Source organism: Symphodus melops (genome assembly GCF_947650265.1).
Source record: "Symphodus melops genome assembly, chromosome: 7".
Classification (NCBI taxonomy): domain Eukaryota; kingdom Metazoa; phylum Chordata; class Actinopteri; order Labriformes; family Labridae; genus Symphodus; species Symphodus melops.
Genome location: NC_136697.1, coordinates 12,030,982 through 12,547,608, shown reverse-complemented (window position 1 = coordinate 12,547,608; position 516,627 = coordinate 12,030,982). Strand labels below are relative to the sequence as shown.

General features: G+C 39.8%; 44 protein-coding genes and 2 long non-coding RNA genes across 64 annotated transcripts in view; 24 read left to right on the top strand and 22 right to left on the bottom strand.

Annotated features, from left to right (window-relative positions):
* The window catches only part of hs2st1a (heparan sulfate 2-O-sulfotransferase 1a), a 22,081-nt gene extending 8,750 nt beyond the window's left edge, over positions 1-13,331 (bottom strand). The window contains exons 1-2 of one of the 2 annotated variants that reach the window (XM_079348015.1): positions 13,201-13,331; positions 12,567-12,740 (exon numbers count right to left, since the gene is read on the bottom strand). In XM_079348015.1, coding sequence (XP_079204141.1) covers positions 12,567-12,690 — 124 coding nt within the window. In that variant the 5' untranslated portion in view covers positions 12,691-12,740; positions 13,201-13,331. The other variant, XM_079348014.1, reaches the window with a different exon arrangement.
* A 98-nt stretch (positions 13,332-13,429) lies between these two features.
* selenof (selenoprotein F) lies at positions 13,430-19,201 on the top strand. Its single transcript, XM_079348026.1, has 5 exons — positions 13,430-13,555; positions 14,545-14,712; positions 16,967-17,030; positions 17,794-17,843; positions 18,123-19,201. The coding sequence occupies exons 1-5, from the start codon at positions 13,508-13,510 to the stop codon at positions 18,252-18,254; spliced, it is 462 nt and encodes a 153-aa protein (XP_079204152.1). The 5' UTR covers positions 13,430-13,507; the 3' UTR covers positions 18,255-19,201.
* A 4,334-nt stretch (positions 19,202-23,535) lies between these two features.
* LOC306827120 (transcription factor Sox-14) lies at positions 23,536-24,543 on the bottom strand. The gene has a single exon (XM_079348791.1). The coding sequence runs from the start codon at positions 24,370-24,372 to the stop codon at positions 23,653-23,655; it is 720 nt and encodes a 239-aa protein (XP_079204917.1). The 5' UTR covers positions 24,373-24,543; the 3' UTR covers positions 23,536-23,652.
* Positions 24,544-33,959: 9,416 nt separating this feature from the next.
* septin2 (septin 2) lies at positions 33,960-47,090 on the top strand. Of its 5 annotated transcripts, none has more exons than XM_079348011.1 (13): positions 33,960-34,124; positions 35,407-35,446; positions 36,377-36,491; positions 37,741-37,827; positions 37,939-38,062; positions 40,510-40,644; positions 42,360-42,477; positions 42,778-42,879; positions 43,020-43,165; positions 43,928-44,011; positions 45,046-45,109; positions 45,651-45,752; positions 45,908-47,090. In XM_079348011.1, exons 2-12 carry the CDS (start codon positions 35,423-35,425, stop codon positions 45,735-45,737), a joined length of 1,086 nt encoding a protein of 361 aa, XP_079204137.1. In that variant the 5' UTR covers positions 33,960-34,124; positions 35,407-35,422; the 3' UTR covers positions 45,738-45,752; positions 45,908-47,090. The 5 variants fall into 5 exon arrangements, with proteins under 5 accessions (XP_079204137.1, XP_079204136.1, XP_079204135.1 ...); XM_079348010.1 differs by having other exon boundaries at positions 43,928-44,050; positions 45,049-45,109; XM_079348009.1 differs by having other exon boundaries at positions 43,928-44,050.
* Positions 47,091-47,964: 874 nt separating this feature from the next.
* stk25b (serine/threonine kinase 25b) lies at positions 47,965-54,497 on the bottom strand. Its single transcript, XM_079347654.1, has 11 exons — positions 54,057-54,497; positions 53,158-53,388; positions 52,995-53,051; positions 52,744-52,852; positions 52,010-52,167; positions 51,485-51,670; positions 51,009-51,154; positions 49,832-49,937; positions 49,676-49,747; positions 48,383-48,519; positions 47,965-48,293 (listed from the first exon to the last, which is right to left on the bottom strand). The coding sequence occupies exons 1-11, from the start codon at positions 54,084-54,086 to the stop codon at positions 48,254-48,256; spliced, it is 1,272 nt and encodes a 423-aa protein (XP_079203780.1). The 5' UTR covers positions 54,087-54,497; the 3' UTR covers positions 47,965-48,253.
* Positions 54,498-56,895: 2,398 nt separating this feature from the next.
* Positions 56,896-62,397, top strand: LOC306826602 (mitochondrial fission factor homolog A-like). The gene is made up of 7 exons (XM_079348020.1): positions 56,896-57,044; positions 57,747-57,968; positions 58,139-58,317; positions 58,953-59,032; positions 59,166-59,336; positions 60,210-60,285; positions 60,956-62,397. The coding sequence occupies exons 2-7, from the start codon at positions 57,752-57,754 to the stop codon at positions 61,085-61,087; spliced, it is 855 nt and encodes a 284-aa protein (XP_079204146.1). The 5' UTR covers positions 56,896-57,044; positions 57,747-57,751; the 3' UTR covers positions 61,088-62,397.
* Positions 62,398-62,460: 63 nt separating this feature from the next.
* On the top strand, positions 62,461-67,714 carry LOC306826599 (putative flap endonuclease 1 homolog). Its single transcript, XM_079348016.1, has 11 exons — positions 62,461-62,733; positions 63,815-63,881; positions 64,109-64,211; positions 64,420-64,471; positions 64,601-64,662; positions 64,749-64,885; positions 65,923-65,983; positions 66,083-66,214; positions 66,300-66,439; positions 66,527-66,671; positions 66,774-67,714. Exons 1-11 carry the CDS (start codon positions 62,652-62,654, stop codon positions 66,828-66,830), a joined length of 1,038 nt encoding a protein of 345 aa, XP_079204142.1. The 5' UTR covers positions 62,461-62,651; the 3' UTR covers positions 66,831-67,714.
* Positions 67,715-67,793: 79 nt separating this feature from the next.
* Positions 67,794-77,244, top strand: agfg1b (ArfGAP with FG repeats 1b). Of its 3 annotated transcripts, none has more exons than XM_079348007.1 (12): positions 67,794-68,137; positions 70,405-70,498; positions 70,777-70,892; positions 71,493-71,625; positions 71,728-71,884; positions 72,054-72,161; positions 72,703-72,847; positions 73,716-73,783; positions 73,903-73,995; positions 74,850-75,008; positions 75,450-75,544; positions 75,701-77,244. In XM_079348007.1, exons 1-12 carry the CDS (start codon positions 67,971-67,973, stop codon positions 75,758-75,760), a joined length of 1,395 nt encoding a protein of 464 aa, XP_079204133.1. In that variant the 5' UTR covers positions 67,794-67,970; the 3' UTR covers positions 75,761-77,244. The 3 variants fall into 3 exon arrangements, with proteins under 3 accessions (XP_079204133.1, XP_079204132.1, XP_079204134.1); XM_079348006.1 differs by having other exon boundaries at positions 72,051-72,161; XM_079348008.1 differs by lacking the exon at positions 72,054-72,161.
* A 447-nt stretch (positions 77,245-77,691) lies between these two features.
* Positions 77,692-80,287, top strand: fbxo36b (F-box protein 36b). 2 transcript variants are annotated; one of them, XM_079348018.1, is made up of 4 exons: positions 77,692-77,825; positions 78,267-78,375; positions 79,097-79,269; positions 79,462-80,287. In XM_079348018.1, the coding sequence occupies exons 1-4, from the start codon at positions 77,730-77,732 to the stop codon at positions 79,966-79,968; spliced, it is 885 nt and encodes a 294-aa protein (XP_079204144.1). In that variant the 5' UTR covers positions 77,692-77,729; the 3' UTR covers positions 79,969-80,287. The 2 variants fall into 2 exon arrangements, with proteins under 2 accessions (XP_079204144.1, XP_079204143.1); XM_079348017.1 differs by having other exon boundaries at positions 77,692-77,852.
* Positions 80,288-80,388: 101 nt separating this feature from the next.
* LOC306826610 lies at positions 80,389-84,087 on the top strand. Its single transcript, XR_013779456.1, has 2 exons — positions 80,389-80,890; positions 82,263-84,087. It is a non-coding gene; the product is annotated as an uncharacterized lncRNA (long non-coding RNA).
* Positions 84,088-85,036: 949 nt separating this feature from the next.
* grk7a (G protein-coupled receptor kinase 7a) lies at positions 85,037-91,702 on the top strand. Its single transcript, XM_079348005.1, has 4 exons — positions 85,037-86,394; positions 87,824-88,279; positions 90,717-90,997; positions 91,182-91,702. The coding sequence occupies exons 1-4, from the start codon at positions 85,798-85,800 to the stop codon at positions 91,519-91,521; spliced, it is 1,674 nt and encodes a 557-aa protein (XP_079204131.1). The 5' UTR covers positions 85,037-85,797; the 3' UTR covers positions 91,522-91,702.
* Positions 91,703-96,515: 4,813 nt separating this feature from the next.
* Positions 96,516-101,030, bottom strand: atp1b3a (ATPase Na+/K+ transporting subunit beta 3a). The gene is made up of 7 exons (XM_079348520.1): positions 100,705-101,030; positions 99,375-99,503; positions 98,962-99,060; positions 98,658-98,851; positions 98,381-98,431; positions 97,743-97,829; positions 96,516-97,658 (listed from the first exon to the last, which is right to left on the bottom strand). Exons 1-7 carry the CDS (start codon positions 100,814-100,816, stop codon positions 97,491-97,493), a joined length of 840 nt encoding a protein of 279 aa, XP_079204646.1. The 5' UTR covers positions 100,817-101,030; the 3' UTR covers positions 96,516-97,490.
* A 2,373-nt stretch (positions 101,031-103,403) lies between these two features.
* On the bottom strand, positions 103,404-112,715 carry gk5 (glycerol kinase 5; the record flags this gene model as incomplete). 2 transcript variants are annotated; one of them, XM_079348517.1, is made up of 16 exons in its annotated part: positions 103,404-104,622; positions 105,271-105,404; positions 105,689-105,748; positions 105,843-105,946; positions 106,600-106,694; positions 107,348-107,452; positions 107,629-107,755; positions 108,041-108,101; positions 108,652-108,725; positions 108,808-108,869; positions 109,139-109,214; positions 110,081-110,212; positions 110,376-110,469; positions 110,632-110,707; positions 111,795-111,888; positions 112,499-112,715. In XM_079348517.1, 15 exons carry the CDS (start codon positions 111,850-111,852, stop codon positions 104,447-104,449), a joined length of 1,434 nt encoding a protein of 477 aa, XP_079204643.1. In that variant the 3' UTR covers positions 103,404-104,446. The 2 variants fall into 2 exon arrangements, with proteins under 2 accessions (XP_079204643.1, XP_079204642.1); XM_079348516.1 differs by lacking the exon at positions 112,499-112,715 and adding an exon at positions 112,016-112,141.
* A 463-nt stretch (positions 112,716-113,178) lies between these two features.
* Positions 113,179-120,146, top strand: LOC306826347 (nucleolin-like). 2 transcript variants are annotated; one of them, XM_079347597.1, is made up of 15 exons: positions 113,179-113,317; positions 113,702-113,774; positions 113,879-113,977; positions 114,738-114,869; positions 115,407-115,535; positions 116,224-116,286; positions 116,381-116,504; positions 116,640-116,797; positions 117,033-117,159; positions 117,350-117,510; positions 117,671-117,800; positions 117,877-118,010; positions 118,192-118,318; positions 119,068-119,267; positions 119,867-120,146. In XM_079347597.1, the coding sequence occupies exons 1-15, from the start codon at positions 113,315-113,317 to the stop codon at positions 119,938-119,940; spliced, it is 1,734 nt and encodes a 577-aa protein (XP_079203723.1). In that variant the 5' UTR covers positions 113,179-113,314; the 3' UTR covers positions 119,941-120,146. The 2 variants fall into 2 exon arrangements, with proteins under 2 accessions (XP_079203723.1, XP_079203722.1); XM_079347596.1 differs by having other exon boundaries at positions 113,181-113,317; positions 117,030-117,159.
* A 92-nt stretch (positions 120,147-120,238) lies between these two features.
* Positions 120,239-140,582, top strand: LOC306826348 (polyamine-transporting ATPase 13A3-like). The gene is made up of 32 exons (XM_079347598.1): positions 120,239-120,659; positions 122,981-123,050; positions 123,351-123,524; positions 123,828-124,001; positions 124,559-124,629; positions 124,767-124,850; positions 124,954-125,023; positions 125,125-125,259; positions 125,905-125,977; positions 126,087-126,218; positions 127,087-127,254; positions 127,392-127,549; positions 128,128-128,316; positions 129,206-129,267; positions 129,622-129,772; positions 130,010-130,132; positions 130,766-130,916; positions 131,311-131,431; positions 132,204-132,328; positions 132,505-132,665; positions 133,516-133,653; positions 133,795-133,874; positions 133,956-133,998; positions 134,659-134,768; positions 134,952-135,048; positions 135,703-135,775; positions 135,904-136,081; positions 136,623-136,798; positions 137,189-137,277; positions 138,053-138,133; positions 138,362-138,457; positions 139,018-140,582. Exons 2-32 carry the CDS (start codon positions 123,000-123,002, stop codon positions 139,198-139,200), a joined length of 3,717 nt encoding a protein of 1,238 aa, XP_079203724.1. The 5' UTR covers positions 120,239-120,659; positions 122,981-122,999; the 3' UTR covers positions 139,201-140,582.
* An 8,794-nt stretch (positions 140,583-149,376) lies between these two features.
* LOC306827403 (transcription factor HES-1-like) lies at positions 149,377-150,992 on the top strand. The gene is made up of 4 exons (XM_079349192.1): positions 149,377-149,659; positions 149,749-149,844; positions 149,946-150,033; positions 150,364-150,992. Exons 1-4 carry the CDS (start codon positions 149,573-149,575, stop codon positions 150,792-150,794), a joined length of 702 nt encoding a protein of 233 aa, XP_079205318.1. The 5' UTR covers positions 149,377-149,572; the 3' UTR covers positions 150,795-150,992.
* Positions 150,993-161,738: 10,746 nt separating this feature from the next.
* LOC306827395 (uncharacterized protein) lies at positions 161,739-163,920 on the bottom strand. Its single transcript, XM_079349180.1, has 2 exons — positions 163,877-163,920; positions 161,739-163,723 (listed from the first exon to the last, which is right to left on the bottom strand). The coding sequence occupies exon 2, from the start codon at positions 163,713-163,715 to the stop codon at positions 162,144-162,146; it is 1,572 nt and encodes a 523-aa protein (XP_079205306.1). The 5' UTR covers positions 163,716-163,723; positions 163,877-163,920; the 3' UTR covers positions 161,739-162,143.
* A 736-nt stretch (positions 163,921-164,656) lies between these two features.
* On the top strand, positions 164,657-167,286 carry cldn1 (claudin 1). Of its 2 annotated transcripts, none has more exons than XM_079348689.1 (4): positions 164,657-164,996; positions 166,017-166,106; positions 166,283-166,367; positions 166,566-167,286. In XM_079348689.1, the coding sequence occupies exons 1-4, from the start codon at positions 164,774-164,776 to the stop codon at positions 166,726-166,728; spliced, it is 561 nt and encodes a 186-aa protein (XP_079204815.1). In that variant the 5' UTR covers positions 164,657-164,773; the 3' UTR covers positions 166,729-167,286. The 2 variants fall into 2 exon arrangements, with proteins under 2 accessions (XP_079204815.1, XP_079204814.1); XM_079348688.1 differs by having other exon boundaries at positions 165,942-166,106.
* Positions 167,287-197,160: 29,874 nt separating this feature from the next.
* bcl6ab (BCL6A transcription repressor b) lies at positions 197,161-202,899 on the top strand. The gene is made up of 9 exons (XM_079347889.1): positions 197,161-197,261; positions 199,145-199,316; positions 199,527-199,748; positions 199,836-200,669; positions 200,758-200,885; positions 200,997-201,164; positions 201,268-201,398; positions 201,493-201,630; positions 201,751-202,899. The coding sequence occupies exons 2-9, from the start codon at positions 199,156-199,158 to the stop codon at positions 201,892-201,894; spliced, it is 1,926 nt and encodes a 641-aa protein (XP_079204015.1). The 5' UTR covers positions 197,161-197,261; positions 199,145-199,155; the 3' UTR covers positions 201,895-202,899.
* Positions 202,900-203,667: 768 nt separating this feature from the next.
* Positions 203,668-208,410, bottom strand: cmpk (cytidylate kinase). The gene is made up of 6 exons (XM_079348021.1): positions 208,175-208,410; positions 207,156-207,302; positions 206,224-206,376; positions 206,027-206,103; positions 205,651-205,747; positions 203,668-204,387 (listed from the first exon to the last, which is right to left on the bottom strand). Exons 1-6 carry the CDS (start codon positions 208,316-208,318, stop codon positions 204,346-204,348), a joined length of 660 nt encoding a protein of 219 aa, XP_079204147.1. The 5' UTR covers positions 208,319-208,410; the 3' UTR covers positions 203,668-204,345.
* A 105-nt stretch (positions 208,411-208,515) lies between these two features.
* On the top strand, positions 208,516-212,578 carry fam78ba (family with sequence similarity 78 member Ba). The gene is made up of 3 exons (XM_079348019.1): positions 208,516-209,746; positions 209,935-210,214; positions 211,372-212,578. Exons 1-3 carry the CDS (start codon positions 209,412-209,414, stop codon positions 211,612-211,614), a joined length of 858 nt encoding a protein of 285 aa, XP_079204145.1. The 5' UTR covers positions 208,516-209,411; the 3' UTR covers positions 211,615-212,578.
* A 1,878-nt stretch (positions 212,579-214,456) lies between these two features.
* Positions 214,457-222,383, bottom strand: slc35a3b (solute carrier family 35 member A3b). The gene is made up of 9 exons (XM_079348901.1): positions 222,357-222,383; positions 220,307-220,517; positions 219,027-219,267; positions 218,704-218,858; positions 217,218-217,340; positions 216,636-216,810; positions 215,328-215,446; positions 215,050-215,183; positions 214,457-214,599 (listed from the first exon to the last, which is right to left on the bottom strand). The coding sequence occupies exons 2-9, from the start codon at positions 220,406-220,408 to the stop codon at positions 214,476-214,478; spliced, it is 1,173 nt and encodes a 390-aa protein (XP_079205027.1). The 5' UTR covers positions 220,409-220,517; positions 222,357-222,383; the 3' UTR covers positions 214,457-214,475.
* A 1,554-nt stretch (positions 222,384-223,937) lies between these two features.
* Positions 223,938-227,501, top strand: imp3 (IMP U3 small nucleolar ribonucleoprotein 3). Its single transcript, XM_079348025.1, has 7 exons — positions 223,938-224,208; positions 224,428-224,535; positions 226,039-226,113; positions 226,206-226,285; positions 226,417-226,468; positions 226,580-226,652; positions 226,884-227,501. Exons 1-7 carry the CDS (start codon positions 224,072-224,074, stop codon positions 226,908-226,910), a joined length of 552 nt encoding a protein of 183 aa, XP_079204151.1. The 5' UTR covers positions 223,938-224,071; the 3' UTR covers positions 226,911-227,501.
* On the bottom strand, positions 227,419-229,601 carry sec22ba (SEC22 homolog B, vesicle trafficking protein a). The gene is made up of 5 exons (XM_079348022.1): positions 229,391-229,601; positions 228,850-228,959; positions 228,512-228,672; positions 228,283-228,429; positions 227,419-228,017 (listed from the first exon to the last, which is right to left on the bottom strand). The coding sequence occupies exons 1-5, from the start codon at positions 229,463-229,465 to the stop codon at positions 227,863-227,865; spliced, it is 648 nt and encodes a 215-aa protein (XP_079204148.1). The 5' UTR covers positions 229,466-229,601; the 3' UTR covers positions 227,419-227,862.
* Positions 229,602-229,610: 9 nt separating this feature from the next.
* On the top strand, positions 229,611-236,000 carry LOC306826609 (uncharacterized protein C1orf21 homolog). Its single transcript, XM_079348028.1, has 7 exons — positions 229,611-229,686; positions 229,808-229,970; positions 231,087-231,228; positions 232,552-232,631; positions 233,198-233,268; positions 233,359-233,422; positions 235,009-236,000. Exons 3-7 carry the CDS (start codon positions 231,138-231,140, stop codon positions 235,045-235,047), a joined length of 345 nt encoding a protein of 114 aa, XP_079204154.1. The 5' UTR covers positions 229,611-229,686; positions 229,808-229,970; positions 231,087-231,137; the 3' UTR covers positions 235,048-236,000.
* A 690-nt stretch (positions 236,001-236,690) lies between these two features.
* On the bottom strand, positions 236,691-238,429 carry tsen15 (TSEN15 tRNA splicing endonuclease subunit). Its single transcript, XM_079348027.1, has 4 exons — positions 238,223-238,429; positions 238,027-238,108; positions 237,580-237,715; positions 236,691-237,490 (listed from the first exon to the last, which is right to left on the bottom strand). Exons 1-4 carry the CDS (start codon positions 238,265-238,267, stop codon positions 237,319-237,321), a joined length of 435 nt encoding a protein of 144 aa, XP_079204153.1. The 5' UTR covers positions 238,268-238,429; the 3' UTR covers positions 236,691-237,318.
* A 2,914-nt stretch (positions 238,430-241,343) lies between these two features.
* On the bottom strand, positions 241,344-248,390 carry LOC306827243 (Krueppel-like factor 9). Its single transcript, XM_079348923.1, has 2 exons — positions 247,549-248,390; positions 241,344-245,549 (listed from the first exon to the last, which is right to left on the bottom strand). The coding sequence occupies exons 1-2, from the start codon at positions 248,042-248,044 to the stop codon at positions 245,311-245,313; spliced, it is 735 nt and encodes a 244-aa protein (XP_079205049.1). The 5' UTR covers positions 248,045-248,390; the 3' UTR covers positions 241,344-245,310.
* Positions 248,391-249,476: 1,086 nt separating this feature from the next.
* Positions 249,477-289,305, top strand: LOC306827241 (uncharacterized protein). 2 transcript variants are annotated; one of them, XM_079348919.1, is made up of 74 exons: positions 249,477-249,718; positions 249,835-249,897; positions 250,029-250,195; positions 250,309-250,379; positions 250,631-250,796; positions 251,019-251,156; positions 251,981-252,158; positions 252,243-252,385; positions 252,831-252,934; positions 253,859-254,024; positions 254,129-254,311; positions 255,382-255,534; positions 255,877-256,021; positions 256,799-256,957; positions 257,098-257,216; positions 257,304-257,507; positions 257,933-258,091; positions 258,191-258,375; positions 258,453-258,635; positions 259,192-259,283; positions 259,490-259,659; positions 259,781-259,934; positions 260,009-260,085; positions 260,173-260,353; positions 260,453-260,608; positions 261,201-261,334; positions 261,482-261,640; positions 262,166-262,349; positions 262,451-262,662; positions 263,131-263,319; positions 264,282-264,424; positions 264,519-264,678; positions 264,784-264,867; positions 265,266-265,403; positions 265,634-265,750; positions 265,830-265,922; positions 266,052-266,272; positions 266,495-266,688; positions 266,813-267,067; positions 267,163-267,392; positions 267,522-267,686; positions 268,624-268,701; positions 270,819-271,184; positions 272,518-272,871; positions 274,457-274,792; positions 274,879-275,010; positions 275,098-275,250; positions 275,663-275,779; positions 275,886-276,059; positions 276,162-276,366; positions 277,911-278,065; positions 278,135-278,247; positions 278,424-278,505; positions 278,960-279,097; positions 279,191-279,353; positions 279,491-279,606; positions 279,865-280,011; positions 280,875-280,988; positions 281,076-281,192; positions 281,276-281,434; positions 282,112-282,273; positions 282,503-282,665; positions 282,746-282,933; positions 283,007-283,099; positions 283,235-283,433; positions 284,278-284,465; positions 284,981-285,078; positions 285,422-285,597; positions 285,684-285,883; positions 286,007-286,175; positions 286,283-286,392; positions 287,986-288,111; positions 288,654-288,780; positions 288,880-289,305. In XM_079348919.1, exons 1-74 carry the CDS (start codon positions 249,655-249,657, stop codon positions 288,888-288,890), a joined length of 11,487 nt encoding a protein of 3,828 aa, XP_079205045.1. In that variant the 5' UTR covers positions 249,477-249,654; the 3' UTR covers positions 288,891-289,305. The 2 variants fall into 2 exon arrangements, with proteins under 2 accessions (XP_079205045.1, XP_079205044.1); XM_079348918.1 differs by lacking the exon at positions 288,880-289,305 and having other exon boundaries at positions 288,654-288,872.
* On the bottom strand, positions 288,823-295,399 carry LOC306827242 (V-type proton ATPase subunit d 1-like). Of its 3 annotated transcripts, none has more exons than XM_079348920.1 (8): positions 295,280-295,399; positions 291,938-292,109; positions 291,524-291,702; positions 290,424-290,503; positions 290,194-290,271; positions 289,943-290,119; positions 289,761-289,838; positions 288,823-289,489 (listed from the first exon to the last, which is right to left on the bottom strand). In XM_079348920.1, exons 2-8 carry the CDS (start codon positions 292,105-292,107, stop codon positions 289,316-289,318), a joined length of 936 nt encoding a protein of 311 aa, XP_079205046.1. In that variant the 5' UTR covers positions 292,108-292,109; positions 295,280-295,399; the 3' UTR covers positions 288,823-289,315. The 3 variants fall into 3 exon arrangements, with proteins under 3 accessions (XP_079205046.1, XP_079205048.1, XP_079205047.1); XM_079348922.1 differs by lacking the exon at positions 295,280-295,399 and adding an exon at positions 292,643-292,882; XM_079348921.1 differs by lacking the exon at positions 290,194-290,271.
* On the bottom strand, positions 294,265-302,497 carry asip2b (agouti signaling protein, nonagouti homolog (mouse) 2b). Its single transcript, XM_079348924.1, has 3 exons — positions 302,011-302,497; positions 296,279-296,352; positions 294,265-295,446 (listed from the first exon to the last, which is right to left on the bottom strand). Exons 1-3 carry the CDS (start codon positions 302,117-302,119, stop codon positions 295,276-295,278), a joined length of 354 nt encoding a protein of 117 aa, XP_079205050.1. The 5' UTR covers positions 302,120-302,497; the 3' UTR covers positions 294,265-295,275.
* Positions 302,498-308,212: 5,715 nt separating this feature from the next.
* Positions 308,213-311,287, bottom strand: LOC306827506 (sorting nexin-16). Of its 2 annotated transcripts, none has more exons than XM_079349363.1 (7): positions 311,142-311,287; positions 310,300-310,593; positions 309,642-309,728; positions 309,032-309,180; positions 308,868-308,937; positions 308,639-308,775; positions 308,213-308,560 (listed from the first exon to the last, which is right to left on the bottom strand). In XM_079349363.1, the coding sequence occupies exons 2-7, from the start codon at positions 310,591-310,593 to the stop codon at positions 308,344-308,346; spliced, it is 954 nt and encodes a 317-aa protein (XP_079205489.1). In that variant the 5' UTR covers positions 311,142-311,287; the 3' UTR covers positions 308,213-308,343. The 2 variants fall into 2 exon arrangements, with proteins under 2 accessions (XP_079205489.1, XP_079205490.1); XM_079349364.1 differs by having other exon boundaries at positions 308,404-308,560; positions 308,653-308,775.
* Positions 311,288-311,423: 136 nt separating this feature from the next.
* ripk2 (receptor-interacting serine-threonine kinase 2) lies at positions 311,424-322,113 on the top strand. Of its 2 annotated transcripts, none has more exons than XM_079349356.1 (11): positions 311,424-311,973; positions 313,742-313,895; positions 314,445-314,600; positions 315,331-315,488; positions 315,868-315,917; positions 316,228-316,389; positions 317,417-317,502; positions 318,446-318,547; positions 318,674-318,770; positions 318,883-319,080; positions 319,625-322,113. In XM_079349356.1, the coding sequence occupies exons 1-11, from the start codon at positions 311,774-311,776 to the stop codon at positions 320,011-320,013; spliced, it is 1,752 nt and encodes a 583-aa protein (XP_079205482.1). In that variant the 5' UTR covers positions 311,424-311,773; the 3' UTR covers positions 320,014-322,113. The 2 variants fall into 2 exon arrangements, with proteins under 2 accessions (XP_079205482.1, XP_079205481.1); XM_079349355.1 differs by having other exon boundaries at positions 318,880-319,080.
* Positions 322,114-324,146: 2,033 nt separating this feature from the next.
* On the top strand, positions 324,147-331,006 carry LOC306826224 (Y+L amino acid transporter 2). The gene is made up of 10 exons (XM_079347413.1): positions 324,147-324,274; positions 324,611-325,138; positions 326,679-326,804; positions 326,899-327,043; positions 327,320-327,443; positions 327,674-327,777; positions 327,853-327,949; positions 328,032-328,181; positions 328,921-329,104; positions 329,601-331,006. Exons 2-10 carry the CDS (start codon positions 324,625-324,627, stop codon positions 329,693-329,695), a joined length of 1,539 nt encoding a protein of 512 aa, XP_079203539.1. The 5' UTR covers positions 324,147-324,274; positions 324,611-324,624; the 3' UTR covers positions 329,696-331,006.
* A 133-nt stretch (positions 331,007-331,139) lies between these two features.
* Positions 331,140-332,998, bottom strand: LOC306826225 (uncharacterized protein). Its single transcript, XM_079347414.1, has 5 exons — positions 332,687-332,998; positions 332,088-332,196; positions 331,734-331,844; positions 331,471-331,549; positions 331,140-331,372 (listed from the first exon to the last, which is right to left on the bottom strand). Exons 1-5 carry the CDS (start codon positions 332,782-332,784, stop codon positions 331,281-331,283), a joined length of 489 nt encoding a protein of 162 aa, XP_079203540.1. The 5' UTR covers positions 332,785-332,998; the 3' UTR covers positions 331,140-331,280.
* Positions 332,999-337,047: 4,049 nt separating this feature from the next.
* On the bottom strand, positions 337,048-346,122 carry ccdc39 (coiled-coil domain 39 molecular ruler complex subunit). The gene is made up of 20 exons (XM_079349353.1): positions 345,878-346,122; positions 345,241-345,360; positions 344,967-345,113; positions 344,714-344,872; positions 344,498-344,590; positions 343,987-344,115; positions 343,635-343,826; positions 343,365-343,468; positions 343,147-343,279; positions 341,641-341,835; positions 341,383-341,547; positions 341,137-341,274; positions 340,161-340,369; positions 339,886-340,009; positions 339,624-339,783; positions 339,425-339,531; positions 338,418-338,558; positions 338,062-338,241; positions 337,825-337,913; positions 337,048-337,612 (listed from the first exon to the last, which is right to left on the bottom strand). The coding sequence occupies exons 1-20, from the start codon at positions 345,974-345,976 to the stop codon at positions 337,438-337,440; spliced, it is 2,859 nt and encodes a 952-aa protein (XP_079205479.1). The 5' UTR covers positions 345,977-346,122; the 3' UTR covers positions 337,048-337,437.
* A 784-nt stretch (positions 346,123-346,906) lies between these two features.
* dcun1d1 (DCN1, defective in cullin neddylation 1, domain containing 1) lies at positions 346,907-349,728 on the bottom strand. The gene is made up of 7 exons (XM_079349366.1): positions 349,639-349,728; positions 348,835-349,048; positions 348,486-348,654; positions 348,117-348,247; positions 347,948-348,030; positions 347,764-347,860; positions 346,907-347,548 (listed from the first exon to the last, which is right to left on the bottom strand). Exons 1-7 carry the CDS (start codon positions 349,639-349,641, stop codon positions 347,472-347,474), a joined length of 774 nt encoding a protein of 257 aa, XP_079205492.1. The 5' UTR covers positions 349,642-349,728; the 3' UTR covers positions 346,907-347,471.
* A 279-nt stretch (positions 349,729-350,007) lies between these two features.
* Positions 350,008-350,955, top strand: setd9 (SET domain containing 9; the record flags this gene model as incomplete). The annotated part of the gene is made up of 1 exon (XM_079349365.1): positions 350,008-350,955. The coding sequence occupies one exon, from the start codon at positions 350,008-350,010 to the stop codon at positions 350,866-350,868; it is 861 nt and encodes a 286-aa protein (XP_079205491.1). The 3' UTR covers positions 350,869-350,955.
* A 1,912-nt stretch (positions 350,956-352,867) lies between these two features.
* Positions 352,868-357,945, top strand: eif4a2 (eukaryotic translation initiation factor 4A2). The gene is made up of 11 exons (XM_079349361.1): positions 352,868-352,977; positions 353,800-353,857; positions 353,957-354,089; positions 354,349-354,488; positions 355,233-355,401; positions 355,503-355,612; positions 355,897-356,040; positions 356,425-356,562; positions 356,681-356,770; positions 356,990-357,069; positions 357,147-357,945. Exons 1-11 carry the CDS (start codon positions 352,946-352,948, stop codon positions 357,289-357,291), a joined length of 1,239 nt encoding a protein of 412 aa, XP_079205487.1. The 5' UTR covers positions 352,868-352,945; the 3' UTR covers positions 357,292-357,945.
* Positions 357,946-365,596: 7,651 nt separating this feature from the next.
* On the bottom strand, positions 365,597-369,627 carry b3gnt5b (UDP-GlcNAc:betaGal beta-1,3-N-acetylglucosaminyltransferase 5b). Its single transcript, XM_079349362.1, has 2 exons — positions 369,361-369,627; positions 365,597-367,396 (listed from the first exon to the last, which is right to left on the bottom strand). The coding sequence occupies exon 2, from the start codon at positions 367,145-367,147 to the stop codon at positions 365,984-365,986; it is 1,164 nt and encodes a 387-aa protein (XP_079205488.1). The 5' UTR covers positions 367,148-367,396; positions 369,361-369,627; the 3' UTR covers positions 365,597-365,983.
* A 1,312-nt stretch (positions 369,628-370,939) lies between these two features.
* On the bottom strand, positions 370,940-371,355 carry LOC306827511. Its single transcript, XR_013779642.1, has 2 exons — positions 371,188-371,355; positions 370,940-370,974 (listed from the first exon to the last, which is right to left on the bottom strand). It is a non-coding gene; the product is annotated as an uncharacterized lncRNA (long non-coding RNA).
* Positions 371,356-377,005: 5,650 nt separating this feature from the next.
* On the bottom strand, positions 377,006-398,202 carry tbl1xr1b (TBL1X/Y related 1b; the record flags this gene model as incomplete). 3 transcript variants are annotated; one of them, XM_079349358.1, is made up of 16 exons in its annotated part: positions 398,008-398,202; positions 396,837-396,903; positions 391,980-392,083; positions 390,790-390,935; positions 390,418-390,637; positions 389,201-389,333; positions 388,301-388,442; positions 387,874-387,937; positions 387,672-387,769; positions 386,426-386,486; positions 385,958-386,079; positions 385,671-385,745; positions 384,524-384,651; positions 383,504-383,669; positions 381,918-382,019; positions 377,006-379,835 (listed from the first exon to the last, which is right to left on the bottom strand). In XM_079349358.1, exons 3-16 carry the CDS (start codon positions 392,035-392,037, stop codon positions 379,809-379,811), a joined length of 1,542 nt encoding a protein of 513 aa, XP_079205484.1. In that variant the 5' UTR covers positions 392,038-392,083; positions 396,837-396,903; positions 398,008-398,202. The 3 variants fall into 3 exon arrangements, with proteins under 3 accessions (XP_079205484.1, XP_079205483.1, XP_079205485.1); XM_079349357.1 differs by lacking the exon at positions 398,008-398,202 and adding an exon at positions 397,581-397,792; XM_079349359.1 differs by lacking the exons at positions 377,006-379,835; positions 381,918-382,019; positions 383,504-383,669; positions 398,008-398,202 and adding an exon at positions 397,581-397,792 and having other exon boundaries at positions 384,520-384,651.
* A 7,167-nt stretch (positions 398,203-405,369) lies between these two features.
* kcnmb2a (potassium large conductance calcium-activated channel, subfamily M, beta member 2a) lies at positions 405,370-408,782 on the top strand. The gene is made up of 4 exons (XM_079349368.1): positions 405,370-405,603; positions 406,337-406,507; positions 406,737-406,932; positions 408,291-408,782. Exons 1-4 carry the CDS (start codon positions 405,545-405,547, stop codon positions 408,573-408,575), a joined length of 711 nt encoding a protein of 236 aa, XP_079205494.1. The 5' UTR covers positions 405,370-405,544; the 3' UTR covers positions 408,576-408,782.
* A 2,067-nt stretch (positions 408,783-410,849) lies between these two features.
* On the top strand, positions 410,850-425,169 carry LOC306827498 (phosphatidylinositol 4,5-bisphosphate 3-kinase catalytic subunit alpha isoform). Its single transcript, XM_079349352.1, has 21 exons — positions 410,850-411,509; positions 412,387-412,802; positions 412,969-413,178; positions 413,322-413,572; positions 413,885-414,130; positions 414,708-414,793; positions 414,879-414,984; positions 416,147-416,299; positions 416,750-416,884; positions 416,968-417,092; positions 417,189-417,270; positions 417,453-417,617; positions 417,759-417,862; positions 417,968-418,139; positions 419,862-419,968; positions 420,251-420,372; positions 420,770-420,848; positions 421,032-421,202; positions 421,676-421,793; positions 421,892-422,043; positions 422,414-425,169. The coding sequence occupies exons 2-21, from the start codon at positions 412,451-412,453 to the stop codon at positions 422,682-422,684; spliced, it is 3,207 nt and encodes a 1,068-aa protein (XP_079205478.1). The 5' UTR covers positions 410,850-411,509; positions 412,387-412,450; the 3' UTR covers positions 422,685-425,169.
* Positions 425,170-426,381: 1,212 nt separating this feature from the next.
* Positions 426,382-429,030, bottom strand: kcnmb3 (potassium calcium-activated channel subfamily M regulatory beta subunit 3; the record flags this gene model as incomplete). Its single annotated transcript, XM_079349367.1, has 4 exons — positions 426,382-426,750; positions 427,233-427,404; positions 428,007-428,210; positions 428,945-429,030. The coding sequence occupies 4 exons, from the start codon at positions 429,028-429,030 to the stop codon at positions 426,382-426,384; spliced, it is 831 nt and encodes a 276-aa protein (XP_079205493.1).
* A 2,195-nt stretch (positions 429,031-431,225) lies between these two features.
* Positions 431,226-440,270, top strand: mfsd8l2 (major facilitator superfamily domain containing 8-like 2; the record flags this gene model as incomplete). The annotated part of the gene is made up of 11 exons (XM_079349360.1): positions 431,226-431,301; positions 431,527-431,712; positions 432,671-432,733; positions 432,847-432,966; positions 433,216-433,295; positions 433,770-434,019; positions 437,076-437,149; positions 437,595-437,808; positions 438,685-438,807; positions 438,984-439,114; positions 440,128-440,270. The coding sequence occupies 11 exons, from the start codon at positions 431,226-431,228 to the stop codon at positions 440,206-440,208; spliced, it is 1,398 nt and encodes a 465-aa protein (XP_079205486.1). The 3' UTR covers positions 440,209-440,270.
* Positions 440,271-468,009: 27,739 nt separating this feature from the next.
* Positions 468,010-499,302, bottom strand: ephb3a (eph receptor B3a). Its single transcript, XM_079349354.1, has 15 exons — positions 498,754-499,302; positions 491,462-491,526; positions 488,107-488,779; positions 485,896-486,051; positions 483,036-483,371; positions 481,855-481,979; positions 480,696-480,852; positions 480,390-480,498; positions 480,060-480,112; positions 478,913-479,035; positions 477,997-478,244; positions 474,100-474,315; positions 473,683-473,832; positions 471,664-471,857; positions 468,010-469,658 (listed from the first exon to the last, which is right to left on the bottom strand). The coding sequence occupies exons 1-15, from the start codon at positions 498,815-498,817 to the stop codon at positions 469,547-469,549; spliced, it is 2,781 nt and encodes a 926-aa protein (XP_079205480.1). The 5' UTR covers positions 498,818-499,302; the 3' UTR covers positions 468,010-469,546.
* Positions 499,303-516,627: the final 17,325 nt, after the last annotated feature.

Genomic DNA, 516,627 nt, shown 5'->3' with positions numbered 1-516,627 from the left:
GACAACAATCTGGGATAGATGGAGATTATTATCATTGTGGTGCAACCTGCCAGTTCCCCCCCCCCCCCCCCCTTATACATCTTATGTGGAATCGAGGCTCTCAGTGCCGTCTGACAGGTGAGCCGATAATGTCTGGAAAACAGAAAGTGGGGCCACAAGCTGTCTCATCAGAAACATCAAGTCAGATGAGATTATGGAGCAATTTACACAGATGGCAGATCCCATCATTCCCGTCTTGTTAAGTAAAGGTGGGTCTGACAGGTTGTGGAAGAAGAGGGGAGCTGATCTGAACAGATCTCATCTTGGCACAGATTTTCGATGACGAAGCATGGGGAATTAGCCAAGATTTAAGAGGTATTTGCGTTCAAACAGAGTCAAAATTATCTATGTAAGTCTTGTAAAAAAAAAAAAAAAAAAAAAAGAAAGAAGAAAGATATGAAATGTATTTGCTGGAAGACAGAAACCACCCTGCAGCCAAAACTGTGACACATAAAACAAGAGAAGTGGAAATACAGAAATTTCAGTGGCTGAAAATGTATATAATCATCCTGAAGGCCAGCACTTTGTTTCTAAGGTTCCTTAACTGTTTACAGGTCTCTTTTAACCAACACATGTTTTTCTCTCCTCACAGGTTATGTACATTATGCTATATAAGTTTTAAGTCTAATTGCTAATTCTAACTGCACAGGTTCAACACATAATTATGTTTATTCTTAGTCACATAGGGGCTGCTAAATCTTGTGGGGGGGGGGGGGGGGGGGGGGGGACAGCGGGTGTGTATTGTAACTACCGTAAATTCCGTACTATTGAGCGCACCTGGATATAAGCCGCAGCGGCTAAAAATAAGTAAATAAATGTATTTGTACATATATAAGCCGCACTTGATTATAAGCCGCAGGTGTCCACGCTATAACAAGAGCTATTTACACAGACGTAGGCTACCGGTAACATCCGCAAATACTGTAGCGTCCGTACGGACGTTAAAGGACGACGAGAGCGTTCAAATAATAACTTTTAATAACCCGATCACTGTCGGCCGTGACCACGCCGTTTACAGCAGAGAGCAACACATAACTTGCCGTAACAATCCAACTCTCTCCCCCAGCGTTCTCTCATACAGCCACTCAACACGTTCTCGCTGGTGCATTCACTGACTCTCCACATAATCGGAATTATGAACACATTATCAACTACTGACTTTACAACATGAACCGTTACAATACGAAGCCTAGCCGACGGTGTCTGTAACACGGCTGATGAAAAAGATGACCGTAATATATTTCACAAGAAAAAGTCCATCCATTCACTGCCTCAGAATGACTTCATTACTCACTTCCTCAGTCTCTGTTGTCGCTGTCAGTGTCATCTTAACGTGCAGCAGCTCTGTTAGCTTCTTTGACAGCCAGGTCGATCGCCTTTAACTTGAAAGCTGCATCATATGTATTTCTCCGTGTGTTTTCCATCATGAGGGTGCGTGCATGAAGCGCAAAATGACTGATATTAAGATCCGACGTGACGAAGTCAAATGTTTTTGCGGCAGAAGCTCATTGTCCCCCATAAAAAATCCATAAATAAGCCGCACCGGAGTAGAAGCCGCAGTGCTCGAAGTGTGAGAAAAAAGTAGCGGCTTATAGTCCGGAATTTACGGTAATGTCTTGTGTCCTGCCTGTCTGTATACTGCTACTGGATGCCTTGAATTTCCCTCGGGATCAATAAAGTATCTATCTATCTATCTATCTATCTGAAATATAAACTATTATGCCCAGTCATCATTCACGAATAAAACAACGAGCAATGTTTGCATGGTAATGCAGATACGGTTGCAAGAACAACCCAGATTTTTGATGTTCTTTCTCTGTCTCTCAGCCCTGTAGCACATAATTAATAATGCATATATAGGAGTCCAGGGAAAACTCAACACTCTATTACACAGAGCAGACGACAGCTATTCATAGGTTTAATGATGAGTGGGAGGACCAGGTGAACACCGCTGAGAATCAGTGCCACAAAAAGAATTTGCTACAGTGTAAGAGCTGCAGGAACGAAACTTCAACTTGTTATCACTTCATCTCTGCAGGCTTATCTGGGTTGTCTTTTATCTTTTAAGTTCTTTTCAGCTCTGCATTCATCAGAATATAGCCAGAATCTTGACATCTGTCATCGGTGCCCATTTCTTGATCTGAGGTGGAGCTAGTACCTGTCTGCAGCTACACTTCTGGGAGTCTTTTACAAGAAACATTATAATGCCACACTAAATGTTTGTTTACAACTCAACCCTCTGCTCGTGGCACCTTTGAGAAAAACAGCAGTTGTAAAACACAATGTCTTCTCCTGACTTTGTTGATGATTTCATGTTATCTGAGAAAGTTCTAATTTTATGAACATAAAACCCTGATTAGCCTGTCTGTCATCTTTTTTGGATTTTGGTACCCTAACCCAATACCTGATGACTGAATCTGAACCAATGGCAATTTTTTCCAATTTTTGACATTAACTTTGTGGATTTAATTGAGATCATACTCCGTCCCTGTTTATGTCACAGGTTGTGTAAAAAAGCATCAGTTTGATTTGCATACCAAACCTCTTCCACTGTTTACTGGCCATTATCCAGATGAGAGAGATTCTCTTTGGGAGCACTAAAGCATATTTGTGAGAAGCTATGCAAAGCCTTTTGTGAATACAGAAGGCAGCTGCAAGAAACTTGATGGCTATTCCACTATTCCCAATGAGGCATCATCAGATGATCTGCAGATATTAAGATAGATCGAAGGGCGATTTGCAGAACTCAGAAGTCACTTGTTCTACTCCGTCGGGCCAAATTGGCTTCGACAAGCATTGAACACCTCGAACCAATCTCCATCCAATCTGACATTAGTTGAATTGCATAGTTTAAAATGGACAAACGGATTAATTCTGTTGTTAAATCTAGTTTCTTCAGGCTGAAGCAACTGTCGAAGATCAAGCCTTTTCTTTCTTTAATAACTTTGAGAAAGTTAAACATGCTTTTATCTCATCTCGCCTTGACTATAGAAATGCTCTTTATGTTGGTGTTAGCCAGGCCTTATTGTCTTGTCTGCAGCTTGTGCTTGTATTCGCTGACCTTTTACAACCAAATCCCCCATCGTGGTCATTGAGGTCTTCCAATCAGTCACTTCTGGTTGCACCTAACACTAGGATGAAATATAGGGCAGACCAGGCCTTAGCAGTTGTAGCCCCCTGTCTATTGTTATTTTTTTTTTCTCTTTTATGCTATTTTCTTGTAAAGCACTTTGGTCGACTCTGTTGTTTTTAAATGTGCTCTATAAATAAAGTTGGATTGGATTTTGGGTTATGATGGCACCAGAGGCAGACCTCATTACCAGACCTACTGTAAGTCCTGTTTACACTAAACTGTCCGGTTCAGTCCGGTTCAGTTCGGTTCGGCATGGTACTCATTTATTGGCGTTTCCACCATCAAAAGTTGTGAATGGTACCAAAATAAGGAATCCACACCATCCTACTTTATTAGTAAACTTCTGTTGGGGTGCCAAGAGTACCAGAACAACCCAAAAGGGTCCCTTTGTTTACTTTGTCCCTGTTCTTCTCTTCTTACTTATTATAATAGCAGGCTACAATGTGTTGATTGCTATGATGTCACACTATCACACAGCTGACTCTCTCTCGCTTAAATAAAAGGTACAGTTGGCCAAACTGTACTGAACCAACCAGGACTGCTTGGTGGAAACAGCATTTATATCATGCTAATAAAACGCTGCTCCAACATAAACAAAAATAAGTCAGAAAAACACTGTTTCTGGAAAATTAATAGAATTTTAAGTTCTTTTTAATTAGGTTACAGTCTTGCAGGCTCTTTACATGCATTTGGGTTAACAAGCTGTGAATCCCAAACCACCTTCAACACATCATCTTATATGCTAATATGGGTTTATTTAAAAAAAAAAAAAAAAAACATCAATCAGTTGCACATAAACAAGCATGGAGAAGGAATATTTGCTGTTTTTTTGAAAATTAAGTTTGAACAATTTTCTGTCATTTTAAATACCAAGTAAAGCTAATGGATTATTTGAAATGCAGCTGGTTGACTCATTTAAAAGGGAAAAATGTGAGTTGCAATCCTAATACAGTCTGTAAGTTTGGACATTGAGATGATTTTCATGCACGAGCAATTTTCAATTAAACTTTTTTTTAAAGAGTCAACAAAATGTTTGTGTTTGCAGTCACAGGGACAAAGACACCATATCATTCAGTTCTGTTCGGCGATACCCAACCCTTTTAATAAGGTCAGAATAAACAGACACATCAATCCACTGTGTTGGAGTGGTGCATTGTAAAGGTAGAGCAGGATGGATATACAGGCAGTGGTCTAATAAAATGATCAGCCGTGTGTTTCATTACTGTGTTTGAGGGAAATAATGAACACGTCATGAAAAAAGAGAAAGAGATGCAGAGACATGAATCAACTGATCGTGGCTCAGCAGGGAGCCACACACACACACACACACACACACACACACACACACACACACACACACACACACACACACACACACACACACACACACACACACACACACACACACACACACACACACACACACACACACACACACACACACACACACACACACACACACACACACACACACACACACACAGCTGTTTACCATGTACCTATTTGTAGACTGTCTAATGGACTTAAGGCGATTTTCAGGCAATTTGGCAAAGCTGCTGAGAACATTCAGAGCAGTGGAAGAAGAGTCACATACAAAGAGGAGGAGTAAACAACACAAAATAGACAAAAAGATCCATTTGGCAGGAGAAAAGACGAAGAAGAAGAGCAGCGATGACACATAACAGTCTGTCCCTGAGGTGAAGGTGTAAGACATTATACAGGTAAGCATATTAACAGCAGCTTAAAGCGAAACCCTAAAGCTCAGGAGCAAAGTTTAATCAGAGGATGAGGAAGAAGAACAACACTGCTCATCCATGTTCCTTCCTCCTTTATACCGCTGTGCTCTGATGAAATTGGTTGTAAAACCCTGAAGGCGTCCTTTATACATTCCCCTTCCTTCCCCACTGAGGCTTATGATTCTCACAAGCTGGGTCTTTTAATAGTTCTATCTCAAAATGAAAATGAAATCATCTTTTCATTTTCATCCCCCACCAATCCCTCTCCCTCCTCACTTCTTCCTCCTCCTTTGATAGCACCTCGTTTCCAAAGCCAGGAGCAGATATTCTTCTACCAGGCACCAATCCAGTGGGGTTAGAGAAACACAGGAGGGATCTGAATATCACAGAGACTGCAAATAAAAAAACGTGTGTACAGTACAACTATTGCTACAGGAAAGAGCTGGATTAGAGGACTGTAAGAAGTTATAATGGTGACAGGGGGTTTGAAAAAATGAAAACTTCGAGGAAACAAGGGGGTTGGGGGGGCATGACTGACACCTGCTTTTTATGACCAAACACATGTGTTGTTCCAATACATGCATCAACCTAAGATTCCCGTACAGGTATGGGAGGTCGATGGAACCCCAATATTTAAATGGTTTTCAGTCAAGTGATCATGCAATGATAGTAAGGTGTTTTTTTTAATCCAGCTCAATCCAATCACTTAAAAGCCTCCACAGAAATTAACTTGTTGAGGGTGTTATGCTGCTTGAATGGATACTTGGTATCTGACAGTATTTAAGGTATGGCATTAACAAAAAACAAAAAAATGGTATCAGAACCTCTTTGACAAAAACTCCATTACTTGTAGAGCTGAAACGATTCCTCGAATAACTCGAATAATTCGATTACAAAAATTCATCGAGGAATTTTCGCTGCCTCGAAGCTTCGTTAAAAAATTTTTTTTGCGTCATCAAAACTTTGGTATGAGTATAAAACACGTTTAATGTAGCTGCAGCTACCTGCTCCTCTCTCTGACACACAGCGCTAACACGCACACGCGCACACGGACACACACGCGCACACACGCGAGCGCGGCGTGCCCCTTTTAATTTTTAGTCAGCACACAGTTGATCCGCGATCCATACGACCAAGTCGAGAACACGTGATCCGGTCAAACAGTCGGCTTTTCTCCGTTCACTCTCTCCGTGTTTGCAGCTAACATAATGATAGCAACGTCCTCTCACAGTCTCTGTCATAGACACGTCTATAGTCTCTGTAGTCTGTGAGCGCGCTGAATGCACGCGCTGCAGGAGCAGACAGAGATACACTTTTAACAATATACAGGCTGATTATATGAAATGTCTGATGTCTTCAAAGCTAAATCAAGACAGAACTTGTTTGTGGAATAATAATTTAGCAAATATATATTTAAAGTTTCTCAATTTCCTTATCTGACATAATGATTGATTCTGTGATTGATTCAACAGAACATAATGCTTTCTCTATTAAATACTGTAACAGATGTGTAGGCTACACAAAACACTATTTGCTATTTCAGCCATTAAAACATGTTTGGCCTGTATTTTTCATCTACCTGCCGCCTTGACCAGTGAATCAGAAAGTGAATTTGGGACCCTGTCAGTAATATGGTGAGCATCATCAGCAGCTGTAGAGCAGAGGTGGTTGGCTGTAACAAGCAGGCGTTTCCATGGTAACTGCAAAGAAGCAGGTTTGTAGGGACAACCCAAGACGAGTTAAACCTTAATTAAGCAAAAGTAGGATTTATTCGATTACTCGATTAATCTACGGGATATTCGATAGAATACTCGATTACTAAAATATTCGATAGCTGCAGCTCTAATTACTTGTCAAAAATGTCAAGGTGTGAGCCGAAAATGGTACCGAGAGAGGTTAAATTGGACCTTGTAGTTTCTGGCATCATTTAAACAGATCGCGGAGGCTGAAAACCCGATCATTTCTGAGACATCATATTAAACGTCACCTCAGCACAGCACTCAGGACCAATGTTCACTCTGAGAGTCTCTGCAGGATGATTTGCTGACCGACGTCTGATTTATCACTTCAACTAAATGCTATCTCTTCAGCCATCAGTCAGAGCTTTACTTGTCCCTGCAAATTCACTCTGGCCGGCAGGGTTGCTGTGCCACATGATATTTGAAGCCCCTGCCTCGAGGTTGAGTGAGCTGACACCTCTGAAGAAACAGTGACACAGGAAGAAATGAAGACGGAGAGGAGCCTGCGAGGAGGAGAAAGTGTGTCCGCGTGGAGAGGAGGGAGGGGAGTATTGGGTAGGGGCCAGCTGAGGCCAAGTGACGGGTGGGTTTGGAGCGAGGTATTCTTCTAGAACAGCCTCCAATTACACCCAGAGTGTGAAACCGTCCATAACAGCCCGATTAGCCTGTCTGTCATCCTGCTACAGCAGCAAACCCGGCAGTCGGCTCTGGTTGCTGCCGCGTGCCACTTTGCAGGAACGCGTTCCCTGTCGGGCAAAAGTGCACGCCAGGAGCCATAAATACTCTGTACTAATCAAAGTCTGCTTCCAACAATATAACCAAAGCCCAGGATTGCCATTACGCCCTTCTTCCCAACCTCCAGAAACAGATCCATCCATGACACCTATGCTCATCTCAGCTGAGGGCTAGCCTCCATTAGTCGCTCACTTGGCATGTAACAGAAAGTGTGAGCAGCACGGTCCAGGTGTCGGACGCTTCCAGATTCTTACGGTAGCAGATGCCAACGTGCAGGGAAGCAAATGACTCATGCACCCGTTATACACCTCAGAGAAGCTAAAAACAGAGATGTGGGGCATCAGAAAGAATTCAGAGGGAATCTTGTTGCCTTGTCCTCAGCCAGGAAAATAAACAGCATGAGGAAGAAATACTGGGTGGGTACAGATTTAGAGGGGGGGGGGGGTTGATGTTTGGGTTCAACCTCACCGAAGGTCATCAATTAGCTTCAAAAGGAAGCCAATGTTTTGGGGTATCAGCTATGTGAGTGAGTTACAAAGATTATAGTTTGTACACACTCAGCAAATGTGTCAGAGTAAAAGGAACCGGGTAGCTGCTTGGGTAATCAATAAAGTAAAATTTAGAGCACAACAGCAGCTGAAAGTCTTATCAGCGACAGGGTGTAAGAGAGTGTTAACTGCACCAGGATATAAACTTCTTCAATCAAAGGCGACGATGGTGTACTTGACAAGCAATGCCTGACAAATGTCCTCTCAAGAGCAAATTCCTGACCAGTTGCCCCAGGTCCCGAGGGAGCGAGGGGGGGGGCCTGTAGCAGTGAGTGCTTTCCATGATGATCAAAGTCAGATTCGAAACCACAGCCCTGGAGCAAGTGGTTTCAAATTCAGATCAGGACAATTGAATGCTTTGAAGAGTTACGTCAGCTTGGCAAACCCTTTGACAATGGATGCATGCATCTCTATCCTTTTTCTGCATTCAATAGCATCTTTGGTCTCTCAGCTCATCACAGAGCCGTTTGTGTCTGGAGCTCAATATCACCCAGCAACAGATAGAAATTGAATTCCTTTAATCAGGCTGAGTAATGGCCAGCACGATTAAAACGGCAATGATTCAATGGGGGAAAAAAGTCTCTTAGTATTTCTGCTGCTCGGTGACACACAGCCCTCACATGGCCTGCAGAGCACAGAGGTGAAGAGGTCGTTTGGCCCAGTTACAGGGGCCACAGAGTGACAGTTTTATAGCAATGTGTCTATTCACACAGCTCTTAATATACCATCGATGTCCTCTTTTAATAACCTCCAACCCCTGACGACAAGCGCTACAACTTACACAATTCAAAAAGGGTGGAAACGCTGCTTAAAAAGCTTGGATTTCAAGCTCAGCTTTTCTTTGTGTTTATGAAAATTCTCCCTGAGGAAATAACTCTGGCAGGGCTTGAATCTATAAAAGCAGATAGCAAGACAGATGTTACGCAAATAATGATGCACTCAACTGTGTAATGAACATACTTTCAGCCAGAAAAGAGAGAGAGATCTTTAAAATGATGTGGCTTCAGAGCCACCACTGAAAATGATTGCCATGGGTTTCGTGTATTTCCCACAACACATCCTACTGGTTTGCAGTATCATCGTTTCTAATCTTATTGCAAAGGGATAAGAGAACTCACCCTTCAGTCTTGACTTCTTCACATGAGCCAGCTTTACACTAAATAAACATAATCAGTGCAACGTAGTATAAAAACATTCAAATGGGAATCATTATTAATCTTTACAGAAGAGTTGTGCGGATGTCGACATAATCCTGTGTACTATGAAGATATTCAATTTATCATTAATCCTGATTGATTTAATCCTAATTGTAAGACTATTCACTTACTTTCACTACAATGACACTATTTCTTTTTTTTTTATCCCCCCAAAAAAACGTTGTTCGTTGCCTTTAAGTTCAATATAGTCCACACTTAGGGAAATCCCCAGGGTTTTCTTCACTTTTAAGCATCTAATCACATTTTCTCAACCGGTTGAGAAAATCTAATCAGAGGTTAATCAAATTCAGGCATCTGTTTCCTATCTGACGTCAGTGAGACAAAGGATGCTCGGCCTCAGACTGCAGATGGTGAAATTCTTCAAGATGAGCACAGGAAATAATGTGAACTGAGGTGAAGTTAATAACTAGTGTCCGTAAATCCCTGTTTGTTGCTTCTTATTAAAGAAACTTGATATCCATTCTTCTCTGCATCCATCTCTGCACAGTCAGCCTGCGTTACCGTCGACCAAGCCGGCAGCAGCAGCGAACAGCCGGAGAGCAATCCTGTCAGAATAATGGATTAGGCCCACAGCAGGACACACAGCTGCACGGCGGCGTGATTGTAATGCAGGAGACTCTCAGAGGAACCTGGGGACGACGAAGCAAATCACAGCTGTCTCCCTGCGAGGAAAGTCTAAGAGGAATTGATTCAAACGTGTTTCAGGCGACAGCATCCCTCTCTGTTTGGAGAGGATGCAGGTCAGTGACATCTGTGAACACATGAAACAGGTGACACTTCGAGCTTATTTTGTTTTCGGAGCAGGATTTGGGTCCGTCTTTGTTGTGGTAGTGAGTGACACAGGTTTTTCAGAATTGCACAGACAGACCTGCAGCAGGCGAACCTGTTAATGTGTCCGCCTCCCGAAGCAGTCTGTCAGCGCTGTGCCCCTGAAAGCCTCACTCACAACTATTTCCCCATGCAGCACATAATTCAAAGCTCCAGTATACAGACGTCTGCTGGGTCCAGTCATCCATCAGAAAGCTTTGTGCCAAGTCAACAGATTCTGGGGGTGTTGGGCAGTCGGGGCGGGGGGGGGTCTCTGAGGTTACGTTTCAGCTTTGGGAGAGGGTATGTGTATTTGTGTGTCTCCGAGGGTGTAAAGAATAGCTCTTTACAGCAGCAGTAAACCATGTCACAGGCCAATTTAGCCATCTATACCACCAGCCCTCATGTTGTTACAACATGAAAACTCAGCTGGGACACTCAAAGATAAAGTATTTTCACAATCTGGCCTCAAAACTTGCTGAAAATTCACCTGACAAAAATCGGACTCAGATTACTTAGATGCTTGTAATTCCCGGGATTACAGGATTTAGACTTGTAATGGTGACAGTCATAGCTGATTCAAAGTCTGAATGTGGTTGGGGTTTTTTTTCACAAAGCCTTTCACACATACATGATTCCAACATTCAAAAACCCAAAAGATGGTCATTTCATTTCCATGATGAACCCCTACCCTAAACAGCTGCCGTTTTATTTTTGTCTAATTGAATGATTTTTCACCAGCTGATCAGAAAATGGTTCACCTCTCACCCCAGTAAGGGTGATAAGATGTTATCTATATCAGGTCCTCTGTGCTGCATTGTTGGAAAGACAAACTGATTTCTGTCAACATTTACCTAAAAATAATCAATAATCATAATCAATTTATTCACAAATATATGACAAACATCTAGGCCTTTCGACCGACAAAAAAAATTAATCAACAGAAATTTTGATCCCAGAATATTAAAGGTAAACTTGATCAAGGCTACAACTCTTTATTTTTTAAATTCCAGATTAATCCACCAATTATTTCACGAGTGATGTAAATATCCCCAAATTGTAAAAAGAAAAACTCTGCAACACCCAAGATGACGACGTTAGCGATGATAAATCAAAAGATTTTATAGTTGATCTTGTTAAGATCCAGGAAGAGAGAGTGTGGAATAATAAACAGCATAAGGATAGGGTTGTATAGTCGAACCTAAGCTGTGGCTTAGCGGACCTCAACCTCTGTGGGCGATAACAGCGCACGTAACTTAACCACAGAGCTAAACAGGCCCCCCATAAAATGTACAATTAACTAACTCCAGTATGTTTTACAGCCATTTTATTTAGAGTCATATACTCTGACGACCATCTGGAGGATAATAAAATAAATTGCAAATATTTTAATCGTCTACTTTAACACTATATTTAAGATAAGGAAAAGCAGATTATTCCAACCTTTGCCATAACCAGTATCTAATACTAATTGGATCAATGTTGCATCTGTCCCATTAAGTGTCACTGTACGCCTTTTAAATGAGCCAGCATTCACAGACACACGTAGCACAAAACAAATGTCACCTATAAAAGGAGCTCTCACTGCAGCCTTTGTTAAAGTGACTGCACCTGTGAATTCCCTGCTATAACCGTCCGATTTCACCAGACAACACTAGAGGTGCTGTTTGAACCCCTGAGGTACACGGGCTGGACCGCTCTGCTGTTACTACACAATCCCCACAGCAGAGGCACTGGAGAGATAATCCTGCAATGTCCCAGATCTTAACTGGGATCGAGCCCCTGATGGGAGCCCGAAATGAGATTTGAACGCTGTGCCGGTCACATTTCAATCACAGGGAAGAGTTTGGTGAAGGGGCAGGAGAGGATTTGCAGCACTGGAGCGTCCTAATGCATGCAGAGTATTACTCCAAAAAAAAAAAAAAAAAACCTCAGTGAGCTTTCTGCTAGTTCTAGAGTACTGAATACACTTGTTATTCATGAATGACCGCACAATCATGTCAAGTGAAAGTAAAAAAGGTGAAAAATGTGTCTATTAGTCAGGGTTTAAATCCTCTAAATAAGTCAATGATTTGGCAGCTTATTTGTTTAATAGCTGATCATTCGAGGCTTTTTTTTTTTCAAGAGAAAACATGAATCTCTGCAGCACCAGCTTCTCAAATGTTTTTTTAAACAATCATTTTATGCAGAATACTAGGCTGCTGAACAGAGACAAAGACCAGAGACTATGAACCACTTTAATCTAGAAAACTGCACCGTAAGTCCACTGTTGCTGACTGTATCAAAGAGTAACACACTGAAGACAACAGCAGCTCCTCAGTCTCACACTGCACTGCACAGCTCAGGATGACATGTTGACACCATCTGTAAAACTCTCCTCGGAATAGTTAAAGATTTTTAGTGTCACGGTCATGCAAGGTTCAGTGGGACAGATGCTTTAACATTTCATGACTCAGACTGAAGCAAATCCTGCAGTATGAGTTCAATGAAAAAGGATTGCCTCTATTGACCACAATGCACAACAAAGGTGATGCACAGCCCGCACAAGAGGAGCGTCCTCCTTAGGCTCTCCTGGAGAGTTGTGCAGGGATTGAATCAGGCTTTAAACTTACCAAGCTTTCCCCTGGACTCCTCCAGCTTCTGGATCTGGTTCTCGAGGAAGAACATGGCCACTGCAAACGCCAGCAGCGCCAGAAGCTGCAACTTGGGCGGCATCATGACTCTGAGCAGCCCCATCAAATCATCCAGAGAAGGATTTGGTCAGTCCATGCTCAGAGGAGGAGACACTGAAAACACACAGAGACAAACGAGGTGTGATTACAAAGCGGCGGAGTGTGTGTGCATGGCCCTCTGTCTCTGTGTGTGTGTGTGTGTGTGTGTGTGTGTGTGTAGATATCTCCCAGTGTTCAGATCCTTTGGTTACCTCGATGTATTCATGCTCGGCTCATTGATTTCAATTAATTCAATTCCCAATAACTGAGCGCCGTAGAGCCGGAGGGATTTCTCACACAGAAAGAAATAGTTCCTCTGGGATGTAGTGATCGCTGGTACCCGCTGCTGTCTGCCTGCGTCCCCCATGTAGCACCGTCCTGTCCCGAGCAGTGTGCGCACCGACGAACCACGGACACACTACTACCACCACCCAGACCATTGGATGTATCAACAGTCCACCACACACTCACGGATTTCTATTCGTCGACTGTGACTGTCTGTTCAATCCGGATTGGACCGTTTTCATAAACTGACCTGAATTTGGACGCCAGGTGTCGCAGTTCATGTTTGAGCCAATAATGCCGCCGCGGAGGCGAGGAAGAGTGTGTTTTAGTCGACTGTTGAAAACGCCTTAAGTGTATTATTAAAACACCAACATATTTGTGTAAATGTTAACGAAACATTCCTTTCACCCCCAGATGTTATCTTTGCAGACATTGACTGTGTTTGAAGCCATATATGCCCAGTCATGACACTTAAAAGTCAGGCGCGATGTGGGCAGCCTCTTCTTTAGCGACAGCGGGGTCCTTCGAGTAGTTTCCGCTAACAAAGCTCCTCTAAAATGTCGGGAGAGGTTTACCTACTGTGGCTCCTCTCTTTATTACAGACGGTGAGTTATTTAGACACTAATACAACAAGCATTTATTGTCGCTTTGAGTCGTAATAGTAACTAGCTGAAACACATGTGAAAACAGATGTTTAATGTGATGTTCAGTATAGTGATCCGCAGCTTGTCTAAACGTGACGTGGCTTATCGTCAAAACCTTAAAAAAACACGAGAGCCTCGTTTATAAAGTCAGGCTTTCTTATTGTTTATTTACACATTTGTTTACAATATGTTTTAACCAGTTAGTTAGAAGGTAAAAGAAAAACCAAGACAAACATTTCTAATGTAAGACTTGTGTTCAAAATGTGCAAATCTGTGAGGGAGACGCATGTAGTCTTTTATTGAATTAAAAATGCGCTTAAAGTTACTGACAAGAGGTAATCTGATAGTTGTTCCTGAAACATGATTATATGGGGTTATCATATTTTAGAGTAATCTGGTTTCCTGAATCTTGAAACTGAAACTAGTTTGAACTACATGGATTAGCTTTATTGAGCTTCTTTCGTTTTTAACAGTACATTTAACAGGCCTGTTATTAACAGAAAGTCATTTAATGACAACCATACACCTAAAAGACTGAATCATCCTGTTAATGAGTTCATTACCTGTTTGACCACATTACCAGATAATCTACCCAAGAACAGAGCTGAACTTATTTATTAACAGGTTGAGTTTAGGTTTTTGAAAATCTAGTTTTGTTTTTTGATTTTGTTTTTTGAAGTGCTTTAAGTTAGTCATCGTTGCAAAACACCATCCGTTAACAACACAGTAGTTGCTAAATATATTACTGTTTTCTATCTCACAGATTAATTTAAAAGTACACCAAACTTGATGTTGAAAAAAATCTATTATAGATAGATAGATGGGTAAATACTTTATTGATCCCAAGGGAAACTCAAGCCTCCATACATATGACACAGTCAGTAATGGTGTCATATCCCACTCACTGCTGTCTGTTGTGTCCTCTCTCTTTCTCCGTTATTTTTTTCCAGCTGTCGGCGTACGGTGCCGACCTGTCCTCTGAAGCATGCAGAGAGCTGGGCTTCTCAAGCAACCTGCTGTGCAGCTCCTGTGACCTACTCGGGGAGTTCAGCCTGACCAAGCTGCAGCCTGACTGCGGACAGTGCTGTCAGCAGGAGGCCCAGATGGAAGCGCGCAAGGTACGAGTAACAGCTGTGCTCAGAGATGTGCTGAACAGGAAGTGATAACCTTCAGTCACAGTGACGGGTGTCGTTTACGAACCTGGAGACGCAAGGTCAACGAAAGTGCGTGCTGTCATATGATTAATAGAAAAGCTTGTTGTACTTGGCTGCGTGACTGAAACATGACAGTTTTGATGGCACCTAAAATATATTTTATTTACTGTGGGCTCCTTTGCTGTCATTGTTGCTGAATTTAAACAGACGGCACGCTCCTATGTGGATTTTAGTAGCACCCACTGGACCTCCCTGTCAGAGTGTGTCACTTTTATTGCCAGGATTACACCCACAAGTCTTTGAACTGTGACTGAGACAACCTGGTTGAAGACGCACGTTGCAGCTGTGCATCAGATCCGAGCTGCCACACACGAACTCTGTCACCGCCTGTCTCAATCTCTCTCACTAAACTTCAGAGGCGTCGCCCCTTAACCGCAGCCCAACACTCCCCGTGGGGAGCCGAGTTACACCGGAACAACCCCGCTATAACCAGTTTGGAGATGTTAGCGAGGGCTCAGTGCTCTGGTGATTACAGCAGGTTCAAAATGGAGTCCCTGCTGAGCTTTGTCAGATAAACACTGAGTCAACCGATGGCAGAAAAACAAAGTCGTTTTTTTCTTTGATTAAGCAATGGCCCCAGAGCGTGTGGTATCCTAGCAACATCACCTTGGATAAAGGCGAGCATACACCTCATTACACCTGCTGATGATAACTCTGTCTAAGATGGGCACTTAGAGGAGCGATTGCTCTGCTTCCTCCTCACGATTTGGAGGAAAATGTCAGTTAGACGAGCAATTGGCTGTCTCCAGCTGCACTCTAAGGAGAGCAGCACAAACGACAATGTCACTAAGCACACTTTCTCCTCTGACAGCAACAATTATCTGCCTTGAGAATTCTTTCACTCTCACAATTGGCATCAGTGCCGTGCCATTAAACCCTCTGAGAAATGGTTTATTTCGCAGCCTGGCCGATTAGAGGGTTTCACTGAGCACGGAGGGTTTTTCTGTGACATTTTTCAAAGTGTGCTTCTCTGCAGAGCACCCTGTGCACACAGCAGCACCTCAGCTTTCCAAGGTGCCACTGTACAGCATCATCCTGTAGAGCAGGACAACCTGTCTGAGAGTTTTGAAGACAGTGTACAGTTAAAGATAACAGCTTTTTTTAACCTTTTCAGTCTGACCAGTTAGGTTTGATGATTGTCTTTTGTTTTTTTTGTTTTTTGTGTTAATAAATCCCATGAAGAGACAGCCAAACGTCGATCAGGCCAACTTGGTTTTGCCTGTGTTACCTGAAACCAGAGAGATCTAGTGTCACACAGCAAGGATGGAATTATTATGGTGAACACTTTAAGCAATGAATGAAGATTAAAAAAACAAAAACAAGTTAAAATAACTAAACTATTGGTGGTTATGTACTCTTGGGGATAAAATGTACCAAATGCTTTGAAACATTTGCCACACATGACAAAACAGTCACAAGTGGACATGCCACCTGCTGCTCGTGCAACACGCTAATTGTTTGATATCGATGATCTTGTTTTGATGACCGTGGGAAGCCAAACTCGTAATAAATTTTCTCTAAAAACTACAATGCCCAGCTGCTGTTTTTGCCTGAGTAGGAAGCAGGGAGCTCTGGGCTGAAGGCCACAGTCTTTTTCTAAACCTAGTTTACCTGTCAGCTTGATTTGTAGTTACAACACTATCAGCTTCTGCCAACAAGGTTTTAGGAGTTTACAAAATAACAAAGAGATGAAAGAAAGTAAAAAAAGTTCATGTTTCATTTCAGTTTTAAAATCACTGATAAACAGGAGGTCTAGCTCATCAGTAGTGTTTTGAAATGGAGTCATTTATTTGCTGCTCTCAGGGGAGTCGTGATAGTACAGAGGGTCGAGGAATTGGGGGGGGGGGACATCTCCGCTGTGTGAACCTGACGCACCAAGCTGTTAACCGCTCTCCTCTCTGTCAAGTCCAGCAGAACGCCGTCCAATTTCCTCTCACTTATTGTATATTGGTGCTCGACTTTGATTACAAGTGAGCTCCATAAAACCGCCATCCATCAGCTCTGCTCCATATGTACAGGCACACGGTTTAATGAGCCCGAGCAGTCGCCTGGACACGTTTATGAATCAGTCCGTCTGAATCCAATTACTCCTCCAGGACGGGAGTCCTGCCTCGGTGTCCTCATGGGCTTCCTCACATTGCGCTTCTTTTTCACACAGCTCTACGCCGGGGCCATCCTCGAGGTGTGTGGATGAAAATTGGGGAGGTTCCCTCAAGTCCAAGGTGAGTTCTCCCCATGGAACATTTTCAGAAATACTGTAGTAACAGCTTTGTCCTGAATCTGAACTATGTGAGATTCTCCTGCTCAATTTTTAAACGGGAGCGTGTCCCTCCTTCAGCGACCAACCTGTGTGCACTAAACAGGACTGGAGATCTTTAGCGCTCACACATGGCAGAGGATGATGCACATCTGTTGCGAGCTATAAACCCGACGTGTCATCCCACTGCAAGGTTTCTGCTTTTTGAAACAATTGGCTCAGACGGGGGGAATCAGTGGCAGGATTTCTCTTGAAGTAGTTTTCAGGTGATGTAAGGTAAATAAATGAGTAGAGTATATAATAGATCCGGTCATGTAAAGTGCTTTGAACTATCATGAGCACAACTCGTATAAACGGGTTTGGTGTCAAAAAAGTTCCCATTTAAGAACAAATGGGTTTTTTTCTTCTCAGGCTGAGGGCAGAAGAGCTTCTGAAGTGATTCTATCATGTGTTTCTGTGGAGCCGACCTCCCACCTCAGCTCAGTGGAACATTTGGTTAATTCAGTGTCAGGTTACGTCTGCCTGCGCCATATGGCTGTTTGTTTGTTTCAGCTGGAGCCGTCCTGTGCTCTCAACTGTCTGCGCCGCTGTTAACGCTGCATTCTCAGGAGGGCTCAGAGCTGTCACTAATTACAAAACTCAGTGCTAAAAAAGAAAGGCTAATTGAGTGATCGATGAACCATTCTTTGTCTCACCGGTGTGTGTGTTTTTTTTAATAATCTGCACAGCTTTTGTCAGGAGCGACAAGCCGAAGACGTTCAAAGGTCTTCAGATCAAGGTAAGGGTGACGACTGATGTTCTGATAGATAGATAGATAGATAGATAGATAGATAGATAGATAGATAGATAGATAGTTTATTGATCCCGAGGGAAATTCAAGATTTGATTTCAAGATGAAAGAAATTCTGTCATAATTAGACGCATCAAGCTCCAAACAGAGCAATCACATGATCTCTGAGATGATGCCTTGCCAACATTTCTCTGAGTATTCTTCAGTTGTATTGAGGGCAAACTTGCCGTCCTAACACATCCCTCCTCTTTCCCCCCCACGCTGCAGTACGTGAGAGGCTCCGATCCTGTGCTAAAGCTTTTGGACGATAACGGGAACATGGCTGAGGAGCTCAGCATCCTCAAGTGGAACACAGACAGCGTGGAGGAGTTCCTGAGTGAGAAATTAGAACGGATATAGAAATAAGAGACCTTTTGTTTTGTTTTTTTGTTTTTTAAATCTCGCCATGCAGATACTTTCTGGTTATAGTTCTAAGGTTCACAGATTTGTCTTTGATATTTCTGTGTCAATCTTCCGGGAAATTAAAATACAGTTTGTGGTTTTTGCAGCGCAGAAAAAGGATCATCCAACTATTCTGCAGCTTGTTTTTGAATATTTTCATTGAGTACTGCACAAGAGAGACGCTCGTTCTCGAAATATTTGTCGCTGAAGATCAAATTTTAAGTTTTTTGGCCCCTAAGAAAAGTACAATTGTCTCGGGGCAGAAATCTTGCGAGAGAATTCTTAACCGTGGGCATGTTGAACTATTAATATCTGCATGGCTGCGGACTAAAGGCATATTAGAAAATGTTTACTTGTAATCAGAACGAAGAAACGCTTACGTTGTTTACCAGTTTGTAAACAACTCTGCCTTGAAGGATGGTTGTTAAATTTCTGCTGTAATGACTGTTTTTGTATCAGAAAACGTGAATCTCTTGTCTAAATTTGACCAAATAAGATACGCAAGTGTGAAAAGACATACTCGCAGAGTAATGATCCAACATCAAGAGATGAATCATGGCTCAGTGAAAGTTTCAAATAAGACTATTCAGCACATCATTGATTTTTATTTTTTTTGTCCTGTCTGATATTCTTGTTTGTGTTTTTTTTATAACGCTCATGATGGTGACTGATGGGATTTGTGGTGGAAATGAGTCGTAGTTGCTCTCCACATGCAGGAGTCTACTGAAGCACACGTTAGTGATGACCTCACAGTAAACCAGAGCTGGAATGTGACGTCTGATGTATGTTTGTGTTTATCTGAGCCTCCTGCTCTGGAGAGAAACTGGATTCATTTAGGATGCTTGGGTTTTGAGCGAGTGAGGTGACAGTTTAAATATGCAACAATAAACTGAGTCTGAAGGTAATTCTCTGAGCAGGTTGGTTTATTTATTTATTTTTTGTCTTTGTAGCATATTAAAGTCTTTATTGTCCTACAGCTGACTGCAGTGGCGTAATGTTGATCTGACACTGAGATGGATTTACTGACATCTAGTGGTCAAACAAGATTACAGCAGGGTGCTGCAACAGGTTTTGAAGTAGACAAAAAGAGTGAGAGGAAACACCCTAGGAAAGTAGTGAAAAAATAATAACGGCACGAGTTCATCAACACATGAACACAGAACTCCTCAATGACAACAATGTGTATGTATATTTAAAAACATTTACTGTGTTCTTCTTAAACTGTCTTTTTAAAATGTAAAGAAATATATTTACTCTATTTATTATATACCTCATGATGGTTTATTGAACAATAGATTAGTTTGGCTTTTACCACATGCGCCTTTTTGAGTATAATGCTGAAAATGCTGGATTTGATTGGATGGATCTGGAAGCAAAGTAAACTTCATCTTGTGAATGTGAAGCCTAACCCTGCAACAAAGAGCCCAGAAGTTTTACCTCTGAAACTATTTAGCTGCATGTAAGCTACAGATAGTTGTTAAAACGTTTGAATCCGTTTTTAGCTAAATGCCTTCACCTGTCAGTCCTGTAGGTAAAGTACCCTGACGCTTTGTTTATATTCTTCAGTTATTTAAACAGCTTGATTAAATGATGTTACAAAACACATTCTAGCATAAAAGTCAAATTACTAACAACAGCATCTATAAATATGAACTATTCACTGATGTGATCTTTTTTTAATTATTATTATTATTAAACTCCTGAGTAATTCAACTGCATCTGGGATGTGAGATATTGACTCCCATTGTAAGAACAGAGATTTAGTGTACACTGCCTTTATACAATAAGAAAACGCGTCAAAAGCTGAAGGCAGACAAATACTGACAGTGTTTCGAAATAGTCACACTTGCTCGTAATGATTGTCTGTCGCCGCTGGGTGATCCCCGTGCAGGCTTGCTTTAGTGTTTCATGGATTTGTAAGAAACCTTCTGCTTACAGAAACGCAAAACAACTTAAAAAGCCGTCAGAACCACGTTTAAAAAGCTTTACTGGATTCTTTTAGAACTTGTTTTAAAAAACATCAGTAGATGAGCAGAAAGGGAGTGATTATGTAGGCTTTAAGTTATTTACAATAAGTTGGTTCTTCCTCTTTTGTTCCCAAAAACTGAATTCCCCTGAAATAGCTTAAATACAGGCAGCCCACTAAAAACAAGTCGAGGTAACACTCTGTGCAGGGCTGGATGTGTATCTATCAAAACACAACACATTACTCAGCAAAAGCAATGTAGGCCCAGCACCAGAATCAAACGTAAAGCTCCCTGCCCTTTGCTTATCTAAGTTCTGTTTGTTAAATGTTTGGACTACGTCTCAGCCTAGCTGTCGGCTACATGGGACACGAAGCACCACTGATAAGAACAAACTCATCAACACCAAGACTTTTGGAGGATGACACAAACGACATGGAGTAAAGAGTGTCGTTGTTAAACAATCTTATTTATTCTAAAGCAAAGAGTTGTTACTGTCCTTCTTCCCCTGAATGTGTTGCCTTTACTGTTGACCATTAGATTGACTTTTGAGTTAAAGTGCTGCTACCTCTCAATAAAACTATACAAATATTTATTTTACCAAGCTAATCGATGCCTTTACACAAACACTTGCTCATATGTTTTCTGTTTTTACAATAAAAATGGTTCTTATTCATGGCTTCAATGTGTAAAACCAACCGGCTGCTCTCATCATCCTTCTAATTTAAAAAAGGGAAAGGTCTGCACACTGTTGAGCTTCTAGATGGTAATTATATTTAACCAGGGCAATGGTTGGCTCTTCAAAATCTTTCTCATACGATGCACCAAAGCTATTCAGAGAGATCAATTACATATGTTGTGTACACATTTATAATAGACCCAATGTCAGACCAGATAAACGGAACAAATAAGACAAATCATGGCACCATAATTACAAGTCGTGACTAACTCCTAAACTTCCCAATCTACCTGCTGTATCATCATCTCTTTGATCAGAGAAAATACAACAAAATCTGTTTTGAGAGCAGAAACAAGAACACAAACAAACCCTAACAGCATAACAGCTGACTTCTCTCTGATCACAGTTTGTATGTCTGCACTTATAACAGCTGAACTTAAAGGGATACTTCACCCATTTGCATGAAGCTGTGTATCATTAGAAACATGGTAGTAGTGTTGAATGGTTGTGAATCCAGCCCTCATTTTGCCCTGAGACGAGAAGAATATGTTTTTCTTTGCCTAGAAGTTTTCTTCATGTGATGCAATATGACGCTTTTTGCATCACATGAAGAAAACTTCCAGGCAAAGAAAAACACATTTTTCTCGTCTCAGGGCAAAATGAGGGCTGGATTCACGACCATTCAACACTACTACCATGTTTCTAATGATAACCCGCTTCATGTAAATGGGTGAAGTATCCCTTTAAACTACAGCTGCTTTGCTTGTAAGTCAGAGGAAAGGCTTTTCTGCGAGTAGACAAAGAGAGTCTTGTCCTACCTGAGGAGTCCAGGGTGAGTTTAGGGCTGCAGCACCAACTAAACCCAGAAGGAATCTGTTATCTGTATCCATTCAAAATACAAATAAAAGCTAACTAATACTTGAAGTGTGTGCCTTCATAAGCATATAAGACTCAAACCGAAAGGTGAGCAGTAAATGAAACGTGGCCCCTTGTACTGATGGAAGTGCTCAGAGGAGGTGGCGGGGTGCAATGCACAGGTTGGACTATAATGTGCAGAGAGTTGTGATGGTGAAGGACACATTTCGTAGCAGTTTGAATGAAAACAAAGGAAACAGAATCGATGGACATTTGGGAAAAACCGTCACAGCAAGTCAGTTATTTTACAGTTGTCTGACGTGAATGAAAACGCTCTGCAGCACTGCACAAAGACATGAAACAATGCGAGCAATGAAGAGATGATGTGAAAATGTGAAGGAAGTAAAACAAACAAAAAAAAGAACTAATGGAGACTCTCAGGTTTGACAGGACTTTGAACAAAATGTTGAATTACATAAAAAGACTCAAGGGGTCGCTTTAATTGTGTCTGACAAGTTGTACCGTCAAATCTTTTTCACATTAACAGTGAGGAGAAATCTCAGGGTCATGAACACAACTGCCTAAACGGACCCTTAGATTAATGAAGAGTTGGTGTTAGGACACTTCAGCAGCAGATCTTAAGGGAAAACTCTTTCTACTGTTCTCAGTTAAAATCTGAAAAAGAAAATATATCCTGGCAATGCCCCAAATCAGTTTATCCCCAATTTCAGTGAGATACTGGACATGCTGTAAGAGATGTCAAACACTGGGATTTAATCAAATTTAATAACAGATCTAACTTCCTCACTGTGAAACAAACAGAACATCATACGATCTCGTCCAACTTTTACCGTCTTTGTAGATTCCTGGGAGGAGAGAACATTTCTTCTTCTCTTATCGTGCCTCTAGGGTTCCCTTGCACTGACACATACAGACACAAACAAAACTCACACAGGGTCAACATTTTAATATAGTTTCAGTTGAATAAAATGGGTTACATGACGGATATAATTGTAATAGCTGCCAGCTTGTTTGAATAACCTCTTCAAAGGGACACACTGCTTTGACTGTGATTGTCCTCCAGATAATAATACAGGTGATGCTGAAATAAAAAGACAATAAGAAAAACCTTTTCAAAATATAGGCTGATCATTTTTTTTTAAACTGAAGTTGCTGGTTGTGTAAGAAACAATTGAATATTGAAAACAGGCCTACACATTGAGACAGACACACTTAAAAACAGGTTGAAAAGTATGATTGCCTATGTTTAATAATGAAAGAGTAAAAAGGAAAATATTTGACTTCATTATGTGTTTACTGATAGTGATGTCATGAACAGCAACGGGCATCTTGTTGGCCTCCTATTTTCTTTAATATCCAATCCTTTATAAAAAGTTACGTGTGAGCCTCATTTATTTAATTTTTAACAGTTTGAAATGTTTTTTTCCCCTCAAAACATTTAGAAGAAGAAGAAGAAGAAGAAGAAGAAGAAGAAGAAGAAGAAGAAGAAGAAGAAGAAGAAGAAGAAGAAGAAGAAGAAGAAGAAGAAGAAGAAGAAGAAGAAGAAGAAGAAGAAGAAGAAGAAGAAGAAGAAGAAGAAGAAGAAGAAGAAGAAGAAGAAGAAAGAAAGAATCTTCACAAATTTTCCAAAATCATTCAGACTGAATAAAGAGAGTGCGTATGAACTTGTTTCTTTGGGGCTCAGCAGTAGGGTAACGAATAACATACCCTCTGATATTCAGTTCTGTTGTGATTTCTGTAGGACGAAAACACTTTATTTAGCCCAGGTCTTTGGTATTTTATATTTCGAAGGTCTGTATGCAAACTTCTCAACGCCTTTCCAAGTGTGTCCCACCTGTCACACGCTGGAGCCGGCTGAGGAGTACGACTCCATGCCGCTCTTAGTCATCCCTCCGGGGAAGAGAATATAAGCTACCTGAGGCTGTAAGCTGGTGGCAGACCAGGCACTACAGTTACACGGAACCACATATCCCGGGCCGGAGGGGGGCGGGTGGGTATGAGAGTGGGTGTGCTGTCCGGGGCAAACCAGACCCCCAATACCCCCAGTCTGGTATCCAAACGTTTGCGCGCTGAAGGGCAGAGCGCCGGCAGCCAGAGTGTGCGGGACAGCTCCGCTGCTGAACTGCGCCACCGGTTCCAACAAGGAGAATGATGAAGAGGAGGATGAAGAGGAGGGAACCAGTAGAGCTCTGGCTTTATCCCCGGGGAGAAGAAAGGAGTCCATGGAAAATCCCTTGAACTGCTCTGCTGCGTCTCCAAGCAAAGAGGGCAGAGGGAAAAGAAAGCGGTCCCTTTTCAGGAGGCTCTTGGGTTTCCTACGGGGTCGATACTTGTAGTCCGGGTGTTCCTTCATGTGCTGAGCCCGCAGCCTCTTAGCCTCGTCGATATACGGACGTTTCTCTGAGTCCGAAAGCAGCTTCCACTCCGCGCCGAGCCTCTTGCTGATCTCAGAGTTGTGCATCTTTGGGTTTTCCTGGGCCATCTTCCTCCTCTGGCCTCTGGACCAAACCATGAAGGCGTTCATCGGTCTTTTAATGTGATCTAAGGGTTTTGCCATTTCAGAAAATGTCACACAAATCGACGTAAACACTGATCCTACTTTAAAGAAGCCACCTCTCCATAAAAGCACATGGTCCACTCGTGCGTAAAAGGAAAATTGGCGAAGGATTCCAAATTTCAGAAAAAACTTTTAGTCTCTTTGGTAAGAAAATTTAAATAGGAACTGTTTTCCCATTTACTGAAGCATTTGTTCAAAGTGGAACTGAAAAGCACATAAAGTGCAAAGCTCGGATGCATGAATGGAAGTCACAGGGGCAGGTTGGAAGCCTGTTATGGATGATGCTCGGCATGTCAGCCACTCATCTCCACACCGCTGTCACGGCGGGCAAAGCCAATGGGAATGAGAGAGAGCACTAATCCCTTCACAAAAAGTGACTGTACAACATTTCTGAGGGACTCCCTCCTTCAACCCTTTCACTGACAGCTCAGTCTCCAAAGATGCAAGTGCAGGCAGAAAACCGAGGAAGAAAGTCTATGACGCCATACACATGATTAATTGACTGATTGATTGTGTTTTATTTACATGTCATGAACACAAAGCGCCCAATCCTCATGGGTTTATAAGAAACCAGAAAATCAGTTCCAGTGGTTCAACAGTTCATAACATTACAAAGTTTCTGCTCCTTTTACAGCTCAGTCTTAAATCGTGTATTCTGTTTTCTGTGAGATAGTAGCTTTGAGTCTGTAAAGACTTGAGTTGCGGTTCAAGGGCCGTTGCGGACCAAGTCTGGAACCTAGTAGCTGAAGAAGTAGCAGTTTACTTCCTGAGCACTGCTGAGGTGACCTTGAGTAAGGCACAAAACCCCCCTCCAGCTGTGGGCAGCACCCTCACCCTGGCATCTCATTCCAGCCTATGTGTACAGCATGTCTGGAAAAAGTGAATTTCACCATACAGGACTAATAAATCTTAATCTTGAACAAGAAGAAATTATCATAAATGGAAGTAAGTTTCCTAAAAAGAACATCTTTATTGTCATCACAGATGGGATAGTAAAACAGATCATAAATCACACATTTAATTTCACCTAACTCAACGACACGACTGAAAAGATGAATTTAATACACTAATACAAGCGGAACATAGAACATAGAAGATTTTAAAAGAGTCGTGGAAGATGCCCTGCAGCTCCTTACATGCCTCATCTACTCTATAACAAATTACACAAGTCCTCTTAACTTGGTAAGAAGTTGCTTGAACAGCTGTCCCCATAAAAAACAAGGTTAGCACGAGTCAGGAGACCCCATAAACCAAAGATGGTCTTAATTAAATGACTCTTTTGATTTCACATGCTATATGTTAACTGAACACTGAGCAAGGAAAACCCTAAACAAAAAAAAGGTACACTATTGGCCAAAGTGGTTGTTGACATTTCAACTTAAACTCCAAAACACAAATTAATTATGATTTATTATCTAACGTAAGGTTCTGACTCTGGAGCTTATTCAATTAATATTCTGCTTTTTTGATAACTGATTCAAATGTTCTTCGCATTTCACCCTCCTAAATGTGAAAACATTTAATGTGAAAACATTGAGGTTTCTATATATTTACTGCATAAAGATGGTTTCTAGAATGTTTGTCCTATAAACCTGCAAAAATGGTAAATCCCCTCTTAAATACACAATATATCACCATCACATCATTAGACGGAGACTCCAGGCTCAACTTTACCCTAACCCTTTGTTTGCAAAATCCCTTTTTAAAGCTCGTCCTCAGTCCAACCTGACACAATCCCTCTTTAAAATGCCTCGTGTGTTTTCAAGCGTCTGTACAAAATCAATATGATTTTCTTTCCCTGGCTGGTTGTTAAGGTTTGGTAAAAATAAGGTGTTTTATCAGATTTAATCTGTGATTCAGCCAACTCTTGGTTATTGGAATGACATAGACTGAGAACTGTCGAAGTATAACTCACAGTAAATGATATTGTTTTTTACACAGCTTTTCTGAGGAAGAACATTGAACGAAGTGTCCTCATTCAAGGCCATTGGTCGTCTGAGAAGAAGCTCCCAAGTGTCTCAAAGGCACCGAAATGTCTTCAACTAAAAGAATTATTACCGTGACAGAAACGTGATGTGTTTCTGAATCCACAGACCTGTGCTGTTTAGATGATGCTCTGGGTTTAGGTTGTGGTCGCAGAGATAAACTTAGATATCAGTGCACCAGCGAGGAGGAGGCCTTTCTTTCATTTACCTCCCACTACCAGAGGCACGGTGGGCCGCTTCCAGGGGAAAATAAATGAGCATAAAAGATCCGGAGGTGCACGCTGCGTCAGTGCTCGAGGTGATAAGACGTTTCCAGAGACATTTCTCCAGACGGGCCAGAGGGATAAAGTGATTGGCAGCGGGGGTCAGGCAGTTGATCTGTGTCCTCAGCTGTGCCGTTATCTGCTGCTGTGTAGGTTCAGGCCTGGCACGCAGGAGGAACTCACCTCCACACAGAGACAATGATGAGTTCAATAGAGGAGAGCCTGCACACTTAATCCATGCTACAAAATATTCCAATAATCACAACATTGTTCACTATTCATGGATCTTCTAGGCTAAGAAGCTGCGCGATGGCAGACCCAACTTCACCCCCCAAAAACATAAACATCCAATTATTCAGATTGAAAAATAAATATAAAATTATACAATCATTTACAAAAACCATTTATCCAAAATCCCTAAATCTCATGGAATTATACAGAAAGACATGCAGCAGCAGTCCATACTGCCGCCATTTACAAAAATGGTGAAGCTATAGGGACCAGAAAAGACTTGTATTTAAAGCAGATCACATCTGTACATTCATCTCAGACAACGTTAATAATAAACAGCATCAGTAAGTTATTTTCTTCTTCTACAGTTGTATACAGATGTGAGTCCAGGTTTTCAAAAATATGACATTTAGATGGAAAAACCCATGTGATGTGCAGTTTAACAGAGTGAGAGGAAAAACAGTGAGACCATCAAAGAACCCTGAAGAGCAGCATGGAGAAATCTGTTTATCACAAACAAGAACTCTCGTTTGTTTTTATCCCACTCACGCATTTCAGCTGTTTTAGGTGAGGAAAACGGAGTCTGTTTTTGTGTGTACTTTTTATTGTTTGGTGTGACTTCTAAGAAAGGGCAGCATTTCAGCTCCAGATAGATGGGGAGGGTGAGTGGCTGGGGGGGGGGGACCGAGTAATAAGAAAAACTGCCAGCAGCACAAAATGGCCGTCGTAATCCGGTTATCCCCAGGGCTCTAAAGATACTGGTCCTCTCCTTAGGAGTCTATCTTTTCTTCTTATGTCAAAACTGTCCTCCATGCACTCAGGTGGATTAAGGAGTCACACTGTAGAAAGAAATTGACAGGTACAGAAAGACCTGGGGGTGAAAAGGAAATGAAAGAGGACACAGAGGCAGGCTGGGCGCTCAGGCCTGGAGAGTGTGCCAACATCCAACAAGAAAAGAATCTATCAAGTCAATGACGGAGAAAAAAAAAAATGCTGATGTTTTTCCTTCTAATTTACTAGACTGATTACCCAAGTCATTATTGGCAGAGCTGTTTATGTTTCCTAAATGAACTTGTGTTCTCTGGAGATGTTGCATTGTCTGCTTAGATCAAATGTGCACAGACGTCAATAGATGACCCTAACAAAACAAACTGTGCTTCACATCGCTGCAGACCTTGATCTTTGTTCGGCTGAGGTCATTTCAAGCAGACAAGAAAGCAAACAAGGTTGACCAGGTGTATTTAACGTTTTCTTTTTTTTTTTTTTTTCCCAGAAAAGTCTTCAGATTCAAATTCTTTATTGTCCCACAAGGAGAAAGTGTCATTTCTACAGGAGGAGTACGCAGAAGACGAGGAACACAAGGAAAACCTCAGCGTAAAAACAGATACAGAAAAACACATCAAAAATCAGACAACACAACAAAATATAAACCAAATTAAACAACGCAAGAAGATCAGTCAAGAGCACAAACCAATTCCTGCCAAGTTATTAACGTGCAAAGTGGAAGTGTGCAAATGTGCAATTTAAGTGCAAAAAGAGCAACAAATGGTGAACTGTTGCCCAACATGTTAATTGCAGTCGGTTTCAACGAGAGCTGAAGTTTTCCTCACTGGAGCTCTAAAACGAAGACCTGAGGGTAAAAGGTCGAACTCAATGTGAAGTTGGTGATCTGGGATCACAAGTATGGTCTTAACTTTCCTCAGGACCTGCTGGCTGTACGAGGTCAAAAGCCCAACCTGACACCTCTATGAAATCCTGCGACTTGTTTTCACAAGTCTCCCAAGTCTGTTCTTGTTGGTCAAATTCAGGCTTCCAAATCATCCAGCGATACACAAATTAAAAACAGATTCAATAAAACGTTTACAAAAGAGAGTCATCATCTCAGAACAGAAATGAAAAGATTTCACCTTCCTCCAAAAAAACAAACAAAAGACATATTTGCTGAACCTTCTTGGAGGTAGCATCGACATGATTCTGGAAACACAACCTACTGTCAAGAACAACACCCAGATATTTAGAGCTGTCCACAATTCAATGTAGTGTTTGGCTTGCATATTAGTATAGTATTGGTATGTATATCAGAGCCAGCACTCTGTTTATGATGAACACAGTCAGAGACACCTCAGTAACTGATTAAGTAGGAGTTGGCCTAAATGAAAGCCGGGGTCGTTTTCTGGGTATGCTCAGTCTCAGTCTGGTTTGTTTTGCTCTCCTGCACATCATCATGGACTCTTTCATTCCTATACACTTTGTATACACGTGAATTCCTATTACTTCACTGTATGCTGCTGAACTGATGAATGGGTCTCCATCTTATTATGTGAAAAGTTCAGATGCACTCATACTTTAAATTTTGTCATTTCAGCTCCATATAAATACAGCCCCCTCAAAAAAAAAAGCTGCATTCAAGTCCCAAAAGAGTTTCTGACATTTCTGAGCGGTCCATTAGGAAACATTTCTGGGAGAAAATCCTGGAGATTTTCAGAGCTCTGTGGAGGGATTTCACTAAATCTTGTGCTTATTCTCGTGATACTTAGGAAAAGTAAAGCGGTTTTAATATCTTTCCTCTGACACATTGATGCTGGAATTTGCTTTGGCTGTGGTGCAGATAGCTTCAATCCCCGGAGGTTGTGAGTCTTCCGCCTGCCACTACGCTTTCATACAGCCCCATCTAAACTAAATTAATACACTTCCCAAACATCTGAGGATAAACCTGAGGGCCACATTACTGCACCAGACCCCTATCAGCAGGCTTGTAATACAACCGAGTCAGCAGTCAATGAGATACATTTGCAACCAGGCATTTGTCAGCGACTCAGTGCCACAGAGATTTAAAATGTCCTGCAGTAAATTAAGTGCTGCTTGAGAAGTGAAAGGTGCCGGCTAAGCAAGTGGCTGCTTACTCTGAATGACATCCTGGTTAAGGAGGTGATGATGGGGTGAAGATGGAAGCATATGAAAACTGAGCCAGGGGCTACAAGTTGGGTCTCGCTTTTTTTTTTTTAAATCATGACTCCCAGGCATGTAACATATTTTGAAGCTAAATTTGATCTCTGAATACTTGACTCTGATGTTAAAAATGGAGATCATCTGAACACATGCACACATTACAAACTGTTTAAACTGTACTGTGGTTGACTGTTCGTGTTTTAATGCCTGAGTTAAACACTTGAATGATCTGACTCAGAATCTGTGACGTCTCTGAAGGACACAAGTAAAGTGTGAGAACCATTTTTGATTAAGCACTTGGACTAATGATTTTGTAGAAATGAGCTTTATGAGGTTCATATCATGGATCGCAGGGTGATCTGCTGTGGAGGGAAAGGATAACATGAGTTTGATTAAACTGAGGAATGACTTTTTGTTTGGTTTAGATTCTCTGTTAGCGTTTTGTTTTGTTATCACAATTATACTGGAGTTATACTGAATTGACAACACATGATGCTCGGCTTACATTTATACCATACGTAGTCATTTGAAAAAGACTTTCAGCCAAAATCACCAGAGGGCGAATATATAGTATTGTAATATATAATTCTAATATCACTATTATTACTAACTCATCTAAAACACAAAAATACACGATTTATTATGTCTCGCTTAAAACATTTGAAGAATATGTTTCCCTATTTATGTCATTGATTTATTTTAGTTTTCTCTTCATGCAAAAAGAAGACAACTGAGTGTTGAGTGTTTGAGTGTTTTTGTTAATCTTATTAAAAATGTTTTTACTCTCTGTGACCTTCACTCTCAGTCTTATTTTTCAGTTTCAGCAGCTCCGATTTTTAATGATGTCTGTAGAACTACATATTTTTCCTGATACTTACCTATCACATTTTTTTTTTTAAATCACGAAGTCTTAAGACAAAGGGAGAAGTGGGAACCCTTTTTATTTCAATTCTAGGCCATTTAGTTCATCTAAAGGATGAGCTATAAAGAAGGTATTGATAATTAAACTTAAAGCAGCACTCCACTATACATTAAAGTTTATTTCAATGTGATAAAACTAAACTAAACTGAAATGAGATTAATGTTTTGTTGATCCATATGCCACTGTCAGATCAAATTAAATGTGTTTTCAAGAAAGTGGAAAAAGCATAAAAGGTACAACAAGGTGCAAGAACACTGGTGTGGTTCATTAACCACATATATACACATAACAATATACATAAACCAGCCACAGTCTTCATAGTATGAACCTCTCTACAAATCACAGCATGGCGACATAAGAGGCTTATGGAAGTAATGGACTAAATGTGGCTTCTGTGGCGATGATATGGTCGCTGTATCAGAATGGAAAAGAGATTGGTATATACAGATATCTTGTTGACTCCAGCGCCATATGGTGCTGGTTGACTCATGTTTAGCAGAGCAGTGGCTGTCTTAAATCAGACTGGAGGGAGGGGGGGACAAGATGCTGTCACAACAGCAAGTTTAGATAATCTCCTACCAAGACAGAAAAGAAAGGCAAGAACATACATATAACATACATTTTAAATAATGTGATGCTTCTTGTACTCCACTGAAAAGACCCTGTGCAAAACAGTAAATGTAAGACCAGAAGATTTCAACAAAGAAAATATGAATGTGCTCAGATGTTATAAAGTTTATTTAACATGTGGAAATCAAAAAAAAATTTACCCAAACATCCTTTGCTGTCCATAAAAGAATATGTAAAATAAGCCTTATTGAACCTTTGTGGAGATGAAAACATCAACATGACAATATGAAAGCATTTAGTAAAGTGTAACTGCAGATATAACAACAATACAGTCAGGAAAAACAGTAAACTTAACCCCCAAATAATAAAACTGCAGTTACACCAACATCCACATGATTGCAGTATAAGTCAAATAGACCAAGTTCAGCCTTAATTTTTTTTCTCCTGTTTTTCGCAACAAAACATAACAAATGCCTTATGAAGGGACAATTATGTCTAGCCTACTATTCTATCAATAAAGCTAACAAAAAGAGAGGGCTCGTCCGGGATTTGAACCCGGGACCTCTCGCACCCAAAGCGAGAATCATACCCCTAGACCAACGAGCCACGCATGTTACCCTGAAATACATCGCAATAAAACATAGACTGTGAAAAATAAAGGAACGGGATTAACACTGACATAATAGATAACATGCTAACCTAGCCGTTTACCTTTTAGCCTGTTCATTAGAGATAGGATTATAACTAACCTAATTATAGAGACAACCACGTTTTAGGAGATGTTATTAACTATCCTCTGATGTAAATAACCTTACACAAAGAAGTTAACCTCACTTACTTTTGGGTACTCACGACAGGGTATTTATTAAGAAGACATTTAATTGGCACACGTTTAATGGGTATTTTACTTATAAATCACCTTCATCAGTTTAGAGTACACATTAGCTCCCTCTTTTGGCTGCCTTGAATTAAACCAGGGTGAAGTTACTCTGATATTTGGCATTCTCGTCGATTACCTTCATCGCTCCATGTTAAAGCCTTTTAATTCCCACAGTTTACGAACATTTTGGATAGCAGACTACCGACGTTACAATTTACAAAGATCTGACTGTGTGTCCAACACGGTGACTACAGGCGGAGTTATGGACCGTCGAAAAAGTGCAATAATTCAGTATTCAGTCATTTATTTGTTTTTTAACATAGACATCTCAATCCTCTGGTATTATACAAGGTGTCAACCCTTAACATGTCACCCCTTTTTAATACAAAATAAAAATGAATCAAAACAAAACCTACTCTGAAAATCATCATTATCATTGAAGCATTGCCTTTAATAAGCATTATAATCGTATACAAGCTATACAGAGCTATTGAAGGTAATCAACGCCAAAAAAGGCAACAGTCAAATATCAAACTAACCCGGAAGTTGGAAAAAGTGAATGAAAAATCCTTAGCTTGGCTTTTATTTTGAAAACTTAAGTATTTTATTCGTAAAACTGTTATCAATAAAATAAAAGCCCACATCACAATGTTCCTATAGATATGAGTTTCGTGTTTAAATCCATATCTTCATGGTTGGGTAGAAGGAGAGTCGATGAGCCTTTTTCAACATTTGTCTTTATGACTGTCATAAAAAATCACAGGTACTTTTATCCTTAATAATTAAGTTCTATGTTTGTAAGTGTCTCCAGCACCATGACAGACACCCAGCATGCACATCCATGGACCCTTAAAGATGTGGTTAAATGAAGATGTGCCCTCATTCATTTAATTATTTACTCCTTTACTTTTGTCATTGAAACCCCTCAAAATATTGCTATCTCACCGACTATGTGACTAGACTTCAATTATATACAACTGAGTTGTTGAGAGTAAATAGGAGACTTCGGCAGAAGTATCACATTCTCACATTGGATCAGTTAGTCATAAGAAATAAAACATTTCTAAGTTTTATTTTACTGTATTTTCTTATTACAGCCTTGTCAGTTAAATAATGATTGTTATATTGTAATTATTATGGTTTAACAATTTGTGGTAATTTAATTGAAGTTTCTTGCTTCCTACAGTTGCAGCTATCCAGGTTGTTGAGTATTGAGTATGAGAAATAAAAGACCATTACTTTTTACCTCAGTATCTTATGAATATACATGCTGTTCAATATTATGTACTATGTAAGTAGCACAAGTGAAATGCAATACAATAATTGTAGGGTAATGGTAGAGTTTCAAATAATAAAGAAATAAAGTATTTCATTATAATTTAAAATGTATCTATTGTAATTTCTAAATACATTGCATTATAAGCTATTGAACTTAACTGGTACTAGGTTGAAACTAAGCTCATGAAAATAATAGAAGGTCAAACATAAAGATGATCCACTGATGATCCAGTCAGACTTTATGATAGGCTTAGTGGGGGTAACTGGGGCTGGAGGACTGTTCTTGAGATGTTCCCAGATAGTCCCAAAATCCTCAAAGTCACACAAACTCATCCTGTTTCTTGTTAAGTTTAAATTTTAACCATTTACAGTCTATGATTTCAACTGCATGTATCTATCAAATCTTTATTTAGCTTAACCCCCCCCCCCCCCCCCCCCCATGATACATCTACAGTCTTAATAAGAGTAATGATAAGTGTATTAAGTTATAAGTGTATAGATGAGTCTCCATGAGCAGTGTTGGCCCTGCTGCAGTGCATTGTGGTCTGTGTGCTAAAGGAAGCTGCTGCACCGGAATCTGAAGAATTTGAGGCGTCCGCCAAGTCTGCTGTTCACCGTCGACTCGTCTATCTGTGCCTCTGTCTCAGCTCAACTTTCTGCCGACAATATAAAAGGTAGATCAACCTATTTATCGATCTCCGTCATCACCAAGTTGTGTTAGTGCTTTGTCAAAGCGGAGACACACCGACGACGCTAACATGAGCTGTTTAAGTTCACATCCTGCAGGAGAAGCTACTCGGCTAGTTAATGCTAAGCTAAGCTTGTCTGTAGCAGTTACAGAGCCGTTAGTTAGCTGTGGTGAATAACCCAGACAGGCTTTGTTTTGTTAAAGAACAAGAATAATTGTGGACTACATGATGTTTGTTTAAAGGAAGATGTCAGCATCAGCTCTTGTCACACCCACTGAGACGTTTCCGTTATAAAAATAGACGATGATAGGCTAATCAACCAGCTAATTTAGATACAAGTAAGTTTATAATATGAAAGGAGAGTTAGCTAGTGTAGTTCAACTTATCTTTCCCCTCGTTATCTTGGTGGATAATAATCTTTTAAAAGCTTTCAAACTAGCTTTGTATATCACATTTAGCTTTGTATATCACATTTGAGCCATTTTCATCCTTAAAGTCTGAGGCGGTTTTTTTTCTCACAGTTTCACTTCATGCACTAAAACACATCCTCTTATCTAAATACACCACAACAGCTTAGTATCAAACTCAAGATGAAATATCAGTACAGCTGTCTTTTTCATCTTCGCATCACTGCAGCTGTAGTGTAACTATTTTAGCAGAAAAGGTGTTTTTTTTCCTGTGGTGAGACTCTCACAAAACAGACTTCCTGTCTGTGACAGTTTGAGGCCTGTCAGTGTGAGAACAAATACTTTCCTTTCAGATAAGGTCAACAGAGGTCTGAATTATATACTACTAAAGCCTTGTCCACTCTGCACCTCCAAATCTAATTTTTAGCTCATCCAGATTGTTTGTGGTTTGATTTTTTCCGCCAGTCTGAACACAAAATGCCAAATGAGATTAGATTTTTCCAAATGTGATTCAAACAACACACGGATGTAGTTTCAAATCTGATTCCTACAGTTATTTCCGTTTGCATCAGAAATAATCACTCTTCTCTGTCACCCATTTTGCTGTTGTTTTTGCTGGGAGCGTTACCTGTTAGAAATCAATGTGGATCAGACCATGTCAATGTGGACGGGCAGATTAGATCTGATCACTTGCAGTTTGTAATGTGGACAGTCAGTCAGTCAGTCAGTCAGTTAGATCAGATTCTGATCAGATTTGGGCGGCAGTCTGAAAAAAGCCATAGAGTTTCAGTAGCAGAAGTTTCACAGCTTCTCGATACGTGATGCACTCTTTTCTTTTCTTTTTTTTTTTCCTTCTCCAGGGCTACAAGGAGAAAAATGTCTCAGGCTGACAAAATGAAGGTGAGACAGACATTACATCTGAACAACACATCTTCACTCGTAAAACCAGATTCCTTCTTCTGCTTCAGGAACTGTAGAAAGAAGAGCTGTAATGATCACGAGAACCTGTGTGTTATACAGTATGCACTTATTCTTCCAGTCAAGTGTTGGCTGTGTCCTCTGTCGTCTTTTTATTCAGTCCAGATTTTTTTTTTAAAGTGATAAGATCCCACCCATTAAAAGCAGGATAAGTTGTACATCCCTGCTTCCTGCATTTTGATGCGTTTTCCTAACACAGATATTACTGAGTCACTCAATGCTCAGCGGGCTTCTCAGCTCCCTCGTGACCTTCTGATGTGGCGTATCATGCAGATACAAACCCCCACAGGCAGAGCAAGAACACAACACATAGCAGGCTCATCAGTCCTCCTGATCTCTGCTGCAAAGGGAATTATGATGTCTTAAAACTTGGGAGGCCAAATGGGAAGACTTATTGAGGAGCATACATTTTCAGTAAATGGCTTTGAAGTTGCTTTTGACAAGTGTTGCTACATGGGCAGTTAAATGCTGTCCTGTTTGCATGTATGTCCTTGGTCTGTCTGGCTGTGTAGGACAGGGCTATAAACATTGTAATGATGGGGTGGAAGGTATTTTGCAAATAGACAGCAGAGAAATCACTATTGCCCTCTTTAATAACCTGACTGTCTGTGAACAGATGTCTTCTGAATTGTTACAATACAAGCTCTAATACTTGGCTATATTATCTTTTGCTATAAATCCAGACCCTGTTTCACTTTTTTCCCTGATTGGAGATGACGTCTTGGTCAAAGATGTGTTCTTTTCAACTTCAGTTTTGATGTCACCAAACATGTTTTTCTTGAATCTCATGCCCCTTGTGTCTTCTCACGTTGCCTTCTTTTTTTTTTTTTTTTTTTTTTTTTTTTTTTACAGCAGGGACAGTTCAACAACCCGGAGACTCCGGGGTATGTTGGATTTGCCAACCTGCCAAATCAGGTTCATCGCAAGTCGGTCAAGAAAGGATTTGAGTTTACGTTGATGGTGGTAGGTGAGTGTCTCTTCACCGCCTTTTTTGTTCCCTTGCATTTCTTTTTCATGTAACATACACTGAATTTATTTAGTTTGAAAATAATTTGATGAATGTTTCTGTGACATTAACACAACAGTTTGACATTTGACATTTCTCAACCTGTGTAGTTCCCTTCCAGTTAATTAATTACTAGTAATAAAGTTACTTCAGCTCTTTCCCTGGACGTCGGTAAATTAAATATTTCAGTGAACATGACGTCAGCAGAAAATGGCAGATGTCACATCAGTATAGAAGCTCAGCTGGCGCAGCAGCATAAACTCTTGATGTGAAAGCTGGGACTCTGTGAACCTCCCTGCTCGTCTGTGAGGGGGAGGGGAGACGCTCCACCTCACAGACGAGCTGTGTGCTCATCCTTTTTTTTTTTTTTTTTTTTTTTTGGCTTTAAAATAAACCAGGGAGGAATGCGGCCGGCAGGCCTCGAGGGACTGATGCACACAGTGGACGAGGGCCTGTGAGCCCCTCTTCTTCAAGAACACTGACTGAGTTCTTACTTAGCCTTCTCCATGAAATCAGTGTTGTACTACACACATTTCCCCCACACATGGACATAGTATGCATGCTATGAAAAACAACTTGCATACTGTTTGTAGTACCTTACTGAATACACTGGTTTATATCTCTCATACCCCATTTCCACATGCTCCTAAAACTGTTGCATTGATGACATTTTGACTTTCAGTACATGCTTCTCCTGGTTTGTTGTCAGATCTGATTTAGTAAAGCTTTGCATTCTAGGATAAATCATTTGGTTGTCAAGGCAGCGATTTTACATACTGGGAAACAATACTCGATGGGTCCGTGTCTTCATCTCAAGCTTCATCCTTCGAAGTGTCAGTGTTCTTCGCTGTAGGTCTGAAGAAACAGTTACATTTATTCCTACTCAAACAATATCAGCAAAGACCTGACAGACAGTTCAATGTGTTCTTATGAAGGAGTCTGGTGGAGGAGGAGGATTTTTGTGTGGTAAAACTTTCCCAGCAGATGGAGGAACATCAGCAGATGTTTTCTCAGGTTACAGCTGGGCCTGTTTAATGAACCGTCTGACAACAATCTGAGGAAGATGAAGAGTCGTCATGTTTTGTATCAGTCGTTATGTAACAGGAAGCTTCCTGCAGCTCTTTTTCTAAAAACACCCCCGACAATACGTCTGCGTTTTGAAGCAGTTGTCTCATATTGATCTGATCGTTTCATTGTCGTTTCTTAAAAGGTGAATCTGGACTTGGAAAATCGACCCTTATCAACAGCCTCTTCCTCACTGACCTTTACCCTGAACGAGTCATCCCAGGAGCAGCAGGTAAAACACACATGCACTTTCTATTTATTTTACACACACACGCACACACACAAACAAATACAATTTTTGCACTGCCACTCACTCTGTCCCGTTTTCTACTTCTTCTCGTAGAAAAGATCGAAAGGACGGTTCAGATCGAGGCGTCAACAGTAGAAATCGAGGAGCGAGGAGTGAAGCTGCGTCTCACTGTGGTCGACACACCGGGATACGGAGACGCAATTAACAGCCAAGACTGGTATGAAATCTCTCCAAGGTGTACGCTGATACAAAAATGAGCTTTTTTTTTTTTTTTTTTTTTTTTTTTTTGTCAGATCTGTGATCTGAAACGGTGATGAGCTAGAACGTCCTGATCTTATGATTTAAATCTGAAGAACAGTGCTGGGATAGTTTCCATTAACATGTGCTTTGTTTGAAGTGTGATCTTATGTGATGTTCAGGAGACTAATGAGACCTGATAACAACATCAACAAGGCCTTTCTTTTATTTTAGTGACAGGACAGTGAATAGAGTCAGAGAGATAGTGGAGAATGACATGCAGGAGCCACAGGCCTGATTTGAACCCGGGCCGCCCGCTTGTAGGACTATAGCCTCCATATATGGGGCGCGCACACTAACACAGCAAAGCCTTTTCATCTCCATAGCCATGTATGATGAACAAAAACACGTAAAGGTATGTTTCAAATTCTCCAACTGCATTAACTGAAACATGCCAGCTATTGAACATTATATGATGGTTTCTTTATTGAACCCTTGTAGAAGTTTAGTGTTTGTGTGTCGTGACTTTATATGCAGGAGTGTGTGTTTGGGCTCTTTCCTTTCTACTTGTTTTATTTTTAATATATATATATATATATATTTTTTTTTTTAAATGATTATAACAACCTACTTATGGGTGAAAAACAAACCATACAGTGTTCTCACATTTTCTTAAAGAGCATATTGCAGGTTAAAGACAAAACTTAACTAATCATAGGAAAATACGTTAACAATACTGTCTTTAACGAAATTCTGAAATTAATAACCCACAGGGTCTCCTGGAGACGTTTTAGTACGTTTTCGCACGTCTTTGCTCTTTACTTCCGCATTCGGCTGTGACGTAACGTAAGGGAGTCCCGCTGAATCCCCGTCTGTTTAACGTTGAAAATCATGGATCCGAGTGTCACTCCCGTCAATAAATAGGAAGAAAATATGTATTCCTTTACATATAATGGTCCACTGGCTTATTATTCTGAACCTGTTAGATGTGATAGAGAGCAGAAACAGGCAGGATTAGAGGAATAACGGCCTCAGGAGAGAAGTGAAGCTGTGGTGTGAGGAGAGACCCGGAGCAGGCGTCCTGCTGAGTGACAGGTGTCAGCTCGCCATATATGGGCGAGTGCTGTGTTCACATCAGCATATGTAAACTTTGTAATCACATTCAATCAATTAAAAAACAATTTGTAGAAGGTGCAAGTGCCGATCATTCACCTTTACATTGTATGGGAGCTGCTCGTAAAAACGGCAAATCTGTACAACGTATTACGGTGCCGCGCTGTGCGCGCGCGAGAGAGAGAGAGAGACATAGAACCCGATTACACGGCCTGTGCAAATGCAGCACTTTGTCTTTATTGTTTATTCCTGATGCAGCCCAGTGCTCACGTTGTTATAGAAAATACAGAGTATGATGCAGGATTCTCCTGACGTGAGTTCACAGCGCACGTAATCCACACAAACATGCACATCAGCGCACACACTCCACAGTTTAATGTGTGCTTTTGCACATATATTAGGCTACTACAAAAAGTTTAACATTTTAATGGCATAAAGGACCGACAGAAGTAAAGCTTGTGTTTCATTTTGTTTCCAAACTGTGCGTTCCGTCTTTCCCCACTGCGCGCACACACACACACGCTCTCTTGCAACAGAGTTGGATTTATAATAAATCGTATGACTACATATATTAATACAGACTGTCCGGTGTCTATTACGCGCAAACTAGAGAATATAACAGAGGATTCCAGCAGATCAAATCATAAAATGCTGCGTATATAATATTTTATGTTAAACACCCAGAGATTTAAATCATTAATAAGGAAACACTTTTGTGTCTGATGCCGAAATATTCAACGTGTCTGTTCGATCGTTTCTGAGGGTGTGGGAATAATTCACCAAAACACACTATGAATAATCAAGCCACTTACACTGTGCACCTGAATGTGCACCGCGCAAATTACAAACTATTGCAGGGAGGCCTCCTGTCTATTCTCACTCACTACCACGTATCATTACACCTCTTTAATCATGTTTTAGCCTGTTTTTTGTGCTTTAATTCTTTTGTGCTGCCTTCTAAATGTTTGTTTATAAAGTGTTTGATGCTCTCGGTGCAAGACAAGTTCCCCCAGGGGCAAAAAAGGCTTCATTCATTCATTCATACACAAAGCCGATCAAAGCAGAGTGACAGAACACGACTCCCTTACGTTACGTCATATGACGCGTTGTTGAAAAAAAGCGAGTTCTAAACAGCTACACTAAAAACAGCCACTTTCTCCTCTAAATTAGAGCACTTATGTGTTGAAGAATATACAGAAAATTGATGTACTTATTCTACAGCCCTTATCTGACAACATGAAGAGTTAATCTCAACTTTTTTTTTACCTGCAATATGCTCTTTAAGTGTTCTCTCTCTCTCTCTCTCTCTTTCAGTTTCAGCACCATCATCAGTTACATTGATGACCAGTTTGAGCGTTACCTCCATGACGAGAGCGGCCTCAATCGTAGACACATTGTGGACAATAGAGTACACTGCTGCTTCTATTTCATCTCGCCGCTCGGCCATGGGTGAGTCCATCAAATCCAGCTCTGAAAAAAAAGGAAGAGACCACTGCTTAGATGTGTTTCTCAGGTTCTACTGTTTATAGCTTTTTGTTTGAATAACATGAACATTTTGTAATCAGCTTCTCTCCAGACTGCCCCTCCTTCCTTCAAATGAAATATTCTCATTAAGGGAATTTAAGCTGCATGATTTGTCTGGCTGCAAAAAAAAAAAAGTGAGATGAAAACAAATTTCTGTTTTCAAATAACAGAATACCGTAAATTCCGGACTATAAGCCGCTACTTTTTTCTCACACTTCGAGCACTGCGGCTTCTACTCCGGTGCGGCTAATGCATGGATTTTTTATGGGGGACAATGAGCTTCTGCCGCAAAAACATTTGACTTCGTCACGTCGGATCTTAATATCAGTCATTTTGCGCTTCATGCACGCACCCTCATGATGGAAAACACACGGAGAAATACATATGATGCAGCTTTCAAGTTAAAGGCGATCGAGCTGGCTGTCAAAGAAGCTAACAGAGCTGCTGCACGTTAAGATGACACTGACAGCGACAACAGAGACTGAGGAAGTGAGTAATGAAGTCATTCTGAGGCAGTGAATGGATGGACTTTTTCTTGTGAAATATATTACGGTCATCTTTTTCATCAGCCGTGTTACAGACACCGTCGGCTAGGCTTCGTATTGTAACGGTTCATGTTGTAAAGTCAGTAGTTGATAATGTGTTCATAATTCCGATTATGTGGAGAGTCAGTGAATGCACCAGCGAGAACGTGTTGAGTGGCTGTATGAGAGAACGCTGGGGGAGAGAGTTGGATTGTTACGGCAAGTTATGTGTTGCTCTCTGCTGTAAACGGCGTGGTCACGGCCGACAGTGATCGGGTTATTAAAAGTTATTATTTGAACGCTCTCGTCGTCCTTTAACGTCCGTACGGACGCTACAGTATTTGCGGATGTTACCGGTAGCCTACGTCTGTGTAAATAGCTCTTGTTATAACGTGGACACCTGCGGCTTATAATCAAGTGCGGCTTATATATGTACAAATACATTTATTTACTTATTTTTAGCCGGTGCGGCTTATATCCAGGTGCGCTCAATAGTACGGAATTTACGGTACTAAGGATTGAACTTGGGAAGAGTTCAGGAATTAGAGCTTGTGTTGACAGGAATGTTGTCAAACACAGAACCAGAGGAGGCATACTGTGCAGTGGTTTATGTTCTTCTGAGCTGTTTCTGTGCATTTTAGACTTTCGGACGCATGAAAACACAGTAAAATCCTTTCAGGGTGAAGATTTTCGTTTCTCGTTTGGCGTCATTGTCATTTTTTTTTTTTTTACGTGAGATTAGTGCGATGGCCGATGTAACCAAACAAGTGCTGGTGTTAACTGGATTTTTTACATGATTAAACGTTCACACAGAGCTGCTCTCCCTCAATGTTGACGAGCAGAGTCGCCTGAATGGACATACTGAAATGGTCACAGCAGAGAAATGGCGAGAACGTTTTAGCATGTCAAGCATCCTCTTTGAAAGCCGTAACAGTGTCTTATATTTTCACGTGGAATAAGATGAATGGAAGGGATTCCTTTTTTTAAACAGAGGAGGAAAACCTCCGTTAAAAATGTTAAACTAAAAGTTAAGTACATTTAATGGGCTGTCTCTTCCCTTCTGAATTTCTCGTGCTTCTCTTTCCCTCTGTGCCTGTCTGTTTCCTGTCCGAGCAGCCTGAAACCCCTGGATGTTCAGTTCATGAAGGCCATTCACAATAAGGTCAACGTGGTTCCTGTCATCGCAAAGGCAGACACGCTCACCCTCAAAGAGAGGGAGAGGCTCAAGCGGAGGGTGAGGACAACAGAGTCGACCATTGTTCAAGATTTTTCTCTTTTTTTTTTTTTTTCTCCAGTTCCTGAAATAAACTGTAGCTATCATGTGTTCCTGCTCACTGCTTGAGCCATCCACTGTGAACATAGTGTAATATACAGTGTTCAAACAGTTTGAAAGCTAGAGAAACAATAGCAGGACAACAAGTCTTGGCTCATGAGAGGCTCCTGAGACCAAAAGCTTTTGATTATTAGGATTATTGTCTTTACATCCTGACTTGATACAACAGGTCATTGTTTTAACCTGCATTTCGTTGGTCAGATTCTGGATGAGATCGATGAGCACGGTATCAAGATTTACCACCTTCCTGATGCTGAGTCGGATGAGGATGAGGACTTCAAAGAGCAAACCAGAATCCTCAAGGTATGCTCGCCATTCCCAGAGAAAGCCTCCTGATACTCTAGGTCTTGTTTTTTTAATTTTTTTTTTAGCGTCGTCATTTCTTGTGTGCGCAGATAAAAACTGAATTACTGAAGACGCATGAACGTCTCTTTCTCTTCCAGGCTAGTATCCCATTTGCAGTTGTGGGATCCAACCAGCAGATTGAAGCCAAGGGGAAGAAGGTGAGGGGCCGCCTGTACCCCTGGGGAGTCGTCGAGGTGGAGAATCCCGAACACAACGATTTCCTCAAGCTGCGAATCATGCTGATGTGAGTGACGGAGGAGGCTGACAAACCCGCTGTTCTCGTCTCTCTTTTAGCGTGACAAAGAGGAGCTTTCGACCTCTGAAACTGTGCACATCCTGTCTGATCTCCAGCAAGTGCTGTGAGAGGAAACTGCAGCCAGCTTGCTAGTTTGCCAGGATGCTTTTAAACACAGTAAGAGCAAGTCCACCCACTGCCAAGAGCTTCTTTTGTTAAGGTGTAACTCATTAGAAAAGGGATGGAGCCAAGGCAGGAAAAAAGAGAAAACATTAACTGTGTCCCAAATTGGTAAGAAGTCGCAGCAACGCTGACAGTGCAAAGTGGTTTGAGAGAGACAGTGGAGTAGAGATGTTTTATTGTTCTTCTTGATGATTCTGAGACCTGACCTCAAGTCAATACACAGTAGTATCTTAAAGCTTTAGAGCTTCTATCAGTGTATGGTTAGACTAATTCTGTCCCCGTAAACTGGATCCTGGTGTACTGTGCACATTGTTTGACTGAAGGGATTTTGTTGTCCCTGTTCAATAAATCAATAATAGATAGATATGTAGGCTCACTTTGGTAATAACTTCTCACAATTTCAGCTTTGAAGAGATCCTCCTTACTCTTTGATTCTGATCATATGAAGAACCTCGTCCCAGATAGTAACAGTGGTAATGGTATCGTGAGAACCCATCAATGGAGCGAACATCTGTAGTTTGTAAATGTCTGCCAGAGTGACTCATATTGTGACTTTTACCCCCCCCCCCCCCCCCCCCCCCCCCCCAGAACCCACATGCAGGATCTCCAGGAAGTGACCCAGGACCTTCACTACGAGAACTTCCGCTCGGACCGCCTCAAGCGGGGTGGCAGGTTGTCCTCCCATGGTTACGTTCTGCCTCTGTCTCCTGCGTACGTCAGCTTGCTTCTCTGCACTTCCTCCCCCCCCCCAAACACCTCAAACAGCAAACCCCTGATTAGACCAGTGTTCAATATCAAAGACAGCAGCAGAAAACACAACACAGTGGACACACGGGGCATTTAAAAGTAATAAAACACCCTGAAGTGTTCAAGGAAGCTCAAGAAGTAGAATAACCGTGGTGTGAAAATGGATCATAATGTTGTTGAACCTGTTTCATTCTGTAGTCCAGTAGATCTAACTCATCATTCTGCATGGTAGACAGTGCCACCAGGCAGATTTTTAAATATATGCTGTGGGCCTCGTTGTTTTCTGGTTTTTCATGGTTATGTAGTTTAAGTGTCAGTCGAGGTTTTCGACAGGATTACTGTGTGATTTAACATAGTGTGGCTATCTCATCATTTAACCCCTTAAAGTAGACCATAAAGATCCTTTTAAACTGCCTTCTAAACCAACCCAGGATAAGGGAGAGATTTTTACCTTCTCATTGGCTCGCCATCGTCCAATGATGGCAGCGTGGTCTTGATTTGTCCATTCCCATGTGCAGACTGTTGGAGGTACAGTTTTTTTTTAATATTCCATTTTAGGGGAGGTACTGCTGTTCCCCCGACTCTCCTGCTCCTGCTCCTCTCTGGAGTCTTACTGCTTTCATCTCTTTGTAGTCATCTGTTTTAGACGCCCACTTTTCTATCACCACTAACTCACTAACTTCTTCACTTTCTCAATGTGGCTTTTTGTCATTTTTGCCTAATGCCTCCACAGATGGTACAATGTGCACTGTCAGGCTCGCACACACAAACACACAAAGTTCACACAAACTTGTCCGCATAACCAGTTATTGTGCTTTGTAAATAACCGCACATGCCTAACCGAATGTGCATTTGAACTTGATTACTTTGTTGATTGGCATACGTTCTGCAGACATATTGGAGGTTGATTCTATAGCCTCTCACTACTGTCAAAAGTAACTTTATCTTTGTCATTACAGCAGGAAGGGGCCGGAGCCGGAGGAAATGGACAAAGATATGATCCTGCAGGAGAAGGAGGCTGAGGTAGGATATATTAGACACTACATATTATCCGTTGGTTCTTTAAATGACTTCCTTATCCAGGGATCCTCCTGCTCCACTGTCGAGGCTTGATCAAGGAGTAATAGCAGAAAGTATTTTCGTTCTTGCAAGAACTTCGATGGGTGATTTCTCACCTGTACACAAACCTCAGTACATACGTAGTATATTGATTCCACAATGGTATAATGTTGTTGTTGTTGTATTCAAATTTGAGTTTTGAATTCTGCGCCTTGTAAAATCCCGGCACAGCAGGCGCTCCACAGACGCACACAGACACTTAGACTGTAGGCGAAGCGTCACATCTTGTCTTGAATCAGCAGTCTGCGTAGGGCTCATGCGGAAGCAGTTGTTTGATACAACTTGATCAAAGGAGTTCATGACAAAACATTCAGTAAGGCTTAAGAATCATCTGTAAGTAATCCGATCCGAAAAAGTATGTGATTTCAAAGTCTCAGCTCCTGAGTGAACTTTGTGAGTGCAGTTGTTGTTTAGATGCCAAACGTTGACGTTCTTTGTCGTTCAGTTGAGACGGATGCAGGAGATGATCGCAAAGATGCAGGCCCAGATGCAAAAGCAGGGAGATGGAGAAGGAGACAACCCAAATGTTTAAAAAAACCCAACAAAGGTAGGAGCCACACTGTCAATAACACTGCACCATATTTTCTATTTCTGTAACTGAAACACTGAAACATCATTATCAGTTGATACGGGCCTTTGTAAGGCCAGACTTGACTCTAAGTTTACATAATGTGTAACTTTTCCTGTCCTTTCCCGCTGCAGGTTTTTGAGCCACTGCCAGAGTTTGACTCTAGAAGGACGACTGATACAAGAGGAGGGGAGAAATCCTTCTGGTTATCGACTCATATGGCTTGCCACTATTATTATTTTTTGTTCCAATCCTTCATTGGATCTAGATTCCTTTTATTTTCTTTTTCCATGAGAACATACAGTAAAGTATATTCAATCAGTGTTATGTTTATATATTCACACACACTTTTTTTTTTTTCTTAAACTTTTGCCAGTTACTTAAATGAAGTCACAAGAACCATTTATATAAAAATGGCGACATATAAGTCATTGGGATGTTATTTTATTTTTTTAGTTTTCTTACGGTTTTTTTTTGGTCTTGTTATGTTGCTATTGAGGAAACCAAAGTTTTTTTCTGCTTGTATTAAGTGCTATTAGTTCAAAAACCTCTTTTCAATCATGCTCTCCCCTTTACTGGGAGAGTCAGCTTTGAGAACAACGTGTAGCACAAGTAGCTTTTTATGCCATTGTGATGCCATAACCTCAATATTCTTTCTCTCAATTTTATATTCCCTCAGACCAGAAGTGACCAGGAAAACTACCCATAAATATTTACTCAAAGTTCATTTATACCCTCCTCTTCTGCATGATCCCTCGACTCTGTCTGGTTAAACTTGAGGTGAACTTTCCCTATCGTGCTGGTTTGGGATCAACTCCTCCCTCTCGTGTCCAAATCTCATCCATTATTGCAGTACTCGGTTAGTGTCTTTGCATACAATGGAATTCAAGTGTTATTAAGCTCCTCTTGAGAAGGATATGTTTTAAAATCAACTGTGACTCCCCCAGACCTCTAACAGTTTTCCCCATACATGTCAAATGAAGGACAGACGGATGAGGTGTCGCACCTCTCTTTGGTGCTTTCAGATATCACCATGTAACTTCCTCACTCTGTAAAGTGAAGTCATGTGCCAGGGAGCGTTTACTGTTTTTTTTATATTGTCATTGATGCTGCCAGTACAAACCGCTGAGCGCTTTGTGGTTTTCATGACTACAGAGATTACAGGTGACCCAATGAAGTCAGTGTAGCCAACGTTTCCCTCACCAGCCAAGATGTGAGTTCTTGACATTCCTCTTTGTGCTGTTTTTACCCAATATTAATAAAGAGCAAAATATTGTTTTTGATGCATATATTGTAATAAAAGTTTTATCAAACTTAGATACCATCATCTGTGATGTATTCCTTTTTTATCTACCTTCAAATAACTGAATAGAAAAAAAACAAAAAAAAACAGCTTTGGTTCAGATGAGTGTTGAGCTTATCCATGCTTAGCCTGTGCTTCCTCCTCTGTGTGTGTATTTCTCATACGTGTGATTAGTTTACTCTGACGGACGCAGCTATAATGAACCTGCCCTCACTAATGGGGTATATGTAATGACAGGACAGCACATGAACAGGTCAGTAACACAAGACCCCTCAGCGTGCATTCTTTTATACAAAGAGGAGAACATAAAGATTGTGAGAAATGTTAATTTAGCAGTGAACACTAATTTCACATTACTTGACATTCTGAACATGCACATCTTAAAAAATCAACGTATATTTTTAACCCCCCCACTTTTCTTGAAATGGTGTAATGCTTTGTTTCTTAAGACAAACACATCTTCACATCAGTTTGTATGATGCAAAAAGATTGACTTAGCCTTTTACATGTGTAAATCAGAAAAGAAAGAGATCACCTGAAGTTCTTCATAAAGATTCAAAGTAGGGATGTGTTGGTTTAATGCTTGCATTCCACCAAACATGTTTTTTGTTTTGCATTTAATAATGCAGTTTCGATTTTGTTTGAAACATGGTGACGTCCTGTAGTTTCATGATGTGACGGTAGATATATACGTTATAGATCAGTCTTCAGTGTCATGAGTTCAGAGCAGGTCTGTGTCATGAGGCTGACAAAGAAGAACGCTAACACAAAACATATTTAACTGTGAGCTAACCGTTCACATCATTGTAACTGCATAGAAAATAGTTTTATCATTGTGTCATGTGACAATCATTTTTATAAGAACCAGAGGAACAACAGTAAACGGGACATTTTCCATAGACTTTATTATAGTTTTTTTCTTCAGTCTAACAGGTATAGACAACGCTCTAAGTAACATGGCTTTTTTTGTCTTAAATACTCTCCGCTCTTAAAGAAAAACTGTAAAAATATTTAATTATAACTAATTAAAAGATCTCTTGGGGACAGGACTGGGTAGGATGCAAAGATACAAGGGGTGTTGGGGGGGGGGGTTGTCTGTGGTCCTTGTCTGAGGGGCTGGGTGGGTCTGGGAGACAAATAAACATGGATCAGGGTTCAGTTACATCCAGCTGGAGTTTCACCGCGAAGACTGGGTGGTGTTACCATTTAAAGAAAACCTGAAAGGAGGACATGAAATCTATTAATTCAGATGTTTTCCGCAGTACTCTGGACACACAGCTGTGAGTGACAGTGCTTGCTTTTTCACCTGCACACTCTCTCCATCATGTGCGTGACGAGGCGGTCGGAGATCCCCGGACAGGACTCCTCTGCCAGGTTAAAGGCATTTTCCAGCTCCTCGATTGCTCCTACGCCAGCGCCGCTCGCCCGCCGCTTCTCCTTCAACTATTGGAGGTGAAAAGAGGACCAGTATGACTGCCAAGACCTTCATGCTCTCTGGCCCCCTTTTTTTGCCAAAGCACTTAGTTAAATCTTGTAAATACATTATTATTTTATTATCATGTGCACATTCTGTGACCAATAACAACATCAACAGGACCTGTCCTTAATAGTCGAGGAGTAACTGGGTCATCTTACCACCGACTCCGTAATTCAAACTTCTGTAATGGAATATTTTCTGGTTTATTTTCTCCTCTCAGAGGCTTTTAAATTTACATGCTCATTGTATCAATTTTAAGCTTTTTGCTCTGTATACACTTCAAGTTATTATCAAAGTATCCAGGTTCCTGATCATCTGTGCGCAGTTCTGTCTTAATTTCTCACCAGCCCAGTTACTATGTTTTCTAACTACAGGGTGTATTCAAAAGCCTGGTCAAAGCCTAAACCAGCCACAGTACCCTGATTTCTCACCTAGTAGTCCAGGTTGTACATCCAGGTATGTGAAAACCAGGATAAGGGCTAATAAGGGCTTATGCACAACACATAACCAGGACACTTTTTTTAGACTGGATTAACTGCTCAAGATAAAGACCTGCTACAGGTTTCAGGAAACTGTCCACTGTTACACAAATGTATCATTTCTGTTGTTGTTAATCGTAACTATACTCTTATTTGATTCCAGTACTTCAACAATGTTTTGTAGTACTGCAAATAAAAATGTTAGTGCACTGTAATCTCTCTTACAGTAGGAGAGTCGGTAATTTCCGTTTACAGATTTTACATAGAAGTGTAGAATCTGTCACTTCATAACTTAGTTAAACTAACCTGGGACTTAACAGAAGAACGGGCCCTACACTGGGATTTTATGGACGAAGAATTTAAGGCGTTAACAATGCAGACGTAAATGCTGCATGGAAAACAAGTCTTGTCTGGAAGTCACTTAACACAAAACGCAAGCTTCACTGAAATCACAGAGAATTTAACATCTGATTTCAGAGGCATAGATCGTCTTTCAGACTGTGACAGAAGATGACTGCTGAAGGGTTCAGAGATCGGATGAGCCTGTAAATAGCTTTTCAGTTCATCTACAAAAAAATATGAAAGTACAATGAATCGTTTGAATCAGAGTTGTGTAATCCCCATCAGAAACCCATTGGCCTACCTCTCTGAAAATAGGGGTTACCAAAGCAGACAGGCATTGTGACTTGGGTTGTCTTTTCACCGAATCCCCTGACTGGTAAAAGGAACAATGAAGAAGATTAAAAGGATAAATAAAAACATTTGACCTGTGTGTTTAGTGCTGTTGTGTGAGTCTTACCTCTGAATCTGTGTGTGTGTAGCCCTTCTGTAGCTTGTTCAGGGAGGAGGGTCTAACTGTGGGGAAGGTCCACATCGGACATGTGTCCACGTCACCGTCAGCATCCCTTCAGCAAGGATGGAAAGATAAGAGGAGAGATAAGAGCACAGATTCTTTACAGGATGAGGGGAAACAAAAATCGACTGATGACCTGATTCTAATTTATTAAAAAAAAGTTTCTATTAAAGGACTTTTTTTTGTCTATGTGGGTTAATTAAGCAACAACTTCCAGGACTGAGAAATGAAACCAAATCAAATGCTTAAAACGGCAGTTCTTCCAGTGGCCACTAGAGGCTGGCTCTAAAAGTGAGTCAGTCCTCATTAGGCCCTATTTTAAAACATCTATTACAACATGCTTTCAGTTGGTAAATTCAATAACTGAACTGAACTTCTCCACTGTGTCTTTGCTGTTGCTGCCTTGTGCTTATCATTCATCATATTGTAAACATAATACCGCTTGCTGTGCACTTGACAACACTTAGTGGCCGTCCAAGAAGTTGATTTCTGTGGAATTTCATGGCCACAGCCAAAATATTAATCTCAAAGCCTCAAAAGGAAGCCAACACATTAACCTCCAATTTTCACCTACTCAGTGCGTGCTGCAGTCTGTCAGCGCTGCACTGCCCCTCTAGTCGATCATTTTGTTTCCACAGCGAGCACCGCTGTCCGTCTCTGTGAATCGTGAAATAAGCTGAATATGTAGGTGAGCTCTGTCTCTTTCCTGTTAATCTCTGTACTTTTAGAAAAATGTGCTGAGTTTGAAGCACGTCTGGTGAAGCTGCAGCTTCTCCTCTGCTGCTCTGCATGGCGTCGCACTGACACACAGAACGCCATCACACACACACACACACACACACCTATTTACTGTCAGTGCAACGGTACACAGTTCATGAGCCGAACAGGCCTTCTGGGTCTTTATGGTCGGGAACACACTTGATTCTGTAAAACTATGTTTGCATTTATAAACAATCAGTTACTGAATGATTGTAACGTTATCACACCCGGCTGCTCACTAGTTATTATGCACAGTTTGTCATGTTGTAATACAGGGATGGTTCCAGAGGGCTGGTAAACTCTGGGCTGATTCAATAAAACACATTGTAAATCACAGAATTCCTAAAGCTGTCTCCAGACTCACATATCCGAGTCATCAGAGCTGGATTCCTCCCCGTGCCCCTCAGACTTCCAGCGGCGGTAACGGTCAATAAGCTCTGTCAAATAGGCCGTCTTCTTTGTGTAACGTGTAATGAACTTGTGTTTCAGGAGCTCTTTAGCTGTTGGCCTCTGTGCAGAAACATTAAGAAGACAGAAGCAGCCAAAAGGTTAACCTTCAGTTACGGCTTCATCTGTAGCTGGATGAAGAATAACAAAGCCGACAATAGTTGTCGAGATATAACAGGACTCCACCCTCACATTGTTTAGATTCTACAAGTATGTGATGTGGATTTCTATGAAGGACAAGGCACACTAATCCACTCACAATGACCCAAGTCTTACACAGTGCCAATCTGGAATTATTCTCCAATTTTCTGACCTGAATTACAGGCAACCAAAAGCATGTCTGAGCCCCTTTTAGCTCCACTACAATGTCTGCACAATGGACGAATTACTTACAAAACGAGGGTCTTTATTTAGACAAGCCTCCACAAACTCTTTGAAGGGCTTGCTGTAAGGTCCCTCCAGTGTGGGTGGAGTATTTTTCGGGATGAGGAAAAGGACCCTCATGGGATGAAGGTCAGAGTTTGGAGGTTCTCCTTTAGCCAACTCAATGGCTGTGATTCCTAGGGACCAAATATCAGCCTGAGGGGGAGAGACATGTAAGAAGAATGGGTTTACTGTACATCAAATACAGACCCCAGAGACCGTGTAAGGAATAACATATAGGTTCATGACTGAAGTGATATGCATCCAATTACTACTATTATTACCAAGCAGAAACATTCATTTAGCACCTCTTTGTCACAACTTTCACCATTACATTATATTTTCACAACTGAGAAAAACATTCTGCAAAACTAAGGAATACTTTCATCCAAAAGTAAGAAAAACTTACAATTAAAGAAAAATAAAAAAATAGCTAAACCCTCGTCCACTGAAAGCAGAAACACATGGTTCCTCTTGTTTGACCCACAGACGCACCTTAAAGTCGTAGGCCGACTGTTTGATAACCTCTGGAGCCATCCAGAATGGCGTGCCGACGAATGTGTTCCTCTTTATCTGGGTATCTGTGAGCTGTCCTGCCACCCCGAAATCTGCCAGCTTCACGTCGCCCTGCTCCGACAAGAGCACGTTGGCCGCTGACAGAGGGAGAAATAACATCACAATAAAAGGCTCGTAGGCATTTAGAAGGAATTATTGACTCATTTTGAGCTCATAGTAAGTCATGAAATACTGAAACTAATTATATACATTCACCAAGAGCATATGAAATGCCAGAAGAATAATTACTTGGGTTTTGGGCCTAACAGATGGGTGGAATAAAGGTCAAGGGATGTCTTACAGTCTCTTCCCCAGTTTTATTTTGGAGAGCAAAAACATCAACATCAGGAGCCGTACCGCAGAAAACACCTCCATGTAAAGATTTAAATTAAACTCCTGCAGCGTTCTGTGATTCCATGCGCTCAGATGGTGTTAATTCATTAATGTATGCAGCGATACGCAAACTGCATGGACATATTCCGCCCAGCATCTGGTGAAGACTTGCTCACCATGTCGCTCATGACTGCTCAACATTAAGGGTCTGCTATGGAGCTTAAATCAAAGCGTTATAAAGTGACAGTCAACACACAAAGAATGTGATATCTGGCTTTTTTTTTTTTTTTAAATTGGAAAAAAGTGACTTTTAAAAAAAATGTTTTTAATGTGCTTATTACCTTTGATATCTCTATGAATCTTCCTTTCAGAGTGCAGATACTCCAGGCCCTTCAGTATTTCCCTCAGTATAGTTGCAATGTAAGTCTCTTCAAGAGGCCCAGGACGGAGCTAGGAGGGGCAGCAGATTCACCAGAACATGTGGAAGTTTGGGGAGAGGGAAAGAGTCAAAAACAAGTTAGGCTTCGCAAGCATGAATAGTAGCACCTTGCACAACACTCTGTAAGCTGTATAAAAACATAAATCTGATTACCAAATCCAGAGCAGATCCTCCACCTAAATACTCCATGATAATCCACAGCTTGGTCCCCTGAAAGGACAACATGCTTGATGAAAAGTTCAAAATGCTCTCTTTGCCTTTCCCTCTCCGACATAACTTCTGCGTCTGCATTCCTTCATGAATGCGTGAACCTCACCTTCAGGTATGAGCCAAAATACTTGGTAACAAAAGGGCTATCGCACTGGCTCAGCACTGTGATCTCCTGTTGGATGTCTTCTATCTCATCCTCCGCCTCCTCCAGATCTATTATTTTAATCGCCACCACCTCCTTTGTGCGGTTGTTGATGCCTTTGTAGACCTCCCCGAACGACCCCTTCCCAATCCGCTCCTGCTTGGTGAAGTACTCCTCGGGGTCCAACCGGGTGTTCTGGTCAAGTCACAGCAGCAAAAGAAATTAATCTGACAATGTAAGATGTGATGACTGTGTTTAGTGCGTGTGTTTATAAACACTACAACTTTTTTCCACCTCTATATGTGTTTATCATAAAGTTTAATAAGATGTGACAGTGGCCTATTGGCCTGTAAAATAATGTTCTACCTCAATCCTCAAATATATCAATCAAGATGATGATTAAGCTTTTTAATGTGTGCCATCATCAGTCTTGTATTCTGTCACAGCTGACTGCACATCAAACTTTGTTACCAGGATGAAATTCAAGAAGCATGACACTTCAGTTGTTTTCTCCTCCATAACAGCAGGAAATGAGGGACGATTTTTGACTGAACGAGAGTCACATAAAGAAGCATTTCCCTCTTGATAGTTTATTTGTATTTCCAGTATAGTCATAAAAGAATGGAGACTTTGATCATGATGGAGTATTGTTGAATTCTTACATGTAGCTTAATTAGAGTTCCTAATTATACATTTTTGTCAGCAGAGTTACCTCTAACATTTAGACTGTTTTATCACTTGGTTTGAGGGCTCAGACCCCCACCCATCTATTCACAAAGAGTACCTGACAGTCACGGGGGGGTTCGCCTGGTCTCAGACAAGAAGCAGGGAGGTGACAGTTAGTGAAAAGAGGATTTCTGTACCTGGTTTTGCATGTTTTTAAGGTGTGCCATCCCCGCTGTAGGTTGGACAGAACAGGGGCAGCCACAGTTCTCTCTTTTCCGAAGTTATTAAAAGGTGCTTGCGGGTTTTTCTTCCCTTCTTCGCTCTCTAGGAAGCTAGCTGGGTCGCTAGCCAACCAGATAAACACCCAATCTGCTGTCGTTAACGGGGCTGTCACTCCGCGCGCTGTTCTCGGCCTCCCGAGTCCACCGGAGGACCGACGAGCCCGGCGACACAACCACCTACTGACCGAGAGACTCCATTAATGTCGGCGCCGGTGAACAAGACGAGAAATATCCTCCTTCCGTGTATAAATATTTAATTCATTTCAAGCAACGTTCAGCCTGTTGTTCATTTGAAGCTTGAGGAGGACAAAATAATGGCCCAGATGGACGACGCATGCGCATCGGCTTTGAGCAAGATTGAATTCTGGGAGTTGTATTCCTGAAATATCAAGTTTTTCTGTAAAGTGTTTATTCTCTGTTCATATGTCTTCTATGAAGACGCCTCCACATGAATGAAATGCTTGATATTATTAAAATAATTAATGCTGATAACATCAAATTCTTGGTTTGAAAGTCCATTTTTGCAGGTCCTTTCAATTTCCTTTAACACTGTCATAGTATATGTAAATTATTTGTTTTGTGTGATGTATTGTGTCTCCACAGGGATAACAACCTTTATTTCAAGGACAACATGGTTTGATGTATCTGTGTGAGTGTCATCCAATGATTTACAGAAAAACAACCTAACGTGGATAACACATGCTTGGCAATGTGCATGCTGTCATTCAATCTGCTGGTAGTAGCCTACATGTACTGTAAGCTCATGGGTCTATTATAGCTGAAACCTGTTTTGATTTTCACTTCTTCATTTTCACTCAGCCAAAAAAGCCAACACTGAAGTGAAAATGTATTCTAAATATATTTCTAGCTATTTACTATAACTTTAGCCCACAACAGCTGCTTGCAGGCCAAACATCAACCACAAACAGTTTATTTGACTGTTTTTACAAAGTCTTTAATAACTATGGTTGGAAAAATATATACAATTTAAATCAGATGCAATGTTGTTCACTTGTTAACTAAAGTCGTCACCCAAAATGTAAAATATTATCACAAGTTTGGAAGTAGATATCCTTTGCTTTGGGTTGAAATCTGAAACAAAGACCAGTATTGTATTACCAAGCATAAAGAAAATGAAAGATATGAGTAAGTCATTGTGTTTTTGCTCTGACTTTTTTCCTCAAAATTCTGAGATCAAACTATGGTGTAACACTTTCAGATAAGAATTCTGATTCAGAAAAAAAGCAGATTTTTAGTTTAAAGTCAGAGCACTTTTCAGTGTCCCTAATCCATCTGCACTAAAACGTGTTTCTCTTCTAACAAAATCATATAATCCATCATATGCTTTAGATTGTTATGTATTTGTTTTCTTTGGTAACCATTAGCCAAAAACACTGATGATTGTAAAATGTTTTTTTGACTGTTATTGTTATTAAAGCAACCACTTCACCTTCAACCTCATTTACTTGGTGACAGTTTTCTTAAAGGTGTACTATAGATTTGGTATTGAAACTTGAAAGTTGGAGAAGTTAAACCATTCTATGCTATATTTTCTTAGCTAAATACACGAACTTTATAAAAGGAAAAAGATGTGTCCCTGGAAGACTGAGCTAAAAGACTACCAGGAGAGTTACAGTTTCACTGTTGCCTATAAATTCTTGCGTCACATTTTTACCTTCACACAGTGTTTCAGGGACCACGTGTTCCTCTGAGGATAGTTTGTGTATAGACTAATGGACATATACCACAAAATCTGAACATTTGTCCAACTTTCATATTTCTCTACCAAAACTACATACTGTACATTTAACCAAGTTAAATATAAGTATTTGTTTGAAGAAATAGAACCAAAATTGTTTTCATTAATTTTCCTGGGATTTGTACAATATGTAGGTCTACATTTCCTAGAAATGAATATAATTCTTGAAGTAATCGATTAACATCTGCGCTAATGTAAAGCACATTTTCAGCACATTGTCATAAGAATAAATAACATGGTTTAACCATAGACTGTCATAATAATAAATAACATGGTTTAACCATAGACTGTCATAATCATAAATAACATGGTTTAACCATAGACTGTCATAATCATAAATAACATGGTTTAACCATAGACTGTCATAATCATAAATAACATGGTTTAACCATAGACTGTCATAATCATAAATAACATGGTTTAACCATAGACTGTCATAATAATAAATAACATGGTTTAACCATAGACTGTCATAATAATAAATAACATGGTTTAACCATAGACTGTCATAATCATAAATAACATGGTTTAACCATAGACTGTCATAATAATAAATAACATGGTTTAACCATAGACTGTCATAATCATAAATAACATGGTTTAACCATAGACTGTCATAATCATAAATAACATGGTTTAACCATAGACTGTCATAATCATAAATAACATGGTTTAACCATAGACTGTCATAATAATAAATAACATGGTTTAACCATAGACTGTCATAATAATAAATAACATGGTTTAACCATAGACTGTCATAATAATAAATAACATGGTTTAACCATAGACTGTCATAATAATAACTGAGTTAAGTATGATCATGTTGTGTGCTCGTTTTCTATCCTTCGTGGTACCTGCCGCTGCAGTCCGCGTGGACTGACGGTCGGTTGCACACACACTCCGCCCCGGCGGCCATACAAGGTTTATATAGCAAGCCTCTACACACGCACACACGCACACGCGCACACACACGCACACACGCGCACACGCACGCACACACACACACACACACACGCACACACGCACGCACACTTACTCGTGTGTATTAGCTTGAAGCGGGGTGTGTTTCAGTTTCACTTTAGCCTGAACAGAAAACCTGTGAGGACTACTGAACGGACATCAACCACATGACATTTTAAGCGGTAAGCAACCAAGAAGCTTCAGTAGAGAGGGGTCTGGTTAGCTTGTTTCTGCAGACTGTGCACTCGCTGCTAAGCTAGCGTGTTGTGATAAAGATAACATCAGTTATCACAGACTGTAAGGCTAACACCTGTCTAACACGATGACATAATAGTGAAGTAGCATTAGCTACCAGCTAACCTTAGTGTTAGACATGGCGTCTAATGTGGATTTTCATTCAGTGACATTGAAGCCATGTGTCAACAACAGTTACACTGCATGTTAACGTTACATAACTGCATGCAACACAACGACTCTCATTTCTAACATGTTCATATTGTGCCTACTGTCCACCTTGTTGTGGAGGCTTGTTTAGTTTCTTTACAGGACACAGCATGTTCTGGGCATTACTTTAACCCACTGAGCCAAATAACGAGCACTATTTGTTTTATTATGCATAATGACACTGCTTGAAGTTTCTTTTAGGTTAAATATGATGACATTGAAGATTCATCCTCTTACAAGGATTCAAGGACTTTGTTATATTAGCTTTGACATGATCATTTTTGACATGCTTAACTCTGTTTTGGGGTCACCGAAATATAGCCTGAATGTCTAAAAATAAACCTAAAATCACGTCTAATGTCTAAAATCAAACCTTTAAATTAAACATTTCTATATGTTTGAAGTGTTTTACAATGTCCTTTCATTTGATGTGTATGCAGGCTTGATGAGTGAGCCAACCTTCTCCTCCCCCTCGGCTGAGGTGGCTGAGATGAACCGTATCCATTATGAACTGGAGTACACAGAGGACATAAGCCAGCGCATGCGAATCCCTGAGACCCTCATGGTGTCATCAGAGAAGCAAAAGGGGTCTCTGTTACTTCAGCAATCCCTACCTACTCACACGACTATGATGCAAGTACCTGAGAGGATTGTAGTAGCAGGTAAGGGTCACTGAGGACTTCATAGAAAGAGCTCATGGCAGAAAATAACCTTACACACATGGTTTAAGATGAAATTGAGGCAGATGCACTCGGGCCGCTACACTCTTAAATTTCAATGATTCTTGTGACTGCTATAGTCGGTGTCAATCCCCTCCTCGCTTACTCAACAGGTGATGATGGGGATACTCTGTTTTCTCGAACCCGAGACCTGGACCTGATTCAATCTGTCCCGTCTGTGGATCTCTTGAACATGAAAGCTCCACCACGTGTCCTCACCCTCTCAGAACAGCCACTGGACTCTCTTGAAACTGAACAAACTCCCACTTCACAGAGCAATCCAGGCCCGGTTGTAAGCATCAATCATTCATTACATTAATGCTCTACCAATAGAAAATCCTGACTGGCCAATTACTCACAGCCATGGCTCACAGACTCTGGAGGAATAACTGTAATTATATCGACCTGCGGAAAGAAGTCAGGTTTATTTGACATGACAGTGTTTACTGTGGGAGAGAAGAGTAAGGAGAGGATAGTAGAGAAGGACAGAGGTTAAACTATACAAGAACTGCAGGCTATGACAGAGGAACAAAACTGAAGGTGACACAAAAAGTAAACGGAGAACGTTACATGTTATGATGTACAGAAGCCAGAATCAGAATTGTTTTTATTGCCAAGTACATTTACAGATACAAGGAATTTGTCTTGGTGTAGTCGTGCAAAAACGGTTAATAAGGACAATACAGAAAGGCAAAATAGCAAGAACTGCGATAAAATATTAGAAGCAATTAGCAATATATATAATAGTTTAAAAAATGTCAAAAAATACAAAATTTACAAATAGTGCAATGGATTGCATGTATGAAAATATATCCTTAAAGATGAGAAATGTCAAGAGTCAGACAGTGAAGAAACAGAAAAGGTTTTGACCTTTTCAACCTTATCCATTGAGCCTCACACAATGTAAAATCTTTGTGTCCTTCATAGGCCCACTTTCATTCTCGGTCTCGAAGGGAGCGCAGTGCAAGTGAGAACATGTCTGGTCGCACCAGCAGATTGGACGTAAGGTAAGAGCACATCCACATTCAAGAAACCTGCCTCACCAATGATGGTTTCACTGTCATTCTTTTATTGCTCTTCATTCCAAAACGAATTTATTTAATTTATTTTTCTATTTCTTCTCCCTCTGGTCTCCTCCAGTGTAACTCCTTCCCCTCCTGCCCCTCCCGTCCGCCTGTGTCCCCCTCTCTGCTCCCCAGAGGATGCAAATATCGACCTGTTCACAGCTGCAGGGTTCCTGTCCTACGTCCAGTCAACCACACGCCGGGCATACCAGCAAGTCCTGGAAGTGCTCGATGACAGTCAGCGCAGGTGAGTTTTCATCGGAAGTTTGGACACGTATAAGAGGAGAAACACGATCCGTAAGAGACAACAATACGGGGAATATCACCGCCTTGTCCAGGGGTTGCTGCTGGATGAAGCCCGGTTCTAGTCATATTTCAGACTTACTAAAATTAAATAAATATGAAGCTGAAACGGCCAAGACCAACTTCTCCTCCATTGTTTTTGGTTGCCAAGGTGACAACTACCGGCCTTTCAACTTTGTGATTGGTTCGTTGAAAAAAAGCGCTGGTGACTTCAGCAACGCCTTTTTGAAAAGTTGAAAGACTTTTAACTTGAGCGCACGGAGCGGCCGCACAAAAACGGTGGAGCGCTTTTTAAAAAGACGCTGGGCGCTGCGCTTTTCACCCAGGCGGCCGCTTCCTGCTGAAAAACGCTCTCTAGCCATTGAAAACAACAAGATGCTGGCGCTGAGAAAAAAATCCAAAGTTGACACGGGGCTTAAGAGATCCAAGCATGATGTAGTAAGGGGTAAAGATAGTTTAGGATGATAGTTTGTCAGTCTCAGCCGGGCAACAGGACACAAGACCCTTCATGTTTTTAACCTTAACTTGCATCATTCCTCCTGTAATCTCTGCAAAGTAAGAACACTATTTAATGGAATTACAGGAAGGTGTCTGCGTCAATATTTGGACACAAGTTTGTATCACCTGCAGTGTGTTCTTTTGAGCCGACTTAATTTCAATCAGTTATACAATGTTAATACAGTCACTTTTTGTTCCCATAATGTCTTCAGTGGAAATGTGTGTTCAAAAAAAGATTGTCTCTGTGCATTCAATCTCTGATTGAACTGATATTGCAGTGTTATAAGTAACCTAAGCTGAGAAATGTGGATCTCCACAGGACACACCTGGACCTGGCCCTGGACATGAACCATGATGAATCTGGTTTAGTGGACGCATCCTCTCTGCGACGACAGGTAAAGCCTCTCACATGGCCTAAGTGTTTGTGACTGTCATGAGTTTACTGTCCAATAACAGACGTCTTTAGATAAATCTTAGTCTAATACTTGGCCAGTAAGAGCGGACACACACTTGGCCCAATTGTCCCGTACCATGCTGAAGCTTAATTGTCCCCCCTGGCCCATTGCACCCCTGGCCTTCACTGATACTGCTCATTGACTAACCGGGGCCTAAGCATGGTTACCTCTTGTAGCCTACATAACATTGCAATAATACACATACATGAAGCCTGCTTAGTTTCTCAAACACTCTGGGATTTCTTGATAATGGAAGGCTGTCCACGTTTTGTGTCCGTGCTTGTGCATGAACCGAACTGTGCTGAAGCACACCTCTTTCAACTGTGCAGAGCCAAGGAAGTGTACTGTGCTTAAACACGGATCGCAGCATTCACACTGGTCACATGAACTGCACCTTGAGGGTGAAGCGTGCTCGGGCACGGTATGGTTTGCCTCGTGTGAACGGCCTTCGGAGTACTCAAACTTTGTCTTTGAAGCTAACAGTATAGTTGAAATGTGCTGCAGTGCTAGACTTGGGTAATCCTATAGTAATCATACGCATGGCACAAGTAGTGTTATAAAAAGTGTAGAAGATCGATTGAAATTGTATTGTTTTCATGTTGTCTTCCAGATAGTCAAGCTGAACCGGCGTCTGCAGCTGCTGGAAGAAGAAAACAAAGAACGCTCCAAACGGGAGGTGATCCTGTATTCTGCCACTGTGGCATTCTGGCTTATTAACACCTGGATCTGGTTCAGACGCTAAAATGGGACAAGACTGAGAAGACCAAAACACTGGAAGCCAAAGCAAGTCCTTTTTCAAAGAAATACAGAATTTGTCATTACTATATCTAAATATGAAAAATCAACGACTGGAAACTAAAGGACATTTGTTAATCTCCCCACTTTCCATCACATTTAATTTAAGTTTAAAATGATTGGTGCTGTCCAGTTAAGACCAGAAGCAGTGAAACAACCATTGTTTACAAAACCAGCTGTGTTATTATAGCATACAGAACAACAGGCTAAGACGTAATGTTAAAGTTAACATGTCTCACTGTTAACTATACGTCTGTTTACCTGGCAAGACAAAGCATAATGAGACCACTGCTGTTGCTACAGATGTTCACTTAAGGAAAAACTAAATGTGCAGATGAGTTAGAATATGGGGACCACTTTAAAGAAGGACCTTGCACACCTGGCATTAGTCAGTATGCGCCGTAAAACTTTACTTCAGAATGATTTTACGTCAAAATAACAATAAGAAAATGTATAAATGATTGCAATGGTAAACAAGGATTTACTTAAGGCCAAAGTGTTTTGGGAACCAAGTTTGTCTTGAAATTGAGGTTTGTAAGTTCTTTAAAAAAAAAATTACCAATGTTAAAGTGTCAAAATAACATGAATTACTCTAGAGATGCCATACAAGTTACCCTTGAGGTCCTTTGAGTTCTGCAATACCAAAACATGTATATACAGTACTTAAATAACAAAGGGTTCAAATGTTTGGAGTCTGTCTTTTTTAAATGCATTATTATTTTTATTTTTTTGTCTCTCTGGCAGCCACAGCCACTAAGATTTCCATTATAAGCTAGATGAGTCTCTGTCATACAAAGGTTAGGCTGTTTGGAGTATTTTGTGTAAAGTGATATTGTTCTCCTCTGCTGTTTGTACATTTAGAGCTTGTTCTTTATCTTCCAGAAAACTGACCACTTGTGTTTTTTTTCACAAGTCACCTACGCATCTACAGGCATGGACTGTGTGGTTTCATCGTCATATCATCGTCATATAATAATGTGATATAAAAATCTAAGAGCTACTGTGTTTATGGTTATATGTAAAACATGACTACATATGAAATGTGGATGTCATTATTTTTCAGTGATGAAATCAGTATGTATTTAATGGGTTTAATTTATTGCTATAACAACAAAGTGTTACTGTGACCATTAGTTCCTGTTAAGCACTGTACCTATCACTTTGGAGTTTGAAGGTATGAATTTTACTTCCTATGTCAAATGTGAATACACTCATAGTATGTTTATATTTTTGCTGTAATAAATAATGGACGTTGAATTCCTTTAGTCCTCTCTGTGTACAATGCTGACCCCTGCTGCTTCATCGGCCTGTGTGCAAAACCAGGAAGATGTTGCTGCCTCTGCTTGCGTCTCGACAACGATCAAAACAACAGCTAGTTCACGTGTGTTCACCCTGAGATCTTCAACAACAGACAGTGAAGTTTTAATTGTGCAAACCTTAGCTTTTCTTTTCATTCAGTTATTGACAGCAGGTAAAGCTGTGAACATAGAAATCAGTGTGCGAACAGTATAATGGGGATCACCAAACTGGCAGATCTGATCCGTCTGGATGCTCCAGATGCTGTTTCTCACAAAGATATACGAGACTACACCGGTAACTATTATGCTCTTCCACCTGTGTCATTGCTTTGTGTCCCATTATTAAACTGCTATTGCTAAATGCTAATGTTAGCTTACTAGCTAGTCTAACAAGAAAACAATAACATATTGTTAATTTTTTTTTAAAACTACTGTTAAAAGTATTAACATATGACACCATCCGGTCAGTTTCGTATTACCGGTAGTTTTATTTATACAAATAATGCTCTAAACGTTCTGTTGTTTTCATACTGTTTCTGACAGTCGTGACTAAATGTTATAAATGTATTTAACCCTATATTAACCCTGTTTCTTCTGCTATAGTTTCTTAATGTTTTCTCAAGAATTACAACTATGCAAAAATAAAGTGTGCATGTAACATTGTGTAACCTATTAAAGATTTAATGGTAGGCCTCTGCTGTTCTTCCAGATTGTGATGATATAAAGATAAATAAAGTCCCTTTGATTGGTCTTTCAAACTGAACCTCATAATGATTTGATGGGGTTTTATTACTGCAATTCATGAAGAGTTAAAACCTTCTGGAGCCAAGTAATTTGAACAGAGTAGGATTAAATTGTTCAATTATTCCACTACTAAAAGCATTATCAGAAGAAAGAAGATTTACTTTCTTGAATTTATCCCATAAAAATAGGAAATTGGGTGTTTACACTCGGTGAATCATGCTTCACACACAGGCTGATATCACTCATGCACACACAGGATCCTATGGGCTGGTTGGAGGGAGGGGTTTCGGAGGCTTGCTCAAGGGCACCTTGGCGATGTCCAGAAATTTCCAGATTTTATGGTTTTTATGGGACTCGAGTCATTGACCTTCTGGTTCCTAACCCAAGTCCCTACGGCCTGAGCTACTGCCGCCCCAAATCAGACAAATCTGTACAGTTTATGTCACTGTTAAATGGAAACAAACAGTACCTCATACATACTTTATTTAAGTACTCTAATTATGTAATCTGTTTTTATTTATTTTTAATCTGTTCTCTGACTGGCTGTGACACACTACCATTTATGTTCTACAGTGAATTGACTTTTCTAGATAATTTAGATAAATGAGATAACAGAGTGTTACTCTCCACAGGGAAAGTGATTGCACTGGATACTTCTATTGTGATAAACCAGTTCCGTTCAGCGACACCTTTCCAAAGGTAAGCTCTTTAGGACAGACTGGTCTTCAGATTGATGAGGAAAGGAAAGCAACAGTAGAATTTTTCACTATAATTGTTTAAATCACTACTAACTATAGTTATCTAGTAGAATGAAACAATTGAAGACAGTCCTTAAACAAGTTGAAGATTTATGTTTTTTCTGATGCACAGGGTTGTATGTTTGGTCAATACATTTCTGTGAAATATCCTTTATTTGTTCTTCGTAGCCCTCTGAGAGGTATCTTTTTTCGCACGCTCACCTTCCTGGAACATGACATAAAGCCTGTCTTTGTGTTTGATGGAAAGCCTCCTGGAGAAAAGAAAGCTGTTGTAAGTGACACCTTTGATCCTAAATCGTTTGACTCAGTTTGACATTAAATATCTGAGGTCGGCAGGACAGTCACAGGTCAGATAGAGATAATGGGTGGTGTAATCGGTCCTTTATATTTGTCACTCAAAACTAATCAGCTTGATCTGAACTTAGCAGAACACATTTGTAGTGTGGTACAAATTGAAAACCTTGTGTTTCTTTCTGCAGCTTGAGAAGCGAGCTGAAGTAACTGGTTGGAGGCCCAACTTCACGGGCACAGGTAGATCTATACAGATAGCAGAGGTTTTCACATCATGGAACTACCGTACTTAAATTCTTGAGATATTCAATGGGGACTTAACCTGTCTGTCAAGTCTTCTAAAGTGAACCTCCTTTGTGCTCCATGCAGCATCGTCTCAGACAAAAGATTGTGTCCAGCTCCTGAAGTTTCTGGGTATACCTGTCATCCAGGTATGACATAAAATGGACCAAACTGTTTAAAGTATTTCTCTTAATTCATTTCAATGACATATTTTCCTCTCTTTCCTGTCCATTAGGCTCCAAGGGATGCTGAAGCACTGTGTGCCCAGCTGGTAAGACAGGGAATTGTGGATGCTGTTGCATCAGAGGACATGGACACGCTGCCATTTGGGGCAAAAACTCTCATCCGCGAGCTAAACGCTAAGAAAGACAGGTAAGAGCTGTGCATTTCATGTATTACTGAAATAATTCTACCAGTGTCTTCTTATATTTTGAAGTCTGTGTGTAGTTTTCCAAAGTATACTTGAGAATTAAAGTTGTTTAATTCGTTTGAGGTTTGTTTAGTTCGCCTTTGAGGTTTATCGGTTCACTCATGCCAGTGCATTGAATGACATTACACTTTTGTGCTTTACAGATATAAAAACAGAAATACAAAGCTTAAGGAAAGAGTGCAATAGAAATTAAGAAAACAAGTTTCTATTTCTATTCTATTAAAAAACAGAAGAATGTAAAAGTACTCGATAAGGTTACACCTTTTTTAAAAACTATTAATTTGTTGGTGTGAGGCAGAAAGTATATTTCTCATTGAAAGCCTGAGTGAATAATATAGTTTTAAGGCCTGATTTAAAGGAGCTGAGTGTGGCAGCAGTCCTCAGGTTTGTTCCACAGTACATGTACATGTTATACATTTACTCTGTGCAGCACATCCGTTTTTACCCTCTGTATTGAAACTATGGTAAATTGCTTTGTCTCTATTAAATTATTTATTTATTTATATATTAACATTTAAATTGTTCTTGTTGGCTTGTCAGGGAGTAAAATTTAAATCTGCTGCCTTTTAAATGTAGACTAAAGTTCTGCTTTTTCCAGCAAAAAATGTCATTAGCCACTGTGCCAAAAGGGTTTTACTTTCAATAATAATAATAAATATAATAATAATAAATAATAATTTGTTTAGTGGAGGCATGATATATTCCATATTTGTACGGTTAGATAAGCAGTGACTCAATATTTACATTTGTAAAGTTCAACATTTATTCCGAAAGTGGCACACAAAGAGTAGAAACTACTCTGCTATCTGCAAAGATGGAAGCTAAGGAAAGCACTCAGACCTCAGACAGCTGCTATTACAAAACACACCTGGAAACCTTAAAAGTCACTTTTTTTTCCCCATTCAGATGCAACCAATTGTGACTTTAACGGTTTCTTCACTTATCTAATATTGATCTTTGTTCTTCCTCTCCCTCACAGTAAAGTCATTGAATATTCTTTAACGAAGCTGTTAGAGAAACTCCAAATTAGTCACAAAGAGGTAAAACTAAAACTTGCTTTAAGATGCCTTTAAAATTATACATACAGAAACACTGTGCAAATAAGAAGTCTGAATTCCCTCGTGATTTTTCTCCACCAGTTTGTCGACCTGTGTATCTTGTTGGGCTGTGACTACTGTGAGAAGATCGCAGGTTTAGGTCCTAAGAGAGCTCTGACACTGATCCAGAAGCATCGCACCATTGAGGAAGTGGTTTTGCACGTCAACAAAAAGGTACTTTATGTACAACCAGTCTTTGTTGGTTTTTTTGTGTAACGCTAAGAATGCAAATCTTTTATGACATTTCCAATTGTTGCAGACCCATCCTGTGCCACCTTCCTGGAAGTACAAAGAAGCACGTAAAATTTTCTTGGAAGAATCTCAAACCATGGCTCCTGAACTCACCTGGACTGAGCCAGATGAAGAGGCCCTGGTTGGGTTCCTTGAAACACATGTTAAGTATGTACACTTTGCTTTTAAATTCTCAAGCCTGATTTCATTGCTCTCAGATCAAATCTGTATTGATGTTGGTGTTTGTTTATTAAGGGAGGAAAGTGTCCGTCACAGAATGGAGAATTTTCGTCAGATGCGTGAAAGTAAACGACAGGAGAGGAAGAAGGAGGAGAAAGCAGGACGCAGCAGGCAGACCAACATGGAGGATTTCTTCAGAGTGACCAGAAAAAGGAGTCAGGTGAGCATTTATGATTCGATGGAACCTTTTGAGAAAAAATATTCTTTAAAATATGGCTGAAATGTGAGCGTCAATTTGTCTGCTCTTTCATTTCCTCCCCAGGTCTTGGAAGCTGCAGACTCTCGAAGCAGCAACATAAAGAGACCAAAGACAAAATAAATCCACCCACACCTGCCACACACTGCCTTCACAGTCAGAGTCGGAAAAGAGTGATTCAACTCTGTCCTCCTGTCAAAATATCTACCAAAAATTATGAAAACATTTTTTTTTTGCAAGCTATGCTGCTTCAAGTCCACATGAAAGTGAAAGTGAAAGTCTAGACTGCTTTGTCATCCATGTCAGGAAATAAGCGGTATTCCACTCAATTAGATTTAATTTTATGACATGCTGATAATGTACAAAAGTTCAGAGGCAGCAACTTAACATGTTGAGTCATGTTTTTTTTTTTGAATCGGCAGAGGACTGCGCTTTTCAAACTGCTTTTTTGCAACCACTTCTGGAACAAGCCAAACCAGGCATCCTGTAATATGCTGACCTTTCTTGTCTTTTTTTTGTTGTCTCTGCAAGGGTGCACTTCCCTCCACTGACAGTACAATAACCTGATCTTGTCTTAAAAAAACAAAACAATGCAGTTCACAGAGCAGTTCTCCAATGTATCCAGCAGTGTCCTTTTTAGCCACCAAGAAAAGCAGAGCAGGCGTTGAAATGCAATGAATGAGAACAGTGTGGTCACTGTCATGGAGGCGTCTCCTCCCCCCCCGCCCCCCCAGCCAGAACTGGGGACAGGGGATGTCTCATCACTAGATATTCAATGAGCACCTGTTGTGTTAGGGGTGCCAAAGAGTGGACATAAGACTTGCATTTTAAAACATTTACTGGAATGGGATCATGTCTAAAAGAAGTATTGAGATGTTTATATTTCAAACTTTTCAGACTTTTTCTAATTAATCATAAATACATTTTTTAAATTGACATTGTGTGTTTTATATTTTGATTGTACATGTAAAGCTTTGAGCTCTTCAATAAATATTTAAGTTTTTGCATATACAGTGTTTCAAACGCACAGACTTTATGCTGTGAATACGGGGCATCATTCCAAGCCGACAGATGGCGCCTGTTCTTGTGAAAGCCGGTCTGTTTTTCTCACTTTCTCCATGTAGAAGAAGTTATTTGTCAGTCGCCCAGTCTACCAGCCAGACCTCTCAACAAGGTGTCTGCCCCTGAGTCACCCGCCCTGTAACCCGGGTCCCCTTTCCAAACTATTTCCCCCCCAGTGAAACCATCCCGCTGCTCTCCGCCATGGCGACGAGTGCCAAGCGAAAGCAAGAGGAGACTCATCTGAAGATGCTCCGGGAAATGACTAGCTTGCCCGCGAATAGGAAATGCTTTGACTGCGACCAGCGCGGCCCGACCTATGTCAACATGACAGTGGGCTCCTTCGTCTGTACCACCTGCTCCGGCATCTTGTGAGTTCACTCTTGGGATGAAGTATTATCTGTGTTGAGCTCAGTGTCCGCAGCATTGGCCGAGGACGATGCACCGCTGTCGGCCTCAGGTCTGTGCGGTGCACCGCTGACTTCGGCGGTACCGTTAGCTTCTCAGCTAGCCGTCAAAGTAAGGACAGGTAATGCCAAACTTTGGTGTTGCCTTCACTGATAGGTTGGGTAGGACGGTGTCGCCAGTTTGTTTTGTTTACAGCAATAACAACCTGTAATAAAGTTGTATGAAGTGTACATTCAGACAGCGTGAGGAGGGGGGGGGGCTTGCTGCTTGTGTGGTCATCATGGTTAGCACATTAACAAAGGTAAACATATTCGAGCAACTTGTTTCAAACAGTCACAGACAGGAAACCTTCCCTTTAGTTGAACTTTAGCGAGACCAACAAGGCATGTCGCAAACACACACACACACACACACCTTAATACACACAGCTGTAGATAAGCAGGAACAGGGCGGGTCTCAGCCTGGGAGGTCGATGAAAGACCAAGTGGGGCAGTGGGTCCCCCTTAGCTGCTGTCTGATGAAACCCCCCTCTTATAACTTAGAAACCTGAGGAAATCACAATACATTCTTTATGTCAACAAAGAGCTCTGTTATTATTGGATTATGCTCATGCTTCATCTGCTATTTATTTACCCTCAAAAGTAGAGCAACACATATTGAGTCCACTGTACTCAGTACAGTGTTTCTGTGCTCCAGACCGTCACATGTTAAATACTGCTTAGTTTAAACAGACGCCACCTCCTTTAAACACTGAAGTATGGATGAGCTCATGTCTTTATAATTAAATAATTGTTCTCCCAGGTGTGTCTGTGAAGCTGTTTTGTCTTTATGATTCAGTGTTGTTTAACTGGTGTACAGGTGTATTTACCTCTACACCTATGATTTCAATTATGTTACTGACACTGCACATAGTCACTCTTCCTAATGTATCTTGATCAAGTTGTACAGATGTGTATTTTCTGTGATTTCACGTCTAATAATTTTAAGCACATTCACCCTGATAACAAAGGCATGATATGTAACATTTCCATCTTAAAATGCATCATGTCTTTATTTTTGAGGTGTTTTCTCACAGTACCCAAAATGTAAAAACAAAAACAAACAAACTTCAGAGGGAACTTAGAGGAAAGCACAAGATGAGCCATCAGAGAGTAAGAAATAAAGTTGGTCACCTGTTTGCTACTTATCATAGTATCTGTTTGTGATGAAGTATGAGTATATATTGCTATATTGTTTAGCTATTGGCTAATGCCAGCCAACAAGCTAATGCCTACAGTTACATTATTAAATGGCAAGATAAACACACTGATAAAAATGATTTGGACCTCTGAAGAAAAGAGTGTTGAGCTCTCCCACTAATGAATTTTTGCATATCATCATCAGATGTTTAGTTGGCAAGCTAACGTTACGTTAGCTTATGTTACCTGCTGTTTTAGTTGAATAGTTGAATGAATTTGTGATCGGTCTCAATATGAGTAAAACGCCTGAATTTGTCTGCATTGAACTCTTTTCTACACAGATTTTGATTTGCAAATGTCTTTATTACAGAAAGTCGTCCCATGGTCTCACGTTAACCTTTTGATTATTGCTCATGATGGATTAACATCGGGTCTTTGTAGATAATATCGCAAAGAGAAAGGTCATTTATCTGCTCTTTTGTGAAGTGTCTTGAGACATTTGTTATGAATTAGTCAATACAAATAAAGGTTAATTGATTAAGAGAACTTTGTTGGCAAACATTAGTGTGCTTTAATGTTTTCATTAGTGTGCTTCAATGAGCAATGCTACGTGACTTCAGAATTGTTGCTAACTATAAATATCCTATCATTGTTGAAGAGCGTCTGTGCCAAACAATGTTTGCTCCTTTTTTATATAAATAAATCACACTTATAGTCAATTTGTTTTATCATTTTAATGTTAGAGATTTGAAGAAATTATCGTAACATTTCTTAAGAGTTTGGCCAAACAGTTAAGTCAATATCAGCAGTGAACACTTACATCTGCGGTTGTATGGGCTTTGTGTCATGTATGTGTCTGTCAAATATTCAAATTGTTCTCTGTTAACATTTTCATGACCCAAACATGAAATCGTCATGCAGCTGATGGGTCTGAGATTGAGTGTATCTCTGCATCTGTGATTGGGGTTTTTGTTTGCATGTCACATGGACAGCACTGGGTTGCATCCTGCTTCTCTTGTTCTTAAGCTAACGTATACCTTCTCCACCCACAGACGAGGACTGAATCCCCCGCACAGAGTGAAGTCCATCTCTATGACCACATTCACACATCAGGAAATCGAGTTCTTACAGAAACACAGCAATGAGGTATGATGCACTCTTTGACTCCGTGCAATATTTAACATTCTTTTAATAGTCAACAGTATCTGTTTTCAATTCAGAAGTAGCATCTTGGCATTTTTCTGAACCCTGCTTAGTCAACTTTATTGGCATTCCTTTCTCCCCACTTTTTTTCTCCCTTTTCTCATCATCCCCTCCCCCCTTCCCTTTACTTTTCTCTCACCTCTCTGGCTTTGCAACACAACACCCCCCCACCTAAACCCCCAACTTACCTCCCACTCTCCTCATTCCTCTGCCCCCCGTAGGTCTGTAAACACATCTGGTTGGGCCTCTATGACGACAGGACATCAGTTGTTCCAGATTTCCGAGAACCACAGAAAGTAAAAGAGTTCCTTCAAGAAAAATATGAAAAGAAAAGATGGTAACATAAACACATGATTATTTTTTGTGCTACCGTTCAGTGCTATTGACATTTCAGTTGTTCAGTTTTCACTCTGCTGGTACACATTTATAAATGTATAAAGGAATGAATGATTTATGTCAAACTTCCATGCATATTGCCTTAAAAAACTGGATTTGTGACATCAAGAAAATAATTATTCAAAGAAGTAAACGTCTGCAGTTCGTTCGGCAATGCTGGCTTGTTTCTATTAAGTGTGATGCAATGGAGAAGAGTTCTTACAATGAAGTGACACATCTGCCAGAAAGCCTTTGCAGTCAGGGATTTGGTTAACCACATGTTTGAGTTTGATAGCACCCTCTCGATTGTTTTCGGACTTCATTGTCTAGGATGTCTACGTGTCACTTTCTGCTTTTACTGCAGTGTAAGTAGAAGGAAGAGCAAAACTGTGAAACTATCATTTAAGAAGGGAGGTCATATTTAATAAGATCAGCTCAATAATGATTACCCATTTGAATTAATATGTTTAAACAGTGTCCTGATCAAATTATATATAGGCTACTGTTGCTTTTCCTTAGTTGGCATCTATATTTATGTTAATGTTATTTCCTGAAATCCTAGGTATGTTCCTCCAGACCAGGCAAGGGTAAATGTTCAGGCCTCTGTGTCTGGCTCCTCGGCCAGCAGCACCGGTAGTACCCCTGAAGTCCAACCCCTCAAGACCCTGCATCTCAACAAGACCCCACTGCGCCAGGTATCAAACACTGAACTTTCTTTTGCCCATTAAAGAGCAATCTGTGTTGTCTTTTTGATTCTGGATCGCAAACAATCCCTCACCCTCTTTGTTTTTACCCAGTCTCCAGGGCTCGGTCGTTCCCAAGCTCACTCAGCTGCTCTGGAGAAGAAGTTTGACTTGCTTTCTGACCTGGGTGGAGACATCTTTGCTGCTCCGCCCACTCAAACCTCCAACTCTACCAACTTTGCCAATTTTGCACATTTTCCAAGCCAGTCGGGTAAAAAAAGCTCCTTCTTAAGGGCCATTCATTAAAATTTGGACTAATACAGACTTATGAGGATGTTTAGATGTATGTAGTGTTTATTTTGTCATCATCTCATTTCCCTGCCATTGTTAATTTTTCCATTTTCATTGTCTGTAATGATTTTCCTTGTCTATGGCAGCAGCACCTCAGGGTAATTCAGAAACCAACTTTGCCAATTTTGAGGCATTTGGAAACACCACAATTCCATCCCATCTGAGCACGTCACCCCCCTCAAAGTCTTTTTCATCAGGTACACCCCCCCCCCCCCCCCCACACCACCATCACCACCACCATTGTCTGTTTCCACCCTATCCACAAACACTCCCCCTCACCTCATTATATTAAGTATATATTTCATGCCCTATGTGTCCACTGGGGAAGCTCATTATAAGTAAAACGCTGAAATGATAAGCTGATCATCAATACTGTTGATGCAAAGCACATCAATTCTTAAACTTTGCTCTGTGCAGTGAACTGTTAAAGGGATACTTCACCCATTTACATGAAGCTGTGTATCATTAGAAACATGGTAGTAGTGTTGAATGGTCGTGAATCCAGCCCTCATTTTGCCCTGAGACGAGAAAAATGTGTTTTTCTTTGCTTGAAAGTTTTCTTCATGTGATGCAAAAAGCGTCTTATTGCATCAGGGAGACCCCCAGTGGACATTCAGTCTTCAAACTCACACTATGAATAAATCTTACCACATACTAAGTTTTGAATAGACTCATTTAAATGTTTTTTTTTTAATGCCAATAGTGTCACTTTTTTTTTTTTTTTAAACATTTCCAAAGGTGGAGGTGTGCCAATCCCGTCAATCTCTAACGCCATCCCAACCCAAACCCACTCAGGAAGCTGCGCAGAGGATCGCTATGCTGCTCTGGCTGAACTGGACAATGAACTCAGCTCGACTGTTTCCTCAAGTGGCAATGTGCAAGGGTGAGGCACTGGCAGACACACACGCACGCATGAAGTTGGTGTACAAATGAAGCTGTACTGATGGTGACTATATAACTTTGTGGTTAAAATGAAGCTGTCACGTGTTAACCGTATCAGTAAATGTCTTAATGAAACAGCATTATGTGTAGCCTGAAACAATTACGGTAGTCTGAGAAATAATCTTGGTTTCATGATTTTTATTGTTTATAACTTTAATGATGTCCTCTAAATAAAATCACACAAACATTCTTCAGAAATGTTAATGTTATTTGTTGCTGACTTTTGAAACAGAAATTACACAGGGATCAATTATAAAGTACAAAATATTAAACAAATTAATGTGAATAAATAACAAAGTTGATTTTTACTATTTAATATATTGTATTAAAAGTGATTTTTTTAGAAATATAACTGTTAAATTGACTTCATCTATCCTCTAGGGAAGTTTTCCTAATGGAGGTAATCGACCAAAGCCATAAAGTCATGTGCCATGAGAAAATCCAGTTTGTTATTGTTTTAGTTTGAAGTACAAATGAAATAGAATTGACTATGCAATTCAATGAATAAATGATTAAAGTCATGGTATGATGCTGGAAGTCTACAAACTCCTGATTTATTTCTGGTATATTATCTTACAAAGTGTTTACTCAACACCTGGTAGGTGTACCTGAAATGCCCCCACACTGCCTACTTCACTCATTTCTTACTTGGACTACAAAGCTTTGCTGCAGTGTCTATTGACAACAGAAACTTTGTGAAGCAGAGCAGTGATTATTAACTAACCATGACGTTTTGAACTGTGGTAATAGTGTCAATGACAGGTTAACTGTCTACAGTAGCAGTGTTAAAAATATGTTTTTGTTCACAGGAATATATTTGGTTCATCACCAGCCCAGAATCCTCCTGTGTTACCCAGCATACAGCCTGCTTTTGGAGGTGGTATAAGTGATCACTATTTCATGAATGCATACAGATCCAAATGAGATTTTCAGCATGGTACATTTTTTACACCACACTTGAAGACTCGTTTTGTAACTTACTCCTTTGTCATCCAGCTGTCCCATCTACAAACCCCTTCGTTGCTGCAGCTGTTGCCTCGGAGATGGCTACCAACCCTTTCCAGACCAATGGCAGAGCTCCAGCTGCAGGTGTGTGCATTACACCAGGCGTACACTTTACGATTTAAAAATTTTTTGCGGAATGTCAGCTCCCACTGTATGACTGATCTGTTTACAATGCCGGGCCAAGCTCACTACTTACACGCTTACACTGTATGACCCAACAGCTGGACACGACCCGAGAGCTCGCGCTGTACTAGTTAAAACCCAGAATAAACAATTGTCAACAGAAAAACTCCCACAGATGATGGTTGAATTCAGTAATCTCATATGCATGGCTCAAATAGCCGACAGTCAACAGCAAAAAGGCTCTCACTCTCTTTCACCAACATGATGTGCATCACAGATAAACACTGCTGCTCATGTAGCTGCTTACTAGCAGCTACACCATGACAAACCTGCTCTGTCAGATGGAGGTCTGCAGATATTACTTGTATAGTTTATTTTATGATTGTAGGGGGAAGACAACTTTAACTGGCATGCCTGCGGTTTCCATGGTGATTTCTGGAGCTAGTTAGTTTGTGCCGGTATCATCAGGGGGAAACAGTGCAGTTTTACGACCAAAATATCAGACATACCAGAAATTCATCCGACTGGTTGGGAGCAACTGATCAGGCTGTGATCAGCTTGTGCCTCAGTGTACACTGCACATCTGACGATGATGTGTTCAGGCTGAAATTCGGCCAGACTTCATAATAAGTCGTACGACTCAAAATTCCTGTCTATGTTGGCCTGAAATCCCACAGTGTACACCCAGCTTTAGATTACACCTTTTCTTTTACACAGGCGTCTGATGTGACCCAGTTACATTGCACAAAGCTTTTTGATTTGCCATGTAGTATGTAGAATTACTCCTCCTTGTGTTGCGTGTGTGTGTCTTGTAGCTTCATTTGGTACAGGCTCTATGAGCATGCCTGCTGGCTTTGGGAATGCATCTTCTTACTGCCTCCCGACCAGTTTCAGTGGAAACTTCCAGCAACAATTCCCCGGCCAGGCTCCCATCCCTTACTCTCAACCTGCGGCCTACAACCCTCAGTCCAATGGTTAGTGGCATCCTACATCCCTCTCTCCTCTCACCCTGCTCCACCTGTGTGTTACCTGTTCATGTCATGATGTAGGAAACAATCATCCCTCAGCACGAGTGGTAAAATAGTAGTGATCCACATATAATATCTGCAGAAGTTGGCAGCTACTGAACAGTGATGACAGGTTGCATATGCGATACAAAAATGTAGGGTCTGTTTGGACAAAAAACAAGTCACTAAAAAAAACTGTGTTCATACCTGACTGTAATCTGAGACTCTGGGGCTTGGCTCTTTTTTAATCTTAATTTCCTAGATGTCTTTAAAAATGAACTCTCACTATGTAGTTCAGTGCAAAATGAGTGTTTGTTTACTGCTCTTGATATCTTTATTGCCTGCTTGAAATAACAGTTTCAAACGAAACCAAATAATTGCACAATGCCTTTCACTGTATCACACTAGGCCCTGCTTTTTCAGTCTACGGCCAGAACAAGCCCTCCATGACACCCTTTGGGCCACCCATGACGGGCCATGGCATGTCCAATAACCCCTTCATGGTGAGCATACATTGTGTTTTTTTAATACAAATCAGCTTTACCAACTTTAGAAACCACTTGAATTTATTGATTTCGCAGAAAAATATTTTGCTTTTTCATATTGTTAATTAAGTAAGGGAAACTTCTTGATACCAACCTCCTTTTATTTTTCTGCAGGCGGGAGCCCCAGCAGGGTCATTCCCTTCGGGGGGTTCATCCACTAACCCATTCCTGTAGCACAGCTACCAGTCATCGCCACAAGAGGACAGCATGCAGCACATATTCAACACCCATCATGCAATTAGAGGCAGAACATTTTTTTTAAAAGACTTACGATTTTTATTTTATTTTTTTCATAAAAAGAGTTTACAACACTATGAACGAGTGCAAAAGACTACATGGACGAATAAGGGACTGTTATGGTGGATAATATACTTTTTGGACTATATACAATGTATGCTTTATACTTTTTGTTTGTGGCTGTAAGCTCTGTGCATATCATAATTTGTAATCACAATTAAGTATATGTTATGTATAACAAGGACTGAGTTAACAAGGGTGAGTATATACACACCTTGTGGGGAATAACCCACTGCAAAGTATCCATATAAGTAAGGGTACAAAATTCCATCCCAATCCCAGTGTTCCTTCCCAATCCATGATCAATGGTGGAAAGCAGCCATGATGATGCAGATATTTCATTTTTAAAAGGGATCCCTTTTTTTTTTTTTTTTTTTTCTACTTAAGCACAATTGCTTCTATACTGGCTCGAAAGTGAAATATTTCCATATTACTCTGTAATCCAGATTCTATTTGCCATATTCAGAAGACAACTAACATCTATTTTTTTATTTTAAGAGTAACATCCCAGACAGATTAATGAGACACAAACAATTGAACTATTGGCCATTCATAAAGGTATTGCAAATATCCAGGAGTACAGGCTGAATGTGGGTTTGGAATCAAGTCCAGCTCTTTCAATGTGAATCCAGTGGTAAATTCCAATGTTTGAGGTCACAAGGAAAATGTAAAGACATGTCTTTAAGAGCACAACTGGAGGAAAGGGAAAGAAATGGCAGGCTTAAAAAGGATTGTTTTTTACATCCTTTTTACCTGCTTTACCTGAAAAAAGAAACATTGGAATTGTTATATATTTTCTGTAACCTTTTTTCTTCTGGTCAAAGATTTCATATTTAATAATATTCTCTGATAATGTAATGAAAAAAGAAAAGACTAATAGAAAGCGTCAAGGTAAATGCTGTGACTCAGATTGAATTTTAATAACCCGAGGTATTTCTTCACATGGTTGTTGCTGTTCTCTTCACAGGGAATGTCAGGTGGTGCAGACCATGTCCAGGCAAAAATATACTACTTATGAAAACAATATTTAACACGTTGGTTACACTCCATTAGTATCTGTTTCTTCCCTGCCTTCTGAATACAAAACATTTAGAGTGAAGAATTTTAGATATGGCACAGTTATGATTGTCCTTCAGTTTACTTTATGTAAGGCCAGATAAAATAACAGGTTACTATATGAACCTGTTATTTTACCTGGTACGCCTGCTAAACTAGTCATGAGTAATTTGGCTGTTATAACTTTAAGAGACTCCACAATGTGCCACCATTGACTAACATGTTATTGTCTTTACAAGAATAGGTAAGTAAATGTGTACATATATAAATACATGTATAAATAAATTAAAAGATTTTTAACTACACTCAAGGTTTTTATTTCATGAAGTGTGCCACTTTAGTTGTCTCTGTTGATATATTTTAAATGTATTTGATGTAAACAGGTGTCAGTTAAATATTAGAAATAAAACCTCATAGATCACTAAACATTTTAAGTAAACAAGTGCAAAGCTAATTTACGGATTCAACACCAATAGCCTACGAATCAAGTGCCCCATATTCATCTGTAAATAGAGCTGCAGGATTAAGATTACACTGCATTATTTTCAACTAGCCTTATAGTGTATTACAAAGCAAATGACAGTTTACTGTGCACCTGTAAGCCTGTTGTAAGTGTATAAATCAAATTTCACAGCCTACTCGACATTTACTTTCGGTTCAATGTTGCGTTTCTCAAACCTTCCTATACGTAATTTTCCTTTGGTTAAAATAGGCTGAATCTCATTATTTGACCTTAACGGCTTCTCTAAATAAGAGAGCGTTGTTGCCATGACAACACCGAAACTTTGACATGGCGTCCCTGTTAACACACCCGCTGTTTGAAATCTCTGGACGCGGTCCACCACCAAACAAAACTTTTTACTATTTTGCTGTCACGAACAACGTTGTAAGTACCGATAATTTAATAAGAATTGTAAGTACTTGTTTTTTTGTGTGACATTTCATAAACAAGGCGTTGCTGATGAGCGGTTACGTCTCTCGTCGTTACAAACTACCCTTTGAGTATCGGTTGCTAGTAGTAACTTAAAAAATTAAAATTAAATAATAATAATAATAATAATTGGCCCATGCAATAATAACTTCAACACCCACAGAACTTGTAATGGTAGATAGTTTCAGAACTTCATTGCTGTATCTATCCTACATGATGAAGACGGGGATGTTTTGTGAGGTCATTTCGATCATTTTAGAAATCTAATCTGACGGGTTTGTTGTTTGTACGTAACCACATCTTTCTCTCATAAGAAGTTGAACTCATTGGCCTGCAGTGGAAGTTATAGACGTTATAAAAGTGGTGAAAATATAATAATTTCATGCCAATTTTCAGGTGATCTGGAGATGGTGGAAGATATCTCTGAGAACTGCAGACAGGCACTCCAGACCCGGGGAGCTGAAGCAGCCTCACCAGGACTTCTTGGATGACATTCAGCTACAGAGTAAGGACTTCATTCAAACTTTATCTTGACCTGAAAACATCGTACACCTCTTGGCAAGTTTATCATCTTTAAAAAAAAAAAATGTTTACATTAGATTTTCCAGATTTGTCCACCTAGCCAACAATATATGCTTTTCACTCCACTTTTAACTGGGGAGTTTAATTTTACATTTAACATGTCTGGTTAATAATAATTTAAAAAAAACCCATTATTTATGAAATAACTATTTCATAAAGAAATTCATAACTAGAGTGTTTCATCAAAATAAAAGAATGTCTACTATATTAGGTCTACTTCTTTGAACACAAATGAATGTTTGTGTGGCTTTTGGTTGGTATGTGAGTCAAAGGTCTGCACAAAATAAGGCTCAGAAAACCTCTAATCTTAAGTGGTGCCTACATAGTGGCTTTGCACTTTTTTATAGAGAGCATTTCAGAGGTGAGTGTCTATTTTTGCAAAGTGTTGTTCACGAGGAAAAACAGTCTGATCTGTTTTGCTCAAAAATGTCTTGGAAAGGCTTCAAATTACCGTTTATTTCTATTAGTTTTGATAAGGTTTATCAATATAACTTTTTATAATTTCCATTTCTAGCAACACTAGACCTCTACAGAAATGTGTTTTTTAATCACACAGTGCTTTAGATGTTTATTGTTCTATGTTCAGGTCAAAGCATGTTTATATTTTATGTGAGAACATACTGAGTGATCCGCTTTTTCCCCAGGTGAAGTCAGTATGGTTTTTGGACGTCAAATTTTGCAGTACTCCAAAGCTCTGTGCCAAGGCCACTATGATTATCTGGAGCGTCTGCCTGATCCTTTACTTATGTGTATAATAAATTATCTACAACTAGAGGATGTGGGTCAACTTGGACAAACGTCACATAGGTTCAGACAGGTAAGTTCCAGAAACACATGAAAAGCTAATGATTTAGTTTACAGCATTGCACAATATGCCTTCTGTTAATATGTTATGTGAATGCATCATAAGAAATAAAACGTTTTTAAATCTAAATGATTTTTGTTTTGGAAAGCAAATGATTTCAATGTGTCAAATCAGCTCTTATGTTTACATTGGTCTGCCCTTCAGTTATGCAGGTCAGAAGGGTTTTGGGAGCAAGCAGTGCGTCAACACTGCAACACCGTTTCAGATGAGGTAATGTCTCTGGCAGCTGAAGTGGGTTGGTGTAAAATCTTCTTCACCAGCAAGCTACAGCTGCAGAAATTGCTTAGCCGCAGGAGGCTGAAGTCTTATGAGGACCATGAGGAAGAGCTCCCTGACCCCAATGAAAAGGTGGAGAAATCAATTGATGAAAGCTCAGGGGAAGAACAGATACCCGGTTCTGAGCTAGACTCTCAAACTGGTATTATCCCAGATCCATGCCTTGGCACTGAGACTGGCACTGGCTTCGGCACCAGCTTTTGCTGTGATGCTCACCCTTACCCTGACCCTTGCCCTGAAACTGAGGCTGACTCTGAATTCAGCTTTTCCTTGTCTGACCAATTGCTGCAGGACACCAAGAAGAGTGTGGAGGAAATGCAGGGCCCAAACGATGCACTCAGTAGTGGAGGAGGAGACTGCAGTGCAGAGCCATAAAAGACACTGAGTCAATAACTGTTGTACATTCCTTAATCTTAGATGAGCTATTTAATGACCATCAGAATAATTGCACCTTTAATTTACAATATTTTTCTTAATATATGACATATTGTTTCTGAGATGTTGATTCTCCACAGTATCTGGATTTTATTCTGTTCTCATTTTACTGTGCCATTCATTTTGTAACTAAGTGTAAATAATACACAAACTGAAAATGCAAGAGGGCCTTATATATATTGTTATAATTGGTTATGTGTATACAAGTTTAAAGTTTTATATCTGATGTACATAACACAAAATAAATATACAAAATATATTTATGCTTGTTATTCTCAAACTTATATCAAACTGCTGTGCCACTTTATGAGATTTAAGAGGGGCAAGGGAACATTGTACGTCATGTCAGATAGGTGTTAATGTATGCTGCAGGGTATTTTACTTTTTCTGATGGCCTTCAATAAACTGTTTAAGTATTTTACTGTGGGGATAATTTCAAGTTATTGTTTTGTTACATTTAGCGAGTGATTTGTTATTAATCAGGTCGTATAGAAAAAGTAGTCAAGATTAAGATCTGGCATTTATATCTATAAGTGAAAAAATCAATGTTTCATACTGGGCCATTTGTAACCTTGTTCTTGATGCCGATTTATTTGGAAACGGTGGTTCATTGTTGAGAAATTCTGATCTGTAAATCTTAGACAGGATTTTGTGTGCGTTATTGTGGGTGACCTCTTTTAACAACTTTCCATTCAATCATCTTAACATTTTTTTTAACCAGGTCATGGTTCTTAGAAAAAATTACACCCACCCCCTCCAAGTGGTTTCATCATTTTATCAGCTTAGCCAGGAAACGCAGTTCCTGGTTTCCCCAATCGCCTGTGACCAAATGAAGAACGAAGGTCCCTTTCATGCTTACCAGGTACAGAAACTTTTTCATCCGACTGCTTTAATTGAAAGACCTTTAATCATATTACAATTTCACAGATGGTGATGATTGTATTTGATTTTTAATCTTGTTCTCTTAGAAATATTACTAGCTATTTAAATACTGAATGCTTTTTCAAAGGTGTGGTTCACCTGTTTGACAGCAAGTGGGTTAAATCATTACCGTACTTGGATTGCTTTAAATCACAGATAACGTGCTCGAGTGATGATTGGATTGTGAGTGTAGTGCAAATAGAAAACAGTTCCCTATAGGGGGCACAATCTGCTGGTAGCTGTTAGTCTACTCTGTGTTCAACTCATTCTGAAGTTCTTACTTTGGTTTCCTGTGTGTCTTGCTGTGCTTTATAATGGAATACATAACAGTAAGCAAAAAAGTTGCAAGTTTTCAAAAACATCTACCTCGTCCAGATACCTCGTCAAGCAAACTTTGCAGAGGGCTAAATCAGAGTCTGATGGGTTTGTTGTGAGGGTCCAACAAAATTAAAGTGTGTGTGTATATATATGTATATATGTGTATATATATGTATATATGTGCATATATATATATGTGTGTGTGTATATAGGTATATGTATATAAACAACCAGGAAGTTCCCCTGGAGATATACCAGATTTAGCAACTGAAATGGACTTGTAACTGAGTTGTTTCCCTTGCCAGAAAACTGAGCTTGAGGCAGTTTGAGCAGGGATTAGCAAGAAGTGAGTCGCAGCCACCTGTGCTACTGGCCTGCACTATGAGAATTTAAAGTGGTAGCTCACCTCTGATTCTAATAGTATGTCATCCGTGGTTAAGTCTCTACAAGTTATCCTAAGTCTTTCTTGTATCTAAAGATCGTATGACTATTGCTGAGTCCAACGATATTCAGAAGTAATTTTCAATTGCCTCTTGCTATACCAAAACTTTAAAATGTACAACTATAAATTACTTTGGTTACTGACTATTCTGGCCTGTGGGGCCCACCCCCTGCTCAAACTGGACTTCTGGATACCAATCAGATATGGACAACATCCTTACTTAGCTTAAAAACTAACTTCTGCAACATATGGTATGCAAACTAGTACCATGGATAGCACAGATCTCTCTGGGTTTTGGGTCACAATTGAAATAATTATTGAAGGGGCAATAAATGAGATATTCTTGGAAAACCCTCACAACATGTTTGGGTATTATGCTGGAGCCTTATCCGATATCTGATCCAACTCACAGCCAAATGGTAATCTGATGATGAGCTCCTGTCCTCAATTCACGTGAGCGTCTCGAGCATATGACCTCAGATCTGATCAAACATCTACTAAATAAATCACTGACCTTTTTTCCACTAATAACCTCCTCACCATCCAATATCAGATCAGGATGGCCAATTGCTGCAATCACAGCCCTCAGGATGTATCAACTCTTTACAGACTTCCTGTGAGGTCACCATGTTGAGCCCTCTTCAGCACCTGACCTGCTTTGCTCTAAAGGTGCAAACAACTGCCAATATCCATTTTAATGAAAATAAGCAACCAAAGGAACTTTTCATCTGACCAAGAACTCCTCACTTGGCTGCTACGTTTGTATAACTCTGCTGAACAGCTGCCAAGTCCACTGAAGCCTGGTGGACTGGGCCAGGCTTTGCTTTTCAGCAGTATTCACGTTGATTAGATGTAACAGGTAAAGATTCCTCAAGGGCTGGAGCTGATTCAAGCTAATATTGAAAGATAGACAAGATACTCACTTGATCAATGGTCAATTACAGGCCTTACAAACAGCTATTCACACCTCCTGTCAGCTACTTGTATAGGTTTGCACTGTGGGAGGAATCAACTGAACCCTTAGAAAATCAGTGCAGTTGATAAATGTTTGAAGGCCCAAGCCTTCTGGCATGTTGGAACACAGAACTGTGTTGCATTAAGGCAACCATTATGCTGTCCTATTTTGTATGGTCATTTCTATTTCCCCTTTCTTGCTTTTACATTCACATGCCAATTATACTTCTTTTGATTCTTTCTGAGAAAGAACAAACCCTGTTGGACACAGTGCAGTTAACAAACAGACTGGATTTTATGTTTTAGTTACTTTGCTTTTATTTGTTGGTGTTCCCTTAAAAGTCCCTGTTTAGTGTCCTCCTGTTTAATCCTCACTGTTCCATTGGGAATGTTTTCAACCTCTGCAACTTTAGAGCTTGAGAGAGCCCATAGATAGAGTTAGTCCATGTAAAGACCACAAAGCAGACCATGCGGGAATTAGGATGAAAATGCAAACCTTAACCTTTCCTTCCTCTTGAGGCATGGCTAATCTTCTCAAGGGTAAAGCAACATGGTGCTCAAAGAGCAAACATCTTATTTAGGAAAATATCAAACATCTTAAACAGAGTGGAAAAGAGAAGTAGGAATTTCACTTATATCCTCTCTCTTTCTGTCTCACTCTTGCATGTCTGCTATTTATCTCAATAACTTGATCTCCTTTTCTCCAAATTTGTGGTTTTGACATCATTTAATTTAGGCTTTTATGTACAATTTAAAAAAAAATATGCATGTTTGTAAACTGCACGTGATGACAGTTAACTGTCTTTGCAGGAATGCACCATGGAGTAGACCCATACACTTGGCTTTCAGCTTACCTCTCTCTGCCTTCCCTGACCTACTGAAAGATGAAACCTGTAGTCTCTTTTCATCCACTCAGGAGGCTTAACTTCTTACTGACACTATGATCTATTTACAACAGCACTGACGTCTGATATATTTGATATATACAGCAGCTATTTTTAACAGGGAGATACAGCTGTCTTAAACATTTCTATCACTGTTCACAAAATCAGTTAAAAAAAAAAAATCTCATCAAACCATAATCTCTTGTTTTAACACCTTTGGGACAAATCCAACCACTGGTAACTCAGTGTGATTAATTCTCTGGCTTTATAAGTTAGAAGGCCTCGGTCTCTCTGAGCAAGCAAAGCTCTTGATCTTTTGCGGGGCACTGAGCGCTTGAGACCATTTAAGAAAGGATTAACTAATATTATCTGAGGTTTATCATAGCCTACATCACCATGGTTGTATTGAAGGTCAGTGCAAAAAGCAATAAATGTAATGAAATGTGATTTATCATATATCATGGGTAAAAATACTGTTTAACAATGAAACACAAATGTACTCTAAACGTAATCTGAAAAAAGACCTGTGCGTATCTAAAACCTTGTTGCTTTCTTCTTGAGTGTAGTGTCATTGTAAGGTATGAAGTATACCCTCAGAGTGACCACCGTCCTGTCACATGATAGAGGTCATATGCTTCAGGCTTTTTATAACCCACCTGATGAAAAGAAGCTCGAGAACTACATTGATCTGATCCTCTGAGTCTTTGCTCTTTTGACTCCTGATTTTAACAAGCACTGCTCCACTTTTACCTAGTGATTGCCTTCTGTAATATGGACCATTATCTCATTGTGTTTTTAAGATCATACTAGACAACTGTAAATTCTAACCTATAATTATTATTATTATTATTACATGTCTTATTAATAATTACATTTTCTTCTCAATTGCTTATTGGTTAAAAGAACAGTTTAGCATATTCTACTGACTTCTTGTAATCTTAGATGTTGAATAGCATGATTCACATTACATGTGAATAAAATAAATACAATTTATAATTATGACAAAGCTGTGAACACAAGATGGACTAAACAAGCCAAGCGCCTACAATTCGTTTGATTACATTTTCTTTCATTTTAATAATAGCTAAATATTTCTCATTACTCTGATTATTTCACTGTTTTACTCCTGACACTGAAATACCCATCTTCTTAAATATAGTAAATTAGTTTCAAAAAGACATAGCTCAACTTGAAATGAATGCACTGTTTTTCAAAATCAATTTCATATTAAACAAATACCTCCACCTACCCAGATTTAGTTAGGAGTGCTCTTCATATGTCCTTTAGAAAACAACACAAATTAACATGTTTTATTTGAAAACATTTTGATAACACTGACAACATTGTACTATATAAGTAAGCTAAATTTTATGCAGGCTGTCTCTTTGTATCCAACTGATTATTTACTTGTTTAATCCGTAGTTATAGCTTTAACAAGGCATATACATGTAACCAAAAAAAGAAAAAGAAAAAGAAAAGTTTGAACATTTGATATTTTACCTTGTTGGTCACTGGTGAGAGTAAATTATGAAAAAGCCGAGGCCAAAAATGAAGCAGACAGATTAGGAGTAAGCTCTCTAAAGTTCCTGCTACTTTGAGACTGGGAGGAGGAAAGAGAAGTAGACGAGGATGTGAAGATATTCTGCTTTATTGCACAGTCATGGTTAGCAACCAAATATATTTTACAAACCTTCTGCTCAAAACTCCAAATATAACTTCTTTTCATCTACATGCTCTGAAATGAATTGTCGATAAAGATTTCTCCAACTTTCATAAAAAAAGATTCAAAATTACAATATAGTTCTGGCAAGTGTATCCTATTTTTCAGTGTTTTTCCCCATTTCTTTCTATATGTCTGGCTGTGTCTCACCATTAAATGCATGGTCAACAGAACCCATAGAACCACACTTGGAGACTACTGAACATCAAGAGCAAATATAGAGGGTTACAAAGCCTCTTAGGACAGAGCCCGCTTACGATTCCCTTTCCGTGCACAGCATCCTCGAATAGACCACACAAAGATCCTTAAGCCAAAATCCCTCCCTGGTATTTAATTCTAAATGAGTAATTACTGGGTGTGTCAGTGTGTCTTCGGATTCCAGGTAGGCTGGGTGAAGGAGCTCATTTACTGGCTGGCTTTGGAGGGAATTGCACTCACACTGATACATTCTGAAAGACACTGCACTGTTGTAAAAGGGCAACTGAAGAACCCAGTCACTTAGGGGGGACAGACAACATACAGCCGCCAAGATGTGTGACATGGGGGGATTGGATAACCTGGTGGCCAATACGGCCTACCTAAAAGCCCAGGGTGGTGATGACAAGGAGATGAAAAGGCGCCGTCGAAGCTTGTCTCTCCCAAAACCTGAGCAATGTGCTTCAGCACGAGCTACCATCGACAAGGACTTTACATCACTTTGTGAAAGGCAGCCTATTGGCAAAAAGTTTTTCCGTGATTTCCTGGCAAACAACAAAGATTTCAAGCTGGCTGTTGATTTCCTGGATGAGCTCTATGATTGGGATCTGGCTGAAGGTGCAGCAAAAGACAAGGCCCGCCAAAATATCATCAACAAGTTTTGCAAGGCTGACTCCAAAAATTTCCTGTCCTTTCTCACCGGGGAGCCTGCTGAAAAATGCAAGTCAGTGACAGATGCCAACTTTGATGAGGTGATGAAAACCAAGGTCCAGGAAGGTGTAAGAAGTTACCTCAAAGACAAACCCTTTACAGACTACCAGGCCAGTCCCTTCTTTGATAAATTCCTCCAATGGAAAGAATACGAGAAACAGCCCATCAGTGACAAATACTTCTATGAGTTTAGGACTCTGGGGAAAGGTGGCTTTGGAGAGGTAAGCATGAAAACCCATCTTCAATTTTTAACTTCAGTTGAAATGTGTGTTAGGCTTGACAACTTAACTCTTAATATTATTGAAATAGAAAAACTCTTAAATAAGGTATGGAAGTGTTTCCAATTTCTAAAATATGACTTATCTTCATACTTTTTTTGCATTGTATTCCACAGCTTTTGTGATTGTTGCTACAGGACAAAATTACAGTGTCAGTTTCATTCTATTTTTCAAAGCTACAGGGATGAATTTACTTCAAAAAGTAAGAGAAGATTTTCTAGGACAAGAGTCATTCCTTACATAATCACGAGGATTTAACTTGTCTCAAGGTCACCATGAAGTTATGTGGCATATAGGTGTACCAGTTGAAGTTAAGGAAATCATGTCTTATTGTCTTGAAATTAAACATCTACAAAGCAACGATCTTTAAGAAGTAGTCTTTGTTTGGTATCTCAAGCAAAGTTATGTAATTTTTTAAAATTGCTTCTTAATGTTCATTGCCTTATCAATCTCGGTGTTCCAGTACACACCTGAATATGACTGTACAACATGTCCAAAAATACAGTAGATGGTTATAGAAGGTGCCTGTAAGACAGTGTTTTGCAAACAATGATAACATGAATTGCAGGATAAGAAAAGAGCAATATACATTGTTATAATGATAATTTTAACATTGTAATATTGATGATTATCGCTGCTGTATTAAGATTAATGATCTTGTCATTGGTTTTGTTAAGAGCATAAAAAGCAACAAGGACCCACACATAGTCCTTGATGAACCTCATAAGAGTGTTGTAGCTTTTAGCAGCATGCTACAACTCCATTTCAGGGAACCAAAAAACTCATAATAATGTTTTAATTTAAATTAAGTTAAATAAAACAGAGCCCTTCATGTTAAATTAAATGCAGGAATATGATTTTCTTTATGAAATAAAGAAATAAAGAAACTGGACCAACATTCACTGCTCGTAACTTGCTCAGCAGTTTAATCCCTGGAAAAACCTGACCGTAGACTCAACTGTATAATATCACTATCATGTATGAGGGCAGTTATTGAGTTGGACAATATCTCCTCTGGTATATATATTTTTTAAAAATATTTAAATATTGCAAACATGGTTAATGCCCTACTTCGATGATTACATTAATGTGATCATATATTATGCAATAATACTGTGCTGGTATTTTTTAAATAAAGAATTTGCCTGGAACATACTCGGGTTTAAGCTTCACTTTTAAACAAAAGGGGAGCTAAAAAAGATTTCAGTCATTTGGACAATGATGTTTAATCATTGATCTGCTGCCTGGAGGCCTGCATGTTGGCTAGAATCCAGCAGTTCATGTATTGAGACTTTGGGAAATGGGTTCTGAAAAATGAAATAACATTGGCACTAGAAACAAGTTTCTTTTTAACACACATGTCTTTCCACAGGTATGTGCTGTCCAAGTGAAGAACACAGGCCAGATGTATGCTTGCAAGAAGTTGTGTAAAAAACGACTGAAAAAGAAGGGTGGTGAGAAGATGGCCCTATTGGAGAAGAAGATCTTGGAAAAAGTTAATAGCCTGTTTCTGGTCAACTTGGGATACGCTTATGACACCAAGACCCACCTGTGCCTTGTCATGACCCTGATGAATGGAGGAGATCTCAAATATCACATTTACAACATTGGTTATGATGGAAAAGGTGTGGACAAGGGTATTGAAATGAAACGTGTCATCCACTACACAGCGCAGATCACGACTGGCATTCTGCATCTGCATGAAATGGATATCATATACCGTGATATGAAGCCAGAGAATGTGCTGCTGGATAGTCAAGGCCAATGCCGACTTTCAGATTTGGGTTTGGCCATAGAGATTGTTCCAGAGAAGACTGTCACCCAGATGGTGAGTGTTATTCTGGTTAAAATTGCAAATGCCTTTTCACTACTTTTGAAGTACAATAGGATGTGCACTCTCGTAGCATAAATAATTCTATTTATTCATACATTAGGGGGCATCATGGTGAGATGACAGCAATGACAAAAAATGTAATCACAGTATGATTTTACATCATGATGACAGATGTCACTTCATCAATTATTGAAAGTTTATGCAATCGCACAGAGCAGAGGGAAGGCAAGAATTCACAACTGATTCATTACAGAGTTTCTGATCTTTGAAACATCAAGATGATAGTCAGGTGCTCCTCCACATACTTAGACATAAAGTGTGACGCAGAAAAGTAATACAAAACAGAGCAAATCGCTGTGTGATACCTGATGTACACTTTCACCCTCTCAGCGTTCACTTATCTAAAGAGGAGAACCTGAGTTCAGGCTTCTGGACAAGCTGTCAATCTTGGTGGGGTTTGTACTTTAAATCCGGACAGGGATTACTACTTTAAGATCTTTGCAATGAGAGACTCTGAAGCCATTATATAACTAAATTGATCCTTTGGTGACAGATTATAGCGTGAACATTTATAGGCCTACATTTTGTAAGGGGCTATGTCTGAAGTCCACAGAAAAATTAGCAGTCAAATATATGACAAAACATCTTTCAGCAACATGGTTGCAAAGATGTAGTAATAGCTGTTGAGTTTTTACCTCTACATAAAAGATTTTTTCTTAGTTTTCTTATCTGTGCTGACGTTACTTCCCACAACACATTACAAATCCTGTTAGCTGCTTTTTTTCCCCTCTTAACTTGAGCAGCCATGTCATTTATAAGTTCAGTCTTTTTTTATTTCAAATGGCTGCACAGAGGGAGTTATGGACATGATTGCAGGTCTTATCAATCACTAAGTTTTTAAATGTACCAGGTGCCCACAAAAATGTGAGCTTAACCTCATGAATTACATATAGAATAAAGATTCAGGACTAATAGAATAATTCAAATGTCTTAATCTTATTTTTATCACTCAGAGGATATTACATCCATCCAGAATGGTTTCCTTTTCAGTTTCTTTGAGACTTACTTGCAGTAGCAAAGAGTAAGCTCTCAGTTCCATGAAAGTCCAGTAAGCTCATTATCCAGTACTCTGATGCCCCTCAGCCAGCCAAAATGACTGGGCTAACCTCCTACAGGCAAGGCTGGCTTTGGTCCCCTAATCCTCTTAGTGGCATTACACAAGTCTGTCCCTGATTAGATTGACAGATCCAGGTAAAAACCTATGATGAATATATTCAGACATGTTAGCTTGCAAACAAGGTGACTTAAACTGTGTTGACAAATGAGATGTGTTCCTTGTTTGAACCAAGATCAGATTAATTTAGGTGATAATTTTGTAATCTTTGTGATTCTACATAAAAGAGTTTGGCCTCTTTGGCTCACTAGATTGTACAGGTTCTGTACATGCACGGTTAAACAGCTTACTTACAGATACACACAATGCTCAACATATAGTTTTAAGATGCCACCTGAAGAAGTAAAAATCATAACAGAAAGTTGATAGACTTGCATGTGAGGTGACAAAGGAGCAAGTAATAGGACATATTTTGAGCTGTTAAAACATTTTTCCAATAATCAGCTTGAGGGGTCGAGCCAGGGTCATAGTCTTGGCAAAGAAGCTGAAGGCTAGATCTTAAGGTACCAAAGGTGTTTAAAGATCAATTTTTGACTTGCAAAAAAGAACAATTAATTGATTTAATGTATTTCAATATGAATTAAAAGTTATAGAAATAGCCTTAAAAATGATGCAGCCTCCTGCAAAAGACTAAATTATGTAAAAACATGTTGCTCCAGGACATTGGCTCAAAGCTAGCTTCCAGAGTGTGCGCACTTATAATAAATTAGATGCATGGCCATGTGTAGTCCGGATGTTATGTACTTTTGATGGTGAAACTAGCTTCCAGAAATGGCCAGCCTTTATATAAGAGCCTGGACAACTCTGTCAGTGTGTAGACATACATGACTCTTGACAGGTAGTAAGCTTAGCATTAGGATTAAGCTGCTGGTCAAAGAGGGTTGCGAGGGAAGGAGAGGGGTGAGAGTGAGCAAGAGAGGGAAAGGTGAAAGTAACACAGACAGGGGTTAGGGTTAGAGAACATGATGAAGGCTGGAGTAAATCTGTAACCTGGGCTACTGACCTTCAGGTTGCTTTTTACCTTCCACGAGAACGTCTTCAGAAACTAATTGTTAACATCAACCACTCACTGTTCTATGACATAAGCCTTTTCATTTCCCAATGATTTACAATCCATGTTTTTATCTGGAGAAGTTGCTACACATCGAAAAAATATCATGAAGTTTCTAATCATATGAAGCAGAGAATCATTTCATCAATGCCTTGTATACAAAGCTCATACTCACTCTGTTTTGTCCACTTATCTCTCTCCTCCAGGCTGGTACTGGAGCATACATGGCCCCAGAGCTTCTTACCAAAACTCCCTACAGGACATCAGTGGACTGGTGGGCCCTTGGCTGCAGTATTTATGAGATGGTTGCTGGCTACACACCTTTCAAAGGCCCTGAAAGCAAGAAAGAGAAGGTGGAGAAGGAGGAAGTACAGCGTCGTATTCAAAATGAGGAACCAAAGTGGGAGCACAAGTGCTTTGATGCTCCCACCAAAGACATCATCCAGCAGTTCCTCAAGAAGAAAATTGAAGAGCGTCTGGGCATGAAGTAAAAGCTTTTTCTACACTTCTAAGCTGTAAAAGCCACTTCTATTAAGAGGAATGATTGCCTTTATTAAAGAGTTAGTTTGGGAGACACATAGCTAAAACAAATCTTTACCATAATTTCCACCTGTGCTGTCTTTATTTCTGACATTGTAATTTTGAAACACTGACACTATCCTTATCTTTAGGAACAACATGGAAGATCCCAGGAAGCACGAGTGGTTCAAATCCATCAACTTCCCCCGTCTGGAAGCAGGCCTGGTCCCTCCTCCCTGGGTGCCCAAGCCCAATGTCGTCTACGCCAAGGACACCGGCGACATCGCTGAGTTCTCCGAGATCAAAGGCATCGAGTTTGACGCAAAGGACGACAAATTCTTCAAGGAGTTTAGCACAGGTGCTGTGGCCATTCAGTGGCAGCAAGAGATGGTTGACACTGGACTGTTTGATGAGCTCAATGATCCCAACAGGAAAGAGGGCGGAGGAGATCCTGATGACGAAAAGAAGTCCGGCACGTGTATATTGCTGTGAGAGGCCATATGTTTGTATCTACCATTTATAACACTCAATAAGTTGTTTCTTTTCTTGGTCAGATGCACATTATCACTGATGTATAAGACGAACAGAGAAAGGTGAGCATGAGAATCTATGTTGGGATAGATGTACTATCCCTCTCTTTTAAAGATGCTCATGGTTTAGGGATCTGCTGTTTTCAAGGACGTGACAATGTTTTTTAAACATCATCTCTTTGCATTACAACTTCTCTTGTAAATACATGTATGTAATGATTTAGACTTGCAAACATGTTGACCAAAAACTACTGCTAGGGAAAATATAACAATCTTTGGATGAGTGTTAGATTAGGAAGATAAAGGCCTTTGTGCCAGAAATACTGATTACCTTTTGATGAAAATACTCAATGTAAACTGTCTAGAAAAAGCACTAACCCACCATCTTGTTTCTTTTATTGATGCCATCACAGGTTTCACTCTTTCAGCAATACAAAGTGCTATTTAGGCTCAAAGATAATTCGAGTATTAAACATTTTAAGCTGTGGTCCTAAACCTGATGACTGCATGTGCATCCAGGCGGTTTTCTCTCCACCTGACATTTTAGTTTTACAAAAAGCTAGAAAAGGCAATTGTTGCTATTGTATTTATTGTATATAAAGAAATCTATCTATGCACAGAAAGGAAGGCAAAGATGTAAGTTATTCAAAATGTAGTATCTATTGATCTATTTAAAAATAAAATGAAGAATACTGAACAGCTTTTCACTGAGTCCCTCTACTGTTGGTGCTATGAGGCTCAACTTAGTGAGAACTGTGTAGCCCTGGGAAGCTGGGAGAGAGATGATTGCAGAAATAGCAGTTACTTGCTGCATATGAAGGAGAAACATTTTAGAGGAGTTGGGCAATAAATTCCTGTACCAGGAACACGTAGGTTGCCCTGTTCACAACTTTGAAACACTGTGAAACATCAGGGCTCTTTTCTTAGTTTGAGATGAATATGAGTAACTCGGCCTGATCCCAGAAAAAAATGAAAGAAAACCACACTGCTGTGGTTGTTAAGTGTAGAGACTTGGGTTAGTTCAAAGAAAGTCCTCATAATTTTTATTTAACTTGTCTCAGGGTAATTATGTGCTTAAGTTTTTGAATTTCCAGATGTTGGGCAGAGTTGAGTTTTTATAGTAAATGTTAATACGATATACTGTAAATACCAATGACCGTACTTGTAAATATTACATGAAAGGAAAGCTACTTTAGAACTGACAATTGTAAAGCAGAAATTTCCTTGACTGTTGAATCATTTGAATAAATCAAAACATGTCTTTTGAAAACAGTGTCCTTTTTTTAATGAACATTGAAGTTAATGTCTTTGTCTCAATACCTTTGTTGAGCTCTGGAGGCTTTAAGAGCTCAACTACCACCAGCGTCAGAGAATTGTGCAACGTTACGGACGTTGTTTCACTATATATAACCACAGAGAAAGTGCTGCTGAGGACTTTGGAGTAAAACCTAAAAATATCAGCTGCATTAATCCCTTCCAGGATGCTGACTACAGCCAGGCTGTGCTCCAGCCTGCCGTAAATTGGCATGTTCAACTCTTAGCTGATAAGGCGATAACCAGTATTATCCTTGCGCCTTCTTTGCTTAAATCAGCTTCAAATCCCCCTCCAGGTTTTGAGGCATCTCAATGTTACAGCGAAGTGACAGTTTAACACCAGAGGTGGCAGTATTGCTCAGCTGAAAAACACATTTTGACCTTGTCTTTTGGAAACCATGCTGCATGAATGAAATTCAAGTGTAGAACAAGAAAATCAAATGCAATGAGCCCTTTACCTTTTCTTGCAGAGAAGGGAAACTCCTCTGATGCTTTATCTGTGTAAAATTATCCTAGAATGAAGTTTCCTTCATCTAAGTTTGAATGATATCTTCACATTTTGAAAAAACCCTAAGGATGAACATATCTGTTCGTTTTTGTGTGTACATCTCCCAACGGCACTTGTTTACGGTCCTGTAACTCAAGGACAGTAAGAGTTTAGAAGACACTAAGGTGGATTCAGTCTCCAGCTAAACCCTGAGAGATTATGTGACCTACAGTGGGACTTGGGGACAAGCAGTCAAAGACAGAGCTGCGGCTGTTGCCTCAGGGCATGCGGGTGCTGGTACATGAATATGAGGTGACATTAGAGCAGACAGGTATGATCCAACAACTTTTCACACTGATCTGATTTTTTTTTTTTTAAATTTTAACTTCTGTGCATAATTACGGGTGAATTCATGCACACAAAAATGGATATACAAAACTCAAATATCAACATTGTAACACTTTATAAGAAAGTAGACAAATTTGACATCACTACAGTGGAACAAATGAGTAACTAATTACTACTTAACAATTAGTTAAAGGGGACAAAGTGAGTAACGCCTCTTAAAAAGAGTAACTCATTACTTAATATAAAACAAAGTGGGTCATCACAACGAGCAGTAACTGAATCATTACGTAATCAGTAGTTAATCATTACTTATTTATTGTACCCTATAGTAAAATAGGTAAAACATCTCTTTAATCACATGGGCCTTATAATGTTTGTGTTTTGAAATGCATTTTTTATTTATTAGAGAAACATCACTTTTTACATGTTGTTATTAAAAGTGTTTAAATGTACAATAAAGTCCTTCAGTTCATTTTCTTGTTATAGAATCGTCACAAATGTTGCATGCACTTTGGATTGATGGAAGCATGAAGTTATGATGGATTATGGGTAAATACAGTTTCATCAAGGGTAAAATGGTAACTGATGAAGAGGGGAGGGAAGAGAGACTTTGTAATGTAATAAGCAGGCTATCATGAATCAGTTTAGTTTGTTGAGGTAAGTAATGGTTCAGTACTGATTCAGTACCTTATTTCATTCTCTCGTGAGTAATCATTAGATGCTCTTTGTTAGTTGGAAGTTAGTTCCTCATTTGTACCCCAGTAACTATGAAAAATGTGTGTAACTTGTTGTAAAGTGTTACCATCAAAATAATTGCGTATAGCTAGAACCAGACTTGCCGACATACCTGATGCACCACACAACACTTGACACAAATCCAAATGATCTTTTAGCTTGGTCCTAGGGGGAGCCAAGAGCTTCGCTTTAGACTTAAACGGGTGGTTTTAAACGATTAGAAATAGAATAAGGATCTATTTACCCTCTAAGCTTGTTTCCCAGCAGCTACTGACTGATGTTATGTAAAATGTTTGCACATTTAATCATGTGGAGTTGTTAACATCGATTTGTCTGGTTAGAAAAAACCTCAAAATGAAGACATTGGGAATGGTAAATGCCACACTGACCTCCTCAGGCCTGATGGAGGCATTGTGTCTGAAATACACTGTTAATACCAGCTCACTCTGTCTTGTTTCTGGCTCCCTCATGTGGCTGCAGATTTGTGCTGAAATATGGCAAGGATGAGACTGAGATTTAACCATGACACAATCCCAAGATGACAAAGACTCTCTCTACTGTCAGGTAAGAGAACACATTTAATGTCTAATTTATAATTTCAATCAACAGATATGTATTTATTCCAAAACAATTGTTGCATTTTGTTAACCAAATGAACTTCTCTCCCAGCGTTTCTGGTGTTTTAGCCTCAGAGCATTATAGGATAGTTTTTTGAACTTGGTACAATTAGCTGTTGTTCCTCTTGAACGCTGAACTTCATTAAATATAGTTATTATCATTAGGTGGCAAGGAGATGCTATGTAGTACTTCTATATTTCTTTACATCATATTATGGAAATCTATAAATGTTTTCTACTCTGATTACATTCAAGAAAACATTTTTCACATCGAACACACAAATTCAAACAGAGAGAGCATTTTCAAGATTAAAAGAAGATTTTCCTCTGCTGCTCTCAAGCTCATGACCCCTCACAAAAAGCAATGTTGTTCAGTCCCTTTGATACATTTCGGGGGATCTATTGGAGTGACTTCCATTTAAACATCACAGAAACAGATGTTAAGGTATGCATTTTACACAGTAGGCCAGATTAGAGAAATCAAATAAAAATAATTATGAATAAATGTTCAGTAAAACTTGTTTTGTGTTTTCATTCTCACCTCATTTATATCTTACCTCTCAGATAACCTCTGAAGAAGAGCTGTGCTCGAAACGTTACTCACGGGATGTGCTTACAATAAAATGCAGGAAAGGGGAGCAAGTGTGCGGTCTCCTTTTAACTCCTCTCTCAGATAACCTCAAAATAACTCCATCCGACCATTACAATGTTTGTATTAATACATGTGATGGCTTATCACATAATAAAACATCCTGAATAACCATACTCTAACTTTTGACACTAAATGATTATTTTGCAGCTGTATTGGAACTGGCCTTCAATTTTAAATCACTAACACATTTAGGCATTTTTACAAAAGGGTTAATAACATAATAGAAGGACTGAGAACATCTTCCACAATACACTCAGTTAAATAATAATTATAAAACAGACACTGGAAAATCTTTTCTTTTTTTTCTTCAAAATCACTTTTATTTCACAATTTATTTCATCAGGTCTTAAGGCACCCTGAAGAGATGTTACAAGTTGTTCTTTCAAATGCGGGTTCCTTTTAAGACTGTGTAAACATAGCTTTGAATAAGATAATTTCCTGTAAATCTTTGCTTAAATTATTTCTTTACAGTGCACAGACATTGTGTTTTGTGACAAAAATACAGTGTGAATAAAGTTAATATGGTAGATAGTGTATATATATACATTAAAGAGTAATAGGTTGGTAGACAATCAGATCAACAGGCTGAAGAAGAGAGAAAACTAACAAACAATCTTTGAGACCCAGATAGATATACAGATCACGTTTAAGATATACAGTACATAGTTACAGTAAACTTTTTCTTCTAGCAACGCTTCTCAGTATCTCTCAGTTTAAGAGTAATTTATACACTGTATCTTCTGTGTGTGTATGTTTGTGTGTGTGTGTGTGTGTGTGTGTGTGTGTGTGTGTGTGTTTGTTTGTTTGTTTGTGCGTGTGTTTGTGCGTGTGTGTGTCTCCTCAGCCACCATAGATTCGCAGCACCCTGCAAAGTGGAGCGAGACAATGTATCTAGTCCTGGACAGCTCACCCGCATGTTGGCTATTGCAGTGGAGGTGAGTAAGAACAGGAAGACGGGCAGACAGACGGACATACGGACATGCAGACAGACGGACAGACGGCACAAGACTGTTGTTGTGGCTACGCAGGCCACAACACAAAGATCTATCTATAATTCCCTAAATATGATAAGGATCACAATGTATTTATATGTAGAAAGGGACTTTGTAGTTGGCATTTCATATACAAGGATAGAGTGACTATAATTGATTATCAAGGTACGTTCCTATGAAATCTTTGTGATAATGTGACTACTCAGAAGATGTGTGCTGGAAATGTTCTACCTTCTTACTTGTACTATACAGCAAGATAAAAATCCTCTCAGCAATGGTGATAATACAGTCGTTCTTTCAAGAGATGAAAAACAACACTCACTTCCTGACAGCAGGAAGATCTAAAAACCATAAAAAAGACATATCTGCAATTACACAACAGCTCCAAATGGCTTAGTTGCGATGGCTATAAGTTATCTAATCACACCTATGCTGAAAACAAAGATTGAGGAATGAGGAGTGCAACCGGGAGAATGAAAGGATGGACGGATAGATAGATGGAGGAGCAGAGCCTGTTTGATGTTCTGGGGATGTTTGCGGAGGTCATCAAGGAATCATGAAGGAAAGAAAGGTCAGAAATGTCATCAAAGCAACATTCAGCATCTGTATCTAACTGGCTCTCGACTCATCTCTATCAAACTGTTGGGCCCATCCCCCCAAAAAATGCCACCTTTGTGACATATTTGACAATTCCTTCCCTTTTATTGGAATTTTTAAACACAAATCCTTAGCAAACGTTGGCAGCCTCTGCATTGGGTTTCTCCCTTTTACCGTCTAAGTTCTCTTTTACTCGTCAACCTTGATCCTGAAGGTGATGCGCCCCAGGAACTTGTCCCTTTCATCGTTGTTGCGGAGGTCAGAGCCCTCTACCCTGCACTCCACCGCCAGCTCCTTGTTGTAGTCCTCCTTGGTAAGCAGCAGCTTCACTGCCACCAGGGGCTGCACGTAATTCTCCTACATGAAGATAACAGACATTTGTCAATAATATCCATGTGAGGATGTTAGTGAACGTGATCTGAGCGAAGGAAAGATACTCACATGGATTCTCTTGCCGTAGTACGGGAAATACATCTTGTCAATACGCCCCTCACTAGGAAAATACTGCATTAGAATTGGGTTCTCTCTCTGCAAAAAGGAAAATATGTTAGTCAGTGTAAATGTGATCAATGGATGTTCATTTTATTTGTTAAGTTAACAGCAAATTCCAAAATTACATGAGACAGGATGCAAAAACAGAAAATGAATGACCCTAAGTTTGTCAGCGAAGTGATTTAATGAAGTGAAAAACATTAAGTGTTCTACTTTAAATGTGCTTAAGGACATTTGTTACTGAAAAATACGCTTGTTGGATTAAAAAAAAAAACTCCAATATGACACTATGATGGATAAAGGCATCTGCATAATGATCTGTTACGTAATATAAAAAGTATTAACACTTCTACTGGCCTTATTATCTTTGTAATTTACACATTATCTTACCCTAAAGCCATCAGTGACAGCATGCAGAAAGAAATCAGACACACAAAAAAAGGAAAAGAAGGAAGAAATGAAATCAACAAAAAAAGAAAATATTGAGACAGTTATGATCACCAGTGCTATTTTTATGAAAGAAATGAAAAGAAAACACACTACACATACAAGCATGTCGCACATGAATTATATCACAGAGTGTTTACTTTGACTGTGCAGTTGATGTAAGGGTCTCCGCGGGGCTTCAGGCCAATAATCTGTGAGGTGAGGGAAACAGTAGAGAGTGAGACGGCTGCATGTGACAAACCAAAGCTGAAACTTTACCAACGTAATGTTTTATTTCGGGAACTGTCAGCAAGAGATTAAATGAGTGCAAATTAGATGCTGTCATGGAAGGAAGAAAGGGTTGAAAAGATAAATGAAATTGTACATCTTTAAAGCCGTTTTATTGATTCTAAAAGTAGGTCTGTCGATGTTTGTTACCCTGTTCATTTTGAGCAGAATGCATGGTTGTCCCTCAGAATATCCAAAGTTGGTGTCGGAGAGGCCGGAACAGAGACTTAAGAAGCCCCTCTTGAAGCGACAAGCTTTCTTGGTCATCTCCTCAGTTTCTTCCTGCTCAAAATACTGTCCTCGAGGGCAGTCAAGGTTCTTCTCCTGCTCAGTGTCATTGTAGCCTGAGAAAAAGCGAGTTTGTTTTCAGATTAAAGGCATGAGTCATTGAAAAAAGGTCCAGGAAAGTGTTTTAATATTCATTTATCTTTGTAGCAGGGAGGGGTGCACTTACTCTGCAGGAAGGACTCCAGGTGTTGTACGTACTGAGCATACTTCAGAGGGTCAGATTTGCTGAAAGCGATGTCCAGTGAGTGTGGCCGTATCACCAACCCTGCCAGAAACACATAAAACCATGTAAACATTGAGTAGCAAACAATCACAACAAGAGAAACTAATGCACATCCAGCATTGGAATTTGTCTCAAATTACAGCCGGACTAAAAACATTCTGGGCCTCTCAGCTGATATCACCCAGGAAGAGACTTTCAAAATAGATCGATGCAAAAAGCAGCTGTAATGTTGCACATTATTGTGACAGCAGCTCATCTGTGCTAGTATGAATAATGAATGCTTAAAAGAGAAGTTACTGCAACTAAAAAGCCCCTGTTTTCCTCCCACTGTTTGGAGAGTGTGGAGAGATACTAACCTGGACTGGGAACGCGGTCTCGGTACCTTGGCACATTGTCATCCAGTGTGAGCAGCATCACCCACATGGTCAGGGTGAACATACCGGCCAGGAAACAGTAGAAAACCAGGTAGAATAGCAGGATAAGGGCTGAACAAAGTTAGAAGAAATGAAGGAGAAGGGAGACATAATGAAGAAAAGAGATGTACAAACAGGTCATATATAATTCACACAAGCTTTTTCTATAAATGCTTCCTTGTTATCTCTGAAGAAAACTGATATTTGAATGCAAAATCCCTTTAAGAGAAACCATTTTGGTTGGGGGGGATGCTAACGTGCTAACACATTTGAACCCAATTTCACTCAAATCACACCTGGTTTAGGGATGCGCTACAGTGCTCCAAGGTTTTACAACATAATCTATATCATTTAGAGGCTGGGAGAGAAAACAGAGCTGTGTTGTGGAAACATCTGACTCAAAATGGTTCACAGCCATCCAGCCTGCACAGCATGGATGCCCTCTAAGTTGACAGGAGGGGGGAAGAAAAAAAAAGGATGGACCCCTCAGCTTCCTGCTGTACATTTCCCCTTTCTCTCATTCCTCTCCAACAGTATCCCACAATGCACCTGCCTAGTGGGTTAAAGAGAGAGAAAGAGGAGAGAGGGGAATCCCATTTGACCTTGACAGGCATGCTAATGTGGGCGGCCATGCAACTGCAATGGAGCATCCCACTGCACAGCAGCACAGGGGCCCAGGCAGCCCGACAGCACCGCACGAGCCTATAGGAGCCAGCTGCTGGAGGGAGGGTGGGAGCTGTGTTACTACCGCACCGTGGAAAGGACCAAGGAATCATTACATAAAACAATGTATGGCCTGATGAGACATGCATTCAGCTTAGGAATGCTGAAGCACAGTCCTCATAGATGATTAGGTAATAGGGGGTTTATCAATTGGAGTCTCTACTGTTATAATCCTGATAATCATTTATATTCAGGAGATAAATATAGATACAAATAAATGTCTGCTGTTTAACTGATGATCACCTGGTTGGTTATTTCTGTCTATGCAGCAAAGATGGGCTGAAGCACACCTTTCCAAGCATCATTAATCTCCTTCTTGGTACAGGCTTCTCCTTTACACCTTCAAGTAGGCCAATGATGGCTCCTCCGTTAAAACAATATCTATATGGCTGTCATAGCCTTATCCGTCCATACACAGAAATAAGTAAGTTTTACATTCAAGAGGTACACATATGTGTGCGTTATGAGTAAACGAAAGACGCCACATTAGGTGCGTGAATGTCACAGCACGTCTTCTAATTGAATGCTGCATAAATAGGGGGATTCTTACCCCAGCTACTGGCCGTGCGACCCAGCACCTCCTTGGTCCTCGGGTTGTAGAAGGAGTCTTTCCAGCTGGACGTGTTCTCCTTGTTGGCCGCTTTATCCTCGGTGCTCGCCATGGTGATGTCTCTTTTTGTGTTGTTGTTGGTTTTATGGTCCCAAAATGTGCGCTCTCTTATTATCCCTTTCAAAACCGCAGAAAAGAGGGCAGCGGACGATGTAGAGAGGCAGGCGAAGAAGAAGCCGGCGAGGCGGCGATGAGTGGTGTGGGCGGTGTAGAGAAAAAGCGAGAGAGAGAGAGAGAGAGGGAGGAAGAGAGAGAAAGAGAGAGAGAAAGAGAGAGAGAGAGAGAGAGAGAGAGAGAGAGAGAGAAGGAGAGAAAGCAAGAGGGGATAGAGTGAGTTAGAGCAGAAGGAGAGAGATGCTCTGCTGGAACAAAAAAACGAGAAGGGGAAGGTGAGGAAAGAAAGAGAAGAGAAAAATCTGTGACGTGCACGCAAGCCCCGCCGCCGTGGCAGCTGATGCAGTGCGAGCAGATGGATGTACATTGGCTAACTACGAGAGACGCACGGAGACGCACCGTTACGCGCACAAATTATAAATAGAGCACACCAAATCTCTCTTATCATCAATTATAATATAATAGATACACGAATAGGGGAGCAGACTGGGGTCTCCATTTTTCATCTAAGATCTACTGGCAGGGGGTTCTTCAGGAAACGCAATCAAAACGACAAATTAGCCCCTCTTTCAGCACGAAAACATGTATGAGATGCACATTAATAGTGGACCTGTATTTCTTCTTGAAGTAGCATTCCTGTCTCGCTCTTCATTATCATGTTTTATTCAGAGTCATTACAGGTACACAATAGCGCGTGCACGTTGTGTCACGATAATAATAACAATCCAGTAGGCCTATGTTACGATATCTATGCTCTGAGAAGGCACACACATACACACGCACGCGCACAGACGATGACACATACACACCTTTATGTTAAGTAAATGCCAGTGATCAGAATATGAGGCCCGTGAGGATGCTATTTGTAACTGACTGGTTCAGCATAGATATTTGGAGCATTAGCCAATCCTTGTTGCTATGGCAATCCAGCACTGCCGAAAGAATGGTGTGTATGTGTGTCTGAGCGAGAGAGAGAGAGAGAGAGAGAGAGAGAGAGAGAGAGAGAGAGAGAGAGAGAGAGAGAGAGAAGAGCGTTACCATTTTATAATTATCATGTTTTGTTTTCCATTTCGCTTTTTGTGCATATCTGTCAAATTGTACTTTAACACTATAGCAAAAAATGTGTCTGAAAACGTTCCTGCTAAAGAAACTCTTAGAATAAAGTTGAATTTAATTGATAAAGAGAGAGGGGGGTAGGAGGATTTCAATGTGGCTACTGTACCAAGTCATCTATACTTAGGCTAGAAAATAAACAATCTTATATTCTAGTACATCAAGTTTAGAACATTGTTCTTGAAACTTTCATGACAATAAAGTTGTTTGAGTGAAATTGGATTAAATTGAGGAAGAGAGAGAGAGAGAGAGAGAGAGAGAGAGAGAGAGAGAGAGAGAGAGAGAGAGAGAGAGAGAGAGAGAGAAGTAGTGTCAACACTTTTCTTGGGGGAATAGGACAAAGCTGCCATCTTATTCCAGCTGTTCATACATTCATATGAATAAACGAGCTTCACTTGGTGAATAAATCCCTCCTTTAATTCATATCAAGCCTTTGCTCTGCCGCTGTGTGCAGCACGTGTTCAGCATGTCGTGCCACTGACTACAGTAAACTGAGCTGGGATGGAGTAAAATGGCAGAAATGGCAGAGGCTGAGACACTTATTGGTGGTAAAAAAAAAAAAAAAAAACCAAGACAAAAGCCTAACTTCCAACCCCCTGACACTCCAGAGAACCCCAGTGTGTCACAAACAGAAGAGAGAGAGAGAGAGAGAGAGAGGGGCGAGTTATATAATGACCCCTGATACAGGGTTCAGCTATGGGGGAAGGGGACCAGAGCGGTGGTCGCTTTGCATCCAGTTCCTGCTGTCAGTTTGAATTTGTTGCAAGGCAGGGTCCACCACAACTCATACAATGCAGTTACCAAGCACAATACCGCGCACACACACACACACACACACACACACACACAATGCCATTTTACTGATTAGTGAGCGAGCTGGTATCACTGATTCATGGGCTACTCCTGTCTCCCTACAGCTCTTTTATCTATGAAGGCATCCCACTGCAAACCGAGAACGCTCGAGAAAAAAAACAGCCCTTTTTGACTGACAGGAAGCGGAGGAGGGGTTAATGTAACAACAACAAAAAACGTTACTGTACAGATCTCCGAGAATTTCTACTCTTTCTCTAAATGGACTAGCACACAATTCTCCCATTGTTTGGGAAATCCCCCTTTCTGTGCACTCAATTAGTGCCCCCTTCACCATACCAGCACCATGAGAAGGAAAACACACCCCATTTGTTCTGAGTCACTCCATCCGCGAGCTGCCATAGCAACCCTCACAGCCAGATTGGTCACATCAATGGAAGCAATCCCTGCACTCATCTGAGCAGCCTGTGTTTCTGATAATTCCCCAGTCGCAGGACAAATGGCATTTCCCAAGAGTGCATCAAGAGGTAAAATGTTTTAGACAGCATCTGTTCACTCACCATGTCGGTGACACACGCCACACTCAAATCAACACACACAACTTCTGATCAATGTTTTTAATAACATACTCATGTGCATCATATTTTCAAGCAATCTGGTAGCAAATGCATTAATTATTTTGTATTTCCCTGCAGCTCATGATAACATTTGCCACTCAAAAATGGAATGAATTACAAAGTGTTAGAACACAAATGCCAAGGTGTTAGCTGATGAATTATGTACAAATACGCTTTGTATTTCACATCTTTTGTATTTAGAAAAAAACCGTTCGTTTTTAACAGCAAGAAGACCACATCTTAAACAACAGTCAGTTAATTTATTCATTTAGAAATATTTTTAGTTTGTCAACAGAGTTCATTTAGGTCAAAAAACAAGGCCCTCTTAAGAGTCATTACTGGCTTATACTCACTGAAGGAGATGTGTGATAGAAGCACTCAAATCCAGTTGTATTACCATACGCATGAAAGTGTGCGTTCCAGTTACAAAAACAATCATCATCACATTCCGTTATAGTTTTCAGTGAAGACGAGTTTAAGTGAAGCTTTAGAGACAAGACAAAAAATATTCCTTTTAGTAAACACACTGTCAAATAAAAGTACATGTAAGAAGTATTGCTGTTTATATTTGGATGACTGTTTTCAGTTTGGAGCTCTTTAAATCTCAAAGTGTCGTGAACAGGAAGATCAAGCTCTTCCTCTTTTATTCCTCACAGAGGATCATGTATGAATGTAATATCAATGTTTGACTGATTGCTAACTAACATGTGGCATGTGGTTGCTAAGGCAGAGTTGATACATCAAAACGCTGTAATAGCAACAGCGCCCCCATGTGGGAAGCTGTATACACATGTAGATAGATGTATTTATAACACAAGAAAAAGGAGGTACTTCTGGCTGAAAATGTGAAATAAAACAAAGAATGTGATAAGAAGTTGTGAGTGAAGGACTCAGACTAAGGTTAAGACTTTAATGTACAAAAGACTTCCAGTGAAGCAAGCTAATACTTTCTTATGCTGTCAGAGCCCGTCCAGTTATTTCCCTCTTGTTCAAAACCTGGATTTTCCTGACTGTACGCGTGTCTAGTTTTAAGTCTTGTACCAGTTCATGGAGCGTTTGAGGGCTCCCTCCCAGCTCTGGAGGACAGGAGGGTAATCCTGATTCGGCGTGCCATTTAATTGGGCAACTTTTGGTGCTCCTCTGGGCAGAAAAATCTTGTCGGTGCTCTGCAGCTTCTTCAGCTCTTCCCTGCTCTTCCAAAAGCCTACAGGGATGAAAAAAGACAAAGACAAACGATAAGAAACCGAAACCCTTTAACAGTGTGTAACACATGAGAGATTTGAGCTCTACGAGTATTTGCACCAAAAAGGCTGCCAATGGTTAAGGTGGAGATGTTTTTGTACATCATTTAACAATACTGCTTACTGATCCACTAAAAACAATATTTTCCTCAAACCCTTGATTCACATTAGTATTAAGGAGCCAGCACCTCCTGCTTTAGCCTGTTATGAAAACAACAACACATCTATCTTCAGTGTTTGATTTGATTTCGTCCTGACTAATGCATAATAATCCAATTACATAATTTGAATAATTAAATGGAAAACAGGTTACATAACAGAGAGAACATTTCACTTTGCTTCTTCTGCCAATTCCATAAATAAAAATAGGACTTTTGATGTTAACTTTTTTCAATGTAGCTCAATGTCATGACTGGATTTATACAAATTAATAGAAAAAAAAAGATCAATTGATACTTTATTGATCACGAGGGAAATTCAAGGACAGTAAAAGTACATTGAGTGTTTTACAAAGCTAGTTTTCACTTCATCCCCACATCACAAAAATTCACACGTACAAACTAAAGACCCTCAGCTCTGTACATAATGTGTTCGAGTGCCTGTTTGCATACCGACTTCGAGTCCAGCGACAAATGCGGCCCCTAAACACGACATTTCATGGTGTTCAGGTCTGGCCACCTTTCTGCCGAAAAGGTCCGCAGTCAGCTGCATGACGAAGTCGTTGGTGGAAACTCCTCCATCCATCCTGAGACAGAAAAATGGGCACTCAATTACACTGTTACTCACTTACTGTAACAGAATCAGAGCAGAAACATATATTCATAATGCAATGCCAATAAAACTGCTGGACTGCATTAGTAGAGGCAACATACACAAGAGTGCACTCAGTTACACCCGGCGTGCTGGCTAAAGTCCAAGTGCTTCAATCAGATATTGCAATGTAAGCTGGGAAATCACAGTGGACTGAGATGAACATGTGGAGTCTTATGGACACAACTGATATAACTACAGTCATACATAAAACTGTACCTGATCTTTTTGATAGGGATGCAAGTTTCTTTCAGCATCAGCTCGAACAGCTGCTTGTTTCTGCAAAAAAAACATGAGTAGGTTGGATAGTTATGAATGAGACAGATATAAAGGAGAGAGAACACTGAAGTCATTTAAAAGGAAGGGATCTGACCTGAAGGCGATAGACTCCAGGATGGCTCGGACCAGGTGATTTTTGGTGGTGGAAGGTTTTAGGCCCATGAGGGAGGCACAGGCTTTGGGGTCGTTAAGAGGAGCCTTTGGATAAATAAAGTATATTAGTGTATGGATAGGTCAGCTGTTGTAATCACATCTAATTTAGTTTCTGTTAACTACAACCATTCAGGACACAAACTTACAACGACTTGATCACAATGGGGGGGCAGAGAAAAAAAAAGACACATAACCATGTTACAGAGAGACAGAAAATGTTGAGTAATTTTTTGTAATTAATCGGATATATATCAAATATATGCCAGTAAATAAACGTATTGTTTTGCTTTGTATGACTCTTAGGAATGTCCCAACCTGATACTGAATATTGTTATTGTCGATGATCTAGGACATTTTTAAATAATGCCATGTGGTTCATGCGGGTTGTGTGCACTAGTTTGAATTCAGCTTGGTTCTCATACAGTACACTTCTTTATTTATGTCTTTATTGTAAATAGAACAGTGGTTACAGTCAGAGGAGAGAGCAGCCACAAGTCAATCTTTGTTTAGTGTTTACATGGGATTTAAATAACTTTAATAGTCTTGAAGTTTGCAAAAACAACCTGTTTCGGATTGGGACATCTTCAGTGAATATGGCTGTGTAAACACAAAACCAAATTCCTGCTGTACATTAAAGCAAAACTATGTTTGTCATTGAAACACATACAGACATGCACACTGCACTCACACACGTCTACCTGCAATCCACTGAAGGAGGGGACGAAACACACTCCGTCTGAATCCTTGACGCTGTATGCCATGGCGCTGGTCCTCTTAACGTCAGAGAAGAGCTCTGCAGCACACACACACACACACACACATTTCCACTTAATGTGTCAGCTGATAGTGTATTTGGGATAGGGTGAACATCCTTCAATGATACAGTATTTTGATGTCAGCAGCAGGTGACTCTGTGCCGGTGACTCTCAGCGACTTCAGAGAACTGGATTCTTGATGTGTGCAGAGCTGATTACTTATAGTTATCGTTCACTTTTATTGACAGACCCAACTTGAGAATTGGTGTCATGTTGAACTGTAACAACAGAGTGGATTTTACTGCCCATAAAGGCTGTGCCCGAACACAGGCGGAGCAAACTGCGTGCCTAAATCGATCTCAAGTAGACAAGATCCAGCAGGAGAATCTGTGTACATCAGGACTTCTGATCAATATAACACTGAAAGGCACACTGAGCAGAGAACAACTTCATTACAATTTCTGCTCAATGTCATATTTTTGTATTTCTTTTGAATCTTTTTAAATGTAGGTTTCTTTCTCCCGGTTGTCTTGATGCTTTAGATTTCTTGTATGAAGCACTTAGAATTTCTTTGTTGCAGAAATGTGCTACATGAATGAAACAAGACTTGATTTTTCGACAAGCAGCCGCAATTCCTTAAGATAAAAGCAGAGGTCACCAGCAGAGTCATTGTGAAGTGACGATCACTCACCCAGCTTCTGAGCCCATTTAATAGCAGTGCCGGTGTCTGCTGAGTTTCCCTCAGCCATGTAAATCACCTCTGAGCCGATCTTCCAGCCCACCACAGGATACAGACCTGCAGGATGGTAAAAAGAACGTTTTTAAAACTAAGGTGCTCTCTCTGCAAAAGAAGCAGAACAACAAAATACAAAATGTGATGAGTGTGAGTGTAAATGAGTGTAAAAATGTTAAGGCAAACACTGACATGTCGTTGATTTGTACTGACAGATCATGTGTCTCGTTTCGCTTCACCTGCTACAGACGTGTGCGGTTTGCTTCCAGTGTTGATGTCCATAAAGGTTCCTGTTCCCATGGTGATCTTAACATCACCAACGTCAAAGCAGCACTCTCCGAACATGGCTGCCTGCTGGTCCGCCATCTATAGCAGAGAGACAGAGGATGTGATTGAACATGAAGCAACATTTGATTGTTTAATGTTGAGGTAAATCTTTTGAGTGTTCCTTCCTTTTCATTGTGTAAACAGTCGGCGACGTGCCTAAACGCACGCTCCCTGCTGCTGATTAACCCCTCATAAATGTCTCTCTCTCTTTTTTTTATACAACATAATTGCTCTGACAATAACTTGACAGACTTCAATAGGCAGATAATAATCAACGTGTTATAATTATTACTGTTTTTTTATCTTATCACAGCTTCAACTCACCACAGACATGATGGGGATGGACACGCCGAAGATGGACTGGTCTGTGGAGCCAAAGTTACGGCTGAGAGAGAAACCGGACAGAGCATCAGATCACACTCCTCATCATCAGTCCTCTGATAATCACAACTGATGACAACTATTCTCTCTGCTGAGAGAATGTGTTTCAAGATTATATTAATAACATGAATAGCATCGGAAGATATTTTTAAATCAACCCATTCGGAAGATTACAAATGAGACCGTTTCTGATCAAACTTGTGAGAAAATTTGCAGTAAATGTCATACTGTACAGCATACTGTCTTTTGCACACAGACGTTTTCTTCAATCATTTTCAATCACTGATAAAAACAAATCTGAAGTGCTCAATCAGACATTTTTAAAACAGATAGTAGTTCAACTTAGAGCCACTTCAAAAGTAGTTCCAAACTCATCGAGAGAGAGTTATTCTTTTCCCGATTCCCTCGTTGTAAGCATCTCAAAACTTTTTGGATTTATTTGGGGTATCATGTTGCATTGCAGTCAAAAGTATTTCTGTGATCATATGAATGCCTTTACTGACTCGACTTGATTGAAAGGTTTGTTGTGACTGGAGGAACATTGGTTAACTCACCCTGTGTTTTCTACTTTGGGAAAAATTGAGGGAGGCAAAGACACAAGGGAGCTGAGAAGCCCACTCCAACACATCTGTGAAATAAGTTCAATGATATTCATAAAACAAAACAAAAAAGACTCTCTCACACACACACACACACAACATAAACCTCACCTGATAGGAGTCAAAAATTCCTGTTGTACTGGCGTTGGAGTAGTCTGTGGCATGGACGCGTCCTGAAAAAGATTTGAAGAAAAAAAGGAGGTGCATCAAAAAAGAACCTGATGAAATGGGAGGAAAAAAAAAAGTTTCCCCTGACCCTGAACCCCCCCCCCCACCCCCCCATTGCAAGAAGACAGAAAACACAAAGCAAATTCAGCCCAAGCATTTAAACCCTGTTATTCACTACATGAAATGCAAACCGCTGGACTAATCATATGTTACTCCAAGCTGTTCACTAAGCATATTGTGCTAATAAGGAGAAAGCTTTCACAGCCAAACAAACCTTTAGTGAGCTTGTACAGCAGCCAGGTGTCGATTGTTCCAAAGCAGCAGTTTCCTTCAGCTACCGCCTGACGAACCTGGAAGAAGAAAAAAAACAAAAACAAGAAGAGGGTGAAAAGAGAAATGAGCAAACAAGGGATCTGGTGATAATAGAACAGGCCCCTCCCCCAGTCCAACAATCCTTATAATAAGGTTCAGACTATATTGATAATTAATTATTTCATTGAGTAACTTTCCAAAGTAAAGCTCTAAAGATCAAAACGTTTATTTAAGTACAAGTACACTATGAGGGGGGTTGAAGTCTGTAAACAAAGTGAAGTAAACAACGTGGCCAAAGTTGTTAGCTCAGAGCTCAAAGGTTCCTTTAATACCTGGCTGTAGGGGCTTTTCTGTGTGGAGTGTGTATGTTCTCCCCATGCATGTGTCCGTTCCCTTGGCGTACTCTCAGATTATCTGGTGACTTTTAATTCCCCATGTGAGGTGCAAGTGTGAACACCACTTGTTGTTTGTCTCTATACGTCAGCCCTTTGCAAGACTGGCAACCTGTTCAGGGTTCACCCCAACTCTCAACTTATTAAATGAAGCAAACAACACGGATTAATGATTGTTCGATATAATCCACAAAGGAAATAGTTTGTAAGAGTGTAGTCTTTAATTAAATGCTGAACTTTACTGGTGTTTTTATGTTTTCAGTACTCACAATTTGTAGATCTGCTTTCTCATTTTAACTATGTTGTTTTTATGTCATCAAAAAGTACTGCAACAGTGGTTCAGATGAAAAAGTAGTTCTTCTGCTGTAGTTCACTTGTTTAAATGTCAGTGAACACACACACACACACACACCTACACACCTACACACACACACAAACACACACAGACACAGACACACACACACACACACACACACACACACCTACACACACACACACACACATACACATACCTGCTTATAGTGTGTTAGGACCCAGACGAGGCGAAAAGTGACGTGTTGAGTGGAGAACACTACCAGACTCCCCGCAAGTAACCTCTTTTGTCTGGTCAGGAAGTACAGCACCTTCATCAAGCCATGGACTGCCTAAGGTTGTCATGGAAACAATCAAAGTCATCTACTATAAGGGAATAGTATCTTCATTACTGTTTTTAACCAAGGCCATGTCTGGATAATACAGAAGCACCAGTTTTCATTTGATGCTGTTTAACCTTCAAACTTAAAGTGAATGACGGGCATTCACACTCACTTTCATTGTGCAGGATCTGTTCCAGGACCTCACCAGGTCTGCAGCCCTCAGGTCCTGCCAGCTGATAAAATTATGGAAAGGAACCCCAGTATTCCTGTCATAATAAAAGAGAACATTTTAACTGAAAAAGGCAGGACATTTTAACATGAAATTGCTGTGGGGGGGGGGGGGGTTTCTGCAAGTTTGCCTCAAGATCAAGTAGAGAAATTCAGGGGGATGCGGAAAAAGCAATCAAATGAAATACATTTTTTTTTACCTGTCCCATGTTGTAAAAGTTGCTCGTTGGGTGGAAATGCCGAGGGCCTCCATCTGATGTATGTGTACTCCTGCATCTAAAACGCACACATTAAACTGATTTGGTGAGAGGGGATAGGTAAATAAACACATTCATAACCTAACATACTACACTACAAAGTGTGTGCTTGGTAAGTGTCGAGGAAATTATCAAGGTTGACTTCACATAATAAGACTCCTTCGACTCAGATGCCTCATGTTGATGAAAGTTTATACATCAGATGAATACAGCAGGAGACATGATTCAGCATCACACTTGTAGTTCAGTGTCATGCTCAAACACCGCCGGATTCTTCCAAAGGCTCTTCAAATATTAAAAAGATATGATCATTATCAGGGTCGTGTCACATTGACCCATCTAGAACAATCTGTGACGTCTACCAGCTTAGAGTGAACAACAAGTTGTCCCAAACATCCCTGCAGAATCAAATATAAGGAAGAACTGTTGCGACGCTGCAAGCTGTCCTTGGTCTCTAGACAAAGCTGAACTGTATCCGGTCTGACTGGCATCAGAAACAGTGAATTAACATCACACATTTAATTAAGTAATTACAGAAAATCCACCACAGTGAGATTATTTATTTCAGCCCTGCTAGCAGACTGTGCTTGATACACAAAACCACTAAACAATATGGCGCTGCTCCCAGTCTTTGGAACGCCATACCTGTTAATGTAAGAACTGTTTCAACCATTGAAAATTTCAAATCACTGCTAAATCCCACCTCTTTGCTCTGGCTTTTAATACAAGCTGAGCTTGAAATGTTTTTAGTTCATCCTCCTATTTATTGTATTTGTGTTTATTGTTTTTTTTATTGTTTTACTGTTTTTTTATAGTGTGCGTTTTTTTTTTTTTTTTTGCCTGTACAGCACTTTGTTCAACCAAGGTTGTTTTAAATGTGCTATAGAAATAAACTTTAATTGATTGATTGAATATGAGTCTCAGCGTATGTCTATCAGTATTTTCAGTAAAAAACACAGTGAAATTAGGTTTAAGTATTGTAGTAATTACAGCATTTCATGAGGTTCATTTGATATTGGACCTTTTAACTGTGTAACTTAAAACACACCCAGCCTAACTCCTTGGTTTAATTGTGGATTAATGAAAAGGAATGTTTGCTTCAATACCTTGTACAGCTCCTGTGACCACAGTGATAAAGCCTTCCCATAAGGCATCAGGGTCCATCTCTACGTGCCCCACTTCTGGAAACAAGAGCTGAACCTGGACACAACATTACACAATAAAAAAAGAAACACTATCAAGCAAGATTGTTAATATTTTGAGATGTGCAATTGGCTCTTTAACTTTAGAAATATTAACTAAAGGTACATGGGGAACAGATGAATACCTTAACGCTGCATGATCCTCGGATATGTGCTTCCTTGTCATAGACGTGACATTTGATCATTGATGTTCCTACGTCCACGGATAAAATGAAGCTTTCCGTCTTAAAACTCTTTCTCTGACTCCCCATTATAGACAATATTGCCTTTGAATATCCTAAAGCAGTCCCTTATTGTCGTCCGCAGTCAGCTCATACAGGGCATGTTTCCAGTCAGGTTGGATATAGTGTGACACCTTATCTGTCCCCAGTGACAGCTGTAGTACAGAGGCTGTAACTCCACCAACCTTCGGCCTGTCCGCTCATGTCTGTACCAGACAACAACACGTTGCAACATCTACATGTAGGTCTGCAGTGTTTCTACAGGCGACAGGGAGAGTCAAACACAGTTTACTTAAATAAGGTAGGAGTTGTCTACCTTAAAAGTCCGTCACTTGGGTGTCTGAAAACACCCCGAAAATAAGCCTTTCCCCTCAATACATTACTCACTGCTCGTCATACGTATCATTGCAAAGCAGTCCAGCCCAAAAAGTGACTCGTCCTTTTCAAAAGGGAAATTCCTTGGACTTGTGTTGTTGAATTGCTTCACTGATCAGTGCACAGAAGAAGAAGAGAAAGGAGCATTAATGCTGCGTTCAAGTTCAACTGGGGAAGTGGGAAATCCTGATTTCCCTGTCGGAAGTGTTAATTGGACCGCACTCCTGAAGTCTTGTTTACCAACCAGAATAACGAGAGAATCCAGCCGATCATGTTCAGCTGTTAGTCAGTTTTAACAGCTGTTTATGTTTGTACAAAAACACATTGTATTATTTCTAATCAAACACACACAGTTACAGTGTTCAGTCTCTTTACCCAAAGAACAACCGGTCTGCTTCAAACCAGATTAAGGTCAAGTTCTACTGTCTAAAAGATTATACTCTTATTGAATTGTCTGTTGATGATAGAAACTTTACAAAGGTCAATAAGTGTGAATGTAAAATTTGTTTGTGATTGACAGACTCCCTCGGGCTGTCATCATCAGACATTCAAATAAAACGTAAAAAAGAAACAAAGAAAAAGAAACAAATAAACAGTCGAACGCTCAACTCAGGTGTATTGTTATTTCCATTTTCCCGTTAATTCCAGCTCCGAGCTAAATGGAACGCAGCACGAGCATGAGATCCTGTGGGCACCCGTAGTACATCAAGCGCATGCGCAGTGCGTCGTGTAAAGTAGTGGCATGTTTTTAGCTAGGCAGCCCACGTGTTGCCATCGGTGACGACTGACTGTACCCGCGTGTAACTGTGAGAGTCTTCAACGCAGAATATGGTAAAGATGAACCTTACGATAACTCACAGTAATGTTAAACAGACATCAACGTGAAATAATCATGTTGCTCTGTTCATTTCCCTTTAGCTGAAAAAAGCCCCAAACAAACTAGCTAACAAGCAGAGGCCACACTTAAGCATGTAGTTTACATGCAGGTTAGTGATCGATCATTTCTGATGATTAATTAGGAACAGAATCTAGCCTATGAAAGCAGGAGACGAGACTGACACTGGTTAGTACTTAGAGCTTAGAAGACTGTTTAAATGTGATGGACTGATGATTATAACACATCATATGCTTATATGAATGCTTTATTATGTAGTTGAAGATGTGCACCTAGTCTCACACGATCAGACTTTAAATGTGTGTCTGTGTCTCTTTCAGGCCACAAGAAATAGAAAAAGACAAAGCCAAGGAATCACTAATGTTGTAGAAGAAGAAGGCTCTGTTAAGGCTGGTAAGTACTTTTAACACCTTGATACTCTAATGAAGACGCCTGGTTTGAAGTGACTATGTCAGGGACATTTATCAATCAATGGATTTTTTTTTTCTTTTTTTCAGAAGGACAATCTGAGACTGTTTCTTCAAGTGAAGAAATGGTCAGAACAGTGGAGGACGCTCCAAGTGTGAGAACAGGAGTGAAGGTCCAAGAGGAACAAGGTGCTGCAAAGTTACCCCACATGATGTGCAAGTGTACTGATGGGCTGTGTTTAAAACATTAGCTGATTAGACAGAGACATGACACAATATCGCTGTTGGTCCCAACACAGCATTATCTTCAAGACTAAGTATGCAAAGTTTTGAATCAGCGATCATGTGATTTGTTCCCCTTGAGCTATGTTTTTTTTTTTAATAACTTCAGATTTTGCACCTGTGATATGGGTGGGAAATAAGTTCCATGTACCTGCTCTCCTTAGTGGTGTTGCTAAACAGTGATGCACATTGTTCTATGATAATGGTACCTGATCATAGATTACTGTATACATCAGACACTTGTCTGGAAAAACAAAGAAAAGTGTCAACGATTGACAACATACACATTAGAAAGATGTTCCAGTGGTGTAGATCACAAAAGGTTAACAGAATGTTTGTAGAGAGTTTATTAACGTTTAAGTAAGATCACTGCTGCCAGCTTGTGAAGCAGTAAGTTAGGTGCAGAACAATCATTGAGTGGACAAAGAGCTTAGCAGCGGCTACAGCTAATTGATTCCTGAATCCTGACTTGTGTAAAATTACATTTCTTAAAATATGCGAATAAACAGAATAAACAGCGAGTAATCCTATCTGATACTTTGATCAATCCTGCAGAGAGTTTGGAAGCATTGCTGTAGATAACTGTGCTGTCTGCGTACATCATACATATGGACTCTGGGCAGGTCATTAATGTTCAACTTTGTGACTAACAAAGCTGCATTTGTAGTTTCCCAGATGGACACGGTCACTGTGGTCAAAGGAAGTGAGTCCACCGTGACGGTAACCTGGGACAAGAAGAATGAAGGAGAGCTTGTTGATACCGAAAAGGGTACCAGTGCAGTTGTGCAAGCGGATACTGGTAAGGGTGTTCATTACAAATATTGCAAGTTACTATTGCATCACTTTGTTTTTGAAAAAAGACTATCTGTTCTGTATTACAACATGTTTATATCAGACTGTCTTCGAAATGATGTGTAGAACCCTAAAATACTAACATGGTTACTGTGAGTTACAGGCCTTCATACTGTATGTTCAATATGTCGACAGGATGGGTTAAATTACAATTTAAGATTAAATTATGAATCACCCACTCGGTTTTGTTTCTTGTTATTGAGTTTGTACGTTTTAGTTTGAGAGTTTTATGTTTCAACCTAAAACTGTCTTAAGTGTGTCACACTCATCCTCTTAAAGCTTCGGAATCAGAAGTATGTCATTAATCCCAGGGGGGAGGTTGAGTGATTGAGTTGAGGCTGTTAAAGAAAATATTTTGCTGCAGCATCTCCCTGTTCTGTAATACTATTGTGACTATGTTTGCAACTCTCTAGCGGATGCTGTCGGTTTGACTGAAGCTGCTTTGTGTTTTGAGCGTTGTTGGTAATTGGACTTCATCTTTTAGATGTTCAGGTGGACACAGTCACTGAAGACAATCAAAGTACACCTACAATAACATTAACCGAGGAGAAGAAGGACGAGGATGCTAATAAAGAAACAGATGGTGACGAGGTTACAGCTAAAGTGAACTCAGGTGAGGATGCTTTCAAAAGTGAATAATCAGGTTTATGATAAAAACAGCTGTCCTATACATTCACTGTTCGGTTCCTATAAAGTCAACCCCATTGATATCTGACAAGAAAGAGTTCCTGAATTTGTTCTGTAATGATGTAACACTTTGAATATACATTTAGCATAGGCAGTTTATTTTTCAATTCTGTCCGTCAGTCTGAAGATGAAATAGTTCAGCAAACATTTCCATTATTGTCATCAACACCGACTGTTTCTCCTCTGTACACCGAAGCTTGCTGATACGTCATTGGTCAATACTGTATTTAAGTTTTATTCAAAGAAGCCTGTGTAGAGATTAGTTGTTTAAGTAGTAGAATCTGTAAGCAGAGACAAATGTATTAACATATCTAAGGCAGTATTAACCATATCTTTATAAATTCATTTCAGAGACAAAGTCACATTTCACAGATGAGTATTAAAATCTTAAAAATCAAAGTTAAGCATCCTGCAGTGACTTTGTCCAGTTGTACACACCTGAATGTAATTATGTTGTGATCACTTTGACTCGTTTCCTTTAGAGATGTAGGTTTGGCTTCTTCTTTCAGATTTTTTTTTTTTTTAACACGTTTCTGGTCGGCAGCCATCTCTAATTTTAAAATAATGATGTTGTACAACTTCACTAATGTTCGTTTTGTCTGTTTCTTTGAAAGGGAAACGTAAGATAGACTCTACCGAGACTTCACCATCAAAGAAAACTAAGCTCATCAATGATGGTAAGAACTCTGAGTAAGACACGCTGTGGCTCTTTTTTCTTGTCGGTAAGGGAAACATCTTTACACATGTGTCTGTATCTATTTGTTTTTGTAGGTTTTTGTCTTTATGTTGGCAATCTGAACAACACCAAAACGTATGAGGAAGTCAAAGTTTCATTAGCAAATTACTTCATGACACAGAGTCTCCTTGTTCAAGACATCAAACTCGACCGCTCCAAGTGAGTACAAAGTTTCAACTTATTGCCTTTTCAGTGTAAAGATTCTGCATGGACTGTCTCACCTGCTCAGAGTGAAGACTGCTCACGAATAAGATTGTGAATAAACTTGAAGGTGATGATGCTTCGTTGTTGCAGAAAACATGCTCATGTAGATCTGGCCTCAGAGATGGATTTGACCAAAGCCTTGACGTTAAACGGAAAAATGATGCTTGACAAGCCGATGAAGATCGCTAAAGCAAAAGTCAAAAGTGCGAACAAGGGGAAAAGCAACGTTTCAGTCGAGGACCAAAAAGGTAAGTTTAGCTGCCCATGAATTAAAGTTGTGTATACATTTGACAGAGTTTTATTGATAAAAATAGTTTCAGGGAGTTCTGTGTTCAGTTCACAGGTTTAGGTTTTATATTTTTAAGTGTAACTATGAATTCATGATGTGATGACTATTGAATGTAAAACATTACAAAGTCTGAGTAGATTATAAATATAAATTAACTGATTTCCTGACTCGTGGAATATCCTTTTTTATAGCAGCCAAAGATGCCAAGTGTTTGTTTCTGAAGAATGTCCCATATAACGCAACAAGAGAAGACATCTTAAAAATCTTTGGCAAGGCCGTCACCGTCCGGTTTCCTGATGGAGCGGAAGGTCCAACTCAAGGGTGAGGGCTTTGAACACCTGCATGGACTTTCACTTCCCTTGTAAACAACTGTGGCAGATGTGCAAAACATGTATACACTTTGTAAGAGCAGTGTTGATATTGATTTAAAAAAAAACCTATTCATTTATTGGATGTTTTTGAAAACTGCTGCATCACTTTTCTTCTTTTTTTTTTTTTCTTCCCCCTGCAGTATTGCCTTTCTCGAGTTTGAAAATAAAACCATTGCTGAGAAAGTTCGGCAGAAAAAACGAGTTACTCAGCTCCAAGGTCGGGTTCTGATCGTCGACTCTGTAGGAACAACAAATGTGCCTAAAGTCACGAAAACAAATAAAGATGACAATACTAGTAAAGGTAAATACCGGGCATTTAGATATGTACCGTTAATAGCTGACATGATTCCAGATCTATTCATTGGTGTTTCTTTGTTATTATCTGAATGTCAGTAGGTAACATTTAAACTTGGGAATAAATGTGTTTTAATAAAAAAAAAAAAAATTCTTGTGCCTCACAGATGCAGTTCTTCCAAACAAAAGCCTGTTTGTGAACGATCTAACTTTCAAAGTGAAAGAGAAACACCTCAAGAAAGTCTTCCAGAAGGCTGTTAGTATAACCATCCCTCAGAGCAAAGGCAAACCAAAAAGGTGAGGATTAGTAAACTTTCCTACTCTTTTCCAATAAAAAAAACATTCTCAACCAAAGATCTGTCATTCTTTGCAGATTTGCGTTTGTTGAGTTTGCGACTGTGGATGACGCCGAAAAAGCTTTGCAGTCATCCCAGAACTTTGAGATCTGCAAAAAGCCGATCAAAGTTCAATTCTCTGACACGCGAGGGAGGCCAGAGAAAGGGACAGGTTTGTTGGATTGTTTTCTTTCTACCATACTTCTATTCACCTACCAGTTTCATTAAATCTGCTCAAAGAAATAAAGTTTGCTTGTAATACATAATTTTTAAATCACTCCCAAATTCAGTTTGTGTCAGGATGCATAATGAACGTTGTGAAACTAAAGGTTTTTTTTTTTTTCCTTTTTAAGTTGAATCAAAATCACTGATGGTGAGCGGCCTGGCTGAAAAGACGACTGCAGAGACTCTAAAAAGTGCTTTTGATGGTGCCATCAGTGCACGAGTCATTATAGACAAAGAAACAGGACTTTCAAGAAGGTTTGCGGCATAGACACTCATTTCATAATTCACTAAAAATGTTGAAGGTAAAGTCATTGGGAATGTTCATTGCAGCTTCTAGACAACGTTCAAATTGGGCCCTGCTCCTTGGCTTATTGCCATCAGAAGTGCACACCCACTGCAGGGTCAGCTTGTATGTGCAGTGTATTGCTTGTAAATACACTGCAAGCTACCTTCAGAATTTCACAGTCGTTGTCATGGAAAGTCGAACAGTTTGTAACCTAGCACAAGCTACCTGCCAGTGTTTGGCACCTGCCTGTCCAACAGAGAGCAGGCCGTTAAGTTGTGAGTGTAAAGGCCAATTTAGAGTTTGTCTTTGTTCTGGAATGAGCCTCATCCTCTTGTTGTTAAGCCGCTCTGTGATTATATTTTATCTTCTTTGCTGCTATGTTAGCGTCCACAATATTTGCCTGTTTGAATGGCATTCATTGGTGTCACGTCCACATGCTGGCTGTCATTGGCTGGAGCAAACCCATCCATTCCCCGCCTAGAAATGTCCTGAGTGTGAACCAAAACATCAAAATCCAGGCAGAAGACAGGCTCTCTGCCCACGCACTCATCAACACACGTGTATGGAGGCCCATGAGTAATGATTGAGCGACATTACATTTGAATGCAGCGACATTATTAAAAACAAACTAAAACCTACAGACTCTGCCTTGAAGTGTTATTAGCAGATGTCTTGAAGGTTGATGACTAACCTTTTTTACATTCTCATTTTTTCTCAGGTTTGGTTTTGTAGACTTTGAGAGTGATGTAAACTCCAAAGCTGTCAAAGAGGCCATGGAGGACTGTGAGATAGACGGCAGCCAAGTGACTCTGGCTTATGCCAGACCCAAGAGTGAGAAAGGCCCCTCAGGTGACAGAAGAGGCCTGTCAGGGGGGCGTGCTGGTGCACGTCCTGCCAGCCAGGAGGCTGCCAGAGGAGGTAACGATGCGTTTAACTGCTTTAAGTGTCATTCATGTTGCTACTACTGTATGAGTTTCACAAAGAGGAAAAAATACAGTCTCAGGGTCTTTTTGAAGCTTCATGTCATTTTTTATTTTATTGTTTTATTTTATTTACTTAACTGTGAATTCAAGGGCAACTTCTGTTTTGGAAGGGTGTGCCAATGACGAACATAGAATTGTTGTAATAACATACTGTTCATATTAATAAAAGGATTTCAACAGTTTATTTAGTTTAGTTTTTAAATGGCTTCTTTCAAACGAAACCTTTAGATTAAGTTTGCGAAGAACCAAATAGCTCACAAAACTAGCAACAAGCTAACAGAGTTTATACGCAGCCAAAGACCAACAACTGAGACAAGAGGAGATTAAATGTATTTTATTTTTAAAATGTAAACGCACATTTAATGCTATTGTTGATTTATCTATCCCAGATGTTTACGTTTTTATTTGTCGACACATAAGCCAGATAACTCTGTATGTTTACGTGCATAGAGCTGAGCTGGTCACAGCTGATTTATCAAAATAAGACTTGGTTTGATTTAACTGATTTATATGTAATGATGCTTTTCCTTTCAGGTAAAGGACCAGGACCTCACATGGCGAAGAAAAGAATTATAAAAAATAAAAAAAAGTCCCCCGTATTTGAATAGCCTATACAGACTACAATGATTTCGACCCTGTTATTTGTCCTTTATCATTTTAGGACATGTAACACTATGAACAAACTATGAACCCTTCAATTCTTAGTGAAGAATAACCCAGACTTGCTTTTACATTTTATGCTCTTTGTGTCATGTTGATGTATAAACAAAGTGTTATATTTCTATTGTGATGATAAAAATGTTTGAAAACTAAACTGTCTTTTTGACTCCCCCTCCAAAAACACATCTTCACTCAAACCCAGAAGGTTACCCCAGGACCTGCAGAAAGCTCAGCCAAACCACAGTTTACGTGTCTCCCACTGATCTAAAATAACACCAGTGTCCCTGCTAAATCGGCATCACTCTGCAACCAGTATGCTGCTAAAGTTTGTCCAATCTGTCGCAGCTTTTTGTTCAATGCAGTCTGCTGCCTGCTGCAGGTTAGAGGCTTTACGCTCCACGTCGCTGCAGTTCTCTCGACTTTCTACAACTTTAAGCTCAAACTGTCCTTTAATGACCTCACATCCTGTTTTCCCACTTCCTTCTGAATGGACCGGTTTGGGACGGTCAATCCGCGGCGCAGCGTGGATCTCTGTTGTTAAGGCGCGTGTCTCCAAACGCATGTCTCACCGCTGCTGCACGAGACGTCTGAGGAAAGTTTGAATGCGCGATAGTTTACTCGTCTTATGCCAAGTGTGATGCTTTGAGACGGAAGAGAAGACGCATCGGTAAGACATTCCGCAGGACTTTGAGTTTGCACGGTTTTTATGTTTGCACTTCATTAAAAGCTCAACAGCAACTTGTGAAACTTTCAGGAGATGTCTCGTTGCCCTGTCGGATGAGGTTAACGGAGTGTTAGTGGTTAATGTATGCTTCAGTAAGACCCGGTGTTGCGGGTTTAGAAGTGTATGTCTTTCGTTTAGATCAAACGTGTATGGCTTTAAGTGTTGTACAAACAATTCAATAACACCCATTTATAACAAGAGCAGGATGTCCAAAGTCTATAAGAGCTGTGCGACTTCTTGGACTTTGTTTTAATTGTTTTACAGCTTTCAATTGTGTTGCGTCAGCAGAGATTTGGCTACACTCACTTGTCTCATAAATATTTACAAATCCAACTTCAGCCTTTGAAGTGGACTTATCCCGAACTTTTGATGCGTCCTTAAATAAAGCGTCCATCTCCTTGGCTTACAGCTGTGAGTTCCGCACATGTGGATATGTTTGCACATCTGGAATCTGAAGTTTCACCCACGCTTATTTTATGCAAAAACAGTGATCCTGCTCGAAAGGACAGTTGAATCTCTGCCACAGATAAATGTAGGATTGGGCTGAAAGTTGAACTTTTATTTGGCTTTCTCCAAGACTTAAATATAAAAGTGGAGAAGACAGCTTTGGGTATCTCTGTTTTTATTTTTGGGTCTATGTCCTGCTGGAAAGCAAATTTGTTTCCACGTCCCAAACAGGCTTTCTTTTTTATTTTGCCCCAATTATGAACAGTGAAGCGTCCCAGCAAGTGATGCTGCCACTATGGTGCTTCTTCGTGCAGACTTTATTGGGTGGTCGAACTGGGTCAATGACTTCTGCAGGGGGTGGCCGAAAGAGTTAAATGTGTGCATCAACACACACACTCTCAGGAATGATAAGTGAAGCTAGAAACATGCTATTCTACTTTCAATACCTCCATTAAAGTATTAAATAAATATTAAATTACACTGTATTTTAAAAAAAAAGTAAAAGTAGATTATAACACTGCTCTGGCATCAGACAAGGAAAATAGCAAGTTGTATTTCAGGATTTTGGTGTGGTCAGTCTGACTTCTCTTGTTTCCATTCCTGCATTATAGTGAGCATTATGCTCATTGATAAGTTAGTATTACTTTATATTTATCTGGTATGGTAAATAAATGGTTACGCTTTTGTCTTATCAGGCCAGAAACTCCTTACTCACTTAGATTAGTTAAAATGACGCCTTGAGTGATTAGCATTAATAATCTGTCTTAAATGTATTTCCAATCTATTTTTCCATTCAACAGTTATAAAGGATTTGAATTAATTAAGATTTCTCTTCTGTGGATGAAGTGATAGAAAATAGGCAATGTGAAAAATCTCTCTAATCGTGCTGTATCTTTGGGTTTGTATCAGTTTTTAAACTTTTAAAAACTTCATTTTGAAAGGTGAGTCATACATTAATTAAGATTCAACTTTTATTGGTACAAAACATAAAAGCTAGTCCACACTCCACCCTATCTTTACTTTACTATATTGCACTTATACCTTCATATCACTTGCCTCATGTCAATAAGGATGTTAACACAGTTGCCAGCTAGTTAGTTTGTTTCAGAGCTTTGATTCATTCAGGAGCTTTAAACACCTTCAGTGAGAACATAGTGAAGTCATATTTCTAAAGAAATATTTCAAATTGGCTTTTATTAAAGAGCGATAATAGAAAAGGAAACCATCTGCAATCAGGACAAAATATATGAGTACACCAGTTCTTAAATCTCCATCTTAGCTAATGTTCCAGGAAAACTCAAACACCGAGACTGATGAGGGGGATTCTTTTGGAGCTGTTTTTTTCTCTATGATAACAAAGAGTTTAAACGCAGTGCCTTTTAATGTCGCTGCCATGAGACAGGTTAGTTTGTGGTTTAGTCAGGTTGTTACTTGCACGAGAGATCTTTCTTTCTCTCTTTGAGACAGCTCATGAGTCAGTGTGAGGAAGGATTTTCCTTGTTTCTATGTATAAAATAAAGTCAAGCTTTCAGCCCAATCCTATACATTTATCTCTAAACAAACACATGCCACTTCTCCCGTTCGTCTCTAATGAGAGATATTAACTAACTGACCTCCGCTTCACCTCAAGTGTTTTTTGTGTGTGCCTCACACGTCATTCAAATGATTCTCTTTATGTCCTTGACTGATTACAGTTGTAACATCTTTGCTGACCAACTGTTGAGAAAGCTTCAGCCGAGTTGGAAATAATAGTTAACAGAGAGATTTCTAATTTTTTAACTTAAGTAAATAAATGTACACTGGATCTGTCTTTGTAGTTGTTGCACCCCTGACAGGATGAAGACGAGAGAGACAAAGATTTTAAACCAGGGCCTTGAGGATGAGATGGTAAATATAATCTTATATGCATTATTTCTTCATTTGTCTTTTCAGTTGAATAAAGCTCCATGGATTAAAAATTTGAATCCAATAGAAGTGTATGTTGTATGATTTTATAATCAAACATGTTTTGCTTCACTTGTGGGAGCAGTTAGTCATTTATCTTTTAATGCAGTCTGCTGTTCAAAATAGAAAAATCCACGCAGAGAGAACTTAGGACTTAGCAAGGGCTACCAGTAAGTTTAACAGAACTGAACCCACAACTGCTCCCACCTCGACGTGCGTTAACCTGAGTGTGTCCACGTGTAGGAGGTGTGGGGGTACCAGCCCTGTCTCTGGAAGATGGTCCTTGTGGGTGTGGGTGCTGTGTGCTCGGGGGGTCTCCTGCTGTTGCTGCTCTACTGGCTGCCTGAGTGGGGGGTCAAGGCAACGTGCACATACACCTCGCTGAGGGACGCACACACACTGCTGCTCAGAACCACGGTATGAAAGCAAAAGTTGTTTTTTGTAGTAAGAAATGTGTGTGTGTTGTCATGCTAAATGAGAGGAGATAATACAGCAGACAATCAGGGAAACACATTAGATCGTCTTGATGCAGTTAAATCTTTTTTCTTATTTCTCATTATTTTCTTATTTTTCCCTTTATTGTTACTACTGCTGATCATGACTCATTCCATCAAGTGTCACCTTTCCTTGGACAAATTTACTGTGATGTGCTTCAAATGATGCATTTCAGGGTTGTCTCAATGTTAAGGAAAAATATCGTTCTTTATGTTGCATTTCTAGGATGAGTTCAGACAGTGGTTTAGAGTCAGAGTTCATGTGATGGTGGCGCCCGGGAGGAAACCATTCGACAATCTGGATCTGCTGTCCACATCTCTGCTGCCAAATGGAGACAACATCATCAATTCTGTGCACGAGGAGCATCATGACAAATTCTCTCATACACAGACTGCTCAGGTAGTTTTGTTAAAAACATTTTCTAATCATTTATTGACCTGAAATTAAGTATAGAGTCTGGATCAGTGATTCACTATATTCACATGGCAGCCATTTTCAAGAGATAAGGTCATACTGCAGGTTTCATGCATTAATTTAAATGTGCAAAATCAAGCAAATAGTCCTCCTTTCACTCGGCCACTAACTAGCTAGCACATCCAGCTAACATTAGCTAGGACTAACCCTAATCCTTATCCAATCATATTGTACAAGACCATCAAGCAGTTATGCTAGCTAAGACGAAGCTGGATGCTAACCTTAGCTCAAACTTTAGGTTTAGAAACTCATAAAATGGCCTGCTGTCCCAGATGTTCAGGATCCATTTGATTGAAGCTGCTTCCCAACAGATAAAAGGACAGTTTGTTATTACCTCTGTTTGTTTTTAGATTTAAAAATAGCTGGAATAGAGCTGTACAACATTAAAAATTACATTTACCCATCCCACCCAAAGTGTGATGAGAAAAACACTTTGTTTGTAAAATCTGATATCTGACCCTGTCCACCTTTCTCTTTCTTAGACCCACTACTTCACTCACCACAGCACTAAATACTTCTGGAGCGATGTGATACAGAACTTTGAAGTGTTTCAGTAAGAGTCCCGTTATAATCCAACACTTTTTTCTGAATTTTTACTTTGAGCTTCTTTTATTAAAGAATACGTCATACAAATGTGTATCTGCTGATCTGCACAGCGACAGTAGAAATGAAGTAATATGACTTTTCTAGAGGCTTGGAGGATTTGAAGGTGAGCTGTGCACACATCCACTCTGACCACAGCTCTGGACTCTATAAAACGCTGCAGGAATACAGGTAGAGACACACGCACACACGCAAACACATATTCCAGCTCTAGTTACTCCTCTTAAGTGTGGAGAAAGTTTTGCTTCACATTACTTAAAATTCTTTCCATCAGGATGTTGTTCTTTGGGGAGAATGAGATTGCTGTGAGAGTGCCCTCTCTGTTTAAGCTGCTCATAAAAGAGGTGAGTTTAGAGTTCTTGCCATGACTGCATGTCAGACATATTTTATTTTAACATACCAAATATAATATAGTTAATACTTTCTTCTTCCTCCCCTTCATCAGGTCTTGAATCCTTTCTACATCTTCCAGCTCTTCAGTGTCATTCTGTGGAGTTTTGAGGACTACTACTATTATGCTACTGCCATAGTTTTTATGTCTGCCATCTCAATAGCTACCTCACTGTACACTATTAAAAAGGTGAGTCATCAGATCCTCTGAGATTTATACGACGTGATGATTTACTTTTCGAAGATAGAACCAGAGATAGATCTTTAATTTTCAAGTACTTTTCCAAGATTCTCTATCTCTCTTTACAAGGAAGTCCTGGATAAGACAGCAGCAATAAAAGTTTCACACAAAGAACAAACAGCAGACAATAACAAGCCTTTTTTGGGGGGGGGGGGGGACTAAAGTGGGTAATGAAGTGAGTCATACTCTTTCATTCTGCCATGTCCTACCTGTGTAAAATGTTTTTTTTGCTGTTACCTCAATCAATCAATAAAGAATATCAATCAAGTCTGGACATTGGAAATGAATTTCAAGTTTTAGTCTATCAGCTGTACCCCAGACCTGAGAAGTTCTGTAGCACAAAACAAGCCCACACTAGTTATTATAAATAACATATCATAAATTATTGTAAAACCAGAAGAATAAATCGGAAAAGATTTTCAGCAGTCAGGCTTAAAAACTTCTGTTTGAAGCAACAAGTGTTTTTACATCTTAAAAATCTAGAAGTTTCATGTTTTAGTATTACTTTGCTTCTTCTCTGAGTCTCTCCGAGTTAATGAGTATGTTTTTTACAGCAGTGTTTTCTCCCTCTTTGATACACTGTCTTTTTTTCAGCAATATGTGATGCTGCATGACATGGTGGCATCACACAGTGTGGTCCGTGTTTCTGTGTGCAGAGGAAATAAAGGCATGAGTATTCTGTAATACATGACATTATACATCTCTAATAGTATTCTCATTATTTCCTGCAGAGTGTGTTTATGATATCTCTTCTCTTAATGTTGTCTCTCATGTAGATATTGAACAGGCCTTGTCAACAGAGCTTGTGCCAGGTGATGTCATCATCATTCCAGCCAATGGGATGATTATGCCCTGCGACGCTGTGCTCATCCATGGAACCTGCATTGTAAACGAGAGCATGCTGACAGGTATGAAAACCACATACTCATGTTTTTATACTTTATGTTTTTGTTATCTGTTAACGTATAACAAATGAGGACTAGGACATTACAGTTTTATAACTGAATAATAATCAGAATACAATAAATGTAATACTGCTGTTCTTCTTGAACATAAATCTTTTACACACAGGTCAAATCCAATTAGTAAATAAAGTTGATCTTTATACTACTAGTGCTGCTGGAGAGTTTGACCTCTTCAGGCCTTTTACTCTTCATGCACCTTTGTAGTTGCCACTTTGGTGTCTTTTACACATAAAAATACTATTGCATCGTTTACTGACTAACTTTTTTTTACTTTTGCATTTCACTGCATCTCTCTTTTTTTTGTTTTTGTTTAGCCAATTGATTTTATTTTTCATGGAGTTTTTCGGTTGTAAACATAGTTGTTTAACTTGAGTTAATATTTGTTTTCACTGTTTACATACAAAAAACACATTTTCACACGTAGCAGATTTTTTTTTTTTATCCTGACACACAAAGCATGACCAGACAAACGTGATGAATCCTTACATTGGAATGGATGGATGGATTTTGTTGTTGAAATGGTAATATTAACTTGTGCTCATTTCACATTTTATTACTCGTTTTACTACCTGGGTCAGTTTGTGTGAAATTATCTGTGTTTTTAGTGTATTTTTTCAAGTCCTATGTATTTGCTTTACAACATAATGTTTCCAATGTTGTGATTGGTCTAAAATAAACTCAAGATACAAGATGAGCAGTTAACTGAATTTCAGAGCAATTTGGAGCTTTGACAATTCTCTTCTTACTCTACTAACAACATTTCAACTTTCTGCTTTGTTAAAAGTATGGTGCTTGTTTCCTCTTTGAATAGGCGAGAGTGTGCCGGTTACTAAGACAAGTCTGCCCAGTGTAGGTGAAGAGGCATCTGTTAGCTACAATATAGAGGAGCACAAGAGACACACCCTGTTCTGTGGTACCCGAGTTATCCAGACCCGCTTCTACGCAGGTGAACTTGTGAAGGCTGTCGTGGTGAGGACAGGTGAGACTGAGACTGGGTGAGAACAACACGGCTAAGATTTAGTTCTACAGACAAATCATGCTGAGAGCTGTACACACTCACAAGCATAATAATCCAAATGGGTAAAGAAAAATGAAAAGACTTAAATGTTTTCACAGGCTTCAGTACACAGAAAGGTCAGCTGGTGCGCTCCATCCTCTACCCTAAACCCACAGACTTTAAACTCTACCGTGATGCATACCTGTTTCTGCTGTGTCTGGTGGGAGTGGCAGGGATCGGCTTTATCTACACCATCATTCTCAGTATCATGAACAAGGTATTTCGCTGGTGTAGATTGGTATGTTTCATTTCCATCTGTATTTCATCATGTCTATAAACCCCTCTATTTCAAACCCGCTCAGAACAGGCTGTTTCTGTGTTTGTAGCTTAAAATGTAAATGAGCTGTGTTCGACCACACATCGCTTTCTTGCACCATGCCCGTTTATTTACAGTGAGAAGGCAGACTCAGAGGGCAGAAATAAACACCTAGCTGTGGGCCTGTCACCCTCCTGGGGGAGGAGTTACTGCCCTTTTTTATGTCACAAAGGGAAAATCTCCAAACTGCCTGTTTGAGTGCACATTTGCTGAAAAATGGATCAGGCAAAAGATGGAAAGGGAGAACTTTTCTCTTTATTGGTTTTTTTAGACAGGCGAGGGACACATTAATGTGAGAAAAACAATGTGTATTTTATGTATAAAAATTTTATGTATAATATGTGACCTTTAAAGCACTTTGTTGAAAGAAGTTTTTCATACTGAGGATGAATCAGTTCTATTATTCTGTTGGAAACTGTCTCTAAATCACAATGACTACTACTCATGTGTTTGCATGATGTCACTTGTTGATGGACCAGGTTCCAGCTAAAACCATCATCATTGAATCTCTGGACATCATCACCATCACCGTGCCTCCCGCCTTACCAGCAGCCATGACAGCTGGCATTGTGTATGCTCAGCGGCGCCTGAAGCACGTTGGCATCTTTTGCATCAGTCCTCAGAGGATCAACATGTGCGGACAACTCAACTTAGTCTGTTTCGACAAGGTACTCTGATCCCCAGCTTTTCTTTCTTTCTTTTTTTTTTTGATTAATTATTAATTTTGTACTTTACACACAAATGCAAAGACATTTTATTTATTTCTGAAATCACATTTCATTTGATCGTGACTCATGTCTTACATGATTTAGACTCCATAGTTCTTTCTCAAAATTCACAAAAACATGTTTTTTTTATTTTCTCAAAACCCTCTTCTTCCGCTCAGAGTGGTTTTTGATATAAGTAATGACTTTCATGATTTTAATGATCATGAAAACCACAAATGACTCTTGATGTTCGGATGTGGTGCTGTTTTTGGACACTGGTGACATTGGTAAAAACATCAAGCCACATGCTTGAAAAATTCAAAATATTAATGGATTTGTTAATAAAAAAAAACCCCGAACCCGAGCATTTCAATTGCACAAGACTATAACAAATTATCAATGTTTAAAAATGTTCATTGGATAGTTTTTTTTTTCAGTCAGCTGTGGCTCCTTTAAGCAGCCTGCTTCTTTTTTCACTTAAACAAAGTTATAAACTGACTGAAATAAATACATTTTGAAGCTAATAATTAGTCTCAGCATCTAACTGGTCCTTTTTTCTGCAGTGCATATTAGACCGTGCATTTCTGTGAATGAAAACATTTGTTTGACCTAAATGTTTCTGACAAGACCTCTGAAGAAGTCTGCGTCTTTTTAAAAAAAAACAACTTTTCTAAACTTTAAAGATGTGTGCACGTTGTTACACGATCAAGCTAAGACTTGGACTTAAAAGAGTCCCACTCAGGTCATTAAATGATTTTATCATTTACAAAAATAGGGCTTTATGTGTATAATGTAATGTATGTGTAAGATGGTATTAATGTATATTGTTACCCATCTATGTTTCCTTCAGACAGGTACTCTGACTGAGGATGGTTTGGACCTGTGGGGCATTCAGAGAGCTGAAGGGGACAGGTAAGAGAGCCCGTTTAATACAGTCTCTGTTTCTTGAGAATAAATGAACAAAAACTGAAAACACTAAACCCAGATTGATTAGAGGGTGCATCACAGCCGTGTTGCAAAGCACATTTGAAACATTGTTTTTTAGTAATATAATAATAGTATGATTTGCATACCATTGTAACACACCAAGGGTCAGAATCAGGATATAAAACTGCTTTGGTGTTACCATTACTCATGGGAGGTTATCATTCTTATCTGTCTTTGGAAAGTGCGCAATATCAGTATGTAAGGCTTCATACTTAATTCATCATGAGCCTTGATATTATACTTATTCTGTGATTTAATGAGATCCTCTCTTTGTTCCAGCTTCACCCCTCCAGAATCTGACGCAGCCAAAGAAAGTCTCGTTACTTCTAAGTTTGTGGCCTGTATGGCCTCCTGTCACTCACTGACCAACATCGAGGGTGAGCTCTCTGGAGACCCTCTGGACCTCAAGATGTTCAACGCTACTGGCTGGGTAAGCAAGGATTTCTACGTTTTACAGCCAACGTGCTCAGTCCCTGGTACCTCAACAAACAGACATAAAAGTCCGTTCATAAATAAGGGGTAGTCTCTTTGGCAGGACTTCTTGGCTGAGACAGTAAAAGTCTGGTGCCATGGATACTCCAGCATGAACATGAGGAGGCTTGGACTTACCTTCTTGTCACATCAGGATTTTTTTTTGTCTGTTTACATGTCAGTGTTTTCTGTTCAGATCCTAGAAGAGCCCACTGAGGAGGAGACTGCTCTCCACAATCCTATTATGCCAACAGTTGTGCGACCTCCGAAGCACATCATCACTGAAGCCAATCAGAACAACTCACTGACCCAGAACATGGTACATTGACTCTCATTTGACCAGTAATAATTGAGTCATCTCTATTTATGGACATTATTGAAAAAAAAAGCCTGCCTTGAATATCACACAAAATGTTATAATGTCCTGAAATCCTTCTGTTTTTGTCTAGGAGCTGCCTGGATTATCGGTGAGTTTGACTATTTTAATTAAAGTTGATCATAATAAAGGAAGTACTTTGATAGTGTAGTTGATTATATTTTTCTAAAAAAATCCTTTTTTAAAGCTTTTTAGGTGATTATACCCCCTGCTCTAACCTTTCTAGTTATTTACAGCCTCAATGCCAAGCTAGATTTTGGGATGCTAGCCGTATCCTTATATTTCTAATCTTACAATCAGCAACTCTAAAGCTCAATTATTAGCGTTTTATATCTTGTTTGTTCATTTTGTTCAAAGACTTGAGTGTAAAAATAACAAGTTGATGCTGGTTGGTAGGTTCTGTTTAGTTAACAGAGCCATAGCTGTGTGTCCTTGTTGACAGTATGTAAGCTAAGCTACGCTAACCATCTGATGAATACTGCTTCATATTTATCAAAATGGGAAGATTTAATAAGTTAAGAAATAAGTTATTTTTGAAACTGAACATGTATACATCTCGCATGTTTTGCTCCTCAGCCCTGTGAGATCGGTATTGTGCGTCAGTTCCCCTTCTGCTCGGCCCTGCAGAGGATGAGCGTGGTGGTGCGGAGGCTGGGGGAGAAACACATGGATGCTTATTTGAAGGGAGCACCAGAGGTTGTGGCCATCCTCTGTAAACAGCACACGGGTCAGATATGTTCCTACTTTCTACATTATTGATTTTGGTCTCAATATGCTTTTCTTTAATATCTGGGAGGATACAAAGAGTAACTGACAACTGAATGACTCCCTCCTAAGCTTTTTTTTTTTTTTTGATTTGATTTGTTTTTGGCTTTTTATGCCTGTATTATAGAGGGAGGACAGTGGATAGAGTCGGAAATCAGGGAGAGAGAGTGGGGAGAGACATGCGGGAAATGGGCCACAGGCCGGACGCGAACCCAGGCCGCCCGCGCGTGAGGACTGAGCCTCAATACATGGGGTCGCGCGCACTGCCGCTGCGCCACCGGCGACCCCCTAAGCTTTTTAAAGTATTGCACTCATCCAAAAAAAGTCCTCACTGACACTTTCCTGTTTGTGTTCAGTCCCACAGAGTTTCACAGAGACTCTCGAGACCTACACAAGGCAGGGCTTCAGGGTCATCGCTCTGGCACATCGACAGTTGGAGTCCAAACTCTCCTGGCACAAAGTCCAGAGCCTCAGCAGGTTGTGCTCCCTCTACAGATAACACTGTTCACAATACACACAGAGACATCCTGCAGCTGTGACACTCTGTTAAGACTCGTCAGTTTCAGATTTGTCAAATATTACTCCTATTATGATGACTATGACCCATTTCTACTGATTGCTGAACAAAAGCAGATCAGATGACATAATATCCAAATATTTACAGCAGAGCTAAAAGGATTCAGTGACATGCAGGAATCTGTTCACTAAGTAAGGCAATGAACCAACAGCACCCCATACCTTTCATTAAGCAACAACAACTGCCATGCCTAAAATATATAAGAATATATGTAAAGATAGAATAAAATAAATATGTATGCATATATGCACATCTACTCATATTGAACAAATACACATACACAAGTACAGTAATAGAAATATCCAGCACACACACACACACACACACACACACACACACACACACACACACACACAGACATATTGCACTATTTGTTCAATAGTGAGTAGGTGTTTACTGGGAAATGAAAACGGGACAGGGTGAGTCAAAGTATTTACCACTGCACGTCCTGTTATCTGTTACTTCATGTGCCATTTTCAGTTCTGTTGTCTCTGTCTTGTCATATTGTACACTTTTGCGTCCTTCAGCCTCTTTCCTCAGTTGTTATCCTGTAATTTATTCCTCATTTTTAACCTGATTTCTTTCTGTGGGTTTACATCTTTCCAGTAAAGAAATGTTGTTTTTACACCATCATTGTATGTATGATTGTATTGTATGATTTGTTTGGTTCAGGGACCTGATAGAAACCAACATGGACTTCCTTGGCTTGATCATCATGCAGAACAAAATAAAAGTTCAGACTGCCGGAGTTTTACAGGAACTACGAAAAGCTAACATCCGCACTCTGATGGTCACAGGTAAAATATCAGTCCACCGTCTTTGTTTATATATGTGTATGTGTATGTATATACAGTATATATATATATATATATGTATGTGTGTGTGTGTGTGTGTGTGTGTGTGTGTGTGTGTGTGTGTGTGTGTGTGTGTGTTTTTTGTTCAATATATATATTTTTCTTCTACTTTCTTGTAGGTGACAACATGTTGACAGCGATATCTGTGGCTCGGGATTGTGGAATGGTTCGCACACACGAGAAAGTAATCATAGCCGACGCTGTTCCTCCGAAAGAGTCTCAACCCGCCAGCATCACCTGGCATTACACTGAAAACCATCAAACCATCAAAGACCACCAGGTGAGAGAGAAGGAACCTCTGAGTAATGAAGCAACGAGTGAATTAAAAAAAACTGTGCTTATTATGGAGAATATACAAACACATTATATGCTAAACAGGTTTACTGTTTATATGAGTCTGAGAGTAGAAGGCTACAAATGTGCAAATTAAAAACATAAAATAAGTCCAAACCAACTCCACATATGAAAGAGTTTAGGAATTCTAAAAAAAAGTGGTGGAGACTGGGTGCAGGTAGCCTAGTGGTTGGTGCACACACTCCATGTAGAGCTGCAGGCGGACGGCCCGGGCTCAAATCCAACCTGTGGCTCCTTTCCCCACATGTCGTTCCCCACTCTCTCTCTTGTCCCAGATTGAAAGAAGACAAGTGTAATTCCCACATAGCTATTTCGAGTACCAATCACCTTTGTATCTAATGAAACAGTTTTGACAGCAGGGAATTTTATATATGTATATATATATATATATATATATTTATACACACATACATATACATATATACACATATATATGTGTGTATATATATATATATATATATATATACTTTATGTGTATGAACGAGTCAGTGCAAAACAAAACAATTCTGAGATAACTCTTGACATTTGATGGAATACTGGGCAAGGGATGAGAGATGTTACTCCCCCTCTTGTTCTGGGAAAATATCATTGTGAAAAAAATAGTTCCTCTTTACGGCATAATAACAAGTGTAGTGTTTCAGTCAGGTTAGAGCAGATGAACCTGTTTACAAAGAGACGAAAAGGCTTCAGATAAAGTCTTCTTTACAACATAGAAGGTGGTGTTGTGTTATGCAGTTTTCCTGATGAAAACTGACTGGCTCATGTGGTATCCTCAGACTGTAGAGATGAACCTGGAGGAACAGGAGGAGGGACATGACAAACTGGTCACTCAGCTGGAACAGAACTATCACTTTGCAGTGAGCGGAAGAGCCTTTGCTGTCATCATGGAGCACTTCCCCCAGCTCGTCCAGAAGGTACAACAGATTTTTGACGCATAGACACACCTACTATTTATCTAGTGTTATGTGTTCTGCCGTGTAGATATGTAGATGTAATTTAGGTTGCCATTTTGATGTTTCTGTATTTCTCTCTCTCTCCACATGGGGGCACTGCAGCTTGTGCTGAGAGCCACTGTGTTTGCTCGCATGGCTCCAGACCAGAAGACTCAGCTGGTGGAAGTCCTGCAGAGCATCGAGTCAGTCTCAGGTTTCTTTTTCAGTTTTCAGGTTTAATCCATTTTCAGCTACAACTTTATCCCTCTTTGTTTTCCTCCCAGCTACACTGTTGGTATGTGCGGTGACGGCGCCAATGACTGTGGAGTAAGTTTGGATTATATATTTACTAAATGTTTGTGTTGTACTTTGAGGTAACTTCTGTTTCTCACTCTTTTGGGTACATTTCATTATTCCCAATGTTATTTCAGCGAAATTACAAAAACTTAAAAAATGTTGCTGACTATACAGAGAAGATTTGTTTTTATGTGGGAGGACTGAAACATAAATTCATCCTATTTCAAACCAGACTTCAGTGAACTTCTTAAACCAGCTCTCATGTTGATGAGTGCATGCACTGATGAAGAGTTGATACTCAAAAATGTACAAAAAAAATCATGTTTAAAAAATATATATATATACGGTATATATAAAATATACAAAATATATATTTTGAGCGTTTGAATCCTTAGATAAAAGTGACAAATTACTAAATAAAGCTAGATAGCTTTATGTGTTGACATTTATGTAGCACTTGTAGGTTACAAATTGTACATTTCCCCTACATACGTTTGATAATAATAAATAAAATTAAGCTATTCTAAGCAGTATCTTGGATGTTAATAATTATTCCCCAAAGTAACATGAGTCAGAAATGTAAAATATTTGACCATGACATTTTCAGCCAAGTAACATTAAACACATTAAAGTGCTCTTGTCTCTATGTGGCTTATACTTGTGTACTGATGAGTAATCTCTGTGTGTCAGGCTTTAAAGAGAGCTCACAGTGGGATCTCTCTCTCTGAGCTTGAAGCTTCTGTAGCTTCACCCTTCACCTCCTCCACCGCCAACATCTCCTGTGTCCCGAACCTCATCAGGTGCTCTCTCACTCCTCGTGGTGTTTTGTTACATTGGCGTCGTACTCTACACAGTCTCAGTTTAGGATTTTGATGTTACCTGTGTGAAGTGGGTCTTTGACAGAAACTGTGTAAGCTAGTAAGCATGAAGTATGAACAGTTTTTTTAATCACTGATTCTCTCTAACTCTCCTGCTTTTCAAAGGGAGGGTCGAGCTGCCCTCATCACATCCTTCTGTGTGTTTAAGTTCATGGCTCTCTACAGCATCATTCAATATGTCAGCGTGACACTGCTGTACTCGGTAAACACAACACTGTTTCTCATCCTGACACTTTGAACACATAGTGAAAAAAGAATGATGGATTAATTGACTTACTTTTAAGTAAAACTGTTTAACATTTTAAACAAAGCAAAGGTATGTAAGACCTTTTAAACTCCACAATAAACAATTTGGTTCATCTACGGAGCCCCTGAGGTCCCAAAAAGATACATGATTTTTTTTTTTACTTTTTAGGACTGCAGGGGCTCTTTATCAATCTGGTTTTCTTCTTAGTTCACAATAATCATCATTGATCTGATCCATCTTGCTTTCATCTTGATCATTGTATAGAATGTAAAAAGCATAATTTCAGACACATTATTCCAGATGCAGCATTTAGTTAGACTTACTGTTTAGTGCCATCGGTGTTCAAGCACTGGTTTGGCTGACAGACAGTCTGACACAGACGTGAGGAGCAAGCAGAAGAGGGCTTTAAATATGTGTGTGTGTGTGTGTGCTGTGTGTGTGTGTGTCTGTGTGTGTGTGTGTGTGTGTGTGTGTGTGAGTGAGATTCAGTGTCCGTGAAACAAAGGCATAGACCACAAAGTGACTCTGTTTTGTTCTTTCACACGACGTCCTATCAATTTGACAGTTAAACCAATTTCTCTGCATCTTGTGGTGTTTCTGATATTTCAGATCCTCAGCAATTTGGGAGATTTTCAGTTCCTGTTCATTGACATTGCCATCATCCTCATCATTGCCTTCACTAGTGAGTAAAGCACAATGATATGTACAATTGATGCTGTAAATCTGCTTCTATGGGGTGAGTTAAATTCAGATATTAAAAAAAGAGATGTTTTGGAGAGCTACTTATTTAATGTTTCTGTTTTTTTTCAGTGAGTCTGAATCCAGCCTGGAAGGAGCTGGTGTGCCAGCGCCCGCCGTCCAGTCTGATCTCTGGCCCGCTGCTTTTCTCTGTCCTAACTCAGATCCTCACCTCGCTAGTCTTCCAGATCCTGGTTTTTCTCCTAGTACGGCAGCAGGTCTGGTACGAGACATGGACGCCTCAGTCAGAGTGAGTAATGTCTGAGAAAATCACAAATAGTCATAAATACAATTATTGAAATATTCAAATGATTTAATGAAGTTGCTCAGGCAGATTTTCTGACTTTGTTATGTTTTGAGTCCCTTTAAAATAATAAATCAGCTTTTGAAAGTGGAAACAAACCAAAAGTTAAAAATGAATTCATGTTTTTTTCTCTAAATTTTGTTTAAAGTTTGCAGCCAGTTCAGTTCTCTCTATTTTAGCAATAATACCACAAATTATCTTTCAGTCAAAGTCCAGTTATATTACTTAGATTTACATATTATAGAGGCCAGTCAGAAGTGCAAAAGAAACCATAAAATACTCTTTGGAAAAGAACAAAATATTTGTATAGCTTTGGTTATTATCCAGGGTCCTACGATAGAAATGCTGAACTTTCAAGTGTTTATTATTAACTGTACTTCTGAAAATCAAAGTGCACAAACTTGATTTATTGGCATCAATATCAACACATTATGGCCCGAGTAGAAATTTATATGATGTTTGTTGTTCTGTCTCCTGTCTCCTGCAGTGCCTGTAATGTTTCCAGCTTCAGCCTGAATCTCAATGTAACAAACCCACATGATCACAAAAACATCAGAAACTACGAGAACACCTCCCTCTTCTACATCTCCTCCTTTCAGTATATTTCTGTGGCCATCATCTTCTCCAAGGGGAAGCCCTTCAGACAGCCCAGCTACAAGAACTGTAAGAGTTACAGTGAGCTGTTAAAGCGCTCGCTGAGCGTCAGAGGGATGTGTTTAGAGAGAGGGCATTGTTTGCATGGAAATAGTTAGACATTGCAATGCAATGTTTTAATTATAAACTACAGTGAAAAGGTTTCAAAATATTTTTTTATCACTTACACACTTTCTTGTTGACTTTAAACTTGAAGTTGTTATTTTAAATAGAAATCCCATTATTTAAAGGCATCCATTATTTTTTCTGCATCATCACTTTAGGATGTGTATAACAGATAAATGTGTACAATTCGAGTCTCATTGCTCTACCTTACCTTCTCATATGTGTGATGTGCTTGTAAATTAAGAATCTGCATTTCATGTGATCTCCTGTGTTTCATTGTTTCTGTCTCACAAGGGCCTTTCATGCTGTCCTGTATTGGCCTGTATACTTTTCTCCTCCTCATCATACTGTATCCCGTCCCTGCCATAGACAAATTCCTGGAGGTAAACTCTGTTCTCATTTTTCAGCTTTTGCTCTTTAAGTCCTCGGTCAAGTTTTCAAGAGTAATCTTGTAAGACTTCAGCTACTGAACTGGACTAAATCCTGAAAATGTGTTGTTTACACATAAGGATTTCAACATGAGATTTGATTCCAGTTTGTGTTGTGATCACACCTTAAGTATATATTAATCCAAAAGTATGGCTATCCCTGATACCATGAGAACAGGGGTTTTAGACACAAAATGGGAAGAAAGAACACTTAAAACTAGAACATGTATTTACTGTAGCACATATTTTATACAACTATTTAAGGTTCATAGGACAACAGGTCACCTATAAAGACTATGAGGAAGCTAAAGTAAAATAGAAATATTTTGCCTCTGTAAAATGATCACAAATGTGCTATTTCCAGCTTAATATTATTATTTGTTAAAAAAAAAAGTTATTCGTAATATTTCTAGAGGCTCACGTTGTCATGCTGTGTATAGTTTACTAGAAATCCAGCACTCAATATAAGTTTCTATCTTAGAAATGTTGCCCCACCCCCCCAAAAAAGTAAGATGGATTAGCTGTTTATTTGATGTCCGATTCTCAGGAATTCATTGTGATCCAGATTCAGCCTTTGAAGAAATGGACCCTTGAAAATAAGAATTGGTGAAGTTTCTTAATTTTGAATGAACAGTTTTGAAATTACTGTGGGTTTGACATTGAATGTAGTGAACTGAAATGTGTGATTGATTTTGTGTTGCATTGACTTTCTTTCCAACTGCCTCATCAGATCGTGTGTGTCCCTCATGACTGGCGGGTTACTCTGGTCATCATTGTGGTTGTGAATGCAGCCGTGTCTTTTATGCTGGAGGTACGCTTTAGAAGCATTGCACCTTACAACCCCTCTGTGAATGATCTCCTTTTTTCAAATCAGACATAAATGATTTGATTGAAAGTTGATTTTAGCTCTTCCATAAAACAAATGCAATCAAAGAGTGCTTTATTGAGTTTCCATTTGGCTTATTTATTTCTGCGTTTCATTGCCTGTAACCCAATCATCATGATCAGCTGATTCTTAAATTGCTGAAATCTCCCGTAGATGTTGATCCTTGACATCATCTTGTGGAGGCTTGTTTTCAGAGAGAATCAGGGGGTAAATCGCCCCTCACAGCCCCCCTCTGCTGACACACCTCAGGTCTGAACGCTTCACTTTTTTGTTCTTACTCTATAAATCAAGTTGTACACATCCTTTACCCTTTCTTTTCTTTTCTTTTTTTTTTTTTTTAGCTTCATTGCTTCCTATTTCCCATTATATGTTACCTGTATTTTTTACCATTTAAATGAATCAACAGAGACTTAAAGTTATAGATGTGAATTATGTTATTGTTATATGATTGACTTTCTCATCTTATACATCTTTAACAACCAATTGTGTCTTGTGTAAGACAGCCATTAAATGACTGGGAGGTTAATTTTGTACTTAAAAAAATCCTATTCAGTGCAAAAAATATTTCAATCTTAATGCAATAAGTATTACAAAAAATGCATAGTCTCAGATTCAAACGTTGTCATGTTGACTTTAGACAGAAACTAATGAATTGATCGAAGCAAATACAACAGAAAAATAACTCAAAACAAAAGATGTTTCTGTCTCAAAACTACAGAAATTCAATTACTAAATTACTTACTTTCCGTAAAAACACCTTATTTCTGATTTAGTAGCTTTTTAATGTTGGAACTTTTGTTTCTTTGTAGGAGGCCAATGACAAGTGGGGCTCGTCCTTCCTCTCCTGGTTGTTCTGCAGGAGAAATAAGCCCCCCAATGTGCGCTACATGCACGTGACCCTGGAGCTGCAGGATGACACCAACTGGCCCCCCAGACCCTCAACAGTCACCTACGCCAATGATACGCAATCACAGAGCTCTGACCCCCTCTGACAACAACAAGTGAACTACTACACAGGCTCAATCTAAACCTGAACCTAAAGTCTGATAGAGCTGCAGTTGACCTCTGACGTGTAATGTTCAGATCTTGGTTAAAACACTGTGAGTCTGCGGGTAAGACCCGCACACTCCCAGTAGTTTATTTCATTATGTTTTATCTCATCTAAATTGACAAACACACTGGTTTTAAACCTTTATATTTGGTCACATGGGTGAAGCTCGTATTTGTCGGGAGTTTAATGATATATTTGATACTCCTCTCTAGCCTGAGTACAATATATGAAGATAGTGGTCGCTGCAGGTTAGATTAGCTCAGCACAAAGCCTGAACCCAAAAAAGAGGTAAGCTAACTGTTCAGCTCATTTATTTTCTTCCATACTTGAAAAAAGTATAAACACTTTTTACATTGTGTGTGGTGGAGTCTCCGCTAGTTTTTGCTTGTTGTCAGACTCTGTGCTAAGCTAAGCTGAGCTAGCTGCCCACTGTGGCTACAGCTTTATGATACGAATATAAGTGGTATCAATCTTCTCATAAAATTGCAGCAAGAAAATGAATGAACATTTAAATCACTGTATTCCTAACCACCTAAATTGTTAACACTGTACAACACAGAACAACCCTTAATAATCCTTAAACAGACACATCACCGAGTTACCTTCAACCGCACTGGATGATTTTTTTCTACTCTTCACTGTGAATTCACTTCACTAACAATAGCTGCTTACATGTCAGAGTTTTAATAGTATGTGGTGGTATGGTACAGAGAAACATGAGAGACTTTGGTCTTTTTTGCTGTTTTGTTTGTTTAAACACAACGTAATGTACGTGTAAGATGGAAAACATTCCACTGCTGCATTTCTGTCGTAGAGTTACTGTACTACAGTCGAATTTCTTCCCATGGAAGAGAGAAAAATGAAATTTCTGTGTCCCTTATTTTAGAAACTTTTATAGCCAGTGCTACCGTGAAAGTGTAAGTGAGAAAGAGAGTGTTTTAAAAGAGAAGAATCAAAATAAGTCATTTTCTTGGCCCCTAGGAATGCATTGTGAAACCTTTTGTTTCTTAAAGCGTGTTTTTGTGTGAAATGTTTGAAAGGAAAAGTAAACGTGTCTTCTAACATCACTTAAATAATGTTTGATAATGGTTAATTCTTCAATGAAAGCCAATCAATTAATCACAAGAATCATTGAGACACATGCTGCTGTGACAATTTTTATAACATTTGATTTTAATGTTTGATTTTTATGAAGTGTAACTTTTTTCAGCTACTGTATTCTTATTTTCTTGTTAATGTTAAACGTGAAATAAATGTAAGAAAATTCAAAACATTATTACTTAATTTTCCCCTTTAAAAAATAAATGAAAAAGCATTTTTTAAGTGTTTTTGTAAATTGTGGTTATTTTCTTAATTCTACAATGTGATAGCAGTTTTCAGTCTGTCTACAATTCTGTCTACTCCCGTGTTTGCTCTGCAGAACTCCCATCACATTTCCCAATAAATCTGTATATGAAGCAACTCTTGCGTGCTTCGTGGGGGGCTGACCTTGGTCACACTTTTTCAGCTAAGACTTACTGATCAATTATGGGCTTTCCCAGCCTCCTCGCTGCCTGGCATATGGGCGCTTAAAGGCTGCGAGAGTGGAGGAGAAAGAGGGGTATCATTTCATGTGGAGATCAGGGCCTATAGGCAGTGAATGGGTGGATTTAGGAGGGACTATGAATAAGGGAAGGGGGTCCACGCTTGTACCAAAAAGAAAAGAATCTCCAACAGATCAGGGAAGAGCCGTTTTGGGAATATTCATGATGAGGATGAGGAGCCATCATGAATTCATGTGTGTCTCCCTGACTTGCACGGATCATCTTTTCAGTAAACACCGATGTGTGCTGAGCCGGGTTATCCTACTTTTTGGTGTTTGTTTGCCATGTAGTTTGGCGGATAGTGTTGCCTCTCCACAAAGCAATATGGGTTTTTGTGTACTCTTGCTGTATTCCTTTTGTGTGGTTAGAGTAACAGATGGGGAGTGGTGGAAAAGACATAAAGAAGCTAAAACACACAGCCTTTCTTCCTCACAGCTAGCTACTCGCTCCAAAAGATTTTCTCAAGCTTGAGCTCAGACGTGTGCGATTTTGAACATTTTGGACTTCATCTCCTTTCTCATTGACACATATGTTTTATTGTCTGAGTCAAGACTTGGGCCTGTGCACACAGTCTTTATTTACATTGTCTGGACGGAGAAAACAGAGACACCAGCCACTGGGATAAATTGCAGACAAACAGCAACTGAAACGTACTTTTCTCAACCAAAAGTTGTACTTTCTGGAGAGTTTTCGATGTCTCAATTAACACCTGTCACTTGTTGGTTGTAGGATGCTCATTTTGCCTTCCTCTTGATTAATAGTCAGGACACAAGGCCAAACTGATGCTCTCTTTCGGTCAGCCTCGTTTATCAGATGACAAAGGCACCCATGTATGCTAAAAGGTCTGTGACCCACCAGACGGTCACAAAGATCCTTTCCTCCCTCCTGTCCTCTAAGCATAGGACTCCTTCCCCTGGCCTTCACAGCATCCACGTCCCCCTTCCTTTATCAGTCCTCGCAGGCCTGAAAGGGCTCTGTGGTTGGTCAATAAATTCAGTGATTCAGGGGGTGGACAGTTGCAGCCGTGTTAACGTTTGTTTGCAGCCTTGTCGGAGGGACGGGCCCCGCCCCGTCGCTCTTTGTCCTCAGTGGTCCCTCAACAGGTTAGAAGTCAATGGAGGGCCTTGTGTGGAGGTGGCGGGGGCATGGATGGAGCCGCCTCTCACATGGCGTTCACACAGTGGGAGGACCGGCCCAGGATCACTGTGACACTTGTTAGTGTGGGGGCCTCCACACAACATCGGCAGGTTTCCTCTATTCCTGTCCTCTCGAGAATATTCAGTGCTTTAAACAAACTGATGGTTGAGGCTGTAGGGTTTGCGTTGCTGTAAGATGATCTGCACTGAGAGGCCTGCAGTGACCACATAGAAAAGAAGTGCACAAGTGTATCTTACAAATCTCAGTTTACAGATCAGACTTACAATGAAACGAGGTCAGGCCTTTACTTAGAGCACATTCTGTGGTGCGGGTGAACTATTTTAATTTATACTACAGAAGGATGAGTGGGAAATTTACTTTAACCTGCTTCTATACATTTAAGTCCGTAAATGACTAAAAGGTTTAAATGTTCTTGAATTTCTCTCGTGTATTACTGGAGTCAGTAGGTGGAAATTGGTTCGAGTGGCTGCACATGATCCTTTGGGACAACGACAGGCAAGCAAGTTAGGTTGTGAAAAAGGGGCTTTTTTGTCTCCTTGCATGGTCATATTGCTGTGGAAGTGTCTGCTCACATCACAGAAAGGAACCTCACAGTATTTGAGCCTGAAATAAAGTAGCTCAAGTTGAAGTCTCAGTATGAAATCTTGTGATAAAGATAATCTACAAGTCAGAATTTAAGGCAAATGCCATTGTAGAACTCCATTTTACATATGTTATTTATTATTTATGTTTCTCATTTCTGTAGAACAGTGATAATAGGTCATGTGGGTTATTGGCTATGGTTATTGGTTATGGTTAAGTGTTTACAGTTCACGGATGAACTAATAGTTCCTCTGTAAACATACATGTGACACATCATCTGAGCAACACTACTGAACTGTCTGGATATATCTTCTTTTAATATCACCATCACGGTTAATTTTGTCTGCTTCGTTTGTTTTGTTTTGCATCTGTGTTAGGACGAGGACCATTCCACACAGCTATGTAAGAAACTTAAAGTTGATTTGAACATTGCGACATTAGATACAGTCATGGCTGCATATTTAGAGGATTTCTAAAATGAAGACAATCCATTGAGTTAGAAGGTCATTGTTGTATTTTTTTTAAGGAAATACTAAGGACATACTTTAGAGAGGGCCAACAAGGAGAACAAGCTGCTGCAAAGCTCGAGGGCTTTGTAATGCTGTTTCCTGAGTGTGCTGGGAGTCTATGACCACTGGAGAAAAAATATTCTGTCACAGGAAGGAATGTATGTTGATGAGTTGATGATGAACACCCCAGACCTTACTCAGTAACGTTGTTGCTGTACTCTCTCTACAACTTCAAACTTTATTCCCGCTTAAAAATGACAGGCGTCCTTTCTGTGATGTTTCCAGGCACTGAGACTGATGATCCGTTCCTTTCTGTAGTAAAAAAGCACTTTTAGTTGACATATCTAAAAGTCCATACCTTGGATTGCCCCAAAACATTGGCAGCACATGGCAGCCATTAAAGCCTTGTCATGGCTGATGACTGACACAAGGCGCTGAAGCAATACCAAAATTTGTTATACCTATTTGCTATTTGCACACCTTAACATAAAAATTGATAAAAATGATATTCATCTTTAACGCACTGAAGGTGTGAGAGAGTTGGATAGCAGAGTTTGAGAATCTACAAGAAGAAGAAGCAAATGAGCAAATGCTCTTGACTGCATAGTCAGATGATTTATAAAACATAAAAACAGGCCCAGGTAAAAAAAAAAAAAAAACTTTAGAAATCCCTTTTAGAGGACAAGTGGTTCATGATATCACACTGTTTTTGATACAGCTGGTTTTTAGGCCCCAACCCAGCAAAAGTATGGGAACAACCAAACTAGGAGAAAAGAGACACAGAGAGCCATAGATCGAACAACACACAAACAGAAGAGGGCTTTAGGAAAGCACAGAAAAAGACGCACAGAGACTGAAGAGGGACTTAGGGCTGTGACTGAAGCCTAACTGTCATGAGAAGATGAGAGTTGCCATGGCCACCCAGGAGCCACCCAGCAAGCATGCAAGCGAGGGGAGGCTCCAAAGGGGGGGTCCCGTGCCCAGGCCTGGGCTGGTGGATCACATGCACTAACCAGGGATTATGTGCATAAGAGATGAGCACTAAGCCGGCAGGTGAAGAAGGGAGGCCCTGGGACAAGGAGGGAGTCAAGCCATTCCTCTGGACAGCTCCCCCCTGTAAGAAGCGGGGACTTTTTTTCCCAAGTGAGGCTGATCTCCAGCGTGTGAAGGAGACTCAGCCAGAGGTCCTCAAGTGCTGAAAGGGCATCCCCCGGGCTGCTTTCACTGCATAAGTGGCCAAAACGCTGGTCTTGTGAGTCATCTTGAGCGGCAAGAATGGACCATCTTCAGTTTCATAAATCCCAATGCAAACACACTCATGGATATGGACTAAGCATGGATAAGGATAAGCACCACATAGTGGGGCATCAGTGGGGAACTTGTTGAAGCTTCTTGGCTTGTTGCTGAATTAAAAGAACCAATTCTACGATCTATCAGCCACTAAAAACTGAAATACATGGCATTTATGCACATGCTAACTTAACAGCTTATCTATGGAGCTGAGCCTCATTTTAAGGCCAGGATCAACAGGTTCACAGGTTGTTTGTCTGCAGGGAATCAATGCTCATAATATCCATGGCCTTACAGGAATGTGTTTGAACCTTGATGGCACAAAGAAATCACATTCCCATGGTGCACAGGAAGAAAACACACAGTTAACCAAACCTCCCCCCGAACACCTTCAAGACGATAGTATCCCTGAACATATTAACATGTAAATACACTTAGATACTTTGACAATGCACTGAAATGCATATAATCTACATGCTAACTAGTCCTTTAAAGAGTTTCCACTGCTGAATGTGCTTTGGAAACACTTTCATGTCTGGGTTTTAAAAATTAAACATGAGGCCTCTCTCAGAATCTCCAAAAGCGTTTTCAATTTGATGAGGGATAAGGCGATGACTGGGCTCTCGCTTTTCAAAGGAGGAGACCCAGAGTTCAATATGACTTCAGTCTCATTGCCTTTGCCTCAAAGATGAAGATCTAAATGCTGTTTTTTTTTTTTTTAACGAAAGCACCCACAATGTTAGGTGACAGATGGCAGGTTGTTTTGCTGGAATACCAGTTGCTATGGTCCCAGCTTCACTCGGCACAGCTCAGCATCCTTGCTGCTGGGGTACTGACTTGGAATAAACGAGCTTGAAACTCCACAGGTTGTTGTTGACAAACATGAGCCCAGATGAGTCTGCTAATCTCCTGCTCCTTTATCCGCTCTTTATTGCCGTATAAACAGGCCTGAATGTGCTAAAAAAACTAAACCTCTGTTTTCAGCCTACTCTTATCTCACGCAGGGTTTAATCTAATGCCCTCTACCCTTTTTACATCTCTGCCTTCGCTAAATTCGACCATATTTTTGATTCACTACATTACCATGACAACCAGTTATTTCCCATCCTTGAGCCTCCGCTCCGTCCGGCTCCCCTTCTCCATTGATACTTCTACCTCCCCCCTACCCCTTCTTTTTTTGTCCAAATAAAACAAAGCAGGGAGTGAATGTGCACTGAGGTAGGTAAATGTATTCAGTGACATCAGCCAGGACGAGTCTATTCTGCTGGATTCCTGTACCACTTGTTTCCAGCCTTGTCTGGGGGCCGGACACTCTGTTGGGCCCATTGTCCCGTGTGTATTCCACACAGGCCCGCAATTAATGGAGGCCTTGTCTAAGGCTTCTGGAGCAGAAACTGCTGTTGGGGAGGGGGACAAAAGGCGGGCAGAGCTGGAGGGAGTTGCTATGGGAGGGCCCCCCTTGCCTCTTTAAGGGGAGATTCAAAGCGAGAAGAAGGGACGGAGAGCGAGCAGAGTGCTAGAGGAGATGTTTAAGTGATCCCTCTGTCTGCCTGGCCCAAGATGTTTTCATACAAGCAGTTGAAAGGAAACCTTTGCAGTATTAGATGGTGAGGATGGTCATTTCTCTGCCCACATGGAGGTCGGATGCAGAAAAATGGCGTGGGCCACTTTCTTCGACCAGGTGACAATGGAACATGGAAACTGACAACTGGCCATTCAACCAGTCCCTCTTCCAATGCACCAATGATACACGTCCAGTCTTTCAGATTGCTTTAGGCTACATAAACTAACATAAGCCTCAGATTGAACTACATCATCCTGTGTTAGGCCTTTTCTCATAAAATAACCAATTTTACATTGCTGAAAAAACCCAAACCTATAAAATGTCTTTGTCAAACTCTGTCAGCCCACCCAGGCTCAGCAGGTAGCTGTCCACCAATGTGTCTGGCTTATGCATGAGCTTTCTGCCTTTTAAAGGGTCTCTGCAAATAATGTTACAAGACGTGTGCTCTTTATGTAAAGAGCCATAGGGTAATTTGGTGCTAATTGTAAAAAGTAATAATATAGTTCAGCTACGTTCTTACCTTGTAAGAAACATACAGTATTTCTTGGTTAATGATAGAAATTACGGAGCTGGCTTTCTGCTACACTCTATAAAGATGAGTCTCTCCTCAGACGACCCTGACCAAGGTCTCACGATCTTAACTGAAATGTGGAGGGTAACCTTCTGGATGATCCCAGGCTGAAATGTGTAAGTTAGTGTAATATTATCATCTTTTTGCGCATGGCTCACAGGTATTTAGAAAGCCTGTTGCAGATATCAATTACAATGGCTTGTGGGATTAAGAATTTGTATATCACAGCTACCTTTAAAGAATATGTAGAAGAAGTTTGTAATTCAATTGACAAATCCCAGAGTTTGAGGTTAGGCTTTTGTGTCCAATATATTAAACACAAGGCAAATATGGAAAAAAAAAAAGTCCTGGTTATTATTATTCTTGCCTTGTGGAATTCTTACTTAATATATCTTTTATACCGGAATTTTGTCCAGTATACCAAAACAAAGAGGAATGATATAAATCCTCCCACCCTGTCTCCCTCTCCGGGTTATCAGACTCTTGTTAGACCTTGATAGCTTTCTAGCCCGACCCTCCCATCTCTGGGTTCCCACACTGATAGAGATCAGAGCCGTCAATAAACCTTTTGCTACATCATCATCTGCACAATAAAGGGCTGGTTGTATCAGGGCAGGCTCACTAAAAAAACAGAACTGATGGGATGTTATTTATTGCTGCACAACTCTCATCTGCGCCGAGCTGATTCTGACTATTTTAATGGAGGTTCTTGTTAAACTATTCAGATAGAAGATTAACTGTGCATTTTGTGTGATCCCAGGGGACTGCATGACAAACACCCATCTTTTTATTGAAGGAAATATCCACACAGTTTTTCACTTACCCTGGACTTAATGAATTAAACCCAGTTTGGCTAGAGGTTTGACTTGATTTACTTAGCCTAATCTAATACAGACTCAAGTCAAAAAGCCAGTGGTGCTTGAAGTCATCTTGCTCACATGGAGAAGAAGCAGAGGTTGCAGAAAGTGACCTGCTTCTGGGGTCATTTCACCTCTGAGGGTTTAGGAGCTTTAAGGAGAGTGTTTGAAGTCTATTAGGAAAGATAGAAACCTGTGCCAGACAGAGACGTCTGTCAGATAATTTATTGAAATGAAACTCTTTTACTCATCAATTACAGCCAAAGTTAATGATCTAAATGTATCAGAATGACTTAAAATGTAGTGCGCTTAAACTCTGCAACAAAACTATAAAAACCTAGATGAAAGGTAAATAAAACAAGAAAACAATGTAAAAAAATAATGTTTTTTTTGTGATAAGTTTTGGTCCAAATTTAAACTCAGCAATGATTGTTTGAAAAATCTTGAGACAGTGTTCATGCATTACTTCTGACCTAAAAGTGTAATTTAAGAATAACATAACACAATTAAATGGTAAGTTGTAGACATTTACATTATTAATATTTGATACACTTACATAAAATCAAGCACTTATGGTGAAAGTGTTCCCTAAGAATATGCACAGATTGTTTACTTTGTTTTGTTGATATATAGAATAGAATAGAATAGAATATAATAGAATAGAACAGAATGCCTTTATTGTCATTATACAAATTGTACAACGAGATTAGTTAGCTTCACCTTAAAGTGCACACAGCTAAAAACAAAAAACAACGACAACAAGAGTATGGGTCCAAAAAAAAAAGACAAAAGCAAAAAGAAAAGTGACCCTAGTTAACGGAAAGTGGGATATTTGTGGTAGGACTCATTTACAGTTTGCAGCATACTAAAATTAAATGGATAAACAGACATTGCATTCAACAAAGCAGTGGCCCTTAGATGGTAAAATAGAAACAGACACAAAACAGAGATTTCCTAAAAATCAGTAAATCAATTTAGTCACTTCTGACAATTTTTTTTACTTGAACAACAGTTTAGTTTCTTAATTTTTACTAAACAGATGTACAGACAATATTTTTAAGAAATACGTTCTGATATTAATGTAGGCTTTTCCAGTGTCTTTGGTGAGTATTTTTGGTGCTAAATAACTCTTTAACTTCAGCTCTGTGATGAGAGAAGAAGATGTCAGAGTTCATGTCAGTAAGTGGACAGCTGAATGTGTCATAGATTTTCTTCTTCACTGTACATCAGGCCTGGAGTGTTTCAGAGGACGAGTTGTCAAACTCTAAAGCACCCAATGCACCGGGAAAGATTTCAGTGAAAAAAAAGTAATGTTTTCGGGAATCCATTTAGCATGATGTGATTAGAGTAAATAGAATGAATTCATTTAAAAGCAATCATATGTTTGCATGATACAATTTTGAGAGATGCTTTCCCAAATAGTGGGTAAAAAAATCAATTCTCTAATACAGGTAAACTGCCCAAAGTGATTTCCAAGTCTGACCAAGGCCAAAACATGAAAACATCACAAGAATGCTTGAAACTTTTTGAATCAATGAATGAAATTGTTTGAATTTTTCAAATGCAGCAAAATAAATTGAATTATCAAATTGCTTATTGCATTATTAAAGATTTATCCAGACTTTTCTTTTGGATTAGGCAAATCTTTATAATAGTTCCTTTATTTTGTTTTTCATTTTGCGGACTTTTTTCTTCTAAGATGTAGGCTATACTGAAACAATGTTACAAACAACAATACTCACGAAGCTCTTTATTTTATTAGAAAGGAAACACACTAGTTGTGCCGACGAGAGGCCGCTTGTCCTCTGAACCTGAACTATGTCTTAACTTTTAAGCGTAAAAATCACTCAGCACCATGACAGGTAGCCAATGGCAGCGCCTGGTCGCACGAGCCCGCGACCTCCCCGGCAGCGTGTCCCGCGCGCTCATTGGGCAGAGAGAAGAAACCAGCAAACTCGCACACGAGCCACTCGCGTGCAGGCTCGCGCTCTATAAATAAAACGTGAGGCGCTGGAAACATGAACGGAGTTGATGTCAGCTTGTTGGAGAGGCAGAAGTCATCGCAAACATTTGTCTTCAGTCAACTACACCGTGGTCTGCAAGGAGAAGGCGGGACTTACCGAGCTGGACTGACTTTTGATTGTTGTTCATTTTATTGTTTTTGATACAATTTTTATTCAGACTTTGATAACCCTGAAGATGCCTGCCGGGACTTTAACGTCTTCTGCACAGGCGAGAGGAGACTCCCCACCTGAGAAACCACGCACTCTGACAGAGAGCAGAAAGGTAGACTATGTGAACTTTTAGTTTATAGCCTGTGTAAATCTGTTCGTCAGCTCTTGAAGATGTAATCTAAACTTTGTTCTTATTTGAAGTCCTCCAAACCCATCATGGAGAAGCGGAGACGTGCGCGCATCAATGAGAGCTTGGGCCAACTGAAGACTCTCATCATGGACGCACTAAAGAAAGATGTAAGAGCATGAGCACTACATTTTTATTCTAAGATATAATCTATATAGAGACCATTAAGAGATCGAATAAACTACTAAGTCATTACTTTTTGTTTCTTTAGAGCTCCAGACACTCAAAACTGGAGAAAGCGGACATCCTGGAAATGACTGTAAAGCATCTCAGGAACATGCAGAGGCTTCAGATGACTGGTGTGTAGTGACTCGTCTTTGTTAGGGTTAGGATGTGTTCATGTGTGTGCAATTATTAAAGCAGATTATGCAGATTTTTAGATCGTAAACATGTTGACAGTCTCCTGATTATTACCCACTCACAGCTCTTGTGCTTTCTTGTGCTTCATGTTAAGAACTGATTTCACAATACATGAAGAGAGCACAAACACAGATTTAGCCAATGTGTCAATAAATACATACAATTTAAATCTTTCAAACTTCATATTCTCTCTATAACATAGTTTTATCAATTTACAAAACAGTAGTTATCTTTACATTTATTTGTATATTTGTATTTTTTTCCTACAGCTGCTGTCAACACAGATCCGTCTGTCCTGGGCAAATACCGAGCTGGCTTTAGTGAATGTGTGGGTGAGGTCACCCATTTCCTGTCAAAGTGTGAAGGTGTGAACACAGAGGTGAGGACACGCCTCTTAAGTCACTTGGCAGCCTGTGTTACCCAGATCAACGCTGTGAACTTCTACACACCTCACCCAGGTGCTCTGGGAGTCGGACAGACAAATGTCCCTCAGGTGCCCTGCAAAAGCAGCTCAGCGATACAGGTCTCCTCTGAAGCGATGAAGATGTACAGAGGATTCCAGGTGTTGCCAACGCCGGATGGACAGTTTGCTTTTCTTGTTCCCGGCACAGCCCTGCTGCCTCTGAGTGCACAGAACAGCCAGCTCATATCACCTGTTGCACCTGCAGTCACGTCAGACTCTGTGTGGAGACCATGGTAATACATGGTGAAAAAAGGACTCTCAGACAATAATGAAACCACTTTATGTATATTCTGTAAATGTTTTTAAAACCTACTTGAGTGGGATGTTTACACACATTTGTTTTTGTAAATGTACATGTTTATTTGAGGCCTCTTAACTAGCTGTGACAGGCCTCTGGAGGTCTACAAGGTCCTTGAAAGGTCTTTAAAAGCACTGAATTTTTGGAGATGAATAAAATGTTTTTATAAGATTTACATTGTGTGTTACAATATTTTTCTTGCAATTGCTTCTCTATCCTTTATTATTCTGAAGAATAATGCTTTATTAATAAGGGATGCAGTTTTATAATAATGTGGTTCCTCAGACCTGTGAAAAAACAATTCAATTAACATCCCTGTTAATGAAGCTGCTTTCATCTGGTGCTAGTGGTCCTACTTAGCAGTGATACCAACCCGCTCTCTGTCTGCAGATCAATACGTCTGTCTTAATAAGGAACCTGTCGGACATGTTAAACCAAACAAGTGAGCTCTCAAGGCAGAAAGATATGTAAGCGTGTGCCACATGGGAAGTTGTGCTAAAATTGATATGATACTGAGCCACAATGTTTTTTTTGATGCTATTTAAATTCTCTTCCCTGCATTATCCACCTTTATAAGATATTTAATTGATCTTCATGTTGGAGCCGACCTTTTACTGCAGGAGCAGGTGCAATTGATTTAAAAAATAAAAAATATAAGTTTCACAATAGCTCCTTGGCAGCAGCTCTGCAGAGTCGTCCAAATCTTTGTCCATTTAGCAGACAGTTGAAGCGCTGATGGTCTCAGCGTGTGTCCTGAGCGTGGTGCTTACACAGCAGGACACAAGCAGAGCGTGACCAGAGGTCACAGGTGCCCCTCATTCACGCCTTAAAGACAACTACACTCTGGCAGCATGTTGCCCTGAAGCTGGCAACCTATCAACAGACCTGGCAGCCCGAAGACAGGGCCTCCCTTTGACAGCTTCACACTGTGGCACCTCCCCAGGCAAAGACACACACACACACACACACACACACACACACACACACACACACACACACACACACAATTTCAGGATCCTGAAATATTGGTCAAAGTAGTTTAAAAAATATCTTTGCTGGTTTTATTCGCTATTAAAGATGTCTTCCTGCTTTTCTTCTAACATCTTGGATACACAAAATGTAAACATTTCTGTAGAAAATGTGAACTGAGCTGTGAATGGCTTTATCTGAATCAGACTCAATGGCGAAAGAAAAAAAACTCAACTCAAAGCAACTTTTTATGGAGGTTTGATTTTCTTGCAGATGGTAAGGTTGTTTTAGTAGATCACACACGGGCACCACTATTAAATGAAATACATTTTCATCTATTAACACCTCACAAGTCCTGAATTTTGTGATTCAAGAAATCAAGTTAAAGTTCAGTCAAGTCATGTCTTCGTCACTTTAAAACATATTACAACTCCTCACTTTGTGCAAATGATACAGTCAATTAGGTTTACATCTCTGTTTTGGCACAGCAGAAAGAAGGCTGGTGTTAAGGAGGACTTAAAGACAAAAATACACACACACCCCTCCCCCCCATCAGAGCATCCTTTGAGAAGACCCTTCGAAAAACAAAAACAAAGACGGGCCCCTCAGAGGCTCAATGGCTCCTCTCTTTGTGACCCTCTCCATCTTCATAAAGGACCTTCCCCTTGTTTATCCAGGAAGAGGTTTAATGGCTGGGAGAAAGAAGGAGGGGACCATGCTGTCACTTTCACTGTGCTAAAGAAGGCTTATTGTTGTTTCTTTGCAAAGGTCCTGCTCTGAAAAGCTTCTTGAAAAGCAGGCTGCTCTCTTGAGATAAGTGCTGAAAGGTCGTTTTTATCTGTACCTATATGCTGGAGAACCTGGAGTGGTTTTGATGGGAAGCTGGAACACATTGCTATTTTTGAGCAGTTTCCCCCCTCTGTCTGCCTGTTGACTGAAAATGTCTTATAGCCTGCTCTCCCTGATCAATTCCCTATGCACTATTTCCCAAACATCGTAATTTAAAAAGTAAAACAACATTTCCATAGCATTCATTTTGAATAACACTCAGGATGGGAAGCTATGCTGCTGTTGATGTTACATTGGTTGTAATGGGATGCATATCATCATAAAAAAATCATTACGCTTTTAGAACTTACAGGTTGATCAACTTAAAGAGAAGGAGACTGAAAGAAGTTATAGATATTTACATTTAGCCACTGTAGTTATCATTAGAGTGGTCTCTAACGTTAGCTTAAGAAGTTGCGTGCTGTTTTGCTAACTGTTTACATGTCTTTCAGTTGATGATACACACTGGTAAAAGTGTATAATTCATTAGTCTCATGACATGTAAGCCATGAAGTGATAAAATGCTAATGTTAGCAATGTTTTTTTTCATTCCTTGAAGCATGGCCTGGTTTTCCTGTAATATCTTCCTGCTCATTTGTAAAAGAAGTGAAAAGGAGCGAATAAGACCATCTGTGATCGTTCGAATATTTTTACAGATAGTCATAACATTCACAAAAATAAAGGCAGGGTAGGCAATTTCCTCCAGATACACTTTTTGAGATTTTGGTTGAAATTGTCTTTATGTTCTAACAGAAATGCTTGTGCACTAAAAATGAAATCTGTAGTCATCTGTAGCAGCTATATGACTACCCTCGGTACTAGTTTTATGACCCAATAATGCCTCCCTTTCTCCATGCTCGTTCTCTACCCCATGCATTCACGAGCCCACAAGCTTAACATGAGCTGAAATCTGCTTCTGGTCCAATGACGCTTGTGCATTTAATTGAGGGCTGAGGGGGGCACTGAGGGGAGGGAGCGGGTGAAGACGGAGCACAGAGGGAGTCCTACTTTCAAAATCCTGCTAGTTTCCGGATTATCACATACACAGTTGTTAAGTGACAACATGTTTTGGGAGAAATAGTTTTGTCTGCAACACAAGTAAAAGCACATCTACAATAAGCATGAAACCTACTTATACTCTCTATATGAGACTGTTAGAAACAATAGCATCAAATCACTTCCAGCTTAAATTACCTTTTGAAGTTGTTTCTATAATAAAGGAATGTAAAAGGACATGCGTGTAAACAGATGAAAGAATATGAACTCTGGCTGCCAGTTCAGAAGACGACAGCCGTGCAATACCATCCACACTAACCACTAAGCTACTAGTACCCCATCATTGCTTTGCTCTAACAAATTCATTTATTCCTGGAGATAAAACAGGCTAGACAATCCCCATTTTATCATACAATTCTATCAAATGTTATGCCTAATAGAACGTGGTTAATTGCTGATGTCATCTATTATTTTACGTCATTAAGTAATTTTTGAACATCTTAAATAGGGCCGAATTTCACTTTTCAATTTGGAGGTGGAGTTTTCAAACGTTAAAAAGTATCTCTTGTTCTTACAGGAATTTATAATATTTAATTTACTAAGTTAATTGAAGACTCACCTTGAGAGAAATCTGGTTTCGTTGGTAACACAAGTACTCACATACACAAAAAAAAAAAAAAATATTGAAATACCCATTTGCTACTGTTAGAAAATAGCTAATACTTCTTAACATTTTATTTCAAAGCATTACACCTGAAATAACAACACAGTTCATGACACAATCATTTCAAACCGGAGTGAAAACATGCTGGACATTTCTGAGGGTATCCCACAATACTTTATGTTTATGCTTAGAATTAGTTATGTGATAACATTAGCTTAACTTGACAGTTGCTAATTGGTTCTCAGCACCTAGAAGTAAGGCTTCCCCAGATTTATTAAAAGTGTAAATAGCTGTTAGCTGTTGTCAGATCCTACCTAGTCGGCTCCCGTTACATTATTTAAATTCAAAATGGCCTGATGTTATTCCAGATTGTCTTTTCACTTTCTTGCTAGTTTAAAATCTTTTGAGAAGCAGTAAAATGATCATTTTTAAGATTCTCTCAATGCATATGACTAGCAAGCTAAAACAAAGGTGAGTGTGGCATTTTTAAAGTATTTGAGCTTATACCCTCAGCATGACATCAGAGGAAAATGGTGGTTATGTGTAACTGGGCAAAAGTTAACCATCTCCAGGTGGAGCTTTTGCCTTCACTGTGCTCTGTAATTGATGTCCTCCTTTTACAAAAAGTGCTAACACTGGCAGGTTCCCTGTGTGTTTCCCCCTGAAACCCACCGGAAACTTCCACTGCCTTTGCCTCCATGGGTGAGTTTATATAGTATTGTTCAGAAGGTTGTTATGGTGCTTGATGGGGGTGGAAGTCAGTGGTGGTTCACATCAAGTCTAATGAATAGATTATACACTCGATATCAATGGTGAATGGACAATGCTCTTTGTGACTTCACTCTGATTCATCCTTTTTGATTTAGCTGCTTGTTTTTTAGAAAAACTCAACAACATGCTGGTGAAAGTGCAACTTGCTGGACAAATTTAGCAGCAGCTTGACATAATCACATTGGAAGTAGAACATTTATAACAAAGGACCTACACAGAGCGATGCTAGTGAGACCATTAAAGTAGAGAAACTGTGGTTGTGCATCACAAATTGTTGCATCTTTAAAGGAGAGGTTGTGTCGGATGCTGGGGAGGGGTGAGAGAAGTTCTTGTTTACTCTGTGGTTGTTGACCATATGCTCATGAAGGCTTACGAAGAGGGCCTCAAAAACACACTTTAAGTGCAGAGGCCCTTTCAAAGTCAAAGGATCCAGTGTTTGTGTCTTGTCAAGACTCTTAATCATATTGCTCGGTAATAGCTTAGACAAACAGAATGAGTTAACAAAACAAGGTTTTTTCTTTTTTTAGATCATGGATTTAAGTTTTAAAGTTTGTCCAGTGTACTATGGAGCTAGAACAGTCTCATAATGAATAAATGCACACAGAAATAAATAAATGCACAAAAAAGGACTCACAAATGTATTTGGGTGTTGTATATGTACTGACAAAAAAATATAATATAATTTACTTTTCAGGTTGATCAACAACATTGCTTCAATAAAATCAAGTGTGAAAAAAAAGCTGCAGATAAACAAATCCTAGAGTAAGATTAGGAACTTATTTAGGGAGGAAAACAACGTTTACAGAAATGATTCAAACATTCATTCACAGTTAATAGGCCCATGTCCTGGTTTCAGTTTGAACTCTGTGCCTTTTCTGATTTACTTTTTGGAACTAACCTAATATTATCATTGATTGATTTTTCCCCCCCAAAATGATCTGTTACTGCTTTATTTGTTACATTGGAACATTTTTGTCATAATGAACATTTTTACAATACATTATTTTATTAGGTAAAAAACGTTCATTTACACAAAACAGCTGGTTTCAGTTATCTCATTATTTTTGTTATAACTGTATAACGAATCTTTTGTTAGAGGTCTAGATAAGAACATATCCAGCAATCTTAACAATCTAAAGCAATCTTTACTTTTTCTTCATCTGGTTCTTTAATTATTTTGGCACCAACACTTTCCCTTTGAAATGATCTGCCAAGCATCATCCTACATTTTTAAAAAAAGAAACAAATATTTGCTGCAGACTGGTATATCGTTTGGCAGCACTTAAATAATTCCCTCCCAGTTCTGACATTTCCGTCAAAATTTAAGCAAGTCAAGCTTGTTCTGTTGAACTTCGAACCAGTACAGAACCATCTCTGGAAATGATGGTTTTATGTTGAGTGAATGATGTTGGGAAGGGATGCTTAAATCAAACTTAATAATGTGAAGTGCACTCAACAATGGCCTCTTCAGAAATTACTTCTGCTGCTAGAAGTTGAAGTGTTGGAGGTTTTTCATTTGTCTTGAAGCAATCAACAAACTGCTCAGATTCCTCAGTCTACAATGAAGGGCTGCATATATGCATAATAAACCTCTCTGTCTGTGAACCTGGAAACAAAACAGCCTTATGAGAGCTGGGTCTGCATGGCCATAACTCCTGATTCATCCTCAATAATTGTAATGCAATGATAAGGAGCTTATAGTCCCTTTGTTTCCCTCCAATAGGGACCATACAAGACAAAAGGCAGAGTACCAGTATTCTGGAAGATTACCAATCTACTGAGATCTCAGCATCCACTTAACATCCCATCAGGTCAGCTGTTCCTAATTTGGTGAGCAGCATCAATTTAGCCTCCAGCCAGGGGTGTGGGTGCACTGAGGGGTAAAATATTGACCCTTGTTTGTAAGCAAGACTCCCATTTTGAGTGTGCAAAATAGCCCTTTTGTTTTTTTTTTTCAGATGTTTAGGTCATTGTGTCATGGAGGATGTGTATCGCCCTCTTATAGGTCGAGAGAGACAGAGAGAGAGAGAGCGAGAGAGAGAGAGAGAGAGAGAGAGAGAGGATCTAATAGACACCTGCCCACATAATAGCTACTGGTGTTGTTTAGCATTTCCCAATTGAATAAGCTTAAGTAAAGACAAATTAAAGACAACTAATTCAAATTGCAATGCATTTTTCAATTAATCTAAAAGAGTTTTATGACTCAGAAGTGTGCCCCCTGTAATTAACTCAATATAAAATCATTAACCGTAAAGTGGGTAAAACATGATAGGAGCAATCTGATCTGAATTCATTTCCATTTTCAAATCAAAAACTCTCCCCTTGAATTCTTACCCCCAGCTCACAGTCCCAAATGACCTCTACTCTTTGTCCCAAGGACTCTGCCCTGCCCTCACCTCCTCCCTCCTTACCAGCCGCTCTAAACTCTGTGGGAAACCCCCCCAGTGCTTTGTGTTGTTTGGGACATTTGTGTCTCACCAGATCATGTCTGCACCCCTCTGCTTCTTTTCTCTGCTGTCTGACGTGCTGCTGTGTGGAGCGTGGTGTCCATCACTAAATGCCCATTAAGCAGGACAGAGAGCTGGAGGATCTGACCACGAGGGCGAAGAACTGATTTCATCAAGCCTCTGGTTATCAATCAGATCCTGCTGCTGTTACAGAAGCTTGTCAGGCCTAGGCAGTGATGGATGCTGACAGGGGATTAGATATCAAAGAAGACAAACCTCTAAACGTGCTTCAAAAACATTGGGTCTTCAGACACGTAAATTGCTGAACTTTTGGTTGGATTTGCCAAAGAAACCATAATCTGCATTTCAGTTATAAACTGTTGATTCCTGAATATTTCCCTGAGTTTAACAATATATTGAATATAATGTAACTTCAAAGATGCAGAATATCCTGAACCTGAAGGCAATATAGTTTGTAAAATGATAACCTATAAAATACATCAACACAATCTAGCATGAAGCTTTTATAAGTCTTTAAAAAGGTGACTGCAAACAAAACCAGATTAAGCATTGGATGACCAATTGGTAATGTTAGTTGCTGTTGAACCTTTTAATGAAGTTTCACTTTTCAATTAGAATAATCAACAAAGTGCCTCTGAATGCTGCAGCTAATCAGAGCATAATTGTGGGCTTCATGTTCAACAAAACCATAGTCTCAACACTTTATATGAAACAACACACAAACTGCAATTAACTGAATTTAATATACAGATGTGTTTCCAGTTTAACGGCAGCTGTATTATCATTGATTCTTTAACACCTTAACTCCCCCCTTGACAAATGGGATTGACAGTCTGTTTTTTTAAATAAAGATAGGTTAAGCAGAGTAGTTTCCACTGTTCCACTATTATGCTCTTTAGGGTGACAAAACAGACAACTCTGTGGAAATACATCATGACAATTTCATTCATCTAATTTGCCTAATTTGTTCCTAAAAGGTTGTTTGCTTATTTATTTAAAACCTGGGACCAACGCTGTATAAAGATTTACATTAAAAAAAACCTTCCATGCCTCTTGGTGCACATTAGTTAAAAAACCTCTCAAATTAAAAGTTCAGTTTTTCTCATAGTTTTTGTCAAGTGGGGATTACCTCCAATTTCAGGCCATCGTTCCAAACTCGAGAAGTAAGACAGCCTTCACGTTTTGTTTTCTGAATTGTGATGTCATTCAGCTCGGACAGAGGACCCAATCGACCCCCTGGCCTTTGACCCTTATTAACCCTGGGTGAGAGTGCTGTATTGAAGGTGTAGCCATCTGTGTGCCTTGTTGTGTTGAGGTTTCCCTCCTCCCTCTCTCTTTATCATATCTCCCAGTGTTCAGGGGCAGTGGAGTGATCACACCAGGACTGGTCTCCATCAACTTTTAAAAACCCCTGGATGATAGGATGATTCACATTAAATGCAAAATAATTTAAAAAAATGTGTGCAATCATGCAAGATGAGTATATTCCTTCAAAACTATTTTTCTACTAAATTTGTTCTATAGTTGTGCATTTATCCTTTTTTAAACGTAGAGTAGAGGAGATAAACTTTATTGATTCCCACATTAGGGGAAATCTGGTTGTTACACAGACCATAAAAGAGGAGTAGAATTCACAAAAATAGCAGAGTTAAAAAATAACATTTAGTGTTTAAATATAAGAATAAATGTATGAGTACCCACATAAAAGAATACTAGAAATATAAACTATGTACACTTTCACATGTGAAAAGACAGAGAGCAGTTAAACACACAGTATGGAGCATATTGATTACATATTGATTAGACATTATGATTATTTGGTAAACATTTCTCGTGTGAGTTATTTGGTGGTGAGGCTGTTAAACAGTCTGACTGCAGATGAGATGAACGACGCTCTTTCTTGCAGGGTGGGTGTCTCAGTCTGAAGGAGCTGCTCACCCACCTCCTCTACAGAGTCCAGACGATAGTCCAGGACAGAATCAGTCCCCCTGACCAGTTTGTAAAGTCTCTTCCTGTCTCTCTCTGTGCTCCTTTCCCCGGCACAGAAAAATAGAGACGCCACCACAGTGTCATAAAAAGTCCTTAACAGAGTCCTGCACACTTTCCTTTTACTGTTGTAAAAGGTACACTATCTTATCTGTATGTACAACAATATAAACAGGTTTCTTTGCATATCTGACATGAAAAAGTCATGATGATCTATAGGTCAAATCGATGCCCTGGTTTTAAGAATGATTCCAAGAACTAGGCTACACAGACCGCATACATGATAGGGCAAATTCCCTTCAAAAGCCTCTCCGCACTTCAATTACAACATACAGAGTAAAGTAAGACTTCAGATGACTTGAAAGGACTCCAGAGACCAAACCATCAGCAACGCCGCTCCACCCCTGTTGACTGGAAGGAAATGGACACCATCCAAAGCGGTGCATCCTGCTCCGTCAGCCTAGAGGCACAGTGATATTATGTGGCATGTCCAATTGGGAAGAGGAGGCTTTGGCTCACAGCAAGTTAGCCAACTTAACGTAAGGCATCAGAAAGGAGGAAAATGGTGGTCGACGAGGTGTGCGGCAGGAGGAGGCAGAAAGAAGAGCGAAGGCTGTCTCTCTTGTCAAGCAGGGGTAATGGATGAGGTGGGAAGGCCTGGAAAGGAGAACGCTCAGCTGGAGGGAGCGCTGGGAAATGGAGGCAAGCAACATCAACTTCATCATCAAAGCCACCTATGATGTTCTCCTATCTCCAAAAATACATTAGCGTATAAGATGAGATTTATTCTAGTCAAGTTTTATTGAGTAGATGATTGTGCTCAGGTTGAGATTATTTGCATTATTTGTGGATATGTTCCGATGGAAATTTCTGTGGTTGAATCAATTTCCCAGGTTTATTTAAAGTCTAACATGCAGATGTGTATGTTGGCTGATTCTGATGTTCTTCTTATAAAACAATAATTATCAACAAAATCAAAATGCTGTTTGTAACATACCTTTAATAGAAATACATGCATGTGTTCATAATGAAACACTGGTTGCATATTAAGCTAACCATTTATTCAAAAATCTAAATTTAAAATTGCACCAGGTCATATGACATGGCGTGAAAGGTCTGGCTGGTGAGTGTTAATCTGGAATCATCACAGATCGGATATCAGCATTGGATAGATTTGAGAGAACTTGCCAGTCACCAATCAAAGACAAACAGGCTGAAAATGTTCTGACTCCTGTCACCAACCGACTGGTGCCAACTAATATTTGTTTTAATCTGAGCTTTATTTATATATGAGGGCTTTAAGCTTTAACTCATTAACCATGAACATTTAAGGTCTGAGGCAGCAGGTGAAGTACTATCAGCTAAGATAAGTTAAACATGCCTTACAATGTTTATTTTTAAAAGAAAACCAATAGAATTTCAAACATACAATTAAAAATGTGATCAATCTCAAATTAAAAACTGTTATGGTTTGGGAGCTCTATTGTACTTTATAGAAATCTGAACTGGACTGTTAACGTGGAGCACAGGGCTTTTCAGATGGCACAGTGATGCTGTTTCAAGATAAGAGAAGTAATGTATAACTCATGTTCAGTTTCTGTTGTGCTATATGCCGAAGTTAATATTTACTGTCTGCTTCCTTTATGTATGAAGGTAGATTATGTAACTTCTAAACTGGAGGTTACCTGGAGGTTGTCTCTGGGGGTCCCAGAGACTGGAGGTGGTTAAGGCATATAACATAGTGCATCTCATGTATACACACAAGTACTAATCTGAGGCCTATCCGAACCCTGATATCACAAACGAACAACACAAAAGAATACAACAGCTTAGAAACCATACAATTTGTTTATACAGTAATGTATTATAAGAAAGGTCAGAAGCAGAATACAAATCATTCTTATGTAAAGACGTGTTTGCATCTTGTGTGTTATAAGCAGCAGACACCTACATTGTTGCGGTCATGTTATAACTCACATTTGAAGTTTTATGTACCTACTTACCTTACCTATATATATATGTGTGTGTGTGTGTGTGTGTGTGTGTGTGTGTGTGTGTGTGTGTGTGTGTGTGTGTGTGTGTGTGTGTGTGTGTGTGTGTGTGTGTGTGTGTGTGTGTGTGTGTGTGTGTGTGTCTGTAAGGTTTATTTTGGGGCTTTTTATGCCTTTATTGTAGAGATGGTGGTGTATTGTAAGATTATGTTCAAATATAGTCAAATGTCATTCTGGATTTTCACTATTCCTTAAGTGTTTGACTTGTGAAAAGAGATGGTGAGTGTGTAGGCAGCATTTAAGTATGAAGACAAAGCAGTCATTTTGCATTGTTAAGATCATCAAGACAGTGAACCACAAAACCTAGGGAACCAGAGGCATCTACTGGAAATTCAATGTGTAAGCAGATAACATGTGATTAAGCCCTTTCTAAGAAGAGAGGATCTTCAAAAGTATTGGGTTGAACTTTAAACCTTACATGAAATGGGTTCATACACCCTTCTTATCTCCAGGCTTGTTTACAGTATCGACTTCGACAGAAGATATTAAGCGACTTTTTGAATGACCAAATGCAAAGGTACTTATTTGTACCAAGAAAAAACTCTAACATAAAAACTACTCATTGGGGCTCTGGGTTATTGCAACATTGCTACATTCAGAGAGTCCAGATTTGTTTGTCAAAATGTGCTCCTTAACACTGCCATCCTCCTCCTCAAACAGTACCTTCACTGTTATTGGAGAGGATACATCCACCCTACATTTGATGGTCACACTGTTACTTGAAGCTTGTAGGCTACAGCCACTCAGGTCAGGCACCTCGTCATTGGATACCCGACAAACGAGCTGGTCCTTGTTCATGGAGGCGACTGTCTGGCTTCTCAAAAATCTGGGTCCGTGGCAAAGCACCCCGTCCAGCATCTCTATGTCCAGGCTATTCTTCAGCACCCAGTCATGCAGATAAAACAGGTGGCAGTCACATTTCCAGGGGTTTCCGTGGAGTCTCACCAAGCACTGCATGGTAAACGAGTCTAAGAGGCCCGGTGGAACAGTTTCCAGCTGGTTGTCAGACAGGTAGAGCTGCTGCATGAACAACTGATCCTCAAACAGGTTTGCCTCCACTTTGCTCAGATTGTTCTTGTTTAGGTGAATAGTTTTGATTGAAAAAAGATCATGAAAGATTGTTCCGGGCAGGGAGGTGAGCTGGTTTTCAGACAAGTCGAGATTCTCCAGGGCTGTGACGTTCTCAAAAATGGTTTGGGGGAGGTATGACAGATTGTTAGAGCACAATATAAGGTCAGTAAGAGTTGTCAAACTACTTAAAGAGTAAAGCTGAGTCAGTCTGTTTCCTTTTAGGTTCAGCTCCTTCAAATTTGATACCTTGGATCCAAAAACATTGTCGCTGAAGCTTGTAAGAAGGTTTCCACGAAGGTTCAGCACCTTAAGTTTTGTTAACTCACAGAAGACACTGTCAGCAAGCTCTGATATCTTATTCCCCTCCAAGTGAAGTTCTACCAGCTGAGAAATATTATTAAAAGTGTTGGATGTCAGATTACTGATTAGGTTGTGATTAATTTTTAGAGTCTCCAGCTTTCCAAGACCAACAAATGTTTCTCTTTTCACTTCTGTCAGCTGATTTTGTGACATATCCAGGACAAGCAGATTGTTGAGCTTTCGGAAAATAAATTCAGGCAGATCTGATATGATGTTTCCCTTCATCTGTAGCGTTTCCAGGTTTGTAAGAGAGTCAAACATGCCAGGAAGCAACGTATTTAACTTGTTGAAGTTTAACAGCAGTTTACTCAAATGTCCCTGGTTTGAAAAAGTCCCCGGATATAAATGATTCAGCAGAGGGTTCCCGCTGATCTCCAGCTCCTGCAGGTTGGTCAGATGTAAGAAAGCCTTCGAGTGAATACTTCTTAGGACATTATTCAGGAAGATAAGTTTGGTGAGTTGGGGGCTCTCCTCCAAAGTGTTGGGAAAAAGGTGGGCTACATTGGTTGTCATGAGAATTAACTCTGTGTAATGATCAGACATGTTCCTTGGTAGAGATGAAATCCACGTATCAGCACACAGAACTTGCGCCGGAGTAAAACACTGGCATCTGAATGGACACAAGGTTTGTAGCTCTGTATTTCCTTTTTGACAGAGAAGCAGCAGAAACAGAACCAGACCCAGCTCTTTACCCATATTTTACTCTTAAAAAGACAAATAAAGACTGGATCAGTTCAGCGAAATTAAATAAATGCATGTATTATTCTTGTGCTTGAATTTCTATGGGTGCCATTTATCCACAGGGAGAATATAAATTGCATTCAAAGAGTATTTTTCTATGAGATTAAATCACATACCTCAGTGTTACAGAGATCCTACTGCATTGAAACTACAATCCGGCTCACACAGTGTGCAAACGACAACAAGTCTGAATTAGGCAACACAAAAAAACCTTTGACCAACTCCTGCTGTGGGTTTATTCACTCTTAAGTGACCAGTCCTGAAATACAATGACTCAGCCGCCTGAGTGTGACTGACTTTACAACATTTTGGAAAAAAAACATTTCTAATCTCTTTCTTTTCATTATTTTAAGCGAATGTCAAGAAAACCTGGAAAAAAAGTGTTCATACAGTGTTTACATGAAAGTCTCTTTTATTTTTATTTCATTCAAACATCTATCAGAAATAAGAAATACAGTGATGGGCACAACTGATCATTCTATTTATATTGTTCTTTGAACACAGAGGACTGTAGGGGCAGATAATCATTGACAAGGAAGACTTAGATGAAAAACTGCAAGTTAACAGAGTCACGTGATTATGACACATGGGGGGGTCATACAATAATCAAAGAGGTGCAAGTGGAGGTTTTATTAGTTAAAATGGTTCATAAAAATATAAAATATAGACAGAGATAAACTGGTATTCAATAAATGAACAGTTGTAAATATATATAAACTTTGCTCACAGCTGAGGATTTTTCTGAATTATATTTAGTGCTGCAGGCTGCATGTTTAGCAGCTGCCACTAGGTGTCTTCCTGCTACTCCTAACCTTAGATGCCTGACTCCTGACATTCTTGGATCCTCCCTGCCCTCCAGGGTGTTCCCCGACGATGCACAGGTAGACAGGAGCACTATTCGAGATCCACAAACCAAAACCAGCAGGGACTACATCAAGGGACATTTGGAAACGTTTCAATTTTTACTGTTTTTTGTTCTAGTTTCTGATACATTTGTCTTTTCAAGTCAACTGATGGCCAATGCAGGTATTCAGCTTCTTGGCTTTGCACTGGCCTTCTTGGGCTTCATCGGCACAATAGCATCCACAGTCATGGTGGAGTGGAAAGCTTCTTCGTATGCAGGAGACAACATAATCACAGCTCAAGCTCTGTATGAAGGCTTGTGGAAGAGCTGTGCATCGCAGAGCACTGGGCAGGTTCAGTGTAAAGTCTATGATTCACTTCTCCAGTTGCCAGGTAATGTGTGTTACGTGTCTTTTATTTTAACAAGATTGATCAGATTCCCTTTTAAAAGGCAACATCTGATTTCATTGTCCCATAGACACAGCTTAGTGAGCAAACATTAAATATTATGTCACACCATTCAAATTTGGAAATGGAAAGAAAATGGATCATGCTATGAAGAGGGTTGTTTTCTCTTTCGGTTCTGGATATGTCTATACATTTTTAAAAGTTCATGACTTATAATTTATGCTTGTTTTAAAGAAGTTTGAGGTCTTTGTGGTCCTTCAAACATTTCTGGACGTTGAGGTAAATGTAATTTCCTCTCCCTCTATGGAGACCTCTTGCGTGCAGAGACATGTCTGTGAAATACCAGCAGCAGGCTGATCAAAGGTTTTCCTCTTCTTTGTAACTTTTGCAGATGAACTAAAGATCTAGATGGAGTTCAACATTTCAAATGATTTTGTGTGTATTGTTTTCTGTTATTTTATTACATAAAGAGATGATATGATATGGGTTGTCAGATGAAAAAAAAGCTGAAGGGAATTTTTGGAGTGCACCTCTCTGGAGATCCCTCATACTTTCTGAACTCCCGCTCCTTTTTTTGTCAACAAGAAGTACACTGAGATTCTATAGGGACATTGTACACTAAATCGACTCACTAATACCCTGGTTACATTTAAACACAAATCTACAGGATTTAAAGGAAGATTTATTTTTGGCCTTTTTGTCTTCATTGGAGAGAGAGTTAGTGGATAGAGTCGGAAATGATGGAGAGAGAAGGGATAGACATGCAGGAAGGAGTACACAGGCCGAGGTCAAACCCGGGCCACCCATATTGAGGAATGTAGCCTTCATACACGCACTAACCACTGCGCCACCAGCACCCCCAAAGAAAAGAAAACCACAACATTGAATAAAACCATCTACATATCAAGTGTGTTATGTGTTTGCCTGCAGGGATCGTATTGGGCACTCGAGGGCTGATGCTCACCTCCATCATGCTCTGCTTTATCTCCGTCCTGGTGGCGTCAGTGGGCATGAGGTGCACTACCTGTATGGCAGACGTCCCCGAGCAGAAGGACAAAGTGGCACTTGCTGCAGGGATCATCTTCATTATCGCTGGTAAGATCTTGTCAAACGGCTGCTGTTTGTTTAAAACAGACCACAATAACAGAACAATATACTAACATGACTTGACATACAATGATTATTTCTTAAACTTTAATTAAAATGATACACTAAACTGTATAATATAATGTAACAAAATGAATTGTATTTATGCTTGTGTTATTTTTCAGGTCTTCTTGCTCTAGTAGGAACATGTTGGTACGGACACAGAATAGCCCAAGATTTCTACGACCCATTCACCCCCACTAACTCCAGGTGAGCTTATGTCATTCACACTTGTCATCAGCTTTCACTGAAGATGTGTGTAATGACACTTTATAGAAGTGTCCTTATGTGAACAATGTGATAGAATCAAGGCTAAATATGATATGAACGGTTTGTTTTCACTCTTGCATGTTGTAATTGATGGACGTTTTTGTAGTTTGACACATGTACTGTCTGAATTATTCTCAGGTATGAGTTTGGAAGTGCTCTGTACGTTGGATGGGGCGCTGCCTTTCTCATCATCATAGGTGGGAGCTTCTTTTGCTGCAACTGCTCCAGCAAGAGCTCAGGGAAATCTCTGCGCTACCCTCCGTCCCGCTCTGCAGACCAGCCAGGCAGAGACTATGTCTGAGATAAAGTATCAGTCCAGCTCAAGGACAAACGCTGTCTTTACATAGAAATGCCTAAAACTGTCATTTACATTTGTGTTACGTTTTGCAAGATGTAAAATCTGAAGGTGTTATTCTGTTATAGAGAGACATGCTTCTCACACACAGGCCTGAATCACACATGTGCACAAACACGACATGTGGACATGCATTAATGGAGAGGTGATTTTTTGTATTTGCCGGGATATGCACCTCCATTTGATTGGTCATTTTAAGAGTCAGCAGACGACAATCCTTCAGATTTATTGTTGCAGAGATGTACTAAGACCAGGAAACTCCATTCTTCCAAATGCAACATAGATACAACACTTGAAGTCAAACGTTTTAAAGTAAAAATATAGCTTCCTAAAATATGTATGGGCATTTCCTGGGCTTTACTTTGATCCAACAATCCTTCTGTATAAACTTTTAACTCTTCAGTATGGATCTGAAGAGTGGGACTCTTTTATTTTTGTCTTTAACTTTATTGTACATTTAGCATTATTATTTCATTTGATGTAAAATAAAATCCTCATCACTTTTCTGCTTTTGAAATTGTATACAATATTTGGCTTTGGTTTGCTTGATGAGTAACTTGTGTTTGATTTATAAGGCAGGTTTAGAGTCCTTAAGGATAAAATGAGCACTAGCCTTTATTTGTCTTTCTTTTAATTATTATTGTTTGGTGCGATAGCAAACATGACATACATGACAAATAAGGCACAAAAAACAAGCAGAAGGGATTAGATGATTCAAAACAAAAAAGCGTATAGGAAGACAACAATGACAAAATACAATAATAAAAATAAATGAATAAAGATAGAGCAACATGCTTCAGCAGACACACACCAACTGACTACAAGAAGCAAAGACATTAGAAAACTACACAAAATACATAAAAAGGCTACAAGAAAGGAAAGAGGTGATAGAGAGAAGGGGACAAAGAGATGCTTTGTAAGGTGGTCTTGAGACCAGTCCACCTTACAACTGATTCATCATGCATTGGTCTGATCTTGATAGTAATAATAGCTGGGTGTCCTCATACTACGTTAATATGAACATGATAATAAATAAAATGTAGGTAAGTGTGGGTGGAAATGTAAAATGTTATTTTATATGACAGGAGTTATGTAGAGGAAAGTGATAGGAAGAGAGAGAAAAGGGAGCATCAGTTAGGAATGTATGGGGGCTGGTTGAAAAAATAAAAGGGCGTGTAAATGCGGTGACTCGTAAAATGCGTGTGTTTGTGTTTGTGTGTGTGTTTGTGTGTTTGTTTTTGTTTTGGGTGTGATTGGTGCACATGAAGGAAAGGTTGATGGGTGTGACATTTTGGAAAGTTATGAATTGAACTTGTTGATTATTGGGGTTCAGACAGATTCAAAGCCAACAGCTTGTTTATTAAGGGAGAAAGATAGTTGTTCAGTTGATATGTATTCGATGAGTTAGTTTTTGTGTAATATACATTCATTGACTTCCAGTTCATGAGGACAGTTTTCCTGGCGATGGCCTTTTTTTGTCTTCTTGGTTATGAATCTTATGTGAACTTTAAAACAACATTGTGATAATATCTCTTAAAACCTTTGGATTTCTTGTCCATCCTAATGTTTGAGATGTACAACAAAAATGTCTTCTGTTCTGTAAATAGGGACATAAAAGCAAGAGGACGTATGGCTCCTGAGAGAGGAACAGATCTATACATTTATTCGGTTTCATTTGTGCATATAAACATTTAATAAAAGATCACAGCAAAAGATGAGAGACATTTTTTTTTCTATTAGCATTAAAAGATCAACTTTGAGCAGTCTCAGAGCCTTTAAAAAAAGAGAAGCTGAAATGTGTAGCCTGAGGAAACACTAAACTCATGCACAAAGAGACATACCTCAGACCACAACATCATGTCCCAGCATGCCTGTGTAGTAAAGGTGCAGTTTCAGTTCATGAAGCCCAGATTAAAAAGAATGTATCAACTCTTTAAATCCCACTCTGAACTTTTTTAACTGGAACAAATGTTGAGTTAAATCAGCCCTCCAACCAGCACATAAATACATGTAACATCTTTTAGCAACATCAGGAATAAGACGTTCTATCCCCTTCTCTCACAGTAGGCAGTGATCCTGTAGTGGAGAGCACCCCCATCTGGTGATCCTTTAGTCTACTACTCAATCTGCAAGATACAGGATAATGATGGTCTTTAAAAACTCAAAGAAAACCTTTTTAAAATGAAATCAGAAACCCAAAGAAAATAAAGAATAGACAAATATAATACATGTTAAAAATACAAAATACACTACCTTAAAGCTTGTTGTATACATTCAAAAGTTCCACATCATTTATTGGTTTGTAGCTATCTGAAGACACACTTTCAGTTACATCTTCAAAAGCAAAGCAAAAGAAGAAGGTGAAAGCTGCATTTTAAGAGTCAATCATGAGGACCCTTCCACCTCTTAAACCACAGAAACTGTTGCAGTGGGCCATTTTCAAGTCCAACTTTCATGATCAGGAACCATTATGCAAAAAGAGGACATTCACTCACAGATCAAGTTGTGTGATTGTGATGTGGTGATGGGAAGATATTTATTATTTTTTTCTATTTATGATTTTTTCTGCAACTTCCTGGAAATAATCTGAAAATCTTCTACCATATACGGTGGCAGTAGCTGAATCATTACAGACTTGGGTTGGGAACAAGAGGGTCAAAATATGGTATGGTAGCTGGAGAGGTCACTTTCCTGGTACTGTACTGCTGAGGTGTGCCTCAATAAATAAAAGCCCTTAAAAATGTACGACTGCGCTTCTACCTTTGTACACATTATGCATACTAGTATGCCACAGATAGATGTGAACATCTCTTTTTCGGCATAGCCTGTTTAAACTACAGGGGCTTCACGCTTCATATCCACACTCTGAGTAATGTTTATCAACTAAAATATGATTTTTCTGTTTTGGTACGAAATACAATAAGTCAAAACTCCTGTCTGCCCATAGACTGTAAATAATACTGCCCATGTCAAGAGCTACAGGAAATATTTCTAACCAAATACAAGATAACAAAATGTGGTACCTGATGTATACAACCAGAGGCCTCCTGAACTGTATTCTACAAATCCATGATCGCGTGTGTAAAGGTAAACGTGACTGAGTTTCTCCACTAGAGGTCATCAGTGGAACACGTGCATCAAATCCAACACCTGACACAGACTCAGTAGCTGTCTATAAAAGTATTAATACTTCACAAATAATTGATCTAAACTCAAACATCTTTCACAAACTGAATTATCATGACTTTTCTAATCTAAATCAAAGACAAAAATCACAATACTGAAGAAGACATTGCTCGGTGGTGAATGACATATTGAATGATGTTGTTTTGAAGGAGGTTCAACCCTTTTAACAAGAAAATTAAAAAATGCATTATTTTGACACACACAGCTCAGGGTCATTTCAGTAGCTGTATCAAAGTATCAAAGTTTTGGAAGGACACAAACATTGGACCTTGGTGACCTACAACATGCTCTCAGATTAGACCTCTGATCTGCCACACACCTAATCCACTCTAACTCTTAATTCATTTACGGCAAGTAGTCAAATCCTATCTCTCAAAAGTCAACAAAAGCACAGCTGTTTCATGTTTACTCAAGCCACCTTTGCATGGCACCTCTCATCTAAAATTAATCAATATTCTTTTCAGCAAATAACCTTTAAAATGTGAAGATTTAATGCAATAAAACAGAATGACACTTTTTTTTTATGATCTTCATAAAACAGCTCAACGATTAGGCTGATGAAGTGCATCGACACAGCAGCACTTAACTCGAGGGTCTCCCTCTATTGCCGTCCAGTTATAGTATCTGGACAAGAACCAAACACAAACTCATACTGCCGCAATCAGCAGAGTGCATCTGACAGACAGACAAATTCAATGAGTGGGCACAAAATCAAATGGAAAAACTAAATGGCTGCTAAAATCATTTCTGCCATCCAGTATCACAAGGCCTTTTGAATATTACGAACCCCTATGATAGAACAGAAGTGGATCTTTAGGCAGTCCGTGAGCTACAGCCAACACAGATTATTTGCAAGAATCCAAATTTGAGTTACCCGGGAACATTTCTGCATATAACCTGGTTCTGGCTCTTTAGGGGTAAAACTTTTTAGCAGGACGTCTTTGACACCAAAAGAAAAGAAAAGAAAGCAACAAAAACGTTCTCTATAGTTGAAGAATTTATTTGTATTCACCTGCTCTTTTACCTTTTTTATTACACAGGACAGCTGAAAAGTGACTGATTCAGGGAGGAGAGAGTTAGGATGATGTGCTGAGGCGTGGAATCAAACCCAGACTGCTGGGAGGAACAGACAGGGGTCAGGGGGAATACTCAACAAGCTCTTTGTGAGTTTTGATAGAGAAATGTGAAAGTAGGAGAAATGGACAGATGTTGTAGCATATGTTTTTTACACAAACTGTCCTCAAAGGAATATGCGGACCGTGGAGCACAGTTTGAAGATATAATGCTGCGAGAGAAGTTAAGGTGGGGCCCACAACAGTGAAATCGTATTGTTAGCCTTTAAACTCTAAACAGTGTTCCAGTTTTCTTTAAATAAAGTTTGTGAATTTATTTCAGAAAATATAGCAGAGAATATATTCACTTTTCCAACTTTCAAATTTCACTGCCACATCTGCACCTTTAAGTTAATCTTTGTGACGACACATAGATCTTCTTCTCTTCTCATACTTTAAGTGACTTTCAACACTGAAGCACTTTTTTTATGTTTTACTCAGTTTTTATAGCCTAGTATAACTGCTAACCTCGTAACACTACGATGGGATATACCTCATCAAAGCCATTCAAGTAAGAGAGAACAATTCAGAGCTATGTTTTCTGTGCTTTGACTTCACTTTATTTCAGGAGGAAAATTATTAAATGGACTCCTCAACACTGATCGGACAGCTCATCATTATGGCATTATTAAGATACAAATCAAAGACCACATTTTAAAATAGGGCACAGGAAACATTGTTAAAAACTTATCTTTTGCCAATAACATTGAACACAAACAAAAGCTGTTTAGTTTGGAATCTTGATTGTAATAAGATATTAAAAAAAAGGTCATCCTGACAGTATGGAAGGTGGAGACTGTATCCACTATGATATCCGAGTGGAAGAAATAGTCAACACTTCCCACTTGGAGAGACCGAGGTTTTGTAAAGAATACACAAGAAATGTGTTTGATATTCTGGGAAACCCTTTACGAAAATATGTTTATGGCATTATGGCTTCAAACTAAACATCTAGATAAGCCGCTGCTGAGTGTGTTCAACACACACATCAACAAAAAGCAGCTGCTGATCTAAAGTCAACCTAAGAATTTATTAACAAAAAAACCTTCATCCAAAAATTACACCAACAAAATTAAATAAATGTTCTTATTTTAACTTAGCTGCGGCTTTTACCGGCAAATTCACTGTTCCTGTTGATGGTGTACATCTGGTGGATTTATTTTACTACGCATATTTTTTCTAATTTGTTTTACTTTAAAGAAAAAACTGATCCGTCGTCTAAACGTGGATATGATTTATATTATCATGAATCCATAATGTGCTTTTCCTGTTTTTCTTCTTCGCTTTTGTCCTGAAAGTGGGATTCTTTGCTGTTTCTGAAGATCTCTCTATCCATTAAAAAAGCAACGCACATATCATATTAAAGATGAATTCTTTAACATCATTGCCATGGTAACAGTAAACAATCACAGTGAAGATGTTGGCTAATTGTTCTTTGTTTTCATGAGAGTTACGTTCATTTGGACACTTACAAGCTCCTCTCAGGAGTTTTTAATTATTTAAGAAACAAACCTGAATCATTATACGATCCTGTTTCTGCCACTGTAATAAAAAAGAAGGTCCTGTAAGTGATTATATGAGTTAGTATCTCAATATAATGACTCAGTTTCTCAATATAAATTCTCTTTTTTTATAAAATAAAAATAATGACTGAATATCTCAAAATAATGAGAAACTTTCTCAATATTTTGACTTAGGCCTACCATCACAAACACTAGCTAGTTTTCTAAGAGCTAGGCATGCATGGTTTTGGAGGACTGATAGAGCAAGCTACTTGTAGATATTGTTGTGTTCCTGACCCTAAGCTAAACTTAGATAATAAAGAGCATAATGAACGTTTTGTGTATTCATTTATGAGCAGTATTTTCCAACAGGTAGTAAGCATGCAGGCACCTGATAAACATTTTTCTCTCATACAGTGGCGGAAATGGGTTTCCATAAAATTATTCCTTGTCGTTGTATTACCTACAACAATAGGCCCTCAGAAAGAAGATAAAATAATAATATATTGGATCCAGATCATGGATTAAATCATAAAACACATATGGAAAGCCTATATGCCTTCTGCTTTGTCAACAGAGGGCGCCAAAGTCAAATAACCTAAAAGTTTCTCACAGGAGCTTTTAAACAAACAACATGATTTATGAGGCAATAGCCTATATCTCCACGTCTGAGTTTAGACTATTACTTGAAGTGTAACCCTGTTAACCACAAAAGCTTGCCTGCTGGATGGGCAAATAACCGTCTGTTGACACACTTGTTTTGATTATTAATGCAGTCAGGAACATTTTCTCCTTTTTCTATCCTCTGTGGGAGTTTATTTAAAAGGGCACAAGGAAATGACCGCTTGTCGAAGGCGTTTCTTCCTTCATGTATTTACCTAATCAGCCTCCTGCTCTCTGTTACACTATAATTAATGTGGTTCTATAACGAAATAAAGACATAGAGTGAGTTTGATTCAGGAGATAAGGGTGCACACACGCACGCAGACGCACACACACTTTGACACGCACACAAGTGCTCATGGGGACTCATACAAGTGCTCACGGGGACTCACACAGACCAGATGATCCTTGAGGCTCAACTAATGAGATCAGCTTGACGTCAAGATTTTTCATTCAACTCGGCAGGGAGTCTAAATCTTTAATGTGTGCGTCTTTGACTGCCTGCATGCGTGCACACTTCTGCGTGTAGGGTAGCTGTCTGCGTTGCATGTGTGTGTGTGGACGTGTGTCGTTTTATTGACTTAATATACTCTCATTTCATCTTATAACGCTGCAGCTAGACATTCATTATCACTCACTCAGACTGCGCTGACCTCCTCCTACACCTGGATCGCCGTCTGAACAAAACAAATGAGCGTTTCCATGGTGACCAGGGTCTCGCCCTCCATATTTACCAGGAGCAAACACGAGTGGAGTGCTTTTAATGTCTCCATGTGAGGCAAGACATGGAAAACAGGAGGGAGACACATTGTAGCGATTATCCGGAAAAATGAAGCCGCTGAGAGTCTAAGGTTGGGCCTCATTTATTTTCTGACGCGCCAAAAAATAGCCTACTGTGATATAACAGGTTTGAATTTTTATTAACGAAAAAAGACAATCATCTTGTGATCAAATGCAAGCTCACCCTCTCTCCTCCCACAAAAAAAACTAAAATAAAAGGTGATTTAAATCAATTCAACACCTCTACCCATAGGCTATGTGATCTACCCCCCCTAATATAATCCCAACAAACATGTGTGAGGTAGTTTAAAATGCATATATTGAGATTAAAATGCAGCTCACTTTATGGACTGAGGGTTTTTTCCCCCTTTTTTCTTTGAAGAATAGAAAACGTTTCAGTCCATGTCATTTTCAGAATTATGGCTATGATGACGTTTTTTTTTTATTTATAAAAAGAGTTTAGAAAACAGAAAATGATTTAAAAAAAAACAAACAAAACACCTTTAAACAGTTGTGACCCTCAGACTAAATCATTTTCTTGAGTTTGGTTGAGTAGCCTACTTCGAACTTTTTTTAAACTAGCTATTTATTGTCTATATATATAATATATCAAGTACAATGATACAGCACGACAAAACTCAATCAAACATCAACATAGCCTACATGTACAGAATCAAGAATGAAAAATCAATACAAAAAATAAAAAGGAGAGAAAATGAGTGTCTTCACACTGTATGGTACAATGGGCAAAGCACATCTTTACATAGTGTACATTGTTCATTGGCTCTTTTTGGCCACTGCCATATTATCTGTCGTAGTCCACTAGCTGCTGTGTGCCAATAGAGCACATCCAAAAAGAATAACAACAAATGTGACATGAGACAATGAAGCAGCAACATTCAACATCACAAGCATTTAATAAAAAGCCACATCGTACATGAGAAGAAAAAAAACCCACTACAGCTTACAACCTCCACTGCAATAGGCCTACTGCGTTGCAGAAAAATTCCTTCAACATATCAACAGCTTACTCAAGTTATAATTGCCCTATTACAAATCTTCTTTCTTTTGAAATAAGATAAATAAGATGACCAAGCAACGAGCTGCTGCTGGACACAGTAATTTAAATTCAAAAACTACTTTGCTAGTTTTCTTCTCGTGCTTTTAAATCTATCGAAAATCTCTCTTGCCCTTCAGGTGCTGATTAAGGCTATAAGGATGCCTGGCAGAAGTCTTAAAGATCCACATAGACACGGTCCAAGATGCTGAGGATAGTGATTTAAAGAAGGAGATACTGCCAGGCATCACCACAGCTCCTCCTACCCTGAGTGAGCCAGTTTAAACAACAACCCTTCATCTAATACCACAGAACCAACTAATGAAATATCATGAAGTGGGTCATCAAAGCCTTTTTTTGAGTAATTGTCAAGATGTACTCTTTTTAAGCATTTACCCTTACCTGAATTTTGTTTTACCAAAGCTATACACAAACACATACATGTTTTCAATGACCACTGCTTTAACCTCTTCACGCCTGAATTTGTTTCTAAGTATTAAAACATTTTTTTTTTCTGTTTCTGCTTTCAAGTAGGCTATGCTAAATTAAGTTGAGAACATTGATTTGAAAATAGCACATACATAGATATTACATAAAAAAAAGCACATACATAGCACATTAAAACTGATGTTGTTCTGTCTCCGACTGGTCCTCTGACAAACTAATGCTTACAGAAGTTACCGAGGTTTGTATTGAAAGTGCATCAACCAGCAGTGGAGGAATACGGACGCTACTTTGGCTGCATTTGGAGCCGAAGCGGTTTGATACAAATCTGCGACAATAGGCGTCAAGGGGTTAACTACTAAAGAGCTGGATTAAACTCACAAGAAAGAATGATGAAGTAGATTTAAAAAAACTACTCTACTAATCTACTCAAATTCTCTGTAGATTTGAATGGGGGATGTTTGGTGTCAATAGAAAAAAGAAAAAGAGAAATGTTCCATTGCATCGTTGATCTGTCCCATTACTTTATTACAGATGATCTATCTTATGATGTTTGAATGTAAATTGTAAAACTGATATGACTCTATGGGCTGCACAGATGCCAAAATGTTAATGTTCAAATGCAGAACAGGAAACAGTTAAATATGAAGCCTTAATCAATGTGAGATGGATCCAATCTTGCCCCTCTATCTGTTGGCCTGAGAAAGTCTCTGAAAAGTGTCTCCATAAACAAATCCAGTTAAACCTCCACGTGGTGGACACATGGCTCTGATCTTAAGACTTGAACAGCCAAAAATAATTCACTGTTTCTCACAGTGACTTCACTGCTTGCAGTGGCTGTCGGCTTGAGAGTTTAAAACTTGTCTTTGTAGTGTGTCACTTCCATTGCTGGTTTATTGCATATACATGATTTTGATCATGAAAAATTCATTTGTTCTTTAATAATAATGATCCTGATTTCATTGTTCTGTTGTTAAGATGCAGCAGGGACAAATGATTGGTATTGCTTCAAGCAAGAGTATTTGATTTCTCTACACAGCATGAAACTCCAAATATAAGGGGTCTCTTTAAGCTTTGGGTCCAATATAGATCCTGGATATGACCTCAATCTCTCTTTTAAAACCAAGTACATTTTTTTATTTTGTACTTTGGCTGATTGAACCTTGTCATTAGATGATTTTTGGTGGTACTTTGCTGAGAGTTATGTAATTTGTCTGGCTTTAACTCAGAGTAATGGTTAATCAAAACAGCAAATCCAAGTTAACAGTGTTAGAAACATGAACGTTGTTTGTGGTAAAGAAATTAATCTGACCCGAGGAGGATGTTTTTCATGTCCTTTTCAAAATTGGTAATGTCAATGAAAAATGTTCGCACTATATTTAGAGCCTATATCTACGTATGGTATGTGACTTTAAATAAGAAACCTCAAAAAGTTGCTGCCTCTTCTTATGAGATGGAAATATAATCCTCTTCAACATGTTAAGTGGTATTAGAACGATGAAAACATTAGGAGAATAATACAATACAGTACAGATAGGCTCATAAGGTGATTCTGTTCAGCTGACGCGTATTTAACAATTAGATTTTTTTTTTTTTTTTTTAAATCTATATGTCTATTTACAGTTAGAAATAGCATACTCTGCCTAATAGGGATTCAAGCCATAGATTAAGGCCCTTATATTTATTTACGACCAAATTAAAAACATGACATTTTCTCAGATTTAGGAGGGTTTAAGAGAAGAAGAAAAATCTGCCAGAAGTGCCAGGCTAATTTCTATTGAAAGTATAAAAAGGCTCAAGGAAAAAAGAGTAACATAAAAAATATAAATGTTTGTGTTTGCTTTTCATCTTTTCAATACAGTCACAAATCACAGCTGTGTCAACAAATCTCTTTAAAATGTATAATAACTGAAAGATAAGGATACCCACTTCTGACTTTCAATCTGGTTTTAGAAAACGACACAGCACATCGTCAGCAGCTCTTAACAATTTGAATTATTTTATTGAAAGTATTGATCACAAGCACCATTGTGCAGCACTTTTTCAAGACCTTAATTAAAAAGACTTTAATACTATGCACCATACAGTACTTAAACAAAGACTGACTAAAGCAGGATTGTCCAATCACTCAGTTAACCATTTCTCAAATTACCTCACAAACAGAACCTAGTGTGTGCAGGCAGAGGCCTGTGTCTTTCCTTTGCCCAAGGATTTATTTGTGATGTATTTGATGTATTTCTATGTTTGGCTGCTCACTGTCTGTCTGAAACTCTGTTACTTGTGTTGCTGCTTGTTATGTCCAGGACACTCTTAAAAAAGAGATTTTTAATCTTAATGAGTTTCTCTTCCTGGTTAAATAAAGGTTAAATAAAAAATAACAAGTTGTTATAGGCTGCCTTTATAAGTGCCAACAGAAGGAGTCCTCAGGACCATAATTAGATTTTTTTCTTCCTTTGCAAGAAACTGAAATTCAGTCAATTAAACTAGTGTGTGTCTCTTCATTACTGATGACCTACTTTTAGATTTTCATTTTCCCCTGTTATGAAAACACTTCTCTTCCTCCAGAGTAACACACATAAAATATTCATGATATAGCTTTTAAAGGTGTGCATTTCAAACTTTTATTTAAAGTTCCCTTTCAGACAGCTGACAAAGCACCACCAGTAGTGCCTTAGCCTAAAGTGAGCCTAAAGTGAGATAAGGCATATGGCAGTTCTCCTTGATTCTTATTTTAAAAGAGAAAAATGTTAAAATGTTTTATATCATATCAGAGGTATTTGACAAAATGTTTCTTAAACAATGTTTTATATTTTTTAAGAGCAGAATGTTTAAATATAAAGGATAACAAACAAGAACCTACTTTAGTTTTAGTCCAAAGACGTCTGAGTGTTGTAAAATGAAAACAGATGAGGTGTCTGAGGTAAAAATCCATGCATATGCAATCGAAACGCAGTGAACAAACTGGTTAGCAAACAATGGATTGAATGGTGCCTGTAATGATCTGACTTGCCCTATCTATCTATCTATCTATCTATCTATCTATCTATCTATCTATCTATCTATCTATCTATCTATCTGTCTATCTGTCTGTCTGTCTGTCTGTCTGTCTGTCTGTCTGTCTGTCTAAGAGAAACAATTACCTAACTGTACCTTGCCTGAGCTTCTTTGTGAAGACATCTGCAGCATGTTGTGCTACGATCAGTGTAAGGGCCACAAATTTGGGCCATGTAGAAATGTGACAGATTTTTTGAAGTTGGTGCCTTCTTGACCGAGCAAAGGCAGAAAATGTCTTTTTGGCTCATGTGGTGAAAGACAACAACTCCATAAGATAAAGATTTTATGGTGCATGTATTACACATAACATTTTTGCGCAAATGTAACTTTTGACAGAAACATTTCACTGATCTTTGCCATAGCATTCACTTTTTTTTGTTCTGTTATTACAACACTGAAGTCCAAAGTCGTGAACACACTGAAGTTGGAAGAACGACTTTACAGACATTTACAACAACATGTCCGTCTGCAGCAGCCAGCTCACCTCTATGTGACGGCTCGAAGAGATAGTCATGAACATTTGATTCGAGCACAAGACCTTCAAAATTCCCTTCATCCATATTAGTTTGACGTTGAAGCATACTTTTTTCGCCATTCTCGGGCCTTATCAACTTTCTCCTTCGAGCCTGTTAGCATCGTAGCTTCCAAGCAAGATGGCGGACTTTAAGTTTTAACTCAGGGAGTGAGGTCCCTCCCTCTGATCTGCAATAGGTCTGTAACTTCAGTGGTCGAAAACATGAAGAACTACTGATGTAGTTTCATTCTTTCTTACCAAAACAGCGAATGATTATTTTTGCATCATCTGAGGCTGATGCTGCACACTTTCACACGGGTCAATAGTCATATTTGTTCACTGTTGTTTGTTTACCTTCATTTTCCTTCATTCTGCTGATATTCCATAGAAAATGAAACAAATGACACACTGAAGTCTTCATACATAATTGTTTAAATCAATCCTTCCCATAGAGTCACGCAAGGGAACAGCACTGATGTTGTTCTGTGATCACACAGACCCAAAGAAGGCTGCTGCTAATGAAAAGAACACTCCTGATAAAAAAAAAAAAAATCAATTGCATTAAGTCTCACAGTAGTCATGGGAAGCTTATACTGTAGCATCCAGATTCAAGCACAGTGAGTACACAGTGTTCTTATCTGATTCAATTTGCAAGGAACATCCGAGTGTCACTTAGAGGACAGGCAGAAAGTAGGAGGAGATGACAACAGGAAGCTGTGAGCGCCCTGCTGCTGTTATTATAGTCAACTTGCCAGAATGTACTATTCTAGTTTGTGCTTTTATTGGACTCCTTCCAATCCTAGTATACATCTGAAGAGATCTTCAGTTGATACTACTTATCTCCAGCATGCAAAGATGACAAAAGACAATCCCAAAAAGATCATCCAGGATAAGTAGTTTGTTTATTTAACAAAACAATCAGCATTTTGGGAAAGATGTTTATATTTTGTCCATGTCAAAATCTTTATTTATAATACTTTCATCTATTTAACTCATTTTGTGAGCATGAAAGCTTAATACAAGATACTCAACAAAAACAACACACACAAAAATAACACAGATGCCTGTACAAATAGTGCATAATAATCAGGATGTATTGTAAGTCGTCGAAATTGTTAATCACACAGTATGCAAGCTAACGTCAGCGACATAATAAGCATGATTGGATTGTTTCCTCTTTGAGTGTCCAAACAGCCCATGAGCGACGCAGTACAGAGGCATCGTTTCTATTTTCCTTTCTGTAGCTCGCAAACAAAGGAACGAAGGAGGAGAGGACTCGACAAGGCACTGGTAGTGTCTAACAGGAACACTTCAGATTTTCTTGAATTTACTTTATTACTCAACAGATGCTGATTTTAGAAAGACAAAATATTGGTGCGTTCATAATATTCATGCACACTGGTGATAGAAAGGCTATGCTTTGAATTTAGAAAAATTCTGAACATGGAAAAAACTGTTAATTCAGGTCACCACGGGCCGCGATGTTCACTGCATCATTCACGCAAAACGATTTGTTTCTGTTGAATTGTTGAGCTAAGTTTTCATTGTTCCTGTCCAAGCAAAAAACATTTGGGACAATAAAGTAATGTTTACACCGATATGAAGCCTGACATTTATCACATATAAACCACAGTCAAAGTTAATCAGTGTAAATCTGGAATCAATCAATTAATAATCTTTTATTAAAATATGGTCAAGCTGTTTATGGATTTCTTTTGCTTTTGAATCTTTGCCTTTTTTGTCTCGTGATCCCAGGTGGAACCTACTTAATAGGCCTTCAGATAAGACAGAAATAATCAACATAGATCTTCCCACCAAGCTCTCAGCAAGAAGGCAAATGTGTTTAAATCCAAACGCATTGAGGTATTCCATTAGTGTACAGTTGTCTCAGAATGATGTTGTTTGTTACTTTCTACTTGTGTCTCTGTGCTGTGACTCAAAAAGTATGATCAAGGGAGTGAGCTCAGGTAAACAGCAGGATGTTCAAGTTCCAGCATCGATTATGGACCGGAGAGAGCTAATCTTGGCCTTTAAGCTGCGGGTCACTAAGTGTTCATCAGACAGTGATTCATCGTTGACAGAAAAATCAAAGCAGTGACTGCTGTGCTGGCAGTCTTTCCTGCTGGTTTGTCAGAGCCAGTGGAGATATCACATTAAAAGACCACACACACACACACTCGCACACACACACACACACACACACACACACACACACACACACACACTCACAAACACAATCACAATCACACACACACACTAGTCGGAGTTTAAAATCCTAGCAATCATTCTAGGTACAAAGCCAACGGCTCTCTTTTGAGGCGGGGTTACTGAAACTGTGCAGGCCTGGTGAGATGTGATGGTTTCAGTATTTGAATCCGGTTGCAGACAATGACATCATTACTTACAAAGCGTAAACATGCTTGTAGCTTAGCCAAAGATCAATAACAACTGTATATAATTGCATAGATTTTATAGATAGCCAATTTAAAACTGAACATATTTTCAAGAAACAATTAAAGAGGTTTAGTTATCCATTAAATATAAAACTTTTTAGGGCCCGTGTCACAATGATGCCACGGTAAACTGGAAGCAAAACGAAGCTAATGATGCTCAATGTGTTTATTGATAATTACTACACTGTTTTAGGATTACTACACTGTTTTAGGATTATGAAGCAAAACTTACAGAGTTATACTTATTGGGTTAATATTTTACTCTTGTAAAATCAATGACAAACAGCAATTTCCACAGTCAAGATCAAAAACAGAATTAGTTTTGTCTGAAGAAAGCATACAGTCACATCTTTTCAAAAGTAAATAACAAAAGGTATGTAAAATCTTATGTTTTAAGATATAATTGTCAGTGGTGGGTGATCGATGGGTAAAAGTACATCTATCATAATAGAAAAATAACTTTGGAAGCAATGAGTCCAATATGACTTGAGAAAAAGTACCAGATTTTTCCAATATTTAATGTAAAAGTACAAGTAAATTATGTAAATCAAAAAGAACGTGGTCAGTATTTTGTCAATTAACTTTCATTTGAATTTTAAACCACCTTGAAAATTTTATTTGAGGAAAACGGCAGTCTTCAAAACTTAATGACCCCATGTTATTATGTCCATATTGTGTATGTTATATCATAGCAGATGTATCGTGATTGAAATGTTCCAACTCAGAACTTCGTCGACCAGTTTGTTTTCGTCACTGTGGTCACTGCATTTTAATTATTTTTAACTGTAGTAACTGGTGCTGATGCCTTTTGGTCTCTACCTCCATCATACATCGACAGTCATCTGCAAGTGGTTTTCTGCTCATATAGTTGGTGTGTTTGACATGCAGAGTCTGACACGACTAAAAGGAAAAGAGGAGCTTTAAAATCCTTAATCCACATTTGCACTTCATTTACTTTGCTTCTTTTCCTTAGCCCTCTCCTTCCCCTGTTTTCTTGCAGGTTTTTCTGTGATATTTTAACAAGGTTTTTACAGCATCTAAAATACAATGCCCTCCCTCAGTTTTTTTTAGCCTCTACGTATTTATGTATTGCTATATTTAAAACAAATTAAATTAAATTAAAATAATCCAAAATCTATACATTATTTCTCAACCAAATGTTGGGAAAGAAATTTAAAAACATAAGCACTGATACTGCAAAATATACTTAAGTACTGTAGCAGAGTAGAACATGGTTAAAATACAAAAAGAGTTTGAGACAAAACATGAAAACCTAAAAAATAATTCAATATTAAAGTTACATTTTTGATACACATAAATTTGCAGGCACTTCAGTTATCAGCTGCAATACACAATCATGTTTGTGTTTGTAGGCTTGTTTCATTTGCTTTCAAAAAACAGATTAAGAGATTTAGCTCGCAGTCTGGTAAACAATTCACTGGCTTGAGAGTTGGGAGCTACAAACTGAAAATAATATTTGTCTTGGTCTCCACTGAGGATCTTGGACAGAATGCAGCTCCAACATCTAAGTCATAAGTTGTGCAGCAGTAATAACTTTTATGTGATGTCAAACTACTGTCAATGTTTCACTCTCTGCTGTGATGTTCATTTGGGTTTAAAGCTACATGCGACTTTTGTTTGAAAATGAAAAACATTGGAAAGAAATGAAATAGTTTTGCAGAGTTTTCAGTTATGCAAATTCAAACATTGAGCAACAACAGCTGCATGTCGTCTATCAAATCTCGCTCTTCATATCTTAACAACACAATTTGACAGTTGAAGAATAGTAAGAAAAATGTCTGATTTTTCCTCTGATACAATTTAAATCTGCATGTTTAAGGGCCGTTTTGTGGAGTTTGTTTTCCCCAGATCCTGACTCCCTAAACAACATGTTTTTTTTCCTTTTCTCCTTCTTCTCTCATCCTTTTTTCTTAAATCTACTTCTCCACATGTCAGAAGTAGCCATTACTATTGAAAGCATTCTCTGGTACATCTAGAATTTAAAATATCTATACAGCCAGTGGAAATGCAACTAGAAACTAAAGTTTTCTTGTCAAGCAAATGAACAAACAAAGCAGAGCTGTGTGTGATGGTTTCCATCCTTTGCCATGCCCTGGCACAGGAATGTGATCTCTGAATCCACCCAGATCTCCTGTGGTGGACTGTGAACTGTGTGTGAACTCTCCGACCTGGTTAAGGATCATCAGCTCTCGCAGGTCTCACAGGACGTGAATCAAATCCTAGAAGAAAGACCTAAATAATCCCCAGAAATGATCGACCACTGTTTGTAGTGACGCCGTCTTTAAGCTGCTTACATGTCCAGAAACAATTGAAAAATGCTGGAAAGTTGTTATTTTACAACATTATAACAATAACCCCAGTATTAGAGGAATAACCTTTTTGGAATACACTTCTTATTTTATGTGGTGTTAGGAATTAACAGGCAAACAAGGGAATTTGCAGCTTTATTGACGCCTTCAGTAATTAACCAGTTTGTGGATTCAGTACTTAGCACTTTAGATTACAGCCAAATTCAGCAGACGTGTGAATTTATTATGTTTCCCTTCTTTCATCGCTCTCTCACCGTGTCCCTGCACCTCACGGCAAGCTGATCCAGGCAGAGGACACTGACTGGTCCTGGAAATCTGCCACGTGCAGGTGTCAAATGCAGGGCGGTGGCAGCGACCCCTCCTCTTACCACATAGCTGGTTCCAAAATAACCTCTGATGATGTGTCCCATGTTCATCACTGTCCTCCTTTCACACCTTACCATCGTTGCAGTTGTTTACCTCCAGCTCGGGTAACACTTGTTGTGCCTTGGTGAGTCTTGTGAAACCAAAGAGATGACCTGGAATTCAATCCTTTGACCCCTGTTTGAAAGGTATGTTTGTGACAAGGCTGCACCCAGATGATTTTACCTCCTTCCTCTTAAAATACCAGATATTTGTTTTGCTATTTTCATCAATTTATGGGCAAAAACAATGCAGTATCAACTGTCTTCAAAATAAATACAATTTCCAACTCATAAAAACCTCTGTTACAAGTTTAGAGTTCTTCTGTTTAGCAGTCTAGTACAAAACACGGCTGCACTTTGGACATGTGATCATATTTTATGTCACTCTCCACAAACTGGATTTACCATCTCAGTGTATAGTTTGACCCTGAATGGTGGGGGGAATGTGAGCCACAGTTGACACAAGGCAAACAGAGAACATATAATCAGAAACAAGGCCGTCTATAGAGCAAAGATAAAAGTGTGTATACACTACAATAAACTACAACAAGAAGGCAAATTTTCAAAGCAACCAAAAAATACAATGATCAGTAAATGTGACTACGAAGTACCCTGGAGTGACTTCACAGAGGAATAAAAATACTTTGGTTGCAGAAGCAGCAGTGTGGACCAAACAAAAGGTTATAGGACACAAGGTCAAGCTACCTTACGACCAGACAACTCTGACGCAAGAACGAACATTTGTTTTGACACACGGTTAAGTTAATTATTGATTTCAACCAGGTAAAGATTAGACTAAAACTGAGAAAAGTTCATTTCATGTCAGACTAAACAATAACTTAATGGACCAAGCCTTCTGAACCGCAACTTTAAAACCACAGCCTGTTTCTGCTGTACAAACGGAATATTTTGGCTTGAGCTTTGCTTCTTTGAGGTTTTTGGTTGCAAGGATCCAATTCCTCAAAGCACCATGTTGTTTTACATGGTTTAACTCTTTTCAGGTTTCCAAAGATCACATGAACCTCATTATTCATTATTCTGGGTTTGTTGTATTAACTTTTCGAGTGAGTCAACTCACCACATCACTGCAAATCAATTTCAAGCCTGGAGATCTAATGAAAGTTTGTGAAAAATGCACGAGTTGCTTGTTTCAGTTGAAGAGCTTAAATACATATATCACCAATAATGTTGGGAATTGTAGTGCACCTAAAAACACATGTTGATTTAAGACAAGTGTTTTTGAAATATATATTCTGGTATCACTTTAATTTCACACTTTAAGGTACACTAAATGTTGCTTAGCCTTTACTTCTTGCAAAGTTTTTGGATTATTTCCAGTAACGAGCTTCCAAACAAGCCTTTTTTTTTTTTTTTTTTTCAAAAAACCAAAACATTACAGAGGATGTTCTTGAAATTTGATGTTTGAGGATATTTTTTAATTTTCTCTAAAAATTATTGCAGAAAACTTTCTGGAAATGTTAATGGACGACATTGTTAGAACATTACGGCCTCTTGTTTTTGGAATCATTTTTGGGACAGATCCCAATTGTCATCGGATGGGAGCAAGCAGTGACATCCAGCATTTAAAAATCAAGCCAATGCAGAAATGCAGCAACCTGTAATTCATCGACTGTCCAGGTTGGCTGCAGAAGCCCCAGAAGTCATATACTCACCCATTCAAAAATACCAGTTGTTACAGCAGAGAAACATGTTTACAGGATAGTACAAAAAAGGAAATTGGTCTCAATGGCTCATGTGTTTATCAGCACCAAGTGTATGGGCAACCTGACTGACAGGCTGGTGCTGAGTAGCTGTTTGTCAGGAGGCTATTTGCCTGTATTTATGTTGACTATAGTACAATTGGAAGAGAGAAGTAAATGATTCAAAAATAAAGATTCTTTATTCTTTTGTGATATTGAAATATTGTCAGATAATCTTTGGTGCTTGAATTCTACTGGGAGAAAGGGAGGTCCAAGATGTCAAGACCCCATTGGGTCCAGACACTAGTGGTGGAGGCCAAAGTGGACGATGCTGTCTGGGCTGATTAAACTTTGAAGACTGGGGCTGATGATTGATTATGTCTTTGGAGGCTCATGGGATGAAAAGCTGATCTAACTGAAGAATGGGGATGACCGAAACTGCTGAAGATAAAACTGTGAAGAATCGAGTTGACCTGACGATGGTGCACGCTGTAATCTGATGGGATTAAGAAGGTGATGAAACTTCAAAAGGTTGATGGTGAAGGGGATATGGAGGGTCACACGCAACATTGCTAAATGGATAGATAAGACCAGATAGTGATTACAGGAAAATGAGTGAGCATGCATAGAGGATGGACTTAGTATGGCAATGAACAATAAAACCAGAGAGCAGAATATAGTCAACAGCATTTCCAGCACAACAACCAGAATCAACGAGCTCCCAAAGCCCCCTTCATTGACCAATGGGTTACATTATTTAGGCTTTGTCCGCTATTATTTATCCTCTTTGGGTGAGATGGTGGGGTACGTCGACGCATGCACACGGAGGACATAAAGGACCTGGCTGATAGGGGATTCAACCATGAATCTTGTCACCTTGAGGACACAACACTTACCACAGTGGAGGCCTGTTGATCTTCAGAACATGTTAACATCCTCAGATTATTCTATAGACAAAAGTTATCTCCTTTGATCACATCACACTATCATTTCAGTTGATCTCTATTAATTAATCATTAGCTAGTCTAAAACATTTTAAGAGGAATCAGTCTCAACCTACACTAACTCGTGATTACCTAGGAGATCTTTCCTCATTCAATGCTTAGGCCTACTGTGCACAATCTTGTGTACCTTTTTGTAAAGTGTTACTAGAGATTGGTATATTTAATCAAACATGTTGTTGTTGAAGTCTGTAAAGCATTAATCTGTTAACAAATATGCTCTAATTCAGTTGACAGTTAATTTTGATATCTAAAGATCAAATTTTGCTACGTTGACAGGTGTTGTACAAAAAACAACAAACATCAGCTTTTTTTCAATGACAATAGTTTGGAATTCTTATGATGACTTACATAACTCAAATTACACACGTCTGAACTGAAAATGTGCAAATAGTAGAAACTTTGTCAATATAGGCCTATCACCTCCCCCTCTGCAGTGTTTTCTCATTATTACAGCTTTTTACATACTTGTTAATATAACCATTTCAAGCTCCAACCAAAACTGTAGACACAAGCTACCCATCTGTCAGAACACCAACAAACAAATACGTCTTTCTGATTCATTTTTTAACCCTCCCACTGCAATGGCAAAAATCTTCACAATCCAAATCCAGTAAAAAATGTAATCCAAATGCATTACATCCATAAAGATCCATGGATCACAATTTAGCTGCTGTAAACTCTGACCTTTCAATTTACACCTCATTCGACCAATCATGACCTTTCATCCACTGTTCTTAGGCTACTACAGCCAATGAGAGCCTGAGTAGAAACAGGACACTCTTTGTTTCCCATCACTTTTACGAGTTACATTACATTACACATGATACAGATGTGTCAGCTGAACAAAGGGAGGACAACAGGGTCAACCCGTCTTGTCTCTTTAGAGCAAATGAGGTCAAAGGAATTGAGTTGGCAAAAACTAATTCCAAAATTGCTTGAAAGATACGTAATAAAACCCTAAATGTAATAGAACTTATTTTCTGATATTAATTCTTTAGATAAATGTGGACGTTAAACATTAATAAAAATTTGAACAGCAACAATTTATTGCAAATGGATTAAGGTTTGCATGACAACGTAACATATTATTGCTTTTCGTATCAAAGTACATCTTTAAAAAGCAAACTACTTTCTGCTGTTTCTCGAAACAACTGAAAACATTGAAGAACAAAAGCATTCAGGGTCTGGGGAGGAATCCAAGCAGTAAAACATCAAACGCCTTGCTGCAATATGATAAAAGCACAACATCTGCTGTGAGTGACGTTCACCATGCATTCCTGAAACAAACAGCACATATCTTTTAGCTGTCACAGTAAAGAGGAGCCATGTGAACCCTGCTGAGAGGGCCAGACATTTTCAGCTGGCTTATTATCTTAGCAACCGTAAACAGTAAAAAAAAAAAAAAAAAACTCTGACTGCAAACCCATACCATGGTGCTTTATTTGTTCCCCCATCTGTTTATTTTTTTAGATGTATTTTTTGTGTTTATTTCTGCCTTTGTGTTGGAGCACAGTACTTGGAAAACTATGGCATCTGAACATGGGGCGCATGACCAAACTACTTGGCCATGAGGGCCCTCCTCACAGGTTTTTTTGGACGGCAGATGTTTCTCTCTTAGAGCATAAATCACAGGTTGTTGAAGCAGCTTAAAAGGCTGGAAAAAACCCCCAAAGATTCCAAATGGTCTATAGTGAGAGGATAATGCACTATAGGCGTAACAGAGCCGTTTTCCTTCTACGTCCGATGGCAGTCACTGCATAGCTTGCATACTTACGGCAGGGTGTTGGATATGCTTTTTTAATGCAAACCCCTGCTAGAGGTCGAGGTCGGATCTGTAACAAGAACATGCTGTAAGGAAGGTTTTGCTTGTGAGGAGAAGTTTCCAGTACGAGAGAAAGCTGAGAGTGTAAATGTCTAACAAAAAATTAAGGACGATTAGTTTAGTACTACAGTTATGATGCGATTTAATTGTATTTTCTCCTTCCCTTTCCTCTGAATTTCAAAAGAAAAGTTGATCATTTACTGGTAATCACTTGGTCTTGTAATTTGCTATTTCTATCAAACATCTGCAATCAACAGGAGCTACCATATGTGAAGCACTTGCAAATGTTTATAGCAAATAACTTTGTTGTCCACTTACTTTTTTTAATGCAGAGAGCAAGGTGGATTTGATTTATGTTTTGAAACACAGGAGAGGATAACAGAAACATTTTTATGTTCTTGTTGCTGAAAGAAGGACTTTGGAAAGAAGTCGTCTTGTTTTATTATAATATATTTAGTGAAGTTAGAAGTGCCACATGTTACATGAGGCTCACTTTGGTATCTAATTACATACATACAGAAACATAAGAACACTGAACTGGAATCCAAACAACAAACGAGAACACAAACAACAAAAACACAACTGACATAATTTGCACAACAATGAACAAAACCCATCATAAGAAACCAACAACATAAGTGAGACCAGAGAACATGAGGTATAAGCTGATGTAAGCAATAAAGGGAGCGATAACCAGGCGCATATGAAAGTGTTTACATTAAAATGCCCCTTCTTAGAAATGACTTTTCCTTTGTTTTCATTGTGATATAGGGCAAAATAAATAAGTGGAGCAAGTTGCCCCGTTTCTGTCAGGAACCACTATCATTTTTATACATTCCCTAAGTTGAAATGATCTGCAGCATTTGTCTTTGCCTTGCAAAAAAACACAAAAAAAGAGGTGAAAATGTCAGTTGTATAACCTCAGCAAACTAGTCACATTGTTCTCTGTCCTCAGGGCTCTGTGTTCCCTGTTTCCCTCTCTGAAGTATGCAGACCTCTGGCATCTTCAGTCCTGCTGCCAGCTCCACTTAGACTGTCGGATTTATACCACTGTACCAATATGAGACAAGATTAACCTATACATTTTTTAAAGGTTACTGGAGTTACAATATTCACACGTCACATCTAAATTAGCAGATGATAAGCATTTCAGTCTCATGACGAGCCATCAGTGACTTAACCCTGCAACTAAACCGTAATTATTAATGAAGCTCTCTGTTCACTATGAGCCTGATCATTAGACCTTAAACGTCAGCAACCACTCTGCAGGTTCAGGTGCACTCACTTAATATAACTTTAGCAAAGCTGTGCAACCTGTAGATGATAAGTGGTCAACAAACTGTTCTTATAACATGCTTTAATGATCCTAGCAGGCATGTATTAGTCCCGCCATAAATAGGCAATCTAAAACAATCTACTACAGTAGGTCTCAAAGGGGAGCATCTATATTTACACAAAAAAGGGTGGTTTCATTTTTCTCATATAGAGGCACAATAAAAAATACAATAATTATTGTGCAGGGAGTACAATGCTTTTTCTGTGAAGGTCAATATATTAAAAGGGAAGCAGTCTCTTGGCACTCCTAAACACACCTGAAATATCATCAAAACTACAAACCCATGTTTTTGCCAAGCCTACTGAAAATGCATCTTTTTTGCGCTGTGTTAAAAAAGCCATGTCAATTTGACATTAAAGGGAAATTCCTCTTATTGTCGATGTGAATGTTGCTGGTTTATCAAGCCATTAAAAGCAATACATTTCTCAATATGTGCTTCACTGACAGACATGCTGGTTTTTTTAGACGCGTCCACAACATGATGTATTGCACATGAGCAGCTGCAGCCCAAAAATTATACTCAAAAATGTGCCATGTTTGTAATATCTTGTGCACTCTGATGGTTTAACTCCAACTCTGGCCTTCAGCTGCAGATTATACCCTCTCCACCCATCTTACTTTTTTCTTTTAAGATTTCAGCATATAAAAAATAGATAAATAAATAAAATACACTTGATGAATTACAGTTTAATTCGAAACCTGGAATTCTTGACCAAACAACCACATTTTCTCCTGGGATTAATTCTTATTCTGGTGAAATCGGTATGGAGAGATTGAGAGGAACAACTCCAATGTTTTTCTGGAGTTGGCTGGAAAAGCCCAAGCAGTGTTTTTCTCATGAAATATATTGGAGCTGCAGTCAATAAAAGGGGTACTTTTTTGTTTTGAAAAGGCATTTCATGTTGCATAATATCAAACACAGTTATACAAACAAATAGCCCTTCAGTTCATGAGCGCAGGGTGTTCTGTTACCACCAGGGATACTTTGGAGAACTGCAAGGGCTTATGGAGATTTGATCACAATATTAAATCAAAAAGTGTAGAAGTGGGACCCAGGGGTGCATTCAGCAAAAAACTGGAAACATAAAACCTACAGAAAACCTTGTATCCTGTCGTGCACATTTATGTTGACAATCAATCTTTTCATTAACTTGCCAATGTATTGATACTCACATTGCTCTATGGGAGCCTTTTCTCTGTTTTGTGTCTGTAATGCGTTTAGGGCACCCTGCAGGAAACTGTTGAGCTAAAAAACAGTTTTCCGTTCTTTTTCCGCGACCAAATTTTCCCAACTATCCTAAAGGGGCATTTTCAGAAGAGGCACCCGGGATTACATTACAAACACACCACAACTCCTGTTCCTGGGCAGCCATGCCTCCTACCCCCCATCCACCACCCTCTCAGAAGCTTTGCTGTAAAACAACAGGGGGATCCATCATGGTGACACGGTGAGCCCTGGTACTTTTCCACAGACGGGTACTTTGAGTGTTGCATTATGTTTAAATTAACTCTGCACATAGATTCCTATGTCCTACATGCACAAAAAGTTAGTTAAATTAGTACAATTGTTATAATATAAGTGATAAATGACAATTCTACAACAACAAAAAGTAAAGTAAAAACCTAAAAAGAATTGAAAAGGTGGGCCACAACTTGTTGTTGCACTAAGTATTAATGGTAAATAGTCTCTGTCTGTCTTTTTAAATTAACACCCTCAAAGTATTTGCTTGCCTTCCAGGCCACACACAGTGACTGATTCCTGTTCATATGTCTGGATGCACTGATTGCTTCTTACAGATGTTCCTTTTTTTCTGCATGTACAATCCATTTGGCCACTTATAACTGAGGATGCATTCTTTGCTTTAGTGCAACAAAGCTACCATTCATGTGTTTGCCTCTTTATACAGGGCTGGAACACGAGGGACTTGAGTCCTCAAATGACCAAAACCCAATGATATGATCCAAAATTGGGGATTAATGAATTCAGCGACGTTAGGAAACTTTGAAAGTTTGGCCTACTTTTTGTTTCAATAAATGCCGCCAGGAGCTGTCTGTACAGAGTCAGTGTTGCACCACATGCACTCCTGAAAACCATAAGAAATTGTATTTCTCAAAGTTAATCTTAAAGTCAGATAATGCGGTTGGTAGTTGATTTTTTCTTGTATGCATACACCTCAATTGGCCCCAAACTGGCCAAGGCATTATGCATTTGCTCCAAAGTTTCTGCTATGTGCTTTGACTCAGAACTTGAACAGCTTAAATGCTTAGAAGACAGAAGAAGACAAAACAAGTCAACAGTAACAACACAAAGACTGCTAGAGTAAAGAGGTACGAAATGTATAGAGCTGTGTTGTCCATGTTTTCATATGAGTTTGCTTCTTGCTGACTTGTCAGTTGTTTGGTATGTGACATAATAGGAAATGTCCAATAGTAAGTAGACAAAAAGGCCTTAAAGGAATCTGACAATAAATCGATGTTCCCCTAATGTTTGTGTAATGGGACAGGGACAGTAGTCCTATGGCCTAAAAAAGCTTTAACTGTAGCTCAATAGATATGCTATCTTCCTTTCCACAACTTCAAAATCTCAAGCTAGGAAGAAAAAAAGTGATGGATACTTATGAGATAAGTGTATCCACTCTGTCTTTTGCCTTCTCCCTTTTCAGAAAATGTGTTTTTACACTCCCACAGCCAGGTGTTTGTTCTGCCCTCAGAGTCCGCCTTCTCACTGTAAACAATAGAACATGGAGCGAGAAAGCCCAAACCACCCAAGCCCTTGGGGTATTATCAGACACATCTTATTTGCTTTAAAAGCTACAGACACAGAAACAGCACATTCTAATTTTTTTTTAACAAGAAACTTTACAGACATTCTTTGGAGGAGCACTGAGACTTATTCAAACTGGTTGAAAATGAGTATGATATGTGACCTTTAAAGTAAGTTTTTTTTTGGCTCTTTCGGATTACGTCACAAGCTTTGAGAGGAAACTCGATTGTCTGACATGAAACTGCAGAGGCTCATCCTCTCTCTCTCTGTCGCTGAGCCCAGTTGGGAAACCACAGACATGAAAGTCATGAAGAGCAAAGTTCCTGTTTGATGGCGAGGCAGCAAACAGTTTGCATATGAAACTCATCTTAGGGCCTTATTTCGCCACATCAGAGGACATACAGATGTTATTTATTCTGAAATACTGAGACAGAGTTGAGATGTGTCAGCGGGCAATCTATACTGATAACTTTAGGTTTCAGTGGCTGTTTAAAAATATATGCCAGAGAATTTCCTCATAAAAAATAGCAGGGATGAAAATGACTTTAACCAAAATGCTATCAGTTGTACGGGTTGCCATCTGATGCAGTTTGGCTTCATTATGAGGGCTGTTTTGTGTGTTTAGGCCATTTTTTTCAGTGTCAAAAAGGACAGTACTTCTTTTTTACAAGTTATCTCTTTTTGATAACATTTTTAAAATATCAGCAAGTTGTACATTTCCACCTATTAGTTTTTAAAGTGTTTATGTTTACACACAGCTTACTTGTTTTGTTGAACAAAATGATTGACAGTTTGACATCACGGTATATTCAGGGTCGGGTGGAATTCAACATTACTATGAAACGATGACAAAACGCCTGCGGTAAAGATGTACTTTTCAGTAAGTCCCACACACACTGTAGGAGCGCAGTTCAAAGATCCCCATTTTTAAAACATGCATGCATTGGTATTCAGTGTTTCGTGGCTTATGAGCATCAACAGCTGCTCAAACATGAAATTAAACTCAGTGCTAAAAATTAATCTAAATGCCTCTTGTTAACAAACAAGCGAGCTATGAAGTACACATATTATTTATGTCGTTTGTTTTGTATGTAAACAAAGATAAACAGAAAATCCTTGATAAGTGATTTTTCTTTTCCATGCTTCTCACCAAATTCAAGTGCACACTCCGAGTTGAACAGAAACTGACACGTCCTCTCTCCTTCCTCAGGCTATGAAAGTGCAAAGGCTGAGCTAGTTTTTGTCATATTTTACTGACTTGACCTTTGATCTTCTGTCAGACAACCATGTGCCTGGGTCATGTTTTGGGATAGGCACGTTGATATCCGTCTGCATCTCGCCCTCAGGGTCAGAGAAGTTCATGAAAGGGGGAGGGGAGAACGAGAGGAACAGCAACAAATTTGTTCCAGGGTTGACTGGCAAAATCCCAAGTAGCGTTGTTGTTTTTTAAAGACATGCATTCTAAAGACGGGCCCAGCAGAAAATATGAACGAGACATCTGTGTGATGTTTGGGTAACAGGCAAAAGAGAAACATTTTGAATCTGCTGCTTTAGTGTCTTTTACATCTGTTTTGAGAAATTCCTCCATTTCCACTTGTTTATCTATTCTAGTTACTTTTAAATTTGTCTCTGTAATATTGCAGATATTATTACTTTTGCAGATTTAATATTTTCCCAGACCACTGACAGTAAAACAGTAAGTAAGTTTGTTTAAGTAAAACAAACTTAAAACAGTTAAATATTCACTCAGTGCAGTGATCAAAAACGCATAGGCTTTGTCCACAACCAATACTCATGAATCTGAGTTTATCTGGACACATTGTGTTGTCCAGTTCGACTTATGTACTTCACATTGACAACGCAATGTCCTGGTACTTTCTGTTACTACATCATATGCCCCCAAAAAACAGCTTTCTTTGTTAAAGAGGAAGACTCGACAGACAGCACTAATAACAGACATGGTGCTCTGATTGTCGTTTATATTTCTGCCACTCACTGACCAATGTTAACCTGCTGGATTAAGCTTTTTATTGAAAAACATTCACATGTCTATAAAAACAAAGGTTTTTGCAGATGAAGCTGTTTTCATGAAAAAACAAAAGTCAGACCTCAATGCATAAATACAACCTGATAAGACATAACATTTGTGCAAAGCTGAGGAGGAGTACCATGTTTGTGTGATCATCTGTATATATCTATACCACACACAGCAGTTTATGTGCCACTGGTATCTGTTTGTCACTGCAGTGAGATCGTGAAAATGTTAAAGGTAGCTGCCCTGGTTAATGCAAGGAATAGGCGGTCTTATTGATTCTTTTCAACCTATTGCCTGAATAATAATGCATCAAAAGAGGAAATCAGAGGTTTTTCATCTGCATTGTCTCTTCTAAAGACCAAACAAGCGTTTGTCTCTAATCGTTAGAAAATATCTGTTCTTTCAGAGGATGTGAAGGCGAACAACCCACAGAAAGTTGGGCCACTAAAGATAACCGCGGGGGAAAAAATGAAGAGTAAAAACATTAACTACAAATAGACCTCTTTGTTGCCATAGCACCTGCGCAGCTGTAATTTAGACCTGTTGAGCAGCACATTTAGTTCTCATGAGGTAAGATGAAGTCTGAGAGCCAACCTTCTAAGCAACACATACAGTATGTCGAGAAAATAAAACATTTAGATTCCTTTGTTGTAGGGATTTAATAACATATAGAAAGGTAATCTATTATTTATTATAACCCTCGAATTGTGATCTGAATTATCTCTACTAGATTCAGTTTTAATTTTTACTTATTCTTTTATAAACTGTTAAAAACAGAGATATGAACTGTATGCAGAGTCACAATTAATAATTCTCAATTCCTACAGTTTTGTTGGCTCTAACCTGCCTGATAATGGCAAGGTAATGGCTACCTTGCTTAAAAGGTCATTTCCATTAAATGAAAAACAGCCTTAAAAAATCCAACCATTTTTAACCATTCCTTTAGACAGAAGCGGCTTAAAGAAGATGTGAAAAAAAACTATGTTCAGTAACGATGGCATATAAAGAACATGTTTCTATTAAAATCATTCTAACAATAGTATACTTTATAAATGGTTAGATAGAGTCTGATCACTCACTGTGGGACAAAGAAAAGGATTCCTATCACATTAAAAATTTAACACTCAACACACCTGGCAGGAGAGCTGATGTTTTGTAAACATTGAGGAAATAGAGAAAGGTTACACCTTCAATGGACAAGGAACTAGTGAGAAGTATTACTGAAGGAGCACAGAGATGATTCATAACTAGGTCATAATTAGTGCTGCTGTTGTGCAAGTTTTCAGCAGAGTTCTTAAGAAAGTTGTGAGTCAGTGTCATTGCACTGGTGCATAACAAAAATACTTACAGTCGGCCTACTCTGTTCTTAATGTGTCATTATTTTATTCATGTTGTTTACTACAAACAGTACTTAACCTGTTATTATCTGGCCGTTAAAGTGCAGCCCGTTTTATTGTTGACTAATTGGTTGTTTAGTAGGCTACCGACAACTTCATATTGATGTATGCTACAGCTGTGGAGGAAAGCCAGGAAGTGTGAAAAGTTAAAACAGTTATATGAGGGCCTTTTAGAGAGTATAGGAGAGATTAACAAACACTTTCTGAAGCATTTTAAAATACAAACTCGTACAAATTCGTACTTGTACAAAATCTACACAAACTGAGCTTTGAGGCCACTTGTGGCACAATCATTTATCAGTATATGATTTCCCAAATACTTTACACGTTTTACACAGCTTACACTGAAATCAACTAAGCAACTTTAACAGTATAATTACTTTTTCAAAGAAGAGGCAGCATGTCAAATGAAAGGCACGACCGGAGCATGTGAAATCAAACACACATGGCAGCTTAATGTTCTATCTACTTAAACTGGATATTCTCAATTATTATAAAATAGAATGACTGACTTTTTTCTACTCATGGAGGAGCCTCAGGCAGGCGCACTGAGAGCACAGTCTCTCATATTCCCCACAGTATTTATAACTTGGTCAGCTGACCTTGCACTTGGACACATCCACTAGACTGGGAGATTAATCCACTTCGAAATAAACAAATTAACAGATAAAGTCTTACAAATAGCACACATTCATCCCACAAAATGCGTTAAAGTGTGAGTAATAATGTTGCCCCCGTGTGTTAAAATGTTCAGTCTTTGACGGTACAACACTGAAATAGTGCAATAGGACTGTGAAGCTCCCCCACCTCACAGATAATGGTACGGCCCTGTGTTGAAATTCCGAGAATTGAGCTGCTCTGTTTCTTAGAACTGGATTCTCAGAACTGGTGATCAACAGAGTTTCGAGGAAACTTTTACAAGGTGACTTTTTTTTCCTTCCTATTTTCTCAGCATTAGGTCAGGAGTGTGGAGGCTGATCGCAGGCACTGTTTCTGTGGCTCCTGGACTGGATTCTTTATTTTCAATATTTGCAGTATCTTGTGTTTCTCTTAGTTAAAAGTGAATTAACAGACTGAACTATGAAAGTTTATTCTGAGAGGTGCTCTGGCTGTCTTTTAGAGGGAAGTGCGACGTGTGTGCGGATTTAATGTCAACAAACTTGTGCGATAACTCGGTTAAAAACAATTTGGCGATTTGACAGTCGTACATAATGTGGGCTCATTAGTAATCGCATTTGTTTTACCGACGTCTTCGACATCTATATTTGAACCACTGTTTTGGAAGTTATGAAAACCAACGAGACGCGCAATAGTTGCGCAACTGGATCGGTCGGTCTGCTTCTTGTTGTTTTCTCTCTGCGCAGTTCTCTGGTCGACAAACAGTCTTTTCACTTGACTTTGTGCCTCCAATACAGAGCTGAACACCTACTATTACAACCTTTAATCGACTAAATGATTTAAACAACATATGTAAACAACAAGAGAGTCCCAAAACGACATGATAGTTCAACTTTATTTATGACTTTGGAAGGACTTGTGCTGGCCTGCTGAGCGAGCTTCAACTATCCAACCACTCCTTAAAAATCACATCCTCCTATTTGAATCGTCTCTATTTAGTGTAATTGGCTTAGAAGTAAGTGGCGCGATTAGTTTAGCAGAAGGGGAGTAAATACTAATGGGTTAACAGAGTTGGGTTCTACTTATATCGGGGAACAGGAAACCTCTCTGTGTACTGGCAACCTAATCTGAGCAGTCAGGACGGAATGTGCTCAACGTCAAACACGTTTCAGGCTGCAAGCTGCCAGCTCTGAGCACTTTGATACATTATGTTCATCTGTGATAGATGTGAGATAATCTGACATTAAGACAACTTTTTAACATCATAGGTCATGATTGCATTCACATTTATTGGCGTTTTTTTTGTCACAAATTGTATTTCTTTTCAAAATTATGAAAAACTTTATTCCGACTTTATGCAAAAGCAAATTAACTACAAATATCAGTTTTTAATAATACCTTGTGAAATGACCTATTTAACGTTTCTATTCTATGATATAACACTGTGAATGAAGTCAATTCGAGTGTAATGGATTAAAGAGGTTTAGGAGGAGAAAACATACCTTTTACTTTTCTCTTTACAATGACGCCTCCTCCTGATAAAACGCAGTCAGGACACTTGTTCTGTTTTCAAAGATTGTTTGGATTATCCAGTTAGTTTCCACTGATAGTGTCAGTGAGGTGGTGAAATACAATTAATTAATTTATTAAACATTTAATTTTGATCAATTAGAACTTGTTACAGCTATAAGCAGTGCTCGACTTTTGTTCAAATTTGGTATTTTTAAAATGATTTGCTTAGTTTAGTAGAATGTTGAAAATCCCATCTAGACTGCAAATAAATGTAACCTATTTATTTTTATAGATACTTGATTAATCCCTGAGTGAAATTCTGGTTTTACTGTGTTACATGCTTCTCACACACATTGGCCCAAATCACACGTATGCACAAACAGGACCTGTGGACACGCATTAGTGGAGAAATGTCAGAGTGGGGCTGCTACACAGCTGTTGGGGATTCAGTGCCTTGTTCAAAGGTGCTTCGGCAGTATACCATCACCCTTAATTGACATATCTAATGACTAATGAACAGTTTTCCAGTGAATATGGTCTTCCTATGCTGGTATCAGTGGTGATATCCTCACATTGCTATGTTTCTACCCAGACTAAAGGGTGCATATCTGTGTTGTTTACCTTTTATTTGGCAGTGTTTTTTTATTGTTTTTTTTTATTTCTACTCTCATTCAGGTTTCGACAGCATGGCCACGACTACGAATGGCTGCATTCAATTCACCCGCCATGCATGCGATGTCTTACTCAACTTTAACCGCCTCCGCAGCAGGAACATCCTGACTGATGTCACCATACAGGTGGCTGGACAGCAGTTTTGTGCTCATAAGGCCATCTTGGTGGCCTGCAGGTATGCACAACCATAACATCTGGCACAGTGATAATAAATGTCAACTATTTATGGAAGCATATTTCATACTTTTTTAATTCAGTCACTTATTTAACCTGACAGCCACATGATTTTAGTTCAGACCTCATCCCAAATAAATAATTTCTAGGAGTTAATGAATCTCAGATGTGCTTATGTTTAACACTGCCAATGCCTTTTTTTCTCTTACAGTGGCTTCTTTTATTCTGTGTTCATGGATCCCAAGAACGGAAACCTCAGTGCCATAAGCTTAGACCCCAAAGTGGACCCCAAGGGTTTCTCAATCCTCCTGGACTTTATGTACACGTCCTGTCTGAATCTGAAGGATAGTCTGGCCATCGCGACTATGAACACAGCTGTCTACCTCCAGATGGAGCATGTGGCGGAAACCTGCCACAGGTTCATCAAGTCCAGGTAGAGAAAAACAGCAAAACACTCTTATGTTGAATTTTAAACAAAAAAAGGTTTGAGTTAAATACTTTGTTTCACCTGTTTCCACAGAAATCAGACTCTTAACATTTCGATTGAGGAGGTACAGATGAACTCATTATGTCTGCCTGAGGAGAAGCCAACTGCTGAAAAAGAGCAAGACTTTAGACACATTCACACATCAAACTCCTCCTACATCCCCAATGTTTTCAGGGGAATCAACACCTCCGGCTCCTATCACGTCTATGGTGACCCCCAGGTCCCTTCTGTGCAGCTTGAAGTTCCCCACAAGTCCAGCAACCTTACCAGAGGAGGGGCTTTGCCCGAGAAACAATGCTCCCAGGTGGCTCCCTGTGAGTCCAACATCATCATCTCAAACCCTGTGACATCCCACCCCAGTTTCCCCACCACCATTATGAGACCGGCAGGAGCTCAAGAGATTCAAAGGCCTGCTACACCCATAGAGGAAGACAGCATTCAGCACCCACAAAGCAGCTGCCTCAGATTGTCTCCAGGTTTTCTCAAAGGTGTGATCAGTAGCCCTCAAAGTCCCCTGAGATCTGACTGCCATCCCAACTCGCCAACTGAGTCCAACAGCAGCAGAAGCGCCAAACTAAGCCTTCATCAGTCGCCTGACTGTACTCTAAGTAACACCAAGGCTCGCAACTGGAAAAAGTACAAGCTGATTGTTATGAACCAAACACCCAACGAGAAGGAGAAGGAAGTTCGTGGAGGCGGCCCTGAAGCTGAAGCCATCACCATGTCCCCAACACTGAGCCCATATAGTAGGGAATCTGGGGGAAACAGCGATGGTCAGACAGAAGATGGAGCCAGTGAGCACAGAGAGGACATCTTCATGTTTCAGAGTTCGGACAGCTTCAGCAGCAGTCCCTGCAGCAGCCTCAGGTAAGGACTAAAATTTAAGCTAAATATATTTGCAAAGAGGAAAAAAATTATAAAAAATGCAATTAATTGAAATGCCTTTTGTGTGCAGCCAGCGCAGATGCTCCTCCTGTGGCTGTGACAGCCCTCGATGTATAGACATTGGTCATCTCTCTCCTGACTCATACAGCAGAGAAGAAGCCGCCGTACTACACTCGGAGTGTTCCTCCTCCAATGGTGGTAAGTGGAGTTAACATGTACCCTGCCAGGAATCTGTACTGTAGTTTAGTTCATTTTTTTTCACATCAAAATCACAGAGGTTAATTTATTCCTGCTTTTTTTTCTCTCCAGAGAACAACACACACTTCTGCAATGGCTGTGACTCTAAGTTCATAGAAGAGGACTCCCTCAAAGACCACATGGTCCAGGTCCACAGTGATAAGCCGTACAAGTGCGACTGCTGCCAGGCCGCCTTCCGCTACAAGGGCAACCTGGCCAGCCATAAGACTGTTCACACTGGTAAGTTTCAAATCCTACTGTGGCATTTAAAAGTCCAATTGCATAAACATCTTTTGATATGACTCTTTCATTAATTCCTAAACCTCTTGCTGTCAACATCCAGGTGCAAAGCCATACCACTGCAATATCTGTGGTGCTCAATTTAACCGACCAGCCAACCTCAAGACGCACACGCGCATCCATTCTGGAGAGAAGCCTTACAAGTGTGAAACCTGCGGCTCCAGATTTGTCCAGGTGAGGAACAAAAATGGCAAGAAATCCTTACAAAAGTCAGCCTGCTGCCTTCAAGTATGTGTATTTCTAATACCAGTTGTCATTTCCTCTCCAGGTGGCCCATCTTCGCGCTCATGTGTTGATCCACACCGGAGAGAAGCCGTATCCGTGTGAGATCTGCGGCACACACTTTCGCCACCTTCAGACACTCAAGAGCCATATGCGCATTCATACGGGAGAAAAGCCTTATCATGTAAGCATCCTACTCTTTATCCTCTGTGTCTTTTAGCCTCAGCCATGAGCTATAGCTGTGCTTGATAAAAAAACCTTCTAGTTTATTGTTTTGAATTATTCAATTTTTTCTTTCCATCAGTGTGAAAAATGTGACCTCCACTTCAGACACAAGAGTCAGCTGAGGCTTCACCTTCGGCAGAAGCACGGCGCCGTCACCAACACCAAGGCCCAATATCGAAGGACTCCCAGTAACATACTTACTGGCCTGATGAGCTCGTGCTGAATTCCTTCTCTGTGCCATTTGCCTTTTGCATCGGCCACCATGTTGTCAAAAGATTTTTATATTTTACAAACAAGTACATAAATATATGTAGTATATGCCTTGTATGCATTTGTATGTGATGCCCATTACTTATTGTAAGCACTTTGGTATTTCAAAGAAAGTGTATGCTTTCGCTGTGAATGTCTAACAGAGTGCATATTGTGAATGTGAGCAGGTAATTCTCCGTTTGGCCAATCACATATCAGTATGTCAGCGTTATAGGACAGTCCTCTTTCTCGTTTAGATAGAGAATCACTGTTCCAGTTCTGCTTTAGCTACTGGTATGAATTAATCAAGTTACAGTATGTGCTCACTGTTCATGTTTCCTTGGTTTATTTTTGTAAATAAGATAATATATATTTTCAGATTGCCATCTGCTGGCAGAGTACAAATATATTGATGCAGAGTTTTGTTTTTTCTTACATAAAGTTCATAACACAAGGGCTTGTTATTTTGTGTTTGATAGTTTGTGGTACATATTGGAATATGAACAGATTGTTTCCCTTTTAAAAATGCTACATATTTTATTTTTTTCAAGCATTTCACTTGATATTTTCGTATTTATATTCCTTTCTTTGCTTTATTTTAACACATTTTGGTGCTGGAATGATACATCCACATGATCATTGAAGTTTGATTGTATTTGAGCTAACTGTATTATAGTGCACTTGTACAAACCAGTACAGTATATTCAAAGTGCCTTACGTTCACATGACTTCTCTTGTAGCTACCTTCCTGACATGTTAGTGTTATATATGATTAAGTTCACATTCGGTACATTGCTCTTGTGTCATGTACAGGTGTGTCAGGTACTGCTAATCATGTAGCTAATGATCTGTTAAATGTAGCTCTTTGAACGCGGATACACCAGGCCCCAAGCTGAAAAATGCTCAGGAAAATATGTCAGCTAATGTCTTTGTAACTGCAGAGAATATATACGACATGAAAATAAATCATACACTATGACTGCTGCATGATTCAGTTTTTTCATGTTCGATAGTTTTCACAAAGTACACATTTTATTTAAGAGAATTTTATACTAATGTGCAGCTGTAAGGAGGAAAAAAACTAAATTAAGCTGTTCTGTTGCTCCCCCTGGTGTTCACTCCTATGAATGATCATTAATTCTCTTTTTGAATACATACAGTACGTACCTGTTGTACCTTCTTAATGTCGGTATATTAATATAAGTTTAAAATGTTTTTAGTAAGCACTGATTTAACATCAGTCTCATGGTCTCGTACGAGTGGAGGTTTATGAATTATTTTGTTAGATGTATCTGAGCTGCCAAAAAATTATGTACACTTTTAAAGCATTAAGTGAAGGGAATCATCTGAACATTAAGCGAGCTCAGCTAGTTAACAATACTTATCTGTTCAATAATGATCTCCGTTAAATAAGAACAACGTTAAATGTGTTCTTTGCAGACAGAAAAAGTAACCAATGTTTCCTTGGCAACTGGGACAGTTACTCCTTTTCAAATTATAGCGAAGTCCAGCGCCCCCTGGTGGCTGATTCGACAAAACGCTAATGAAAGGTGTAGATTTCGTAAAAAAAAATAGAATGAGATAATAAGGTAATTAATCTTGATACAATAAATAAATAAAAAACCCTTTCATATGATTGACAATAGCACTATAAATCTATAGGTCTGCTATGTTTACAAAGTTGGTTTTCAAAATATGTACCTCATGTACACTACATAAATAATCAAGCACAAAAAGAGGGGAAATGTGTCTTTAAATTGCTGTTTAATCTCTCCTCCTTCAAGATACAGTACAACAGATTTATCATATCTTATATCTTCATGTTTTTTCTTGTCTAATCCAACGTGTTGAAGCTATGCAGCACATCCAGGTGGTGGAGTCAAGAACATGAACCAGATAACTCTGCATGTCACATAAGCACCCTGTCATGTTTCTGTAGAGCTGGCCATTAAAGATGAGACACGTGTTTTAAACACTTCACTTCAAGTGATCCAAGTCTTTCATCGTCATGTCAATCAACTATTTGGTCAGAAGCTTTTGCTGCTTCTAAAACATGATCCTCTGTAGACATGAGTGATGTTTTCCATGTTTCCACATTTTAGAAGTGCCTTTGATTGACAAAAAAAAGTTGCTCTAAATTAATGATCCATTTTCAATGTGAAGGCCTCAGACTATGATGACAGACAGCGACCATCTGTTCTCAAGTAGCTGCTTAGGCATCTCTACTTCTCATTCATACTGACATAGACCATACACACACACACACAAACAGTGCAGCAATTACAAAAGAGATGGAAAAAAAGTGAAATAAAACCGTAACCAAAAGTAAAAAGTCATATGAATGGACATATAAACTTATTATAGAGTACTTGCAGTTGATTAAAACTTAAAAAAAAAGGTAAATGTTGTTGACAGCTGGAGACCTTCAACCCTCTTTGTCTAGGATGGCTTTCACATGAGCGAACACCTGAAAGAGACACAAAAGCTGAGTTTAATTATGAAACAATTAGGATGGATTTTTAAAAACATTTTGTTTTAAAGTCCAATACGCAAGATGACATGACCTCACTGCAACATCGAATATTAAAGAAACAGCATGCCCTCCTCCATGAGTTTCAATTTTGGTCTGGAATGGTCTGTTTTTGAACAGATAAGGACGGCAGTTTTAAGGCACCCCCATGTCTCGGACCCCCCTTGGTTTGCCAGGCAAACCGAAAGTGTTAAAGCAACCTGGTTCAGATAAAATTGATTCTACCCGACCTAAACATCGTCAAACTAGGATAAATATTGGAGATGCTTTTGAAAAAGAGAGGTTAGAGAAGAGTGCAGAAAGATTAAGGTTCCTGTGTGACTCTAGGGAGGAGGGGGCAGGGGGAGACAGCTCTACTCAATGTTGTAAATTTGGACTGCAGAACCCATTATATTATAAAAACTCATTACATCACGGGGAGGTTTTTATTAAAGTTCAATTTGAGGGACAATATATTAATGAAGGCTAGAACTAAGAATTATTTTTGTTATTAAAAAACAACTTTGTTTCTCTTTTATTTCAGGGATAGAAGTAACATTTCAACCAGTAGACTATTAAATGTCAAGATGTCATAAATGCTGCAATTTGACGACCTGGACTTCTTACTTGTTAATATTTCCTTACTAAAATCCCTACCATCCATGCCAGTGTCCTTTTGCTTTAAGCTGCAAATAATAGAATTATACAATAGACAAACCCACTTCAATGTGTGTAGTAAATGCGCAGTATGTAAAATACGCTGCCAGGGGGCTCGCAATCCAAACAATAAAGAAAAGATAAGGTCGAGGCTGGTGGGGAATGACGGTCGTTCTCTCTGCCACAGTATGGCAGCTTTCAGGAGCAGCTCCTGATTCCTTATGCAACATCCGGTCTTTCCCTAACAATAAATATTTTGTGTCTGTCATGGCTGCTTATCATGGCGGCTGTCGCAACAAGACACATAGTTGCAATGATAAAATCACAGATTCCTCTGGCTCGGATTACTGTTGGAACTACTTGAGGTGATGTAAGTACCCCAAAAAATTTTATTTTTATAAAAATGTCATCAATTAAGATATTTGAATGGTCATAAAATTCTACATGATACCTTTAAGGTATAAGACTTGTTTACCTTCATCGATTTAAGAAATGTTTGGCAAGTGACATCTCTTTAGTAAGCACTAGCTGATGTTCACAGAACAGTCACTGCTGTTTTCTCACCTCATCCACAGACAGGGAGGCGTCTACAGTGCGCACCTTGCCAAGTTTCTCATACAATGCAATGATTGGTCGTGTCGACTGCAGGTAGGTTTGGATTCTGCATTAAAATAAAAAAAACAGGTTTGGTTATCAGGGTCAGATGACACAGAAGACTTGAAGGAGACACAAACACAGGTAAGTATCTAACAGTCAGATAAATGGATCACAAATCTATACTGATCAAATATGATTGTAAAAATAGAACAGAAGCTAACTAGTATATGGAATCAATAAATAGTCAAATCCAGCAGTTAACACGTGAAGGAATCACAACTTGTACGTGGTTCAGTATTGTTAAAGTCTAAAGTGTCTCATATTGTTTGTAGTCCAGGCTGACCTTTTATCCAAACTCTCTCTGTTATCGTCCGAGCGTCCGCTGCTTTTCCCTCTTTCTAGACATCTGTCGATACAAACCTGAGGACGATAAAAAAGACAAAAAACACACTCAGTATAAAATCTATGTGAAGATATCAGCTCCGTTCCTTAATGTTTGTGGTAATACAGCAAGACGTTTCCCTAGTTTCCATGACATACCTCATTGCTGCAGTCAAAGAATAGCACAAACTTGACATCTGCTTTGTCATCCATGACGGTGTTCCAGCCCTCCAGGTTGTCCTCGTTACGGGGAAAACCGTCGATGAGGAAGCGGAACTTTTTCTCATCTCGCTGCATGGTTTCTTCCATCGCCTTTCAATAAACAAAACACTTATTAAAGTTTGTTTTTCTGATGTTTTTTTTCTTACGATTGATTGAAGATGCCGCAAAACGGAGAAAAAAAAACAGCCCTTCCTTAACTAAACTATATATATGCCAATGATTCATTTTCTGGTATTTACTAGCTTTAACAGAGGGCAACAAATCACCCCAATTTTTATGGACTTCAAAACAGCAGTGGAGACAAGAGGACATTTCACACATGCACTGCACTTCTTAAAATGTCCCAACATTATTATGCGGGTAGGCTGCATGTGTGGGCCCCACCCAAATGTTTTAACCCAACGTTATCCAGACTTTGTCTGCAAGCTCACTTTTAAAACAACAGCATTAAGTCAGAGTGAGCCCTTAAGTTACCACGAGAAGGTAGCACCATGTGCAGAGTGATGAAGTGAAAAGAAGGGTTTCCCCTCTGCTAGCCTCAGTTATCTTAATGTCATTTTGTAATTGTTGCCTTTGTCTTGTGGAAATGTTCTTTTACTTGTTTAACACACTTTAACGCCCCCCATCCCAGCCACCTCCTCACCTAAATGCAACTGAGTATGTTATGATTCCAAAAAGATAAAAGCTTAGGTGTACATTTAGAAATATGTTACAAGTTTTTTTTTTAATTGCAAAAACACATTTGAGTGGACTTTAGTGCAGCTGCTAATAGACCTCAGGTAAAGGCGTCTGCTCACAGGCAAACTGATCAGGATCTGATCCCGCAATGCAATCACAAACCTGTTTTAGAGCCTGTTTCAGGTGCATACCTTCCTGAGTAAGTTGATCGTGATCTCCACAGGGACAATCTTCCCCTCTTTGATGTAGTTGGCAATGAGCTGTCCAACCTCAGACTCCTGTCTCGCCCGCTCGGCCCTCAGCAAGTCTCCAGCTGACAGATGGGTGTAGTTGTAGTTCTGAGAGACACAAATGCTTTGATTTCATTTGAAGAGTTGATCCTTCCCTAAAGACCTGTTCTCTTGTAGTACAGTTTAAAATACTAAGATGAAACTATTTGTGGAGAAGAAAGTGACGGTTGGTTATGAGCGAAGTCTGGAGACTTCTGCTGACACTCTTTTATACGCAGGTTGAAAAAGGCTTTCACACACAAGCCTTAATACAGTCAGTCCTTACATACTGAATGAAAGGAACCTTTATACATGGCTGTCATTCAAGCTCAACATTTGTGAACAGAGTAGTTTATCTTAACACCTCTCCCTCTCTCTCTCTCTCTTTGTCAAACAGATGTCTAAGTTTATAAGTAGTAATACAGAAGATGTACAGCTGGAGGCATTCAAGTCATACTTGCTACACCTGTTTGTTGACAATAGTGGACAATCTCTTGATTTACAATAACCAGGAAATCACGTCAGAAGTGGATAAGCCAATGATAAGGTTACAACATGGAGAAAAGCTCTGTCAGTTCTGTTTGGAGCTAACAAGCACCACTTAAAAAAGGACCACAATACACACAGTTGGTGACCAGTTGTCATAAATAAATACTGTCTACTTTTTAAACAACTAATAATATAACCTTTGTATTCGGTAGGTGATATACTATATTGAATGTGAGAAGATAAACTGCATCTCCTGTGCGGCTAACAGGCTAGCTAGCTGGCCGGCTAACACACACACACACACACACACACAGAGGACGATCAAAAGTCACTGAATTAAATTATAATAAATAAAGGAGGATCGTGACCTCAAATGACCCAAATACTGTTTCTGTCTCTACATGCTACATCCCATAACACAAAGCCGGTTATTTGTGCTTTCTCTCGTATACCTCCACGATTTTGGAGCACTGGGTCCCTTTCCCGGCGCCAGGCCCGCCCAGCACGAACACAACCTGCGGCTTCATCATCAGCGACACCCGGTACAACAAGCTCGGCGCCCTCTGAGACAAGGAACCGAGCACACGGCCGATCATATACCAGCAGCTACAGGCGTGGACCGGCGGGGTGTGTGGACGAATATAACAAGACGAGTTGAATGCGTGTCAGTGTCAGAGGGTAGGAACTAAACCACTTCCGCTATTGACTCCAGCGACCAATGAGGTTCCGATTAGGAGTGACGAAGGTCATGAAGCCACGCCCTATCGCACTTGTTTTTTTTTTTTCAATGCAGAGGTCGGGTGACGCCCCTCCCCTGCCTCTCCAGCATCAGCACCTCCAAACCGAGCAAGGCGAGCCCGCATCTGGAAAAGGATGCTCTCCGGTCCGCGAGGTTCACCAGCAAGAGGAAACAGTGCGACGAGAACCGAGGGACTCTCGTGCGACTGGGTACAGTTAATGTTTTCTTGCACGTTTATGATGCCTCGCTGCCTCCATTCATGATGCACCATTCATGCATCCACAAGAATGGAAGCACACAGCAAGTAAAAACATTAAAATAGCCCGCTTTAGCCCGGTTGGCTCGCTCATTGTCGCTCATTTGATCTAGCTTCTTTTCATGTAGGTCAAGGTGATGAGCATCCGGATTTTGTCTTTTGAGCGCGCCGCGCGAAAACAGGAAAAGCCAAGCAAACAAAAGGCAACCAGCACCCCCTCCTCTGACGCACCTGGCTCCCCTGTCACTGCTTGACATGACAGCGCAGAGCCAGGCACAGAGCAGCAGGATCAAGGGGCACCCGGACGTGCAGCCGGACGTTTGGACTCGACGAGTGGCAGAGAATCCTCCGGAGGCACGGCGGAGGTGGAGCAGCACCCAAGGGGAGGCCGGATTGCAGTTTCTGGGGACGAGCGCCAAGGGCAGTGCGGCAGTCAGCAGGCAGACCGGGGGGAGGAGGCTGCGGAGATCTGTGATACTTCCCCCCCCAGGCCCCACTTTCTCCCTCTCAACTCCATATCATCTTGAAAATATGCTTGTGGATGTTTTTAGGTTTCATCAATGGTGACTGTGAACCCCCCTCCCCATCTTTTTTTTTTTTCCTATTCTGTTTTCCTTTCCAACCAATCACTGATCATGGGCAATTAAAGGATTTGATCTATTCTTCAGGCAAGGGTGGAATCTGAAGGGGACTGATGTGCATACTGGTCAGGAAACATTTGCTCCCTTCTTCTCTGGTTTTGCTCATTTTGCTCGTTGCCTGCACTATGGGCTGTATTCAGAGCATTGCATGCAAGCCCCGCATCAAGCGGGAAAACATTGTGGTGTATGAGGTGTCAGCCTCCATTGACCAGTGTCCCACCATCATCGAGGAGAACTCCCCGATTGTTCTTCGATACAAGACGCCGTACTTCAGGGCCTCAGCAGGCGTGGTGATGCCACCGGTGCCCCGTAATGAGACCTGGGTGGTTGGATGGATCCAGGCTTGTACTCAAATGGAGTTTTACAATACATATGGGGACATTGGCATGTAAGTGAACATCAGAAACATCCTGTTTGACTTTTTGCCTCTAAAGGTGGTTAGTTGGGACAATGTTTTGATGTGCACACCTCTCACTTCTTTCAAATTCTGGTAAAACCTCTAAATCCCAACCTGAGCCAGCCAATGCAAGAAAAACCTCACCTTGTTTCTCTGTCCCCGTTGTCCTCCATCTGCAGGTCCAGCTGGGAGCTACCAGAGCTTCGAGAGGGTCGGGTCAAGGCCATCAGCGACTCAGACGGTGTCAGTTATCCGTGGTATGGCAACACCACAGAGACTGTCACCTTGACCGGGCCAACGTCCAAACCGTCTCGTCTGACGGTCAGCATGAATGACAACTTTTACCCCAGTGTGACCTGGGCAGTGCCCATCAGCAACAGTAACACGCCCATACTGACCCACATCACCCGGGACCAGAGCTTCATCACCTGGCTGGTAGCCATGAACTCTGTCACCAAGGTAAGGCCAAAAACACATGCATACTCAAAAAGTAAATTGTTTTAAAATTCACAACTTAATAATTGTCTTTAAGTGACAGTGTTGTTTGTTCTGTGTCTGTCCAGTTTAAGTGCTGGCATTACATCAATAGAAACAGATTTTGCATTGCACACACAGACTGCAATATCTCCCCCTGCTCTTTTTCTTTCTGGTGTAAAGTTACAAAGTGCCCCATCCTTGCTATCTGCTGAAATGCCCATCAGGAAAAGGTCTAGCTCAAAGTGAGCATCAACATTTCATTATTCCCTCCACTTTCTGGGCTGTCTTTTTCTACTCAAGGTTTCTGCCTGTTAAAAGACATTAGTAAATAATTAGCCTGTCATTATCTACCAATGAGGTAGTATGAAAATGGCAGTTTTGTACACTTCCGCATTGGCTTCATTTTTCAACACTGGAGGTTGCCACTTGGTCTAAACCACGCCTGCATGAAACAGACAAAACATGCCATACAGTGATAACATTCAGTGTAGACAATATGGATGATTTTAAACAGAACATGTCTGTGTCCATCCTAAAGCCTAAAAAACTCAGAAAAGCATTTTGTTTTTCACCACCTAATAATCCAAATGTAGCTGATAGTTAGAGACCTTCATCTGTCTCGATCAACATGATCTGAAAGCATTGTCATTCTATAAGCCTAAACATAAAAAGCTTTTGAACTTTTTTGTATTTGTTTTGTTTTTGCAAAAATATAGACTTCTTGTGAGGTTTTCTTTGAATGCTCATTTCTCACTTACGGTGAAACTGTGAACTGCTATGAATGTAACTTGTCATGAGGTGACTTTTGTTGCGTTTAGATCAAATTGATTGATTAGTTTCATCTTATTAAGGGATGTATCCTTTAAGGCCTTCATAGAGAAGGTTGTCAGGCTTTTTTTCTTCGTGACTTTTTTGTAAGAAAAGGGTGGGATTAAAGTTCTTTACTTGTACTTTCATGTGTATCAGATAAGCTTATTTACATAGCCTTACCAATACACTAGAATGTACGTTAACACGTCTATCAGCAGAAGAGGACATAATGCTTCATCAATGTAAGAAGTGACACAATTAATCTCAATGAATCTTAGAATACACCACACCATTCACATATCTTAATATTAACTGCTCTCCTCCCCCAGGAGCGTATCGTGTTGCAGACAGTGCGGTGGCGGATGCGTGTGGACATCGCTGTTGAGCCTGACATGCCTCTGGGCTCTCGGGCCTCGTTGGTGGGTCGTCCTTACCAGGAGCAGCCACACATCCTCAACTACCAGGAGCCCATCCCTCCCAACGCGCTGGGGAGGCCCAACGCCAACGACGCCCAAGTGCTCATGTGGAGGCCGAGGAGAGGGGCACCACTTGTGGTCATACCTCCAAAATAAGAGACTGAAATGTCTGCAGAGACAAAAGTATAATCTTTCCCTCTTGCAGCAAAGGGAGTGATCAGGGTGATAAAGTCACAAAGCCTATCAGGGAAGAGAGAACTGATGGTGTCCCTGAGCTTAGGATGCCAGTGGCTCATTAATCCTGGAAGATTTAAGAGGACCATTATCGCAAGCCAGAGTGAATTTTACATCTTGGGTCTGGCACAATATAGAGTCAGGGCCCCAGTTTCATCCAGGCTTGTATGGTCCCCGACCAGTTTTGTACTGCTTCAAAGAGCTCTGCCTGCTTTTTAGCGAAGAAGGAGCGCTGTTTTTTTTTTTACCACCAGAGGTGTCAGACCCAAACAAGAACTGCATCCTGCATCCTTATGTAGATCTTATTGCATGAGCCAGTGAGAGAGAGAGAGAGAGAAAGAGAGAGACAACAAACTGTCCTTGAGAAGTTTAAGAATAGCATTCATTTTTATAACTTGATACCTAAAGACATTTTGGTGGAAAAAAACCAGCCAAAAAAGAAGAAAAAACCCTGCAGGCTGGTTAAACCTCATCAGTGCCAACAAAGGCCTTCCTCAGCACACTCAGTAATTATTCAAGGATGTATTCAGAACATTTAAAAGAGACAGCATATTATATGAATCTTTTTAGTGAAGATTAACTTGTGCATCAGTCAGATTGTATTAAGAGCACCCACCTTGCATAAAAATCAGGACAAAGGAAAAACAAATGTGCTGTGGTTTTCTCTGGGGTTTTGCAAACACACCAAATATATGCACCAATATATCTTTCACTCACTTGCCTCTGTAGTGAAGCTGATATTGTATTCAGATGGGTTACACACTGTCAGAGAGATGAGCTGGAAATGTTATCAGTTAGAATAAATAATGTCAGCTCTGCTCTAAATAGGTGTGGTGTAAATGACTTGGAATAGTGCCATACAACAGATTTAAAACAAGGGGGTGAGAGCAGGTTATTGATCATCGCTGGAATGGGGCCGAATTGTACTCAGACTCAAGGTCGATTTGACTGTAATCAGGCCATGTTGCGCTACCCAGTTACATAAATATTAACACAATTCTGAATGCCCTCTTAACACTTTCCATCATCTGGAATTGAATAAGACTGCATTTAGGATAGTTTAGTTTTATATAATTGAGTTAGTGTATTTTTTAAAAGGTCGACTGAGGACATTTCACAGTTTCATATCCTATCCTTAGCTTGTTTTATTTTGTTTTGTAGAGAATAATAGCACACAGCCATGACACAGGCTGTCCTGTCATGGCTGTGGTCTGTCCCATAGCTCGGTCCAGGTCCTTGCCTGCCACTCCACGCTCGAGTCACATGACTCATTCCTCCATCTGTGCTTCTCTCCAGGTTCATGCCTTCCCTTCCCATCTGCCTCCATCTCCTCTCCTTTGCCTGTCCACCCCATCAACACACAATGTCACACACAAAATACACATTAGCTCTTGAAACCAATGCAAAGACTGCTTCAGGGTAGACTTCCCATTTAAAAACATGGCAATGGCAAGAAAAAAACTGAGCAAAGGAAATCGGACAGTGAGGCTTAATTCTTTTTTCATTTGTCAGGGCCACTCTTGAATTAAAATCCTAATTTCTTCCAGGAAAAACACTCAAAAAGGTAAATGTGTTATATTTATTTAGTGTGTCTACAGTTGTCAATGTACAGCAGCTAGCTCAGACATCTGTTGCTATAGAGACAAGTTTAGTGTTACTGAGTGCACTGCAACTGGAACTGAAAAAAAAACAGTTATAAAAATATTCATGGGTGTGCCTTGCTCTGTGTGCCTGCATTAGTGTGTGTGTGTGTGTGTGTGAGAGAGAGAGAGAGAGAGAGAGAGAGAGTGAGTGAGTGTGTGTACACAAACATCATGCTCCAATTTAGCTGTTCATTCCACTTTGAAGTACAAAAAAGAGATCAAGGTAGAGCTGGTTGTTTTACCATAAAAGATGCCATAATTTATTCATCTGTTCTTACATAAATACATAATTTTTCTGTTTAAATAACACAGGAATGAGCCCCTTCACGCAAATACTGAGATGAGCAATAATTTGAGAGCAGCCATATCCCTTGTAAAAAAAAAAAAAAAAAGACCTTCAGCATCTTTGAAGAGAGGTAACCCTTCTTCTCTGCAGCAAGTCTGCTCCTGATTCCACCACTAGATGGATGCTTTGCATAGGTATTTCCTCTCTTTGAGATAGGAGCTCCCAGCATACCTTTTTTTGTACATACATCCCTGTTTCATATCCCATAAAACATAAATACATGATTGAAATACTGACCTTCAAAATTTAGGTTGGAATGTGTTGCAGACAGTGCCCTGTCAGTGAACAAACAATTGAAAGACATCATTTATTCTTCAAGCACAGTGTTGCTTTCTGCTATATATGATCAGTCAAAAAGTTTGATATTTCAAAATACAGCTTATGCCAAGGTATCTGTAGTAGGCACAACTGCACATAACATTGGCTTAACTACATATCAGTCAGGCTGAGGGTTTCACAGGATAAATCAGCTAAAGTTAATTTTACTTGAGCGATGTCTGTTTAAGGTAAGGTATAGCCTCAATGTACTCCCAATAACAACATTATAAGAAACATTATACTGCATACATTTTTCATTATTTATAATATTAAAATCTTTTCAAGCCACACCACAAGATATTGTCCTCCATCTTTGTTGCAAAGCAGCATGTTTCGAGCTGATTATTTGGAGCATGTTTCTGGTCAACAGTCTCCAGTTGATATTCATTCATCTTTTCCGCCTCAGTTTAATTCTGTTTTCCAAACTCCCTTTCACAGTTCATGGAGCGTTTTTTGGGAGCCTGTGATCACTCCAGTCAGGTAGCACAGTTCACAGAGGTCTCTGTGTACACTTTGATGGTGGTGCTACTAGCAGGCTTGTGCTCGTAGCCGTACAGAAATGTGGCAGCAATGACCAGCACTGCCCCTGAGAAAAATACTCTGGAGGAGGGAATAGAAAAGAGCAAAAAGAGAGAAATATTTTTTTTTCAAGAAACAAAGAAATGTGTAAAAGTCAATGCCATGCAAGAAACTTTGTGAGGATGTACTTAGCTCGCTAATATTAGCTAATGGGTGGTAAATACAAAATACAGCCAAGTCTGATAGGATCCTAACTTGTTTTGTAAAATGTTGCCATTGATTGAAACACTGAAAATTTGTATCCAATATGCTACAGGAAGAGGAACATCACAAGTCACTCTATAAGGACATACAATGTTTGTACCAAACCGTGTGCTAATCTATCGAAAAGTTATTGAGGTATTTAATTCTAAAAGAGCCAACATAAACCTCATGGTTGCCCTCATTAAATCCTCTTGTTTCCTAAGGTATGCTATCTAGCATGACATTTTAAAAAAAGAAATATAACTGGTTTTATGAGCATTTGTTTACCTTGTGGGGTTGAAATCCTCAAGCATAAAATATGAAATGATTGCAGACACAATGATGGACAGAGAGGTGGCAAATCCTTTGAGGATGTTGTCTGCATATTTAATGACCACTGCTACAACCAGGCCGCCCACAGCCTGCAGGAGAGAATAATGTATTATAAGAAGCAAAGAGCACTCAGACAAACACACAACACATTTTTGTATTGCACTTTTATGTATGTTTTGACACAAATGGGAAGTCAAGATATTGTGTATAGAACAGTGGCATAATTATCAAACCTGTAAGACAACAACTGTGCTGGTGATGATGTTGTAACCCTGAAATATTCCCCACTGTTTCACCCTCTGGCCGTCATATACTATCATTCCTCCCATACCAAACAAGAAGCTGAACAAACCTGGAGGAGACAAAAAAGAGGTAAGGCTTCAGCAATAATATTTGATATAGTTATTTTTTCAACTGTGTTTTGTAATATACAGAAAAGTACCTCTTAAGAAGTTGTTGAAACCCACTGTCCTGCCACTAGAGGTCACTTAAGTTAAACTTAGGGCTAGAGCTTAGGTTCAACAGTTTGCTTTCAGACACGCATACAGGAAAGAAAGCTGTCAGGTATATCCTGCTTGCTCCCACGGCCATGTTGCAACCATTAACTCCTCCTCTCTCTCCCAGCATCAGCCAGTCATTTTTTGTGTGTATTTAAACAAATTAACCCCCAAGATAAAAGTCCACTCTGTGACACACATATAGAAACCCAGACATTCACACTCTATCATTTCCTCATGTGTACACCATTAACAGCATTACTTGAAAACTGTAATCGTTATGGTTGTTATAGGGTGAGGGATAGGGTTAACATTCAAACCCCTCTGACCTCTGATCTGGCAGAAGGCAGAAATACATTTAAGCATGCAGTGTTTCCCCTTTAAATACAAGATTGAATATTTTACTATAAGACCAAGCTTGAAGTTTTATCATTGTGCCATCAACAGAGAGATATGGCACTTTTTTTTGTGTGTGAAAACACAGTTACCTTTTTGCATTGGATTGAAATAAAAGTTATTAATGCAAATCAATAGAATCACTGTCATAGAAAATAACAAAAAAAAACTGTGAAAATACAGCATTGGAGTCTATGAGCCCTGTTCAACAAAGATTTGATCCTTACCAAAGCAAAAAACTGTCCTATTTTACAGACATAAAAGTGCTTCAAATGTGCTTCCTGAATTTCCCTCAGGATCAATAAAGTATCTATCTATCTATCTATCTATCTATCTATCTATCTATCTATCTATCTATCTATCTATCTATCTATCTATCTATCTATCTATCTATCTATCTATCTATCTATCTATCTATCTATCTATCTATCTATCTATCTATCTATCTTCAAATGACCCTCATTCAGGACACGTGAGGGTGTGAACTATAGCAACTTAGGACTTCTCTACATTTCAGTGCAAAGTCTACCGCAGTTAAACTCCTTGTGTGTTAAACATACCTGTCCAATAAAACCGAATCTGATTCTCAAGATTTCAAGTACAGGCTGTTCACCAAAGTGAGTGCATGTCCTGGCTATAGTTACTCACCCAGCTGAATGTTTCGGACCCACACACTTTGTTTAGTTTCCTTGAGGATTTTCTCAAAGTAAACTCCAGCAAAGCCACTGGACACACATGCCATCAGCACAGCAATCAGCCCAACAAACTGAGAACCTGCAGACAGGATCTCCTGCTCAGTGTCTCCCTCAGAGTCAGCAGGCCACTGTGGAGGTTAAAAAACTGATAATCACATACAAAGGGACAGGCAGAGCACTTAACACCTTGTAATGTGAGTAATGTAACTACTTTAGATAAACTCCTACTGTACTACACAAATTATACTCAAAGACAAAAGCGTGTCCATTCTTTTCTGACTGGGGTGGCCCAACTGGGGCACTGACTTGTGCAGGGGTAGCCAGATCTATTTAAATATATGTGTGTGTGTATATATCTTATCTTAATTCTTCATTGTATGTTAAAAGTAAGACTTTAAAGAACTTTAAAAAAAGATAAGTCCTGCCTCTGACATGGCAAAATGCCAATCACAGCTTAGGGTTCACGGGGGCCACCCACTGGACACGGCCCCCAGAGAAAATGTATTTTTCTTTAATTGCTCAGGGTGTTTGTTACCTGCACTAGAGTGACTCCAGCCATGAGGAAGAGAAGTGAGAGCCACTGGTACAGACCCATCTTCTTCCCCAGCATGGAGACAGAAAACAGTGCTGTGGTGAGGATCTTTAACTGGTATGTGACCTGTGTGGATCACAACACCATCAACATTACATTAACACTAATGGTTTTATATGTTTGCAATGTGCTTTCCATTCAACACAACAACAAAAGAAACATAATACATGTGAGGAAGAAGTTGCAAGAAACTAAACAGGCTGAAATAGACATTTTACCCAGTCCAAATTACCAGAGACATACTTTTTTTAGTTTCTTAAAATGTTGATGCATTTCTGATGAATACGTCATAACATTGAAATTAGTTTTAACATGCTTAAAGAATTTCTGGAAAATTTCAGGACAGAATGATATACACACGTCAAACTGGGGTTGGGTGTGGGCTCAGGAAACAAGAAATTACTTTAAAAAAACGCTGCAGTTGTCAAATCCAAGATGATGGAGGAGGTTAATTTTTGGACACTTGTGCAACATTTGTCAATACATCAACCAAGATTGTCTAAAAATCAGAATTCTTTTTTTTGTCCATGCAAAAATAGCTATTGAAGATTTGCTTTTATTTACATCAAGGCGTTGTTTTGTGTGTCATCATTTGCTTGAGACCATTTCTAAAAAGTTAGTTTTGTCTCAACAGTAGATATATCAGGGTGATCAGCTTGGCTTTGTCATGAAACTCTCAGTTTTCAGATCATACAACCAAGTGGAGGCATGTGCAGGGGTTGGGGCTAAGCATTGAACCTTGGGTGGGATGATTTGGCCTGTATTGATTTAAGAAGTCATTTTAGATAAATAGGACTTAATCAGCTCAGTGCTGAGCCAGAAATACCTAACAGTGTGATTCATTAAAAATATGACAATCTAAGGAATCAAAGCTCGAAATCCGTCTGGCTGTGAGATTCACAACAAATCCATTTTTAAAGACAGAGGAAAAAAACTGTCAAGAATGTAAATATCAGAGGAGAACATCAGTAAGGTCAAGTATTAGTATTATCACAGATCACTATGACCAAAGCCCTAGTCTCACTAGAAAGACACCAGCAATGTTTCTCTGAGTGAAACATCTGGGACAATGAAAGGATTTTACGGGACATTTTAATGAGGAAGTGATTCATATTATGCACACTTCAAAGAATTTTTAGGGCTTTCTGAGCCTTTATTGTCGAGATAGAACAGTGGATAGATTCAGAAATAAGTGAGAGAGAGAGAGTGTGGGGAATGACATGCAGGGAAGGAGCCACAGGTCGGACCTGAACCTGGGCTGCTTGTTTCAAGGACTGCAGCCTCTGTACGTGGGGTACGCGCCCCAACCTCTTGGCCACCAGCTTCCCATATTATACATTTAAGTACAAGGCAAACCATATTTAAATTAGTTCAATTAAATACATACACACACAAACAGTGGATTTGAACCAGCACATTCATATGTCACCTGATACGTTGCTGCGTCCAGGTTGGATAAGGCGACATAGAGCAGATTGTTCTGCAGCGTGTAGATCCCTGCAGGAATGGCCAGCTTCAGGGTCTGTGTCAGCTTATACACAATCTCCTCTTTCAGGTGCTGGTTCATTGCATGGAAACTGAAATCTGTCAGAGAGAGGCAGTCTGTTTTCAGGAATTTAACCTATAGAGACCTCCCATGGCGTGAAGAGAGAAATGATCTAGCAATTCAGTGAGAGCTTGTTTTAAGTCTACATAGTGTCTAACTCCAAAACCCAATACTTTCTCTTACCTAATATTTAAGTTTGTACTCACTGTTCTCCATTAATACAAGTAGGGTGCAGGCGAAGATCTTGAGCACCTCCGCCGTCACCACAGCAGATGAGGCCAGGTAGCGGGGACCATCTTCCTTCAGGGTGCGGGAGTAGCGCATTGTGAGCACCAGCGAGGTGGTCTGCAACACCAGCACCCCCAGAGACATGTACTTCAGCCTCGAGGAGTGTAAAAAGGACAAGACCATTGTGGAGACCTCTGAGTCAGAAGATGATGAAGGACTCTTCAGGATGGACAGAAAGGAAGAGAGAGATAAGACACAAAGCTGGTGTGAATTTTAAGGATCTCTCAATAAATTTAATTGATAAAAACAAAGTGGCAAAGTGATCAAAAGAATATTCAAACAAGTGGCGGGTAAATTTCAAGGAGAGTTTGGAGAAGAGGAATGCGGGTTAGTAGTTAAAGGGTAATGGGAAAGCTGCAGCCTAAGGCAGAGTACTGAGAGAGGGGCATTCCTGCAGAACATAAAATAACAATATGACAAGCTATAAGAGTAATGGGGACAGAGGGGGTGGACGGACTCCTGAAAACAGATGTCATCTTTGTCTGTAGTTGCTTTGGACATCTGCCCTCCACCAACATGCATCAGCTACTGATTCAGGCAGAAGGCTTCGGTGAATCACTGGCGAAGAAGCTGCATGTAAAAAGCATTTAGTTTAAAAACTGCTGTGAAAAACAGGTACCTCAAGACTGAATTCCCTATGGCCTTCAGTTAATGCCCTGTTGCACATCTTAACAATGCACGTTGTACTTGTGACTAGTTTATTTGAGTTAGAGGCATCAGACAAAAGTTAAAGGCTTACTGCAGTGCCAGTGTTGATTTCAGCTCTCAAGTCATCGTCTAAACATGGAAGATAAACGTGTGTATATGTAGAGGGTTCACAGAGTGACATTGGGGTAACTCTGGGTTACCCCCAATGTCTCCTCTGAATGTGGTCTGTCTGTAAAAAGGGAGGAGTCCTAATCAGATGCCTGATCCTCCTCAACTGGCTCTTTTTGATGCAGAGTAGCAGCGACTGTGCTGTCTGAGCTCCTCCACCTATCTCTAAGGCTGAACCCAGCCAACATCCAGAGGAAACTAAAATGGGCCGCTTGTATCTGCGATCTCATTCTCTCTGTCCCTACCAATAGCTCATGGCTATAGGGAAGGGTTAGAGGGAAGATTGGCCGTGGTGAAGAGGCTTAGCTGCCTCTTCACCACGGCACCTGCATTACTGCAGACACTGGAGCAATCTGCCCGTCAATCTCTCAGTCCATCTTACCTGAACTCCTGAACAAGACCTTGAGATAGCTCCTTCTCCTTGGGGGAAAAACTCAAACCCACTCAGGATGGAGCAATTCATCATTTTCTGGCAGAATACCATGGACCATGGAGATGCTGACCCTCATCTCAGCCACTTCACACTCGGCTGCAAACTTCCTCAATAGCTAAATAAAGTTCCTGGCAAGAGCAATCCAATATAACAACATCATCTGCAAAAAGCAGAGAAGAGATTTTTAAGACCCCAAACTGGAAACCCCCAGCTGCGCCTTAAACTTCTTTTTACAGGGACTGGTGGGCTTGTAGCAACAGCTCTCCCCAAGTCCACAAAACGCATGCACTGGATGAGTAGACTCCCATGTCCCATATCCCAACAATTGGAGCACATCCTCCAGTCCTTCTTTTTAAAATATGGAAACCACAGCCTTGGTCTGCCACTCCACAGGCACTGTCCCAGACCCTGTCGGACACTGTACAATGCAGGTCACTCTAAATTTTAACAAATACTTAAAGAGACACTCCTTGGGGTCAGATTAAGAAACATGAGAACATGAAGAGATTTAGTATCTTTGGAAATGTTAAGATCTCCCTCTAATTAAGTTTGTTGATAATGACTGAGTCAGGAGAAGGATGCTGCTTATCAAAAAGGTATGTATTCTGGCATCAAGCTAAGCAAACCATAAAACAAACAGGTGTGAGGGATTCATTGGCAATTAAAAAAAAGTACTGAGAGAGAGAGAGAGAGAGAGAGAGAGAGAGAGAGAGCGCTTGTGAGTTTGTTTGGTGTCACACACACACACACACACACACACACATTCAAGCACACAGAGTGGGATTGTGCAGCCATGCCCCTCTGCATAAGGAGGTCAGTGTGTGGAGTTTGCCACACCTCTTGTTCTTTCAGCATCTTGTGGCTCATTTTACATCCTGTATTTACCAGAGGAACATAAACACCAGAGTAAAGATTCATATGACGATGCACAGTGTACTTTGTGAAAGCATATTTACAATTCTTCCTTTCACCAGACATAAAATAGTTGTTGTCAAGGTTATAAAAAAAAGAAAAGAAAATGAAGGGAAAAAAAGCGCATGTGCAGAACTATCTGAAAAAAAGTGTATTTCAACAAAAAAAGCAAAAACAAGGCTTGCTCATGTAAAGTCCACAAAAACGGGAAAAACAAACCTCTGGAAGTCACAAGGAGACAAAACAGATGACACAAGAACACAAGTAAAGATAGAATAACTGAGTGACGAGAAGGAAAAAAGACGTAACTCAGTACAAGGGAAAGTCAGGCTGTTTGATCCAAGTAGGAGACTGTTGAAACTTGAAAGTGATTCAGGATCTGTGTTTTTAGCAAAAATTAGTTTACAATCCCACAATGGGCAAAAGACCACTCTTCACAATTATACGTTAAGTTGTTAAGACCAGAGAAGTTCGCTCACTTCGCTCACAGTCCTCCCATTACAGGTGATGAAGGACATTTGAAGTGGTAGAAAATAAAAAGATGCCTCAGTCAGGAAATGTGAGGCTTAAGTGTAAAGAATATCTGTGTTCAAGCTTTCAGGATGCTGTAAGTGTGAGACAGGAAATAATAACTTCTGACTAGTTAACCGTTAATGCTTGACAGGCTGTGATTAAAATGTATCAGTGTGTGTGTGTGTGTGTGTGTGTGTGTGTGTGTGTGTGTGTGTGTGTGGAGAGAGAGAGAGAGAGGCTGGGGAGACCAATCAATCTGCTACAATTTAACATTTAGGAGTCTTTCTGAGACTAAACCATACAGGAAAATGTAGAGGAGTAAAAAGCTGATACTACGTTTCTGCTGACAATCGTGGTTTTGAATGGATGTTTGTATTAGGACCAAGGCTGTAATGACAGAGGGATTTAGTCCTTTGAAATAATGATTCTTTATCTAAACAAATATTACATCCATAGCTATCAGGATGTGGATCCGTAAACTAAAGTGTGCGTATGTGTGTCTTTATTTTAACAAGTGTTATTAAGGGCTCCTTTAATTAGTTTCTCTGATTTAAGAGTAAATAAACCAATTTACCTGACGGGGCTCTCAGCTCAGGACAGGGAGGGTGACAGGCTCCTCTAAATCATCCGCTGGTTGGTCCACTCACTCGGATCTTTCAGACGCTTATTATAAAAGCCATTAAATTATCCTGGCTGTTATATGCACACAAACTATAAGATTAAGTCACATAATCTTCCTCACAGCTGAAAGAGTGCACTGTGACGGTGCACACTCCATAGTGAACTTAAGGAGCACGAGTAAGAGTAAGAGTCCTCCTTACTCCACAATGAATAAACCCATGTTCGGACCACATGCTCGAAAGGTTTAGTGACACCTGCTGGAGAAAAAACATACTAACATCTATGTTATTGTGAAATTGTTAGAGTCCATAGTCTGTAAAGGCCAACATAATTTGAGACACACTGTATGGTGTGAAAACGAAGCTATTAAGTAAACTATTTGTATGCAATATTATAGATGTTCATGTTAATTTAAGCCATTTGAATATTGTTAGACTTATTTCAGAAATGAACTACCTCCGATTCTTACCTTTACTGCAACAATATCTTCCATTAATTAAAAAAAAAAAAAAAAGGAATAAACTAGTCAACTTTAACTTCAACTTTAATTCATCTTAATGATTTAGGTACACAAAACCGGCGCCGGCCGAGATGGCAGCCTGTTGCAGCAGCTCCCGTCTAACCTTATTTTTTGTTAAATATTATTTATTTACTGCGTGCTTTTCGTGTATTAGTTCATTCATCAAAGGGATTTTGGCTACGTTCGCTTTTGGAACTTTTTTTTGCTGCTGTTTTTCTGTTACTTTCAATCAGTGGCGCCGTTAGGCCTATTTTAGGGGGTCTGAAGCCTCCCTAGAATGTTCTTAAGCCCCCCTAAATTTTATATATATATAAAACGTGCTGACAAATTCAATATAAAGTGGCCAGAATATGAGCTTAAATAAATAATCATATAACCTGTCATTAGTTACTTAATATGATCATGAATCAGTAATTTTCCCTTGACTTCATTGTGTAAGGTAGAGAGAGGCTCTTCAGTGCGTCCTTATCCAATCCATCCACTATAGGCAGGCAGTTCTTTGATCAGCAACACAAAGATTCACTGTTCTGGGTGAGTAACACATAGGTAGGTTGTTCTGGGATCAGTAACACAAAAGTAGACTGTTCTGAGGTCATTAACATATAGGCAGGCTGATCTGGGATCAGTAACATATAGGTAGACTGTTCTGGGATCAGTAACATATAGGTAGGCTGTTCTGGGATCAGTAACACATAGGAAGGCTGTTCTGGGATCAGTAACACATAGGTAGTCTGTTCTGGGATCAGTAACACATAGGTAGCCTGTTCTGGGACCAGTGTTGTTCTAAAAAAGCTGTTTTAAAAATGTATGAAGAAATGTGAAATGAAGTTGTTTTTCTGCTCAAATTAAAATAGAAAACCTGCCAATCCTTAATATTGACAAATACAAGAATTTATTAAAGAAAACATATGGCTGTAAATACTGAGCTATGACCCAGGCTCAGTTCGTAAAGTAAAGCACTGTTAAAGAAACGATGTCACGTAATAGTCACGCAGCACTGTAGGTGGCGCTGTGCTCCACGTTTGTGGGACCCTAAATGGCCGTAGAAGAAGAAAAAAACACGTGTTTCCTGCGTCTACATACTGCTCCATGAGAAGGTTTTATCTTGTAAAAAAAGTTGTCTTATAGTCAGCGAAACCTGTAAAACAATGGTCCGTAAATTAAAGTACCACGAACAGAAGCTTTTGAAGAAGGTTGATTTTATCAACTGGGAGGTAGACAACAACCTGCACGAGGTCAAAGTGTTAAGGAAGTATCGCATCGAAAAGAGGGAGGACTACACCAAGTAAGATAGAAAGACTGCTCACCTTATGACAATAAACCACTTCATTATCTTCATTACAGTAGACACGCAAAAGTCTTTATCTTTTGTTCAAATGTTTAAAAAAAATTAGATGAATCATTTAAGTTTTGAACTCTAGATATTATTGTTATACCAGTTAACCCTATATATTATGAAGGAAATGTATGGTATATTCGAAATAATAACTGCGTCTCCTCTCAGGTACAATAAGTTAAGTCGAAACATCAGAGATCTGACTCAGAAGATAAGAGACCTGGATGAAAAAGATGGATTCAGAGCTCAGAGCTCACATCGTCTGCTTGAGAAACTGTAAGTCTATGTCAGTTCTCATTTTAGCTGCTCTATATCTTACAAGCAATACAACTGTTGAGAATTCAATTGTTGTAGGCACATGTGTTTAGTCCCAAAAAAAGAAGCATCAAAACAATAGTTAAAAGAGCAAGTAAGAGCCTGCTTTTGTAAAGTGTCTCGAGATAACGCCTGTTATGAATTGACGCTACATAAATAAAGATCGATTGATTGATTGAGTAACTTAAAGCTGCATGTCTGTATAAACTGTATGAACACTATAATGCACACCATGCGTATAAGGATGGATATGTTACTGCACATTTTGTCCTATAAATTATTGCAATGCAAATCAAAATAAGATAGGCGGCATTGTATAACATTATTATGGCACAAGAGGTAGGAATGAATTGTCCGGTTTGTGGGTGTGTTTTGCGATCTGCTGGGAGCTTTTATTGACCTTTTATGTAACCAGGTTATTCATTGAGATTAAGAACCTTTTTCAAAAGGCGACCTGGACAAGGAGACACATTTACAAACACTACATTTTGCATTAAAAGAGAATCATCTATGAGTCACATTTGCGAGTCAGTAGTTTAAGCGGTCAAGCTAAAACATTCTCTTCTTAAATCTCTTCATCTTCCTTTTTGAATCTGCAAAGGGCGCAACTAGGATGTTATTTGGATTTGAACATAATTTTGATGGCTTACAAAGGAGCACAATGACTCTCTAGGTCAAAGCAAGGCGTCATGTATCAGTTATACAGAACTTTAATAGAAGTGGTTGAACATGGTGACCGGCAGGTTTAAAGATTAAGATCCCATGAGCATCAGATTAGATGGATTTTTTTATTTTTGTCCTTATTTAAGTATTGCATTTTACAATAGGTGAAATTGATAGCAATAAGCCAGAGCTATATGAAGTGAAGGCTAGAATTAGCTTGGATTGGCCATTATTGACACCTCAGGAAAATACAGAGACAGCTTTGTGATGATTATGTCAGAAGTAAACATTCACTGCTGCTTGCAGAGACAGCCTAACACCACTTTAAACTTTTAATCTCCATCATATATTCTATCAGAAAAAAGTACTCACTGTATTAAGACCGAGACGCTGGCTAAGTACTGATGAAACCTTTAATTTTTTGAACCATTACTTACTCTTCTACAACAAACTTTTGTCTGATCATGTGATGACAGGCAACTGTTTTGTAATATACTTATTTATTATCGGTTTTGCTGGTTCTATACTATAAAAAACTAAACTGTCTATTTCAAATGATGAACTTGTAGCTGGATTTAAATAAACAAACAAACAGCTGAAGTAGTAATTGTTATCTTTTGATCACATTTGTTCGGCTGAGTGAGTCCAGGTTTCCCAAAGAGAGCACGTTATCATTAAATTTCTGTCATAGAATATGTCCCTATGCTTACAAAAAGTGTTTGTTTCCTTTGTGCGTTAGGACAGTCTTTTTGTTTCAGTTGTTATTACATCACTGACGATTTCTCCGTTTCATCACGTCAGCTACAGCATCGGTCTCGTCCCCACCAAACAGAATCTGTCCCTGACAGAGAAAGTCACAGCATCTTCATTCTGCAGGTAAAAAAAACAACTTATCAGAACATGTCTGTGTAAATATATACCACCACTACACTACTCTTTATTTCACTACACCTGTGTGACTCCTGCAGGAGGAGGCTACCCAGCATCATGCTGAACCTGCGTATGGCTCAGAACCTAAAAACAGCCATCACCTTCATCGAACAAGGACGTATCCTTCACCACAGTTATTTTCTGCAGAATCTCCTGTTTGCCTGTAATCATCATGACCGAGGGGTTAGTTTTGTCTATGCTTGCGAAGAAAGAAATTGTTCCTCTGTGCTGTCCTTGATTCAGTCTCAGATGTGCGTGTTGGCCCCGACGTCGTCACAGACCCAGCTTTTCTAGTCACAAGGTCAGTGTCCATGTTGTTGTGTACTGCACAGGCGCGTTTTAATGCAGTCCATTGTGGGTATAAAAAAAAAAGACATTGTCTCAGCTCATTACATGTGAACTGACCTTTTAGAAACATGGAAGATTTCGTCACGTGGGTGGACTCCTCAAAGATCAAGCAGCATGTCATGAATTATAACGATGAGGTGAGTACAGGTTCAGCTCCCTGACAGCATAGCCTGATACATTGGTTGGCTTGAAGTTCTGTGAACAACTGTCCTCAGTTTGCGAGTGATTTCTAATTATACTAAGCTGTAAAAAAAAAAAAGAAGAAAAAAGGCCACGTTCTGAAAGATTCAGCAAAGGGGTCATCAAACCTTTAAATGCCACTGATCATTACATAATATGTAAATAACCGCTGCGTTGTTCTATTGCAGAGGGACGACTTTGATCTGGTAGTGTAAGACTCTTGCCTCGGCATCTGTCCGTCACCCAGGACTGCAGCAGAGGAGCATGAACTTTAAAAGACGGAAGAGAACTGTTTGAATTTCTTCTGAACTTGGATTAAAGAAGGAAAAAAAAACCATCTCACAGGCTTACTTTTCGACTGAACATTTCACCATCAACGTCTGTTCTATCTACATGTCTGTCACAAGACACATTTACATTTATATTCATCAAAATCACAGGTGAAATCTGCTCAGCCACGGACAAGAGAAGAGTTTAGACTCAGGTGCTCATATTTGCTGTGGCAGGCTTCATGTATGTGCGGGAGAGATTGCTCCCTCTCCTGTAGGTCGACCTTGTTTGCTTTGCAGGATGTGTTCTTTGTGTACCCGAGCTGCTCACAGTGTCTGTGTGTATACTAGCCGTGTGTAGTATTGGTTTGAATGTTTATATAAAGCATAAAGAGAAGAAATGTTCATGAAAGAAGAGCATGTGCCATAAATCCAGACGTTAAATAGAAATGGATCATTTGATAAATATTTAATCTTAAACTTTTTTTTACAATGTAAACTTTAGAAACAATAAACATTCAAATATCACCACATTAAGACTTTCACCACAGCCTCTCCTTTTGCATACATGGTTCTTCTTAATGTTAGTACTGTTGACAGAAACCCTTCTGACAGAGTAAACATTGATGAACAGTCAACACTGCTCTTATTAGTCCAGTTTACAGGAACATGAACTCCTTGTGATGTGAGAAAGTTCAATCACAGACTTATGGCTCAGTTTATATGCTAAATATGATGCAACTTGAAGCTTAAAACAGGTTTCTACCTCAAGCAGGAAATGAATTGAATGTGATCCCTCTAAGGCACCCGTGTGTATAACAGAAATGTAATATTAACTAAAACACTTGTTTTAAAGAATGTACAACTCCCTCGTGTCAGAGTGCCAGTCGAGAGTCCATCAGAGCCACCAGAATCGCACATAAACGATGAGTGTGAGGAAGAACAAACACACGGCAGCAACTTTGGCGTACGCGGAGCGCGTGTTGAGGTACTTTGCATCACTGCTGTACTTCTTTGACAAGCTGGAGAGATTGCTGGCTTTGGTTTCTAGAGCTGAGGTAAAAACAAGTCAAAGTTAAAGACAATTCTTCAGTATTAAGAAATTGTGGAAAAGATGTTTTTGACAAAAGGTTTGTCTTATTCAGTGTCTATTACAAAGAGCGTTTTGTTCATATTAAATGAGGATGAAAAGGCCTCTTACTGTCGAGCACTAATGAAAACCTATAATAAAATGTAATCCGAACGCCAACACATTCATTGCACTGTATGATCAGGCCTTCAAGCTATTTTTTTCCCATGTTATGTGTGCAGCACTCACCAGTGAAAGTTTCTCCTCTTTGCAGAACTTCCTCAATATTTGCCACCATGATTCTCTGCACATCCCGCAGCTCTGTGTTAATGCTGCCCAAGTTCCTCCTGGACCTACCGTCAGTGTAGGACTTCTTAGTTTTCTGGATGTATGTGTCTGGAACAATATATGTGTCATACAGTTTAAGTCTTGGTAGCTACAGTGTTTATTTAATGTAACACACAATTAATAGTCTTACCAAATTCAATGAAGGAGTAAGGCCTTGTCACTGTGGGAACTCTTTTTCCATATTGCTCATAAAACTCTGTGTGGAGGTCCTCCAAATAAGCAAAAGCCATCTTTTTGGGAAAGGAAGCCTCACAGAGGAACAAGTAGCACACACCCTTTGCTATTACATAACTGGAAACAAGAAAGACACGTATGAATTTAATAGCTTGACGCACAGTGACAATTGTATTTCACTGAAAGAAACCAAATTATAATGGTCCATTGCTATAGAATCATCATAAATTTCTAATTTGGACTTTACATTCGTAAATACACTCCTTGTTGACGATATTAGTTGTTGTAACTCACTGGAAGTTCACGGTCCCGGCCTCCAGGGTGCAGCGCTCCGGGCTCTGCGCGTTCAATTTGCGGAACAGCTGCTTGGCTTGACTCTGGTACTGCTGGAGGTCTCTTCCAGACTGATACAGTTCAGCAGAAAGAAAACAGCTTAAAGTCACAACTGTCGTACAATGGTGAACATGATCAGAAACAGAGATGTTCGATAATTTATGTTTAACGACATTCTAGAAACGCATTAAATGTCTGAAATAAAAATGAATTTAAAAAAAAATATCGATCTCAGCCAAAACAGCTAATATGAACATGAAGTTTTATTTTGAGTCTTTAAAAAAAGTTATTTCATTACACAGCATTTTAAATACAGAAGAATAAAAAACCAGTCTGACCTACAACTGGTAAACACATAGAAACTTTATTTACTAAGTTTCCAATCTAATAACAAAACACACATAGTTAATACATTGCAGGTGCTGCTGTCAGAAGCTCTTGTCGACCCAGCAGGGATACTAAACATTAAACATGTTGACACTATGATGTTTCCAGTGTGTACCTGGTCGTCCTCCTGAATGGACGCAGCGAGCGGTAGTCCGTCCGCCACGCGAGCGATCATCGTCAGAGAAACCATATTGATGACAATCAATAACCGGCTGCTTCTACTGTTGGCTTTGCAGGAACTTTACTAACTTTGGATGTTGTTGCTGCTGCCAACTTCGATAATGCAGAAAAAAGTGAGCTGGACGGAAGCTCATGGTACACCGTTGAAATAAGCCCGGGTGGAAACAGATGAACTGCAACTTGGTAGTGAAATTTCCTCCACCGCATAAAGGAGCCGGAACAGACAGACATGTACATCGAAAATGAATTGAAAGTTTTAAAATTTAAAAAACGAATGGGGTTGGGATTTTATATTTGAAATCCACACTTGCAGCTGTTTTACCAGCCTCTGTATTTTCCTCCTCTTGGATAGAGGATCAGTCCGAGCAGACAGCTGGCAGACGGACTGACTGCATCCCCTCTGCTCATGTATTGAGAGCTGCAGATGCGGACTGTCTGGGTCCTCCGTCTGAACTCAATCCTGTCTGAACCATAAACGGAGGAGGGATTCCCAAAACCATGGACAAACCACAAAGGTAAGGGGAACCCCAATCGCTGTGCATTTATTTAGAAGTCCATTGATTATTTATTTGGTTCCGCTAATGCGGTATCGTTTCTGCGTTTCCTATTGGCCACGGAATGGCTGCTCTTTTCCTACATCTTTTGTTATTACTCCTATAGGTGTCTCTGATTGCTATGCTCTCTACTCTGATGTTGTGAATTATAGCACGAAGGTTGGAACCTTACATTGAACGAAATGCTTTTGCCTCCACCTCTCTCCATGTTCTCAGTTGCAAAGAGGTAAACTGTAATTGGGCTGCAGATTGCAGATCCATCAATGTAGGTATTAATGATACTATATTAACATATTATACAAAGGAGGAGGATGATCAGTGATTTGTGTGGTGCAGCTGATTTTGCAGCTGGACCGTGAGTGCGGTCATGCTCAATCATAACATGAGCATCGATCAGCACTCATCGTTAAGGGCTTAATGCAAAACACAATCGTTGTATGTACTGCTGGGGGTGCAATATGCTCTTATCAAAGCTGAGATGGAAACATTATTGCAGGGCTACAGTTTAATCCTATGATCACTGCAGACAAAACAGTCTGCAGTGATCATGACGACCCCCCCCCCCCCCCCCCCTCACAGTCCCGGAGAGGACCGGTATCTTGGCACGGTGGCATCCCAACAGCTTGAAAGGCCTCATTGTTGCTGTGCAGCTGGCACCGCCGCGCGCACGTTCTGATTGGTGTTTTCCCAGACCTGCGTGTGCGTGACTCACAACATCCAGGCTAAACCTATTTAAGTCTATTTTATTGTGTTTTCAGAGGAGAGTGGGATGCCCGCGTGTTTATATTCCAGGGTGGGGCGCTTCATGACTAATTGATTATGGATATTGGGGATTCCCATGCAGGAGTCCAGAGGATTTTCTGTGCGCGTGTTAGAAAGCACATTTCATTTCCTTTAAGAGGTGTGTTTTTCAGGATTCAAAAAGAGCAAACTCTCTACTGGATGTTTCTTCTCAGATGTTTTGCTCAGAGACTAAACCTGTCTGCGATCTGAGGCTTTCTTTGCTCATAACATCAGTTGGTGATTTCTGGATAACTGTATTTTATCCCTCCACCCTGCCTCCCTGCCTGCCTCCAGGTGTGTCTGTAATGTTCAGGAGTGAGGAGGAGAGCAGCTGAGGAGGAGGAGATGGGCTGCACCTCTGCCAAGCAGGTGTCTGCTGTGCCTGGTGGCGAGGAGAGTCAAAATAAATCCTACAGCAACGGGGACCTCATCTCAGGTCTGTCTTTTCACACACTAACATACACATTCCCCATGATGCACCGCCATGTTCGGGGGGGTGGGGGGGGGGGGGGGGGAATTGTTCTTCAGTTTAATTTGGTGATACACTGACATTGTGATTACAAATCATATTGCTATAATTGAGCAATTGGGCTAATATGATTGGGGTCACAGTCCGCGAAACCTGATTTTAAAAGATGAGGTCACATTAGTACAGGTTTTAAGTGAAATATCCGCTGTGAAGGTGTCACTCTTTTTTAAAATGTTACATATTGAATATCCCTGCATGAAGAACATTTAGTTGATTTTTGATCTTTAAATTGTTAGAATAATGAGCACTATTCCAGTAACGATATTACATATGACAACATCTTCAATTGTCTGTTAGACTCAAACATGAACTATTCAATTCACAATTTTATACAAAAACGTGCCTCAAATGGTTGAATTATCAAAACTTCTCATCTATTCCAGTTCACAAATCCAATTAAATGATTTACGCTGTTTATTGATATATTTTGTGTATTAATGCAATACAGATGTTCCTTTTAACACAAGGTCTTATGGACAAAAACATGTTGAATCAAGTAACATCTCTGTATGAATAAATTTATTACGCAGTGATGTAAGCCCAAATTTCAAGAAACGCTGCTCCTTTAAAAAATAAATGCATTTTGAATACAATGACAAAGTGCATCAAAGCTGAAATTGTCTTAGTATTTTGGAAAATGGTAAGGAGATATTACAAATATAAACTATGAAACACCTGCGGACTGGAAAGATGTCAGACCCTTAATTAGCACCTTATTAATGACAGGTTCACAATAATGGTCAAACAGTACCTGCACTAATGCTAATACTTCTGTACAGGGGCCAGTACAAATGAAGGCTTATCCCTGTTAAAGTTCTTAAAGCTGCTACAATCACGTATTAAACTGAAACTATGATTAAACTACATCATCTGCGTAGTTTTAACTTCATGTGTCCATCATGCTTCTTCTCTGTGCACGGGTACTGTGTTTTTTATCATGCCCTTTAAACGCGTGGGAGTGAGATAGAAGAGGGAGCCGTTAGCATGTGCAGGAGAAAAAGATGGAGAAGCAGAGAGAAGAGATGGATCGAGCTGACAGCTCATGGGTTTGACGCTTGCCAACCATTGTTAAGAGAGGATTTAATCTGCAGCGTGAGAACTGAGGCACATAATTACTTTGCCAAGTAGTGAACTGTGAGAACTATTAACCCAGATAATGGCGCTGATCGTCTGCTGTCGTGTATTAATAAGAGAAATGCTCCTCTCTGTCTGTCTCTCACTCTGTCACAGATGAGTACAAGATGAAAAGTGTGGAGAAAGTCAAGTACATCAGCGGAGAAGAGGGCGGAGTGGATGGCCAGGACAGCACAGTGCGTGCTTCTGTTTTTTTCTCTAAGTGAAGATTTCTTCACTTATTTTGAATAAGGATTTTATTATTGACTCATGAGATAAAGTTTGTGGGGTACATACGATGCATATATCTACATTATAATGATTGAAAAAAAGGATCGTTTGATGATAGAAAATGAAGTTTCAAGGCACAAGACGTTTATTCTCTCCCAGATCAAAGCGTACATGTAATAGCTTCTTTTGCTGGGATGCATTTAAATAGGGTAAATATGAAATATGATAAAATACAATAAAAAACATGTTGAATAAGGAATCCATAAAAGAAAATGTGATTTTTTGAATTTATTATTATTATTTTTTTAAATTATGTACATTAGAATTCTATAGTTCTAAGGCAGAGAATAGATATAAATTCATGAAATGATTGAGTTTGTAGCTCTGCTCCCAGGACATTTCATACAAACACATCTCTCTTTGAAAAAAAAAACCGTGTTATTTGAGTTCTTTAAATCTATATATTGTCTGATAACTTCTATTGTGAAGTTGACGTTGGCCATTTAACGGTGTCTGAATTGATTCCCTGCAGGAGAAGTGTGCTCTCCTTGGTAAAGGTCAGCACACGGATGAAACAGGGTCAAATGGAAATGGGAAGATTCTGTGAGTGTCACCGACTGATGATCCTGTTTCAGTTATCTGTTCATTTGTATTTTATTGTTTTTTGACTGCTGTACCTTTGTGTCCTTGCAGGAGCATCCACTCCTCCGAGAGCCAACAGGAGTTCTTCAGGATGCTGGATGAAAAAATTGAAAAAGTAAGGCCCCCTTCCTGGAGTATTACATTCTGTTATTGTGTGTGTGTGTGTGTTTTTTTGTTGCACTAAGCTCCTGCTAAATAACATAATGGAGGTTAATCCTTGCACTGCAGCAAATCTGTAATTAGAACACAGCTGATGACATGGTGATACCATAAAACAGCCCCAATCTGTCATGTCCAGTGATTCTACCACTGAGGTCATTTAAGGTTTTTTTTCCAAACATGTTGTACTTAGAGCTACTGTGTGGCTAAATCCTGTCACAGGGGAGAGTGGATTAGTTAGACGTCAGAACGACCCTTAAATGGTTTACATGGCACTGAAATTATATCCTGTGTATTACGATAGAAGACCTGCAGTATTGTATATTTTTTTCAACAAACACCATGGAAGAACCAAAACTAACAGTTTGATGTACTTATAAATAAAATATGTGTATCTTTAACCCGGATAAAGCGTGACACCTATCAAAGCTCTGTAGTTCTCTATTGAAACATAGAGCCCTTCTAATATTGGTACCAGTATTCCTCTGACACACGTGTTTTACATCCTCCTTTTAAGAGATGTCTGCGCGGCAGGTTGTTGCACTGGATGATAGGTTCAAATTGAGAACAAGCACAGTGGTTTATTTTGAGCCGGACCCACACAGACACCATCCTGCTGCTGGAAGCACTCATTCAAGCACTAAGTGTTTATTTATCCACAGAAAACAGTCCTCAACAGGACGCCATCTACCCCTAGTCCTACTCCATTTTTTTTAGATTTCCCTTTCTTACACATGTATCACTTTCATCTCAGAGAAAATCCTGTCTTTTTTTTTTAAGTTCACTTATGACTTTAATTGTTTGTAAACCCCCTTCATCTTTGTAATGTTTGTATTAAACCTACAATTACCTCATACAAAGCTGGACTTTTTACATAGTTACTTTGAAATGGGCATATAGAGATTTATTACCAGAGAGAAATAAACTGCAACAGAGCCTGTAGAGAGGTCAGGAATTAAAAGGAAGAGCCTAACTCACTCTGGTGCTGGTACCTAATGGGTTTCATTTGAGACTAAGTCATCACATCATTTCTTCTTGAGTTTTCGCCTGTCGTGTCTTACATGTCCCATAATGCTTTTCAAAACCAAATAAGTTCATGAAAAGGCTTCATGTCTTCTGCTGCATTGTGTTTTAAAGCTATCCTGATTCTTTTTTGATTGGCCTATTACACTCTGAATGTATCTGTATGTGTGTAATATGGTGAGGCTTGGCATACTGTCTGATCATGTGAAATAGCTTAAACTCAAAATGAAAGGTTTGTTTTGTAGAAATTACTTTTGTTTTTGTTTCAATGAGATGGACGTGTACTCATACTCTGAAAATGACCACGTTATAGCAAAAGGACTTGTTCATGGTGTTTCCGAGATGTTTAAAGAATGCGTTTGGATGAAGAGAACTAAGTTTGTTTCATTCATTGAAACATTTAGCAAAGCAGAATTTCTAAATTGTTATACTCATTTTAATTAGCTTTAGTCAAAAGATACAAATACAAGTTTAACACAAAACTTTTTCCCTGTGCTTTTTTTTTTTTTTACTTTACAGGGCCAGGACTACTGCTCGGAAGAGGAGGACATGACATAGCACCTCGGTCCATCGCTCCCTGTGTAAAAGAGCTGTCCCTCCAGTATTTAGGATGAACTGTACCATGTATCAACATATCCAGGGGAGCTCTGTCTTTTGACTGTCTCTTTTTATGTACACGCCTGAGAAACATGGATTACTGACTTGAATGAAGCACCTTTTTGCCCTACTGCTTACAACTTTAGTTCCTGCTGGTGTGTCAACCACCAGAGAAATGACCTCCAACAAAAGACAATTCAGTATTTAAACGTTTTCCCCGATGGAGAGAACTTTGAGGTCAACTTGCTTTAAAGAAGCCATTACGACAGACAGACATCCTGAACTTGGAGTACTGTCGCTCCATTTCTGCTTGGATAAATCCTGGAAGATTATAAAAACAACATGGCTGTCACTGAGACTTTCTGTTGACATTTGAAATATTCAGACTGTCACTTACGTACATTTTCAACAACAGAGGAAACCAGTGTTTTTGTGGACACTGATTCAAAGTGAAATAATGTCTATCTGCATCATTTTGAATATGTCACCCCTGAACGCCTCCCCGAAAAGTCACGGGGTTAAAACTTCCTGCATTCCAAGACACAGTATGAACCTCTTTTTCACAGTCTGATGGCCAGTACATTGTGTGTGTGTGTGTCTGTCTGTCCATGTCTGTATCTGCTACCATGTAGAGTATTTATGTTGACTAAGGCTCAGGGTTTAAGTGTTATCTCTGTCTCATGTAGTCAAAGTCCTTCCTCTCATGAAGACACTGTTGCACCATTAAAAAGACACTCATGCACTCACACATCAGGGTTATTGTAGTGCCCTGCTTCAGTCAGTTTCCATGTTAACCCTCAAGGTTAAGGCATCACATACAAGTGTCATTTTGCTCACCAGTGTTATGTTGTGTTCAGTTTCTATGTTGAATTTTTGTTTTTCTAGAAAAATAAAAGTGTTTGCAGTAACTTGAACACAGCGCTTACATTGTTGTGTTCAAAGGAAAGTGAAGCCGGCAGAACAACCCGAGTCCTTTTTAGAGTCGATGCAGTACTTTTGTTTAAATGAATAGAATGAAAGCAAGTCCATATTATCTAAATTATTACTGGACAGCTATAAACCATGCCCATCCATACATTTGTTTTTCTGATATCAGGGAATTTGAGTCAAAAAAGTATCATCATGTGCTGCCTGTCAAGTGACAAAATATTGCAGGAAAAAATATTCTACTTAGTTTTAGCATTTGACATCTGTGTTACTGTAATGACTGAATTAAATAGTTAAGCTTCTTTCAGATCTGGATGGAAAAGTAAACTAACAGAAGTAGATGAGATACGTATGGTTTGACCTGGCTAGCTAGCTCAGTAAGCTAACTCAACGCAGATGGAACATTCAACAATTCCTAAAGACTTCATGGTGTGATAAATGTACACAAAGCTGAGCTTCCCCTCTGTAGATGCACATGTATGCCTCCATTTAGAAAACAGATAAGAGTATTTACAAAAATCTCAAACTATTGGATATGGTGACTTCAAAACAAAAAAGTTAGTATTCACAGTCTATTGTGTTTACTTCACCTGGTGCAGCTGCTTTCTTTTGTCACATCATCAGTGGTTCTTCCAAAATAAGATTCTTATTTGAAAAAAAATGTTTACAAACAAAACTTTACATCACAATCTTTACAATTTCAACACAACTTCAGAGACCCTTACGAGCGCTGTTTGTATAAAATAGAACTTAATGATATAAATACATAAAATGTATTTTTTACATACTTACAACAATTCATTTACTGCACCTACCTTGAACATTAATTCAAAGACTGCAAGTAGATAAACTGAGATTCTGTGAAAGGTCAGTTTCCTAAAAGAATACCTCAATGTGTGTTTTCAGCCCAATCAGAGGGCTCAGCAGATGAAAAGAAGTACTTATACACAGAATCTGAATTTCCTCTTGGTTATTTACATCACAACAAACTCTTCATCGCATTTCAAAACAAAATCAAATCTGTCTTTGGTGAACCACTCTACATCCCATTTTGATAAAGATGCTCTGGGGTTTGAGAAAAACACTTTTCTGGTTGGATGACGCCAGTGTTGTTTTCCAGGGAGCTCGATGGTTCTGTCTGTTTGCTTCTTCTGCCATGTCAAATCAGCACACCCAAACCTTTTCAAATTGTGGTTTACAGAGACAGACACACACAGGAACAGACAGACAGGCGTGATTTGCCTGACCTGTTGTCTTCCTCTACGGTTCACTGACATCCCCAAGATGTCGTGTCAGTCCAGCTGCTCAGTGTTGTTGCCGTCTTTTGCGATGCTGCCGGCGTCCCACATCCTGAAAGGGTCCAGCAGGAGGGTCAGGGGTCACCAGACCGTCGGTCATCCTCTGATAGACCAGAGTGGAGTCAGAAGCTACAGCACACAGCAGCATGGGGAAGCCTCTGTCCAGCACGTGTCGTATGCTGCAGAGCAAATGGAGAAAATATTTAATCTGCCTAATTTGGGAAACTTTAGTAAATCAAAGAAGGAGGTTACACAAAGGTACAAAAACCTTTTGTGGGTCAGAGATCGGTGAACAGGCAGAGGTAGAACTGTCTGTGTTGGTGCTCCATCTTTTTCCCTCCCCTCCAATAAAACCAGCTGTAGCTCGAGACTCTTGACACAGGACACTTCTTTCCAACCACGCACTGTAGAAAAGAAAGAGACCACAGTGTATTTTAGCATCACATATACATATACATAGATATATACATATATATATATATATATATATATATATATATATATATATATATATATATATATATATATATATATATATATATACACACACACACACACATATATAATGTCTATATATAAAATAATCAACATATCTATCATCAAAATAATTTGTCTTTAAGTTTGAAGACATAAAATTAATGATTGCAGTGACAGCTGTGTGAAGCTGCATGTTTGCATGTTGTTAGTGATGTTCTCTCCTATATTGTTCACTCACCCTCAGTCAGATCCATGTACACCAGGAAAGCTGCATGAACTTGTTCTTGGTCGTCCACCTCGAGCTTTTGCATTTGCAGATACTAGAAAAAGACGAAGAAAAAAAAAAAAAAAAACACGGATTATTTCATGATGAACTGTCAGACCTGTGAACGGGAGGAGGAGGAGGAGGAGGAGGAGGAGGCGGCAGCACTCACGGTGGGATGCAGAAGAATCCAGTTCTGAGGAGGTTTCTCTGACATTGTAGAAACTAAACGTATCTGATTAAAGAAATGATGATAACAACTTTACGGTCAATTCAATAATGCAAAGTCAACACATGATATTGCTGTTACAGCATGTCTGCTGTTTTCAGGTTTGCCGGCGTGCCACAGTGTAAATTGTCCGGGTGAAACATTCTTGTCTCATTCTTGATTTCCGCGCAGCCTGTCAATGTGAGGGGGGGCAGCTGCTGCCTGTAAGACTAGACTCAGGGCAAAAAGCCATATATTTGCTGAATACGTATTACTTTATATCTATTTATGATAAATATTGTTTGTTTTATGTACTAATTAAAAGAAGTTTAAATAAATGTGTCGATTTGGGACACAGGTAACACACAACCATCAATTAAAATACACTAAAAGATTATTTTTGACGTGCGTATCCTTTCATTCATATTCTTGAGATGTATCAATAGACTGGAGTATTCAAAGCCCTGCATTGGCAACTTTCATGAGATTACACATATTTATGTCAGAGATCATTCAGTAAAAAAAGTTTATAATTCAGGAAAAAGTAGGAAATCACACTTAAATTCTGGATTATGGACATGTGTGGGGTTTTTTTTTTTTACACATGATAACTAGTATTAACTACTACAATGTATTTGATTTATTTTGCGACAGGGTTTACCTGTTAAAACTTGGGAAGATAAGTGAGTAAACAAACAAAGAGACAAATGAAACAAAAAAGAAAATATTTCCCAAACACTATGTTCTTCATTTATTCATGTTAACATTATTTCATCACTCTGTCATCTGTTCATCTTTATTGCCTCTCAGTTTCTGGAAATTAAGAATTTGTTGACAAAGAGCAAAATTATCTGATTAGATTTTTGGAAATCTGACTGCAGGACCCAATGCTGGATCAATGAATATATTGAAACGATGTTTGCAGAAGTCATACATCCACAAAGTATAGCATTTATTTCTAATCTCGTTCCACAGTGAAGTTACCCCCTGATTGCTATAATAACAATACAGACTACTTCTTTAGCTTCACTCTTGAAACATGAAACTGTAAATGTCCACCTCTAAATACCATCCATGGTGACTACATCCCTCAGTCTGTCTGAAGTAGATTTAAGTAATCACTCTTGTTTCTTATTGTCATGGTTATTTATGTAGCTTGACACATCAATATTAGTGTTTGTCTGTTTCATTACAACTAAAAACTCCAGGAGCTTTTAGTAGCTTTGCAATATATAAAATGTCGTAGTATTACACATTTGCATAAGTCAAAGTCATCTTTATTATATGTTTTTTCACATGTGATGGACATACAGAAGGATTGAAAAAAAAAACATTTTTCTCTGAATCACGGTGTAAACTAACTGTAAAAAGATTTTAAAAATATAGACAAAATATAAAGGATAAAAATACAAGTAAAAAAACCCCAACCTTAATAGAACAAGGATATGACATCATATAACTGCATCTTTATGTTTAACAATGTAACTATTTAAAAATGTATAAAATAACACGATCGCTCTGACTTGTGGAGGTGAAGACTGAAGGGGCTGACTGTTCTGTGTGATACCTTGTGTTGTATGCTCATCTTTAAAGGGGAAACGTGTCAGAAGTCTTGGAGTACTGAGAAGATGTTTGGAGTAAGAGCGGCTCTGTCTGCTCCTCTGTACGCTTCAGATGTGTTTGTTTGCAACAATGTGTATTTACTGGAGCCAGTACCAGTGACTGAACATGGAGAAAGAGGAGGAGAGTTTCACCCACACTCTGACACAAACACTCAATAAGCTCGTCCTCTAATTATACACTTTCTGTACTTGACTCTGTAATTGACATTTTAAAAGCTATCTTCAGCTTTTACTCGACATTTATTTCATTACTCATCACTTTTGTCTCTACAATGTTACATACTTCAAGTAAAGTAAGAATGTATCTGACTTTTAGTTTCCTCCAGCATGAAGCCTTCACAGTATGAGCACACCAAGCAAGCAGGACAGAATTACATCTTTTAGAGATCAAAATATATGAAATGAAATGCCTCCACTTCTTTCAGACCTGTTCTTTTTTTTCATAATATATGTCAGCAGATACATCTGTGTTGTGGGTGATTTTATTTGAAGCATACTTGAACTATGATACAAAACAATTGTCACTCAAGGCTAATTCCATAAGTCAGGAGGCCGTTGACCATTTGTAATGGTTTTCAACATGTATTGAAGGCAAATGTGGTACAGTGGAAGAAAAATGACAAACTAAAGTCATTCTGCCAAAGTTAAGAACATTATGTTGGAGGATATTTTGAGCTTGTTCGGCAACTTCTGGTCACACCCTCAAACGACTGCATTTAAAATGTAAGCTCGTCTGTTGTTGTCCCTGTGAAATGTTGATGTTTTCAGTCGTGATGTGTCACACACAGTTTGCACACAATGATTTCATGAAGACGAGTCAGGGAATGAACATAGCTTTGAAGAGAGAACAATTGTCCGAAGTGTTTTTTTTATATTAACGTGTAAGTTACCACTGCTCCTTCTAAATGAGAAGACACCTGCTATGTTAGCGGGGTGTCGGAGGTTCATGAATTAGTACAACACGTCATACAACAAAAAAGCTCATATTGCCAAACAGTAATACAAGGCCTGAGCCTCATGATTGTGAAACAATCAATGAATTACAAAAGTAAACCAATCCAAACGAAACACTCATATTGACAGAACAAAGCGTGTAGCCCACTGTGGTTATGAGTTCATATGCTGGTGAGAAAGCTTTGCACTCCTCTCAGCTTCAGGGTGTGAGCATACTGCTGGGGTACAAAGAAACACATTAGGAGCACAAGCTGACAAGATGGGAGATCAGACACTTCCACAGTCACCACAACATCTGGAAACAGCTACAGCTGTGCATCCTGGACTATGTAAACAATAGAACAATAGACAAGTGAGGCTATATGATGAGGTCGAGACTGTTCAAGGTTTGATACTGTTGAGTGTTGGCCCTTAGGTTTGGATACAGTTACTGCAGCATGGTTGAGATGTACCATTTTATTTACAACCTCATAGAACAGAAGAAAACACAAAAAGACTAAGAACAGAAATCAAATGAAGGACTTTATTCTTTAAAAAAAAAAGCAATGGTATTCTCATGTCAAGCAAACAATGGAAACATTTCATATTAGTTGTGTTCCATATCAAAAAAATGAGTTATGAAAGAATAGTTAAACCACACATATGATCATTCTTTTGGAATAAATTAATCAGCGTAAGAAAACAAAATAAAAACATGCTTTACTTAGGTGTTGAACAGGAAATATTGAAAGTCCAATGCTCAAAAATTGAAGACACCTGAGAATATAAATATCAAAACAGCTTGTTGCAGCAACTATTTAGTTCCAGTTCCTCCTCTTTACCTCAACTAAAGCTAAGAGGGGGATTTTAAAAATTACATTACTGTAAAAATTAGGCATCAATTTAAGAAAAACATCCATTTCTGTACAATGTGCATATCTGAATTAGTGTGGTGACACGAGAAATCCTTGCAGTATTTTGTCTTTTTATTTCTCAGTGAGGCAGCAAAAGATTTCATCCAAAGTGGCTAATGCTCGCCTGACATCAAGCCACATTCAGTGATATGAACAGATAGATTTGGACTGAGCTTTTAATTGAAATCTGCAGTGAAGTGACAGTCTACAGGTATTTCATTGTTACACTCTAATACCCACTTGAAGCCTCTGCCTGAGTCTTTCCCTTGGTGCCTAAAACTCCAGCTGGCCCTTAAAGACAGATGTGGATACATTTTTTTTTCCCCACTACAGTCTTAACAGAAATCACAGAGGCAGGTAGAAATATGTTCTGTTGCTACACAGGTAGTAGTGATCTTGCATATACAGACATGAGGAAGATAAGGACACACAACAGACCATCAAGGTGATAAAAACACGTTTCTGAAATCCAAGGCTCGGCGGCTTTGTAGGAGTTTCTGAAAGACAGGATGGATGGATTCTGTACAGACGCCACAAACAAAATGAGTGAGGTATGTTCTTATTGTGAGATTATAGCTTTGAGACCCTGCACAGAGTCTGTGTGAGAAGACGCTCCCGTCGGTGAGAGGAGACGAAGGAGCGCGAGAGAGAGAATGTCCATTTGGAGACGTAGAAAATAAAGAGTGTGTCCCTTTTGTGAAACAGTCCAAGCGTTCGAGCTTACTGCCAGCAGCAACCCAAAACTGTAAACAGATCAAACCTCTGGTGAAGATATGGATACAAATGTTTTAAGATTCCAGCTCCCATTCGAATGAGATCAACAGTGAAGTAGTTCACGTGGATGGTGTAACAGAGAAAGTATTTCTCCTTGATTCTAGCGTGGAGGAAAAAGTCACCTCATCAGCAAACACACATGGAACATTTTTCCTTAAAGAAAAAAACAAAAAACAAAACACAAATCCCTCAATCAGAGACGGTCTGGGAGACTAAGCAAACACAAACAAACAAACAACTACCAGTTCTTTTCATCACGTTCTCTAAAGCACTTGGACAAAAAAAGGCAGTTTTACAAACCATTTGTTATCAGCACACTAGCAAAGTTCCACGGTGCTCACTCATAGAAGCAGAGTTAACAGTGCAAGCCGTTACACTATTCAGCCAAACACAACTGTAAGAAAAAAGTGCCATATTGCATAATGAGTAGCTGTAATGAGCCCACAGGAGGGGCAGATAAACCTATACGAGGATCCAACTGTAAACATGGTGCAAAGTAGTTCTGACATAGTTTTAAGGCTTTCAGATTTTCCTGAAGAAGTGTTGTTCTCTGAGATAAAGGAACACGTCCGTGAGCTGGACAACAACAATGTGGAAACAGAGGGAGACAAACAAACAAATCAAGCTCTTCACGATAAGACGCAGACACTGTGTGTACTCTAATGCGGTCGAAATATCTGGGTGTCATTTTCATGTGAAACTTTTTTTGGTACGCGTCGGTGTCATCTATTCTAAATGAGTATGTTGAAGAAGTCAACCGTTTCATGTCCTCATCACAGTGCATTCATAGGTTTAGCATTAATAATGTCTGTAGCCTCTTTTCGAGTGTTTGACACCTTCAATCGTTCACACTGCTGGTTCAATTTAGCACCTGAATAGAAGTCATTTTTATTTTTTAGTTTTCACATGTGCTTTTTTTAAAATGTCCACACTAAGAGGTCTACTGGCGTTCGCTTGAACTTATTTCCTTGATGGTTTTGATACCAAGGTTCTTTCCGACACAAGATTTGAACCTGTTTTATCTGTGGCTGAATCCCCTGATGCGTCCTGCTCCCCTGAAAAGTGGAATGAACTCTTTTATTTTGAAGGCAGCAGGCTGAAAGTCCATATTAACTTATGTCTTCTTTTCCCAAAACATTTTGATACCATCACAGACACACTTTCTCAAAAATCTGTTGCTAAAAAATAAGTAAATAAAAGCACATACACACCAACACTCACAGGCAATGCCATCCTATCAAGCGTATACTTTTACCCCTAATATAAGGACTACAATTCATCATGTGTATTAATTCTCCTGCTAGTAGCATTACCATTACTCTATGTTAAAAGCTTAAAGCTTATATACATTTGCATCAGTATTAGACATAATACTACTGTGTATTATGTTTCAACATTTCATGGATTGATAACTGATCTAGACGTAAGGATGCTGTGCAAACAGCTCTTCTACAGTAAAGTTTGAGCCACGTTCTGGCTAAATGTATATCTGTCTGATCTACAGTTAGATGCAATACACAAGAAAAAATATGACCAAATTGCGTCACTGATGGTTACTGATGCAATAAAAACAAAAAGGAATGTGTCACCACTAAAACTTCTAATTGGAATTCAGCAAAGCGCAAAAATAAAGAAAAGCTAAAAGACTTCTAGTCACTGCCTCGCTACCAAACATCACAACACTGTGCTCCTCATTTTAAAGAAATGGTACTGAAGAGCACAACAACAATCTACAAATGAGCCACTAGAAAACAGAGGGGTTTTGGCCAATGATAAAATGTGCAGACTCGTACAGATAATGTGTAAAATCCCTGCAATTTGTGAACGTTGGAGGAAGTGAGGTTTTTTTTCTTCTCAGGGTTGGGCTGCTTTTTAAGAGATCAAATATGCTTTATGATTCCAAATCCAATCGTAACCTGAGTGAGAAAAGAAAACAAAGTATGAAGAAATGCAAAAACACATTTATTCTCTTGAGGTTTAGGCTGCCAGACATGTAATAAATGACAAACTTGTTGGGATGTTTTCGCTTCATAAAAGTCCACTTTTTATACATAAATATTCTCTGTGTCCTGTTGGCTTTTTACTGTCAGGGAAACAGAAGCCTTATCATTTGTCTTATTAATGGACTGCTTTATGGCAGAAATGGCTTTACGGAGTTTTTGCATCAATGTGATGAAGTACCTTAACTTGTCCTGTATTTAATTAAATGGATCAAAATCATGCCCATCAGTGTTTCTGATCTATAAAATGGTTTGACCAGTTCATCAAAGACACTGCATACTAAAGCCATTTTGGAATGAATGTGTCCATACATCTCATGACTGGATATTTCTGTACAGTATTTTACTGCACTGTCTTCAGAAGAGTGTAGAGACATGAAAGCTCGCTCGTCCTCCATTTCTGTTAACATTATACACGTGCTCTTATACACATGTATACAACTTTGTAAATGGAGTGCAGTAGGTCCAAAACGTGCTTTCTGGGAAATGATTTGTGAATCACAAAGCATATTTCTCAGCTAATGACCAGTTCTCTTCAGAACTTTTTTTAAACCCAACCCTAGTTTTGATGCGCAGGTGAATAGTGGTCACGAGTCATCCATGAGGATGGAGAGATGAGGCTACATTTCCTTCACATCCAACTCTGTGTGTTTTGAGTGTGTGTGTGTGTGTGTGTGTGTTATGTGCACATTTTTTTTGTTCAGCACAAATATGCTAAACACTGATCAGTGGATCTTGATTGTAGCTGGTTAACTTGAAACACTGTGACCTTCTGTGTCCCCGTCAGAAAACCCCCATCGCAGACCATCCTAACGTTGCATGGCGAGGCTGGAGGAGGAGCCCTTGTTACGTCCCAACATGGAGGGCTGGAAGTCGGGATGACGGCGGGCGTGCTTGATCAGGTGGTCGCTGCGCATAAAGCGCTTATCGCATAGTGGGCACAGGAAGCGTTTCTCCCCTGTGTGCGTGCGAGTGTGGCGGGCAAGCTCATCTGAGCGGGCAAACTTCTTCTCACAGTCAGGCCAGGTGCACGGGAAGGGCCTCTCACCTGCAGAGAGAGGGAACAGATAAGAATTAATCGAGCATAAACTTATTGTCTCACACAGACAAACTTCACAGTTACTGAACGTAAAGTGAGAATTTTCAATGTAATACGTTCTATGAGACGACTATTCACCATTGTTGTGCATCAGATTTTAAAGTATTGGAATGATTAGATGAAATTCATATTTTCATTTAAAAAGATCATATTTATCTTTTGCCAAAAGAAAAACTGCAAATCCCTAATATACAGAAGCCAACTACACGTTTATGCTGCTTTTTATAAAAAAATCAGCACAACTATTTTTAATTTGGTACACTTGCTAGTGTACACTACTAAACTCTCCAACACTGTTTATTTTGTGTATTGTGCTTAAATTGGTCTTCATGCACTACTCCACTTTATTCTGTTTGATATCAGTTATCATATCTTATCCATCATTAGCTCTAGCATATATTTAGTCTGCTGTTCTACTGTGTGCCATATCATTTTACTAGTATCTGCCTACTTGCACAAAAGTCTTTGTGTATATATACACACACACGTATATATAATTCCTATTTACTACATATCAGTCTGTTTACATCTTTAGTCCGATCACTGTCCACTTTTACCTTCTTTTGTATTTAACTTTGTAATTTTTTATTTCAACTTTTTACTCACATTTTGACACTTTATTCTTTTAACTCAGTGTATAGCTGCACTGTCTTCATTTACTGCTCTGTGTGCCTTTGAATTGCCCCGCAGACAAATAAAGTTTTTTTTAATTTGAATTAACTCTTCATACATGCTTTAGTTATTGTGTACTAGTACATGATGTCTTGTTTGTTGTAAGTTAAATACGTCTTAAACTCTTATAAACATCTGCGTTCATATGATCAGTAGAGTGCACGTTTGTTTTTGAGTTCTTATCATTTTCATTGCTCGAATCACCTACATTCAAACTGAGCATGTTAAATACCCAGATACTGACACTGCTCTAAAGCCCGGATTACTTTCCTGAAACATGGTCAAGACAAAAATGATCATCTCTTCATTGTTAAATACGTGACAAAAACATATCCAGGATTTAGATGGTCCAGATTAGTCTGACTAAGCTACCACTAGCCTTAATCTCTAGCAGGCAACATGAGTAAAACCAGGATAAGCGAGGAGGATGCTCGGTGCCATTTTCAAGATCACAAAGCCAGGCCACGTTGTTGTTGCAGGACTCTTTGAGGGCGTTCCCTCCACAGTTTCTTTCAGCCGTTTCCTGTCCTTAATCCGTTTGCGCCTGCTCAGTGACCCTGAACGCACCAATTCCCCTCATTTTGAGCAAAAATCACAAGCACGTTTTCAGTCAAGAGAGCTCCCCCAACAGGTGGCTGTATTTCCACCTACATGTACATTTTGACAGTGTGGTACCATACGACCACAAGTTTTGGTTTGTGAATCATTTTTTAACTAGCAAAGAAAGTACATTTAAAAGGATTATCATCAAAAAGACGCATCCACCATTTTTCAAGACTTCTTCATACTGTTTGCGTTTCACACGTTGCTGGGTCACAGTAGATTAAACACGTTAGCAGACACCATTAAAAAAACACTAGAGCAAAACATCCAGCAAGCTGCTGCAGCCACCAACAGGAGAGGCTACGACCGACAATGAACTCTGCGCTGCCGTCGTTAAGGTTTCGTCTTACGTTCATTTCATATGCAAATGAAGTCAGAAGGAAGACCTCCGTCACCGCTGTTAACGTCCAGCCCAGTTCTTTTGTTAGTTTACTTCTTTGTCAGAGTTGTGATGGGCTGTTTTTTCTGTCTTTGTTTGACCAAGTTATGTAGCAAGTGTGTGCGTTAATGGACAATAATAAACTCGCTGATATCTGATAATCCTGTAAAAGTACAATGACTATCTAACAAAGTGAGGTTACAACATGGGCGTGTAAGTCACACACAAAGCTCAAATTATGTTCATGTTTTCAGCTCGCTAGCGACACGCGCGAGCCGTTGTTTGTCTTCGTACCTGTGTGTGTCCGGATGTGTGCCTTCAGGTGGGATGACTTCCCGTAAACTCTGTCGCATCCGTCAAAAGTGCACTGATGTCGCTTCACCGGGGAGCGCGGGGCCCCCACGCCTCCTCCTCCCCCCCTCAGCTGCTGTCCAGGCACTGGGGTGGCCGAGGGGGTCATGGTTGGGGTAGTCGGGTCGGACAACGTGGTGTAGCCGCTCTCTCCTCCGCACGAGGAGTTGCTGCTCTCCGAGTAGGCCGACATGGGGCGGAACTTACCATGCAGGTCGGTGAGGATACCGGCCACCGCCATCATGTTCGCCCCCTCAAGCCTCAGAGTCTCCCGCACTTCCATGTCCTCACTCGACCCATCGGGCTCCCCGGGGAGCAGGCCCACCGTGGTCGACTGGCTGGCGGGGGCGACCGGGGTGGGTCTGTGTAGGACAGGACCGCTGGATATCGACACCAGACACTCGGCAGCGAAATAATCAGACGAAGCAGTCAACGACATTGTTATCTGTCCTGTTTTGTTGCGTAGAAAAAAATATATAACGACAAAAATCCACTAGGAGGGGCTAACGGTTGTCTGATCCGGACCTCGTTTTCGTCAAACTCGACGAAGCAACCGTTTCCAACTGAGCCTTGTAACCCCCATACAGTGTGCCAGTAGTTAGGAAATTACTTTGTTAGTCTAAGAAAAGGCACGATTTGCAATAATAATGTGCTAAAAGTGAGCCAATAGCTTCGGCCCAACATGCGTGCCTCTCACCGTCTGACGGTTCATTGTGTCTGAGCTCCGAGAAGCCGGTCAAACCTACGCCCCCTGGTCCGGACGAGGATGCCTTCAGGGCCTTTCGGTTAATAACAGGTTTAGGCGTTAATGTTTCAATGACTCTGAAAGTTTGGTATACAGTCCCACGATTACCCTAGAACTGATATAATTACTGGAATATGCATCTTTTCTGAAGTTGATCCCACATGACAATTTCTCAAAAAAACGGCAATGTTGTTGTTGTTGTTGTTTCGTTCAAGTGTATCTTATACATCAACTTTAAACCGCAAGTATAACTTGAAAAAATGTATAAGGGCACCATGCTGATCACAACCATACAAACGCAATAAAATGACAACATTTTTATGCAGTAACAGTTGGGATGGAAGCGGGTTATCTCAAAGGTAGTTCTAAAATCTAATTTTCTCTCTGTATTTAAACGCAGCTCTAACCAGCAGCGCGCACTGACTGACGTCGCAGCACGGGCGTGGACCTCGGCGGCGGGTGCATCGTGGAAAGTAGGTGGCAGGCAGCGAGGGGTAATGATGGGGGAAGGAGATGGGGAGGAAAGGCGTGTTAGATAGACTACAATTAATCTGAGCTCAGTCAGGCGAAAAAGAGGGAGGGCTTTAGTGTAAAAAAAGAAAGAAAGAAAGAAAAGAGCCATAACCCCCCCCGAAAGCGCTACTTAAAAACATTTTTTTATCCATAAAACACATACACTATTGTCTCTCTTCTCTAGTTCGTATCTCCACCTCTTGTTATTCTTCAGACTAGTTAATGAATCATCTTTTGATAGTTTACTGTCCACACTGGTGTTTTGGCTTATTGGCTATGGACGTATTGACAGTATGTGTAGCAACAGAACAGTATCCCAAGATGTAGTTTAATAAACAAAAGAATCAATTAGTTAACATGCGTCACTATTCTATTGCACTACAGGCTTTCATAGCCGTTCATAGTTCTTGCATCTGGCAGATTACTATTGCCTAAACCCAACCTCCCAACTTTCTAACTTTTCAACCCTAAATATTAACCCTATTATATGTGGCTTCAGTCTTATGAAGACCTTTTTCCAAGTTGAAGGAGTTCAAGTAAACCTCTTTTTTTTGGGGGGGGGGGGGGGGGGGGGGGGGGGGGGGGGGGCAATGCTAGGTGATTGGCTCAGTAACTGTTTGTAGTTCCAGCCTTGAAGGTATTTCCTGATTGGTTGCTGTGAGCACTATGGGTCACTGTGGAAGCCCATGTACAAGCGTGGTCATTCAGTGGCTGTGAACACTACTTGGTTTTCATCTCGCTTACATGTGGAGGCTCAGAGGCTGAAGGACCTGTGGTGACTTTGGGTTGCTATGGCTATGAACTTGTTACTGCCCAGCTTTTTGCATGTTACCTTGATTTTTATACTACTACATGGTGAGTTTTGCGGCTTTTGTTGTGATTATTGGCTGGATAACTTTAGAAATCCGACTTAAACTGGCAAAATGTTCAATTGATGGCCTTTTCAATAATATAAGTTTTTTTTTAACTAGCTCTCTATGCAGAAGGGGATTTTTTCCAGTTGGAACCAAATATCTGTGATTCAAGTTGTGCTGGTGAGAATGCACTTTGTTTTATCCAAAATCTTCCAAGAACAAATACTGCAAATGCAAATCACATTACTTTGTGCCACATCGTGGAACACTTCTTTTCTTTGTCTCTTATGATTTTTATTTAATGTTCCTAGGCTTTTCTAGCCCTGACTTGTCCTTTCAGAGAGGGGTGAGGTATACTTACAGATTTAGGACAACAATTACCACAAATCTGTATGGCTCCAGTGCTGGCAGGAATGGTCTGGCTTTGGACTGTGTGGTTGATATTGACGTGGTTTCCAAGTGTCACCTTATGATGAAGGTCAGCTGTAATAAATAAATAATAAAGCTGTAATAAATAAATTTGTATGTGAAAAATACATGTCAGATTTTACAAAAAAACATCAGAAATTCATGCACACACTTGTCCAACAGATTAGGAATCCTCAGATAAAGCGACTTTCCCCTCAGAAGGAACATTCTGTGCAGCGTTTAAAGAGCTTGAGGTAAAAATGAATAGATTTCCTACAATTTGGTGTGTTTTTGAATGGATTAATGCATAATTTGGTCTTCATCAATTTATGTCTTTTTGGTTCCAAACATGTGGCTTAATCTGTTCTCTGACCTCCTCATCGAGTCCAGATCTTTTTGGAATGCTATAACTTCTTCTCAAATGAATGTGATACTCTGTTCAGATGTCCCACTTGTCAGTGTTCCCGGGTCTCAGGGGGATTCATCTGGTGTTTTTGTTTCCCAGGGATTCACTGGAGAGAACGCGCCTCAAGTTCTCCCTCCATGGGGGAAAGGTCATGGCCCTCTGTCTCCAAGAGGGGGAGCAGGTGTGGGCCCTCAACATCAAGAGGGCTCTACTGAGCATGCTCCAGACCTCCCGCACAGCCTCCAAACAGGAATTACAAAAGGAGGTGATAGTTGATGTGTTTTATGTTGTTCTTAGTAATATAGGTTGCATACTGCAGCCTGAAGTCTTTCAAAATAAAACAAGTGCAACATCTACTTCCATATGTATGCCAGTTGCCACCTTTAAATTCTGCTATGTAACAATATTAGTGATCAATGAAATGGAGCCATCACTTAGTGCTTGCACAGGGTGATTATCTGACTTTTCTCTGATGACCCTCTCTTAGACGGATGTTTATGGAACATGCAACACCAGGTATGAAAGGCGAGGACCTTTACTGCTGAAGAACAGGGATCTTAAACAGTGTCACCAGGCCAGGCTGGCACAATTCTGGCCTCATTCAGTACCTGTAGCTGAAGATACAGTAAGTTAACTTGAACTTTCTTTCTGTTTTTAAATGTGTTAATATGTTTGTGTATGCCACTGAAGATACCAAAGCCATGAACGTTTCAGGCAAATGCACAAGTTTTCTGTCTGTTCTATCAACCTGGGCAGTTTTTATATTATAATGTATACAAATGTCCAAATGATCATTTTATAATAGTCTGATAAGAATATTTTATTAAGAATATTAAGACAGATTTTAGGCTTATCAAATTTAAATATTAAAGTTTAAATATATTTATAAATGATTTGTATATTTCTGTTTTTTTTCTTTTTTTTGTTACTTAAATTCCAGCCATGGACATTATATGGGGTGTATTTGCAAAAATCTGAGGTTACACTACCACAACATAGGAGTAAGAATCACCTTTATTAATATCTTGTCTTACTGTAAGCAAGGTGAAATAATGCAACAACATATGCACTTTTTCTGACAAAAATGTTGAATTTTGTATTCAATAAAAATCAGTGGAGCTCTGTATCCTCCATCATAACACTCTTTTTGTATAGCTATATAAAGGAATAAAGATATGGAAACTTTCCAAGAACTCACAGTTGTAAAAAACAAAGAAAAGTGGAGGAGAATGGAGGATGAATGATAATGATAATAAAGTGTATTTATAATTCACTTTAAATTTGAAGTAAATCTCAAAGTGCTACAATTTAAGTTATAAGCATGACCACTGATTAAAGACTGTCAAAGGCTGTCTTTTATAGCTCACTTTAGCCAATCGGTCTTTCAGTGTAATTGTAGTGCTCACATTGCGTTTTATGCTGGATATATTTTTTGTATTTTTTTGCTAGTCATTGCAGTCAGAGCTGCACTGCGTTCAGAGGCATGGATCCACAGTGATGGAAGAGGTCAATTGTACTGAAACTGTTTCCATGGCAACATGGTCTAGGACTGCAGGACTGGTGAAGACCCAAACAGTGTCCGTCCTGCTCCTACTCAGGGCCCAGCCAGGGACTCCTTCAGACGCAGGTTAGGAACAACATTAACATATTTATAAGACGCAAACTGTACTTTTTTAATCAACATGGATTATGATGTCTGCTTTCATTGCAGATTCTTTAGGACCTGGTGTGCTCACTGACCTTCAGTTTGAGGATGAGGGGGCTGCAGGGCCAGGGAGAACCAGATCAGCAACAGTGCAGCAAGCCAGTCATAGTGTCAGGATGTTGTGTAGCCCCAGGTCAGACCCACAACAGGTAGGCCTGAACACGATTTAGGTTTAAACTATATCTATTTGTGATGACATGTTAAACATTAGTTGTGTCCCAGATAAATGTATCAGTCAGATGTTGCGTTTTGAATGATGTCTTCTCTTACTCTGTGGCATTGCTGTATAAGCCAACCATATCAACATTTCCCCACACAATGGAGGTCAATTAAACTTAATCTGGCAACCTTAAATCATATTATGTTTACATGGTAAGTGTTTAAAAATGGCCATCAGAGCCAAAGCCTGACATACACTAAAGGTAATTACTGCTTTGAGATCAGGTGATTGAAAGAATTAATGTATTTACATTTCTGCAGAAATCAATAATTCTTGATGAGCAGCAAGATTAGTTTTGAAAAGTAAAGAGAAAATTGTCTTCATTTTTGGTAACTAAAATGTAGTCCATATGTGTTTGTATTTTGTGCCTTCAGGTGTCACAAGAATTCCTCGAATTGGCCTTCATGCTGAGAGATTTAACGCTCCCTCAACTCAAGACGCTTTGGCAAGAAGCCTCTTTCAAATGTCGCAATGACTGGTCAGTGTTTCCCTTATGTTTTCTTATCTGGTATTTTCTGGCGTGTCAGTTCTTTATCTCCACATGGCTGTTACTATTCATATTTCTACACTCAGCATAGGCTATCAACCATACTGTGGTTAGCTAACGTAGAAGGGATTGAAGTAGAAAGCAGTTTTGTTTATAGGTCATAATGAGAAAGATACACAGCTTCTGGTCAAGTCCACAAGTAAACTAAAGACTGTCTTCATCAGAAACTATATTACATAGAAAATCCATCTTTATAGTGGACAGATTTTTGACTTGACAAACACAGCTCTTAGTAGCAACAATGGTCTCATTTCAGTCAGTTGTGGCGGTTGTGGCAGCCATTATTACCAAGCATTTCTTTTCATTGTATTGCTAGCTAGCTCAACTAGGCTGTGTGGTTGCAGGGGACCTTAAATAAATACTATTTTCATTTGAAGAAAATTTATACTATCTTGGTCTGTTTGTTAGATATCAAGCATATCAAGCTAAAGTTTGAAGTTAGTTAGCCTAGCATAAAGACAAAAAATGCTTGCCCAGATATTTCTGTTATAAAAAGGGTCTTGCTTAGCTGAGCTTAGCTAAAACAACTGGTACATTAGGCCTACACCATGTAAAACTGCAATCCTTTATCTGTTTATTTCAAATATATCCTCTTACACTAGTTGCCAAGCTAAGTGGGTGCTGTCTTAACCTTCAAATGCATTGTAGTAAACAAGTTGATCTTTGTTTTGAAAAGTTAGAATGACCAATTTTAGAAAAGTGTACGTTAAACACAGAATTCACTACGATGTGCTGTCATGTACACCTTTCCTAAATCTGAGTGCCTTCCATTTGATTTTTAACCCTATTTTATGTTTTATAAAACATGTACAAACACAGCTCAACAACTCAGATGTTAATTAACTGTTTGGACAGGCAGCCTTTGTTGGATGCATTGCCAGCTTGTGGATCTGAAAACTGTATCATGCTGCTAACTGACCTAATGAGGAACAAAGAGCTGGAGGAAGAGCATGCTCACGCTTTTCTCACCACTGTAGCACTCGTCCCTCATCCATCACCACAGATCATCAATTCCATCAATGTAAGAACATCTTAATGACAAATCTCTCATCAAAGCTTTTGACTCCTGAGGCACATTTATTTAATTGCATTTCTTAATACAATCACAATCACTCTCTGTGTTAGGTGTTACTGCAGGTCTCCGAGCTGCGGTCCAAGGCGCTGTTATCTGGATCAGCCCTGGTTTATCAGCTGTGCCAAAAGTCTCAAACCTCCTGCAGTGAACTTCCTGAAGTGCAGACCTTTATACAAACGCTTGAGGAAACATTGAAGGAGGGATGTGAAAGAGAACAACGCATTCAAGATGAGGTGCCTGCTCAACTTTGTAAAGGTCTTTCTTACACTAAAGCCCCGTTTTCACCGAGCGGTCCAGCGCGCAATTTGCGGCGTTTCCATAGACTAATCCCGGGAAAGATTCCCAAATAACCGACCCGTACCGTCCCACTTTTTGCAACCCTTCCGTTGGGGTGCCAAGAATGTCGAGCTGACCCGAAAAGATGGAGCTAAACACTGCAGTTCGTTGATTGGTCAAAAGAATCGTCACTTCCCTGTTACGTTGGCAAACAAAACTCCGCCATGTTTAAACCATTTAATGTAATACACAGCTGATTGTTTACGTCTGTATTTCTCCTCGCGGCACAAAGCCTTCTCTGAAACAAAGCTTGATTGAGTTCTTGTAACAAAGAGTCACGTGTCAGTGACAGAGTAGATTAACTGCTGGATGTCTTCCAGCGTTGGTTTTGTTTGTGTAGGGTTTTTCTCCTTTGTTGAATTTATTAGTTAGCGGTTAGCTGTTAGCTGCTATCATATAACGTTATTTACATTAGCGGCTATCGGCATCCGGCTTACACACCACCTACCAAATAGGGCACGGGTGGCTGTGGAAATGCAAATGGTATCAGGCTTAATCGAACCAAACCATACCAAACTGTACCGATCCGTACTGGACTTCTGTGTGGAAACGGGGCTTATAGCCCTTTACAGAGTTTGCCCATACGAGCACTGTTATGAAGCTCTGCTGTCATTTGGCCATTGTAATGACTCATTGAATTTGTCATGGCTTAATATCGAAGTTCCAGTTTGTGATTTTATATTGCATTACTACATTGAAAAAGTGTGCTTGAACACACATCTGGAGCTTCACATACACACACTCTCAGACGTGCACACATAGCTTTAATCTGGCCTGCCTTCATCAAGATTGAAATGAACTTACCACTCTCCCTCTGTATATATATGAGCATCAATATGAGTTTAAGTGCCTTAAACTGGCAGTGTGTAAAAGCCAATGACAGACCTAATGATTTGATATGACTGTCTGAAGCATGGATCTTTTAAAAAATCTTACATAAAATGTGTTAACCTCTGTCTACCAACAGCTTTTTCATGCACTGAAGTCAGTGGGAAACATCGGCCTGAATGCTCCAGTCTTCATTCCTCTGATAAACTGCATCATGTTAAGCCACTCAGATACACTCGAGCTAAGGCTTACTGCCATCCAGGCCTTCAGACGTTTTCCTTGTTCAGCTGATGTAAGTTGATTCCTAAGTTAGCATTATTTAATATTTAAATGAAATGCATCATTCTTTTTACAACATTTTCTGTTGGTTCTGTAAAAGTAAAGCTGAGCATGTAGTAAACTGTTAATAGCTGACAGTGGGATAAAACAATTTAACAAGGCACTGATCCAGTATCTGTGAATTGAATATTAATGATTGTTTATACTTACAGAACATCAGTCAAATGTAAATATTAACCTCCAAAGAAGAAGTAAACATTGTAAAATAGTTGTTAATTAGTTCATGATGAGTTGAGGTGAAGAGGTTAGTGGCAGTGGAGTATCAGTGACTGACAGCGGTTTTCCTTTTCTTTAGAGATCTGTGCTGTTGCAGCTGTACCGCTCCTCCCAAGAGGATCCCGAGGTCAGAATAGCGGCATACCAGCAGCTCCTGCGCTGCCCAGATCAGGATGTGTTTGAAGTGGTGAAGAAGATGCTGAGGAACGAGACTTCCAGCCAAGGTGTGATTGAAACCTTGATGGTTTTGGTGGATCCCTTATCAATAGCTTATAAACAAAGAACATGGTTGAAATGTGAATCGTAAACTGGTAATGAATGTATTTCTGCCATCATTGTTTGGTTAAATCTTTCAAATTGAAAATATTTTAAAATGTCATTCTTTAATTATAGAGTAGTAGTGTTGAGCAAGCCCTTTGTGGTGTTGTACCTCTTTCACCCTCATGAATCATGTTGTTTTCCTAAATGAAGCCAAACTGTAAACATCCCATGTTTCTCCACAATACTTGGAAAAAAGGGAACAAAGAGATTTGTAATGATTTAAATGTAACTATATTAATAATATTTGATATGGTACATTAACACATTTACTGTAAGTAGAAACTTAATTGACCAGTACAACATTAAAAATATATTTGTAATAGAAACCAGTTACGAGATGTGTTAAGATTCTTTTCTCACAGAGTGAAGGCGAAATGTGGTGTACTCCAAGGCTATATTCTTGGGCTTCTTATAAACCAATTGTGTCAGAGTAGATGCCCAAATAGATTCTCCTATTATGTCAAAGGTTTAAAGCAAACAAACACTCTTCATAATGCCAAATCAACACATAGTGTATATTCTGTTTAATACAGTTGAATTGATTGATAGTTTGTAAAGTTTTATGGTTTCATCCCTTATTAAAAAAAGGATAGAAACATATTTATTTTCTGGACTCGCCTATCATACTCATCGTCTTGTGGTGTTTGTTACTATAAGCATTTGCTCTTTTTCTTCTCCAGTGGGCTCATATGTGTGGAGTCACCTGACTAATGTCCTGAGGAGCGAGGACCCTATGAAGCAGCCTCTGATCGAGTCACTCCCTGACGATATTATCAGCAGAGACTTTGAGGCTGAGTTTATGAAATACTCCTCATATTCAGACCACACTGTTAAGTCAGGTAATGATAGCATTACGTTCAATTAAGTAAATTAGGTAAAACAGCTATCAGGGTGAAATGTAATTTCCCATTACCTAAAAAAAAGAGATGATCTGTACTGTGATGGTCAGCTTTGTTTTCTGGTTTGTTGTATGTTTCAGGCATGGGGATTACAAACATAGAGACATCTTTGGTTTTTTCCCCCAAATCGTTTCTACCAAGATCTGTCACTGCTAACCTGACGGTTTATTTCCATGGCAGAGCCCACAACCTTCTGGAAGTGAGTTATTTTATTTGATTATATTTTTTCTACTTTGATTCATTTCTAAATATAAATCCTACACGTTCATTCTGTCTCCTGACTTAGATGGACTTCCATGTTGAAAATGCTGAACCACTTTTAAAGAACATGTTCGGTCACGACACCCCTAGTGGAGAGTCTGCGGCTCAAAGTCATTCCCAGTCCAAAGAGGCAAAGAGGACGAGAAGAAAAACAGACGATGTCCATAGAAGAGAAAAAGAAACGTGTTTATCCAGCACCAGCAGTTATTTGGCCCAGGCCAAGGCCATGGTGAGGTCATTGTTTCAGGACAGTCATATTGACTATAGTGTGGTGTCTTGGGGGGGTTTAATTAAGGCAGCAGGTTTAAGCTTAGCCATGCGTACTGCTGTACAACAGATGGGGATTAGTTTACTTCACGTTTAAAATTGTAGCCATGTGGGCAGTACTGTTATGTAAGCAACTACTTAACATGTAAGTTAACATGTTAAGTAGTAGTATGACAAACCTACATTGACAGAATCTAATCTGGTAATGTTTACAGACATCTCATTATTTTGAATGAAATGCCAGTCTGTGTTTGTTTTCATGTTCAAAGATTTGCAAAAATGTGTTTTGGAAAACGTTTGAGAAAATAGTTAATCAGCTACAAGTAATGAAGTAAAAAAGCTTGCATTGCTGTTTGTAGCACATGCTTTTTTCTTTGTTTGTTCCAGCTGTTTGGCAGCAGGACAACTGAGGAAAACAGACTGAAGTGTTGGCTCGGCGTGAAGGTGTTTGGAAATGAGCTCAGTATGTTTACATGTGATGATCTCTACAATCAAATGAACCGGCTGTCTTTGAGCGCAGCAGGACTCGCTGTCAAACTCCTCAAGGTATGTTAAAGGTAAATTGTTCTTACAAATTATTATTCACTGACATTCACATGTTCATATCCACTTCTGTTTTCAACAAGTCACCTCTATGTGCTGCAGGGTCAGGAGGTTCAGGTGAACCACAGAGCCGTGCTGATGAAGGACGAGCTGATTTTACCATCTCTGTCTGGTCTCCCCATCAAACTTGGCATCAACATGACGTCCTTGCTTTCTCTGCGTTTGAAAGGAAGCATCAACCACAGAGATATGTCTCACTTCTCCCTGGCTGGTTACATCAAACCCAAGTAAGTCCTTATTACCACATATGACAGAGGCTTTAACTATAGTTATGAGAGAGTGTAACTAGTGTCTCTGTCCTCAGTGCCCATGTAGGGCTGTCTGTCAGGATGGGGGTGGACGGGGCTCTGGGTCAGGCTGCGGTGGACTGGGTCTCTGATCTGACGACCTCCACCAGTGTGGAGGGCAGCATTCAGCTACAGGAGGGGCGAGATCTCAGAGTCACACTAAACACACCGGAGGACGTCATGGACATCATCTCTGTCAGGTAAATGTGAACATTTCAGTACTGTCTAGCTCGCTATCTTTTCTTATTCAGCACACTTGTAAAACATTCCAACATAAGATTTGTAGTGTGCAAACGTATCACCTAAAATATTCCGTCATTTAGAAACATCTTTTGAATGTTTGACTTTTTTTTTAGATCCACAATGATGTAAAAGGATCAAACTCTTTTACATATATTGAATTTTTTGTGTTTTTGAAAATGATGCAACATATTTCAGTCTCATCATGCTTGGTTCATAATGTTGTTGCATTGCAGCGTTGTTGTTGTTTTGCGAAATGAATTGAAGATGGTTTTGGATCATCCTATCAGTACTTTTTATTATTATTAAAGGAAATAAATAACATAAGGAAAGAGGCTCTTATTTGATATATAGTCATCGTTTCCTGTGTGTATGTGTGTGTGTGTGTGTGTGTGTGTGTGTGTGTGTGTGTGTGTGTGTGTGTGTGTGTGTGTGTGTGTGTATGTGTGTGTATGTGTGTTTGTGTGTGTGTGTGTGTGTGTGTGTGTGTGTGTGTGTGTTTGTTGTGTTCACCAGTTCCAGAGTGTTTCAGCTCAGTGGAGACCACAGAGAGGAGATCAAGGGGCCAAAGAGTCGAGTCCAGAAGACCACCTGCACACCAAAGACATGTAAAGTGCTCACTCTAATACTTTAGACTTCTCTATGTGGTTTACTGTCCCAAGTGCAATTATTCTATGATGATTATTTACTGTTGTGGCACAGAATCATATAACTCTACCCAAAACATTAACCTAAAATCCAGTTAAAATGTTTGATGGATAGGCTGACTCTCTTCATTGTTCACAATCAAATACTGATCTCTTTCTGCTCACAGGGTCTAAGATGGTTGGCTGGCAGCTTTGCTCCAATACCTCTTACCCGTTACCTGCCGCAGGTGTTTTTCTTCCTCCTCCAGGACCGGTCCACCTTTCCCTCAGGCTGCTGAAGCTAGACAGAGGACTCCATTATTACCTGCTGGAGGCTGCCTACTCAATGCTTCTGCAGGTCCATGAAAATAAGAATCACCAACCAGGATTTTTGGATCATCTTATTTACCACTCTGATATCAACATGTTGTGAATGAAAACGTGTCATTAAACATGAAATGTTCAAACATGTGTTTCAGAGGGGCATGTGGCTCCCCAAAGACGCGTCCCTCCACCTCCTCCTTGCCACGCCTCAGTCCTCCATCCCCAGGGACATGTCTCTGGATCTGACCGTTAACCCTCGCAGACTGCTGCTCAGGATTATCCATCCTCTGAAAACCATCCTCATACAAGGTTGGGGAAAGAAAACACAATCTACAATGAACATTTGTCTGAGTTAGTTGCTGAAATGTGTTGGGTTTTTTTAGGTCATTTTGAGCAAGAGAAGAAAATAAGGTCAGGAAAGCTGGAGCTGTTGATTGATGGTGTCCATTATTATATCACAGTAAGAATTTTGATTGTTTTTGGGATATAGTTTTTCTCAAAAATGATTTCTCAGTCACATAGATGTTTATTAATTGGTCATATTTAGGGTTTGATCGACACTCAGACCCTCGTGTCAGAACAGAGGACTCACTATCACCTTGAAGCAAAAATGACTGCTGATGGACATCCCATGATCCTCTCTGCTAATGTCACTCGTGGACTGGGGAGAAAGACTAGTTTCTCTGCAAGTGTAAAGAATGTGTTCAGAGAAACTGCTTCACTGTCAGGTATTCAAACAGACGCTTTTAATAATGATAATAATGATCACTTTATGATGCTAACAAAGCACTCTTTTAGATATTCAATTGTTGCGTTGTCATCATCAGTGGCTCTGGAGCGCAGGCGAGACAGCAGCAGCATGCAGTACTCTGTGGAGGCAGAGCTCCTGTTACCAGGTGTGGTTGGGACCAGGATGTTGGGAATCATGGAGCAGAAGGGCTCATTGTGGAGCTCCGCGCTCAGGCTCAAGTATGGTTTAGGAGGTAAGTAATGGAAAAGAAAATATTCACACAGGGAAATTCCCAATCGTCTCTATATGACAGAGGTGTTGCTCTAAAAACCATGCCAATGTTAACAAATGGTCATGCTTCCTTACTCCGAAGTGGGCGGGGTCTATTATGATAATGGTAACATTTTACTTCAAATTTCATGGTGTCTCATGTCAGTCCTTTTTGGAAAGAAATGGTTTGAGAAGAAACGTTGGTAGCACTGTTTGTTTCAACATAAAGAGATGGAAGAGAGGTCAGTCTGTCAACATGTCACCCGAGAAAGGAGATACCATTTAAAACAAAAATAATGCAAAGTGCAAAGTGTTTTGCACACTTTGCAACAGGAAGTGAAAACTCAAATGAGGAACACACAAGCATGTTTTGAAATCCTCTATGTGCTTGTAAGCTGTTTTTCTATTTGTATGAAACCCCAGACAATGTGTACTGAGGCCACTAAGTGTATGTTGATTACTGTTTTTGCTTTATCACGTAGAGCCATCAATTGGCCATATCACTTATGCATTTTTATAAATTCAAATGAGTTTAAATGAGTATCTTAAATGAGTACCTTTGACTCTGTGTACAGGTGATGCCCGACATCTGCGTCAGGACTGCTACACATCTCAGAGACTGAGGCGTGATAGGGACGCTAATCTGACGTACATCTTGAGAGCAGATCATGAATTCTACTGCTCCAACTCAGCTCCCATCAACCACAAGGTGATTGGAGACAGCAAGATTCTTCATCCTTGCATGCTTATGCAGCTAATTTCCAACTTTGGGGATTTGTTTTATTCCTTATTTGGTGAAACAGGATATTGATCATGAGAGGGTCACTCTATTGCTCTCTTTTCTGTGTGTCCACAGATCCAGCTCAAGCACGAGGAGAGCACCAGCCACGTTAAATCCGACCTGGATGTGAGCTATGGCAAACACTGGGACGAGATCAACAACAAACGCACCCTTCTTTTGAGCCAGTCCTTCAAAAATCAGTCCACAGTGAATCACACCAGCTACATATTGGAGGTAAACAGACCTGCAGGTGTCATCTTTTTTTCCAAGGCTTTAAATACTTCTACGTCTAATCTACAAGTGTGAAGAAGATTTTTTTTCTCTTACGAACACTAAGCATTTAAAAAAATCTGTTTCCTAAAGTAGGATCTTTTTTTGTATTTACATTGTGTATTTACATTCTTTGTTTCTGTAGTGACTAGTCCTTAACTTAGCCACTACCAGCTGGTAGTGGGCACGAAGTGTTTGACGTGTACTCAGTTTAACTTAAATAAAATAAACAAAGTCGTAAGTTGCAGTAATTAAATCAAAATGGATTTATTTTCTCATCGATTTCCATAATCATAAACACACAAATACAAACAAAAACCAGAGCAGTTGAAACTATATTGCTCCTTCCACTACCGCCCTTGCATATAATGACAGTGACTTCAAAACACCTGTAGTGTTTTGGTGTGCCTGCACAAGGCGGCACACCAGCCTGATCTCTGGTGGCTTGGAGTAAACAATCAGGACTCTTACAGTTTCATTCTATCCCAGTTTAGTCTCCAAGTGCCAGAGAAAAATTTAAACTACCGGACACAGTTTCTACACTCTCACCTGAGACAGCTCGGCTCTGAGTGCAGCACTCACCTCAAAGTCAACTACAACAACCTGATGCCTCTGGTGGCTGGATTACACTGGAAAAGTCCTCCACAAGACATTCTGCAGAAGAAATGGGAAGGTAAAATGAGCGTTAATGACTATTTCCTTGATTTGCAGTGATTTCAATTTGAAGTGATGTTTTATTGAAGTCTACACCTGCATTCTCTTAATATTGACCAGGTACATTAAACATGGACACACCATGGCTTTATATCTACACCTCACACAAAGTGAGCCAGCTGCAGCGCCACTCACTCCAACTCTCATCCGAGCTGACAGCCAGCAAGTGGCTGACTGTCCGTAACCTCCTGCTGGAGGCTTTCTATAGGGACAGAGGCAGGGAGAAGGAGGCCCGTCTGCAGCTCTACACACCAGCTGTCACCTACATCAGAGTAAGGAGAGAAGAGACTGAGAGGCTTTTCTTAATAGTCTCATGATAGCTTTTTGTGTTTTGTTTTCACAATGGAGATTTCATTTTTGAACACTGGTGGTTCCAGATGATTCAATTCTGATTTTGGTTTAAACAGTGAACAAGATTAAATAATGGATTGAAGAGCTCATACTTCATTTCACACTTTCGAAAAATTGTTCTTCTACAAAAGAGTTGTTATATCATAATGGTTTAATTGTAAAGGCGTTTTATCAGTGCGAGAGAAAAAAAACATATACTGTACTTTTTGTTTCTGTCCTTTTGTCTCATGTTTGATTTATTTTGATATCGTTATGGCTTAGTAAATAGATTCAATGTGATCAATAAATGGTGCATCAATATAATAAGAATGGGCTCTGTTAAATCACAAACGAGTGATCGAAATAAATGTTGTTTTACATGTGCGTGCTTTCTGCTCCTCTCTCTCCAGGCAGGAGGGTGGGGAGTGATGGGGAAGCGGACTGTGAAGGCCTCCGGATCCTTCAGCTCTTTGTGGACTCCTCCCCTGAGAGGAGACATTTCTCTGGAGGCCTCTAAACTCAGCCACACCCTGCAGATTGTCTCCACCTACGGCAAGCACAACGTGAGCTTTATAGCGGCCCTGAACACTGCAGATAAGGTGGGAGGCAACCCTGAGCTGTATCTGTGAAAATCACCTTTGTCACACAGCCGCCATTTTCCTCTGATGTCACGCTCAGTGTGGGGAAGCTCAAATGCGGTCATTATGTTGTACCGCTGTCTTCCAGCTTTTCAGTCAGATAAACATATGGTACCTGAAAATGGTTATTATAAACGACATATCATTATTATTTTACCAATTCTCAATAATTGATTAAGTGAATTGATAATAAATGCTGAAAATGCAAAAGGAAAATCTTGTTTTCTGTAAAGTAACTTATTTCATAAACCCAGGCTACCTGCCAGAGTCTGCACAGTAGAGATCAGTTGTACCAAAACACACATATAAGTTTTTTCCGATAAAATGGCTCCCTCGATAAAATGATCCTACAAAGACATCCTCTGATGCGACTCTGAGATCTCGCTCCTCCTGCAGCTGAATGCTGCCCTCCAATCTTCATGGTCTGTACACTCCACAACAAAACACACTCTTGTTCCAGTTCCAAACAAACAAACACAGTTAAGGAAAGTTCAATGACTCATTAAGCTTTCCTCTCACCATTTCTCCTCTAATTTGCTTATCTGGTAAAAACTCTGAGGACGTATTTCCCCACAGAGCTGTCCATCATGGCAATAACACTTTTGTAGCATCAAATAACTAACACTACAAAGAAATAAACACTAGCCAACTTTTGCTCTTATCTGACCCCAGCTAATAGATAACCTTCATGTTCTTTTATCTTAAAATACGATCACATTTTTGCCCTTCATTTTCTGGAAGGGTTGAGTTAATAATGCGTGCCAAACTCTATATAACTAAGATCTAGCTTCTCCCAGCATGACATCACAGCAAAATGGCTGCCATGTGAATGTAGTAAATGGATGGTTAGGTTTATTTGTGTGTTGCTTGTCTGATTTTGTGGTGTAATCATGATAGTTTATTTCTCTACTACCTCCTTATAGAATTTGAAAAAGAGACAAGCACTTCTGAAGATGGCCTTCTCACAGCCTAAAAGTCCGTCCACAGAGCTTGAGTTTGAAGGAGTCGTAGAGGAGCTGAGGAAAGACAAGAAGATGTACCAGAAAACAGCAATGCTCCATCTCAGGTCTGTGCATCCACCTTAAATCAGTTACTGTATCATATTTTTTCTGATGGCAGCACAGGGTTGCTGACTTTAATAGCATCACCATATTGCACAGACAGCCCTTCCGGACGTTTCCTCAGACTCTGCTCCTGCGGGAAACTTTCACTGTTGATCTCCTCAAAGGCCTCTACATCCTGGAGTCAAAAGCTGGTTTTCAAGGGATCAGAGAGGTCATCCACACCCTCACCATCGGCTACCGAAAACCAAGGCCTTTTGTAAGTGTAGAGCAAAAAATGTATCAACTCAGCAAATTAAACCTGAAGAAAACAGCATGTGGGAGTTTTTCATACTCAGGTGTTCTTTTCTCTTCTCTTGTTTAGGTTTGTTCTGCACTCGTTCATCCCTTCAGCTCCGACGTCATTCCCTCAGACTCAGAAATGTGTGTGACCATATCCAACAATCAGGTAAACTGACTGCCTTTAAGACATGAAACCTTCTGTCTGTAAGTTCTTTTGATGTTGTCAATGCACGGCACATTAAAATGTGTTCATCATTTACGTATTTTTTAAACTAAAATTGTTGACATGATGCCCAGCACTGCAGAAACTTCTAACATTCAGATAGATGCAGACATATTTAGACTCTTCAGCCTCTGATTAAAGGAAAAGCATTGTCAATTGTCAAAAATAGTCAATGTTTCTTCTTATAATGTGGCTTTTTAATTTTCCAAATGCTAGTATCTGCAGTGGGAAATGACACGTACTACATTTAGTATGGTGCATACAAGTAAAGGCTTATCTAAATTAAGTGAACTTAAGTTTGAAGGAATCATATATTTTGAAATGTGCATTCTCCGTTTCAGACCCATAAAGATGTTCAAGGAAGGTTACGGGTCGGCAGCAAGGAGAGACTGACTTTCTTTGGACAAGTTCAGCTAAACTCTCTGCCCTCTTGTCAGCATATAATTAAAGTCAGAGGAAACTACACTCATCAGCTCCAGGTAAACAACCATCTCACTGAATAAAACATAATGTTATTGATTAAACCTCTTCCAAATGCATTCATCTTTTCATGTTTTTGTGCAAAGTACTGATCCCTTAAATGTGCACAATGGTGATTTCAGACAGTGTGTGTAATGAGGGATGAAATAGTTTACCTCCAACAGTGTAGAGAACAGTTTACAGTAGATAGGCTGAAGTTATGACCGGTTCCCTGTTATTGATGTTACAGCTGCAGATCCCCTCCTCTGCTATAGTGGAGGGAAATGTGTGTTGGGACCCCAAAAGCAACACTGACTTTAATTATCAGGCTGGAGGGAAACTGAGAATTGAGCGACAGCAGTGCAAAGTGAGTTAAACCACCTCAGTGTTTAGTTGATGCTTGTTTTATCAGCAGTATTTCTGAAGAATTTGTGTTTTTTTTTTAGGTTTCTGTACAGCTGAATGGGACGTCAGGGAGAGTTAATCTTTATTCTTCGTTGAGTCATCCCTTCAAATCAAAGATTCCTAAAACTTTAGAGGTGGGTTTATGTCCTTAAAGTTCCTTAAATGGTTGAATTTTAAATTTCAGGACATTGAAACTGTTGGTAATCACTAAGTTCCCTGTGATTTATTGTCTGAGCTCTCTAATCACTTGCTGTCACACTAAGGTAAAGGCAGCTGCAGATATTTCCACAGTGGCAGGTAGAGGAAGCAGCTCAGTAAATGTAATTGCTGATGGGAAGGAGAGGGTGAAGCTGGATGCCAGGATGTCTCACTCCCTTCATCGTGGAGACAGAGCCTTGGGATTAAGGCTCAACGTATCTCAGAGCCTGCTGCCTACTGCCACAGACCTGCAAGTAAACATGTCTGCCAACATGTCCTCAGACAGGTGTGTCCTCGATCAGGTTTCTTTCAGTTAAAGCATTTCACCCTGCTTACAGATCTCTTTATTAAATTCAGACACGCTGAACATTAACAAGCACTCTAGTCAGCATTACTCATAGACTGTAAACACTCAAACCAGTCCCCTGACAAAACACGCAGAAACAACAATCCTATGGTAATACATCAGTTGATGTTACAACTGACAGTGACCTCTTGTCGCCTCCAGTGTGTCCCTACATGGCTCCTTTACACAGGCACATGAAGCGCTGTTGGCCCAGATCGAAGGGTCTCTAAAAAATACCTGCGGCCTTCAGCTGGCTGTGTCTGGGGACCTGAGGCACTCCATTGCCAGCCTTGTTGTTTTACCTCCTGTCCTGGGGTTGGATGGGGCGCTGGGACAGTCTGACACCCTCACTGAAGGTAGGGGTTCATTTGAAAATAAATATCTGAACAATGTAACACGATTAGTTGGAACTGAGGCTGGCTGACCTTGAATAAAAACCTACTGAGTTCTCGGGATCATTTGACTTACATGTTGTTGTAGGACAGCTGAGAGTCCGAGTGATGGATGCTTTGTACAGCCTGGAGGTCAAACATCAGGAGGACCCTATCGATTCTCTGAACAGCGAGGAGAAAGATGGAACGACAGGATATAAACTTCACATGTCTAATAGTTCGCTGTGTGCTTCGTTTGGGGCGGAGCATTTGTGTTTGAATTTAACACGCCAACTGGGAGATCAAGGAACAGGAGAGGTATACGCAAAGCTGTCTCACTCCTCCAACCTGCTCAGTGCCACAGGTAGTCTTCACTTTATTTACTTTATTAAATAATTTAATACTATTTGCGTTGTATTCACTCAAGTCCCTCGTGCTGTTGTGGTCTTTTTGATCCAGGTGTACCTGCCATCAGTAGTGCCCAGGGAAGGTGGGTCAAAGCCAGTGGTCAGCTGTCACTTCTGGCAGAGCTGCAGGCTGGACATGAACATCTAAAAGCTGAGTTTAATGGAGGAAAGAAAGACCAGGCTGTTCCAAGATGGGAGTACTACTCCAAACTGAACCATCAAATCAAAGCTTTGACAAAAAGAGGCATCTCAAGCTCCGTGGAAGCCAAGGCACATTGTCAGGTTTAGATCTGCTGTCTTTTTTCTGTCTCTAGCAAGGTTAAAATAAGTTCTTATCATCAATGTGTTGTTATTGAGGGATGTTGTCTTTCCTGTTCATTTTCATGTTGGTTTTTTTTGTCTCACGGTTAGTTGGAAACAGACAGACTGGACACAGGCTTGATGCTTCACATGGAAGATGAGAGAATTCTTAAAGTGCTTTTTAATGTTGGATCAAAAAACAGCACTGCTACATTGGCAATGTCTCTGTGGCAACAGATGAATCTGCTCCAGGGATTCATACCCACCTCTTCACAGGTAAGTTTGACTCTTTTTTTGAACACATTTCAGATTATACGTTAATTGTTTACAGTTAAGCAGGCCCAAGCATTGATCCCTGAGGGACAACACACTTAACTTTTCAAATTGTACAAACTGAATGTTGGACCTAAAATGTTATTGTTTTTTTTTTTTTTTTTTTTTTATCATGACATTTACCTATTGGTGTCCCATCATTTTGAAGTCTTGTGAACACTTTGTGATCAGTTTACAACTAGACTATACATCACTGTTGAGCAGATCTGTAAAGCTCTATGCAACCAATAAAGGTTTGATAAAAATATGTTTTTTTCTTGAAATAGTGTTCAAATAGAAAAAGTGATTTATATAAAGAGGACCTACGATCTGAACACCACAATTCACTTTCTAGTGGTGCTTTTCCATTCTCATATTGAATGGACAGTATTTGTATCCTGCATGTTGACCCTAGAACAGTTAAAAGAATAAATAGCCATTGTTGCTAAGTATAGCTTCTTTGTCAGCTTCAGTGGTTCTGGTATTTCGCTACCTTTGGACACAGCCAGGTACCTTGTTTCCCTTATTCAAGTCTTTATACTAAGTTAAGCTAACTGGCTGCTTGCTATGACTTAAATTTACTGTGAAGGATGAAATTTGTTCATGTCAACGAAGAGAAAATGCATATTACTCGAAATGACAAAATAGTTAAACCTCTCTTTCTTCATATCCATAAGAAAGCCATAATCAGTAGTATCACACAGAATTCAAAATAAAACAGAGAATGGTATCAATGTTTAGTACTTTGTTTCACATTATACGCTCAGATAATAATAATTTGTAGCATGTTGGAATTGCTACAAACTTTTATGGTTCAGTGATTCCTCAGGAATTCTTCCATCACCCCTTTAGTTTCTTATTTCAAAACAAACTTTGCTGACAGTGGGGATTGTTTTTACAGATGAACTGCACAGGGGACGCCACTGCTGACCAACTCTCAGCACAGTGCTATGGAAATGTGGCAGGTCGCCCTGTGGGGGTAAGAGTCTTTCGCTCCTATAGACCACACAGCAGGCTTTGCTATGGTCTGTCACTCACTCACTTTATCCTCAGTGCTCAAGCTAAAGGTTGTTACAGTCCCGATGGCCAAAAGGAGTTCAAAGCTAACCTCACACATTCCTCCGAGCTGCTGCTTAAGAATCTGGCCGTACCAACCACATCTAGTCTCAGGCTACTTCTCCGGCCTGGCCCTCGGAGGTGGGCCCTTGGAGTTGAAACAGTTTTTGGCTATTGGAGAATGGACTTTAATCTTGGACTTCGGCTTGAGAGGCCTGGCCTATATGGCTGGCATGGGCTGCTTGAGTATGCCACCCAGAATGTTGCACACAAGGCAGAGGTGACAGGTCGGATGAGGCTGGAAAGTTGGTGTCATCTCTGGGCAGATGTCAGTGTAGCATGGGACTCAATCACCTCAAGGCTGTTGGTTTCTGTCAGGTGTACAGGGATTGGGAAGCTGATGTGGGTGCAGGTTGAGAGAGTTGAGGGAGGTATTTTACAAAAAACGAATCTAACAATTAATGGACAAACTGGGAGAGATGGACTCAAAATGTTTTTGGGTTTAAAAAAAGGGCATGACTTGTGTCAGTGCCTCTTTTCTGTAATTCTAAAAGAAAAGCGTGCTGAGGTCGACTGGAGTCTTCAGCATCACTGGACCTCTCTGTCCTCCATCATCCCAACCAGAGTACACCTTGAAGGAAGAGGTCAGTTCAGTGACACATCGCTCTCTGGTAGTGCACGATTCTTATTCAACACCAGCTCTGCCCGGATCAACATGACTGCTGCCCGGGAGCCTTCCTGCTCTCTGAGAATCACTGTTGCTCGACCTGACGAGCTAGCTGTCAGCATGTCGACTGCGACTGGTCAAGCTGAATTGAGAATGGAAAGGGATTCACGTCTCCTCGGAAATCAACACAGGGGAGCAGAAACCAGCAGTTGGAATTTCTTTGTCCGTCAGCGAGGAGTCTTATTGAAGGTTAGAGAGGAAACAAGGTATCAGGAATACTTGTTTCTCAACAGAAGGAAAGTAAAAGAAACATCTTCATTATGGAGATGACTTCTGTCTTTCCACCACGGCACCAATTGAATGAATATGAGGAAGTATGACCAACACCATGGTTCAAATAGCAAATAACCAGATCCCCTTAGAGTCATATGAGTAAAGCTTTAATTATCATATAGGTGTTATGATGCAAAGTTGGTCATTCTGTAGGTATGAAGACTTAAAATAGCTGAATAGATGAACTTCTATAGATTTACTCCTGGACAGGAGGAATTTTATTAACTTCTATTTTGTTGTGCTTAAAATATGTGTACAAATTGATGTAGCTTTATGTTTTAAGTTTATGGTTTCATGACAACCTAGCAGGCTATCATGCTAGCATAGCTTACAGTGGTGAGATGGCCGTCTGGGTTCAAATCTGACCTGTGGCTTCCACAGCACGTTTGGACACGCCTGATTGAAACGAATGTCATTATCTTTTGACATCTAACCTAAAGGCCAATGTTTAAATGCTTGACATGTGTTGACGTCAACGTATGTATGCATTTCTTTGCTAAACAAATTAAGTGTTTTATTTTTATTGTTTAACATTTACTATTATTCTAAAATGTGAACAATAGTGAAAATGAAGAAAACAGCTTACTGTAGCTTTATTATAATAATATAGTATACTGTATTATTGATAATACTGTTACTGTTGTGTGTTCATACTCAAGCTTAAAAAAAATCTTTCAATGAAGTTTTGAATCAGATAAAGTTTACCGTCACATTCACACTTACGCCGTACAACAGAGAGTGATATTCTTGTACAATGAGATCAAGAGCAAAAAAACAAACTTAGAATTAGTTAACATTAATACAATAAATACTTATTTCATCAAAAATAAATAATCATCACAAATTAACTAGAACAAACATTTTCTCTGAGAGAATGTTATATCTCTAAACTACGAGCTCAGAATTGAATCAAACCCTGTTAAATATTATGGCACTGATATGCTCAGCATAAAGGCATGTTCAAATGTAGGACAGGGGGAGTGTTTATTTGTCCTTCAACTCACAAATTGTAATCCTTTTTTCATTTTTTTTCCCTGTAGAATCTTCTGCCATCGCAGTCCTCAGTAAACATCTCTATCACCCGTTCTGGATGTTTAATAAATCTCAGCTCTGTTCTCCATGCTGAGGGTGAACAGAAAGGCAACCTCAGCCTGAAGTTAACATGTCATCCAAACCTTAGCCTTAAAGCATCTGTACAGCACTCTATAGAGGCCATACACATGCTGGGATTTCCCTCGCGTGGAGGATTGAATGTTTCAGCTGCACGTCTGCCTGGTGTGGAGGTTGGTCTGGAGCTGGGACGATGTTATTTCAGGGGGAATTTGGGGAAAACCAAGACTTCCCTAACAGAGGAGGAGGAGTCTTCCTACACTGTAAATGTGACCAACTACTGTCCTGCTCTACAGGTAACAACAAAACAGTCTTATACCGCTCGAGAAACCTTAAAAAAAACAAAAAACTACTGCTGTGTTTACATTGAAAACATTACTGTGACAGCACATTGTCATTTCTTTCATCACAGTTGTAAGTGCTTTACTTCTGCACACAAATCATGCATGTCCATGTTAATACAGCCTCCTTTGAAGCAGAGTTTTCCAGCCTGTTCGAGGGCAAAGCTACAGCTCATTTACCATGGAAGCAAAGCAAAAGAACACAAAGGATGATCCAGCTAAGAGATCAGAGTCCTTTATCCCTGATTGATTTAGTTAAACCTTAGAGAGTGATATAGAGAAAACATTTATAATGTAAAAGATAAGAGAGAGATTATTATAGCAAGACAATTAATTCTTCTTACCATGCCCTGAGAATAGCCATTGGAACCGGATAAACGGCTCTGTAATGAATTACATTATGCTTTTATGTACCGGTTAAATTTGTTTGTAATTCAGTGACAAAGCACTACCAACATTTAACATTTTAAATAATTTCTTGCTCTTATAGCATCTAAAGGTTTGAGGTTGAGTTTCTAAAGGTCAGCACTTTGTTTCTAAGGCTCTTTAACTGTTTACAGGTCTCTTTTAACCAACACATGTTTTTCTCTCCTCACAGGTTATGTACATTATGCTATATTAGTTTTAAGTCTAACTGCTAATGCTAAACTGCACAGGTTTAACATATAATTATGTTTACTCTTAGTCACATAGGGGCTGCTAAATCTTGTTCGGGGGATTTGTATACAGAGGGGAGGGGGGACAGCGGGTGTGTATTGTAACTAATGTCTTGTGTCCTGCCTGTCTGTATACTGCTACTGGATGCCTTGAATTTCCCTCGGGATCAATAAAGTATCTATCTATCTATCTATCTATCTATCTATCTATCTATCTATCTATCTAAAATGTTTTGATGGAAGGTCTGATGCAAAAATATAAAATATGAAAGTAAAAATGAAATAAATAACACTTTCCCTAAAATATCACATCAATGAAAAACTTAATATGTTACTGAAATATGCTCCTTTTCTGCCTTGTTAGCTCAAGCAATATCTTCTTTCTTTTATGTTAAAACCAATAAATCATCAAATTGAATAGCAGAGAGAGAAAAATCTACTTCCACCAGTAGGGGGCATACAACAGACTTTTTAAAATCTATGGCATGCAGTCTTTCAAAATCGAAATAGCCCCCCTAAAAAATTAAATATAAGCATTGAAATGTTGATTCCTTCATATATATTAAGCAGTGTATATCAATGTGGTAACAAATGAGACAGTATATAACTACTCAACTTATGTCTTCACACAGGATTCAGTCCTTCCAGTGTCCCTGTCTCTCCAGGGCCTCCTGTCAGTCGCTCCCTGCCAGCGCTCCTTGACCTCCTCCCTGAGAGCAGACAACCAGGACCTGTCCCTGCAGCTGAGTCAGACCTGCAGGCCTCCACACCTCTCTGGGATGCTTACACACTCCTTCCTTGCACTGAAGAGCTACAGTGTTCCTAAAATAATCACCATAGAGGCCTCTGCTCCTGGGGGCCCTGAGCAGGCGGGGTCCCTGTTCATTAAAGCGGGGACATGTTTCATCAGAGCCGACAGAATCATAGAAGCTGAAGAAAGGACACAGTGGCTCTGGGCGCTCGAGTCAACATGCCCAATGTTGCAGGTACTGTGGGTGTGAATCCTAAAGCTTTCACATAACTAATAATCATTTTGTTTTATATTCTATAGATGCTATTAAAGGTGTAAAGAACACACTACACTACATACATGCACATCAATAAAACCTATGTGTCACATAGGTTAGGGTCCTATAGAGTAGACAGCAAGTTTGCTGTAGCTGCTGAATAAGGACCTGAAGACAAATTTAGAAGACAAATCAAAATAATATACTGTATATCTTATACTGTATTATCGCTAAATGTTTCATAAAATGACTTAATGTGGATAAATCAAATATTGCACATTTCAGTATGATACATTTTCAACTCAACATAATCCTGTCAAGCGGTACAGTTCTTTCATGAATCCTTTTTGCACATATTTTGTATTCATTTCTTTATGTATTTCATTTTTTATTGTATATCTTTTTTTTTTCAGTTCCCTGAAAGCAGTGCTGTTCACACTATTTTCCCACTACTCAACTAAATACAACAAAACACTTACTTTTTAATACAACGGATTCTGATTGAAACACACATCATATTCTCTCTCCTTAAAAAGCTCAACACCTGCACGACCTGCACTCATGAATGCCACCACATTTAGAGAGGACAAACATAAACTGTTACCCTCAGGAATTTCTGTTCAACGTAGCTTGTACATCATTCCTCGTATTCTCATTTGAACAGAAGCCTGTGCTGTATCGTAAGTTATTTTGGCAACTTTGTTGTGTTTTCAGGCTTTTGTTTTCTAAAGACCAACATTTGAGGTATCACACAGGATTTCATTTGTGGAGTTTATGTATGGCTTGTTTGCCAACACACTAAATTGTAAGTTTTCCTCTGATGCAACGTGGAAACGTTTCCCTTTTTTAGAAATAAATAAAAATATGTATTAAGATAGAACATTAGTAATCATACACTGGACCACATGAACATATAAACCTCAACCTCCCTCACCATACATGTGAAATAATAATGCTAAATTATACCAATACCAGTTTTTCTATCAGAGATCAGAACTATCTATTTAGACTAACTATCTATTTAGTTTTGATTTGTTTGTGTTGGCCCGGGTTTTGAATCTGACCTGTGGATTCTTTTCTGTATTTTATTCACCACTCTATCTATCTTTTCAAATTCTGACTCTATCCGCTGCCCTATCTCTAAATTAAAGGCAAAAAAGTTGTACTTTTATGACATAGATATATGTCATGATATAAGAGTAGGAGTCAAAAATCTCTCTAAAGTCAAATACATCTTTGATGAACTCGCCCTGAGTAAATCACCCAAACGCAAATGTGAAAAAGTCCTGCTTCATCCTAGTCATTGTGTTTATGATGCTAAAGAATTACACATATGCGTGACATCAATACATTTAACTTTAACATCTTTCTTGACTTGTAATGTACGTATGAAATGTATCCATTCTCTCAAATGTAATTCTTGCCTTTTTTTTAATGTACATTTCCTTTCACAGTCAACAGAGTCCTTTTTTAATTGTGTTATTTATATTTTTTATATATATTATTATATTTAAAGTTTGCTGTAGCTGCTGAATAAGGACTTGTATCTTCTGTCTTCTGCCAGGTGAATCTGAATGGCTCAGTGTGGCAGGACCCTCAGAGGATCTGGACGATCTTAATGGACACCAATCTGGAGGGCAAAAGGGGTTTCCTGAGGCTGAATGCAAGGGCCTGGCCAGACCTGAGTGTGGAGGGCGAGCTCAGTCACAACTATCCATCCCTTAGAGATGTACCTCAGCTCAGCCAAGTGAGGGTCAGCTGCAGGAATGACAAAAACCGTTATAACGGCGAAGTCTTCATTCAGCTGGACGGATGTTCAGTGGGAGTAAGTGGGGGTGTGATGTCAAAGACTGGCCTGCAGGGGTCGCTGGTGTATCACAACAACTGCTCACTGATAAAGGTGGAGAAAACACACAACTTATACTTTCTTTTCAGCTATCAAATGTATCATTGCTTTAATATGTTGCATTCTGATGCTGTTTGTAGGAGTTGGGTAGTCCTGACAGGATGCGATCCTCCGGGTCGTTGGTTGTCTCCCCAACTGTTGCTGAATCTCAAGTCTCCATGGTGATAGATGACAAAGAGTTGCAGGCATCCATGTCTCTCAAGAAAACTGAGGTGTTGGAAAACAATATAATACATTTAACACAGTTAGTCTTCATCAGATTCATCAGAATCTAATAATGTTTTTTGGGGTTTTTTTAGGATAAAAATGAAGCTTTGCTGAATCTGAACCACTCTGTGCCCCTGCTGAAGAGACTGGGACTCCCTGTTAGTGCAACAGTGGCAATGAACTCTGGGAGTCATGACAATGGCTCTTGTTATTGTTTGTTACACAGCAACGCAGGGAATCAAATGGTAAGATGCAGCTGTAGCTCTCTATGTTTGTTTTAAGGAGGGTGCTTATACTCAAGACACACATCATGCAAGTGCAGGGGAATCAAAATACAGCAGCAAGAAAAGAAGACAAATGGGGGCGACATACATTTACATAAATTTACACACCTATCGCCTGTGAAGAGCTATGATAGCAGGTGTGGTTAAAAATGTAGAGTAACCAGATTAAATATAGTAACTTCCATAAACACAATTATTGAAATACAAAAAAAGGAATATACAAGGAAAAATATTATTCAACAACTCTTTGCTGGATGGTGCTTACGGTCAGTAAAAAGTCATCTCTGTACTGCTCGGCTCTTGGATCCAGATGTAGGAGGGCTCACAGTAATTGTATGTAGTTTAAATGTGCTCTATAACACATGTGTTACAGGTAACCCAAGACATGAGGGTGTTCATGACGTCTGAGACAATCAGAGTGAAGAGTCAGTTTAAACACACAATGAATTATCTGAAGAAACTGGGAGTCCCTGCAAACAACAGCATCCAGGTGAGGGAGTTGCATGGATATAACAAAGTATTGGCTAATATTGACCTTAACAGCTCACAGCATGTGTGTAAGTTCTCTCAGATGTTTAGTATGACCATGTGTACAGGTCGAGTTTGGTTCTGCTGAAGGGAAGATTTTCACCTTACACTCTCAGCTTGGACGTCGGCAGGCAGGAATGAGACTGAAGATGAACGGTCTCCCATTGAACAAAGAGATAAGAGGCAACATGTGGCACAGCTGGTCGTGGCTACAGGACAGAGGACTTCCACTTAATATAGAGGTAGCACTGTAGTTTCATTATTGCTTGATTTTGTTTTGTTTTGAAGAACCTGTATGCAAGAAAAAAAGCATTGCCTTGTTTGTTTGTTTTTTCTTCTCTCAGGGCTTATGTTCGATCCAGGGAGTCCCATCCCAGCTTCGCTCTCGGGCTCAGCTCTCTGTGGAGGGCCACAAGCTGCTCGTCTCTGGTGTGAATGTCAGTGTGTCTGATGGACGTGTGGCTATGCTGCTCTCCTACTCTCCTCCATCCTCTAATCATACAGAAACACAGCACAGGCTGGAAACAACTCTGACTGCACAGTTCAAAGGTCATTATATTTAAAATTGGCCGTCCTATAAAGACTCTCTTTCACTCTTTATACTTATTTTTGCCCCCTTTTTTTTAGACATTTTCTTCGGGTGTTAGAAGGGCATGCAACTCTTCATTCAAATGTAATTTTATATGGTGGCTCTTTTGTTCTATAAAATGGCTTTTGCCAGTAATGCTTTCCTTCTGTGCAGTTTCAAAGACAAAACAATTTTACATTTCAAAAAGCACTTTCACTCCTCTAAACCATTCATAACACTTGACGGGTACATGGTGTTATTTTTAAGTATGTAAGTAAGTAATGTTACAGCAGCTTCAAAAAAACAAGAACACAGGAAATAAAAACAGCATCAACAGCAAAAAAAAGTTTAACACACAGCTATGAGCAAGTTTACATTAATTAAAGGAAGAAGAAAATTGAATTAAACAATACTAGGTATATACACTTTCACTTTGTTATTTTATTCAGTTTTATTTGAATAGTTATATATATAAAAAACATCTTAGATTTGATTAGAATTTGGCAGTTCGGTTATAAAGACTCTTTGGCCTTAAATGATGAAAGGTGAGCCTGGGGACATGTGGTTAAGCCATAAAATATAGTATGTGAGAGAATCATAGAATTTGTAAACAGAAAAGCACAGTTAAAAGTCTAACAGTTTCTTCTTATTATAAAACAGTTGAAGTTTGCCTTAATGGTTTTACACATTTTTTAAAATTTTTATACTTTTAAAGTTCAACTGATAGTCTATAATTATTCCCAGATACTTCACATCAGATACTTGTTCAATGAGCTCACCATTAACTTTTATAATCAGGAGGTTTGTCAGAGGTGGGTTTTTTTAAGGAGAAGCAAACAGAGTTAGCCTTTTTTAGTGTTTACAAGATGATGTAAACACTAAAGACTAAAAGACAAGATGTTGCCAGCCACGATGACATGTTGTCTCAATTGACATTCAAGGTGGTGCATTAGTTGTTCTGAGACAATCTTCTCCAGGACTTTAGATAACACTGGGAGAAGACCGATGGGTCTAAAGTTAGAAGTTGTTTCAGTCTCACCAGATTTAGGGTTAGACAGATCAGATTAAAAACACACAGTGTGTGGCATCACTGGTATTTATGATTATTATACATCAGAGTCGTGTGGCGGTGATGCTGTCAAACAGTCTGACTGCAGATGGAATAAACAACCTGCGGTAGCACTCAGTCTTGCAGGGTTTGTGTCTCAGGCTGAGGGAGCTGCTTCAAGCCCCCACAGTGTCATGCAGGGGGTGAGAGGGGTTGTCCATGATGGATGTCAGCTTCACTAACATCCTCCTCTCAGCCACCTCCTCTACAGAGTCCAGAGCACAGTCCAGGACTGAACTCTCTCTCTGTGCTCCCTCCTCCCCAGCAGAGCCTACATAACATAGACTATTAAGAAAGTCTTTGTTGAAACAACTCTGTTGACATAAAACAAGATTATTATTATTATTTTTTTTTTTTTTTTTACCAAGTATCACAACTTTAACCTTGAACTTTAGTGTGCTATGGTCCTCTCTTCAGGTCCTCTACGGAGTGCTTCACTTGACATTCACAGGAACAACTGGAGAGTCCTCGCTGTAGGGGATGTAGGAGGCTGGGGGGCTCATGTAGGGTCCAAGGAGGCCAGAGTCACTCTGAGACACACCATGCAGGGAGAGACGAGACCCACCTTACAGGTGAGAATAAAACATGCCAGACATGTCTGCATCTTTTGGCCTCTGTGCTAACTGTCTCTGTGGATGCAGGTGGAGGCCTGGGGCAGACTGACTGAGTCACAGCTGAGGTGCTCCATCGCTGTCAACCCTGAACGCAGCTCTTCCCTTGCACTCATCATCCAAGGACACCATGTCCCTCATAGGTACTGTAAAACATATACATACAGCATACAGGAACCGAGTCTGATCTCCTCAAATCACACGCAGGTGTACACCCACACGCACACACACACACACACACACACACACACACACACACACACACACACACACACACACACACACACACTCTGTAAGTGACAGGTGTTCTTTTGTCCAGCAAGGAGCTAATGATGAAGATGGTCCAGACTCTTCCCATGATGTTGGTTTACCTGCCGCCTCAGCTCAACGTCCGCTCTCAGGTGGGTTCAGACATTTTTCAAAGGTGTTTGACCCCAGAACTTGCAAAAAATATTAATTAAAAAAAGTTGTTTAAAGACATGATGTAAATTTGGATGAATAAATGCTGACCCCTGACCTTACAAAAATGTTGATGAGGTCTTTTTCACACACCTTGTAGATCCTTCTGTTGTCGTATTTTCTTACTCACTTATTATTAAATCTGTAATATGCGTCCTTTTTACAGTGGGTTTCATTTATCTTTGGTATTATAGAAGTACAGTAGCTAAGGCTTGTCCTTCCATTCCCAGGTTTTTTCACATAGATGTAAATACATAACATATATTTTTAAGATGTTGTTTAGAGTAACATCGTGTTTTTTTTACATTAATTTGCAAGAGCATTAAAAGAATACTTTTTGGTAAAATATGTTTTCTAACACATGCTGCCATCTGGCCTCTCCTTTATTCTCTGCAGCTGAACCAGTCAGAGTCCAGTGTGGCTGCTTTGGTGGAGGTTTTATCAGGCAGGAGGAGGCTGTGGGCTCTCGGGGAACTGGCAGATATAGAGGGTGGATACAGACAGAATATAGAGCTCAAACACACGTACCCACAGGTATTTCTTAGCTTAAAATCCACCTCTTTATCAACGTATAAACAGAGATGTGTCTTCGCCTTGAATAGTTCAATGATAGCCTCTGTTCTCCAGTTGAAGCCGCTCCCCAGGTCTGTCGCTGTCAGGACGGTGTATGAGGCCAGAGCATGGAGCTACCAGGTCCAACATGGAGCTGTGTGGGGGAACCAGGAATTCAGCCTGTTGGGTCTTTACTCTGCCCCTCCTGCTCTGGAGCTGGGGAATGAGACACTGAAAGGTAAACCAATGTGGACCAGCTCTTTGCCAACCCCTGCAGGAAGCATGAACGCCTCTTTTCATTATAGCCAACAGTTTTAACTTTGGACTTTGGCAGAGGAAAGATTGTTGATGCTTCTCTTTTGTCCTTGACTTCAGTTCAGATCAGCTGTGCTCCCCGTTGGACCAGTTTGGAGGTGACACTGGAACAGTCCTTACAGGGTAGACTGGACAGTGTTTTACTGGGCTGGACGAGGCATGGAAAACTGGAGCAGGTCAGAGAGTAGGAATCAAAAATAGTTGAAGGCGTAATATTTAATTGTGTAAATACTCCCATGATATTGCTTACAACATGATGCAAAGTGTGCAGATAAAAACAGATGTACTTAAAACACAAAGCACGTCACATACACGTCTAACAACCTTGTGCTTTACTAAACACTTGGAGATAAGTAATTTTGTTCTATAGTTAGCATGTGTTTTGGAATTTTGCTTTTGTTAATGTACTCGCACTGTTGTTTTGTCATCTGAAGGTCAGAGCTGTGAGCTCGTGGAGTCGCTCAGAGGAGATGAATGAGACCAAACTGGAGCTGAATCAGCCATTCTCCTCCGCACTGAGCCGGCTGAGCCTCCTCACTGTGACACATCATTCACAGAAAGAACAACGCAGCAGCCACGCAGTAGGCTGACACACTTTTCAAAGCTCATTATACTCGATTAAAAAAGAATTCTGAGAGGATTTTTTTTTAGCTTATTTAGTTAATACTGATGCGTCTATGGCCTACAAAACTATGAAGAATGAGACTTCTGTATGGTTGTTTATTAACAGTGCTGACTTCAAATGGAATTAAAGACGTGATCTTTTTTTGTCAAAAAACCCCCCAAAAAACGTCACTTTAACCCTCTTAAGAAAGAAATCACGTTTGCCATTTTGTCCACAGGCCAACAATTACACAAAAAGCTAAAGCTAAAGCTGCACAACGTAATAAAAAAAAAAATTCAAATGATCAATTTTCAATCACCATATTAAACAAATGTGTATAACTTTTTGAACTCTACTATATTATTTAGGCCAAAGCGTCCACAGCTTAATTGTCTTCTTTACTTTAATTGGGACTTCAGTTTGAAAAAGTAACATCATGCTGTAAAGAGGAAAACTTAAACTTTATGATGGAGCTCCTAAACTCATAAGGTAAATGTTTACTGCGGAATAAATCACCTATGAAATTAAGATAATTTCCTCTCTGATTTCATGTCATTGTTTTTTCATTGCAACAGTGAAGTTGCCCCCTACTTGTTGTTAAAAAATGCACTGAAATCCTTTTTAACACGGCTACTTACACTTACTAATCAAAAATCTATGATCATTCTGCATACTTGAACATGCAAAGTACTTCCCGAAGAAAGAAAAAAACAATGACATTATTGATTAAAATAAGATAGTCACAACATTTTTTACACGTTTAATGAGAGCTTTATGTGCAATATTGTATTGTATGTTTTAAAAAACAACAACAAAAAAACAAAAACTTTGTGCATGCAGACCCACCTGTCCTTGGACAGCACGGCCCCCATCAACATCTCCCTCAACCTGAACAAACAGTGGCAGAACAACTCCAACAGGGGGCAGGCATGTGCTCAGTTCTCAACAGAGCAGGTTGGTGGAATATGTTCAAACTTTTCACATGACTGTGTAAAATTGAGAATCCATTAACATATAGTGTGTGTTTGCTTGTGTGTGTAGATGGAGTTGTCCTTGGTTAAAGGCTGTGTGTCGGTGTCTCAGGAAGGGAACTCATATTTACAAAATGCAGAGTTAAGATGGGACAACAGGAGCATCAAGCAGGGAGTGAAGTACCAGGTAATAACTGACTATCTCCTCACGTGTTTGCAGATGGCTGGTGTTTATTATTCATTATTGCATTATATCTGTGTTGTTTGTAGAGGAGCCCACAGGGTACACACAGCCTTCAGGTTAACTTGGGTCTGGAAAAAGTGTCTCCTGCACCCTGCCCTTCACACACTCTCCTGGCCAAGATCCAGTCCAACCTGAAAGATCGTTTAGAGCACACAGTGCTGCTGGGCCTCTGTCCCCCTCAGCCTGTGAGTCCACACATCTGTATCACTTGTTTTCACATGTGCTTGCTGTCTTATTTACACATGTCCCTCACAGCCTCACATTTTCCCTTTCAGACAGGAATGTGGTGTCGGTCTGGGGCATAAGGCATAACTGATGAAGCAACAGAGCCCGACTTTAAAATGACTTTTTCTTCACATGTCATGTGTAATTTTTATTACAGTATCAACATACAAGTAGAAAAGAAGAAACTGGTGAAAATAAAAGAGTATGAATCATTTACATTACGTTCACAGAGATCACACCAGTGTCTCACCGGTCACAAGATATACCTGTCATCATCCCCTCCCGCCTGCTTGCAGTGAACTTTCCTGAACATAACCTGCTGTTTTCAGACATTATCGCATCCCAACTTCACAAAAACATTTTACTTGGGGCCAAAGAATTCAGATAATCTGTGTCCACACACCTGCATGTGTGCTTGACGTAAATAAGTTATGATCAGTCTGTTTCTGTGTTACACTTCTTTCCTGAAGGCCTTGTGATAAATGGCTGCAGCAGGAAAGTGCCCTTTTACTCATAATTGATTTCTAAGAATTAGTTTTACACCGTGCAGTTGTTTCCGTGTTAACTTCTCAACAGCTGCATGACTCTGTGCTCATGTATTTACTTGGGCTTTTTTTCCCCTCTCTGTTTATGCCAGACTCTGTCATGGTCAGGATTACACAGAGTGAACTCAGGAGCTGAGCTGTTTTACACTCAGTCTCATTTGTCGGTGACAGGACGGCCCCGGCTGTGCAGCGTCACCTTCGCCCTGACAAACGTGTCAACAGCTCAAAGCTCTAACATGTCTCTTTTCTCTGAGGTATGGAAGTTTAAAACCCCTCTGCTCTACCTATTTCTTGAATGTAGCGTCTTTAAAAGTACAGAAAATTGTTGTTTGATAGGTTTCAGATGTATGTGTGTCTTTCTGTGTGTGTGTGTGTGTGTGTGTGTGTGTGTGTGTGTGTGTTTTGCAAATAATCATCTTTAAAACCATAAAAATGTAGTTTTTTCCCCCTGAACAAGTATAAACGTGTGTGTACATTTCACAGTCCAGGATTGGTAATTGGAGTGTGGAGGCCGGGGGCAGTGCTCTGACCTGGCCTGGGGGGTCTGGACTTAAGTTGCAGGCCAGACTTGACCGCAGGGAAAAGATCTGGCTGAACGGAAGTGTAGAGGGGCGATGTCTGAGGACCACAGCAGGGTATATGAATGGTAAAAAAAAACATCTCTGAAGCTCATGCAAATTTTTCAAAAATTTTGTATTATTAAAAGCTTGATCTGTTCTTGTCCAGGTCCGGGAGTGAGCGAGGATGTCACTGTTACAGCATGCATTGGAAAGAATCACCGTTTGATGCTAGATGTGAAGGAAAAAGACGGTAGCAGTAAACCTCAAACTCTGGGCCGTGTGTCTGTGGGATCTGCCAATCAGAAGCTGATAATAAGAGCAGATGGCTGTTTGGAAAGTCTGACCGCTGTAGAGGTATCACCAAACAAAAACTCACGTTTCTACAACAATGCACTGACACCTTGAATAACATTTGTTATTAAAACAGGAAAGGATTCAATATCTGAGCTCTCAGATACGGAAGAAGCTTTTGGAAAGAATCAAGATGATGCAACATATTCTTATAGAATTCAGACAGCAGGTAACCACAACACATAAACTTCCTCATAACACTGTCTTCGCCAACGTTGCATGTCTTTTCAAGCTCTGCAGATAATGTTGTGATCTTATTTAAAAACGTTTATTTTCTAACATGAGGACTTGTTCTTTTCTTCAGTCCAGAGACAGTAAGCTGCTTCAGGATCTGACCCTGGTCCCCCTTCATCTATCCCAGCAAGCAAAGGCTCTATTGGATCATAGAGAAAACATTTTTTTGTGGCAGAGGACCCTCCTGTGGCGCATTGTCACCGACACTCTGCCTCGATTTCTCAGCCTGCTGCAGCACGCATCTCTGCTGGGACAGCAGGAACTTAGTAGTGAGTCCGGGATTGTCAGCTCACAGCTGTGAATGGCAAAAAAATCTCAAAGGGAGTCGAGTTTTCTTGTCACTTGGGGAAATATTGTAGGAGATAGCCCCATTACAAAATCTTTATTTTCATACAAAAATGCCCATAGCCTATGGATGATTGTGTTAAGCTTAACCATGAGAATTAAAGTTAAATTCCAGCTTAGCTTTATAATTTTCTGTTATTTGATCAAAAGTAATTTGCAATGGTCAGTTGGCATTTTTACTCCTTCATTTACTTTCAGAAAATAAAAAATGCTATATGTGAGCTTTGAGCAATATTAAGGGGAATGGGAATTCCAACAATGACTTATAATGCAATAGACTCATGATTTCTGTTTGGTAAAAAATATCAAAGTCAACCTGACAATAAAAGTAGCATGTCTAGTTTCCTCTCAAAGTCTACAGCAGAGTATGATATTCAAAATGTCATGTTTTATAGCATTTCTGACTGGCTTTTTTTCAAAGAACTAAATCAATATGAAATTACAATTAGAGTCAGCCTCTGCCTTTCCTCGCAGCCACTAATCTAATTTCTAACTTATAAAACCAATTATCCTGTTTACATCATTAACTCAACCATGAAAAACATCATGGTTATCTTTCTGTTTTTACGCAATCCGTTTCTATAATCACAATTACTATTAATCTGATATCTGTTGTAAGCTCGCTCTGACATCTGCACTCCTTGCTGTTCTGTTTCTGGTATCTTCAAAGTGACAAATAATCTACTGTTGCCCTCATGGGAGACATCTTAATACATTGCAAAAATATGAAAACATAAAGCCTGATGTTGCCCTCTGCTCCATCCTCAGGGCCTTTAGCCACTCTGGCAGGTGTGTATCAAGATGTGAAGGGGCAGAGGCTGGAGGCGCTATGGAGAGAGGCTGTTTCTTTGTGGTCTGACGGGCTGGTTGAGGTCCTGCATGCTTTGTTGGAAAACCCTCAGCTTAGGCCACTCGCTCAGAGCTGTGTCACCACGCTCAGTGCTGCCCTGGATGTGGTGAGGAATTTGTTTTAGTAGTTCTGTGTTTGTCCCAAGGTGGTTCTAGTTATATCAGCTGTGGCTCAGTCGGTCGTCTCTCAACTGGAAGGTTCGATCTTCAGCTTCTGCACCCACATGTCCGATGTGTCCTTGGGCAAGAAACTTAACCCCAAGTTGCTACTGCTGCTTAGTCTGCGTGGAATGATGTATGTATATGTATAGCATTAGTTACTTTCGTTGACCTCTTTACTAAGCAACCATCTGCCATCAGTATGTGAATGGGTATGTGTGACATGCGGTGTAAAATTGCTTTTAGTAGTCAGAAGACTAGAAAAATGCTTTACAAGCTAAAGTCCATTCACCATATACCATTTCCTCACATAAAGCATTCTGTAGATATCTGCAGTCTGTGCATGATTGTGTGGTTACATACACTCATTAGAATTCACGTATAAGACAGAAATTAAAATATTAATGTACACATAAACACACTCATTAATTAATATGAATGGTTCTTGCTCTGCTTGAGTTAGGCAGGACAACAAATGTACCACTGGGTGGAGACCAGGTTGGCGATGGCTCTGTCTGGAGTCAGGAAACATCTTGCATCTGTCTACAAATTCTCCCCGAGGTACCGCACATGTCTGAGGAGTACATGAAGAAAAGCTCACTAAGATTGTCCTTTCATAAAATGTTTAAAGAGATCAAAGAATGCAGGGCATGTTGTTAATAGTTTTGTCTGCCCATCCCACCCTAAAACAAGGTCAAATGCAGGCAAACTGTGAAAACTTTGACAAATTTAGTTAATCTGTTTTTTGGGTGGTACTGGTCTTTATTTGACTTTATTTCTAATTGAATCAGATCCTAATTTTTTTTTAAATATTGTCGTTGAAATGCTCTGCCAAGCAGACCAAAACAGATGCTTGGAAATTATTCCATCAAGATATTTTGAACTGATTGATCTCTGTCTCCAGCGAGTGTTCAGTGATCATATCAGTGCCGCTGCCCTGGCCCAGGGCGGCCCAGGCTGGTCTGGTGGAGATCCTCCTGGATGAGTGGCTCCTGAGACCCCTGCAGACCTTCGCCTCCATCCGACCAGTAGCTGAACTCTATCGCCTGAAAAGGAAGATCGTGGACAGCCCATTCATATGTAAGGCTAGGCTGAAGCTTTTCAGTGATAAGAATTATGTACAAGTGATGAAGAAAACCACGTTGTCATTATGTTCTGTCTTTCAGATCAAGCCCTGTTGGTGGCTGATCAGTTTGTAGTGACATTCGATGGTCACCTGTATGAACTGCCGGTCTCCTGTCCTCTGCTCCTCGCTCAGGATGTGAGCGCTGAGTCCTCATTCACACTAATGCTTGGTTCAGACTCAAACACCTTCCTACTAATTGGAATGGATAACAACACCATCAACATTCAGAAAAATGGACAGGTTTGTGTGGATTAAAGTAACATTAGCCAATCCAAAAACAAGAATTAAACTGTTGTGATTTCAAGCAGTCTGTCCAGAAACAAAATTACTGCTGGTAAAATATAGATTTTTTTTTTGTTTTAGGTGAAGGCTAACTGCAACTTCGCAGTAACGCACACTTTTCGCAGTGACAATGGCGTGGTTGTCAGAAGAGGGTCGAACACTGTGCAGGTTTCCAATCAGCATGGAGCGTCGTTGACATGTGATCTGCTGTTTCAGGTGTGCAGCTTCACTCTTGATGGATGGCTGCATGGTAAGGAAACAAACATTTCAGCAAAACTTTGGACAGATATTTTTAAAACTCATTTGTCATGTTTAAGAAAGTCAGTCCAGCACAAAACTTTGTTTTTGTTTGCACAGGGACTTCCACTGGTCTGTTGGGGACTAATGACAATGAAGCAGGAAATGATTTCCCTTTGCCTGATGGATCTCAAGCTGAGAACATGGACAGGTTTTTCCACAGTTGGCAGGTGGGAAAAGCTAATTATGTGTCTATTTGCAGTTTAAAGATACAGAAGTGGAGCTTCGCGTAAATTCAGGCAGGTTACAGAGTCACGCTTCACGCTGTGCGAGAGTTCGCGTCAACTGATCTCATGCAGGCCTCATCAGCTGATCTACTGAAAGAATCCTATTGGCCAAATAGCTTTTAAGCTGCCTTATTTAAACTGCACTTGCCCGCCTATGCTTCTTTGCTCCCTCTGCATGCTGCATTTGCAAGCACATCCCCTCCTCCCCTGCTCCTTTCTTTTATGCTATTCTGACCTAATGAATGTCATGCTTGTCATTGATGCTTGCTCTGGGGAGGTTCGCTGCTTATCTCCCTGCTTTATAGTGTTCCTTTTATGCACGAGAAGGGCAGAGATGTGTGTCGTTCCTGCCTTATGATTTCCACGTAAGCATGTGGAAGGGCAGGAAGATCCCTCAGAGCCATTCCGTCAAATATAAATAAATGCGTCAATGTATCCATTTTGACAAAATATAGAAATAGAAATATCACTTCATCGTCAGTGACTCAGTGTCACCAATACAAACACAAAATATTAGTCTGTATCCGGCTATTTGTGAAACAACAGATTATTCAACCTATGAATATATTTTTGTTGTTTCTTTCATATTTAGGTTTGAGAGTGTACAATATGACATTAGTCTCAAAATATGCTTTGAACAAGATTCAAGCTAACCCCTTTATTACAGAGTTCAGTATAAAATTATTGAGTCATGATTGAGTTGGTTATGTTTATAAATCTGAAAGTATTAAAAAGGTGCATGATATCAGCAGTTATCAAGTAGATGTAGACTAGATTAGAATCAACTCTTGCTGTGACAATACCAGCTTGTGAAAGGACTGTGATATCATGAAATCTTTGTGATGCTTCCTAAAGATAATTCTGATAAAGTTTAATACAGTTGAACAATTTGTATTTGCATTTAGTTTACATCCAGTAAATCCAACAACTTGTAATAATTTCACCTCTTCTATATTGATAAAAAACTAAAAAGACATTGAATAGTTGAAATCTGTTGAATCAAATCTGTATTATGTCCAACGAATATGACTTATTTAATAACTCATAACTCTAACCAACATAACTCATTTGCCAATTTTAGGCAAACTATATTTAGCATATTTTAATTTGATAGAGTAAGCTTGTGATATATGGAGGTTTTAAATTACTAGCTAACAGTGCTATTAAGGAGCTACTAGTAGGCTAATCTTAGCTGACAGTATTTGCCAACCAACGGTTTCATTCATTGAACGCGTTCGTTAGCTGGTGTGAGCTAGAATCCGTACCAAATGCGTTTTTTAGAATAACCTGTTCATGACATTTGTCCTGGCTCATATTTCTTGTTTGTTTTTTAGTTGCTGATGAATTGAAAAGTATTGAATTAACCATTTTTTTACCTTTAAAAAACTGTGCAAACCAGAAATTCTGCAGAACATCTTGATGACAGCATTTGAGCCCCCCTTTGGTGTCAAGTGTAAACTGTTGCCATCTGAGTGTTTTTATAGCTATCCAAACATCCAGCTCCCAGCTACAGTTTGATCATCTTTTTGTCTCCAGATGAAACCAGACTGTTCAAAACCATCGCATGTAACTGAGCACTCTCCAGAAGCAGCCATCAGCCCTGTGAGCTGTGACTTCCTGTTCTCTTCTCCTGATTCCCCACTGAGCTCCTGTTTCAGGGTGGTGAGAACAGAAACAACACTATTGCCTTCTAACCTCGAACTTAGATCAAAGCACAATCATTAACTCCAGATGTGACCGATATTTTGTGAGACATGAAAACACGAGAGCTGTATCTCTGGACTCTCATTACGTTTATCCTCCAAGAAAAGGAAACAAATCAGTAACACATGACAAGTAAGTCACATGTGGTAAAACAAACATGGTGTCAGGAATATATAAATTTAGACCAGATATTTGAAAGCCTGTTCATGAAAAAATATTGCCATGTAACTTTGTACATGAATGAATCCTTCAAAATAAAAGTGCATGTTTTTGAGCAAACGTAAAACATTCCTAATAAGCTTGTTGGAAAACAAAATGATGCTCAGCACTGCAGTGTGACATGGGCATGAAATTCAGTAGGTCACAGAGGAAATTAAACCGAGAATTTGATACCCACATGACTAAATAAATGCGTTCTCTCTCTAGCATCCAAAGCTGCAAGTATGATAGTGTTTGTGTGAGCTTCATGTTAACAACAGTGTGTCCGTGTGTGTCGTCAGGTGGCTCCTGCTCAGTTCTTGTCTGTTTGTGAGATGAGCTCCTCCAGAGCCCCCTGCAGAATAGCATCTGCTTTTGTTCACCTCTGTCAGCAAAACTACATACCTCTGGAGGTGCCTGTGCAGTGCTGTAAGTTTCACTAAGTTGGATTTCTGGTTCTAAATTGGCAGATGTTTTAAATAAGTTCAACAATCAGATTATACCATTTTCTCTTTTTTCTTGTTTCAGTGAAAGCATGAAGAAAGGATAAGCTGATGTAGAGCAAAGACAGGGATTTATGACCTCTTATAGCTGCTAGATCAAAATGTAAACTTTTATACCACTGTTTGTGCTATATTACATGTTATTCTTTGTTTTGTATTCAATTTTGTATTGTCACATACTTCTCTGTAAGAGAGGAGATACTGTACCAATAATGAGAATGTGAACAAAGTAACTACAGAGAGCAGGTCATAGGTAATCATGTGGCCTCATTTTTGTGTTTTCTGTGGTCTGTAGTACACACACTGAATTTATTTTTGATTGCCCTTCGTAAAAACAGTAACTAATTCTCACAAGTAAACTTTGATCATAAAATGAACAATATTTGTTTGCATTCGGTGCATGTATTGATTTATTTTCATTGATTGATAATTAAACAGGTTCTTGAATATTTATTGCTCAGTTAATTTGCTCCCTGGAAGATGGGTATGTAGTTGTGTATCTTGGACTTCTGCCTCTGTGTGACACACTCAGAGATCCAGACAATGTTGCGGCTCTCCTGCTCCTTCAGTTTGATGTAGGAGTAAAATACTCCAAAGTGGAACTGCTGCATGAAAGCAAGCGTGTTCAGCTTCACCTGAGAAAAGATAAAACGCTTAAAGTCACAGATAGATAAACTGTTCATACAAATAAGATTTCAAAAGTTTGCCTTAAGTTTTTAGTATCATCCCTACAGATATGTTGGAGCCAAAAAGGTCACAGACTTCAAATACCACAGAATAAATTTGCATTACATTAAATCATCTGCATACTTTTATTTAAAAATGTTCATTCTAATCCTGTAAAAGCACAACTGTAAAATGTTTATTGTGGTTCAGCTATTTTTTAATGTATAAAAGTTATGTTACCTCCTTCTCAAAGAATCGGTCTTCCAGGGTCTTAAAATCTGATCCTGGCTCGGGGTCTTCAAAAATAATTTTATAATCCTGAAGGGATGTTACGGTTAAAGTTAACCATCTGTCTGATTGAGTCTTGTTGCAGTTACAATGCAGCAGCAATTCTCTTAGTCTTAGGGATCAATAAAACTTACTGGGTAGCAGTCAGCCACAGCTTTGACCTGCTCGTGATCCTCTGCCTTGGCCAGAAGCTGCAGCCCCTCAGGGTGAAGCTTGCCACAAGATGGATACAACGCACTTCTGTCCGCACTGCTCAGATCTGTTCCAAAGGAGTTCACTGTGATGATGAAGGCTCGCCTGTCCGCCTCAAACTGCGACATAAACAAATTATTTTCATCGAGTCTTACAGTCAAAGAAAATCTAAACTATAAAATCAACACAGTACCTTCAAAATGGGACACATTGTATTTTTAGTGGCTCCGCCGATATTCTTGCAAAAAGAATGAAAAGACTCCAAATATGCCTTTGAACAAAATTTTTAAAATTAACAAAGTAACTTTCAGTACACTTTCGTTAAACACGAGTTAAGAATCAATTTAGACGAATGCTATACCGCTTTATGTCTGACAGTCATCAGAACAGTGAATTTTGTATAACACATCACCCTGCAGTCACCTTGTACAGTTTGTTTCTGAGGATCTCAACTTCCATTTCATCCAAGTTGATCTCAGACACAGCATCCTGGAAAAACTGAGCTATAGCACAAAAACACCAAGTTCGATCATTATTCTGTGTAATTCCACAATTCAAGTAGCAACGCTTTTATCCAAAGCGACATTCATCAGAGAGGAAGTACAACTCAAGCTAGGTGTCAAAAATAGCAACACTTATATATAAATGGTAAAAAAAAATAAAACAAACGTGATTTACTTGATAGAACAACAATGACTGCGATATTCACTCAGTTAAAATATTGCATTTACCAGCCCCTTAATTTGTGCCAATAATGCCCATAAACTGTATTAAAATATGTAAACAAAAACGTCTATTGTAACCAATAAAAAAGCTATAACTGCAGGAACATAAGTCAAAATCAAACAAGCTAGCATAGCTAACATTAGCTGAATTGCAAACTGAATTGCAATTTCAGTAGCTTGTTGAGCCTTTTAATTTAGTTACAATTACTGACGCTGTTTTCTCCTTAAGAACAACATGCAATTATGTAGTAAAAAGCCAAGGATTGAGAAAAATAATAAAGAATGCAGAGCCTATAAGTGCAAACTTGGCTTGCTAGTGTTTCGTGTTTAGCGAGTAACAGTACCTAGCTTAGATACAGTATCACTAGTTAGCCCCTTATGTATTTTTATTTAACCAGGAAGAAAAAATTATTGAGATTAAAAATCTTTTTTTTGTCCCTGAGTGTAGTGTAACTCAGGGACAAGTGTAAAAATGCTCTTTTTATACAAACTAGTAAAATATTTTCTGTAGTCCAAGATTTGACATATTGATATTTCAGAAACGACAGACTATGGAAACTACAGCTAGTGGTAAGGCAACATGCTGGGATTTATTTTTTATTTATTTATTTTTTTTATAATCCATAAAGGGTTCAAAGAAAACCAAATTATGTGACCACTGATTAAACCTTTTAAGAACAATGTAGGCCTAATGGATTTTGTAACATGTTGTTTTTATGTGATGCTATTTGTAAAGTTGTATTGTTCTTAATTGATTTTGAGTTGATCACCTCTGACCAGAATAATTGATTCATTTACCTAGTGGTGTGTCCACAAGGATGGCAGAGTAGAGCTCAGTTGGGGTTCGGGCAATGCCGACTGCTGCCATTTGGTCAAAAGCCCCCAGTGGGTGACACCTTGGAAGGAGTTCTTCCACATCTCTCTGTTTTAGGGCCCCAGTGATCAGTAGGACTACATTGTCAATCATGTAGTTATATCTATAGCAACAAATAGAACCAAGATAATGGATTTCCAAATATAGTCCTTTGTCTACATGGCATTTAATATTTAAATTCCTCTCATAAGGACGTGTTTCTCAACAGATATATCTTTATCTTTAGAAACAGGGAGATGGGAGTACATACAGTTGAATAGTGAAAATGAGTTTTCTTTGTGAAGCCTGATTATCAAAACATAGACAAGGAAGAACAAAACTTATGAGTCATTTCATACGTGATATAGTCAAGGAAGGTGGATAGAGGAGGGAGGGCATTGGAGCGAAGGCAGCTGAATTCAGTCACAAGGTTCTCCCGCAGCTTGCTGTCCACAAAAGACACAGTCAGGTCCTCATCGGAGGATGACAGCAGCTTACCGTAGTCTGTACTCTGCAGATGCAACTTCATGTCTGAGAAAGAAAGAACAAACTTTGATACATGTTTTCCACAACTCTATCCTTTTTTAGGTCAAATGTGCAACACAAAGTGTTTTCACAGCCACTTCCCACTAAGTTTTACATAGAACGAAAGAAATACAGAGAAACATCATAATAAAGTTAGAAAAAAAACTTGCTAAATATATTACAGCCAACAAACTCCTATTATAACAGAAACCACAGATGGTTTAAACAAACACACATTGAATATGAAACATGCCTTATTCGGCAAACTTAAAACACTACTTGTGGGTAAAAATGTAAAAATTCCTTGAATTGTTTCCTGCTCATCTTATATTGGATCCAGATGAAGAAACTTGTGCAGATAAGGAGATCCCGAGGCATTCCACTGCAGCTACTCTTAAAACACCCACACACATTCTCATCTTTTTAAAGGTTGTTGCTGCTGGTATGATTTTTATTTTTATTTTATTTAAAACTGTATCGAAAAATGACAAAAAATAGCAAGATTTTTGTATGACAAAAAATAGCAAGATTTTTTTTACCCTCAAGAGTGTCACACTGGGCCAGATTGTGATAGTCCGTGGAAGTAAGAATCCCGGCCTTCATACCTCGTACTAGACCCTCCAGATAACCGTGATCCACGTTGAAACTGAACTCTGCCATGATGTGAAATGAACTCTCAACAAGTCTTGCTCCCGTTATGAGTAAAATTGTCTCTTTAAGGTTTTTCCAGTAACTTCTGCATTATTTCCTCTCTGACTAATATACACGCTGATGTTTTTTCCTTCCTCTTTAACACCAATAAATTCCACAGCTGATCTAAAAGTGTTTCTGTATTTCTTGGCCTGGAAATACCACCAACACATGGCTACAGATGTGAAATGTAGATTATAGCTTGAATTTCCCTCGGGATCAATAAAGTGTCTATCTATCTATCTATCTATCTATCTATCTATCTATCTATCTATCTATCTATCTATCTATCTATCTATCTATCTATCTATCTATCTATCTATCTATCTATCTATCTATCTATCTATCTATCTATCTATCTATCTATCTATCTATCTATCTATCTATCTATAACTGCTGGAAATGTGTTTTGGTAGTTGCTCTGTATAACTACACCAATTGCCCATGAGAAAATCAACATTGATGAACTTTAAAAATCTGTTTATCACAGGTGGAGAAGCAGAGAAGGAAGCTGACTCCGCCACCTAAACATTTTTAATTTATGACTTAATAGTGAGTTTTAAACTTTGTCTTCATTTTTTGGACACCCAGGGTCTTCATGTCCTACTAAATCCGGCTTATCATAGTTTGGTCTTCGGTAACACTTTACAATAAGGTACACAACATTTCTATAGTTTGTGGGAAACAAAAGGGAAACTAACCACTAAGCAATGGTTGGTTAGTGAGTACTTACTGGACTCACTAATGGACACTGGATAGACCACACAAATTGTTTCTTTTGACTCCATATAGGTAGCTTTCTTAAACAGCATTAACTGAACACAAAACATTGCCTAATACACAAAATACACCATAGTCTGTCCTCGTTAATCAAACTGTCCACCGCACCTGACTCTTCTGTGCATGTCAGTAGCTTGTTAAATGAGAAAAAAAAATCAGCTGCTCTCTTATCTGAGCCAAGAGATACAAATCTTGATCAGTGTGGGTGTGTAAACCAAGAAATGTGACACCATTTGGCTGGAAATCATGCAAGGGAGAATAAAAACTGCACACTCGTTTAAAAACAGAGATAAAATAAAAAGATTTACAATAGCAATCACCACACTTTTAACATGTAACACACTCCGAGTTTATTCATCTTAATATGTGTGGAAGAATTTGTGCCATTTAGCAGAAGCTAAATAAGGTATTCAGGAGTTTTGTTGACAGATATATTCTATATTAAACCCGACCTGTGACCTTTCCTCACTTTGTCCTCAACTGAAGTAGGAATGTTTTGATTGGACCCCGCATGCTGAAATAACCAAACTCAGCACATGCTCAAGCAACTTATGTGGGCTACTCTTAGATGGATATGTTACTGAAAAACGATACATATATCATATTTAACATTTAGCATAACATATTTTGACAAATAAGGAAATGGATTAGCATTAAAAAAAAATGTAATACACAGACCACATGACACAAGTCATGCTTTATTTGCTTTAATTCCCATTGGCTATGTTCAGCTCTTTGTGCTTTTTACACAATCGTCACAGAGAAATGCAAAGCAGGTAAGTCCATGTTCATACACAAGATAGCTGCCAGACGTTTTTTTACATTTGCTAAATAACATACTCACACATATTAAATGAAGCATGGTGTTCTACTAAATTTACACTTTAGGGGAATTTTTATTCTGCATCTATATTGTAAGCCTATGAAAAACAATAAGAGCAGTAGAACAGAATAGGCTTCTGGTGTATTTATTCAAAAGATACACTATAAAATAGCTTTAGTCACAATATCCTCACATGAATATTCTATAATTTACCATTTTAAACCAACCTGAATGTATCTGTTCACCAAGGCCTGGATTACTGTTTTGACTCAAAACCTATGAATTGGATTTTTTTTTCCATTCCAAGTCTTGAGGGCAGTGAGTTTGTGAGTTTCAAAAATATAGTCCCATGATTTTAACATGACACAGAAAACATTAAGATATGCAAAAGCAGAAATAGTGTGAGTAATTCCCAAGGCACAGGGCACATTCTTTACATGCCATTGTCTACATACATGAAAAGCATACAGTATGTCACTCCTTCTATATCACACATGCATTCTACACATGATGTATTCAGAAAACATTTCAGTGTTTTTTCTTCTCTCGCTCAGACAGATAAGGACAGAAGATCCAAGGCTTCACGCTTTCATCACTTTCAGCCTCATTCTGTTTCATGGCTTTCCAAATGTTGCAATGTTCTCTGAACACTAATAATATTCTCTGAAGTGCACTTGTGTAGTAAAAGATGAGCCCACCTGCCAAAACAGTGTGCATGTGTTTGTATTTCTCTCTGTCTATATATATATATATATATATATATATATATATATATATAAAACAATGTGTGTGTGTGTATGTACAGTATATATGTGTGTGTGTGTGTACGGTATATTTTTATCATTGCAATCTGTGTTTGGCCATGTTTTTGTGTTTCATTTACTTTGACTTCTTTAAGCACAGTGGGTTCATCCTCCAGCAGTGGCAGATGGTGTTGAAGAGGCGACAGCGGCAGGAGGCACAGGGATCGCAGCAAGGCATTTGAGAGGAGCAGCTCTCCATTAGACGGCCACAGCGATAGGCAGGGGTCATGAGGTTTGACCTGTGTTTCTGAAACAACACAGACAGAGAGAATTTATCTATTGACATAAAACATCTGACACACAAAAAGAAAAACAATGATTAATACCTAAGGACCCTGGGACTTAAACATGGGAAAGCATCAAACACAAAGAACTACTCTCAAATATTCACACTAGCTCAAAATTGGTGAAATGTGAAGGGGGGGGGTGTGACCCACTGACTCTTTTCATCCAACCCTGGAAATTCCCTCAGCTTTTAAGACCATTTAAATGTCTTTCGGGCTGTTGTTTTTGTGAACAAAGCTTCTGTTTTCATTTACACTCAGTCATGTCATTGTGCTGTTTTAATTGAAATTAATTAGGCCCACTGAATGACACCCTCAGCACTTAAAGGCAGAAAAAGTTTGGGATCATAGTGGGGAAACATAATGAAGCATTTAATGACTCAAGAGTCACCTATTCCCCTCAGGATAAACAAAGTAAAAAGAATCAGGCTACAAACAAACTTCAAAAGAGTGATAATGTAGCTTCTGTCTGAAACATATTAGACAATGGTCTGCTTACAGCTTCACCATCCACATTTCCAAACCTTTTAAAGATTCAAAAATTGCTGTGATATTCGAGAGGACAATTTGTCCTAATACGGTTATATGCAGAAACAATTAGCCTGCTGGCATAGAGTTGCCATCAAATGTGGTGTCTTGGCTTTATCTGATATTGTCGAATGAGTGTTTTTTAAACCTTTCGATCAAACACTTTACATTTTACATATTCACAAGCACACCTTACTAAGAGGTTAGGCAACATACTGTGACATTATACAATACAAAGGAAGTTTGAAAGGAATGAATAAAGCTTACAGGGATGTAACTTTCCTGTGGCGGAGTAATCTTTTTCCTCGCAAACAGTCGTCTGGTCTTTGCTTGGCTCCAAACTAGGGTTTAAAAAAAAGGAATCATTGTTTCCTTTTAAAACAACAGCACAATACCTCAATAAACATGTATTATTACACAGTCTCTGTTTTATATTTAGGGTAGGTCATTCAGTTTCCATGGCTAAGGGAAACCTCATCGCAGTATCTTGAGACCTTAAATTCCATAATTTTATTTCTCCCATAAAGGGGAAACAAATACCCAAAACGGGATTTGGAAATTAATAGAACCCTGACAAGTTTGGAGGCCACCCTCTTAAATCATCAAACATGGATTAAAAAGCTAGGGATTAGTTGTAAAGATTAATATTTGTGTGTCACTTCAAGCGTGAAACCTCATGAAACTTGGCATGCTAAATTCCCTTTATTGAACCTGGTTATTAGAATGTGGGCTCTACAGCTGTACAAGACAAGAAACAGGAGCCTCACTGATAGTAGTTTGGAAATCCTGCCATGAAAAACAAAAAGTTATCAGGTAGGTCGACTTTGCATGGCCTCCTGTAAATTAGAATAACTTTTGTGTTATTGGCTTCAGAAAAAAAGGGACAATTCAATCCTAATCTAACTCCAAAGGAGTTTTCAACACTTAATCAAATAATTATGGGAAAAGTTGTACAAACTGTTTGGTTTGTCTTCTGTTTCAGAGTAATGTATCAGGCTGAACAAATTGTTCCTGTTCAACTGAAAGGACAAGTGTGTGGAATGTGGGATTTCTTTATTTATGTTTATGTTGGAAACACACTGCATTGTGATGAAACGAGTACAGCAAAAGCACCGCAGTGAGTGCTTGAGCCACTTTTAGATGTGGATTTAATGTCTGAGTGAACTGATGTTATTACATCTATTCTAAACTATCGGTTCCTAATGTTTGCTTTGAAGCATGTTGGTATGTTTCCAAAAACATATGAAGCTTGACCATGATTCAAAAGTTTTGGATGTGTTGTACAAATCTGAAAAATTTATCTGGAAAACATCTAAACTCTGTTGGCCTTACCCTGGTTGCAAAGCAATTTCACAAAAGCAACAAATCAAAACTACTCCTTCTTGGCTCTGAACTCCTCTACCTCATGGCTGATGGATGCTACGCCATCACGCTTAACAACTTGGGGCTGTCCTTTGGCCAGATGTTTAGACTTCAAATATTAGTGCAGTAAATAATTTTGGTCACCACTGGGGTTGTTTAAATCCTTTCCTCCTGCTGATGCGCAGGCCTCAATCAATGAGCCTTATAAGGTCTTTTCTTTGACTGCAGATACAGTTTCTTTAATATTTGAAATACATATTTAGTCTTTTAAACAATAAGAAACACAGTCCCTTTCTACTAATTTCTCAGCTCTTTACTATATTTTTTATTTGTTTAATATCTGGGCTCCAAACTAGAGAGAGAGTGGGAAACAACATACGGGAAACTAGCTACAGGTGCAACCTGAATGTGGACCATCCGTCAAGAGGATGAGAGTCCCCACCACTGGGGCATGCTCACCAACCACCTGGTGCCCCCCATCTTTTCTATATTTAAATCCTATGGGCTTGCTTGTGAAATGTATATAAACTGATTGACTAGTTTTTGCCTTTTAGGATGAGCTTTGTCAAAAGTTCAAATTAAAAAAAAGCAGAGGGTTATTTTCGGTGGAAGTCTTGATTCAGACCTGAAGTTTTATTGCACCAATAACCATAATTACACCAACACTTGCACAACAATGAAGCAATATTCACAGCTGCATCATTTTCTTCTATAAAATGGAAAAATTGACAAAACGAAAATTTGAAGATCTCTGCAAAGAGATTAATCAAGTAGCTGACACAATGAAGCATAAGCATTTAATTATCTTTTCTCTCAGATGTTGTTGGAGTCTGGAAAGAGATTTTTAAGAAATGAAAAAAGTGGGATAACTTTCAGTAGCCAGAAACACAACACATTAAGTAACCAAGGTTAGGTTACTGCTAAAATTACATCTCATACTGTGATATTTATATGTTTATATTTTCTATACTGCAAAAAATTACATTTCATACTGTGATATTTATACTATTGTATTTTACATACTGCTAAAATTACATTTCATACAGTGAAAATAGTTATATATTTTTTATACCCTGCTATGGTTCACGTTTTGCACTATTTATATTTTACACCCTGCTATAGACCCGCTATTTCGTACTGTGCAATAAGAAATCTGATGTCCGTTTATCCATTTAATTTTATTGTGCTGCAAACTGTAATGAGTCCTACCACACATATCCCACCTTCCATTAACTAGGGTCACTTTTCCTTTTGTCTTTTTGTCTTTTTTTGACCCATACTCTTGTTGTTGTTGTCGTTGTTGTTGTTGTTTGTTTTCAGCTGTGTGCACTTTAAGGTGAAGATAAGTAATCTCGTTGTACAATTTGTATAATGACAATAAAGGCATTCTGTTCTATTCTATTCTATTCTAACCAGTCCTCTGAAAACCAAGTGAGCAATCTCACTATGGTGGAAGTACCATCTGGTGTGACCAATCACAGAAGCTCCACGACCGCCACGTCTCTACAGACCAGACCTCGTTGGATGAGGTGGCCCGCCCCCCTTTATATGCACCTGGCACTTACTCAGCTTTCTCAAGGGTGATACTTAATTCTCATACAATGCAACAGGGCAGTTCTGTGACATACCTCACTATGTTTTCAGAGTTATGTAACCTTACTTTCTGTTTCAAATCTCCCTTGGTATCTCACTTTGGGAGATATGACCTATTACATGCTCCGAAACGCACATTACCTTGACTTTAGGATGAACCCTGAGGAAGGATTATACCAAAAAAGGCCCCATCACATCCTGGGGATAAAACTGAATAAATGTATGGGGTGATGTCCAACTGGTAGCAGTTTTTGCAGTTTAAACAGGGCCCATGCAGTGATCATCCATCTGGTAGAACAAGCCTGCAGATCCCTGAGAGCTGCAGACCTCGACTCTCATATGCCAACATTACTATCCAGTGAGGCAGACACAGACTTTCTCCCTGTGTAAGAATGGGCACAAGACACAAAAAAAGCTGACTGCTCCCTCTTACCTCCAGTCCAACCTAGAGTGTTGGAGTGCATTGAGAGTAGCGGATCTCAGCCGCCTCAAAGGCAGATGAGAGCGAATTCCTGGTGGCTTTCAAAATGTTGGGACTAAATATCCTTGTTTTTCTGAGGTAAAAGGACAGCAAAACACCAATCTATTAAAAACAGCCAAAATGATTGTTGTAGTTAAGATCTGTTCTTCATTTCTGAGGTTTCATCAAGCTTTAGATGCAAAATCCCCATTGACTTTTCCATTATAGTAAAGTAGCCTCTGCTGTCTTCTTGTTTTGATTTAATGGGTTGTTGGGCTTAACTCTCCAATTCATCAAAACAGATTTCTTTTCTCTACCCTGGTAATTCAGATATTATCTTCCAAAAGTGCCTGTTGCATAATCTCCTGCTGTAACCCAGAACTTACAGCAGCAATTATTTACACCATCATATTTTATCATTTACTTCCAGCTTCTTTACTGAAACTAGGAAGGAATTGAATTGAAAGTTTAATATGGAATAACCATCTGTCTGCAGTTTATCTTGCAAATGTCTTTGCAGAACTCATATAGCAGATATACAATACGTAGCATCACACATTTATATCTGGGTGCTCAATGACCTCTTGTGGTCCCTTTGATTCACAAATTTTGAAAGATATCATATGTAAATGTTTATACTGTCATTGATCACCATCACACATTCTGATGATTACTATGTATGAAAACTCTAAACAGAGAAGAGAAGGAAGTGCAGTTTTCCAGAATAACACTGTGTTTAATTAAGCCTGCGTCTGTTTGAAGGACACCCGACGATGAATGGAACCGTTCAATTTATGAGACCCTGGACTTCTAAAGAGGCGGATACCATATGTTGTTTTTGGTTTATGTTTGTTCTGCTTTTATTTGCTAGAACAGAATTTAGAGGCGTTATTTTGCGGTTACACTGCACCACTCGCTCTGATAAACAAGTGGACAGGATTAAAGGATTTCACACACACTCATGCATTATGTTCATAAACTCCTTTGTGGAAAAAAAGGCCATATTCAAAAAGTTAGCACACCAAAAGGTACCTAATGTATATGATTATGATTATGTAAAAATCTCTCCCATGGCCATAATCTAATGTTTAGTCTCAAATATATTTTCTGCACACTTTTTACTTCTAAAAAATGTGAAGTGGGCAATGATGAAAAAACAACACACAAATGTTGTAATAGAGAAAATCAACAGAACTATTGTACATCTCGTCACCCTATAATCCATGCCCAAAACAACATTTCTTAATCTGCTCTGGTTATTGTGTGCAGTGTGAGATTAAGTTTAACAGTAAAAACAAAGTCATCTCGGGTCCATTATCAGGAACGACTTGAATATTGATGATGGAACTATACGCATGTATTTAGGCACTTTTCTCAAACTACCAAGATGGGTAAATGCAAGTAATATGTTTGTCAATAATAATAATCCCACCTTTAATGTTCAAATGTATGTGTCAATTAAATGATTGAGAAAATGAAATCATGCTGGCGCTTGCACAGCCCACATGAAGTGACATGAGGTGTTCCTCTTTTTTTAAACATTTGGCCAAATGTCTCTTTATGTTACTGTGAACATGCAAACTATATTTTGATGCTGATATGTACCTATGTGTCTGAAATAAAGTAGGCTATAAAGTAGAGTAATACTTTTCAATGCTAACAACCTTTTGTGTTTAAATGGCTGACTGTTGTTTTTTGTTTGTTGTTAAATTAATGTAGGTTGTCATGACAACATGTGTCTTACGTGTTTGAAATCTTTAAAGATTTATCTAAATTGAATACTTACGTGAGGACTACCAATAGATTCCTGTAAGTCCTTACAGTCCACGCATAACTCTTTCGACACAGACAGTGTCCTTGTACACAACCAACACCTTCTAAAACAGCAGTGACAGCTATCATGTGTCAGATGCTGTGTCCTTATATGAAGTCTGGATAGAGAGATAAATATCAAAAGGATATTTATTTATAGGGATCCATAACTTCTATAATTGTTCTTCAAGTCATGATAGACCATTCTACTAGCTTATTAAACAAAGAGGTTTCCGAGCTGCACATTTGAGGTGAGAGGTTGTTATGATTAGCCAAGAATTTCAGGAGGACACACATGAGGTTCTGTTTACTTTGGTTCTGTTTTAAACAACTCAAGATGATGTATTGCCTGTGATACAACAACAAAAAAGAAAAACAACAGCCATGCAAATGCATGGCTTATAGAGAAGGTGCTATTTACTTTGAGGTTCTTGAATTTCCCTCGGGATCAATAACCTGTCTGTCTGTCTGTCTGTCTGTCTGTCTGTCTGTCTGTCTGTCTGTCTGTCTGTCTGTCTATCTATAATAACACGTGAGTTTTTACAAGCTTGAGTGCAAATTCATCTTTAGGAAGGTCAAGTTTATTTTAATTCTCTAAAATTTGAATTAATTCATTCATACCTAAGCATTTTTTTTAATTATTCATTTATACTTTTCTGTCAGGATGTTACCCTTTATATTAAATTTTATAGGCACAAACCCAAAAGTCTTGAATATGTGAACAAAAAATATATCACAAAAATATGTTTGGTTTAAAAGATGAAATCGTCACCTGTATCATTCTCAGGCTTTTTCGCATCATTCTTCGTGGTCTCTGCCCAGGATAGCGGGAAGGCAAGCAGGATGAAGCACAACAAGTGTTTGCCGGTGATCTTCTTCATGATGATGGAGATGATAGGCTTTCTGTACACGCTATAAAAAATCACTCATTAAATAGGTCCCAGATTGTGAGCTGCTATGGAAACAGCAGCTTTCGCGACTCACGCACTTCTCTTTAACTCCCTATGTTGTTGCTGTCTGGATGTGAGGAGCGGGGTCTCTGACTCCAGCACGGGGCCAGTGACGACAAAGCCCGACAAAAGCCGCGCCGCCCCCACGTGCCAGGCTTTACATGCTGAAGGAGAAGACGCTCGCGCGGACAAACGAAACGTTCTAGAAACACGCGTAAGAAGGACGTGCCTCGTGCCAAAACACACACTTAGCCTAATTGCTTCAGTTATTTGTTTTTTTATTTTATTAAAAATGTATTAGGCCTAGGCCTAATACATGTTTTACTATGCTATGTGGGTATAATGCAAATTAAGTGTTAAGTTTTTTGTTTTGTTTTAAACATTTGAGACAAACATTTGGAAAATATCCGTTTTGAACATAAGACTGAGTGTATGAAGATTTGAGGGAAAATCTTAGATATATGAAAGTAAACGTGACAAAAAAAACCGAACAAGTTTGAACAGTTGATATGGAGTTAAACTATAAAGTATGCATTTTAAATATGGACTAGGTTTAAACATAGAGTGAAAAAGTTTATACATATTTAATTTATTTTGAATAGAGGTAATATAAAAAAGATTTGGGATATGGCATCAAAGTTGGAACACCTACCTTTTAAATATTTTTTTTTCTCAAGTAAAAGGCTGAAGAAATATGTTATCATGTTTACACCTAGTATCAAATACCTCCTGGTTGATTGAATCATAAGTAGACAATCTTTTGTACAGGTGTATAAACAACGGAGGTGGTCTGAGACACATTTGTTTGTCAAAAACTCCTGTATGTTCTGACGTTCCCCTTAATACAGAATCAGAAACATGCTTACACACGAGGCATTTGTCTTCAGATGTGCTCTCAATGTACAACGTTAAACAATGAATATAAACATAATATAAGAAAAAAACACAAATGCTTGATAGGATTGATAGTAATATATAATTATGTGGCAGATAGTTAATAGACATGAGCGAGTTTTACAGTATTTACATAAAAGGTGTGCATGGACAATATTGCAGCATATACATGATTAGGTTATTCAATGAAAATATTTTTAGTCTTGTGTCAGTGGGTGAAGGTTAAAGAGTTACCGGTACTTCACAGTGACAGGCCTGACACTCTTTGGCTGTTTAGCATTTATCAGAGTGACAGCCTGGGTTTTTTTTGGCGTACAGTGATCTGTAACGCCTACCAGAGGGGAGGTTTGAACAGTTTTTGACCAGGTTGTGAAGAGTCTTATCTTTTCTGCAGTCCTGATTGTCTGTTGCAGTCTGTGTCTGCCAAGTTTGGTTGCAGATCTCAACCAGACAATGATGGAGGTGCAGAGAACAGACTGGATAATGGAGGTATAGAACATGATCAGCAGCTCCTGGGGAAGGTTAAACTTCCTGAGCTGACGCAGGAAGTACATCCTCTGCTGGCTGGCATGTAGATCAAAGTCTGAGAGGCTGAGTGGTGTGGTTGGGACAGGTGATGGGTGTGAGCCAGTCTGTACCAGCTAATGAAGGTTAATGAGGTGCTGTGCTTGTTAGAGCAGGAAAGTGAGGTCCTCTCACAAGTGGTACTTGAAGATGCACAATCTGGCCATATGTGAACAGCTGTATTTTGATCATCCAGATCACATCCCTTACTAGGTTTGTGTTCCCTTGTCCACTGCTTTGGTACACAATAGGCTATTATACTTTAGGTACTGTTTGTCCAATCTGTAACATTTAGTGTGATTTTTATGAAATATTTATTTTATCGCTACTTACAAAATATCAATAAAAGACCCTACAGGGAAGAAATGTCGTAGAGATGTGGACCCTTGTGGAGTTTTTTGTTGGCTTGCACATTTTGTTCCTTTAAAATATGCTTCTTTTTTATTTTTCTGTAATGTCGATGATAAAGGAGGTCAGGTATTCAGATCTGAATTAAAGCTTTAAAGTGATTTGCGAAAGAACAAAGTGATTCATGGTTATAGTCTGTGAATTCACAATCCCATATTTAGTATTACTTCTTCTGATCTTCCCGGTGAATCTAATAAAGCTGGAGATTTGATGGTCTCTGGGCATTTGAAAGAGGAAGATATAATAACTTGCTTTGATGTAAGAATAACTTTCTCATTTCATGAAAGACCGCCCCACAGTCCAAACTGTGAGACACAAGCACCCCTAGCAGCTGGGTTTACATCAGCTAAAGCACGTAAAGCATGTCTTTTGTGCTTGATTTGTGTAGTTTTCCTTTTTTTTTAAATTATTGAATACTGATTCTTAACATGATGGAAATGATCACATACAGATTACCATCTGGAAGTTTCTGCTGAATAGTTTGGTATCTCTAACACAGTCTATATCTTTCCATCCTTCAGAAACATGTATCATATCCAGCCTGTCTAGTCTGCTGTGTGCACTGCATGTGTTCTTGACAAGCACCTGAAGGTACAGTAACATGATACATCCAGTACTGTAAATGTGTTAGCTGGGTGTTAAGTAACTTAACAGGGCCAACCATTTAAATTTGTCCAAGAGCCTCCCAGAGGTTGAAAATGACCTCAATAAAAGGAACTCCGTGACTACAAGTACCACAACACCTATTACCATTAACTGTGGAGCCTCCATGATGTATAGGGGTCTCTGTATGTTTGGGAAGCTGTAAATTGTGTTCTGGATGGACAATTATTCCTGCCCCTACAATTCATGCTGCACAGCAATTACACTGAAGCAACATGAATCTTTCACTTGCTGAAGCTTGTGGCCCATGAACAAAACTAATGGCCCAAGCCTTATCTCACGCATTTGTTGGAGACTGATAAAGAGTCCTTATATTGGATTGTATGAGCCGCAAACCTGCACTCAATCTCAAATGATGGCACCCTGTGGAGTAATTTGTGGGGCGACTCTTCCAAAGTTTTTGCTGAGTTGTTTATAAATCGTTATGTTCTGACATGTTTGGGCATAATCGATGGTGATACATAAAGGGCCGTAAGCCAGCTGATGTGGAGCTCTCTGTATTTATTATTTTTCCTTGTCCCGAGTTTTATTTTCTCATGGAGTGTGCCAAACTGCTGCAGGACACATAAGCCTGGTGGTATTTCATCAGTGACGGCCCAGTTGTGGTTGCATGCTAAGGAACAAATGGCAGATATCAATGTTTCTCAGGGTCTGGTTTTGAGGGAGGAAAGGATTCACTACACCTTTTGCTACAAATATCATTGTCCCTCAGGACTTTCAACATCATGTTTGTCCCATTTAAGACACAATCTGTGAAAAACATGCCAAATAATATAGACCTTTCCCATAACAACTGAAAACAAAAAGAGCCCTGCTCTTTATTAGGTGTAAACATGTTGTTGTGTTTTTCTATGCAGCCATTTTTCTATGTTCTAACTTAGGGAGTAAACTATTGAGCTGTTGTTATTCTAGTGTAAATTGTGTAAATGTATTGAAGTCATTGTGACAATCATGTCATTGCAATGCTTCCGTATTTATGAGTAACTGAAAACACAATGAACAGTGGTAGACATATGGAGGGATAGCTGGCCACATTTCAGAGTTAAAACCACATAATGGATAGCCTTTTGTCTATGATTGGACAATGATTAACATTAGCATGTCATCACTTTGTAGCAAACATTACAATTCGTAAGAAATGTCTTTTCTATCAATGCTGATCATGTATCAGATCACACTTTAGCTTTCAGCCAATTCATTAGCCTGATAGTCATTTCATTGAGGTTGTGGTTTGAGGCTTGAGCTAGTTTTTGTCTACATGTATTTTACCATGTAAACACTAATCAGGTTTTAACTTAAATTACTGTGTGACTGTTTCACTTTGTATTGTTTGTTCAGATGCTGATCAAACTGTGTAAATAGTTTAAAATATAAAAGTTTGTCGATGTCAGTCTGTAAGGACTTGGGTTGGGAACCCAAGCACTGCCGAGGTGCCCTTGGGAAAATAGAAAACCATGAATATAGTCCATTGTTTACAGAGGTTAAATCATATTTTGGGGGTTTTAATGACGGGGCATTAAACACACTTTTTTTTGTTCCCCCCCACACTTGTTTCTTCCCTGGTGCTATGATGTTTCACTTTATCCTTACTTGTCGATGAAAGAGGACACTTTGTAACATGTGCTTTGAATTTTCAGCTGTGGCTGAGAGTTAATCAGCCAATGATTTCAGTGTTGGCTGCTTGATCCCTAGCTCCTCTCTTGTTGATCAACCATGTGAAGGACAGGAGAATACGTGATTGCACAATATGCTGCGTATAGACCAAAAAAAGGAAAACAGTCCACTGAGAATTATCATCAATGCGTCTCCAGAACACTCAGGAGAGCTGAGACCGAGCTTGACAACTTTTAGTTTAAAAAATGTAATGTAAGATATTTTGATGGTTTGTATTTATATACAGTACGTCCACCTTAAAAAAAGCCACTGTTCAGATATTGGAACCCCAAACATTTGTTTTTGGATTCATCTGTTCCCTTTCCTTCATGCACCATGTATATTTTTATTCTTCCCTTTCTCATTTTAATAAATCACTTTATTTTATTTTTTTGGCAGGGGAGCCCTCATGACCTCCTAAGAAGCTTTATATCTCCACTTGTGCATTGCATTTTTTGCATTACAAGAGCAGACTAAAGATGTAACAATCCAATTATTTCTGCTGCATAGTTTCAGACCTCTGAAGCTTTTCCCACCTTGTTGATTTGTTCATTTTCTATCTTGGTAAATGAATAAAGGGAATAATCACACCCAGGGAACTATTAAACTGTTGTGTTACATCAAATGTGCCAAAAACCTGCTCTCAGAATACAAGAACACACCGCCAACAGAGGAACATTGTTAGTACACGGACACACATACAAGAAAACAGCGCACAGGAACACTGTAAGTAATTGGAGAGAGAGAGAGAGAGAGAGAGAGAGAGAGAGAGAGAGAGAGAATGACTATAGTAAATATGTGCAGATTGTGTATATTAAGTGTTTCTATGAATCTGATCACATAGGTACATATTCACTTCACTGCTTCTTCAGTTCAGTGTCGACAGTGGTTTCATACACACACACACACACAAAAGCAAATACATAATGCACGTTGGTTCATTTATAAATTGTGATAGTGTTATTCATATTCAGGGGAAATGTCTGGGTTCAAGGTTTTGAGATGTAGAGAACAGAACATTAAGTTCCCTCTGACGTTTCTGTGATTCAGGTGCAGCTTAACTGTCTAAAACAACCCAAACACTGCCACCCTCTGGTAGATTATGACTGAGGCACTAAAAGCAAGAGACATTCTTCTTCACTTGTGACAAACAGAATTGGTCCTCATTTCAGGCCATCTGAAAATATTTTATTGCATTCAGGCAAATGTCCAAACACACTGGTTTACATTAACTATGTATTTGTTCTTTGTTCTGTTGTCTATGCAACACAATTAAATAGACAGTAGACACTGGATGTCAACTGATTTAGTTTTTTATCTACATTCATACGAATGTGCCTACATTTTCTCCTCTTTGTAATTCTTCGTTGTATTGATGGGGTACATAGTTGTTGTTCTAAGAAGTGGTGTCAAGTGCCAAAACATGGTCATTGACACACCCCACTTAGTTTTGATGAATGTACTACAGGTTTGGGGTGAGCTATAAGGAGCGAGCTTTTGCAGGGTTCTTAAAATCTTCTGTTGCAGATTTGAGCTGTTAACATAACCCAGTAGAGAGAATTTAAAAACATTATCAAGATATGTACACGAACGATGAAAAATAACTGTCAAAACAAAAACCTTTTGTAAATGTGCATCACATGTGAAAGAGTATATAAACACACATACAGAGTGAAACCTGAAATGAAAGAAAGATACAGACATGCAACATCTACAAAGAGTAGAGTAGAGTACAGTAGTGGTGAAAACTTCCAAAACATTTCCATCATCCAACTTTAAGCTGTGCTTGTTTTTTTTTTTTTTTTTTTTTGATAGTTTGTATTTCAGAACCAAACTCTAAAATTGTTTCTCTTTTTTAATTTAAAATGCAGCAGAAGAAAGACATTTGCACACACTGCTCCAACTAGTTTCACAACATGTGTCAGTGTGTCTTTTGGTGTTATTTAAAAGGACCATGTTGTTAAATTGGAAAATTAATACCAGTAACATAAAGGGTAAATATAGGAGGTTGTTTCATGGTTTGACTCTTTGTCGTCTTCATTTAAAGACATTCCTCTATCCTCATCTGCAGCTTCACTTCCATGTGTGTGTACTTTCTCAGATCCTTCTTCAAGCGTGTTTGTGCCCGCAGTTACTCTTTCTGTCAGCTGGAATCGATCCTCTAAGCTCTCAGGGGGAAGTGTCAGGGATCTGTTAAAGGGAAATCATGTTAACATAGCGTGAAGACATTTTTTCTATTCTTGTATAAAAACAATGAAACATCTGTACTTGGCTTTCTTCACCAGGAGGCTGATATGGTTTTCCTTCTCCTCCAGGATCTTCTTCAAAGTGTCAACTTCTCTCTGATTGTCCGAGAGTTCCCTCTGCAGACGATGGTTTGTCTCCTCCAGGGTCTCACAAAAAGCCTGAAGTCCAAAATAAAGCCAATAAGTGATCAAAAATTGACATTGATTTTAAGCCCTTGAGTCAACATTTATTGCGCAGACAGTGACCTCACCCGACTCTCCACCAGACTATCGAATGGACCTGGCGGATCAACCAAACACAGGAAGCGTCTAACTTCTTCACTGAGGAACAAACAAATGTAAAACCCTAAGTCAAAACAAGATGGAGAGTAAGATTTGTGGGAGTCCATCTTTAAATTCCCACACTGACACGCACCTCCTGATGACTTCTTTGTGTACTGTTAAGCTCTGCAGAAAGCTTTGCAGGCCGCTCAGCCTCTCCTCCAGAAACTCCTCATCGTAGTTGTCTTTGAACCAACGCTTAGGAGGCAGGGCCAGAGCCGAGCTAGGGTACAGCTGTTTAAGCTTAGGACAAAAGATTTACCAAAGATTGAAGGAACAGAACATAAAATAAGTTCAGACAACATCATATGATTGCTTGTTAAATGTGGCTATGATTTAGAAACTCTTACACTGTGGAGTTCCAAGGAGCATAATCAGAAACATCAGGTATGCGTTCAATTCATCTCTGTCTTTTATTAATCACACATTAGACTAGACAAAGGTAACATTAAAACATAAAACTGCTATTTGGGGAATTAAAGCTCTTGAAGAATCAGACTTTATTTATCCTGCAGATCTGTTTATAAATAAGGACAGTTTGGACCTCTGACACTTTACTCTGAAGAATTTTTTTTTTTTTTTTTTGCAACCCTTACTGCTGTTAACTGATTTTAAGACAATAACAATGGCTTGCTAACTTAGTGAAGCTTAAATTGTGCAACATATATAATGTCTTATAAAGTGAAGGAGGTCGACAGTCTCACCCTCTCATTAAGTCGGCAAAAGTCAGTGTATCTTCTGAAGATCACCCAGCTCTCTCCTTCAGCAGTCGTCACATGGATCTTATAAACCTTTTAAAAGTTTAAGTAAACACAAATACATGGACACACAAAAGTACATTATATATATATATATATATATATAATATTTGCATACATAAGTAGCATCCTCTGACAATGGAAAATGTGAAGTGCAACTTGAGTGCCTTTTTATCGTGACATGCTCACATTTGGGACTGTAAGATTTTGCTCATCTGAAAGTATCGATTAGTCAGCACAAGCACACACAGTTATGTAAGCTTTTTCAACAGAGGGAGTCATATGATACGTGACATCATATGCACTTACAGATAAAGTCTATAGATCCACTTGTCAACTGTTAAAAGGTATTTTACTTAAAAAGTATATATATATATATACATATATATATGTATATATATATATATATACATATATACTATACTATATATACTAGTATATATGTATATAAGTATATATACATATACATATACATATATATATATATATATATATATATATATATATATATATATATATATATAACAAATATGTCAGATATGCATTTCTCTGATTACTAGATTTAAATTAGTCATGTTTGGTTTGGAAACTTCAAAGTCCTTACTGTGAATTTTGCCCTCTCCTCCAGGATCTCGTAGCCCTGTAGTGTCGGGGTGATTGGTCTTTCCACCCAGCTGTCCCCAACTCTTCCCTCCCCCCCCAGCAGTGATGATGGTCCATCCAACATGTCTCCTCTCGGTCTGCTCCAAAAGTAAGTTGAGGTTTGAGCCCAGGGTCTGACTGCTCTCATAAAGGAAAGACTTTCTGTCGGTGGGGGCTCAGACTCCTTCTTGGCCCAGGACCTGCAAGCTCCAGTCCAGTCCACATGTAAAGGGACTGGAACAAAGGGGGCAGCCATCTGTGTTGGAAGGATTTAGAGAATAGAGTTAATAGTTCATATGACCACAGTAAAACAAGTCTAGTTGCCAAATCACAGCTCAGCTCAGGGCAGATAATCCCACATGTTGTGCTGCAGGCTTGTGTCTTGAACAAGCTGTGTGGGGAGTGTCTTGGTCACAGTCATAAATACATAGACACGTTTTATGAGGCCAATGTAGGCAGCGCTTAAAGCATATTGACTGAACTGTTGACTTCTTGAGTGTCACAGCAGCGTCATATTACAAAGACTAAATCACATGCTTCAGAGTGTGTCTCATCCCCTAAGAAAGGAATAGTTCCTGTTTTTATGAAGTACAAACAAAGAGAACGCAAACAACTGTATAACAAAAGGAAAGATGAATACAACAATGGCATACTTCTAATTGATTAAGAATGCTAGATGTTATGTGAAGTTTAATTGTCAAGTTTTAAGAGGCTGTACACATGATATCACGTGATGTCAACATGTGGGTAGAGGACTCATGAGTTTGGGGAAATCCCGGATGTTAAAAAAAACACCTCTATTACCTGTTGAGTTCAAAGTCGGAGGAAGATTTCGTCTCCATGATACTGAAACAAAAATGTGAAGAGAAAGACACAAACGGCTCGTTTGAATTTCACTCATTTATTAAATACCAGTGCAGATTAGTATTTTAAACAAGGCTGGACATTGAAAGTCGTATGTGTGCACAGCGGAGCGTTTAAAAAAAAACCCAAGTATAAGGGAACAACTGTTTAATACCATCGAAACCTATGGACCTGAACGCATCTCATGATCAACCCGGAAGCGTGTCGTCATTAGCAACAACAAACCCACCTGCCTTTAAATGACAATGCAGGGCAGCAGCAGCACCTCATTGTTGTCATACTTCCGTCACTTAGCCTTTGACTACCAGTCACAGACGTACTGGCTGAATATGGTGAATAAACAGTCATGTGAAGACGCAAACATTTTATTCTCGTACTCAGGCTAACACCGTTTATTCACATTACTGCGCTGCATGGACATTAGCTTAGCTCTTTAGCAGACAGCGATATAATGACATGCGTTTAAAAGAGCGAGCTCTTCCTCATTGTATTCTGCGAAAAAAAAGGGGGCAGTTCTGCTTTCAGTGGCGGATAAATCCTCAAACTTCCCGTAAAGGTTTTCACTCTCTGCTATGGAGCCGTCCTCGGCAATGGGCTGTGTGAACATTGGTAGTCTGACCAGCACCTTACCGGTGATCCCCTACCAGAAACTGACGGATCTGTATTACCTGAGCAGAGGAGGCTTCGGCACCGTGTTCAAGGCTCAGCACTCAGACTGGAGGACCACTGTGGCCATCAAGTGCCTGAAACTCGACGCCCCTGTTGGAGAAAGGTATGCCCATGTTGTTTTTTGTTTGCCTATTTTTATTTTATTTTAAGTGCAATCTTTACTGTGAATCTATCAATGCTGTCCAGACACTGACACCCGTCTGTGGTGGAAATCACCTAATTAAGATATTAGTCTGTGATCCAATCAGAATCATTTTAAATCTCATGTATTCTTGAGTTTTATCTCTGTGTTTCTCTGTGGGTGATAAATCTCTCTGTCCTGCAGCTGATCCACTGGAGAGGAAAAATACTTAAAGTCGCACAATCAAACAGTCCTAGAATAATAAAAAAAGAAGAAGCACATTTTAATGTTTATAAGGAGTCCTCTGTAATGAGGCTACACCAGACATGGCTCTTTAAACAACATGAATTTAAGCCTGATGTTTTGAAGTTTAAATCTGTCAGTAACTGTAAGGTATACATATTTAGTTTGCTTTCAAATCAATGCATTACAGAAATAAAACCTGTATTGATTAGGATCACTTTAATGTGGTCATTACAGAAAGAGCTACGTGGAGTTTTAATGTTTCAGTTGAAATATGGACGAGTGAGTCATCTCAAACCAATATGTGTGTCATGGTTTTACTTTCACAAACGTATATTACAAATATTGTCTGTGTAGCCATAAAAGCATGCAGCTGATGCTTAAGGCTTTAAAGTATGTTGGTGTCATAGGAGTTATGTCTTTGATTCAGAGCAGCTCTGTCAGGTCTGTCTCGAGGTGACGTCATCAGTCGTACTTTTTGTGGTTAAATTTGAACAGAAGCTTCAAAAATATCCACACACTATCCACAGATTCTTCTTAATCTCTTTTAATCTGGAAGCAGAAACACAACTCCGTTAAAACTTCTCAGTCCGCTCCAGATCCTCTTCCAAAGGTAAATGTACAGAAGGGCAGAGGGGAGGCGGTAAAAAAATATATAATTACCAAAGAAGAAGAAAACAAAGGAAGGAGGGCCTGCGGACTACAAAATAAGAATTGCTGGTTAATTTTGTGTAATTATAAAAACAAACAGTGAAATATCCCCAGCACATATGATCCTGTTACACAAACACCAGATAAATAGTTTTATTTCTTGATTTCTTAAAGTAATGATTCTGAGCAACGTGTACAAATGTTATTCTTGACTTTAGTTTTGTAGTTAGAGATCCACAGCAACAATTTATTTGAAGGACGTTCAACATCAGTAAAGGCGTCCTTTTCTAAAAGGAGCTAAATGAGAAATGAGCGTAAGACTTGAATTGGGAGCCAAGGATTTTATTAACTTTAAACTTCATTTAGTAAAAAAAACTTCAGCTAAGAACTAAAATAAGTTGATTTATCTCTCTCTAACCCGTCTCTACTCTCAAATTTTAATTTCCTTTTCTTTTCCTTAAGAAACACATTGAGAGTCTTTTGTCATTGTTCAAGATCAGAAGAAGAATCCAGAGCCGCTGTGACACACGAGACACAGTTCTTAAACACTCCAGCTGACCTTTAACCTTTAGTCTCACGCTGGCACACACACTGTCACTACACTGTCTTTCTTGGACAGATATTGAAGTTCATCTTTTGTTTTTGTGTCTTGTTTATATATTCCTTGGTGTTAAAAAATGACTGTTAAAACACAAGGCCAGGCTTTTATTTGAGTTATGTTAAATGATCAGTCCTTGGACCTACTTCCTGTAACTCTGTGCACACTGACAACACTGCAAATGTCGTCACTGTTGTGGTGTTTCTGTCACCCTGCCTGAGAGTAAACACAGACTCTGTGTGCCTGGCTGTGTTTCAGGGAAAGGAACTGTCTTCTGAAGGAGGCGGAGGTGCTGCACAAAGCCAGGTTCAACTACATCATCCAGATTTTTGGCATCTGCAATGAGCCCGAGTTCTTCTGTATCGTCACAGAATTTATGAGCAACGGCTCTCTGGACCTGTTACTTCATGAGGTATTTGTTCATTTATTCATTGAGGAGTTAAGATGACACTAGATTAATTCTGTTTAAAGGCACATGGTTTTCTTCTTTCAGCCAGAGAAGGAATACATGTGTCGAATCGTGTTTGGAATTGCAGCTGTTTTTTAGTTCTTGTTTTGTGGCTTTTGTTGCCAAAAAGGCTGAAGTGAAAGAGCTTCTTTGTTTACATGAGTGAGCTGCTCCACATCCACCTCTGTCTCTTTCGTACTTCGTTTTCACACCAACGCATTCCTGCCCGTGCGGGGGCAAGCAAAAGTGAAACTTCCACATTGCCAGAGTCTCTGATGAAACTGTTGGGGGGAAAGTTGGGAAAAGAGATGCTGAGCCCTGAGGAAAGCAGACTCATTTAGTCTGTGGGAAATTCCCACTTGTCGTAGTGTAAGTTTTTTTTCTTGCATCACTCTTGAACGCTTTAGATTGTAGTGTAAATGCAGGTTAACACACCCGCTCCCTCTCCACATGTATAAGCATGTTTTCTATGTGTCACTTTAATCCCTGCTGGTCTGCTGTCTGCGCCCACAGAAGGACATGTACCCTGCGCTGGCCTGGCCTTTACGTCTGAGGATTCTGTACGAGATCGCGCTCGGGGTTAATTTCCTCCACAACATGAACCCACCTCTCTTACATCATGATCTGAAGACACAGAACATCCTGTTGGACAGTGAATTTCATGTGAAGGTTCGTGTGCCAGCGAGAATGTGGTGCTGTGTGAGTGTGAATTGAAAAACATTCATTGGAAACGTCCCTTCGAGTCCTTCAACACAGATCCCATCTGTGCGTCATCATTCTGTGTTAGTTTGTGTGTAGAGCTGCAGACCTAGTTAATTATTATCATAATTAGAGGTGACACTATGCTTGCTATGTTACAACTGGAGGACAGAGCACAGGTCAAGAGCTATTCGACTGTCATCTTTGTAAAAGATTCATAAATGACCTGGATAAACGTTATCAAATATAAAGATGTGCTGCCTCACATTCTCATATATGACATCAAACTAAATACAACAGAGATTTGGACTCTGTTTAAATAAGCAATCTGTGGACGCTGTCTCTTCAGTGGTTCATCTTTAGGAAAGTAACTGAAGGCTTGATTACATCTGGGAAAAATTCCAAAAATTCTCTGCTGATAGCAGGAACAATAATACCTGTAGAAAGAAATATTGTGCTAATAAAGGCTTGTTATTTGTGGCCGCTGCATTGAAAAAACAACAAATAGGAATCTGTCCCACAGAACAGCTCAGGGGTCTTTCATTAATAAAAGAAAATGCTGATCAATGACATTTTGTTAAAACAAATAGAATCGATTCATCTTTATTTGTACAGAGCAAATTCAAAACAAAAGTTATCTTAAGACACAAAAAGCAGGTAAAGAATCAAAATGTCAACGATCGGCTGTCGTTCTGTCCAGATTGCAGACTTTGGCCTCTCAAAGTGGCGGCAGCTGTCCGTCAGTAAGGGCTCCGGGTCCAAGCCCACAGAGATGGGGGGCACAGTGATCTACATGCCTCCCGAGAAGTACGAACCATCCAAGAGCCGTCGGGTCGATGTGAAGCACGACATGTACAGGTGAGGTGACGCAACATGCTGAAAGGTTGGACAGAATGTGTCTTCTCATTACTGTGCCACAGCCTGGTTCTTAGGGACATATCAGAGCGTAAAGCAGATTTTAGGGAAGTTCTTTTGTCTGGTTAGACAATACAACGGGTCAGCATGAGTCTGGATTACAAATGTGCCACTAAATGGTTTTGATATCAGACTCTGTTCGGGACAGAGGAGGGACTTTCACTACAGACGTTTAGGAAATGAATGATCTCCTCAGGAGTTAGTCCAACTGGTTTGGATTGCAGCACAAGTCAGCTCGTCGTACTTTCCCTCAGCTCCTGAGGGAAAGTACGGTTCGAGAATAATGATGCAACTGTTTCTGTCTTTGATGTCAACTCTGCAGCTATGCCATCATAATGTGGGAGGTCCTGTCCAGGCACATTCCTTTTGAAGGTAACACACTTTTTGTTGCGTCACAATTTACAAATGCCACTCTGTCATTGTGTGCAGACTCTGTGTGATCTTTGATGGTGCTGCCAGTCGAATCCCTAATGTGTGTGTGTGTGTGTGTGTGTGTGTGTGTGTGTGTGTGTGTGTGTGTGTGTGTGTGTGTGTGTGTGTGTGTGTGTGTGTGTGTGTGTGTGTGTGTGTGTGTGTGTGTGTGTGTGTGTGTGTGTGTGTGTGTGTGTGTGTGTGTGTGTGTGTGTGTGTGTGTGTGTGTGTGTGTGTGTGTGTGTGTGTGTGTGTGTGTGTGTGCTGTCAGATGTGACTAACCCCATGCAGATCATGTTCAGCGTGCTGCGTGGGACGCGTCCTGACATCAGTCTGGACAGTCTGCCAGCTGACATCCCCAGCAGAGAAACCCTCATCAGTTTAATGACCTGCGGCTGGACCACCAACCCAGACGAGCGACCTTCCTTCCTGAGTAAGCTCAGACTGAACTGTAGGGACCCACGGCTGACTAAAGATTTACAATCACAGCCCTCAAGAATCACTTCATAATTGTAACTTTATTCAAAGTTCACGTTGACGCCTTTTGTCATGTTGAGTAACAAGCAAGTTCATCTGCTCAGAGTGCAGAGCTGACGGAGCAGTGACTCAGTATCACACTGACTGTGGACGTTTTTTCAGCTTTCTTCGCTCGTTTTTCTTTTTTTCTACACAAGATGAAACCCAAGATGGCCCTTAGGGCAAATATGCCTTTTCCAGCCCTTTGCTGATTTACTGCTCATTCAGCAAGATGATAAATGTTTTTAGACTAACAACACACTCATTCAGATTTTAGGACTCTTTGTCACCTAACCCCTACTTGCCTCAAACCGCTTCCGCTCCAAATCCAGCCAAAACAGCGTCCGTATTCCTCCACTGCCGGTTGATGCACTTTCAATACAAACCTCGGAAACTTTTGTAAGCATTAGTTTGTCATCGGACCAGTCGGAAACAGAACAACATCCGTTTGATGTGCTACGTATGTGCTATTTTTATGTAATATTTATGTATGTGCTATTTTCAAATAAACGTTCTCAACTTCATTTAGCATCTACTTGAAAGCAGAAACACATGTAAAAAAAAAAAAATAAACAAATTCAGGCGTTAAACAATCAAAAGTAATCAAGGTAGTCTTTGATCATTCCAACAGGGAACATATTTAATGACATTTAGTTTGAAGAGATTCAAGTGCATCTTATTCCTTTAACATGGAGGGTTGCGACTCTTCTCTCACTGACACACCCACACAAACTGCAGCAACACAGCTGTCATTCTGCTGAAACACGTACAGTGTGTTTGAAATAGATAAAAAAAGATACATGTGTTGAACTTTAGGGAGTTTCTGATCACACCTCTCGCTGAGAGAGCTGTGTCATCCAAACCTTCTCTGACAAGATAAAAGGTCAACATACTTTGTCCTGCATTGTGTCATCAATTTTTTTTTCTCTGACATTTTGTTTTAGAGTGTCTGATTGAACTGGAGCCCATGGTGAGGAAGTTTGATGAAATTGACTTCCTGGAGGCCGTGCTGGAGATCAAGAGGGCAAAGGTCAGCCATAAGTCATCGAACTCATCATGTTTAAGTTTTAAGGGTTTTAACAGGGTCATTTACACTTCTGTGACAAAAGAGTAGATGGTAGAGCACTGAACAAAGGGAGAACAAGCTGAGGAAGAACATAACGTACTGTAAGAAGAACAAAGGTCCACAAACAGACCTGGGTACCTGGGAATAATGTGTGGATGTTGTGCTCTGCCTCTTGGTACCAATGTGTCTGATCACAAATTAGAAAACATTTCTGTAAAATACAAGGAAACACAATTTAGCCCAAACCATAGAATATGTGTCAGAAAGTCATTCATCTCGGGCTACACTGGAGGAGTTTCCTTTTCTTAAACACACAGCTGTTTGGGACCAGATGTGGGTTGAACTGTGCAGAGAGAGTCAAAGCTGTAAACTGAAACAAAAACCTGAAATCTTCTTACTCAGAACGTAAGAATGATTACATCATATTTAGACATTTTAGTCTCGGTGGTTTCAGGTAATAATGGTAAATGAATGTCCCCCAAAGGAATTCCCCCTGCTTAGAATACATAATCAGGCTGTGTGTGTAATTTGGGAGAGTTTGAATCGAACTGTGACCAAGAGAGAAAAACCCCTTCGCATATCCTTCCTCTTTTGTGTGTGTGTGTGTGTGTGTGTGTGTGTGTGTGTGTGTGTGTGTGTGTGTGTGTGTGTGTGTGTGTGTGTGTGTGTGTGTGTGTGTGTGTGTGTGTGTGTGTGTGTGTGTGTGTGTGTGTGTGTGTGTGTGTGTGTGTGTGTGTGTGTGTGTGTGTGTGTGTGTGTGTGTGTGTGTGTGTGTGTGTGTGTGATCAGATTCATAAACACAGAAGAGGCAGTGTCTTCTTGTAATTGTAATTTGATCACTTTTACATTTTTTTAATCTTTCCTGACAGTAAGTCTCATGCTCCTCTCGGCCCTTTTTCCTCCACAGTTGATGGGCCATACACGCTGTTGTTCAGCACAGTCAGAGTGTGACAAGAGGAGTGAGGAGGGGCCTCTGAACATGCTGAAGGACAGACACAACCCCTGGCCGGTCAGTAGTCAAAAAAAAAAAGTCTCATAATATGAATGAAATAGACAGTTTCAGTGATGGTGAAACTGCACCTCCACTGGGTGTTGTATTATCTCTTTAATAGTAACACTGTCTGCTCTACTAAAGGAGAGCTCCCCCTCCGGCTCAGGCTCTTGCTCCTCTCAGGACACAGACATTTCTATGCCAGGAGCCCTCAGCAGCAGCAATGCTCCTCCCTCTAAAGGTAATCGTGCTGTGTCATGTTTCCCGATCATTCAGGGTCTGGCTATGCTCTGCTTCATCACATTGACCAGATTTTTAAAATATGAAAACCATACTTGTCATTCTCAAAGCAGAGGGGCTTCCATCGTCGTTCCTAGCTCACAATCTGGACCCTCCTGAGTCTCTGAAGGACCATTGTGCAGTAAATGATCTGAACAGCTTCCAGAGTGCCAGACCCATGACCGACCTGAACATCCCCATCAAAACAGGCCTGCCTGTCCCGGAATATGAGACACATCTGGATAACCTCACCCTCAAGCCTCAGCAACAAGGTACAAGCAGTTAAAGCAGAATGACTGAAATGTGAGACAATAACAATGAAGATGATAATTAAGTTCTGGAAAGTGATTGGTGACACTTTATATAAAGGTTGCATGTAATTAACATGCTCATTGGTAAAGTGTAGGCTCTTTATAAGTCATTATAAAGCTATTGTTAATGTGTCATCCTGCATGATCCTCTTCTACAATAACTGGGTCATTTACTAAACGATTATAAAGGAAGTTGTTCTACATTACTTGCCATCTCAATATGCTGGGCTCAGTATTGTGGAACTGCTCCTTCCTTGATTGTCATAGAAAGCCAACATGATTCAGGACATTGTATTTATTATTTAAGGAGAAAAGAATATTATAGATCAGCATGACTCAACCCAAGCAGAATGGGAGCGTTATGTTGACTATTGAATTACAATCACACAAGTATTTTCATGACACTACTTCAAGTTTATCTTCATACATCTCAACAATTGTTAAACTGAACCTAACGTTTGTAACCATAACCCGTATGTGCCTACTCTCTCTTCCTTTCTTGCAGCCGACTACTCTCCTCCCCTGCGACACTCTCCTCCCTTTCAGGGCCCGTTTGCTCAGTGGATCTCGACGCGGCGTGAGGAGATCGTCTCTCAGATGACAGAGGCCTGTCTCAACCAGAGCCTGGACGCCCTGATGGCTCGCTCCTTGTTAATGCAAGAGGATTATGAACTTGTGAAGAACCAGCCCACGCGCACGGCTAAAGTCCGCCAGCTGCTGGACACGTGTCTCAAACACAATGAAGACTTCTGCCGCATCGTTGTACGAAAGCTGCACGACAACAAACAGATGGGCTTGATGCCTTACCCGCCTGAAATCAGCTCGCCTCCCCCTGTCGTCTTCCCCACCGCACCGCCGCTCAGCATGTCCTATAATATACCCAGGAACATGTAACAGCAGTCACAGATAAACTGTGATAAAAGATTGTGCCGACTTGACAACTACACTAAGCTCTCAATGCTCATCAAGATGGTCAACGTGTTTTTTTTTTCTTCTTTCTCTCCATAAAAACAAACACAGGATGAGCTGGTTGAGAAAAGACTCATTGTGGGCTTTAAGATTTAATCTCTGCTCATTTCCAAGAGATGAAAAGTTAAATTCTGTGTGAACAGAATCTGAGGTTTTGACTGAATCAGTGATTTTTTTTTTTTTATAATGTATTGTGTTTTATGTATGCATTCGTCTCAAAAGCTCACTTTACATTACATGAGAGCCTAATAATGTGGCCCCGGTCCTTTTTGTGTGTGTGTGTGTTGTGTAAGTATTTACGTGTGTGAACGTGTGTGTTTATTTATGGAAAAGGAATGCGCGCTCGATCGGACTGTTGTCATGCTGGGAAAAAGAGTCATAGCAACCGCTCAATATCATGTGTTCATGTGTTGAATATTCTGATGATGTGTATTACCTGAGAGAGGAAGTTTTCACCACAGCCGCAGGAGTGTATGACCTGTATTAAATCAGTGAGAGACAGCACAGTGTTCTAGTTATAGCCATCGAACTCTGGACCAGTTAAACTGGACCAGTAAAGAGGAAGTGGAGTTTGTAATGAAACACCCAGAATGAGAGGGCTGTGCATCTCTGCACGTCTTGGTCTGAATTAAAAGTGGACCAAAGTGATCCGATTTCTTTCAGTCGTCTCAGCGGAGACCTCGCCTGTCAGCAATCATGTATTATGTTCTCATTAGAAACTTCAGACCCATCTGGATACTTCCAAAGTTTATAATAGTTTCTCCTCAGGCTTTGAGCTAAGATTTAGACGTTTCACATTTTGTTCCTACTGAGCACATGGTGGGAGCTCTGCTTGTATATTTACCTGCTTTACACAGAACAGCTGTTAATTACTCCTGACCACGACGATCTTTTCTACTGTAATGCTCCCTGATCTGCTCAAAACGCCACAAACAGACACAGACATAGTTCAGTAAAGGAAAGAAACGCGTAAATGTACATTTAAGACAAATATCAGCAGCTCATCTGTTTAGCTATGGATGACTGTTCTGTTCACTTATACACGCAGGTTCTTTGTCTGAGAATAATGTGTAGTAAAGAAACAAATATCTCTGTTTTCCTCACACGAACATATAATTAATTACTGATTAAGGTCATGTTCATGTCAGTAAATTTGATGATTGTTCTCCCAATAATAATTTGGCCTTAACATATCAGGAAAAGCTTAAAATGTCAGTTCACTGTTTTCAGGGCTGACATCTGAAAATGTTTGAGTGTCTAAGCAGGTTTCTTCTCGCCAAAGAAATTCAATTCACTATCTCTTTAAGAAGCTTGACTCTGAGCTTTGGATACATATGAACAAGTGTCTTTCTCAGTTCTTAAAAAGATGATGGAGCTCCAGCATTCACTTTCTGTAACCACTATAAATTCATCAAACTGTAAACCTATGTTTTAATTCAATTCTCGACATTTTTCATCTTTTCATAATGAGCATGGACATGTTCCCCCAATCAGTGTAGCTCAGTGAGGCTGTACTGAAAACACAGCATCAGTCTTAGTAAGACACATTGTTACATGAAATAATTCATTTTGATAAAAAAAAAGTCATTTAAATAACAAAAGAAGAGCCAAACGAGATCTGTGCTTCCATCCTTTTGTAATGCCTTGTTTTTGAGAACTGTGCCTATTATTGAGCATAAAGTCTTAATAGTGAAGTGAGAAGCTTTTTTACACTCATAGCAAACTCAGTAAAGTAAAATGCTACACATTTGGTAAAGTAAATATGGTGTTACACATTTTTAGAGTATATTTCTGTGTCGTTTTACATTTTTATATGTACATTGACATTTGTGATCTCTTGATTGTTTCAGTGATAGTCATTGAACGGCCTTGTGCAAAGTATTGGCCTTGTTTAGGGCCCATTATTATCATTGTGTTGATCTAACAGCCATATAATGTGTTACTATAGGTTCACTTTTACTTGTTTTGGAGGTTTCATTTTTCATTAACTGTATCTAAATTCATTAAAAAGTGACCCTCATTTTACTTCTGATTGCGCTCCTCTTCCTGGCTTCACTTGATGCAACATGAATCAAATCATCATCGTTTAAGCCGAACTGACGAGGACCGAAAGGTCAAAGCACATGAAAAACCACAACTAGACACTAAACAATCACATCCTCGAAGAATGAAGACAGAAAACTACAGAGATACCTAATAACAAAGATATAAAAGCAACAACAAAAACATACAATGAATACAATGATGCATACAAAAAAACAAACAGCCTTGAAAATATACGAAACAGATCAAATGAATAAAATGATACATCAAGGAAATAGAAAACATACACAAATTAGACAAAAATAACCTGACCAACTGCAAAGATACAGACATGCATACTGACCATAAAGACAGGAAACATCCTAAACAGCCATAAAGGGACGCATAATAACTGAAGAGGAGAGACACATATACAAGGAACCCGCACATGCAGCATCCTAAAATAATAACAAAGAGATAGAAGTAACACAAAGACAGGCAGACGAAAAGAAAACAGACTGGAGAGAAAAATGAGAAAAAAAAGGTAGCTCACAAAGACACAGAAACAAGATAGCAAAACACAAAGAGACTAAACAACAACAGATAGATTACAACAATAAAGACATTTAACAATAATAGAAACCCATTAAATGAACACAGTGAGAAGCTGAATAACCACAGAGACGGCAAACAGTTCTGAGACAGAAAAGCACATGGGACTCACATCATCCAAAAAAGACACAAAAAATGACAGCAAACAAGGAGTTCAGTAAAACTTCAATAAGATACTAAGAGTCAAATGTCACAAACAGAGACAACAGGTTCAACTACAATGAGACACAAAAGACATAGAAAACACATGGGCTCACAACAGCTCGAGATACACATTATAATCACTATGAGATACAAAGTCCAGTGCATCACCAGGTATTCTGAGCCCCATGAGAGGATACCAGTGTCGCCCACCGACACCACCACCAATCCAACACAGGCCAACGGTTTTGCTCCATCGGACGGCAAGCGAGCGAGTATTTATGAATCTGCCTTTAGAGTAAATCATCTCATCCAACATTAAATGTCACATGTTATGCAAAATTAACCATGGTTTTCTAACACTAGTATGAGTCTGTCTACAAAACCCCCAATTACAAGAGAAGTCCATCCTCGCCATCTTTTTTCTGCTTGTCTGCCTTCTTACTGTTAACAATAGGGGGGCGTGGCGCGAGAAAGCCGGAGATACCCAAGCCCTTCCACAGAGTATTTAGGATGTTTTCTATGCTGATTTGAACTTTCAAGAGCAGTGGTTGATGTGGTTGATGACCATATCTCTGTGCACTGACTGTCAGCACCTGTGCCAGTTTGGACTTAAAACATTTTATTTTGCACTTATTAATGTTGTTTCCTCCTCTCTAGATTCTTGCTTGTGCTCACTGTCTGATGTACGTTCCGTTGGGGAAAAGTATCTACTAAATTAATTGTACAATTGTACAATGACAAACTCAAAATGACAATAAAGATACAAAAAACAACTTAAGAGGCCAAGAAAAAAGGCACCAACAAGCACAAAGAGATGCAAAGACATGAAAAAGAGAGATGAGACAAGATACGAGTCATTTGTAAAAACAAGGTGACACTGACAAACAAAATACTGAGAAGGGCATACAAAAAACTAGCCAACACAGATTAGACAAAACAGATGCTCAATAACTTCAAATCGATGCAGTCTGCGTTTAGAAGAGTAGGACAGTACTACTACTGTCTCAAAACTAACCTCGTGTGTAATGTGTATCAGCCTTTAGGAATGACAGATTTTAAGGCATCTGTTAAAACATAACGTTAAATATTATACAATATGCTGACTGCATCCTGTCAGTTGACCTAGAAGCAGTCTGAGCCCCTCTATCTCCACTGCTAAGAGCTCCTTGGGGGCAGGGACGAGGTCTTCTCGTCTCTGAAAATAGCACAAGGGGGAACACGAGAGTGTGGTTCGGCTGGTGCTGGAAAAATACTCATGGTCATGCTGGGCTGCAGGGATTGCAACATTTACCGCCCTGTTGCTGCCTCTCAGAGGTGATCTCACCAAATGTCTCAGTACCGGGTTCAGAGCACAGTGACCTGAGGACGACTCTCCATGCTCAGAGGAACAAATACACCTGTTGATTCGGTAAGCATATAACGCAAGTTTACTTTTGTCTCTTTTGTCATAAATACTGTACTTAAATGTTCTGTCCTTGTCTTTATGCATCACGAGTGGACTTGGGGGGAAATGTAACTGCTCTATCATGCATGTGCTTGGCCACATGCTCACACTTTATTACTGCACTTTGTTTCTTGTTGCTCAGCCTTGAGATCTGGAGTTAATAGTAGTTCAAAGAATAGTAGATGTTCAAGAAAAGTATTTAAGAAAAGAATATATTTTATTATGGACTAATCATGTCTTTCAATTTTTATACTATACAAATACTCTACTCTAATCATCTTTTTATCATCTCCACAACAGCACTGGAGGTACCAATGGGGGATCTGAGGCAGAAGATGGGGGTTGTGTCTCAGACAATATGCCCAAGCACCCGGGCTGTGTCTGATGAGGACTTAAAAGCACCAGAGAAAGAACAGAAAATGCAGATGAAAAGAGAGATCTCCTTGATAAATGGAATCTGCCTTATTGTTGGAAACATGATCGGCTCTGGGATCTTTGTCTCACCTAAGGGTGTCCTCATGTACAGCGGCTCTTACGGGTTGTCGTTGCTGATTTGGGCTTTTGGGGGCATCTTCTCTGTGTTTGGGGCTTTGTGCTACGCAGAGCTCGGTACCACCATCACCAAGTCTGGAGCCAGCTATGCCTACATCCTGGAGTCTTTTGGAAGCTTCCTAGCTTTCATTCGTCTGTGGACGTCCATTTTGCTGATTGAACCAGCCAGCCAGGCAGTGATCTCTCTGACATTTGCTAACTACCTAGTGGATGCCTTTTACCCCACCTGCCAGCCGCCCTATGACTCTGTACGACTTATTGCCGCCGCCTGCCTTTGTAAGAAACACTTTGTTTGTCTGAATGAGTGTGTGAGATATAAGGTTCAGCATATAAGATCATCTGTTATGTAACAGAAATGTTAGTGATTCCAAGCGTTAATGGAAAATTACAGACAGGAAAAGTCTCTCCATTAATTACTCGCTTGAGTTCATGCTCCACCTCAAGGAGCAGTTTAAAAAACCTGACACAAAACACTCACATGACTATTGTATACAATTCTCATTGTATACAATAAAGTTTATTTAATTTAAATAAGCTTTATTTTTTTAGATGGCAATAGGCTGATTTTGTAACTATCTTTATTTGGCAGTTAAATGAAGGTCTGATTCCATAATTACACCAACATTTCTGGTCTGATTTGTAGATTTCAGTGACATGGAGTCAACCCTTAATCTGCCCTTTCAGGGCCGAAGACAGGTATTTCAGTTTTTTGTTTATTATACAGTATAGGAAATTCATCTGCTCATTGATTCCTTAATCCACTTGGCGAGTGTGAGGGATTGTATGTAATGACACTGAGATATACAGTTTTGTGTCATGGTAAGAGAGGTTTTGATTTTCTAGAAACTGAGCTCGCGGCAGCATGTGGATGTTAAATGGACCCAAGGATGGATCCTTGGGGAACATCACATATGACCTTTTTACGCTCAGATTATTAAAGGACTCAATATAGTCTCAGTCTTGTAAGCATGTTTTGAACCAATTCAGTACAGTACCAGAAAGTCCCACTCACCTTTCCAGTCTATCAAGCAGTATGTTGAGGTCAACTGTTTCAAAAGCAGCACTGAGATCAAGTAAAACAAGAACTGTGACTTTTGATGCGTCACTGCTCAGGCGAATGTCATTAAAGATGGCAGTCTGCCACCGGATTCATATCAGCCTCACTCTCCCAAAAGGCTGCATTAAGGTCCTGCTGATGTAAATCCTACATTTCCTGCTGTAGTTTACGGAGGAATGTTAAATTAGCACAACATGGGTAACCTTTTAACCTGTAAGGCTTTTATTGCTTTATCATCTGAGGGTTTAAAACTCTTGATAGGATCCTGAAGTTTAACCGAGCAGGAATAATATGTCCAAAATCAAGTGGAGGGGAGATATTATAGTACCAGTACATATTAGGCTATCCATATATCCAAGTTTCAAACCCAGTAACCCTGCGTGTGTGAGACTGGCATCGGCTAAAGATAGACTGTCAGTCCATTAAAAATACCATCATGGTTGTACAGCGCGGCTTTGTGATGTGAAGAATGTCGTTGTAGCAGACATGGTATTCAGGTTAGAGATCAGATATACAGTAAGTCACAAAATGCTCAGTGTCTGTTTTTGTACCCTCATACTGAATGGTCCCTTATACAAGAGAAAGAGGAGATGGTTAGTGACCTTCTGTTCATGACTAAGATTACATGCTTTGTAATACATCTTCCTCATTCAAATTAGAGCTAATCAAGCCTCACAAAACAATCAAAACATGTGAACCTAATTCATGACAGAAGAAGATGTACATTGATTTATTCCATGATTTCTCTGGTTTGTCCAGGTATGCTCATCTTCATCAACTGTGCCTATGTGAAGTGGGGGACGATGGTCACAGACATTTTCACTTACGTCAAACTCATGGCACTTCTCCTCATCATCACTGTCGGAATCCTAAAAGCGCTGAAAGGTAAGATTAGATAAAAGTATAAATGCTTCAGAGGAAACATATATATGGACATATGCACCATTCAACACTTGATGATCTCACTTTGTATGTGCAGGAGAATCAAAGAGCTTTGAGACACCTTTTGAAGGCTCCTCCACAGATCCAGGAGCTATCGCTCTGGCACTTTACTCGGCTCTATTTTCCTACTCTGGCTGGGATACTCTCAACTTTGTGACTGAGGAGATTCAGAACCCAGAGAGGTAACAAACACACACACACACACACACACACACACACACACACACACACACACACACACACACACACACACACACACACACACCCTCTCTAGGAACTAGAGTACCCCCCTCCCCCGCCTGTTTGATGGCCACATCTGGCCCTATGTATTTGAAACAAGAATTGTATATATACAATAAGAATATATATTCTTTAAATATCTTTATTTTTTTATTTTCATGAATCTGCTGTATTCTGTTCTCTGAATAAATAACTGCTCTGTGTTGTTGTGTTTTAAGGAATCTTCCCCTGGCCATCGCAATCTCCATGCCCATAGTGACCATTATCTACCTGCTGACTAATGTAGCATACTATGTTGTTTTGGACATGCCATCTCTGTTGGCCAGTGACGCTGTTGCTGTGGTAAGAGACACACACAGTCACCTGAGAGAGAGAATTAATACTGCTGCTAACTTTAGTCCTACTCTTCTTAGAAACCGTTGACCTCTGATGTTTTGCACTGTGACACCAGTAAACCTTCTTTGCATGCTATCAGTGTACTGTTAAAAAAATGTGAAAGGTTCTCTTACAAAAATACCTTCTTCGTCGTGAAAGGGCAGTATTTAATAGTCCTTGTTTATCTGACACCACAGACATTTGGGAATGCAGTCCTTGGACCATTTAAGTGGATCATTCCTGTCTCTGTGGCTATGTCCTGTTTTGGAGGTCTTAATGCTTCGATCATTTCTGCCTCAAGGTATGTAGGAGATACTGAATAACAAGTATTAACCTTACAATAAGTACGTCGTCAATAACCTTTTTTGCTGAACAGGTTGTTTTTTGTCGGGGCCAGAGAGGGTCACCTCCCAGACACATTGAGTCTGATTCACATGGAGCGGTACACACCCGTACCCGCCCTTCTGTTCAACGTAAGCACCATTTAACTTTTTTGTAGAAAGAAATCATTTTTCTAAGAAATAAATAATAAATGGTCTTCTCGTTGTACTGCAGGGGTTGATGGGTCTGATTTTCCTGTGTGTGGAGGACGTATTTCAGCTCATAAACTATTTCAGCTTCAGTTACTGGCTCTATGTGGGTCTGTCTGTGGCCGGCCTCATCTACCTGCGCTTTACTCAGCCAGACAGACACAGGCCTCTGAAGGTATGAAGGCACATGACAACCTATAAAAAGTTGTAAACAATGGAAGAAGTTGTTATGGAAATCATAGACATCATTTAAAAAGTACACGTCACACTGTAAGATATAGATTGTTTAGTAAAATGTTGTACTATTTTGGTGCAAATATGGAAATGTGCGATCCTCAGGATCCACTATGTGTGACAGTTAAACATCCTAATGGTCTGAGGGGAGCTTTTTTAAGCAATATGTGAGATATCTACTGACTCAAAAAGTGACCTGACTATATTATTAAACATTAAGGAAACATGTATGGCTGAAGTGCTGGCTTCTCTGACAACAATGCAGCAGCCAGTATGTCCTCCACTTAAGTTTCGATTCTGGTCTGGATTGGACTGTAATTGTTTTGACCTTGAAGGTACGCGGTATACTCAGATAAACGTGGTTCAGAAACAACTGAACTTTTTTTTTTTTAATGAGCTCCATTAGCAGAAACGTGGTCAAACGAGGATCATTTTGCAGTTTCTTTGTTCAGTTAAACCTCATTGATCGTTTGTATTAAATAAACAAGAAGATACTGTAGCTGAGTCAACTGAGTAAACATCTTGTGTAAAGTACCAATACAACTGTTATAGTAACCGTTATATATTATATAGACGTTGTCCCTGCCTACAAAGAGCTTATAGTAGAAGAAAAAACTATTCCACATTAATTTTTTTTAACTGAACTAATCAGATTTTTGCCCCTCTCTCTCTTTCCACAGTTGACGTTGTTCTTCCCCTTCATCTACTGTCTATGCAGCCTGTTCTTAGTCATTGTCCCTTTGTTTGGAGACACAATCAATTCCCTCATAGGAATTGGCATCGCACTCTCAGGGGTGCCCGTCTATTATGCAACAATTTACCTGCCAGAGGAAAGGAGGCCCAAGTTCATGCGCAAGCTAACCAGTAAGTTTCTGGTTCAAATCTATAGAGGCCAAGAGAGGCCATGCTCTCAAGTTGTTTGTATTTGAACAAATCACTTTGAATTCCCCGATCAAGTCATTTTGCATCTCAAGAAAAGAACATCAACGCTCTCTCAAAAGAAAACTAAACTTAGACTCCTTCTTTTTATCAGTTAATTAAGAGTACGTTTGCAGTTATCATTTTTATCCCGTGATCTTCAGACAACAACCTGTATGATAGCAAAGACATGAATCATGATAACGTCAATACAGCTTCCCACCCTCAGCGTGACATCATGGGAAAATGGCCTCAGTGGGAATATGCTCTACTAAATCTTACCACAGACAACTGAAAAATAGGCTGCTTTTAATGTTATTGTGAAGTTGATTGATTACTGTCCTGTTTTGAGCCATGTGTCAAAAATGTAAAAAAGAGAATTCATTATACAACAGTAATTCATTTTGAATGTAACCGTAATCAACCTCTTCTCCTCCTGCAGCCAGAGTCACCATATTCACCCAGAAGCTGCTCTTCTGCTGCCTGACAGAATTTGACACCGACACGGACGCACAAGCAGGCAGTAAAAACCAATGAGCTGCGAAGAACCCTCATGGCTCAGCTGCCACCTGGAGGCCTCAGTCTACTCCATGTGCTAACATTCATGCTGCCTGTGGGCAGAAAGAAAAAAAACCATTTGTAGAATGAGCGGCGAGGGAGCCTGTGTAAAAGAAAAAAAGATCTCAGTTCTCAAACGCCTCCGCAGGAAAGGAGCAGAAACAACTTTTGAGAAACTTTTGCTGTCTTCTGAAAATGGGATTCATTTTTGTACAAAGTTGAAGGAATATCTTCTATGAGGATTTTATAAACGTTGTTACACGACAATAGCTCATATAGTGCACTTTTTTGACTTTCATGATTACTTTTTGTCTGATGAAACATCAAATAATGATGTGGCTGGATTACAGTCATGTGACAGCTCTGGATATACAGATTATTGTTAAATTTACTTTTTTATACTGTATATACTTTATCGCTTTGTCCAGTTTGATTCCAGAATCAAATGAACTGTAAATTACACAATTATAAAACAAACAAAGGCTAAGGTTAGGTTTTCTTTTTGTTTTCAATGTAGTCTATTTCTGTTTCCCTGCAATCAGAAAAAAAATATTTTGACCATTTTTATGAAGCTTTAACGCAACACCTTCTATCTGTGTGTGTAACTGTGTGTGTATGTAGGTGTGGTCACTCACCACATGCACTGACATGTTACTTCTGGGTTATAAATCCGTCATTAACTCACTTATTCATCTTTAGTAGTTTCAACATTGCCAGACCAGCTCTACTCACACGAGTCTGGAGGGGAAAGTATTGTGAAACAGTGCACAATAATCATAAAGCTGTTGTTGACACTTTAGGTAGAGCCTGTTCCACTGTTACTGCAGGTTCAGTACAGCTGCACACATTAAATTAAACTATCAAACCTCAATGGACCATTTAGTGTCATGGTATCATATCATTAATGTTAGGAGGACTGTTATCCTCATATGTATTTGAAATAGCCAGACAGAAAACAAATTATATATAGAATATAAAATCCTTTGAAGATAACATTCACTTACCTTCATTTTTTATTGTTTTGTTTATGTCTTTCATTTAAAACTGTCTGTTTTAATGAACTGGGAGAATAATAAAGCATCCATTTCCAAAGCTGTATATTTCTTTTCAGGTTTGCAATACGACTGAGTTTACCTTCTGATTATAATTCACTGTATACTAATAAACTGGTGGAGCCTCAATACAGTACAACAACAAACATCTTATAGCTTATTATTATTGTCAAAATGTTATGAATTATTTACACTGTTTATCATGAAGAAGCTGACAACAAGCTCTGGTTGTTTTTTTTATCAATGCATTTAATTGCTTTTTGTAAGAACATGTCAATCATTACATCTTTTAAAGTAATCAGCTGTTAAACATCAGTTTCATATCTGTGAATTTATGCCAATAAACATGTTTCCATCATTATCCAATATCTTTAGTAATAATCAATGTTAAATCTAGTTTCTTGCTGCAATTGCAATGCACTTTTTAAAAAATGATGACCCCAAATCCTGATGATACTTAAGACAAAAAAGGCAGGTCATTCACGTAAACTAAAGAGACATTTTTTGTCCAGCTAAATTAACGTGCAGTTTGCAGTATCAAACCCGGAACAGATCCATTTGTTGCTGAACTGTTTGTAACCCTCAGCATTGATCAGGTTACTTCCTAAACAGAGAAAAACACAAAGACACTCGTTAAGACGAAAAGTTTAATGATATTATTTGTTCATGGTGTGTTCTGAGGTAAATGGATCGTATGTTTACCGTCCATCAGGTTCTGCAGGCTGCAGTAGTTTGTGCTGTTATCAGCTGGGTCTTTAGAGAACTCAGACACCGCTTCTCCCTGCACACCACACACATCAACACACAGCCACACACATGCACAGAAAAAGGTTGTGTAAAATCCGAAGCTGTAGGTAATCACAGTGAGTTAAATGTTTCAATAGAAACATCAGACATGAGGAGATTTTACATTGAAGTCCTGAGGTCCTAAACAAAGCTTGTTCAGGGCTAAAACACACACTCACTGTCACTTTGCAGACGGTGGACTGCTCCAGGAGAAACTGAAGGTCGCTCAATTTCTTGGTGGTTGAAGACGTGTGTGTGGCTGTGATCAGGTACGGAACTGATGTCACAAGCTGCAGCACATTTCAGTCGATTCAATCACTCTTACAGATACATCACATACTGCTTATTTGAAACTCAGGTTTACAACCTACAACACAATCACTGAATTGTTCATAACTGTAGACTTCAAACAGACTCGTGAATGTGGACGTTTTTGTTCTAGAGGGATCTTTCACTGTTTCTCGGTAAGTTTAAGGTGTGCTGTGGTTAGCTGACGGGGCAACATTAGACCAGTTAAACAGAATGTTTCTGACCTCGTAGGAGCACTTCTCTCCTGCATACAGACAGCTCTGTCTGATCTGCCAGGCCTTGATCTGGTTCACCAGCTTTTCTTGGACAAGCTGACATGAGATGTCAAACAACCTGTACAGTCCCCAAAAAAATATTATTAATACAAATAAGAACTTTACAAACGTTATATTCTGTTAATAATCATCATAATCCTGTATGTTTGTGGGCAGTTAGCTTTGACTAATGTGAGTCTTGTGGTCTTCACATATCCTAGACAACATGCGTGAGAAATTAGTCTGCAAAGCTTTGACTTCATAAGGTCCTTGTCTAACATGCATTTGACCCTTTTACTCTGTGACAGAAGTCGATTTTATGCTACTGAAAAACACCCAAAGAAGAGTTATCTCTGTCTAAGAGCTGGTCACATGGTGCAGCATCTGCTTTGTGAACATAAAATAAAATCTGTTGAATGGACATGAATGATCAGATCAAACAGTTAAACAAAAATACAGAGAATTCTTAGAGAGGGTCCCTCAAAGCAAACTCATTACACAATGACGCGCTCCAAATGTTTTCATGAAGGCATATCTTGAAATTACTGAAGTAAAGAACAAAAACTTACCATTTGACTTTGCACTGTGCGGTTCGGTCTGCCAGTGAGATGGTGAGCGTGGCCCCCAGGAGAACAGCAGAAGATATAAACAGGAGTCTCAGGTCCATGTTGAAGACGGACAGGTCTGATCTGCGTCAAGTATGTTGTCAGTGCTTGAACGTCTTCTGCCCGCAGCTCAATCTTCCCCGGGGGCTAAAAAGAGCCGAGCATCATGTGATCATGTGGACAGTATAAGATCGATTAACATGGACCACAGCAGGAGGAGAGCTGACGAAACTGAAGATGAAGACAGAGCAGAAGTTAGAGTCAAACTTGATTTAAAAAGAACAAACGAAAAGTGAATTACTTGTGAAAAATCTGGATGTTCAGTTGAGGGATTTGTTACCATTAAATATGCAATACATTTTAATAAATTATTTTTAATTAAATTAATTTTAATATTTATTTTTCGGGCGACCTTCGCTGGACCCGCCTGCCTCCCACGCCCACGACGGAGGGCCGGCGAGGAGGTCGGAGGTCGCAACGATTGTAAAGAACTTTGATGTTATTTCAACTTATCACAGTTTACAATAGATACACTATAGATAATAAAAGAACTACATTCAGCATTTTCAACATTTATAATATCAGTGCAACTTAGAATACAACTTCATTATTCTGTAGACTTTAGCTGTAGCTTTAATGTGATATACAAAATAAACTATACAAACGTATAAATGATTAAAATAAAGTTAGTGTTATTTTTGTCAACATGAATGCTGCTACAGTCAAATTGAAACAACAACAACAACAAAGATTCCAGCTCAAAAGGTTTTGAGTAGTAGCTTAGAGTCTGCTTTAAACTGTGTACAGTATGCAATAAATGTAATTTCTTAAACTACTTTTGAGTAACTGACCCTTACCAAACATTAAAACATCTGAGATGATAGAGACGGACTAGCTTTGTCGCTGTCAATACTGGAACATATGGGCAAATAGCAATAATTTTTGCAATAATACTGAAAATTTAGGCTGATAAAATAATGGCTGATATTTTTCATTCTAGTATTACATTTTATGTCCTAGAAGTGCACTATGTAGTATGGGGAAGAGGATCATCTTCTTCATAAATTGACTGATTTTATGACTGAGCAAACAAAACAAAACAAATTGTCTTCAAAAATCTGCATTAAAACATTTAGGTAAGACAATGTGTGATAGGTCCATTGTCAATGCGAGCTAAGCTTCATTAGACCTTTTAAAAAAAAGTCCTTTGACCAGATTGTCATGTGTTTGACTTCAGGAAAAAGCTCCTGTGTGAACTGCTAGAGTCTGGGTGTGTGGAGAGGAGGCTTGTCACTGTTCCTCTCTGCAGCATTATTCCAGGAGCCAGGAGGTACACAAGAGTCGACCAAACAGAGTAAAATAAAATCACAACACTGCTCCATAGAGCGAAAGAGAAAACAGACGCCAGGATGCATTTTGTGTGTGACTTCATCACACAAAAATATGTCTACTACAGCCTCACAAACACACTGGTGAATGTGTATAAGGTTTATGGGCTGATGATGGAACAGATGAAAAGTTGAGCCATGAACTAAAATAAAAGATGGGAATGTGTTTATAAATGTATTAACGCATTGGAATTTCTACTTTCTACAAATGCATGCATAGCGTGGGAACGCTAATGTTCATTTGCTTTGGTGGCTGGCTCCCTCTGGTTTGGAGACATTTCTCACCTACTTGATTCAGGTCAGTCAATCCTAATGAGTGTTTTTCAGAAGTATTGTTTTGGTGTTTTCATAAAGGACCAAAGTGGTTACTGATAATGGGTTGAGTGTCTATATGGATCAGCTCGAGTTTGTATTATCTTCCCGCTGAATTTGTGTTGAAGAGTCAGTGTTCCTGGTGAGTGCTGGTTTCCATGAGATATCCATAAGTCTTCCGTCCATGTGATGTGATTTTTGCAAAAAGAAATGAAGCTTTTCGTTTTGTATTGTCTCTTAAACCTCGAGCATTAACTGAAAATAACTTAATGAAAGAAATGGTTTAAAGTGAAAACTGTTTATACCATGGCATTGATTCAACTAAATTTGTCATGGCACATGAAATACTATCTAGTGTATCAGTAGAAAGAATTATTCATTTCCTGGGATGTGAACAGACATTTCTGAGTAGTGTTGTGTAAGAATCTAAAGAACGTACAGCAGAATCTATATTTTCAGGAGTGTTGAATGTGTGAGTCTGAAGAGGATTGTTTTCCTCTTTAGCCTGTTCGCCCTCTACTGTTGAACTTTTTTATTTTTTTTACGTAACGTTCACTGAAACAAATGTTGAATACTAAAGATCAAAGCAATAACACCACAGATAATCAAGTGTTTGTCAAACTGTTGTTGTTGTGGGGAACATTATCTCCTTCTGATTATTGTCTTTTGTAAGGCAAGAGTTTCTCCCCTTGAAGTGACAGTTCATCATCTTCATATAAGTTCGTCAATTAACATCAGGTACTTGATATTATAGACAACAATCAATGCTATTAGGTACAATACATAGAGATATATTATAACATGTATACATGATGTGACAAAGACTGCATTTTCATATGTTCTGCCTGATAAAACTCTGCCTGAAGAAACATGTAAGGGATAACAGTTCTACTCACTAATGATAACAAACAATATGATTGATACATTTGAAACATTAGTGACTACATTGAATATAACTCACAATACTTTCAGTATTTACAAGTAAGGAGCTACCTCCTTTAACAGCAGAGAGAGGAATGGAGCCGGAAAATTCACAACTTGAATGAATTCCTCTGTGAGAATACAGATAGTGGAAATAGTCGATCTAAAGATCTTATGAGAAACAAAGGCAAGGCCGTTCAATCTATTAGATGCTCAGTAGAGTAAGATTTAATTTAGAAGTACATAGATGAGAGCATGAAAAGTTGCATAAAAAAGAAGTAAAGCCTTTGGATTACATTGCACGACTGTCTATCCATTTCACAGCGTTCACAATGTTTACAATCTCACATTCAAGTTACAGAGCCTGGAAATGTAGTAACTGACAAACCTGCAACAATAGCTCCTTTCATTGACTCCTTTCAGTGTCAATACTTCAGGAAACAAATAAACTGTCTCATGTTACCTAAAGTCTGGAATTCAAAGATGGACTCCAACCAACGTTTTTACAAACTTATCTTTATATCAAGCAGGCACAGTTTCTGCATGTTTGTCTTTTTTAAGAGTCAAACTGTCTCTTTATAATTGCATAAATACAAAAAGTGTTCATACGATGTTTGGCGGTCACATGTTTTCAGTTTTTTACATTTTAAACATACAAAACACACTTGTTGCCTCTCCTTAGAGAACTGTTCATTTAAATCTCAGCATAACATCTTCTATATTAATATAGTCCAGCTCCTGCATGACAAGTGATCAAACCTTTGTGAGTTAAGGATTCAGACTTTAGCGATTTTCTTTAATGTTAGTTTGAAGTCCAGATCAGCTTGGATCCCTGAGAGGATTTTTTGGAGCTGAAATACACACACAAAAATCTAAAGTCATTACATTAACATTTGATTCCACTGTGCAGTCAGTCATATCATAGAGTTGTCAAATTGTGTGCTGCCCACACTGTATAAAGTAAACGTTTTAAATTGAAAAGATATTTACATTTAACTTGGCAAGGACGTGACAGTGAACAAGGCAAAGGTACTGACCTGATTTAAGACTGGAGCGACTGTTGTTTCATTCATCTCCAGAGTGGACTGAACAACTGTCTCAAGGCTCACTATCACTGTGTGGCATAGCAAATAAAATTCAAAATCGTCTCATTCATGTTAAAATCCCATGATCATTTGCATGCTCAAAAACACTGACCATAGTTTGTTGGAACTGGTGTTTGCAGGGTAGATGTTGCTTTAATTGATTGTTCAAGAGGAGACATCGTCAACTTCTCTGGTTCAGAGGAGGGAGAAGAAGAATCTGGGAAAAAATCAGAAAAGACCACAATTTTAATTCTTATTGCAGAACTTGAGCTTCAAGAGTTTAAGAGGTAAATGACAAAACTATATATTTTTCCTTTTCCTAAGCCTTCTGAAGGTTTACTCACCTGTCTGTGCAGCACATCGGGTCAAACATCCAGTAAACAAGATCAGCAGCAGGAGCATGTTTAGATTTTTTTCCATATTAAGAACATTAAAAGAATGAAATTCACGGAGAGAAGAAAAGTCCTCTTGTCCGTCAAAGGCTCTCGTTTTTTTGTTCCACGAGGAAGTGGAAACTTATCCAGAAGGTGTGGCTGTGAACTACAATACATGTTGTCCTCAGAGAGGAGTCTCGTCCTGAACAACTCAGGCTGGTAATGCAGGACAGACACCCCACACCTCATTTTAATGTGTCATGATCATGACTTTCTTTATTATTATCCTCTTGTCCAAAGTTCAGAAAAGTCTAGTGTGACACATTGTGAACACATGTGAGCTATTCTGTGAAAGTGTGCTGCTATTCTGTGCTGCAGGCTCGATTACATTCAACAAACATACTCAAACAATGTCTACAATAAAAAGAGTAAGAATATTACAATTAGAAATGACTCATAACAGACTTTTGAATGCACCAAACAACCTTTTAAAATGCATTTTAAAATGTTCCATCCTGTCATTATACATTGAAAGCACACTTACAAGTGACCGTAACTATCTTTCTCATGAAGTTAGTTGATCTCCATCCACATCTATCAATAAGGAATGACAATAAAACATGAGAAGCAGCACACTACGGGTCCTTCAACTTTCTGCTGCTGCTGCTGCTGCTGCTGCTGCTGGCAGAGGTGGAGCCTCTGCAAGGAGGAGAGGTCACATTCAGATCCAGGCGCAGCTCCAATGTCTTCAGTACAGGAGAGAGCTGTGCAGAGGCCCTGGGGCTGCTGCCGGCTGAGGATCCAGCAGACCTACAGAGAAAGACCATAAAGATCAGGAAGGAGAGCGGCAGAATCAAACGTTTGTGTAGTAAGTATACAGAATAATTAATGTTACCAAATTAAGATAACAGCTTTAACATTTTATTGAGCTAATAACGTGTGAATAATTTATATTTCTTTACAGTCGGTGTATAAATATATCATCCCAGTAGACACGACTCGAGACGAGACTCTCCTCTGACCTGAGAGAGGATGAGCTGCAAGCAAAGTTCGTTTTGGAGCTCCGGTGGCTCGTTGGAGTGGACGATGGAGATGGGAGACACATGTTTGCCTGAGAGAAGAGGGTTAAACAGAATAGTTACATTTGCTTAAATTCAATTTATGATCACAAAAAAGACAGTAACACAGCAGATCATGAAAAGCTCCAAAAAAATCCTCTGAATACGAAAGGATAAATTGCAGTCTTGAATGTTTTCTACCTGCAGGAAGTATTTCTCCAGCACTGATCTGAGGTCGGGGTTGTCCTCCATGGCTTCATTCAGCATCTTGTTGATACTCTTGTTGAATTCGATCAGCTCCCTCAGCCTGATGTCCTTTTCCTCAAAAGTCTCAGTCTTTGTGTTATTTGCAGAGCGGATCCCTTTGGTCAGTTTAGAACACTGAGCAAACAGAACAATGATGATTGTAATAAACTCTAGAAAATGGTTGTATTTCAGGACATCTGCCAATAATGTAAAACAGTTTGTAATCAAAAGACCCCTGTTAAATAAGATGACGTTCCAAGCAATGAGCTTTAAAGTTTTCTTATTGTAAAACAAGATGTAAAAGCACAAACCTGCTTCGTGGCTCTGTCGATTTTCTCTTGCTGAGATACAATTTCTTTCTTCAGCTTACTAAGGAGGGACTGTTTGTGATCTATCTGTTCTGTCTCTTCCTGCTCTTGTTGCAGCAGACTCTGCAGGGTATTGTTCATGTCCTGTAAATGGAAAGTGGTGAGCAAACACACACAAACACATTAAAGTAAGGTGAGGAAGCATGCACATACACATGCTTCTCACAGCAGAAGACTAACCCTGTCAGACAGGAGGGGTGCGATGGTGTCTCCTGAGTTAAGACGTGATGGGGAAAAAAAATGGAAGTAGCGGACAAAGCAAAAGAGTCTGCTACACAATGTTATAATAAAAATATTTGCCCTCATATCAAAGCTACGTGTAGTCCAAAAACTGGAGAACAAAACTGGCGAACAGAGAACTTAATGCCGCCGTTTAATTACGTGCAAAGAGGTTGTAGTGGTCTTGTGCAGACACTCAATGCACCGTGCAGACGTCACGTCGGCTCGAGGGGGATCGTCCGGAGAACATCCTGCAGCGTTCTCAAATCAGCTCACTCAGACTTGCTGCGAAAAACTACTTGGAGTCTGGCAGGAGAAACTCTGGGTGATTTCAGAGGGTTTGAGTTCAGATATTCAGCCCCTCCGGGTAATCTCCAGAGTTTTTCAGGAGATTTCAGTATGTGTGAAAAGGGTATTATTCTACACTGGCATGTAATGCAAGTAAAAATGTAGGAAAGACAGAAACTAAGACATGAATTAAGGCATGTGGTGCAACCCAACCCATCCCAAAGAAGGATGCTTTTAGCTTTAAGTTAAGAGACTTAATGTTTATGATGTTTGGGCATCAGAGGCACGATTAAAATAAGGAATAAGTAACAAACATTAGAAAGTTGAGCATGTTTTTTTAAGTAGGCTGACTGCTTATGGATGAATTGAACGATAAGTTATGTCTGGGAGTGTTGTAATAAGGTGTGTTGCTGCTCTGTCTTTGAAAAGAATCGTGTAAGAACCTGTAAGTCTTGTTGGAGCTCTTGTATCTGTCTTCTCTTAAACTTCACTGTCTCCTCAGCGGCCCTCAGTTGCTGCTGAAGTTTGATTTTTTCCTGGTACTCTGGACCTAAAACACAAACATTGGGATCAATCATACATAAGTTGATGAACCCTGCTTCGATTGTGATTGTCTACTTCTGTACATCAGGTCGTACGTACTGGATTCACTTGCTTTATTTAGAGACTTGCTAAAGTTAGAGTTATAGTTGTTGAATAACTGGATGGTGTTCTCCAGAGCTTTATTTTCCAGCTCCATCTTGCGGATATCAGCATCCAGACTGTTTCCCTTCCGCTTTAGCTCCTCCTTCTCTTGTGCAGCCTGGTGAAAAGCAGTGATTGGAAGAGTGAGAGTCCAGTGCAGAACAAAGCACAACTCATTACAGTGTCAGCAGGTTTTAAGAAGAAGAAAAAGACCTCATACTTTTGTGATGTAGTACGCTTGGGATTTCTCCTCCTCCCCCGCAGGAGCTCCCAGCGAAAGCATGATCACCTCATATCGTTTCTTCATTGCTTCGACCTTGGCCAGTTTCTCATTCAGCTCAGCGCTGAGACAGAAACAGTTCACAGTAAGAACAGTAAAAAGGTGGATTTAAATCATGTTTATGTGAGAATAACACACATGAAAAACTATAAAAAGCGAAGGATTGATGGCGAGATAAACAAAGCTTGGAGAAAAGTTGCATTCAAAGTTTTCACCTGAGCCTCTGCCTCTCCTGCTCGCCGATCTTGAGTTGCTGGCCGAGCATTTCTCTGCTGACTTTGATCTCGTTTTCTCGCTCCTTTATGGCTCTCTGCAGCTCCAGCCTCCTCTTCTCTAAGGAGAGCACGCTGTCCTCCTTGTTGTACAGCAGATCTCTCTTTCGCTTCAACTCCATCTTCAGGATGTTGTGCTCCACCATGTTCTCCTGGTGAGGAACATGTGAAGTCAACAACAGAGTGCGTGGTTTTGTTCTGCAAGCATCGGGCCCACTTTTCAGATTCTCTGTCGTTTTCTACGGAGATAATCTTTAAACATCTACAGTGATGGCGGTAACTGTTTCAGGGACGACTAAAACATCAAAGTACATTTGTTAAGCATCTTCTTTCAATGTATCAAAACTGGCTCTAAGCATACAGTAGAAATATATGACTGTATATTAACATCACTTAGATGAAGTCTGTATGTTCAATGCTGTTTTTATTTTTTTTATCATTTGAAGACACTTTCAACACAACCCTCATGTCTTAAAAATAAGCCAAAATCATTAGCTTAATCTTACAAAGATTATCCCCTTCTCCAGTGAAACATTAAAAAAAAAAGAAAAAAGTTCAACTGGGAGAAGAGAAAGTTTAAATGAGTGAGGAAATGTCGTTAATGACCATGCACCGTTTTCAGCTCTGGGAAAACTGTGAGGCCACGCTTTATTCTATTCTCTGTCATTGTACAGATACATTTCATGAACAGAGTTGTTGACAGAATCATTAACCAAAAATGATATCAACAAATGTCTGTCTGCAGGTGTGCATGTATTTCTGTGTGAGCTACATACAGCTAAAAGGCAGAGAAAATCAAGGCCAAAGAATAAAAGAAGTGCATATGCATTTCTTCATCCTTACCCATTCTAAAGGTGGTGATCATGAACCAATGACTTCGGAGATTTTTTTCTTACCTGCCATGGCACTAGTCACTTACCTGTTTCCTGAGCCTGATTCTCTTCAGCTCTTTTTCATTGGTGGTTCTTTGCTGTTTGAGTTCCTCCACCTTCAAGGCCAGATCTCTTTTTTGAGCGGCTGACTTTGCCATCTCTTTGCTCAAGTAGCGAATATCGTCCTGTAAGATACAAGTGTTGTATTGATGAGTTTCACTGGTTCAGTGTCTGTAAAATGAAAAAAAGAACACTGAGGCAAAAAAGCAAAACAAAACAAGCACTTGACTTACCTCTGCCTCTTTGAGTGCACTTGTTAGCATGTTTGCCATTGTCTTCTTCTCCTCCAGGGCTTCGGTCAGCTCAGCAATTGTCTTGTCCATGGCTTGCCTTTCATTTTCGTGAAGGTTACCTTGCAGTTTAGCCAGTTTTTTACTCATTTGAATGATCTCAAATTCCTAAACAGGGCAGGATAGTCACAGGTTAAAAATGTTTTGGCATTGCAGTAATTGTAGCATGATGGATTTGTGTGTGGACTTTGGTAAGCGTGCCTTTCTGTTTAGGGTGGACTGCTGGTTTATTAATTCCTTATCTAATTTTGCTAGCTGGCTTTCCAGGCTGGTGATGGATGTTTTGCTCCTGGAAACTTGGGTAATAGAATTCTTCTCCTTTGTCTTCAGAGTCTGCAAGTTTTCTTTACCATGGAAAAGGTAATCCCGGCAGACGCGCAGCTGGACATCCAACTCCTACAGCACATAGACCAAAAAGAAATGAAGAAAAACAACATGTGATATATGCATCACATATTTCTTAAAAAAGATACTTCTGAAGTCAGACCCTAAAACAAAAAGAGGAGGGTTTAAAATAGGGATGTCCCGGAACAACTCTTTCACTTCCGATACGATACCGATACTCCAGCCTTGAGTATTGGCCGATACTGATATTGATCCGATATATCAGCACAAATCGTACATACTTTTATTACTTATTTTGTAGTGTGGAATGTTGGAAACGGCTTGATCAAGTGATGAGTCTCGGTTTGAGACTATTGTTCTCAAACCGAGAACAATAGTCAACAACTTTAGGTACGAGAAAAACGGACCCATTTATTATTAACCAATTGGTTACATAAATGTTAACCTTCAACATAATATCTACAGTATTCTACAATTGAATAAAAAAAGAAATCCTGAAAAATAACCTCAATAAGTCCAATAAAAACAAATTATACTTTTAAAGCCTGTTAAATGGTCTGCTTATCGGAGCACTTATATCACAGATTTTAGATGCAGTCCGATAAAATCCGATATTCCTTTTCTGGCTGATACTGGACCGATGTCGGATATCAATATCGTATCGGGGCACCTTTTGTATAGAATCTGGTATCTGATCTTTTTTCAAGTTGTAATATATTTAGTGTCTGTTAACCATGGCATGTTTCATAATTTACTCTTGTTTAGTTTGTTTGTGCTTTTTTTTGTAATTTCCTGTTTTATTTTGTCATTTTTATCCTTGTGTTTCTGTTTCCTGTGTGTTTTTTTCATTTGATAATCCAGAGTTTTCAGTGTTTCCTGTTTTATTTTGTAATTCTTGTCCCTTTGTGTCATATCGAGTCTTACTTCCTGGCCCTTTCTGGATAGCCGCAGTTCACTATGCAGTGCATACTTTTCAGTAGGAAGTTTCAGTCGACAGAACTCTTGTGGTCGTTTAGTATGCATTTTTTGGGTCCACCTGATTATACAGAACCTTTCAGTAAGGATACTAACTTCCTGGTTTTGTGCAGTATGGATCAAATGCATGTTTACAGGAAATTAATTTCATTTTCACACCCACAATGCTGTATGGAATTAACCGTAAAACGTCACTTAACCTACCACCTCCAAATCAAAACAAACAAGCATGGATTAATTTAATCAATTGTTAATCTAGATTTAAAGTCTATTCTAAAATTGCTCTGTTTAAGTGACAACAAAAATGTAACAAATGTCTGCATTATCATACAACCTTTCCCCCTCTATTTAAATAATGATTATATTTGGTGTCTTTGGGGTGCTTACCTTGATCGCCTGCTCCTCATCCTTGAAGAACTTGTCCATCTGTGCAGCTCGCTCCTCCTCACTGAGGGCGGTCTGAGTCACAACTTTGAGCTTCTCTTCCAGTGCCCCAGTGTAGGTCCTGGCCTGCTTCAGTCTTCAACGAAAACACATATAGAGGGAGAACGTGTACAAGATGCTGCAGCAGTAATTCAACAAAAGACAAGTCATATTTCACTGACTTCTCATTGTTAGCTTGGATGTCTTTCTTCAGTCTGGCTATTTGCGACATCACAGACTCCACATTTGATGTTGTCTTGTCCAGAGTGCCTTTACAACTCAGCAGCTGCAGGGTATTCAAAGTGAAATGTGTTATCTTAAAAAGTATAAAGATAGTTAAAAAGGTATGTTATTTAAAGGCTATCACATTCTTCATGCACACGTTCAGTGAGCTTTCTTTTTAACAGGATAACATCAATTTGAATGCCTTTCATGCTTTTTGAGGAGCTGACCTCGTCCTGCAGCCTCCTGCAGTTACTCTCCTGCTCCTTTAAATCCTGCCGTAGTTTTACAGCCTCTTGGTTGGAGATAATTATCTTCCTCTCCGTTTCCTTGTTGTTGTTCTTCTCAGTGTCCAGCAGGCTCTTCCATTCTGTCATAGTGCCATTTCTTTCCCTAATGTTATGGTTGGCTTCGGCAAGTTCCTGGATAGATTAAGAAGCAAGAAAGGAACATGGAAATACATTTGACTCAAGTGTAAATTTTAGTATGTAATATGTTCTGTTTGTTTGATTTTGTTCATAAATGTATATTTTTACTTTGAGTCAGTGTGCATTTTTCAGTGTGCTAAAAGTGTCATTTTACCAGTGCACACTGCTGCATCTCAGCGTCTCTCTGCTTCATCTGTTTGATAGTGTTTTCCCACTGGTGGATGAGTTGCTTTGTCTCAAGGTGGGCCTGCTGTAAATTCTCCGTAGTTTTATCTAAAGCAATCTGTTCAGAATGCGGAGAAAATATATAAGCAAACATTTCAAATATTTTCCATTGGAGGGATATTCAAGAACAGCATGACGTAAGTCTTAAGTTTTAATTATTTCACATTCACATTCTAATGTTTCAATGTCCAACCCAAAGTCGTTCTTAAACATATTTCTGCTGCAGGTCTCACTGGCATCGTGTTCAATTTATTAACCAGTTAAGTGACACTAAAGAAAGTTTTAATGTCAAATTAATATTTTATTTCCTCTTATGAGTCTGAAAAGCTCGTTTTTTTTTAAACTACTTTGTTCTACTCATATTGTCTTTATAGTTTTACAGCATTTTTTCATTTATCACTGGGACAAAAAACAGAGTGCAGTGTTTTTTTTAACAGTACCTGTGCAGCTAAAGTCTCAGTCAGTTCTTTGTCAAGTACTTTGCGCTTTTCATTGGCCTCCAGTGTCGTCTTCTCTATCGCCAGAGTGAGTGACTGTTTCAGGAGAGATCATACAGCTGTCAGTTCAGGATATTTCTAAAACCAGATGTTTAGTTTCTGATGAAAACAGAATACATGTGAAGCCTGTTGAAATACATTAAAGGGTTTTCCCTTCACCTTAATCCTTTGTTCATCTTGCTGAGCGTACTTGATGATAGCCATTGTATCCTCATCTTTACGTGCTGACTCCTCTAAAAATGCCTCCATGGTCTGCTGGTCCCAGTTCATCTGGTTCCTGAATTCCTCCAGCTTCTGCTTGGCTTTGAAGATATGGTTCTAAGGACGTAGACAATGGTTAAAATAGAGAATGTTGGCACCGATGATTAAGTTGTCTAAACACTAAACATATTATGAGTGGTATATACTGTACCTCAAGCATGTTTCTCCTCTCTGCTAAAGATCTATTGTCATTCTCCATCTTAGCAATCTCCTGAGCCAGGCGACCTCTTTCCCTCTCTGCCAGGGCTGTGAGGTGTTTCTCTAACTCTTCTTCTCTTTCCTTGGCCTTCAATAGAGCCTGCATTTAGAAAGAAATAAAGGGGGACATTAACAACTCACCGATAATTCTGCCCAACTATGAGACATTGTAATAGATCTCAAACACAAACAATATATCATAATAGCACAAATAGTGATTCACATACCTCTGTATTTTCCAGCTCTTGTTTGGCATTTTGGAGATTCTGAACCATATACTTATTTCTACCCTTTTTTGTCTCAATTTTGCTTTCCAGTTGCACCAATGCCGCCTCTTTCATACGAATCTGTTGTTGAAGTCATTATATTAAATGCATCATATATGAGAGCAGGAGATCATGCAAACATTGTGATACAGTATCTTGTGCCCTTAATCCTTAAATGATGTTCAAACACACATAACCTGCAATTCTATATGTCACTGACCTTAGCACAAAACTAAGGACACACATTACCGACTGCTAGAAAACAAAGGCCGCTCGGAATGTAAACTACAATAATCAATAATAATAAAATGACATTTTAAATTCTCTACGGATGGGGCTTCAGCTTAACGTTCCTCTACAGCATATTCATTTTAACCTGAGTTTTTGTTGTCTTTTTAATTAATTTGCATTTATTCGCATCTATTCTTACGTTAGAATGTTTTCAACGTTACCTTACGCAATTTACATAAATTTCCTCTCTACCAAACAGAGGTTGAACACGTTTATTCACAGCATACTCAACTTTCCACGCAATGACTTCTACTTAGGGAAGAATTGAACTTGTTGGCTTGATTTCTATTAGAAGTTCAAAACTCACCTCCTCTATTAAAGCCTTGTTTTCAGCGTTTGGCTCGGGTATAGCAAAGCGCTCATCCCAGCCCACCTCAGAGAGAACTGTACTAAGAGCGCTCGCCATGTTCCTTCAGTTTCACAAGGTCACTAAACACAAAATCATTAATAATATCATCAAATATTATCATTAACTGTCGACGCTTTCTCTTCCTCCACAGCAACCGTTGTCCGTTACAGCGGCTATCTGTTGTCACTCAGTCGCCCCTAGCAACCGCATGTGCCGTAGAGTACTGTTGTGGTCTAACCACAGGGAGGCAGCGCATCCGTAGATTCAATTAACAAGTTACATTTGTTTGTGAATATGATGAATACTTAAAAGCAATATTGCTTTCTCGAGAAATAATTTGATGGATGTGAGACTTTCACTTATTTTTTAAAGAGATGTTCCTGCTAATTATTCTGAAAACGTGTATGCCCAGTACTGCCTAATGTTGCTTTATCTTACAAAATGTATTTATTTTGTGTTCAAGAACATACTGAAATCCAAGTTCTGTTTTTAACAATTTTTTTTCTGCTTGCTTGATTTCTTTGTGCATCCATTTAAAGTGCCCCTGGAATAAACGTAGTTATGATTGATTACTTTCTTTTCCATCCGCACCCGTTTAATGCATTCTTGTGGGCACTTTCTAACTTTAAAGTGTTATACAGTATATGAATAAATGTATATATTAGGCTGATATGCTTTGACCTCTGAACGTGGGTTAAATGTAAAGTAGGTGTAAAGTACCAGCCAATCAGGAGCTGTCACCTCTACATAATCATAGCCCGCAAAATCTGTTTCCTTCTAGGGCTCAATGACTCCTCAAATAGTGAAAGTGAAGTGAAAAATTCATTTCAAACTATGTTTCAGATGTATAGAAGCCTAATATAAAACAGAACTGTAATGTTGTTGCACTGCTTTTCTATTGACTGAATGGATTTGGTGGATTCAAAGTTTTTAACCTGTGATTTAAAGGACCCATTGAGGGCCACATCAGTCACAGTCCAGATCAGCTTTAAAGACACCAAATTGAAACATTTATTTTATCTTAATACATTTGTTTTAACAAAACAGCAGTATCCTTAAAAAATTACAATCAATTTTTCATACTGACTTGTCGCACAAATGTATCATAAAACAAAAACAGAATCAGTTAAGCACACAAGTATTAAATTCAATATTAAAAGAACAGCATCCCCTTGCGAACCCTCGTGTTTAGATTACAATTCAGAAGTGTGTCTATCTACCTGCTTCCGAGTGGAGCCCAACCACATTGAAGAGCCATGTGGATCAAGATGGTGACTCCTCTCTATTTGGCTTGAGCGCACACAAAAAGCCCAATACTTTAGATAAAGGTTCCAAACCACCACAAGTTGACCAACAAAGAGATATGCCTTTTTTTTTATATATGTAAATACACACAAACATATATAAAGTCTCTGCTGTGTAAAATATTTCAGTCCTGAGGGTTGAAAAGGCAACATAGTTCTCAGCTCAGTGCGGTCCCCTTGTCCTCCTTTCAAAGCGCTCCCTGTTATGTAGAAACTTCACATGGATGTTCCTTAAACGAGAGCCGCCATTAAACTGCTGTGCTCTTAGTCCCGATGTGCGGCCGTGCAAACTCCACAAAGTCATCAATAAGCACAGGCCATGCTCCTGTTGAAAACATAAAACAAACAAAAACATCTGATAAAACAAAACTTGAGACTTCAACATGGGTAAGAACATGATTATGAATGACTGATACTTTACAACTGTAAACTAATACCATGACTTTACAAAGCAGAGTAGACGCTCATGCACTAACACTGTGTGAAACTATCACTTAGATGGTTAAATGGGTTCACGCTTCGAGTAAATGTTGCACCAACCTTCCTCATCATAATTCGACATGTCATCTGTGATCATTGAGCTGAAGTCTAGTAAGAGGTTCCAAGTGTCCTTAGGAATGGATCGTTTGTGATGCTCCTGTCACAGATGTTCATTGAACAGAATGTGAACCAATATTATTTGCATTTTTTTTAAGAGTAATCCTGAGTGACATTATCAACTTACAACTAAAAATCTGTTCCACAGATCCAGGAACTTGAATCTTCCAGCCAGTACTAAATTCCAATATGCAATAGCCATTTCTAAATCTGTAAGAAAGACAGTCATGAGTTGATATTTGTACAACAAACAAAGAATTGAACCGTGAAAATGATGAGTGTCTAAAGATTCTTACCCAAACCTTTCTGGCCAGGATTCTTTGCAAAATTAAATGTAAACTGGTAAAAGTCCTTAAATTTCCCTTGGTCCTTTAACTCTTGTTCCATCTTTGGCAGCTGAGCTTTTAGCTTCTCTATACTGTCACAGCTGGGGACAGAAAAAGAATGAGACAAGAAAAATGTTTGTTTATTTTAAACCAACATTTAACTAACCTGTTTGTTGTAACAAACAAACAAACAAAAAAAACTCAATGAATAGGATAAATGTGTATCAACTGAAACTATGTAACTTAGGCCAGGAAGATCTCTTATTGTCTTGTAATTGACATTTCAAGTTTAATTGTGGCATCTGAAAAAAAAAACCCCCAAAAAAAACCCACACTCACCCCTGTTCTGCCATGCCATCCATGAACTCTTGTTTTGAAAACTCGCACTGTGTTGCTGCCCTGAACTTCCAGGCTATGAGGAGGACACTTGTACTGGCTGGGTCCAGACTCAGATCATCACAGAACAACTGGATCCCGTCAATGCCAATCTTGTTGTCATCGTGAGGATCTAAGCATGGGAGTGCAAGCCGCATAATTTATTTTAAAAAAATCTGTCACCGAACTATCATTATAAGTGATAAACACTCAAGACTTATTAAGTTCTCTGTAGTTACATTGTCTGACTTATTCTTCCATCACAGTACTTGAGTGGTGCTTCACTCTGACACATAAAGGATGCTTCCCATACCTCGGTATCTGTTGTACAGCTGCTCGAGTTTCTTCTTGTCTAAGGCCCCCTTTAGATTCGAAACATAGAGCTCTGGATTTTGAAAAAACTTGTCAGTTGCAACATCTAGTTTCCAATCATTTTGTGACAGACAAGTCAGTGCAGTTTTCTCATTGGACTGAGTGAATATCATGAACTGACGAACTTTATCCTTCTGAGAGGACTTCAGCTTGTTCTGGACAAAGACACAAAAAGGGGAAAAAAGTTTTTCAGACAATATATTAATGTAAAGGACAGTAATGACAAAAAACGTATTTTCTGTGATGTTTTTAGTATATCTTTGAGTTGCCATGAAACAGTATCAACGTTAGCCATTACCACATTACGTTATAACCTTATCACAGTGAAGGGTATGTTGACTAATAATGAAGAATACAGCATGGTAAAGTACTAGCATGGAAAAGCAACGACAAAAACTAGCGGTCTGACAGTTGGCTAGTATCTTCACGTTTTATTGAACCCAAATAATAAAATCTGATCCATAACCAAACACAGTTTACACTACAGTGGTTGGTAAAGCTGATTGTGTTGCCTTCAAGCTCTGCAAGCTTGCTAACTGGAGAGAACTGGCCAGTCTATACCGTGAGCTAGTAAGCTAATGCTAACGTCGAGGGCTACGTTTGTTTTCATTATATAAAGGGGGATACTTGATAATTAGCAAAGTTATTTAGCTACATTAAACATCCCAACATCATTGTTTCTCTGTGAGTGCACTGATTTAGTTTGCATCACAGCGTATTATAGAAAAAAAGACCAATATCTTACCATGTTTGTCTTTGCCTGACTCTCTTTCCTCCCATCCAGCAGGCTAATAGTGTAAAGTCTCTACACGACAATTCAAACACGTTTCCGCTTAAAGAACTGCTACGGAAAATAAAAGCACAATATTCGTTGCTTGTAGATTTTTTCAATTTTTTTAAACTTCTACATTGTTCAATATCATTCCCAATAACTGGTACTTTATACCAAGTTATTGTTGGTTCAAAACATAATTTAATCCAAGTTTGAGTATTTTAATTTGAAAATAAATAGTTCACGTTTTATTTTGAAACAACTTGTTGGATGAGATACACGGATGTCACGACAAAACTCTAATTCCTTCCGGCACGAAAGAGTTGAGAGGCGTCGCGCTGGATGTTGAGAAGTGCCCTTGAAAGATTTGTGGAGGGATGGAAGTCGTACAGACACAGGTTTGTGCCTTGGATTGTGCTGAACTTGTCAAAAAATGAGAAAACTTTGCGGCACGTGACGGAGAGCTCAAAGGACAAAGTAGTCCCGGATGAGCAGGTATCATACACTCTATTAAAGCTATTCAGGATCCTGCTCAGGAGTCAGTGGGCTCATAATGAACAACTCCGAGCGGATCAAACTCAATTTGTCAGACACGTAACAAGTGAAGAAGACCAAAGTGGCGTGCTCCCAGTGACTGGAGACGATGCCATGTTCCAGTGTGTGGGGTTCTGCATTGACCGGAAGCAAAGCACTTTGCCCTCTGCAGGAACTGGGGTATTTGTTACCAAAGGATTTGTGTCCAAAGGAGCCACAGTTGCCATGTACCCTGGAACTGTCTATCAAGCCTATGAGCCAATTCTACTCCAGTCCATCAGAAACCCATTTGTATTCAGGTGTATTGATGGTGTTTTGATTGATGGCAATGACAAAGGCATCTCCAGAGTGGTGTTCAAGTCGTGCAGTGGCAGGGACAGAGTGGGGCCTTTCATAATGAGTGACACTAGCTGGTTGACCGCGACACCACAGAACCCACTTGCTGTTGGTCAGTATGTCAACAACTGCTCCAACAAGTGTCCTGCTAATGTGTGCTACCAGGAATATGACGTGCCAGACACATTTCCCATTGAGCTCCGCCAGTATCTTCCAAATGTCAACTACAGCCAGGACTCACAGAGGCCTCTACGCTGTGTTGTCCTGGTGTCACTCAGAGACATTACAGAAGGGGAGGAACTCTTTTCCAACTACTACACAGTTGTGCATTAGAGGAAGGGACCCTTACTGCTGTGGTTTTTACAGGAACATATGCACATATTTCAGATTCAAACAATGTTATTAAAAAAAAGTCACAAATTGTTATATACTCTGTTGCCGTACATTATGTCTTGTATGATTTATTGTTATTTGGAAGAAGCAAACTCTTATTTGACATTGATATCTGGTGGTATAATTGGTCAGAGGACCTGCATTTACAACACCTGAGCACAGACATGGAAGGGGTATAAGGGTTTCTACATGAGTAAAAAAGAAGACTTAAATTCAAGTACCCCATTACAAGTAAAGGTCAGTCGTTCTGGTCTTACATATTTTAAAGTTAAAAAAAATGTTAGGCTTTTCAAATTTGTTAATGCCATTTAAATTTCCAAAATCAAGATTACATTGATGATACGATACACTTAATTGTCCACTTTGGGGAATTTGTCTTGGACTCAAAGGGCTGCCAAACATTCTGCTGCTGCCACTCAAATCAATAAATAAAAGCAATAAAAAAACAAAACAATTTATTGACAAAGTCACATGACAATGCAAAACAACACAACATACATTGGACATTACCCATATGGCACTAGGTCTGCAAAAATAAAAATAGCATGAGAGATGAAATAACAGAGGTAAGAAAATATAAAAACAGCCTTTTAGTTCAGCATCAAGTAAAACCACATTTAGAGGACAAAGAAGAAAACTATGGAAGTCCATTTCTGCCACTGTAATGGAATACAATGATCATGTCGCTATCATTATAGTGATCATTATAATGACTTAGTATTACAATTAATATATTATAAATGTCTGTTCAATAGAGCTGTAAGCTAACAAGTACTGTATTCGTTAGCTTCTCTTATTACAGTAGAAGTGCAGGAAACACAATGACTCGGTTATCACGCTGGTTATGCAAGCAGAATGAGGAAGAGGAGCCTGCCCTCCTCATACAGGACTGAGGGGTCTTTGATTGAGTTCAGACTGAAGAAATCAAACACTATAATGTTTGAGCTGCAGTTCTGACATGAGAGGAGCTGAAGTCAAACTGACTGAGTCTTTACTTTAATTCTTCATGTGTCAAACACATCATGAAAGAGTTAGTGTGGTGTTCAGGATGTGATTACAGTCTGTTCTGGATTAAAAGTACTGAATTTAGCTACTTATTTCTACGTTACGCTTTGAGACATTCATCAAATTGAAGTTGGATCACTTTGACTTCTGTTGTTAAGATATTAGAAGTTAAGAGGTTGGGACTGTAATATGATATATGATGAGATTTTTCTTACTAATGTGTTTATGGGTACGATCAGGGCTGGACTGATCATCTCACATACCCTGTATTTCTATGAAGGACCGACGTGCATTGTGACTGATACAGTTAACTTTTAATGACGGGCCAGTAAAGCAGGGACAGCTGTCCATTGGTTGAGATACTAAGTCATTATATTGAGATACTGACTCATAATTTTAAGATACTAAGTCATAATAATGACTGACAGGATCTTTTTTTCCCATCACAGTGGTGGAAATTGACTTCCATAATAACCAATCTGTAGGTTCTGAAACATTTTTTTAAACAAAGGTTTTTACATGCAAAATAGGAAAAAGAAAATGGTAAAACAAAATCACAATAACAGTTTAAGAACTCGATGTTTAGTTTAACAATCTATGAATAACTTGTCAATAGTTAGTATGGCGATGATAGTCTTACTTTATTAAATGTATTTATTCACCCTCAATCGAACGCTCTAAAAAATGTAGCACAACCCTGTCGGGAGCTTTTTGACTTGTCAGAGCCACCATAGAAACTAAGAACCACTTATTACTGCAATGTCCTTACGCTGATAAATGTAGTCCGCAAGAAAAAAATCGTTTTATGGGCGGGTAAATTGAATTACATGTGTATCTTGCAGGCATATACAACAGTTAAACGAAATCCACCCATTGATCATGCAAAAAATTTAATATATTGTCGACCAAACTGAGTGTTGAGTTTGTCCAACGTGAAAGTAGTCCGGCCGCATAAAAGCAGTTGGCATCGCCATCAGCGATCTTTCCACTCGCATGCTGAAGTTGGGAACGGATGATGTCTAGCGATTGTGCTGATTACAACAGGTAAACCCACGGTACAATCAGTTTTTTTTCTTTTACGTCTGTGGTTTTTCAGTGCTTTTGAGAGTGCCACGCTGTTAGACACTTAGTGTAATGAAGAAATTGAAATTATTATGCTAGGCGCAGACGTTGTGAGGGTGCTAAATGTTAGCTTTTCTATTAGCACCCTCAGTTTCACCGTAGCTGTAAGTCCCCGTTACAAGCCGCCTGTTTAAACTGGGTTTATTCTTTTCTAATGACCATTACTATAACATATTACCCGGCTGTATTTCAATACAATTTCCTCCCGGTCACTGCAGTTGAACGAGCCGTCTGGCTACAGCTCGGCCTGGCTCTCTGAAGAGGCCCGACAGCCCGACATGTTGGTTTCGTTTACGTTAGCAGAGCTCCATGTTTAGATGTGTACAGATGTGACTTTGAATCATTGGTGAACATTGATGTAAATGTACACACGAGGCGCTCACACACCTCGTGGTTACATAATCAGGGTTTTAAGAGGTGAAGGTAGTCGGGACCTGCTCGTGGAATTTGACACGTGGGCTCAGCGCGCGATAGTCCGGACTCTGTAATGAGACACCCTGGGCGTAACCAATGTCGTAATCTGCTCCACTGACTGTCCGCTCAGTCATCACCAAACAGACGTTAACGTTGTAATAACTGAGTTATCAGACATTTAAAGGCTTTGACATTAGCAGCGACATGACCCAACACGTGGTAGGGTTTACTGACCACTGCAGTTGTGTTTTACAGCTACGTCGTTCATTTCATCAACAGTTGTACAAGAGGACTTCACGTGAAATTTGAACTGTTTATTTTTTCTTATAGCTCAAAAGATAGAGGCCATGGGGGGCCAGATGGGATGGAGCCTGATGGAGTCATCGAGGTAAGTAAATGATCAATACGAGTTGTTTTCACAGCTGACTGTCTGTACACTATTTCACTCACCGGCCTTTGTTACTCATGTGTTGTTTTTTTTTTATAGAGCAACTGGATTGAGATTACAGACAACTTCGATGACATGGTCCTGAAGGAGACCCTCCTCCGGGGCATATATGCCTATGGATTTGAAAAACCATCTGCCATTCAACAAAGGGCTATCATTCCTTGCATCAAAGGTACAAAAAAACGACACTGGCTTATAAGTGAATTGTTTGAGTGAAGTGATGCTTTACCATCTTTCGGGACTTACCCAATAATGGGGATATTTATTTTTCCAACTGATCACTCAATACTCTTAACTTGACACATCAACAGCTCAAAACATAACTTTGATCTTTGATTGTGTGAGAAGTTTGGTCTTTATGAACACAAGTTTTATTTTGATAGTTTGAATAATCCTCTTAATACAATATTATTGCCCCCCCTTGCCTTCAGGCTTTGATGTCATTGCCCAGGCCCAGTCAGGTACTGGCAAGACGGCCACGTTTGCCATCTCTATCTTGCAGCAGCTGGACATTGAGCAAAAGGACACCCAGGCTCTGGTGTTGGCTCCTACCAGAGAGCTGGCTCAGCAGGTATGCTGTTCTGAGGTCACAATAACCTCAACAGTATCTAAGACCTAAACAGCACATTGAGGACACTGATTCAAGTATGAAGGTACCATTTTTTTAAAATTGACAAAATTCTGAAAAATGTGAAACAAAAGCATCCTCCTTCAACTGGTGTAGTCTGTGTCCATGGCTACATCGGTTTAAAAGGCGAACTGGCTTCTGAAATGAATTGTGCCTTAAGGGCTGTCTGCATTAACGCACGTTTGCAATGTGATTTTTAAGGTTTTGTTTTTGTAAATGTTTTTGTTGTTGTGATTTTGTGGTGTTGGCTGATGTTGGTGCACCATATGATAGCCACTTAAGTAAATGTAAGCTCAACAAGAAGTTCTGTATTTTCTTTCAAGTTAAAGACTTTTTTTATCAGAACAGGAAGAACAGCACTTTTAGCTTAAGATGGTGTAAGTAATGAAAGCATTAAAACTGTTAAATGAGAAATTCCAGTATTTCAAGTTACTTTCAAACATGTTTTAGAAAAACCATAAGAAATCAGATTAACTCGTGACTGAATGCCCTTTAAATGTTTTTATGTTCTGTGGAAAAACTGGGTGACATGATGGCATACCATCTTTCGGGACTGACTTAAATGATGAGTTCCTTCTGTTTTACTGATCACTCAACAGTTTTTCTTTTTCAGTTTCTTTTTTTTATTCTCATGCTTTGAACACTTGACTGAACTACTGTTGTTTTTCTCTTGTCATCTTTCATCAGATCCAGAAAGTCATTCTAGCCCTGGGTGACTACATGGGGGCAGCCTGTCATGCCTGCATCGGGGGAACCAGTCTTCGTTCAGAAATACAGAAGCTGGACGCTGCGGCTCCTCACATAGTGGTTGGTACACCAGGACGTGTGTATGATATGCTCAACAGAGGACATCTGTGTGAGTATTGAAGTGCTGCTTAATGGTGAAAACCATTGGCAATTCTGACTCACTTGATTTTACAGAAAGATGTTCTCTTTCCATCCTTTATTTCTGTGCAGGTGCTAAATACATTAAGATGTTTGTTCTGGATGAAGCTGACGAGATGTTGAGTCGAGGGTTCAAAGATCAGATTTATGAGATCTTTCAGAAACTGAGCACCAACATTCAGGTAAGTGTGACCTTAATGGTAGACTGGTGAACTATGACCCCCCCCCCCTTCTGCATTAACAGAAGTCTGCTATAATTGTGTGACTCAGATTACATCTGATCCATGCAATAATGCTAGCAGAGTATTACGTGGAAGGAGATGAATTTGCACTGTACTGAAAATGAGATGTGGTCGAACCTCTTTCTTAATGTTCGTTGGCCTCTGTCTCAAGGTTCAGTGCCACACGCATTGGATTTTAAATTTGGTAATTTGTCTATAAATCTAACGTTCCATCTGATCTGCAGGTGGTCCTGCTTTCTGCCACCATGCCAGCCGAGGTGTTGGAGGTGACCAAGAAGTTCATGCGGGAACCCATTCGCATCTTGGTGAAGAAAGAAGAGCTTACCCTCGAGGGTATAAAGCAATTCTACATCAATGTGGAGCGAGAGGTTGGTTTTACTTTGCCCTAAAACTACATAACACTGTAGTAGGAGAAATGTGAAAAAGAGAGAAACGGTTAGAGATGTCAAACTGTCCTTCTCACTAAAGCACCCTGCTGAAACCGCAGGAGCCAGACCTCACAGGTTAGGCTCATGTGGCCGTGTAAGCATGGGTACACCAGGGAAGGAGATGAAAGGCACAGTGTCTGAAATGAGGCTCGGAGGGACCGCTTTCTTAATGTCCAGTGTCCTGTGTCTCGAGATGCTGTGTTACATAGAACGTCTTCAAAATAAAATTAAATGGCTGACTTGTTGCTTATGTTCTTGTGAAAGGATTTGTAAGGTTAACTTAGATTCTCACAGCGTAACTTGTTTTTGTTTATTTGCCTCAAGGAGTGGAAGCTGGACACCCTGTGTGATCTGTACGAAACACTGACTATCACCCAGGCTGTCATCTTCCTCAACACCAGGAGAAAAGTCGACTGGTTGACCGAGAAAATGCACGCTCGGGACTTCACTGTGTCTGCTCTGGTAACATTTCTCCTCTCTGCTAGCTTGAACAACTATTGTGATGGCTAAATACCCTTTTAAGTGTATGTCGGTATTAGGACTGCACAGTTCCCTTAATTGAAATCTTCTCTATTCACAGCATGGTGATATGGACCAGAAGGAGCGTGATGTGATTATGAGGGAGTTTCGGTCTGGATCGAGCAGAGTTTTGATCACCACAGACCTCCTGGTTAGTATAGGGGACAGCTGGGTTGGCAATAAAGGAATCAAATTATTCTCTTTGAAATTGACACCTAAAATAACTTCAATACTGCAACAGTCCTAAAAATGACCTCAATGGGTTCTTCTACTGTAGGAGCCCGCTACTTTTAAATGAGCAACAATTAAGTGTGGAGGATTAAAGATTTCATGCACTTCCTTTGTAACCTTTTTTTCTCTTGTCTTTAAGGCACGTGGCATTGATGTCCAGCAGGTTTCGCTGGTCATAAACTATGACCTTCCTACGAACAGAGAGAACTATATTCACAGGTAAATCTCATCACACGAGTAAGTACCACTTGGCCACCTGGCGGAGTCTCATGTGTCTCACCTTTTCCCCGCTTCAGAATTGGTCGTGGTGGCCGTTTTGGCAGAAAAGGAGTTGCTATCAACTTTGTCACTGAGGAGGACAAGAGGATCCTTCGGGACATCGAGACGTTTTACAATACAACCGTGGAGGAGATGCCTATGAATGTGGCTGACCTGATTTGAGCTCTGAGAATTATCTTCTTTTTTCTTTTTTTTGTTATACGCAGTGATAGCGAGCGTACACTTGCATTGTGCTTATATTATTCGAGGGGGAGGAAAAAAAAACTTCTAAATGCTAAACCTTGGATCAGAATTTTGGTGTGTTAAAAAGGAAGTGACTTCTATGGTGGTCCCTCTCGGACAGTTGTAGTTTCTAACCTCGACATGCTGGCTGGTTGGCACTACGAAACCATGGGGTCTGTATACGTAAAGGTCCTTATCAGGTATTTCTTTAAATGTTCAGTAGAGATGTGTGTATTTGACGTTTTGCACCATTTAATAACTTACTTGTGGACTAAAAGGTATAAGTGCTGTATAAAGTCTGCAAATTATGTTGTGCTAACATATGTGCAATGTGTTGTGGACCTGCTTAATAGAGAAGCGTATGTTATATAGTAGATTTTCTTGCTTTTTATCATTTGTGAATGTTTTAACTGTAATTCTATTTCTTTCTTGTTATCCTAATTGCTTTATCAGAGTTTCTCACGTATTGGCCATATTTTGCGGACGTGGTTTTAACTTTAACAGATTATATTGCTAGTTCCCCCTCCAATTCTTTCAGATTTCTTCTCCAGAATTGTATGACTGTCCTAATAAACTCGAATTACTCTGAACAAACTTGCTGTTATGAAGTGTTTAAGTCTGTGCTTCAATGTAACGTTCATTAAGTGACATTTGAAATGCAATGTAGGTAACTGATCCAACTATGCAGCTCCATGCTGGGCCGTTTGGTGGAAACGGGGCTGTAAGCTAAAGTTATAGACGGACATACACGATCACATAATGATAGCTGAGAGCACCATCTAGTGGCTAACTAAGTGTAAGGTTGCAACAAAACGCAGTCGGCATTGACTGTGAAATGACAGTTTCCAATGCACGTAAAAAATACCTGTTCAACAGCTGTTTTTTTAGTGTAAATGCACCAGATTTAAAAGCTTATTTGGATTTCTAACAGAAACTTCCTGACAATCATTTATCTGCTCCTCTGGAGATCTACATCAAATCAGGTAGGCCTAGTTTATTTTGTTATCCATGTTGACAGTGTAATGTTTATCAATCAATACATTACTTTAAAAAAGGAGCTGTGAAAACACCATGTATACTGATATTTATTTTATTTCTTGACTAAAAGAACAAAAGTTCTGACACCTAAAAAATATACTACATATTGGTTTTGATTCTGTATTGTGCGTACGCCATACCATTTTATGCTGCAGACCTTGCACAGCTCACAATAAGTTGTGGATATTGTGAGGTCCTCAGTGGGTTTCATAAGGTGTTTTTCACTTCAGTAGATTTTGGGATAGGGAGGCAATTGTCTTAGCGAGATAGAACCACCTCATTTAGTGTTTTCCACGTTATGGTCTCACTGTGTACAGTGCGTCTTACATATTAGGGCCAATAGCAAAAAAAATACAAAAAGACGAGCCTTTTCAATGTGGCACCAATTTCAACATTCTGGGGTATAAAAAGCTGGTATTGTCAGTGAGTCATTTCCAGTTCATCATTCAAGCAGCCGTGAACACACGTCACGTAACGGATGAGCAGCGCCACCTGGACACAGAGCGCCTTCATGTCGGTAGCAGGCAGTCAGATGTTGCTCGTGAACTTGGTGTTTCTCAAAGTGTCATCAGCAGACTTGCAGCAAGAAACAGAACTACTGACAGAGTTTGTGACAGAGCCAGGAGTGGAGCCCAACAACGGGCCGCAATGATGACCAGTACTTAAAGACTTATGCACTCAGACGCCATTATGCTGCTGCCACACAGCTGCAGGTCTGTTTAACAGAAGTGAGGGCTACGAGGGTTTCCAGACAAACCATTCACAACCAACTCCACCGCTTTGGCTTGACACCAAGACACCGCCGTGACCGTTTGCAGTGGGCACAAGACCGCGTGACCTGGACAATGCAGCAGTGGTCTACCGTCCGGTTCACTGATGAGTATTGGTTCACCTTGCACAGAAATGATGGTGGTCAGCGTTGCTGGAGAAGGCAAGGTGAGCGATAAGCCGAGGTCAACATGGTCCCCAGGGTTCACTTTGGTGGAGGAGTCCAGGCAGGCATCACCAGTTAGCGCAAAACAGATTTGATGATTGTAGATGGTTCAGTCACTGCATGTTCTTACCTCAGAGACAGAGCCCATCATCATCCCCTGATTCCACCAGCACACCCCCAACTTTCTGTTCATGGATGATGATACTCCACCACATCGTGCCAGAATTGTCACAGGTCGACTTCAGGAAGTCGAAGTGCCTCATACTGTATGACAGGCACCAGATAAAATCTTTAAATTTTTTGCACTGCTCAATTCATTTTGGCTTCTTATAAACCTTGTGTGCATGTGCAAAGCGAGACTATGCAAGTCTGTCCTGAGTCAGGCCTGACCAATTAAGGCTGGATTGCATACATGGAACTGCTTGAGGATTAATTAGGATATGGTGTTAGTTTCAGTTAGGCTTTATCAGGTAAGCCTGACTTTTTTTTAGCGACGTTGATAGAGTACCTCCTTGGTTTTTGTGGAAGTTATTCACCAGGAAATGTTAACATTCTGACCAATAGTTTCATGTTAACCAACCCTTTTGTCCCAGTTAAAGGTTTCCATTTTACTCATTGTGGTTTATCTGTGGAAACAGAAAGCTCAGTGTATTTTTTTTTTTAAGGCATCGCGTTATTTTTTCCCACAGTATTTTGTCCTGTTCACAAGTATTCAAATAAGAACAATTAATCAAAATAACACATTTCCTGTTCGAAACATTTGAACCAAAAATGACACTGCTGTAAAATAAACCAAATAAGAATGTACCGTAACTATTAAATATTATAAGGCCTCTGCAGTAATAAATCTAGCAGTATTACGGATATTTGTAACAAACATGCAGAGGCGCTGCTCGTCGACAGGAAAGGCAGACAACTGCTTGGGCCTGACAGTTGACACACTTTCAACCACAAAAAATGAAAATTCTGTCAGCACATGTTGCCCTGGTAAGTGGTGTATGCATTATTTTAAACTTTTAAAAACAATGTTTGTCAGTGTAAGTCCCCATCAGAAAATCAAGAGAAATTATTTATCTGGGAATAAAAAGAAGATCTTAAAAGAGGAAGACATTTAATGGTTGGGACATTGGCAGACTGTTAATGGACTCTGGCTTGAGGGGTCCCCAAACAACTAGATAGATAGATAGATAGATAGATAGATAGATAGATAGATAGATAGATAGATAGATAGATAGATAGATAGATACTTTATTGATCCCGAGGGCATCCAGTAGCAGTATACAGACAGGCAGGACACAAGACATTAGGGGGTTCTGCCCAGGGGTGTGAGATACCACACACACACACACACACACACACACACACACACACACACACACACACACACACACACACACACACACACACACACACACACACACACACTGCTACACTCTGATGAAAGGGCGCCTACTTCTACTGATTCACATAAGTTACACACACAGGAGGCATTAACACACTTAGGGCCTGATTTACTAAGATCTCAATTAAAGAGTACTAAATTGCGTGCTCATTGCAAAAGTTTGCACGCTTGGCTTGTGGGCGTTTTGCGGGTGATTTACTAAGAACATTTGCGTGAATGATGTCAGGTGCAAACCTTGTGGAGGCGGTAGTATTTCTGTCAGGCTTTTGTGCGTTCTACTGGTTTACGTCACAGAGAGACTGCAGACGCAAAATAGATATTAGTTAGAGGCAAATGAACGTCCAGTATTTTCAAGTAATAGCAGATAAATCTGAATATAACAAAAGGACCGTTCGTTGACGGTTTCTCCTCATGCTCTGACATTGGACTGAATAGGGTAGGATACGCTGTCTGCTCTAAAACCAATGTGTTGACCTCTGGCTCACTGTCACCTTATCACTCTGCACAAACAGCAGAACTGAGGCATGCAAATTAGTATCTGGTAAAACTGTCACAATCTACACTAACTCCCATTATCCCTTCGGAGTAGTTCATGACTTTGGAGCACTATGAAAACACTGCTCTTCTCTGAAATCTGACTGTAAACCTATTTTAAACTGTGGTTTGCATGTTTTTCCATGTGTGTAGAAGCATTTCTAACTAAACATGTTGACAAAAAAAACTGTCTTTCACTGAACCACAATTTCAAGAATACTTGTTATCACCGAATATTAAATAAAAACAAAAAAGGCATGTACATCTCGAGATAGCTCTGGATAACTGATTGGTGTGGTGTTGCTCACCACACCATGGTGAAGTGGTGGGGAAATGTTATAGACACTGGCAAGTACCCAAGCCTAAACCATGTAGTTTTAGGGGCTCTCTCATTTTTGTAGAATCATTATTTAGAGCCATGGGAAACATCATTCATGACAAAAGCACCTCAGTGAACGTGGCAACATTCATTGCAATTCAAACAACCAAATATTTCCTCTGGTCCAGGGGACAACCATGTAGATGTTCAAGAGGGATTGTGAAGCTCTCCAAGGTTGACAGAGTTCTCTGCAGGAACATCCACACTACAAGCACAAAGACACGACTCACAGAAAACAGGCCCTGTTGAGGAAGAGTGAGAGGCAAAAAGACTTTGGGTGCCAGCCAACAATCAGTTCCGAGCAAAGCAGGAAGACTGCAGTGGAGGAGGACAGGCAAGCCAGAGTGAGGCACATAGCAGCTCAAAAGCGAGAAAAAAAAAAGCACTGGAACTAATGGTACTGGCAAAGAAGGCAAAAAAGTAGTAAGTATTCTCAATTCAATTTGATCCCTTTATTCAGTATTTAAACACTGTAGGGACAGACAGAAGGCTATCACACTTACAGTAGAACACATCAGCGTTTGACTGCATGTTATCACAAATGAAATTACATTGTTGTCTTTAAAGAAAATAATGACAAAGAAATGCTTTCAAAATACTCAACAGTGAATAATAACAATTAAGAAATTGTTCCTGTTTCCCCTTTTAGGAATCATCTCCGAAGAAGAGGATAGGGGTATGGGGCTTACATTATGTTTAATATTGGACAAAACATGCCCACTACCAGTCATTCAAAGTGTGCTTAAAGACAGAGGAAGATGACCACTTACCTACTTTACAAGACCTCCACAAGTTCTCCTATACAACTGATAACAATGTCATGCTGTCACTATTTTCAAGTTACTAAGCCCCTGGTTCTTCAAATCTGTTGTAGTTTCATATGAATTAAACATTTATTGAACGAAATGCAATTTCCAGTAGGGTCATAAATCTATTATGATGTTTTTAAAAAGAGTAATTGACAGTGTTCCCCTATCTTAACATCTGTGTTGAAATCTAGAAATCCATTTTGCATCATTTGTGCTCTATTACAAGTGAATATATACACTTCACACTCAATTATTTCTTTATCTACAGTGCAAATCTTTGAAAACAATGTAGGGGATTTTTAATACATGTAAAAAAAAAAAAAAAAGGATTCAGCTACTCGCAAGCTGTATCACTGTCATCACTGGGTTTTTTTTTTTTGGGGGGGGGTTGCACGTTTATCTACTCCTGCAAAGTATGTTTACATTCAGTTAAACATGACTTACAAATGTTGCAGTTAATTTCTCACTTTTTTTTTTTTAAAGATTTATTTTTGGCCTTTTTTATAGAGGGAGGAAAGTGGACAGAGTCGGAAATCAGGGAGAGAGACATGCGGGAAATGGGCCACAGGCCGGACATGAACCCGGGCCACCCGGGCGAGGACTGAGCCTCAATACATGGGACCACGCGCACAGCCGCTGCGCCACCGGCGACCCCATAATTTCTCACATTTTTGACGAGTTGGAATGTTTAAGTTATATCCTGGTGTATATATATTATTCTTAGCTTTTATATTTTGTACATTTTTACTGCTTTTCTACTTTGTATTTCACATTATAATGTTATTGTTATTATTATTATATATCCATGTCATCTTTTTCATCCCTTATAAATTTGCAGCCCTGTTAATCTCCCTATTCTTTTCTGCATTATTTAACAGTCTGTTTTGGTATTACAAAAATGTTCATGGTTCAGTAATCCCTTAAGCCTGCATCATAAAGTTACAGAACTAGAAAATGACTTCCTGATTAGTTTATACTGTTTGTGAAGGTTTATGACAACATGACATATATTGTGTGTCTTTAGCACTGGCACAGAACCAGCCTGAGTTATTACTGTTAGGTCTGTGCCAGATGCCTCCATGGATCAGACATACTCTGGACACTGATGACTCTCTGGCCAATGCAGCTGGGTATTTTTGGCTCTGCATATCACATGTCAGCTGGAAAAGGCCTGCATGAAAAGCACAATCATAGTGAAAAACATTGCAGTGCACACTCAGGGAAAGTTTATAGCTTTATCTTGAGAGATGGTTGTGTAGTAGATTGTGTGTGAGCTTTAGTAAAAGTTTTACCTTTGTCTCCAATAAAGCCTGAGAAGCCCCATCACCTGCTCTACTTAGTAAACTGCTGTCAAAGCAGAAGAGACAAACAGATGGAGGGAAAGGGCTTCAGGGCTTTTATTGCAGGCTGGGTTGTGTAATAAGGTGTCTTTTGCACATGGTTGCAACGGTTCAACATGGTTTCCTGTCTACACTTAAGGTTCAGTCAAAGAGCCAGTTATCATATTGTCTGTTCTCCATAGGCACTTAATCTTTAAGAAATATCTAAAAGTGTTACTTCAGTTCATTTTATTCCTTAATAAACCCCAACTCTAAATGACAACTTCTACTTTAAATATAACTTGATGATGATACGTTTACTTAACATCTTTTGCATTTTTTTTCAATTTTTCAAACTGAAAAAGTTTATTTTCAGATAATTTTAAATATATATATATATATATATAGCAATCCCTGAAAATGTGTACAAGAACCTTGAACTGTTTTCTTCAGCAAATAATATATCCTTCTTGAGAAAAAAAATTTAAGATTAAAAGGAGTCTTCATGTTTGTGTGTTGTTGCATGTTGTCCTTAATAATAAGTAAGTCAAAAGACAAAGGATTTTTAAAATGTAAATGTACTTTAATTTCAAGTCCATGCACATTTATTGTACCGGTGTGGTTGTTTTTTGAAAGCACATCTTTTGCACTTGTCTTATATTCCTAAAATCTTTTTATACTTAGCTTGCACAGTGGTTTGAAGAATTTATTTATTTTCTAGATATTTCTGCACGTCCAGCATGTATGGAAAATTAAAGATTCATTTTACTTTACATATAACAGCTGCTGTTTGAAGAACCTGGTTAGAGAACTAACAGACTGTGGACAGTGTAGACAGACTGCTGTGGATGGCTCACAAGGAATATGTACTTGAGGTATTTTAGAAAATCAATCAATGATCACAACTTGAAACCAACTTTCTCTTCCAAGTTGTATAAATCAAACAAAAAAATAAAAAATATCAATTTGTTGAGCCATAAAAGTGCTGATGAAATGATTTTGTAATCTTTGAACAAAGTGCTGTGAGCTGTGTCCCCAGCATGAGCTAAATAAGGCTATGTTAAGCATATTCTGGCGTAGCTCCATATTATCAGACAGAGTGGTAGTATTCTACCATCCAACTCCTTGCATTATTAGAAATTTTCACAGTTCCCCCAAATATCACTAATTTTTGTTTGGATGATTCTGAGAACTTTTAGAGAATGTAATCCTTTCAATAAATATCTACAGTAAAACTACCATTAAAGAACTAAAGTCGCTACATTAGTGTTTTTAACCACAGTTGGATATTGTTGGTTTAAAGGTCTGGTATAAACAACCTAATAGCCATTGAAATGGTCATAATACACAGCAGCAACAATTTGCCGTCAGACTGGCGACCAATCTTTTCTTCCCCATGACTTCATCATTAAACTGAATTATTGATCTTTACTTAAAACAAATACATGAAACACTTTTCACTTTGGATATCTTTTTTTATTTAAAAAACGTTTTCCACAAATCTTATTACAAAAAAAGTCTGTGTAACTTACAAAAATACAAATTTTGAATCCATGCTTTGTTGCTCATCATGACTTCATACGTATTTCCAGAACAGGAACTGACACATACATTACCTACTGCGAGACATTTTGCAATAACATCAAAACAGTTTCAGTTACTGACATTCAGTTCAGTTTATCGAGATGAATCACAGAGCATCAACGTTAAACGTGTTACTTCTGCTTTGTATTTTTGTTTTAGAAACAGACCTTTTTCCGGAGCTTTAATTTCAAATGTTTTATGAGATATATTTTTATAAAAGAATAACAGAATGAACAAAGAATGCTGTTGTTTTTTTAAGAATAAAATGTGTAATGTATTAGAGTAGTTGAATCTACTGGAAACATTTCTCTCTATCAACTGGCTAAGATAGACAATTATTGAGTTCATCAGTTGAAAATCAAATTGGTGAGAATGGCGGGTTTGAGTTTGGATAACAGCTTCTTTTAAGAGCTGGATTTGATCACATTCTTCTGTCTTGGCGTGTTAATGATCGCACAAACATGAACTGTCTTTTCTTTCTACCTGTGAAAACACAGAGCCCTCACACTTCAGTGTTTTTACATGGGCATCCAACTGACAGGACTGAGGTAATATTTGCAGTGATGATCCTCCTTTCAATTTGTCCTATGTCACACTCCCACCCTCTGTCACACACTTACACACAACCATGAACTACAAAAAGGCTGCTTTGCAAGGGTATGTGTTGAAAAAGTAAGGTTTACAGAGGAGAGAGACTTTCACTGCTGTGCAATACAGCCTAGCTATGAGTCCAGATGTCCTCTTTTTCACCTGAGGGTCTGTCGCTGCCTTCCACAAGTCAAAGATATCTTCCACATGACCGTGTGATGTCATCATCTGGTTGTAGATGCACAGGTGGTACGGTGCTTTGCCTTCACCTGAGAAATAAACGTGCTCCTGGGGGGACACACCGATAGCATTGGCACAAATGCCCATAAACACATCATCTATGTAAAGAGAGGCATTCAGGGTCAGTGTGGCTTGGTAAATTCTATCTGCTACGTCTCTGGAGACCACGTAACCAGCCCCTGCTGTGTAGTCTGGGTACGCCAGCCACTGGTACATCTCGAAGGACACATAGTACTTGCTGTCTTTGCTGCGGATTGGCGGTGCTGCTCGGTGCACTCGTCCAATCCAAAAGTCTGTAACGCCCCTCCTGCTTACATCCTGAAGGTAGCTTACCAGGTTTGGCATGTGCACAAATATGTCATCGTCAGCGGTCATGAGGAAGCGGGCGTGTGAGCAGCGTCTGTGCATCCAGTGGAACTGCATGATCAGTTTCAGAGTCAGGTTGTGGAAGGAGTCGAGAAAGTCTTGTTGGATCAAATCACGATAAAGTCGGTCCTCGTTAATAAGTTGTTTCTGAAAACCGACCCCACTTCTCTTGCTCCACAAGGGCTCCTCCTTCCTGGTTGGAGGTGCTCCTAAGGCGAATACCACCTTGACTGTCACTCCTAGGGCTGTTTGGATGTAGGTCTCATTACCCCAGGTGGACCTGATGGCATTTCGCCTCTCAATGTTCTCTGGGGAAGTTTTAACAAAGAGGAGTAGGAGGACGTCTTTTCCAACGCATTTGTCTGGGTGGTCCAACAGGTAGTGGAAGTTGCTGAAGCTCCTGGCCTGCTCACGTGGGATGGTGAGGCTCTTGTTGATGTAGGTGAAGCGGTTGACCAGATAGCGGAAGGAGTAGGACTTGACATGGTTGACAACATTGCTGTCCAGCTGCTCCCAACAAACCATCACCACCGATAGCACCAGGCAGGTGGTCATCAACTGCACACACTGGCATCTTCGGATACGCCGAAAATTCATTAACATCCTGGAATTCTGTCACACGGAGGCGGTGTTCCTTGTCTGGTTGGAGATGGCGATAAAGCAGGAAATTTGTGGTGACCAAGAGCTGAAATGGTTGAGGATAAGGTCTTCCATCCTAGACTGTCCACATTCAGCAGGAGGCATAGATTGGGGTCATCATATCTTCTGGGAAATGTCCACAATGGCAGAAGAACAACTTAATTGCTCGCCCAGCAGATGAGGATTCATCATTGACCCATGAAGACATTGTTTCTGCAGAACAGAAAAAAAGGGGAACATTTACCATTGTGACAGTTGACAAACTAAAACTCTTCAATCTCTCATCTGCTTCCTGTGCTGCTTCCTTTGCTCTTAAATAGAGGAAGTTAATTCTACCAGAAAAAGAAAGAAAGTCAGAATTTGCAGAATATCTTCTCAGAAACAAAGATTGAGAAAAGCAACTGGGTCTCATGACATGTTTTGCAACCGAGTTTTAGTGATGAGTACTCTTGTTCAACATTTTGATATAATGCAACAACTGGAGCAATTGGCGAACTTAAGTTTCAAAACAGCAGCCCCACAAAACAAATTTAAATTAAGACCGCTTCCAGAGTGGATCTGAACTAGACATTTAACTACACCCACTCGTGTTCAGTGCAAGATTAGAAACGCTAACTGAAAAGTCAAAAGTTAGCGGGGGGTGTGAAGGGAGTGGGCATGATGACTGAATGCAAAAGCCAACACAGCAAATGTGGCAATGCAAGCAAAGTTCATAATGGAGGGGTTTAAGGGGTGGACCTACTGAAATCGCTGAGAGTCACGGAAAGCATTCTGACACAATGGAAGGCGTCAGAAAAGCTCGGCAGCATAATGCTGGACGAGAATAGCCTGCTTCCGGCCGGGCACGGTCTGAAACCAAGGGGGATCATGATGGGCCTGGGAGTCCCAGTGCACCCCGAGAGCTTTTTAAACATCACTGGATGGCCTGTGCCTAATGGGGTCACTGGCTCAGAATGGCTCTCTTTTCTCTCAGCCTGATAATGAGAAACTCTGCTTCACCTCTGGTCCACGTCAGCTTCCTGCTCGTACGTGAACACTGACTGTTACACCTCATTCCTTTGAATTTCCCTCGGGATCAATAAAGTATCTATCTATCTATCTATCTATCTATCTATCTATCTATCTATCTATCTATCTATCTATCTATCTATCTATCTATCTATCATTCTTTATCATACAGTACGCACACCTGCTCATCGGACCTGAAGTTTTCTGGTTATATTTTATTGCTCCTGTCAGCAATAAAGCAGAGTGTGACAAGCGTTTATTGTAATACAAATTATGTACATAAGCTCAAACATGCCACACTATGGACTTTCTCCTCTGTTTTATTGGAATTGGTGAATAAATAAAATGTATCTGCCTAGCTATAGTTAATACAGACTACACAGGATTTTATGTGCTTCATTTGATCCTGTAAACAAAAGGCTGGTCAGGTCTGAAGCCTATTCATTCCTTCTGCCGTTGTGAACATTTGAACCACATACAAGATTATACAAAAACATGGGTCTGAGGTAGAGTTTCTTCCTTAAAAATAAACATTTCAAAAGATGTTTAGTACGAGGTTGTAAATATGAGACCACTATTGAGACAGATGGATCAGAACATCAAAATCAAACAAAACAAGTAACAAATATAGTTCAAGACAGCCAAAGAGACTGCTGTGAGAAGTGCACAGACAACAATGACTATGTATAATTAACAGAGTTTTTCCAGTAGGCTACTAGAAATGACAGTCTTGTCAGAACTATTAATAATCTATTTATAATCAGAATTCTTCCAAGACATTTTTAATATTTTATTGATCTATACTGGAAGTCAACAATTGGAAGAATTATATATGTAATTTCTGTTTAACCTTTGGGGGGGAAAAAAACAAACAATTGTTAGCCTACAAACTTAGCAACAGGGGTGGGGGAGCAACAGTAAATTACACAGTGGTAACCTTTAACTGCTTTAAATCATAACACCAAAGGCTCTGTCCCTTATTATGAACAAGTTTGTTCTGCTGTCACTCTGTCCTACACTGGAGCCCACACAAACACAACGTTTAGATCCTCAATCCTCTGTCTGCTGCATCTTTAAAAAGCACTGCATGTTTCTAAAGTCACATTTATTTATAGCCTAAAGTTGAATCACAGATCACAAACTTCACTAATGAAACCACCAAGACTCACCGGTTAAAGAAAAGTGTGTGAATCCGAGAAATAGCCTCTACAGTCTCTTTCCCCGTCTTCTCGCGAACTGCACAGATGCTCTTCTTCTTCGCTGAAATTAAATCCTCCTACAGCAGGTGATGGAGCAGGCATCGATCCCTCGTTAAACGCTCAAACTATCTGGTGTTTTTCGGTGCCTGTGTGTTTCCCGATCTGTCATCTGACTGTGTGGAAATGACCTGTGAGTATTGGTTGCCTAGGTACTTATCTCTCTCCTCTCCCTCGCGCTGAAGTGTCCACAGCCAACTTTTGACCACGCCCAATTACGTATGTTGACTGGGGGCCTCGGCGGCCATGCTCCCAGGTACTTTGGTCCTGCCATCTCTGAGCGACTTTATTCAAAAAACTTTATTTGTCGCCGGGGGACAATTCAAGGGCACACAGAGCAGTAAATGAACGACAATGCAGCTATGCTAAAAAAAAATATATACTTTCTTATCACATTAACACTGTTTAACAGACTGCAAGGAGACAATCATTTACCATAGGGATACTGCAGCTTTTAAGAGGGTTGAAAGCTAAAATACTGTAGATGATAGGTGCTATGCTTTTAGGTTATTTGTGAAATTATCCTTCTCGGATTGATGTAAGACTGATGATTAGGCTACATTTAGGTGGAAACCATGCCCTATATTAAGTTAACCAATGTGTCCTTATTAGCCAGCTTTAGATACAGCTAATGAGATTTAACTACATGTCTAAATGCTAACCCTAGGCGCCTACCCTACCATTTCATGTCACAATATGATGAGATAGCAAAAGCATGATTTCATTTTTAACATTGAGAAAGAAAGTGAACGCTGGTGGCTGTTATCTAATGGTAGGTAACAAATATGTTATCAATGATTCAGCAGCAGTGAACATAAGTCTCTGAAGTTTTAGTATAGTTTAGCTACATAGTTCTTGTTATACAATAAGCCTCCTTAGATTTTTCTTTTTAAGGCGTATTCATGCACATGCATAGGGTTCCCCCATATATGGAATCAATCAACCACTGCCTACATTTGTATTTTTTCATGAGGAGTGGTCCCACTTCTAAACATGTAGGCCTACCTTAAAAAGGCTTTTTTTTTTTTTTTTTTTTTTTTTTTAAACACACTCATGAGGTATGGGTTAAGTCTGAATTATCTTGATGTATAAAAATAATAAAGCAATAAATAATAATAATAAATCAAAAAGGAAAAAATGCAAAGTAGGGTGGACCGAAGCTGTATGGAGGGAAAACTAGTTAAACAAAAGAACCAATACTAACAAAACGGAATTAAAAGGGTTTATTTTAATACAGAATCTAAAATAGAATAGATAAAATATACAATTGAGATATTAAAATACTAAGAACTACACTACACTCAAGAAATGAAACAAAACTGAGCTTAAGCCACTTAGTTAAGAGGCAGACTACGCTGAGGAAGGTGTGGGGGTGCAACCATATTCTCACTGTTGTGCAGCGCAACAAACCTCACAGCAAAGCAAAATGTTAGCGCCTTCTATTAGTGACCCAGTGCTTTTAACTCACATGCAAAGTTGAGTTACCTCACCCTGGGTAAATAGCCTCTAAACATAGTGGCTCAGTGGCTGAAAGAAAAGCACAACTAATTAAACAAAACAAAGTAAGGTCAGGCAAATTCAGTTGGTGGCAAAACTAGGACAAACTAAGACAAAACAGGGACAAAACTAAGGACAAAATGGGGCTAAAACAGCAGCAGTTAAAGCCACCTTAAAATGGACACAGGCCATTAATAACAACACTGGTTAAACTATCAATTAAAACTAAGCCACCCTACTCACCACAACAGGGAATTAGAAGGTCTTGAGAGCAGGGAACCACCAGCCAACTACAACCCACAGCAGCACAAAGAATGAGTGTATTTACAATTGAAACAAACCAGTTCAACCTGAGACGAGAGCTCTACTCACCAAGAATCACATCAAACAAATGCCAGGCCATGTCAGGCTCCCAGGTGCTTTAAATATGGCCACCAACATGCTGGCTGTGGGGGATGTTTATCAGCGCCTTCTCGCTAAGTTTCCAGACCTGACTGTGCCGACGTTTTTGGCGGTGGTCGCGAAGCATGGTGTGGAGCATTACATCCCTCCAGCGGGCCCGCCGGTTTTCGCGCATGCACGGGGGCTGGACTCAGCTAAACTGGCCTTAGCCCGGCAGGAGTTTGCGGTGATGGAAAGACTGGGGATCGTACGTCGCTCCAATAGTCCATGGGCTTCTCCCCTGCACATGGTACCAAAGCCGGGTGGACGCTGGCAGCCGTGTGGTGACTTTCGCAGGCTGAACAGCGCCACCACGCCGGACCGTTATCCCATCCCGCACATCCAGGACTTTTCTGCGCGGCTGGCCGGGGTTTCCATCTTCTCTAAGGTGGATTTGGTGCGCGGCTACCACCAGGTACCGGTACATGTGCGGGACATACCAAAGACTGCCATAGTAACTCCGTTTGGGTTATTTGAGTTCCTGAGGATGCTATTTGGCCTGCGGGGGGCAGCACAGACCTTTCAGCGGCTCATGGATTCTGTTCTACGGGATTTACCCTTTTTGTTTGTGTACCTGGATGACATTTTGGTGGCCAGTTCTTCTGCCAGGGAGCACGTAGAGCATTTGAGGTTGCTGTTTAGCCGGTTGAACAAGCACGGCCTGATTGTTAACCCGGCTAAGTGCCAGTTTGGAGTGGCCGTAATTGACTTTCTTGGGCACCAGGTGTCCTCACAGGGGGCTGTTCCACTGCCTACAAGGGTGGAGGCTATTGCCAACTTCCCTCGACCGTTGAAGGTCAAACCGCTGCAGGAGTTCCTTGGGATGGTAAACTTCTACAACCGCTTCATCCCACGAGCAGCTCATCTCATGCACCCCCTGTATGAGGCCTTATGGGGGAAGAAAGCTTCACAGGAGGTGGACTGGTCTCCAGTCTACGGTCAGCCGCTGAGGGTCCCGGGGCATTTCCTGCTTGCAAACTTGGCTCAAGGGACGTTGGGGGCCTGGCGGCCCGCTGCGCAGGGGGCTACCAAGGCAGTGGTTCCTGTACCCGTGCATCACTGTCTGCCCCGCTCCCACATGCCAAAGGACCTCCAGGCGGACAAATTTGTGGCACTTTTTATTTTCAACCAGGGAGAGGCTAGGGAAGAGATTAAGAACCGATCCAGAGGGAAGGAAGATCCAGGACAGATTTTAGCTATATTGCAGGAATTGTATGGGTGTAGTAGGTCATGTGTCTTTGCAAGAATTCTTTTCAAGAAAGCAACAAGAAGGTGAAACATTGCAAGAATTTTCTCATGCTTTAATGTGTCTCATGGAAAAAGTTGTCCTGAAGATTCCAAATGACCTGCCAAACAAAGATGTGTTACTCAGAGATCAATTAGTTGAGCATATTTCTGATTGTGCTCTCCGCAGGGAGTTTAAGCAATATGTTTGAAGCCACCCTACTTTCACTTTGATCATTGTCCGCACTGAAGCAATGAGGTGGGAACAAGAGGGGATGCCTGGGGGTGGTGGGAGTAGAAACCACTCTGTCCCTTCTGTATTTGGTCTGCAACACACCATTCAGCAAAGCCATCACAGCTATGGCCAGGCAGGTAACTCTTTTAATGCTGAGTTAGGTGAACTAAAAGACATTCTTATAAATCAGCAAGAGCAACTGAATCACCTTACACAAATTCTGGCTCCCCTAAACAACCCCCAGAGAACCCAACCAAATCGTAAAAATACAGTAATTTGTAGAAGGTGTCAAAAGCCAGGCCACTTTGCTAGGGAGTGTGAGGGAGAGTATGTTGCTCCACTGCCAGTCACTGCTTCAATGCGCCCCAGTTCCAATGGTAGACAGTGCCCCCAGAACCAGGGAAACTTTCGCCTCCTGAACTACTGAGCCAAAGTTCAGGTAGGGGCCCCTTAGGCTCAGTCTGCAATCGATAACCCCGAAAGTTTGGTGGCACATTGCCCAACCTTAGCGGTGCTCATGGGTGGTGTTTCAGTCCCATGTCTGGTTGACACAGAGTCAATGGTGTCCACTATAACTGCAAGTTTCTTTGCACAACATTTTGAACCGTGGGGCCCCAACAAACTCTGTTCTTGTAACTGGTTAAATCTAAGTGCTGCTAATGGTTTGGCTATACCATATGTAGGTTATCTCGAGCTGGATGTTCAGCTTTGTGGTAAGGATATTGCCAGATGAGGAGTGCTGGTGGTCAAAGATCCCCCAGGCATGATACCTTCAGTTCCAGGTGTGCTTGGTATGAACATTATCAAGGACTGTTACTAGGAGTTGTTTGTACAGCATGGTGCAGCACTTTTTGACTTACCCTGCAGGCTCCCACTTAAATGTGCAAAGGTGAATCGTGGGAGGGTTTGCAGAGTTCCTGGGGGTACCATGAAAATTGTGGCAGCCACCTGCTCTCAACACCTGGTGGATGCCATGTTTGAGCCCTTGAGCAATGGCTTGCCTGCAGGTCTGCTAGCGTCCCCAGCACTTGTAGAGTGGTAAGAGGTACTGCGTATATCCCGATTGTCAACGACTCAGGATGTTGTACTGTACCCTTGCACTGTTCTTGGTACCCTGAGTCATGCCGATCTTGTCAGGTCTTGAAGAGGGGAAGGTAGCTGCCACAGTTTCTTCCCAGTCTGTGACAAGTTCAGTGCAGGAAAAAGTTGCTGCAATTGATTTAACAGCCCTCAGACAGGAAGAGCAGGTGCAGGTCAGATCCTTATTGCAGAAGTACAGTGGTGTCTTTTCTTCACATTAAGGTGATTTAGGCCCAAGCACTTTCCAGAGGTTAATGGAGAGGATCTTTGGAGATCAGCACTGCCAGTCATTGTTGTTGTACCTGGATGATGTTGTTGTCTTCTCTTCTACCGTAGCTGAACATGTGGAACACTTGGATGCAGTACTTGGCCGCCTCCAGAAAGAAGGTCTTAAAGCCACGCTGGAAAAGTGCTCTGCTTCTTCAAGCCAGAGGTAGGCTACCTGGGACATGTCATTTTAGGACATCAGGACATGGTGTGTGAACAATGTCAGGTAGCTAAGAACACACAACCTGACTGCCTGTGCATACATGGGTCATTTGCTTTCTTCCCGTCCTGTTTTGCCCTGTTTTGTCCTTAGTTTGCTCTATTTTCTCCCCGTTTTGTCTTAGTTTGTCCTAGTTTTGCCACCAACTGAATTTGCCTGACCTTACTTTGTTTTGTTTAATTAGTTGTGCTTTTCTTTCAGCCACTGAGCCACTATGTTTAGAGGCTAGTTACCCAGGGTGAGGTCCCTCAACTTTGCATGTGAGTTAAAAGCACTGGGTCACTAATAGAAGGCACTAACGTTTTGGTTTGCTGTGAGGTTTGCTGTGCTGCACAACGGTGAGAATATGGTAGCACTCCCACACCTTCCTCAGCGTAGTCTGCCTCTTATCTAAGTGGCTTAAGCTTTGTTTCATTTCTTGATTAGTATTAGTATCTCAATTGTACATTTTATGTATTCTATTTTAGATTATTTTATTAGTATTTGGTTCTTTTAACTAGTTTTCCCTCATCACAGCTTCGGTCCACTCTACTTTGCATTTTTTCCATTATTACAATAAATACCTTTTTACATTGTGATAAAACACGACTCCCCCTCTTCAGTTTTTGAACCTGTGTCTTTAATTATTTCCTTTTTTAGAATATTTGTGTATTTCCTAGGGTGCAGGTCTCCAGGTGGTGTTGTCAGTTATTGTTTAACATTAGTTTATTTTCCCTTAAAACCAAAATCCCCACGCCCGCTCTGCCACAATGGCAATGCATTTCGTTTTATCATTGACAAGGATTACGTTTTTCGTCTAAATAATGGGTTACACTGTTTCTGATGCACATTAACTGAGGTAATTGGTTTTGTTTGGTCAGAGGTGGTACGTGACATTTCTCCACCGCTTTACTCCTGTCATAGCAATGGCCTGAAACAGTTAAACCTTATCTGATGAGGCTGCCCAGAATTACTGAGCATTGTAAATCGAAGAGGAAAGTCTGTTAGTCTGTATCAAAAATGTATGCCAATGAACTTACGTCAAAGGTTTGTCCTTTCATTGTCCTTTTAACACAGTTTTGCTATGAAAACGTGTAGATTTACAGATACTGAACTAAAGACTTGCAGTGACCCTCCTCAGTGTCAGATTTATTTTTAGTTTTTTTTTGGGGGGGGGGGGGGGGGGGTTTCTGCGGGAGGCCTCTGCCATTATCTTGATAGGACAGTCGGTGGATTGAGTACAGGAAATCATGAGCGAGTTGGGGTTTGGGGGACAGGTCAGACTGGAACCTGGGTTGCCTGCTTGGACAACTATACCCTCCATATAGGGACAGAACAAATCATGGCCTTAATTATTCACCAATTTTATCCTAATTCAATTGAAAGTTGTTTTTTTTCATTTGACTACAAATTTCTTCTTTGAGCCATAAAGGTTGCCTCTTGAGAAGCCCAAATACATTGGGCATAATCATTGTTTATTTTATTAGCTAGTCATTTGTCCATCAGCACTAAATATGAAGTATATGGTTGCCAAAAAATGACCAAAGCGATGAGGTCATATCCCATTAAAAGAAGCCATTCTCCTCCAAGCTGACAGCTAAATTTAAGTCTGCCCTGTGGCTCTTCTCTCTCTCTTCCTCCAATCCCCTACTCTATTCCCTGTCCTGTCCAATGGAAGGCAAAAGACTAGAAGAAAAAAACAACCCTATTTTAACAAATAACAATTGTACCTTTCGATGGCTCTGGAAATCATACATTTTTACTTGTATAGCATTGATCAGTAATATCTTATTAGTGAATGAGTCATTCATGGACAATGTTTGTAAAGGACAGTCAGGGAGATGTCAGATGAAGCAGCTAAAACCAGTCAGTGGGTTTGGAAGAAAATCATGCCAAATGGGGGCAAAAACAAAGGAAGGAGAAAATGTGCATTGTTTTTCTGTCTTCTCTCTTAGGGTGAGGTAGAGCAAAAGTCTGATCCCATTCGGGCCACCTCACTCACTCTGGCTGCTTGCCCCCGTGTCTTTCTAAAATGTCTCTTTAGACTTCTCTGTCTTTATTTTATCTTGTGTTCTTTGCCAGTTCTTTTTTATTTTTATTTGTCACATTTTCTTTGGTTTGGCACACCTAGCAGAAGTGAAAATCACTCATTGGCAGAAGTCTGAACACTGCATAAAGAGGGTCTTCCAGGAAGGCCTCTGCCTTCTGATTGGCTCTTAAAAAAAACATACAGCCAAATAATCTTTCAGCAAAGTAAGTTCCTAACAACACTGATGCTACCAAACCAACAGATCAAATTGACTAAAATGATTAACTATTATTTGACTTGCCATCATGAAAAGTCATTGCACCAGAGTACATCTGCAGCCTGGAGCCTCTCATCTCATGCTCTCTGCCTGCAGTTCTGTAAAGCAGCCCCTTTGATCAAAGTGTTGAACAGACATTACAATCCCTAGATCTCTGATGCAGCAGAAGCTAAAAAACGGTTTTGTCCTGTTTCTGTGCGACATGTCACTGTTATGCGCTTCCTGCACGAAAACATTTATTAAAATATTCCTTCCACAAACAGGTAGTCTGTGCAGTAAAGTGACACAATTAAAAAGCAAACACATCAGTATTATCAAAATAGATTTTATTCTAGACCTTGAAATCTGAGTGATATTACAACAGTCAGATCAGAGGGCTGCAGGCAGCAACCATGTGAGTGAGAGAGAAAGAGACAAAGGTGAGGGCAAAGACAACAAAAAATCAGCCAATTTGTATGTACATGTTTGCTGTTATAATACATCAATAATGAAATCCAATCAATTTTAGATATATTTTTGTTCAATTGGTGTATCTACAAATTAATCAAGTTTACAAAAGTTTGGAGAAGTACAAAACCTTCAAGGACTCTCCAACGTAGCAAAGATAGAATTAACGTTAGTACTTTCGTAGGAACAAAAAAAAGCAAACACTTGAACGCAGTGTAAAAAGCTTCTCATCAAAAAACACATTATAAAATACCATTCCACTGTCATAGACATCACTGAAATAGTGTCTTTGTGGTACAGTCTCATCACTGCTGACTGTATTAAAGCAAACTTCAAAATAGTCTTTAGCTTCAGTACAAAACCTTTTAAACAAACATTCTGAGCGAGATCTCTGAAACGTCCTGCAACGTGTGTCGAGCCTTCTGCTGGATGAGACCTGGAATGCCATGAAGTTGGCTTGGTTTTGATTTGACGTGACCTTATGTGGACCCTTATTATCCAATAAACACCGCACACTTACGGCACCAGTTCTGATTCATCTTTTAGAGCGTTAAGATGCGTCATCGATGGCTTGAATGAACACACCTCCCTGTTTCTCCATTTTAATCTAAAGTGCAGAAAAAAACGCCCTTGGAAAGGGCTGCTTGTTTTTTTTTTATATTTCTCTATGACTGTATAATGGTATTTTATAAAAACAACCATTCCGTATCGTCACGCACCTGGTGATGCACAGGGACATCACTAACTGGTTTCAAGCGTTCTCAAAAAGTAACTTTAAAACCCACTTAGTGTACGAGTGTCATTAATAAGAATCGCCTTCAGTAGCACATTATACATACATTATATATATATATATATATATATATATATAGTATGCAGGTTACATTTAGTCATTTGCTGTGAATCTGCTTCAAAGAAGAAGCAGACTTTTCTTAAAATGCCAACTCTGAACACTACAAATACAAGCTCCTCCTATCTGTGTGGCCTGTACGCATCCCGTTTCCAGAGAATACCTGGAAATGTGTGTATGTTTGAGCTGGACAACCATTTTATAGAAAGATGGGCAACATGATGGCTCACAAAAAAAAACTTACCTGCCACAGTTCGGTCATAAGCTCTTCACCCCCTTGGGTCAAACTAGAAAATTAAAATACACGTCAGATAAATCTTTATCAAACACAGTTTCTGTTGCTATGATTTGCCAACGGGAGACAGAGACACTCAGTCCATCATTGGATTGTTGGCAGCAAACCCTGACAGAGGCTGTAGTGTGTTCATAGGTGCTCAACATGAAAGTCGTGTGACAGCGATATTTGGAAGGTTTTAAAGACAACTGCAAAAGACGGCTCTAGACCTCCAGCGTTTCCATTTATTTGAGATTTGAGGCGTGTTTTAAAAGGCTCACTTAGAGAGCCTGCGTCCTTTAGAGGAAGTGATAACCCAGATGACGTCCTGATGTTTTGTGTATGGAGGGTAAACAGGACACAATTAGAATGGCTTAATTTGATTATCCTTTAGCGTTGGATGGCAACAAGCCATTAATTGAGGAAATGAGTCAAATTCTAAGTAATAATTGTTTACAAAGACGGATGTGAGTAGTAACAGGCCTGGTTTCCTGTACCTCTATCTCTCTTCCCCTACAGGTAAGGTCCCAGAAGCTGTCACTGGCACCAGAAGCCAGGCTATTCCTGCACTATGCTCCCTCACTGCTGACACTTAAGCGCAGACATTTGTTTGCCAACCTGAGACACAGATTCAGGACAAGCTCAGTGACAGAAACCTGAAGCCCAACACACAGTACGAACATGTGTTTACACCTATGAAGATTATTTTTCAGGCAGGAGGTTTTAAAATTCTTTAGCACTCTAATATACCTGATGAACTGTGAAAACCTGAAAAAAAAAAAAAAAAAAAAAAAAAACATTTCTGAGGATAAAAGTTGCCAAAACAAAGGACAGTTCTCCTTTGATTCACTTTGCTTAAAAATGGCAGGAATGAAGCAAACCTCTTCGTTCAAAACAGAGTTGCTGTAATTCCATTTCAGCCTCCAAGCCCTGTACCTGCATTCTGTGAACCCCAACAAGTGCCACAAACACAATGAATGGATCTCAGATTAAACAGCTTTGAACGCCTATCCTTAAAGACTTAGAACCACCCCCCTCCCTTCTTCTCTCCCACCCGACATGAAATATAAAACCCACAGAGATCAGTTCAATCCAAATTCAAAACAAAAAAATGTCCACAGGACACCGGATGCTGACATATGCAATATGCACACACCAACAGACACACAAATGTGTAGAATTCAGGATCAAAGAATAAAAAGAGAAAAGCAGGATGGGTCCTGGTGGTTTGGTTTGTGTGATGGGTCCCTCGAGTTTGTACAGTGTGAAAACAGAAATGTGTTTTCACTGCACTCTGAGAGTGAGACACATGTCCACACGCACACACACACACACACCTGCTGCATGGCTAACACGTGCATTTAAACTGTGTGTAGTGAATGTGTGGGAGGATGGAGGGGGACATTGGGCGCTCCATTTGGCTCTAACAGCAGGCCATGGTCTCTGATGGGACTGCAGCAGTGTGGCGGACAGGCAGGGACAGTCAGTCATTTTGGCTATGTACACATTCGTAGTCGGTCCATGGCTCCCCCAGTCGAGTGTCATTTCCTCAGGTCTAACACACAAACCTGTAAAAAGAGGAATGAGTCAGACAACCTTACGTTTCAGTTTGACTCATCAGGACACTTTCACCAAGTATTTTCAGTATGAGTTAACTACAGATTAAAACTAGATATGTAATGATTCACTCAACTCCTGATACGTTTTATGATACTGGGTTCACCATACGATCCTTCCAGGATTTATTTTACAAAATGAGACTACAGACAAATGATGACTGAAAAAGATTCCTTTCATTTTTCATGAAAACACCAATGTTTCTCGACAGCGGTCCGGTATGGATCAGTACAGTTTGGTTCAGTAACCAAATTCCCAAACAATCACCTGACTGCTGTGTTGCTTCTGCCTCTGCTCTACAGCTGCTGACACTCACTATATCGCCGACAGGGTCCCAAATTAACTTTTTGACTTACCGGCCAAGGTGCCGGTAGATAAAAAAAAGCACCGGCCAAACATATTTTATACCAGCCGAAATAACAAATAGTGTTTTTGTGTCACATACACATCTGTTACCGTATGTTCGATTGAGAAAGCATTATGTTCTGTTGATTCAATAACAGATTTAAGTCACAGATTCAATAATTTTATCAGATCAGGAAATTCAGACCCCCCTGCATTACAACATTACAGACTAAAAAACTTAAATACATCAGAGAATAAAACATTATTCTCTGAATAATGTTGGCACCCCAACCCTTCCGTTGGGGTGCCAAGAATGTGGAGCCGACCTGAAAAGGTGGAGCTAAACACTGCAGTCCGTCGATTGGTCGAAAGAATCGTGGCAAACAAAACTCCGCCATGTTTAAACCATTTAATGTAATACACAGCTGATTGCTTTCGTCTGTATTTCTCCTCGCGGCACACAGCCTTCTCTGAAACAAAGCTTGATTGAGTTCTTGTAACAAAGAGTCACGTGTCAGTGACAGAGTAGATGAGCTGCTGGATGTCTTTCAGCGTTGGTTTTGTTTGTGTAGCGTTTTTCTCCTTTGTTGAATTTATTAGTTAGCGGTTAGCTGTTAGCTGCTATCATATGACATTATTTACATTAGTGGCTATCGGCATCCGGCTTACACGCCGTCTACCAAATAGGGCACGGGTGGCTGTGGAAACACAAACGGGATCAGGCTTAATCGAACCAAACTGTACTGATCCGTACAGGACTGCTGTGTTGAAACGGGGCTGACCTCTCCTTCTATCTCTCTTGAAAGCCTGCATTCTGTATCACCTCTCTCTTTTTGTTCAGCCTGATTGCTGATTTACATAAATCTGCAGCTTGTGTGCTTGGTCTTTTTTTGAGGTGAATCCCTGCTGAGAAAATAGTTCAAAGTGCCCCGTTTAATTATTGTCCGTATCATCATATAATCCTTTTAGCATTTTTTTTTCAATTCAGTGCAAATATATATAAAAACATTTCATTTATATATTTAAACATTTTTCAAAAATATCCCCCTTCTCCTCACAATGTCCAGCGGGCCAGATGAAACCTGCTGTCTGGCCGGATCTGGCCCGAGGGCCGTATGTTTGACACCTAACCTTAAGAGAAGGGAACGGATTATTTGCACAAATATTTCTTAATGTGATGACTTCTTTGTGAAATATGACATTAATGTGTTGTTTAACACACAGTCAGATATCAACAGCTCGTAGATGCTTCAGTTTTTGAGTAGTAACTTATTTTTTTAGACAATAAAATGTTGAACACTTTCGGCTCTCCCCAGCTGTCACATCTTCATTTAATTATTGAGGCTTCGTGTCAATCTCTTTGCTTAGTTACCACAGAAACCAAAGCTGCATACATGTGCTAGTTTCAGTGTTTCTAATGTCAATTGCAAAATTGTTCACATCACGCAATTTCCTGCTTCAACCGACCTCTACTGTGACTGTGAGAAATGAAGGGACTCCAAACATTAAGTCGAGCACCTAAGCATCATCCCCAGCTCAAGCCTGTTTCTGACGGGTTGGACCTTTAATAAGCACAGCTGACCCACAGTCTTCCTGGGTCAGCAGTCTGTTGTGGGAGCGATATGTGCGTGCCGCAGTCAGTGGTGATCATGAAATGTGTGACCAAGCGTTCAGGCGACACAACTCACCGATCCGTCGGACGCGCTGGCTCCTACTTTGTCCCCTGTGGCGTTCCAGCAAACCTCGAAGATCCCACCTGTCCCCCGATAGCTGTGAACTAAAGCACCCGTCTGAAGAAACACAAACACACAAGACATTTAGGCCCTAGTTATGACATAATGGTCATACTAATGCGATACGGCAGGCATCATGTTTGTGTTTGAGAGCTTTATTTTATTTATTGGTTCTACAGTCACACAGCGACAATTCTCCTCTAAAGTAACGCTCAGACTTCTGTCAAAGGTTGCACGGAGTATAAATTCAAGCTCCTGTCAGGATTTTTCTAGTTGGTAAAAATGATATCTGTCATATTGAAGATTTGCACATTTACAATCCAAATATTAGTGCTCTCTATTGACAAAGGCCCGTCATTCATTCACCATCTCTATACGGCTCAACACCCCTCTCATTTTCCCCTTTAGCAGATTTTCTCATTAGTCATGATGTCTAACTATCCAAGGCAGACTCACCACGAGCTACCCATGTGTGAAATGAGTACACGCTCCGGTACGAGACACAAGTAACATTTCTACCTCGTTTAAGGAAAAACAAGATTTATTTGTGAAACTGAGGCAACAAACTACATTAGCCACGATCATAGAGTGTCACAGCGATGTCTCTGATTGGTGGGCCTCACTGGAACCACCAAATTCACAGATGAATGTGTCACGCAGCAGTGAATGTTATTCATATATTCACACAACACTGACTATGAGATATTATACTGAATGTGTTATGGACACAAGTGTTGGCCTTGCTGGTTGTCTCACCTCCAGGCTTTAATCTCTTGATATCAAGAGTTCATGAAATGTCAATGGAGGATTTGAATCAGAAAATGTACTTTCTAAAATAAAGCCGCTGACAGAGTGGGCGCTCCCTTTTACGCTCGATATAGTTTCTTCTGAATCACAGCGCTGTCCAAACTTGGAAAGAAGATGCATATTTTTATGCTAGCTCTTGATTATTGTTTTCGATGCACATTTTTTTGTACTCTTATATTTTTATCTATTTTAATTTTTTGCACTGTGTGATTTTCTTCTGCTATCCTGCTTTGCAGCTGTAACACTGTACGTTTCTCCGCTCATGGGATGAATAAAGGATTATCTTATCTTGAAACTTCTTTGCTGCATTTAGTGCATCTGAAATATAGAACCTAGATAAACAAATCTAGGAATAAATAACGACTCAGTGTGGAGACTTTTAAACACATCTTTCCCTCTATCTCAGTCAACCTCAAACCAGCTGAGCACTAAGTGGTGGCTCAGTATGAACCTTAAACCTCAACTTGTTCCATGCTGTAAGAGAATGTACTGCCCTCTGCTCGCACTGCATTGTTATTGTTTGGTAATGTCAGGAAATCAGATTTTCTTTTCCTGCTTCAATAAGGTAGTTATAAGTCGTAGCAATAAGTCATTATTGTTGGCAGCAGAGCTAAACCAGTATAGGACCAGTATGGGATAAGTGCACAGATGTCCAATAGCTGTGCTGTTCCAGGAACAATTCTAATGTTCATCAGTGTTAAGTGTGGTTGTAATTTGAATGAAGTATCCCGTACCTGAGTGTTCCAGATATGGACACACTTGTCAAAGGAGCCGCTGGCGAGGTGCCGGCCATCAGGGCTGAAGGCCACGCTGTAGACGGGCTCCTGATGGCGGGTAAGCGTGTGGATACACACCCCTCGCTCCACATCCCACAGACGCACCGTTGAGTCAAACGATGCACTGCAGGGCAGGGACAGAGGAGGAGTGAGGCAAGTTGCTATAATATAAACAGCCATGTACCGTAAATTCCGGACTATAAGCCGCTACTTTTTTGTCCCGTTTTGAAAACTGCGGCTTATTTATGGATTTTTCTTGTGGGACAATGAGCTTCTGCCGCAAACACATTTGACCTCGTCACATCGGATCTTAATATCAGTCATTTTGCGCTTTATGCACGCACCCTCATGATGGAAAACACACGGAGAAATACATATGATTCAGCTTTCAAGTTAAAGGCGATCGACCTGGCTGTCACAGAAGGAAATAGAGCGGCTGCATGTAAAGTTGACACTGACAGCGACAACGAAAAAGAGACTGAGGAAGTGAGTAATGAAGTCATTCTGAGGCAGTGAATGGATGGACTTTTTCTTATGAAATGTATTACGGTAATGTTTTTCATCAGCCGTGTTACAGACACTGTTCGATAAAGGATTTCCAGTAAGCTTCGTATTTGCGGATGTTACCGGTAGCCTACGTATTTAATTAAAAGTTTAAAAAAAAATTTTTGTCACGTCTTTCTGTGTAAATAGCTCTGTTACAACGTGGACACCTGCGGCTTATAAACAAGTGCCGCTTATATATGTACAAATACATTTATTTATTTTTAGCCGGTGTGGCTTATATCCAGGTGCGCTCAATAGTCCGGAATTTAGGGTATGTAACTCATCATGGACAGTATTCTGACTGCACATGAAATGACTCATGTCAAGATTCCCACACACACCATTTTTTCACAGTTTACAAACCCTCCATGTCTTGTGCCTTCAAATCAAATGAATAACGAGGAGCTGAGCTCTCCTGTTGTGTGGTCTCACCTGGCCAGCATGAGGTTGGCGCTGGGGTTGTTGGTCCCGGGGCCTGTGGGGCTCCACTTGATGGTGTAGATTTCTTTACTGTGGGCCTGGAGGTCATGGACACACAAGTCCTGTTTCATACTCCAGATCTGTACCAGAAAGGAGGAAGGAAGTTAGGTAAATAATTCACATAATTTTTCTTTTTTTAACCAGTCTCCATTCATTGAGACTGTATGTTCTATAAATGCCTGACAACAAACAATCTTTCGTAAATTGTTCTTATCTTTTTTTTTTTTACCCAACCAAAATGATAAAAAACTAAGAGTAAGATGACAAATTGAATCCTCGGGCCGTGTGTTTAAAAACAATTTAAAGAACATCTGCTGCACTAGCAGAACATAAACCTGAATCTTTGACTTCCAGCCGTCGTATCACCTCTCATCCTCGGCTGACAAATGAGAACAAGGACTTCCTGTCTTTCCTCCTAAATGAATAGTTGGAGCTCGATGAAAAAGTAGCAGCCTGTGTCCTGAGCCCTCCATCTGTCTCATGGGTACATATGAGCTGCAGGTGTTTGTCTGTCTGACAGAGTGCTTTGCTCGGCCACAAACACGCACGTGAACAGAGCCTGCCTCACACAGTCAAGGCGGTGTGGGGCCATGTTTAATCGTGCTTTACTTGTGTCACTGCTGTGTAACAATGTGACAGGAGCATTTCCACCTCTGAGTGACTCAACTCTCTTTTGGTTACTCTCTAGCTGCTCTCTGTCTCCCCTTCTCTTTTCTTCCCTTCATGTGGCCAATCTTAAATAGAAAACATTCATCGAGTTTTGTTAGACGCAATGATATCACACACAACTCCAGTGAAATGTTACTCTGCGTGTGTAAACAGTAGAAGTCATCTTTATAATAAAGGAGTATCAGAGGATTACAATGGAGATGGCAAAACACCAAACAGCGACAAAAATCCCACTCATCCTCACCCAACACAAACTCAATCATACATAATGAATGTGTTTTAAAATGGAGAATCAATGAGAGAAAATAAATGTTTCACTGACTTAGTGTATTTACTGTGAGAGGACTGATCATGCTCACAGCTGTGTGTGAAATGTCTCAAATGCTGGATTTCAAGCCAAGGAAACCCTGAGCGCGTGACGTGAACTGACCTTCAATGTCATGTCGTCTGAGCAAGAGGCCAACAGGCTGCCAGTGGGATCCCACTTGATGGCGTTCACCTCATTCTACGGAGAGAAAGATGCGCGTTAGAAACCAACACGAACGCAGCGTGGAGATTTAGGGTCAACTGATTTTTTTTGGTTTTGTTTATTTCATGTCACACAATAAGCTGACTATCACGTGAAGCTGCAAAGTCACCGCCAGAGCTTGACCAGCAGAGGGTTCCTACATCCCCTCCCCGTCAGAAAGCGGGGCCCACACAGGAGTCCTGTCTCACCGTGTGTCCCTGGAAGGTCTTGACAGGTCTGTCCTGACCCAGCTTACACACGTGGATGCACATGTCCGTGCTGCAGGAGGCGAACGTGTTGTTGCTCTGCCAGTCCACGTCCAGAGCGGGAGCTGCGTAAAGAGAGAGCGACAGGGAGGGGGAAAAAAAGGACTGTAACAACAGTGAGGTATGTAGACAGAACATGAGGAGAGGTGATAGCATGAATATGTTGGTCTTTATATAGACTTCTTACTGCCTCATGCATGTGAAAACAACTTCAACAAAACTCCAGTTCAGATTTTGTAACGCCTGAGTCTCTCAACTGTTCCACTACCAAAGTCAACAATATCAAACTAGTAATAGTCAACAGTCTGAGATATCAGTCTCAACATGATTTTGCACTGACTCACTAGAGTTCAGCAGAAGGTAACATCTGTTTGAAAAGAACAACTCTGGCAGCTGACTTGTGTCACTCACCCGAGTGGAAAGGAAACTGCTGCTTCGCCTCTCCCGTGTGGGCGTCCCAAATAATGGTTGTCTGTGTGAAAGAAGACATTTTCATGACTTTCTCTTGATGTTTTTGGAACCATCCTGTTGTCGGTGTTGCTGTCATTTCATGGGTAGTCTATTTCCGTTATATCTTCCCCGTTTCTCAGCCTTGCTGGTTGACTTGTTTAACTGCTCAACGATATTTGCTGTGTGCTCGAAAAAATAAACAACAGGAATATCTTTACTTCTAAAACATAAAGTTCCTCTCAGGTGACGTGGAAACAAGAGGAGGATGTAGAAAAGTAAGATCATAGCTCACACACATCTGAGGCGCTCAAACATGTCATGCGAACACTGAAGTTGACACTGTGTGTTATTACACTTCTCTACACTAGATGGCAATGTTGAACAGTGTCTTAAACTGTTGTCCCTGAAGATGATCTGATGACTGATGGATCAGTTGAGTTGATCTGATTTGTCTTCCAAAGGTTAGTGGATCGATACCTTGTCGAGTAATGCTGATGGATCGAAGTTATTTTTACATTTTAAAGCAACCAAAGTATACACAGCATCATGGGTTTACACTTCAGCTGTGTGAACATCCAAAAAACAACAAGTAAACACTTCAACTTAAAGTCTGATGACTTACAACAGTTAACAGAGACGTTACAAAAGATCCAAGGAGCTGTGGGACACTGCAGAGCTGGGTGAAAATCTGTGTTTACCAGTAAACATGACCACTTTCACATGAGTGACGGCCCTGTGACGTGTCATTGGTAAGCGTAGCTGTCTAATCAGCCTGACCGAGAGCCTCTGGGCCCAATACCCTTGACCGGTTCCTTTCTTCTCCATCCTACCCATGCACAACGTACCTTTATTCAAATCTGTTTTATTCAATTATTTGACCTTTGAGCCAGTCACGACACATTACGGTTTACTTAATAATGTGTGAACTGAGTGGCTTTAACGTCCAATCAAACCTGTTGAATCCGTAAAGAACAGTTTTATGTTCAGAAGCAATCTGACCCCCTTCTCTCACTGCCGTCTCTGTGAGCAACATCCCCCCGCTGTGTTACATCTCATCTGCACACTTTGTTTCCATGGGAAATCTGTCACTTTTCAGTAAAGGTCACTATGAATACGGAATGAGCTGCAGTGCCTTCAAGGTCAATCCCAGAGGCATTTATCCAACGTATTCAAGAGTAAAAGTCAGGAGTCCAAACCTTTGTCTTACCTTGTCTACACCAGCACTGAGGATGAAGTTTCCTTTCTTATTCCACTTGAGTGCAAATATAGGACCTTTATGCTGACCCAAAGTACTGGCCAGGTTGCCTGAACAAATCATACATATACATATATATATATATATAAGAACGAGCGCAGGTACATCACACCATTTTTAAAAGAGATGATACGGAAGGGGGCCACAAACTCACCGTCTTTCGTCCATATTCGAGCAAAGCCGTCATACGAGCCTGTAGCCAGCAACGTTCCCTCGCTCTGAAAGAAAGACAGATCGCTCTCGTTCATTTGAGGTCAGTTCATTTAATACAGGTGATACGGGTAGAATTTAATCTCCTAATGCCATTTTAAACAACACCGAGATATGAAGTCTAAAAGCTGAATGCTGATTTGCAGCTGCGCACTGACTTCATCAAACTAAAGTTTGCAGCAGAGCTTTTGGCACGTTGGAGAGAATCGCCCACACGTCTCAGGGTAGATGGAATGCCTTTAGTGGAAGTTGTAGTCGCATCCAGGCACACACTCGAATTTAACTTGATTACGTTACTAAGCAGTGCACTCAATGGGACAGGCTCACGATCTTACAGTCTGACTCCAACACACACACACACACACACTCACATTCCAGTCCAGTGAGGTGACGTCTTTGTTGCTGGGTACGTCCTGGCCTCCTTCCCGTATGCAGTGCCTGAGAACCAACTGAGTGGATCCGCTTGTGCTGTTCTCACTAAGGTTCCAGATCCGTGCTGTCGAGTCCCCAGACCTGCCCCGACCAACAGCCACATACACACACAGATGCAGACAAAGAAAGACACACACACACACATTAGGAACATTAACACAGCATTCAAGTCAATGTTGCTCTTGAGTTGAGTTTTAAATCATTAATCAAACCTGGAGGTGGTATCAAATTACACCTTTTTTTTTTTGCCCCCATTTTTAACCTGTTCATCTCATCTGGTGAGGAACGTTAAGAAAAATGATTCTGAATGACGATGATGATGATGATGATGATGAAGCACTAAACTCATTGACTGTCCCGTGGGCTGTGTGGTTTCTTGCCCATGTAACTCCTCAGATCTGATGGCAGCAGCTCTCATTTACATAATCAGAGATGTGTTCCCGATGAAGGCTTTGATTCAGGGACACTTCACAGTTTGATTTCTGTGACGGATGTTGATGGGCATGAAACGCATTCAGAATCACAGACAGAGGAAAGTAAGTGGATGGGCCGCCAAAGTCTTTTTTTTCCTCTCCTGCACTTGCAACCCCGCAGCTGCACAGAGCTGATTTTTCACAAGATATGTAAAAACCAGGAAGTTTCACAACACTACGATACTCTACAGTTCATACACAGACAGACTTCTCATTTATATAGTAATGTGCTGAACATGTGACTTTGTATAAAATACATTTGATCCTTACTGTCCTTGTGTGTTCCAGAAAAAAGGACACGTGTCCTAGTTACCCGTGTGACCAGTTCAAACAAGTAAAAAATTACCGTCGGGAACCTGTACTGACCCGGAGGCGAGGAGGTCGTTCACAGGGTTCCAGGCACAGATAAAGACTTCGGATTCATGGCCCCTCAGGACCATGGCTTTACTCTGGGGGATCTCCACGTCTCTGTCCACCTCCATCATCTCTGAGTGGTGATCTGTGGGGAGGGGTGAGAAACAAAACTCATCAGTGTGAAATCACTTTGCTCCTCGTGCGGGGCAGACAGAAACTAGATGTAAGGAATCATCGCTCCTCGTGGAATAGTCTTTGTAGTTTTTCATTCAATCCTCAATAATGACCCACAAAAGAGTTTAGGACAGAGACTCTTCTGTATGTATAACGGGTGTGGCGTGGTTTCAGGATTTCAACAAACTGCTGTTCAAGTCGACACGAGGCCTTCAGCTGACTTCATTTCTCAAATATTCAACGCAAATTCAATTTAGTAAGTTTTAACTGAATACAGTTTACTGATTGGGTTTTACAGTGCGGGGAAGCAGACGCCCATTCTGACCTCATCTGGTCTTTCTGAAAACCAGACCGGCCCTACAGCAGTGCACACACACACGTCATAGTCTGATGTCGTTAATTCAAACAGAATGTTGTCGCCACCATTTCTTAAGCAGACGCCTCTGCACTACAGTTACCACCGGCCTGAACAGCTGACAGCTGTGGACTCAAGAGAGCAAGCTGTGGCCGTCGTCCACAGCTTGATCAAATGTTTAAACGGTACAAAATACAAATCATCAACCCCAAAGCAAAGAAATAACTGTATAGTGGTTAAAGGTCAGTCAAGAGATGCACCACGAGCCATGAGGAAAAAACACCAGAGCAGCCTTGTGTAATCATAAGGAAGTCACAGATATTAAAATAACAAAACGCCTGATATGCAAAGCAGCTATAATGAGAGAGGCAAATCACACCCACACACACACACACTTTGGGCATATAATATCTAAATATTATATCGATATATATTTTCAGACGGGATACAGGGCAAGACAAGATTGTTTCTATGGATAGTTTATGTTGTGTTAAAATAATCAATAAACGTCTTCTGTACAGCCACCGTGCATAACAACAAACACAGCTGAATATCAAGACATAATATTTGGTCCACATCGCCCAGCCCCACATCAAGGTACGACACCATTCACATTTATTTGCCCCTAAACACCAGAAGACAGAGAAGTGTTTGTTCAGGAGCTGATTCAGAGATTGTTTACAGCCATGAGCAGGCTTACTGGCTAAGGTGTGGGATCCATTCTCCTCCCCATTGGCAGCGCCCTCCCCGTTCTTGGTGCTTCCTTGCGGCCCTGTGCTACTGCAACTTCCTGCAGCCGCCTGCTGCTGCTGGGCCAGCTTGTCCCTGTAGGCCTGCTGCCTGGTCTGGACCACATCTGGCATCACAGCATCGATCAGCGACAGTGACTCGATGGGCCGACCGTCGAATAGTGTCCCGTCCTAAAAAGACAACAAGACACTTTAAAAGCTCTTTTCTCAACCGTATAGCTGGATTAAGCATCAGCTGTAAACCATGAGGTTTGAAACTGAAGTTGAATGTGCAGCTCTTCCTGCCAGAGTCATCCCAAACTTCCCCTCATGAGGAGTCTGACCTCATTGATGCTGACTTCAGCCTCCACATACTGCAGGCCCTTCTGGATGATGGAGATGAGGGCAGCAGGGGGCACCAGGGCTCCATTGATGTTGGACTGGCTGATGTGGCTCTCTATGCCAAAGGTGAATGCTGAGTGGGAGAAGCCTGGAGGAGGGTTGGGTAATTTGGAAAGCAGAATGCAGATAAGTTCAATCGGCTGGAGCCAAGAGAAGCAGTGAATAATGTAACACTTTACATTTCTACCTAAACGAAGGAAACACACTGCTTCTCTCTCTCTCTCTCTGCCCCCAGCTGGAACTGGAAACCAATAAGCACCAGACACTTTTACACAGATGCCACTTTATAAAGATTGTTCCTCATCAGCGACACAAAAGCATTAGTCACTTTCAAAACAAAAGGACTCTTAAAATACAAAAACATATTTATTATTTTATTCACTAAGTCAGGCCCTTTTATTTATTCACTTGCGGTTTATACGAGTCCATGCACATTTCTTGTTGCTGCTGTTGTTTTTTCGAAATGCAAATCTCTGCACAGAATCTTGAACATTTTGTAAATCTGTACTTTTGTATTTATCCTTTAAATGCTTCTATATATTTTTAAAGTCGTTCTACTGTTAGTTTACACCGTGGCTCGGAGAAAAACACGTCCAGCACACAGGGTCTGAGATGAACTTTTTGACTCACCGGCCAAACATATTTTATACCAGCTGAAATAACAAATAGTGTTTTTGTGTCACATACACATCTGTTACCGTCCATTTAACTGAGGAAGCATTGTGTTCAGTTGAATCAGTCATTTTGACAGATCAGGGAAACTGAGAAATTTTAAAAATATATTTGCTGGCTATTTTTCAAATAAATGTGATGTTTGTAGCGTTCGCAATGATGCTCACACAGTCACTGCAGCAGAGAGAGGAGCAGAAAAAGTAGATGCAGGCAGCGACATAAAACGTGCTTAGAGCATAGTTCTGATGACTTTTTGGTAAAAAAAAAAAAAAAATGTCATATGGCGCACAGCCCTCTGAAATCTACTCGCCACTGGAAAATCTACCTGCATTTGGCGCTTGGTGGGTGTTAATTTGGGACCCTGCCAGCACATGTTGAAAAATTGACAATAAAGATGACTGTGACTTATTCAGGGAGGTGTAACAAGAAGAAAAAAAAGATTCTCCTCTTGCAGACTTACCTGACTCTTGTAGGTATCTGTACACCAGGAAATTGACCTCATCACTGCTTATGCTCATTTTGAGTCCTGGTGATTAAACCATTGGGTCAGCACAGGAGAGGAGCCTGTAAGAGAAACCACAGAGCAGAGTCTAGTTTAGCAGCCGATGATATTACAGACTACAGAGCTGAGCGAGGTTTGAGTAATATCTTCATCACTCAAAGTGCATGAAAAGAAAGATGGCATGCAGGCATCTGCACTGAGCCAGGTGTAAAATAGAGCCCTCACACACACTCTCACACTCACACACACACACACACACACACACACACACACACACACACACACACACACACACACACACACACACACACACACACACACAGGGGATTGTGTTACACTACAAGCTAATGATGTAGCTCATTACCAAACTGGCACACACGATGAAAACTGAGAGGAGGAAGAGGTTTAAAAAAACATCAAGTTACTTGACCTACATCTTTCAACTTCTAAGAAGAGAAGTATCTCCACTGCTGTCTGCCATTTGGTAAAGAAACGGGCTTAGTTACTCTCGACTGGTGTTTGCTGCAGAAAGCTACCTGGCTCCGACAGGGAAGCTTTTTCCATTCATAAACCTACAACTGGGAATAATTACCAGCCATGTTCATGAGACATGCGGGCAGGTCTGGAAAAGACGGGCTTTAAGCCTCAGCAATAACAGATTCAACAGTGCTTGTGCTGGGCTCCGTTTTTCTATCTGCAGAGCCCACACTGTTTAAACGGGACTGTGGAAATAAACAAGGGGTCTGGCTGGGATACAGGACTTCTACTGTTTCCATCCAGTCAGCCCACTGAAAGAGTCAACAAGCCTCCTGCCACATCCCAGCGGCTGAGATCCAAGACCAACTGAACAAGAGGCCTGGAATCTGCTAGAAGCCCTTCAGCTATCCTAACAAGGTGGTCAGAAAAGTCCTCATAGCTCGACACGCTGAACCACGGGAAACCAGCAAACGCTTTCAAAACAAACAGACTCCCATACAGACCGACTGTTTGTGGACAAAGCCATCAGAAATTATAATCTCTGCGTGAAACAAAACATTATTACAGAAAACATCGACCCTACTACACCACACGTTTGTGTGGAGGGTTTCATAATTAACCACAGCTCAACTGTCTTTAACCACAAGAACTTCATCTGTGGCAGATATAACATGTAGAGAGGTGGACAATATGACAAAAATTTTATTATGATAAGAAATGTTTATATCAGTCGATATCGATAATTCTCAATCATTATTTCTTTTCAATTTCAAAGCTGATTTTTGCTCCTGAGTGAAAGTTGAAGAAACCAGATGGTTACTGTGGTTTAATTATTCTTTACTGTCAGAACATGACAATTATCATTTAACAGAAGCAGGTCAGCATCAGAAGTTACAGAGCTAAACATTTCTATCATCATCATATACATTATGGTCCACACTAACTCTCGTTTGGAAAAGTATTTCCTTCAGTGTTTTCTGACGGGTCATAAATGGGGGAAATGGTTCGTGGTGTTAGCTGCACTTGTCTCTGCACTTTAAAGATCACTTTGCTCAGTTTATCTTTAGTGGCGTTAGCGCTAATTTGTCTGTTTACATCCTGCTTTGCGCTAATTTGTCTGTTTACATTCTCGCTCCAAACGTCTGTCCGCATATCGCTGCGAAAGGATTGGTTGTCTTTTCCTTCTCCTCCTTAATGTCGAACTCGTGTTCAAGCCGCATTAGCACCCCCGTTTCCCAGTGTTTGGATCGTGTAATTACAGGTTTAAATTAATTAAACTTTTGATTATTTTTAATAATTATATTGAGATTTTTTTTCCCCACAATAACTATAGTTTCATTGCCCAGGTCTAAAGTAGATGTCTCACTGTGACCGTACTTCAAGCTTTCGCAAACACGCTTGGTTTCGATTCCTGGGGTCTCAAATCCCTTCAGAATCAATTTAAAACAATTCTGGATTCATTGATTCCAGGGGGAGTTATGAACTAGTACATTCTTCAGGATCTACTCCAGTCATCTGTGAGGCTGGCTGAATTTAGTGTTGCTCTATTTGTCATTCTGCTGACTAAGCCAGACACGTTGAAACTAAGATGTTGATTTTGTCATGTCATAATCAAATTCATTTTCCAATCAGTTAAAAGTTTCTTAAAGGTGGATAACAGAGATTGAGAGCTTTGAAATAGCAGTCAGTCTAACTAAGAGAGGCCTAAGCTGATGAGAGGAGAGCTCTGAAGACATTCAACTCATTGACACCAGTCTCATATGACCACAGCTCCAGACTACAATAAGCGTTGCCAGCGGAGGACTCACACTCAGTCAACCTGCATTCCTTGTACAAATGGTCCAAAATTACCATTACCATTACTCACAATTATACAAAAATTGTTGTCTTCAATAAGGTCTTATGTTCTGTTGAATTACAGATGTAAGTCATGGGTTGGGTCATTTTAACAGATCAGGAAATTCAGAAATTGTTCAAAAATATTGGCTCGCATTTTTTTTTTTTTTTAAAGGTAGTCGTCCGACTGCTCCGGAGATTCTTCCAACCTATGTGATCACAGCAGGAGACTTTCTCTGTCAGACAGGAAGGGGGGCGGGGCGAAGGACGTCTTCAGGGCTCCGGCAGGTGAAACTCCGGGTAAAATCCAAGTGAAAAATTTGGTAATTTCTCAATTTTCTGATCTGATAAAATGATTGTGAGCTGATCAAATAAAACATATCGAAAAACGCAGAATTCAGAAGACAAAAAATTCGGGAAATGAAAAAAAGAATTCTGGGAAAATCAAAAATTATTGGCCCTATTTATTGAATCGTGGGTATCTGTGACTGCTCCTACGCTGCAAGTCGAAAGTGTAGCGTGCATGTAGCCCGCACTGTATCATCAGGGTTTCAAACGTGCCGTTTAACAAAGTCAGAGTGGAGAAGGTTACAGACTACAGCAGGCGGTGTGATAACGTCACTATTGACAAAAGCAGAACCTTTTGAGCAGATCATGTGTTTCTGACTACGTCCGTAAAGATGACTGACTAATTTTGTTCAGAAAACTAAAGATTCTGAACCACCAAACAGACAGAAAAAAAGAACAAGGCGACGTAGACCAACTGTGGCGCCACCTCACTTCATGGACAAAAAGTTGCAATTGAACACACCGCAAAGACTGACAGCCAACCACCTCGCACGTTCTGCCCGTGGGAGAGGAAATAACTCTCCATGCAGGCGCTTACAGTCCGATGTTATGATACGATAAGACCATTTTCACACTGCTCTCACTCAACACTCGTAATGCAGGTACATCCAATCAAGAATGATGTCTGATTAAAAGTTGAAGAGCTGGAGATAAATGAAACCTCCGAACAGCCAATCAGAGTGATTCCTCTCAACAACCGTGCCGCTTTAACGCGTCGAATCGGCTGAAAAAAAGACGTGAAGCCACAGAAACTAGGGTGTGATCGTTCATCGTTGGTGACCAACAATCTCCTCGGTGTGTCAGGTCCTGAAAGTGCGTGTGGTGTTCTGGTGTGTGTGCGTTTGTGCAGTACTGTATGTTGATGCGACTCAGCGTGCCCCCTCCTTGTTCTGTCGTACAGACAGCAGAGAAAAGTAGCTTCAGCAAACGTGCTTAAGCATAGTTTTTATAAAGGAACTGTTGGGTATAAACATTTACCCTCCATGTGGCAGATAGCATCGTGAAATCGAATCTCAACACGGAAAAATTTACCCATATTTGGTGCTCAGGAGCTGTTAATTTTGGACCTTGCTTGAACATGACAACGAAATTTGGTATGTTCTAAACTAAAAAGCCAAAAAAACAAAAGCTCAATATGTTGGTGATTGGTAGTATTCATATATATTCAAAATATTTTAGAAATTCTTGAGGGAAATTCTGGCTTACACTTGCATATTAAGAGGTGCTTCTCACAAACATGGGCCCGAAATACACAGACTCACAAACAGGAACAGTGGACATGCATTCATGGAGAGATGTCTACTGCTACAGCTGTTTGAAGTTTGGTGCCTTGCTCAAGGGCAGCTCGATAGAACTCGCCTCTCCAGCTCAAAGACCAACTTCCATTTCATATTATATTGTTACATTTTGCATCCTATGGATCGAGCCATGAGCACACATCCTCTTTGCTCCTGCTCCAGACAAAGAAGGAGGGGGGAGAGCCTCCTCTGTTTGATACTCACAGTGGAGGGGGAAAAAACTGTCTCAGAGATAAAACAGAACAGAGCAGTGTTGGTCATCCAGTGGCTGTCATTAAGGGACTGTTGTCATAGAGACAACACACAGCAGAGCTTTTATTATCAGCGCACAAGTGCTTCAACCAAGCGCTCCAGAATCACAGCCAGTGCTTTCTGTCTGAAAAGTGCAAGGTGGACATAGGGCCTTAAAGAACTCCAGTGTTGTGTCCTTTATCCCTGCTCTGATAGGATACACTCTTACCATGTGCGCTCACTCCCTCCAAATTATACATAACTTCAATTTCTCTCAGGATCAATAAAGTATCTATCTATCTATCTGAAACCTGAGCATAATGTTGAAATAATGCATGCAGAATGTTGATTACAATCATTAGCTTAAAGTTATTGCGGCCGTCAGTTGACGCCCTGTTCTGACTGTAAAAAAATAAATAAAATAAAAACAAATGTTTTGGAGACCTGTTTGAGACGAAGTTTGTCTGGACTGACTTGTTCTTGCACGGTTCTGTCTGATTACAATCCATTCTCTACTCTGTTTAACTTTTCATATACATGCATGTGTCTAGCAAGAGAAATTATGTGTGTGTGTGTGTGTGTGGGGGGGGGGGGGGGGTAAAGGTTAATTCAAAAAGTGATATACCCATGTGATCGAGATGTCCTCAGGTGTGCATCATAGCTCTGTTGTCCACAGCAAGTACTCTGGGCTCCTAATAGGGAAAAGCACTGCGTTACATTTAGATCCCAAATCAAATATGAAATAACATTAATAATAATGTTTGTCTTTCAGTGCTGGGAAAATTCAATGTCTTATTTTATGATAAGTTGAGAGAATTTCTCCTAAAACAGTGGAGAGCTGTCCTGTAAGTGTACAATGGCTTAACTGTAAAGGCGGGCTGACAATAGTCACATGTGATGGGTCACTAAGAGGCTCATAATCAGTACGTCGTTATTAAGTAACCTCACATGTACATGTTTGTTTTAGCAATGTGTTTTAATGCAGGACTAACTTTTGCAATTTGAACTTCACGCCTTAAATCCCGTTTAAACACGTTGAGCATAGTAACGTTAGCTCGACAGCTAACATGCGACTTAGCGTCAGCACCAATCCTCACAACATGCCACTCCGGCAAAGAGCTCTAAACACACCTTTAAATTAATGTACAAAGCCAACAGTTGACTACTTAGTTTGTTAATGTTTGGTAGTTGTTTTAAAGTAACTGAGTGTAGGGTGCATTACGTTAGCTTCGTAGAAACATCAACTCTTAAGGTGTACAGTGAAATCGGCTGCTTGCTATTACTGTTAACCTGCTAACTAGCTTGCTAGCTCGATGGCTAATACTAGCGTTATATGCTAATGACAGTGTTGCTATAATCTTGTACCTACTTGAAAAACAACTCTCAATTGACGGTGTCTTCTGCGGCTCGCGTGATCGAGTCAGATCATGCTATCTGATTAATCGATTATAGGAGGATGATTTTCGCACAAACGTAAACTATCGTAAGGTTATAATATTCAAACCGAAGCCAGGCGGTATGAAGCAGCAACGGCTTCACACAGTGGAGTGACCCGACATGCACAAATGAGCTTCTGCCTGTAACTACTGTTGTTTTAGAAGGTCTGTCTCTGAGGCTCAGTGTAACGATAGACACATGACTACGGTAATACATAATACATGTATCACCTATTATATCGAGAACATCACACTGCGGTGTTTAATGTACATGTAGACAAGAGAAATGAATTATGTAAAAAAAAAAGTATTGTTTTAAAATGTGTTTGAATATGACATATTGCGATATTGTAAACTAACCTATTTTACAAAAGCATCAAACAAGTCTGGGATGATTGCTATCGCGGATAGTCGTCCTCAAAGGGTTGATTCAGTAGTAGCCCCCGGTCCGTTTGACAGATTCACATAAAAATGGAATGCATTGTCGTAACCGACCAATGAAGTGTAACAGAAGAAAAAAAAAAAGATGCCGAGGCCTCTGGAAGTTTGTCCCGCAGCCAAGCACCAGTCATAACAACTGTGTCCTCTCCCATCCCCCACTACACCTCATTTTCGCCTGTTGGGTCATCACTCGACATGGATTAATGACACCCCACCCCCTCTCCTTTGCTCAGTCATTCAGACTGGGAAAGTCAACAACAAGCTTACATCATCATTGCAATCTGTGTTTTACACAGATTTTTTTTTCTCCCCCAGATGTATACATAATCAATAATCACAATAATTATCTCAATGTTCCCCAGGAATATGATTACGGAATAGTTTTAAAATGGCATACCTTGATGAGTTAAGCTGTATTAGCAATTCATATAAATAATTGGGTGCTGACCTTCAAACTTAAGTAAATGTATAGTTTGTATGAAACTTCTCCTGTTAGTCCCTGCTGAGGGGCCAGCACAGCATTTGCTTGTCCCAATGTTAGATGATGATATATCATGAAATGCAGAATATAGGGACAATTAAATTACTCCTATAAACTCTGCACATGCACCATCACAAACTAAAACAATGTGTGTGATAATTTCATTTATACTTTCAAAAATGTGCAGGATACCATCTGCAACAATGACTATGTGGCAGAGATGCAGCATTTAGATGCAATTACATGGTACCAATCTAAAAGGTTATATTTAATTACCAAGGTTGCTGAAGAACTTGTGTGCTACAAGAGTACGCAGATATTTTGTGTGTGTTTTACTATCCAATCTGTTTAATCCTCCTAATTTATGATCCCAGTGCTCTTCTGGCCTTTAGCCAACATCCTTATAGCACAAGAAACCTCCCTGTCTAATATAATGTGGTACACATCAATATAGAGGTGCGCAGGGTGAAATTATGCACCACCAACTTTTTGTTTCTTTGCTGTTTGTCTCTTTAGGTCAATTAGGGGTTATTTCCATCACTCCCACTTTTTGTGAGGCTGTTTTGGCTGCTAGTGAACAAATTTGAGGCACATTTCTCCTCTTGAATGCCAAGATTTACACAATATGATTCACTCGATAAGTGCAAATATTGTGAATTGACTCAAATCCTATACTCTTCTTTTTATACTGTCCATGCACGTATACTATATTGGAGAAAATGTCAAGTCATACATTCTGTTTATGTTTGTATTGTACAGATGCCCTCCATGAAATGAGATTAACTGTGTTTCCCTCCATAAATGTGAGACTAGAAAGAGTACAGCAGTAGCTATCTGTGTGTGGGGGCGGGGAGCTAATCTGTAGGATAATAACGCAAGGTTGCTAGGGATGCAAGGACAGCCAAAACACTGCACATATATGTTGGACCTGTTGGAATTGTGTAATTGCTTGGATACTGCTGCTTAAGTTGCAGAGAGCTTTATTATACTGCCTTATCCACAGCAGTAACTGTGATTTATTTAAAGAAGGCAGAAATGAAGATCACATTTGTGGCTACATATGAAGAGGAATTGTTTTATTACCATCATTTTTTAAAAGAGAGAATGTCAAACCATGAATGCAAATTTGATATCTGCATCGTTTTTCACTGTTTTACAAATAAGTGACAACTGTTATGTAACCTTGTGTTTTAGGTGTAGATATGCAAAACTAACAATCAGATCATTCTTAATCTGCACCTCTAGAACTCTATATTGTATTGAGGATATCAGAAATCTCCAATAAAATGAATGTTCAAATTGGGGTCAATTGTGATTTTTATTTATTTGTAACGAGAGAGAGAAAAAAATCGACTTGACTTAATCGCTCTTAAACCTCACAGCACTACATATCACACGCATGATTAACGCTATGAAATATGTCTGCAAGAAGATGAAAGACAAAACAGCGGAAAATTGAGCAAGAGAAGGGACTGCAGTTCAGCTCCACTGCCCGCTCAGCAAGAGCTATTTTTAGATCCTGAGAAACAAAGAAGCAGAATCGCCTTTCATCCCCTCTGTAACTATGTTAATTTCCCTCTAAATGTGGGACTCTATACAGTCTGCACATCTTTGTTGCCATGTTATGTTTAGGCTAAACCTCAAATAAATACCTCTCCATCTGTGTGTCCTTCAATCTTTTTCTCATCTATACTTGTGCACATGTTTTTCCTGCCCTCCTGTATATCTTATTCATTTTAGTGCTAAACACAAGAGAGCGCAATTAAAGAAAGAAGCATCTGAGCCATCATGAGCCAGGACAGAGCTCTTCATGTAGGATGTCTTGTGATTGTTCATTACACATCACTGGACTGAGGTTGGAAGAGGCAGTGAATGGAAAGTGATGAACAGAACAATGCAGCAATAATAGACAGACTTTATGATCAAACATATCAAGCACATTGAATACATACTGCTGCAAAATGGATTATTAAATAGGGTGTGCAAGGATCCCATACCCCATAGTTTTATAATCAGAGTTCTTTTATTGTCATTGTTCCTCTTTTAGAAGCACAACAAAATTAAAAATAGCAGCTCTCGTAAAGTTACTAGTTCTTACCTTCCTGAAATTCAAGGTCCTCTGGGAGGACTGAAATTTTGAAAGAATTCATGTCTGCTTATGGTCCATATGGATTTTTTTTCCAGCTGGTAATGTAGGAAGTTGTCTTTCCTATGTTGTTTCTAAACTATGTGATAATAATTCATAAATATAGAAATGCCACATGCTACTTTTAAGGAATATCTACAAGCACATTTTTCAGCATGCAAAGCCGAATTTGCTTTCATAATTTTTATCTCGTGTTCTTAACTTTGATTCTACAGTGGATGACAGATATAGCACATGGTATATGGTCCTATTGTATGTTATTGTGCTGTATGGTATTGCATAATAAATTAAAATATTTATTTTTCACATGAAAATGATGATGAATTAAGTGATTTTCCTTGACTTTTTAAAAAAATCTGATGTAAAAAAAACTAGACAAAAAAATAACTTCCAACAAAATAAATACATCACTTGTATCACAATATTTGCAGAAAGTTAAAGACTATCACTTCATGCTCCAAAAGGTAAATGTCTGAAATTCACATCAGTTTTGTATATTTCCCATTTAATTCAATGGCTTAATTGCCAGTTTTTAAGCAGTAAATCATTAGAATCATCCACACAAATCATGTTCAGGATTCCATTTTAACTGTTGTTAATAACCGCTCTAGAGGAACCCCCTTCTATCTGTCTACAGTCTATGAGGTTACAGAGACACCTTGTGGCAAGAGGAGGCACTGTTTAACTCACACTGTCTTCAGAGGTGGCCTTCAAGTAGCCTCTAAACATACAGTACATGTGTAACATGGAAAAGGAAGGCTGGGGGGTTGAAATAACTGCTCCTGAATTCCTCTCTGGACATGCAGCATAGCGCCAGGCCCCCAGTGGAGCCAGTCACACATGGTTATTTGGAGTCACAGTGGAAATTCATTGAACTGGACTGACTCATTTTAAGCATGACAGCATTGTACAGGGAACTCATATTACTAAAACAGGTATGACAGGCATTCTGTTCAGTCGGGGTTTGGGGTTTAAATAAGAGGTGACCAGCTGCTTTCTCCGGGAGCCCAGGCCATGCTGGAGGGCCACTGCTGACAGTTGTAGCCCAAAGTCTGGATTATCAAAACAACACTACTACAAGAGGTAAGACCCCCCACATCCTTCGTATTACCTCTGTTATTTCAACTCAGATCACACTAGCCTCACACAGAAGCTGGGGCTTATTTTAATTTGGAAGTGCAAAGACAAGAGATTATGACAGGCACCAATGAGAAACACTGAGACAGCAGACCATGCGCTTAAAGAGGATGCAACCTATGATTAAGGGCCAACAAACAGCACATAGCTAGGATACAAAAAAGTTATTTAGCTAATGCATGTGCAGTTTATGGAGTTACAATGTTGGCTGTTCAAATGATTTGCATTGTAAAGTAGCTTTGAAAATGTATCTGTTTACTTTCCCTTTTTTATCAACTGCCTTGATGAGTCTTAACTGTATAATGACAAAACAAAACAACCATAAAAAAGACTCCTAATTCAATTCTAAATGGATGACTGGGTTTTGACATTGTGCCCACAACACTGACTGTATGTACAGTATGCTTGAGACATGCCTTTCATAATGCCTTTCACTTTCCACACTGCAGTTGCTGTTGTATGCACACCTCAGGTGAGTGTTTACTGCTCTGTTATACGTCTGTGCGGGGCTGTGAAGTGACACATGTGACTCTTTAAAGGCAACAAACACTATGGAACACCTGACAGGGAGGCAATAATCACTGGAAGGACATGGCAAAAAATACATGCTGAGACATTCTTCATTGAAGATCGTGTTGATAACAGGCCCACGCTTTGAATTCCTTTCGTGCAGCGAAGCACACAAGGTGAGAAAACACCTGCTAATGCAACATTTTCAGGATCTAAGTAGCTCCCTCAGACCTCCACTCTCTATGAAGAACACACAGTCTGGTCTCAATGGGATTCAAAAGGTTATTACAAATACTCTTTGGGAATATGAATTGATTGTGTGACAACAGGCCCCTTGACAACCTCCTCCTCATCCACACAGACACACTACACGCACACACAAAATGACACTAAGCTAATTAAAACACAAGCCTGTTTTGCATCTCATTTGGATATTATTGTTTTTGTAGTTTGCTTGTTAGGCTGTAGTTTTAAGTCCTTTTTGTGTATATTCTATTCTATTTGTGTTCAACATTTCTGTGAACTATTTGAGCATCTCTTTGGGTTGGTACAGGTTCTGTACGGATTCGCAGTCCTTCTTGGGATGTGTTGCATCACTTCTTGATGCTCTATACTGTTTTGGTCATGCGTCTTGAGTTTTTTGCGAAGTTACACATCTCTTACTTTTAGTTGCTTTTTCCATGTTATTTTGTTTCTTAGTCTGTCAATTGAACATCTCTGTTGTTGTTTGTGTCATCTGTGATCATCTTGTCTCTCTTAATATAATTGCCATGTCTCTGTGTAGTTCTCTATAATTAAGTGGTATTCTAGAGGTGTCATTTACTTATCTTTAATCACTCATTCAGTCCCATTTTGAGTCTTAAAAAAGAAGCAGCAGGAAGAAAATATGAAACCAAGGACACATCCATTGAGAATATACTGTCAGGTCGGCCTGCTCTGTCTGTCTTCAGATATGTGATTCATTAAACTGATGATAGGAAAATGTGAACAATAGGTTTCTGCTGGAGTAAGCAGTTTCACGCTGAAGTAGAGCTTTAGAGCACCTCCACAATAGCATGAACAAAAGTCTGCTACAAAGTCTGTCTCCCTCCACTGCTCGCATGATGTGACAATGCAGACTCAGTACCTTTTTTAAATAAGCAGAAAAAAAGGACACAAATGTATCCAAAGTTAAATTTTTCAGTACTGTAAGGGATTGTCATTGAGGATATCTTCCTGTTGGTTAGCTTTACTTTGGATAGAGTGAAGTTTATAAGAAATACTAATACATATAATTTCACAGGGGTCTATTTCTAGAAAAGTAAAGAAATAAAACATTACTGAAACAATTTGGAAGGTAGGCATAATTACATCTTTTACATTTGATATACATTTTTTTATTTATTTCCCTAATTTGAAGGTAACTCTGAAGGACCTGCAAAGTCAGGCTTAACAGCATGAGCCTCCCTCCCTTGACCTGCCCTTGTAAGTCAGGTGCAGCATGAGGCTCAGCAGCAGAGAATACACTGCTCTCAAAATGCTTTAAACTCCTGATTGTAAAGAAAAAAGTAGTAAGGCTGTATTTCTGAAAGTGTGCATCCACGTTGAGCTGAAATCAATACAGTCATGTGTGGAACTTTAGACACTCGAGGAGCAACGGTCAGTGTGCTTTTAGGGGGGAGAAAAGTTGTAAGATAGAGCATAAAATTCATGTACGTGTCTGTTTTTGTTGCATGCAGAAATGTGTGAAGTGTTTTGATGGGAGAATAACTACGATAACATTTTTGGTTTCCTGCTGATTTTGTTGTCACTGTGGGGGCGTCTCTCAGTAGAGTTTCCCCTGAGCAGCTGGGAATGTGATACAATGAGGAAATTACTCATCCGAGAGGAACTTATTTTCCGTTTCTGTTCCGTGCTCTTTGGCAAGGTTGACATGTGTCATAATACAAAAACAGCCTGCTTATTGTCAACATTAGATATGTTCCCACACTATTGTTCTTTCAGGATACTAATTCCAATACAGTGACGTGATCATCTTCCAAAACCCAACAACATCTTCATTTTGGTGGGAAACACTAATTGTTGACATTGCGTGAACTCTAACATTACACTTGTTTCTAGCACATCATCATTGTTGTTTTTTAGCGATACACTATACCATATTAAACACTATATCAGAGGCCTTTACAGACACTGGTATCCCTATGATGGATGATGATGCATAGAGATATCAAATCTGATTCATTTTGTAATAATCATTTTGTATCTGAAAAGGATCAGTGAACATCATTTAAAGTGATCATCACTTATATGAATGCTATTCAAAAATCCAGGCTCATGATGGATTGTACTGTTATTTTTTACATTACAGCTTTATAGGAGCAAATGATCACACATAACTAAATATGCACCCATGTACTCTAAATATCTGTTCAAAACTGTACTTTAAAATAAATGTCAGGCAATCATCAGAGTGGGTTTGCATCGACCCTCAGCCCCCTGCTCACCCCTGGGTGACCCAGAACAAATAACTCAAAACATCTCACTTGCCTCATTCATTTGCATCTGAATCAAGACTAATGATATTTATGTGGCCAGAGCTGCATGTGTAGCATTGAAAATTGTGTTTTCTGCTGTAGGACTTGGAAGAGAGAGAAGAGGAGGTACATGCAAGGTGTTGTTGTTTTGTCCTGAGAGGAGCCAATGACTTTGTGTTGACAGCACAAGTGTTGAGGAAATAGCAGGTAGGTTTTTCACATCCACATTCACGTCTGTCATCTATGGCTATCTGTCATCTTGTTTACCCTTTGTAGAGTTTCTTTGTGCTTAAAATGAGATGTTTACCTGGTAGAGTGAGTCCACTATATCAGGGCTGCTTCCTGTCCCAACACTGCAGAATACTCTGGAAATCACAAGCTGCTGTTTCAGGGAGAGATATTTAATCAATGGTTATAAAGCTGGAAGTAAACATACAAACAAACAAAAAAACGTGTTGCATTTGCAAATATGCACCAAAGGTACAGTAAGATTTGTCATTTGCAAATCTGTTAAAGTTAACTTGGGATTCTCTTGAAGTTATAGTCGTAAAAGTGTGTCTTGGTGTAAAACAGCTAAACATAAAACTGGCTATAATTCACAGGTCTTTTCAGCAATCTTCCTGCCGTGCATCAGCGAGGAAAGGAGGACGCGGGTCATCGGGAAAGATGTTCTTTGTGGCAGGAGCCAAAAGCGCAGGAGGATCGGGTGGAGGGGGTGAAAGGAGGTAACAGGGTCATACTGAGTCAGGCTTCAAAAAATATGATCAGTCAGCTCTTAAAGTGTCCTGGGATAACTTTTGATTTGATTTGACGCTTTGTAAGTAGAAATTGATTGGATGATGGGAAAAAAAAGACTCAATGGGTCTTTAAGAACAGACATGAAAAGGTGCCCCAGAATCTTTTTACCCATCCAGACTAAAAGATGCCCAAAGGACAGAAACAAGCCTTTTATGTGTTTAGTTTTATCTTTTCATTTTGTATTTGATCAATTTGTTCACATTATGTGCCCTTAAAGTTGTGGTGGGGATTCCTTTGTGGATGTTTCTTGGAAGTTGTTTTGCATCCCTCTTTTATGTCCTTTGTGATGGTTGTGCACCTCTTTGTCCATTTGAGCTGCTTAGTAGCTGTTTGTTTCAAATCTCTTCTAGTTGCTTTGTGATTTTGTAGCCGTTTGTGTAGCCTTAAGCTTTTTGCATCCATTATTTCTTTGTCTTCTGTGTATGTCTTGTGTTCATTTTGGTTTGCATTAGAGGTGTGTTTTTCTCTATGTTTTTGTTGCTCTGTAGTTGTTGTTTTCAGATGCATTTCTTCTAGATTCATGTTGCCATTTTTATGACTCAAAATGCAGTGATAGTGAGGGGGAGCCTATAAGCTCTCAGTGCACTTTAAGTTCTTATTTTTGTGCAAAGTAGCTTTTCCGAAATAAAAGACTGACTGTTTCTCATTTGTATTATTTAGGTCAATCTATCAGAAATTTCGTGACGTCGATATATTGGATAAAAAGAAAACAGTGACAGCTCTGAAGCCAGGTGAAGATCGAGCAATCTTCCTTGGACTTGGAATGATTCTCTCTTCAGTCATGATGTATTTTGTCCTGGGGATTACAATATTACGCTCCTACGCAGACAGGTACAGATTTCCCTATAAAAGAGTAAACTGATATTTCTATCTCTCACATGTTTTATTCATCAGTTGTGCTTGTTGAGAAACTGCTTTGTTTCTCCCTCAATGTGAAAATTGCAAAATACAAAACACTATGAAATTACACCCCAGCCGAGTTGATTTCACACTGTGAGATCTCTGAAATGTTTGCTGCTTTTCTGCATTAAATTCAATCTCTATTTGAATGTCCTCACAGTGTTTGGACAGAAGAGGGTGTGTGCGTTGTAGTCAACTCCACGGTGACAGCGGACATGAACTGTTCCTACAACTGTGGGTCAGACTGCTGGAGGGTCTCCAAATACCCATGTCTGCAGGTCTTCGTGAGTGTCCACAACACGAGCCGCATCAGCCGTTTATCTCACAACGAGGAGATGCAGGACATCAGCTCTGAAGTGAGTGCCAGAGGGAAAACACTGAGAATTACTGAACCGTTTCAAATGTTGACAACAGATATCAGATGTTGGCCTGATTATAGATTTACCCTGCAAACAATTCAGAAAATGTGAGTGGATAGGACGTTGAATATGTCCTGTTTGAAACAAGGATTTGAACACAAAGGGTGAAAAGTACAATAACAGAGAAGACAAAAAAGGAATGATTGCTAATTGTGAGAAAACACACAACTGACCGTACAATGTTTTTACCAAACGTTGTCACGATACAATATTAAATTTGAAATATTTGACTATATGCTGACTATTGTGACCTTGTGTACTGCAAATGTCACCCCTTTAAACAGAAAATTGTAGCACTAGAGAAGGCTGAATAAATAATGCATTTATTATACTGTGACTTCTTATAAAATATTAGAAACCTCTAGTATAACGTAATTTTCTATGCTGTTCTATGCTATCCATGCTAACAAGCAGTTACATAGTTCATTATTATTTTTATTGACTATTATTCAATCATTGTTTTTTTTCATCTGTGTAATTTATAGAGTAATTAGTCTTTCCATAACTCTTAACTATTGAGCTGCAGTAACAGGCAGATAATCTTATTCTAAAATGAACAGTCATATTTTAATATCAGTCCTACCTAAAAAAAATAAAAATACAATACTTACTCTGTTTATCTTATTTTTGTGAAAGCAAAATGTGATTATCCAGAAGTAAGACTTCAGAGAGTTTTAAACAATAAAAGTTGTTTAATGTAGGAGGCTGCATCCAATGTACAGAGCCTATAGGCCTTATAAGGGGGCAGCCTGGATCTAAGTCTGTGGCTTCTTTCCTGCATGTCATTTCCCACTCTCTCTCTCCCTGGTTTCTCACTCTATGCACCGTCCTGTCAAATGTATCTACATCCTCAGGATCAGAGGCTGACAATTAGCCACAGAAACCTGTGTATTAATATTATTAACATTACCCTAAAAATGTGTATTAAACAAACTAGATACTGTGTAAGAGAAGATGCACTCCCCAATAATGCATTTTTTGAAGCTCAAGAGTCAGGAAGTAAAGCAAAGAGAAATCCAGTAAAACAGTAATAGTCATACCAATAATGATATACAGAACGTGCACACCGAAAAGTATATCACTAACTAATTGGAAGTATATAGTATTAGTGTTGCATTATGATCTAAATTAGAACATTGCTGACTATTTTGGCTCAGTCCTATTTGCACAGAATAAAAGTAACAATTATTACCATATTGTCTGATAACATATGAGCATAGTGTGCTGTATCTATTTTCCCGACTCTTAATGAATGACCCCTAAACGACCTCTGTGACCTTGGCTTGTCCTTGCAGTGTTTCTACGTGCCGCGGTGTCAAAAGGACAGCGCTGTCCTGCACGTCATCATCATGAACATCTCAGAGCGTCTGAAGGTGCACCAGCAGGTCCCGTGTTTCTACGACCCCAGTGAGCAGCAGGACACCGTCCTCCTCACACGGCTGTACGATCACAGTGTCGTCTTCCACTCGCTGCTGTGGCCCTCCTGCATGCTGACGGGAGGAGCCCTCATCATCGTCATGGTGAAGCTTACTCAGTACCTCTCCAGGCTATGTGAAGAGATAGTAAAGATAAAGAGATGAACTATGTACAGCCGCTGAGAAAGAAGAGCATTTGGTGAAGGGAATACATCACGAGAGGAATTTGTGGAGTAAAACGACCTCGCTTTGAACTTTGGCAAACTTTCCTCTTCAGCTGAAACGTCATGAGCAGCTGATTTTCACTCAGGATCTAGGATGTGACTATTTTGTAATATTAAACTGAATCTTTGGAGACTGACAAACACATAACCTGCAGTTATACAGGAAAAACTATGACTGAATTGTGTTACAACTGTAACCTTAGTCAAGACAAACAAAACTATGCCAATATGGATCAGGGAAAATATTGCTACCTTTCTTATTTAAGTGATGAGGCCCATTTTTTTTAATAACTTTTCAAACTTATTTGACTGTTTTTGAAGCAATAATGTTTTCTTTTTTGTTATCCATTATCACAGTGACCAAATAATATGCTTGGGTCTCTCAATGAAATGTCTTCCATAATCTAATCTGAGGTATTCAGAACCTGGCATGACTGACTGATCTACTAACGTGCTCACAAAAATGGAATGTATCTCACCACACCACAATGAACACAGACAGAGCTCGTATTCAACTACTGTTCACTTTCCTTGAAAAATCTTGCTTATGAAAAGGTTATAAAACGATAAATATTTGGAATTAAAAAAAAAACATGCATGGATTTTAATGTAAAGTTTAAATTAAAAAAAATTCAAACTCAAAAATCTAAAATTTACTATTCAACCCCAAAACAGATGTATTTAAATCTCAAGGATATTTCGTATATAAAACAAATGTAATGCTTTCACTATACAACTACTTACAAAATGGTTTTGTCACACTGTGGGTCTGCAGCTAAAATAATCCAAAATATTTACACTCTAGAGAACACTTATCCTCTGTCAAAGCTGCATCTTGTTCTTTTTATTATTATTTGCCTACAATGAAGAAAGAAGGGGTTTAAAAAGTTGAACTCTCCTTCTTGACTATCATCAACTCTCACACATGGCTGGGTGCGAAGGCGTTTTTCTCTGAGGAAACTAAAGGAAGCTGGGCTTCCCCAATAAAATACTTAATGTAAAAAAGGGTGGATTATCCACACTTCTGTGTTTTTTTTTTACTGAGTTGGTGTCATTCCGATGTCGTCAAAACACTCCATCAACATAAACCTCTGCTCTGGAGGTTAGTGAAGTGTGAGAGATATTAAAGAGCATATTGATATTGTTTAGAGTAAGTCAACTTCTCCTGATGTCCCTTGAAGAAAAGAAAATCCCAGCCAATCAGATTCAAACCAGGCTCATGAGTAAATGGCCGAAACATCATTGAAAAACAAGGGAGGCCAGATGCATTTTTTTAGATCACAAACTGCCATATACTTCCAGCACAGCGCTGATCTCTGACCTCTACCCTACACTAAGTCAGTAAGAACAATAAGAACAGTAAGTAAGTAAGTAAGTAAGTAAGTAAGTAAGTAAGTAAGAACAGTAAGTAAGTAAGTCAGTAAGTAAGTAATTAAGTAAGTACAGTAAGTAAGTACAGTAAGTAAGTATGTAGAGTAAGTGAGAACAGGAAGTAAGTAAGTTGATGTATTTTTATGTTTGGCTGCTTTGTTATTGGTCTGAAACTGTGTTACTTGTGTTGCTGCTTGTTATGTCCTGGACACTCTTAAAAAAGAGATTTTAATCTCAATGAGTTTCTCTCCCTGGTTAAATAAAGGTTAAACAAATAAAATAAAAACATTAAGTACAGTAAGTAAATAAGTGTAGTTAGTAAGTACGTACAGTGAGTAAATAAGTAAGTAGGCAAAGTACAGTAAGTAAGTAGGCTAAGTACAGTAAGTAAGTCAACAGTAAAGTAAGTAAGTAAGCAACTGCGAGTCAGACAGGCAAGTTGCAGAATGAACGGAGATGGAAACCTCAAGTTATCATGAACAATGATTTCACCAAGCTTCCCTTTGAGGTTTAATTAAAATTTAAGCAGGAGGATGGGAGGCCGACGCTTGACCTCACGTAGGGGAGAATTAAGGGGAAAGCTTGCTCTTTTTGTGAAGGGAATTATGATTGGACTGAATGCTAAAGGGAAGCGCCAAACTTTAATATGAACTAAAGTGCACTATGATCGCGTTTATTGATATAAGATCATATGGCGTTATGATCATAGGTACATTGTATCAGAGGCTTTCTCTCATGGCAGCTTTGTTAGTTGAGAAACCCTTTCCTAGATACATACATGTTTGCACAAGGATGGGTGTGCAGATGTGCGATGACTTGTCCCACTAAGCTCAGTTTAAACGATATACTATTGTTTTACTAAAAAGCCAGCAGGGAAATAATAACAAACCAACAGGAAGTAATAAAACATGAAGTGTAGTAGAAGTTATGAAAAGTGTCTCAGGAATAAGTTTTTATCATCTGAGGGTCCTTTCCATCCATGAATACACATGCTGCAGAAAGCTGTGCATGTGACTGACTGTCCGTAACAACAAAACAATAAGTCCATACAGTTTTCCTCGTGTTTTTCGGTGGTTTTTCGGTTAAAAAAAAGGCTTTCCCCTGAATTCCCCACTCTCATCTCATGACAGCCTGTTCCCCTCACTGTGTGTGTGGGAGGGCGGTCCATCATCCATGATGAGGAGCCTGCTAGCAGCCTCCTTCGAGCAGGCTAGCTGTGTGGAGCTAACGTGCTACCAAAGTGTGCAGTGTTTTTTTTACGGGACAGTACGATGAAGACCACCATGGAGTATTACTCGCGTATTCCCCTACATCTCATTGACAACCTCATGGGAAGATAGTGGCGTGTTTACTTCAGTGAAGCGGGTCTGCTTGACCCTCCAGGATCATTGTTTGGATGGACTAAGGCTTGAGCGCGGATGGGACTTCCTCAGCTAGCCGCTGCTAATGCTTGTGCTGATTAGCTTCACGGCTAACCGGCTGGCTTTAGCTATCTGACACACAGGTAGCTTTGTATTTGTTTGTGTGTTTTAGTGTATATTGTTAGCCGGAACTATTGCCAAGTTTATCACACCACACACTGCAGGACCCTACCCTTTTATTGTACTATTCACATGTTGCTTGTGTATCAGTCGATTTTTTTATATAATAATTGACATTGATCTGCTTAGTGAACTTGGCTAGCTTGATAAGCTAGCTAGCTAAGGAACAAACACTTCACGTTAACCAACAAAAACATAAAGTGTGAGAGATGAGTGTGACCGAGGCTCAGAACAACGATAGCAGCTAACTCTCAATGACTTATCTGTTTTGTTTTGTTCTAACTCGTCTGTTCACATGAATATTAAAGTCCTTTGATCCGACATGACTGGACGTTTATAAGTTCATTATTTTCATGTAAGCATGAGTAATTTTAACATCACCTTACTAAAAAGCGATTTATTAAAGAAGTGTCTGTTTAGATGTTATGACTTGTTATGTTTGACTATGTTACCCGTGGTTGAACAGATAAACAACAACGTGACAGCTTTCATAACTCTAATCTATATCCTTTAAGATATCGATCCAGGTTGTTATGGATGTGTTGCTGCCACCTTTCTTCTAAGTTGAACCACTTTGACCTCACATTATGTTCTTGTGTTATAGATACGGTGATCAGAAAAGATATAAAACTGTATACAGTAGTGATTGTGTAGCCTATTGACCAAATGTTATCATATCTGTTTATTTGGCAATTAATTTGCATTGGTCTGTAAATGAAGTGTTTCTTAAATGATGTCACTATGCAACTCTGGCATACTTGAATATTTACCACAAGCGTTTTGCATTATTGTGCACAGGTCAGTGATTCTTATATAATCCCCTTTCCTTCTTCCTCACAGTTGGTTGACATCGCTCATCTGATAATTAGCAGGCTCTGAAAAGAGCGGATTTGCAGGCACGACCATGCCTCCCAGGCCCTCCTCAGGAGAACTATGGGGGATGCACTTGATGCCCCCCAGCATCCTAGTGGACTGCCTTCTGCCAAATGGCATGATTCTCACATTGGAGTGCCTCCGGGAGGCTACACTGATCACAGTCAAGCATGAGCTTTTCAAAGAGGCCAGGAAGTACCCTCTATACCATCTGCTGCAGGAGGAGAGCTCCTACATTTTCGTCAGTGTCACCCAAGAGGCAGAGCGGGAGGAGTTTTATGATGAGACCAGGAGGTTGTGCGATCTCAGGCTCTTTCAGGCTTTTCTTAAAGTAATTGAGCCTGTAGGCAACAGAGAAGAGAAGATTCTGAACAGAGAGATCGGTAATTTTTACAAATTATTTTGCTCTCACAAACCTAATGTCAGTCATGATAATAAACTGTAGGAAGTGTTTGCCTTTACAATTTAATGTCCATAAAAGAGGAGCGTTAACCTGTTAAAAAATGCACATAAAAATGCTTTTAATGAAGTGCTTGTTTTCACTTTCAGGTTTTGCGATTGGAATGCCCATATGTGAGTTTGATTTGGTGAAAGACCCAGAAGTGCAGGACTTTAGAAGGAACATTTTGAATGTATGTAAAGAGGCTGTGGACCTCAGAGACAGTAACGGACCCCACAGCAGAGCTTTGTACGTGTATCCTCCCAACGTAGAATCCTGTGCAGAACTTCCCCGGCACATCTACAACAAGCTCGACAAAGGTAAGAGGTTTGACACTCAGCTATTAAGATCCACTAATAATGTCCTAAATATACAATCCAATGTCTACCACAACTACTGTGCTTTCTTTGTTTTGTGTACAACTGATCACATATTTCCTAATTTTTTTTCCTCTTTCCCTCAGGCCAAATCATAGTGGTCATATGGGTTATTGTGTCACCCAGCAATGACAAGCAGAAGTACACCCTGAAGATCAACCATGACTATGTACCGGAGCAGGTGATAGCTGAAGCCATTCGTAAAAAGACACGCAGCATGCTGCTCTCCCAGGAGCAGCTAAAGATGTGTGTGCAGGAGTATCAGGGAAAGTACATCCTCAAAGTCTGCGGCTGTGACGAGTACTTACTGGAGAAATACCCTCTGAGTCAGTACAAGGTAATCTAATTTAATCTCAGGTCTGCTGCATCGGAGGCTATTGTGCTTAGAGGAGAAGAGATTCACTTCACATCAAATTATCATCCAACACAGATGTGCTTGGCATTCATTACATAGAATTGAATTTCTTATGAAATGTACTGCCTGTAAAATGATGCTGATTCAGTTGACTGAATGCGTCACTTTAGTTTCAGTTACTGCTGTGCCGCTATTTCTAAATCTAATTTGTTACATGTTGTAAACTTTTTGAATTCTGTGCTTCAAAATGTCAGGCAGGACAAAAACCCCTAAATGTCACTTTGTCCTCAACAGTATGTGCGCAGCTGTATCATGCTGGGACGGATGCCTAACTTGATGCTAATGGCCAAAGACAGCCTGTATTCCCAGCTGCCCATGGACAACTTCACCATGCCGTCTTATGCAAGGCGAATATCAACAGCAACGCCCTACATGAACGGGGAAACAGCCACAAAGTCTTTGTGGACTATCAACGGAACGCTGAGGATCAGGATACTGTGCGCTACTTACGTCAATGTCAACATCAGAGATATTGACAAGGTACACATTCAGTATAACTGAGTAGACTTGCTGTTCTAGATTTACGAAAATACATTCTGTCTGTGATCACACTTCTCCACTAACACTGAATTGCATTTTCCTCTTCCCCTAATTAAAGAAACAAGGAAAATGTTTTATGCACAAGCCTTTGAATTTAGCTAGCCTTTGATAAATTGACTATGCATTTGACCAATCAGACGAAACCACAGTGAGCCATCAGCTAACCTCCGATTAATTGACGTCACTTAGTTGGCTATTGCAGGGTTGGATTGCTTGGAGGGAGACGAGGTCGAGGACACTATGAATGATTTGTGGTGGGAAAAAAAAATCCCTTGTGCGAGGTTGACTTCCATAAAAAAGAAGTTTAGAAAGAGTTACTGTCAAAAACATGTTGTTCTGCAGCAAGTCATTGGAATTGTAAAGTATTACCTAACATGCACACCTCCAATGGTTTTTTATTTCGTCACCACAATAATCAATCATGACATACCCATACACTGGAGAATTCCCTCATTTCATAGATCAATTTAAAATGTGATTATGTACAATATTTTATTTTTTATATATTGTAATGCAGATCTACGTCAGGACTGGGATATACCACGGTGGAGAGCAGTTGTGTGACAATGTCAACACCCAGCGTGTGCCCTGCTCTAATCCAAGGTAGTGTCTCACACTCTGAGGATTCCCTCCACTACGAGACAGTCAAGCGATTGATTTTAAACGGTACTTTCTCTGTTTGCTCCAGGTGGAACGAGTGGCTGAACTACGACATGTACATTCCAGACATCCCACGAGCTGCCCGGCTCTGCCTCTCCATCTGTTCAGTGAAAGGAAGGAAGGGAGCTAAAGAGGTTAGCAGTGCAATGCTAGAAAGCTACAAAGAAGTTATAGAAACTTTACAACGACATGAGTGGGGCTTCATTTAAAGTGCAGAAACATACAGATATCCACGGCAACAAACAACAGGCATTTAAGAGACACTGTTTGTTTAAAAGTATGCACAGCAGATTATTTACATTGCATAGTAAAGTAGCTCACCACAAGAAATAAAAGACCCTTTAATTCTTTATTAATTTGGCCAAATATTGTGACTTTGGTGAGAACAAATACATTCAGTACCACAGTGAATACTTGAGTCACGAGTTTGCAGAAATATATCACAACAACAAGTTCTATGTCTGTTAACAGTTCAGGAAACAAAGTAGAGTTGTATGAATAAAGAAGTCTTATCAAATTTAGATGATGGAAACGGGGGCAAATAATTGACCGTTTTCCACCGTGCCTTGAGATATTACTATCTGATATAGTGGTGCTTATTGTGCAAGTAGATTTCTTCACAACAGGAAGCTAGCGTGAAATGGATATGTGGCCTAGGAGTTGGAGATGTGCAGCCTGCAGCAGCTCATTGTGGCTGCTCCCTCTTGATTCATTAATCCTTACAATAGAAAAGTAGCATAAATGACCATGTCTGGTTTTGTAGACACATTTTTCACAAACTGTCACTGTCAGCATTAACCTCAGCGACGAACACATTGCTTTCTTTTGCCTGCTTTGCTATAACAGCCACAAGTTGAACACTTATTGTGAAGCAGACGCAAAAGAAAATGCTGTTTTTTGTTACTCTGGTTCACACAAGTCCTCATTTTTCCTGACTCTCTTGTTTGAACGTGAAGGTGGACTCCAACACTAAGAATGGAAATTACTCTGTACAGTTGTGATTGCAAAATGGAAAAATATTGCATGATTTTGTGTAAAAAAAAAAAGGGGGGGGGGGAGCTTTGATGTAGTGGACATGTTGGAGATAAAGCCTTTAAACATCATTCAAACTCTTTTCAAATGTATTCTTCCTTTTATCTCTTTATGGAAACGAAAGCATTTGCAAGGTCGGTTAATGTCGGCATGGAAAACAAACATGTTCCCTTTGTTCTGCTCTGCACCTGTCTGTTTCGTGGCCCACGGGCTGTTTGCTTTAATGATTTTCACATGCATCATCTTCTTGGTATTTTCCTGTAGGAGCACTGTCCCCTCGCCTGGGGCAACATCAACCTGTTTGACTACACCCACACACTGGTAGCAGGGAAGATGGCTCTGAACCTATGGCCTGTTCCACACGGTCTAGAGGACCTGCTCAACCCTATCGGCGTCACAGGATCGAACCCAAACAAGGTGAACAACAAATGTCATCATCATCAACATAACGTTGACTCACGTCTCTGTGTTTATGCTTCCAGAAGTTCCATATCTTCACGTGTGAATGTTTATACCCCTAACCCTAACCCACAGGACGATGTAAAATAAGAAGTACATGTTAGAAATACAAACACTAATATGCATCAATCTCAATGGAATAAGTTAAAAAGATCAAAGTAAATGGTACACAGTGTCATCTTCACCTGAAGATTTAAAGCTTTTTAAATATTGTTATTGTGTATTCCTTTGACCTTTAAGCGTCATGAACCGGCTCTAATCCAGTTCATGACGACATGTAAAGTTCCAGATCCGTGCTTAATACATGCCGGGGTTTAATACACAAGCGTCTTAATAGGCCTCGAGCCTCTTAATAATCACTTTAGCTTCTCTCTTTGTTCTCCTCTCCTTTACTTTCTAAACATGCAGGAAACGCCTTGTCTGGAGCTGGAGTTTGATCATTTCAGTTGCCCTGTCAAGTACCCTGATATGACCATCATCGAAGATCATGCGAACTGGAATATCTCCAGAGAGCTTGGCTTTAATTACTGCCACACCGGTTTGGTAAGATATCAAGCATTTCATTGAAATGGCTTTTTGTTTGTCCGTTTGTATTTGATTGTTCAGTGGAGTCTATCGTGTCGTAGAGTAACAGGCTGGCACGTGACAACCCCCTGACCGACACCGACAATGAACAGCTCCGCCAGGTGTGCAACAGAGACCCGCTTTCTGAAATAACTGAGCAGGAGAAAGACTTTGTGTGGAGGCACAGGTAATGTGTTTGCACTTCTGTCGCCATCTTGCTTCTTTGAGGCCTCTTCACCATTATATTTACAAAAACAACGTTCTTTTACTCCATTATTTTTAGACAAGACTGTGTCAACATGCCAGAGATCCTTCCCAAGATCCTCCTGGCTGTGAAATGGAACTCCAGAGATGAGATCGCTCAGGTAATCTCATGTTTCTACTGCTGACACGCCTTTATTTTGAAGGACATCTGGTTTGAAATGGATATGTGCCTTTCCTACTCGTTAATGCAAAAGCTCAGCTGATTAAATTACAGATACGCTTCAACATTGTGTCATGTATTGTTTAAAACTGCAATCATTTTTATCTGTTTTTTTTTTCTCAGATGTATTGCCTTCTGAAGGACTGGCCTGCTATCAAGCCAGAACAAGCCATGGAGTTGCTGGATTGCAACTTCCCTGATCCTATGATCCGAGAGTTTGCCGTAAAGTGCCTTGAGAAATATCTAACTGATGACAAACTCTCACAGTACCTCATTCAACTGGTTCAGGTGGGTTTCATTTTGAACTTGCTTTGAATGCACCCCAACTGTGTGAACAGTTTAGGTTTCACTTTTATTCACGACAGCAGTGTTTGCTCTCAGGAACATAATCAAGATTTTATTGTACACTTCTTTGTTTTCTGTGCACAGGTTCTTAAGTATGAGCAGTACCTTGATAACCCACTTGCACGCTTCCTGCTGAAAAAGGCTTTAACCAATCAGAGGATTGGACATTTCTTCTTCTGGCATTTAAAGTGAGTTGATTTTTAAAGGGCCTCCTTCAGGAGTTTAAAGATGTGCTTGTTACTTACCGTTCAGGAGAGAGATCTCCTCCTCATATTCTTTTCTGCCTCTTGCAGGTCAGAGATGCACAACAAGACAGTGAGCCAGCGGTTTGGCCTGCTGCTGGAGTCGTACTGCCGGGCCTGTGGCATGTATCTGAAGCACCTGAGCAGACAGGTGGAGGCCATGGAGAAACTCATCAATCTGACCGACCTCCTCAAACAGGAGAAAAAAGATGAGGCACAGAAGGTAATCCGACAGCCAACAGCTGTTAATTGTGATCCGTGAGCAGTTGAGTTTAATCTTGACAACATCTGGACCAATCTGGCGACAGATCCCACGACACTAGTTAAGAAGATGGAATGATAAAGTTTGGACTGTTTTTTTTTTTTTCTTAAATATTTTAGAGCTTAATTAAAGCAGACTTGGATAGGAGACAGAAAAACAATGTGATCTAAACTGTTTTAGCCAAAGAATAAATAAAGACAAACCTTAAATAAAAGCTCAAACTTAAATACAGCATCAAACTCGGGTATGACCTTAAAAGAAGTTGGCATGGTACATGTACCATCTTTATTTCCACAGCTTTGTTTAAATCAATATTGTTCATTTTCATTCACTAGTGCTCTGTTAAATCTATTTGACTGTTTTTGTGTCGAGCAGTTAAGCTGCTGTTTATAAAGATCAGCTCTTTGAGTGGTTGTTCAATAAAAGCCTCCAGGGAAGCAAATGAATGCAGATCAGAGCACAGTGACGCTCCTTGTTTATTCCCTTAAAATAAATAGGACGCTAACTGAAGAATAGACACTTTCATTAAAATGGCCAACATTTGGGGCGACAGAAAGCCTAGCAGTTGAGTTGTGCACGCCGTGTACAGAGATTATAGTCCTCGCCGCCGCAGGTTCAAATCAGATCTCTGCCTTTTGCTACATGTCATCCCACAAATGACTCCTCCCTCCATGTCCTGTCTCTCCTCAGCTTTCCTTTCCAATAAAGGCAAAAAGGTCCACAAATGTAAACGAAACTTAAACTTAAAAAAAAAAAAAAGAAGGCCAACACAAGAGACAACTGAATACAAATGACATAAACATGTAGAATTGGGACATTGGACGACTAAATTCCAGTTGTATTCCTAAAGAAACTTTATTATAAAATAATGATACGTAGCTCTTCCAGACAAATAGATCTTAAAGACAAATAGAAAAAGGTTTGGGTAGAAAAAAAAAACTTTTTCTGAGTTCCTAACGTGCACGCAGCGCTGCTGCAGATAAAGTGACTGAACTCTCGACCGACATATAATGAGCTTGATTATACTAAAAGCATCCCTCTCAGTCAGCAGTGATGATCCCCGAGAAGTGTATGCTTGTGTCTGTGCCTGCAGAGAATGTGCCTGTTGTTGTATTTCTTTTGCTGCTCACTTGAAGGTGTCAGTCTGACGTTGCTGTTTCTGTCTCTCTCTTCTGCTCTCTGTGTGTCTGCAACAGACGATAAAGGTACCTTGTGTGTCCGTGTGAGACGCCTCTCTTTACTCCCTCTTTAATTCACTCGACCACCTCTTAGTCTGTCTCACTGGTGTCACAGCCTTAGGCTGTGCAACCTGAGACTAGAGCCGTTTTTGTACTTTTCATACTGTCACATTTTCAGTTATATCCTTTTAAAACCTGTTGAAGTGTCAATACTTTTAATAACACTTTGTTCTATGGAGCATTTTGTAGTAATCAGAATTTATGTAACATTTTGCTCATTGGAAAACAACGTTCAGTTAGTTATATAAGCACTGGCTCAGACAGATAATGGGTCACACCAGTGTTGGTACATAAGTAAATTCTTTGTTTAACCTGCTAACTGGCCACTTGACCTCATTGATTTAGAGCGTTAACTCACTGTGTCATCACTTTGCCGAGAAAAAAACAAACAAACCTCAGTGTGCTCTTGTTGTACTGACTGATGTGTTTGTTTCGGACCTTAAAGGTTCAAATGAAGTTTCTGGTGGAGCAGATGAGACGGCCCGATTACATGGACGCCCTGCAGAACTTCACCTCCCCGCTGAATCCAGCCCATCAGCTCGGAAACCTCCGGTACATCAGCACTCCTTTTATCTAACCATCTCCACTGAAACGTTTTGACCTGCTAAAGGTTTCAAGCACTATTGTAATGAACACCTAGCTTTGTGTTGTGTTTCTATAAAGTACAATTAGTCATGGTGTACTCACTGAACTCATTTAATGCCTAACCACGTGATGGATGAAATACTGTCTACATTGTTTGAGTCTGTTCTCGAGCACACTGTCACTTTGATTTAAAACGACAAGTGGTTTCTTTTTCTACCGTCCTCTCATCCACCCTCACGTCTGTTTCAGCCTGGAAGAATGCAGGATGATGTCGTCTGCCAAGCGGCCGCTGTGGCTTAATTGGGAAAACCCAGATATGATGTCAGAGCTGCTCTTTCAAAACAACGAAATCATCTTCAAAAATGGAGACGGTGAGTTTAGCCTCCCATGTTTGTGTTGTTTAACTGTAAGTGCGCACGCACACACACACACACACACACACACACACACACACACACACACACTCGCATTAAAGATGCATCTCTAAGCAGGCGTCTTAATTCTTTCTTTCTTTTCAGTTCACGAGTGCAGCATCATGGCACACAGACACAACCTTTACGTGCTTTTAATTTAGAAATCAGAATGAGTCCTCTTATTCGAGTCACACTTCACCGCTGCTGCTCGGGCATTTTGGTGCACCATCTGTGACCAAAGCGACTCTGACAGCTCTGCTCCATAATGCATGGTGCTGTTGATCAAAGTGGAGCTAAGCAGCTAATAATCACCTGACTGTCATCCTCCTCCTCGTCTCTCTCTGTGCCCCTGCAGATCTGAGGCAGGACATGCTGACGCTGCAGATCATTAGGATAATGGAGAACATCTGGCAGAACCAAGGCCTTGATCTCAGGTAGGCTCCTCACTTCCCCATGACAGCGAGAATGCAGGTGCACATTAACCGGCGCTCGGTGCTTTCATGTTGGACCCCCCATACCTGAATGCAGATCATTGGAAACCACCTGAAGTCATCTGATGTCACTGCTGTCTCCAGTATCCCTGCCTCGCTTCATGTTTCCCGTCCCTCCTCTCGCAGGATGCTGCCTTATGGCTGCCTGTCCATCGGAGACTGTGTGGGCTTGATCGAAGTGGTGAGGAACTCTCACACCATCATGCAGATCCAGTGCAAAGGAGGCCTGAAGGGGGCGCTGCAGTTCAACAGCCACACGCTGCATCAGTGGCTCAAGGACAAGAACAAGGGGGAGATGTGAGTGCAGACAGCGTTTTTAAGAGTTCTTCTCATCTATCAGGGAGTATCAGTGACTAATAAAGACTTTAAGTCGAGTACTTATGAAATCTGAACAGGTGTTCAAGTTTTTTAATCACACGTATCCTGTATTTTTTTCTTAAATATAAGCCAATTTTAAAAAAGTAGGTTTTTAAGTTTTTCACTTTCTGAAGGAAACATTTGAAAACAATCATGTCCTATCCTACAATGGAGCTGTTGCTGATTTAGCCTCAAAACAAACTTCCTTTTTTTTTTTTTTGGATCAAATGAAATGCTTTATCAAAGTAGGCAACCTTCCCAGACGAGATCGTTGACCAACACATTTCTCTCATATTCTTTAAACTGTGTGTTGGGGGGGCTTCAAATACATACTGTAACTATGGGGAAAGAAAACGGTTCTCTACATGTCGTTCCTGATTCAAAGCATCATCTTTTTGTGTTTGATGTCTCAGGTATGACCAGGCCATAGATCTGTTCACCCGGTCCTGTGCTGGTTACTGTGTAGCCACATTTATCCTGGGCATAGGTGACAGACACAACAGCAACATTATGGTCAAAGACGATGGACAGGTAATGTTTGCATATATTTGTTGATGTTATTTGTACATTTAGTTTGTTTCCTTACACTAATGAACATTACATTTCTTCCTATTCTGACGTTCGCACAGCTGTTTCACATAGACTTTGGACACTTTCTCGACCACAAGAAGAAAAAGTTTGGGTACAAGAGAGAACGGGTGCCCTTCGTGCTCACGCAGGATTTCCTGATTGTTATTAGCAAAGGAACTCAGGAATGCACCAAAACCAGGGAGTTTGAAAGGTATCTACACGACAGCTTTTTGTCTTGAAGTAAAAGAACAAAATGAGGTATCACATAAAAACACTGGTGTCTACAGACATACTTGAGCTTGAACGTTAGTGTTTGTAGTGTTTGGCATGTCTTTACTCCATGTTGCACAACATTTTGTCTATGTACAGTTCTTGGTATGCTTTCTATATTTGACCAGATTGTTAAAGGACGCTGTACAGGAGGGCTGCAAACAAAGTTTTATTGTGTTCTTTTATACAATGACAATAACGTGTCCATCCTACAAGATTAGCTTTAACTGTTCCCCATGTCAGGTTTCTAAAGTTTCTGGACCTTGTTTTTGTCTCCTCCTTTCTTCCATGGTCTTTCTGCCCTCGCCCAGGTTCCAGGAGATGTGTTACAAAGCCTATCTTGCAATCCGGCAGCACGCCAACCTTTTCATCAACCTCTTCTCCATGATGCTGGGCTCGGGCATGCCCGAACTGCAGTCGTTCGACGACATCGCTTACATCAGGAAGACCCTGGCCTTGGACAAGACTGAGCAGGAGGCCTTGGACTACTTCATGAAGCAGATGAACGACGCTCACCACGGCGGCTGGACTACAAAGATGGACTGGATCTTCCACACGATCCGCCAGCACGCCATGAACTAAAAATGAGGACTGAAAGAGAAGAAGAGTCGAGGATTGTTGTGAGAGCAGTGAGCGAGGTATTTCCCCGAACACAGCTCGGCCTGGGTAATACTTCAAGCAGAGTGGGACTGCGAACGTTACCTGCAAGTGCACCAGAAAAGTTATGGTCCTCTGAAGGGACAGTTTTAGGGCCTAAATGCTCCTACAGGGTTCTGACTTTCCTCTCCCTGCACTTTGAACTAAAAGAAAAAAAGAAAAAAAAAGCAGGGCGGCGATATCGTCTATCAGTCTTCATAGGAACTAAAAAAAAAAAAAAGGTATAATGGACCTCTACAACGTTGGCCTTCTTCATGTTAACTAACTATGGACAGATTTTTATTTTCTTATTTTTTAAAAAGTCTTTCACTACATCTTAAACCATCAGCATTAAGAAAACACCATGAAGTTGTAAACCATTAGCACAGCTTGTTTTTTTTTTCTAACTTTGAGCTGACAGAGAGTAACTGCATTTCTTTTCACTACCTATTTCGAACGGACGAAGACGTTGGAGATCCAACCAAATCTTTAAAGCTACTAAAAAAAAAGCAGTCTAAAACACTCTAAGCAGAACAGACAGGATGTGTTGTGAAACACATTAAGCATTTAACTGTTTTTTTAAGCAATGACTTTGTAGCCTACAGATAACTTATCCTCCGTTCATTATCCTCCATAGAAAACTGACTTTTGTACAGCAGTATATCCAGAGACTTGTATGAATTCGGTGCATATACTCCTTTTTTAAATATATTTTCTACTGAGCCAAAGTACTAGATGTGTAACTCCACTTCTCCGCAGTCTTATTGTTAAAGAAGTCACCTCTATTCCCAGTCTCTGTGTACTCATAGCACTGATCTCTGCAGTATTTTTGTTTGATTTTTGTTTTGTTTATCAGTATTATTCTGTCAGTTTGTGATGCACGAGTGTGCATCGTTCAACCCCTGAGCAGTTTGTACGCAGGCGGACTGGAGGAAAAACTTTGATGGTTAGCTATGCAGTGTTCTTTTAGTGTGCTGTGCTGTTACACTATGCAAGTTGTGATCCTAATATGTACTGTTTACTGCAACAACAACAACAACAACAAAAAAAGGTGATGTCGGAATTGAAAAAAGAAAAAAAGAGAGAAGTGCATCCCCCTCCAGACCTGCTACCACGGAGCAGTGTCAGCAGACTTCACACAGACAGTACGTGGAAGAGAAAATGTTGCACTGTAACAGGATCGTCGTCTTCTTCCCTATGAAAAACACAGCAGTGAGAAACGCCTTAGGTCCCTGCCTTTTGCTTCTTCTTACCAGCTATGTGTGGAGCTTCAATCTAAGCCATCTGTAAAATACTTCTGTCTTCTTGTTGTAGATCAGATGAATATTTTTAAAACGCGCTCTTCTCCTCACCTCTAGTCCCAGATCGAGACATCCAGGTAAAGAAAAGCAGCCGAAGTGAATTGTTTTCAACCTTCCCAAGTGTCTTCTTCCCTCTTTTCCTATGATTGTCGCCCTTATGTGTGGAAGAGAAGTCTCTGCAGGTTCACTACACTGCACAGACACATGCGTAAGAGGTCAGTAAATGTTCTAGCTTTACCAAATGAAACACAACAGGGCGATTTCCTGGACACTCGTCCATGTCAGAAAGTCTGATTTATGTTTGCTGTACATCTGTCAGGACTTTATTATGCCCAGTAAATTGTTCCTACTGAAATGGATGTGCTTCTGTACAGGCTACAGAGCGACGGGCCGGACCCAAACTCAAAATAAAATCCCCTAATACTTTATGGAAGAACTATCTAAATGATGCTATTTCCCTTTTTATGTACACGTTTTGTTTGTTTTTTTCTGTTTCTTACACTGCGTTGTGCATGAGGTCCTCAACTATCTACTTTTTTTTATTTTTATTGTTTGACCTGATGTTGTTTACTTGAATTTCATGTATAAATAATGACCTTGTTACTTGTGTGAGGTACAACAAAGTCGAAATGAAGTTAACAGAGAACTGCTATAAGTGCAAATGCTTTTTTTCCTTGAATAACTACAGAGGTAATATATTTTTGTATTTTTAAATGTAAGCAAACTCACATATGTAACTGCTAACCAAAAAAAAAAAAAAAAAAAAAAGGAGGTATCATGCATTTCGTGCACCATCCTCATAGAGACCCAGTAGACAGCTTTGAGTTGTTGAAACGATATGAATGAGAAAGCAGCAAAGGCGAATTGTTGAATGAAGGATGAGGACTTGATGCTGTTGTCCAGTTGAGATCTCTTGCCCTGAGTGGAAGTCTGTAAGCACAATAAGGAGGAAAAAGCTAACCTGCATGTTTAAGAAGAACCAGACTCATATGTTAGTTATATCCATCTGTATATATATCATAAAACCTCTTCAAATACTTGTTTTAGTCATCCACATATGATCCTCATAAGAAACTGTATTCATTCATGTATTGTACTGATGAATAAAAAAACATTTCTCCCTAAATAAATACATTTACAGGCACTTTGATTACTTACAGTTAGAGCCCGACTGATTAACCAGCCAGCCGATTTGTGCCAACATAACATTTATTTACCAGTCATATAGCATTTGAGTTTCATTGTATTAAACTAGCAGTTCTCTTTACATTATAACAAGCATTATCAGCCTCCAGTTCCTTTCCAGGTGAGAGACCATCTTGTCTTCATTACAGGGATGGCACCAGGTTTTTTTTTCTGCTGGTGCTGAAGTTTGGCTAACATGTTGAGATGCTATTTGTACGGTTTATTTCAACTGAAAACTCTGAATATACATACTTAGACAGATTTATGGTGGGACTATAGCGCCCCCTAGACCTGGTGTAGCGCTGTGCTTTTTTCATTATACTGTGTTGGTTAAACACATTTGAGGGATCAAAGCAATAAATAAGTTTATCTGTATCCATCTCTGCAGATCAAACAGATCTAAGAAAGATATCAGCTGATATGTCGCCTTCAGATTTTTTTTTTCTCTCCCCAATATTTATATACTTTAAAATCACATATCGGCTTAGCCCTACTTAAAATGGACGTGGAACAAGGCTGGTGCCAGAAATGAAGATAACACTGATTTGTTTTTAGTGTATTGTTCTCATAGGGAACTGTTCTCTGCCAATGGACTATTGAGCTGAATCGTTTAAAGCTCCTGTGATGATCTTTCAGTTTTGTGTTGATTTTGGCGCTGACCTGTGGACAAAGTGTTCCCTCTGTTCTCTAAACCATTTTAGTCCTGTTCATAAATAAAACACATTTTGTAAGAAAAAAATCTCAACCAGCTTTGTTTTAACAGTCAAATGTAACGCTCTTTGCAAAGCATTCACTGAAAAAGTATTTTTTTTACGAAAAGTCTCTGCAGGGTGCTAAAGTTGGAAACAACAGAATTAATCAATCATTATGCTGATAGTCTCGATTGCTTTTGTTGCTTTCATAGCCCTTAAAGAGGCTGACGTCTGTTTCAAACTCCTCACAGGAGCTTTAAAAGCTACAACTCTACAACAACGATCTACTTGAAAGGATCTTTTAGGTAAGAAAACGTAACTTTTTCAATCCTGGATTTTTGCCACACCAGGGGAAAAGATTTCACTCTGATTATCGTCATAAACAGTGATGCAAATTAACATTGTGTGCTGGTGAAATAATCACATGTAGTTGTTTGTCATTTTGCAGTGTAAATGCAGGACAAGTCATGAAGGAGACATCGTGCTGGACTTGCGGAGCAGTCTGTACTCTTGTCCCTGAGTGTGTCTGGATGTCAGCCTGCTTTCTGCAGCCCCGCTGCATATCCCAGAGGACACGTGTGCTAAGTACTGTGTCAGTTTCACCAGGCCCACCAGCAGAGCCCCGCCCCCTAGCATCAGACACGGCCAAAGCAGTGCGAACAAAGTGTTCTTATAAGTGTACTTCCTCTTCAAGATGGCGTCCCTGGGGTGCCTCGTGCGGTCAGTTAGGCATGAACAGCTGATTCCAATCTGAGTGTTGAGGCTGTTTTTAACTTTCTCCACTTCCTTCTGAAGCTCCGTTCTGTCCATCAGACATTTAGGTATGTAGAAACACTGTAAAAGAGGAGGTTTCAAGACTTTATTAAATGACTTTATATAATAGCAAGGCTCTTTTAGAAATCACTTTTTATCATAGAAAAGAGAAGAGATAGATAGATAGATAGATAGATAGCTAGATAGATAGATAGATAGATAGATAGATAGATAGATAGATAGATAGATAGATAGACACTTTATTGATCCCTCAGGAAATTCAAGTAGTATGTCAAGGGGGTAGCCTGGGGTGTCCCTAAAATCTTGTTGGTGCCACTTTATTAGGGTAGAGGTTTGACAAAATGTTTTTGTAACCGCTCACTTGGTTTACTTGGCTGCAAGGAGGACAGCTGTTATGCACAGACATAAACCGATAATGCTCAAATCTCCTCCTCAGGCCCTGTCCTGAAGCTGTCCTCCCCTCCAGTCTAAATACAACACGTAGTGAGATTCAAACCCCAGGTAAGACTCAAAACCTGGACTTTACTGCCATAAATCCCTACCTGAGGAGCCAGGAGGACAGATTCCTCGTCAAAGTGTAGAGCAAATGTCTGATTGGAGCCAGTGAGGTTAACCTTCACCCTGAGACAGGGCACAGAGCTCACACCTCTGCAGTCCACCCACTCCTCCAGGATTTCAGAGTGCAGCACAACACAGCTGGCCTCCTCCCAGTTACTGCAAAACAACAGGGAACGTTTTCTAAATCAAAACCAAGATCTCCAATGTCTCCAACAGACATACACACAGTCACACCAGAATGCAGTAATAGTAGTTTATTACCATATCTCTACCATATGAGGATTGTTTTCATTTTAGATATTTATTCAATTTTTTCATTTGGACAATTTCTGCCAGGGAAAGAAAAACGTAGACGAAGTCTTACCAAAACACAATCAAAATAAAAGATCTTAATATTGACTTAAGTCAACATTTAAACGTACAGTTTATGTATTGGATTTAACTGGTCTAGACTAGATTATTTTACTGCAAATTAATCAGACAAACCTTTGTTTCAGATATTTACGTCCCTCATGGGACAAATCCTTTTGACTCTGGGGTTTAATGTAATTAGCAAAAAGCAGCTATCAAAGAAAAATGTGATTTAGTTTTTAAAACTTTATTTAGGTCATTCAAAGGTCTGTATTCTTTTTTAAATTTAGAAATAATTAGCATTAGTCGTGTTAACAGATAAACTTATACTTTAGGTAAAAAGGATATACCACCCATAACTGTTGATCATTTATCATCCATGACATGATCATTGTTCTTCAGTGTACCTGTTAACGTAGGGCTTGAGCATGGTGATGCCGACCACAAAGAACATGAGCACAGAGAAGGCCATCATGGTGAAGCCCAGCAGGATGGCTCGGTCCTCGCCAACACTCGACACAGGCACCTGAGTCCGAGCCCGCTGACCCCCACACCCATCCACCCCCCTGCTGTATTCCTGCTCCTGAGCCCTGGCTGCATGGAGGACCTCTCTGTGTCCATCACACACACACACACACACACACACACACACACACACACACACACACACACACACACACACACACACACAAATACAAATAAATTCATGTACTTCAGGATTATTATCTGATTTAATACATCAGTGACACAAATACATTTCCTTATTCAATGCAAGAACAAATTGAATATCAAATTAATCATAATTAATGCATTACTGAGTTGTGTGCACATTTTTTAGATAAATAACTGACTGACACCTCCACAACACAGAAGCATCATTTCATTCAAGGTTGTAGAGGTCGATCACAATCTTTTTATTCAACTAACTCGGATCTCACATATTAGACAAGGTTTTGTTAGGTTTGTTAAAGATTTCAAATTTCAAGACAAAGTGCTTGTGAGCTCATCAGGTGTTCTTTATTGGATAAATATTTTAGAAAAAAACAGGAGACTTCCTACAAACAAGTTTTAAATTGTTGATGTTGATGATTCTTGAACACTAGACATGAAAAGCAAATCAGTGAAGTGCACCTTCAACTTTAATAATAAAGGACTGGACTCTATTCAAACCTTTCTGATGGTGTCTGACTTTTCAACCTTGGGTTTTTCTTAACCCTTGCAGAAACATACGGTGTATTATGACTCAATTGAAAGCTTTTTTAAACTTCACCTGTGTTTCACTCGTATAATAAACTTCCACCAGTGTGTTTAAAGCTGCCCGGCTCAGATGATGGTCTTCTCTTACCGTGTCTGTCGCCTGCGAGCGCCCTGCAGGTTGATGTTAATAGGGATGCTGAATGACCTCCGGGGGGTGGTTGTGTTCAAGAACATGCCCACTCCTATCTGTACATCAACCTCCTTTCCAGCCTGAGTCTGAACATCTAACTAACAAGCTCGTCTCTATCTTAAAGTCAAAGGTCTGTCTGTGGACAGCCCATCATCTTATATCTCATACAGGCTCCAGTGCAGCGCTGTGACTGACTGGACCAGATTGCAGTTTTATTCCCTGGGGGATTCCCTGTTGTTTACTCGGCTCAAAGGTGAGCATCAACACCTCCACCCTCATGTGTGTTTCTATAGAAACCACCACAGGTAAGGCAAGTAGGATGCTAATGGCCTCTCAGTGGGCCTGTGACGCTCGGCTGCATGCAGTCATTTGTCATGGAAAAGCAGAATGAAACCTTTCTTGATTATCAACTTTTTACATCGATTGAAACAGCAAGAAGACACTGAGAGTAATGGGGAAGTTCTTTGCATGATTCTGAATACTTGCTCTAGAAGCTCGAGTAAAATTAAAACTACAGTCATGTACAAATCCTATTTGAGAGAGGGACTAAAAATGTGAGAGAAACAATATAATATAAATAATATAAACACCCTGTTATTAGGATAGTGCATGAAATGTGAGCACACAGCAGGATCACTCAGTTTGGCAATAACATACGAGCATCAAAGCTCTAAACATTTTGTCACGATAAATGCAGAGGACCGGGTTGATCAGAACGGTCACTAAACAGAAACTCAGACAAATAAAAAAGAGACAACCAGTTTTTTGGATCTTCCAACTATAGAAGACTTTCAGCCAAGATGTCCTTTTGCGTGGATTACAGTCCAACATGAGAAATGGGAATCAAGTTTTGGTTTAGAGGCGACATTTTAGAGATTGATTAAAGAAAACTCTTGATTAGATGTCTGTATTTTACATTTCATAGGGGTGACCATCATACCCATTTGCCCTCCACATGGACTGTTTCCACTGAAAAGCAGGCAGACAATAAAACTAAGTTACTATGAGGAACTTTCATTTTGAGTTTGATGCCCACTATGGTCATGATGTTATATCTCTATGCTTTCTACCTCTTTGCTGAACCCGTCCTGTATGTGTGTAGTATTTACAATAAAATAACCCAGACCGTATTTTAACTGTTAACATACAGTAAACTACAGTAAAACTTTTTCTGCTGTGTGTTTGTACTCCTTTTATGCATTACAGGCATTAAACACTAAGGCAACAGTCAGTCTTCTTCCTGATGGTCTTGTTTGCTTGTAGGTATATATACTGTATTTATAGCTCTCAGAAAGTCCTAACACTCTCGGATATGAGTGCAATGAGTTTTAACATGTTATTCAAACAATCGAAAGTCTCTGTATTATTCATGCCTTGCTGACGAAAAAAAACATATGGAGGTATAAACTTGGTGACAGTTCTGTTTAATAGACCAAGCCAAAGGCATAGAGTAGTGGAGCAGCTTGAAAATGGAGCCAGCCTTTCAATAAAGCAGACAGCAGTGTCATACCTAATTTATTCACTATTGAATACAATCAAGTGATGCTGAATATTTTACTCAACCTTTATCACACTTTCTGGTGTTGGGCTTCATATTCAGGGAACTGTAATCCTGGTTTATCTAATCTATTTTACGAGCTGTATGTTTTTATTACTTGGTAATGTATTATATGAGTCTTTTTGTAACTGTGCCAAAACCTATAAGAGTAAGCTGGCAGGCCAGGCATATTTCTTCCCCAGCGCTGGTGGTGGGATTCAAGTGCTTTTGATGAAACTGAAGCAAACAAGATTAAAAATGTATAAAGCTCAGTGTACTTTACCTCACCTGGTAAACTGAGACATTGCCTTGACCGCGAGGCTCACAGTGCGGTGTTGCAATGCTGATGGGACTCAAACAGAATTTCATCTTTAACATAAATGCCTAATGGAAACAGACTGTTGCAATCATTTCAACCTGTGCTTTACTGCTTTGCTGGTTGATTTTGTTTTTGTTTTTCACACAGTTTTTGGTATCCCTCCTGCTGAACTCCGACAACGGGAGAAGCCTTAAAATCTTTCTATTTTTAAGGTCTGAGATGCCTCTTAAAAGCAGAGAGAAAAATTCCTCTGATTACCAGCTGGCCAGTCGTTGTAATTGGACACACAGTGACTCCTGTTATCTGATTATGCCGCTGACCGTTTGTCAGCGACACAAACAGACAGAGTTCGGTGTATAAAAGCCAGACAATCAACAAACACGATGGATAATCATCAAAAGAGGAATCTAACTTTTCTCACCATCGGGCTGATATTTATGCTGAGTGGCATCGAGTACGGTAAGCTCATAATGACAGTTTTATGGACTTGAAGACATGAGATAATGGTCTCATTAGAACAGAATCTGCCTGACATTTTGGCTGTGAGCACACATCACAGAGGATACAGCTTGTGCTTTAATTAAAATCTGTTTTCTCTGTGGTTAAATGAGGCTTGTCAGTTACTCGTCTCCCTCCTTTACCTCCTCGCTCTTCTTCCCTCATATCTCGCTCTGCTGCTTTCAGCTGTCATTCTGCCAACAATATGGAGGTATCTGCAGATCCTGGAGGCCCCTCCGTATTTCCTTGGTTTGGGTCTGTCTGCCTTCAGTCTGAGTGGGCTCCTGACAGGCCCCCTTTTTGGGCTCTGGTCAGACCGGAGCAAAACTACAAAATCCATCATCCTTTTCTCCAATCTTTTTGAGATTGCTGGTGAGTAGTTAAAGCTTAACACAAATCGCATGACACAGAGATTTCACTCATATAAATAACTTGTGACCCTCAAACAGTGGCTGATCTTTTAATCTGTACAAGGAATTGTATGTATTACATTTCTTCCACACATGCACTTTAAAGCTAAAAGGTTTGGATTTTACCCAGAATTTATCCTGCCAGCCCCATGGTACATTTTTCACATGCAGCGGATGTGAGAATTCGGCAGCAAATAGTCTGAAAAGCCAATGAGAGGTGGTTGTGTGGCATCATTTTCTTCCTGCAACTGACACAGCAGATGCAATCTCTTCAGTTTTGCAGAGTCACTTAAAGAAGCCAAGTGGTCATTGTGTTTTCTGTTCACCAGTAGCCCTATGTTATTGTCCACTCTGTTATCCACATGCTGATTGTTTCAAACAATGATGGCCAAAAAACAGTGGCGTAGCAAACTAAATTTCAATTAAAAAATACCCCGTCATAGTGGCTAAACAATCTTAGTTATTGGGATAATTTGTCACACTTTTAAGTAAACTCAAGTAGTTGTTACTTTTACTCTGTACTAAACCCTTTTGTGGTATTTGTTTAGCAGTACAAAATGGCAAAAGTGGTGATTTGTGAGGACAATGATATATATATATATATATATATATATATATATATATATATACATATATATATATATATATATATATATATATATATATATATATATATATATATATATATGGTTGGCCTCTTGTAGTTTCACAATGTAGCAATTGTAAGATCTGAGATCTGTAACAGCACTGCAAATGGAGATTTGAACAGTTAACATTTATAAAGGCAATGCTTTCTGCATGATATTTCAGCCATGATGCTTGATCATCAGAGGGTTGTGTTGGATTTAAATGATGCATTGTTTGTTTGTTTTACGCTGGAGATTCTCGTTTTTACCTCTTTGACTTTTGTCTTTCCTCAGGTAACTTCATGTATTTTATAGGATATTCAAAGTGGCTGTTGTTATGTAGTCGGCTTGTAACAGGTGACACACACATGCACACATGCACATACTTCAATGCCTGTCATGAATTGGCATTTGTTCTATGGCCCGTTGTCTTGTGAAAGTGTGACAGAAAGGTGATGCTTTCCTCTCAGGGATCGGGGCTGGAGCAGGCTCCTCCATCTTTGGTTTCCTAACTCGGACCACTCGGCCAGAGGAGCGTGCTGGAATCTTTGCAGCCATCATGGCCTGTCGACAAGCTGGTCTCCTTGTCGGTCAGTTTTTCTCCCTTTACCTTACCACAGAGCGGGTGAGGTGTCATCTCACCTCTCTGCACCTCCTCTGTACCGTCAGAAGTATCAAACATTGAAACAGATTTGGTTATGTTCTCTTTGAGGTTCAGCTTTAACTTTGAGAAAGAGGCACTAAAAAAAAATCACTGAGGTGGAGACTACTGTCTTCTCACATCCTCTTTTTATCCCAACTATACTCTTTAAAGTGTTTCCTCCTCCCTGTCTCTCCAGGGCCGGCGTTCAACCTGTTCCTGCGGCTGTGTGATTTCAAACTGGGGCCCTTTGTTGTGAACAAATACACATCTCCTGGGGTAACAGCTTTCACATGATCAGTAATCTGAGGTTCTCTGAAAGCTGTATGAATACAGAAACAATCGTCAGAAAAAGTCGCTCTACATTCTGTACCATAGTCTTTTCTCGCATTTTTTTCTTCTCTCTGCTCTGAGGTATGAGAATACAAAATGCCTGCAGCCATACTCAGGCCGGTAACAAGCCGTATTGATTCATTTCTGTCTCATGAGTCTAAGAATAAAACACCTGTAGGACAGATGAGGCTTAAATGAGACAGAACAAAGCTCACACACCTACTTAGAAGTTTTCCTCATAATTTGACACTGCACGTCTGTATTTTAAATTTCACTCTGCAGGGTTTCTTTATTTATTGAACACTCCCCTCCATTATTGAATACTTCATCTCTCCTGAGAGTTCTCCAGGATTGTGTAAGAAGCATTTCTTTGGGTTAGAAAATGTGATGTATAATTGTAAGGATTTTCTTTTCTGTCAGATCTTTATGTGCCTTTTGTGGGTGCTGCTCCAGTTTGTCGTCATGGTCATGTACTGGGATGTACCACCCATAAATTTGGAGGGGGTTGCAGTGGTGGTGGAGATGAAACAAGAGGATGGTTATGAGGAGGAGGAGGCCCCGCTGATGGGCTCTGACGAGGAGCCAGTACAGACCTACAGAGCTGTCAACTCTGACGAATTAGGGACCTCTGCCTCATCCAGGATGCAAAGTTTGAAGAGTGCTAGCAGAGGTGAGTGACCGTAGATGATACCTGCTGTGTGCCAGAAATGCAAAGAAATGTTCACAAAAAAATGGGAGACAGTTTCCTGTCTCAATGTCTCAAAATGTCAATTCTGATAAAAAATCTCTGTAAAATTCCCCAAAACTTTAACAAATTCCAGAAAATTCTTTAGATTGCCTAGAAAATGATCAAACATTGCCAGCAAACCTTGACTTAAATTAGTGACAGAAATTCCAGAGAGAGTTTTTGACAAAATGTCCTTAAATAATTTCAGAGAAAATTCCCAATATTCCTCTTCCCAGTAATGTCTCCTGCAGGAAGAACTCAGAACATTTTTAACTCTACCTTAAAATTCACCTCCAAAAACGCATGGAAAAGTCCATGAATATCCCCCAACATTTCAAATGAAAATTCTGGAAATTCCAGGGAAATTTATTAAACATTTCCTTTGAAAATTTCGGTGGAACATTGTCCAAAATCCCTTCCAATTAAAATTCCTAAAAAATCTTAGAAGTATCCATGAATATTCTAAATAAATATTTCCATTACAATTCATGATTTTTCTTAAAAAAATATTTATTTTGGGGATTTTGTGCTTAGCTAAATACAGGACAGGAAGAGTTGAAGCTACATGCGAGGGAAAGGCACCACAGGTCGATTTTCAAAAAGTCTGAACATTTTGATGTAAATTCACCTGAACACAGTTCCATGAACACTCTTTAACATGAACACACACTTATCATAGCTTTACACACAGCGTTTTTTGTGCAAATGGAGTTTTACCTCCACAACCAATAATACCTGCACATAATTATATACGTATCTGAAGGCAAACTTTTACCTGCACACAGACTTTTACCTGCACACTTTCTTATACCTACACACACTTTCTACCCTCCAGATCCCCCTGAGAAATTCTGTGTGGCATGTCAGATCACATTCCTTGTGTATTGATTGCACTTGTGCCTGTGTGTGCGTTTGTGGTTTATGTCAGCTTGTATATAAACATATGATGCAAAGTGTCTTATTGGATTAAGTTTACATGGGATGCAGACAGTGATTGTGTGTCGTTATTGATTAGCTTTACTGTGTTAGTTGGAGTGTGTGTGTCAAACCTCTGCATCGATTCTCTCACTCTCTGAAGATGTGGCAAAGGGGGATGGATGGCAGACTTCCTTCTGTATTGACTGGCTTGCTGTGGTTGACTTGTGGATGAAATGGAGACAGAATTGGTGATGTGACCAACATTCTTCTTATTGATTCCTTTTTGTTGTGGAGAAATTCTACAGCAGGAGAAACTCTGCAGTGAAACCAGGGGATAGCTGCAGCTCTGGTTCATACTGTAGCAGTATCTGTTCGCCATTACACTGAGTCTGGTGTTCACTCTCTTGAATTATTGATCCGCCCTGACTTCTTCTGTGTGAGTGAGGAATCTTTAACACTCAGGCACATCTTTCATCGGCTTTCATCAAGTTGTTGCATTTCTGTTGGGATTTGTGCATTTCATATAACACAGGTAGAGCCTGTGTATATTCATACACTGCTGGCAAAGGCTGCTATCTATTGCTACTAACGAATCCCATTTAAACACATTCACAAATTATACAAGCAATTTGGGGTACAGTTTCTTCCCTGAGTGTCTGCAGTAGCTGGGAACCCCCTGACTTTCCAGTTGAAAGACAAACACACAAGCAGTGAGACAAAGCCACTCCACATATATGCTAAATATCAAGTGACAGTCATCAAGTAAACCTAGTAGAGCATAAGGATACATTTCGGGTCATGGGAAAAGGAATGGGAAAATGAGTTATATGAGAAGTATTTCTTTTTTATTTGGAGAAACAACATGACAGGATTAATGTGACCTTGAGTAGGTACCAATTTAATTAATGACTTTAAAATAATCTTAGAGTAGAGATTGATAAACTATGTGAGAATAGCTTAGCATAAAGATTGGAATACAATAGCTAGCTTACCTAAGAAATAATGTGTTCATGTTAAGCTAGGCAACCAGTTAGCCGTATACCACCATTAGAGGCTCTTCAAATAAGGATAGTTCCCCCAAATTCTCACTAAAAAGGCGTTTGATGGCCTAGTGGTTAGGCCCCACTGATTTCAGGTTGGAATCCGACCTCAGATCTTTGCTGTATGTCATCCCACTCTCTCCTCTCAACATTTCTTGTCTTGCTTCAGCTGTCTAACTAAACTAAATCTTATTTGTAGCTGGTTATTTATTTGAGGAGTTCAGCAGGTTAATCTGACATGAGGAATAGAATAATGGGTGAGAACCTGGAAGTGTGTTTCCAAGTAATGAAAAATGATGTTTTTGGAACTTGTCTTGCACAAGGGAGCCACAATCTCCCATCTTTATAATGAATTTTTAAAACCTTTCCTTTCTAAGTGCCCAAGCTGTGTGAAACTGCAATAATACATCACTTTTAGACACTTTAATCCCATATTATCATGGTTTAAACCCGAACCAAATAACCACAAATAAATTAAAATACAGCCATGCTATACTGTAAATACTGTATATACTGTAAAATAATTAAACATATATATCCATATAAATAACTGAACAGAAAGAACTGGACCAAAATCCAAAAAGATCACACACTGTAATATCCAACCATTCCTCCAGCCATCTGGCACTTTCTTCCAAATTTAGCTGCAAGCCTAGCTCATTTTTCCTCTTCTCCAAGTCCATAAGGTTTTTGTTCCAGGAAAGGCTGGTTTAAAAATGTGAATGTCTTATTATCTCATGTTACCATGTTTTGGACTTGAGAAACAGGGAACATAAGATCTCTCTTGTCTGTAGAAAAAGAAATAGTCTGTTTTTTGGACTGAGGGGTCAACATGACCAACCAGCCGGGATCGTCACGCCCATCTCTTTCAATTTTAGGATTTCGACTTTCAGATTTTAAGGTTTTATTTTCCCTTCAATTTCTTTTTTTAATCTTTATCGTCATCTCAACCTAACTCGCCATTTAAAACTCGATTTAATGCTACCACTTGAGCTTGGTTTATGATTTTCTCTCGTTCTCTCTCGTTCTCTCCCTGTGCAGAGTTCCTGAGAGAGGAGGTGGTTGTTCTCCTCACAGCTCAGTTCATCACTCTCTTCAATCAGACAGCGCTGGAGGTGAAAGCAACTACTGTTGAGAACCATCAGCTGGAGTTTCCAATCATTTCACACAATGTCACACTATTTTACCCCTATAGCTTCACCCAAACTTCCTCAATCAGAGCCATGAACCTGCAAAGATGTGTGCTGACACTTAGAGAAATAATCACTAAACACTCAAGCAGGAGCAGATGTTACAAGGGTACATAGTCTATGTCAGTATTTGTCCCTGACATGAAAATAACAAGGCCAACTCTTTTCTCATTTGACTCTGTTTTCTGAATAATTACACAATCCTGAACTGGATTATGTAATCATTTTAATATTAAATCAGAATAAAACTTTTGAAACGGAACTGAATGAGGCCTTTTGGACATAAAATGTGCTATTACAGCTGTGATAAAGTCTCCACCTCTACTAACTGACCGACCTTGCTCACATCTACCTTAATTAATTCCCTCAGACGATGGTGACTCCTCTGACGCAGCGCTACTTCAGCTTCGGCGAGCTGGGCAACAGCCTGATGTACAGCCTGTGCGGGGTGGAGGTCATCCTGGGCTTCTTCTTCGTGCGCTGGCTGAGCAAGAAGGTGGCGGACCGCGTTGTGTTGGCCGCGGGCCTGGTCATCTGCTGTACCGCCTGTATCTGGTGCCTTGTCTTCCTCTGCAACCCCCGAGGTGCTAACCTGTCCGGGAAAACATATAAACACACACAAAATGACACACACTGGATTAAAAAAGCCTCATGTGCTTGTGCCAAATCTTTCTCTAAGGTGGTGTGTAAGCGCAGGGCAGCTGTATTAGGTTACACACAGGCTGAATGAGCTCAGTAAACGATATCACTCAGGCCAGCAGGAGATCACAAGCACTGGATCCTGCATGTTCAGGTTGGCTTGCGTCTGTTACAGTTTGTCACGTTGATTGCTCTTATTACATGTGACATGTGCTGGAGCTGGGAGGAGTCGGGTACATATAACAGGATTACAGTAATCTAATTAGACAAAATTGCATTTTATTTAAGAATATCCTGCATTTGTTTGCTTTTTGTTACAGTCAGGGTTATAACACCACATAAAAGAAGGAAAATACCACTTGGAAAAATTGCTTTTTCATTATATGATTAAAAACCTGTAGCTTTCAGGGGCTTCCAATAGTTTGATTTGGCTCACATTCACATCAACGTAAATGTGCATGATGCAAACATACGATACAAAGCAGCAAAGAACAAAAAGGTGGTGTATGCCAGCTTGGCAGTGGTTTCATTTTCAGATAGAGCTATCTCAGGTGCTGCCAAACCATTTGTGGAAGGATTTTTAAAAACCCAGAGAAGAAAGGATGGACAACTGAAGTAGGATCTGTTGCACACTTTGATTCGCCATTCAACATTTAATACTGGCTATCAGATCTTTAAATGTATGGATTTTATTTTGACTATGTTACTAATATATTACAGGCTGTTCATTTAATTTTTATGACATGTATCATACATCATAATTTCAGGGCAAACCAATATAATTCAGTAATCCAGGGTTTAATTTTTTCTGCCCCTGCCAGGTAGTTATGGATGGGAGTTGTCTGCCTTCATCATCGGGGTGTTTCTGCAGCTGCTGGGTCTTCCCTTCGTGGCCGTGTCTCAGGTGTCTCTCTTCTCCAAAGTGACTGCAGAGAAAACACAGGGTTGGCTCATTTTACTTTGGCTCTGTTTGCATGGCTCAGCATATTCAAACAACAGATTGCTGCTCAGCATATGTGAAGCAAATAAACCGTTTATACATGCTGTGATTCAGAGCCATATTTTAATTATTGTAGATAAAAAAGTAACCTTTATTTCTTTTGTGATGCTTCACTAAAAGGATTCAGCCAAGGTGTCAGACGCTCGGTGGGGGGCCTTGCTACCATCTTGGGTCCTTTGTGGGCGGGAGGACTGACCAATAATTTGTACATAATGTTAGGCATGATGCTAGCTCTTCTCCTAATGATCTCAGTAAGTACAGCACAACTCATTAAATACAAGGTAGAAAATGTTTTATATAATACATTAAAGGACAAGATTGAAAATATGTGGCGAAGGCACATTTGCTTTCTTATATGTAACATCAGGTGTTTATACCACTTTCATGTCACTATAATTCTGTTACTATTGTCAACAGTTAGCTTAGCATAAAGCAAGCAATGTTTTGTTCTTTAGGAGTCTTTTGTCCAGCAACCAAAATCTTGCTAGCTTAAGATTAGATAAGATAATACTTAATACTGATTATCTTGCTATCTAAGGAGAGTATTTCAGTGAATTGATACAACTTTTAATTGAATTAAACTCTCTTTAAATGTTAAAAAAAAGCTAATTTTATCAACATGAAGTGGTAACTACCAGCTTTGGAAGTTCTGGTACTTTTCATGTTTAACTAAACTCTTTTAGCTGTAGCTCTACATTAAAAGTCACCTACTCACACCTTTAGTAGTACCTTATTCAAATGTTACTTATGTCTTATTTTATACCAAAAGGTATTGTGAAAACACGTAACATGGATCCCTGCGCAGTCAACTCCTTCTGAACTTTAACTCTGCTAGATGTAGCTTCATATGACTTCCAAAGTTTAAAACTGGACCATTTTCTGCTAGATATGTACTAAGTCACTTCCTGCATGCTAAGCTACGCTAACTAGCTGATGGCTGTAACTTCATATTAACTCCTCAGAAGTATAAGTTGTGTAGAGATGGATAATTCATGTTATCTAACTCTTGGCAGGCAAGCAATTGAGAGGATTTCCCAAAATGTTTTACTACTACTGCTCCAATTTCATACTCTCTGGGAGTATCTCTGGGATGTCTGTGCATACCTTCCTCATTAGAAAGTAGTCAAAGCACTGGAGACAGTCTGCACCTTTTTTTTCTTCTGAAAAAAAAACTTCAGAAATCCTTAACTCAGCATACATTTCAGCCTTCACTTCTTTGCCCCCTGTATTTTCTGAAGACATATCACCATGTATATTTTCACAGGTTATGACAGCTCTTTCCTACGAGCGCCTGACTGAGCCCAGGGCCGTGCAGAGTGCCCAGAGCTGTGACAGTGGAGGATAAGGCTGACAATCTGGAGAGGCTAAAGACCCACAGAAGAGACTGGACTTCTAACAGAATCAATAAAAGTGTACAGCAAAGGAAACTGTATGAAAGTTTAATTTACAAAAATATCAAACACATGCTGTAACTCAGCTCCTTCCAGATAGGTGAGCACACTACACAGGTAAAACCACTGTATATTGTCAAATTTGATTAGAATCCAAATCACAATCATACTGTTAATTACATTTCACACAAGGGGGCACCATTGCTCTCACATTGAATATTCAGAGGCATAATTGAAGATAAAAGCCATTATTTTTAAACAGAACTATTTATATTCCCTGGTGTTGATGACAAGATGAAAGATCAGGTTTTTCTATGTGACCCGCATATCAGATTTGTATCTCTTGTCCCGATTCTTTCTTCTTCTTTTATACTTGGGAAAAAAACAAACAAACTAAAACTGTCGCTGACAATGAAACAGTTGACACAATGGGTGCAGAAGTAGAGTTGTCAACATCTTAACAGCTGTGTGTCAGTGTGGCTGATAGAAGACAAGGGTCAAAAAGAGGCAAAGCTTTACAGATTTCTTGATATTTATTTGTAGTGTTTGAGTGAAGCTGCATTCTTTTATTGCTAAATTTAAACACCAAGCCTTGGAGACACATAGATGTGATCTGAAACTATTCCTCTATATCTTCTGTGAAAATAAGAAGCTTCTGAATTAAAAACCAAAACTTAAAAATACTTGTTAATGAGCTGCCTAAATCTTTTAACTATAGGGGGGGATTTAAAGTTTAATTGCCTGTTTTCATAATTTAAAACATGACAAGGTGTGACTGTGTGTAGTCAGCTGTTCTTGCCTCTATCCTCTTCTAGGATGTGCTGTATGCTACACAGCTACATGCTTTAAGCAACACGAAGGCATTGTACATTCTCTTTGTACCAATGAACTTTTTTTTTTGCATAATTGCAGATAAGGCTCAGCAACCTTTCCAGCTCTCTTCACTCAGCAGGTGATGTTTGGCTTTCCACAGGATTTTCGCCTAAAATGAAAATTCTAATCTGTGGGACTCGAGGACATAATATATTTAAGTACTTTCATGCCTTGATCAGCATATTCAGGTACTTGACATTTTAAGAGAGATAACAAGGTGCAGAGATTGAGGTCAAGCCTGATTTTTCTCTTTTGGAAGAGGACTAGTTTTTTTAGCTTCATTCCTGCTGTCGTGTGTTTTTAAAGAGACTCTGATAAAACAACTTCAATATCAAAAACGATTTTTTTAAGCCTCAGAAAACTTTCATTTAATCTCCAGATCTACTCTATAATATAAAAAGTGCATGTTTAAATAAGCATCAATCAGGCAAAACTTCTTAACATTCACAATGTTACTGTTCAGGCTGACAGGATATTATTTATTAAGGCAGGTTCATGTAAATGTTCAAAGGAGAAATAAATAAAAAATTAACACAATCCTTTCATATTGAAAATGAAAAGTTATGTTTATGAATAAAAGAACACCTAGCTGCTATTTAGCCTCATGTCAACACTTGTATAGTCATTTCAGAGTCAGAATCAGAATCGTTTTTATTGCCAAGTACATTTATTAAACATACAAGGAAATTGTATTGGTGCCTTGGTGGAGAAAGAGCTAAAAAAGAAATAAATCCAAATAGAACTTAAAAGAATATATGAGAAGCAATTACAAATATATAATATGCATTTTAAAAATGTAAACACATAACACATAGGAAACGTACAGAAGTTTGTAATGAAGAAGCTGTGCAGTTGACAATGAAACAAAACTTCCAGCGTATATTGATAATCACAGAGTGCATGCAAAGAAAATAAATGTAAAGTCCAGTGAACGTCTAAAATCAGTTTTAGCGTTCACATTACTGATGTTTTCTGATTGTCAGTCTGGTGGGATTAAGTGTGTATGTCTGCCAGTTACTTCTTAAATCCTGGATTATTATTGTTTCACTGTAAAAAATCACGACAAAAAGTAAACCTACTGTATTCACAAAGTGATAAAGTATATTTTCTATCTGGCTATTTGTCCCACAAACAGGGAAAGTAATAGTCCCGATAATTATTTCTTACTTGTATTATAGACGTTTCAGATTATCAGAATTCCAATGTTATATCTGTGTTTTGAATAAGGCAGCATGAAAAATGTAGCTTCATGGTGCACTTATTCTCTCATGCAGCTAAAAAAAATCTGTTGTTTCATTAGTCTTCATATGGTGGCTACAAACAACAGCAGACTACTTCATCTCTGTTTTTTAGTCTTGTCATTGCACTCTACAACTTACAAGCATTTTCACTGTTCAAAGCATGATTTCACCGCTACTTCAGAATGACTAGAGTTCGACTATTTGTTTAAAAGCCATCTGACGAATTTGCTGTTTTTATACAATCATATGTTTGAAAAAATCATAGACTAAATATTATTGGACTAAGCCTGGGTGACTTCACTGTTACTGCAGGGGGCTTTGGAGTCCCATTGATGTGTGCCTCAACGCTAGAAATTTTGTCTCACACTCACTTATAGTACAACATTTAAAGAGCTGGAAATTAGGCCAGTTAGAAGCCTCTTGACAAACCATTACATTGTGCCCGCCTGTGAATCAGGTTGCTCCTTATTGTGACCAATGCTTATCCTTCATAGAATCATAACTGGTGAATTATAAAAAAATCCACCCCCAGTGTGTGCCGATCGAGGCATGGGCTAATCAGACATATTTCATTTTTTGATCCGGGCTGCTCATGAGCAATACATCCTGAAACATGTAGGCACTGTTAACTCACCCAAATTATATTTACCAGCAATAATTGGACATCCATATGAAACATCAAAAGAATTCCCTTTTATTCTTGAGTCGTTTCTTTTAAACATAAAGTTAATAGTTTGCATTACTTAAAGGAAGAAAGTCAATGTATGAGACGTCCATGGACAAAACTAGAGTATTTGTGTTAACATTTATTTTCATTAGAAGGACCCTGTACCTTCTTTCTGAAAAAGTCCTTTTTTTGTTTATTTATTTATTTTTTACAAACATTTCGTGTTGTGGATGAATGTAAACAGGAGTTTAACATGTGACATGTTCAATACCTTTATCAGACATGTGTGTCAAGGTTTGATCAGATTCAATGGCCAGAGACCAAACAAAAATCAGATTCTGACTCAAATGAGTTTGTGCAAGAAATTACCCCATATATTTTTTTAAGTCCTCGTCACGAAGAAAAGTGCACAAATAATGAAAATAAACAAATATCAAATGAAAAATTAAAAGCTCATTTTTAGCTGGAAATTATGATAACCTAAACACCTGCACAAAAGTGAATGGGTCTTTAACTAAGTACCAGAATGGGAAAAACTACTTCTGCTGGACTGTGATGATCCTGCTTGCAAGCAAGCTCTCTGAATCGGTGAATTCAACTGTGCACTGATCTTCAGCTTCTGTAATGGCCTATAGAGACAGTACAACATCCCCCCAAGGACATAAATAGCCAGAGGGCTTTTATGTTAAATATACTGAAGCTAGGCACAGATGCACAACTTATGAATTTTTAACGAAACACAGAACAACCATTTGATCCAACATCACTCCTCTGAAGCATGGACGACTGTTGCTTTTGCTTTTGTAAAGAGGGAGTAAAATGCAAAGATACAATTTCATTATGTAATTGTAGAGAGGAAACCCTGGGTACTCTGAACAGATGAAGGCGTACAGGAGCTCAGTGGAGCATCTGCATGTTGTACTACGATGTGACTATAAATGGCTCAGTATGTTTTCCAAATACTAACTGTTTTCATGCCACATTCGAGGAGGATCAACTCAGCCATGAGCGCTTATTTTAGATATTCATTCAAGTGTAAAAATGTATTGGCAGCTGTTTTCCTATTCTGAGTTGACTGTTGTTTCTGCTCTACAATGAACTAAACCGATGTGTGTATGTGTGTGCGCATGCGTGTGTGTGAGTATGTGGAGTACAGACAATCTTACTCCAAGTAGCACTTTTATTAACAAGTTAATGTTAATAATAACAGCATAACAGCAGCTCATTGAAATACATATTCCCAACATTACGTCCCTAAACTACAGACAAAAGTTTAAAAAGGGGGCACAACGCCCACATCATCTTGGAAAGTAAAGCCAATGCAGAAGCACCTTTAACCTGTATTATTCTAATGGCCTGCAGGGGGCAACCATCGGTTACAAAAAAAGTGTTATGGTAAGTAAGTAAGTGGAGTTTATTTGGTCTAGCACTTTTCACAGAGCCAGATCAAAAAGTGATTTACAAAAACTGCATAACAACAATAATACAGACTACTAGACGGCTATAAAAAAAAACCCAAAAGGTGATTTATCAATTAGCAATAAACATTTTCCTGATTCATTTGTTATGTCCATTGATAGTTCTAAATACTCGTCAGTAAAGAATGACATTCATCTTTTAAATCATTGTCTAAAAGAAGAGAAGAACTGATGGTAAAGAATGGGACACTATGGGGATCATATTCACAGATCATATTCTCTGTCTTGTTTGGGATGGGAAGCTCAAATGCCTCTTATAGACTACTGTTTCAGGTTTTTAGTCACATAAATTAAGAACATAAGACAAATGTTTTATCATTTTAACACTTCTTGTCAGCAAATGAAAAGATCATGCCTAATACATGAGGGACACTTCACATTTAAAACAAACTTTTTGAAAACCACTTTGCTTCGGTCACACAACAGTTAAGTTAGCATTTAGCCAATTAGTAGCTCATACAACTAAGCTATACAGTGTTTGCTAGCATTACTCTTTTATAGTGTCACATAATCAAACAGTAAAAGCACTGAATGTACTACCTTGCTAATGTAATAGCTCAGAAGTTGTTGATTGCTAAGGTTAGAATTGTCTTGCAGTATGGAACAGGCTTTATGTTGTGTTACCCTGAAATATGGTGTAAGGTCCATTTACATTTTCAAGAATAATTGGCTCTCAACATGGTCATTATCACAATGAAATGACAGATATGACAGATAGATACCCCACATTTTTAAATCTCAAACCTTGGAACGGCAGCACAACCATCAACTGTATTAAACATGGATGTAGTCTCAGGGACATCACCCATTGGTTTCATAAAGCCAAAGGACGGCAGTTGCCATGTTGGAGACTCCAACTAACGTCATAAGCGTGAAGCAGACAAAGTGCTGGTGCTAAGGCAGGACAAAAGAGTAGCTTGGTGATTTATACAAGCCCATCCAACTTGTATAGCTCATCATTCTACTAGCATATAGTCTTAACGATGAAAACAACATGAACAAAGCTGAAGGTTTAAGGCAGACATGGGAGTAAGTCGCACATGTACAAGTCAAAGGCAAATCTCAAGTCTCAATCTTGTGCAATATGTATCCCCCTGCTCACTAATGGCTCCATGAAATCCAAGATAGCAGTTGCTAAATGATGAACCCGATGGATTTGATACTGTATTTCATTCAAAAGAAAAAGTATCATTTCATGGTCTTAGATCCACTTTGTCTAAACAGAATCTGCAATTTTTGAAAAGTATCTCTCCAGGGGAGGAAAGTTGTAATATATTCACTGAGCACACGCCTTAAATCATAAAATGAAAAAATCTCAAATTTTCTCGCCTAAAACCCCCCAAAACTAATGCAGTGACTGTCAAATAAAGTGTGCGCACATTTTGTGAAAGGGAAATCTACTAACGCCTCTTCACTGTATTTTTGCATTGACCAGTATTGAACACAGACTGACAGCATCATTTCACAAAGATAAAGGTAATTGGTCATAAAGAGTAAAACATCATTTGACTGCAACAGAGTCGAACAATGACATTAGCAGCAGCAGAAGGGCAGAGAGCAGCTCCTGTCTTCCTGACAGCATTAACTGGACTGAGGACGCTTGTTAATGGCTCATAGATGATAGATGAGATATCGTCTGCTGAAAAATACAGAGGGGGGATGAAATCAGGCCAGCAATATTCATTCCATGATTCATTTTTGCCCCCCTGCTGCCATCCATATTTGGTGTGGAAAGATTGCTCCCTACAAATCATTCATTAGGAGATATAATTTTACAGGAATACATCTATACAGGATGTAATTTTGTTTCGTCCGCAGAGGCTATTGATTAAAGAAATCTTTTAAAATAGATGTCAGCGCTTGGTCTCCTGCCAGGGCTGGTTAAAGATTTACTGTTTTAACGTTATTGTTGCAGACTTAAGAAGTTAACTTCTAAATGTCATTGCTGTATTTTGGCTCCAGTCCAAAACTGTGAGTAGAGGGTATTTAAGGGAACCCTATTGTTTTACACACAATTACACCTACCTGTGACCAGTCACCTTTATCTTGGCTTCGCACATAGGGAGGGGAATTTGCTACCAATTATATGACAATCCTCTTTATCTAATTCTCTGTATTATTATGTGTGAGCATGCGTTCGAATCTACACCTTATAGCAACATGAAGAGAGGCGGCTAATGAGATGACAGGGGAAGTAGGGAGGAGGCGACAGTTTGCTCGTGGCTTGGGTATCGATGAATCACAATTTTCCCCATGTCCCCCTCTCTCATAAGCAGCTTCAGATTCAAAAACAGGACCAGCATGCAGGCGGAGAGGCAAATGGTTTGATTTATTACATGTGACGCTTAGCTTAAGGGTATGTGTATATGTAGAGTCAAGACTCAGGTAGCCCCCTCTGCATTCCATACAGCTCCCATCACTGTGTGTGTGTGTGTGTGTGTGTGTGTGTGTGTGTGTGTGTGTGTGTGTGTGTGTGTGTGTGTGTGTGTGTGTGTGTGTGTGTGTGTGTGTGTTGGTATTCTGCATGGCTGGCATCACCTCAGATACATTGAATCAAGTGCCTCCACCCACAGCAACCATCCACCCCCATACTCATATGTGAAATTAAAGCCTCTGGGACTGAGTTTAAGGCAGCCTCGCTCATTGATTGCAGTCTATTGTAATAGCAATGGAAATATATTCAGATAATTATCGGGCTCATTTAGGTGTGTGGCTTGCTTATGAACATGGTACTGCTGAAAAAGAGAGAGAAGTATAGGGAACGAAATGGAGCTTGAGAGAGACAGAAGAGGGGACAGAGAGAAGGACAGAAAAGACAATTTAGAAGAGACAGAGTGTGAAAGAAACAGAAGTAGAGAGACGGAAAGAGAGTGAGAAAATACAAGACAGAGACGGAATAAGAGAGAGAAGTAAATCCTAAAGGAAGACATAAGCACAGACAGAGAGAGAAAGGGAAAGAGACAGAGACAGATGGACACAAAGAGAGAGACATGAAAAGAGACTGAAAGACTGTGAGAGATCCACAGAAAGACAGTGAGACAGAAAGAGAGACAGAGACAGACACACAGAGAGCGTTTCTCTCCTGCTGAAGCAGAGAGCTCCAGAGCTGACAGTAAATTCACTCATCAACAAGCTTCGTTCCAGTGTGAGGTGAAATTATCCAATATTTCACGGTCTGCTCCTTTGAAGGTGGCGTTACTCAGCAAAGCTCGATGTGCTATGAAGCTAGAATGTAACAGCGCTCAAACTCTCCGCATATTTTCATGGGTGGATGGTGAACCCGTCCAACCTGCTAGAAGAAATGATGACAAACTCGTCTTGTTCACTGTCAAAACCTGCAGTAAACTGATCAAGTAAACGAGCAGCTTCATTTCACCCTCCTTTATCTTCCTCTGGTGTTTTAAAAAGAAAAAGAAAACTTGGCCATACTTGTTTTTCTGAGGTCAAGGTTTATCTGCTCGCAGACATGTGGGAGCTCATTGATCTCATTAACAGTGTGCGTGAAGAATATCATGAAATGCTGAAAACATCATAGGAGGTCAGCCGAGGATCAATATTAAATCCTATCTCATTTATAATCCTGCCGAGCAGAGAGGCTCCGCGGGGCTTAGCTGCTTAAGGAAGACGTCGTTTGACAATTCACTTTAATGCTCATATGAATAAATGTAATGGCACACAAGCGCTTTGAGATGATATTTTTTAGTGTCTGTTTGCAGGCACTTTAGTACTGTTTGGTTGTCAACAAATGCACTATAAATACACTGATAGATGATGGAGAGGTTCGAGCGAAGAGAAGCTCTCAAACACGCACAAGATCAAGGGAAGTAGTGACGTAACAGCAATATGAAATTAATATCAATTCATCCAATGTTTGTTACATCTCCTTGTGTCCTCTGCTATTTTTAAAGAGATTTGGCTGCTCTTATCTCGCTATCTTCTTCTTCTTCTGAGATGCAGCATCTTCAGATCAAGGATTAAGCTTCTCATTATACATATCACTTAGGGGATTAACCCTTTTCGCACTGTTATCTCCTCGAGTTATGAATCTGACCGGTGATGGATGTAAAATTGGGTGTGGAGCTTTCGTAAGATTAATGTTGACACTGATTCCACCGGGCAGCTGTGGTTAAAAAAAATCTCCCAAACTTTGTCTCCTTCTCTCTCGCAGATCAAGGAATGGAACCTCTGAGTTTGTATGTTCCTGAGCCAATTAAGCTGTGAGATTTGTTTGAAGTCTTAGATTGAAAAGAGAGCTTGAGGTTTCAGGCCCTAACAGAGAAGGGAGACCACAGGGGTCCAGGTTCCCAGAGCCTGCATGTGTAATCCAGTCTAACATGCATGCAAATCTCATCTGTGCCCGCACACAATGGCCTGTCTGTGTGTAGGAGGGGAGGAAGGGAAGGGAGAGAGAGTAAAAGTGAAAGTGTGTTTCCTCTGTGCCAGAGAATAGGCCATGATACTGTTGCAGACAGAGCAGAAGGCCCACTGAGGTCCACAGACTGGTAGGAGGCTTTTATCAGGGCTGATATTTAAACATCTGCATAATTAATCCAATATCTGTGCAGCTCTCTGAGGAGGAGAAAAAACACAGCATCGCCCGTGGAAAAAAAAAGGAAAAAAAAGAACATTGTAAATTCTTGGCAGCGCTCTGAGTGCAGCTCTTCTTCTCTGTGGTGTAAAAACAAAAGTTGGCAACTCAGGGGAAATTAAGGATCTTTGTTTTATCCAGCCAATTAAATAAAATACACCTTTTTGTACATGGCTGGAGTTGGCCCCTGGAATCTATTTATGGCTGTGTTGTGGTTAACACTTCTACAAGCTGAATGAAAAAGCTGGAGGATCTGGGGGAGAAAGAGGAGCTGGGTTTTTTTTTTCTTTTTTTCCCAGAGTCAAAAACATAGAGAACTTACTTTCAATCTGTCTCAATCAAATAGATTTTATAGGATTAGACTCTTTGATGTGAAACACTGAATTGAGTCAGGGGTCCTTTGTTTGTCTCCTCTCCACTTCTCAGATAGCTGCTTTCTCAGCGGTCTTTTTGTTATTATTATTGTGTGTGTGTTTTTGTATGCACGCCACTTTATTACTATCAGATAACTGTGTTTGTGTGTGTGTGTGTGTGTGTGTGTGTGTGTGTGTGTGTGTGTGTGTGTGTGTGTGTGTGTGTAGGTGTGTGTGTGTGTGTGTATGTGTGTGAGTGAGTGTTTCTATTCTCCCAAGCTAGCACCTCTGCTCTATCGGGACCCCCACGGGCTGACCATAGCTCAGCAGGGTGCCTTCAGTGCAATTTGCCATCGTTTGTCACCATTTGTTCGTCCTGACAAACAAAATGTTGGCCCTCGGTCCCCCTCCTGTTTGGCCACGGTCACACATGGGTTCAGCTGCTGTCTCCTTCTCTTGCTTTCATTTTCGTAGGGTCTCTTTTCTTTTGTCTGAAGAATTCAGCCCGTGCATGTTAGCCGGGGAAGACTTGCGCTTTGAACAGAAAGAAAAATCTCCATCTAATTACTTTATTTCATCTGACATTAATATTGTATCATGTAACTGTTGCATTATTGATGGTGTGTTTGTCTCCGAGTGTGAGATGTTAATTAAATGATAAACTGGAGCTGTACCGGTTTGACAGTTTCTTTATCCGGGAGTCAAGAGATTTCTTTTCTTCTTGTGTTTTGTTGATTCAGCCCGTTCCTGACTCTCTCAAATGTCTCTATTACAGACCCTTACATTTCAAGGTAATTACATAATGCACTATAAAGGCTGTTTTACGATAAACCCCAGCAGCACAGACGTGCATGCCGGGTTGAGCTCTGATGAATGTTGTAGAGATGTTTCAGGCAGATATGAGCTCCTGCGTTTAGACGTCATGGCAACCTTCTCCTAGAACAGATAGCTGAAGCTGATTTCCTGCCTCATATCATTTTCTTGTATCTCAGCTGGTCCTGCAGAGAAACTGGAACATGTTCAATTGCTCCCTGTCTCCATAAAAACACAGGAAGGTCAGGCAGTTAAGGAGCTTTCTGAGGCTTCCTGGAGGAGTTGAGCCTCTCTTTGAATGGCTTGCAAATGGACGGGCAATAAACTTTAGGAGACTTTACTGTGTTAAAGCAAGGAGTTGGGTGGGGGCGACTCCTGACTCCTCTGTGTTCAGCGGTTTTTGCAAGAATTGTGAGATGAGCTGACAGACAACTGAAGCATTAGCCTGAGTGTCTGGTTGTTTTTCTAGTCAATGAAGCCACAGTGACAAATAAGTTGGCAAAAATTTGGACAACAGGATCCCTTGGCATCGAGGCTGCTTCCTTTCAGCCCCACAATGAAGGTCGAACAACAGATGTCTGTTTTAAAGCTGCACAGTTTCTCTCTAATTTTTGTTTGAAGTGAGCCCGAGCCATGTCTCATTTTCGGCTCTTGCATACCTTTATTCAAATCTTGAAGGCTCTCATTATGTGAAATGGAGAGTGTAACATACAAAGGAAGCTATTAAGGGAGAATAGCAAGCCCAGTGGTCTGTCGCAATTGAAGAGGCTAGTGCTAAAATGAGCTTTGTGTAACCAGTTCCTGAGTTTATACTGATCTTGCTGTTTCCATGTTTGTGGCCCTGGGAGTGTTTTAGTCTCCTGTTGTGATTCATAGAAATGTAATCGTGGAACATAAATTCTGTCTTAAGGAAATAGCACAAGTACGTTGGCTTTTGCCCGCAATGGAGAAAAATATATTCTGATCATTAAAAGGATTTATGTAAAGAAAGCTCCCCAGCTCAAAGGATAAAGTCTGGTGATATTTTACAATTGTTTCATTGTCAATACATTCATAAAAGTGAAAGGAAAATTGGAAATCAAAATAAAATATTTGTCCATTTGAAGACAAGCGGAGGTTAATCTGATGTCTCTATGCCATAGATAGATCATCTTTTTTGTCAATGACATAGCATTGAGCTCCAGTGTTTAACTGGCTAAAATATTCCATCAGTACAATAAACATGGGCATTGTTAATTATTTTGAATGAGTCAAACATACTGCCCTGCGTCTTTAAATTCTCTCAGTAGCACTAAATGTGTTTTAATCCACTATAGAGAAAATGATCCTTAATCCAGAATTAGTCAAATTTTGTCAAACCACAGTGACTCAGCTGTTTTGGGACATTTTTTAGCCTTATTTCAAAGGGGACGTGGTCAAAAAAAAACCCTGACGCGCTCTGATTATTTTACTGAGTGGCTTCAGAACAAAGCCAGTAGTTTAACTGGTCTCCATTGATCTTTCTTACCCTTCTTTGAATTCTTGCCATTTTGATACCATACTATATTTACAATCCAAAACAGTCTGTGACCCTAGTAAACGCTTTATTCTCATGTTATGCTACATGTGAATATCTTCAATATAATGTGGATCTTTTTTAGGTATATGGTTTGTCGGTCAAAAGTGTGAATGTGTGAAATGTAATTGTTTTCTTACATGAGTGTATAGCCAGTGTATATCCAAACCTCTGCTGGGAACAGGAGTGTCCTTATTTTTTGTATATAAAAGTTATCTTCCTAAAAGTTTTGAAAACACCTACTGAAGATTTTATCCAGATAAACAGCGATTGCATTTCCTGACCCTGTCCAATTACATAATCCTTGACTTTTTCATTGAACAACCGGGCTTTGGGACCATGTAAAATAAAATCTTTGACAATTTGAGTGAGATTTCAGTTTTGACCAATGTAAACACTGCTATTAACAAAGCAGTAAGGTCCTTTACCTGCTTTTTGTAAACATAACAATGAGCATGGTCTTGTTACCTGCTCTTTCGTTAATGTTAACAGACAAACAGTAAGGTCCTTTACCTGCTTTTGTAAAGTGTCTCGAGATAACGCCTGTTATGAATTGACGCTATATAAATAAAGATTGATTGATTGATTGAAAGCAAGAGTTTGAATTCAGATTCAAGTGGTGGCCCATCCTTATAGATGCGCTGTACGTTGGTCTTTTCAATGGTTTTTTCACATAACATAGACGATCACTACACTTTTCTGCTATATTATTAAGGTGGTTTATTTTTATCTTTAAAAGTACTTTAAAAAAAAAAAACTATCTGATACATCTTTTATGCTTTCCAAAACCAGGATCCTCAAGATGATCACTTATCTTCGAGCGAGCAGTCGTTTGATATGAAAATCCTACTCTTTGATTTCTGAATTATTGATTTAAAAAGCTGCAATAAAACCTCATCAGCAAATTCACTTTAAGTGACAGGAACAAGCCGCTGGTTTCGTAACTCCTTGGTTGATTTATGTTTAAGGTTGATTTTATTGGCATTGCAACTCACCCATGGGGATATAATGTGGAATGATCTCACTCTCAATACCCTCACCCCCCTCCTCAGGGAGATCAGAGAGCGTTTGTATTAAGGGTTTGGAAGGTCTGTCTTTTCACACCACACTTCTGCCACAATGTCCTCAATCTGATGTAAGTCAATGAAATACTGATAGGACAGCATACAGAAACAATTCCTCTGAATCAGGACTCATTTTTGAAGATTGTTGTTTAAAGGTAGGCTCCTTTAAAAAGAAAATGATTTCAGGTTGATGTACTTCCCCGTAATTAGAATGATATATTCCGTTGTTTGTGTCAGTATCGAAGGCTCTTTTTCGGGAGACGTGCAAGCAGTGAGTATACTACAAACCACTTCTAAGTCAAATTAACAGAGGTGTTTCTCGCCTTCATTTCATAACCATCCAGCATTTTATAATCAAATCACTTTCATCAAGAGCTCATCTAGTTGTTGGAAACTATGTTAATGAGTTAAAATGAGCAAAGGATCCACCATTCTGCTTGCAATCAGTGAACACTTTCATTACTCTATGTTCAAAAGTAATGGGATGGCACTGCAGAAGAAAAAAACAAGGCGATTATACAGTAAGTCAGCACCCGGAAAAATCTGCCTCCTAATTAAATCAAGTGAGCTCTTCACTTTGTGAAACTTCCATATCTTGTTTTGATCATGAAGTGGCTGCGGGTAACCTGCACGGGACTTTTAGAAGAAATTAAGCTCACTGAATTGGATTAAACTCTTGTCCTTGCTGGATTCATAAGACTACTTAAATGGAAATCACTCAAGAAAATGTTGTGTGTTTCATAGAGACAGCAGGTCGACTCATCGTGGACCTTTAACTGCAAACTGCAGATATTCGACAGACTTCAAGAAGCTTAACCACTGCATTTCAAAAAGGCTTAAAAACAACTCCATTCATTTTGCTTTTCACTTATTTCTGTTCAGGAAAAGAAACATCACATTGGTGTACATTTTATGAAAAAATGCACCACACATTTTAAGGTTATTAAAAGGCAGTGTTACAGTACACAGTGTTTTGTTGTCTACATGCCTATGAGGCCTTGGAACCGTAGAGACAATTACACAGATGCAAATTACACTGTAAAAAAACGTGTTTGTTCTTATTCTTATTCAAAACTATGCAACCAATAACACGAAGACTCATAACTGAAAAAAGAGATATTTTAAATTCTTTATCAACTTTAATAAACACATAAGTTACTGGTCCAGTTGTACCATCTTTCAGAGTAGATGTTGATGTCGATCTTTAACACCAGTCACTTAGACCAAAACAAATAAAGGTTTCTTTGACCATAACTCCTCTGTCCCTCAGTACACCACCCCACTCCTCATCTAACCATCCCTTGATGTTCCGACCATTTTTATATGCAGCTCAAAGAAAAGTCTGTATTTGAGACGACACACATGCTTTTCTTCTTCTTTTGGAAAGTCTGTTAGTCCTCCTTCAGTTGTTCTCTTGCGATGACACTCTGCCTTTATGTCTCTTAAAACAGCATCCCTGAGTGGGTATCTCTTCCACAACATGGTGGCAGGGATAACAGAAAACAGGAGAAGGAGGGCTTCTCGTAACAAAACATGTATGAAACAAGTTGGATCACCTGATTAAAACATGAACAAGCTGAAGGACGCGTTGTCCCATCAGAGCGGAGAACAACAAACTCTTCACTTTTGACAAATGTGTAGTAAGGATATATTACATGAATTCTATATTTGAGTTTAAAAGGTCATATATTACTGTTAAGTTGGTATAGTGTGGTACCCATACTGTATGTAGGTGTTGTAACTCCCTCCAATGCAGAGGTAAAACACTGAATCCAAGATTGCTCCAAATATGTGTTGAAATAGAAAAGTTGACGGTGTTTTTAGAGAAAGCATGTTTCGATACATGTTCAACTTAAAATACACAGAATTCAACCTTTCCAAAGTGCCTACACAGAAAAAGGAGTGGCTCTTCTCTTACAGGTTCTCTTACTTCTCCTATACTCTTGAAAATGAGTCTCGAAACTGCCACCAATGATTTATGTACTTCCAGAGATTTGGAGGACTTACGAAGATAGATGAAAAGTGCTATCAGAGATGGATCAGTAGAGCAGGCACCAACGAATACAGATGCAAAGTCCTTGATACAACTCTCAGCTTATGTGGTGTGTGACATCGCCACTCTCTCTTTACCACATGTCCCTCAGCTATTCTGTGATTAACAACAACAACAAAAGAATTTAGGACAACTAAACAAATAAACATTTCCAACAAATCTAAGAATAGGCTGATGAATTTGTACAGTACTATAAATATTGCTAACTTGAAGAAAAAAAGAACAGTAATGTCAAATACAAGATCTTAAATAGTCAACTAATAAAATCCATTTGCTTCTAAGAGTGAAAAAATAATAAAGTTGCCTGAAAAGCTTAAAGGAACTTAAGAGAGATGTTCACAGTTAATGTTGTGTTGTATACTGTGTCTATATATTACGTCAATTTCACCTCAGGCTTATTCAAATGTGTTCAAGATGGGTGTTAATATCTAAAACTAATACATGCCTTTATATCTGATCTGTGATTCTTAAAGATATGGCTCCAAGTCTCTCCTGGCTCTGAGTCTGAAGCTGTGGATTTTATCGCCATGTGTTATTCCTGTTAATTTGACCCAATACTGTTAGTGTTTAATCATAAAAAATAGGTAAAAACTGAAAACTTATTTTGAGGTTCATATAATCCCCCAGAGCCGTACAAAGCCATCGGTTAATTTGATCACTTCCTTAGGAACCTTGTCTTGATTAACTCTGCTGCTGCTTCAGGCTGTTGGGCTACTGACCGGCCTTCAGTTTGATGTCCTGGTGGTCAGACCTTGGAACCAGGATTTCTAAAATGGACACCAACAACATACTTTTAGTTTCAGCCCTGGGAATCTCATCCATCTGAATCCAGCCAATGGCAGGTTCGATGTATGAGTCACCCATTACATGCAATCTGGTTTACTATAAGGGAATGTGCCCAGGACCAGATTATTTTTTTCTGTCATTTAATGGAAAGAAGCAGACAAAATAAAACATAGTGCAAAAAAGTAAAAACTCTTCCTTTGTCAGGTCTGCCTGCAAGACCAGATATGCTCTCGTGGTTTCAATTGATTTCATGTCAAGAATTTCAGATTGAATTGTCAGACAGCTGAAAAATATTGACACAGAAAGGCTCTCACAATACAATGTCTGAAAAATGTATTTCCAGGTTGAAAAAACCTTTTTATTGTTTGACGTTTGCAGAGCAAAAAAAAAAAACCCACATTATTATCCTATTCTCTGGATTCATACCTGTCTTTGCATTGAGCTTGTAGTTAATCATGCTACATTAATATAAGCCCTTTGCTTTTGTCCCCTGGAGATAAATTAGCCCATGTGACATCACTGTGGCATCATCAGAGCTATTTTACAGACTGCTAAAACATCCTTGTATACAACACAGAGACATTATACAACATAAGACAAGGCAGGGTCGTACTGCCACTTACAGCTGATTTACACTTATCAACATGACAAACGATTATTGTAAAGTTTTCACCATGTGTCTATAGATGTCATTGTATTGATGGTTCTTTGATTATTATGTTTTAAAGAGCTTCGTCCTCTTTATTCTTCCTCTTTTCATGTGCACATCGCCCACACACACACACACACACACACACACACACACTGAATTTCTGCCAATCCCTTATTGATCAGGACATGAGTGAGCTCTGAAAATGTGTGTTAAGCCTACAAAGGGTTCAACGAGGGATGAAGGGCGTCTTTTTCTGCATTTTGAAATTTTCAAACGATCAATAATTGACATCAAGAGAATGCCCATGTGTCCCGACAGACCACCACTTATATGGCAAGCATAGTATAAAGCATTAAACAAGCTTTGTTACAATAGAGGAGCATGTAAAATCATTAACATACTGATTGTTAATTATCTGAAACAGTTCAACTGCTTTCATTATATCTAATTAAGAAAGATTTAACAAGTTTTCTGGCATATTGCAAATTGGCAGCCCTTATTAGAGTAAAATAGATTATAAACTGCAAACATGCCATGCATTATAATGCTTTCCATAATATTATGCTCTTTCAGAGGGCTGATTGGATTAGCTGTTTGACCTGACCAAAGAAGTCAGCAGCTGGGATTGCTGCAACATGTTTTCAATGAATATTAAAAAGAGGACTCTTTAGGGACTCTATACATTTACTGGAGGCATTATTAGAATGTTTTCTTGCACTATAAAGCATGCTATTTTAATGATTCTGTTTGTCAATAGATTGTGTAAGCTAATAGCTCAGTAAGTGGGTCTAAAGGGACACATGATGCTGCATGATTCTGCCACACAGATGACTAGAAATGTAGCAGAGACTGCGAGACAAATGTCACTGTAATTAGCACGATCAGTGTGTGTGACATGTTAGCGCGAGAACAACAAGAAAACATCTGTCAATTAACATCTTTAAGACTTTAAAAGGCGAATATAATCAAGTGGAAATACACCTAAGCATGTTCAGCTGAAAGCAGACAGACTTATTTCGAACACATCCACAAGTTTGTGCTCAGGATTAAACATAGCTTTTCCGTGCTTGTGAAAACACAAATTCACTACATTTAACAGTTTCTACTTTGCCTTCTGGCTGTACAGTTTATTTTAGTGGGAATTTACATTTTCATTAGCATTGCGGAAAAAAGCCCATTTACATGTTTTAGTAAAGTCAGCTTTCAAGTTTGTTGTGTTCGTTCACTTAGCTGAGTCAGTCTGGCTGAGAGCCTAACATCATATTTACGCTCCTTCAAACCAAAATTGTGTGCTTTAAAAAAATCTTTGTGCTGTAAAGTGCAGACTGTAAACCCATATGTTGAGTTTAGCATAAGATTAACATTTTGGCTTTAATCATCAAAAGTGTATTTTTGCACTTGCAGGACATATTTGAGCCAAAAAAATAAGTCCCAAAGTCCCTCTTCTTCTTCCCGCAGAATCTCCCATCATGTCCCGACTTTTTATTATCCTTACAAATCTCCCAGTGTGCTAACAAGCGGCTACGCTCCATGAGTGAACAGACGGAGCTCAGGGGGGAGAAGAGGATCAGAGAGACTTGGAGCTCTTGGGTTTGTGTGTGCTTAGAGATTAACATCTTTTTTGTGTGTTATTTTTTGTTCAACATACAGCTGGGGCTCAATTAGTGTCCATTTTTTACTAATTAAGAACACTCTGGCTGAATCAGTGGTGCAAAAACGAACGTTGTTTGTGAAATCAGACGCTGTATCCGGCGTGCTGCCCCTGAGGCAGGCTGGAGGCCTTTTTACTGTACTCTTCTCATCCTCTTCCTCTTTTTCTCTCTGTTCTTGTGTTGAGAGCCGGAGAGAGCAAATAAGCATTCCCAGCGGTTTACTATAGCTAGCACATATTTTCTTCCTACCTTTGTTTACGCAAAATCAGACTTGCAAGAAGTGCAATTTTTAACAAATTAGGAAGGAGCGAGAGTGTCAATATTTAATTTGACGTCTCATGTCTTCCTCTCCTTTCAAACTGGAGCCCTTGATGCTGAACGTCTATTTCTGCATGACATCCATTACTGAAGCAGCGTGCTAAAGCCTGGCTAAAGGCATGGAAGTGCAGTTTTGTGCATATTTCCCTAACAATGTGAGGCAGAGTAAGCTTGGCACAGCAGATAAATCCTGAAGGACTTGAAGAAGAGACCCACAGTCACAGACATTTACAGTGTGAAAATACCCTCTCTGGTGTCTGAAGTTAACACTTTGTAGTATGATATGTGTTAAATTGCTACCACAGAAGAGAGAGCTGGGTCCGAGACTGTCAATCTCTGCACACCATCTGCGTATGGTATTAATTTCCCAGACAAGACGACGGTCCTTCTGCAGAAGGGTCAGACTTCTCCAAAATGATCTGTCAACCCCTTCATCCCCTGTCGCACTCTTATCAATGTTGCACACTTCCCTCTACACTGTTGCCATGGCTACGGTTTTGGCAGGGATGAGAAGTATCAAAAGCGCTGTAGAGTTTAGCAAAGACTCTTCTCCACACTTACCTCTGTTATGTTGCTCTAATCCCTTCCTTTTGATCTTCTTTTGATGGAGATATTAAACCTGGAGGAATTCAGGATGTAGCTTACAGAACCTTATACTACTGTTTGACTGGATGAGATGCTGATTCTCCGTGGACGGACGCTTTGGTATGCCTGGGCTGCTCTCTTCCTGCAAAAAGATACCGCCTCATTATCTGCAGTCCACAGATAGGGAACCTCTAGCTGTCCTCTTTCTTCTGCTACAGTCTTTGAAGCAAAGCAAAACAATGAACTGCAAACTTTCAGCTTGAAGAACACTTTAAAAGGAATTCTCTTTGTGTCCTATTAGGCCTTTCAAATACTGCAGATGAGAAAAACACAGAAATCTCGATTTAAATAAACCTCAGTGTTCACAGTCAAGCGGGCAGCTTAGTGAGGCTGAACTGCTCTGAACTGTTGGTGAAAGTACGCTAACAAGCTTTTATCAATCACTGTTTGTTGTGTAGCAAACAGAAGTTAACTTTTAGTAACCATAAAGTGAATTTCCCTGAATTTCCCTCGGGATCAATAAAGTATCTATCTATCTATCTATCTATCTATCTATCTATCTATCTATCTATCTATCTATCTATCTATCTATCTATCTATCTATCTATCTATCTATCTATCTATCTATCTATCTATCTATCTATCTATCTATCTATCTATCTATCTATCTATCTATCTATCTATCTATCTATCTATCTATCTATCTATCTATCTATCTATCTATCTATCTATCTATCTATCTATCTATCTATCTATCTAAGTGTCAGAATCCCTACTGTTTAAATGTTTTCACTATAATGATGCTCATCCATGCAATGATTTACTTTTAACATAAAATTGTAACACTATACCTGTTAGTGATGCTAAGTATGCTAACTATGGAGTGACCCCAAATAGCTTTACTTTGATTATTCATTTGTAAAAGCCTCAGTCGACTGCCAATCCCTCAATCGAAAACCTGTTTATGAGGCAAGGATTATTCCACTCGAGCTATAAATTGTAAATAGACTTGAGCTTGTATAGCTCAAGTCACATTTACCCATTCACACATTGATGGCAGCTAGAGGTATATAAAGTGACCTTCAGTATTATCTTATGCCATTGATTCACATTTATATGCAGCCTACAAAGCAGCAAAAGCAACTTGGAGTTCAGTGTCTAGCCCAAGAACACATTGTTCATAGCTGCAAGAACTGAGGATCTAACCCTTGACCTCACTGAGAGACAATGACGATGACCTCTGAAAATGGGCGTGCTCTCTGTCTGTCTATAATTGTAAGTTATTTTTCCGTCTAGAAGTTTTTTAAAGTGAAATGAGACATTAAAAGACATCACTGTGACAACAGGAAGACACTGCTGTGTCTTACCTACAGTGCTAGATTTTGCTGACAACCCGAGTTTGGATGAAATCTTTGACTGGATTAGCATTGTGGGGACCTTTGCTGATGTAGCAGAACCATTTTTATATTATGATTATAGTATGACATATCCGGAGAGTAAGGTTGTAAAAAAAGCAACATATTCTCTAATCGATTATTCGTCCCGTTGTTAAAGCGAGTACTCCAGTAATCATTTTTGTTGGTTTTCGTCGCAATCAAAACAGTTGCAATGATTAACTTAAAGAGGATGCTCTAAAATGTGCCTCATTTTGCTGTCACCCTGCACAAACAGTCGCAATTTCATCATCACTTTCCTTATTAATTATTTACACTATCAGCAGCACAACAAAGAATAGTTATTTGAGATGGTTCAACATCAAAGAGAAATTAGGATTTACACGTTACCGTATCTCTTCCTTCATCCAGGTCAAAGAACTGCATATCGGATGCTTTTTTAACTCTATCAGGCAGGTTTTCACCAGTCAAGTTAACTAGCTAGCTCTCACAGGATTCATTTTAAATTCAGACACTCCGCACATGACATCACAGTGTAATGGGTATTATTTTTAAATCCACAATGCCACAAGCATGATTGTTGTTGTTTTTTGAACCTCATAAGCACACATGTTATTTACTGGAATAAAATGGAAACAACAAAACGATAGTCACTTGAAATTTTTTATAAGGGATTATTGATTTTTATTTATATTTACATTTGTTATTGTTATTGTTTGGCACACATATTATCATTATAAGGTCACTGTACAGCAGACCTTGTTATTCCAAGTCTAGAAGACAAAACATTCAATTATGTTGTTAATCTCTTGAGAGAATATGAGTCAGTGAGCGCAAAAAAGACACTTCAGTTGACAATTGGTTGTGTGACCACTAAACCTCTGTAAAACCCTTAATTCTAACTCTTTTCATTTATCACTACTTACTTTTAAGTACACAACATTTACCTTTGAATTTTTATTTGGGTTAAGGATCTGAACAGTTCTTTCACCATTGAAAACTGGATGCAGTCCAGCAACCAGATAAAACCCTAAATCTTTCTCTTTGCCCCCAGACTCTGTGTGAAGGCATGATGAGACGATGTGTATAGCTACATCCCACCAATATTTCCTTTCTCTCTCGCTCCTCTCCTTCATTCTGCGCCCTGTAGCCCTATGTGAGAAACATCAATATCACTGACAGATGTTTCAAATACAGCCAGTGTGAGGAGAGAAAAATAACATACAGTAGGCCTACTATTTGTACAATGTGTGTCTCCTCATCAAGATTAATCTGAAGCCAAAGAATTTCTGCTTGTGTTGGTGCTAAATGAGGCTCTGATTCCTGAATATTCATCCACTGACGTGACACGCGCGACTGCCTGATATAAACTATTGCACCGCATTACAGTCAAAGCCATCTTAACAAATTCACTCTCACCTGTCACATTAACGCTTATGACTCACAATTACTGTTGGGGAAGTGCATGATGCAAACATAAAGTTCACACATGCACACACATTCAGAGAGGATGTGCAGCTCGAACTAATGAGTAGATTTGATCCTGAACACATCATCATGCATAGACATGTTTTTGTGGCTATTTATCAGCAGCAGGTACACAAAACAAAGTTGCCTGTGTGACTTGTTGTGGTGAATATGTTGCAGTTTATGGGCTGCATGATGAATAGCTGGTGTCAGGTGTTACCATGGGGATGATTACTTGAAAGCAGCCAAGGTAGTATAAGCATTTGGGATTTCTAGCTAACCCATCAAATGCTTGGCAGGCCATTTATTTCAAATATACAGGTTGTTTCAGGGCGATAAGATCCGCCTGTGCATTTGTGTGTGTGTGCGTGCGTGTGTGTGTGTGTGTGTGTTTCTTTGTGATATAAACAAAAAGAAGTCATTTCGTTCAAACAGCCTCTTCCCATTTAATTACAAACCAGCACTGACAAATATCAGTGTCAACATCAGCGATGTCGAACCCTGAAACAGAATGAGTCAGAGCGACACACCGACTCAGAGAGAGGAAGTGTTTTTATTCCTTGTCTCTCCTCATCTTTCCAGCGAACTGTGCAGCCCTCCGCATGTAGACAAGAGTCCCTGAAGCCAGCCTTTTCTCGCTCACGGCCTTGTTGCTAACACGCTTCAGAGGCCACAACAAAAGGGGGAGCAGGGGGCGGCTCTGAAAACAACCTCTCCAAACTTTGACTGGCAGCACTGCGGTGTGATCCACCCTGATGCTCCACACGGATACTTTGCAGATTTAGAGAGATAGGAGTTAAGCTCAGGATCCACCAATCCTCCCTTTGGTCTTCTTTTCTTTTCTTTTCCAATTTGGGACATCTGCTATGAGACCACAGCATCACACACACCCCCTCCCCACCACGTTTACTCAAAAGCCTAAACTCTGTCTCTTCCTGCTCTTCTCTATCCCTGGCCTTTCCCCTCCCCTGGTGGGGGGATTTGTGATTCAAAGTGGGCTGAGGAACCTAAACCCCTCTATCTCATCAGCAAACATACAAATGTATAATCTGCTCATTCTTTGCAGCCCATTCACATGCATGCTAATGATCTCTGCTAGCCCCTTCTTTTCATGAGAGCTCCCCGCTCTGCTGCTTTGAAACACATCCCAGCAGTCACATGCGGTCTTTTAGAGGCTGCATCAGGAAGGATTTTGTTTTTAGTTTTACAGCGCACAATGGACACTGTCACAGTTGTTCCTGATTTTTTCACCACAAGGCAACATGGCAGCGCTGTCTGGACTTCCAAGTCAAACACAGACACAGCTAAGCTTTGAATGATCAGATCAGCAGAGCCAGAGTCATGGGTATTTAATCAACTTATGGGCTATCTTGCCTCGGCTTAGATGCAAAGAATGAAACCACTTTCAAGTGAGTGTACAATAAACAGCTTTTTATCTTAGCGTAGCATAGACAGTGTAAACAAGGAAACGACAAGTCTGAGTCCATTCAACGCTTCCTCTTATACTCAAAAATCCACATTTTATCTCAATCAAGTATTTAATTGAGATATTTCAACTGGTTCTCAATATGTCTTCACTGCAGTTATGTGGCATCTTAAATTGTGATACCTTTTACATGGCTCTGCAAAGTGCCTCAAGATAACCTTTATTATGACTTGGCGCTATACAATAAATGCTATAAATAATGTGATAAATCAATGAATGTTCGAGTATTCCTGTGTTCCTGTGCGCATTATCAGAATATTATTTTGTTAAAATAAGCATATTTTCTCTTCCTGTTAAATTCTCCTTTCAAATATCTGATGACTCATACTGCACTCATGCTGAAGCTAACGATCCAATCTAATTTATCTCAACGTTATGTCCCGCCTTCTCGCTTGTTCTATCCCATTTCAGTTGGAAATCCGTCACAACGCGGCAGCTGAACTTAACCCTTTAAAAAAAGTGATACAAACAAAAAAAGGCATTAATGATATTAATTAAGCAATAATGGGTCATTTGCTTAATTCTTTAACTTGTAAAGTAAATATTTTAATGTCAATAAAGTAAAATTGTGGGAGCAACACATTTACTTCTATGCATTTTTACACCTTTTCATTGGTATATGATCTTCATCTTACTGTGAGGAGTTTTGAACTGGTTTTGAAACAGACTCGGTTTATAAAGGATTTCTTGATGACCTATATGAAAGCAAACTAGTGTCTTTAAAATAAATTAAAGATTTTGCATGTGAAACAACTAAAATGAAGCCGCAAGATATTTATTTATTACAGAATACAAAATCAACACAACGTGAATGTCACTTTAAGGGTTTCTGGTGAAACACAAATTGTCTTTTCACTTTGTTTTTTGTCTCTCTGTGACTTCAGAGAGATGAACTCCTGACGTCAGCTTAGTCTCTGTTCCTCCGGTCTCTGTAACTCAATGCAATCTCTTTCATCAGTAAAACTGAAAGCTTCTTTTTTAGGTTGTTTCCATATTCTGAGGCACATTTTCATCCACTGCAACAGATTCTAATAGACACTGAAACCTTAGTAATTCTAATAGACTTAAACAAAATTACTGTGTGAGCTTACAAAAAACTACAACTCCAATTAAATTAAACTCATGCAGATGTGCTTATACTCATCAACACATCTGACATTTATATTGCTGTTATCCAACCTGTCTGAAGCGTTTGACTCTGTGCTGATTTTATCAAAGGTGTGTCAAGGCTGAGGCTCTTTAGTAGCACCATGACATTTACCCTGTGATCGTGAAGGCTATAACAGGAATGTTGAATAAACATCACTGTTAGATATATTCTTTTTTGTTTGAATTACCATCCTTATCTGGAATGGGAAAGGCTGTATAGACTGTATAATACCATTTATTTTATGGGGGGCTTTTTTTACCCGAGGATTTCAGATGAATTTTTGTTTTTTATGATCAACAAAGCTATGAATATGTTGGTTTGGTTTCAGCTCTGTTTCTTGGCTGGGACCCTTTGCCGGGCAATCGTTTGAGACTCCAGGAAGTTTCTGGTCCCCGCCAAGAAATAAGCTGGCACTTAAACCTTTATTAAGAGGCAATTTAAGAAAACAAAATTAGATTTGGACTGTTCCCTCCATTTTTCTAGTCTTAATGCTAAGCTAACAGCCAGCAGCCATTTTTCTGATTTCCAAAGCCCCTGTCCTTCAAACCAGTTGGATTTACTGACACACATTAATCAATGGCCCAGCCTTCAGAGGCCATTTAATGGATCACACAGTGCAGAGACGGAGCCACTGACGGGCAGAGGTGCGGATGTCTCTGTGGCACAAAGTGCACTGTCATGCTGATCATCAGTCCCCCTGAAGACCTTCATGAGCTAAAGGAGGAAAAGAAGGGGAAAAATAGAGGTGTGATTTACCATCACAGGCTTGCTTGTGTACATGTCTTGTTTGTGTGTGTAAGTCGTTTGTGTGCTTTTAATTAAATGTGAAGAAATCATTTGAGGGGAAAATTGAGTGTTTCTATAATGAGAAGTTTTTGCATCTTCCCATTTATATTGTTCATTAGACGTGATGCTGCAGCAAATAGTACCGTTGCGTTCAGTGCAGCAGCTCGCTGAAACATTTAGATATAATGCTTGAAGACCAGGGTTAGAGAGTGACGGATTATCTTTAACAAGATTACAATAATCGGGTTACAAGAAATGGAAAATGTAATCCATTAATTTGGATTAAATAAAAAAGAATAAGGTCTCATAAAGTGTGGCTTCATTCTGAATTATAGATTTAGTGTCAAATCAGAGGAAAGCTGAGAAATAATAAACCACTTTTGAAGGTTTTATTGATGATTAATTAGTGTTTATGAATTCCTTTGTGAGTAATCGATTACAAATTCAAATAAATTTTGTTCTCCAGCTGCAGTAGTTCAGGTTGTTTGCTTTGAGTGCTAAAGTCAGCCTGTTTTTTTAATGTCTCTCTGCTTCCTGTGCAAATTATAATATACTTTGATTATTAATGAAATTGGCCAGTTTGGGATTTATACAAACAAAACTTTAAAGAGATTATTCATGTTAAAAAATAATATTGAAACGCTCTGGCTGTCGAAGTCAAAGCTTGTTCATTAAGATTATTACATTAAGAAGACGAAAGCTTTCCCTTGACTGTCATTTATTTAATGCACCATAAAACATGTTATGTTTCTGCAGCTATCTTCTTTGAATGCACTGCACCATGACGCTCTGCTGTACACTATCTCAAGAAGATTCAATTAAAATACAGCCCATTTGACATGAAAATCACTGTTGAAAAGACTTTGATTTCCATTTGTGCTTGCGGTGCAGAGATGCAGAAATTTCTTCACATCGAGGGCACTGCGTTTTTAAAAAGCCCTGATATTTTTTGTGTCTCTCCTCACAGTTTGGGCTTAGTGCTGCATGCCGCTTCAATATATAAGGAGGGTAGTTTTCCATTGATGAGCGGGTGCAGGCAGCTTCAGCAGCAACAGCAGCAACAGCAAATCACTACTCTGTTAAAAGGCCCTGATGCGTAGCAAACTCTCCTGCCAAGCCTCTTCGCTCCAAATCTGCCTGCTTGCAGACCCCCTGTAATTGGAGGCATTAAACTTGCTTTGGACAGGATGGCAAATGAGGGCTTTGAGCTTTGGAAGAGAACACACTGGTGCATCCAGAAGGGGTATACAAGGAGAAGCAGCTAAATCTGGCAAATCACTACCAATCCAACAGATCTGTGTATGAGTGGGTGTTGTAGAGTGTACAGTTATACATGTGAATGTGTGTTTGAAGAGAGTTCCTCTTTTTTTCAGTGTCCTTGTCTCAGGCTGGTGTTAATGTGTGATTATGTTGGTCCAGTTTTACAGCAGAGCTGCTGTTAATCTCGCATTAATCGGGGGGGGGGGGGGGGGGGGGGGGGATCACTGGGCTGATGATGCAGAGATTTGACGTTGAACCGCAGACTGTCGGGTCAGTGATGAGCAACCAGCAGCCATGAAATAAAACCTGTCTGTCATCCTGCCATCACTTCCTCAGCTTTCACTCCACGAGGCACGCTCATTAAAATCTCTGTGAGGAACTGTCGCCGCCGATTTCTCATCGCCCTAATAGTCAGTAATACGATAATGAGATATTTTCCTTTAGGTGTGCTGCCATTTTGCATCATCTTTGAGTTGCAGCATGTGGAAAAATATGTCACCCAGTTCTGCTGGGATGTGCGGCGAGCCAGAGCTAAAGCGGCTTGCAAAGGCTGGAAAAGCATCAAATGCATAATGGTAAACAGGGTGCAAAATCTCACTTTTGACATTGTGTCAGATCTCAATGAAAATACCAGGCAAATTCATTTTTAAAATGGATCCTTCTGCTTTTTAGAGCTCATTAAAAAAAAGCTAGAAACTCTTCAAGATAGATGCAAAAAATAATAATAATAATACAGCTTTTCACTGGAAGACTTCTTCCTCAACAGCCTTGTATGCATATTATTCATGTCCAAGGTCAAGCACGTCCACACATCTTTTTTTTTTCTATAAACGGTTAAAGCAGCGACACCACCACACAGCATTCATCTGTGATGGAGACACAAAGCTTTGACACAGATGATATATGTCGTGCTCCCTCAGTCACTGAGGGGAGTAACACTCAGCGTCACATCGTCAGCGTAAAGACACATTTCGATTTACTTCTGAAGGCCTCCATGATGACCCGGTGTGTGCACATCCTGTGAGAGCAGCAGAGCTGTTCAGAGGACATGCAGAGAACGCAACAGAACCTGTGCTCCCTCTCGTAGCTGAAAAATGGTAAAAGTATGAACTCCCTGGAGCTCCGATGAATGAGCATCCACTATGTCAATAAAAACAGAAGGTGACAGCTTCAGTCATGTGCTCCGGTTAGAGAGAGAGAGACCCAGTTTGTCTCCTGGCTGACAGACTAAAGTCCAACAACGCTGACTCTTGGTGTGAAGCCAGATTATCTTTGCTTCCTTGAAGCTTCTCCAGCAGAGACTTTTCAAGAAATCCCCAGAATAGTCCTTTGGTCTCGCTAATTGGTGAGCCGCATGGACCATGCTTTGATTAACCTTAAATCTTAATGAATTCAATCCAGAGCTGCTGCGATATTCCAGCTGAGGAGGTGAAACCCACTTGCTATTCCCTCTTTTTATGCCAACGCCGGGGAAGAGAAACCTGAGACTCCAGCCTTGGTGAACCCACCGAGAAATCAAAGAGAATACCAGAGATCTGTTTAATTATTTATTTGCATATGATTATCGTAAAAATACTGAAAGAGAAATACTTATTTTCGTTTCTGGTTTTCTGGCATTTTTTTTCTTCTTTTTACAACCTAATACACCCTTAATTGCACAGGAAAACGTCTGCCTTAACAGACACACATTTTCTTCTTTCATTTTCACATTTACTTTCAGATATGTAATGACTATTAAACTGGAATTTTGTCATTTGTTCGCTCCTCCACACTAAACAAGCATATAAACGAGGGTCATAGAGAGGCCACAGTCAGATCACATTGTTGTGGATGCTGAGCTGACTGCTCTAATAGAAATATAGTAGTACTGTATTTACAGGCAGTTGTTGTAGATTACTGCTCTGACAGCTGGCGTGCTGAAGAAAACACATATCAGGAGAAATGAACCAATGAGTGAATTTGTTCTACATCAATTTTTTTCAGGTCAGCATTAAGGTTGCGAACATGTTATCCAGACCGTGACCTTTTATTTCCCACTGATCTGGGACACACTTACACGACAGCACTACCACTGGTGCGTTTCAATTGAAGAACACTGATCTCCACACAGTCCCTTCAGTGTTAGGGAAGTTAGCTTTTCTGTCTTTGCAGAAAATGTCCTCCTTCATCCACTCATTCATGTCTGTCTGGTTTGTTGATGTGTGGAGAAAAAAACAAGCCGTGTAATAAAAAAGTTAAGCCCTGGTGCTCGTAAAAAACACTCACAAAAAAAACACTTCCTTGCAATAATAAGATAATAACTTAGCATTCAAAAACAATGCGTATATGAATCAAACAAGGTTAAGAAAAAACAGGACTTTAAAGTCCGTACAGCTAAATGCCACCAAAGCAAACAGCAAACGTGGAACTTATTTGTACTCTTCTTGTGAATAAGTTTCCACTTTGGCATGCACATGACGTGTCCCGCACAGTGTCAGTTCCATCTCCGCTCTGAAGGGGAGACATTGTGAAGACTTGGACGCTTTGTACACATTTGTAACAAGTTTGTCTCCCAGTACTCGTGGAAGACGGTATTTAAGAGGAAGCAGAGGAAAGGTGGGTTTTTTTTTTCTTCTTGTTCCTTAAAATCAACAAAATAAAAGAAGAGAGTTGGTTGGGCTCAAAAGAATCAAAGGGAAAAGATCAACTGGGTTGAAGATGTACAGGAAGGTTTTGAGTTTAAAAGTTCGATTCAAGCTTTGTCTTAGCACTGAGCCCTCGGTCTGAGGGCAGGGAGGGGAGGGGGGGGGGGGATACTGATTCCCAACCAGCAGAAAACACATGCAGACATGCAAACACAACCTGAGAAGGGGCTATAGGAAGTTTGGTTTATGTCAATAGTCACAAATCCACAAGTGTCAAGTAGAGAACACACACTGCAATGGAAAGTCTGTTGAAACACACATTAAATCTCCAGTCGGAAAAGAAATCTCCAACACGGTCCTCGTCCTGTCTCACTCTTTTCTATGTTACATCAGGCTCTTGGCGGCAGAGTTTTTTCAGGTAGTTTTTTTCCGCTCCGTATCCTCGACTCATACACGGATGGGGAGAGTTTGGCTCATCTGTTGCCGAACGATTTCCTGACTGCTGTCCGGACTCTTCCTGTTGTGTCCTGGCAGGGTCCCCCCGAGCCGCAGCAAATCCCTGCCAACACAAAGCAGCCTCACGGGTCAGCAGCAGGTTCACAGCCACTTTAAACAAAAGATACAGCTCATTATTACTTTGCTAAGTGCTCTCATTGAAGGTGGATAAAGGTCTAATCCATCTTAGCGTCGATGTAGCTAAATTCTGCAGAGTATTTGCACCTTGGACCTCGTGGATATAAACAATAAAACAGAGAAGAGTGAAAAACTGCTGATGGAGAGCTTCATCTGCCATAAATAAAGTCCAACTGAAATGCCGAGCCAAATCTATTCATCACATCTCCAGTTTTAATAAAAGTTCAACATATTTCTCAGCTATCTTGGAAAAAGCGCCAGTGTCCTTTGTTCCGCGGCCAGTGTCCTTGTTTTTAAGGCCCTTGTGGCTGAAGATACTCGACAGATAGCGCTGCATCTCATATCCTCTCCCTCCTTTTCTTATCTGCTCCAACATCAACGAGCAGTCAATGGCAGGTGAGGGGGAGACAAACACTCCCTGAATCATGCTCTGACAACATGAGCCTTTCCTTCTTCTTCTTCTTCTCCTGCTCTGTCTATCACTCGTGCTGTTGCATACAGACGAGGCGGAGTATTTATCACTGACGTGTGATCTGCTCTGTAGAAAAACATACACACATGAGCATCAGAGATACACGAATATCACCTTCCTATTGGCCCATTCAAGCATTGGGCAACTCTTCCCTGATGCATTAAAAAGCTCATTAGCAACCTAATTAAACACATTCCTCTCTTTTAGCTTCTCCTCAATCTCCCTTATTACTCACACTTCATCACCTCCTGCTTTTCCACATCAGCAGCTCTGGCTGCTTTCTGTCCTATCACCTACATTCCAGCATCCAGCCAAGTATAGGGGGAATTAAACCGAGGTCAGCCATTACATTTCCACACACAATTAGCTTCGCTGAGCCCGAATCCTGGCATAGGAGTCGCCCTTGGGGCTCCATGTTAGAGTGGAACTCTGAGCCAAGGAGCTGGCACCAGACCTGGATACTGTATGTATGAATTCAGCCTTTTGTGAAACAGGAAGCCATCACAGAGTTGAGGATGTGCGCTTGATTCATTATACATCACTACAGAGCTGAGGATCCAGCACTAATCATATTGTTGACTGGATGCCAGGTGAACAAAACTCAGAACAAACATGTCAGTGAGCGTATCTGCAGCACAACAAAGTTAAAAAACAATCCTCCGCTTGAGGACGGCTACTTATGAATAAGTCAAATACCTCACTTCCAAGGGAAAAACAGGCAGATGTCTGACTGACAAAAAAAAAAAAAAAAAAACTCAACTCAAAGAAAAATCCTCTAAAATCAACGAAAAGCAAAAACAAAGGTGGACCTTGTGATTTTTTTTTTTTGTCCAACCCGTTATTTTTTACACCGACATCTTATTCTAACACAACTCCTCTCTGCTTCTGCACAACTGTCATGTGCGATATAGAAGACCATCTCAAGCAAGGTGAAAAGGACGAAATTGCATCATCCTTCTTTGTGTTAAAAGTATCCTGCTGTTATTGAAGAAAACCCTCAAAAGCATTTGGTGCTCACATGAAGAGCCCAGCAGCAGGATAACACAGCTATACGTTCTACAAAGGTCAGCTACAGTAGCAGCCGGACTGCAAGTACACAGCCAACTTTTGACAAAAGTTCCTTTAAATCTGGAGTGAAATATCAAAGCAATTCTACTAAGAGCTTCTGCATTACCTCTAAGCTCTGGTTCCTGTTGTGCACCGAGTTTTTTCCACCATTGTTGCTCTTTACATGTTTAAGTCCAGTGAGAGTTTTTTGCTGAGGCCATTTAAAAAGTAAATTTATCAAGTTTGTTCAAAGACTTTTTGCCAAGTTGGCAACAAAGAGGTGCTGTTCTTTTTTTAAAAAAAACGGAGACTCTGTTCAAGTTTACGTGAGAAGAATCTCAACTATGACACCAATATGACTTGATTTAAACCCAGTGTAAGTGGCTAACTCAGTTCCAGCAGACAGACTTACCCTGAGTAGGAACTGGTCACCACCTTCAGACTGGCAGCATTGCGGAGCAGCTTGTCCAGGGTGCTGACGATGCGGGAGAACTTGGGCCTCAGGTTTCTCTCCTTCATCCAACACTCGAGCATCAGCTGGTGCAACACCATTGGACAGTCCATAGGCGGAGGCAGCCGGTAGTCCTGCTCCACTGCTGTCATCACCTGCGAGACAGGACCCAAAGTTCAAAGGTCACTGTCATATCTATCTATCTATCTATCTATACAGATGTGTACAGGTCTCCATCATGCCTTATTTCGAAACAGAAGGGCTCTTGGCTAACATTGATACGCTAACATGCTAACAATGTCAATGTTGGTAAAATATCTGATGCAGTGATTATTAAAGTGTGTTAGGTCTGAATCTGCTGTAGGTGGGTCACAAATAGTCACTGACAACAGATATATTTAAAAAAAGACCGACAGTGAATTACTTGAACAAGAAGATGGATACGATCCTGTGTCCTGTGCTGCCTCTGCACAGTGTTACTCATCTGTATTTAGTTCACTGTGTTTGGCCCTTTGTTAGCGCGGTGAAAGAATAATCCTTAGTTCCTGTTTTTATTATGTCCCATGTGAGAAAGAGTCTCGGCACATGCTGCCACACTGTCCAATCTTCTCTTCAGCATCTTTACAAACCTTTTAAAACTATTTTCTCAAGGATTCTCAAAGTTGCTCCTTCAAAACTGCTGTGATTGATGGGAGAAACAATAAGTGGAGGATGAAAATGTTGGCTCATTGATTTGATTTCGCCTAGCAACTGCTTTCCCCTCCGTAAGCTCTGTATGGGTTTTAAACTCCCCACAACAATAAAAAAAATTGCCATTTGGGAACAATAAAACATTTCTGCTGCACTCCTCTCCTCCTGCTGCTTGTCCTTTGATTTTTATGTCGCGCTCCTAGCCGGCGAGCACCTCTGTTTATATCTCGCATTTGTTGACTCTGTTGCTTATTGAGCGATGACTGAGGCACAAAAGGCTATTGGGAACAAAAGAGGGCCTTGACTTTGAAGCTTTCATTACTGGATGTGGGTTTTGTTATGAAAGTTATACATACATTACTGGCATTTTCATTCCGACTCCTTTTTTCTTTTTTTGCTTTATTGCTTTCAGCTTTTACAAGTTGTTTTTTTGAAGCACAATACAGAGCAGATATTCCGGTGGGAATAAAGTGGAGGTGTACACATTGCTTCAGTGCTTTTGTTTAGGACGGAGGAACCAGGAGGTTTCTTTTCTGCAAGCCTGCTGTTGTAGTTGGGCTGTCTGTGAGGTGCAGATAGCCTACAGGTAACAACGCCTGAAAAAATAATAAAAAGCTTTTTTTTTCGTGTGTATCCCTTTGTTAGTGTGAGGAGTTGGGCTTTGCAGTATGGATTTGCAGTGGGAGGGAAGGCTGTAAATAAGGAGGTAAAAAGTAGAACACAGCTGCAAAAGCATCTGCAATGAGGAGATAAAAACAGCAGGTCCAACATGTCACACTGGAAATCAAAGCCACAACAGCTCAAAGAAAGTCTCTGCCCGCGCCCTAACTTTACTGCCTTCAACGTCTGAACTGCACTCCTGAACATTTCCGGACATAGTCCTGGTGGGCTGAATGTCTGAAAACAAAAGTCAAAATCTGTTCAGCCAGACATTTTCATGCCAGCATCCCAGCGCTGTGCACATGAAGTGGGGTTTAGACAGTGTGCGAAAGCAGTAGGGAAAAGTCTGGATCATTCACAGTCAATGCAGCCGAAATGCTGCTTACACGTTTGGCAAAAAAAGACCTCTAAAGCTCATTTCTCGATTAGCCCAAAGTATGTTCATGATTTCCAATATGGCGACAACCATCATTGGGTTGATAATGCCTACTCAGACATCAATGGTTGACATCATTGAGACGACTGTGCTAAAATGATCCAGTTGGATTAACGGGGTTGTAGACACAAAACTCACAGAGGGATCATTCAGCCTGTAGAGAGGTGTGTTTGTAACATGTAAAGCTCACTCACATCCTGGTTGCTCATGTCCCAATATGGCCGCTCCCCATAGGACACCACCTCCCACATGACGATGCCGTAGCTCCACACATCGCTGGCGGAGGTGAACTTTCTGAAGGCGATGGCTTCTGGCGCTGTCCACCGGATGGGAATTTTCCCTCCCTGCTCACACACACACACACACACACACACACACACACACACACACACGTGTATCAGCTACAGTCACACTACAGTCTCATGACAGCAAACACAGACATGCAGAAGCTGATGCAAATTTCACACACGGCTTTGCACCCTAACGCAAATATTGGAACACATGAACGGTGTCACATGATTCCATATGTACAAGTGACGGCGAACAAATGAAGGCACTTGATTACACATGTATATAAACATACAGTCAGCACACAAACAGGGAATACTGACCAGGGAGCTGGTGTAAGTGGGGTCAGCAGACGTGTCGTCCAGGAAGCGTGACAGGCCGAAGTCTGAGACCTTGCACACCAAGTTACTGTTGACCAGAATGTTCCGGGCAGCGAGGTCTCGGTGGACGTAGTTCATATCTGACAGGTACTTCATCCCCGAGGCGATGCCACGCAGCATCCCCACCAGCTGTGTCATCGTGAAGCGCCCGTCATTCAGCTACAAAAAAAACACAGCAGCCAGAGATAGAGCAGAGAGGGAAAGGGAGGAGGGGAAGAGGAGGTTAATGAGGGAGGCGAGGGAAGCGAGGGAATGAGAAATGAGAAAAAAGATAGGTTGAAATAGCGGAAAGGAGACGATAGGGAAGAGTAAAGAGAGGAGATAAGGAGAAAATACCAAAGAGTCGATCAGTCACCGAGCCACATAAACATGACATCTGTCATCATGCTCCTGACAGTCCCTGACAGCCGACCTTTTCACACATGCTGTCCAATTAGCTGATTAATTAGAGTCTTTACTGTCATACTAAAACCATTAACGCTCAATGTTGGCAGCAACACAAAAACAAGGAGGAAGCTGCAACAATCACAACCAGGCAACTGAAGGGATTTCACTTTTTTTTTTTTTTTTTTTTAAACGAGTCCTTGTAATCATTTGTGTGGAGCTCTTTTTAAAATGCAAGTGACAACACGCTTCACAAAGACAGAAAATTACAACAAGCCAGTCACAAAAAAACATCAGCGATTTTTATACAGCTAAATAAAATAGGGTAGTAATCATTCTGATGAGGATAAATATGATGAACACATCCTAAATATCAAAATGTATGTAAAAAAAAAGAAAGAAAAAAAAAAGGATGTTTAAAGAAGAAGGTGAAACTAGCTGACTCAGTGCACCTAACCTGATTAAACACAGCTTTGTTTGCAGGTTCTTTTGCTGCTCAACATTAAAGCGAAAATCATCCGGGAATTATAAATGCACGTTGCTCAAAGCCTTTTTTAGTTGGTAATTTAAAAGACCTTCATTTGCAGATTTTTGCCCTTTCTTATTAACATTTGAGAAGCATGAAACAAAATCAGAGATCAGGGTTTCAGGGTTTAATTTAAGATTCTCCACGTTTATAAAGCGTGACATGGAGGGATGAACAGGAGACGCTTATAAATCAGGACTCCCGCCTGTGAAACCACGCGTGTGGATTGCCACCAATCCATCGCAAGTCAATACACAATTACCCATTATCAAAAACGAGAAATTCTGCAAACCTGAAGAGGCTGAATCTTCCCTGTGAGGTTTTCTCACATGACCTGAATATTAAGTAGATTTTTTGAAGGGGGAAAGAAAAAAACAATTTTCGACATAATCAATCCCATCTTTGACTCCAGAAAGAGACGGCAAAGAACACAAGACGTGACATGACAAAACCATAAACATCCTGCTTTGTAGTCTGCACACTTCACTGAAGTCTGACAGCAAAGCACACTAGGATGGATGGATGTGTAAACAGCCATGATTCATAGCAGGCGCTCAAAGCCACAGCTCAGTGTATGTATGAATGTGTGTGTGACTTATTTCTGTGTATCTGCGTCTAAATGTCCATATGTCCTATGAATGTGTGTGTGTGTGTGTGTGTGTGTGTGTGTGTGTGTGTGTGTGTGTGTGTGTGTGGGTGGGTGTGTGTGTGTATATATCCAGGAGATGATTTACAAAGTCTCATGAGACACACATTGAAAGTTTGTTCAGCGAGCGTTTGGTGTCTTCATTAGAGAAGAACTCAGAGTTCCTCTGATTCACAGGCTGGGTGACACCAGGGCGAGCGAGGGTGAGGACGGCACAGGCCGCGGAGACATTTGTGTTATTATGGGACAGCTGAGTGAGAGGAGGAGGGTGAGATGGAGGAAGAGGCTCAGGCTGGAGTCAGTGATTAAGAGCTGTGGCTAATGATTGATTAATCACTCCATGGTTGAATTGTCCGCAGTGTCAAATGTCAAGAAAATAGTAAATATTGTCCATTACAGTGTCCAAGATCCCACATCGGTGTTTCCACACGAGAAGCAATTGGTAATAACTTCATTAATGTTTCATCATTTCAGTCCGTTTTGAAAAGCGGACAATTATTTTTGCTTTCAGCTCTGCGGATGTGACAATTTTCTGCCTCTCTTCTGACAGTAAATTGTTGGTCGAACAAAAACAAGCTATTTGTAGATGCCACCTGGGGCTTTTCACTATTTCCCTGACATCTCATAAACAAGATGATTAAGGATTTTTGAGAAAATAATTGTCAGATTAATCGATACAGATGTTATCAAGGCTATTTCCAACTCCTTTCCCAACTTGAGAACGTTAAAGAGCCGAAACAGTTTCACTGATAAAGCAGCCAATAAACATGTTTCAATGGATAATCGCAGATAATCAAATAATTCAACATCCATCCATTGTCCTCCGCTTCATCCACCAAATATATCTAATCTAAAGAAATGAAACAAAGGATCTTCATATTTTTTCTACATTCTTCCATGATAAAAGATGAAAACTAGAAGACAGGAGCAGACCATCATTGTCACCATTGATGACATTTGGTAGATTTTGTTTGTTTTGTGGCAACAAGTCCGAGTGGAATTAAATCTTGATCCCCAGAAGACAACATCATATGTTTGTTTTTCCTTACTGAACAACAAGTGGGGACGTTTACTTTGAAATATTAACCAACCACACTTCAGCCCAATTTCTTTCATCCAATCCTGCTGCTGCTGAACTTAAAGTCTGTTTTCCTCTCTGCTCTGTCAATCATTGCAACCCTCCTTCCCCCCCTCAGGTCACCTTTAATCCATTCCTTCAGTGTCTGGGTTAAGTCCTTCAGATGTCCTTTCCTGCTCCCGGCCTCTCTTCCTCTTTACATACACAAAGACTTCACGATGGGGTAATCTTGCCAAGAGCAATTCAACAATTCACACACTTTTCTTAACTTGTAAAAGGCATTGTTCACTTTGAATTAAGTCTCTCCTAGTTGAAATAGATGGAGGCAGTTAATCACACATTAGAGAAAATGGTGTCAGCAAATGATAGGCACTCTGTGCCTGAAGAAAATCACGCAGAAAAAACATCAGTAAATTGTTCTGTCTGATTTTGTAAATTCAGATATACAGTGTGTCTATAGAGACGGGAAACATCAGTAGAATATGCAACATAGGTCTAAAGGCCAAAGTGAAGCATTATTCCTCACAGTAACACAATAAACACAGAGGTAGGAAACTACTCTCACCGATAACCTGAAATGTCTCAACTTCTAAACAATCAGCTGTTCTAAGGTAAACACCAGCAGAAAGCCATGGATCCAGTAGAAGCAATAAGTAACCTCATCCAGTAGAACAGTTACAGTAAGGACTTCTTCACAGTGCAGCCATGCAAGAAAACAGGTTTATTGGATGTAAATGACATGTAATGGCCCCCACGCAGCTGGAAATGTACTGTGTGACACCTCATTTCTCACCTCGCCTTTGTTCAGCAGTTTGTGTAGGTGGAAGTGGTCTGTAACAAACCCTGATCGGTAATGTATTCTGCAGTTGTACAAAGGCTCTCTAATACAGTGCTGCAAACACATCCAAAGGTCTGCTGTGTGACAGTTTTCCACCAGGAGTTTGAGTGTTGCAAAGCCTGTCAGCATCAGTCAGTCACGTCAGGCAGAGACACTATGCCTGTCTGCAGGCGTTATATTGCACATTTAATCTCTATCACTCAGCAAGCGAGCGCCTCGGGGTGTTTTACAGTGAGTAAAACATTCCGATAACCCAGAGGTGTCGTGAATGACTGTCTGTGCGTGTGTGTTCTTCTCCGCTTTGATACAAACAATAAGTAATCTTCTCTGTCAGAGGTGTCGCGGCACACGCCTCACACCAAGCTTACCCTGAGGAAAGAATCGAGCGCTCCATTCTCCATGAACTCGGTGATGATGAGGACCGGGCAGCTTCTGGTCAGGACGCCCTCCAGCCGGATCACGTTAGGGTGGTCGAACTGGCCCATGATGGAGGCCTCAGCCAGGAAGTCCCGCCTCTGTCGCTCGGTGTAGCCGGCTTTCAGCGTCTTGATCGCCACGACCATCTCTCTGCGGCTGGCCTGTTTGAGACGTCCTCTGCAAACCTCGCCAAACTCACCTGGTTCGAGAAAATAAGGTAAGGGGAGGAGGGGGTGTAGGGTGGTGGGGGAGAGGAGGTTCGAGTGAGAGGAGGGGGTGGAAGGAAAGTGCAAGGAGAGGGAACGTTAATGGTCGGATTCGGGAGTGAAGGAACTGATTTGAGAGAGTCGAGGGTCGGCTTTAGCTGTGGGAAAGGACTTGAGAAGACGTGGGAAATAAGGACGGGATATCAGAGGTCAAAGATATTTGGGAGAGAGGGAGTGGCAGGTATTGATCGAGTGTGCAACCTGGGACCAGTGTAAGGAGACAGAGGATGGGCAAGGAGTTTGGGGGGTCTGCATGTGGTGCCTGAGTGTTCACAGGGAAGAGAAAGAGAGAGAAAGAAAGAAAAAAAGAGACAGGGAGGATTGGACGAACAGGACCACACTGTCATTTGAAGGTGAAGTTAGGACACAACATGCCGCTGGAGAGAAAGATAGAAAAAAAAAAGAACAGACTCAAGGGGGGATTTGAGCGAGAAGATTTTCGCTTCAATCCTTCCCACTGGCAGCTCTCATGCACACTCTGAGTCCTAAAGAGGGACTCTCTTATATAACAGACCTCGGGGCTTGATGGCAGACTTCTGTTCGAATAAATGATTAATAAATCTTTCTCTACCCTTGTGAACAAAACAACAGCGCTGTTTACCTGCACCAATGACTTCTTCTATTTTCACACAGGAGATGTCGATCTCTTTGGCAAACTCGTGGACAGCGTCGTTTGGGTCCTCGTAGGTGAAAGGGTCGATGTACACTTTGACTCCAGGAGAAACTGAGAGAGAAAAAATTCACAGACAAATCAGCATGTAGCCGCAGCTGCCTGGCTAATATGGCTAAAACAACTTGAAATTCTACTATTCATATCCATATATCTAATATATATGAGAAAACATTTGTTAAATTTGAGCCAGAATAATTAAATCATTTTCGGGATATATGCTGGACATTATTCCTCATGAGAGTAAAGTGGTTAGCTTAGCTTAGCATAAAGACTGTAAGCAGGAAAAAACAGCTATCACACAAAACCACTTTTATGCCATAGTTTAACCCTGCTGAAGGTAAAATGTTAAATTGTCACTTCTTGTTTGTGCTTGAATTGGGGGCCATGTTTTTGGACAATTTCACGTACACTGCTACTTGTTCATTCGTGGGAATCAGAGACTCTTAGTGTAAGATTTATCAAACGCTCGAAAAAGCCGGGCTACCTGCTTCCATGTCTAGGCTATGCTAAACTTAATCCCTTGTGTCTTTAGCTTCATATTTTATGTACAGACACGAGAAAGGCATTTATTTTCTCTCAGCAAGAGAGTTAATTATGAGAATTTCCCCAAAATAAAAAGTGATCTCACAGAAAGTCTGTGCACATTTATTTCACCCTTTTATTATTAGGATAAAGGAACGTGTGTTAACTACTTATCTAAAAACTTGTGATCTGTTTGATCTTTATTAATTTATTTCCTGCTTAACTAATTCAATGATCAGGAACATTCCTCATTAATGAACAGAAAACATAGATACTAAGGGAGCCGGACTTAGCGTGAGGCTCATTGAATGTATGACCACATACGCAGTAATTAACATTTCCTGTACAGTAAAGTTCACATTCAAAGGGTACTTTGAAAAAAGGGGCCAAACAAGATACAGACAGCACGGTCAGAGTTTCCTCTGTACTAATAGGGAAATGGCCCTGCTTCAATCAGGTGATTAGATAATTGATTAAATCAGGTGGATAACCGCACTGGCATGACCAAAGGAACACAGGAGCGACAGTTCTCACGCTGAGCACACAAGCTTACTGTATTGCTGTAGTTTCTCAGTGTACTCCAGCTCTGAGCCGCTGCGCTGCTTCCTGTAAACAAGCAGCACATAAACAGAGTCACATTCAAATAATCATCCTTGACCGTTTTCATAAAGAACGAAAAACATCTGACTGGACTATAAGATGAAACCACTGGAAGAGGAGCTCTGTCTTTTTTTTTCTCCGGCAGAGCTTCTTTTTGAAGTAAAGTTGTTAGTATGCACCCTTTGAAAGCATGTTAAAATTTAATGAGCCTCTTTGTTCAGGCTCTAACTAACAAAATGAAACATGTACTTCAGCCTGTCAGCAATAAATATCAAACACTTACTTAAGGCAGACAACAGCAATAACCACCATGGCAACAATGACCACCAGACCCGCAGAGGCAGAGCCAACGATGAGAGGCAGCTGGTCCTGCACCGACTTCTGAGGGTCACCTGGACCACATAACATGCAGACACACATGAGTAAATAACACCAGAAACACCAGCCTGGAGATTAAAGGTTAGCCTGTACTGCAAGTGTAAAGCCTGCTAAAGCAGCAATAAAAACTACTAAGCGAGAACCCTCATTAGGAAAGCTTTAGAAAAGATTATCGAGATCAGACTTGGAGTTGTAGAGAGTTTATCCGTACTGTGGAGGTTGGTGCTGAAATCCATGGGGTTGCTGTATCGTCCGTATCCTGCAACAGTGCGAGCCCTGACCTGCACCACGTAGGGCGTAGCAGCCCTCAGCCCCTCCACCTTGGCTGAGCTGTGCTGGGATGTTACTGTGTGGGACATCACCTGGCCCTAAAGTGAAACACAGCAGCTGCATCAAGCTTCTCCAGAAGCTGCAAATGTTTGAGTTCTGCCTCAGCATTGGTATGCCCTAGCTTTAGTAGGCTAATGTAAGCTAATGTTCGTTAAATTTAACACAAGCTCAGTTTTTAAGCTTTAGCCAAACAAAAAGAACTTCGCAAGTATAAATTAATAAGCAATAAAAACACATTTTACTCATTCAAAATGTACATATTTGAATAGGATATTACAGCCTCTCAATCTGGCACAGCTATTCTTTTATTGTGAATAATGTTAGCTAATGTTAGCTAACTTAGATTTTGCAAGCCAATATTACAGGGTAAGTTGGCAGTTTTCTTTTGAAACTGAAACTATCAACGTCCCCTTAGCTTATATGTAAATTTTGTGTTCACAAAGAGTGTTGAGAAAAGTCACTAATAACTTGAAGGCTGTTTTCCAGACAAGAGTTGTAGCATAAAGGTTCAGGTGACGGATTCCTTAAGTAGCAGGGTTAGCCTCCTCTTCTAAAGCTTTAACTAGGAAGTGATATTACATATACATTACAGTTATATATACATTTGCTATTGCATTTCAAATGAACCTACTACTTTGGCCTGCTGTCAATCAAATTCATTTGGTACTAAAACTGGTGTGTTACTGAAACAGACATTTTCATTCTTTAACACAGTGTTGTTTTTAGACTGAGGAGCCGGCAAGGATCTAAGAATCTTTGTTTTTACCACAAAAGGTTAAAAGAAATGTGTATAATAACTACAGGGCATTACTTGGGAAGTCTACCAGTGAGGAAGCATTTACATCAGCCATTTTTGAAGTCTGACTTGCTCATACTCTCCAGCAACAAACATTTCTATCCGCCAAACGCATCATATTTCCGTGTTACAGTTTTCTCCACTCTTAAAAGGCTTCTGTAGATACAGGGTTGGAAAAGTTCAGAGTCAATAAGGCATACAGTGTGACCTAGATAGATGTAACAGCTTCAAATTCAGAGCTTACCCTCTCATGGTATTTAATTTCGTAATCGAGGATGACCCCATTTGGTTTCTCAGGCGGCAGCCATGACAGACTGAGTGTGTCTGAGGTGGAGCGCATCAGATGAACGGTAGGCACAGCTGAAGGTGCTGCAGTGAGACAATGGAGAGGACACAGGTTACACATTGAGTCTCTTCATATTCTTAGCCGCCAAGGGTTTCTCCTTCCAAGTCACAAACCATTAAAGAGAGATAATGTTATTCAAAATCTTTCAACCGGAACAATTTAGGAAAAACGCTACATGTTTCACCTTCACAGCATTCTGCAGTTTATTGATTAGTGAGGCCTGAAAGTGACTCAATTGACAGTCATTGTATTGGGTCCATAAACTGCAGAAAGCTGGATTAAGTGCAGGTTAACTGGGAGAGTAATTACAGTCTGTGGAAAGGTGCTGAGTGATGATGACGCTGCAGATATTAAGAGGAGGTGTTGAAAGGTGACATTGTCAGTGATGGTTGACAGGGCTGAATTCTGACACACACGTATGTATGTATGTATGTGTATATATATATATATATATATATATATATATATATATAGATATATATACACACACACACATACAGTACATATATACACACACACACACACACACACACAAATCTATATACACTATATACATATATATGTATATATATAATATCACGTCAGAGTCTTAGAAGCTACAGCAGGCATTCCTGAGCTGGGGGGGAGGGGGGGGGGGTCGGTGCCTTGCTCAAGGGCACCCTTGCAGTGCTCAGAAAATAGCCTGGCATCTCTTCAGCTACCTCTGCATCGGGACTCGAAACAACAACCCTCGGGTTCCCAACCCAAGTCCCTATGGACTGAGCTACTGCCGCTCTCAACATATAAATATAAAGTATACTTCATACATACAAAGTATACTTACCTATGATTTAATCTAGCCTTCCTTTTGTTTCTTTAGAAAATCTCCTGCTGTTTGTTTTTCTCTCCAGTGTTTACTGTGCATGTTAACTGATAACATTGCTCTGGCTACCAAAAGTCATGAATACACTGATTGACATTGACTGAATGTAACCATCCTGTCCCATCATGTTGTTAAGTGCTATTGATCCAAGCTGCCCTAAGAATTAACTCAGTTTGTGGATACATTAAGTGTGTCTGACTGATGTTCTTTTACTAACCGGCTTGGTTGGTGGTGATGTTGACCGTAGAGTAGCTGGGCGAGGTGGGGTTTTTCCCAGAAACCCCGTTGACCGCCTGTACCTCGAAGCTGTAGCGGGTGTGAGCCTGCAAGTTCCTCACCACAACCTTCCTCTGTCGCAGCCCCAGCCTGCGAGGAGCGATGTCAACGTTGTCGTCGCAGCGCGTGCAGGGGCTCCGGTCCTGCAGGCATTTCTTACACACCACGTTGTAGACGAGGTCGCTCCTCCCGCCGGTGTCCTCAGGCTCCTCCCACTCCAAGGACAATGACGTCTCGTTCACGCTGGAGATAACGTTGCGAGGGGCTGAGGGGATCGCTGCACAAAGACGCACACACAAACACAGACGCATGTAGGTGTTTAATAGGTGGGCAGGAAGAGAAAAGCAAACAGCTGAGGCTTTAGTCATGTTCCCTATGCAGTGCTTCCATTATCCTCCCTGAATGGTGCATTAATGTTTCAGTATGGCTGTAAGAAGGCAACAACAGGATGTACTACTCATACAAACAAAGAGTTTAGTCCTTTTAAAAAATATATATTATAAAACCAGTTTACACCAAAGACTGTAAAAAAAAAAAAAAGCACCAATAAAAGTTTAAAATTGCTTAACATGCCCCAAACAAATCTTTTATACAGAGAAAAGTGCAATGAGGCATGTAAAACATAACAATGGGAGAAATCATTCCTGGTGCTAATAAATAAATCAGCATATTCAGAAACAGGAGAATAAAAACATTGTCTTATGCACAAGCAGAACTACCACTGTTCATCACTAAGTAATGCTCCTTCATGAAAAGCACAATCCTTCACAGCTCTACTCCAAAACCGGCCTCCATCATCCCGATGTATGTGTAACCCATCATGGTGCAAGGTCTTAATCCATACTTCATATAAATTCATGATCTTTTATCAGTACAACCTGACTCCATGTTTCAGTAGGCAGTGCTGCGCTATGAGTGAAGAGTGTAGGAAACCTGGATAAAGTGCGATCACCACAGAGGGGGGCAACAAAGATTTTCGTTCTCGTTTTTATCCTATTTCAGCGAGAGAAGAGACAGGGCTCAGGCTCTAAGCTTCCAGCTGCAGAGAGTCTATCCTGTTTCGAAGCAGGAAGAAAAAGAGACAAAAAGAGCGCAATAGGAAGACTCTCAGGCCGTCAGCTCGTGTCGGCCAAAACTGCCAGTCTGCGTTCAGCTTGCCCTGAGCTGAGTTTCACTCTTACTGTCCTTCCTAATTAAGGCTGCACAGTTCAGAGTGGAGGCTCTTCTAATTGGACACCCGTCTAAAACACACGCTGAGCCCAAGCTGCCGGCCATTGAAAAGCTGAGCCGCTCTTGTGCAACACAGCGCTCCAAACACAAAGCACATTCTGGCTGGCACAAACTCTGACAGACCGCAGGGACGGAGCTGTCATCCCTGTGTGTGTTTGTGTTTGTGTTAGTGTGTGTTTTTGTTCAGAGGTGGCGCTTGTGTCCATGCACGCCTGTCTGTGTATGCTGGTCAGTGTCCACAGTGTTCCTGTGACAAGGATCTGGGGGAGACAGTTGCGGTCCGTGTGCGTCATTTAACGCGGCGAAAGGCCCCTGGGGGGGTGATTTTACACGGTCAAAGCAGCACATGTCGCTCTCCATCAGCACGACGGCTGGGACTTCTCTCTCAGGCCTGAACATGCAGAACAAGCACGGACGCTGCGTTCTAGACAGACAAGACTAGTTTGAAAGTGGAATTAGGCTGCAGACTTTTGACAGATTTATAATTTACTTGTTACAGTTTGAGAGGAAATATCAGCTTCGATAATCCTTTACTAATCTCGCAAACAGAGAACTTTACAGTTTCACAGCAGCAAAGCCGGATAGCAGAAGAAAATCACACAAAAAATTAAAAAATTTAATTTCATAAAAATATTAAAATGTACAGCTATTGTGTTGCTATAGTGAATAATTTTAGAAATGTACGAAGACGATTAACAGTCATTTCGAAACAGCCTTTAACCCTCAGGACTTCATGTGGAGGTTTCAGTGTTTTGTTTTTGTCAACTTGTGAATGTTATAGTATGAAGAGCTTACAAACACGGATTAAAAAGGTGTTTTCCCTTTTCCCACAAGGGATTAAGGCAGACAGCACAAACCAGCTACGTGTGAGCCCCAGCTGTTTAACTGTAAAGTGTGGAATTCATTTAATATTCAAAAAACGTATATTGCACCAATCCAATAACTTCACAACATGATCACCACATAAACATTAACGCCATTTTGAACTACAATTGTTTCGGGGTATTTAGGCGAGAAAGGAACAAGTCATGAACACATCAGGCAGATATCATCAGCTTCTAAATCAATCTGTGCAGAAAAGACATGAGACAGCCATGAAGGCCGTTTCTATCAGCACAGAATGTCTCTCTGAAGTGTCTAAGGCCAAGAACAATAACTTTATTCTTGTATGATTGGATCAGCAAAAAACTCAGTGTCCTCAATGCTTCTAGTTTAGTTATCTGATTAGTTTCACACATCATGTGAATGATGTGTGAATTACACACACGTCCATGAATTCAAGCTTCTTCATACTCTTTTCTGCAAAAGGAAAAAAAAAACTGGCATCACAGTGTGCAGCGTCTTTATTTTCATGTCATGTCTTGCCCCCTGAGCCCCCATCAAACAGAAACATTTTCACGCTGAAAGTGAGTGGGAACTCAGGGTGGCCTGAAATTTCCTAGCAGCTTAACACGATCATTGCAACCGTCATTAAAGATTCAACCTGGCACTAATTGTTTACTGTGCGTGTCGTACTTTTAAAAAAATGGGATCAAGGACTTTTTGAGTGAGCGCATTGGATGATAACTTACTGGTGCAGTCTGAGTCAGGGGGGTCGCTGTCAGCCCGGTAAAAGCTACTCTGGCAGGGACAAATGTTGGCTCCTCGTGCACTGGTGCGACTGTTGGACGGACAAGGGGAGCAGGATCCCTCCCCGAATTTGGATTTGAAGGTTCCAGGGATGCAGGCTGAAAAAGCGGGAGAGGAGATAAAACGGAACAATGAGACGAGGAAAACAAAAACAAACGCTAAGCTGTCACTTATCTTAGAGACAAGCCGCTGTCATATCTGCCACAGAACAAAAACTGTACCTTTGAAGCACCTGCGATGTTCGATTTTTTTGTGCAGAAAACGCTGATAAAAGGTAAGAAATGGCAAACACTTCAGCGTGAGGTCTTATCTATACATTTGCATCTGCTCTTTCGTTCTCACTCCCTTTTCCAGGTGACATTAATCTCCCCTAAAAGAGAGTCTGGATGACAGCTAAGTTTCATGTTGAAGAGGAGGAGAAGTGGGATAAAGATGAAGATAGACTGTTGACAGGAGATTGCTGTTGTCAGACAAACAGGGATGGAGAATGCTTTTGGAATAGGAGGGATACACCCCAAACCCATCAATCAGTGTCTGTTGGGTCCAAAACCACAGCGCTGCATACAAACAAGGCGTCCACATGCATGCAGAGTGGCTCCATAATAAGCCAATAAATCAATTCAAATGAAGGCACATCGGATCGGACGTAAATTAGCTGAGGATAGTTGTTAGGAAAATATACAAAGCGTATGGTGATCGCGCACGATGTGTCCAAGCGATTAATTCAAATTCAAAAAGTGTCACGCTGAAGGTTGCCTGATATCGAGTCTTAGGGATAAACCAGCATAAGCCCAGACTAAAGACGGATTCAGATAAAGGGGATTAGCAGCAAAAAGGCCTGGGTATGTCTGCCTCCAGAGCCCCATGTTTTACTGTTTGCTACATTCCTAACTGGTGCTGTAAAAACTGGGGTCTCTGGCAAACATCTGTCCTGTCAGCATGAGGGCGTCTAAAATCCAGCAGAGGGAGAGAGGGAGCAATTAACTAGTTTAGTCTAAGTGGTCTTTCTGTTTTAACTCCCAACAATGGCACTTGAAGGAAAATCTGCGCAGCTAATGGCTCCACATTGTAGCTCTAAAGCCATGCAATAAAAAGCTAAAGATGATAAGATGAGAATGCTTTGGGTTTGTTTTTTTTCCTGTCATAATTCACAGAGACCTTCAGGGCTCTGGCCTCTCTGATCTGATTTATGTCTCTTCTCTTACACAGAGCGTCATCATCTTCTTTCATCTGTTTGTTTTCCTTACTTCCTTTAAAGGACACACACTCCACACACTGGCACACAATCCTCTTTGCAGCACACGATTATACCCCCTGTTTTTGATGCACTAATATTTCCCCTCTTCTCATCCCACTTTTGTCTCCTCCTCTCCTTCCCTCTTTTTCCTTCCCCCTCTCTCCGTCTCGAGCAGCAGTTGGCTGCGAGCGCGGCGAAACTAGAGGTAAGAAATGAAATGTCTGAGTGATTAATGTAAGCGTGGCAGTGTTGGCTCACGTTTGTCTGAATGGTGTTAATGAGTGTGGCCGCCTGTAGATTAACTAACGGGAGGCCGTGGAGGAAATTGCACTTCCTCATCGCGGCGGCTCGCTGAAGCCCTGGAGAGCTTTTTATCAGGCTTTGGCGGCAAGCTTTTAACCTTGAGCCGCCAAATGGCAACGAATGAGCTCTTCCGCGCGTGTTTCCACGCTATTTCTCAGGCCCAGGTGAGCGGAGGCTTTGCTTGTCTGTCTTTGACTTCCTGCAGCCCCTCCCCCCCTCCTTCCTTTTCATTCTTCTCCTTCTGGCTGCTGTTCACATCCCATCTCTGGCGATTCACACCTTTTACCTCACACTATCTTCCTTTCTCTGTTTAAATCTTCTCCTCTGGAACCCCTTTTCTTTCTATTATCTGAATGTTTCTCTCAGCCACTTGATTTTGTGCCTTCCCAGCTACCTCGTTCGCTCCCTCCCATCCTGCTCTCACAATATTTGTATGCTGCTCCTCTCTGCAACACCTCATTAATTCATACTCTCCTCCACCCTCCTTCACCCCCCCTTTTCAGGAGCCACACAATAAATGCAGAGAAGAGGGCACACACTGAGGTGACTTGCACTGAGCATATAAAGGAGGTTTGGTTAAATAAAAGTCGAAATGTCTGTTAACCACACATACCCTGGCACTGCGTGTCGTCTGCAGAAGGTTCAAAGCCTGCGACGCAGGTGCACGAGCCTACAGGAACCATCCACTCGCCGTCCCCGTTGCAGTAGAGCTTCAGAGGCACGGAAACTTCCATGGCGTTAGTCACACAGGCGCCGGGAGCAATCACTAAAGAGGTGGCTTCTGCCCCTGTAGCAGTCTCGGGGAAAACGGCAAAGTTGGCGATAGTCGTCGAGCACTTCTTGAAGAAAACCCTGACAGAGATGAGAGACATGCAGGCGCCCAGGTCCTGGAATGCCAGGTAGAAGCCTGCCTTAGAAAGCGGGCCAAAACTCCGTACTTTGGTGTTGATCCTTCCCGCCTCCAGCAAAGAGAAACTCTCATCTGGGGCGATGGTGTCCACCTTCACATAGGGGTTCTCCCTCCACAGTGGGTTGGTGTCCGTAGCTGTGTCCCCCTCGGATTCGTAGTAAAACAGATTAAACGTCTCTTTGCATGAGCCAGGGATGTTGGGGATGCTGGCACAGTCACGGACTGAGAACTTGAGCTCCACATAGACTCGTAAAACGCCCTTGCGGGGGATAAAGTCCGTCCTGAGCCAGTTGTTCTGGTTGGGCTGTCGGACATTGCACACTTGGTAGGTCCTGATCGGGCTCATTGAGTCATCGTAGCCGCTCACTTCCTCCCACTGTGAAGACAACAGAAAGACACTCTGACACAGGAAAAGAGAACAGCTGGATACCTGGAAAAACGTCTAGCAATCCTTATTAAAGTTATCCCAACACCGATATCAACACTGATACCAAACCAGTTAACGATACAAAAACCAGTACTGACACCAATAGAGATACAATACCAACCCTCATACCAATACAAATAAAGACACCACTGATGATCATACCAAGACCGACACAGATAGCAATACCAAAAACAAAACGAGAAGTATTTCTGATACCAATACCAAGGCAAACCTGTTACAATACCAATACCCCTTAATACCAATACAGATTCAGACCAATAAAGATAACACAGCCTCTGACACTGCCTTGAAGGTTGGATTTGATAGTATTCCAGCTAATGTACTGATTCATCATGAGCCTGGTTTTTCTTAAAAGGACACTTTTTCTTGCAAGTTAGTCTGGGCTGGACATTGTTGAGCAATCAGTGTTTTCTACCAATATTTGATCACACTTGACTCTGACAATATGTGGTACGAGTCAACACTCAAATCCAGGTATCAAATGTGGGTCCGTATTAGGACAGAGAAAATGGTGTCGGAACACCTCTGCTCTTCATCACTAGCGATGAAGACAACAGTGGTAGAGTTGACTAAAATGAGGTTACATTGAATTGATTATCTAATGTGTTTCATTGACGCGACAACAGTTCTGTTTCTGAGCCACTGAGCTACAGCAGAAGCCCACTTATCAAATATGTTGGTAATTAATATTGAGTAATGTTATACGTGGTGCATCTTAATACAAACCATTCAAGCATAGAGGGCATTCAAAGCAGCAAACAAGTGGAGGGATGAAAGTAAAAATCTGAATGCAGCACACATCCCCACTGTGTTTACTGTGTACATGAGGCCTGTGAGGAATCATTCGCTGCTAAAATGATTCTAATTACATGAATCATTCAGAAAATTCCAATCATTTGAGACTATTAATAGAAAACATTTTCCCATTAAAACTGATTTCACGCATTATACCTATTTGACAATCCGTTCTGATGCTGATCACGTGTTGCTGGTTGTGAGATAGAGGGATGTTTTGCAGCTAGAAGACCGTCACAAATGTGTTGGTGCACGTACAGTTGCTCAAACACAAACTGCAGAGACGCACATATAGGAAGCACACAAATCGCTGAAAGCAATTGAAATCAACTGAAGAGGAGATTTGGTTTCTATAACACATAAATGTGTTATCTGTGCTGGCAGGGGTGAGGGCATAAAACTGTATATTTCCCCTTATATCTATAATGCAAACAGGGAGTTATTTATTAAAAAGCCCATCTAAATGCAGTACTGTTAGTGTGAGTGCACTGTGGCAGTCCTCCTGAGCACTTCAGGTTACATTGGTAGAGAAATTTTTTTTCTTCCCATGCCTTCACATACGAATAACCTTAGAGCACATATTTGCATCCAAGAGGTGGTTTTTTTTGTTTTTTAACAGCATGCAGCTTTGAAAAGACTCACTGAAAAGCCAACATGTGACACACATGACTTCTCACTGTGTTAAGGGAACAGAGAATAAAGCTATAAATGTGGTTAACACTGCTCTTTGTATGTTGCATCTAACCTAACAGGATATGATAAATGGCTTCATTGGTCAATAAATTTAGTCCATTAGGAAATAACCTTGTGAGAAGTCAATCCTTTTTGATTTTTTTCTTAATTCCCTCTTGGAGCGAATGCTTCTTTTCCATAACAAATGAGCTTCCAAGAAATTGATTATTTCAACTGGAAGAAAATAATGCATAACTCATCTCACGTCTGCGATCTCCTGTGCAATTTATTCCCAAACGATGAGCCCAAGAGTCGGCATTAGGCGTCATAAATCACCAGCAACACGTTGATGCACTACCTGACAAATATGATAATTGCCGGCCCCTGAACGTATGGACCTGTCAGGCTGCGAGGAGAGGGGCTGCCTCGCCTGGTCCTGACATATGACTTCATGGATGCTAGGACATTCAGAGCAGACCCTCATAGGAAAAAAAGGCAAAGAGGAGGGCTGCCGAAGATCGTTTCCATGGAAACCCACCATTTCCATTGACTGACTTTGCGCTCACGTAGCGAAGACAAATTACACTGGCCTGGAGTGGGGGAGGTCTTTCAGGCTGTTAGCCCCGGGGTCAAATTCATGTTGTTTTATTTTCTCACCGTTCCTGCAGGGGGATCAACTGAAAACTTTAATTTGTGCCTTAATGCGCTCTTGGGCCTATAATGTAGACGATACAGACACATGCTTTCAATTATCAGGCTCCCTATCCTGTGGAGACACACAGGGTAGAGTCTACCTAAAAGTCCTTACGCACTGTGGGGTTTTGCTTTAAGCATGTGCTCGTTTGCACATTTATTTAACTGCTTTATGTGTCGTCGAGCTTTTAACATTTGCTAAATACTGAAAATCCTTGATTTCTTCCACGCATTGTGTGTTCCTCATTTTGTTTTTTTGTTTTTTTTAAAGAATCCAAGAAAGCAAACATACACAGCAAAAACAACAATATAAAACAGTGGGAGGTGTGCTGCTCAAGGCAGACTGGGCTCTATTAACAAGCAAATGGAACAAATGTTGTTAAAAGGAGAAAAAAAAACAAGGGAACGCAAAAAAAAAAGAAAAAGGACAAACACACACACTTAACTCACCCCACTCTCTGGGAACGTGGTCCATGCCAGCTCTGTAGTTGCCCACCGACTGTCCATAAGGGTTTCTGCAAAATAAAAAGAGTAGGCGAAAGGTTGACAAAGCTGAAATAAAAGGTGTGAGGAGGAGAAACTGTTGCATTAGGAAGCGCACACACACACACACACACACACACACACACACACACACACACACACACACACACACACACACACACACACACACACACACACACACACACACACACACACACACACACACACACACACACACACACACACACACACACACACACACACACACACAAATTCCCTCTGCGTCATAAGAGGAGCAGGTAGAACTTCCTCTCCCTCTTTCAAAATCTGCACCCACATGCACTCAAGTTTTTGAAAGCACTGGCAATCAGCGCATATCTCTGACTCTGCCTAATTAATTCCTTCTCACTGTATGTGTGTTTTTTTTTTTTTTTTGCAAATGCACTCCTTTCAATATTCATTTGTGGAGCTCAGAACAAAGCCTTCACCAAGATGCCTTCAGTGGGAAATATTCCATTAAGAAGCTGCAGTTCATTGAGGTCAAACAAGCACAGGGAGATTTAATAAATCATATTTGTAGGGGAAGTTTTCACCCAGAACAACCGAGTGTGACGCCGCTCAACTCAGATTTGTCAAATCTGAGTTAAAGGGGGGGGTGAAGTGAGAAGTTTTTTTTCTTCCCCTGGCTGTTTACGACTTCGCGAGGAGGTGAGAGCGGGGTAGATATAAGAGGAGAGGAAGTGGAATGAAACAGCAGGATCAATAAGCATTGTTGTGAGGCTGTCAATCAGTCGTCACATGAGAGGTGGTCCGGGGACTTTTATTTTGCAACCTTCACAAGAAGCGACCCGTCTCTGGGTTCTCAACATGCAGCTGCGGCCGCGTCGACTCCCATTGTTCTGTTGTTGTTCGCACATAATTACAGCAACAATTACACTTTCCTCACGGAGACTCAATGACACAACGCCTGCTGTGCACCATTTGCTCGCAAGTCGTTGATAAAGGAAGGTGTGAGAGGGTAAACAAATAGCATGTTTCTGTGTGGTGGAACAACAGCAGCACTCTTTTAAAAAAAACACACTGCTTTGTTCCTTTGCGTGATGAGAATGCTGTAGGTTTATGTTCTTCTTTGAAGGCAGTGCCGTTAAAGCACAGGGTGTCCTTGGCTTGCTGGGTGTCAATAATAGGAGTTGTGTGATTGAGTGAGAAGATTGCTGGTCCATCTCTAGCTGCTGAGCTGGAGCTGAGTGTGTGTGTGTGTGTGTGTGTGTGTGTGTGTGTGTGTGTGTGTGTGTGTGTGCGCACTCAGTGTTCTGTGTGTTCTTCAGAGAGACAACATGACTTTTCTTATTGTTGGATGAGAGATAAAAGCAAAAACCGAGGATAAAACTAATGATTACCTATATGTTGATTGAGATGACATTTGCTTATTCTTTAATGGCTAAAATGTAAAAAAAAAAAAAAAAAAAAAGAAAAGAAAAGAAAAGAAAAAGAAAAAATAAGCATAAAATCTTCAGAGAGAAAAGTTGGAGCTGGAACAATCTGATCTTCTTTGGGGACTTTATATGGACCAATGAATCTAATCCACCTCTGAATTCAATCCGTAATGTTAAACTATGCTCCACAGTCAGTGGAATCTCTCCTCATTTTATTGCTCCATAAGACGACGTTTACTCTGCAGTCTGTGGTGAGTCTGAAAGTTAGGAGTAAAACTTCCTGGTTTCTTTGTTTCTATGCAAATGAGCTTCACTTTGTGTGTAAATGAAAACAAGCTGACAGGAGCTGACAACTTGTGTTTGATGTAAAGTGATCAACTATTTATGAAACCTCCTCAGATCCTTTTGTTCTCCGTCACAATAATGTCAAAATTGACGAGTCAATACAAAATTCAGCAACACTTAATAACATGAGAACAGCAGCTCAAAGGAACAGTTTGGCATTTAAAGGATATATGCTAATGTGATTTATTGTAAGGGTACAATAAAGTAATTGATACCTTCCTAACGTCTATACGCTTAAGTAAATGCTAGCAATAGAAAGCTAATTATCTCAGGGCAAGGATGGGAAAACATGTTCACAGCTAGCCTGGCTCGCTAACAAAAACCTGCCCAGCACTTTGAAACAACAGAGGTCATCATATTTTTTATTTATTTCATTAATGTGTATAAAATACGAACAAAGGACACACAGCCCTGTGTGTTATTATGAGAGGACATGTTGAACCAAAGACTAAAGCTCGATTAATCGACTGGCAGATATCCGCCGATATTAGCATTACTACTGGTATTGGCTATTTTATCGTAAAAATGCGTTGATATTAGTCGATTTATTAACCAGTCAAAAAGCCCTTAATTTAGGTTTACCTACCCCAGGTCCAGACAGTGACCACTTAGCAGAGCTAGGCTTACATGATGGTTGTAGCTTCATATTTACCTTGATAGACACAATGAGGGGATTTGATGTTCTCATCTAAAGCTTCTCAGTTTTAAAGTAACATCCTGTAACGTGGCTCATAAAAATGTTACAAATTCATAAATGGATTTATCACCTCTTACTGTTTCAATCCTTAAAAAATAACCAAGACTGAACACATCCACAAGTCCTGTGGCATCATGAAGATGATCACACATCTTGTATGAGATACATGTATAGAAGTAATAATGTTGTTTTTTTTATTCACATCAGGACTTTCTTTTAACACGGGGGAACATTTTATTTTGTCGTTAAATTATCTAAACAGCAAAGTCTTCATATATGAAGCTTTGAATATTCATTTGAACTAACAGTAACAGAACTTTTAAAATGTATTTAGTGTTGGGAGCCCAGCATTAGGAAATCATGTGATTAATAACCAGAATTTGAATGGCAGTGTTTTTTGTTTTTTTTTGTAAAGGTTTGAATAAACAGATTGTAAGTGGTGCATAAAATAAACATTTTCAATCTTTTACAACAGAGACTGCATTAACCTCTGCACATTATTTAATGAGTAACATTTATACAGAAAGCAAATGTAAATCTGAGCTTTAAAAACAAAAACATATCCTGCAATTCATTAAAAAGCACTCCTGGTCCTCTGTACGTGAGCGTGAGGACACGAGCGGCAGCAGTTAATAACTTCACTTGTCGAGCTTAAATCCACGACTGCGAACAAGGTTGTTTTACTGATTAGCACGACTTGAGACGGAGAGGAGGAACTAATCAGGGAAATCAGCGTCTGTTGTCTTTGCCTGACCACCCTCAGCCCTGTGAGGCTCACAGCTGACTGATCACTCCTGGACTACATGCTGCTGATCCAGCTCGTCCCCCTGAGTGTCTGAACCGCAGCGTCACCCTCTCTTCTCTGTCCTGGTGCCTGGAGCCAACACAGAGACGGAACTGCTCATCCCGAGCTCCTTACTGACACTCCTTTAAAAACAGGCTTCAGCTCACCCAACGACCCACCAAGCATGGTGCATCCTTACAATCTGGGTCTAAGCCCCATGTGTTGGCAGGATTTTACCCTGCTGAGCAAGATATTGAACTCGAGCAGCTCTACAAGTACATGTATCCAAAACTGACCTTTGACTTTCGAGAAGGGAGGCCATTTGTTTAAGGAATTATTTATATTATTTATTTTTTACATTTTAGCCATATGTTATAAAGAATCTAAGCTGGTTTCTAGATCTACCTCTGATAACAACCCAATTACAAAATGAGGTATCTGTGAGTAGTTCAGTCAATGCAGGAATTGGAAACTGTAAAAAAAAAAAAAAATAAATAATAATAATAATACCCTGAAAATCTTGTGGCAATACCATTAAATGGATTTGCAGTGCAGGCAGAAAGTGTCATGTTAGTCCGAACTAGAAAATGCAAGCAACCAGTCGTTGTTTCCTGATTATTATCGATTTTAACACTATCTTTGATGGGATCTTTGTGTTGGACAATACTGAAATCCAGGTAACAGAACTAGTAAAGGGGAGAGGGGGGAACAAAAGGTGTGGTACGTCACTTGTTGTCACCATATGGATTCAGCGTGCAGCCTTAAATCCTCCTCCTCGCCTTTCACTCTAAAATTGAGGTTACTGTTATTTTCCCTCCAGGGCAACTCAACTTTAAAACAAGCTGCCAGAGAACATAAGGCTCCAGGAATCAGCTGCATCTTTTAAATCACACCTTAAAAAAACATTACTAGAGACTCTCTCTAGCTATATTAAATTATAATTTTGAAGAGTTTGAATTTATTGAAAGGTGTCTCTTTTTGTGTCCTCACCTCCAACATAGCCTGTCTTCTCTCAACTTTGTTTTTGCATCTTTTGTCCTCTTTTTGAAAGTGCTATACAGGTCTACGTGTGCTTCCTTTTTTTTTTTTTTATCACATCTTGGTTATTCTTTGTGTTTGTTGTTCAAATGATTGGAGGGACACATCTTACCACCTAAATGCTGCTATCTCTCCGACACTGCTACACTTGTATTTTACATTGAACCATCAGAGCAAATCGGATTTTGGCCAACAGGTGACGTCTTCTGCCCAATTAAAATCCGTTTTTCTCAATCAGCAGCTAGCTACACTAGCTTACCAGTAATCAATTGAGGTGACACAACAGATAAACTTCAGCTGCTGCATGTTGAATGACACACTTGCCGATTGGCCGATGTGTCTCAACGGGGCTGATATCAGCTGATAATGTTCAGCTGATACTAGGCTGCTTTCCTACAACTACTCTACTGTAGTCACTATTAGTAGATTCTGTCCTGGCATGATATTTGACCTTACTTTAAAGTGAGGGAGGGGCGTTGTTTTCTAACAGAAGACAGCAGAAGGGGCTGACGTTAAGTATCCTCAAGCCGAACATCTGAGTCCCGTCTTGGGTCTAAAACACTCAAATTTCAGTCTGAAAAAGGTTCCTTCAACAACAACTCTCTTTACCTGAAGTGTGTTATCGCCATCTCACTAAATCCCTAGATTGAAAAAGATCCCATTTGTCCCACAGTTCTCCCCCTTCCTGTCAAATTTACAACGCCTCTGAGATCGCCTGGCTGCTATAACTCAAATCCAGAAATCTGCCCCCTCCTCTCCCATAAAACTACAGCAGCGTCGGAGTCGTCGTCTTACCCCGCCCGGGGTAAGAAAACAATGCTGCAGTGGGAACTTTAGAGCATCACCACCCGTGGCATTTAGTGGGGTTTGTTTTTTTGGTTTTTTTTCTATTGCCCGCTGGAGCCAAAATGCCACACAACTGTGCATTCTCAGTGCGCTCTGGGAGCTCACACATGCTAATGTTTTATTCACTTTGTAAGAGAGAGGGTGCAGCATGAAAGGGAGGCCTCGCCTTGTACGATACTGACACTCACTGCCAACAAGCAAACATGAAATATTAACAGCCAAACATCATCATCAGCGATCAGAGGATGATCAAATGCTATAAATAGGTGCAAAAAAAAAAACAACAACCTGGTGTTCCAGCTTAAAAAAAAAAGTCACTTGTGAGCTCATTCTAAGCGCAGGTTCATTTGTATTTTGGAGCATGCTTCCCTCTATAGAAGCACAGTGATAACAGTCGACAGTGATGCTCAGTTGGACGCTTGATGAGCTCTTTTTGAACAAGTCAAGCTGACCTAATTCAATCTCTATTCAGAGCTGCTTGCATCTGCTTTCACAGGTCAACAAACAATGATTTGTGTTGATATCCTGATGCAAAGAAAGCAGTGAAATGTGAATGGAGCTCCCTATTCATTTGAAAACCATCAGCAATCCTGAAGCGTTTCCCTGCATGAGACGCATAAACATGCTGGAGATGATTTTATAAAATGCTTACCGAGTGGTCGTCCATCTAGTTTACGAGCTTTTTAAAAATAGAGTACAGTAAACGCCGACTGTAAATGAGAGTAATACAACATTAAAGTGTCACAAGTGCTGAGGCTTTTACTGCAGTCTGCTGGTGTGAATTGGAGATAAGTCGTTAGTGCATCAGCTTTTGTAAATACACTCAAAAGTTGCAGTGCAGCTTTAAAAAACCATGCGTGCACACTTGCCAATCGGAAGAGAAAAAAACCCCCCAACCTAAATCCAAATTCAAGCCATGTGTACAAATGCACTGAGTAAGCAGCAAGAGTTTCAAAAAGGCCATGCAATCATCTGCCCTTCATGTTGATCCTCAGAGGACAAACATTAGTTAACCCCTCCGCTTTGAGTAACACTTAGTTGTCTGGGTTTTTTCTTTTTTTTGGGGGGGGGGGGATTGGGGACTGATCGTCACAGCGTCAGAGCCCAGTGGGACTTGGAGGGCTGCTGCCGCCGCATTGATTTACTCGCTGACACCAGAATTGATGAGGGATCAGGCTGGCCACGGTCCAGGAGAGGCAGATTGGACCAGGAGGGAGGAGGAGAAATGTAGCTACAGCTCTGAGAAAGAGGAGTCGTCACCAGGGTGGGTGGGAGGGAGCACTGGTGGTGGTGGTGGTGGGCTTCTTCTCCCTTGAGGACCACTCCCTTGGTGATGGAGAGGGCTTCAGGGGCTGCAGCTTACTTGTTAAGCCATTGACCTTTAATTCACACTTGTCGACTAATATGTTTCGCATGTGTGTCCCTGTGGCACTCCAGGGTCCACGAATGATCCACCTCGGGGTCTCTGTTTAAATACGCTACTCACTACTGAACCCAACAGATCATATGAAGAGTGTGTGTTCTGTTGTACGGTGACACTGAAGGGACAAACCTCTGTGAGTGTGAATCAAACCTCGAAAAGGTGGGGCATGCAGGTGGGCTTCCTCAATCAGCTTGTGGGTGTGACATCAACAGGGGACAATAGCAACAGGGCAGTCCTTCATGCGCATAGGAAACACTTGGATGTCAGCACACACACACACACACACACCTCAAACAACAATCACACAGGGGGAACGAGGCGTGCTGATACATGTGTACATGAGCAACAATCACACAACAAATTGATACTCAGCGGAATTGCCTATTTAACGGAGCAGGCCGCTTTATATTAACAACCATAATTAACCACATCATGAATGGAGTGTGGTTTGCAGAGGTAATTCCGGAAATACAATGACTGGTCTTCGAAATAAACTGCCCCCCATATGAGAGAAATTGGTAGAAGAAAAAACACAATGTGTGCTTTTGTCCGTGTCAGATTTTCTGTGTGTTTAAGATCTTTTTTCATGGAGACAAAAGGGGTTTTACTGCCAAATTCTGATGCATACAAGCAGCCCCATTGTTCATCCACGGGACACAAAAGTAGACATACATTTAAAAGACGACATACCTTCTACAGCCAGCACCACGGGCACAACGAGGCTGCACACCCACAGCAAGTAATCCATTGTCATAAAATAAGCTTTTGCAACATGAAGAAAGGTGTGCAGACTGGACCCTCCAGATGGATGGACACTCAAAGACGGAGCGCCTCAGCCGAGCTTGTTGTTCCCCCTCCAATGCTCATGTCTTCGGCACAGATGAAGACTCTCACCGCCCCATTCTCCCCACAATCCTCCACCAGAACCGAACACTTCCCGGGTCCCGTTATTCCTCCAGACTCAGTGTGAATGCAGTGTTGCTCAGTCTCATTTTTTTTTTTTTTTAAATCTCACTTAACCCAAACAGAACCCCTGTCCAGGAGCGCATCTCTTTGCTGCTGCTCGTCCCGAGCAGAGGAGGGAAACCCGGCCGTGGAGAGGTGTCTGCCCGCTGAGGGCTCCGTGAGGTCCTCTTCGGTTAACTCCGTAGAGCTGTTGCTTGTATGTGAGGGATGTGCGTCGGAATGGCAACAGTGGGAACCAGACACAGAGGGGGCTGGGGGCTCAGGCAGCGCCAAGAAAGACACAATAAATGTAAGGCTTCCGGCCAAGAGTTTCAAAATAATAGTTTGCTGCGAAATATTGACAACTTCATATATTTGTTAGAGGGGAAACAGTACACATTGGGATTCATCACTAATATGATTTCAAAAGATGGATTTGATATAGGCTAATAGTGTTCTTTTGTTTTTAAGTTAGTAGGCCTACTTTTATTGTTTGACTTAATATACATCATCGTAAAAGTGGCAACAGTATTTTAGCTGATCTTGTCTCTTTTTTTAAATTTATTTCAATCCAATGAATGCATTAAAGACCATTTAAAATGTTGGCTTTTTATATTTGATTAATGTTTTTTCTGATCCAGTTTCCTTTTATTTTAAATATATTTTGGTATGTACACTACATAAGCCTATCATTTTTACGTGAACTTTGAAAATTCTACTATAATAAGCCTGATTTGTTTTTGTATATCTTCTTCTTCTAGAATAAATCAATTGTGTTTTAAAGGATCAAAAAGTTTAAATCATCTGCAAGTGTAGCCCCATCTTTTTGAATGTTTTATAGGTTGACCTCTCACAGCAGAGATTTTTTTTTTAATTTACTTTAATGCACTCAATCTGTTCTGTGATTCACATTCAATGAATTGTTGTATTACAATAAGTTCAGTCTAAAATCTTTTCATAAATATCAACTAACAAACTGATTTCAATTCTTTTCAATTTTAAATACCAACAATCATGCACAATGTTGTACTATCACCATTTTGAATGTTCTTTGTGATAACCTTGAAGCCACGTTGATGTCAGTGCAATGAAAAAGGTGAGTCACACCTTACTGCTTCTTGATGGCAGCTGACCTCACCCTCATCAGTGATGTCATGGGCCATGACACCTTCACCTCACGAGCAATACATTTGTGACGTTACTGCTACTGGTGATGAGCGCTCTGTGTAATCGAGTATCATTTAATATGAAGTATTTTTTATTTTTTATTTTGGAGTAAAAAGTCCCATACTTCCGGATTTTCACCGTTTGTTTTCAGTAAGCTTGACGCAGCTCGAGGGGGGCGCGGAGCTTGAGGGGGAGGAGGAGGAGTAGGTCGGTTGGTCAGCAGACAGAAAACGGCCACCATCCCGCAGTGTGTGTCCGTGCTGGTAGCAGGTATCACCAGGATGGACGGTCCGCTCAATGCGGATCAATCCTGGCATCAAACGGAGTGTGGAGGAAAACGTCAATAGGAGCTTTGATAACAATGAACAGACAGCGCCTCCCGCGGGTTACTGAGCGGCCATGGAGACCGATCCTGCACAATTACCACCTGTGATTGGACACACACGGAGTAAATGCAACGACTAGAAGGCTACTTGTGTGTACGAAAATCACCATTAGCCTAATTTAGGATTATCTGATCGATTGGATAGAAGTATAAACTGCTCAGCACAGACAAATAAATAAAGGCCTTACTGGATTTTGTAAATCATCTCGTCGCACGGAGACAGATCTTGAATCAACTAAGTAATACGAGCCAACGAGAGATCTTCATTCAGCAACTCACTCACAATGTTTAAAATGAAGCTCAGTTAAACTTTATTAAATTTGACCTCTGATGGATGTGTAAGCATATTAGGTGACAGAAATGATTTATTTTATTATATTCAGCCTTATAGGCTGTACAGTACCATGATTTTATCTCGTGTTTTCAAAACATTGAATATCACCCTCATGGTGTGTCTTGATTTTATTACCTTCTAACTTGTTGCTTGCAAATGATGTGATTAGTCAAAAATATTTATCATGGTGAAAAAAAAAACTACATGTAGTCTTTGGGGATGATTAATTGAAGGGGCTCTTTAAAAGACTATCTACTAAATTATGAAATTAGATTTCCACTCAGTTAAAAAAGATAGCCTGATCACACACTTAAACACGCCTTGCAGTAAGTGTTTTCCAAAAACGATCTGGTTTACATACGTGATCTGGCTCTTTGAACCTCGTTCTGACACATTACAATCATGTGTCTCTTGTGTGTTGGAGAAAGACGGTTACAGTAGCTACTGCACATCAGAGTGATGGTTCAGATCAGTGTCCTGACAGACTGTCTGCCCTCATTAGTTCATATCATACTTTGACCTTTTTCAGTCTCTTGCAGTCTCTGCTTTTAGGTCTCTTTCCAGGAGACCCACCCGTTCTTTTTTGTCCCCTTAGCGGGTTCCAATGGAGACACAGTGTGTGTGTGCGTGTGAATGTTCTGGTAGCAGCTCAGGGACAAGGCTCCCCTTCACACTGCTAATTTATCCCTCTTTGTGCATGCACACCCACTGCTTTATAACCCCCTCCTGCTGCAGCCAGACACAGGAACACACACATGCAAAGTCCCCCCTTTTTATCCCCCTTCAACCCCCCTTCACATCCCCCACACTTCCAAGGAACTCCCCAAATCACCTCCATCCCAAAGTTTCTTTTGTCCCTCCAGCTTTGTGCACTAATTAACTACAGTTCAGTTCCCAGCAGGCTTGGGTCGGCCTCCACTACTGAAACCAGTGATGGACAGCTCTCTTTAACCAGATAGACACAACCTAAGTGCCCCCCCCCTCAAAAAAATAAAAAATAAAAATTAACAATAATAATAATTATTATTATTTATATATACTGTATATGTATATATACACACTATATATATATATATATATATATATATATATATATATACACACACACACACTATATTTCTATAAAAAAATTTTTACTAATTACATGTGACGGTGCAATAAAACCGTCTCCTCTGACATATGGTTCTTATTTGTTGCAAATGCCTCATAACGTGCTTGTTTGTTTGTGTGTTTAAGAAGCTCCTGGGACACTGAGAGAGTGTTTGGACACAATTTACAAATCTGCTAATCACTGCAGCTTCAAAACAGTCCTTGAATTCCCCCAGTGTCGTAAGTACACAGTGCAGTACATTTTCATTCCTGCTCATATTTGAAATAGCCTGACAAGCCAAATTCTGACTGAAGGGGATTGCAGAGTGAGCCACGTTTTTATATTTGCCTTCGATGAGTAAAGTAAAATGCTTCTAATTATATCTCTTTTTCAGTAAAGTCAGTAGAGTCCATAGAGACAAGTGTTAGAGTTGATCTGTTTTGTGTCTTCAGGTGTTGTTCCAGTTCAACCTTTCACCCCCCTCAAACATGATGAACTGGCAGCTAAATCCCACGATTTGAGCTGCTGACTGGACAGGGATTGTATGTGCTTCACTTGTTGTAGCGACAAGCAGAATAAAGAATTGCTGCTCTGGAGAGTCTTCCCATCCCTGCTGCAGATGAGAAATCAGTTCTTAGGCTCTGGGGGAAAAATACATATTTTACAGAGCATGGAGAGGAGACATGACGAGCTGCGGCTGAAGTGGAGGGAATGAAAACCGGCTCTGTGGGACGGCAGTGTTAAGCTGACAAGAAGGGATGACAGAAAATCTCCTCAAAGCCAGACTGTCTGTTGCAAACTACTACTGAATTTTGGAGTCTGTCCAGTCCACAGAGCTGTGTGTATAAGAAACATATATGTGCACATAGGCAGTTTGTGTGCATGTGAAAACTACTTGTGGGATCACATCTGCACTGTTTGCATGAATCTTAAAGTTCTTTGCTCTGGCTTATATGCATACAGTATGTTTAAGTGTCCAAGCATGAAACCAAAAACCATGATGTATAATCATGGTTTATTTTCTTCTTAGATGCATAATTGATATGTATCCTACATAAGGGCATGATATGGATTATGTAACATGTTTTGCAATATGAATAATGAATGAATTCTGGTTCCATGTTTCCCAATTTATATTATACATACATTCCTCTTTCTAATGACAATCTAAAAATTGGACTGAACTTGAATACAAAACTCAGAAAACTTTCTCACTACAAGATTGTTGTTGTTCTGGAGCTGTCACTAGTAAGAGATGATCTCCATCTCTAGATACAACCTGCCCTATGACATCAGAATGGTTGAATTTATTTTTTTCTGAGCACTTTAAGCGCTTTGATTACTAGTCAAAGTGTATGGTTGTCTTATGGATCAGTCCCTATACACACTATAGAGTCCAGTGAATTCACCATTTTACTGTTTTAATGATTAATGAACATTTGTATGTCCTCTATAGAGCACTCAAAGTATCCCACAACGCATTGGGAAAAGTTAGTGTACAGCTTTTGTTCTCTAATCTGGCACTAGAGTTACTTTGTAGTTCACGCACGCTCACTACATCTGACAGCAGAAGATATTACGTAAAAAGGACGCGCCATGGAGGGCGAGTAGCAAATTGATGCAATGATGGCAGTTTTTGCCTTTGTATCATTCCATTAGATGTGTTCGCAGTAAAAACGAGAGGAGGAGAAAAAACTGGAAAGCTTCATTCATCATTTGCTAAATAAAGGACCTATCAAATCATATAATCAACCCCTTCGCTTTCCAAGTTTGGTAAATCTGTACTTTTATTTTTATCCTTTATGTTTTTGTATGTTTTAAAATCTTTCTACTGTTAGTTTGCACTGAGGCTCAGAGAGAATTTTGCTCGATTCGATTTTTCTGTGTGTCCAGCACATGTTCATAAAATCGACCATAAAGATGACCTTGACCTTCAACTAGATGGCGGGGAATCTTCCTGAATACTACCTGCTGCATAGACTCATCCAATTTAATGTGAACATTTTATATAAGAACTGGCTGAAAAAAAGTCCAAATAAAGTATTTTGGATATTTGTGTTTTGTCCAAGTGTTGATAGAGCTCTAAATATTTTCTTTGTACTGTCTTCCCTACAGCAAGTGTGAATCATTGAATGAGAGAATGAGTCCATCATAATTATGAATATCATGATAGATAGATAGATAGATAGATAGATAGATAGATAGATAGATAGATAGATAGATAGATAGATAGATAGATAGATAGATAGATAGATAGATAGATAGATAGATACTTTATTGATCCCAAGGGAAATTCAAGCAATATCATATAAATATGATAAATATCATCGTCATCATCAATATCATTATAGGCGCACATGAAGGAGGTGGGTCTTTAGCTTTTTCTTAAAGATGCAAAGGGACTCTGCTGATTGAATGGCTTTTGGTAGCTCCTTCCACCACCAGGGGGCGGCAGAGAAGAGTCTAGCTAGAGTCTCAGGGCCCTGTTGTAAACATAGGATCAGACTAAGGGGAAACCTCCAGTGTTGGAAAAATCAAGCCAATATGGAAGTACAACATCCTATTTGTTGAGGGTCTGCTTGAGGCTGGCTGCAGAAATACCAGTCTGGCTTTAGGTTGACTGAAAGTTAAACTGAGACAGGATTTCCAGCATGAGTATTGAACCTCCAGAGACCCCTTCATTAACAGATAGGTGACATCACTTAGGTTTTGTTTATTAGTATTTATGTTATATTGTTTAGATGCCCTTAAGTGGAAGAGCATAGTTGGCAAGAATTGTCTTAGTTTCAGATAGAGACATATGGCTTGAACAGCAAGATCTTTTGTGCTGTTTTGGGTCAGTAGAAGACCAGTCACACAGCTGCATTTTGGAAAATCTGTAGAGGTTTGATTGTGCATACAGGAAGTACCTGCCAGTAGGGAGATGCATTAGTCAATGTGTGATTTCACAAGAGTCTGTACCAGGAGCTCTCAGTAGTTGAATATGAAGTTGTAGCGACTGCAAAAGTTAGCTTAGGTCAAACCTACTGCAGCTTAAACATGTAACTCTCCTAACTTTATAAATTTCACTTTTTACACATAGCTCTAAATGATAAAATTAGAATAAAGATGGCACTATAAATGCATTACTTAACACTAAAGGCACTGTAAGCTTTTGTTTTTGCAGTAAGCCAAGTTAAGCTAAGCTAATTAGCTGTAGGCTTAGCTTTACTATTATGATTAAAAATGGTATCAATAGCCCACTCTTATTCAGCTCCCAGCAGGAACAGAAATGAGCATATTCCACAAAATGTCAAACTATTCCTCTCAATACAACATGTAATTTACAATCTTAAACCTCAACATGTCATGGAATTTATATGAGCACAACCAAAAGACGAAGCTGGCCATGAAAAAAACTGATTTACTCTCTGAACATTACACAAAGTTGTTGTTAATTTTTTTCTTTCGGGCTGCTGATGTGAGAAAAGCAGAAAACGATCTGTCAACAAACACCGGGGGAGAAAGTTAATGGGCGACAACACAGATAGATAATGAGGGGAAAACAGTAAAATACTTTGCCTAAGGTGTTTTCACATTATTCTGCATATGTCTGAATATCTGTCATTGTCAGTCAGAGCTCTGTTTGTTTGCTAACGAGGCCAAAATGAAGTGTTCAGAGTCCTCACCAGCTCTGCTGAATCGTGACATGAAATAGTGCAGGAGTGGCGTTCTGCTTCATTGATTGGAGAAGTAATGATACATGATTACGATCAGACAGGGAGCTGGCTGTTAGCTGGTGCTCAGGGGCACGGTCACTGCTGGGCTTTTCACAAACTGCTGTCAGTGTGTTGCTCGCTGCACGGCTGATTGATTAAATATGAATTGGTGTTGGTTTTTTGGGAGCTTTCCTGAGTCTATACCTCTCGTTGTCAGCCACAGCTCCAGGTACAGCTGCACTTCCTCTGACTCCCAAACTTCACAGCTAATCAGTGGAAAGCTGTCAGTTATTGTGTAGGAGCTTGCATAACAGTGGGGGGATTTCAGCAGGAGATTTCAGGATTGCAGCTAATCTCAGGCACAAATGAGTGCAGGCTTACTTCTGAAATAAAGAGTGCTCATCCAGAGAGTGAGGCAATACACAGCAAAAAACTAATTAAGAACAATTCCATTTTAGTGGGCACAGACAGTTTCAGCAGAAGTCTTTTTTTCCTTCAGAATTATTCACAGGAGGCGTTATTGATGATTCGCCACATTCGGCAATTTTCCCACCATTCTCCTCCTCCATTATTCATCCACCTCTACTTTTTAATCTCCTGTGAGCTGACTCAGAACTCCACTTCCATTTGCAGACTGTTCCTCCTCTATGCTCATGTCTGTAGCATTGATTAAATGGACCCCAGTGGGCAGGGGATTACATCGGGGTCTATTTGAAATGGCATTTCTACAGTGTTTTTCCATTACTGAGCATACTATTGGAATTTAGATAAACTGAGTCTGGGTAAGCTGTTGATTTCTGAGTTTATTTGCCTGGCTCACATGGGGTCCATTTGCAGCAATTTAACAATTACAGGCTTTGGCGTGTTTGCTAATTTTTCTATGTTCACATCCCTCACCAGCCTAGAGCCCAGCCAACCGGGCTCCCACAGGAAGGCAGAGGAGAGGGCGAGGGAGAAGTGGAGGCAGAAAATGAATACAGACAATTGTTTTTCATCAGCTGATATGGAGCAGGAACGTGATCAAACACGACTGAGACAAATTAGATAACAGAGTTTGGAGAGTGGAGACAATGTGCCTGCTGTGTGTGTCTTGTAAACATATTTGTGGTTCTGAAAGAGCTTAAGACTGTTTTTTACAGCCTGTATCACAAGACAGGGAGTGCTGTTGTACATCATAATAACACAACTGTGATTTGGTAAGAACAGCACAACGGGGTGTGATGTTATTATGTATCTGCAACAGTTTAGTAAGAAACTTGTGTTAATAAACTTTAGTAAGTACAACAGAAATTAACTTCAGAGTGAACTCTGGGGCCACCATTACAAACAACATGTAATATACTCTATTTGTGTAGATGGTATGGTTCTGAAGCCTTGAAACCTTGAAGCTAATTTACTCAAATATAAAGCTAAGTATACATGCCTGTTTCAGCACCATACCGCCAAGTGTGCAGCATGTGTATTAATGATTAGATGTCTCAATTTGTACATTCACACTCGTCAATTTTTCTTCTACCACTTGTTCTTCCTGTAGCCTATTTGTCACTGCAGTTGTAGTGATTTTGTTTGGTTTTTTTTGTTCTGATTTCAAAGTTTGCTCTGGTTTTTAAGCATGTATATTGTATGTTTTTAATTGGTCATAAGCTGGAAAGAAAACTCCGAATGTGAACACATTCACAGAAAATCTAGTGGACTTTGATAACCAAGCTTCACAGGATCTCAGCTGTCAGGGAACGTGAAGCCAGATAACCAAGACGATGGGGTATGTTGGGTATGTTGAACTTGCTCCGTAGTAAAGGTCTCTGGTCTGTTGCCAAGCAACAGGAATAATAACCATTTTTCCGTAATCTTGCTATTTTGAGTATGTTTACACCTAACTATTCATAGTTCACACATTATTCAAACATTATTTGGGGATATATGTGGTTTATAGTTAGATACATGCTAAATGAAAACATCACTTCGAATGTGAAGTTTAATTATTCAGATCACCTGAAGAGGAGTGACAAACATTTAAGTGTCTCTGATGTTGTGCTTTATATTAGCACTCAGGAAATCTTTTCCAGTTAAGTGAATGATAAGATTGAACTACTGCATTATAATGTATGACTTTTCCTTTCTTCAGAGCTTTTAATACAGACATAAAGAACCACCCTGTATGAGATTGTGTTCTTTACAGGTGTGTCACAACACTGTTTGCCCGCTGAATACATTATCGTCATGCATGAGCTTTCATCTTGTAATTACTGTTCTCGCTGAGAAACGTGACACCCAAAGCTTTTTCTACAACAATTATTAACACATGCTAATGTTCTGTAGCTGAAAGCCTGAAGCACCACTGACCTCTTCATCATGTTATATTCCTCAACAAGTGACTCCTCCACTTTCTGCCACAGATGGAGTAATTGGGGTCAGATGTGTTTGCATCTTACACAGTAAAAACAGTCTGTTCCGATGTGTCCCCGCTTGGGTTGGCAGTCACTCTAGCAGCTGAAAAGGTCCACACTTTAATAAAGTATTTCCTCACCCTGCATAACCTGCAAAATGATTTGACTCAAGCAGCAGCATCCTCCACTTCAGGTTTTAAATGATCAAGCTTGCTGAGCAGATCGCTGCAGAGGCCCCTCACATGCCCCCCTCCTCCCCCTCCCCGAGGGGGCTTCAACCTGCACAAATGTTCAGTGAACTTTTCTGTTCCCACTGGACTCCCATTTATCAGGTTCACCAAAAATAAACCCAGATTATTAATTCTTAGGTGTTAATAATCACACTATCAATATAGTTTTGGATTAGTCCAAAAGGAGACAAGGTGTCTATTCTGAAATATTGAAGATGTATTTATATCATTAATTGACAGCTGAAGTATGTTGCAGATAACCTATTAACCAAGCAAGTCACATGCTGCTAAATCAAATATATTTTACACATTAGGCGACATTTTTACCACTGGTATATGTAGCTAAAATCCAAGGCTATACCAGTATTTATCAGTTTTACATCAACACCTAATAATGAGTAAAAGTGCGCTAGAGCACATTGGTTAAATAGCTTAATTAGATCTCAAGATAAAAAAGGAAACTTGGCATTCAGGAGGGTGACTGACATAGACAAATACACGTAACCTTTGCATCAAAAGAAAATTTAAACAAAAGCTACAACATTCTGGCTGAAAAAATGTCAATATTTCCTGCAATATCTATGGAAAAGGGCTTTAAAAACAAAAAACTGAATTTATTTATTGCTTTATTTTAGTTTCAAGTTTGAACTGTTCCACAAATCGATCCGACAGTTTCATTTACACGTACTCTTCGTTGATGTGGGAGCTCAGAGTTTCTTTATGGTTTTAGGTTAGTTAAAGTTTTAAATGTTTGTTTACCTCCTCTCTGCTGAAAAACATTACTTAAAAGTAGGCTAGTTTAAATGTCCATATGTGAAAATGCTTGATGACATAGCCTTTAAAGACAGGGATTGGAAAGCTAAAGTATGGAAGTGTTGTGAACCTGACCCTAGATTTTATTTGTCTTTATTGGCCACACTGGGGCAGTCTGTAGCAGTTCTGAAAGTAAAGAGAATCGATGATGCAGTGAGACTCAGTTCAGTCTCAGTAATGCCAGCAGCAGGCAGCAAATCTCTAATCAAAAAATCAAAAACTATTTTCTTGACATGCAGAAACTCTCACCACCAAGTGAGTTTTGATTTTGTCCCAGGAATGGGATAGTGGAGAACAAAAACAGAGCAAAAGTCGATAACAATCCTGCTCTTGATGAATTATGATTAAAACTGATTTGTTTACATTATTATTACTTAATAGTTATCAAATGAGGATGAGATCTTTTTTCATTAAATGCTTTCCTTAATCTGTTTTTATTTATAATCCTGAAGGAGTACTGTTTGACACAATGCCCTATACCTGAATCTGGTTATTGTTGTAGTGCTTTTTCTAGTGAAGTTATTTAGCCTTTAACCTCACAGAGACCATCATTAGAATATGAGCCACAAGCAATGCAAAAGTGTACCTGTGCTCTTGCTTTACCCACATCACCGATATATCCTCATTGAAGGTTCGTATTTCACATTTACTACTAATGCTTAGACATCCCAGTGTTTGACTTTAACCGACCTTACACAAAGAGCAGTGTTACACTTGTTAGCTACAACTATGTAATTTCGTTAAATAAAGACATACTTTGCATTATGTCAATTTTGTTGTACAAAAATAGCTAACATGGCTTTCTTGGAGAATTATTATACAGTTATTGTTTTTGTTGTCTCACACTGACATCTATTTCTCCTAGAGAGGCTCAAATCACAACGTCATGGGAATCAGCTTGGAGTACAAAAGCCAGAGAGTCAATCTGTGGGTCGAAGACTCTGAAACCTTTTCATAATGAGGCCAGGATGATGCCATGCGCCTTGTGTGAGTGAGTGTGTGTGTGTGTGTGTGTGTGTGTGTGTGTGTGTGTGTGTGTGTGAGTATGTGTGTGTGAGTATGAGTGTGTATGAGAGCGAGAGAGAGTGTTTGTGTGTGAGTCAAACCCCTTGAGTAAGGTTCATTTCATCATGTTTGAGCGGATTAGTGGGACCAAACCCCTCCGAGGATTTCATGCTGCAGAAACTTGTGTGTAGCAGAAATGACTGCACAGCTAAATTTAAAGGTAGTTGTGATGATGAAGAGGGGTTGTGACTGTTTGCCCCCTCCGAACCCTCCAATCCTCCTCATCCCTGCGACGGGTAGTGACACCGAGCAAAGAGAGTGAGCAGGCTGCCACACAAACTGAGATTTATCTGGCACGAGGACACATTAAATATTACATAATGACGCAACCTTCTGCTGGCTTCAGCAGGTATACAGTATTCTACATCCCTACAGAAGAGGAGCTGTCACTCATGGAACAGGAGCGCCTCCTAGTGGCAGGTGACGTGCAACAACTACACTGCACTTCATTCTGAGGAGGTTTTTAATGAAGGCCATTCACATTGGAAAATGACTTATGAATGACAAATGAGTGATCTCGAAACAATGAGTTTGCATAATGAACCTACTTGATTTTGAAGTGTGCTCATAATGTTGCCCATTATTTAAATGCATATTACACAATGGAACAAATAGAAGCTACAAAAAATTAAAGTGAAGATGTGGATAAAACAGGTCTCAGACGATCTAATAGAAAAACTGAAGTATAACAAAACACAAGTTTGCCATTTCTGTCTGGAGCTAAACTGGCTACATCATCACAGCTGGCGGCTTTGGTTCAGTGGTAGAGTCAGTCATCTTAAGCTGAAGGTTGGGTGTTCAATCCCCATCTCCTGAGGCCACATGTCTGACGTTTCCTTTGGCAAGGCACTTAACCCCAAGTTGTTAGTCAGCGTCAGGTCGAAAGCAGTTTGAGTAGTCAAAAGACTGGAAAAGGCTAATGCTCGCACACTTTGGTTAACTCATAGCTTCATATTTCACATACATTAACATGGAGTGACTGTGAATTAAAGACACTTATGTGACATCCAAATAAGCAGTCACTAGCCTCTGTTATTCTTTTTTTCTCTCTAGTCCTTTAATGCAACAGCTTCATACGTTAAGGAGTCCGTCCATGTAAACATGATGTAAACACGGCCCAACAACAATACAGCTGTGGGACTCAAGTTCTTACTTATTGTATACAGTCATAACTCAGAGAGACTTTTGCGCAAGACATACTAGTTTTCTGTGATGAATGTGTATGGTTTTTTTTTTTAAACAGCAGCGTGTTAATCACCTCATGCAGTGTGCCAGTCTCAACACTATGGGGGGGCATTCGCGGGCCATGCCCCCACTAGCGGTTACCCAGGCCCCCCCAAACATGTTGCCCCATGATTGGTGAACTTGTTTTACGCTAGGGAACCCCCAATAGATAATTTATCTTTCTGTAGCCAAGGCAGTATATATAGTCCCTACCTTGACATTGTCTTCTCAATCACGGTGGGTAAAAATAACAAAAAAATCCATGTGATTTTATGTTCATTCACAGCTGTCAAATGTCGCATTAGATTATGTTTTGCATGACTAGCTTACTATTCACTCAAAATTGACGCCGATTTTACAAAAAGATTGATATTTTCTCCATCAATTCTGAGTTGGCTTATGACGTCATCAAACGTCCACCAATTACAGGTGCCAATCACTAGCTAGCGCCATGCAGTCCACAGGCTAGATGTGCACAATAGCCTAGTTGATGAAGAGCAACGTGAGGTTGAAGGTCCAAGGAGGTGGAAATGCACATTAAACCTATCAGTAGGCTAGCCTATGAATGGTGTGTTATTATATGGGGCTTAGGCATAGGCCTACAGTGGAAACACTGACACTCTGAGCCACTGTGCCCCTTCAAGTTCCATAATGTGTTTGGTGTAAAAAAAATCCTATTCAGTGATGATTTAGTGATGATTGCATTTTAAAATAACATATTTTTACGCACTGTATTAAATATAAAAACTTAATGAAGGAGAAAACGAAGGCTATATATATTTGTTGCATCCTGGGCTACATCCACAAAGGTGTGCGTGCAGGCGCGAGCATGCAGGCGCGTGCCCCGCAGAGCAGTCTCAATGCCCCGCCACCTAACTTAGGCTGGAGCCGACACTGCAGTGTGCTCTTATATTTAGACTTCTATTGAAGTACTGGTAACAAAGGGGAAGAGACATTTTCGAGGAAAAAAAAGCTCATGGGACTCAAAGTCTACTACTGTAGGTGGAAATGCAGCTTTATACTTCTGTTTCTCTCTTTCTCTCTGGCAATACTCGTTCTTTTATTTCCTGCATGCAGATTTTTTTCAATGATACATTTAGCGCTACTGTGACACAACCAGGAGCAGCAGCGGACCAGGAGTAAACTAAATATTTCATCAGTTATAAACTATATAAGTTATCTATGACAAACCTGTCTGATGGATTTCTTAAAGTACCATTTCACAGTGTTTGAAGTGAGCAGTATTACTGGCACTCGTGCTAGATGCTCTACTGTAAACGCTGCCTGAATCTATAAACAGCGTATTTCCAAGTTTGGAGAGATGGTACTACAAGAGAAAGTCACTGCTGCTCCTAAATACAGTCAGAAGCACTGACAGAAAATCTAACATCCTCTGAAAAAGAGGATGTCAATTTAAGTCTGGATTACACATTCAGGAGCAGTGGAGGAGGAGAGACAGCAGATGCATGCCAGCTGCAGTTTTTTATACAGTATGCCTGTATGACTCTAAGGTTAAGTGAGGACATATTGATTGCTTCCTGTTCTAAGAAACAGACACAGGCTTTATTTGAAATGTATAATATGAACACCTGTCATGAATTAAAAAATAATGTAAAACATATTGTGCAGTGCCACACCAGCTGTGATGCTTCAGAGTTTTTATACAATAGATCTGCACATTTGTTTGTTTCAAATTGGGGCCTCAGTCCGAATTCGAAAATTTTGAGAGAACTGTCTCCCCACCTCTCTCCCCAGAGTCGAAGTGCAAATGGGATGCCATATCACAAACACTGACGCTTCTGTGTTTTATCAGCTCTGCATTGATCTTGCATTGAAACCTGTCTGTGCTCTAACCTCCTTAATTTTTAATCAATCAATCTTTATAGCACCAGTACTGAACAAACATTATAAAAAGAACAGGTGAAAACTAGAAACGTAGGGAAACAGTCCAAAGTCTGTGAAAACAGACATTAAAAGACACTGAACAGTTAGAAACCGTCTGTACTCTTTGTTTCCTCCTCTATCCATCTGGCAGCTTCTCCTCTGAGGAGCCACTATTCACAGTGTGACACCGGAAACACTCCTGCAGTTTCTCCATCCATGGCTCCATCCATTATGGACTCACTGATGGAGACATGTTGCTTGGAATAGAAGGTGTAGGCAGGGTGCTCATTGACTGACTCAAAAGTGATCATACACTCATATGCTTGAAAAAGTGTCTCAGAATGAACGAGTGCTTTTAACATTAGATTTATAAGAAGTTGAAGCTTTCACTGCTTGAAAAAGTGACTAAATCTGAAGAGGACATGCTGTTAGCATTTCAAGGAAAGGAGACTTATCCATCTTTTTAAAGTTATCATTTAAAAGGGAAGTGGTGGTTACATCAAGTGAATGGAGGACAAAGTGGGAATTACCTCAACATTAAGTCATTTGTATGTAGCAACACTTCCTCTATCTTCCTCTGGTCATTGATAAAGTCTGACTGACACGTTCAATGCCAATGACTTGTTAGCTGCACTGACATACAGGTCGTTGAACAGAAAAGTGGGTAAATTGTTCCTTAATGACAGCCAATCAGTGCCTTGATTCATTCCATCTTCTGTATATACATCCAAATATGAGTTCATAGACTGTAACCTGTATTATTCTATTTGCCAAAGGTTAAAACGTTACTGCTTGCAAATAAAAATAACGATTTCAATGACTAAATTTCACAGTGCTCCGAGTGGTTTCTATAGATAACAAAAGTTACCTGTGGAATATCACTTTCCCTATTGTGACCATTATGTCTGTTAAAAATGGTCTGCAAGCTTAAAACATGCTTTTTATTTAAGAAATGTCATGATGCATAAACAATGGTAAGGTGACATTCCCTGACATTAGCAAGAGCGCTACACCTGGAAATTCTCCTGTCATGAAAAAGAAGTCTGGGTGCTTTAGATATACAGTCCAAGGTAAAGGTCATTTCCTTTTCTTCCATTGCTGTTGAAAAAGTTGATATCTGGAGTCCTGCACCCTCTGGATTTTGATTGTTCTGTGAAGGAGAAGTGACACTGACAACCGTGGCAGAGCTCTGAAAGTTGAATTCGATTGACAACATAGACAAAAAACAGCTGACATCAAAGGTGTTTTGTGTTTCTAATGCTGAAAATGCTTCACTGCATTGGTTATATTTAGAAATCGTTTCCCTTTTATGAATAAAAAAGTAAAGCATTTATTTCAAGGCATGACTAATCTGACTGTAAGCAGGCATGTTGTGGCTGTTTGTCAGGAGGCTTATGACTCGCTTCTCCTCGATCTCTTTATCTCTGACTTGGTTGGCCAAAAAATGTGGTTGAGAAAGCATTTCCAATATGGTGACCGCCATCGTTGGGCCTCAAAACTACATATCAGCATCCAATGGGGAACGTCACTTAGACTGCTTCCATGTGTTCTACATGGGGATATCACAGTGACCATGTCCTCTACAGTCTATGAATAAAACAGAGACCTGAGTCATACTTGATTGTTTTCTTTTTAGAGAGGGTTTATTCAGGTGAAGGTGGAGCCCAAGAATAGCTGTACACTTAATAAATAAATCCTCCAGACATAAATCCTCACAATACAGTATCTGTGCTGAAACAAAGCTGCAGACAAAAGATGCTGGCATGGAGGAAAAGTCACACTGTGAGCCCACACCAGCTGCGTGCGCGCCTGTAAGTCTGCCATCTTACGTGTGACACTTCATCTCGTTTAATATTCTTCGAGGCAATCTATTTTAACAAGAGCATCTAGAGCAGTCACTCTGCATTGTTACTTCAGTCACATTTATTTAGGAAGGCAGTGGAAAGTATGATAGAGAGGGGAAACCTCAAGGCAACACATTTTTTTGAGGACATCAGAGGCCTCACTGTGTAAACCAGAGGCCTGATCTGACCCCAGACAATAGACCTATCCCCAATCATAACAAGTATTTTATGCAGCAATTTGTATTCTCATTTATTGTTTTGAATATTTTTGAAGGGGAAGCAGAACTAAATATGGACATAAGACCCTCAATGGGATAGTCTTTGATTGTGTTGATCGAAGTGTTAGAGCTGATTTTATGTGTCCTGACTAAATACCTCATGAGGATTGAAGAAAAAATACATTTGTCCTTTATAGTCATATAACTCATTTGTCATCCTTGTAGTTTGTTTCATACATTTAGTTTAAGCTGTGGTGTTTTCTTAAAAGTTAATAGAGAGAGAGACAGAGAGATTTATATTCATCATTTTATATTCATATATAATTGTAACTGAAACACTGTGTGTATTTTATACTTTCTACCATATGTTCATTTGTCACACGTTTAAAGTTTGTAAAAAATACATTCAACCAAAGTTATCCCTTAGAAAACCGAGGCCTGTCATATTTGGATTATTTCTCCATTTGTTTTAGGGGTGTATCACTTACTAGAAGATATACTATTTACATGGTTAGAATACCTTAGATAAATGTAAAACGTCCATAATGGGTTACCTTAAACCTTAGTTACGTGTCCAGAGCGAGAGAGATTACCTGGTCATAGTTTTGAAAGAAACTAAACAAAAACAATTGCAATAAGATCACACTTTGCTGATGCCAAATTTACCAAATTTACATCGCAATCAAAGCATTTAGTCTCAAGCTGGCACAGAAGCCCAATTAACACCAGACTTAATGGACTCACCAATGAGAACCTGTCAGTTTTGTGCTTGTATTAGAGCCCCTGCCTATTAAAAGCTATAATTGAATTACCACTGCAGAGAGAGGCAGGGAAATGGGGTAAATGGGGGCTGTGCATGGTGCAAGACACAGTCAGACAGGCATGTGCAGAGAACCAAAACTGTGAATCTCCTGCCCTCTGACAGACACCCTGCTGATGATTTATTGCTCACAGAATTCCCTGGTCCCAAAGCCACTTCACTTTAAATGTGCCGTGCAGGATCTCTCTCACTGGGCTCATCTGAGCACTTATAACAATCCTCAGTACATTAAATGTTTTCTCAGATCTCCCCTGAGCATACACGTATAGAGATGTGTCTTTTATTAATTAGGCTTTGGTTTTCAGGAGGGAAAATTACACATCTGGTTCTTGAGGATCAATCTATTCTAATTCACATACTCAACAACACCTGATGACTGACATGCCACATGTTGCAGGCACTATTATAATTATTCACTTCAGAATTTAAATACAACTACAAGTAAAACATGTACAAGTCT

Coding starts and splice junctions, on each gene's coding strand:
- LOC306827120 (XM_079348791.1), bottom strand. CDS start 24,372: ATGGCAAAACCCTTAGATCACATTAAAAGACCGATGAACGCCTTCATG.
- septin2 (XM_079348009.1), top strand. CDS start 35,423: ATGTCTCAGGCTGACAAAATGAAG. Junction 35,447..36,376: donor CTCAGGCTGACAAAATGAAG/GTGAGACAGACA, acceptor TTTTTTTTACAG/CAGGGACAGTTCAACAACCC. Junction 36,492..37,740: donor GTTTACGTTGATGGTGGTAG/GTGAGTGTCTCT, acceptor GTTTCTTAAAAG/GTGAATCTGGACTTGGAAAA.
- stk25b (XM_079347654.1), bottom strand. CDS start 54,086: ATGGCACACCTTAAAAACATGCAAAACCAG. Junction 53,052..53,157: donor ATTTTGGCTCATACCTGAAG/GTGAGGTTCACG, acceptor TTGTCCTTTCAG/GGGACCAAGCTGTGGATTAT. Junction 51,671..52,009: donor AGTCGGCCTACGACTTTAAG/GTGCGTCTGTGG, acceptor TCTCCCCCTCAG/GCTGATATTTGGTCCCTAGG.
- LOC306826602 (XM_079348020.1), top strand. CDS start 57,752: ATGAGTGAGCCAACCTTCTCCTCCCCCTCGGCTGAGGTGGCTGAGATG. Junction 57,969..58,138: donor TGAGAGGATTGTAGTAGCAG/GTAAGGGTCACT, acceptor CTTACTCAACAG/GTGATGATGGGGATACTCTG. Junction 58,318..58,952: donor AGAGCAATCCAGGCCCGGTT/GTAAGCATCAAT, acceptor TGTCCTTCATAG/GCCCACTTTCATTCTCGGTC.
- LOC306826599 (XM_079348016.1), top strand. CDS start 62,652: ATGGGGATCACCAAACTGGCAGATCTGATCCGTCTGGATGCTCCAGAT. Junction 64,886..65,922: donor CTAAACGCTAAGAAAGACAG/GTAAGAGCTGTG, acceptor TCTCCCTCACAG/TAAAGTCATTGAATATTCTT. Junction 66,215..66,299: donor TTTTGCACGTCAACAAAAAG/GTACTTTATGTA, acceptor CAATTGTTGCAG/ACCCATCCTGTGCCACCTTC.
- agfg1b (XM_079348006.1), top strand. CDS start 67,971: ATGGCGACGAGTGCCAAGCGAAAGCAAGAGGAGACTCATCTGAAGATG. Junction 68,138..70,404: donor ACCACCTGCTCCGGCATCTT/GTGAGTTCACTC, acceptor CTCCACCCACAG/ACGAGGACTGAATCCCCCGC. Junction 72,162..72,702: donor CTCAAAGTCTTTTTCATCAG/GTACACCCCCCC, acceptor ACATTTCCAAAG/GTGGAGGTGTGCCAATCCCG.
- fbxo36b (XM_079348017.1), top strand. CDS start 77,730: ATGGCGTCCCTGTTAACACACCCGCTGTTTGAAATCTCTGGACGCGGT. Junction 78,376..79,096: donor GGATGACATTCAGCTACAGA/GTAAGGACTTCA, acceptor CTTTTTCCCCAG/GTGAAGTCAGTATGGTTTTT. Junction 79,270..79,461: donor CGTCACATAGGTTCAGACAG/GTAAGTTCCAGA, acceptor TCTGCCCTTCAG/TTATGCAGGTCAGAAGGGTT.
- grk7a (XM_079348005.1), top strand. CDS start 85,798: ATGTGTGACATGGGGGGATTGGATAACCTGGTGGCCAATACGGCCTAC. Junction 86,395..87,823: donor GGAAAGGTGGCTTTGGAGAG/GTAAGCATGAAA, acceptor GTCTTTCCACAG/GTATGTGCTGTCCAAGTGAA. Junction 90,998..91,181: donor GAAGAGCGTCTGGGCATGAA/GTAAAAGCTTTT, acceptor CCTTATCTTTAG/GAACAACATGGAAGATCCCA.
- atp1b3a (XM_079348520.1), bottom strand. CDS start 100,816: ATGGCGAGCACCGAGGATAAAGCGGCCAACAAGGAGAACACGTCCAGC. Junction 97,830..98,380: donor ACATCAACTGCACAGTCAAA/GTAAACACTCTG, acceptor TCCTTTTTGCAG/AGAGAGAACCCAATTCTAAT. Junction 97,659..97,742: donor ACTACGGCAAGAGAATCCAT/GTGAGTATCTTT, acceptor ATCTTCATGTAG/GAGAATTACGTGCAGCCCCT.
- LOC306826347 (XM_079347596.1), top strand. Junction 116,798..117,029: donor TTCAGTCGAGGACCAAAAAG/GTAAGTTTAGCT, acceptor CCTTTTTTATAG/CAGCCAAAGATGCCAAGTGT. Junction 117,801..117,876: donor AGCAAAGGCAAACCAAAAAG/GTGAGGATTAGT, acceptor CATTCTTTGCAG/ATTTGCGTTTGTTGAGTTTG.
- LOC306826348 (XM_079347598.1), top strand. CDS start 123,000: ATGAAGACGAGAGAGACAAAGATTTTAAACCAGGGCCTTGAGGATGAG. Junction 125,260..125,904: donor CACTGTACACTATTAAAAAG/GTGAGTCATCAG, acceptor TCTTTTTTTCAG/CAATATGTGATGCTGCATGA. Junction 127,255..127,391: donor GGCTGTCGTGGTGAGGACAG/GTGAGACTGAGA, acceptor ATGTTTTCACAG/GCTTCAGTACACAGAAAGGT.
- LOC306827403 (XM_079349192.1), top strand. CDS start 149,573: ATGCCTGCCGGGACTTTAACGTCTTCTGCACAGGCGAGAGGAGACTCC. Junction 149,660..149,748: donor CTCTGACAGAGAGCAGAAAG/GTAGACTATGTG, acceptor TCTTATTTGAAG/TCCTCCAAACCCATCATGGA. Junction 150,034..150,363: donor GCAGAGGCTTCAGATGACTG/GTGTGTAGTGAC, acceptor TTTTTCCTACAG/CTGCTGTCAACACAGATCCG.
- LOC306827395 (XM_079349180.1), bottom strand. CDS start 163,715: ATGGGTAAAGAGCTGGGTCTGGTTCTGTTTCTGCTGCTTCTCTGTCAA.
- cldn1 (XM_079348688.1), top strand. CDS start 164,774: ATGGCCAATGCAGGTATTCAGCTTCTTGGCTTTGCACTGGCCTTCTTG. Junction 164,997..165,941: donor TTCACTTCTCCAGTTGCCAG/GTAATGTGTGTT, acceptor GTTTGCCTGCAG/GGATCGTATTGGGCACTCGA. Junction 166,368..166,565: donor TTCACCCCCACTAACTCCAG/GTGAGCTTATGT, acceptor AATTATTCTCAG/GTATGAGTTTGGAAGTGCTC.
- bcl6ab (XM_079347889.1), top strand. CDS start 199,156: ATGGCCACGACTACGAATGGCTGCATTCAATTCACCCGCCATGCATGC. Junction 199,317..199,526: donor GCCATCTTGGTGGCCTGCAG/GTATGCACAACC, acceptor TTTCTCTTACAG/TGGCTTCTTTTATTCTGTGT. Junction 199,749..199,835: donor CACAGGTTCATCAAGTCCAG/GTAGAGAAAAAC, acceptor CTGTTTCCACAG/AAATCAGACTCTTAACATTT.
- cmpk (XM_079348021.1), bottom strand. CDS start 208,318: ATGATCGGCCGTGTGCTCGGTTCCTTGTCTCAGAGGGCGCCGAGCTTG. Junction 206,104..206,223: donor TCTTTGACTGCAGCAATGAG/GTATGTCATGGA, acceptor TATCGTCCTCAG/GTTTGTATCGACAGATGTCT. Junction 205,748..206,026: donor AGAGAGAGTTTGGATAAAAG/GTCAGCCTGGAC, acceptor ATTTTAATGCAG/AATCCAAACCTACCTGCAGT.
- fam78ba (XM_079348019.1), top strand. CDS start 209,412: ATGTGCATACTGGTCAGGAAACATTTGCTCCCTTCTTCTCTGGTTTTG. Junction 209,747..209,934: donor ACATATGGGGACATTGGCAT/GTAAGTGAACAT, acceptor CTCCATCTGCAG/GTCCAGCTGGGAGCTACCAG. Junction 210,215..211,371: donor CCATGAACTCTGTCACCAAG/GTAAGGCCAAAA, acceptor CTCCTCCCCCAG/GAGCGTATCGTGTTGCAGAC.
- slc35a3b (XM_079348901.1), bottom strand. CDS start 220,408: ATGGTATTCTGCCAGAAAATGATGAATTGCTCCATCCTGAGTGGGTTT. Junction 219,268..220,306: donor GGTCTTGTTCAGGAGTTCAG/GTAAGATGGACT, acceptor TCCATCCTGAAG/AGTCCTTCATCATCTTCTGA. Junction 214,600..215,049: donor GAGGATTTCAACCCCACAAG/GTAAACAAATGC, acceptor TCCCTCCTCCAG/AGTATTTTTCTCAGGGGCAG.
- imp3 (XM_079348025.1), top strand. CDS start 224,072: ATGGTCCGTAAATTAAAGTACCACGAACAGAAGCTTTTGAAGAAGGTT. Junction 226,469..226,579: donor CCAGCTTTTCTAGTCACAAG/GTCAGTGTCCAT, acceptor CTGACCTTTTAG/AAACATGGAAGATTTCGTCA. Junction 226,653..226,883: donor TCATGAATTATAACGATGAG/GTGAGTACAGGT, acceptor GTTCTATTGCAG/AGGGACGACTTTGATCTGGT.
- sec22ba (XM_079348022.1), bottom strand. CDS start 229,465: ATGGTTTCTCTGACGATGATCGCTCGCGTGGCGGACGGACTACCGCTC. Junction 228,960..229,390: donor CCATTCAGGAGGACGACCAG/GTACACACTGGA, acceptor GAACTGTATCAG/TCTGGAAGAGACCTCCAGCA. Junction 228,430..228,511: donor TTACTCCTTCATTGAATTTG/GTAAGACTATTA, acceptor ATATTGTTCCAG/ACACATACATCCAGAAAACT.
- LOC306826609 (XM_079348028.1), top strand. CDS start 231,138: ATGGGCTGCACCTCTGCCAAGCAGGTGTCTGCTGTGCCTGGTGGCGAG. Junction 232,632..233,197: donor TGGATGGCCAGGACAGCACA/GTGCGTGCTTCT, acceptor GATTCCCTGCAG/GAGAAGTGTGCTCTCCTTGG. Junction 233,423..235,008: donor TGGATGAAAAAATTGAAAAA/GTAAGGCCCCCT, acceptor TTTACTTTACAG/GGCCAGGACTACTGCTCGGA.
- tsen15 (XM_079348027.1), bottom strand. CDS start 238,267: ATGTCAGAGAAACCTCCTCAGAACTGGATTCTTCTGCATCCCACC. Junction 238,109..238,222: donor GGATTCTTCTGCATCCCACC/GTGAGTGCTGCC, acceptor GTCTTTTTCTAG/TATCTGCAAATGCAAAAGCT. Junction 237,716..238,026: donor GTACATGGATCTGACTGAGG/GTGAGTGAACAA, acceptor TCTTTTCTACAG/TGCGTGGTTGGAAAGAAGTG.
- LOC306827243 (XM_079348923.1), bottom strand. CDS start 248,044: ATGTCGTTGACTGCTTCGTCTGATTATTTCGCTGCCGAGTGTCTGGTG. Junction 245,550..247,548: donor ACACATCCGGACACACACAG/GTACGAAGACAA, acceptor CTCTCTCTGCAG/GTGAGAGGCCCTTCCCGTGC.
- LOC306827241 (XM_079348918.1), top strand. CDS start 249,655: ATGGCTATGAACTTGTTACTGCCCAGCTTTTTGCATGTTACCTTGATT. Junction 251,157..251,980: donor TACCTGTAGCTGAAGATACA/GTAAGTTAACTT, acceptor TTTTTTTGCTAG/TCATTGCAGTCAGAGCTGCA. Junction 284,466..284,980: donor TCAGTGCTGCCCTGGATGTG/GTGAGGAATTTG, acceptor TGCTTGAGTTAG/GCAGGACAACAAATGTACCA.
- LOC306827242 (XM_079348922.1), bottom strand. CDS start 292,763: ATGGCAGAGTTCAGTTTCAACGTGGATCACGGTTATCTGGAGGGTCTA. Junction 290,120..290,193: donor CAATGTGTCCCATTTTGAAG/GTACTGTGTTGA, acceptor TTTATGTCGCAG/TTTGAGGCGGACAGGCGAGC. Junction 289,490..289,760: donor ACCGATTCTTTGAGAAGGAG/GTAACATAACTT, acceptor ATCTTTTCTCAG/GTGAAGCTGAACACGCTTGC.
- asip2b (XM_079348924.1), bottom strand. CDS start 302,119: ATGAAGAAGATCACCGGCAAACACTTGTTGTGCTTCATCCTGCTTGCC. Junction 296,353..302,010: donor AAAGCCTGAGAATGATACAG/GTGACGATTTCA, acceptor TTTAAACCCTAG/TTTGGAGCCAAGCAAAGACC. Junction 295,447..296,278: donor CACAGGAAAGTTACATCCCT/GTAAGCTTTATT, acceptor GTGTTGTTTCAG/AAACACAGGTCAAACCTCAT.
- LOC306827506 (XM_079349363.1), bottom strand. CDS start 310,593: ATGGCTGCCCCCTTTGTTCCAGTCCCTTTACATGTGGACTGGACTGGA. Junction 308,938..309,031: donor CACAAAGAAGTCATCAGGAG/GTGCGTGTCAGT, acceptor TTTGTTCCTCAG/TGAAGAAGTTAGACGCTTCC. Junction 308,561..308,638: donor CTCCTGGTGAAGAAAGCCAA/GTACAGATGTTT, acceptor TCCCTTTAACAG/ATCCCTGACACTTCCCCCTG.
- ripk2 (XM_079349355.1), top strand. CDS start 311,774: ATGGAGCCGTCCTCGGCAATGGGCTGTGTGAACATTGGTAGTCTGACC. Junction 313,896..314,444: donor TGGACCTGTTACTTCATGAG/GTATTTGTTCAT, acceptor CTGCGCCCACAG/AAGGACATGTACCCTGCGCT. Junction 318,771..318,879: donor CAATGCTCCTCCCTCTAAAG/GTAATCGTGCTG, acceptor TCATTCTCAAAG/CAGAGGGGCTTCCATCGTCG.
- LOC306826224 (XM_079347413.1), top strand. CDS start 324,625: ATGGGGGATCTGAGGCAGAAGATGGGGGTTGTGTCTCAGACAATATGC. Junction 327,044..327,319: donor GAGATTCAGAACCCAGAGAG/GTAACAAACACA, acceptor TTGTGTTTTAAG/GAATCTTCCCCTGGCCATCG. Junction 329,105..329,600: donor GTTCATGCGCAAGCTAACCA/GTAAGTTTCTGG, acceptor CTCCTCCTGCAG/CCAGAGTCACCATATTCACC.
- LOC306826225 (XM_079347414.1), bottom strand. CDS start 332,784: ATGGACCTGAGACTCCTGTTTATATCTTCTGCTGTTCTCCTGGGGGCC. Junction 332,197..332,686: donor GCACAGTGCAAAGTCAAATG/GTAAGTTTTTGT, acceptor GGGACTGTACAG/GTTGTTTGACATCTCATGTC. Junction 331,373..331,470: donor CCTGCAGAACCTGATGGACG/GTAAACATACGA, acceptor TTCTCTGTTTAG/GAAGTAACCTGATCAATGCT.
- ccdc39 (XM_079349353.1), bottom strand. CDS start 345,976: ATGGCGAGCGCTCTTAGTACAGTTCTCTCTGAGGTGGGCTGGGATGAG. Junction 341,548..341,640: donor AGTCCACCCTAAACAGAAAG/GCACGCTTACCA, acceptor TGCCCTGTTTAG/GAATTTGAGATCATTCAAAT. Junction 337,613..337,824: donor TGCAGCTCATCCTCTCTCAG/GTCAGAGGAGAG, acceptor CTTTCTCTGTAG/GTCTGCTGGATCCTCAGCCG.
- dcun1d1 (XM_079349366.1), bottom strand. Junction 348,655..348,834: donor GCTGTACAACAGATACCGAG/GTATGGGAAGCA, acceptor TCCCATGCTTAG/ATCCTCACGATGACAACAAG. Junction 347,549..347,763: donor GTCGAATTATGATGAGGAAG/GTTGGTGCAACA, acceptor TGTTTTCAACAG/GAGCATGGCCTGTGCTTATT.
- eif4a2 (XM_079349361.1), top strand. CDS start 352,946: ATGATGTCTAGCGATTGTGCTGATTACAACAG. Junction 354,489..355,232: donor CCAGAGAGCTGGCTCAGCAG/GTATGCTGTTCT, acceptor ATCTTTCATCAG/ATCCAGAAAGTCATTCTAGC. Junction 356,041..356,424: donor ACATCAATGTGGAGCGAGAG/GTTGGTTTTACT, acceptor ATTTGCCTCAAG/GAGTGGAAGCTGGACACCCT.
- b3gnt5b (XM_079349362.1), bottom strand. CDS start 367,147: ATGTTAATGAATTTTCGGCGTATCCGAAGATGCCAGTGTGTGCAGTTG.
- kcnmb2a (XM_079349368.1), top strand. CDS start 405,545: ATGTTCTTTGTGGCAGGAGCCAAAAGCGCAGGAGGATCGGGTGGAGGG. Junction 405,604..406,336: donor GGTGGAGGGGGTGAAAGGAG/GTAACAGGGTCA, acceptor TGTATTATTTAG/GTCAATCTATCAGAAATTTC. Junction 406,508..406,736: donor TTACGCTCCTACGCAGACAG/GTACAGATTTCC, acceptor ATGTCCTCACAG/TGTTTGGACAGAAGAGGGTG.
- LOC306827498 (XM_079349352.1), top strand. CDS start 412,451: ATGCCTCCCAGGCCCTCCTCAGGAGAACTATGGGGGATGCACTTGATG. Junction 417,863..417,967: donor TTCTTCTTCTGGCATTTAAA/GTGAGTTGATTT, acceptor TGCCTCTTGCAG/GTCAGAGATGCACAACAAGA. Junction 418,140..419,861: donor AAAAAGATGAGGCACAGAAG/GTAATCCGACAG, acceptor CGGACCTTAAAG/GTTCAAATGAAGTTTCTGGT.
- ephb3a (XM_079349354.1), bottom strand. CDS start 498,817: ATGACAATGGATTACTTGCTGTGGGTGTGCAGCCTCGTTGTGCCCGTG. Junction 480,853..481,854: donor AAATTAAATACCATGAGAGG/GTAAGCTCTGAA, acceptor GTTTCACTTTAG/GGCCAGGTGATGTCCCACAC. Junction 471,858..473,682: donor GGGACATGAGCAACCAGGAT/GTGAGTGAGCTT, acceptor CCTGTCTCGCAG/GTGATGACAGCAGTGGAGCA.